The sequence below is a fragment of the Eschrichtius robustus genome, chromosome 1 (assembly GCF_028021215.1).
Source record: "Eschrichtius robustus isolate mEscRob2 chromosome 1, mEscRob2.pri, whole genome shotgun sequence".
Taxonomy (NCBI): Eukaryota; Metazoa; Chordata; class Mammalia; order Artiodactyla; family Eschrichtiidae; genus Eschrichtius; species Eschrichtius robustus.
In genome coordinates this window covers 150,239,806-150,786,109 of record NC_090824.1, presented here as the reverse complement: position 1 = coordinate 150,786,109, position 546,304 = coordinate 150,239,806, and the positions used below count along the sequence as shown (strand labels likewise).

The following is a 546,304-nucleotide window of genomic DNA, read 5'->3' as shown; positions in this document are numbered from 1 at the left end:
CAAAACGAGGCCCACAAAGAAAGGATGAAGACCACCAAAGCACACCTGGAGGGATTCTTGACGATTGGGCAAGAAGGAGAGTCATGGGATGGGAGCTAAAGAGAAAAACAAGATTGGAAACATTCGTTCCCAACAGCAGTTCTTACCTTCTTTTGAATAACAGATTCCTTAGAGACTTGTGAGGGCCAAGGACCCTCAACCCAGGAAAACATTTACATAGCTCAAGCAGCATGAAACAATTGTCCCATGGTGGGGAAATCTCACCTCTGAGCCCATACTTGCACCTCAAGTTAAGAAAACCTTATGTGTATGATATGAATGTCAAGTTTATTTGCCTGTTTGTCAGTAGGGAGGGGTGAGCAAGTGGTCTCAGTGTGGAGGCTGCATTGTTTTAGCCCGGCGGTTTTCAGGATGGGCAAAGCTCCTGCCTTTCAGGTGTGGGCCCAGGATCTGTGACTTTTATAGTAAATTCCCATTTATAGCAAGTAGCAAATGACATTGGTTTTCTATTTATGGAAATAAACATTTTTTCTTTTAAAATAAATCTAAGTTTTATTTTTAATGAAATCACTTTAAAGAAACATATGAAGTGACATTTGGGACAATAGGGAACTAGCGTTTTGGAAACAGGTACAGAGAGACAATATCTTGAGTATAATGAAAAGTGTACATGCTTTGAAGCCAGAAGGGTTTGGGTTCAAATCCCCTCTTTGCCAGGTGCCAGGGGTGTAATCTCAGGTAGGTGAGACTTTCCCCATCTGTAAAATGGCAAGAATAAAAGTTGGCACATCCACCAGTGTTTCTCCAAGTATGTTTTCTGTACCACCCCCCATCAGGATCAGCTAAAGTTCTTGTAAAACGGAACTTTCCAGGCTGCCACCCAGAACTTTTATTATCAGATAGAATCCCAGGGGGCAAAGCCTAGAATTCTGCATTTTAACTAGGGCCCCCAATGATTTTTATGATGTCTGCAGGCTGTGGAGAGGATGAAATAAGCTGAAATAGGTAAAGTACTTGGCACACAGGAGCAGGAAGGGCATTGTTGTCCTGGACTGCCTACCATATGAACACCACCTCCCAAGGGATCCCAAGGGCCCTGCTTAGGATTGTCATGGATGGCTGTGCAGGTTGTACACTGCACAAGTCTAGCGATTGGCACCCTGGATTTGTGTGGTATATAAACTGTATGTTCATGCATGACCTTCTCAGAATCTCAGCTGATCTAGACCCTTCTGGTTCTTTTTTTGAGCCTGGTTCTCCCAGCCTTCCTTATAATTCTCAGCTATGCAGCAGCCTTCCAATGAATTCCTTCACTGATTAGGGGGCCTAGAACTGGGTTTTCTGTTCGCGATCAAGAAACATGACAGGGTGAGTGACCAGTGACTGCTCTGTTCCCTTCTATCAAGTATTTCTCAGTGGTGTTCCTGGGATTTGTGGGGTGCTGTAGAGCCCCTCTCTGGCTGAGTTCAGTCAGTAAAGATATGACCAGTTCCTCATCCAAACTCTGTTTTCTGCTTCAAGCTGTTTTATAGGTTGGATTTTGGCTCAATAGTTCATTTGGAAAGAATAATTCCACTACTTAAAAAAAAAAGTTTGAAAATCACTGCCTGTTACCAGATACCCCCAAGAGACTGTGCCGTGTGGATGGCAATGAGGCAGAGAGTGAGGGTGGGGGAGGGAGGAGCCTCAGGTTGATGAAGGCGGAGGCTGAGCCTGGGGTCTGTAGGGCTTGCTAGAGGCGAAGCAGCCAAGGCCCTCGTTTCAGAAGTAAACACTGCTGCTAGGTAAAATCCCATTACCAGAGTAGGAAACTTTTGAGGCCCCTCAAAGGCCGCCCTCCCCTGCCCGTGGGAAAATTGACCATGTCCAAGAAGAAAAGGGGGTGTTGATGTGACTGGATGACCTTGTCAGTTAGAAGCCTCCTGACCTCAGGAGGAGGGAATAGGTGAGAACTTCTGAAGAATCTCCAAAGACCACAGCCAAGAAAAGTCACCAAAGTCATCACTGAGGGACCAAGGGAGAAAGGCACAGGGCACTTTCTTTTGGTCTGAGTACACCAGCCTATGGGAGTGAGAGTGAAGAAAGATAGAGGGGTCTGGACATTTTCCATGGGAACCAGAACTTCCTCCTCTCCCTCCTGGATCTGCAGCACTTGTAGTGCAGAGACGTTTCCTTGCTCTCCAAAATTTGACGTTTGCAATAGAGACATTAAATTTTCATTAAACATTTCCTCTTGGTTCATGACTATGACAATAGAAAAATGTATGCAACAACAACAACAAAAAAGATATGTTGAATATTCTTATAAATATCATCCCTTTCACTTGCTTATCATGGATCCACTGCCACTGGGCTGCTGCTTCTGCTTGCTTCTTGCTTTTCAATGGGCCACAGATGAGGCAGTGGGGCTGTTCATCCCACTTTTGTTGTTCTGCACCAGGCTCTTCTCTTGATTTACTGATTTATTCTCTTTTATCACCATACCCCACTCCCATCCCCCTCCTTAGCCATTTTTATTATCATAAAGGTAGGCAGGAAATTTTACATTTTGTATATAATTGAAAAGCTGGGTTATAGTGAAAGACACACAATATAAAATTACAGGGGTGGCTGGGGCGGGGGGGTCATGTGATAAAAGCTGTGGACATTCTCCCTGGAATAATCTACCTTTATTCGAGCATACAATTTTGCAATTTCTGGGCTTCAAGGATCCCTAAGGCCCTCTGTGGGCATTCTCTGAACTGCAAGTTCATTTACCTCTGTGATATAAGAAAATTGTGAGAATTAGGAAAGTATTTGAAATGCAGACACTTTTAAATGGACTGTATCTTTTATTCTTTTCAAAATTATAAAAATAAGTTTTATTGGAGTAAGAAATTGCAATGAAAGAAATTTTACATTAATGAACAGATAATGACCATTTGTAATTAGTGTAACATACACATTGCTTTTATAGAAGTAGATTCTTCTAAAAGAGGAGTAAGAGGACTTACCTTTGTTGAGTGCTTACTCCGGGCCAGAATTGCACCTGATGTACCATCTCCCTTTCCTTAACCCACAGAGGTGGTCATTACCACGGCCACTTTCACAGATGGGAAACTGAAGCGCGAGGAGAGGGTAAGAGGTGTTCCCAAAGTGGTAATGTTATAGTGTTAGAAGTTCTGTCTTAAACAGACACAGAGAACACTTTTCATACACTACTTACAAAATGAATTTATTTAGCAAAGGAGAATTAACATTTTTCCATGGATGGACTTGAATTCTGCCTCATTACAATAACATTTTAAATTAGTAGAATTAGGGTTTCCTGTGCCATTTCTGATTACACCATTGGGTTCCTTTGTCTCATGTAATTGGGTTTTCATTTGGAAAGGAGTTAAAAAACAAAAACAAAGCAACCCCCCCAAAACCTGTATTTCTGCAATAGGTCATACCTTAAAGAGAGAACTTCCCCTTGAGCACTACTCAGTCCAGAGCCTCACATCTCTCAGGAACAAGCCACCCTGGGTCCCAGAGGTGGAATCAGCTGTTCACCTCCACACCCTCACACCCTTCTTACCATCCGCACATTGCAAAGGATTTGCAGGCAGAGTTTGTGTGTCACTCCTTTCATCTGTGTTACTCAGGGACATATGTGCACATATGAAGCATTCAGTAAAATATCTGCTAAACTGTGTTAAATTCCTGCTTTTTAAATTTGGGAAATTTTTAATGCAGAAAAATAAGGAGAAGAGTTTTGAAGAGACGCATTACCCACAAGCCAGGATTTGCAGCAAATGATAACATTTTCTCACTTTTGTTTGAGATCTTTGTTTGCTTGAAATAAATAAAACTTACAAATGTATTTTTTCTGGTTTCATTCTCTTCCTGCCTACTTCAGAGAAAGCGATGGTCATTATTTTGGTGTGTATCTTTCCGATCTATACTTTTACACTTTTACTACATGTAATCCTTAGTATTATTTTACATGATTTAAAACATTTTACTTATTCTGCAGCTTGCTTTTTAAACTTAATATATGTTTTCAAGATCTATTCATGTTGGCGCATGTAGTTCTAGTTTATTTGCCTTAGTTATTATGTAATATCCCATGATTTGTATACACCATGTTTTCCTTATTCATTCCCAAGTGAGAGGCATTTAGGGGTCCCCTGCCCAGCTCTTCACTAACAAACAATGCTGTAATGAACATCCGTATTACAACTCAGGTTACATTTTGTACAAATTACTTAATACACCATTGGCGAATAGGGGAAGGGTGTTGGTAGAACATGGAGGTCATGCTGGCTCATATGTGATTTTTCCCAACATGTTACTGTTTCGAAGCACTGAAAAGAGAAAGTCTTAACAACGAATACAGACCTGAGCTGAAAATCTACAGAAATATCTTCCTTCAGAGCAGATAGTGACAGGAGTGCAGATGAAGAAATCAGAAGCATTTCCTCCTGTATTAAAAAAATAGAATAGAAGGCTATCCCCAGAGCCATATTTTAAATTTTTATGAAAATGCTCTCTGCGCAGGCCATCTACACTTACCTGTCCAGAAAGGAAGGAGCCTGGAAGGACAGACATCTAGGACTCCAGGGGTGAATGCCAGCAGTGGATTAACTGTACTGTATTTTTGTCATGATTTTTTAAAATTTTGTTTTTGTTAGTTCTTGCATGACAAATTCCACAGGTTTTGAGTGGTCTTCCCCAACCCTGTTTTCCCCATAAAACTTGCTATTTTTAGTGGAGGAATTTGTACTTATTTCCTTAAGCACATATATATACCTAGCAGTGGAATTGCTGGGTCACAGGAGATGTACATTTTCAACAATTCTAGATTTTTCCCAAATTACTCTTTAGAGTGGCTTCACCAATTTACACTCCTATCAGGAGAGGAGAGTTCTGATTTCCCTGCTTCCATGCTGTTACCTGATGTTGTTAAACTTTACTTTTAGCAATATCATGGGTATAAAATGCTTCCTTATGGTTGTTTTAATTTGCATTTCCCCAGTTGCTAGTGAAGCCGAGCATATTTTTATATGCTTATTGGCCATTCCATTTTCCTCTCCTGGGTATTACCAGCTCAACACTTTGTCAATTTTTAAGCTGAATTGTTTGTCTTTTTCTTATTAGCTTATAGGAATTCTTTATGCATTCTAGATATGAATCCCTTGCCTATTAAATTGCTACTTTTATGTTCCCCTCCCAACGTCCCCACTCTCTGTATAGGTCTATTTTTTACATGTCTGCTCCACCATAAAAACACTGGATTTTTTTTTTTTCTGAAATACATCCTAGGTAACTGTGGTTTTAGATTATGCAGTTAGGTTGTACAACTAGAAAAATTTGAAATTCAGTTGTTTGTAAAGATTCTTGTTCTCCTCTCCATACGTTATCCATTCTCCTATTTCTAGAACCTTCTCTATGTACATAAGAGTTTTCAAAGCAGACAAAAAGAGATAACCCCTGTCCTGAAAACCGTGGACCAGATTTACTTCATTTGCCAGTTTAATTAGAAAAGATTTTTGTGGAAAAAATTCAGGAAGGTTAAACGTCATATTTGAATTGGATCCTTTCTAGATGTCTTAAGCCCGTGAGAAAACAATATACTTTATTAAATTCCACGATTCTCATTGTTAAACTATTCAAGCCATAAGCAATCAATCATGCTTTTCTGACAAGTTACCTAAGAAAAATTTCCTTAAACAGAATTGCATTTCAGACTAAATTTAAAAAGTGACATTCTGACTTTTTTTTTTTTAATTAGGTACCTAACTCCAAAAAAAAAAAAAAAAAAAAATACTTGGAGTTTGCCTGGAACTGAAAATTTAGTGTGTGGAAATGTGAGGAAAAGACCTAAGTGTTGGCAAAAGATTGCAATAAAGTAAATGATGTGGTTTTCTCAGGGGTGATTTTGCAACTTGAAACATTCCAAAAAGAGTCAGTGATCACAAAGTTTCTTTTAGCTTCTAGCCTTGAAATACTTGGCATACATAGAGCTCTTACGGATATTTGGATAAATTAAATTTATATTGACATTTTCTAAAGTTGGCATAGGTTTCTAGCTGGTGTGGGCACGTGTCAAACCCAGAACATTTTGAGGCATTCAATTTTACAACCAATAGATATCAACATCAAACTGTCCCTTCCTATACTATATTCCTAAAATCTGAATTACGTTGAGATTTTAAAATATGTTGTTTTTTCCTGATAAAAAAGCAGCAGCTTCCTCAAAAATTAATCACAGAATTACCATATGAGCCAGAAACTCCACTGCTAAAGCAGGGGCTTGAACAAATATTTGTACGCCAGCATTATTCACAATAGCCAAAAAGTGGAAACAATCCAAGTGTCCATCAACAGATGAATGGATAAACAAAATGTGGTATATCCTTACAACAGAATATTATTTAGCCTTCAAAAGGAAGGAAATTCTGACACATGATACAACATGAATGAACCCTGAAAACATTATGCTAAGTGAAATAAAACAGATACAAAAGGAAATTCACAGAGACAGAAAATAGATTACAGGTTATCAGAGGCCGGGAAGAGAGGAGAAGGAGGAGTTACTGTTTCATGGGTACAGAGTTTCTGTTTGGAGAAGATGAAAAATTTTCGGAAATAGTGGTGATAATTAACTAACATGTGGATGTAATTAATGTCACTAAACTGTACATTTAAAAATAGTTAAAATGGCAAAATTTATGTTATGTATATTTTACCATAATAAAAGAAAGTTTTAAAAGGCAATTTCTTCAAGCCCCTCCCCCAATAAAGCAACAATTACTTATTAAAGAAAGGTTGGAATACCTATAAAGTAAAATAAAATGAAAGCCACCTGTTATCTCAGCATGCAGTGATAATGAACGTGAACAATAGGCTGTGCACTTTTTTTTTCTGGTCATAGGTATATGTATGCAGATACATACCCAGGATCACCCAGTACAGGAGCAGGTATTTCTCACTGAATGTTGTTACAATCAGTAGAATCCATTCTTATCCGTGAGCCTTAACTTATTTAAACCAATCAACTATTGTTGGATATGTAAAGTGTTTTCAATACTTTCTCAATTTTAAATAATTTTGTAGTGGACATCCTTGTCATACATTTTATGAACATTTCATTATTTCCTTAGGATAAATTCTTCAAAGCAAAATTACTGGGTCAAAGAATGTGAATGTTTTGTTAAAAATCTCCTAATGTACATGTACTATTAATTTGCCTTGCAGGAAGTTTTATGATTTACATTTTCATAGCTGAGTGTGAGATTTTATTGCATCTTCACCAACAGTGAGTGTCTCATTTTATAAAAGTTTCTTCGAAATTAATAAGAATAAATTCCATAGAAATGATGGAATTCCAAAAATATTGGGCTAGTGATAGTATTGGTACAGAAAAGAAAAATGGTAACTTTTATAGATTAAAAAAAGGGATGGAAGAAATCAATAGAGATCTGGTACATTAGAATGATTAGCCATTCTCTGCCACTCTTATCTGGATGGAGACACCCTTAGGGCTCTCCTTGGGAAGTTACATCTGATGTTGCCTACCCACAGGTGTGGGTCCAAGACCCATCCAGCCACACCTAGGAACTCAGTTTCCAGCTTCTTTACCTTTGCTCCTACCTTTCCTTTGGCCATGAAATGTTCTTCCTCACCCATTTCCTCAAATACAGACCCATTCATTCTTTGAGCTCCATCTCTACCGAACCTCTGAGGGCCAGAGGAGGAGCAGTCTGGAACACGAGGAAGAAGAAACACCAACGGTGCAAATGCAACTCACAAATGGGCAGGAAGAGGTGAGGTCCTTCTGAAGTAGGATTGCCCACACCACAGAATTCCATCTGAAACAAGTGGTTGTGGAGTGGGGCAGTGAGGATTCTGGGATCTGGGTAGGAGGCGAGCTGGCAGTAAAGGGGGAGTGGGCTGCTGGTTAGCATTTTGTGCCTTCTCTCAGTGAGTGTGCCTTCTCTCTCAGGAGTGCGGGATGCGAGGCAGGACAGGATGGGCAGACAGCCCTATTGCCTGGAACATGGTAACTTTAGACTGAGTGCTCAATTCTTGAACTATACTCAGATTTTAAAATACAAGAAATATTGTCTTCAGGTATTAATAAAGCAGTAACTTGGGTTTGCGTAGCACCTTAGTCTTTACATGTGTTATCTAGTTTTAAAAAGTTTGTTTTGAGCCTCAGAACTAACGTGTGAAATTGGTAGTGCATGCACTGTCATCCTTTTCACTCCGTTTTATATGTGCAGACTCTGAGGTTCCAGGAAACCTGGACAAAATACCAGTTCACACCTAGGACTTCCGGCCCCAGGTCCTGAGCATTCTCCAAGACAGCCCAAGCTGCTCTTCCAAAAATGTGGCCGCTGTGTCAGATCTGTGACTTGTCCGATGTGAAAGTGTCATGACAAAGGGCAAAGTGTAGAAAGAACTAACTGCGGAGAGAGTTTCCATTCAAACGACCCTTCTGAAAAGAACATAAGAAAGGACTTCATTTTCCCTTTCTGAAAGTAAGGGGTTAAAATGCACAGAGATGCTGTATGGCAATGTTGTAGGTGCTCTAAGAATGAAAAGTGTGAATGGTATTTGTTATTAAAAGTAGCATTTATCCTAAACAATTTGTTATTAAAAATATAAAAATATTTAAAATGTATTTTTATAACACGAACACAACATTAATAAGAGAGTGGAAGAATGGTGATGTTGTTGATTGAAATATTTTTGCTTTACTTTTTAAACAAAATGTCACAAAGGTATTTAACTAAATATCATGTTAATTGATACCAGAAATAACAATATAGACACTGCCTCATTATAAACATCAATAAGTCAAAAGAGATTTGGTTTCAGATTGCTTGAATAACCCATAATTCTTCTTTGAGCAATTTTTGCTAAATGAAAAAGCTCCCCAGGAAATGAATGAGAGAAGTAGAAAAGATCCCTGATTCGAAATAATTTCCTTTTGCTTTGTTCCCCCAAATGGGGTAAATGTACTTCTGATTTCAGTAGTGGTCTTGCTAAGGTGTGATCTGAGAAATGCATAACAAAAAGCACATGATTTCTGTATGAGTTGGGGTTTAAAAATACATCCTTTTCTATTTTTCAGCCTAAGATTTAAATTTTATTCATAAAACAATTTTTAAACAATATCCACATCATTTGATTAAATCTTCAATTATTTATATTATTTTACGCCTTTTTCTGATTTTTTTCTATATGTTAATGGATTTTACACTGCCTTTATCCATAGTTTTATACATTTTTATACACTTTTATGTTCTGTTTTTTTCACTTTTGTTTTTTACACATTTTTCAATGTACCTGCAATCACCTTAAAATTTTTCTGTTTCTTGGAAAGGATTAATTTTCAAACTTTCTTTAGCAGAATAATTATTTTATCAAACAAAATCCTGTATGTTTAGTGGGATACCCACATAGTCCAGAACTAACCACCATGATAGTTCATTTCAACATTTACAATTTCCCTTTCCTATACAATTAAATTGTTTTCAGTATTTGAAAATTTAAACGATGCTATTATAAGTATCTTTGTACATGACTTTTTAAAAAATTAATTTTACTTGGATAAATTCTGAGAGGCAAATTTTTCTGAGTGGAACATTTTTTTGTTTGTTTGTGATATGCATTGTCAGATTTCTTCCCAGAAGCAGCAAACCAAATTTTACTGTCATCCACAAACAAGAGTTCTCTGTTTCCCCAAAACCTGGCTAGCAATGAGTTTTGTCATTCACTTTACTTTAATTTAATTTAGTGGGTGTGAAATGATGACACATTGATTCAATTTGAATTTCTTTAAATTTTAGAAAAGGTGGTTGGTTCATCAGATGTTGATTTCCTATTGGTGTTTTATTTCATTTAAACCATCCATTTTCTTCTAACATTTGTCTCTTGAGCACTGGTGCTTAGTTCTATCCTAATAAATTTTTCATCTATTTTAGATAATAAGCATTTGCCAACCATTTATTTCAAATATTTTATTATCTATAGAATATTTTTAGAAATTGAATTCCATCAATCTACTTTCTCTGTTGCTTGAATCATCACAATTATTTTCATACATAGTTCTATTCTGATTTCTCCTAGTTTTCTTGTTGTTATTATCATTATTAATTTACCATTTACTCCATTCACTATTTATTATGAAGGCTAGGTCTAAGTTAATTTTTTCTTCATTTTGATTTCTAATTATCCCCAAAGCAACCATTAAATAATCATTACCTCTCCATTTGCTTTGTTAATATTTATCATTTACCAAGTTCTTATATATAAGCCTGCTCCTGCATTCTCTCTTGTGTTTAAATTTGTTTCTGTTTTTAAACCAAAACCATAATGATTTTTATTTTCTAATTTATACTATTGTGGGCTTTCTAAAATTTTTCCATAAGCATGCATTTTATTTTATTTGTTTTTGGTATTTTATAATGAGGACAAATCTTTTAAAATTGTATTTACCAATCATGCATATTTATTTTTGAGACAAAACATTGGAATAATTTTTGTCATATTTTGGTAAGTATTTTTATAGGTTTCATTGAAAGTAAATCAGATCTAAAAATTAACATGTAGGAAAATATATTCTTTTTTATATTCAATCACCCAATAGGGCAGTTTTTTTCCTTCACCTCTCCTTTTAAAAATTAGCATTTTCTAGTTTTGTTGGTACGCCTTGACTGAGGGTGATTCTGGAATATTATATATTTTTGCTAGTATTGTGAATGGGACTGCCTCAAACCAATTACCAGTTAGTTGCTGGTTTTTACTAGAAATGCTTTGGAGATTTGTGGAGTTCGTCTTTATCAGGACACTTTCATGAACTCTTTTTAATTCTAATACTTTTAGTTGGAATCCTTCGTTTCTTCAGGTTCAACTTAAAATTCTGTTTTTCATTTTATAATATTGATTCTTTAGTGCATTTTTGAAGCATTGTTAGGATAACAAGAATCTCCAAAGATATGCTAAATAATTTTAATAAAAAACATCTTTGTTTTTGCCTGTTTTTAAATAGAATGCTTCAAAAATTTCTCTTCTACAGACTGGTAGGTTTTAGAAACATGGTTTGTTAAAGAAGTATTTTCTGATTTCTATTCTTAAGTTTTTACCAAAAAGAGCATTGAATTTTATCAAATATTTTAATCTTTTATTAAGGCCATATGAATTTTGTTCCTGAAGTTACTTAAATTGTGTATTTTATTCATAACTTTATTTGTACAAAACTGGGCATATTATTATGATAAACCTTACCTATTCATGCTAAAAATACTTTAAAAATAGGGTCACATTCTATTTACAGATATTTTCACATTTGTAAGAACTTCGTCTAAAGAGAGATTTCCCTTGTAGTGTTAACCAGGTTTAAGAACAGGATTTTTTTTTTTTTCCTGCTAGAATAAGCTAAGAAATATTGAACCTAATTTTTTTTTTATGAGTTGTTCTTAGTTTTATTTGAAAATTTGAAAAAATTTCCAGTTAACTCATTGTGTCATTGTAGCAAGGAAAGCAGTTTCTTGGCTAATGGTCTTCATTTCTTTGCTAGCAATTCGTCTGTTCACATTCTCAGCCTCTTATGGTATCATTTAAAATTCTGTAACCTTGGTAAAATCATCTATTTTACTTTAGTGTCCAAATGCATCACCATTATAAATGGGCAACATATTCCCAAATGATTTTTAGTCTCTTTTAATTGTTTTTTAAATGTTTCTGGTTTAATTTTTTTTCCTCGTTGAATTTACTAGTGAATTAAAAAAAATTTTTTTTCTTCTCAAAATGAGAAATCTCTGCTGTAGTATTTCAGAGAATATTTCTTGTCACATTTGCTTACTTCTGCATGTATTTTTCCCCTGGAGGTTTTTGCTTGGTTCTTCTTCTAGAAGTATATTTCTAGTTTTTGAAATTTTGCTTTTCTTATTAATAAAGACCTTTAAAGAAGTGAGTTTTCTCTAAACATATCTTATCTTTCAGTTCAAGGATCTGATGGGTACTACCTTTGTTTTCCATATTTTACAATGATTTGTTATTGTATTTCAAATTTATTCCCTGACCAGGTGATAGTTAATATCTTTCTTTCATTGGTATTGTCATTTTTTAAAATTTAAAATAAAATATTAACATTTTAGGTATTTTTCCTTTATTGAAATTTCCTGTTAATTTTTTTGCTGTGGAAGTTTTCCGTATTCTGTGTTTTCCCTTTAAATTCACACCATAAAATTGCTCATTCAATTATTCAGTTATTAATTGTAGTTTTGCAAATTCTTATTTCTTTTTTCCCCTACTTTGTCTATTGTTATGACGAGATAAGGATTTCTGCTACAATTTTTATTTCAACTTCATCTTGTAATTCTAAGTTTCTTTCATGTTCTTTGTTGCAATGTGTTTTAGTTCATATAAAGTTTAACACCTTTTGTTTTCATTGATTATTTTGCCTTATCATATAATAAACTCACTTTTATTGCTTCATTCTGTTTGCTTTGTATTCTGCTCTGATATCATAATATGTTTGATATTTTCTGACTCAACCAATTATTTTTACTCTTTCCACATCTACTTGTCTTTATCTTTTATGTAGAATATTCTTGGATTTTTTTTTTCCTTAAATACAACCTGAAAGGGTTTTTTTAATAGGGAAATGTAAACCATTGGCATATCCTCATATAATCGTTATACTTAAAACCATTGTGACCATATTTTATTTTTCTTACTATCTATTATTTGGCTATATTTCTTTTTTGTCTCTTCACTTCAGAAACAGTCATATTTAAGCTTCTTTTACACCACTCAATTCTAAAAAGAAAACAAATATTTTTATATAGTAGTAACTGTTGAGAAAAATCTGACACTTAGAATTTTTTCACTCTCTTTTCCTTTTTCCATTCCTCATAGCTTGTATATCTGACAGAAATCATTTTTAAAAATTTTTTGTACTTTTCTGTCATTGACACTGATTGTTTATTGCCATGACGCTGGAAATGCTATTTGAAGATGAGGTGTATGGTTAAGGAGTTTATGAACGGTTTTCTGCTATCAAATCTAGTAGATAATCTGTGAGAATTTCCTTTTTTTTTTTTTCTTTTCTTTTTAGGAACATTCTAGATAGTTTTCCACTGCCTTTGGGAAGGTTACCGTCTGTATAACTGCTACATTTGATCTCATCCTAATCTAAAGCACTTTTTCAAAGCAGAAAATCACCACTCTTAATTACATTTTAAATAAGAACATGAATAGAATAGTGGCTTGTATTCATCTCACACTTAACACTGAGACAGCATGGTTGCATTCTCTGTCCTGGGAAGTTTAGAGTTAGTAACCTTTCTGTGCTTGTCAGACTCCGTGGGCCCTTTCTGCTAGGAGAAGCATGGACATTAGAATTCAAACTACATCTCTGCCACTGACTGCAGGCTCTTCTAAAAACTGAGACTCTGGAAGAGTTGCTGAGGGTAGTCAAAGGGCCAACCTCTGGTGATGGTTCCATTATCCCAGAGCTCCGTTCATTTATTTATACATCGATTGAACTAATTTTTTCTTTATATATAGCTTGTCTATTATGTAACTGCCCCATACAGCGGAGATTCTTTTTTGGAATGAGATGTGGAATACTTTAAATACCTATGAAATCAAGTGTACACTCAACACTGTTTCAGCTTCCAGTCTCAGCTCTTTAATCAGTTCCGGAAATTCTGTTCGCTCACAGTTGAAATGATGGTCTGGGGCACAAATTGTTTCTTTAGGAGTAATAGCATCAGCAATGGCTCACATTTACTAACCTTCTGCCACGAGCCACCTCACTGTCAGTTTTGGAAAACCATACTTTCAACTCCGAGTCCCATGCATTTTTTTCATTCATGATATTCCTGGAGGGTTTAGTCTTTCTTTATTATTTTCCAGCTTATCCTTTGTTTTAACGATTCAATATTCTGTAGTGCTGTCTGTCCACTCCGCCCCCACTACTCAGCTCCTAGTCTGTTCTAGATTATTCTGTTGAAAGCAATCACAACTTTTCTGTTTTTAAAACCCCAGCCAGATTCAGTGGTCATTCTCTCCCATTCTTCTTCATCTGAGAATGAAGGTCGGCTATATCCTGATTGTGATTCTCGTCATCGTTCTTTACCGGAGAGACAGAGGCTTTAATGGTTTTCCTGCTATTAACCAAGTGCATTGAATAAGGTTTTCACATACTTTTAAAGTGTTTACTCTTCTTTCCTTTTACATAGCTCCTAAGAAGGTTCATCTCTTTCTCTCTCAAGCTTTTATACTCACTTAAGAGTTTCTAGATTTCTGATGTTTTAATTGGTGTCTCAACGGTCTTAACAGAAAGGAGTTACCCAACAGAACACTCTATCATCTACTCCATCATCTACTCAGAACATTGTTCTTCCCATATGACTGACATCACCAGTGGAACCCGGGGGAAATGCAAACTACCTTGTCCATTACTGTAATTGACCTTGATCACAAAACATAACTAAATGCTCTCAACTGTTGGAAAGGGAGACAAACATGAGAACACATTTCATTCTTTGAATCCTGTGAGCTCAGAGTTAAAAAGCTCTCTTAGACATCTTTTGATTTCTTGAAGTTTGACCTTTCATTACTAATCATTTAAATATAATTCTGCTTCTCAGCAACCTCCTTCCATCTGGGTATGTAATTCCCTCTCTTACAGAGCTTCTTAGAATTTGTCAATACAGTTATATTTTCTTGCGAGAAAAACAAGCCCTCTGAATAACAACAACAACAAAATCTTTCTTAAACAGAGACGGGGAGTGCTTTCACCACCACTATCACCTGCCTGTTGCCCAGATCTTTCACTTGTTCATCCCTGTGTTTCTTAATCTCCTTCCCAGGAGTTCATCTTGTGAGTAAATTCAAAACAACACATGCCCAGGGAGGAGCGGTTCCCACCACTGTGTGTCATTGTCAGAAAGAGCGGCATCCACCGCCACCCATACAACCAAAGTGCCCACAAATCTGAGTACTATCTTTGTGTGTTTTTCTTTTAAAAGCCTGGGATAAACATGCCAGGGATGGCAAAGAGAGTAAGGGCTTCTCTCATTCTTGTGCACAGAAAGGAAGCCGGCCCCTTCAGGAGAGCTGTAATTGAAAATTTGCAGTTGACACACAAAACACCACTTTAGCTTGCACTGGAAACAGGAAGCTGGATGCCACGGCTAAATATTGCTAGCATTCCTATTTGTATCGCTGCAGTAAATAGTGTTATTACTGTAAAGCTGAGCAAGCATGACATTTCTGACTGCCTCTCCTTTTCAACGGAGAATCTATAAATAGTGCCTGTGTAGCATTTAAACATTTCAAAGCATCACGTTTTTGTTCATACAAATGTGTGATCGGAGCCATTCATGCCCATAAATATTTTTCCTCACAATCTGAGCTCAAAACAGCCATGAGCCGTTCCCATCACCCACAGACTATGGGACACTTTGTAAAATGTTGACCATTCCCAGGGGGAAAACATGGTTACCCTCTGAGGAGCCAGGCATGTACAATGTACCATTTCAACACTTCCCTCCACACCTTCCCAAAGACTCAGCAAAAAAGAAATCAGTATTTCCCAAAGTGAACAACCCTTTTACCAAAAGATGTTTTTTGAAAAAGGGTTTTTTTAATAAATAAGTTTGAGAAGCACCACAAATTATTGCCCTCCTCTTGGAGGTTCATGAACATCCAACATTTATTCCACAAATATTTATTGAGCGTGTACCAAGGCCCAGGATTATTCAGGGACTAGACATTAAACAGGGAACAAATCAGACGGAGTCCCAAACCTTCAGGAAACTTGTAATTTGGTCTTAAATGAACACATCATACTGTTTTCCCATGGCTGCTGTGACCACAAGCTTGGTGGCTAAAACAACAGAAATGTACTCTCTTGCAGTTCTGGAGGTCAAAAGCCTGAGATCAGTACCTCTGGGTCACGATCAAGGTGTCCAGAGGCCATGTTCCCTCTGGAGGCTCTAAAGGAGAATCTGTCCCTATCTCTTCCTGCTGCTGCTGGCATTCGTTGTCTCCTGGCTGTATCTCCCACTCTCTGCCTCTCTACTCACAGTGCCTTCCATCCGTGTCAAATCTCCTTCAGTTCCCACTTCTAAGGACTCTTGTGATTGCATTTAGGGCCCACCTGGATGATCTATTGCCTCAAAATCCTTAATTTAATCACATCTGCAAAACTCTTTTACTGTGCGAGTTTCCTGCAATTAGGACTGTACATCTTTGGGGACCATTATTCAGCCTATTACATGGAGAAATGGCTCTAGGATGTCCTGTTGTAGCAACTGCTTTTCTGCTTTCATCTTGAACCTTCTATTTGAGAAATGCCTGCCTCACCTAGAGAATCCTGGCTGTCTTTTCCCACTGTGGAAAATGTTGGTCCACGGGCTGTCTGCTTGCATAGGAGGGGACAGCTGTCCTGGTGGGTTCCCTTTGAGTGTTTTCCTCCCCGTTGGGTTCAATAAACTCTCCGTAGCTGACCCTGACTACATAGCAGGTTTGTTATAAGGAGAAAAGACAGAGGACAGGGCTCCCTGGACACGGAAGGCTGGGTGGTCACAGCCCTTCTTGGGCAGGGTTCCCACCTTTCCTTTACCTCTGGCTCATCACAGCTCCCAGACCTTTCCCCTATTCCCTTAGAAAAGACCACAGGATGGAGGCATTTTCACAAGGAACTTTCTTAAAAATTACAAGAAAACAAAAGGGCCGCAGACAAGGGACACAGAAAGAGCTAGTTCACCAGCCCTGGTTCTTGGTTGGTCGACACCTGGCTCTGTCCCCAGCTCCTTGTTGTCTCCTGTGATTTCCAGCAGGTAGCCTCCTTGCTCCTCTTACTACAGGCCAAACCTCAACTTCATTTTTCCTATTTCAAGTTTCTGACACTCTCTATCACCTTCCTATTGAGCTCCAGGTTCTGGAAAGAACAAATCTCATTTACTATGTGTTCAGTCATCCAACTAAAACGTGATAGGTACTTACTGTATGCCAGGCAGGCACAATGTCTCCCAGTTTCATGCCAGGTCCCTTGGATCTGGCTCCCAGGCCTTCGTACAGAAAGAAAGAAAGACTGAGATAAGTCTGAGGGCAGAGCTTGAACTAAAGGAAGAGTTTATGGAACTCCTAGCCCCTCCAAGTGTCGCCAGTAGGAGAACTCATCTGATGACGTAAATGGGATCAAGATCAGTACAGGTTTAAAAAATAAGGTTTTGGGGGGCTTCCCTGGTGGCGCAGTGGTTGAGAATCTGCCTGCCGATGCAGGGGACACAGGTTTGAGTCCTGGTCTGGGAAGATCCCACATGCCGCGGATCAACTAAACCCGTGAGCCACAGCTACTGAGCCTGCACGTCTGGAGCCTGTGCCCTGCAACAGGAGAGGCCACGACAGTGAAAGGCCCACGCACTGTGATGAAGAGTGGCCCCCGCTCGCCACAACTAGAGAAAGCCCTCGCACAGAAACGAAGACCCAACACAGCCAAAAATAAATAAATAAATAAATAAATTTATTTTAAAAAAAAAAGGTTTTGGACAATCCTTGTAGAGTAGAAAGTTTCTCTAGTGTTCGTCAAAAAATTATTAAGAGAGAAGGAAAGGCTCCTGGGGATGCTCTGGAAGCTTCGAGGAGATTTCCATGAGAAGTAAAGTGTGGCATCCTAGCTCAGTCAGATGATGAGGGGAGGGCAAGATCAGTGATTGACAGGGCTGTGCACCACTAGGACGCTGTAAAGCAGGAAAATCTGAAATCCGAGCGTTCCAGTGACAAGTAGCAAAGGGCAGCGACCCTTCAAGCATAGCTGATGTAAAGTTCTGGGCCCAGGAACTCCTCCTTAATGGGGTGGCTTATAATTTATAAAATTGATAATATATTATTATGTAATTGGTACCATTATATCATTGAAATTATTTTCTATGATATATAATTGATAATATGTTGATTATAAATGTCACTGATAATACTGATATAATATTGATAATTTGTAATGTTGGTAAGGGGGTCTAGGCACCATCCTAGCTGCTGAGTTACAGCAATGGACACATGGTCTCCTGCCTTCATGAAGCTGACATGCTAATGTGACGAGACCAATAATAAGCATATAAACAAATAATCTGGCACTTTCTCTCTCCTCCTCCAACCCAGTCAATCCTCACCCTGGGCACCCCTAAGTCAGGAGGAGTACCACAAAACTGGCAGCCAGGGTTGTGTGGAGAACAGAAGACGGGGTAGAACAGGGAGTAAGCATGTCGTTATATCAAAACCATCTTTGACTGCACGGTGATTTACCAGCTGCAAGGCACTTCCACTTGGCCCAGCTCATGGAATCCTCCCACCGACCCCAAGAGAAAACTATCCTCCCATGTGTTATTCCCATTGCAGAGATAAAGGCTCGAGACCCAAGCTTGCTCAAGGTTACACAGAGTCTGTACTTGAACTCAGCCCTCTCTTAATTTGGTGCTGCCCCACTGCACTCACCCAGAATGAAAGAGAGGGTACGATCCCAGTGGGGTTAAAAAGCTCAGCCACAGGAACCAAATGCCAGCATAAAAAGAAAGCTACTTCTGCACAGAATTCCTTTCCTCAGTGCTGACTTTGCTGGGGCAAGGAGACGGGGATCACATCTTGCAGACTCTGCACTCTGCCCACCTTGTACAAACTTCAGAGCAGGTGTGGGTAAAATAGGAGCTCGGACCATCGCCACCTGATTTGATTCCGACTCTCAAGGAGGCAGGAGAAACCCATAGCCACTCTCGGACTGGAGGGTAGGGATTTTTACATGTATTTCTCAAGCTGTCTTGGGCAGTCATACTAGTGGGTAGGGAACATACAACCTCTGTTGACACAGCTGTAGACAATCCTCCTTGAAATGGAGCCCTTGGTCATTGTTTACAGGGCAATGGTCAATAGTTTATTTAAAAAAAATTTTTTTTGAGTTTATAGGATATACTGACAGAGAATAACAAAGCTACTGCACTTTTGCCTCCATCAACCAATCAATCACAAAAGAGTCACCAATAATAATCAAATAAAATTATTTCAGGGCACTTTCTCTACAGCGGGGTGATCATTGCTACTTTTTCACGTTATCAGATTACATGGTGGGTTGATAGCACCTGCTCCTTCCCGGCCTCTGGCTAGCAGGGGCAATTTTGAGGGGGCACTAGGGAATTCAAGCATGCGCCCAGTGGAGACCTCCCTCCAACAGAGAGGAGTGTGTGCCTGGACTTCTCCCGTCCCTCTCCCAACGCCCAGGACAGATGCTTGGTGCCCCATGTGAGCCACCTATGCTCCAGCTTAACGTAGAATGAGGCCTTCGCCTCGGCCAAGTTCAGGAAAGGTCTTCGTAGCCACTGTTTCAGGAAGGCTGGGAGCAGAGGTCAGGGTCCCAGGACCTGGGAAGGACACTCAAGCTGAGGATTGAAGTCTATTACCAGGGACCAGGCTGGATGACTTGCTAGGGAACTGCCGTTCCATAAGAAGCAAATAATTCCTTTGCTTTGTAATGAATGTGAGACACCAGCAGAGCTATCCTGACGAATGATAAAATGTCTCTCCTCTCTGCCTCTCTCTTTTTTGTGCCCTATCTTTCTTCTCCATTGACTTTCTTTATAAAAATTTATTATTTTTGTAAAGGGATAACTACTCACAGTAAAATAGTTGAACAATGTAAAGTACAAAGGAAAAAACCCAAAGAGCTCAAAATCTAACCACCTAAGAGATGACTACTGTTAACCTTTTTGTGGCAATCTGTGTGAGTGTGTGTGTGCATGTGTGTGTGTCTGTGTAATTTCTAGTGCTTCTATCGGAGTACAACCCACTTGGGGTAAAATGCTCAAATCATCAGTTTACAGCAAGTTTAATGTCCCTCTGTCACCAGCACCCAGCTGGTGCCCCTTCCAGCCAAAGTTTCAACACTTTGGGTTCAAACTTTTATTAAACACCCATGATCCTAAACACAAACCTTGTGACAACCATGTCTCCCTAAACTGGAATTGCAAAAATAGCCCACACACTACTATTTAATCACCACCCCTGTCTATACGAACTCCTCTATAAACTGCCAAGGGCCAGTGTGCTCCTGAGTCCTGGCCCACAGCCCAGCTGCCTGCTGGAACCACCTGGACAGCTTTATAATGGCCGATGCTGGGTTCCTGCTCCAGCAAGTTTGATTTAATTGGTCCAGGTGAGGAATCAAGGGGTGTGTGTGTGTGTGTGTGTGTGTGTGTGTGTGTATACATGAAATATATAATCTCCCCAGGTGATCCTAATATGCCACCAAGGGGACGACCTCTGGTCTAGGACCATTTTTTGCCACACAAATGCACTGCAAGTAGAACTCTGTCCCAACCCACCTGACCCCACAATGATCTTCATGAGACCAGGCAGAGTGCCACGCACTCATCACCAAAAAGAAAACTGGGGCTCAAAGAGGTGGTGGTCTGTGCCCAGACTGCACGATGGTGGCGGGAGGTGCTCATGCTGGTCTTCTCAGCCTTGGGCCAGGTCATGGGCACTGGCCAAGTTCTCATGGAGCAGAGGGGGCACAGCCCTGAGGAAGGGCTCTCCCTGTCCCCTCCACCCAAATCATCTGCAGTGGGGCAGTGGGGTGGGGCTCAGCTGGCAGGTCATGTCCAGGGGGCCAACGTCTTAGGATTCACAGGTAGGAAACCAAGCAGGCACAGAAATATGCTTGCACATCTGCAGACTCACTCTGGAAGGAAAGGAAGGAGGCAGGGAGGGGAAACTGTCTTCCTCTGGGGAATAGGCACAGGTGGAGAGGACCCAGCTACCTGTATTACTTACTTAAAATTTTTTTATTATTAAAAATTTTCAAATATACAGAAAAGTAGAGAGAATGGAATATATTACCTTTTTTAATAATTAAGGTTTTAAAATGAAGACATTAAAAAAAAGGCACTTGAAGGATATTTCTAAACCATTAGCAGTTGAAATTAAGGGTGATGTTTCCATTAATTTCATGTCCCCTGAATTTTAGTTGTCCTGTGTAGCGTTTGAAGAATAAAAGCTCAGTGAGGGCAGGGATTTTTGTCCCTTTAAGCTCACTGCCACTCCTCCAGTGCCTAGAACAGGGCTTGGCACACAATGGACAACAGCTGAATCTGTTGGTGAAGGAGTAAGTGTGTGAACTGAGCACACGTGGCTTTTGGATTTGGGGGGAAACAGTTATAAATGGTTATATAAAAAATAGATGCAAGGAGAACAGTGTCCTTTTTTGTGCTGCCAGCAGGTGCTAAGCCAGGGATGAGATGGCAGTCTTCGTTCTCTGGGGTCATGTCTAATTTTTTCCATGATGTAAAATTAAAGAGCATATGAGTCAAAGAAAGGAAACTGTAAGAACACTTGAAGGATAGGAGATAAACCCAGAAAACTCACCGTACATCTCAGCCACTGAATCTGTTAATTTATAAACGATGCAAGCTTGAGAATAATGGGTAGATGATTCATGATGGAAAAGAAAAACTCAGGTGCCAAGGGGCAGGGCCTGGGTCTTATGAGTTCGTATATTCTCTCAATGGGGGGAAGGTGGGAGTAAGAGTGGCTCGTTGGCCTCCCGGGGCCATGACCTCATTCATAACCACTCTTGTTTTCTCTCCTGGTTGTCACCCACAGTAGTGACAGAGGGGGACCTTGCTGTCCAGCAGAGTAGAAAAAGCTGGCCATGGGAATGTGAATGGGAGACACAGTTGACCTCAGCCCTAGACACTTGACCCAGAGTGTTCTCGTCCTGGAGGGATGAGCTAAAATGGATTTCAGATGAACTGCAAGGGCCCGCGTTACTGGAAGGAATCATTTTTGCAGCCTTCCAAGGCACTCTAAATTCACCTTTCTTCATTCTATTCACATATGCAGTCCTGATTTGTAGAATTCATCCTTGAAAAGCTTCTGCTAATATTCAAGAACCTAGGGAGATGGTGTCCTGGGCTCCCTAAGGATATAAACATACCCAAGTCCATCTTTGCAGGTGGGCATTGAGGCAATGGATACGTCTCTCCCTTCTGGATGAGGAAGAGGTCTGGACCTCGGCCAGGAGGACATGCTTGGTATCACTCGGGTGGCCCCAGAGTTTCAGAACCCCTTGCCTTGGGCTTCTATGCAACCAGATCAGCCACCACCTGGCAACTTCCAAGTGGGTGTGAATCCAGCCACACTCTCAGGAAGTCTTTGCAAATCAAATGACCCTAGGCATCCTCTGAGTTCCCATCCTTATAATCTTTCCACATTTATAAAAGTCACTGCCAAACTGTAAGATGTATTCTCCTTTCTCAGACAGCCTTGGACACTTACTGAGAATAAGAACAAAAATAACAATAACTAACATTTATAAGACATTTACATATTTCAAAGAGCCTTCAGAAAAAATGTCTCACAATAGTTCTGTGACGAAGACATTATAATAATTATAATAATAATGATCATTCTTGTCCATTTTCTAAATGAACAGACTGCAGTTGGAAATTTACCTGAGTTGTTCAAAGCTGCAGAGGGGCTGGGACTCAAACCAAGGCCTCCTGCTTCTAGAGGTGATCATCCTTATGTCACCCATGCAGTTGGAGAAATCCATTCCTACCCAATATCTTATCTACTCCTATATATAAAAAGATCTCACTAAGAGACCTGGGCAGGAATCAGGAGGAGGGTTAGATCAAGGTTACTTGGGAGAGTTGTGTTTCCTCATCCACAAAATTAAGAGGTTAGACCAGGTGATCTTTGGGTTCCCCTACGTCCTGACACTTTTTTTTTTTCTTTTGGCCGCACCGTGCGATCCTAGTTCCCCGACCAGTGACCGAACCCGTGGCCCTTGCAGTGGAAGCGTGGAGTCTTAACCACTGGAGTGCCAGGGAAGTCCCGTGACATACTTTTTACTCTCTCAAAGGCCACAGCCAAGGGAGCAGGTCCCTAGCTAGGCACCAGGCTCTTCTGCCCAGGTAGACCCCAATGAAGGCAAAGAAGAAAATAAGACAATGTTCAAAAATAAAATGAAATGCAAGGACAAAAGATTTCAGTGGTGACTTTTCCATGTGGAATTACCATTAGGTATCAAAGAGACAGTTGGTTTTCCACTCAGCAAACATTTATTGGGAGGTTGCCATTTGCTGGCATAGTTCTAAAAGCTAGAAACACAAAGATGATGGCTGGGCAACCTCTGTCTTCTGGTCAAAGGAAAGACTAGCAATTAGGAGCCAATCTGGTGAGGGCAGCGAGAGAAGGATGGGCCATCTTCCTGGTGGGGGTAGTGGGGATGGGGGTGGGGGAGGCTCTAGAGGAGGAGAGGTTTACATAGGGCCTTGTAGTGGGGGATCAGAGATATGACCCCATGGTTCCCAAACTATCTCCACCACCTCACTTGACTTTCTCTCAGTGGTGATGAGAAAATCCTTCATCCACCACTGTGTGAGAAGCTCTAGACAGTTCCTTCAATTGCAGGAGGAGGCAATGCTTTCTTCTAGTAACAAACGAATGAGGAAGAAAGACTCCCCTCCTGAGACATTTTGCACCTCAAAGGGGGTCCTTTCCCACCCCCAAGAAGCTCACTCACCTACTCAACAGTTGAAGTACCTACTGGAAACTCACACGGGAGATGCCCTGGTCAAGGGGTGAGAGAAACAGAGACTGGGATGCCCACTAACTTTCTTGCCCTGCCTGGGATCCCTAGAAGATGGAATTATTGCTGCCTGCAGCCTCTGAGTCTTTGCTGCTCCTTACACGTCATGTATAAATTGCCATTTCTGTGTTCTCAAGCCTCTCCCAAACTTCCAAACACTGTAGAAACGTTCTGTTTCTGTTTGGACCATGATGCGATGTTTCCATAAATCATCATCCATTGTGACCCGATATAACAGCAGCAAGCATGTGTACAGCACTTGAGACCTAAGCTACTGGTCCTCTCCAGTCCCGGCCACGCAGAACCACCTGCTGCTCTGGGCATCAGGCTCTCCTCTAATGTGGGTGCTTTCACATCCCCCCTCTAAGCTCATGTGTGAAGAGAGGCATCCCTTGGAATCAGCAGCCAAAGTCACTGTATACACCCCAAGTCTGTACTTCACAGATGCTCTTGACTCCCTCTGCACCCCTTTCCAGCAGGGCTGCCCACACATTTGCACTGAAAACGGGGATTGTCGTTTCCCTGAGATATCGCCACCGTTTCCCAGACTCTTCTCCCAGGTTTGTCTTTCCCTTTTCAGCTCCAAGTTTTATCCATGATGTCCCTCTTGCCTGGAAGGACACTCTTCACCCCTCGTTCCCTTTGCTGCCTTCCCCCAGTTCCACACTACTCAGGGACGCCCACCCTATGTGGACTCAGGTCCTGCTCGCACTTGTATCTGTGCACCAGATCATCTTCCCCACGTAGGCTGAAGGTGCCATGAGGATGGGTACCACTTTCCTCATATTTTTTCCCTGAAAATCACCTGCCACATGCCCTTGCATGTTCCAGATGTGCCATAGATCAGCACATATTGAACTGGAATCTGGAGAAAGAACAGGACAAGACATGGTCTCTCTCACACTTGGAGCAAATGCATGAAAAACATTCAATATTTTCTCTGTGAGTCCGGTGGAGATAGTGTAACCAGCAGTTCTACTACCCTGTATGGCAGGTGGCACTTAACTTTGTCATAGGCTTTCTTAACAAACACTTATAAGGCACCACCTGCATGCAAGGCCCTGGGGGGTAGGGTGGGGAAATAGCACAAGTAAACCCCCACTTAAAATATTTAGCTGATGCCTGAGAAAGTAAAAGAATTGTTAGGGTGTGTTTATTTGAAAACTTTGGAAAACACTTAAGGGGTGTTTCTAATTTTCAAAAGAATTGCTTTTTAAAAAAATGTTTAGCGTTCTTCAGAGGGAAAGACTTTGGAAAGTATATCCTTTGTTGCTGTCCAAAGAAAATGAATTCTGTTCTTTGTCTGATGGCATTTCCTAGTATTTACATTGAGAAAAGTGGAAAAGTTTAACTCCTAACCATTGTCATTACTTTCAAATGTTAATGTCAAAATATACAATTGTTTCTGCCATTAGGGATAGAAACAGTTTAACAGGTATACTGAGGTGTGTTATGAACAAAATGCTAAATTAAGGTGTTTAGCATGGTTATGAAATGTTAACATGGTATTACTACTAAACTTTAAATGCACTTATTGAAATATAATTTACATACTGTAAAATTCACCCATTTGAAGTATATGATTTAATGGTGTTAGTGTATTCATAGAGTTGTACAACCATCTCCCATGATCTAATTTTAGAACATTTTCATCACCCCCATTAGCAGTCACTCTGCACTGTCCCCACCCCAGCCCCAGGCAAACACAAATCTATTTTCTGTCTTTATAGATTTGCTTATTTTCGACATTTTATTTAAATGGAATCATATCATATATGAGTTCTTTTGTGAACAATTTCTTTCACTAATGCTTTCAAGGTTTACCCATGTTGTAGCATATATCTTTCCTTTTCGTGGACGAATAATATTCACATTCTATTTATACCACATTTTATTTATCCATTCATGAGTTGAGGAACACCTGGGTTGTTTCCACTTTTCGGCTCTTATGAATAATGCCACTATGAACTTTCACACATAAGCTTTTGTGTGGGTGTATATGTCATTTCTCTTGGGTAGATACCTAGGAGTGGAATTGCTAGGTCATAAGGTAATTCTATGTTTAACATTTTGAGGAACTGCCAAACTATTTTGCAAAGTGGCTGCACAATTTTACATTCCCAGCAGCACTGTATCAGGATCCCAATTTCTCCACAGCCTCACTGACACTTATTACTGTCTGCCTTTTTTATTATAGCCATCCAGGAGGATATGAAGTGGTATCTCATTTGTATTTTCCTGATGGCTAATTATGTTGGTCATATTTTCATGCACTTATTGACCATTGTGTGTCTTCTTTGGAGAAATGTCTATTCAGATCCTTTGCCCATTTTCAAATGGAATTGTCTCTTTGTTATTGAGTTATAAGAACTCTTTATGTATTCTGGATACCAGTCCCTTATCAAACAGGATTTCCAAATATTTTCTCCCCTTCTGTTAGTTGTCTTTTAACTTTCTTAACAACATAGTATTTTAAATAAAGGGAAAAGTAAGACAGAAACAATTCAAATTATCTAGACCTGTCTGTAATTTCTGTATGACTCACTTGTTGTTTCAAAATGATTTCTGTCTGTTGGCTTTCTGTTCTAATTCGAAAGTTATGAAGGCGAAGGTTTTTGTAAGGAAACAAAAATGTAAATGAAAGGACTAATTTGTGTGCTTTCCCAGAGTTTTTATTGAGGTTTTCCTTGGCCACTTTATTTCCCATTGCAAAATGTAGCCAAGTTCCTGTTACAATTGTTTTTAAGGAAATATTTTTGTAGTTTAAGAAGAAATTAAATAATGCATTATGTGTTTACTATGGAAACAGTGTGGAAGCTTCAAATTTGTAGGATTTCAGGCTGTCGGTATAAATCAGGAAAGGGCGTCAATGGAGAGAATGTGAGAGTAAAAGCGACCAACAGAAAGCAGACCAGAGGCCAGGAGAGAGGACCAGAGGCCTCCTACAGGGGAACCCAAAAGAACACATTCTTTGGGAAGTGACCACCCATAGAAGCCAGCCAGCAGCCTTGAGGATGGTATCCTTGATGGTACAGCATTTGCGTGTGTGTGTGTGTGTGTGTGTGTGTGTGTGTGTGTGTACACGTGTATGTGTGAATGAGCAGAGAAAGATAGAGACAGAAAGAGATAGAGAGAGAGAAGGAGGCGGAAGAGGAGGGGAAGGAGGGGGAGGGGAAGGCATTATTTCCCATTGAAAATTTTTTTAGTCTTTAAAACCTCTTCAGTGAGCCCCGTCTTTGTAAACATACCTGTATGCCCAATTCTTTCCAGCTCAAGGAATATAGGGGACTGCTTGTTCTCAGAATTGTATTTAGCATTTTTTTTTAAGGAGGCCTCCGCTCTGCCCTCCTACTTAAAGCTCTCTCCAGCACATGTGTGCACATTGTATGCACCCAAGGTACTCAATTACTCACAAAAGGTCCTGATCCCTCTGGAAATTCCATTCCAGTTTTTTGGACTTCACATATTTAGTTCATGACATAGGGGCCCTTGAAATGTTAAATCCAAAACTTGGTGTGGATTATCATTAAAAACTTGGGACTTGGTCTGAAACCCCATTCCCCTGAGCAGCAAGAGGAAAACGCAGTTGCAAAGCCTGCAGCATGTCCATCCTCGGCTATAAATAAGAAGGGCTCGTTTTGCAGCAGTCCGGTTTCTAGGCACAAAATATCTATCAGCATGTATGCTGTCTGTATTTATGCAGATCACGGACCCATGCCCCTCTCTTTGTTTTCTGTTGGTAAATGCCTTTATTTGTCCATAAATATCTTTCATCTCCATGACATGGACATAAAATCTATACTCCTCCCAGTGTGTATGAAGAAAGAAGAAGGGAAAAGCCTACTAGGTTGCCCTGTGTTCTCTTCACTACAACAGTGATACAAAATGTACTTCGTAAGCATTAGTTGTGTGCCTACCATGTTTTCTACACATCGTCTCTAGAAGATTGGTGTTTTTTCAGCCTTCAAAGTGGTTAAGTAATTTGCCTGAAGTCACATGTTCCGATCTAGGATTTGAATCCAGTAGATCCTGATTTGGGAGCCTGGTGGCTTTGGATTTTAAATTAAAAATATACAATTTAGGGGAAGCAGATGGTTTGTCTTCATCATCCAAACCCAAAGTATTCTTTCCCAGGAATGGGTTTGCAGAATCACATCGACAGTGAAGTGGGGCCAGATGGCCTGGGCTTGAATCCTTGCTCTACTTCTTGCTGGTGCTGTGATCTTAGGCAACAATTTGACCTCACTGTTGTCATCTGTAAAACACCTATCTACCTAAAAAGGTGTCATCAGGATCCAAGAATATAAACTATGCAATGGTAAACCCTCAGTTAATATTAGCCAATATGACTAAGATCTGTATATTCAACCAGAGTTGGAATGCTGAGTGAAAGGAATGCTTTTCTCTGAGTAGAATTAAATAAATCAATTTGAAAGCATTAGAGCCCCCTGCCCCCCACCTTTAATGCAATGGATGGACTTTCCCAGGAGTCAGGTATAAAATTAGTTTGTTCAACAAATGCTGTTAGAGCCCTACTGTGGTGCCAAGCTCTGAGCTGGGTGCCAGGGATAATACGGTGAACAAAACAGACACACTCCCCCATTCTTCACACTGTGGAGCTCACAGTCTGGTGGAAAAGACACCAATTATACAATCAGACCCATGGTGAGTAAGAGCAGCCTCCTCTGGACAACACAACAGAGGCAACTACTTCTTCACAAAGTCAACTCTTGTCTCAAGTTTTTTAAAATCTAAAATTTACCTGGAAGTATACTTTTTTCTTTTACCCAAGAAATTGTCAACCTTGTTGATAAACCCTGCTTAATGTTAGTTCCGATTACAAATGGCAAATTTAATTCAATGTTTTTCACACATCAGATATTTAAGTAGTTTTTAAAAAGAAATATCTCACAATGCCAACTGGAATCTTTTCTGGAGCAAGATGTCATCTTAATGAGCGTTTAGAATGTAGTGGTGGGTGGAAGATGTTAGGATTCTTTAAAATGTTGGTTTGGTTTTTACGGGGGTATTACAGAGTCCAGAGGGCCTAACTTTTCCTTTGAATGCCATTAAATTCCTAGAAGGCATCCTGGAGCATTTCTCTGGACATGTGTGCTCCACTTGTCCTTCATGATCTGCCCTTAGAGGGCTCAGGACAGTGGCTCTCGGTCCATGTGAGTCATAGATTCTGCTCCAGGATGCTCTTTGGGGGTGAGGGGCGCTAAGAAAGTGGAACTGATCAAACTGGGTATGGCAGAGGGACCCTTCCTCAAAGCAAGGTGGCTCAGGACAGGTCTGACATCCCCTGAAAGGCAGGGTCCCACGTGTGGAAGACGGGTGTAGGTTTGGTGAGGGGGAAGATGTGGGACAGGAGGCCACCAGCTGCTTGACTGCAGTGTCAGAGGCTTCAAACTGCAGGGCCACCTCTAATGTCTTGCCAGCAACTAAGGCTTCAGCAACCTTCCAACTAACACAGAACAATGCAGAAGAAACAAAGAATAAACCACTTACAGTTTAACCTCTGGAGAGAGAAGACAGCTTCCTGCCCAGGTCTGTACTTTTTTAGGACCTGGAGGAGTTTGCAGAGTGGGAGCGATGTGCAGTGCCGTTCTTTCCCTGGGTCCCTCTGCGACGCATTCTATGGGGACTTCGGGGCTTGCTCTTGGTAAGTGAAACAGTCCAAGCGTCATGGCAAAGATGCTGAAGGTGTGTAATCCAGTTCCACAAAAAATTCGACATAACGAAAGGAAATATGGTATTATCCCTATTACCTTTAAATAGCTCCCTCTTCAACACTCCCTTTTAAATCTGCACACAGACTCTCACGCGCAGGCGCAGTCCTGCACGCATCCCTCTGAAAGTGGCAGAAGCCAAATGCTTTGAGTTCTCCAGGATTTGAGCTTTGTCTCTCCAACCCTCAAATATATACACGACTCTTCACATCCACTTTGAAGTTAAACTGCATAGCTCCTTCTTTACCCAGATATCGTCATGACGATAAACATCTTGCAGTCCTCACCATCCGCCACTACCTTAGCCTTATGTAATCCACTGGCACACGGGCTTTTTCAGTGTGTCTGTTTGGTGCCTGTTTGTATCATTTTGATTTTAGGTCCATCTGGTACTGACTGTATCTTTTCTGTACACAATGCATTCAGTTACTGTTAAACAATAATAGTTATTTAATAACAGCAACGTGTGCGTCTCAGGGAGACCGGGCTAATTTAAGGGCAGGTGAGCTGGAGGGAGGAGGGTTGCAATATTCCTCCACGAGCTTTGGGTTTCTTCCAGGCACCAGTTATCTATTCCTTCCCCAGGGATACTGATCCTGGAGTTCAGGAAGAAAATAAAATGCCCTCAGGGTCCCTTTGGAAAGTAGAGATTTGTCCTTGAAGTGCCAGGAAAGAGTGCTTCCTTAGTCCTGAGTCCCGGTTGGCAGCCCCTCAGGTTGATGATAAGAACCCCAACTGCGTGCGAAAAGAATAGGGAGGGCATCTTGAGGTGACTTTCCTTTTCATTCCTCCTATATCAAGTTGGCATCTCCATGGCTCAAGATAATGAAAGATTAACTTGTCCTTTATTTCCCCTATCACAGGAAGGGAGAGAGGCACCTACTTGTGGAAAATTGGCTGAGGGTGAGTTTTCAAGGATCCCTTGTAGGTATGCCACCGAGGGGTGGCTTGAAGATAAGGTGCGAGATTAACCCTCCCAGAACTTTTATTAGCTCCTTCAAAACCATCCCCAAATTGAGAGACCTTCTAATTGCTCCTCAGAGTGTGGTCCAGGACCAGTAGCATCAGTTTCTCCTGGGATTTTATTAGATCTATAGAATCACAGAACTCTGGACCAGAATTATCATTTTAACAAGATCCCCAGAAATTCGTATGCTCTGAGTCAGTGCTTCTCTCCTGTGGCTGCATGGCAGCATCATCTGGGAGCTTTTCAAAAGGACCCAAGCCTCTGGCCCCCCTCTAGCAGCTTTGTGTAGTTTAGGAAACATTGATTCAGACAAGAAGGGGCTCTGGAGCCTGAGTTATATCTCCCTTAGCCTTTTAGTGGATGTGTGAATTCGGGACAGCTCTATGCTGGCTTCTTTGTGAAACTGGGGCCATAATTGTAGCTATCTCATAAGATTATCGTGAGGATTAAAAGAGATGGTGTTTGTAAGCTCTGAAGCACAAGCCCTCAGTAAACAATGCCTATTGTTATCCAAACAGGATTTAAGACAAGTCCCCTGGAGCTCTCGTCCCACCAGAGTGCTGGCCTAAACCCCTTTCTTGTTGGTGCTGCAGAGCAAGTTTTAGGTGACCCACTTTGCCTGGAGATTTCTTTGAGCTTATCAGCCACTCTAAGTCGGCACATTCTATTGTTCTTCCTTAGTAAATTCAATGAATTCTCATTGTCCGGCGATTGATGCGGGAGGAGGGGAAGAGGGTGGAGGGGGGCGCGGGAAACACCGCTTAAAATAAATCCACTTAAAACAGAAACCAAATTTTTTACTAAATAATGGGAGAAGCAAGTTTAATTGGAACTTAATACTAAAGCCATAAACTACAATTTAACCAAACTTAATCGTCTAGGTAATAATCACATGCAGATTTTCAGAACAAAGCATAACTCAGCTGTCATTTTTAGTGGTAGGAGGTCTGCCAAAATTGTTCTAGAATGATAGGTTAATGTGATTTTTAAAAAAATCAGGGCTGACCTTTTTCTTCCTTTCCTTTTTTTTCTTTGACAATTCATACTTACTTTGTAGACAATTTGTTTGTCCTTGTATTAGATACTCTCAGCCTTGTCACCATCAGAGAGAGACTGACCTAAACAATATTAATGTGATAGGCGTGAGTTGGTCTTACTCTTATACCTGGAAGGATGTTCAATTGAAGAAAAATATTGTAGTATTCAGTCATCAGTCTTCCATACTGTGATCACTTTTACTTCTCTATGCAACCTTGTAGTTGTTAGTCCTTGGATAGAAATTTTCAGATCGCAAGACCCTTAGTGTCTGAATCTGGTTTTTTTTAATACACAAATTTGCTAATTCCTTTAAAATGACATTGCATTTCTCAGGAACTTCACCTTAACCCTCTTCTTTGGAAGAGCTCATTTATATTTTCTAAGAATATTAGCTCTGAAAGTAACCTTGGAAATCATGTGTTTCAATTTCCTTATTTTCCAAAAGGAGAAACTGAGACTTGGGGATGAGGGGGTTGACTTTCTGAGACCACTGAATTGACATGAGCAGAAGCCAGTGTTTTGTTTCACACAGACTGACTGCTTTAATTAGGTCTCTGAAGCCCAGGGTGATGGATGTTTGTGTTTCCCATGTCACCAAAATGCCTAGCCCTAAAATGCACAAAATCTTATTGGAAATAATTCTCCCCCACCGCTTTTTTTCTTTTACAATTCTGTGGATATTAAGAGTGGAAAGCAGAGCTAGGAAATAAAGCACAAATTTCAATTGTGCAGCCGTTTTCTCCTGAAGCTCAGGGAGGCTGGCAGGGAGAGTGGGGGTGGGGCAGGAATAGGGTCACCAAGTCAGAACACCTTTAAGGGGGGTGCTGATGACGAGGGGGGCCAGAAGGACTCCAAGGCTGGAGCAGGCAGTCTGTGAGCAGGGGCTGGCCTTCCAGCCTGGATCTAGTGCTGGACTGAAGGTCCATGCCGGATCCAGCTGGCTCCCATGGTGAGCTCCTCTGTTCTTCATCTGACCTGGGTGTCTCCACACCTGTCACCCATAGGTGTGGATGGGGAAGCAAGGGAGAGAGAAGAGAGTCTCTTTAACCAGTGGGGGAAATGAGTGACCGACACTGCCCCCCAGTAGGATGTGCGTATGTTGACCGCCAAATTTCTGATGGAGCCACGGGACTCACAAATATGTAGAGAGGTGACAGAGTCTGGAGACCAGTGAACATCTTCAAACCTCACCTGCAGGGAGTGCTGAGTCTGAATCACCAACAGAGTAGAGCATGAGCCTCCCCCCACCTCATTTTAAATGACGTCAAGAAGGGTTGTTTTTTTTTTTAACAGTTTTTCCCCAAAAAACTATTACTGCAGGCAAAACAAAGAAAGGAAAGCTTCAAAATTATTTTTCATAATTCCAAAGTCCCCTTGGAATTATGAAGTTGCTTGAGGATCCTAATTCAACCTGGCTTTATTGGGAGACAAAGGGCTAAGTATCCCTATCAAGGAGTGAACTGTGCCTTCTCTAAACAGATAAGAGCGTTAAAATTTCTTGCATCGACTTGTCCACAGGATCTTGGCAACTCTCGGCAACTCTCTCCTTCAGTAGCTCATCTCCGACAACAACAAAAAGCAGTCATGTTTCCTAGGCTTCATCTCTGACAAGGAAGAGGAGGTGGCATCCTCCCTGGAGAGACCTGTTGAATTAGTGGCTATGGAGATGCGTGGGCTAAACAGGCTTGAAGGGGAAAAGATAAAGGGAAGCAGGCATGCCTTCTGGGAGATAAAAGCAGGGGAAAGGAGGAAAGAACATGAGTAAATGACAGTGAAAACCAATCCAGAGCCAGGAGTTGGACAGGTTCTGGCATAGAAAGAGATGTATTAGGAGAACTATTCAGTGTGTTAATGGCCAAAGTATTTGACTTTAGAAACAGCAAGAGTTATTTCTTTCTAGAGCAGTTGTTAACAGCTTCCCCTGTGAGACCATCTGATTTGGAGAATCCCAACATAAAGCGTAGCAAGGAGGAACTAAGGGCTTTACAACTAAGGGAGCTCAAAGCTCTTCCAAACAATTGTTTTCTTGGACTTTTTCACAGCGTGGGACAAAAAGGGCTACTTAAGTTGGGGATAGAGGTGTACAGCTATTTGTGGACCATGATGGACAAGGGCATAAAGCTGGTATGCAAGCTTCCTACACATGCAACACGCCAAGAACAGAGAACACAGGCTGTGCGAGGGGGAGCCTTTTTTCCGGTCCCATCTATACACAAAAATGCCTGCTGTGGAGAGAGGAAAGTCCACAGAAGGAAAAAATGTTTTAGATAATGTGTGCTTTCTGAAGCTTGATAGTTTTATATGTGGTAACAAGAAGATGAGAACTTTGTTCTGGGGTATCTGAAAGGGTTTCTCTGCACATCTAACGGGACCAGGAGAAGCGTGGCATCACCTGGGGCTTCTGAGTGTTCAGAAGCTTTTCGGAGTTCAGGTCTGTCAGACTTGTTTTGTTCCGAAAGTTAAAGGCCTATGGAACCCCATCAAGGGTGTCCTTAGGATGAGTGAAAGTTGCGGGGCATGCGGGAATATTATGTATTTTCCCAGCACATATGTTTTACTAATATTTTTATTCTGAGAGGCAATACATTGTTTTAATTCGGGTTAGAAGGCACAATCCTAAAACAACAAAACTTTTTAAGAAATTACATCTTTTATTTTGAAATAATTGTAGATTCATATGCAGTTGTAAGAAGTAAGACAGAGAAATTCCATGTACTCTTTTCTCAGTTTCCCCCATGGTAATATCTTGCAAAATTATAGTACAACATCACAACCAAGATATTGATCTCGATACAATCCACAGGTTTGTTCAGATTTCCCCAGTTTTACTTGAACTCCTTTTTTTGTGTGTGTTTTTTGTTTTATACAATTGTATCACGTTTGTAGGTTCAAATATCCACCACTTTCGTCAAGATACAGGAATTTTCCATCACTGAAAGGATCCCTCCATTGCCCTGTTATAGGCACACCCACTTCTCTCCCTCCCTCTCCCTCCTCCTTAACCCCTGACAACTGCCCATCTGTCCTCCGTTTCTATCATTTCCATTTCTATAATTTTTTCATTTCAAAAATATTATAGAAATGGAATCATATAGAATACAAACTTTAGGGATTGGCTTTTCCACTCAGCATAATTCCCTTGAGATCCATCCAAGTTGTTGCCTGCATCAATAGTTCCTCCCTTTTCACTTCTGAGTGATAGTCCATGCTGTAGATATACTGCAATTGGTTTAACCACTCACTCTAAAAGGATACAATTTTTCAGAGTGAAATATGCTAAATTTTAAAAGTCAAATGTATTTTTGAAATTCCTCTTATACAAAACTTAAAAACTTGAATGTAAAAGAAAACATTGCTTTTAAGGTGTGTGTATGTGTGTTTTCTCAGATTTTATGTTTGGAGGAAGTTTTTCTTAATCATGGCAGAGTAGTACTATTCCTGATCATAACCTGGAACTAATATCAAACATTATGTGAAAAAGAGATTGTGACAAATGAGAATTGTGCAGTATTCACATGAGTACTTAAAATGAATTTTTTTTTTTACCTTTTCTTATATTTTATAAAAACTCTTGATTTGGGGTGTTTATTTCCTGTTAGTACATAGGATATCCTAACCCCATTCTTTAGTCATCCTGTGCAGTGTGTCCGTCTGGCTTCCAACGGATTTTTTAAATTCTTATGTTAAATAAGTATCCTAAAAAGAATGTAGACTTTTAAATAAGTGAACGCCTCTTTTGTAAGCAATGTAGACTTTTTCACCTTGATTGCAGACAGAATAAATGAATTATCAAATAATTTCTTGTTTTAACAGGGGTAACACCCTCTCTTTTCATTGAAAATAACTTTAAATCATCAATAGTCATTTAAATAATATTATCCTACCTGGAGCCTCGAGTTCTTCTATTATTTTGAAATAATATTGTTATGCATTTTTGGCAAATTGCAAACATATTCTTTGCCTATAAGTACTAGATCTAAAAGAAAGCCATGAATATAACAAATAATTCTGATGTTAAATTCCCCTATTTCTGGAAAGAATTTTTTAAAATTCAGGTCATTTTATATACGAATATTTATATAACACTTTGGTAACTTTATTATGCTTATGAGGTTAATTTTAATTTTTTTTAAGCTTTCAAACTTGACTCCAAGAATTTTCATAATGTGAAGTGTGATATACATCCAAGTTGTCTTTACGTCTTCTAAAACTAAAATCACTAAGAATTCTACCAATTCTTCATTAGTAAAAAATGGTTGATTTCTCTCTTTTTATTTTTTAAGCAGAAAGTGTGGAGAGTTAAGTTTTAGACGCTGTGTCCACTCTTTTCCAGGAGTCAATTAGAGCTTCCTGTTGAGAAAAGAGGCAACAGAAACGCTTATCCAAAGCAGCCTTTGGAAAGCACTGCTTTTTGTCACATGTCTGAGCTATCAGGATACAAGCAAGGTCCATCCTACCAGAGGAAAAAACAAAATCAAAGCAAAACATAAACACACAGCAATCAAACACAGAAACAACAACTGAGGGCTTCTCCTTTATGTTTCCCCAAGGGTTTCATTTGAATTTGCCAATCTAAGCAGCTCAGAGTCTTTGAGAGAGTTTGATTAAATGTTTGAATATGGGTACTTTCTTGATCTAGATGTAAAATATCAGTTCATCTGCCACACAGAACATAATTCTTCGACTTTTGGAAAACACACCTGAAACTCCCTGTGTCCACTTGTGTGGAGTTGTGAGCAATCACACACGCCAGGATGTCACACTCTGTTTTAAAAAAAATAAACTTTTTAAAAAAGCTTAAAATTTGAAGACTACATTAAATTCAGTGTTAAAAACAAATGTTTCAAATGTCTTTCCTTTTCAAGAAAAAAAAATGTTTGTCTATTCATAGATACAAAAAAATATAGCCCAAACCAGGTTACTTCTAGGAAACAGATCTGGGTGGAGGAACACTTTGATTTTTCTCATTTTCTGCTCGTTGAGATCGTTTGCATCTTTATTAAAAAAAAATTAGTATGTTCTGTTGTGTAACAAAATCCTTTTCTTGACGTGTTCATTTTCAGTTTCTGTACCTATCTACTTCTGAGAAAACTTCAAGAAAAAAACATCAAAGCATTAAAACTACAGGACACAGATAACCTGAAGGAAACAGAAAGTAGAGATGTTCAGTGCTGATTATAGTCAAATAGGCAATGACTTTGGCTCAAAGCTCCCTGGAGACTCCAAGATAACAGAAAAAAAAAAAAGAGTTCTTGTCCATGCTGTGGGGCTAAAGAGTGGTGATTTTTTTTTAAGAGAGCTTACAAATTAATCCACTTCTGTAAAAAATTTTCCTAGCACTAAACTCAAGCAGGAATTGATCACATAGATCCTTGTGAAAGGGTGAATGGCCCAGAGAACAACATTTTCAAGTATCATTTTATGAGAGAGAAATTCTGTTCAAATAGATCATTCTCAGAATCACCCTCTAGGAAAACCTCTAAATGGTAATTGAATAAAGGCATTTCTGAGACTCTGTAATCCTGATGATAAGAACACACACACAAAAAGATATTACTTTATATTTAAAAAAGTGCAAGTTACTATTGTTTGATATGGTAGCATTTACACATTTTAAACCTAGAGGGAGATGCCGTCTGCTTTCCATCACATTTCTAGCATAGCAGCCCCTTGTTCCAGGTATGGATGGGGCATGGCTGTATTTTTTTTTTTTTTTTTTCATTAAAGCATGGAGAAGAGAAAGGGATGGAAATGATAAAAATTAAAAGAGAAAAAAAAAAATCCCCACGATCATTATTTGGGAAAAAAAGAGAGTAAAAAGTATAAAACCCTCCAATCACTGTAATCTGAGTGTCTCTTTTCCATTGTTTTCTCATTTTCATTTTTAATCATTATAATCATAGAGTACATGCAATTTTGTATTCCTTTTTCGAGTGTGCCTTTTATCAGGAGTATTTTCCACATTGTTGGACAGTCCTTTTACATATCACAAATGTCTTCTTGCATTTTTCATACAGGTAATTTTTGCCTTAAAACTGTAGAATGACAGGACATTTTGATGGCTCTTAATACATATAGATATTGACAGATTGATTTTCAAGAAGGATAATTTTCAAGATTACATATACTGATTTCATATTTTTACATGCTCGTTTTGGAAACGAGCCTCACCCTGATTGGTTTAAACTGAAGTTCTTTGGTTATTAGAGAGTCAAGCAAAAATACAATGTTTGAACAAACATTTCTATACTTTCAACTATAAATATTTCTTTTCCTAGTCATAGAAAATATAGAAATAGAAAATATTGCCCATTTTATCTGTTGGGGGTTTTTGCTGTTGCTGTTATCAATTTGCCTAAGCTCATTATATAATAAAGATATTAACACATGCTTGGTCACATGCCACAAATGTTTCCCCCCTTTTATTTGTTTATTTTGAAACATGCCCAAGTTTGTATCTCAAGGCAGCTTCCCTCCATCGTAAAACACTCTCTACTTCCCAGCTGGTGAATGCTCAGAAAATGCAAGCTGGTTTTTATGTTAGGCTAAGCAAAACGTAATTAGGAAGATAAATTTGCTGCCACCTCTAACATACACACAAAAATCATATGCCACTTATAAATCGATGTCAACTCCAAATGGCTTTTGGATTTCCTAGAGAGACACGGTATAAGAAGTGGTTCTGAAGACCAAATATGGGGTGATTCAGTCTTCTTTTCTGTAAAATGATAAAGTCATATTGTAGTCTTAGGAGAAAATAACAAATGGGAAAACAATTTGAAAATGTTAAAAGATGTCATATGTAATGCAATGATAACAATAATGATAGTACCAAACAATAAATATAACAATTAAGGTAATTAAGGTAAAAAAGAGGATCACTTTATTTTTGCCACCTCTTCCTAGTTGGCGTGCATACTTGTGGAAATTGAATCCACAGGATCTGAGGGGGTCACACACTCTATCTGGCCCAATGCCATAGCTTTGATTTAATTTCAGTTACAGCCAGGACAATTGATACACATGCAGATGAATTTGATTTCCCCTCAGAATGTTCTTTTTTCAGATAAAAATATTAGTTTTAGGAATGAGGTAAAAAGTAAAAAAGAAAAATGAAAAACACCCATAGTTCCATCACTTAGAAATAACATCTATTAATTTTATTCCTTTTTTTTCCTTCTTTAGAGTATATATTGAAGTTTATTTCCTAAATACATGGGGTGGTAAATCTATTAAATTTGGTTTTGCAGTAAGGAAAATGACAAAGCTATGCATCTTTATGTGTTTGGTGGAGGATATTTCCCACTTGCAGTAACTTTCCATAGGTGTGTAACTTTAAAAGGCATGACTTGCTTGTAAAATATTATCGAAAATTTCGGCTGTCCTTTGGTGGCATTTAAGTCCTCTTAGAAGCAAAACAAAATAAAATAAATAAAACGAAACCCAAGAGAGTTAAGGCAAAAAGAAATCTTCTAAGAAGCAGAAAAGTAGAAGCCACCACACCCCCAAATAAGTTTTCTCTCTCCATACACATGGAGCTGGCGCTTGTGAGTGACACACGGCTGCTGAGAACAGGACAGTTCTGCCGAGATGGGCAGGGCTCAGCTCTTGGTGAGGAATTCTCAAGGAGGCAGGACCTTCTTCCTGGGCGTGCTGTGCTGCCCACTTTATCCTTACGAATATATTCACTTCTGGTTTCTTGGGCAAGTTATAATCTCTCAAGTTCCTTCACAGGTTTCTCCCACAGACATTTATTGTCAGCCATTAGGTTTTGGGGGAAGAGCTGGGGCTGCGGAGACTAAAGGTTTGTCCCCTGTCTTCCAGGAAGCCCCACTTGCTCCAGGGAGCCAGGCAGCAAAACCAATGGCTGTCAGTGGGGTGAATGCTGTCCTTCCGTGACACCATTTCCCCCGGTAAAGTCAGAGTCTGCTCACTCTTCAACACTCACCTTTTAATAAAGTTCGTGTGAGAAAAATAAATCATGGAAATTATCATAAAGCAAGATGGTAAAGAAAAAAATAGTATCATTAGTCATTGATTTATAATACTTTATTTACGATCCTTATATTAGTTTTTTTCCTACATCATAGATGTTTAAGGATCTCATCATTTTAGTCTCTTATCAAAGTTGAATATGTAATTCAATCTTTGATATGAAATAAAATAGCAGCTAACATATTTCTGAGCATTTACTATGTAGTAGATACTTTGCCTGTACTATCTCATTTAATTATTTTATCTTTAAAAACTTCTGATCTCATTTTTATTTTTTTCTAAATAAAGAGTTAAATAGTACTGTCTAGTGATGTTGCAAGTTCACAAAGCGTGTAGGTAGCTGAACTTGGAAATGAACTCTGTTTCTATAGTTTGACAGCCCCTCACTGGTGGGGACTTGGGTAGAAGAAATCTTTACAGAAGAAAAAAGGAAATATTTTTATTTCATTAAAACCAAATAAAAGAAAATTTCGAAAAATGACAGAAGTCTTGTTTTGTCACGTGGGAAACCGCAGGATTTTTTCATGTAATTATTTTAGATATGGAGATTTCTCTTAATGGCACAATAATTACATATCCGTGAAAAAAATCATTCTCCCCTTTTTGGGCAATGTCACTTATTTGTCATAAGTGACAAATAAGCAATTAGTCGAAGTCAGGAGGGAAAGTTTACTGTGTCAGAGAATAATCATAGTCAGCTCTGGGTGTCTGTAGTTCTTAATGGCACACTAGATACCATGCAGTAATAAATGCTTTTTTTGAAAAATGGAGCCAAGAGTATGGAAACTAGCTATTAATTTGGTATGGCATGGTTTAGCTAATGTGACTTGTTATTCCATTAATATTTTGTCATTAGCTGCCAGGCAAAAGTACAAGAATTATGAAATGCTACCTTGTAAGTTACTTCTGAAGAAGAGAGAGGGAATTCTCTCTAGTCTTCTACTGCTCATTAAAGCTCTTAAGAATATATATATATATATATATATATATATATATATATATATATAAAATGAACAAAAAGGGAAGTCAATTTATAATTTAAAGAGAATGAAGAAATATAACAATAAGCAATTCAGTTTTTTTTAAAAGGCTAAAAATATTTTTTCCAATGAAGGTTAAAGGATTTTTTAATGCACCTCTCCATGACTATAGGCTATTTTAACTCTTTTCAAACACCTAAATTTAGAAAAATTCCATATAGGCTTGATTTGTCTCTGTTACACAGACTTCGTTGCTATGACAGCAACATGATACAATTATTTATTGCCATGACAATCTGCTGTAGGTTTTAAAAATACGTTATCTATTTTTATTAGTGTTGTCAATTGTGCTGGGAAGGGATACCACCACTTCACATAATCGAGAAAGCCTGTAATGCAGGGAACAAGTGGAAATCATTTTGCTGGAGAGGCAGAGCCCAGAACAAGCCAAATTCCTTGGAATCCTCAGTGACACGCATATCCTCCACTAACAACAGCATCCTGGCCAGCTGTCTGTCTGCAGTGAGCATTTTGGCGGGGGATGTGGGCTCCATTTATGCTTTCCATGTGGCTTCTGCTTTGCCACGTTGGGTCAACATCAGATAGGACCAGAAGCACAGAGAGCTTTGCGCACGTAAGGAATATGCATCTATTGTACCTTTTCAGGAAGAGAGATCTGTGTGTGCTTCGTGACCAGACTGATGGTGATCTTCCTGTCTTGAGAAGGTGCCTGGGGTTATTTGTGGGTGGATGGGTGGGACTGTTATCCAACCCTCACAGTGCCAAAATGGTGCTCAGTGGTGCCCAGCTCTTAGCCCACTTCCCTCTTTCCTCTTCTCTCTCTTGGGCTCCCCCACCTGCCAGTCCTGCAGAAAAATAATAGATATAATACTACTTTTGGTGTTTAGTGAGTGTGTTATCCAAGAATTATGGTATTATTTGCATTTGAATCCATAACTGGATCATCAGCAACCAACCAGCTAGTTAAGTCATCCTGGAAAATTAGTTTTGGTTGCTGGTTCTAAAATGTAAAGTTTTCCTTCTAAATTGATAAGAAAAAGTCAATCGCCTCCATACAGTTGGAACGCTGGTTAAACATGTAAGATGCGTTCTGTGCGACACAAAGTCCTTTAGCTCTCTATGATCATTTATTGTCACGATAATCCATGCAAGTGATCCTGCTATCATTCCCATTTCTTAAACGAGAACATTGAGGCTGCCCTGAGAGGGACATTGTCCAGAGTCATCCAGCTAGTACATGGTGGGATCTGCCTGATGCCTTGTGCTCTTAAGGAGACGGTCACAAGGAGGAAATGTTTCTGACAGAAATATGGTTATGGGCTGGAGCTCTGCCCTTGGAAGTACTCTTTCAGGATGCATCATGAGACAGGGGTCTGTCCAGGTGGAGATCAGGGCTGGCCCCTACTCCTTGGACCACCCCCCCCATATTGAAATGTCAAGGGTGGGGTTATAATATGTTGGCTACAGACTGCCATTGCACAGAGTGTGTGTGTGTGTGTGTGTGTGCGTGTGTGTGCACGCACGTGTGCTCAGTGAGTGTTTTATCCAAAAGACTAGTATGGTATTCATATAGTATAACAAATAATCTATCGCCAATCCAATCAGCTTGTTCTGGAAATTTGTCTTTTGCTGCTGTTTCTAAAAACTAAGCTTATTCATACAAATCAATAAGGAAAATACAACTCTTTGCCCTAGTAGAGATGGAGAGGTGATCCCCTCTCCCCAAAACTGTGTGCGCACACACACACAGATTGTCGATGTGAACATATATTTAAAAATTCAAACACATTAGTTATCAAACAGGCAAGTTAAAATAATGCAGAAAAATTTTTTTGTCTTTAAGTGTATTGCTTTAGTGATCATATCAAACACTGGTAAGGCTATCAGGGGTTTGAATTATTCGAAGCCTTCTAGAAAACATGTTTAAACTATTTATTAAAAGCTTTTAAAAACATGAATACCTTCTGTTCCAGAAATTCCACTTTTAGGATGTATCCTGAGTATATGAAAAGATTTCTCAAAGTTGTATACAAATGTCAGCAAATACTGAATTAAGTTATGGCACAGTTATTATTGTCTACCATGTAGATATTTAAAATTTTGTTTAGAGTATATTTAATGTTATTAAATACCATTTATGATGCACATGAGGAAAGCATTTTACAAATCAGACTGATGACAGTCATGAACATGATAATCATCATATATGCTTAGGAAATAGACTGAATGGACCACCACACAGATACTCACAGTATGCTATTTCTGAGAGGTGGGGTTATAGTATTTTTTATTTTAAGATTTGTACTTTTCTGTTTTTTCTAAATTTCCTTCAGTGACATAACTTACCTTTGTGGATGTCAATCTGACTGTGATAAACCTGCAGGCATATTACAGAGATCAGTGGTAAACAGGAAGAACCATCAGCTTATATTTACTTGTCTCATGTCAGGTAAAAATACAATAACTGTGAAATCTTTGTGTTTCTGCAATAGTTTTTAATGAGGGAGATGGGAAAGTTAGGTGTGGTTGGATGTCTGTCAATGACCCCAATCCTGGCTGGAGTTTACGGGTAATGATGGGTAAGCAAACTCAGAGCTGAACAGAAGTGTCAGGTCATATTTGTGTTACTGTATTTATTTTTAATTTGAAAAAGGAATGCTTTTAAAACCCTTTCTGGTTGACATTGGGTGAGGAAGTTAATAGGGGCTTCCTTGTTTTCATGCATTCATGCATACATTGTACCCCTACTATGCTTTACACAAGGACAAGACTGAAATATATATTCCATTGTTAGCATTTTCAACAAAAGGATGCTTTTTCATTCCAAAAATAATTCTATGTTCTAGCTCACAAGTTGCTAATAGACATCAAAAGATGGAACAGTATTGGAAGAAATCAAGCCTTCTCTTCATGTAAAATTACTGAAGAATAAACTGGCAGTGGATTCTATGAATTGAAATAAGAGGATTATTGTTTCTGGGAAATTATTCCTAAGAACTCTCAATTTTAACTTAAAAAAATTGAGCAATAGTACAGGCAAAATTACCATATCCTTGTTCTAGAGAAGAAAAATTTAATTTAAACAAAAATATGATTTTCATTAAAATGTTATAAGGAATAAATGTACAGAATTATGTTTTTTTCCAAGATTTTCCTGTCAATATCTTGAGTTGGTGTAAGTTACATATTTTAAAATATCAAAACCCTGGCAAAACACTGTGATGATGGTGGTGGTGGTGGTGATGATGGATGCCTATTATTTGCAAAAAATGTTACAGGTTTAAAAGCACCTTCAAACCAACACGTCTCCCTTCCCCGCATCAATCCTCAGAACCACCCGGGGAAGTGTTCCTCATCCCATTTTAGTGAGTGGTCCCATCATTAACACACTGCTGGGACCACCCCAGGCTCCTGAGAGCCCTTTAGGTTTCTGAATAAATCCCTCTGATGTACTTAATTTTCATACATTAGGGTATTTCAAGAAGATTTAGAGCCAAAGTTATAAAAGCAGAGATTTAGTATGTAAGGGAGAAAATACTTATTTTTCGAGAAGACCCAAAAGAAGTATTGTTTCTTTTAAAGTAACAAAATAAGGAAAGTTTCTTGCAGTGTAACACATTACAGATATGAAATTAAATTTTGTGATGAACTGTCCTTTGAAAAATGGGAACAGCTGATACTTAGAAACATGTCAAGACAATACTTTACCAGCTTCACAATTTAGGCCACCCACTGAAACTGGGAAACTGGTATACAAACCATCAGAGACTCTGACTGATGGACCAACACACTACTTAATATTGATAAAGAGAGAAGACATATTTACATATTCATTCATTAAGTCATTCTACAAATATTTATTGAGGATTTACTATGTGCCAAGCACTGTGCTGAGCACAGGGAAACAGGGACTATAATTGAGAACAATACCAGAAGTGGCCCCTGTCCTTATGGAACTTAAGCTCAAGGTCTGGGGGACGGTATATGTATCAATCGAATTTTCACCATAAGGAATGTGTAACGGCAAACCATAGTCTGAACTGTTAAAAGTATGAAGTGTCTTTAGAGCATTAGTAGGGTAACCCCACCTGGTTAGGGGGTTCAGGAGGGATCCAGATTTTGTAGTCCTGATACTGTAGAAGGAAGTGTTTTCTTTATGAAAAACAGCACAAAATTATAAATATAAAATTAAGTTTAATGGAGAATATTAATTTTGAATGAGAAAAGAAATGGTGACAAATTACGAACTTTTTTAAAGCTGCAAATACCACAACATAAGATCTCCCTTCCCCCTCAAAACCCATAATATTTTTTATTAACTTCCTGACATAGCTCTGTAACATCTTTTGTCTGCATACTTTTTAATCACAGTTTCATATGGTAACAGTTTTGTGATATATTTTCTATATAGACTATAGAAAGTTACTTAGTCATTACTCTAATTGTTGGATGATGAAAATGTATTTTTTATTCTTGATTGTTGTGAAATGTTTCCTTCAGCCTTACAACTCATTTTTGGTAGTGTCACATGCCTTGTAAAGATTGAGGTAAATTTGGGGAAAGTGCCATAAGCTCCATCAAGTTTTATCTATAATTTGAAAGATCTGGGAGAATTTTCCACATACTGGCTTCTAGTGCATTTCAGACCTTCTGTGCATTTCAGACCTTGCTGCTCTTGCACTGCCCACAGACTTTTGGTGCCAGGTGCTGTAGGACACGCTCCTTCTGGTCTCTGCCTGCCAAGTAAATCAACAGAGTGGGAGGTGGACATATCCCTGGAAGCCCTTCCTCTACGAGAACACCTGGCGAAATGACTGATAACCAACTATACATGTATGTCCCACTAAACCCAAACTAAAAGTCTTTCCCCACTCAGGTTCCCCATGCTCATTCCAGCGCCAGCAGGAGGGAAAGTGTGAGGGAGGTCGATTTGGAATGGAGAGAGACGGCGGTCTGATCCACGTGTGGTTTAACTCTTGGTTTGTAAATTTTACAAAAATATATGACCACAGGACCACACTGTAGGGACCCCCTTTCCTCAGGGTCTTGGAAAGAGCTCCTGTAAGTGACAGCTCCTGAAACTAAGGCTTTGGGGTACCTCCTTTGGATTCTGTGAGGAAAATGATTTGGGGGCTGAGGTTTGGCACTGGAATGATTCCTGTTGCCTGGGTTGGGGTGGGGCATGGGGAGGCAGGAGCTCCTGTGCTTAAGGTGGGTCCTGGTGTTCCTCAAGCCCACTCAGCCACATCCTTCCCAGAGACCCCTCAGGGTTTCAAACTGTGTCTTGAATAGCTCAGGGAGCGCTGTTTGATATAGCCCATCTCTACAGAAGAATATGCTTGAAGAACGTGCTCGTAACCTCCTGCTTCCTCCCTCTCTTCCTCCCTCCCTCCTTCCTTAATATTGCCCAATTATCTCTTTTTTCCCCTTGTTTGAATCAGGACCCAGTTTCCCCACACTGCATTAGGTGCATATGTCTCCTAGACTCTTTTAATCTATAAGTCCCACTTCTCTCTGTTGTTTTTAATTGCTACTTTTTTGTTGAAGAAACTGGGATTTGTCTGTAGAGTTTCTCACATTCTGGATTTTGCTGATTGCATCCAGGTTGTTTTAGCATGTTCTCCTGTCCCCTGTATTTTCCATAAACTAGTGGTTAGATCTAAAGGCTTAATTAGATTTGGGCTCAATATTTTGGCAAGAACAACACTGAAGAGGTGGTGCTGTATACTTCCTGTCACATCACTTCAAGGGGCTCCTTACAACCTGTTATCTCTTTCTGATACTAGGATTGATCAGTGTGGCCAGGTGCTAATCCATGATTACAAAGTTCCCCATCAGCATTTCTCCTAGTGGATATAGTAGCCATTCATTGCCTAGGTCCATTTCACTGGGGAATGCAAAGTGGTGATAGCTCCATCATTCCTTCTGTATCTAGAATACACTTGTGAAAAAGTTAGCATTACAGACTATTTAGTAGCTTTGAAATAAATTTTATAAAAGAAAGACAGAAAAAGTTAAAAGGAAGACAGTATAAATGCATGATCCTTTGCCTTTATTTAGCATATTTTAGAGTCATGAGTTGGTGTCTAGCAAAATCCAATAGTGATTAACTATTTTTAAAAATATTATCATGGACTCATTGATTTTGAGCTTATTTGGCGTGTTTCCTTTCATTGCAGCTTTATTCTTCTAATTGTTCAAAATTCCCAACTTTGGCCAGTGAGAGCCTTTTCAAGATGGTTCCTGAGTTCTTTTCATGTGCCCCTCATGGACTTTGATAGCTTCCCTGCTCCCTGGTACAAGTATGGTTCTTCTTGTGCCTTTCCTGCCCCCGACCTTGGATTGGCCAATTCTCCAAAGATTTCTGTTTCCTTTTAGTTGGCAATGGTATTTAGAGACCAAAATATATATGAGTGCTGGATGACACTGACACTGATTTTTTTTTCATGCATTCAGGCTTTTTTTTTCTTAGAACATTCCAGATTGTAAATTTATCTGTTTCCTTGTGATGTCATTGAACTTGTGTTTTCTATGACCTGGAAGTTAAGTCTAGATGTTTGATCATATTCAGCTTAGTTTTTTGTTTTTTATTTTTGTTATTTTTTGGCAAGAATGTCTTGAGCATTTCCTTTTTTCAAACTGCAAAATACCAGACGGCAGGGAAAATGTCAGCTTGTTCCTCTCTTAGTGTTGTTAAGCTTGATCATTCATTTAAGATGGTCACCTCCAGAACTCTCACTATGAAGATATCTTTTTTCCTTTGAAATAAGTAAGTAACCTGCAGAGTGTTGCTTTGACATCATGCAAATATCCAGTTCCCTAAAATTTTTTCCCCTAATGGTTTTACCACCACTAAAGACCTTGCCTGAATCAACTGGTACACCAGAGTTTGCACAATGGCGATTTTAAAATTTTACACCTCTATATTTACTAGCTGACATTTTTGTTTAAGGAAGAGCTGCTTCCTTTTTCTTATACTCATTGACTTCTATTATTCACTCATATGTGTTCACTCAATATGTTACAATCAACCATGGTCATTATTATTCTCATGCAAAATTGTCCTAAATTTGGCCAGCAGGAACTCATTCAAACTTCTCTTGTGTCCTTTTGACATGACTGCGTTAGTCTTTGAGTATTGCAACAGACCTAGAATCGGCTATTTCTCTTAGGAACCCAGGTTCCTTTTAGTGAGAAATGTTATTTAGAGACCACAGTTTGGGAGCTAAGGGTGCTCTTCCTACTGGCTTGCCATTGCTTCCAGGCCTTTTCAGTGGACAGAGTTAGAAACACATTTTTTTCTCTAACTAGTAGGAATAAGAATACTTTATTTTCTCCTTTTTCAGTTTTCTGCGCTTTCTAAAATTCTAAAAAAAAAATATATTTTATGGTGGTAAAATATATACAACATAAAACTTACCATTTTAACATTTCATTTTTAAGTTCACTGGCATTAAGTGATGATGCAACCATCACCACCATACAGTCAAAATTTTGTATTTTAAAGTCTCCTTATGGAATTTTTGTCTTTAGATGCTTATGCCACCGCACAACATACAGTTATACAAAGTCATTTCCACTCATTTTTCAATTTTGTGGGGCTGATTTTCACCATTTTGATTTAACTTTGTTTTGAATTATGTAAAGTAAACATATGATCCAAAATCATAACCATATGCCAAGGTACACTCATAATCATGCTTTGACCCTCTTTACTCCCTTTTTCCACAGGAAACCGTTTTAATTGTTTTTACTTTATCCTTCTATTCTTTCTTCTTGAAATCGAATGCAATTATATATATATGTGTGTGTGTGTATATATATATATATATATATATATATATATATATATATATATATCCCCTAAACCCTTAAACACTGTTTTCCACCTTGCTTTTTTCACTTAACAGTAAATCCTAACGTTTATCCTATATGTCTATATTGCGGTCTCCCTCATTCTTCTTTACTACTGCATAGTACTTAGAATCCCCTGTGTACCACAGGTTATTCAACTAGTTCCCGTCAGTGGACATTCATGTTGTTTCTGGAGCCATTTTAAGTCCTGCTCTAAATCCAACAGGACAACCTGGCCGAATAGCAGGATGCCAATAGCTAGAACAAGAGGGACAAAATTGTGGTGGCGGGGGCCAGGTGGACAGTGGTTGCCAAAGAATATGCGTTGCCTACCTATTGGGATCTTCAGTGGAGGTTCCCAACGTAGGGAATCTTCAAAGAGCCCTGGAAAGTGCCCACGAAAAAGTTAGCTCAAAACAACCATCCAGGGACTTCCCTGGTGGTGCAGTGGTTAAGAATCCGCCTGCCAATGCAGGAGACATGGGTTCAAGCCCTGGTCCGGGAAGATCCCACATGCCGTGGAGCAACTAAGCCCATGTGCCACAACTACTGAGCCTGCGCTCTAGAGCCCACAAGCCGCAACTACTGAGCCCGTGTGCTGCAACTACTGAAGCCTGTGCTCTGCAACAAGAGAAGCCACAGCAATGAGACGCCCACGCACCACAAGGAAGAGTAGCCCCCGCTCGCCGCAACTAGAGAAAGCCCACTCGCGGCAACGAAGACCAATGCAGCCAAAAATAAATAAATAAATAAATAATTTTTTAAAAAAATCCAGCCAAGTGAAGACTTTCTTGTCTCCTTACTTCTCTCTCCACCTTCTTTAGACAATGTGGGAGGGAAGACAGGAAGAGATGGAGCAGAATTGGAACATGTCTCCTTTATCTGTCTTCCAGGCCTTCCCTGGGTGACCCTGTGACTGACCATCCAAACTGGGATACTTAATTGGTATCATATTATAAAAATAGTTCTATTCAAAAACTATTTTTGAAATATAATTATTACTCTAAAACAAAATTATATATGTACATATATATATTAAAGAAAAATATAAAAACTCCTTTATGTTGATTATCTGAAATTTTAAGAAATAAGCAGAATAACTACTCTTGGTGCATATTAACATTTTATCAGTTTCTCAGCTTTGTTCTAATAGCATATTTTTTCAATATGGTCCTTTTTTCCCCGTAAAACTGACTGAAACCATCCTCAAAGATGCATTTTATTATGCATTTATTATAACAATAAATTTGAAATTGGCAACATCTTCAATTGAGCTTTCTCTATAGATCGTAATAATTTTATTGATAAAATACTCTCTTTACAGGAGCCAAGGTACCTGGCAACTGCAGAGCAAACAGTGTTAAATGGAGTATTCTATTTTTTCAGGATTTGAAATGTGCAAATATTTTAGCCAAAATATTTTCACAGGTATTATAATTCTGTATTCATTCAGAGAATCTTTCTTTGATAAACATTTGTACAAGACAAAAATAGTCAAATAAATTATCTCTATGATTCTCTTTTACTGTTTCACCAAGTTTAAGTGCTGCAAAATTTTAGGTCTTTTCAATTATACTCCTTTCTGTTATCAAACATAATATTAAACATCTACTTAAAAATAGAAGCCCTTCCCCAAATCATATAAACCATTTAGTTTAATATGTTCAGTTCTTCTTTGTTTTTTAAAAATTGAAATAAAATTCACTGTTTTAAAGTGTACAATTCAGTGATATTTACTACATTTACAGTGTTGTGCAAGCACCATCTCTATTTAGTTCTAAAACATTTCCATCACCTCAAAAAGAGACCTTGTGCCAATTAAGCAGTCATTCCCCATACCCCACTCTCCCCAGCTCCCCACAGCCATTTAACTACATTCTATCTCTATGGATTTACCTGTTCTGGATATTTCATATTTCATACAATATGTGACTGTTGTTTCTAGCTTCTTTCACTTAGCATAATGTTGTCAAGGTTCATCCACCTTATAGCATATATCAGTACTTCATTCCCTTCTCATGGCTGAATAATATTCCATTGTATGGGTATACTGCATTTTGTTCATCCATTCAGCTGTTGATAGACATTTGGGTTATTTACACCTTTTAGCTATTGTGAATAGTGTTGCTATGAACATTTCTGTGCAAGTGTTTGTTTGAACACCTGTTTTCAATTCTTTTGTGTATTTACCAAGGAGTAGAATTTCTGGGTCATCTGGTAATTCTGTATTTAATTTTTTAAGGAACTGCCGAACTGTTTTCCACTGCGGCTGCACTATTTTACATTGCTACCAGCAATGTACAAAGGTTCTGATTTCTCCACATCTTCACCAACGCTCATTATTTTCTATTTATTTATTTGTTATTATGATAGCCATCCTAGTAGGTATGAAGTGGCATCTCATTGTGCTTCCCTTGCTTTCGTGAAGAAAAAAATGTAATATCTTCCTGCTTTAAGCATTGTTTTCAATCATTGCAATTCACTAAAAAGCTTCAAAAACTAATTTTGTTGTTGTTGTTGCTCCATTCCTGGAGTACTTGGTTGACTATTTCCAACTGACTTGTTAGAATCATTTGTTTGGAAAAAAGTGTAACCAAAAATGCAACCAACATTTAGATGACTCATCTTTGGGAAAGTTTAATTCCATTACAGAATATTTTGGTTGATTTATAAAATATTTTTAAAGGCTTTAACATGTCTGAAATTTTATTCATGACTAACTGCCAAAAGAAACAAAAAGCCTAAAAACGTACTGCCATGTTGACATATGTGTTTGTATTCAACATCATCTCAGTTGCAAAAATTTTGTAGCTCAACTTCTAATAGATAGCTAGCTAGATAGATAAATAGATAACCAACACTTCTATTTTGAAAATAAAATGTGTCAGCTTGTTTAGATGTGATGACAAATTACCTGTGCATTACAATCAATTCCAAATACATTTCTGCTCCAGAAAATTCCTAATTTAGAGATAACAATGTTTTAACCACAGTTCTATGCTCCACCAAAATTTGTAATCCTATTATCACTGTAAAAAACAAATAATTTCATCTTCAATATTGAACTTCTGATTTAGATCTATAAAAGTGTTTCATTGTTGACAGAGTGAACCTCCCAAAACTGGACTTTGATATGCTAACCAAATGTTGCATAACTATAAACAATAGTCCTGTTTCTTTATATTTTAATTTAAAAAGTATCTTGCAGATTGTTGCATATCAGTACATAAAGAGCTGTCTCATTTTTTGTAAGTGGTTGCAAGTATTGCGCTAAATGGATGTACCAAAATTTATTAAACCGGTTTATTTTAACGGGTATTTAAGTTTGTCCCAGAATTTTGTAATCATAGAAAAATTTTGCAATGAATAACACTTAATAAAGTATTATTTGCTATAGAGCCTATCTATAAGGGAAATATCTATCAATGTAATTTCTGTGCCAAAAATGTATATATTACATTTTAATTGATATTTATTGTTTAAATAGAGATTGTACATCTATCATATCCAAATAGCAATGTTCAAGTGTGCCTCTTCCTCACATGATTACCACCACAGTGTGTTAGCAATCTTTCTGATTTTACCAATAAAATCTTTACCAATAAAAAAAAAACTGGACTTTGATTCCATGCATTGGATGAAAATATTAAATTATCATTAGAGTTAACTGGTTTTCTGTTTGAAGCATCTGATGTCACTGATATAAATCAGGCATCACTTGACTGTTTGCAAAAATTCTTCTGCTGCCAAAGGAGCCAATGCACTAACGGCCATGGTTTTACTTTTCACATGTGCACAAGAAAATGTGGGATCAAAAATAAGCAAAATTAATCTATAAGAAAGACATTTGATCAAAATAAAAATCATGCTTCACAGAGTGATCTATAAAACCCTTTCTGCAGCTGCATGCATTAAACATAATAGATGTTCGTGCTCTTCTGGCAGATTGGTGTCTCTTGGTTTTCATGTGGTCAATAATATTGCTGGGGCTTCCCTGGTGGCGCAGTGGTTGAGAATCTGCCTGCCAATGCAGGGGACATGGGTTCGAGCCCTGGTCTGGGAAGATCCCACATGCCACGGAGCGACTAGGCCTGTGAGCCACAACTACTGAGCCTGCGCGTCTGGAGCCTGTGCTCCACAACAGGAGAGGCCGTGATAGTGATAGGCCTGCGCACCGTGATGAAGAGTGGTCCCCGCTTGCCACAACTAGAGAAAGCCCTCGCACAGAAACGAAGACCCAACACAGCCATAAATAAGTAAATAAAAAAAGAAATTAACATGTTTAAAAAATAAATAAATAATAATATTGCTGCGTCTCCCCTGGTGGATTGGCAAATGTCGACAAATATTTTCGCAAGTTATATATTCATCTAATTCCTTAAGGAATGAAAATTCAGTACTTAACATATCATTAAACACACATTTACATTGTTTTGGGGGTCATTGATGCTAAAATGGTTTATTGCAAATAAAAAGCATTACCAATTAATAATAGTTGTCGATTTATACCATATAATAAGTAACAAAACCACCATAGCAAAAACTTTCAAATTACTCTTTAAATGCTCTCTAGCAGGATCACAACTTCTATTTTCTGCACGAATTTCTTCTCTCATACCTAACCTATGATTTCCCACATTATGCTGACTCTGCCAGGGAAGCCTGGCAGCTTTGTGACTTACCCCAGACCATGGTATAGCTGGCTGATAGACCAAGTGGCCGGTCGGCCCAGCAGCATTGATTATTTTCCCATTTCAAATAGTTAATGGAAGGAGCTGGCTGTCCCCAAATGCTTGTGTGTGAACACACTGTTCTATTAGCTACCACCCTGCATGCTGTCCCCGAAAGGGAGGTGTTAGTTATGTTGAGTCTGGAAGGGCTGGGAAAAGAGAGTTTCACTAAACTTTTAGTTTTCACATTATGTTGAAGTGAGAGCTCTACTCATTGTGCATGAGTCTTGCATGCTTCTAGTAGAGATGTTAAAAGAACTAAAAAAGACCAATAGAGATCTACCAATGCCACTTACTTTCATGCAAATATTAATAATAATTCTTTATTAAAAATGGGAAATCCAGGAGAGATACTAACAAGGACAAGATGTCAGGACAACAGGCATAAGCTGGGACTGTTCTAGGCAATCCCTGACATGTGACCACTCTGTCTTCAGCTGCCTGAAGGGGAGAAGTCTGAGCTTTGAATGACAATTAAAATGTTGACTATGTCTGGGCATGGATGCTTTTGATCTGTAATTTAAAGTACCTATTGCTTAAGAGTGAGCAGAAAGGTATGGGGCCAGCCACTGGGCATAAGAAGGGTTCCTGAGAGAAAACATGCAGGGCAAACTTACCCACCTGTGATGCAATCCCAATGAGCAACAAAGAATCAAAAGGAACTTTCTTCAGGAGGGATTTCTGAAACTGACCACCACCCATATGACACAGAAGAGAACATGGGATCAGAATGAGTATAATTTATTTTAAATAGAACCTCTCACTTACATGCCCCCTTCCCCCAGTTTTTCATTTTGCTGGGTAGGAGCACTAGGCTGATGTTTATTTTATTGCTACATTTTAAATTGCCTTACCCTTATTGTGTTCAAACTTAAGGAAAGTGTCATCTCTGCAAGTTGGTGTGGGATTGTAATGATGTGGGACTTATTTTTTTTTAAGGAGGCTTATTTTTTTAACATCATGCAACAAACTGTCATTGAGTGACTATTCTTCAAAGGAGGGCATTTAAAACCTTGGAAGGCTACTCATTCATTCCAGTGATGATGATAAAAATGCAAACAATGATAGCTAAAATGTATTAAGAACTTACTATGTGCCAACCTGTGTTCTGGGTGCCTTCTCCGGGTTATCTCATTTAATCCTCACAACAAACTTGTAAGGCAGGTGCTAGTATTACTTTACAGATGAGGAAACTGAGGGCTGGAAAGGATATTAAAGTTAAAACTTTCAAACACATAGATAGTAAAGATGTGTTGAATTCTTCTTGGTGACTAAGGCACTCAGCTGAGATTCAGAGCCCTGTCTCTTTGGTTTTAAAGCCTGGGCTGGTTACACTGCCCCATCCTGCCTCCCAACAAGGCTGGGGGAGAAAACAAGAGAGATGGGAAACAGAGACAAACACAAGGCAGATTAGAATAAAGTGCTAAACAGAGCACTAAAGGTCCCAAACATTCGGCACAGACATGGAAACATTAGAATATGGCACATGGCTACTTGGAAATGTGTGCAGTGGCTGCCCATCCCCTTGGTGGAATATTCTGGCAAGAACCTTGGTTTGTGTTTCATCTCAGAGGTGGCTGCCTGACTGTGGTTACACGATGGCTCGTTGACCTGGGCTCTGAGCAGTCCTTTTTGATTCCAGGATGAAAAGAGCCATTTGAAGGGAACTTTCATTCACTCCTGGGTTTGCCAGCCCATCAAGTCTGAGGGCAGATCTGCAAAGGTTCCCTCTGTGCCCAGAGAAGCCATAGCCTGTTCTGTGCATGTAGAACCCTGGCCTTCTCCACCCATGCCTCTATTCCTCCTTCTGCAAGGCTGTGTTTAGTCTGCGATTCCTATCCTCTCAACTAAGATTGTTTAGAAATACTATTGCTTCTACCAATTGTTCACACTTCATCATTGAAAAAAAATGGTTAACAAGCAAGTTTAAATATCTCAATATTTATTTGATTTTAAAACTACCAAAAAGCCTACTGGTTTTCTTTTAAAAATACAAGTTTAACAATCATTTGTTTCCAGAGCTTCGGCATTTCTCTGAGGGACAGAATAAAATATACTGCGTGAGCCAAGTCATCATAGAATAATGATAGTACATTTTAAATTATACAATGTCTAAATTATCAAATAAATATCGAGTCAAAACCACAGTTGGTTCAAGGTAAAACGTGATGACTTTTAAGACAGTTTCATGAATAAATTATATTGATCTATTTCTACACTATAAGTTAATTGAACCCTTCAAAATACATAACTTTTTAAGAACAGTGAAGTTTCAAGGAAATGTATATCCTGACCTGGAAAAGTAGAGTATTGTGTGATACAGGACAAGGAAGAAACCCTTTCAGCAAAGCATCAGGATATTCCATTTGAATTAAAATAAGTAATTAGCAAACACAAAATTTTGGAACCAGTTGCCACAGCAACCGCCTCCAAGGCGGAGCCCCGCCCCCCCCATCCGTTTGCGCATGCGCCTAAGGGTTGGGTCCCCTCTCCCAGAGCAGAACTTCTGACTCCCCATCTCAGGCCAAGCTCCCCTCGCTGCTCCTTGCACTTGGGAGAGGTTTGTGCTTTGCCAAGACAGCAGAGGTAGGTCAATTTTAATTTGTTGGGAAAGAACTATATCTCACCCTGATAACTGATGTGTCCTGAGTGCTTAATATGTACATTTTACAAGCACGATTTCATCCAGACTTCACACATTCCTATGAGGAATGTGTTCTTAGGTAGGAAAACTGGGCTGAAAGACATTAAGTGACTCGCCAAAGTAACACAGATAAGAAAGGGAATTTCATGAAAGATTTTGTGAGACTCTGGCCTAAGCAGCCCTGCTTCTGGGCTCTCGGGTTCAATTAGTAACAATAACAGCTCATTGAATCCTCAGCCAGCCCTGTGGGTTCCATATCCTTATCAGCCCCATTGAATAGATAAGGTTGTTGAGGCACAGGGGACTTAGGGAACAGGGCCAACCTTGCACAGCTGGTAAGTGTTAAATCTGGGATTGGACCACAATTACCCTGGCCCCACAAAACATACCCTCAACCGCTACACCATACTACCTCCAGGTGACTAACTTCCCTTCTTTTGCACCATTTTGGGCCAGCTTTGGGAGCATCTGGGCATTGTGCCAATGCTGTGCCATCAGCATTGTGGCACAGACTTCCATTCTCTAACAGGCACTTCATCATCAGCAACAGGGTGGTTGCCTCAAGCTGCTGCAGCTGCCTATGCTGGCCAAGAGAGCCAGGGCAAGGGCCTGCAGGTACAGGCAGGTCAACAGTCTGGTCTCACCAAGCTTCAGGACAGAGGAGGAAGAGGACTTGGTAGCACCTGAGTTAGGTACACACATGGCAAATGAAGGACTGAGCCATTAGGAGTAAAGGAAAAAAACTGGAAAAACAATATTTTAAATGCTCATTTGGAGATACGAAATGTCTTTCCATTTTACAAAGTATATTTGCTAAATGTATTAGGAACTTTGGGTTGTAAGTGACAGAGACCCAACTCAAAATAGGTTAAACATCAAAAGGGGATTTCACCCAACTACAAAGCCCCAGAGAGTTACTGACTCTTAGCTCAGCTTCATCCCAGGGCACAGATGATAACCTCAGATCCCTCTGCCTCCCCATCCCCATTCTCCTTCCCTATGCCATGGCTCCATTCTCTCCTACTCTAGACAGGCCCCCTCTTGAGGACAGGTAAGATGGCCCAGCTTAACTGCTCCAGAAGAAAGCACATCTCTTTTCAAATTAATGTTCATCCATTTCCCAGTGGCACTCATTTTGCCCTTGTTTGGGTCATGTATTCATCCTAGACCAATCACTGTGTCCAGAGGAAGTGGTCTATGATTGGCCAAGACTGGGTCACTTGCTACTCCTGACCAATCACCATGTCTGCTCTAGGTCATATGCCCATCATTTTGGAGGGAGATGAGAGTCCCTTGATTGACATACAGCAGGACCATATAGATGAGGGAGGGATGTACCCTAAAGAAAGGGGAGCTGGGCCGGCACAACAAGACCACAACACTTAGGGCTTCCAATTGCAAGAATTTATTAAGGAAGTTATTACTGATGCAGCTACCGGTGTCTGGGGGAAAGTCAACGCAGAAAAGTAACAAAAACTTCAAGAAGAGTTTGTAAATACTCTCAAGGAGCACATATGAAAATTTGTCTAAGACTTAGACTCTAAGGTAAAGACATTTCAAGAGTGTTAGGAATTTTAAAACAAATCCTAAAAGGGAAAGAGTAAAAGCTTGTCTTGCTGGTCTTTGCAGGTGAAATGAGGTACAGACTAGATGGAAAAATCAGAAGTCTCTCACTGGCTATGGGGGTGGCGTGAGGGTGGGTCTCCAGGGCCGGTCCACCCTGCAGGCTTCTGCCCGATGCCTCGGCCCCACCGCAGGCCCACAGGGTCACAGCCAAGCCCACCTGTGCCTCTGGGGCCGAGTTAAGGACTTCTGCTTCCAGAGCTTTCCTCTGCCTCTCACAAGCACTAAATTCACATCTTTTTATCCCCATTTTCCAAAAAAGGCAACAGACTCTCCTCCCCTACAAAGCAAATAGAAAACAGCACATTCTAGGAAGGCCCTCCCTGACCAATGTTTGTGCCCATGTCATTACTAAATATTCCCGCTTCCAACGGCTGCTCACCTCTCCTTAATGACTGCTCTATTTCAGCAGCTGGCCCTCCATAAATCCTTCCGGGCGTTCTACTCTAAACAGGCCTCTTCTCACGCTGAGGCCAGCCTCCTTGCCAGCCGTGTAAACACTCCCCAGCTCCCAGGGGACGCTCTGACGTGCCCAGCCCGGCCTGGGCATTTACGATCAGATCATGGCAGCCAGCGGCGGGGGGCTGCCTCCTGCTCAGGGCTTAGAGAGGAGCAGCTCCAAATGGGAAGAGTGCCCCAGGCAGGCTTGTAATGAGGCATTTATGGTGTGGAGCCGGCCCCAGGCAAAACTGGGCAAAAGGTGTGGCCTGAGACATTTCTGAGGTATTAATGTATGTTTCCTTTCTGTGTTTTTCCCTCCTCCACCTCACTTCCAAGCAAGTAGTCAGGCCTTTTGTAAGTCTTTACCTCAGGGATTTTTGCTCCACTAAAAGCTCAAAGCATGTGTGTCTGGGGTAGGAGGATCTGGTCATGAAACCCTCCCAGCTCACTGGATGGGTTTTGCTGGAGGTCTTTACGCAGGAGCAGGAGAAAGGGCAAGGCTCTTGGGGGTCTCAGGAAGCTGGATCTCCTCCACTAAGTTTTCCAGACTGGACAATGCTACTGAAACTGAAAGGCCCCCTGCAGGGATGTCACAGCTTGAGTGATGCCATCCTTATGATGGACAGGAGTGTAGTGGCCCTCCTGTCATGCCCCTGGGGCCCTGTGGGCCTCTCTGATCTTTGTGAGGCAACAGGAGGGAGCTTCAATTCTGAGTTGGGTGAAATGTCCCCTCAATTCCACCAGCCGGGGGTTCAGAACTGTCTTTAAGTTTATTAAAAGATGTTGGCAGAATTACAACTCCTCCAAAGATGTCCCCGTCCTAATCCTTGGAACCTGTGAATATTCTGTTTTACTTGGCAAAAGATAATTAAGGTTGCAGATGGAACTAAAATTGCTGATCATCTGACCTCGAGATAGGGAGACTATTCTGGAGGATCTCAGTGGGCTCAGTGTAATCGTAAGGGTCCTTAAAAATGGAAGAGGCCTTCAGAAAAAGAGAATCCTAAAAAGATCTGAAGACGTTGTGTGTTGCTGGCTCTGAAGAAGGAAGGGAACCACAAGGCAAGGAATGCAGGTGGCCTCTAGGAGCTGGAGAAGGCAAAGATAGTATTCTCTCCTAGAGTCTCCAGAAGGAATGCAGCCCTGCCAACACTTCAATCTTTGCCTAGTGAGATCCAGTTGGATTTCTAACCTAGAGAGTTGTAGGAGAATGAAGCTATTGTTTTAAGTCACTGTTTATAGTGACTTGTTACAGCAGCCATAGAAAACTAATACAAAAGATAATAAGCGGAATTGATATTTATTACACACTGGCGCTCTGCCTTGGCCCCCTCTTGCAGGTTCTCCCCTCCCTTGCTATGATTCCTCAGGACTGGCCAGGTTGCTCATGTCTCTCTCAGGGGCCCCACCAAAATTCAGTTCCATGTATTTCAATTCCATAAACATTCTCTGTGTGCCAATTATGTGCAGAATGCCACAAGAGTGCACTGGGGTTGGAAACCGGGATACGATATGGCCACTGCCCTTGGGAATGGTGAGCTAGAAGGAGAGATAGGCACACATGGGACTGGTTCAGGCAGGGGGCAGGCTGTGGCAAGTATGGTTCCAGAAGTATGAACCAAGTGCTATGAGTATAGGGGGAAGAATGAGATAAATATCAGCTGAAAGAATCTGAATTACTCATCTCATTTGAAGAAAAAGCCAAAGGCAGGATTGAACTCAAGCAGGGGTGAGAGCTAGCTGGCATCCATACCTTAGTTACCCATACCTTGCTCATGGCAGACATCACTAATCAATCACTAATTCCTTTTTTTCTTTTTTTTTTTTTCTGCAGAGAACAGATTTTGTCTTGGAATTTTTCTCAATTTAGTGCAATAGCAGTTGAATGGATTTGGCACTTGTGGTGAAACCTATTTGCCACATCTGTGGTTAAGGTATTTATCACACTGAGATGGTGTCAGGCAAATAATATAGAAAAGAAATGTTTGAACTTCAGTCACTCCTTTCCTCTTTATTGTTGCATGGAGATGCCCCACTTGGGTTACCTGTACTCTCTATCCATCCTTAGTCATCCAAGATTGTCTGGTATCTGGGGTTTCTACCCCTAAAACACTTCTGGCTTGTATTGCAATCCCTCAGAGCAAGGACAATCAGGAATGTTCCTCCCGGGGCAATAATGAAAGAATTTGATGACCTCTTTCTAGACCTCATGTCCCAAGCTAGAGACGACAGAGATTGGTGTGAGGTATAAGCAAGAAGATTCAGGAACTAAATTTTCAAAAATGAGCTTCCAAAAATGAGGTCCTTGCTACCCACGTGTGCCCTGGGGTACCAGAGGGAAAATGACCCAGCATCCTAAAAATTCCACAAAGGTGGAATGAGCGGTGGTGAGGTGGACCATGGATGCTAGCACACCCCTGCCTGCACTACCTATCTTTAATATTTTAATTGTAAATTAATACCTTCTCACTTTTTAAAAATCTAAGCAGTAGAAGGATGTGAATTTAAAGTGAAAATTTCCTTTTCCTCTACTTCATTCCAACTCCCCAAAGGTAATCTTGAAGTTTGGGGATTTTTTTAAATCCTTCTAGAAAAATTGAATGCACAGAATGTATATGTGAATATGTTTGTGGTTAAGTGCCTTTCCCCCCTGTGAACATAAGTGGAGTCATGATCACGCTGAACCCACTGTTCTGCAATGTCTTCATCTTCACTCACTAATCTTTCCAGGAGGGCACATTTGGGGTGGGGGCCAGACTGGCTCTGGAGACAGGCCTCCTGGGATGAAATCCTGGCTGAGCACTTCCCCTTGAGTGACTCTGGGCAAGTTCCTTAACTTCCCCGTGTCCCTGCTACAAATGGAGAGACAACACCAGAAATACTATTGAAAATACATTTTCCTTTACAGGGTTCTTATTTGGAGCCAATATAATATGGTATATTTGTTCATATAATAATTTTTAAAAATCTATGATATCCAGTACATGTCACTATCTCAGTTTGGTCCAGGTTCAAAAGAGATGCCAGGCACTGGGGTTCTATGGCTCCTCTTGAGGGTTGCACACTTTCCCAGTTCTCCCTCGCAGGGCTGGATTACTGACCCACCACGGCTACCATCTCCAGTGCCCCAGGAAAATCCCCCTTATTGGTAAACTCATTGGCTGCTGTCACCCCCCAAGACCCAGCTCAAAGAGCTCCCCTCTCCTAAGCAACACCACTCCTCCCCTCCCAAGAGAGGTGGTTGCCCCTTCGGTTGGGCATGGCTGGTCCATCAACATACCTCTATTATGTCACTGATCACCCATATCATGACCCTTTTCCTATATGTCTGCCTCCTCTACTAGACTAGGAATGCCTAGAAAGCAGGGACTCTGGCTTGTTTATCTTGATGACCCGAGTGGAAATGCTTGGTGTCTAGAACAGAGGGCACATTCTAGGAGAGTCAAATGAATGAGTGAGTGGATGAATGAATGAGTGACTGACTGATGGACTGAATAGATATCTCAGATTTAACGTGTCCAAAATAGAATTCTTTTTTTTTTTTTTAAATAAATTTATTTATTTATTTATTTTTGGCTGCACTGGGTCTTCGTTGCCGTACGCGGGCTTTCTCTAGTTGTGGCGAGTGGGGGCTTCTCTTCGTTGTGGTGTGTGGGCTTCCCATTGCGGTGGCTTCTCTTGTTTTGGAGCATGGGCTCTAGGAGCACGGACTTCAGTAGTTGCAGCACGTGGGCTCAGTAGTTGTGGCACACGGGCTCTAGAGCACAGGCTCTGTAGGTGTGGCACATGGGCTTAGTTGCTCCGCGACATGTGGGATCTTCGCGGACCAGGGCTTGAACCCGTGTGCCCTGCATTGGCAGGTGGATTCTTAACCACTGAGTCACCAGGGAAGCCCCAAAATAGAACTCTTGATTCCCCACACCTGCTCCTTCTACCCTCCTCCCCACCCTGGTAAACAGCACAGCCATCTATCCAGTTGTCCAAGTCAAGAACTTTGGGGTCAGGTTTGATTCCCCTCTTTCATCACCCCCTCCACATTGCACCCACCACTGCATCCTGGGGCTCTCACTCCATAATATGTCCCCAGTCATGCTTCTTCCTGCCACCTGCCTCACCACCATCCAATTCAGAGCCACCACAGCCTCTCGCCTCCATTATGCAATACCTCCCTAACCTCTCTCCCTGCCTCCTGTCTGCCCTGCTCCCAGTCCCACCTTCACTCACCCGCCAGAGTGACTTTCCTGCAAAGCAAAGGGCATCTTGCTACTAGCCTGCTTCATGCCCTCCCACCCCCCAGTGACTTTCTGTGGCTCTTACAATAGAATCCAAATGTTTTGCCATGGGCTACAGGTGAGCTAATCCAGATCCTGCCCAGCGGTCACCCCATCACATACCACTCTTCACCGAGATCACACTCCTGCAGACCCCCAGCCTCCTCGAAGTGCCTTCAGCATGACAAGCTATGTCCTCTCTTGCACCCTCTCTCTGGAATTATCCTGACCTCAGCTGCTCCCTTCTCTTCATCTGGGGCTCGGTGTAAATTCACCTCCTCTAAAAGTCCTCCCTGATGCCCTTCTAAGAAGACCCTCCCCAGGCACTCACCAGCACATCACCCTGTTTTATTTACTTCACTTACTACTTTGAAATTATCCAGAAGGTCAGCCCCAGAAAGTAGAGACTTTCCCTGTCCTGATCAGTGCTGAATCTCCTGTGCCTAGTGCAGGGCCTGGCACATAGTAGGTGCTCAAAAAATATTTGTGAGATAAAGGAATCCATGGTAACCTGTTTGGGCCACATTTCTGGAGAGGTTGTGCACTGATTTCAATGAGCTGCAATCCCAGTGATGCTTGCTAGAAGGAACGTTGAATTTGAAGAATATTTGATATGATGGTTTTTAAAGCTTATGGTTTCTGCAGTGCTTAATATCACTTTTCCTATCTTTGCAAGTGACAGAAAGATTGGAGGAGTTTAAAACAGTGGAGAAGCCTCTTTGAAGGATGGAAACATGTTAGAGCCACGGTCCTATCCAAAAGCCACTTTGAATCCTTAATGCTTCGAGACAATCAAGGGAGCAAAAAGTGCCTACATAATTCTCATTTCTAAATCAGCAGTCTTAGGCTTCAAAGCATTGATGGTGTTAACAACTAATTAAGAAATCTTGACATTACTCAAGATAGATAAAAGTGAAATGGTATCTGAGAGACTTTAGATATCTATAACAAGCTGAAAGTCAAGGACTAAGAAAAAGCGTTCCTGATTAACAGTCTTCCCGAGGAAAACCAGGGGACGTTCAAACTGATGTGTCCTCAAACCATTTCAGTAGGGTTGCACTGCCACTAAAAATAACAATCATCTGTCTGCTTTTAAGTGTGAAATTATTCACAGCCAAAAAATATGGTTATAGTATCAAGGGAGGCCAGGGCACCCCTTGGGTTTGTAAATTGCTGAACTGCACTTGAAAAACTTTATCCAGGGAGCAGTGTTTGTGTTCAGTGTCTCAGTACTGTTGAGACACTGTTTGTGAGAAAACCAGGGGATGGGCCTGAGGTGGTATGTTGTATAAAGTATGCTCTCAATACCATCTTATCTGGTATTTGGAACATAACCAAAAATCTGAGTTCTGTCTATATAACTGCCAAAACATCCGGTTGAAAATAGTAAAATACAATATCTATTAAGCTAATTATTAAAACCCAGCAAGCTCAGAGGTTTCCTACCATTTTCTGCCCTAGAATACTTGAAGAATATCCCTTATCCCTGACTCTAACAGTGGCCCACTATGGGGGAGGGTTGGAGGAGGAAGGGAGCATAACCCTTGAGGGGGTGCAGACTGAAAAGCCTCATAATTCTTGTATCCTCTCCGGAGGGATCATGGCCTCCCCTGCCTTTGCCCTTTGACTCCCCACCAGGGAATCACTTCACGTATCATCTTATTGAACTTATATTTTTAAAAGGGGATCTGACAGAAAGCAAATCAGTGATTCCCTAGAGCTAGGTGTGGAAGGGAATTGACTATAAATGGGCATGGGGGAACTTTCTGGTACAGTGGAAGTCTTCCAAAACTAAATAATGGTTGCACAACTATGTAAATTTACTAAAACTCATCCAACTGTACACTTAAAATGGATGAATTTTATGGTATATAAATTACACCGGAACAACACTGCTAAAGAAATGGATCAAGCCAGACTGTGTGTGCAGATATAATGTTTGGGACAGTGCATCCAAACCAAGCTCACCTTCTTCACCCAGCTTCTCTAGCATTTCCTGTCATCTCAGAGAATAGTGCCATATCCATCCAGGTTCCTGGGTGTTTGCCATCTTTAGCCACTTCTCTTTTACTGCCTCCACCTGACCAGTTCTACCCTTCTAATCTTTTGAATCTGTTCACTTCTGCCCATCCCTGATGCCACTGCCTGGTTCAGCCTGTCGTAGTTTCTCCTGAAAGGCTATCACCTCTTAATGACGCCCTGCCCTCACCTCCCAGTGCATTTCCGCCTCCACCTCAAGGATGAAATTCCTTCATTGGCTCCCCATGGTCCTCAGGATAACACTCCAGCTCCTCAGCAGGGCACAGTTTACAAGACCTCCCACAACCTATATTGGTTTATTTCTCCAGCCTGATCTCTTGGCAAACCAAACTCTAAACCAAATTGACCTACTTACCTTTATCTATTCCCTTGAAACAATATAAGCTTTCCTTCCCTCCTTTGCTCACACAGCCTTCTCTCCACCCACAATTAACTGCTCTGGCAGAGACAGCTGGTTGCTTCCCAATAGCTCCTTTTATTCCTTACTGACAACCTGACTTTACCAGGGCATATTGCCAGATACAGTTAAAGACCTCATTCCCTAGCCTCCCTTGCAGCTATGTGGAACAATGTGATAAATTTTGATCAGTGAGGAAAGTATGGCATATCAAGAGGCCTCCTTAAAATGAGAAGGCCTTCCTTCTTTCTACCTTTATGCTGCCTGGAATGAAGCTGTCATGGCTGGAGCTCCTGCAGCCATCTTGGGCCAAGCGATCAACAAAATAGAAGGACCCTGGGTTAAGAACACCATTGAGCCTCCATATCACCTTTGGACTTTGTTTATGTGTGAAACTAACTTCTACCTGTTTCAGCCACTAATTTTTTTTTTTTTTGATCTTGGTTATTTGTAGACAGATAAGATCTTATATAAAAAATGCTTTCAAGCACCATCTTAACTGACTGACCCACTTTTCTGTCCATCGACCTCCTGTTTTTCCTCTAACACTCAGCAGAGGTGCCGCCTACTCTAGGAAGCCATCCTGACCTTCCAAAGGCAGGTCAGATGCCCCTGCTCAGGCTTCCATAGCCCCTGGCACTGCTTCCCATCATGGCACTGTTATAGATCAAACCTGTTCACATTTTACCCCCATCACCAGATTCCTGAAGGAGCACTAGGTCTGGCACAGTAGGTTCTCAGTGTGCTTGCTGGATGAGAAAATATTTAACACCCAAGTGATTAACCCACAAGGAACAATCATGCTGCAACTTTGAAAGGGAGCCAAGTGAGCAGTTATTTCAGTTTTATATCAACACCACCTCTCTGGATATAACTGTAAATGACAGGTCTGGATATATTATATACATCAATAATTGTCACAAAAACAATCAAAACTTCACCTCCAATATTAAGAAACATGAGCTGTGCCTTTGAACTTGTAAAAGGTTAGATAAATCAAATCTTTCTATCAAAGTACCTAAGGACATGCTAAAAAAAAGTTACTGACCCAGAAGGAAAATAGCGAGATGAAAAGAAAAAATACGTGACTGCTCTCTGACAATAACTTGAGAAAACAGAGAATAAATATTCAGACACCATATTGATTTAAAATAGATTCCTATCTAGTTAAAGATTCCACCTACCTGAAGACACATTAGGCACACAAATCTCAGTATGCCTGATTGGATTTTAAAACCAGACTTGTGGTTTCATAATCCAACTAGCTTTGGGGACCAAAGTGGAAATTAAAGATCTTAAAGGCCAAGTGAATCTAAGATGGAGGTGGGAGAAGAATTAAAAAATAAGAGCAACTATGAAATAAAACTGAAGGCTGAATCAGAGTCAGGTTGGAGAGCGGGAAAAAAAGAAATTGTGAAAAATACAAATTCTGAGAATTAAAATCACCAGCTCAAAACTCATTCTGTGTATACTCCAGCAGTTAAGAAGCCTCAGACGAATTGAGTCATTTGTTGCGACGTGGATGGATCTAGAGATTGTCATACAGAGTGAAGTAAGTCAGAAAGAGAACAACAAATATCGTATATTAACGCATGTATGTGGAACCTAGAAAAATGGTACAGATGAACCGGTTTGCAGGGCAGAAGTTGAGACACAGATGTAGAGAACAAATGTATGGACACCAACGGGGGAAAACCGCGGTGGGGTGGGGATGGTGGTGTGCTGAATTGGGCAATTGGGATTGACATGTATACACTGATGTGTATAAAATTGATGACTGATTAAAAAAAATAATAAAAAATTAAAAATTAAAAAAAAAGAAGCCTCAGATGTCACAGTGCTGCTCACAGTAGCAGTGATCTCATTTGGAAGTGACTGTTTTGATACTGACTTGCAGTTGGATTTCGTGGGAAAGAAGATTTTCTTCCTTACAGAATTTCAGCATCCATGTCAAAAGCCTGAGTGGATGCCTCACGTGTGAGCTTACGCTGTGATATTTTAATGCACCTAAACTCCAATGAACATCCTGGAAGGCATCGCGGCAGGGAACTGAACCCCAGGGAGGCTATTAGCAATTTAGCATCTCATTTCATATGGGAATGTGAATGCCATGTGCTCATGTACCAACGGTGGTGTTCTGGGCCACACTGGATTCTATATTTCTAATTATCCACCCTGATTATTTGACTGCTTCCTCCCACCCCCCAGCCCTTTTCCCTTCTATGGCTCTCCAAGCAGCAGGGAGTCTCTAGGAGGGCTTGGTAAAAGCAGGTGCAAATGTGTGACTAGCAGCCCTATTTGCTGAAAATACAGGGGAAGCTCTTTAGGCATGAATATCACCCATTTAGGGGCCCAAAGGGGGCAATGTTAAGCCTCAGATTGAAGTTTCAAAGATCCATTCATTCTAGGGATATCTGCCCTGGATGGAGAGGGGGCGGGAGCCCCGGTAGGAGTAACTTACCTAACACTGGCCCTGTCCCCAACAATTGAAAACGTCGATTTTAAAAAGCAGGAGAGAGACTGAGGGAGCCAATTCAGGGTATGTATTTCACAAAAGCTCTAAAGCGGCATCTCGAATCCTCCTGGTTCTTGGGCTGTGACTATTAGTTAGGCTCATAAACAACCATGAAGTCCAACACACTTTACCTATTTGGAGTAATTAGGAGAAAATGCTTCGGAATCAGAGAAAAGCTTGAGGTTTAAGTGCCTATATTTTAAAAAAACCAACAACAAACAACAACAACAACAACATTTCCTACACACTAGGGTGGTGAAAAAGTTATTTTGCATTAGATGTCAGAGGTATTGGGTTTGAGTACTAGCTCACCTGCTAAATAGCACAGTGGCCTTGACCATTAATAATAATGGCAATAACATGACACATATGCAAGCCTGATGTCAATCATGTGGCTTTCATACATTATGTATAGTTTTCACAATACTGCAGCAAAATAGACTTTGGTACCATTTCACAGATTAGGAAACTGAGAGAAATTTAAGATTCCACAGCTAACCAGTGGTGGAGCTGGGGTTTGGATGTATCCAGATAGTAACACCTGCTTACAGGAATGCTGGCCTTCCCAGCTCTCCACACAAATCTATCTGCCTTGCTGACCTTCGTTTCTCACCTGTTAGGTGAGGTTTTGGCCTGTCTCCGTGGTCACCTCCTGCTGTAAAATGCTTGATTTCCAAATTCCTGGAGTGAGCCACCTTTGGTTACTAATTTGAGGTGCTCATGTGTTTCATCATGCACAGGGATGGATGTTATGATTTCTAATGAACAGGATTGTTTGTAAATGCGTGCTTCCACAATTCCAGAGCATTCTTGAGAGGAGGTTGGTCTTCCTGACATCTTGTTCACACTATTAATTTGTTTGGTAAACCTTTTTTAAAAAATTTTATTTATTTATTTATGGCTGTGCTGGGTCTTCGTTTCTGTGCGAGGGCTTTCTCTAGTTGTGGCAAGTGGGGGCCACTCTTCATCGCAGTGCGCGGGCCTCTCACTCTCGCGGCCTCTGTTATTGCGGAGCACAGGCTCCAGACGCGCTGGCTCAGCAGTTGTGGCTTACGGGCCTAGTTGCTCCACGGCATGTGGGATCTTCCCAGACCAGGGCTCGAACCCGCGTCCCTTCCATTGGCAGGCAGACTCTCAACCACTGCGCCACCAGGGAAGCCCCGGTAAACCTTTTTTAATGGAGGAAGAAATGTAACTTGCAGCCGCACCCGCGTCTATAACAGTGGTTTGACAGCATGGGCAAAACTTGGTAATGTGTAGCAATGCACATTCCCGGGGCCCCTCCACACCTACTGAGTATAACTCTGGGGGTAGGGCTCAGCACTCTGAGTTTAACACACACACACACACACACACACACACACCCTCGAGGGCCTTCTGAGGCGCACTCAAAAAAGTTTGAGGACCACTGGTATTGGATCACTGATTTTCCACTTGAGTTAGTGAGCTGTTCCTAGATGTTGGTTTGGAGGCAGGGCAGGCAGGCGGGACATAACGTTAGTTTAATAGTCAAATACCATTTTCAAATAATAGTGCTTTTCTGGGTGCCATCCGTTAAGCAGGGGAGGACTGGAAAGAAAGGGAAATTTGAGTAGACTAGGGAAGGCGGAGGGTGGGGCTTGCGCAGCGAGGGGATGGTGGGAGGAGGAGGAAGCTGCCGGGCCTCACAATCCATCTGGTTGGAAACGTCGTGCAGTGCCCCGAGCCGCAGGAGCCAGAGCCAATTACACGTTTATATAAGAGACCAAGTCTCTCCCGCCTCCCCGGCTCCGCCCCGCCCTCCCTGCCCCAGCCGGCGTTGGGATGGGGGAGGAATCGCTGTCTCTGAAATATAGGATTGATCTAGGATGGAGGGTGTCTTTTCTGGGTTGACAACTCGGGCCTACTCCCTGCGTGAGAAACTTCTTGGGTCCAGCTTTTGTGCTCGGAAAACCTCAGATGCCCCGCAGACCTTCCTGTGAATCCGGGGAGGCCGGGGAGTCGGGGTCGGGGCCCGCCCCCACCTCGGGCCTGAGCTAAAAGAGGAGGTGTCTGGGTGGCGCGGTTCACGCGGCGTTCACGCAGCGTCCCCGCGGCGCGGTGCGAACTCGCTGGCGTTTATGTAACTGCTGCCCTTCGCGGAGGACCGTGTGATACACTGAGTCACGGAGGACGGGAGAGGGGGGCGGGCCGGCCTCTCCCGTCCACGTGACCCGTCAGATGACTTGTTCTGAGTCGGCACGGGCTCATTTACCGTAATAAGGCTGAAGGCTTCTAATCAGCATCCAACGTTAGTCATCCCCAGTGACATTTGATATGAGCAACAGCTCAATACTAGGACATGACCGCGTGGATGGCGATGGACGGGAGTAAATGCTGCTCCGGCCGCCTCCGATTTTTGTTGGAACCGGAGGAGTTTATGCTGAGTCAAGGAAACCTACTGCGAAAATGCCAGGGGAGACAAGTCACTCTTCTAGACAGATTCTTAGATTCTTCTGCACTAGGAGCAGAGAGTCCGGGAGAAACTGTTTATAGGGTGGCTGGCAGGCAGCAGACCACGCAAGCTCTGCTTCAGGTTTGTGGGTTTGTTTTAGAGGTTGAGGGACCTCTCCCGGTTTAAAGGATACAACTATCACGTGAATTATCCCTCGCAGCTTCTGCAGTCTAGCGTGTGGCTCTGGGACCAGCCTCTCCCTCACCTAGGTCTCCAGAACCCGAATCTGCACTTGAAAGAAAACCCAGCGTAGGGGCCCGAGGAGCACGTGAATACGGAGAACACAGGTGTCCTGGCTCTGAGTGAAGAGCATGGTAAACACTGCAGCGTCCTACACGCTTAGCGTTGGGGGTCGGGGGATGCAGAGTCACGGTCTTTGACCTTTAGTTGATCCAATGGAGACATATCAAAAGCCTAAATTCTATCCAGGACTGTGAAACAATCAGCTTCTGTTGACGAAGGAAAACAAAACAAAACTAACCTAAAATCTAGAGCCGACCCAGTGTGAAAACAGGACTGAATCTGGCATTCCTGGTTATACTGTGACCTTGCCCTTGATTGCAAGCACACTCCAGCTTATGCACAACTTATTTGTGAGAAAGGAAGGAAGGAAAGAAGAAAGTAGACAAGGTGTTTTAACAGAAGAAAAAAAAAAAAAGCCAACTTGTTGCTTTCACTGGCAACAGTTAACTCCATAAGCAATTTCCTCACTTAAAAACAAATGAAGTTGGGTGGTAGGCTTTGGAAAGGAGGAGCAGAGTGTTCGGATGAGTGGAAACCTGGCTTTATGTACCTGTAGGGCCTTGTTAACACACATTTACCTTGAGATAAAAGGTTTTCTTTTGGGACAATCCCAAAATAACTTTGCTTCATTCAATTAAGCAAGGCCTAATGAAAGAGAATTCCAGCTTAGAGATATGCATCCTCTCACCAGGTGAATTGTAAATACATTCTGACCAGCTTTAAGAGACAAGCTCTTGAAAATTTAATCTATTTTAAAAATGCATATCCTTGCCACAAATCGCTTTGAAGAAGATCCTGTGCTGATTGCATGCTGAGATAATTATTCTGTATCACCACTTAGGGAACAAGATTTTTTGATAAAGACTACAGTGTCAGCCTTTGTTAATGACTTGGGAGGGGAAGGAGAGAATCAGATACAGCTGGGACTGGTTTTTTGTTTTTTGTTGTTTTTTTTTTTTAGTTCCCCTGCCTCCTTTTCAGGAACTCCTTGCTTTCAAACTCAGGCTGTGGGAAGCTGGGAGAGTCTTGGGTTATGAACTTTGAACCCCCTGTCCCCACATGAAGGTGAGAATAGTAGTGAAACCAAAGTCTTCACCCTCTTGAATCCGAGCAGCGACCTACTAGAGCAGCAAGTCACCATTCCTCCTCAAAGGATAGCTCTCCATCTCCAGAGAGAGAGCTGAGGAACCCCACCAGCGAATGAGCCTATGCTCGTGTGTTGACGGGTGCTGATGAGGAGAGAGCCCTAGCCCATACCGCTGTTTCGGATAACATAGCAGTCTAGGGCCCACACACAGAGGTGTGCTGCCCCTCCCCACATCCTGTGCAGGCAGGCATGGCTCATCTCTTACAGTACAGTCCCACGGAGCCTGGATGTGACCTCAGAATCTTTCTTAGCACAACATTACTAATCCTTTCATATGATCATTATTTACATAACTTAATAATAGTTTTTAGGAACCTATTATATGCCTGACAGTGATTTGAAAAGGAAAGGAAGGAAGGAAGGAAGGAAGAAGATAGGTAGATAGACATAGACAATGAGCAAAATCAATGCTATAAAATAAATGAAACAGGGCAATGGTTAGTGATTGTTTAGTGGTTGGAAAGTGTAACTTTAGATAAGATAGTTAAAGAGGGTTTCTTTGAGGAGATAGCATGAGAGTTAGTTATATCAGGAGCAGGGGATGGGAGGGAAAGACCCTGAAGCATGAATAACATGGCATGGTCCAGGACCAAGTCTGGAGGAGGATGAACCCAATGAACTGCCCTGGAAGCAGGTCCTTGGCATTTGCGGTGTTGCCTGCTTATGATCCAAATCCTTGGTGATGAGGTAAAGTGTGAGTTTGACTCACAGGCGTGTAGATCAGGATTCTGTATCCCCATTGGCCATTCATCTTCACCTAGGCAGCATTTCTGGTGAAAGTACAATTGGATGGCATTTCCTGGACAACTTTAGTTTTAGTAGTAAATGTGCAAAGAAGGAATATAATATCACGGCTGAGAGAGTGGGCTGTCCTGTTAGAAGCTTCGGGTTCAGATCCTAGCTCCTCTTACTGGTGCGCTGACTGTAGGCAAATTATTTCACATTCTGTACATCTCAGTTTTCCCAAGGAGATGAATGGAGATGACACTGTCCTTCTCATAAGGGTGAAGACAACTCCCTGAGTGGCTGACTCACCAAAGAGTTGATTCACAAATTTAGCAATTTACCACAGCCCAGCATTGAAGAATATTTCTCCTGGATTTTATTTATTTATTTATTTATTTATTTATTTATTTATTTATTTATTTATTTATTTATTTATTTATTTATTTATTTATTTATTTATGGCTGTGTTGGGTCTTCGTTTCTGTGCGAGGGCTTTCTCTAGTTGTGGCAAGTGCGGGCCACTCTTCATCGCGGTGCGCGGGCCTCTCACTATCGCGGCCTCTCTTGTTGCGGAGCACAGGCTCTAGACGCGCAGGCTCAGTAATTGTGGCTCACGGGCGCAGTTGCTCAGCGGCATGTGGGATCTTCCCAGACCAGGGCTCGAACCCGTGTCCCCTGTACTGGCAGGCAGATTCTCAACCACTGCGCCACCAGGGAAGCCCTCTCCTGGATATTTTAAATAAAAATGAATATTCTTCAAAAATATACAACCTTATTATATTTTCAACATACATTCAAAATATTTAGGAATATAGTCAAAGACATATGTAGCCCATTAATATATCCTTCATGAATATTACTAATTTAATCAAATAGAGTGAGGAGTATTAGAAAATAATCCCCTCCTCTATATGACTAAAATTACTTTCAGCAATAATCACAAAATCAAATGAATAGCAAAATGGCCAGCAAAGAAATGCAGACACTGAAAATTTCCTTGTATTCAATATTTGTTTACATAATCTTGCCAGTAGAAAAGAATAAAAATAAAGTAGATATTGTGCAAAAAGGAAGAATCTGATTGTCCATTAGTTTTTATATCTATTTGAGATTAAACTTTGATCCTTTGGTTACAGTCTCATATAATATTATTTTGTGTAAATAATTGTTCTGTAACTAATAAGTTAATTTTAATAAAACCATAATGTCTGTAAAAGGTACAACTTAGGCAACTACCATATGGTAGCACTGTTGTAACCATTTAACTTTCTTGATTTGTTCTTTCGTTTAAAACAAACAAAAATTAGAAATGAAGAATGCATTTCAGTGTCAAATTCAGTAAAATATTTCACGTATGAACTAAAATTTGCACTCACCAAACGAAAATATTACACCTTGCACTTCTCACTTTCATTGTTTTAAAACACAAAAACTTCAATAGAATTGAAGTACTGCAAGTTCTGTTCCTGTCTTTATAATCAGTGTGCTATCTGTGTTTATTTTGAATCTATGGTTTAAAGGTAGGTATTTGTAGTAGCACAGGGCTGGAAACACCAACTGAGCCATTTGGAACTGTTACAGTGAAAAATTTATCTCAAAACGAAGCCCTGTAGCTGGGTTCACCTGTGGGGGACTGGCTGTAATTGGCAATTCTCTGAATTAACTTCCACATAGAATACAATGTTTACTAAAGGATAAGTAGTAAGAATGTGTTCATTTGAAGCTTACACACTATATCACTTAAACTCAATAGTCATCCCTGATTGTTTAGCACTTAGACCAAAAAAAATTTTTCTTTTTGGAGGGGGGGATGTATTTTATCATTGACATTATTTAGAACTGCCAGGTTATGGCATAGTAAAGAGATTAATTTTTAGTTGGTGTTATTATCGCTTTTAAATTCTCTATAGATGTACCCCTCCCAGCACCTTGCCCTCAGTAAACCACTGCATTTAATAACAAGTGACACAATTACTCTTTTTAATTGTGATACCTGTCAACAGGTATCAGAGGGTCCTCTGAGGCAGTAGGTGTCTGATGTAACCAGGAAGACTTCCTTGAAGAAGGATCTTTTTAAAAAACAATTATTGAATATAATTCACATACCATAAAATTCACCCTTTAAAGTGTGCAATTCAGTGGTTTAGTATTTTCACAGAGTTTTGTAACCATCACCTCTGTCTAATTTCAGAACAATTTCATCAACCCTAAAAGAAACCCTGTGGCCATAAGCAGTCACCCTCTGTCCCCCACTCCCCCAGCCCCTGGCAGCCACGGATCTGCTTTGTGTGATCCGCTCTTGAGCTGAGACCTGATGGATGAGTAGAAGTCAACTTGTTGAGCAGTTAGGGGAAGAGGATTTCTGGACGACAACGGTATGGACAGCATCCAGCAGAGGGACAATGCACAGTCAAGGAATTAATGAGGGACCTGTGTTGTCAGAGTACAGAATACAAGGGTGAGTGGCTGGAGCCAGAGTGTGCCAGGCTGGTCACGCAGCCCATTCGAAGATCTTGGCTTCTCCCCTAGTGCCGAGGGACCCGCAGGTCTGACACAGAACCTTCCATCCAATACATGCCCCCAAAATGTTGAGTGAGCAAACAAGTAAATTTGGCTCTCATACCCTTTTAAAACATCATAAAGGATTGCTTTATTTTAAATATTTATAACATAAAGCCAGACATACAAGAGACATATATATGTGTATTCCCACAGTCATGGTGTAATCGTACTGTTTGTTTTGTAGAAATCTGGTTTGGGCTTTTATACTAAGCAAATAGCTGAACTAAACTTGGAAATCAGCTGTAACTTATCTTCTCAGGAAACTCCAGACTTGGTGGAATTTCTTATTGAGGTTTGACAGAATGGAGGATGGAACTCAGACTAAAGATTTGGGCTAGCTGGAGATTCAGAGCAAGTTCTTTCTCATTAGAATTTCTTCCTATTACCTAAAAAAAAAAATTGCTTTTATTTGAAATTTAATACATCTACTTGGTTTCCCTGGGAAGGTTTTGAACACACCTCATTTGAGGGACTACACCCAGACTAAAAGGCTCAGTCCTCCCACCTCTGACTACTCTATTCTACTCCATGTCCCCCATAAGCACTTTTACTAGTTTCCCGGGTAATCTTCCAATGTTGTTTATGCAAATACATGTCAATACGGATAGGCAATCTTATTTACCACCTCCCCCCGCCCCCTGTTCTTTCAGGAAAGGTGGTAGCGTACTGTTCTAAAACTCGATTTCTCCACTTACTATGTTATAGAGAATTTTCCATTTTAGAATATAAAGAGCCCCTTGATTTTTTTTAAACAGCTGCATGATGGTCCCTGGTTTATTTAACCACTTTCCTATTGATGGACGCCTGAGATATTTCTAATTTTTCCCCCTTCCAAATGATGTTACCATGATGAATCTTGTTCATGCATAATTTTGCACATGTGGTGAAATTCCCAGAGGTGGGATTGCTGGGTAAAATTAGTGCATTAGTCATTTTGATAGATTTTGAGCACCAGATTGCCCTCCAGGAGATTTGAACCATTTTGCATTTCCACCAGCTATGTTTGCCCACAGCCTCACCAGTAAAGTATGTTCTCAAACTTTGGGGTTTTCCCAGCTAATGAGTGAAAAGCGATTTCAGTGTAGTTTTAATTTGCCTTTCCTTCATAAACATTTTTCATAAATTTAAGAGCCATTTTTGTTTGTTTTGGTGAACTCTCTTCAAATCCTTTGCCCATTTTCTATTAGATTATTCATTTTTTCATAATTCTCAATTTCTAAGAGCTCTGTATATTAGGGAGGTATGAGTTGCAAATATTTTTTCCCATTTGTCTTTTGTCTTTGCTATACTACTTTTCCTTTCTAAAAAGTTTTTGTTTTATGTAATAATTTTTTTAATGATTTTGGTTCTTTAAACCATAGGCAAGCCTTTTCTACTCCAAGGTTCCATAGAAATTTGTTCATGTTTTCTTCTTATGCTTTTGTGATCTCATTTTCACATTTAAATTTTGATGCATTTGGAGCATATCCTCATGTACAATGTGAAGTATGGATCCAGCTCTATCTCTTTTGGATGTTTATCCATTTGTCCTAAGACCATTTATTAAAATGGTACTATTTACCTCCACTGAAATGAGATGCCTCTGTTATCAGAAATGAAATGCCTGTATGTCTCTGGATCTATTTCTATTATTCTGCTGGTATGTCTGACTATTTGGCCATTTCCATACTATTTTAATTATTGAGGCTTTGCAATCAATATGTTTTATCTGGAGGACTAGTTCTCTCACTGTACTTCTTTTTGACAGTTTTCCTGTCCATTCTTGCTAGTTTGTTTTTCCCACTTAAATGTTAGAACCAGCTTGTCTAATAGCAGGATGAAGAAGTAGCTATCTTTTTCAGGCTTCTATTAAATTCTACTGTTTTTTCTTGATTCATTCACCCCTTAGTTGCAGCTGTCTGCACACTGGGGCTCTCCATCTGCTCTGGTGATCCTTTTTTCCCGACCAAATCCATTTCTTTTTTTTTTTTTTTAATTTTTTTTTAAGTACATATTTTTTTTAAATTAATTAATTAATTTATTTATTTTTGGCTGTGTTGGGTCTTCGCTTCTGTGCGAGGGCTTTCTCTAGTTGTGGCAAGTGGGGGCTACTCTTCATCGCGGTGCGCGGGCCTCTCACTATCGCGGCCTCTCTCGTTGCGGAGCACAGGCTCCAGACGCGCAGGCTCAGTAGTTGTGGCTCACAGGCCCAGTCGCTCCGCGGCATGTGGGATCTTCCCAGACCAGGGCTCGAACCTGTGTCCCCTGCATTGGCAGGCGGATTCTCAACCACTGCACCACCAGGGAAGCCCCCAAATCCATTTCTTAATCCAGGTCTACACGAGGTCCCCCCTCATCCTCTCCCTTCACCAGTTTACCATATTCAGGGATATCAGGTATCTGCAAAGCCTGGGGACACAGACATTGTTCTTGCTGTGCTCTCAGCATCCCCTTTATCACCCTCTCAGATTTGAGAGAGGATGATGGCCTCTGCTTTGCCACTCTGTAGTGTGGGTTGATTACATTGAGCACAAAAAATGGCGAATGGCCTGGGCAGTGTGTTTTAAGGACCAACCCAGCATAGAGACAGCATCCAAAGGATGTTGGATTTGAGGCCCAAGGCAGAGAGGAAATAGCAAGTTGATCAACAGCATCTGTCCCTACATCAGCCACTTTGGGGAAAGTAGTTAACACAGTAGCCTTCCACTAGGAAGGCTTGGGAACTTTCCTCTGTTAGGGAATCAGACCCAGGGAAAGAAAATAAGAAAGAGGGAGTCTCCCGCTCAGCTTTCACTAGAAGTCATGTGCTTCACATTTTCTGCCTGCTAGACGCACCCCACCCCCCAGCCCCATGAATCAGGAGAACAGAGCACAGATGCTCCTGAGAAGCTGGCATTGTGAATTCCAGTGCCCCCTCTAAATCACCAGTAAAACCACGACAAAGACATTTCCTCTTTCCTTACCAGAGTGAAGTTGATACACAAATTGAACATGATTAGAAAACCTTAAATAAATGGAGAAGTATGTGAAAAGGGAATTATTATGAGATCCTTTTGATGACAGAAATCTTTTACGGCTGTGTTTTTTCAACAACTACTCTTCTTTTTCTCTCTTTAGATACCCACTTGGGTCTCTAGACAAGGTGACACCCCAGGGATAGAGCTTGATCACAGACTGTCTTTGGGTTTTCTTTGGTTTGTCAGTGCGTAGTCATTGCCTGGACAAGCACGTTTTCATAAGCCCTTGCAGGCAAGATCTGGTTAGCTTACCTCTCCATCCCTCCAACTAGCACAGTGCTCAGGGCTTAGCAAGTCCTTCCTTTGATTGATCTATAGATGACAACTCATTTTAGGCAGGCATTTTCTTGAATTAGGAGGAATCTCACCAGTAATTCCATTTAAGAGAGTCCATGTGGTCTGTTAGTTGCTGACTTAGTTCAGAAACTTCTGCTACAGACATGTCCTGAGCCTGCAGCTATAAATTAGCTCATGCTCTGGCATATTCTCCACCGTCTGTGACGTCACCTCCACCTGATGGCTTTGCCGTCTCCATAGAGATCTTTCCCCATCTTTCCTCCTCCCCTTAAATCCTGTTTTCAGAATCGTCTGATGCGTAGTCCTTCCTGGGAGCAGTCGGCTCAGAGAGCTTGGGCCGTCTGCCAAAGTCTGCCCCGCCTAACGGGACAGGGGTGCACAGGACCCAGGAACATGGGACAAGTGCCTGGCTCCCACCTATGGAGACCTGTTGGTCTATTTCAGTGAACACGTCATAATCATCACTTGTAATGTTAGTTTTCTGAAGTTCACATGGCTTCAAAGTTCTACCAGCTTGGTGTTCGCAGGTAGCTCTTCCTGTCCAGGAAATGGGGATGTAAGAGGGCTGAGCAGGGCAGCCACACGGCTCTCTTTTGCCTTTTGCAGGCAAGAGGATAAAACAGTTGACATCTGTTTAGGGCGTGGGAATCCCACGATACTGGAAGCCTCTGATAAAGTAAACCAAAACATTTCATTAAAATTCATTTCCTTTTCTCACATCTTACTGAAAACAGAAAAATATTTCAACCTTGGCATAGCCACTGAATTATTCATCTGAAAATTAAAAACAAAAAACAAAACTTTGATCCAACACAGACTGGATCCCCCCCTGCCCTTTGTTCCTTTGTCACCCTTCCTTTAAAATGAGGCAGGGGTCCTTGTTCTTCACTGTGGCCAGTGCCAAGGGGAGCATATCCTCTCTCATCCTCTCATGGGGGCAGTGCCTGAGTGCCAAGCGTGCCTCCCAGGTACCCAGGACCACATCTTGCCGTGAACCCTGGACCTGCAGAACTTAGGGGATGGGGGCATGGAGAGCCCAGGCTGGGGCATGCCAGGGAGGTGCAGGCATTAGCCAGAGGAGAAAGCCTCTCATGGCTCCCCAAAGCAGGGGCCAGGCCAGAAAGAAGGCCCTGGATATGCCCAGAGTTCCACTGTGAGCTTACAACTCCTGGACCGTCCTCCTGTGCGGCCTGTGCCCCCAACTCTCCCTGGGGTTTGATGCTGAGAGAGTGATAGAGACCTGGGATGCTCTCTCCCACGCCCACACTCAGCAGTGTAGGAAGTGGGCAGTTGGGACTGACGGCTGTCCTCTGGATGCCCTCTCTTGGGTTATCCATTTGGGACTTCTCTTCCATTTCAAGGTTGCCTTAGATGCTCATTATAACCAGACGGCACTTGCCTCACAGCTTGGGGGAGGATACCCTTGACTGCATTTGCCCGGGTGGGCCTTTGGGATGGCCGCCCACTCCAGGCCTGGCTGTTCTGTCAGGTTGTGACCCTTCCTCAGAACGTTAGCAGCACCCTTCAGACCCCGCCTTCCACTGTGCCCTCTGGTAAGCCTTGGCTCTATGGCAGCCATATTTTTGGAACTCCAAATCAAAACACATAGGTATGAGAATTCTTAGGTTGTTCAGGGAAGTGAATCGTTGAAATCAGGGCTACCCTGGGAAGCGGGGGCACGTGGCGGTTGCCCCTCTGCTTGGATGGCCTGGAGCTTCCCAATGACAGGACTTTCTTTTTGGAGATGGTCAGGCTAGTTGTGTGCCTTTTCATTTCACTTGTTTCCTAAGTGTCTCCCTCATGAAATTCACCGATTTCTGTTGTCAGAAATTACTTTGTAAGTAGCAATTGAGACTTCTCACATTGATGGCCCAGATATCTTGGAAGTTCTGGCTTAACTGGGTGGCACAAAAAGCTACATCCACGCATCCTAAAGAGGAAGACTGAGAAACCACTCCTTGCTCTGTTTCTGGCAAACACCCTGCCCCCGAGAAGAAAATGGTCTGCCTAATTATTCAATGTGACCGTCAATATTAATCAGATTATCTGGAAGATACTCAACCCTGTTGCATTTTGTTGCACAAATAAAGCCTAAGGGGAGGTGAGAGTTTACTCTCTGGCTGTAGACGGTTTTGTGAGAGGAGGATTCTTAACGTGCATGTGTGGTCCTTGAATACTGAGATCAACACCAGCTGTGCTGGCAGCAATGCCTGAAGGGTTTCAGTGACAGAGACCTGGGGCAGCAGTGGGAGAGCAGATGGGCAGATCGGGGTTGGTGGGGTGGGGCTGGAATGGGGAAAGCCGAGGGCTGGGACCAGCTAAGGAGGCCTCGCCTAGAAGGTTGGAACAAGGCTTGGCTCAAGACCTGATGGTGAGCTGGAGCCAGAGCAGGTGTATTCGTTTGCTCAGGCTACCATAACAAGTACCCGAAGACTGGCGGGTTTAAGCAACGGACAGTTATTGTCTCATGGTTCTGGAAGCTAGAAGACCAAGATCAAGATGTCAACAGCGTTGGTTCCTTCTGAGGGCTAAGAGGGAGAATCTGTCCAGGCCTCTCCCCCAGCTCCTGGGAGTTTGCTGGCAGTCTTTGGCATACCTCAGCTTGTAGACACATACCCCCATTTCTGCCTTCACGTTCACATGGCGTTTTCCCTGTGTGCATGTCTGTGTCCAAATTTCTCCTTTTTATAAGGGTACCAGTCTTTAGGAGCCCATCCTACTCACTATGACCTCCTCTTAGCTAATTACATCTGCAACGACCTTAATTCCAAATAAAGTCATATTCACAGGTACTGGGGTTAGGACCTCAACATATGAATTTGGAGAGAATGCAATTCAACCTGTAACACCAGGGAAAGAGGGTGAGGGAAGCCTGGATGTAGCCTGGGCAGTCAGGCATGAATGGGACATAAGGTGGGAGGTCTCAGGCTGCAATAAGGAACCTGGGGTACTCAGGGCCTGAAGGATCAAGAAGACAAGAGGGAGTGTTTAGATGGATGAATACAGGGGCCATCCTAGGTGAGTTAGCCTCAGTCCTGGAGGTAGCTGAGTTCCCACATACTCTCTGATGGATGGCACCCAGTCCCTCTGATGACACACTCATGGTGACAGTGGTGAGGCCAGTGTGCCTGGTAGTAGGACTGAGATTACAAACTGCCTGTCACTCCATGGTCCTGGCTAAGGACTTTGTCTCTGGTTGCCATTGCGTCTTTTAAACCAGGGGGTTCTGCCCATTCCCTGAGAACTTAGCAGCCATGAAAAATGAACCTTGCCCAGGTTGTTAGTGAATGTGACAGAAACTATTAGTTGTCCCCCAATATTCATTCTCTTTTTCTTCCATAGTAATAAACCCCTGATTTTTAGCCAGTCATATGAGTCTCTGGAATAAAAACTACATTTCCCAGCTTCCCTTGCAGCTTTGTGACCATGTGACTAAGTTTTGACCAATGGGAAATAAGCAGAAACTTCTGGGAAATTTATGCTTTGGGGAACCTTCTACTTCAAGGAACCTTCTTTTCCTTCCCCCTCCTCTTCCCCCAGCTCTCTACTATTGAACATTTAGTATGAGCCAGGCACTCTTCTAAGCATTTTGCATATATCGACTCCTTTGTTTCTCAGAACCCTATCATGTGAGCTCTTTCTCCATCATCTGGCCACATGCAGAGGATTCTGAGGCTTTAGGGAATGGCAGGACCACAAGATGGAAGGAACCCGTGTCCCTGACTCCTTGAATACATTTCTTAAATAGGTTTATTTAACAAATACTTAATAGAGCCTACAGTACACTGGACCCACATGGAGGAAAGATGCCTGCAAATCAGGAACACTTAGACTGGATCGTTAGATAACCAGGGGAAACAGTTTTTATTGTGTTAAGACATTAACATTGGGGGGCACTTTCCTGTCACTGCAGCTAGAATTGACCCTAAGTTAGTCCTCAAGACCATTGTGGACCAGATTGGCCATACTAACCCTAAACAGTCCACAATGTTTCTTCTGCATGAGAAAGAAACAAACCCCACTTTGTGCACTTTCTGTGATTTCTGTAACTTCCATAATTCTTATTTGTTAATTGGGATTTTCTGCTAAACACATGTGAATCTAATCTTATAAGAGAGCATGACGATTGCCTGGTCCTCTAGATGTCTTCCTACCTTTGCTTTTTGCCCCTGTTTTATTTCAGTGTGTATCTGCCTTTGACCCTTGGGGTTTCTGACAATTTTAGTTTTGCCAGCTTTGACCCTCAGAGCCTCCAAAATGCCACTCACTCCAAGGATGTACTTTGATGCCTCCAGCCCAGGTCATTTCGGGTAACCAGTCCTTCTGCCTAGAAAGGCTAGGTACCTTGACTTGCAAAAATCCACACTAACCTGACAGATGACTCAATTAGCAAGAGGGTGATGACTTACATTCAGCATCTATGACAGCAGCCTTTCCTCTTGTGATCTTCTCAGTAGACAAAAACCTCGATCTCTGCAATTTCTTAGAACTCCACCTGGCCCATTTGAACTAAAAAACACATGAACTAATCTCAGAATGACTCTTTCATGGAGTCTTCAACACTCCATATGGTTAAAAGGTGGTCTTGCTAGTGTACTATAAGTGGAACAATTGGTATGAAGCAGGGTATTCCTCACATCCAGGCCTTAAAAATCTCACCTTTTCTTTAGTTTCTTGGGAGTGTGGAAAGGACCTTGGAGCTAGCAGCTTCGACTGAGCTCTTCAGTGTTGTTATAACCCCCAGTTAGCACTAATGCCACAGAAACAACTGTTAACCATCTACCAGATTCTGGACGGCTGCCATGATTAGACCTCAATTCTTGGGAAATCTTGCCTGGCGCATATGTGGAAATAAATGCTCATAACTCTAGAAATCTCCCAGGAACAAGACATCGTGGAAATCTGCAAGGGTTAAGGGTGTCCCTTCATCCTCTAAGTCAGCCAATAGTTGGAGAGTTGGGAAAAAAAACAAGCTGCAAATCAAACAGATCTGAGATCGAATCTCAACTCTGCCCTACTAGCTTTGTGAGTTTTTCCAAGTTGTATTATTCCCCCAACGCTCAGTTTTCCCTATCTTATGAGGACTAGATGTATTGAATGTAAAGCCTCTGTAAATGCAGTTATTTTTGGAAGTGATGGAAGTGCTCTTGCCTTGCAGAGGTCTGTCTTGATGCTGGGGGGGTGTCTTCATTTTCCTTCATTCTCGTTCCCCTTCTGAAACTATGGGCCTCAGAATCCCAGCCTTGCCACTTAACAAAGTATGTAACTTGTCCACATAATTGAACCTCTTTGCACGGTTTCCTCATCTTTAAAATGGGGATAGTAACAGTCCCAACTCCATAGCACTGTTGTGAGGACTGAATGAGTTAAAGTATATGAAGCACATAGAGCAGAGCTGAACACATGAGAGTACCAGGTAAGTTATCAGTCTCATGGGGGGGATTACTTGCCAGCTCATCGTATCTCCCCTTTTGGACTGAAAGCTCCTTGTGGCTTGAAACCTTCTCTCTTTACCTGCCGCAAACGCCCGTTGGCTGTTAAACCTCATCTGTGGGATGCTCAGCCCCTTCCCGAGGACTCACTGGCTGGGAAAGGGCAGGATGTGACCAGTGCCCAGGCTAGTGAACCTTTGGCCACAAACTCAGCCCCTGAGCCTCAGGTCCCATCTCTAAAGTGGACGGAGCCCTGTGGCATTGGTCCAGTTCATTACCAGAAAGAAATCTTACTGCCAGAGTCTAGAGGGGGTGCAGGATCTATTTTTTAAATGTTTTTTATTTTGAGTTGGTATTAGTCCAGAGTTTGCCTCAGATGTGCATCCATGGGTCCATCCTCTCTGGTCACGCTCCCTCATTTTCCTCCTGCAACATCCTCTCCCCACCCCCTCTCCATTAACCCTGACACCGCACCATCCTTCTCCCACAAAAACTTCCCAGCTCGAGGCCGGTCAGATCCATCAGGTTTTCCTCCTACAGAAACTGGAGGGAGGTGGCTTCAGACGCCTGAAGGTGGAAACCCACCCAGACACAAACCTTGCTTATTTTAGCTTCGGTGTGAGTATGTAACACAGGTCTCCAGCTCAGCTTCTATCCTATCTCCCAGGAAAAGGGTGCTGGGAGGAAACCATCCTGCTTGGAGTGTGAATAATGCTGCTGTCAGAGTGTCAGGTAATCTACATGACATGCAACCACATGACGTAAGGCACTCATCGCTGCGCCCAGAGCATGGCTGGCACTCTGTGAATGTTCGGTCTCATCCTTGCCCCAGACCCCTACCCAACTGATTCTGGGGGAAGACCATTCTGGTGTCCGGCTCACAGACCACAAACAGGTGCTCCTCTCCATCCCCCAGCGTGGTAGGATGCCCACCACTGGCTGCCCCAAGGAGTGTGAGCAGAACCAAGCATGGCTGTCCCAGAGGAAGTGCCCAGTGTTGAACCAGAAGGCTGGAGAGGGGTGATGAGTCCCTTCTGCCCTGCTTGGGGCTTCCTCTGTGCAGGAGGGGCCATCTCAGGGGTCTGCATCCACATTTGCATCCACCACCACCTAGTTTCCCAGCTCTCACAGCATCAGGAGCTGGAATTTCCCTCCTCATTTCCTAGTGTGAGGACCCACCAGCCAGTCCTGCGTCAGGACCCTGGACATTTAGGTGGATTTTCCCATTATGTGCATTCTGCTTTCAAAGAAGGAAACATGGCCAGATCTCCACAAGTGTTTTTTCAACATGACGGTTAAACATGTTCTTTCTCACAATCTCAGATAAACACCTGGAGCCACATCATCTCAGGTTTTGTCACTTCGAGAACTACTTGACAAGTAATTATAAGTCAACACCCTGACGTAACCGATAGCTAACCAGCCATCAGATGTCACTGAGGAGACCTGATTTATCCTTTTCATATGCACTGGGAGAGCAAAGGAACAAGGAGTTAGGAAAAACCGCCAGAAACAGCCACCACACATATCATTAAATAAAACTGTGACAGGCCTTGATTACAAGGGCTGCCAGCCTCCATGAACAGGCCCACACCCGCACTTGCATTAACCCCAGGCAGCTGAAAGCAGCTTGTCCAGCCGAGGTGCTGGGGATTTTGTCAGCACCGCTGCCATAATTAACAAGGCAGGGCCACCTACCCTGAACCTTTCTCTCTGACTTCATTCTTCAGCAGTGCTAGAGTGTAAATAAACTTGTTTACCAAGATCAGAATGGGGGTGGTAATGAAGTCTTATTTGTGTCACCACAATGACAAGTCTTTGTGCACAGTGGAACTCAGGAGAGTGGAGAAAATAACCAGAGGAATTGTATTTCTGTTCTACAGTTGCCATACAGATGTCTTGGACCAAAGTTACTGCAGTCAGTATTCTTTTTTTCTTTTGATTGTGTGTCCGTAGTAGAGGAAAACCTTGTTACTGTGCCTAATGTGGTAAACAAAATTATACCGTGTGCAGCAAGAAGAGAAGTGAGACAAGAAGCACTGATGAATGTCCCAACGGGTGTGACCTTAGTGGCCAGTGTGTGGTTTTTTATGACATGAAGGCATGAATACGAGGAGCCTAATTATTGCTTTCAACTGACAAAGTGTGGTGAATTGGAGAATGTTGCAGGACAACTCTGGCTGTGTCTCAAAGCAGCTTCAGAAGTAAATATAGAAATTCTTGTGTACACGGAGTTACATAAAAAATCATTTAAAAAAGCAAGGCCAGTTTTTCATACCTTATTGAGTGGATCTGGCAGATGATGAATTTCGTTTGCTTTTGTTGTTCTGTAGCAGTGATCCGCAAACTCCAGCCCATGGGCCAAGTCTGGCCCACTGCTGGTTTTTATAAATAAAGTTTTATTGGGAAAAACTACATTCATTTGTTTATGTGTTGTCTGTGGCTGCTTTCATGATACAACAGCAGAGTCGAGTAGTTACAACAGAGACCGTACAGCCCGCAAAGCCTAAAATATTTGTGATTTGGCCCTTTATAGAAAAAGATCACTGACCTTTGTTATTTTGGAAACTGTTATTTCAGAGAAGGTCCACAGACTGTTGGTGAGGTGGTGGCCAGATGGAGAGGGGAAAGAAAAAGTCACATATGGGAAGAAAGAAACAGAAAGAGTATGTGCAGGGGAAATTGGGGCCTTCGGTTAAGATCTGGGTTCCAGCGTGAACAGGGAGAGGAGAGGGTTCTGTGGGTTGTGATTCCATTTTTTAATAAGCAGTCTATGCAGAGTATAAATCTAAATGGAACAGCTTGGGTACAAAGAGAAATTACCATGTAGGTTTTTATAGAGGCATTAAACATTTTATCAAGTTATGGGATCTCTGACTCCCAAATAAATTTCATCAGTATCAGAACTACAGTAGAGCCAAATATTTCTTTGGAAGCTCAAAAATGGGAGGGAAGGATCCTAACTTCCTCTTGCCCATTGTTGGGGGGAATTTAAAGCAGTTGCATTCTCTCATTGTTAGGACTTGGTATGAAGGTCATCACCTACATTTGTTGCTGCAAATTGAGAGAAAAGAAACATGGAGCATTTTTCTCATGCTGGAGGGACCTCTTGCCCAATAGGGTGCATTATAGTAGACCAGTGCCTACCTGTTTAATAATTCTGTTTGTACTCAGAAGCCAAGTGGGTCGTAAGGCAAGTACTGGCCATGGCTTTTACTGGAGATGGGGATCTTTGAATCCCAGCAGTGGAGGTGTGGGATCACTCTGGGTAGACGCTAAGTAATGTGACTATTAATACAGTAAGAACACGTTAGTACAGACAGACCAACGTCTGGGCCTTCTTAGACAAAATGTGACTTCTAGTTCAGAAAGTCCTAGTAAAACTTTAACTGCTGCTTTCCTTTCTTGTTCTCTTGGTGAGAAAGACAAAGCCCTGTGTACACAGTCTGGCAGTAACCATGTGCTCAGCAAGAACAACACGACAACAGAAATAGTAGCTAACCCTTGGGGCACAGAGAGGATAAGTAACTTGCCCAGGGTCACACAACTAGAAAGTGGGGGAGCCCGGCAGTCTGGCTCCAAAGTCCATGCTTTAAAAAAAATGTTTCAGTGGACTTCAGGTACATAGAATTGGATTAATTATAATCTTTGTATGATACACTCTCTCATGCATAGACTCTCTTTTACTTATTTAACTAATGAAGTTACAAATCACTAAACACACACACGTATGTATGGTCTTAGTTTGGGCTCCCACGGAAGCAGACCCTGAGGGGATTTGGGTGCAGGTGGTTTATTTGGAAGGTGTGGGGAAATCAGCAGGAGAGTAGGGGAGTGAGGCAGGAAAAGAGGCAGCAGAGAAAGGGTATGTTCTTAAGCAGCAGCACAAAAGGCAGCTGGATCTTACCCTCGGGGGCAAACTGGAAAACACACAGCTCAGAATCGCCCGATGCACCCGAGGGGTGCAAGAGTGGGGGCATTTACACCCCAACCCCCGTCAGGCGATAGTTGACAGATGCTGAGGAATGGGGGAAAGGCTTTGAGGACAGAAATGCACATCCTGGTAGTTGGTAGGAATCTGGAGCACATGAAAAAGCAGGGTCCAAAGCAGTGTTTCTCAATTTTTTTTTTTAAATTATTACCACTCTAAGGAGACTTTTAAAGCAATTTTTCCTAGTTGCCCCTGCCCCATCAAGTTTTAATACTGCAAATATATTGTTTATCTCTTTATGTACTGTTGTCCTTTGGAGGGGGGGGGGGTTGCAAACCATTAAAATATGCAAGACTTTTTTTTTGTCCCCTGTGTTAGTCAGTGTTCTCTAGAGAAACAGAACCAACAAGGTGTGTGTGTGTGTGTGTGTGAGACTTCATTCAAAAGTACATAAATATATATATTTATAAAATAAGGAATTAGCTCCTGTGATTATGGAGGATGACGAGTCCCAAGACCTGCTGTTGACAAGCTGGAGGCCCAGGAGACCCAGGATGGCGTAGTTCCAGTCCTAAGGCCAGCAGGCTTGAGACACAAAGAAAGCTGATGTTTCAGTTCAAATCCCAAGGAAGGAAAGAAGTGACTTCTGAACTCAGGATAGTCTAGCAGGAGGGAAAGTCAGCCTTTTTGTTCTATTCAGGCCTTCAACTGATGGAATAGCGCCCACCCGCATTAGGAAGGGCAATCTGCTTTGCTCAGTCTACCAATTCAAATGTTCATCTCACCCAGAAACACCCTCACAGACACACTCAGAATAATGCTTGACCAAATGTCTGGACAGCCAGTGGCCCAGTCAAGTTGAAACAAAATTAACCATCACCTCCACCACCCCTTGCCCTGTACCAATTTTCTCTCTGGTGGGGGCGCTATTGCCCACGTTGAAGACACATGGTCCAAGTGACCTGGACAAGGCACAGACAGCATCTGGTATGTGTATACCTCAGGCACACACCGTCCTGCTCTGGTCTCTGTCCCTGCTCTTTGGGGTGACCCATCATGGTGCTGGAGTGGTGGGCGAGTCCATGGGAACAGAGAGAGGACTATGTCACATCACTTCATCATTCTAGGCTAAGGAGTCCCCGGGGAGGAGAGAAAGAGACAGGAGAGGGTAGGACGGATTTGAAGCAAAAGATGAAACTTGATAATCCATCACAGCAGAAATGAAGCTCTGGTTTTCATTATTTTCTGGGATTCTTTTGCAGTTTCGATTTCCCCGAAAGGAGCCCCGGCACAAAGCAATTAGGCCCTGCCTTGGTATTTCGCTGCTATTGAAATCAGATCCTAGAGAGGATGTGAACATCCTTCTCAGAGGCTGAGTCCCACCACAATCTCGCACCAATGTCAAGCTAACTCTCATGTTCCCGAGTTGAAAAGCAGTTGAACAGATGGTGGCTGACACCTTTTTCAGGAATCCTGGAAACCCACCAGTCTACCCACTGAGGTATGAAAAAAAAAAAAAAGGGCGGTGAGGGGGGTATCCAAAAATGTGGTGAAGAGAGAAAATGACTGGAGTGGGATGAGCCCAGGAAAAGACCATGCTGCATGGGGTGATGGAGGAGGCGCACCCTCCACCAACAGCCGGGAGCTGGGTAGCAGGGCAGGGCACTGGCTCTCTCCAAGGTGGGACGTGAGGCAACCAGGAGGCTGAGAACAACCAGCATCCTGACCAAGCCTGTTCACAGGGGACACTCCTTCCCCTGAACATTCCAAAGACGAGTTAGAGTAAAAGCGTTCCAAATTTTTATGATTGCCTTAAAATAACAGAATTTCTCCCAGATTCTAAATGGAAGCTTAAGTTGTGAAAACTAGATGGTAGAAAATGTGAAGAGAAGAAAAGGAAAAGCAGTGCAGTGTGACACCTACATTTTTCTTGAGAGAGCACAGCACACTACAAACTTGTGTCTAGACTTTATCCCTGAAAGGCAAGCAAGGAAAATGATCTGCTGTTTTGTTGATAGGATAAGAAAAAGAAATTTAAGGAAAGACTGTCTTTGGGGGGAGAGGAAAAGAGCAGCTTTAACATGAAGTAATACCTTGGTAAGGTGTATGTACTTGTTATTTTGCCAGATGATTTCAGATTTTTTTAAATAGAGGGGGCAGTGATTGTTGGACATAATCCAAGACACGATGCCAAATTCTTTCCCCTTTTATTAAACTTGAGACGTAATATCTATGTGACATCTGTCCTGGTAGCACACTCAACTTTCAGCCTCAGTGACAGCTTTGTGGCTGACCACATAAAACTTATTAGAAATTAAACTAACCTAGCAGAGTTGCTTTGATTTTTCAGTTCCTACACCTTTAAGGCATTATAGAAACCCTCGTAGGAATGGGAGAGAATCCTAGAATATCAATCCATGATGTATCATTGTTTGAGGACTAGAGTCTTAAAGAACATCAAGCCAAATCACCCCCTTCACTTTACAGAAGTGGAAGCTGCATCTGGATGGGCTGAGCAATTTACTGAAGGTTACCAGCAGGTCAGCAACAAACAGGTGGGGAGAACCCAGATTTCTTGCCTCAGGGCAAGCCTACTTATTCCTCCTAACACAAAATGAGGGAACTACACGCAGGTTCACTGAAAAGCCCACTAAATGGGAACCTAAGACCACTCCTTGACATGTTAGAAACTGTGAGGTGGGAAATTTACTCGGCACCACAAGAAGGGGAAATAGCTTGACAGTGGCAGCACAGAGGTTAGCTTTCCATCTGCCTAGTAAAAAACTGTCCAGTGGAGTCATCAGAAGGATATTGGGAAATCCCCATGCCAAAACCTTCAAAAAACACACCCAAATCTCACACACCTGTTTTCAGATGCCTGAAGATCAAGAATAAACATTTTCTTTCATTTCACAACTTAAAAAGGGGCTTTCTATGCAAATGGAGGTGACATGTTCGTCCCCAATAAAGTCAAATTGTAGCATTGCAGGCACACTGGAAAGCAAGCTTAAATGTGCTGGCCTAGAGCTCCTGTAGCAAAGGAAAGAGCTGGAGTTGGGAAGACCAAACATCAGTGACAACAGATCAGTTCTTGGAGCAGGTTTTGATAGAGCCATAGGACCCCTGGGTTTGCAGAACCCAAATTCAAAAAGGGATACACAAGATGATCCTTTGGGACCATAGAAAGGAAATATTAGACTTTTTGCTTTTTATTTTTTATGTAAAAATGAAGGAAGAAATTACCTTTAATGAGTATCTAATATGTGGATAACATTACTGCTCTCCTTTGGTCAAACATCCCCAGTGTGTAAGGTACCAGGAATCCTGAGGGATAAGAGGAAGTCTCATCCTAATACACTGCAATCTAAGTACCAGATTAAGTGGCTTCTTATATGATGGTATCTAGTTTTACATAAACTAGCTCTAACAAAATGGACAAGTGGAATCTTTGGATGTGTTAATGATGAGCTATTTGGACTAATGCTCCTACTTTCATTTTCACATCTAAAAATGCTAGTTAAAATAGATTTTTAAAAATCTTCTTAAAATATCAAGGAATTGGCAGCATAGTTAGGAATTACAAGGTAATTGAAAATTGATGGAAAAGTGAAACCCTGAAAACCCTTTTTCTTAAGGAACTCACTGACCTAGGCACATTAAGCATTAGATTTTACAACCTCTTAGGGCAAGAGGTACAGAAATCAAGCCATAATAAACCCTCCCCCAAATAAACTGGGACTCCAAAAGGATACTCTCTCAAGTTATGGGTGATCTGGAAGTGACCCAACCCTTGCATGGATTTGCAGTTCAAAGTAACATCATTTGGGAGGATCAAAACGCTGCTGTGAATTTCATTTGAAAGAATCTCAGTCTGTAGTGCTTTGAGGTGTACGCAGCAGAAACAAATGCAAATCCTCTTGTAAAAAATGCCCTTTCCTTCTAGATTTCAAGTTATTCCTACAAATAATTTTTAATGACAAAAAGCAGCACATAACTAAGAATAATCAAGTACATAAGAAAATAAGCGCTGTGAATGAGAACAATAAGAAACAACATAAAATAGAAACATCTCAAGACTTTATGTATTGGAACTGAAAGTATGCTTACTGTGTTTAAAGATTAAAGACAATCTACAGAAACTAGCACAACATTGTGAAGCAACTATAGCCCAATTAAAAAAAAGATTAAAGACAATCTAAAATATATATACAGGGAATGAGAAACTGTAAAAGTGACATAGAGGACTTGGGAAAAAAACCAATTAAGATTTCTACAAATAAAAAGTTCAAGAATTGAAATGAAGAACTCAGTGGATGCACACAAAAACAGACTAGACATAGCCAAGGAAATAATCTAATGAAATGGATGATGGGTTAGAGGACAATTTCCAGGATGCAGTACAAAGAGGCAAAAAGATGAATACAGAATAGAGGTTACAAGATATGGAAGATAACATGAGAAGGTCTCACAGGCATTTCAGCAGAGTCCTTGAAGGAGAGAACAGAGAGAACGATCTGAGGAAGTATTTGAAGAGATAATGGCTGAGAATTCAACACTGAATCACTCCATAATGAATTCAGTTTTAAATAGTATAAATAAAAAGAGATGCAAATGTAGATATATCACAGTGAAACAGCAACACATGAAAAATAAGTAGAAAATTATAAAAAGAGCCAGAGTAAAAAGATATACTGCCTTGGAAAGAGTGACAGACTTATAGCTAACTTATCAGTTCTAACAGTGGAAGTCATGAGGCGGTTGAATATCTTCAACAGGATGAACAAAAACGGATACCAGTCTAGGATTCCATACTCAGAGACAATATCTTTCAAGGGCAAAATAAACATACTTTCAGAAACAAACAAACACAGTGACTTTACCACCAGTAGATTCTCATTAAAAGAAATTCTAAAGGCAGAAAGAAATTGATCCCAGAATGAAGAGGAAGAAGGAATGAAGAGCCAAGAAAGTTAGAAAATATGTGGCTAGTTCTAAGCAAAAATTGACTGTATAAAATAATAATAGTGTCTTGTGAAGTTTAAAAAAGAGACAGAGATTAAGGGAAAATTGTAGTGGTGGCAGCTCTTTACTTGCTCTGAATCTCTACATAACATCAGACAATGTTTATAACAGAACTGGTGACACGATATCCCCAAAACCCTAAAATAGAAGTGGGTGTGGAAAAACCACCACTAATTCCAAGATCTTCATGGTATTGGAGTCTGTGTGGGAAGAAGACAAAGGAAGCAACAGAGTAGCATTTGAAATACCAAAGAACAGCAGAATCCCAACTGGAATTTACAGAAAAGCTTGGAAAGCCAACTGAGAACAGCATTTGAAACTGAGAGGGGCCAGTACTAGGTGAGTATGAGGCTCATGAACTCTAAAAACTGTCTCTCGAGGGCTTCCTTCCAGGCCCAACACTGGAGGGAAAGTGCTGCAAAGTCAAATTAAAATTAAGCCAGATAAAGGCAATACAGATGAAGAAAACAGAAAGCCCAGACCAAAATAAGAGAGGGGACCAGAGACAGGAAATCTCAGAAAGTAAGCCATCTGATTTTCCACATCACACAGAAACAACAAAAGAGGGAGCTTTATGATGTTAGAAAAAATTTCTGAACCCCACATCTTAGCTTGGACTGATATAAGAAAAGAATAGAAGTTTATTTCTCATGTTTCTGGAGGCTGGAAGACTGAGGTCAGGGTGCCAGCATGGTTGAGTTCTGCTCAGAGCCCTCCTCCAGGCTGCAGACTGCTTGCTGTATCTTCAGGTGGTGGAAGGGTGAGAGAGATTTCTGAGGTCTCTTTATAAGAGCACTAATCCCATTCATGGGGGCTGAGCCCTTATGACCTAATTATCTACCAAAGACCACACCTCCTGATACTATCACATTGGGGTTTAGAACTTCAACATATAAATTTGAGGGGCAAAAATATGCAGTATGTAACATCCTGCTTTATTCTCAAAGTCAGGAAAATGAATTTCACCTAAAAATTAACAATTAGAAAAAACAATATGATCATATTTGACAAAGTTAGAATTTTTAAAAAAAGGAACAAAGACATTAAAAACATAAAAAGCCATGTGCACAAAATAGATTAAAATGTAATTTCCTATTTCACATGAAGCTAAAAAAATTTAAGAAAGTGATAAAAAGTCATGAAAATACATCAGAATGATAAAAACTTAGACATGAAGTGACAGAAATAGTTAAGAAATAATTAGAAATAAAAGGAAAAAAGTCATTTCAGAAATGAAGACTAAACTAGAAGGAACACAAGGAAAAATAAACAAGTAATGCCTTAAGACAAACATAAGGTGAAAAAAAAGTTTTTAAATAAAAAAGAAACAAAGAAAGGGATAAAAAATTTTGGGAGAAAGTGACAAATGTTAAATATAACAAAGAAGACTAAACATATGGATAATAGAAGATCTGAAGAAGCAAGCCATACAAGGGAACGAAACAAATATTAAAAAATATAATCCAAGAAAACTTGTCTAAAATCAGAAAAAAAAAGAAAAATTACATGTCAAAAGAGGATATCATGTACCTATGAATATCAACCAAATGTTACTTTCACCTAGAGACATTCTACTGTAATTAGTGGACTTTAAAGAAAAGATTAGAAAATTATTTTGAGCATCGGTAAAGGGAGAAAGGAATTTTTAAGAAAAGAATACTAGATTACCATCAGACTTTTTGACAGCAGCACATCATGCCAGAAAAATGACATGTGTTTGTGAAAACACCCAGGATTTGATATCCAGCAAAACTGAATTTCAAATATGAAAACAGTTATCAACGTGCAAGATCTCAGTGAATTTTGTTCCCATGAGAATTTTGTGAGAAATTTACTAAAGAATAAGCTTCAGACAACCAAAATAACCCTCATGGATGTGAGGGCAGATGGTGAGGATTAAATTTATAGTAACCTGTAGAACTAAGACTGAGTGATGGCTTAGAGGGGGTGACTATAGCCTGTAATGTCATGGGCTCTGACGATATGTACTACAACTACTAAAAAATGGAGATAAGGTGGAAAGGGCATATGCAAAAGGATTTATTTTAATGTTTTAAATAATCATATTAGTAATTTATTAGTATTTTTATTTCAAGTCTATTGTTAGTATAATTAGGATAAGACAAATGACCAATTTTGGGAAATTATAAATATATCATCTTTCATATTCTTGAGAATCAGGATTCATGGTGTAGAAGAGAGGAGATAAGGGTGTAATAGAGAAGTTACATAAAATCTTGTTTTGAATTAGATTAGAAGTATCAATATTGATTCATGTGATATTTTATCTTTAAATATATATTTGTACATTTGTGTACAGGACATGAAAAGAATGATATACATCAGATTTAGAAAACCTCAGAAGTGTGTGTGTGTGTGTGTGTGTGTGTGTGTGTTTAGTTCCACTGAAAAGAAAACGGTGACCAACCTAGAGCAACGAGTATTCCCAGTGCTGAGATTGTGGTCTTAAAGTTCTATTTCTTACTAAAAGGAAGCAGGACTTCTTGCAGAAATGCCTGAATCCAGGTCTGGTGCAGAAAATTCGCAAGGTGAACCTGGAACATCTTGTCATATCAGGTCGTAATGAAGATTTTAAAGACTCCTAGTCTCATGTCAAAAGGACTCAGGAACCAACCTGAAGAGGCTCCCACTGGGACAATTTGAGCTGCAGTAAAAATAATGTTTAAATTCATGAGTTCATAATAATATTGAGGGAAAAAAAAAGAATTGGTCTCCCTCAGAGGATGATTGGAAACTGATTTATTATCTTGAAAACTGCTGAATAAAGGAAAAGATTCCAGGATTTTCCTGTCTTTCCCATATGAACTGTACCGCAGGGTAACAAGATAGTAGATAGAGAAGTGTCTTCTTATAATAGTATTACAACTATTAAAAAACAAGAAAAAAAAAAAGATAGGATATCACCATTTTGCAACCCCCAACAAATTAATAGGTTTAGGCATTAAACATCAATGATTGCTAACATCAAGAAGGGTGACAGCTGGACACTATGTACCTCTGTAGTCTTGCCAAACTCTAACTAGAGTCTTGCAAAAGGGGTCAAACCCAAATCTGATCCAACCACCTGATTTTCTGGAAATATAGAGGGCAGAGAAAGATATTGAACCAGGAGGATGTGATTTAAAAAAAAACTCCTGTGAGAAACTAAACTACTCATCACACAGCCCAGGTTCTTCAAGGCATGAACTGTAAGGAAAAGAAAAAGATGGAAAAAGAACTTTTAGATTGAAAAAAATATCAAAAAAACTTAATGGGCAATGCAATGCTCTAGTGTCTAGGGATGCATATTTGGGTGATAAAACTGCCTTTAAAAGAAATGCAAGAAAATTGTAAGTACAGAAATGAAGGTAGTGACCATGTAACTGGTGAGGAGAGGGTTGTAACTGGGAAGAAGCATACAAAGGTGCTTCTGGGTGGCCAGCAAAATTTTACTTCTGACCTGAATGGTCTTTTTCTTAAAATTTTCATTAAGCCATACATTTGATTCATGTGGCTTTCTGTCTTCTGAGTTTTATTTTACAGTAAGAAGATTATTTTAAAATAGATTGAATACATGATAATAATGTTACATAAGGTTGGGAGAAGGGAAGTGGAGATAAAGTGGTTTAAGGTCCTTGTACTGTCTGGGAAGAGGGTAAAGGTGGTGATTATCTTTACACTTAAGTATACATATTGTAATTCTTAGAATAACAGCTAAAATAATGGAAATAGAATGTAGAACTTTGAATGTAGTGGAAGGAAAAAATGGAATGATGAAATTAATCCAGAGATTGGTTCAAGATGGCGGAGTAGAAAGATGCACACTCACTGCCTCTCGTGAGAGCACCAGAATCACCACTAACTAACTGCTGAATAATCATTGACAGAGAAACACTGGAACTCACCAAAAAAGATATCCCATATACAAAGACAAAGGAGAAGCCGCAATGAGATGGTAGTAGAGGCGCAATCACAAGAAAATCAAATCCCGTAACTGCTGGGTGGGTGACTCACAAACTGGAGAACAATTATACCACAGAAGTACACCCACTGGAGTGAAGGTTCTGAGCCCCACATCAGGCGCCCCAATCTGCGGGTTCGGCAACAGGAGGAGGAATTCCCAGAGAATCAGACTTTGAAGGCTAGTGGGATTTGATTGCAGGACTTCGACAGGACTGGGTGAAACAGAGACTCCACTCTGTAGTGTGCACATCAGGACCCAGGGGGAAGGAGTAGTGACCCCACAGGAGACTGAACCAGACCTACCTGCTAGTGTTGGAGGGTCTCCTGCAGAGGCAGGGGGTGGCTGTGGCTCACTGCGGGGACAAAGACACTGGCAGCAGAAGTTCTGGGAAGTACTCCTTGGCATGAGCCCTCTGGGAGCCGGCCATTAGCCCCAACAAAGAGCCTGTAGGCTCCAGTGCTGGGTCACCTCAGGCCAAACAACCAATAGGGAGGGAACCCAGCCTCACCCATAAGCAGACAAGCAGATTAAAGTTTTACTGAGCTCTGCCCACCAGAGCAACACCCAGCTCTACACATCACCAGTCCCTTCCATCAGGAAGCTTGCACAAGCCTCTTAGATAGCCTCATCCACCAGAGGGCAGACAGCAGAAGCAAGAAGAACTACAACCCTGCAGCCTGTGGAACAAAAACCACATTCACAGATACACAAAATGAAAAGACAGAGGACTATGTACCAGATGAAGGAACAAGATAAAAGCCCAGAAAAACAACTAAATGAAGTAGAGATAGGCAACCTTCCAGAAAAAGAATTCAGAATAATGATAGTGAAGATGATCCAGGACCTCAGAAAAAGAATGGAGGCAAAGACTGAGAAGATGCAAGAAATGTTTAACAAAGACCTAGAAGAATTAAAGAACAAACACCTAGAAGAATTAAAGAACAAACAAACAGAGATGAATAATACAATAACTGAAATGAAAAATACACTAGAAGGAATCAATAGCAGAATAACCGAGGCAGAAAAACGGATAAGTGACCTGGAAGACAGATTGGTGGAATTCACTGCCATGGAACAGAATAAAGAAAAAAAAAAATGAAAAGAAGTGAAGACAGCCGAAGAGACCTCTGGGACAACATTAAGTGCACCAATATTCACATTATAGGGGTCCCAGAAGGAGAAGAGAGAGAGAAAGGATCCGAGAAAATATTTGAAGAGATTATAGTTGAAAACTTCCCTAACGTGGGAGAGGAAATAGCCACCTAAGTCCAGGAAGCTCAGAGAGTCCCAGACAGGATAAACCCAAGGAGAAACATGCCAAGACACATAGTAATCAAATTGACAAAAATTAAAGACAAAGAAAAATTATTAAAAGCAACAAGGGAAAAAAGACAAATAACATACAAGGGAACTCCCATAAGGTTAACAGCTGATTTCTCAGCAGAAACTCTACAAGCCAGAAGGGAGTGGCACGATATATTTAAAGTGATGAAAGGGAAGAACCTACAACCAAGATTACTCTACCTGGCAAGGATCTCATTCAGATTCAACGGAGAAATCAAAAGCTTTACAGACGAGCAAAAGCTAAGAGAATTCACCACCATCAAACCACTCTCCAACAAATGCTAAAGGAACTTCTCTAAGTGGGAAACACAAGAGAAGAAAAGGACCTACAATAACAATCCCAAAACAATTAAGAAAATGGTAATAGGAACATACATATTGATAATTACCTTAAATGTGAATGGATTAAATGCTCCAACCAAAAGACAGAGGCTTGCTGAATGGATACAAAAACAAGACCCATATATATGCTGTCTACAAGAGACCCACTTCAGACCTAGGGACACATACAGACTGAAAGTGAGGGGATGGAAAAAGATATTCCATGCCAATGGAAATCAAAAGAAAGCTGGAGTAGCAATTCTCATGTCAGATAAAATAGACTTTAAAATAAAGAATGTTACAAGACAAGGAAGGACACTACAGAATGATCAAGGGATCAATCTAAGAAGATATAACAATTATAAATATAAATGCACCCAACATAGGAGCATCTCAATATATAAGGCAAATGCTAACAGCTATAAAAGAGGAAACTGACAGTAAGACAATAATACTGGGGGACTTTAACACCTCACTTACACCAGTGGACAAATCATTCAGACAGAAAATTAATAAGGGAACATAAGCTTTAAATGACACAGTAGACCAGATAGATTTAATTGATATTTATAGGACATTCCATCAAAAAACAGCAGATTACACTTTCTTCTCAAGTGCACACAGAACATCCTCCAGAATAGATCACATCTTGGGTCACACACAACTCAAGCCTCAGTAAATTTAATAAAATTGAAATAATATCAAGCATCTTTTCTGACCACAACACTATGAGATTAGAAATAAATTACAGGGGGAAAAAACGTAAAAAAGACAAACACATGGAGGTTAAACAATATGTTACTAAATAACCAAGAGATCACTGAAGAAATCAAAGAGGAAATCAAGAAATACCTAGAGACAAATGACAATGAAAACATGACGATCCAAAACCTATGGGATGCAGCAAAAGCAGTTCTAAGAGGGAAGTTTATAGCAATACAATCCTACCTCAAGAAACAAGAAAAATCTCAAATAAAATATCTAATCTTACATCTAAAGGAACTAGAGAAAGAAGAACAAACAAAACTCAAAGTTAGTAGAAGGAAAGAGATCATAAAGATCAGAGCAGAAATAAATGAAATAGAAACAAAGAAAACAATAGCAAGGATCAATAAAACTAAAAGCTGGTTCTTTGAGAAGATAAACAAAATTGATAAACCTTTAGCCAGACTCATCAAGAAAAAGAGGGAGAGGACTCAAATCAATAAAATTAGAAATGAAAAAGGAGAAGTTACAATGGACACTGCAGAAATACAAAGCATCATAAGAGACTACTACAAGCAACTCTATGCCAATAAAATGGACAACCTGGAAGAAATGGACAAATTCTTAGAAAGGAATAACCTTCCAAGACTGAATCAGGAAGAAATAGAAAATATAAACAGACCAGTCACAAGTAATGAAATTGAAACTGTGATTAAAAATCTTCCAACAAACAAAATTCCAGGACTAGATGGCTTCACAGGTGAATTCTATCAAACATTTAGAGAAGAGCTAACACCCATCCTTATCAAATTCCTCCAAAAAGTTGCGGAGGAAGGAACACTCCCAAACTCATTCTATGAGGCCACCATCACCCTGATACCAAAACCAGACAAAGATACTACAAAAAAAAAAAGAAAATTACAGACCAATATCACTGATGAACGTAGATGCAAAAGTCCTTAACAAAATAGTAGCAAACAGAATCCAACAACACATTAAAAGGATCATACACCATGATCAAGTGGGATTTATCCCAGGGATGCAAGGATTCTTCAATGTATGCAAATCAATCAATGTGATACACCATATTGACAAACTGTAGAATAAAAACCATATGATCATCTGGATACATGCAGAAAAGCTTCTGACAAAATTCAACATCCATTTAGGATAAAAACTCTCCAGAAAGTAGGCATAGAGGGAGACTACCTCAACATAATAAAGGCCATATATGACAAACCCACGGCAAACATCTTTCTCAATGGTGAAAAACTGAAAGCATTTCCTCTAAGATCAGGAACAAGACAAGGATATCCACTGTCGCCACCATTATTCAACATAGTTTTGGAAGTCCTAGCCACAGCAATCAGAGAAGAAAAAGAAATAAAAGGAATCCAAATTGGAAAAGAAGAAGTAAAACTGTCACTGTTTGCAGATGACATGATACTATACATAGATAACCATAAAGATGCCACCAGAAGACTACTAGAGCTAATCAATGAATTTGGTAAAGTTGCAGGATACAAAATTAATGCACAGAAACCTCTTGCATTCCTATACACTAACAACGAAAGATCAGAAAGAAATTATGGAAACAATCCCATTCACCATTGCAACAAAAAAGAATAAAATACTTAGGGTTAAACATACCTTATGAGGTAAAAGACCTGTACTCAGAAAACTATAAGACATTGATGAAGGAAATCAACGATGACACAAACAGATGAAGAGATATACCATGTTCTTGGACTGGAAGAATCAAGATTGTGAAAATGACTATACTACCCAAAGCTATCTACAGATTCAATGCAATCCCTATCAAACTACCAATGGCATTTTTTAAAACACTTTTTAAAAAATTTATTTATTTATTTATTTTAAATTTATTTTTGGCTGTGTGGGTCTTTGTTGCTGCGCGTGGGCTTTCTCTAGTTGCAGTGAGTTGGGGCTACTCTTCGTTGCGGTGTGCAGGCTTCTCATTGTGGTGGCTTCTCTTGCTGTGGAGCATGGGCTCTAGGCGTGCAGGCTTCAGGAGTTGTGGCACGCAGTCTCAGTAGTTGTGGTGCACAAGCTTAGTTGCTCCACAGCATGTGGGATCTTCCCAGACCAGGACTTGAACCCATGTCCCCTGTTTTGGCAGGCAGATGCTTAACCACTGCACCACCAGGGTAGTCCCTCCAATGGTATTTTTTACAGAACTAGAACAAAAAAATCTTAAAATGTGTACGGAGACACAAAAGACCCCAAATAGCCAAAGCAATCTTGAGAAAGAAAAACGGAGGTGGAGGAATCAGGCTCCCTGACTTCAGACTATACTACAAAGCTACAGTAATCAAGACAGTATGGTACTGGCACAAAAACAGAAATATAAATCAGTGGAACAGGATAGAAAGCCCAGAGATAAACCCATGCACATATGGTCACCTTATATTTGATAAAGGAGGCAAGAATATACAATGGAGAAAAGACAGCCTCTTCAATAAGTGGTGCTGGGAAAACTGGACAGCTACATGTAAAAGAATGAAATTAGAACATTCCCTAACACCATCCACAAAAATAAACTCAAAATGGATTAAAGATTTAAATGTAAGACCGGACACTATAAAACTCTTAGAGGAAAACATAGGAAGAACACTCTTTGACATAAATCACAGCAAGGTCTTTTTTGACCCACCTCTTAGGGTAATGGAAATAAAAACAAAAATAAATAAATGGCACCTAATGAAACAAAAACTTTTGCACAGCAAAGGAAACTATAGACAAGATGAAAAGATAACCCTCAGAATGGGAGAAAATATTTGCAAACTAATCAAAGGGCAAAGGATTAATCTCCAAAATATATAAACAGCTCATGCAGCTCAAATAACCCAATCCAAATGTCTATTTAGGTGTTGGGCAGAAAACCTAAATAGACATTTCTCCAAAGAAGACATACAGATGGCCAAGAGGCACATTAAAAGCTGCTCAGCATCACTAATTATTAGAGAAATGCAAATCAAAACTACAATGAGGTATCACCTCACACCAGTTAGAATGGGCATCATCAGAAAATCTACAAACAACAAATGCTGGAGAGGGTGTGGAGAAAAGGGAACCCTCTTGCACTGTTAGTGGGAATGTAAATTGATACAGCCACTATGGAGAACAGTATGGAGGTTCCTTAAAAAACTAAAAATAGAATTACCATATGATCCAGCAATCCCACTACTGGGCATATACCCAGAGAAAACCATAATTCAAAAAGACACATGCACCCCAATGTTCCTTGCAGCACTATGTACAATAGCCAGGTCACGGAAGCAACCTAAATGCCCATCGACAGATGAATGGGTAAAGAAGTTGTGGTACATATATACAATGGAATATTACTCAGCCATAAAAAGGAATGAAATAGGGTCATTTGTAGAGATGTGGATGGACCTAGAGACTGTCATACAGAGTGAAGTAAGCCAGAAAGAGAAAAACAAATATTGTATATTAACGCATATATGTGGAATCTAGAAAAATGGTACAGATGAATTGGTTTGCAAGGCAGAAATAGAGGCACAGATGTAGAGAACAAACATATGGACACCAAGGGGGGAAAGAGGGGTGGGGTGGTGGTGGGATGAATTGGGAGATTGGGATTGACATATATACACTAACATGTATAAAATAGACAACTAATAAGAACCTGCTGTATAAAATATAAAATAAAATAAAATTCAAAAAAAATTAATCCAAAAGAAGGCAGGAAAGGAGAGGAAAGGAGACATGCAATAGATGTGTTATCTGTGTCCCCTCAAAAGATATGTTGAAGTCCTAACTCCTGCTACCTGTGAATATGACGTTATTTGGAAATAAGGTCTTTGCAGATGTAATTAAGATGGGGTAATGCTGAAGTAGCATGGGTCCTAATCCAGTAGGACTGGTGTCCTTATAAGAGGAAAAAAGACCCAGACACAGAGATAACAAGGCTGTGTGACAACAGAGGCAGAGGCTGGAATGATGAAGCCACAAGCCAAGAAATGCCAAGGATCAACAGCCGCCACCAGAAGTTAGGAAGAGTCAAGGAAGGATTCTACCCGAAATCTCAGAGAGAGCATGGTCCTGGCCAACACCTCGATCTTGGACTTCTGGCCTCTAGAAATGTGAAACAATAAATTTCTATTGTTTTAAGTCAACCAGTTTGTGATACTTTGTTATGTAGTGTGATGGTTAATTTTATATGTCTTCTTGACTGGGCCATGGGATGACCAGATATTTGATCAAACATTATTCTGAGTGTTTCTGTGAGGGTGTTTCTGGGTGAGATTTACATTTGAATGAGTAGACTAAGTAGACCAGATTGCCCTCTCCAATGTGGGTGGGACCCGTCCAATCCACTGAAGGTCTGAATAGAATAAAAAGCTGGGTAAGAAAATTCTTTCTCTTTGCCTGTCTTTGAACTGGGACATTGGTCTTCTCCTGCCTTTGGACTTGGACTCAGACCGAAACTTGTACCATCAGCTCTCCTTGGTCTCCAAGCCTTCTGACTGAAGATCTTAGACTCTCAGTCTCCATAACTGCACGAGCCAATTCATTATAGTAAATATAAATACAAACATATTCTTTTGGTTCTTTTTCTGTGGAGAACCCAGACTAATGCTGACAGCCCTAGGAAACTAATACAAGATAGAACTATTAGAAATCACAAAATAAGTTGCTAAATTTAACACAAATACATCATAAAATATAAATGGTTCAATGGTTCAGTTAACTGAAAAAGATAGACTGATTTTTTCCCATATTTCAACTTATGCTTTTTCTAAGAAAAACATTGAAAACAAAAGTTCACAAAAATTGAAATTGAAAGGTTGGAGCAATGACAAAAAAAAGCTGATGTGGCCATATTAATAGCGATAATATATGCTTTAAGGCCACGAGTCTTACCAGAGATAAGATGATCACTTCACAGTGATAAAAGACTAAATTCATCAGAAATATACAATAATTTAAAATGTATGTGAACCTAGTATTACATCCTCAAAATATAAACAGTAAAAATTGACACATTTTATAGAGAAAGAGACAAACCCTCAAATCAATGTGGGGAATTTTTAGCAAAATGAATAAGCAGGTTAAAAAGATTCCTGGAATATATTAAAAGGTTATACTATACACTATATTTAGCATATACTATAATAATGCAAGTATGAGCAAATTAAACAAATTTGCAGAACTGATCTCTCTCCTACCCTTAGTATGATCTCTTAGTCATAATGCAAGTTAAAAATAATGATGAGATAATGAGATCAGAAAAGATGTTCAAACAATGTTATTTTCCAAGAATAGTCTTTTAAACAGGGGTTTATATCCACTGTCCTTCAAGATGAACATCACCCTAAGTGTGCATTGATTCTGGAGACACTTGCTAATGGTAAAATAAAGTCACTGTGATTTGTTTGACACTTGAAAACTTACATCCACTTTTCAGAAAATGGTGCTGGAACAACTGAATATCTACATTATGGGGAGGGGAAAGAACCCTGAACCCTGCCTCAAAAAATGAATGTCAGACGGATCTTAGACCTAAATGTATAAGCTAGACCTGGAAAGTGTGAAACTATAAAACATAGGAGACTATCCTCATGACTTAGAAGTAGGATAGATTTCCTAAATAGGACACAGAAGACAATCCAGGAAATAAAATCATTAATAAATTGAATTTTATCAAACTTTAAAACTGCCCATCAAAAGGCACCATTAAGGAAATGAAGAGGCAAACTGTAGAGTGAGATAAAATATTTGTAGTACATTCTAATGAAGAACAGATCCAAAATATATAAAGAACACCTATAAGTCAATAAGAAAAAAAACAACCAATTTTTCTTTCTTTTCCCTTTTTAAAAAAATTTTTATTGGAGTATAGTTGATTTTCAATGTTGTGTTAGTTTCTGCTGTACAGCAAAGTGAATCAGTTATACAAATACCTATATCCACTCTTTTTAAGATTCTATTCCCATATAGGTTATTCAGAGTATTGAGTAGAGTTCCCTGTACTATACAGTAGGTTCTTATTAGTTATCTATTTTATATATAGTAGTGTGTTTATGTCAATCCCAATCTTCCAATTTATCCCACACCCCCCTTTCCCCCTTGGTAACCGTAAGTTTGTTTTCTACATCTGTGACTCTATTTCTGTTTTGTAAATAGGTTCATTCATACCATTTTTTTTTAGATTCCATATATAAGCAATTTTATATGATATTTGTCTTTCTCTGTCTTACTTCACTCAGTATGACAATCTCTAGGTGCATCCATGTTGCTGCAAATGACATTATTTCATTCTTTTTTATGGCTGAGTAATATTCCATTGTTTTATTTATATATATATATATATATATATATATATATATATACACACACACACACATACCACATCTTCTTTATCTATTCCTTCATCTATGGACTTTGAGGTTGCTTCCATGTCCTAGCTATTGTAAATAGTGCTGCAATGAACATTGGGGTACATGTATCTTTTCAAATTATGGTTTTCTCCGGATTTATGCCCAGGAGTGGGATTGCTGGATCATACAGTAGCTCTATTTTTAGTTTTTTAAGGAACCTCCATACTGTTCTCCATAGTGGCTATACCAATTTACATTCCCACCAACAGGGTAGGAAGGCTCCCTTTTCTGCACATCCTCTCTAGCATATATTGTTTGTAGATTTTTTTATGATGGCCATTCTGACCAGTGTGAGGTGATACCTCATTGTAGTTTTGTTTTACATTTCTCTCATAACTAGTGATGTTGAGCATCTTTTCATGTGCCTCTTGGCCATCTCTACGAAAAAGACAATGAATTTTTTAAAATGGGCAAAATATGTGAACAAGTACTTCACAAAAGAAGATATGCAAATGATCAATAAATATATGTGCCATATTACTCATCAGGGAAATGCAAGTTAAAACAAAATGTGATATCAATAGACACCAACCAGAGTGATTAAAATTTAAAAGACCAACGTCAAGTGTTAGCAGGGATTAGGGCAACTGAACTCATCCATTTCTGGTGGGAGTATAAACAGGAAAGTTGTTTAGCGGTTTCTAATAAAATTAAACATACACCTACTCTATGAAACTTATTAAAGAACTTTTATAGCAACTTTATTTATAATTTCCCTGAACTGGAAACCAAATGTCCACCAGTAGAAGAATGGATAAACAAATATTGATTTATTAATATATTTGTACATTGGAATAATACTACACAGCAATGACAAAGGGTGAAGTATTGATACATGCAACAACCTGGATTTATCTCAAAAACACTGAGCAACAGAAGGTAGACACAGAAGACATATGATTCCTTTTATGTAGGGTTCAAGAACAGGCAAAACTAATCCATGGTAGTAAACGTCAGAACAGCAGTTACTGCTGCAGGTTTTTTGACAGGAAAGGGGAACAATGGAGCTTTCTGAGGCTCAGGAGATGATTTGCATCTTGATCTGGGTCACGGTTACACTGGTAGATACATAGGTAAAAATTCTTTGTGCTGTATATGTAAGACTTGTGTGCTTTAGTGGATGTAAACAAACAAAATCTAGAACACAAAGATACACTCTACAACTTTCCCAGCAATCTTTAATAAAATTATCTATCCAAACTTTAAAATATTTCATTAGGTGTAATAATAAATGTTTAGAAGCCTCTTCTAAGGTTTTTTGGTGCAGAAGTCCAAAACTCACATGCCATTTATGAATATTTGTTCTTCTTCTCACATAAAAATAGTAAAAATAATACAAAGAAAAATAAAGACAAACTAAAATACATTCATTTGTCAGCAAACACTGCTGGAAGTCATAGAGCATATTGCTGGAGACTTCAAAGTACAAGTATTTAAAAATACACAATATGGGATATTTGCTGTACAGTTGGATGAAAGTACTGTGGTTTTATACATGTATCAGTTCATGGTGTTTGCTAAATTTTGTTTTAACGTTGAAAAGATAAGGAATTGAGTTATTTGGAAACTATTATAGGAAAGGTGTAGCAGAGAAGACATATTCTCAATAGTATTATGACTTTATTAAAGATGATGTTTTGTGGGAAAACAGTACAGATGTAACTGCAGGAGGGATGGTTGCCTTGATTGCAATTTTTAAATAAAAGTTCCAGGGTCAGGTTTCAGAGCTAGCTCTGCAAATGAAGACCATTCATTGCTTCACCCACAGGCAAAGCATTGCATGAGAGAAGTGAAAGGCAAAGATACACATAGTGATTCAAGGTGTCATCAGTGTGGTTAATTTTATGAAAAGGAGTTTAAATGTAGTCAAATTTTTATACAAAGGTATAATACCAGGTGGTGACCTTAAGAAACAGGTGTTGTCTTTTTTTTAACAAAAAGAAAAATACTCCAGCTTTTCTGACCTTTTCTGGGATGACAAGCTGCTTTCAATAATATAGGTACATAGCAGGCATAATTGAAGAAAGAAATGGATTTCATCTGTACCTTCAAGGAAAAGTGCCACTTGGAACAATGAATTAGAAATTAACTGCTTGTTGAAAGAAACATTCTGCAAAGAGATCATTTTGAAACAGATGTTTTAAAATGTTTCCAACATGTTGTGATTTCGATTTTGTTGCAAAAAAAAATTATACGTGTGGTCACAATGAATTCCTCTAGGTATGTACTTTAAAATCTAGAAACCAAATGAAATATTTAATTGGGTTTTGTGCCCAATTATTAAAATATAAAACTGCATTATAGTTTAATGGGTATAGAATTTCAGTTTTGCAAAATGAACAATTCAGGAGATTGGTTGCAAAACATGTAAATGTACTTAACGCTACTGTACTGTACACTTAACAGTGGTTAAGGTGGTGAATTTTAGATTTTGTGTATTTCATCACAGTTAAAACAATATAAGGGGACTTCCCTGGTGGTCCAGTGGTTAGGAATCTACCTTCCAATGCAGGGGATGCGGGTTCTATCCCTGGTCAGGGAACTAAGATCCCACATGCCACGGGGCAGCTAAGCCCGCATGCCACAGCTACTGAGCCCGGGCACTCTGGAGTCCGCGTGCCACAACTAGAGAGAAGCCTGCATGCCGCAACAAAGAGCCCGCGTGCTGCAACTGAGACCTGATGCAGCCTAAATAAATAAATAAATAAATAAACAAATAAATAAATAAGAATATAACCAAACCCATGACAATGTAAAATACACAACATTCAGCATCCAAACAAGATTAAAAAATATATATATACATATATATAAAACTGCAATACCTTCTAATTCCATTTCAAGAATAACTGATTAACATCAAAGGAGATGTAGAATTACTAACCACATTTCATTTAAAATGTTTAAACCAATTGATGGGTGGGGCTGAAAAACGAAAATAATGATTCACTAACTGCTAACTATGGCCAATGCTGCCTGTCTGCTGCTTGGAACCAGGCATCTTTTAAAATTATCTTGTACAACTCAACCATTATTAAAACCAAGTATTCAGGTAAACTAAATTTAGAACCAGGCTTTCACATTACAGAGTGGGAAACCAATAAAACAAATAATGAAATATTTTCAATCACATTGCTCTGAAATATTAATAATTAATTTAATATTTTGTTGATAAAAGATTTTTAGTTTTGTTAATAAAATGAAAATTAACTTAAGACAAGTTTATTTCATCTGTTGCTCATCCTTTTAAAAGTCTATTTTGTGATGGTTTATTGTAGGCATAGTTATAATTATATTGGTAGAACGATATACGTTGGAATGAACAAGCACAGACATGTAGATATTGGAGATGCAGCCTCAAAATACTTTCTTGATGGGAGTGCTCAGTCAAAACACTTCAAGCCCCTCACCTGGTTCAATCACCTACTATGCTTAGCTTTCTCCTCCGCATCCATCCAAGAACGTGGCCAGCTGACTCTTAAATGAGTCAAGTGCCAGGGAATGGCTGCATCCCAGTGGCCCAGGTGACCTTGGAGAGTGTTGGAAATTTCTGTCTTACACCAAATCAAAATCTGCCTCCCTGGAGCTTCTGCTCATTTGTCCTAGCCCCTGACCTTAGAGCACACAGCACATGCTGGCTCTTGCTTGACCGGACTGCCCTTCCACGGGCAGTCTTTACCCTCAGACTTGTCTTCTTAGAGTGGATTCTTGCTCATTTTGGATCGTCCAACATCCGACCCCATTCCTAACAGCACCGACTCTCTTCTAGGGAGTTCCCTGGGTGGGCTTTCTCTGGGAGGGGGTGGCCAGTGCCCAAAGGTTGGGCCTCTCTGTCCAGCCTGAGATCAGCTAGGGAGCATGCAAATGACTTTGGATCTTGAGGAAGGGACACAAAGATGTGGGATAGTTGGAGCATATATCTAACCCCAGGGATCCTTCCAAAGGTCTTGTGTGACTTATCATGACACCAACACATACAATCACAGCTCTCGATTCCCCAGCTGTCCCAAGCCATCCCCATCTCAGTAAATGGCATCTCTTTTGGCCAGAAACCTGGGTGTTATTCTTGACTTCTCTCTTTCCTTCAAACATGAATCTGTCAGTACTGTCAGCCCAGCCTCTAAAGAAAGTCTTGAGTCTGGTCACTTCTTACTTCCTGCTGTAACAGCTCCCTCACCCCCATCATCTGTTGCTGGGATCCCTACAGTAGCCTCTTAACTGGACTTTTTCCTTGGGCCTCTATGATCCGTTCTCCACACAGATGTCAGAGTGATCCTTCCAACGTGTAAACCAGATCGCGTCAGCCCCCTGTTCAAATCCTGCCAGTGGCTTGCCATTTCACTCAAAATCCACAATCCTAACCTCTCCTGCTCCATCAGGCCAGCAATAGCCACCCCAGCCTCTGCACTCCTGCTGGGATGCTCTTCCCCCAGCTTTGCCTGCCTCCTCCCCGTCTTCACTCAGACGTTCCTCTGAGGGCTCCACTGGAAAGAACTTCCCTGTCCCCCCATCTAAAGTGGAACCCATGCTCTACACATCCCCGTGCCCTTCTTTACCCTTTTTTTTGGCTGCCCTGGGTCTTTGTTGCTGTGCGTGGGCTTTCTCTAGTTCCAGCGAGCGGGGGCTACTCTTTGCTGCGGTGTGCGGGCTTCTCATTGCGGTGGCTTCTTTTGTTGTGTGCGGAGCATGGGGTCTAGGCACGTGGGCTCAGTAGTTGTAACATGCGGGCTTCAGTAGTTGTGGCGCACAGGCTTAGTTGCTCCGCGGCAGGTGGGATCTTCCAGGACCAGGGCTGGAACCCGTGTTCCCTGCATTGGCAGGCGGATTCTTAACCACTGCGCCACCAGGGAAGTCCCCTCCTTTACCGGTTTCATGAGCTCTCGTCACTTGTCACGTTTATCGCTCGTTTCTCCCATAAGAATGTAGGCCCGAGAGAGGAGGGACAGTGCCTCGCACAATGCTCTATCCACAGCACTTGCAGGATGCTCGGAATGTAGTAGGAACTCAGTGTTTGAGGAATGAAAGAACGGGGGATTCCTGCTGCCTGGAGCCCGTTTGGTCCCCGTCCATTTCTCAAGCCTGGTCCCTCCACCTGTACAAGTTTTTGGAGCTCTGAGAGCATTCTAGTGAATGTCCTTCTGGCTGAAGTTCCTGTCTGGCATTCACTCCCAGGAGCCCTAATTCATACACCTCGTAAAAGCAAATGCCCTAGTTTCTTTCTGGTGTTCTTTGTAGGCCTCATCCTGCTCTTGAGATGGGAGGTCAACAGGAGCGGGTCCAGCGAAGGTCCACCACACCCTGTCCTTGGCGGATGTGTGGGGGGATACGGGTGGAGGAAGCAGAGAGCAGGAGTCCTGCCGACTTTAACCGTGTCCCCTCCAACTCAAACACCACCTCGCCAGGCCCGCTAGCGTCGTCTCTCACCCGGACCCCCCCAAAATACACACAAGAACCTCCTACCCAGTTTCATCTGTGACCCTCTCCGAATCATACTCCACACTGCAGCCAGACAGGGGCCCCTAAAAGGTGAGCCGCCCACCTCCTGAAAGCCTTCCCCGGCCTCAGGTAGCTCCCAGCCTCCCAGCCTCCTCCCACAGCCCGTGCACCATCATGTCAGCGCTCTGACCTCCTCCTGGTTCTCAGACCCTGGGCTCCCTCCAGCCTCTGCACCTTTGCATGTTCTGTTCCCTCTGGCCTACCCTCTTTGCCCTTAACCCAGTTATGGGATTAGTGCAGCAGGTGCTGTCAGTGCCGCTGAGTCGAGTCCCGGGGCTTTGGAGAAAGGGTCCCTATGGGCTGACAGCTCCCTCCCTCCAGTGCCCACCTCTGTCTGCCTGAAGGTCCCCTCTGGCTGCTTTAAGGTTCAGCCAGCTCCCCATGCAGGTTGGAAGTGCTGGGGAGTCAACACCCCTACGAATACCGTTCAATCAATGAGGTACAGGAGCTGGAGATAAACCCCCAGCCACATCACTCGGTTGTGGGGCGCTGGTGCTCTACACCATCTCTCAGAGCGTCCCCAGGCACACTGAGCTCAGCTACCCACAGGCGACAGTATCCCACTGATGTGTCCTTTACTGGTTTCCTGCCCTGACCCACTCCCTCTCTACATTCGCCCCAGATGAACAACTTGCACCCAAACCCTGTCTCAGGATCAGCTTGTAGGGGAGCCCAGGTGAAGACAGATCTCCCCGTTCCAGGCATCACACTCTGGGCACCTCACCTTCACAGCGCCACGCATAACTTGATACATAGTACGCTTTGTGATGGCTCTACGAAGTCTGTCTCCTGGTAGATTGTAAACTCACTGAGGCAGTCTGTTCTGCTCCTCAAGGAATTCCCAGGCCCCAGCACCCTGCCTGGCACCTAGTTAATGCGCAATAACTACTTGATAAGGGAACATATGGATTACTTGGGCTGGGACTAAATCTGGTCTCATTTTCTTCCTCTCTGTGTGATTTGGAGCAATGACAGCGGAACCTCTTGAAGCCCCAGTTCCCTCTGTGTAAAAATGAAGCTAATAATGTTGGCAGCCAGAGAATCAGGAGAGACAATGGGAGGAGGGTGAACACTTTCCGGAGATACAGACACCTGTTCAGGTGGGTTTTACCTGCTCCTTGTTCTTGTGGTGGACATGACATTGAAGTGTTCCTGGACTGACACCCCTGATTGACATCAAGGGCAATTTCGCTCCTCTGAATGGGGTCCAGAGTCTCCACTCCAATGATGGGGACAGTACAGGATGGGGAGTGGGGACAAGGCCCAGAGGGGGAGCGTGGGGGCTGGGAGACCCACTCTAGGCAGAAGGTGGGAAGCCTGCCCACTTTCCAATCCCATTCCCGGGTGCCCGGAACATCCGGGCCTCAGTGGCCTCACCCTTGGCTCAGGACACATTCAGTGGCAGGAAAGCAGCACGTTGTACTTATCCAGTGAACATTCTCAAGCCTGACTGTTCGAGAAGTGACCAAAGGTCCGTGACATCTAATAATTTGCCAATTCACTCAGGCACCAGTTTGAATTACATCAGATTGGTGCAAGGAACAAACCATCACGCATCTTGTGACCAACCTAGTCAACAGCCCGGCATCCACCCTGTGGATTGTAATGTTTTATTTATAGTTGTGTGCCTGGTGACTCTCATTAAGGGTCTGCAAGGATCTTTAGTGCAGTTAGTTCAGTAGGACTTTATTGCATTTTTACATTAATTTATATATCATTATGTCATAATAGTATATATGTACACATATACACTTTTACATATATTTGTATATACTTATATTGTAATAGCATTTTATTATGTATTATATTTATATGACTATACATTATATTTTTAAAGCATTTTGCTACAGTAGGACACTGAGGATTTCTAAAGACCTTCCAACACAATCCCTATGATATCAAGGTTTTACTCTATCATTTAGAATTACCTAGCCTGACTTGAAACTGGAGGATCCTGGGTGCTCTTGGGTCCTCTGCGTAACTGCAAACAGTTCTAATTACCCCTCCCCTGCCTGTTTGACTTATGAGCGTCCTTTATGTCAGAAATGTTCACTATTAATGTTTTTTCTCTATCGTCTTTCTGATTGATGGTGCTACATAGTAGGCAGGGTGGAGTGGACATCTATTGTTCTTGCCTGTCAGCATCCCTACCTTCTTTTAATAAAGAGAACCATGACTTTTTCTTTGAAGGACCCAAGTTTACTTGGGTCTGACCAATGAGGGCCAAAAATAGTCAGTGAGAGAACCAACCTGAGAATAAAGCCAACATGGAGGAAACTAGAGCTGAGATATGGATAAGGCTAAGTCCAGATAATATTGTTGAACTCCTGGACCAAGCCATGCCTGAAGCTGAACCTTTCCATTATCAGTTTCATAAGCCAATTATATCTCTTTTTTGCTTAAACCAGTTCGGGTTGGGTTTCTGTCTTTTGCAGAAACAGAGAGTCCTGATCAGTACATAGAGCCAGGACACAGACCCATCTCTAGCCTGTGCTTAGAAGGGCCCCACGAGGCTTTGGGAATTTAGGCAGAGGGCAATCAGGAGACCCAAAGGTGGCTTCTGTCCACTGGTACTTATATCTATCCATGTAATCAGCATTATGTCACTGTCTTCCATAGTCACCCCAAAGATACAAGGATAATCGCAAGTTATTCATATTGATTCAGTTATAACTCCCCTTCCCATAAAGATTTTTCAGCTCACCACACAAACAGTCATTTATGATTTCTTCCTTCTCCCTAGGCTGCCCATAATCAAAAGGGCACGTACTTTGGAGTCAGACAGATCCTGGCCCTGCCACATACTAGCTGTGTGACTTTGGGTAATTTACTAAACCCACCTGTACATGTGATAATTTTAACTACATCTTAGGTTTTCCATGGGATTCAAGTGCATATGTAGAGTGCCTTAAATGGCAGAGAGCTGACCCTCAAAAAGAGGTAGCTGATTATACTACTCACCAAACATCTATTGAGCCCTTTCTGGGTGCCAGACCCCGGCTAAGGATTTTACAGGCATCATTTCATTTGATCCTGCCAACAACCCTGGGAGGTGTGCCCTATTCTGCTTCCTAAGTCCTGCATATGAAGAATCATTAAATCCTCACAACAGCTGGAGCACAGGAGTAAAGGAGCATGGTCAAGGCTGCATAGCTCTGTTCCCCAAGTCCATTCTGGGTGGCTGGGTGCCACTGCCCCTCCAAACAGGGCAGCCCCTTTGATGACAGTGGGTATAGTATCAGGGAGCAGAACCCAGGCAACAGAATGGAACCAAATCAAGATGTTGGGGAGAATGAAGCGCAGAGTGAGGTGCAGAGTGAGGGCTCAGAGGACACCACACTCTGGTTTGCCAGCACATCTGGGAAGGACAAGGCAACAGCCATGGCTGCCACATTCCTCATCCAGAGAAGGACTCTGGTTCCTGGGATGGGGACCTGGGCTCTGGAATGTCGGGGCAAACCCAGACAGTGCTAGTTTTCATGGAATATGGGAACCAATAAAACAATGACTGGAAAGCAATGATCTGAAAGATATTCTTGCTGTAATTTTTCCACAGAAATATATTATGTAGCAAGCTAAGTAAATTCTTGGAAACCTGGAAACCCCCCAAAACTGGTAGAAGCAACGTTTTTTTTTTTTTTTTCTTTTTTTACTATTTCATGAGAAAGAGAGAGATAGAGAAAAACCACATTTCTTGGATTTAACTTTGTTCACACAAACTTTGTTTTTTTAAAAGAAAAACTGGCACCGGTTAATCTAAACATGAAACTGGCACGCCAGTAACTCTTTAAAAAGTTGCCTATAATTGTGTGGCTTGGAAAATTAACTTCTTTCCAGATGAAGAAACCCGAAACAGGTCTTCTAAGTGAAAATTATTGGCAGCCCCCCACCCCCATCCTCACGAGGCAGATGGAACAATGGGCGGGGGCGCGGGGAGCGTGTGGGACGCTCAGCCAAACAAAAGGGCTGCCTGCAACTTGCCTAAAATAGAAAATAAAAGCTAGCACAGCTTCCCGCCTGGCAGGCCCCTCTTCGGAGTGCTCGGCGGAGTAGCAGGTACCTCACGGAATGCTGCCCCAGAGCCTCCCTGAAGAAGTACAGCGCCCCCGAAGCAGTTAAAGCAGAAGCTCCAGCCCCCTGGCTCCCCTGACCTCGGGTTTCCTTCCCACCCGGGGGAGCAGGTTCACCCTCCAGAGTCACCTCCACACGGTAGTGGCTTTTGTTTTGCTCTGCTGAGGAAATTCAAATCACGTTAAAGTTTTGGTTCTTTTTACGGAACTTTGGAGAATGATACATACTACAAGAGCTTTATTTGGAGGACGCACTGGAGAGGTAAGGTGCCCTTCATTGTGGGACAGCCTTGGCTTTGAAGTGTGAAGGACAGGGGTTCAAATCCCAGCTTTGCCACTTGCTGTCCGCGTGACCTTAGCCTCTCAGAACTCCGTGTAAAATGGCGAGAGTCAGTCCTACCTAGCTTGCGGGTACGGTGTGAAGGTCAGCAACGGGGGTCAGCAAGTGCCGGCCTGCGCGTGCTTGGTGCTTAGGGACCTCCGCTTCCGTCCTGCTCCGGCCGAGAGAAGGCAGGTGGCTCGCTTCACCTCCCCAGCTCACCTGAGAGGCTGGCAAAGGGAGGCAGGAGGAGGGAAGGAGGGGGTGAGGGAGGGAGGAAAGAAAGGAACCCTCCAAGCTCGTACTAATCCTCACCGAGTACCTTATTAACGTCCCTAAAGGAATTTGCATTCCCACCGCCCGGCTAATCGTACACCTGAAGCCCGCATACCCTCGTGCACTCGCAAAGGGTTCACATGAAATCCACACGGCAAAGTCACACCCTCAAACTGAAGCAGATTTTCCGATTCTGAAAGCTTGACTGTCGCATAAAAAAAAAGGCTTTGTTTTCTTCCTCTCCCGCTCTTCCTCCTTCCTCGCCCGCCCCCTCCTCCTCCCTCTCCCTGTCACCCCCACCTCCCCCCCCCCCCGCCGTCGCCCCCGGCGCGCACACAAAAGAAGACCCCGAGACCGAGGTACCGGAACCTGCGGGTTTGTTTACGACTTCGGGCATCTCTGCGAGGCGCTGCCCGGCGCCGCCACCTACCGGCGGGAGTCGGCACTGCTCCCGGGCGCGGGCCAAAAACTGCCGGCCGATGACCCAACGCCGCAGGCATCTGAGGATAACCTTTCCCCTTTCTTTCCAAGACCAAATAAGGGGGCGCTTCCCTCTGCGTGCCGGGCCTGTGGCGGTTTGGCCAAGGGGCGTGGAAAGGAGGATCCGGGAACGAGGCTGACAGTCCGCAAAACACCGAGCACATTGTTCCCGTGGCGGCCGGCCTCCTCCCTCCTCCGGGCGGGCACGGCCCGTGCCCAGGCGGGGCGCTCCCTGCAGCCGCGGGCGCGGGGAGCCTGGTGGGCGGGTGGGCAGGGCCGCCGTCCGAGGGACACCCAGCCCCATCGGCAGCACCGCCAAGCCGCTCCCCCCGCCCCAAGAAGTGGAGGGCCGGGTGCCCCGGGCCCCGCCCCCTTGCCGCACTCCCTGCAGACCCTCTCGGCCCGCGCGGCCACGGAGCGGGCGGGTCCCTGGGCCCGGCGGGGCGCGGGGCGCAGACCGAGGGGAGCCAGACCCGGCTGCCAGGCCTCGGAACCCTGGCATCACCCCCGAGGGAGGGACTCACTGGTGGTTGACAGTGTTTGGTAACCACAGAAACCAAGATTTGACCTATATTTTTGGATATGGCCTCAACCCTAGTTTTCCTTCTAGAAATCAAAGGGAGTCTGACCTGACTTGCTGTTAAGTTTCCTCCTGCTTTGTATTCCAGAATGCCACCCAGAAGGTTGGGCAAGTCGGGAGACCTCACTGGCTGGTTTGCTGGTGACTCGTGAGGGTGACTGTGTTCCAGGCCAGGAGTCAGTGGCTGCCCCTCTCACTGCCTCCTACCAACCCCAGGTCTTCTGCCCAGCGATGGTGGGGACATTTCTGGAGGGCAGTTGGATGATGTTTATCAGGATTTAAAATCTGTTTACCTTTTAACTATTTCATTCCACTTCTAAGTTCTATCCTAGGTAGGTAATGGGGTATATGTATTCAGATGATGGTCACAGCCCTGCTATGATGGCAACAAGAGTTGGCCTTAATTGAGCATTTACTACGTGCTGGAAACTGTTATAAATGTTTGACAAATATCTACTCACAACATTCCTCTGCAGTGGGTATTCCTAATACCCCTATTTTATAGAAGAGGAACCTGCAGTCAGAGGATAGGTTCCCACTCAAGATCACCCAGCTGGGTAGTGGAAGAGCCAGGATTTAAGCTTGGACTGTGGGGCTCCTGAGTCTGTGCTCCTGTCCGCAACACTAAATGTTTATCAATGGGGATCTGATTAATTTAGAGTACAGCCATGTGATGGAATACTCTCCAGCAACTTAAATAGTGTTGTAGATTGGGAATAATTGGCATGGAAAAATGTCCATGACATATTGTTGAGTGAAAACAGCTGGTTACACAACAGCATGCAGCATAGCAGCATAGCAGGATCACACAGCTGTGCAGAAGGGCGCTCGGGGCAGTGCTAACTGTGGTCACCTGTGGCTGGTGGGGTTGCAGGTGGCTCATTTCACAGGTATGTTTTCCGTATGTTGCTGAACCCTTTCTGGGAATGAATGTATGTTATTTTCCAATAAAAAAAGCTATTTTACTTTTGAAAAAAAGAAATGGATAAAGGAAATAACATTTCTTGATACACACACACACAGGGCCATGGTCAAGGCTGTTCTCAAGTCCAGAAAGCCTTTCCTGATCCCTAAAATTGGAAGTTACGACTCCCCAAACTCCTTACAAGTGAGAACTTGTGTCCAGACAGATATTCAGCTACGTGAGCACATACCTATGTCACCAGCTAAACTGTAAATTCAGGAAGGGTGGTGCAGATTGTTCAACTTTGTCAGTGTGTCTCTTAGTATCTTGCACCGCACTTTACCCATTGTGGGGTTTGAATAGTTATCGATAGATTTGTATGAACTCATGACGATGGAACAATCCACAGAAGAATTAATGGCATAATTAGTTGTTAGATATCTGCTGCTTGGCACAGAGAAGGTACTCCATAAATGTTTGCTAGGTGAATGGGCCCAAGGCTGCTCTGCCCCAAGCAGGGTTTCCCCTTGAGAAATCAAAATGAGAGCTGTTTCCTCCTTCGGGGGCCTCTGTGTACCAGGTGATTAGCCATCTCTATCTGGCAGACCCCTCGGGAGGAACTGACTGGTTCACTTAGCAGGAAAGGGAAGCTCTTGGAATTGATGGAAAGGCAGGAGAAGGAGGCTTGGAAGTTGGGCAGGAACAAAGGAAGTCAGGTAGAAGGAAGACCTGGCCTAGGTCATGCCAGGGCTCGCCGGGCACTGCCACCCTCCCCCCCGCCCCAAGTAGACACCCCTGCTATGGCCAGAGGCCACTGCAGGAAGTGGATTCTGTCTTGGGTCACTTGCCCGAGATTCAAAGCCTCACATGGGATCAGCAGGCTCAGCCTAGGTGATGTGCCTAGCGGTGGGCTGGTAAATTTTTAACAATCTGCTCTCCAGTGAGAAAAGCTCTGATCTGGCAATCTGCTGACCTCTATGGTGTTGAAATTCCCACCATGACCAATTTTTATCTAACAACCATTTAACACCCAGCTCAAAAGACTCCTGAGAAATTAAGAATCTCGGCTCTGGTGGGCTGGTGAATCTCGCTCAGCACATCCTTGCATGTGCTCTGCTGACTGAGTTTCCCAAGGTGGGGAACCCCCTGGAAAGGAAGGAGGTGAGATGCCACGCAGCCCAAAAGAAAATGGCACGTATCCATAGCCCAGAGCAATACAAGGCGCTAACCAATCCATAGGTTAATGTGCTGTCCCTTCTATGGTCAAGAGCAGCTTTTAGAGTAATACCCAAAGGAGGGCGAATGATGGAACTTAAGAAGGTGGCGGGGGAGGATGTTTGGAGGCAGAGATGGGTGGTGGAAGAGATATTTAGATCTGTTCCCTTCAGATCTCAGAGAGTGCCCCTGTTGTGCTTGTGATGGCAGCTCTCCAAGAACAAAGACACAGCCCTGAATTATCCAATAAGCAGTCATGAAGCAGTGAAGCCTTCTCCAGGAGGGATTTACCCCTTTACCAAGCCTCAAGGCCAAGGGGCAAGAATAATTACAATAATGGCTACTATGGTGGACAGAGAGCATCCTACGGGTGCCAGGCACCGTGCTGAACCTAGTCTTTTGTCTAGGTAGTTTTTCTAAGGATAGATCATTAATAAACAATCCTACCAGACTTTGATCTCTTGTCCTCAAGATTTCCTGAGCAGTTAGTCCACTGGCTCGCCTTTATGGCAAGGGACTCACGTCAAACACTCCATGTGGTCCCTTGGAAGCCCCTCTCTCGATGGAAGGAAGGAGGAAGCAGCTCCACTCCTCCCCTCTTGGGTGGGGGTGTCCGTACTTTTAGCTCAGTCTTCTCCAGAGAGATGTTCTTCACAAATCTTCTCGAATAGCCAACAACTCAATTCTTCTAAACTCTCAAGTGGGCCCTGGTTTTGAGACTCGTGTCTGGTTTTGTGCTCACCACTTAGGAATGCAGCCTCTATGGGCCTCCGTGCCTCAGTTGGAAGTTCCAATTTAGCATCCTGCAAGAACTTACCAACTGAGTGATAATTACCGGGGTATTGGCCTGATGATAATTTGCTAAATTGTACACTTGGAAGTTTGGCATCTTTATGTGAGTTTATAAAAACACAGACCAAAAGCATTTAAAATTTTATATATTCATTGCCACACGAGAGGTGGAAGGCACTGGTAGAAAGGGAAATGGGTTGAATCTTGGACAGAGTGCAATGAATGTCAATGCTGGTTTCAGTCATGATCTGGGATCTTAAAGGATTAGCTAAGTTCTTGCATGGTGTGGGGGAGGGTGGGTGCTGATGTGAGTCTGGGAGTGGACCCCAAGGGCAGGGAACTGTGACATTGGCTTGTGGAGGTAAGATGACACAAAGCATCCTTTGACCACCTCCTATCCTGTCTTGCAGCCTAGCTATGTTCAGTCACGTGTTCCACACTGACTCCTCTGAAGTCTTTCCACCAGAGTGGTAACAACTGTTGAATAGGCCCCCTTGTGAGGCTGTGCTTCCCCACCCTCCACCTCTGCTTCTGTCTCTCAGGATCCTGGAGGGGAAGGCCAGTCATCAACCATTAGCCATGACCTGTGCATTTCTTCTAATAATAGCCTCACCACTCTTGAAATCTAGTCTCCATCAGTCAGTTTGGGACAGGTCCTGCTGTGGTAACAAACAACCCCCAAATCTCAGAGGCACAAAACAAAAAGGATTTATTTCTCAATCATGCTCATGACCATTGTTAGGAGTCTGGGGGCTCTGCCCTGCATCAATCAGCCTCACTCCAGGACACAGGTTGACAGAGGAACTGTTAGCTGGAATGTTGCCAGCTGCATGGCAGAGGGAAAGAGCTTGGCCAGTGGTTTGCTGGCTCTTAAAGCTTCTGCCTGGAAGTGACACACAGCATTTCCACTCACATTTTATTGGCCAAAACAAGTCACATAGCTAACTCCATGTCACAGGGCAAGTCACACGGCCAACTCCAATCCTATCATCGTCTAGAAAAAGAACCGGAAATATTTGATGGACAGCACTAAGCACTACCCCAGAGCCCTTCTCTGAGCCCTGTCAGTTGCATTTGGAGGACAGCCGTGGGGGCAAGCAGGGATGGGACAGAGCCCAGAAATGGGTTAAATATTTGGGGTCAAAAAGAAAGGACCAAGGAAAAAGTTATGCCTGCACGAAGGTGATGGCAGCAGACCCTGCAGGTTGCTGAGAGGAGAGGTCTAAGAGCAATATCTTGGGTAAGTTGGTGGGAATGGAAGAATGAGCATGAATCCAGGAAGGATAAGAGATGAATGAGGACATTCTCATTATCAAACTCTTGGCTTTTCTGGATTCCCAACAATGGGGCTTTCATTGTTGGTTTAGTGGATTCAGCTTGGAACCTCGAGGCAGATCTTCTGTTTGCTGAGAACTTGATAAACCTCCTGCACACAGGGAGGAAATATTGGCTTTTCTGCGTCACGCCCTGCACTGCCCTCTCCATCCCTTGCAGACCTGCCGGAGCCCTAGTGGGGCTTCCACCTCCTTTTCCCTTAGACACAAGTCCTAATGCATCATTGAGGTACCTGTAAAGTTCCCTTTATTTTGAAAATATTATAAAATTTCCAAATACTCAAAAGTAGAGAGACTAGCATAGAACCCCCTACAAACATTCTGAAAGACATTTCCTGCAGTTGCTCTGTTATTGTAACAGGATCACCATGCTAAACCCCACAGAAATCTGGGCTCATCCCATCTGCACAGTAAGCTATATTATTTGTCCCATTTTACAGATGAGGAAGTTGAGACTCAGAGACTTGGTCAAGGACACACAGCCAGTGAGGACAGAGCTGATGCCACACACCCCTGTGGCAGGGCTGCTGGAGCTGCTGGAGCCACAGGGGTGAACAGAGCTTGAATAGAGGCCATGGTGAGGAAGGAGACATATCTTTCTTAGCAAAGGGCAAGGTGCTATGTGAGCTTGGCTCCCCTGCCAGCCTTCTTTGCTCTGAGCTGGATGCTCAATTATCAGGGGCTGGAGGAGGCAAAATGTGAGAAATCATAAGGGCCTTTATTCCCCAAGGAGGCATCACCATGATATGGAATAGTGTGGGCCCCTGGACAATCATTCAGCTATTTACTCTTTTGTTCATTCATCTAGGAGATATTTACTGAGCACTTACTCTGTGCCAGATCTGGGAGCACACAGATGAGCGAGTCAGCCTGGAATCTTGCCTCACAGAGAATCCTCCCTCTCTAGCTGGTTGACTAAATGATCTCAAATGACATAATTGGAGCCTCAGTTTCCTCACCTGTGAAATGGGGCATACTAACAGTTTCTACAGAGTGAAACTGTGTGAAGGTTAATGAGCTCATGCACATGGATGACTGGGACCTATTAGCTTCTTCCATGCCCATGGGCAGGGGTAACTTTCAAAATATTGAATAACCTGAAAGGCACAGGCACCAACCAGTCAGAGGGGACATCTGACTGATCAGAACTGGGTTAGCCACTGGACTGCTGTGTTTTCATTTGTCAATGTTTGGGGAGCCCCAGTAGCTGGTTCCCATGAGCTATTGAAGGACAGTTGCCCAGAGCTGGCTGGCCTCTTGACCCCTGCTGGCTCAGGCCCATCTCTGTGCTCTTGGTCACCAGGGGCTGGCAAGCACGTGTGGATGGACCCCATGCCTAACTCCCACGTCCCTTGCCCCCCAGTACGTCCATTCTTGTAAATGCAGGGCCAAGAATATTTGGAGAGTAACAAAAGAATATAGAAGTAACCAGATCCTCATCTTGTGCTTAAAGCCCACGTCTTTTGCTCCAGTGGGTGCCTGGAAGAGATGGGAGAATACCTGGCTCCTTTCTCCTTGGGGGTAATGAGCCCTTGCCATGCCTTCAAGTTCCCACAGAAGAGTCAGTCCCAGTGTATCTGCTGGAAGGATGGAGGTGTAACCAAAAGCTTCCCCCAGCTGCTGCTAGGAACCCACCTGAAATAAATTAATTTGTTCTGCACTAGTTACAGACATGTTACAAAGCTTCATCTCTTAAAGTGGCAGCAAATGTCTTTTAATATTAATGAGTATGACTCTGGTAAAAAATGTCTCTAGAAAGGTTTTTTTGTTCTTCCAGAATGTTAGGCTCTCCACATTTCACTGCCCAGTGAAGACCCCCTGCACTCCCTCTTCTACGTGATTAAAAACCAATTTGTTCCCATGTTTGTGTGGGGCTATGTGTTTAGACCACATGCAAGAAATCAGACAAAGGTTGGAATTGGAATTGAGGTCGGATTGGGGAGATAAAAAATCTGCCAGCTCTGTTTGGAGAAACCTACATGGAAAGATAATTTGCAGTGAGAAACACTGACAGTCGTGTGAAGTATTAATGCATCATCGTGAAGTATTTTAAATCTTGTTTCTCAAAAGCATTTTTCCCATTCTGTTACCAGAAAATGGAGATTCACGCACGTATGGGATAGTATGGAGTAGTGCAGAGGGGTAAACCATCTCTCCCCCTAAGAAGCTCACTGGGTTTTAGAAATGTTAATGAGTTACGTGACACGTGACTCTCTGAAGATGCTATTGTTACACCCACGTTACAGATAAGAGACTGAATCATCAAAAAGTAAAATTTCAGTGATCTGCCTGGTGTCAACTTAGAAGTCACCAGGAACAGTTTTGAAGGATCCTCCTGCTTTACTGCAGCTGATGTGAAATCACAGTCGCCCCAGACCAAGGGTAACAGACAAGAGGTGGGGGTGGGGTGGTGGCTTCCTCAACTCTCCGATATCTTTCTCCATCGTGTGGGAGAGCAGGGAGGGAGAGGGAAGACCTCCCACACCTGCTCCCCCAAGACTGCACACACCTGCTGTTGGCTGACCATTGACTGCGGTGGGGTGGGGGGGGACATGGACAGATTCCAAAGGGATAAATGGATGTCATGCAGCATTGCTCCAGGGTTGCAACAGGGACCGCTTCCTCAAAGTTGCCTCAAAAGCCTACGCCTTCCAAATATTGGCCCTGGGAGGCTCGTGGAGCTGGTGGGGATACAGGGCCTGTTTGCACTGCCACCTCTCCAGTTCAGCCCCCGTGTTGAGGCCAGGAGCCTGGAGGAGCTGCTTCTCCCAATACTGCCGAGCCTTTGCATCGACATTGCTCATGTTGGTTTGAGCTCAGACTAAGACAGGGACCGCAGTCTGTGCAACTTTGAGACAGTGGTGGAGCCTGAAAATATGGCCATTTCAAAAATGGGAGTGATTTTATGTTTGCAGGAGGTGGAGGCCTAAGTGGGTCTTTGGGAAGGTGTTACCTAGGTTCTGGAAAAGCCATTTAAACAAGCACTCAAACATATAGTGATGCAAATGTTTGAACATCTGCCCCATGCTAGAGCAAGGTCTTGAAAACAGGAGATGTAAACCACAGACTGCATCCAACTTTCTAATATGATGTGTTTGCCCTGCACAGTGTTTTAAAAAGAAACAAGTTCACATTTTAAAAGCTGAATCTCCTATTTAAAAAAACAACTCTGAAAATCTAGCATCACTGTCCCTGCTTTTGCAGGTGGCCCCAGCTGCTCCTTTGGATGGGGCATGACTTCTTCCGGGCTCCTCTCCCCCCACAGTACCCATGTTATGCACGGCCCCCCAGCACAGAAGCTGAACGTCAGCTGTTGCTTGTCACTGCATTTGCACCATTGTTTTTATTACAGCAGACTCGAGTTTTTCTAGGTACCTGGGCACCTATCAAATGTGAAAAAAAAGAGCTAACACATTGATGCCACTGCTGGCTCCCTGGAGACATTTGGATTTGCATATAGAAGGTTGCCTCTCCTGGAGGCCTGATGCCAGCAAGGTTTCCTTTTGGGTAATATTTTTCCTAAGGGAGGATCTAGGTCACCTGTGGCATCCAACTCTTGTTTGTTTTTTTTAAGAAAAATTACTATTAAAGCTAATATTTATTGAGCACTTACTCTGTGCCTGGCAATTTTCCAAGCTCTTTACATGAATGAACTTATATAATTCTCTCAAGAATATGCAGTAAATACAATTATTACTATTTTATAGATGAAGAAACAGAGGCATAAAGAGCTTGAGCACCTTGCCCCGTGTCTCTCAGCAAGAACATAGCAGAGCCAGGATTCAAATGCAAGCCAGTGGGCCCCAGGGACAGTGCAGTAACAACTGTGCTACCCTGCCTGTGTGTCCACTGTGCTACCCTGCCTGTGTGTGCTCTGCGTGTCTTCTCCGGAGAGGTTTTTACAAGTTTATCTGTCAGGGTTGGCTGGACCATGCCACAGTAGGAACCCTCAAATCTCAGTAGCTTAAAGCAACAAAGGTTTATTTCTAGCTTATGCTACGTGATTATTGAGGGTCAGCTGATGTGTCACAGTCATCCTAGACAGACAGAGCTGACCCGTCTGGAACACTGTCAGTTGCCATGGCAGAGGGGAAAGAGCACAGCAATTGTGCCTCGGCTCATAAAGGCCTCCTCTAGGAAATGGACTTTATCACTCCTGCTCACATTCCATTGGCCAAAGCAAGCCCATCTCTAAGGGGCCTGGGGAGTGCAATTCTCGTGCAGAGAGAGGAGCTGGTGGACTCCTCAATCTGCAGGGGAGACATCCATGAGCTGCTGTGGGGCCCCAGAGAACAAAGTTTAGCACAGGGTTAGGAAGGGGGCTTTTCTAGTCCTACTCCTGCTCCTGCTCCTGCTCCTTGGATGGGATTGATGGCTTTGGGAACCCTGGGAGGCCCACCTATCAGGACTATTGGCATGGAAAGGGGCACACTCCTCTCAGGGCCTTTGCATATGCTGTTCCCGCTGCCTGGATCTGTCTTTCCCACCCCCACCCCCACCCCCAAGACCTACCCAGTTCCTATTGATCCTCCATATCTCAACAAGAAGTTCAGTTCCACTGGAAAGCCTCCCTCACACCTGTGACTGGATTAGGCCCTCCTGTTATTCTCCTTCATGACACCCTGTGGTTTTACTTTTCAGCACTTCTTAAAGATTATCATTGTGTGTTGATTTGTGTGTTAATGTGATTTGTGCTTGTCTTCCCTAAAAGCCTGGAATCTTCCTGAGGGCTGGTTCCAAGCCTGTCTCTCTCACCTTTGTACGCCCCCCCCGCCCCCCCCACCCAGTGCCTGGCACAGGACTGGGTGCATCCTTGAGTCTTTCCTTAATACCAGCTGAACGCATGACTGGGACACACGCTGGGATGACTATAGCTGGTCAGTGGGGTTGTGAGCCAACAGGAGGTTCCCCTTTGAGAACGAATTGAGGGGGAATTTCCAGGGGTCCTGAGGTCCTGTAGTTGAAGTGGAGTCAAGACAGGAAAGAGTCCATGGAAAGGTGAGCACTGTCATTTTAGGGGTCCCTCAGAAGCAGAACGTGAGCCAAGGATCAGAAGCAAGTAGCACATGTGAGAGGTGATCCCTGGGATCCTGGTAGGGGGGTGGGGAAGTGAGGCAAGGATGGGGAGGGGCCAGTGCATTATCAAGTTGCCACTGTGGAGAGCTCTGGGAGTGGTGAAACACAGCACTGTGTTAGCCCATCTGGGGGGTGGGGAGCTGGGGTATTGATACACCAACTGCAGTTGATCACTGGTGAGAGCTGCTCCCAGGGCCTGCTGAATGGACAGCAAAGCTGGCTCTTGCAGCAGAAGAAAACCTCAGACAGAAATGCAGGTGCTGGCAGTTGGGAGGAACAGGGTATATGGGCAAGTCATAGGTGGCATCCTCTTCACTAAGAAAGAGCTAATTCACCTTGTTCTCCCTGTGGCATCTTCCATAATGGTGAGAGCTCTGACTCCAATGTCCTCAAAACCTTTTTCAGATCTTCTGGCCTTCTAGGAGTGGGCTAGGAAGTCCTTGCCATAGACTCAGGCTAGCCTTGTGTAGAATTTGTTTATGGCTTGGCTATAACTCTACTACCCTTTCACCCATCATTCACCATTTCATTGAATAGGCCCTCAAACATTTATTGGGTCTCTTCTGTCTGGCAGGCACTGAGCTAGAGACTGGGGTACAAAATCTGATAAAATACAATTTCTGCTCTGCCCTACTTTATAAAGCACTATTCCAGTATTTGGAGAGGTGCTAATGCCAAACAAGATACTGTGTTAAATAAGTTTGGAAAGCTTTACAAAGTATCAACTATTCTTAGATAATCACAAAGCACATTGACATACTAAAGGCTTTGAGAAGGACTGCAGAAAGGAAATCTGTTTAAGTATTTTGCCCAGGATTTTCCAAACTTATTTGACATTGGAACTCTTTTATACCAAATTGCCTGTATGAACAATGTCTAATTTCTATTCCAAGGAACTAAAATTCTGTGAACACACTTTGAGAAAGCTATTGGATTTCCATCTAATCCATTGAAGACTCAATAGAAAAAAAAGAAAAAGGGTGAGGAAGGGAGAATTCACTCTCACAGTCTTCTAGCTGAGGCATCGATCTTCTGCCTTTGAACTTGGACTTGGACTGGAACTTACACCATCAGTTCTCTTGGGCTTCCAGCTTGCTGACCTCAGATCTTGGGACTTCTCAGCTTCCATACTGTGGAGAAATTTATTATAAGGAATTGCCAATACACACATACACACATATTTATATATATATATATATAATTATATAAATACATTCCCTATTGGTTCTGTTTCTCTGGAGAACCCTGACTGATATAGATTGTGGTACAGATTTTTGGTAGGATGGTCCACAGGGCCTCATAGTTTATAGACTGCTCTGTGAATGAATAGCTATGACAGAAATCTCAAGGCCTTCACATTAATTTCCTGCTCTGGGATATAGCTACCATCTCCCTCCTTGTTGAGCTGGAGTTCTTTGTTCTGGGAAACATGTAAATTGTACATTCACTAAGAACATTATTTATAAATTCTAATGGGAATAAGTCCAAATAGTGGAAACACTGATACTGTAATTACACTCAGTTTTCAGGGTAATTTTACTGCAAATTTTTCCTTAAATTATGTTTGTTGACTTTTCCCATAATCATTATGAGTTAAACACTTACAGGAAATCAGCATACAGCTCTTTAATGAATCAAAAGTGCATGACCAAGAAATGTGCAGGTTGTTGTTTATTTTGAGATCAAAGGGAGAAAAACTAAGCTCAGAGATACTTGTTTCCTGGAAGAATCAGATGTGTGTTAGGGGGATGAAAATCTTCTTAGCTCTTTTCTCCTGACTGTCCTATTTATTCCCACCACTAATCTGAATCTGTAAGTGGGGTTTAAATATTGCCCTCCTGGCTATTTACTACACAGTCAGTTACGTACTTTTAATTAGGAGATTTCCAAAGAGCATCGTTCCATTTTACCCTTGCAGCCAAACAACAGAGGGTGTGGCATTTCCACAAAGAATGACTTTCTGTAATTCACGTCTAAGAGAAGACACAGAGACAGGAAGAAACAGAGACGTGCCTCTCTGACTTGAAGGAAAGCCAGGCTTAAAAGGTGATGAGAATTTCTTCCTAGAACTTTACAAAGATGTATGCTAACTACATAATACAGTGTGAGGCCAAAGCCTGGCAGAATACCTGGTGGCATCATGGATGCCTCCTACTTCGCCTACCAAAAAGAGTTCTGCAGAAACCTGGTGGCTGAATTACTGTCATGTGGACAATACCCCATCTAGTGGTTAACAGGACAATTGCAAAAAATAGCTTCACAGATCCCATGACAAACTATGCCAAAACTGGGCATCAGCCTAATGCCATCACTACCCATGCCAGTGGTTCTCAGACTTTGCTACACATTAAAATTCACCCAAGGAGCCTGTAAAAATCTGATGCACAGGCTACACTCCACACCAATTAAATCAGAACCTCTGGGAGTGGGGCCCAGGCATCAGCATTCTTAAATTTCCCAGATGATTCCAATGAGAACAGTGATCCTTGAGACTGAAAGAATGCATTAAAAGGTAGGAAAACTTCTTGCAGTAATTTCGTACCATACATTTCATCTAAAATATTTCATATATACAGGTTTCTTTTTTCTTTCTTTTTCTCTAAAATTGGATTATTTTTAAAAATGGGATCAACATGCAGAATTCCAGAGAGGTTACAAACACAGACATGAATTAGAGGCTTGGGTTCCAATGCCAGCTCCACCACACACCTGCTGTGTGACCTTTTGGTGCTACATCAATAAACCAGGACTGATCGGGGCACAGCCTCACTGGTCCTGTTGTTTCCATGAGTAAATACATGTGAATCACTTACAACTGACTCTACTGCATAATAAATTTTATTTAAATGTATGTTATTAAGAGTCTATAACATTACAACTTGCTTTTTCAACTTAAATACGTTCTAGACATTCCATATAATCCATACAATAGATCTAACTTATTCTTCAATAACTGCAAGAGGCCACCTGTGAACATACGTACTTTGAAGTTTAACATCCACCAAATGGATCTGCTGGGTTCAAGAGATATATTTGACATTTTAACTGATGCTGCCAGTCAGCTTCCTTTACCAAAAGGAAGTAATTCACCCTCCTACAAGCATTGTATAGGATGATCTGTTTCCTCTATGCCTTCATAAGCACTGAATGTGCTTTTGAAGCCTTTAAATTCTTACCAATATGAATGGTGGAAAAAAATGCGATCATGTTGATATAAGCTGTAAGTTCCCTGTCTAACAGAGAGTCTGGAGAGCTTTTTGAGGTTTTGTTGGCCATTTTTATTTCCTCTTCCTTGTGTTGCCAGTCATACCCTTTGCTCATGTTTCCACTGTGTTGAACTTTTTAAAAAAAATCGGTTGCAGGAACTCCTTGTATATTAGGGACATTCACTTATCAGTCAAGAAAGTTGCAAATACTTTCTCCAGTTTGTTTTTGCATTTTAACTTTTTATACTCAAAACTTATCAGTCTTTTTCCTTATGGATTCTAGATTCCCTGTATTGCATAAGTACCTCTCTCCTCCCCAGTCTTGAGGCTATGCAAATTTCCTCCTAAATTGATTCTATTATTTTTTGTTTTATGCTTTTTTGTTTCAAGTTTTAATACATTCTTAATGATTTTATTCATGGTTGAGATTTTTTTTTCAGATCAATAACCAATTATGCCAATAACATTAATTAAATAAGCCATCTTCCCTGCATGGAGCAAAAATGCTCTTTATCATGTAGTAGATTTGAATATATACCCAGATCTTTTTACTTTTTGGTCTTCTGATCTGTGAGCTTATTCGTGAGCCAAACCATACAGATTTTAAACGTTATTACATTTGCATTTTGGAAAGTAATATCTGGTAAGGTAATCCTACCTTAATATTCTTTTTTGAAATTAAAGTTTTTTTGTTGTCAATTCTAAAATATTTAGAATTTTTAAAATATAAGTGCTAAAATGCTTTTGTTTAGCTCTAGAAAAACACCATTGATATTCTGATTAGAATTAGCTTAAGGTAAATATTTCTTTGAAAATCACTGACACTTTAATGATGATTAACTCTTCTCATCCAAGGACATGGTGTGCCTCGCCATTTATTCAAATATTGTACTTATGTCTTTAACAAAATGTTATGGCTTTCTTCAGGAAGCTCTCATAGTTTTTTGGCAAATTTTTTATAATAAAATAAGATAATACCCATAAAGCACTTAGCCCAAACATCCAGCATATAGTAATTATTTAAAATGTTATTTTTATAATTATCTTTACTTATTCTCATTAAATAATCATAGAAAAGACAAAGCTTAAAAAACTCCTTACCGATGGACTCAAATGGATACTCAATCTCTCTAAAAGTGTCGGTTCTCTCCAAAACTGATCTACATACTCAATGCAATCTCAATAAAAATTCCAGATTTCATGTGTGTGCATGTATAGGTCTATGTGTGTGTGTAAATTCACAAGTCGATTGGAAAATTTATACAGCAATATAATGTGCCAAAAATAGCCAAGCTAAACTTGAAGAAAAAGAACAAAATAGAGGATTACACTATAGCATTATCAAGCCTTGTTATAAAGCTCAATCATTAAGACAATGTGGCATTGGAGCCAGATTAGACAAATGATCAATGAAACAGAATAGAGAGTCTAGAAGTATACACACATGCTCCATTTGTGACAAGAGTGACACTTTTGTCATCAGAGCAATGGGAAAGGATGATCTTTTCAATAAATAGTGCTCGGTCAATTGGAAATCAGTATGGGCAAAATTTATGTTGATCTCTATAAACAGTCTACACAAAAAATCAGTTAGAGATGGATTGTGGATCTAAATGTGAAAGGTAAAACAACAAAGCATATAAAAGATATATAGGAGAGTATCTTCATGATCTTGGGATAGGCAAAGATTTCTTATACAGGACACAAAAACATAAAACCTAAAGTGAAAAACTGATAAATTGACCTATATTTATATTAAGAACTTCTGTTCGTCAAAGGACACTGTTGGTTCAAAATAGGAAACTCAATCAATGTAATGTACCATATTAATAGAATCAAAAGTAAAACAACATGATCATCTCAATAGATGCAGAGAAAACACTTGAAAAAATCCAATACTTTTCGTAATAAAAATACTCAACAAGCTTGGAAAAGAAGGGAACTGCCTCAGTCTGATAAAGGGCATCTATGAAAACCCTACAGCTAACATTATGCTTAATGTAGAAGACCTAATGATGAAATGCTATGATCAGGAACAAGCCAAGAATGTCTACTCTCACCACTTCTATTCAACACTGTTCTGGAGGTTCTAGCCAGGGAAATTAGGAAGATAGTAAAATAAAAATGCACCCAGATTAGAAAGGAAGAAGTAAAACTATCTTTTTTGCAGATGACATGGTCTTGTATATAGAAAATCTTAAGGAATCTATACCAAAGAAACTTCCTAGAGATAATAAATGAGTTCAGCAAGGCCACAGGATATAAGATCAACATATATAATTCAGTGTTTTCCTGTATACTAGCAATGACTAATCTAGAAATGAAATTAAGAAAACAATTCCATTTACAATAGCATCACAGGGAATAACATACTTGGCATTAAATTTAACAGAAGAGATGCAAGATTTGTATACTGAAAACTACGAAATGTCATTGAAAGAAACTAAAGAAGACCTAAATAAATGGAAAGACGTCCCATGTTCATGGATTGAAATACTTAATATTGTTAAGATGGCAGTACCCCTCAAATTGATCAACAAATTCAACACAATCCCTATCAAAATCCTAGCTGCTTTTTTTTTTTTTTTTGCAGCAATTGATAAGCTGATCAAAAATTTGATATAGAAATGCAAGGGACCCAGACCAGCCTGAACAATCTTGAAAAAGAAGAACAAAGTTGGAAGATGCACACTTCCTAATTTTAAAACTTACTACAAAGCTACAGCAATTAAGACAATGTGGTACTCCATAAGGATAGCCATATAGATCAATGAAATAGAATTGAGTCCAGAAATAAATCCTTACCTTTTTTTGGTCAATTGACTTTGACAAGGATTCCAAAACAATTCAGTGGAAGAAATAATAGTCTTTTCAACAAATAGTGAGGGGACAACTGAGTATCCACATGCAAAGAAATGAAATTGGATACCTACCTCACACCATACCCCCCAAAATCACTCGAAGTGGATCATAGACCAAAGCTGAAACTATAAAACTCTTAGGAGAACACATAGGTGCACACATTTATGACCTTGGATTAGGCAATGTTTTCCTAGATATGACACCAAAACACAAGCAACCAAAGAAAAAAACAGATAAATTAGACTTCACCAAAATTGTAAAAATGTGTGCTTCAAAGGATGCTATCAAGAAAGTGAGAAGACAACCCACAGAATGGGAGAAAATATTTGCAAATCATACATGAGATAAGTGACTTGTATCCAGAATATATAAATAACTCTTACCACTCAACAATGAAAAAACAACCCAGTTTAAAAATGTGCAAAGGATTTGAATAAACATTTCTTAAAGAAGATATGCAAATGGCCAATAAGCACATGAAAAGATGCTAAACATCATTAGTCATTAGGAAAATGCAAATCAAAACCACAGGGAACTACCACTTCACATCCTCTAATGACATAGCCAAAAAGACAGACAATAAGCAAGTGTTGACAAAGATGTGGAGAAATTGGAACCCTCGTATGTTGCTAATGAGAATGTAAAATGGTGAGACTGTTTTTGAGAAGTTTGGCCATTCCCCAAAAAGTTAAGCATCCAGTTACAATATAATTCAGCAATTCCACTCCTACCTTTAAATTCCAGAGAAATGAAAACATTTGTTCACACAAAAACTTGTACATGAATGTTCATAGCAGCATTACTTATAAGAGTCAAAAAGTGGAAACAACTCAAACGTCCATCAGCTGATTAATTGATAAGCAAAATTTGTTACATCCATACAGTGGAATAGTTAGTATTCAGCCACAGAAAGGAATGAAGTATTGACACATGCTACAACATAGATGAACCTTGAAAACGTTATGCAAAGAGATAGAAGTCAGACACAAAAGAGCACATATTATATGATTCTATTTCTACAAAGTGTTCGGAATAGGCAAATCTACAGAGACAAAAAGTAGACTAGTGGTTGCTAAGAATAGGAGGAGAGAATGCAAAGTGACAGCTAGTGGGAATGGGGTTTCTTTTTGGGCTGATGAAAATGTTCTGGAATTAGATAGTGGATGTAAAACCTTGTGAATATACTAACAATCGCTGAATTGTATACTTTAAGTAGGTATATTCTATGGAACGTGAATTATATCTCAATTTTTAAAAAGACACCATTAAGAAAAAGAAGAGGCAAGACTCAGAGTGGGAGAAGAGATTTGCAGTACATAACCAGAGAGGTATAACCACAGATACAAGAGAGGACTTGTGTCTGGAATATGTAAAAAAAGAATCAATGAGCAAAAGACACACAACCCTACAGAAAAATGGGCAGATGATGTGAACAGATATGTCACAAAAGAGTAGCTAATATGCAAAAATGCTCAACCTCATCAGTAATCAGGACAATGTAAAACCCTAACATTACTCTCAGTCCTAACCCTAAACCCTAACCCATTATAATGGCTACAATTTAAAATACTGAAAATCTCCCGGAACATTACATTTTTCATAATCACCAAAGGGAACCACAGCTCTGACTTCTAACCCCGTAGCTCATTTTGTTTGTTTTTGATTGTATATTCTTTGGAGTCTGGCTTCTTTCACTCAACCTTATGTTTGTGAACGTAATTCATGCTGCTGCAGGTAGCAACAGGTCACTCGTTTTGGTTGCTGTGTTGTATTACATTGTATGAATAGATCACAATTTACTTACTCATTATTTCTGTTGCTGAGCATTTGGGTTGTTTCCAGTTCTTGGCTGTTGTGTTGAACGAAGGAAATCAGATACATAAGAATGTGTATTGTGTGATTCCATTATAATGGCTACAGCAGTCTATGGCTTTAAAGGGGGAAGGGAGTGCCTAGGGGGGAGATGAGGGAGGCTCTGTGTGCTGGCTGTCTTCTATTTCTTAATCTTGATACTGAAACGGGCTGTGTTCACTTTGTGATAATGTGAGGATTGTGCTCTTCCACATTTCAACTAAAATCTACTCCGGAAACTCAAAACTTACTTAGAACCAAATTGAGCAATATATTTCTTTTGCTATCCACAAGCTACTAAAGCCACTTTATGAAGGCAGGCAAGCTTGAGGCAGACAGAGGCCAGCCCCAGGGGCATATGCCTTGGGTATTTATAGGCTTGAGTTTTCCTGCTAGGCTGCCATGCCTTTTGGTTTAGTTCCTGGACATCCTATGTTTCTTTGGTTCACCAGCTATGTACAGTACTTCTTTGGATCGTCACCCCATCCTCAGAGCTGGTGGTAGTGGCTTTTCCACCCTTGACTATAAGTACTAGGAGTGATAGTATGAATGGCAGTAGAATCCAGTCATTCTTTTATGGACCTCCTTTACTGTAAGTAAAGTAAATTATTAGCAGTGATGGACAATTGGATGAAATGATTTAATTGCTCTCAATTCTGTTATATGATATAAACAAAGACCTCTGTTCCATTGTAAATTGCTGGATAAATCTGAATGAAAAGCCACATGCTAGTATTATTTCAATGGTCCCTAAAGAATGGCATTGGTGGAGCATCTCAGAAGAGCTAATAGCTTTACACATGGATTTTCTTCTGTCTGCATCTTCACTTGGCTTTCTATAACTGGAGTGTTAGTTACATATAATGTATTTTCATTTATTAGAATATGTCTTTTTAAAGCAGTGAGCTGGAAATCTGACACATGTACTGATTTTTATCTCATTGTCATATAAGTGTGTTTCTAAATTCAATGCCTTTCAGAAGAGAAGATAGCTGCCTGGAAACTGATATTTAGTTGATTTAAAACTGATATTTAGTTTATTTAATGATATCAACTAACTTGGTATTTCATAAGACAACTCTAATTCGAAAAGATACATGCATCTGAATGCTCATAACAGCACTATTTACAATAGCCAAGACATGGAAGCCACCTAAGTGTCCATCAACAGATGAATGGATAAAGATGATGTGGTGTGTATATATATATATATATATATATATATATATATATATACATATACATATACATATATACATATATACATATATGTGTGTGTATGTATATGTATATACACACAGACACACACACACACAATGGAATATTACTCAGCCATAAAAAAGAATGAAATATTGCCACTTGCAGCAACATGGATGGACCTAGAGATTATCATACTGAGTGAAGTCAGAGAAAGACAAATATATATGATATCACATATGTGGAATCTAAAAAATAATACAAATGAATCTATTTACAAAACAGAAACAGACTCACAGATATAGAAAACAAACTTATGGTTACCAAAGGGGAAAGAGGGAGGGATAAATTAGGAGTATAGGATTAACAGTTACACATCATTATGTATAAATGATAAACAACAAGGATTTATTGTATAGCACAGGGAACTATATTCAATATCTTGTAATAACCTATAATGGAAAAGATTCTGAAAAAATATATATATAAAACTGAATTGCATTGCTGTACACCTGAAACTAACACAATATTGTAAATCAACTTCAATTTTTAAACGTTGGTATTTCATAATACAACCAAGATTCACTTATCTCTAGTGGGAGTGTACATTTTAAAAAATTATCCTGTAATATTTTTAATCGTAAAATGACTCCAGGTCCTGGAAGCCACCTTGTATCTCTCCCTGCCAGATCGTCTTCCCCACTTCTGTCTGTTCTGATCCCTGCCCACCAATAGGCTCCCTCCCTCCCCATCCCACCCCCATCATGACACCAAGAAGATGACTCCCAGTACATCCTGTCAGGCTGGCAGCACCGACCGTGTGAATTGGAAGCCATCTTGGACTGCCTTGTGCCCAGTGGCCAAGCATCTGGGATGGTCAGACCCCTAGCTTAGCAATATGAGCTCTTTCTTGCCCTTCTAGAAAATTCCCCATGTGTTTGAGTAACTGGACCTTTTGCTTAGGTCTCCACATCTCAGTTTTTCAGACCTTTTCACTCCTGGGATTTGAGAGAGGCTGGAATGGCTAATACTGGTAAGCTTGCTCCTTTCCCTTTACACAAGGCCAACCTCACACTTTGTTTTGCTGAATTCAGACAGAGCCTCATGAAGAGGGCTGTCCATGATGGATTAGCACAGTGTCTGCCAAAATTGGGGAAAAGAAAAAAAAGGGGGATCAACAAGGCACAAAGTAGATAGACGTTTATCATCACCGGAGGGGCCAGTTTGCAACCACAGCCTGGAGTTGAGCTGTGCCCATTTCCTGGGCTCCCTAATACTCTGGCATAATGCCACAGGTTCAGCTCTTAATCTACAAACTCAGGTGTGCAGGAAGGGTAACTTCTTCAATTTTCTATAAAGTCATCTGAGCCTTTTTCATGGTAGATATGCAATCTCATCAATCTGGAGAGGTCCTCGGGTCTTTCTAGCATTGCACCTGTATTTCAGGGGGCTTGCATGGTGCCCAGGTGTTGGGGGTAAGGTATTTCATGTGGTGAGGTGAGCCTGGGTGAAAGAAGCCATGGAGAGAGACCCTTTCAGGAGCTTGGTAAGATACCTTTGCTTTTGTCTGTTCTTCTGTCATAGGCTGACCCAGGACATGCTACTGCCTCCCTGACCCCTTCAAGTTAAGCTTTCTTTCTCTCTCTCTTCTTCCTGCCATCCTTAGACATACAGGAAACATACAGGACTCTCTGTGAGCGTTTCTGTCTAGATTCACTGCATGGTCATATTTTTCTTCTGGAATCTTGTCACTTTCCCAGATCAGTCCTCCGTCCTTCTGGATGCCCCAACCTCCCTGGCAGAGCCCAAGGGATTAGAGCACAGAAGCCCTTCTTTGGGAACCACCACCCTACTCCTGGCTTTCTCAGAAACTTCTAATACACTAAATGTGGGGTATCTTTTCTAGTTTGAGGGCTGAGGGTGGAAGGCAAAACCTTGTGTTCTTCCTCCTGGAGAGTTCTCCCAGATCCGCTGCTTACACCACGGTTTCTTCTGTAACCCCTGAGACCATTAGAAAAGCTAAGGCCAACACCTGAATCTTTGCTTTTCCTCACTTTCTGCGGAGTCGTCCCTTCGCCGAGCACCATGGAAAGTCTAGTGGATGGAATGGGGAAGGGGAGTTTGGCTGTTACTGCAAATATTATGCACTCCCTTCCCGCGGATCCACCCTGAATCTTTGTGCCTCACATCCAATCAAACCCTAGATAATGACCGGGTCTTCACCTGACCCCACAGTCATGTCTGCCTGGGCCTCCTAACATTGTGCCCTGCTTTATAAAGTTCAGCATGACTTACTTCTGGGTATCTATGTTATCTTGGGTTACCTTTTCTCCATGGCCCTCCACTAACTTGGCAAGTGCAGACTTGACTCCCTTTGGATCTGCTGCCCATCACTGAGATCCCTGTGCCAAACCTCAAGACGGTCCCAGTGGAAAAGCATATTTAGGACCCAAGATATTGCCTGGTACTATTACCCAGTGAATCACTCTGATCCATCCTATCACACTGAGCAAGTTGTTAAAAACTCCATGGCTTGGTCATCTTGCTGCAAAATGTCAATGACATTTGCTTCCTCCCTTCCTGACAGGCACATTGTGAGAATAAGTAAAATACTGTGCTACCATCACCGGTACAACAACAGTTTATTGAACACAAGACGCTTTCACATCTATTATCACATCTATCCTGAGACTCTCTTTCAGAAAAGTTAATGGTCATGCTGTGTGCAAATATAAGGGGGAGAAATTGCTCTTTAACACACTAAAAAATACCCAAGTTCCTTTATCTTTCAGAATTCCATTCCCTAGTATTTCCATTTTGATAGGCTTTTCCGTTATTCATTTCCCAAACACGTCTTTATTCCATTAACAAAGGAAAAATTCATATAGGGGAGCAAAAATGTGTTCAGCTGCAAGTGGTCTATGATTTTGAAAGGGATGTGTTGATGGGAGGAAGAAATCCGCTTGGGTGATCTTGGTGAAGCAGTCAGATTTGCTTGAATCCATAGTAGGTTTGCAGCCCAGTCAAAGCACCGTTGGGGTCTTAAGTCCCCTGAAAGATTTGACCAACAGGCTGAGCATCCCATCAGCTTCTCCCTCTGGCTCTCATCTCTTATTTTTGGTCCAACCTCCAGCTTTATTTGGTAACAATACCAAAAGGTCCAAAAATTCCCATCCAGTTAAGACCATTTAGATCTCTTTGATCCAAAAGGCAATTAATAAGTTCAAGATGGGGTTTCTCTAATTCCCAATATTACCCAAATAAGAAAATACTGAAATGATATTCTGTTTGGTGAAGCAGATACTCTCAGAGGAACACACTTTTATTCTGCCAGGGTCATCTCCCACCTGTCTATGCCTCTTTTCCTCATTTCATTTTCCCATTTACTTGCGTCCTTTCAATAAATCTATTTTGATGATCTCCTCCAGGAGGTACCAAATCTACAGATACATGAATGAGTAAAACAGACCTCTCTATGTGCTTTGTCAGAGTCAGGCATTCTCCTTTCCCTCTTGGCCACGATTTACACTGTTCCCAAACTCATGACTGCACCCAGATTTCTGAGATCATTAGCTATTTGTTTTCGTCTGGGGAGCTACCTAGGCTCATGCCCATGGCCAGAGGAGACACGATCCTCCTTTATGAACCTTCCACACTCTTAATTTCCTTCCCGTCCCCCTGTTTATCATGGGACCATGTACTCATTTTAAACAGAAAATCACTTCCTGTCACTTTTTGTCCTCGCAAAAGTCTTTTCTTAACCCAGGCTGATGTGGCAGCTCCACTGCCCACTGTCCCTCTGTCCAACCTTTAGCTACTTCTCTGGAGGTGACTTATTACACTGCAGGTTCCCTTCTTGTCGCTGGCTGCCCTGTCTTAGGCACCCCCCGGGATTTCTCTGGGCCCTTAGCTGCCTGGGAATATATGTGCCAGTGTCACCACTGTTCATGACACATTTCTCAAGATGAAGCTGGAGCGAAACCAAGCAAGCCTGTACCTCATCCTTATTCACCACTGAAGAGATGCAAATGTTGTGAAGAACCTTTGCATTATTCCAATCACCTAATTTATCTGTATTTCCACCTTCATTTGTGAAATAAAGGGTTCAATAAAGCAAAATCAAGAAAGCTTTGGGAACGCTTACAAACACAAATAAATAAATATTGTTACTCCAAAACATATTTTGACACGTTTTGTATTCTCTCTTTATGGATTCTGGCTGGGGGTGGGAGGGGGAAGATTTACAATTGCTATTAATCAGGCTTTCCCTGAAAGTGATAAATATATTTCAGGGACTTTAGGCTTATAGGATTTTAGAGCCAGAAGTGGTCTGTATTAGTTATCTATGTCTGTGTCACAGATGATCTCAAATCAACAAATATTTATTATCTCACATTACGGAGGGTCAGGCATTAGGGAGTGGCTTAGCTGGGTGGTCCTGGCTCAAGGTCTCTCGTGAGGTCCAGTCAAGCTGCAATCATCTCAAGGATGACTTCCAAGCTGACCCACATGGCTGTTTCTTGAAGGCTGTTGGCCTGAGACTTGAGTTCCTCATTGCCTCGGCTTCTCCAAAGGGCTTCATAGGACATGGCATCAGCCTTCCCCCAGAGTGAGTGATCCAAAGGAAAGAGAGAGTGACAAAGAAGGAAGCTGTAGTGTCTTTTATAACCCAAACTCAAGTGTCATGCCCACTCTCCCAGGCACAGTGAGGGAGGGAATGACAGGAGGTGGGGTCATTGGGGCCACCTTGGAGGCCGGCTGCCACAGGACTTCAGAGATAACACAGTCTGATCCTCTCAGTTACAGCCAAGGAAGCTGCAGCCTGGAGAGGTGAGGTGAGCTGGCCAAGATCAAACCAAGACTTGTACGTGGGCTTTCCATATTTTAGGACATTTCAATTTAGCAGCTACTTATTTTGCTTACTAGGTGCTTACCAAAAGCAAGACCAGGCCAGGCAGCGTGGAGATTGCAGGGTGAATAATACAACTGGGGTTCCTGCTCAGGAGATCACAGGTGTGGTGAGGAGCAGGGTACCCTGAAAGAGATTTCCCAGCACATTTCCTCAGAGACTTACAACTGATGGCCACAAGAGTTCAAGAGAAGGCCCGACTCCCACAGGCACCGTGTGGGAGGCGTGTGGATATGGGGACATTTGAGTTGGGCCTTGGAGTAGATCTTTGACAACATGATGAATAAGGGACTTAGGCTGAGAGTCCATGATGTGACCCTGCTAGCTTCAAATCTAACTCTTTGAGGTTCAGACACAGCAGTATTAGTCAAAGATTTGCCTCTGAATCACTTCTTGGTTACTGATGATTAAACTTCGGGGCTGTCCAGAAGGAGGACTCTGGCAGTTTTTCTGAGGGCTCCACTTGTCTTAGTTGCCACTGCTGTTTTTACTGGTGGAGCTGATACTTTGTAATCAAGAAATAAAGAAGCTTCTTCTTCTTTTCCCCCGTCCATGCCCCTCCTCTGGCTCTTCGCCGCCGCCACACATGCCGACTGCCTTAAAGCAGCTTCTTGACTATCTGTGTCATCAAAACAACCCCCAAATTCAGTGGAAAAAAAAAATTAAATACAGTTGGTAAGTTGATGTCTGCTCGTTTTGGAGAATCATCCTTGCCCACTGATTTACCCGCCTGTGAGTTGATCTCGGCAATTAACTATTGAGGAGGTGGTAAGAGGTGAGAAAGGGTGGCCTAGGGTTGAGGGCTGCATTTCCCAGATATGGACCAGGAACCTTCAGGAAGGTGGGGGCAGAGGGATGATCAGCAGAGGTCAGTTACAGTACGTGTCCGTCGCACTTAGAAAACCCACGTGTTGATGAATGCCAGGCCAATGTTATTGATTAAAATTGTAGATGGTATCATTTAGATGAGGAATTTTGATGTTATTAGTTAAGACTCATTAATAAGTCATAATATTAAATTTGTAGATCCAAATTGGCATTTAAAAAAAGATTAAAATATTGAGGGGATAAGTAATAATTTGTAGTACTTTTGTTTCTGTGACTTGGACATGTGTTCAGTGTAAACTATACTTCCTTTTCATTGTGGCCACTACCAAAACAGTTTGAAAGCCACTGATGGATAACAATTTTGCCCAATATGAGAGGAGAGAAAGGCAGCCAAATCTAACCAATCACATTGGATCCTCTGCTAAAACCCAACAGTGTTCACCATAGGGACCATACCATGGGGAAAGGGGACATGATTTTAGGTAGAAGTGGATGAAAGAATGGAAAATCCTACCAGTTACATGTTTTTTTAAAACTATTTGAGAAACACAGCAAACATTTCAAAAGGGTGATATACTTGCTTGGTATAAAGGTCTTTTTAAAAAAGACCATTTATTGCTTGGTATAAAGGTCTTTTTTAAAAAAAGATCTACTTCATTGAGGGGTACTTGACATTCAATAAGATTCACTGATTTTAAGTGTATAGTTCAAGGAATTTTGACAAATGTATATAGTCATGTTACCACCCCCAAAGTCAAGATATGGAATAGTTGTACTATCCCCAACAAGTTCCCTTATTTCTCTGTTTTCAGTCTAGACCCCTCCCAACATCGCAGCCTCTGGGGTGCAACAAGGAAGCCAAGGTGTTTGGAGCAGAATCACAAGGGAGAGGAGGTTGATATGTCTTACGGGTCTACATCTGGTAGTGCCCTGGAGGCCACAGGAGGTCAAGGACTAGGGTTTACTCTGAGTGAAATGGGAAGGTGTGGGAATGCTTTGCGCAGAGGAGTGATCTGACTTGGGCTTTAGAAAGACTATGGAGAAACTACATGTATACTAGGGTTGAACAAATAAGTGAATATACTGTAGAGAATGAGACCCAGGCTTCTCACTATCAGAGAAAGAAGTTACAGATAAGCAAAGGGAGAAGGGAGGCTAGAATGAACCTTGTGGATGGGATTTGGAGGCATTCATATGCACCCATGTTTGTGTGTAGATAGAAAAATAAATACAGATATGTGTGTACACATGGGTTATGTGTGTATGTATGTGTGTATGTTGCCATCTTAACAATATGAAATCTTCCAATCCATGAACACGGGATGTCTTTCCATTTACTAAGGTCTTCCTTAACTTGTTTCAAAAATATTTTGTAGTATTCAGGGTGCAAGTCTTACCCTTCTTTCATTAACTTTAGTCCTAGGTATTTTATTCTTTTTGATGCCATTGTAAATGGAGTTGTCTTCTTAACTTCATTTTTCGATTGGGTAGGAGAAGTTCCCAGTATGCTGTCATGTGTGACTGCTAAGACTTTCCTCCTTGATGAATTAGGACAGGATACAGGCAGAAGGGGATGCACTACTGTACAACGGTGTGGACTTTGGAGAGGTCTGGAGGAAACAGCAATTAGAAAAACTGTGGAATCAGATGACTATTTGCTAAGTGCCCCTGATTCTTTAAGAAAGGAAGTGTTGGTCTCAGCCCTACTGGTCAGCAATATAAAGCAAAGTGTGAGAGTCAGAGCAGCTACTTGATTGTTCTCCAAGGCAGAGAGGACGGAAGTCCAGGCACGGTACTTTCTAAGGGTAAGAGAGGCAGCACTTCTGAGAGGGCTGAGTTCTCACACCAGGCAAGTCCCCTATGTCAAACTCAGGTCCCTGTTGGGGAAGGAGTGGGACTCAGAGACTAGGGACGGGAGTATCTGGGTACTGCAGGTGAGAACCTTGGACCTCCAGGTTCCCCTGGGCCTGCAGAAGTGACCTTCTCCTCCTGTTGGAATACAGAGCGCCCTCCTGCCTCCTGCAAGAAGACCATGCAGAGGCCACAAATAGGGCAGGTACCTTCCAGGATGATGCTTGCCTTTAGGGGTTGACCACTATCTTCCTCCTGTCCCCCAGACCTATATTTAGGTTGAAACCTCAGCAAACCAAGTGGGGAAGTGCTGGGTCTGCACAGGAGGGACAGAAGTTACACACTGAAGGTGCTGCAGAGCTTGGCTACCAGCAGTGGCTGCAACAGCAGGCCTGCGCGAGTCCTGAGGGGGCTGGGTCAGGGAGTCTGTCTGGTGTGGGGTCACTCTACTGTGACTGAGCCCTGGGTGACTGTGGGTATGCTGCTGGGCCGGCCCACATTAAATGACGTAGAGATGCCAGAACTTCTGTGGCAAACCATGGAGGAATGGAACAAAAGATTCAAAAGTGGGCATTAGACAGAAACCCACCTGGCTGGCCGTGTTCCTTGGGAGGCCGTGCGGACACGTCATCTACCAACTTGATAAGGCACCCACAGGTGAGGGGACGAGGCATTGTTGAGAAGCTCCATGGTGGCTTCTTCTGCAGGAGGAGGGGCTGGTGGTAGATGGGGGCCTCTCTGGGGGGTTAAGGCAGCCGTGGTTCTCAAACTTTAATGGGCATTAAACTCAAACAGAGGGCTTGTCAAAAGCCAGAGGTTTCGATTTAGCAGGTTTGGGTTTGCAGCTGGGGAATGTACATTTCTAAAAAGTTCCTAGGTCGTGCTGTTGGCACAAGTTGGAGCACCCCGATACACTGGTGAGAACCACTGGATACGGGCCTAGCAGAGGGCAGGTGGCAGCCTGTAGGCATCAGGAGCAAGATGAGCATAATTACTATGATTAGCAGCCACCCTGGAATGGTAACCCGGGTAAGAGAGGTGACCTAAGGGATCTACAGAGATGACCCGCAGAACATGGTGTTCTTGGGAAAGACAAATGAGGCTGCTGACAAAAACATCGTGAATACATACATAATCATGGTAGGTCATTGACTGATTACCAGGCCTGAGTCAGTTCTCAGATCCCATTGACAGAAGGCAGGACCTGACCACCTCCATGATGAGTAAGTACAGATATGATCTCCAGGGCCTTCCCCAAAGGGAGGACAAGCATTTACACTGGGGAAAAGGGAACAGCCATCTCTTTCCAAAGCAGTTGTGTACCCATGACCAGGTTCAAATTAACGGTGACACTCAGGGCATCCTCCTGACTCTCCTGTAAGAGTAGGGACATATCAGGGTCATGTCCTAAACAGAGCCCTGGCCCAAGACACAGTGGTTTCAGAAGAGCAATCTGGGACTGACACATTTGAGGGTCATTGGTATATGGTTGGTATTGAAAGCCACGAGATTGGAGCAGCCAAGTATACACAGTGAAGAGAAGTCTTGCTGAGTGACTGGTGATTAGCAGAGAGAAGAGGAAACACACATTTGAGGCAGCACTGAGGAAAGACAGCCTCCTCCCAAAGCCTCCTGTACTCCCCAGACCCCGAGTCAATGAGGAAGGGGCTGTGTCCCCTTCTGCTCTGTGTCCCTAGGGCCCAGCCCTGCCCCTGGCACAGAGGAGGGACTCAGTAACTGGTTTTGAATTATCCCACCATGGCCACCACTGATGAACTCCATGGAAAATGTGTTCAGGGCAGTAACAGCAAACATGATGTTCTTTGATGGAAGATTCTTCTTTTTTTAGTTCTTAAGATGAAATGTGAATCTTGTTCTGTTCCTGTTGGGAAGATTAACCAGGGGATGTCTCTTTACCACTTGGGGTCCTTCCCAAGTTCATTTGTAATGTACTGTATATGTCATGACTTTCCAAATTAAGAGAGGGAGGTTGTGCAGGTTAAGTTCCTGCGCATTTTTTTTCATACGACAAATGCTATTTTTGCACCTTTAAAACAGGCAGCCTCTACCCCAACAAACACCTGTTGTGCTCCTATGAAACAGTGATAAACAAATGATCTGCCCTCTCGAAATAGCCAGAAGAGCTGTGACAGCATGGGGAACGCTCTGGGCTCTAAGCAAGAGTGGCTGGATTCAGTTTTTCAAATGAGGTAGGGCATAAAGATGCTGTGTCCTGAAGGCCTTATATTCTCTTCTTCTTTAGTTCTTGTAGTGAAGGAGGGGTTATCCTCACTCTAACAACAAGGAACCTGGGTGTGGAAGGTTCAAGGTCTAGTCCAGGCCTGCCCTCCTGCTCGCTAGCCCCACTCTCCTGGGGACCCCACTGAGCTGCCTGTCATCTGCATTGGTCCCCTGGGTCCTGAGCATCTCCTCCAGCTTTCCTGAGCCTCCGTGTGATTCCTGGGCTTCAGAACTTCACCTATGAGGACAACCAACATTTCCTGGGTGCTGTGCCCCAGGCACTGCACGATGAGCTTCACACAGTACAATGGGCAGTGTGGGGAGTGGGTGAGACCAGAGCCCAAATCCTGCCACTTGTTACTTGCCTGGCCTTGGCCAAGCTGACCACACTGCACCTCCTTTTCCTCATCATTGAAATAGAGCTGCTAGTACCTACTTCCTAGGTGGCTGTGCTGATGATGTGAGTTAATCTATGTAAAGAGCTCAGAACAGTGCCTGGCACACAGTGAGGGCCCTGCAAGGACTAGCTCTGGTTGTCCACCCCAGGGGTTCTCTGTGTGCTATTTTGTCTTCGTTGTTACATGGGTAAGGCAGAGGGGTTGTTGTGCCCAAGGCCATGCTGCTGGTAGGTGCCAGGGCACAAAGTAGCTCTGTTCACTCTGCGCCAGCCTGCCCAGCTCGGACCTTCCAGTCAGCCCCCTGCATTTCCCTTCCTCCACTTGCTTCATCTGCTACCTGGCCAAACCTACAGGGCGGTAGATGTGCCTCCCAGGTCACAAACTTGGGTGTGTAGGGAATCACGGCAGATTTTTCTATATCTATATGTTTTTTCTATATCTCCACCTGTCTTCTATTTAGGGCCCCAAGTTCCACCAGGGTGATGGAAACTCGATCTCTATCAGTTTAAGGTTCTAAGCTTCCTTGGGGCTGCACTAGAAGACTTACACAGAGCCAAGGCTCTGTGGGGCTGGGGACCTACCTGGACCTTATGTCACCTCTCTGTGCTGGCATCCACTAGCCTTCCACTCCACTCCATAGAGCCCATGGTCTTCATCCACATAGGCAGAGGCTGGGACAGTGGGCCCCTATGGACAGTCGAGTGGGTTCTCCACTGTACAAACGTACCTGAATGAGTGGAACTGAAATCCAGCCTGTGCTGTTCTTGCTAAGCTGTGGATGTAGGTACAGGGCTGCTTCCTACCAACACCCACAGTCTAGGCCATGTACCTACGGCTCCTTCATCTACCTTTTTCTAATTTGCACAGAGGCATCTGAGAGCTGGCTGTGGCCCTGCTGGTATCACCCCATCCCTGTCTGAATGGCTCCCTTAGGTCCTCTGCCGCTTCTGAGTGGTGCTTGGGCTCCTGGCCTCACTCATGCTGGGGGTGGGCACCTCAGAAATGCCCTCCTGGCCTAGGCTGCAGCTCTTTCCCTCAGGCCCGCTAACTCCCCAAGGGTGCACTGGGGAAGCCAGCACAAGGCCCCTGCTCCTGGAGCCACGACGTAGCTGGGGTTTTGTTGTCTCCTTGGGGCTCTGCCCAGGAAGGAGCACAAGGCTCCCCTTTCTAGAACCTCTCCAGGAACTACTGTGCTTTCATCACTCCCCTTCATCACTCTTCCCATCTCCTATCTAAGGGAATCTTTTTTTATCTCCCTGGAAACCCAACTCTCCTCAGCTTCCTGCTCTGCCGTCCTGCAGGATTTCCTCCCTAACATTTTGTCTAGACAGAAGTCCTCCCCGAGCCGTTAAAACCTGCATTTTTAAGATCAAAGTCAGGAATACCTTTCTGGCCTGGTTTTCTGCCTGCCTCCCCTTACACAATGGATGGGGGTTGGAGGGGGGGGAATGAACTATTTGGGGGGAAATCCAGTCATTGTTCCCTCCCCCACCCCGAATTGTTCCACCACGCTTGGGGTGCCCGTGGTCCACTGGCCACTCGGCTCCAGGTTCTCCGAGTAGAGAAAAGACCAACCATTCCCATTTCCCCAGCCCAGCCCAGGGGCTGATGAAAAAGGCTGGTCCCTCCAGCCCTGCGCAGCACTCCTGCTTCTGGGTCTTCCGGTGAAACTCTGCCTGGGCGCCGGCTCTCGCCCATCCGCAGCGCCTCTTGCGCAGGGTGGAGGAGGGGATTCTTGCTTGAAGCGGCCCTGGAGGTTTTTCTGGGCTCGCCATCGTCAGGCAGCGCCCCCTGCCGGGCGGTTGGGGAAAATTCTTGCTCTCCTTCAGGGCTCGCGGCTCACAGCCGCAGAGAACTCCGCATCCCACCACGCTTCATTTGCACAGCTGACGACAAGCATCTATGGGTCTACTGAAATCAGTAAGCGGGGCTAAAATGAAAAGTTCTTCTCGCCAATTCTCTGATATTCCTGAGTTCTGTTTTTATTGCAAATTGGTAACAGGTGAGGTAGATAGTCCTGGAGGTGTTTAACCTGTTAGAGGGGGCTGTGGTTAAAAGAAAAATCTAAACCATTGTTTCACCATGGTGGGGAGCAATTTCTTCTATATTGGGCCAATTCTAGAAAAAATATTTACGGGCAATTTTAAAACTTCAAAGTAAAAGTGATTTTATTTAATCACATACACACACACACACACACACACACACACACACACACACACACACACATATATATACTTACAGCTTAGATTACCCACTATATTGAATAGAAGAATGCCAATATGTCAATAATAAAAAAAGGGCTGCAGGACTTTTTTTTTGGCCTTAAGCTATTAATATAAAAGTGTATTTGTTGGGCTTCCCTGGTGGCGCAGTGGTTGAGAATCTGCCTGCCAATGCAGGGGACACGGGTTCGAGCCCTGGTCTGGGAAGATCCCACATGCCGCGGAGCAACTAGGCCCGTGAGCCACAATTACTGAGCCTGCGCATCTGGAGCCTGTGCTCCGCAACAAGAGAGGCTGCGATAGTGAGAGGCCCGCGCACCGCGATGAAGAGTGGCCCCCACTTGCCGCAACTAGAGAAAGCCCTCGCACAGAAACGAACACCCAACACAGCCATAAATAAATAAATAAAATTAAAAAAAAAAAAGTGTATTTGTTAATATGGTAGCGACGTCGGGGCAATTTTACATTTTTATTACAAAGAATAATAAAATATACAATACTTATAATAAATTCCATATAGCAAATTGATTCCTGGAGAATGCTTTCATTGCTTTTTGCAGAACTCTGGTGTCCCTCATCAATCTGTGATTGTAATTGACAAGCGAGTGTAGCATGACATGAATGTTGGTTGATATTTTTGTTTACCTCAACAAGGACAAAGGTGAAATAACTAAAAAACTTCATTCTCAACAGGAAGCACCTTCTTTGCTAACTCGGATAATAGTTTTGAAACACTAGAAAGATATTTCCTCAAATTTTTGTGCTATTCAAAATTCAGTAGCTACAGACACAACACACTAAATTTCATCTGCATTATTAACATGTTCTCCATCACTTCTTTAAGTCTAGACAATCAACAGAATAATAAATCAAGTTGACAGTTACAAGCCATTTACTGATTTCTGCAGTCTGAATACTCAAGCTACCAACACAAAGTCAGTGAACGCAGAGTTGGGTAGAGACACTCAGTAGCACGGGTTATATAGCATTTCCATCCTGCAGGGATATTAGACATCCATAACTTCAAGAACAGATAATAGTAAAATGCAGTAAAATAACTAGGAAGTGATATATTTATTTCCTTTGTTTTTATATAATTAATGGTAAACATACATAATTTAATTTTTAATAATAGCTGGCTGTTATTTCTAACAAAAGCTTTTAACAACTGGCTCACAAAATTCCTGATAATTTAACAATTGGCTCTCACAAGCCATTAGGATCTGGCCCCAGCACACCACTGCCAGGCCCCAGTGACTTCTGGGTTCCACAGTGACAGGCACTGGCAGGAGATGGGAGAGCAGCAAGAGGGAAGGGTTGGGTTTTCCTTCTGCTCCGTCCTGGGATGCATTCTGCAGCTCCTGTTCCTCCAGGCTCAGCCAACACTGTTCCTTTCCTCTGCCTCTAGGGGGTTAATGGCTTCTTGGCTTCTTGCTCTTGCTGGTTCCTAATGCTTCCCCATCACATCCACCCGTTTGTAAGTATTTACTTTTATTACATCCCATTAATCATTCCCTTCCCTTTGAGTGTGCCTCTGGCTGGACCCTTCCTGCTCAAGTCTGCTTCTGGGGTCACAATTTCTAATACTTCTATTCCCAAATATAGGAACTGTGTGTCCTTGGGAAAGTGGCTCAACTTCTCTGAGCTACAGTTTTGTGAGAATTAAGTATGATGCAGTACGGTATGATTTTGAAAGATTAACCAGTGGTACTTAATTTTTTCCTCCTGCTATTTCCTGGTGCCCTATAGCTCTTTTCCAAACTGGGCTGCTATACTCTGTAGCAGATGTTTCTCAGGACAGGATTTAAAGCATAAGTAGGGGGGAGAGCATAAATTTCAAAATCCAAGACCTTGAAGGGTATAGGGGCAAAGAAAACCTAATGAATGGGAGCAAAGCATCCTGCTGGGAGATCCACTGGTCCCTGAGAAGGCCCTCCTACCCTGCCAAGCCGGAAGAGGTGGGACAGCAGAACCCCTGGTAACGTGGGGAGCTGAAGAATTGAGAACAAATGGCTGCAGGCTGAGTCCAGGCAACCGTGAGCCGCTCTACAGTACCCGATGCCCCAGTGTGGTCCTAGAGACGTTCGTACTGATGGGACTTCCATACAGGTCTGGGTGCTGACATCACAGCAGCTGTGTGGCCTGACAAGCAACGGTCAGGTGACGATGTGCACCTGGGTGGATGGGAGAAGGACAGTAACGGGGAGTCTTCCTCAGCATTCTTTCTGCGAGTCCTGCCCGCCGTTATCCGACAGCCGGCGACGAGGACTCACGACAGCCCACGCCTTGGGCTGGACAGCCGCGCGGCGCCACCGTCATTCCGGCAGGGGGCGCTGTCCGGCCACAGTGGCCGCGCCGGGCCGCGCTCTGATTGGCTGGAGGCCGTGGCCCGCTCCCATTCCCGCCCTCCCGGCCTGTTAAGTGCAGTCTCTCGCCAGCTCCCGCCCCAGTCTGCGGGCCTCCGGAGTAGCGGCGGGGCCGGAGCGGCACAGCAGAGGGGACAAGACCAGGGTAGGAGGGAACCGGCCGGCTGGGAGAGACCCGCACACCATCAAGATGCTGTCCTGGCGGCTGCAAACGGGCTCCGAGAAGGCCGAGCTGCAGGAGCTCAACGCCCGGCTGTACGACTACGTGTGCCGGGTACGGGAGCTGGAGCGCGAAAACCTGCTCCTGGAGGAGGAGCTGCGCGGCCGGCGTGGGTACGAGGGCCTGTGGGCCGAGGCGCAAGCCCGCTTCGCCAAGGAGGCGCGCAGCCTGCGGCAGCAGCTAGACGAACTGAGCTGGGCCACAGCGCTGGCTGAGGGCGAGCGCGACGCGCTGCGGCGCGAGCTGCAGGAGCTGCAGCTGCTGGGCGAGGAGGCACGCGCAGCCCGCGGCCGCCTGGACGCCGAGCTGGACGCGCAGCGGTGGGAGCTGCAGGAGGGGTTGGGCGCGCGCGCCGGCCTCGAGGCGTTGCTGGGCTCGCTGCAGGCCGAGCGCCGCGGCCTAGACGAGGCCCACGAACGCGACGTGCGGGAGCTGCGCGCGCGCGCCGCCGGCCTGACCCTGCGCTACCGCGCCCGCGCCGGCGGCCCCACCGCGCCCCCGCCGCGCATGCGGGAGGTCCACAACGGCTACGCGCTGCTTGTGGCCGACTCATGGCGGGAGACCGTGCAGCTGTACGAGGGCGAGGTGCGCGAGCTGGAGGAGGCGCTGCGGCGCGGCCAGGAGAGCCGGCGCGAGGCCGAGGAGGAGACGCGGCTGTACGCGCAGGAGGCGGAGGCGCTGCGGCGTGAGGCGCTCGAGATGGAGCAGCTGCGGGCGCAGCTGGAGGATGAGCTGCTGTGGGTGCGCGAGGCGTACGAGCTGCGGGCAGAGGAGCGGCAGGTCAGTGCGCTGGGAAGCCCCCAGCCCAGGCCCGCGCGCCCTGCGGGTGGGGGCCGCGGGGGAGCGGTGGGGCTCCCCGGACCACGGCTCGTTCATGCCAGGCGCGACGTCGCCGACGGGCGGGGCCGGCCCAGAGGGTGCCGGTGGGGACCCAGGCGCGGAAGGGACCGCCCTGCTCTGCAGTGGGGCCTCAGGGTCCCGGCATCCCGCCACCCCTGGTTCTTCGACTCAGTGGGCGAGTGCCAAGTGGCAGGTCCCGCTGGATAGACCCGTCCCTGCCCTCCTGTTTGGTTGTCAATTTCTTTGGCCCTTGGCATGACTGGGTGCATCCTGACAAATGACCCTCTCAAGCTCTAGGTTCTCTTTCAATTTCCTGTGTTTCGAAGACCGAGTTCACTTAAAAGTCAACCAAGAAGCCCCAGAAGTGACTTCCAGAGGTGACAGCTCTTTCCTTCTCAGACAAGTCTCAGTGTTGGAAGATTTCTAGGCAATGGTCAAGTCCTTACCGTGAGCCGTTCAGAATGGCAGCCCTGTTGGCACTAGGGCTCCCCTGGGGAAAACTTAACTTGTTTTACAAATCGGTTTTTATTTTGCCAGGATGATTTCCCAGTTGGAAGCAGCTGGTGGTGGCTCCCTGGGCCACTGCCTCATTTGTTCTTAGGAGGGGCAGTAATCTTAATGCAGAGAAGAGCATTAAGATCAGAGATGTTTTTCTCACAGTACAAGCTGATGTCTGATCTCTGGGTTGTGTAAAAGCTGTGGTAACGCAGGTCCCTATGGCAGGATGTTATTACAAGTACAGGTAATATAAACAGTTCCTGTTTCAGAGAAGCAGAGCTCAGACTTCTGACACTGACACGGTGACACCTGTGGCTGGATTTATTGTCTGTACACCCAGTCCAGTCCCAGGGTTAGCCCTGGTCCTGCCCAGTCTGGGCCAGAATTGGAAGTATTCCCAAATCCTGCTGTCATCAGTTCTTAGGATGACAGTTTAAGACAACATCCACACAAATTCAGAAATATTTTAAAGGGAACAGTTTGTAGCTTCAAGTTAAAAATTTGTGTTGGAGTGATTTTGTGCCTTTTAAAAAAATTAGAAGTAAAGGAAACATGGCAGTTGTGGCATAGAGGCCTGTGGTGACCTCACAGGCATCCACAAATAATCAGCAGTTATCTGTTGACTACCCCTGGTCCTTAGCACTGTACTGGGGCTTCACTCTTCAAAGAACTAGAGTCTGGATGGGGAATCATATAAAGCAATACAGTACAAAGTTGTTTGGGATTTAATCTTTTGGATCATAGGTTTTGTTTGGCCTCTGCCTCATAATTTTCAAAAGCCTTCTGCTGGGTTTGTAGGTGGGACAAGGGGAGGGGCCGGTGAAGTATGTGCTGATTTCCGGAGCTTACTCTAGACTCCAGAGTGCTTCCCTTTCCAATGATGGTGGCCAGGGATGCCAGTTCCATGGGGCCCCATGCTCTGTGTTGAGTGAAAGTTAAAAAGTGTCTTTAATGTAAGCTTTCACAGAGCTTTTAACCAAAGAGAAGCGCCTGCCAAACTCACTGCCCACTGAACCCCTTTGTAGGGAACCCCTGCTACCACCTCAAGGGTCCCTGCTGTGCAAGCAGGTTTGGAAAAGGCTTCTTTGAGGCGTGTTTTGTGGGCTAAATCCCCACCATTCGTTTGCCATCATAGCTCACTTGGCTCATTTTGGACCTGGAAGCTCTGGTTTCAGTGTTGTTTTTTAGCAGCAGGAACCTTTCCCCCGCAGTTAACTCTTAAGTGCACCGCCAGATATGAAACAGATAAAAGCAGAGTTCCTGGGCTTCCCTGGTGGCGCAGTGGTTGAGAATCTGCCTGCTAATGCAGGGGACACGGGTTCGAGCCCTGGTCTGGGAAGATCCCACATGCCGCGGAGCAACTGAGCCCGTGAGCCACAACTACTGAGCCTGCGCGTCTGGAGCCTGTGCTCCGCAACAAGAGAGGCCACGATAGTGAGAGGCCCACGCACCGCGATGAAGAGTGGCCCCCGCTTGCCGCAACTACAGAAAGCCCTCGCGCAGAAACGAAGACCCAACACAGCCAAAATTAAATAAAAATAAATAAAAAAAGCAGAGTTCCTCTGATTCCAGGACAGGTGGGGACCTGAAGTGCCGTTCAAAATCACCTTTTTTAACACAGGGACTCCAGGGTACTTCCCTGGGGTCACACCTGCCCCAGAACTAGGATCCCACCCTCCTGTCCAGTGATATCTCTCCTATTGGAATTTGCTTCTTTCCCCTAAAAGTAAAGAGTAAGGAAAATGTCTATAAGGACTTGGATATATTTCAGTTCCGATTTGTGGCTGTTTCATTGTACTGCATGTTTCCTTATCCATAGCCTGAATCTTTCACCAGTTACCTTAAAGCAACCATATCTCAAGTTGCATTCCAAAAGACTCAATACCAAGCATTAGTATATTTTTTTAAGAAGTGTAAAAATGCTAGATATTTTGTTAAAGAGTAAATATGGATGATTTAACCCCAAGCCCCTGATGTTTTCAAATTCTATAGAAGCTTAGCCTGGGGAGACTGAAAATATCATAAAACCTGATTTAACTAATTTACTGTAATAAAAGTTTCATTACTAAGAGTTAGCCTTTATCAAGAGCTTTTTGTGTGGCAGGTAGCAGAGGTACCAAGCCCATCACATGTGTATTCACTCTCAGTCCTCACATCAGTCTTAGGAGGTGGGTACTAATATTTACCCCATTTTACAGATGATGAAACTGAGGCCCATAGGTCACCTAGTTAGTAAGTAGCTAAGCCTGGGTTTGATTCATGCTCAATTGCCTGAGCAACTAACCACTGGGCAATATTCCCTCTCTTCTATCTGTTCTATTAAAGATGAACTTTAAACCAGTGTTCAGTTTGCTTTCATAGAACAATGATCAGTGTTCTTCCTAAGGCATAGCACAGAGGTGCCTGTTAATCTACAGTCCTAAAATGCTTTCAGACCCTTCCAGCTGGCTGTTGTCAGAATAGTTTTAGTGTTAAGTCTTTCATTTACTTTTTAACGTGTTCCATACGGTTTAATGGGAACCCCTCTCCCTCATCTGGAGGCAGGAACGCCCACATAGTGCCCAGGCTCTGGGCTGGCACTGCAGCTTGAGGGGGAAAGATGCTCACTAGGACTTTCTTTCTGGGAAAAATGGGCCTTCCCAGATGGCCTACATGCCTTAGACCTCTCTCGTAGGCCCCTCGCCTCAGATTTGCCAGAGAAAAGTTTGCTGAAATGACATCCAAGTTCCCAGCATTTTATATGTAGTTCAGATCACTTGAAGCCTAATTAATACACCCTGTCTCCCAGTCTGCAGGAAGGGGCTTCAGACAAAAACTAAGATGTTTGTGATTTACACCAGCCTTACCCCATAAACATTGAGATTTTGGCTCGTGAAAGTGCACTCTTAGCCTCAAGGCTGACTGTGGCCAGCTTCCACTCCCCCAAGACATGACTGAATGAGAACTTTCTTTCGATAGGAATGGAGTTGGTTTAGCTGCCCTACCTGGGTCTGAACTGTGGCTCTGCCACTGTTTGTGTCTCCGTTTCCCCATCTGTGAACTAGGGGTAATGAAAATGGCCCACAGGGTGCATCCCCATTCAGTTCACTCATTGAGTACTTGGTGTGCCAAGCTTGCCTCTTAAGTGCTGGGGGTACAGCAGGGAGCATAACAGAAACAAAACAGAGAAAGTCCTTGACTGCACAGGTCTGGAGGTGGAAACAGTTCAGTGTTCAGGAGCAGGTGTGGCTGGGGCGAGTGGGCGAAGGTGGCCTCTACAGGACCTGGGCTTCGGCTCTGAGCACGTGGGAAGTCGCTGGAGGGCTCTGCGCAGAGGCGGGTGGTGACCCGTGTCTTCATGGAATCTCCCTGGCTGCTGTGATACACATAGACTGTGTGGGGCACGTGTGGGAGTAGGGAGACCTCTTTAGGAGACACTTGCCACCGTCAAGGCAGTAGGTGCTGGAGGCTTGGGCCAGGGGCAGCGGCGAAGGGCAGAGGCAGGAATCTACCCTGAAGTTGAAGCCCATGGGGTTTGTGGATGGATTGGATGTGGTGGGAGAGAGGGAGAAATCAAGTCCGCTCCAGGGCCTGGGGCCTGAGCAGCTGGAGGAAGGGGGGTGGTGCAGGAAGGCAGGCTTGGGTGGGAGAGCAGATTTCAGTTTGAAATGCCTCTGAGACACCCACCTGGTCTTGTAACATAAATGATGGGTCTGGAGTTCAGGGTGTTGTATGGGCCAGAGATATAAACACTTAGCATCCAATCAATGCTTGTTATTAACAAACATCTAGTTTTTGCATCTAAATGAGGTTATCACAGAATTTAAATTCCCTCGAGCTCTCTAACGTTCAAGATTCTCAGTGCGTGACCATGACACTTGCAAGCTCTTCCTGTTGTGTCTGGGTGACTTGCTCAGCAAGGAGCTGCTCAAGTTTGGTTAAGAGAAAGTGAATTCTTTGGACAGTGAGGGCAGCATGCTTTCCCTGATGTAGCCTACATTTCATCACCAGTTGTGATGCTGCCCAAACGTTCTCTAAATAGCAACTAGAAAGGTGACCTTTCTCCCCAGCTCTAACATTTGGCAAAACTGCTCCTGCTTGGGTTAGAATTTGCTGTGTCTCAGGCTCCAGTGCCTTGGCTTGGCCCACGGTTTGAAAACTTCTGGAGAAGTGGAAGCCAAGTCTGAAGCTTTATTCAACCAGCAGGATCGGTTACAATTTCTGTGAAGACTGTTGGGAGCCAATAATTCTTATATTCCTGCTTCCAAAAGTCAACGAATTTTCCTTTGACAGTTTAGGAAGAGTTGACTCACATGGGAATGTGGTTGGAACTGCACTTATTTTAACTTAAACACAGTTTGATTTTCCTCCTCTTATTTTGCGGGGTGCAGAAATGTTCTGTACCCCCAGGAGGGAGAGAATCTTCGTGTTACCTCCTTGGCATGGCTGGGAGATCTTGACCTGCTTAGGAGGCTTGTAGTTAGAGAATTGAATGTGTTTGATTTTTTTTTCTAAGCATTTTAACAGCAATCAAACTTTTTTGTGAAGAAGGCATTACTACACATTGCCAGATTTTAATATTTAGGTAGAATTTCCTGTAGTAGGAAGGAGTCATATATTTATGTTTACAGAACATTTTATACTGTAACCTTGTACCTGAGTTTATACTCCCTCTAAAATGGGGGAACATAGGCTTTTAACACTGAGACTTAACTATAGAATGTGTGAATGTTGTGACTAAATTCTGGCAACTGTCACTTAAATCAAGACTGGCCAATGGTCTGCTTTGATGAACCTCTTTATCTATTTATAATGCCAGTTTTGGAGGGTGTTTACACTTACCCACCCTCGGATACTAGCTAGCGGTTTTTAAATTTACTCCTTTGCTTTAAAAGCTAAGTGGCTTCAGTTTTTGTTTTTAGCATACTTTGTATAAACAAAAAGAACCTAACAACAATTATTAGCTTAGATATATAGAACTGCTATGAGAAGCAGAATTATTTACATGCTGATCATTCATGCATCTTCTTAGATGGTAAATCCAGTGTGGGACTTAGTTACATTCATTCCTTAGTTTCATAGACATTACATATTTACTTTGGACTGCCAGCATATTGCCAGGTGCCTTTGGTGGAGGGATTACATGAGAAATGAAAATAGATTCCTTCTCCCGTTGTCTTATAATTTTTAAATTCCACAAAAATAAATGTCTAAAAATGTAGCCTGTTAATTCTATTCAGGAATAATGCTACATTTCATTGCAAACGAAAAGTTAAAGTATATGGACTTATTCAAAGTTTAAATATTTGTTCAGTTAACTGTTCCCCAGTGTAACTATAAAATGTTATATAAAACTGTAATGCAGAGTAGGGCAAACCTGTAAAATGGTACAAATGAAGCCATTGTGTTTATTAATTAAAATATATTGTCGATTGAAAATAGTACATTTGGGGGACTTCCCTGGTGGCACAGTGGTTAAGAATCCACCTGCCAATGCAGGGGACACGGGTTCAATCCCTGGTCTGGGAAGATCCCACATGCCACAGAGCAGCTAAGCCCATGCGCCACAACTACTGAGCCTGTGCTCTAGAGCCTGTGAGCCATAACTGCTGAGCCCTCGTGCCACAACTACTGAAGCCTGCATGCCTAGAGCCCGTGTTTTGCAACAAGAGAAGCCACCGCAATGAGAAGCATGCCCACCACAACGAAAGAGTAGTTCCCACTCACTGCAACGAGAGAAAGCCCATGTGCAGCAACAAAGACCCAACGCAGTCAAAAATAAATAAATAAATAAAATAAAAATAAATACATTTATTAAAAAAAAAAGAAAACAGTACATTTTGAGGAGGGTAATATTATCTTGATCATTTCATTTTAAATCTAGTTCACTGGTTGCGTGCTGTGTGACTTGCATGTGAAGAGCATTTTTCTAGAGGCGGGGGCTGGGGGGATGCATGAGACAGCGACAGGCTGTGCCTTGCAGTGTCTCCCAGGTGGGGGGGGGGGGTTGGGTGGTGGGACATGGACAGATGCAATTAACCAGGAGGGAGCGGAAGTGCTATGGGGGCGATGTGAACACATGCCCGGGGAGCACTTATTAAACTACACGAGAACAGTCATAAAAGTTTATATCCAGGTGTGACTTTTGACATTTATGCCCAGAATATATTCTTGTCACATTAACATAACTTTTCTTCCCAGATGATTTTAAAGTAGCTTTTCTAGGTGAAACAAAGAACTCTGTATCATGAGTATGGGGGAAATTCTGTTTCAGATCTGAGTAAATTCTGTTTTAAATATAGTAAAACCCCTGCTTTCTAGTCTTGCCTTATTTTATTTATTTATTTATTTATTTATTTAAAACTTCTTTTTATTTTTTATTTTAAAAAGATTTATTTATTATTTATTTATTTATAATTTATTTTTGGCTGCGTTGGGTCTTAGTTGTGGCATGTGGGATCTTCGTTGAGGCATGCGGGATCTTTCGTTGGGGTGTGCGGGCTTCTCTCTAGTTGTGGCGTGCGTATTTTCTCTCTATAGTTGTGGCACGCAGGCTCCAGGGCGTGTGGACTCTGTAGTTGTGGTACGCGGGTTCCAGAGTGCGTGGGCTCTGTAGTTTGTGGCATGAAAGCTCTCTAGTTGAGACTCGCAAGCTCAGTAGTTGTGGTGCATGGGCTTAGTTGTCCCGCGGCATGTGGGATCTTAGTTCCCTGACCAGGGATAGAACACACGTCCCCTGCATTGTAAGGTGGATTCTTTACCACTGTACCACCAGGGAGGTCCCTAGTCTTGGCCTATTTTAAATAACATCTTACTTCACTAGTGTCATATATTGACTTCCCTAAGCTGACTGATGGCTGAGCTGTAGAGATGCTTTACAAGCATTCATTATTATTAGGGAGAATGAAAAGAGAAGCCCGTGTCCTAGCCACATCTTCCTTATGCGCTGATTAAAAAAACAGAAACCTTCCAGGTGGGAGAAATATAGTATTTAAAAATCATCCTTGGGACTTCCCTGGTGGTGCAGTGGTTAAGAATATGCTTGCCTATGCAGGGGACACGGGTTCAAGCCCTAGTCCGGGAAGATCCCACATGCCGCGGAGCAACTAAGCCCATGCGCCACAACTACTGAGCCTGCGCTTTAGAGCCCGTGAGCCACAACTACTGAACCCCACACGCCGAGAGCCCTTGCTCCACGACAAGAGAAGCCACCACAATGAGAAGCCTGCACACCGCAACGAAGAGTAGCCCCCGCTCACCGCAACTGGAGAAAGCCCACATGCAGCAACGAAGACCCAACACAGCCAAAAATAAATAAATAAATTTATAAAAAAATAAATAAATAAAAATCATCCTTGCAATGACTGCATTTTTAATAAACTTGGAGATTTTTCATCTCTTTTTGTGTCCTGAGCTCTTGGTACCTTAAGTTCAACCCAGCAAAGCTCCAGTCCTCTGATCCCAAAACCTTCTGTTCTCTTTAGAGAAAGATTGCCTGCCTGGAGGATGAGAAGGCAGCCCTTACCTTGGCCATGGCTGACCGGCTGCGGGACTATCAGGAGCTCGTGCAGGTGAAGACTGGCCTCAGTCTGGAGGTGGCAACCTATAGGTAAGGATGCTGCACTGAGTCCACCAAGCTGAAGCTGGCAGTGTGAAAGTCCCTGCAGCCTCCGTGGAGTGGCTGTGGCTTTGTGACAGCAGAGAGCAGCCCTGGTGTGGCCAAGTGAGGCGTCCAGGGCCAGAGAGGGAAGGAGGAGCGGGGCCATGCTCAGATCACGGAGCAGGCATCCCCTGATGGTGGGAGTAGCCAAGTTTTGCACCCTTGCCTGCTCTTTGCGTGTGTCCTGGGAACTGGTGAAGAGCTTTGCACACGTCAACTCCTCGGATCCTAGGGATTAGGTTCTGTGTTAGTTACAGAGCTAGAAAGGGGGGTACCGGGACTTGAACCCCGAAGATCTGAGTCCATCTGCCTGTTGTGCTGTTGCTTCAAATCCCAGGGCTCTGACTCTGTCTACAGGGATTTGGCCTTAAAAGTACTGCGTCTCTGCCCAAAGATCAGCATGGCACTGCAGGCGACTGGCTTTGTTTGTCAAGATGTTGACTTGAATTTGACCAAGCCAGATGAAACAGTCACAGAGCCCTCAAAGGGGCAGAGGACATGGCCCGGTATCCCTGGAGGGGCCTGTGGGTCACAGAGTGGCACTTGCCCTCGGCGCCCCCTTCCTGCCCCCCGGGGGTGAGCCATCTCTGGCTGAGGTGGCACCCCTCACCTTGCGGCTTTCCTGATTGGTGAGGACTGGTACCGAGGGACCCAGATCTCAGACACTTACAATGGAAGGAATTTTAGGGACCCAGTTTCCCCACTTGTGAGAATGATCATGGTGGCCAACGTTACTGAGCCCTTACTGCCTGCCGGACGCAGTGGTAAGTCCTTCGCAGCTGCTCACTGCCCATAGTCACCCTCTGGTGGTGGACACACCACACCCCTTTTGCAGGTGAGAGAAGGCGCCTGGAAGCAGGGATCCAGGCTGCTGAGGGGCCTGTGCCTTACCCACCGAGCATGACAGCCCTTGGAGGAGCCTCTGGCTGAATTGAGGGATGGTCCTAGGGCCAAGCTGGTGGGGGCCTTGCTGGGTCCCTGCTCTGGGAGCTATGCAGCCTGAGTCCTGCAGAAGGGATGCTGGTCAGGACATGGGGGAGGGGAGAGGAGGCACTTGCCAGCCTGTCTTTCCCAAAGTCCATCTCCACAATCTTCTTGGAAATCTCATGGGGTGAACAATTGGAAAATTAAATTGGTAGGGTATTGAAACAAATGCTGAGTGAGATAAGCTAAGCTTTACTAATAAGGAAAACTTCAAAACAGTCGTGCTTTATTTGGGGGAAGGAAGCATTAGGATTTTTTTCACTTGCAAGCGACAGAAACCCTTCTCAGACTGGCTCAAGTCAAAAAAGGCATTTATTACTCATATAACTGAAAAAGTCCTTAGTTTTGGGCATGGTAGGTTCAGGTGCCCGGATGGGGTTGTTGGCAGGCTGTCCCTGCCTTCTCTGGCCCCTCCTTCCTTGCTCTGCCCCCACAGTGGCAGGAGGGGCCCCAAGCAGCTCCAGGCTTTTGTCCTTGAAACCCCCAATCCTGTGGTCAGAGGAGAGGGCTCTTTCCCACCATCCTAGCAGGACTCCTGGACCCCCTCTGGCTCTGCTGGGTCACGTGCCCATTCTTGGCTCGGGGAACGAAGTGCTTGAAAGGGGTCAGCTTCCTATGAGTCACATGGACTGAGATTCAGGTGGGAGGTACCCCAAACAAGGCATCGTTCTAGAGCAGATGCTGGGTCAGCCTAGAAAACCCACATCTGTGCCCCTGTTAGGTGACACCTGGTGTCAGGTGAGGTCTTTTCTCTACAGAGGCAGTTGGATCTTCCTGTTTCCTTTTTGTAAGAGTTCTCTGGGTTGGAGTCAGGAGACTTTGATTTTATGCCTCATCTCTCTGGGATTTTGAGCCCTTTCCTTCCTCGCTTTGTCCTACCCCCAGTTCTCTGTCATGAAAAGTCAGAGGGCACAGGTGGGCATCTTGCCTGAGAGGCCAGGTCCTTACCTCTCTGGTAGGTGTTCACAACCCTACCAGCTTAGCTTTCCTCAAGGCTTAGCTTTTTCTAGCTTTTCTCTTGGTCGCGAGCCTTTTTCGCTCATGTCAGCAGGGACAGAGTTTACTCCTGTCTGTGGCCGGGCGTTTCTTTAACCCATTTAGGGATTGACTTGGCCCTCTCCTAGGAGTTTAGGAAGCATCAGTCCTTTCTGGGAAATGAGTGATTGATTTCACTGTGTGCCTTCCTGAAGTCCAAGTTTGCATGGGGAAAATGGGGAGCTTAGCCCAGGAGCCTGCATATGCCCGGCCCTGCCCAGCTCCAGACCCCAGCCTCTGTGGTTAGAACTGTTGCCGCCCCCCTGCCCTCCAGTGCTTAGAATTGAGTCTGGGAGATGCCCGCAGGTCTAAAAGACGTACAGGGGTAGAATATGACCTGCTTCTTTGTATCAGCCAAAAGCCTAGCATTTTTTATCACTGATAAGTGTCCTGAAGATAAACGCTTGCCATGTCTTACATGATTCTTTCAGTACTTTGTGCTGCTGCCCAAATTCTGAGGCCAGGTATGAAAATTCCTCTTCACAAGTGCCCATTTGATCTTTACAAACCTCGACCCTCCATCTCCGGAAGTTGACCTTCTTCCCACACCCTGCCTCTCTTGAGGGCGGCAGGGACAGTCAGCTCCGTGGGGACCACGTTCCAGGGTCCCGTGCAGTGTGACTGCTCACCAGCCCTGTCCAGAGGGGCTGAGGTGGCCAGTGCTGTGGCAGGCATTGCTTCGCCCGCCGTGGCTGAGGTTGTGTTTCCACGAAGTGGCCGCTCCTCTAGCACTGCTCAGAGAGACATGTGAGGTGTGTGAGCCACTGCTAGCACACCACACATGGAAGAGAAGGGCTGTGGCTCTGGAAAGCTGAAAGCACATCACAGCACGGCTGGACTCTGCGGGCTGTGCTGAGGCCAGGTCTCAAGTATCGTGAGTCCTTCCAAACCCAGATATTTGGCCCTTTCCGGAAACCTTAAAGAAGAAACGTTAAGGTAATAATAAAATGGTGCAACTCATAATTTATAGGGATAGACTTACAGTTTATACGTAAATATATAATTTAACAAAATAATAAAATTAAAACAAAGCAAACCTCAGAGTCTAAGACTGAAGGATTTCACCAAAACTAAGTTGGCCAGTTGGTGGCCAGGGAGACCGTGGCGCCTGGCCTGGCAGGTGAATGTGAGAATGAGCCCTTTGCTCCCACATTGCAGGTGATGATGGGCAGAAGCCGTGGGGCTGGGCTGGGGCTGAGGATGCTGAGAGAAGGGGGAAGTGTGGGAGAAGACAGGCTGGCACAGTTTTGCTTGCTCTTGTCTGCCTGTCTCCAGTGGTGTCATGTGGGGCTGGAGATGCTTATCCGCCTGACATGTCATCTCGAGGTTTTTCCTGACGTGTGAGTGCTTATTATACGAGGGGCTGAGTGATGAAAGGGGAGATTCTCAGAAACAGGACAGGGCGTGGCTCTCAGCTGCATCTGCACATGGGCATCACTGGGAGAAGCTGATGAAGCATCGGCTCCTGGACCCAGTTTAGATATTCCCATTAGATTGGCACAGGGTGGGCCCAGGCATGGTAGTGCTAGAGCTCCGAGGGTGATGGTCAGATGCGTCCAGGGAAGAGAAACACTGGTCCAGGGCCTTGCTCACAGGGGCCTGCCGACCCATAGTGTGGGCATCACTAGGCATCTCAGACTTGTGGGAAACCTTGGGCCCACCCCAGACCTACTGATCAAAGTTGCCTTGTCACAAGATCCCAGGTGATTTGTGTGCACACTACTGTTTGCAGAGCAGCCTACGGGCATCCAGAAAGCTCTAAGCCTGTCTCACAGCAGCCTAGAGGACAAGACAAAGGATAGGCAGGCTGAGTGGGGGGCTGGTGCTGTGGGGGGCTGATGGAGTTTGCAGAGCAGGCTTCCTGGAAGAGGCAGTGCCAAGTCTTGCAGGAAGGGCAGCCAGGAAGAGACCATGTGGGTAGGGCTTTCCAGGCAGAGGGGGCAGCCCGGGCGAGGACCTGAGGACTGACCTCGCGTGCCATCTGTGGCAATGCCAAGCATTCGGGCGTCCCTGGGCAGCTTGGTTTTGGGGGCTGTCATTGAGGGCCATGTATGTTGGGTGGATAAGAGCCACACCCGTGAAGCCATGTTTTGTGAGCTGGGTGGGGTTTGTGCTCTCAGGCTGCTCTGGAGATGCTCGGCATGCAGGGTGTGATGCCTGCTCAGAGGGGCTCAGAAGCGTGCGGCCGGGTGCTGAGATAAGGCTGCACGGACTGAGGTAGCCTCCTACACCATAGGAAACAAGACACGTTCCCCAAGACGCACAAGTGCAAGTTTTCTGGAATCAGAAGGGAGTTGTGAGAATCAGGGAAGGTTTCTAGAGGGAGATGAGATTGATCTGGATCTTGAAGGATGGCAGAGATTTGAACAGACACAGAAGAGGGGGAGGTGGGAAGTGGGGGGTGGCATGGGAGGGAGGGAGGGAGAAGTATGGTTAGGTGAAAAGTCAAACAAGATGTTAAAGTAACAGTATGCATGTTCCAAGAAAATACTGTACATGGTTTACTGCCAATGAACAGAGTTTGATAAAGATGGTTAGGAGAAGGAATGGAGAGCTTCAGGCCGAGGTAATTAAGAGAGATTTTCAAGGGATGTGGGATTTGAGTTGGGCCTTGAAGGGGCAGGGAAAGTGGTGAATAGGAATTGGACTGGCAGAAAGGTGTCAGGAAGGAGCTCCAGGTGCACAAGTCAGGATAAGAAAATAAGTGGAGGAAGGAGAATGCAAGATGAGTCAGCAGAGGCCTGGAAGGAGGCAGATTGCAGGGGCCTCCATTGCCAGGCCACTGAGATGGGGCGGTCCCGGGGCCAAAGCCGAGGAGAGGGGAGCCAGGTGCTGGCAGGTCGAGTGCAGGAGGGTCTGGGCCTGGGGTGGAAGGGGTATGTGTGTCTGTGGGTGGGGGCGGAGGCCTCGGGAGGTGCATGTGGTGGTCGGAGATTCGGGACCTGACATAGGTAGGTACCCGAGGGAGCCTCCACTCAGGGCTGGTGGGGGCAGTGATGGAGGGGCCGGGAGCAGGAGGTTTCTGCGTAGGAACATGGGCAGACGTGCTACTGGGCACACAGTCTTCTAAACTAGACCACCACACACTGAGCCCTTTCCACAAAGCAGGTGGAGAGGGCTCAGTGGGCTTATTCAGACTTAGTGTATAATCTGAAGATGGTGAAACTGACAGTATTCAGAACCCACCATGTCCCAAACCCCTCTACTGCTGACATAAAGATCAAGCCCAAAAGCTATAGATTGAGAACTTGCAGAAACACAGTTAAAAAATAAATAGAGCACTCCCGCCCCCATCCCCCCCCACCAAAAAAGAAAACAGAACCCAATCATCAGGAGTAAGCTGTTAGAAAATATACTGGAAAAAAGAAGATAGTCAAAATTGGAACAAAAAAATGCAAAAATAACCCAGGAATAAACTGAGTCCAGAAACCACAAAACTGAGGGTAAGAAGGGGCCCATCCTGGATTTCTTATCTGGGGGACAGATGATGAAATCTCCATCAAAATTTAAAAAGAGGCTTTGTTTTTTATGTTTTGGGGGTGGAGAATATAACAATTGTAAGTTTTACCTGAAAAAATGGAAAGCAGGGCCAAAAGATTTCTCAGACAAAAAACACTAAAGGGAGTCTTGCCTGGCCAGATACGAAAATGTAGTGCAAAGGTTTCCTGCCTGGGGACTTTATGGCAAAGTCCTTTTAAAAGGACTTTCTTTGTATGTCTGTGCTGGGGGAGGACGTGCAGAGCCCCCCTTTCCTCTTTCTGATGGCAGTGGGCAGAGGTGGCGGGTTTTAACTGAGAATATTCAGTCTCTAGGTTTAGACTGCTAATGAAGCAGTACAGATAACGCTTAACATTGCTAATTTCATCATTTTAATGATGTTTCTGGTTGCTCCATTGTTTTAAGATCACTTGTACCTTTTTATGTTTCTGTTCAAAGGAGAACATTTCTTGGGAAGTTCTCAAGTTCTTGGAGAAACACATTTTTAAAAAATTAATTAATTTATTTTTGGCTGCATTGGGTCTTCGTTGCTGCGCGCGGGCTTTCTCTAGTTGCGGCGAGCGGGGGCTACTCTTCGTTGCAGCGCTCAGGCTTCTCATTGCAGTGGCTTCTCTTGTTTTGAAGCGCGGGCTCTAGGCGCGTGGGCTTCAGTAGTTGTGGCACGTGGGCTCAGTAGTTGTGGCTCGCAGGCTGTAGAGCGCAGGCTCAGTAGTTGTGGCGCACGGGCCTAGTTGCTCCGCGGCACGTGGGATCTTCCCGACCAGGGCTCGATCCCGTGTCCCCTGCATTGGCAGGCGGATTCTTAACCACTGCACCACCAGGGAAGTCCCCATTTTGTTTTTTTAAAGTTGAATCCTATTTTTGGGAAAACCTATAAAAATGTGTTAACACTGAGACTTACCTGGTTATTAGGTGAAAAATTTGAAGTTAATAAAATCTTGTAGTTTTAAGGGTAGATAATTAGGATCAACGGATACATTTGGTTGTTAGCCTTACCCACATCATTGCGTAAATGAATTAGCCCTCAGTTAACCATGACTTTAGGTAACCCAGAATCTCTTCCCTTCTTGAACTACTTTGGTTAATGGAAAATCACCTTTCTTCTGAGGTCAATAGAAGATGATGTAGATGATGATGATGATGATGGCTGATATTTATTGAGCACATATTCTGTGACAGCCATTGTTGCAAGAACTTTCCAGTCACTTTATTAATTACCACCGCAAACCTGTGAGTGCTCCCTGTTTCAGAAATGGGGAAACTGAGCCACAGAGGGTTTGAGCGGCTTGCCCAAGGTCATAGGACTAGGAAGTGGCAGGATTTGAATCCAAGCAACCTGATTCTGGAGGTTTCTCTGTTAACCACTTCCTGTGCTTCCTCTTTCTGCTTTATTAGTAATCTTATTCTTTATGTCAGTCTTTTTTTTTCTGTCTCTGGAATTGACAAATGGCCTTTCCTTATGTGATTTCATCCTGAGCACAGAGGGAATGACCAGAGGCTGCCTGGCACCACTGCCTCCTTGTTGTCTTTCACATGCCTGTGCTTGGGACAGACCCTTTCCAAACCAGATGGTGATGCTGGTCCTGTGGATGGACTTCTGCCCCTCTCTCCTCCCTTCCCCCTCCAGTCCCCAGTCTAGAGTGACAGGCAGTCCCTTGTCCTCTCTGGAGCTGGGGCCCAGGGAAGCTCCTTCTCCCAGCCCCTCCCCCTTTTCCTCCCACGGCCTGCGTTTTGCCAGGAAGCACCACGTGAGACATCCCTCCACCCAGGACCAGGCAGGCTCCCCCACTGGCTTGCTTCTGGAAACATCCTCCGACTCTCCCTCCTCCCTGACGCTTGTCCTTGTTTCTGGCGGGCGTGCAGGGTGGCCGCCTTGTGCCCACTGTGTGGAGCAACAGCAGATGTGCCCTGAGCTGCCATCAGGATAATCTGTCTCAGACGGGAGCCCCACTGCTGGTTGGCCCGTGGGTGGTCTGTTAGGGCCTGGCACCCAGCCAGGGGCCACATTAGCGCTCCCTTCCATCTTGTGGGCTTGTCTCCGCCACCTTAGTGAGGCCAGGGACCTGGTTTTCCAGCACATGTTTGCTTGTTTTCCTGCCTCTCGAGAGGCTGCCAACCTGTGGGCCTGTGTGAGATGTTCACTTATAGCCCATGATTCAGGCGGTTGGCATTTCTCACTGGCACTGTGGGTCCCAGGCAGTTTTCTTCCACCGCTCCCCAAATAACCAGAGAACGCTTGACCTGCTCCTTAAAGTTGTACGAGTCTGTTCCTTAAAAACGTTCCTTTGAGAGCTTTTGAGGGAATTGACCCTTTTTGGCCTTGCCCCAGGGGTTTTGTTTATGCCTCTGCCACCTAGTCTTGTGAGCTGTGCTGGTGGAGACAGGATGTCATGTGTCATTGTGGGGGGGGGGTGGGGGGTTCGTAAAGGCATGGATTCAGGGACCAGTGTCTCAGCATGCCTGTGAGGCCCTGTGCTGGGCGCCCAGGTGGAGAAGGTGGCTCCTGCCTGTTGGACCAGCCACTGGGAGGAGGAGTCACTGTGGACCTGAGTTCTTCCCTAGTGGGAGCTGCTGCTCTTCCCTGTAGGGACATTTTGATTGAAATCACCAAGAGATGTTGGATCTGCTTTCATTAATACGGTCTGGAGGGTCTGTCTGCAGCATTTGTTCTAAAATGTACGTGAAATGGCACCATCTCTGGCCCCGCAGGGAGGCCCAGGCAGATTGCAGGGGCGGCTGAGTGCCCAGGCCTGGGCTCCCTTTCTCTTGCTGATGAGTGCAGGCCTGCACTCCAGTCTGCTCACCTGTAGGGCCAGGATGCCCATCGTCGGCCCAGTGTGGGGTTGCCAGGAGGACTTGGTGAGATAGAGGGGAGGGTTAGAGCCTGTTTGGTGCTCAGTCTTAGGACTGGTGAAGGCCTTGGGCACAGGAGCATTAGCGCTGTGTCACCCCTCGGGGTCTGGTGCCCCCTCCTAGGAACGATAGTACTTGACTCAGGGTCCTGAACTCAGTAAAAGTTTGGTGATGGCTTGGATTTTCCCTGAAAGAGAAGCAAAACCATTCCCCTTTGAGGGGAGAGGGAAGAAGTTTTTCCCCCAAGAGGATCTTCTTTATCCTGACCGCCCCCCACCCCCACCCCCGCCCCGGCCATCAGTTCTCTGCTGACCTGGATGCCCTGCAAGCACTTTCTGTCCTGACTTGGGCAGCTAGCGTGGGAGCCCTGTGGTACCTGAGGCTTCCTCCCGAGCAGGCAGAGGGAAGATCTGAAATAGGACTTGGCTTCTCAGTAGCGCCCCGTGGACCTTTAGCTGTAGGATGCTACCTTTCCTGCTGCTGTCATCCTGGGGCGCAGACCCTCCCAGGCTGACTTTTACCTTGAACGTGTTCCTTTTATTCTATACAGACCTCAGGATTTTCTCGGCAGTGGAAGCTATTTGTGTTCCTGGAACCGAACATGCTTGGTCATGAGGGTGTGGGAGTAATGGGCTGGTGTCCTGTTTCCTGGCTCTCGCCTGGCGTGGAGGGCAGGGCTCTGGACACGGCCCCTCGGCTTCCTGCGTGCACACATGCACGCTGTAGTCGCAGCTTGCAGGAGAACCCTCCCGTGCACATCTGGACTGGAATCCCTCTCACCCTTGTCTTTGCTTTTTCCTCAGGGGGGCCTCCTTGCTCTCTTCCACCTGCCTGCAGGGTTCTCGCATTTGTGGGAATCACTGCGTTTGAATCAGTGGAAATAGAACTTGGCCCTGGTCTGCCTGATCCGAGAGTCCCCACCCAGCTCTGGCGTCCCTTCCCTCTTTGGCTGCCTGGCTCTCAGTGGTCAGATCAGCATTTCCAAGTGGGCCCCGCTTCTGCTTGCCCTTTGCCATATGCAGTATATTTCTTGGAACTGACGTTAGTGACCTCACACGTTGCCCTAGCAACTGAACAACTGTTGTGCCCGCAGCAGCCCACGTCCTAGGGTCTCCAAACAATGGATATCCCGCACTGACCCACTGCGGTGTGCTGGGACTATGGGGCCTGACCTCTGCTCTCTCCTCAGGGCTCTGAGTCATAGACGTGAATAACAACTTAATGAAGACTCTAGAGTTTTACACTTTGGGAGCTAGACATGGCCAAAGAACCCACCTAGTCCAGTGCATTTTGCCATTTTATCAGAGGAGATAACTGGATGCTGCCTGGAATGAGACCCCTGGGGGCCTAGGTGGTGGAGGGGCGTGGTGTGCAGCTCTTCCTTCTCCTCTTATGCCTGCCCTTTCCATCTCTCCTCTTTTTTCATCTCTAAGATGTCCCCATGGAACCCAGTATGAAAACTGCAGATGCCGTCTGGCTGCCTTATTTACAAACAGATGTCAGTCCTTATTCTGCCCTTAGTCAGCCCCTGACCTGTGACTCCAGAGAGACCCCAGTGGGGTAGTAGTAATTGTTTTGGGTCCCTGTAGTCCAGGGTGACCTGCCAGGCATGGGCCCTTCCTTGCTTCCCAGGGAAGCCAGACCCCCGACCTCCCTGCCTGGGCCCACATCCCTCTGTCTCCTCCTCCTCCATGGCCTGGGTTTGGAAGGGTTTTCTAGAAGGCCTTGGCTCTCCAGTCCTTCTGAAGCCCTGGCCCCCTCATTTTGTTCCTTTAGCTGATAGACGCTCTCTCCAGCCAGGTCTGCTGGGGTAGGCTTGCGTCCCAGTGGCGCAGCATCTGCAGACACATGACACTGTGACAGTGTATCGTTGACCAGATCGACAGCTAACAGAGGCACTTCTTGTCCTTTATTTCCTAATGAGTTTTTTACAAATAATTTTTACAGAGCCTTACTGGAAGGAGAAAGTAATCCGGAGATACAGATCTTGACTGAGCGCATTGAAAATGTGCCACAAGGTAAATATAAGGAAAGCTTATCATTTAACATTAAGATGCTGTCTATCTGAGCAGGTTCATTCCATGGATAAAGAGTAAAGCATCATTATCTGGAAGAGTTGGGGTTAGATACGAGTTTTCAGATACCTGTCATTTGTCCCTCTCAAGTATCAAATAGATTTTATTTAATGGGCCATAGCTTCAATAATAATGCAAATGAAATTGTGTGGGAAAGGGCTTCATTAACTCATTTGTTCATCTAGCCAGTGTTTGAGGGTGCTTCCTACCCAACGTGGTGAGGGAGGAGAGGGCTGATGGAAAGCTGGGAAGTGTGAAGGGTGAGAGGTGGACGTGGATTTGTTCATCACACCCTGTGGAGGGAACACCCTTTACAGACCAAAGACTGACAGCCTTAACCCAAACCTAGGGAGGTATTACTTTGTACAGCAGGCAATCAACACTGGAACTCGTGACCCTACCGGCGGGAGAGGTGGGAAGGATTACACTGTTTCCACCAGCCTAGGTTTGTGTGGGCAGCTCAGGGTGATGTGAGCGGCAGTGTCACCTAGTGCCCTGAGGTCAGCCTCAGTTCGGGCCAAAAGCCGCAGCACAAAGCCCGTACTTCCTGTAGCTGCAGAACTGACATTAGAGAGTTAATGTTCATCAGAAAGACCCGGAGAACCTGTAGGATGACTTTTTTTTTTAAAGTCTTCCCAGCCCTGTAAAACCTTAAAAAGCTTTCTGGCTAAGCAAGGGCAGGTTACATTATGTGCAGTATGTTCTGTATACACCTTACTCTGTGTAGTTTCAGGCTCCCTGAGTGTTGCCATGTTCAAAATCATGGTACATTGGGATTACATGTATGTACTGGTTACTGCTGTCAGGAGAATGTGATTATAACAGTCAATCTGGATAGGTGGTAGTTTTTAAAAAAAATAACACTCCCCATCTTTATTTTCAAAAACAACATCCCCATTAGACACTTCACAGATTGACAGGTCACTGGGTTCAGAATAATTTTGGTTCCAGTCATCTGTGACTGGAAGGGATTTGGTCTTAGTGTCCAGCAAGTTTGCTTTTGAATTTGAGAGTAAGGTTGGTTGGCTGCCGTGGGGGAGACCCAGGGGGCGAGAAGCCTCTGCCCAGCTCAGCAGATGGGTGTGGGTGGGCACAAAGGGGTGCCTGCAGGGTGGATGATGCCCCTGGCCCGGCCATATTCCTGCCACCAGCTGCCACCCCTAAGAGCAGGTACCCTGGGTAGCATGTCTGCGGATGGTCCAGAGCAAAGCAGGAAGCCCCATGGACTGCCTCCCAACCCCAGGACCATGACATTAAGACAGATTGTAGTATTGGTGATTGGTTGGCTTCCTGCTTTGGCACCTTTTCAAATGAAATGTTTGTTAAAAAAAAAAAAAAAAAAAGTATAAAAATAGAAGAAATCAGGAATTAAAAAAAAAAAGTTAAATTCTTCAGTATTTGTTGGCCCAACATGGCAATCAAGTGAAAAATAGTAAAAGGTGGAGGGGTTATGCCATTCAGTGTTTAGTATTTATGTACTCTGTAGTAATTATGAAGCTGTTCTCTGCTAATCAGTAAAATAAAGTTATCTCAACAAAGTGGAAATGAAGGATTCCAAATTGTGAAATTTCTGCCACATAAATAGCACCCCTAACGTCTCTGGCACATGTGCCATGCTTTACGATCACACGTTTGATATATTTAAGATGCATGAATATTTTAAGATCAGTAATTGGAGAAAAGTGTTGTGTGGAAGCATTCGTAGGGCTATATTTTATTGTCATAGGTTTCTTTAAACTACCAGAAAAAAATAATTTGGGGGTTGAAAATATCTCATCTATAATGACCTTCCTGTGGTAATAGTGTATATTATGATGGGATGGGATTTGATCTGTTATGATGCTTTTAAGATGAAAAAAGGTAATGATGACTATCATTTTAATGCACTGTTCAATTTCTACAGAATTCAGAAACAAGCCCTATCAATATACCACCTCAGTATTACAGAGGGAAAATGAAAGAAATCTGTTTCCAAGGCAGAAAGCACATTCGGCGAGCTTCAATCACAGCCTGGCGCCACGTTCTCAGACGGCTGTTAGAAGCGCTGCCAGAAGAGACTTCCTGGGCTCCAGATACTCTTCCTTTATCACTACCCCGCAGGACAACTCTTATGAAAAAACTGCCAGCAGTCAAACCAACTTCAGAACTTTCTCTCCAACCCCTGGTCTTTTAAGAAATACTGAAGCTCAAGTGAAAACATTCCCTGATAGACCAAAAACCGAAGGTATAAAGGGCCCCCCCACTAATTTAGCCAAAGAGTCCGCCGTTGCCCAAGAGTCCTACCAAGAACGCCGGGACAATGTGGCGGCAGGTGCTTCCGAGAGCACTTGGGCAAATGAGAGGACCATCACTTTGGGAAAGAAAATGGAAGCTAAAGCCACAAGGGAGCAGGAGAGAAACAGACCGGGAACCATCCAAACAAAGCGAGAAGAGAAAATGTTTGATTCTAAAGAGAAGGCTTCAGAGGAGAGAAACTTAAGGTGGGAAGAACTTACAAAGTTAGATAAAGAAGCAAGAAAGAGAGAAAGCCAGCAAATGAAGGAAAAGGCAAAGGAGGAGTCACTGGAGAAAAGTGTGAGGGAGAGAGAGATACCAATCAGTCTAGAAGTATCCCAGGACAGCACAGCAGAGGCGGCCCCCCAAGGTCTCCAGACACCCCTAAAGAAGGATGCTGGTGATGGAACACCTAGAGGGGTGGAAACGAGAGAGGCAGGGCTCAGGCTGGGCACCAGCGACACTGCAGGCTCTCTGAAAGGTAATTCCATGACTGAAACCATAGCTGAGAACATCGTTTCCAGTATCCTGAAGCAGTTTACCCACTCTCCTGAGACAGAAGCATCTGCTGATTCTTTTCCAGACACAAAAGTCACTTACATGGACAGGAAAGAGCTTCCCGGTGACAGGGAAACAAAGACTGAGATAGTCGTGGAGTCAAAACTGACTGAAGAGGTCGACATTTCAGATGAAGCTGGCCTGGACTACCTGTTAAGCAAGGATGCTAAGGAGGTGAAGCTGAAAGGAAAATCAGCTGAGCATTTGATCGGAGATATAATCGGTCTTGGTCTGAAGGGGAGAGAGGGGAGAGCAAAGGTCGTCAACGTGGAGATCATCGAGGAGCCCGTGAGCTATGTTAGTGGCGAGAAGGCGGATGAGTTTTCTACACCATTCGAAGTGGAGGAGGTCGATGACGTGTCTTCGGGCTCCAAGGGGCTTGTTGTTGAGGAGGAAGTTTACAGAGAAACAGATACCACGTGCTCAGGGAATGAAGGTCAAAAGACCAGGCAGCCCCAAGAGAACATAACTCACTTTGAAGAAGTGACGGAGGCAGGTGACTTGGAGGGAGAGCAGAGTTATTTGGTGTCGACTCCGGACGAATACCCTGGTGGCCACGAGAGAGTTGAAGGCTCTGTGTACGGGCAGATCCACATCGAGGAGGAGTCCACCATCAGGTACTCCTGGCAAGATGAAATTGTGCCAGGGTCTCGGAGAAGAATGGAGGGGGACGATGCATTGGGAGAGAAGGTTGTGAAGCCACTGGATGTTCCAGAAGCATCTCTGGAGGGGGACATGGGTTCTACTCACTGGAAAGGACAAGCGAGAAGTGGTGAGTTTCATGCTGAACCCATAGTCATTGAAAAGGAAATTAAAATACCACATGAATTCCACACATCCATTAAGGGAGGCTTCAAGGAGCCCAGGCACCAGCTGGTGGAAGTGATTGAGCAGCTGGAGGAGAGCCTTCCGGAGCGCATGAAGGAAGAGCTGTCCGCCTTCACCGGAGAGGGTCAGGGCGGGCCTGGGGGCGTTTCCGTTGATGTAAAGAAAGTCCAGACTGTGGGTGGCGGGGCTGTGACCTTAGTGGCCGAAGTCAACCTCTCGCAGACGGTGGATGCCGATCAGTTAGACCTGGAGGAGCTGAGCAGGGATGAAGCGGGTGAGATCGAGAAGGCCGTGGAGTCGGTGGTACGAGACGGCCTGGCTAGGCGGCACAGCCCGGCCCCTGGCAGCCCAGATGGGGAGGCCAGAGCGGAGGCCCCGGCTGCCAGCCACGGCTTCAAGCGCTGGGCCACCCAGGAGCTGTACAGCCCCTCTGGTGAGGAGGCCGACGCTGGCCGGGCCTCTCCCCGCACGGAGTTGGTCACTTCCCAGGGCCCCATGTCGGCCACCGTGGAAGTCACCAGCCCAAGGGGCTTTGCCCAGTCACATGTGCTGGAGGACGTCAGTCAGTCTGTGAGGCACGTTCAAATAGAGCCCCCTGGAACTTGGAGGACTGAGCAAGTCTCACCCGAAGGACCCGCCGCCCAGGTGGTGGAGGTAAGTGGGGAAGGTGACCTGAGTTGGGCAGCAAGCTCGGCGGCAGCCAGCTTGTCTGCAAGGCATCTTACGTTGGGTCCCGATCAAAGTCAATTGTCCAAAGAAGTCTTCTTCCCAGGGCCTGACCCTCCCTGTCCGGGGGCCGGGGACTCAGAAGAGCCTGGCCCGGCAGAGCTTTCCACAGATCCTGACAGATCGGGGAGGCACAGGCCATTTGGCTCCCAACAATTTCATTCTAAGAGGGAAATTATTTTTCAGGCTCCCGCTTCTGAGGCAGGGAAGGTTGGTGATTATTTTTCAACAGAAGAGTCAGCGGGTACCCAGACTTCTGTGAAGCACCTTCAGTTAGGCCCCAGGGAGGGGTTCAGTGAGCAGATCCAGCTCACAGCCCCCCTTTCAGACAGAATGGAGTTGGGTGTCAGAGAAGCTTCTGTGCGCACGGAAGTGTGGTCAGGGAATGGCACATCCATCAGGCACATCAAGACCGTGCCTCAGAGGCATCAAGGCACCGAGCAGATAGTTCCCCCACCCTCGGAATTTAGCGACTCAGAAAGCAAAGCCCACAGAGAGGGCTCGGCAGATGTGACCCAGGCCACCCGTAGTTACACTGTGGGTAGGAAAATCCTGATGACTGAAAAGAGCACCTTCCAAACGGCCGTTTCTGAATCGCCTCAGGAGGCTGGTTCAGGAGACACATCAGGGGCAGAAGCGACATCAGGTGTGAGCAGATCCTTTAGGCATATTCAGCTGGGTCCTGCAGAAACCAACACCTCTGCACACGTTGTCTTCCATGGACCCATTTCCAAAACATTTGCACTTGCTGGTTCGGTGGACTCCCCTGAGGTAGGCGAGGTCGCAGACAGTGGCAGAACACTGAGGCACGTTGCCCTGGGGCCCAAAGAAACTTCGTTTACCTTTCAGATGGACGTGAGTAACGTAGAGACGACCCCCCGCTGGACCCGAGAGGCCACAGTCCTCTTCCCCACAGGGACGGAAGCAGAAGCTCGTAGTGTGTCTGACCGTGATGCTTGGAGAGATGCCAGCAGTAGGAATGACCTGGCAGCTGGCGTGAGCTTTCAGGGCTCTGCTGGGGACAGACACCAGGCCCCCGGGGAAAAGGGCAAGGAGCAGGCTGAGTTTGATAAGATGGTGCAGCTGCAGAGGATGGTAGACCAAAGGTCAGTGATTTCGGATGAAAAGAAGGTTGCTCTCCTCTATCTAGACAATCAGGAGGAGGAGAATGAGGGACACTGGTTTTGATAAACATATTTTGTTTTAAATGCCATCTTACTTGGTAACATACCGACGCACAAAGGCCTTTACTTACTTTAGGGGAAGGAGACGCACTCTTTATTAAAACCTCCCCCCTTTTTTACTTTCTTTAAAGAGTGCTCCAGGCAATGTCAATTTACTTGATAATCTGTAAAGATTTCAAACTAATTCATGCCTTAAAAGGCTTTGGAATTTTATTGAGTTGGAACTTTGACAAAAATATTTTTTATCTTTTTAGTTTTAAAAGCTCCTTGTTCTGGAGTTTTCTTTCTACTCTACCATTCTTGCACCAGGTCACAGAAATGCCTCACATCTGTTTGAAACTATATCTAGGTAAGATGCCTAAATGGTAATGAGATTAAAGTAACATATTTAAGAGTAAATTTTATTTGCATGTGCTAACATGAAATAGTAAACTAACATTTTAAGGGAAAAATGAATACATTTTTCTCTTTCCAAAGTCTTTTCAAAAAGAAATCATAGGAAATAAGCAGATTAAAAAAAAAACTAAATGATTTCATCTTAGGAAAAAGTTATTTGTCATAGAGTTAAATTCATTTAAAGACTTGAATGAATTGCTTTCTATGTGCAGAAATTTAAATAATATAGTATTTTATTTATGGAGAGGACAGCTCCAGCCTCCTGCAGTATATCAGATCAGCACACTAGCTATGTTTGCATGAGTTCCTGGAACCCTGCTCTGGGTCCAGGCAGGGACAGGGGCTGGGGGGATGATTATTGGGAATGGCTTACAGTACCAATTTTTTGCAGTACTAGGTTGTTTAGTGCACAGTCTAAATACTCTTTTTTGTTATAACCTAAGTTCTGGAGTAGCCAGCTCTTACCAGGGTATACTTGAGCTTTTCTGCACTTTAGCTTCTAAACATTTAATTTTACTGGTGGGAGGTAGACCCTGAAGACAATAAAAAGAACGTTGATGCTCAGACTGTAGCTGGACTCGTGGGATGGTCGTGCACAGTAAAGTTGAAAGCCCAGGTGGGCTGTGCCTCCCAGAGAAGCCCTTTCCAACCCACTGATGATGGGGTGGAGGCCTTTCTGAGCGCAAAGAGTTAGAGATGAAAAAACGGCAACCAACCTCATGGAGGTTTTTGCACTTTCGACAGAAATCATGACAGTGGCGGTGTTTTGTCCAGGGAAACAAATAATACACTAAATAGAATAAGATGTTTTGGGGAGGGAACTGGGTGCCTCTCCTGCCGCCCAGCCCTGAAGCACCCAGGAAGGGCCCTGGAGGAAGGCAGAGGCCCTACTCTTCTGGGCCACAGAGTGTGGCCCTGTAGATATACACCACTGAGTTTAAGATACTAGAATGGGTGTGTTCTGCTGGATTTGTTTTATTTTACATAAAGGTATTGTTTTTAAAGCTTCCTTCTTTAAAGGTGTAGCATCACATAAAAATAGTATCTCTAGGAGCACAGTATTTTAATCCAAACTAGTTTCTTTCACTTAATGTTGTCGAAACTGTACCGCCCCTAACTTTGTCATCCTCAGGTAGGACATGATGATGGAGGGCGGTTATGGAATTTGAGGGTCTTCCCTCTAGGTTTCACTGATGGCCCTCAGACCTCCACAACGCATATCTCCTCAGCTGCCAGGAATGGCTACAACAAGTAGTTTAGGGAGAGTGCGTTTTCCTAATCAAGAAGTGGAGGATCAATGCAGCACAGCTTTCAGGGTGATCTATTTTTAAAACACCGTGAAGCAGTGTATAGAAAGAAAGTTGATTTGAATTGCAAGTGTAAACCTTTGTTATCTGCCAAACGCACTAGTGATTGTCAGAAACTGGTATGGTGGTGACGGCTTTGTCAATGAAGACTTCTTGTTTCTAATATAAAGATGAGTTGATTTTATGTTAGTTGTAATTGGTAATGATTTGTATAAGTTATTTATTGGTGAGAATTTGGTCAAGGTGACAGCCTACTGTTTGATGGCAAGACAGACTGATGATGGCGGGAGTCTATTATGTGTGTCTAAGTAGGCTTAGTTTAATGTCACTCTCCTAGCTTGTGACCTTGGAAATGAGGGCTAATGTGAATAGGTTTATTAAAGTCATGACCGACCTCCATTGGAAAATAAATGTCTTAGATCTTAATTTTTATCTCCATGTTGGAATGCATATCTTTAAGAAGTATCCTGACAAGAGTATTTACCAATATGGAGTCATGAGCTGTTGTTGGTTACTAAGTCTCTGGAACACCCAGGAGCAGGGTGTGCCCTTGACCCTGTGACAGGTCATGCCACAGCTCCATGTCCTTTAAAACCAGTCACTCTGGAGACAATAGTAGTCAACTGTGTGGTGGGACAGGGTAAGGACACAACCAGTCTTTTCACATTTATTGTTGTGTAGACAAAACAGTATTAATGGAATGTTTTTCACCTTCCCACTGGCTGTTTTGATATTGTTTGCTTAAAATGTATATTTAGAATGGAATCATCCAAAAAGCTGATCTTGCTAACCACCTGTGAAGGGATATGTCATAAGAATGTATAAAAATAAAAATCTAAGAAAAAAATCCCACATTGTTCCTAAAGAGAATGAATGTTTTCCAGTAGGTGTTTTTGTGGTTTTTATTTAAATTCTAATTAAAGCATATATGTGTTTATTGTTAGCACAGAACTAGAAAGCATGGCAGACAGAGCATAAACCACTGGCTCGTATTCAAATACAGACTGGACAATTTGTGGTCAGAATGTCATCATGACAGCCTGGAAAGCTAGTGACAATAGTGTGACCAGCCATCCCGTTTGGCCTTGAATGGAGGGATCTCCGGGGACATGGGACTTTCAGTGCTAAAATGAGAACAGTCCTGAGCACACCATGATGGTTCATTACTAACCTTAAGTGCAAACCGGAATGGCTAATCATGGCCATCTCTTAGGAGCATGAAAAAAGTGCACTAGTTTGAGACAAAGGAGTAGATACCCTTACCTGTTTGTAGCCTTGTACAAAAACAAAATAAACCAAAACATGAATAGCTAGACTCTTCCTTTCATTTTGAAGTTAAAACATTTAATAGATGGGAGACATTTGATGGAACATTCCTAAATTCATTCTTTCTCAGGGTGGTGGCTAAATTTTTTAAAAAGTGTTTTAGTTTCTGTGATTCCAAAATATTATCCTACAAGAAATAGAGGAAGAAATAACATCATAATTTACATTTTGTTTTTTCAAAAACCTAGCATGGGCTCTTAGTCTGCTCAGGCTGCTATAACAGAATACCACAGGCCGGAGGCTTAAACAATGGACACTTATTTCTCACAGGTCTGGTGGCTCAAAATCCAAGACCAAGGTGCTGGTGGATTCATTCTTGGTGGGGGTCCTCTTCTGGTTTGCAGACGCCTGCCTTCATGCTGTGCCCTCACATGGTAGAAAGATCATTTCTCTAGCGTCTTTTCTTACAAGGGCACTAATCCCATTTTTGGGGCTTCACCTTCATGTACTAATTACTTCCCAGAGGCCCCAGCTTAAATACTTTCACATTGGGCTTTAGGGCTTCAGCATAGGAATTTCTGAGGTGCACAAACATTTTTGAGGCAGACTCTGTGTGATGTATACTTAAAATGCTTTTCCACCATCCACATCAAAACCCGTGTCTTCGCCTAGATAGAACACTTGGTGAGTAGTGACATCTCACGCCTTCTTTGAATGGTGCCTTCATCCCACAGGCCTATCTGGGATGGGTGAGTACGAGCAGGGGTGGCCTGTATAGTTAGCTGTCACACTGTCGAGGACAAGGGACCCAGCCTCCCTCCACCCTGCCACGAAACTTTGGTTTATTTCCCCCATCAGTTCTCAAGGTGGCCAGCACAAATGGACCCAGAGTGGTTTTGGCTTTCCTACTGGGTGTTGGAGCGGGAGGGGGCCGTGCTGCATCCTGCTGCCATATTAGCAGCAGCCTGCAGCCCTGTTGGGCCCTAGCCCATGGGATTAGGATGGGGACGAGAAGGAACAGCATTGCCTACACCGCATTCCCACCCTCTGTGCGCTCATTCACCTCGTTCCGGCACTGGACCTCACCACTGACAGCATGGAGAGAGGTGCTCAAAACATGCCCCTCTATCTTTCCGTTCTTGAATGAGGATGGCCCCCCCCTCCAAGAGACTAAAGACCACTGTGGACATGAGCACTCATCCCACCTCACCCTCTTACCGCCTACATGCTGAACCTGGAACACAACTGGGAGAGTAGGGGCCAAGGGCTGTGCCAACTCCAAAAAAAAAAGCTCTCCGGAGTGGCGGCCACAGTTGGCAGCAGCAGGGAGTCAGCATCCCTCCCTGCAGCTCCTCCGTGCCCGCCTCACTCCTGCTCAGCTCTCTTCACTCCCTTACACCTGCCTCCCCTGACCTCTAGGAAAAGTCAGAGCCATTTACCACCCACCCTGTGGTACCGGGCTCTTTCTCTCAGTTGTCATCAACCAACTCCACTATTAATATGTTTAATGACTAGCGTCCACATTGGATGGCAAGCTCTGAGAGGATGGGGACTGTGTCTGTACTGTTTGTCGTCGTGCCCTCAGTTCTTAGCACACGCCTGGTACATCCTGGGTGCTCAACCAGATTCAATAAGCGTCTGAGTGCACGAGTGAGGAGAAGCTTCCTCGGTGCCCCTTTCCAGGCTCTGAGGAGCTCTGAGGCGGCTTCATTTTACAAACACATACTGACCCCAGGACTTACAAATTTCCTTTTATTAGCATTTTATTCTCAATCCCTATTAGCTTCCTATAAGAAAGGGCTTTCCCCAGAATTTTACTGCTCCAGATCTGACTCCAGGCCTGCACAAGGGGCTATACACCATGTATGTATATGTGTGTGTGTGTGTATATATATATATATATATATATGATCAGATGTTGAGTCTACTTTCCTACACAGGAAGTTTCGAACTTTTGAAGAGAAGCCTTTCAGCCACAGTAGTGTTGATGGGTAAAAATTCTTGCTGGCAAGAAAAACCACTAAGGTGGTAAAAAGAAAAATGCTTTATAGCGGCGCCAGATCACCGGGAAGGGCATCCACTGTCAAAAGGTGGCCCATGGGAGGTTTATGGGATCGCTGTTGCATTTGGAGCAAACAGCCTAGAAAATCTGTCCAATGACAGTTGAAGTCCACCTCCTGGATGGAGAGAGATTTATAGAGCACCCTAAGTGTCAGCACCCAGGCATGAGCAGAGCTTCTGGTGGGTGTGGGCTCAGTCGGCTGCGTTGGGCCTGGCCTTCCCCAGCGCGGTGTGCTGTGGCCCGCAGGTGCAGAAGGCCGCCTTGGCTCTTGAGGGCTGCCGAGGCTTCACGGCCTTCTCGGGGGCCCTGCGAACAAGCAGAGGGTGGGGTGAGTGGGGCGCCCCTTGACCTCCCCACATTTTGCACCCAGTCTTCGCGGCTGTGAAGACAAGCCTGGCGGTTGCTGAGCTACGTTTCGTGAAGGAGCTTCAGGAGGGACTGTAAATGGGAAGAGACTCGTGGCACAGGAACAGAAAACGCAAGGTTTCTTCTCCCATTTTCTAATTTCTTGTGACCATTCTTGCTGAGCTGACACAGTCAACCCTCAGCTGCTAAAGGGGCCTAGGCCCAGCGGGTGGGCTCCGAGACAGCCCCCCGCCACACCCCGCTAGCTGTGTCCTGCCTGCGGCACTTCCCTGAGCAGGGCCTTGGCCGTCAGTCTGTGGGCTCTGGGTACGCAGGCTGTGCCATAGTGAAAACCAGAAGGCCGGCCGTCAAGGTGAAGTCAGAGGGCTCTCGGGCAGCCTGAGGTAGGGCTCCCGCAGGCCAAGCAGGGCTCTGTGCCCTTGCCCTCCAGCAGGTGAGATGACCTGCAGGCGGCCAGTCTGCAGGAGGACGAGTCCCAGCCTGTGTTTCTGACATTCTTCAAGAGCTAATTTCTTCCTAATATCTGGCAAGAAGATATTTCACAACTGGGTATTCCAAGGAACTGGGCTTGCATAGTTTATGAGTTATGGGGAAGTCAGTTAGTAAAACTTTCCACGGAAAGTTCCGCAGAACCTTAGAGAACCAGCTTCATCTGAGATTCTGATTGCAGGGGAAATAGTGTGAGGGGAGGCCAACTCACTTGGACAGGACATCCATGGTCTGCTGGGTGGCCAGAGTCCTCTTGTCCTGTGGTCCATATAAGAGGGTCTGGATCTGAAGACACTGCAGAACGCCAAGTAGTAATTGTGAGATTATGGAAATGTCACTGAGAGCATTTTGCAGGAAAATCAAGTCTCCCTTAAATGAGAGAGAGAATACTTCATTCATAGACCCATGCTATGACGGAATTAGTGTATTCCGGGTTTCTTCCAGGAACAGTCTGACCTTCAATTTGGATGCCCTGAGGGATCCAGGAAACAAATGTACAGTTTTAGCACTATTTTATAGAACTCTCTGTGACTATCCGTATGTAAAACTATGTTTAAAAGTTATGTTTCTAGAAAATAAAGGCAAGAACATTGCTATTGACCAGAGGAGGGGTCTCTAGATTCTAATTTTAAATGACCCTTGCTACAGCCCAAACAACTTTTCTTCTTTTTTAAATGTTTTTGGTTTTTTGTAAAGAAGTACTTTATCTTATATGGGCTTTCTATATTCATTACTATGCAGCAATTTCTTAGGAGTTGATTTATTTAGGAGTTAAATATTCAGCTGTATATTATCCAGGACTGGCTTTGGCTTGATTTCTCCCTTCTGCTTATTGTCCTGCCATTTGGTTGCTTATACTGGGCCAGGGATAGAGATGAGAGTTGTGCCCAAAATGGTCAAAATAATTTTGAAGAAGAATGAGATGGAGGAGCTTGCTTTGCTGAATGTCAAGACCTTCTATAAAACTAGAGTAATTAAGACGGTGTGGTTTTCATCCAGAGACAGACAAATATATCAACAAAACATGGCAGAGAGTCTAATACTTGATAGATTGACAGAAGTGGCCCTGAAGGGTCCATGAGGAAGAGCTGAACTAGTCAGTAAATGGAACTGGTTTTCCAAATGGAAGGAAATGGATCCCTACCCCATATCAAACACAAAAATCCCAGATAGATTGGGGAACTAAGTGTGAAATTAAAACTTGGAACTTAGAGATGAAAATATTGAAGGATACGTTTATGATCTTGAGGTAGGGAAGTATTTCTTAGACAAGATCCAGACAAACCAAGAGTAAAAGACTGGTGAAATTTAACTATATTAAAATTCAAAACATCTGTGCACCAAAATGCACCCTAGGCAAGGTACAGACAAACCAGACTGAGGGAAAATATTTGCACAAAACTGGAAAAGGATTAGCATAAAGCACTCATATAAGGTAACGAGAAAAAAAGCCTACCAACAGAAAAATGATCAAAAGATAAAAACAGATATTCAAAGAAGTTGAAAACAGAATGGCTAATAACCATGCCTAAGCTCACTAGTAACCAGTAATGCAAACTAAAACTTCAATGAGATTGCCCCTTCACCTACCAAACTGCAAAAATTATAGTCTGATAATGATAACACCAAGCTTTGTCAAAGATACGAAGCAACAAGAACTCTTTTATATACTGATAGTGGGTGTTAAAGTTGGTACAGCCAATTTGGGAATATTTTGTAGAACAATTTGGGAATATTTAGTAATGGATAAGTAAATTGTGATATATGTGTATCATTTATGTATGATACCACACAAATTTTTGATGTATGTCGCCACATGGATGAATCTCATGATTATAAAGTAGAGAGGAAAAAGAAAATAGCAGATGAATGCATATAATATGTGTGTGCATATTTGTATGTAAAATAAAACCATAGTAAAATAATAAAGATGAGAATGATATCTAATTCCGGATAGTAGTTATCTGGAGATGGGGTGGGGAGGGGGCTTCAACTGTATAGGTCATGTTTTATTTCTTATACTGAATAGTAAACTCAGAGGTGTTTGTTATATTATTCATACTTTTCCTTATATCTGAAATATTTCATATTTTTAAAAGATTGAATTCATTTTTCTACATGGTAACAGCTAGAGTCAAAAAAGTGTGATGGTTTGGGGACATCATACTAAAGACTGTATTCATTCTGATTGGCCAACTGTTTTTAGGTCTTTGGGAAAATTAACACGCAGGCAGCCAAAATCCTTTGTCTTTATGAGCTGTGGAAAACATCAAGACCATCGGAATGTTCGGTTCCATCTGAGGAATTGAGAATGTGGTTCTGGAATCTGAGAATGTGGTTGTCCTTTGGAGGAAGGAAATATTATTAGATGAAAATATGGCAGGATTTTTTATATAACAAAAAATATTCATTATTTCTTAGCTGAATTATATAACACCAAAAAAGGAGTAAACATTTTCCTGTTATTCTATTTAGTATATAATCCAAATTCTGTAAAGGCAAGGATCCTAGCCCTTCCGCCCAGCAATCCCCGGACTTTCTGAATCTGCACTGGGGCCCTGGCTTAGCCTAGACAATGTGCTGCTCATTCCCTGGGTTTGAGCTAGCATTGCTTTAATCCACAGAGAGATTGTTGTGACCTTGGAAATTTAGGAACCTTGAGAAAGTTCTGTGTTGCCTTGAGGGGAAGAAGATGGAGAGGGACACTCATGACACTTGATGTAACCTCTTTTAGCACTCTTCCCCGTTTGGCTCACAGCTGCTGGGAGCCTGGGTACTCGCCACCCAAAGCCCGGCAGAGAAGGCTCAGATGGGGACAGCGTGCAGGAAGCAAGCATGCTCTCCCTCATCCATGTTAGTCGGGGAGAGGCCTCTCTCCAGGGCTAACACATCTTGCCAGACAGACTTCATTTTCTCCTACCTGGCCAGGGATACCTTCACTCGGTGTAAAAGATCAGGTCTAATTTTAAACCCACCCAAACTTCCCTGTTTACATATTTATGAGTGCCTCAGATGCAGCTCATTTTGAGACGAGCTGATGTTGACATGCAATGGTGTTAATTCATTCACTGAAGCATTAGAATTTTACTGACATTATAATGATTATTTGAGAAAATCTGAGGTCTCAGGACACTCTGCCTTAAGAGATGGCCTCCAAAATCTGAAACTCAGGAGGAATTTCCATCATACTCCTTTGGTTATTGAAGTTTCTTCTCCCTGGCCCCTCATCCTCTAGGGAAGGAGATATTATACTATTAGCTGAATATTCACGATTCCTGGGAAAAAGGACATGGCAACTGACAGGACTTACACGGATTCTCACCGGTTCTGCTAACCACATCTATCCCAGACCTTGTTGCTCATTTCCACTGGGGGTGTTAGGATAGTAGAGAGAGTGGAGTTAGGAGAGAGGGTTGTGGTTGGGTAAAGCAGCCCTTTTCAATAATCAAGCCCAGAGAGAGGTGAGCCCATCCCTATCCTACCCCCTATGCCCCAGCAGTCAAGACTCTTCTCTTTCTGGTGTTATTAGGGGTTTTTTTAAGGCTACTTATACTCACTAAGGGACTTTGCCCAAAACTCTAGCTGAAGAGGGAAGAGATGTAAAGGGATGTCAACTAGGAGAGGGAAACAGACCCTCAGCCCCAATCCCTTTTGTGATGACAATGCCCAGGGAGGCCATACCAGGCGCCTGAGACAGGAAAAAGTGGTTCATCCAGTAATTGAACTGGTCTTCAAATGCTACGTTTTTTAAAAAGTGAAATAATCCATTACTGACTTTTACTAGGAAACGTCTTACATAGCTATATATTTATCTAAGAAACATAAATTGAATTTTTCATTGTTCTGTGGCTCTTAGCTAAATTTGTTTAAGCATTTTTGCGTGAGGTAGGTTTTGTTAAAAACAGGTATTAGAGACAAAGTCAATAAATGTTAATTGAACCTGGCAGCCAGGCATTGTAAACATCTCCCTGAACTAAGTAAAGAACTCCTCAAACCTCGATAGGAGAACATTCTCCATCATAAATAAAGGTATTCTGTACTCTCCAGAATCTTCCAAGGAGGCCAGTGCACTCTGGTCTGAAATCAGCCTCCAAAGGGTGTTTCTTGTTTTCCTTTTGAGTGGACAAAAAACAAATTTTGAGGATCCAGATGAAGTTTAGGAAGCCATTATATTGCTTGTGTTCTCTTTGATTTTACCTGCAGGGGTTGGGAGAAGTCACTTGTGTTTTTATTATACCTTAGATACCAAACAAGGAGCTTTCCTCTCTCCCCCTGCAGGAAGACAAAAGGGAACTCGAGCTTTCACAGCAGCCTGCAAGCTGTCCCCAAAGGGGCCATGTTTGTCTTGCTCACCTTTGTGTCCCAGGGCCTTGCACAGTCCCTAGCACCTAAGATGAAATATTTGCTAAATGAATGAATAAGTAAGTAAAGCAAAAGGTCAACTGATGAAATTCTTATATGACAACCTTAGGACATGGCTGGACCACAGGGCTACTGAAACCTCTGGTAGGGAAGCTCCATTGTGGGTGCAGTGTTACAGACCTCCACCGTCATAATCTGGGCATGTTCAAGAGCAGAAAGAAAGAGTGCTGTCCCCCAGGTGCTGCTTTCTCTTAGGTGTCATTCATAAAGCCAGGGGAGTTAAGACGCAGTCTTAAGCATTTGACGAGAATCTTAAAAATTATATTTGACACGACTTTGAGTTTTGAAAGTTAGGTTTCTAAGGAGCCCAGGAGCCAAGGAATCTGGATAGGAGGCACCGGCTTGCTGTCCTCCTGGCTGCGGCCCACCTCTGTGCCCCAGAGCTCGCACCCTTCCCTGTGTGGACATAGCTCGCACCCTTCCCTGTGTGGACTGAGCCCTGTGTGGGCTCAGTGGCAGCTGCGGCTTGGAGGTTAGCTGACTCAGTCTACTCTGGCTTTAGAAAACCACAACAGTTTTAGAAAACCTGAACTCACAAGGAAGCATATTTTCTGATTTTGGGGGGATCTCTGAAAATCTACAGTTGGTACTCAGGGCCATTTCTTGTCATGGCAACGCCCCTGCAGAAGTGGGTTGGGGTGCCTGAGCCCTCCTTTTCTCCCTCAACCTTCGGTCTTAAGTCCTGACATCACATCATCATCTCTACTGGGAAATTTCCAACAGTGAAAGTGCTGCTGGGACACATCCTATTTATTAACAGAGGCGTTGCGGCCAGGCTGCAGCTAAAGAGCCATCTCAGTTGCAAGGCTATGCAACTCAATAATGGAAAATGGAGAAAGACATACTTTTTCTTGCCTGGGAAAGGTCTGTGCCAAGCCTGTGTATTTTGTCTTTACGTGAAATGAGAAAGCCAGAGAAAGGTAAAAAATTTCAAACGATTGTAATGCTCAGAATCTGAAATCACTACTCTTCTTTACACATATTATCTGATGCTAGAGTATGTCAATGGAGGAGAAGTTACCCAGGAACACATGAACTGTGCTGCTATTTTCATGTTAATTCTCAAGGTTAGTATTAAGAAGAAAAGAAGACGTCAGAAACCAAAATACATGGAAGTATGAAATGTCTTAAATGTTTAGAAAAACACAAATATGCTTTTCATTTACTAATCTTTACAAGGCAAGCAGAAGTGATCACTTACTTGGGGAAATGAAAGGACAAACCAAGATACCGTTCATCAGACAGCATTGTCCTATAGAAACAGGGTCACACGGGGGTGGGGCTTGGTTTTCCCAAGCCTCTCAGAAACCAGCCTTGTCCTCTGGACCTGAGTCTTCTGCTGCAGGCACACATTCCCGCAGATGTTTGCTGAGCCCCTGCCAGACACCAACCCTGAGTCCACCTCAGTGATGAAGCAGAGGATGGGGGTTTCCAGTGTAGTGTGGGAGCCAGGCTTTTAAAAATGTGTAAACAAACATAGCATAACAACACATGGTAAGAGCTGTGGAAAAGAAAAAAGAACATGGGCTATGAAAGAATAAAGGGGGGGTGGTGTCAGTAGTGGTAGAGGGTACTTGGGTCAGTGAAGGCCTTTCTGGGGTGACATTCAAGTTGAAACCTGCAGGATGGGGAGTCAGCCATGTGAAGAGCACCAGGTCGGGGGGAGGTGGTGGCGGGGTTCCAGTCAGGAAGAGTGGCAAGTGTCTGAGGCAGCATACCCTGCCCCGCTCTCTCTCTCTCTCACACACACACACACACACACACACACTCAAACACGCACCTGCAGCTCCCTTACCTGGAAGCCCACTAACTCTCAGACCCAAGGATTGCTGCACAGGTGGGTAGGAAGCCTCCCATGAAAGAAGTACAGATAGAGTAGGACCAGGGGCCCCGGGACAAGGGAAATGGGAGAGGAGGAAGAAAGGGAGGGAGGCCCGTCTGAAAAGCCCTCCCCGAGTATCTACGATGCCTGTCTTGGAGTCGAGGTGTCATCCTTGCTGTCTTCCTCACTCGTCACCTCTGAGTTGCCAAGTGCCATGGGTTCTATATCCTACTGATGTCCCTTGACTCCCCCACGACTTTGCTCCAGCCCCTGGCCACTGTGTTGGAGCAAGCTACCATCATCCTTCTCCAGGATAACTGCAACACAAATATTTAGAGAACAAATGCATCAGCAGGACTTCCTGTGGAGGGGCCTCCTGCTGCGTACCCACATATAAATTCAGGCTTTATTTTTAGAGTGGACAGCCAGCTGTTTGTAGAAAAGCTGGGCTTGCCTATTTCTGAGCCAGATAGAGCAAGAAATCGAGCCCCCTTTAAAATTAAGCTTTTCAGCTCCCTCCTGCTGTGGAGCTCGGCCATCCGCCCAGTCCCTCCTGAGTTGGTGCAGTAGCACCAGCCATTCCCAGCATCACTCTTTCCACTTGCTAAAGGTCACACTGAATTTATGTGGAAGGAGATTTTGCCTTTCTCTCCGTCCCTGGCAATCCACCCACAAACTCACAGTTCTCCTGCATCCAATGAGGTTTTGACAAACACCAGAAGGTCTCAGACCAGGATGGTCTGTCCACACCCACAGTTCTGCACCCTCCAGACCTTGATGCCAATTTAGGAACTCCTGAGGCATTGTGCACCCACGAAGCCACGGGAAGCGTTCCCATACTGGAGGAGCTTTCCATAGCAAATGTAGCCTTGTCCTGGGCAGTCTGTGTTCAGTGCCTATATATGTTTTCTAAGGGACAGGGAAGGTGGGAGGCGCTGTGCCTGGGCTGCCATAGTTAGGGGGCCCGACCCCAAGGAGAGCAACTCTTCCTGGCAGCTGACGACACAGGGCATCCTATTGCCAGGAGACCTGGAATTCTGATTTCCACCCAGCCTATAGCAGGCAAGGGAGGCTCCATGTTTTCCCCACAGAAGGTTAAGCCCTTGACCCCTTTAACCATCAGCTTCCATTCTTATACTGTATCAACCAATTTACAAGCATCTCCAAGTAACTAATGAGTGCTTGAAGTGTCTTCAAGCACACTTCTCAAACCAAGAACAGGATTCTGTATACAAAATCAATGTCATTATGACCTTCCTTTCTTTCAAAAAGGATCTGAGGTGGATTGTTGCAGCCCAGCAGTGGGTTAGTCAAAGATGATTAGAAAAATCAAGATCAAGGGATCGAGGACGAATGAGACTCTACCCTTCAAAGCATTATGGGCTAACACAGGGCTCTGCGGGGACTCCAAACTTGGCTCTGGATTGCCTGGTATCCAGGACAATAAGGAAAACACCACAAAAGCTAAAGGGAAAGTGAAACTAGGCGGGCCGCTGATGGAATGACAGGACATGAATCATGTATAAAATACAGCCGTCTGCAGAGGCTCTGTGTGTTTGGCCGGTTGGAGGAACAGCAAGGACCTGACAGTCTGTTCTAGAGACTTGACCTGTGGCCACGTAAGACCTGTCCAGAGTTGGCTTTCTCACAGTCAACCTATGAATACAAACCATTTTCTTTTGCCTTTCTTCAAATGATTCATCGTAGTGGGCTTTGAATTTCTTGGAGAGAGTGGTCACATAAAATTGTCATTCTTTTATGGAAAATGTTTATGTTCACAGCAATAAAGTAATCAGGCGGTGGATGGAACCCTGACGATGACAGTACCTAACAGGGAGGCCAGATTAAGACGGGACCCAACCCTGGTAACTGGGCCTGGGATTAGTCCTGAGATGCTTCTGACCTAGGAAACAGTCTTTGTGAATTCTTGTTTGCAGCCTTTTTTACCTGGATGAAAATCTAGTTCTCCATGTTGCAAAAATGGGAAATTTTGCAGTGGAAATTTCCATCTGGAGCCAACAGAGTTCTCCAACGTTCCCCTGCAGATGCCTTTGAAAGAAAGATCAATAATATGGTTTTCTTTTCAGTAACTTAATCCCACTGTCTGCTTTGTTTCTCGTGCCTTCCTGTTTTTCATGCCCACAGAACCATGCCTGGGCCATTCAGCACAGGAGAGCACATCTGGAAAGTCCCGTATTCAATGGATTCCTGCTCCAGAGTTGAAAATTTGGGGGATGCAGCTGTTGTTGTGATAAAAACAAGAGAAACGCTGGGCCAGCGGCTTTTGAGAGCTGCTGCTGCTGCTGGCTCTGCGGAGCCCAGCACTGAATACGGCATCTGAGAAAGTCCAGCTCAGGAGCAGATGTGAGAGGCACGTTTAAAGCCCTGTGTGTGCCCTGGTGTTCATGAAGCGGCCAGCCCTGTCCTCAGGTGGGTATGCGGGGACCAGTGGAAATAAGGACTGTGTGTACCACAGCGGCCATGACCTGCAGACATACACGTTTCTACCCTTTTCTCTCTGACTCCGGCAAGCGGCCAGATGATAGCTTTAAAATGTCAAAATCATTGTTTTTAGGACTGATTGGTTAATGAGGCCAAATGAAAGGTAAAAATGTCACCAACTTCCACTGCAGGCTCTGGGAGTGATGAAACCTGGAGTTTCTTGGAGCTGAGCTGATATTCAGCCCCGTGGGTGGGCCTGGGGCCCAGAGCAGTGATTCTCAACTTCCCCCTGGAAGCTAAAATGCAGGTCCCTGGGCCCCTGGCCCTTTGCCCCAGACTCTGGTTCAGAAGGTGAACCTAATGCAGGGGCTTTAAGACCCACGCTTGGCAAACCACTGGCATTAAGGAAAATGTGGGCTTTATTTAACAGTAACTTACCCATAGACAATTCACTTCTAGGAGCCTCAGGCCCCTCGTCTGTAAATCAGAGCTATTAAGGTCTGACCTGGAGGGTTGCTGTGAGGGTTGGGAACGATGTATGAGCTGCCACAGCAGCAGTAAGACTGGCCCCCAGTGTGTGGTCAGTAATGGAACCAGCCTGGCCCCACTGGAGTCAGCAGGGCCACATGAAGGTTTATGTGGCTCCAACGCAGATTCTTGCACATCTGCTAACATTTGCCCCCCTCCCCTATTCCTGGGTCCCTCCCCTCTCTGGAGTTGAGTGTCTAGGCTCAGAAGAGTTTTTCCATATTTCGTCTACCCTCCTCAGGGGAGAAATGAGGAAGGGGGAGCAAAGTGGAGACTCCCAAGGGCGGGTGGTGTGCCTTGGCCAGGACAGCTCCGCCCTTTCCTCCATCTGGGCCCTTCAGCGGACTGCACTCTGCACCCGGGCAGGGCCTGGCACTTACCAAAGCAGCCCCACTCACCTTGCCTCATACCGGCCTCAGAACAACTGTGGGAGTGAAGGAGGGCTTGGGGTTGCTGTTTTCTCTGTTTTACAGATGAGAAAACTGAGGCCTCTTGCCTCGATTCTTGGGCCACTCCACTCCATTCTCAACACTGTCTTCACAGTGATTTAAAAAAAAAAAAATCCAAAGAACAAATATAGACCTATTGTGCCCTACTTAAAATTCTCTCAGTGGCTCCCAGATGCTTAGAGCCAGGTTCAGAAAACTTTTTCTGCAAAGGGCAGGTGGTAAATATTGTAGGCTTTGTGGGCCAAGAGATAAAAATCGAGCTACTATGTAGGTACTTAACCTAGCAAGAGAGGAAACAAATGTCCACAAACTTCTGTCGATGAAATTTAAAGTATAATAATAATAAGTACATTTTTTGGGTAATCTAGTTCTACTAATGAAAATAATGGATTTCTTTTTTTGGGGGGAGGATGAAATTTCACTTAGCTGTGGTTCAAAGTCAGTGTTCTCTATCAAATCAATTTATGATCACCTGTAAAATGGTTACAGATTTTATAATCATCTGTAAAAAACCATTTTTAACTAAGGGGCCACACAAAAACAGGTAGTGGGCTGGATTCAGCTTGCAGGCCAACGTTTGGGACCCCAGCTTAAAGGATCAAGTCTCAGCCCCTTAACTTGCAAACACGGCAGCGAGGTCATTCTCAGCCGCTCCTCTGCAGACAGGTACCCCAACTGCTTTTTGCTTCTTAAATAGGCTTCACTCTCTTGCCCCTGAGTCTCCTCTTCCACCTCGTTTCCAACATGGGAATTCCTGTCTCTGCTAGGCTATGCTCTTTTTCAGGAATACTTATCTGGACACCTTCCCTAATCCCCTTTCTCCCGTTGATCACAGTGTGGACCTGTAGCACAATACTGAGCACATAATATCAGAGTTAGGGGTTTACAGTCTGTAATTCCCCTAACTGGGACTGGGACTCTCTTAAGGGAAGGGGCTATGGCATGCCTATTATACTCAATGCACATGACCCCAAATAGGGAGGGGCTCTAGTGACCCTGTCCCAGGTCTTCTAACTATGGGACCGTGTTTCTTGCACCACCTCCACGGCGGGCCACCCATCAGCCTCGAAGGCACCATGTTCTTACTCCCCACCACACCCCTGGCCTCAGCTGATTGATCTGGGGTGGGCACTGGATCCAAGCCAGGCCTCTCAATTTTTCCCTGAGAACTTCCAAGCTGTGACTGAGAAATGGCAGCAGGGGTAGGAAGTAAAACTCTGGGGGGCTGGCCACCATGATTTCCATCTTGAGGGGAGATGCTGCCATGAGAGAGGAGTAGGGGGAGGTGCAGAGAGAAGCAGGCAGGACTCCTGGGCAGAGAGAGCCCTGGTGGCATTCGAGTCTGGCCTTGGCACTTTCTCCCAAGTCTCCGCTGTGTTCCTGTCCTGCTAATCATGTGCCTGTCAGCGCTTCCTTGGAAACCATAAGACAATAGACAGTCCTTTATACCTGAGCTAATTTGAGTTGTATTGTCAGTGGCAACCCAAAGACTCCTACATATCCTTATCTTGGCATTCTCTCCACTGTGCCACTGGTTTCCAAACTTTTTTAAAGCACAAGAAGCCCCTGTTCAAACAAAATCTTGCTTGGAAGCCCAAGCTGTGAAATAGATGATAGCATAGAGTAGACTGCACAATATGGACTGCCTGGTGCTAAATCCCCGCTCTGATGACTCCTAGCTTTGCAATCAAGGCTGAGACACTTATCCTCTCAGCCTCAGTTTCCCTCTTTGTAAAAACAGAGAGTAGAGGTATCCAACTCTTAGGGTTACTATAGGGCTTAAATAAGTTAATAGATAAAAATCATTTAACTCACTGCCAGAGATATAACAATCACTCAGTAAGCATTAGCTTAAAAGTGGGGGATGGAGAAACCCAGAGCAACTGCCACCCTCAGCTTCCTTTCTCACCTCTTCCCTCACCGTAATGTCTTTGGCACATATGTAATGTTTAAATTATCTGAAATGATTGGTTTAATATATCTTCCTGCCTAGGCTAGAAAGTCACACAAAGACAAGAAGCATATTTATCTTGGTTATTCATTGTCTTTCCCCAGTTCTGCCTAGCACAGTAATTGGCCCATAGAAGATATCCAATAACTATTGTTGACTAATTGATAATAAATATATGATGTCTCATTAAAAAATAGGCACCACACATATTACCAAATCTGGTGCTTTTTGCAGCAGAATCAGAAGTCATGAAAAGAGGAAAAAAGACTTGACCTATAGGACAGCTCACTCAGAACTGAAGTTAATTCTTTCGGTTTGGGCAGTTATATTACTTAAAGGTTCCCAGGTTTTCACCATTTTAAAACTAATTGATGTTATGAAAACACAACATGACAGAACTTATAAGATGCATTTAAAGCAATAATAAGAGGACAATTCATAGCCTAAAACACTTATATCAATAAAAATAAAAACCCAAATGAATTAAATTCCTAATTCAAAAAGATAGGAAAAACTCCAACAGAGTAAAACAAAATAAGTCACAAAGAAAGAAAGAATAAAGATAAAATCAGAAATTAATGAAATAGAGAATAGGAAGGCAATTTATCCATAGAATTCAAATCCTGTTTCTTAGAAAAATTAACAAAATAGACAAACCACTAACTAACTCAGTCAAGAAAAAAAGTGAGAAAATCCAAATAAAAAACTAAGAATTACAATGGGAAAATAACTATTAAAAAAGTAAAAATTTTAAAAATCCATGAGACTACTTGGCAAATCTCTATGCAAATCAGTCTGAAAATGTGAATGAAATAGATAATTACCTAGAAAAACACAGTTTACCAAAATGACCCCATTAGAGATAGAAAGCTTCAACAGACCAATTTGTTTGTAGAAGAAATAGAGAAAATTGTCAAGGAATTTTCCCCCCTAAAAGCACCATGCCTAAAGAGTTTTACACGTGGTACAAACTTTCAAAGACTAGATAGTTTTAATGTTGTATAAAATCCTTCAGTGCATAGAAAATAAAGGTAAACTTCCAAATTATTTTTATGAAGCAAAATAACATTGATACTTAAACAAATATCACTTACAAATATTGGTGCAAAATATTTGCAAAAAATAAATGTTAGCAAACAGAATCAACATCACATTGAGAATAACTCATTATGACTAAGGGGATTTATTCCAGGAATGCCAGGTTGGCTCAATATTATAATAAAATGCACCATATTAAGTGATCTAAGAAGAATCATCTGATTGTCTCCATTGATGCTGACAAAGCCTTTGATCCAGCAATTATTTCTAATTTTAAAAAAACCCAGCAATTATTTCTAATTAAAAAAACTCACGAAAATAGAAATTCATGGATACTTCCTTAGCATGATAAATATATATAAATCTTTGTCCAAAGCCAGCATATATTAAATGAGGAATCACTAGAGGCATTTCCATTAAGATCAGGAACAAGGCAAGGATGCCTATTATTCCACATTATTTATTACTGTTCTGGAGGTATGAACCAATTCAATTAGACAAAATAAATCAATCATAGGCATAGAACTTGGAAAACAGAAAGTAAAACTGTTTGCAGATGATGTAACAGTACACCTGGAAAACTTGAGAGAATCGGTGCTCAAATTAACTCAAGCAAGGAAAGAATTAAGCAAACTAGCAGAATATAAAATTAACACAGAGAAACCTATAGTCTTCGTATACACAAAAATAACCAGTCAAAAGGTGTAACAGTGGACAAAACTCCACTTATAGTAGCATTAAAGAAGATAAAATGCTTAGAAATCAACTTAGTAAGAAATGTACAAAACCTATATGAGGAACACTTTAAAATGTGCCTGAATGATACAAAAGTAGACATGAACACATATAAAGACATCCCTTGTTCTTTGGTAGAATGACTCAACATCATAATGATGTCAATCCTCCCAATGTCCATTTACAAATAAAACAATTCTCCAAAAAATACCACCAAACTTTTTATGGAGCTAGATAAGTTGATACCAAAATTCATGTGGAAAGATAAAGATGCCAGAATATCTAGAAAACCTGCTATAGAAAAACCACAAGGGAGGCTTCCCTGGTGGCACAGTGGTTAAGAATCTGCCTGCCAACGCAGGGGACACGGGTTCGAGCCCTGGTCTGGGAAGATCCCACGTGCCGCGGAGCAACTAAGCCCGTGCACCACAACTACTGAGCCCACACGCCTAGAGCCCATGCTCCACAACAAGAGAAGCCACCGCACTGAGAAACCCGTGCACCACAACAAAGAGTAGCTCCCACTCCCCGCAACTAGAGAAAGCTTGCGTACAGCAATGAAGACCCAATGCAGCCAAAAATAAAAAGTAAAAAGAAAACCACGAGGGGAGTCTAATCCTACCAGGTACTACATCATGCTATGAAATCTCTATAATTAAGGCAATGAGGTACTGGGATTCAAATAAACAAAGAGAAAAGTGGAATAGAAAGAAATTCAGAAATAGACTCAAGTACATGTGGAAATGTAGTATGTGACTAAAGTGTTAACTCACTGGAGCATAGATGGACTCTCTAATAAAATGGTGCTGGACAACTGGGCAGCCATTTGGGAAGAAGATAACATTAGATCCATACCTCATGCCATCCACACAAACTCCAAATTAAAAAAAAAATAAACATAAGTACTAGAAGAACACACAAAGAGTTCCTCTATAAACTGGGTGTACAGAAAGAGTAAAATAAAATAAGATTGATAAGTTATGCTATGTACAAATTTAAAATTATTTTCATAGTAAAGAATAATTGATAATTTATTTAAAAATCTATGTGCATAAGAGGATTACTGTACCTTTTGCCCCAAAAAGTGTGAGCTGAGATCAACTGCAAAAGTGATGTCATCTTACATAAATAAGCCACTTGTAAAGTTTCATTTAAAAAGAGTGTGGGGCTTCCCTGGTGGCGCAGTGGTTGAGAATCTGCCTGCCAATGCAGGGAACAGGGGTTCGAGCCCTGGTCTGGGAAGATCCCACGTGCCGCGGAGCAGCTGGGCCTGTGAGCCACAGTTACTGAGCCTGAGCGTCTGGAGCCTGTGCTCCGCAGCAAGGGAGGCCGCGATAGTGAGAGGCCCGCGTACCGCGATGAAGAGTGGCCCCCGCTTGCCACACTAGAGAAAGCCCTCGCACAGAAACGAAGACCCAACACAGCCATAAATTTAAAAAAAAAATAAAAAAAAAAAAATGAAACTTAAAAAAAAAAAAAAGAGTCAGTTTGGTTATTAAAAAAAAAGAGTGTGGTGGAGGGAGAGAAAGCTACCTGTGGGGAAGGGTGGGAGGGTTTTTTTCCCGCATTAGTTGGGCTGCAGCTTTACCTTCTTCAGTTTCTTGTGGGCCCCGCTCTGGTTCCCCTGTGCCAGGTCAGCCCCGCCCAGGAGCCGGTATGTCTCTGCCACCTCGGGACTGAGCTCGCCAAACACTGCCACTTTGGCCTCCAGGGACTCTCTCAGGATGGAGGTAGCTCTCTGTGAAAGGAACAAAAAGCTGCCTGGTTAAATCAAAAGTTCAAAGCTGGATAAAGATCAGTGCCTCCTAAGAAAATGATGTAACTGATATGTATTTTCACTTTTTAGGGGAATGAATTTGGGTAGAGTGTCTCATGAGCTGAGCCTACTTTCCTCCTTAAATAGGAATCAGGAAATAATATACATGGGGTGAGGGGGGGTTGTGAGGGACAGGAATGGTTTGAACTCTGAAGAGAGAATGCATAAAGGACCCCTGGAGGAAAAGCCATCTCAGATGTTACAGGAACCCATTTTAGTTGAGTAGTAAGAAGAAAAGCTAACATGTACTGCATCGTGTCCTTTATGTGGCAAGAACCGTGCTAAACAGTTTATGTGTGTAAGCTCATTTAACTTGCACCATTTCCTTTAGATAAGGACAATTTTAATCCTTGTTTGACAGAGGAGGAAACTGAGGCACAGAGCAGTCAAGAAACTTGCTCAGAGTCAGCCCATCAGTGGCAGATCTAGGATCTGGATCCTGCCAGTTTTAATCCCTTTTTGTTGCAGGCTCTTCTCCCTCTGTGCACAGTGATGTTCTTATGTAAGTGAAAACCACAGAGTTTCCTGGCATTTATCTACTTACAGAACATCCAGAAGATATTCCAGGGTTTTCCATTTCTCACAAGAAATAGTTCAGGAAACCAAAAGCAAACATTCCAACATGGTGAAAAGTTAAATATATTTGACATCTTGTTTGGTTTATCTGATTTATTTATACCAACATGGAATACAAAATATGAGTTGGTATTAATCTCTTCAGTCATACACCAAGACATACAGAGGGAAAGCCCTGTATGTCGGTCTCCCATGTTTCTCCTGAAAGTCTTCTACGATCTTCTACATGAAAGCATGATTACAGGTAGAGATCGCAAACGCCCAATTTAAGAGCCAAATAGGGACTTCGCTGTTGGTCCAGTGGTTGGGACGTCGCCTTCCAGTGTGTGTGGGGGTGCGGGTTCGATCCCTGGTCGGGGAGCTGGGATCCCACATGCCTCACGGCCAAAAGCCAAGGCACAGAACGGGGGCAATACTGTAACAAATTCATTGAGGACTTTGGGGATGGTCCACATCAAGGAAATCTTTAAAAAAAAAATATGGGAAAAATAAGTGGAACTTTTAAAAGAAAAATAGAGCCGAATAAAGCAGGAACCAGTGAAGGAGCCTTGCCCACCGCATAGCCCTGAAGGCATCCTGCTGGCGCTCCCCAGATAGAGAAGTTCGCAAGGCCTTTACTCATTTTATTGGCAAGAATATGAATTACATGTTGGGGGTGGGATCAGGGAACCACGGTAAAAGGCACTGTTAAGGCAGAAACAATTTCTCAGATGGAAAGATAAATCACTGCTGGGGAAGAGAAACTGTAAATTGTGAAGTGTGTGACCCACCTTGGTATGGGTCTTGCCTGATGCTAAAGCCTGTCGTGTCCCTTCCCAGTGTCTGTGATGCAACTGTTGGGTTTGGCAATTTTTCCATGAAAATTGGTTGTCAGGCTTGGAGGGGCCGATGATGGAAAGAAGAGCCAGACACCTTTTCCTAAAATGAAGCTCTCAACGCCATTTACAGCCTGATTGGGGAAACTAGAGATAGATGTGCATGAACTTGAATGGCAAGTCGAGATGGCAATGGAAGAGATGCCTCATGGATATGGGTTTAAAGGAAAGAGACTGTGACAGTCTCTGAGAGTTAGAAAAGCTTAATGGAGAGAAGTGAAGAATAAATAGGATTTAGGTGGACTAAGAAGAGGGCATGGGAACCTGGGAGCACAGTGGGAGCTGGGGGAAGCACACGGCACATTCAAGGCCAGTGAGGGGACTAATCTGACTACAGCAGAGGAAGTAGGAAGAGGAGCAGAGGGAGATGAGGCAGGAGTCACGGGCTGGGCTGGTGGTGGAGACCTTCATGCCAGGCTGAGGAGTTTAGATTTTCTTATGGGGAATAAGAAGTCAGAGAAGCTTCCTGAGCAGCAGAGCAGCACAACTAGAAGAGTATCTTAACACGGAGTATCTTTTAACCTGTGGCAAAGTAAACTTCACTTACATTTTACCTTAAAAAGCATTTTCCTTCCCAAAGATCACCTTCCTGTTGGCAAAGGGTCCTAGCCCACATGTAGGCTGTGACATATCTGAGGTGGTCTGAGCACATCCTTGTGCTCGTGCCTGGGACTGTCCTTGGGCCCAGCCCCACTGGCCAGCTCCTGCTGGAACCCACAGTGAGGTCTGTAACCAAGGGTGAGCATAACACAAGGTGACACATTTGGTTGGACAGATTGTGTCACACACAAGGGTGCCTGGCAGGAGAATGAGGAGGGCTGAAGTCCGGCCCATGTTCCGCTCTCTAAGCAACGTGCTCTGGCACGGGCTGCACCCACCTGAGGAAGAGGCAGCTTTGTCTATTCTTATAAGGGCACCAGAAGGGCTGGCAGGGGCTATAGAATGAAAAGAGCCAGTTTGCTAAAATCTCCAGGGGAGGCCTCAGGAAGTGAGGTACATCTTTAGATCAATGCCACTGATTTGGGTGACTTGGGCAAGGGCAGTGAGGTGTGGCAGCGGTGATGACAGGCACCAGGGCAGGAAGCCAGACAGGAACGGGGAAAAGGGTGGATGCCCTGTGGCAGCCAGAGCAGTCAGGCAGCCCACAGCCAAGCATCCATCCATCCACCCATTGGCTCAACGCTCCCCCACCACGAATAAAAGAGTCCCTGCTGTCACGGAATTTGGTCTAGTCAGGGAGAGACAGTAACCGTCCACAATATTTTATTGTAATACATTACTCTGTTATATAATTATATCAGACAGGATTCTATGATGAAGAATAGTGGGGAGAATCTAATGAAGACTGAGGGAGGGGAATCAGGCAAGCTGGTGAGTCCTGAAGGATGGATCTGCATTAGCCAGGAGATCAATGAGGAAGAACCTTCCAAGAGCAGGAAACAAAAGCTGACACTGTCCAGAAGTGGGGATTAGAAAAGGTCACTGTGGCTGGAACACAGATCAGGGGAGGGGGCAAAATGAGACTGGAAATGTCAGCATAATCCATAATGTGCAAGGTATTGTGGGCAATGTGGGATTCTGGCTTATCTTAAGGGCACTGAGAAGCCAGTGTAGTATTTTACAAATGGGGGTCCACTGATCAGATCTGCATTTTGCAAAGATCACCCTGGCTTCCTTATTCAGAATGGATTAGAAAAGGGCAATAGTGGAAGGAGCAGCTGGGGAGCCAGAGTTTGTTAGAGAGGTCCAGGTGGGAGATGATGACTGACAGAGGTGGAGATGGCAACCAATGGATGGATTCAAGGGGCATTTTGAAGGTAAAAATGACTGGATGAGCCGGAAGGGGTGAGGCATAATGGGGGCAGAATTCCCCTCAGATTTCTGCCCTGAGCACTCCACATAGAACTTTGAGAGATGTTCTAGAATCTGAGGCCCCTGGAAGGCCCCTCTCTACTTGGTTGGGTGATCCAGAAAAATATGGAAACTCCATTTGTTATGGTTACTGTAGCCCGACTTTGGCCTGACGAACATTCGTGCATCTAGATTAAAAACCTCTGTTCCTTAAACTCACATCAACTGAGAGAAGGGTGAAGGATTAAGGGTTAGGAGAGAGCTGTCGGGGAGAAGGTCTACAGAACAGCAGAGGAAATAAAAAGGTTGTCATCTCAAGGATTTGCCTTGACAGGTTAGAGGTTTTTTGTTTTTTGTTTTTTTAAAAATATTTATTTATTTATTTGGCTGCGTCGGGTCTTAGTTGCGGCATGAGGGCTCTTTCGTTGCAGCGCATGGGCTTCTCTCTAGTTGTAGCGTGCAGGTTTCCTCTCTCTAGTTGTGGCACACGGGCTCCAGGGTGCGTGGGCTCTGTAGTTTGCGGCATGTGGGCTCTCTTGTTGAGCCACGCGAGCGCAGTAGTTGTGGTGTGCAGGCTTTGTTGCCCCACAGCATGTGGGATCTTAGTTCCCTGACCAGGAATCGAACCCGCGTCCCCTGAATTGGAAGGCGGATTCTTTACCACTGGACCACCAGGGAAGTCCCATTGACAGGTTAGAGTTGGAAAAAAAATCTGTATAAATCAAGCATGTGGCTGTCTGGTAGTTGTTAGGCTTTTTATGGAATAAGTTCTCAAGGGTTTAACTACCAATGAATATAAATTCTGGGTCTGGTTCCATTTTTACAAGCCATGGAAAACATGCCTGTATGGTTCAATGGACAGTGAGCTGTAACGTCTGCACTGTGTAGTTCTTATTAGATATGCAAATTTCATCCATTAGCTAAGATAATAAGAGAGGAATTAGACATACTAACTTCCACCCTCTATGCCAGCCAGAACCACAGGCTGCGGTAAGCAGAGTCTGTCCACTGAGTTCTCAAGGTTTCTAGTCCTTTAAGATACTCTTCAGGTGGACATGGCATCTACGTTCTCATGAACTCTTTTGTTTCCCGAGAGCGAATATCTGGGAGCTGCCCAAGAGTGGCTGCCTGGCCTTATTTATCCCTCTCCCCGTGGAGCCTGGCACATGCCTTGCACATGGTAGATGCTTAATGCTTTCAGAGTGCAGGAGTAGCCCTCTGGATACCAACTGGGTCGCCCAGGTAAATAACTAGTCAGCTGTGGTCCAAACTCACTTACCTCTTTTTGTCCAGTGACTTGTAGAAAATGGCAATAATCATCTTGAATTGAAAGAAATTTGGCTTTTCCTATCCCTTCAGCATCCTTAAGATTAGCCATGCTATCCTGAAAATACTGCTCAGCCACATCTGAAGAAAAGCATCACAACAACAATTTTGAAAACAGCTTGCAGATTTGAAATGGAAACAGAATAACTATGTGTTTAGTGATGGTGATCTATCTGAAAATAATAAGTAATTGGACAAGATAACCCAGTTAAGGACACTGTCTTTTGTCAATTAATCTGACTGTTTTATTAGACAGGGTCTAGTTCTCAGAAAGATACTGCAATTTATTTTCATTGGTTTTCATACATCTTCCCTTTCCCAGTGATACAGTAAGCAAAGTTAATGCAAACAGGGAAACTATCCCCTAGACCTGACACATTGTTAAGTTTTCACCATTAATTCTTTGTAAAACTCTGGTTGCTCCTCACTGGGGTTAGGACTCCAAGGATCCACTGACTTTAATGGACTCTGTAATCTTGGAATGTAGCTTGATAACCCTAAAATTCTGGAAAATATGGCTGACATGCTGCTGAAGGAAAAACCTGAACCATTCCAAACACTTAAACATACTGGTTATAATATAACAAAAATATTTGTAAATATTTGCCAATCTTGAAAGCAAAAAAAGGAAAATCTCAGGTATGGAAAATGAAGAGGAAACTAAAAGCCAAAGCAGGGAGGGGGAGCTAAAGCTGAATGGTCCATGAGGGGATTAGGAAAAAGGTGTACTGTATTCCAAGATGGGGTTTGATAAGCCTGAGTAGGGTCGGAGATGAAGCCTGAGGCCTGTGTGTGGTAGGAAGCTGGAATGGGGCTCCCTGCAAAAATCCAGTGTTATAGGCAGATTTCTAGGATGTCCCCAAGTGACCCTCAACCTTGATTATGCCCTCCTCTTTGATTATGGGTGGAACTTATAAATATGCTGAGATATTACTCCTGTCATAAGATTATGTTATATGGCACAGTTGACTGTGAGAAAGCAAGATTACCCCTTGGGCCTAAACTAATGACACCAGCCCTTTAAAAGCAGAGTTTTCTTCAGTTGGAGGCAGAAAAGGAAGGCAGAGAGATTCGAAGCATGAAAGGGATTTGAAAAGGAGGTTCTCCATTGCTGAGATGGAGGGGACCATGGTATAAGGACTCAAGAGTGGCCCATAGGAGCTGAGAGAGGTCAATAGTCAGCAAGAAAATGGGGACTTCAGTCCTACAACCACAAAGAACTGAATCCTGATAATAACAGGGATGAGCTTAGAAAAGGACCCCGTGATCCAGATGAGAATGTAGCTGGCTGACAACTTGATTTTAGCCTGAGCAGAGATGCCAGCCTTACCATGCTAGACTTCTGACTGACAGAATTGTGAGCTTAAACTGGGTGTTTAAACAACCATAATTTGCTATGCAGCAAAAGAAAACCAATATAGCCAGGAATCCCTAAAATTGAGATAAGAACAATTGCGCTGGTCCAAGGAGAAGCCTCAAGGTTGTCCCTCCAGAGGCCATGGCTAGAAAAAGAGCATCTGAAAGAAACTGGGACACTGCACGTGAGGCACGCACATGTTTGAGGGCTGAATTTGCACCACCTACATGATTTGGAAGTTCTTTTTTGTTTTAAATTGTTCCACATCCCTCTCCCTCCCTCCCTCCTTCCCTTCTTTCCTTCTTTCCCACCCTCCCTCCCTCCCTTCCTTCCTGCCATTCTGCAAAGCTTGTGGGATCTTAGTTCCCCAACCAGGGACTGAACCCAGGCCCATGGCAATGAAAGCACAGAGTCCTAACCACTGGACAGCCAGGGAATTCCCTTGGTTTGGAAATTCTGAACCAATAAATTAAAGTAGAAACTAAGGGCTTAATCTCCAAAATATACAAATAACTCATACAACTCAACAACAAAAAAACCAAACAACCCAATAGACAAATGGGCAGAAGACCTTAATAGACATTTCTCCAAAGAAGACATACAGATGGCCAGTAGGCACATGAAAAGATGCTCAACATCACTAATTATTAGAGAAATGCAAGTCAAAACTACAAAGAGGTCCCACCTCACACCAGTCAGAATGGCCATCGTTAAAAAGTCTACAAATAACAAATGCTGGAAAGGGTGTGGAGAAAAGGGAGCCCTCTTACACTGTTGGTGGTAATGCAAGTTGGTGCAGCCACTATGGAAAACAGTGTGGAGGTTCCTCACTGTTACTCAGTGTAGAAACTTCTAGCACTTAATTCTTTTCCACCTTTTCATATTAATTTATTATGCTGAGTCTTGCCAAGCTCAAAAAAAACAAAAAACAAAAAACCACTGATGTTGGAGGGGATGTTGGGAAAGCTGTAGAAGGCAAGAAGCATCTAGAATCCCCCAGGGTTATTTTTTTCTTCGGAAAAAAACATCAGAGGGCCTGGCAGATGGTGGAAACTGTGGACCACTTAGGAAAAAAGAAAAACCCACTTACCTTGTTTCCTCTAAGTCTTAAGCATAGTTCATTTTCATTTTATGTGGATGATACTAAGAAGCCAGAACATTTCTTTGATAGAATAAGTACAAAATCTTAAGATGTTTTTTGAAAAGAAGCTATTAGCATTTATTAATGAATCCTGTTGAGACATTTCGTAAAGAGAAATATGCATTCCTAGCAAGCTCTGTCTCCAAACTGTTTTTACTTAGGTAAAACTAAAAATAGAATTACCATATGATCTAGCAATCCCACTCTAGGGCATATACCCAGACAAAACTATAATTCAAAAAGATACATGCACTGCTATGTTCACAGCAGCACTATTCACAATAGCCAAAACATGGAAACAACCTAAATGTCCATTGACAGATGAATGGATAAAGAAGATGTGGTACATATATACAATGGAATATTACTCAGCCATAAAAAAGAATGAAATAATGCCATTTGCAGCAACATGGATGCAACTAGAGATTATCATACTAAGTGAAATAAGTCAGAAAGAGAAAGACAAATACCATCTGATATCACTTATATGTGGAATCTAAAATATAGCACAAATGAACCTCTCTATGAATTAGAAACAGACTCACAGACATAGAGAACAGACCTGTGGTTGCCAAGGGGACTGGGGGTGGGGGAGGGAAGGACTGGGAGTTTGGGGTTAGCAGATGTAAACTATTATATAGAGGATGGATAAACAACAAGGTCCTACTGTATAGCACAGGGAACTATATTCAATATTCTGTGATAAACCATAATGGAAAAGAATATAAGAAAAAGAATGTCTATAAAGTAGAAACTAGCCTGAAAGTGGAAAAATTATAGGACTCCAGCACAGGGGTCGCAAACTTATTCCGTAAACGACCAGATGGTAAATATTTTAGGCTTTGAGGACTAAATAGTCTCTACTGCAGCACAAAAACAGCCAGAGGTGACATGTGAAATGAAGGAGCCTGGCTGTTTGCCAAGAAAACTGTTTACAAACATGGGTGGGGAGCTGCATTGGCCTGTGGACCGTAAGTTTGCTGACCACTGCTCTAGCAGAGGGAAATGTGATTGTCTTCCTCCCTCAGGGACGTGGGACACCTCCCCCTGCCACCCCGAAGTGCCTGCTGGAGACAAACTCACGGGGACACGTGACAGTACATAAAGCTTGTTGGGGACGATTGTGAACCATACATACAATGGTCTACTTAACATTTCCATTTGGAAATCTCATATGCACTGTGTAGCACAAATACACATGAGCAAAAAGATCAGATGTTTTCTTTGGCTTCTTTAGACTTCCTCTGTATTTGGTTATTTTCCCTTTCTCACCTCTAATTTTGTTTTTGTGCTTTCTCCCCATTTTTCTTGATTAGACAGGACAGTGTATTATCTATTTGGATATTCTTCCAAAGAGTGGGCCCCAAATTAGTTTTTCTCAGACTGTGATGTGAATGCCAGGTGCTTCCAAAGAGGCCTCCATGAACGCAGGGCTCCGGAATTCACGGAGGAGCAAGGATGGGGCCGGCCTGCGCAGACTGTGGTCGCTTCTGGAGGCAGGAGTGAGTGGGAAGGAGGGCAGGCTCCGCAGGTCAGGGGCTGCCTGCGTCAGGCTCCAGCGCTGCCGCCTTCCGGCTGTGCGCCTCCATTGTTGGCCTCGGCTTTTTCACCTCAAAGAGGAAACTTTAGGCTAGCACCTCCATTATAGGGTTGTTGTAAGGAGTAAATGGGTTAATGCACACACAACTGATGACGTGCCTGACACCTAGTCAGTGCTCAATAACTGTAAACCATTTTAGTTTCAGGGACAGTTTCGATCACTGTGGCTATGGGCCTCCCTCATCCATACTAGGCTGACCAGCAGGCACACTGGAAGCAGAGATGGACATGCAGAGGACAGGAACACTTGGAAAACAGACAGAGTGGTCAAAAGGCACAGAAGCCTGGGATCATGTGCAGATAAACGACTCTGTACACCTCAAGAGCTCTGAGAACAGCCCTGAAATTCACAATGAGCATGGTGGGTCTCCAGAAACGATTCAAGTACATCCCATGTGATCTGTTGTAGAAAGGAGAGAAGTGAACACTTGGCAAATGTGTCTGTCAAATCCAGGCAACCTAAAGAAAACTTAGGTGTGAAAACAAGTAAGTTTCATTTATCTGCAAGATTTACTTTGCTTAGGATCTAGGCGGTTGCCAGACAGAAGCGAGAATTAGGCTGGGAGGTGTTGCCTTTCAGAGAGGTCTCGGTGCTGACTGGCCCCAGACTTTGTGACTAGACAGAAGTCTATTGAACTGGAGTCCCTGCTCCACTCTTTCAATGGGGGTCTGTCCACTGCCAGACCAGCAGATGGATTTCTAGAGTATAACTCAAATTTTTTCTTGGTAGGAGAAAATTTTACTACTGTACATGAAGAATGTTACATCTCTTTAGTCCTTGCTGGCTCATGGGAGAAAATATTACAGATTAAATGTTCAAACTACGTATTAACTTTGGTTGCTTTGATAATCTGATGACAGCAAATGTGGGGATGATGTGGCATTTATTTTGTTGATTCTAAAAGCACTACAGAGATGTATGTTCCATGTCTAAAAATTAACGTCTATTCAGGAATGGAGTACTGTTGATATTTTAATTTTCTGTCTAATTGGGAATTAACCAAAGAATGTAACTGAGCCCTTCTTGAAGAGTAGAAGTTTTTCCGAGTCTCAGCCTCGTTCCCCAGAGATGAGCCCTTGCTCTGAAGACCTGTAGTTGTAAAGGGCATAGGAAGGAATTGGGACTGAACAGGTAAGAACTGAGTTTCTGACCCTGGGCTTTTGCAGAAGAAGTGGTGCCAGGCTCAGAAAAAGGAAGAGATCAAAAGGGATGGGAAGCATTTCCCTCCTTTCCTGAGTAAGGAGCTGGTCTCCCAGACACAGGTGGACATAGCTGCGCTTTGTCCCTTTCCAGCCCCTCTCTTGTAAAGTTCTCCCACCTCTTAGTATTCCTTCCCCTGGCAGTCACATGCTGACCAATCCCCCCTCCCCCCACAAAACCACCCCATTTCGGCTGGTCCCTTAGAGCTTAGTGCCAGATGCCCCTTTCCTTTGTGTACCTGATCTCACAGGATGCTGGGAGAAAGGAAGCTGCTTGGCCTAACTCACACTAGTGTGTAAATGGCTCAAACCTCTAACTCAGGGAGGCCTAGTCACATTTTCCAAAGAGGATGCTTGTTAGCATATTTGGATCACTGGAAGAGGGAATGGAAGTGAGGGAGGAAGGAAGGGGTTGGGGGAAGGAAGGAATTTATTACTCAAACTAAGGCTACATGGCTACTGAAGTGGAAGAAAGCTAGGCTTTGTGGTAAGACGTCAGAGACAGGCCCTGACTGGGAATCTGCCCTCTGGGGTCAGCTCCTAAAGTTGCTGCTTCCCTTTCCCCATTTCAGAGTCCTCAGCTTCTCAAAAGGTCCAAGTTTCTTCCATTTCTGTTCCTGGGAGGTCTCTAGTCACCAGGGGGCAAGGCCAGGGAGGGGGTGTCTCTGACAGCTGTTGTCACATACAAGCGGACCACAAGTCAGGCATCATGTCAGGACCCTTATATATGAGAACAGCCTAGGGCTTGGGAAGAGTGGAAGGTCCAGGGCATACACTGTGGGCGTCTTCCCTGTCTGTAAATTTGAAACCACTTTTATTTTTACCTGGGATATAGGAAAGCTCTTTTATTGCAAGACCCTGACTTATTTTCCCCCATCCCCCAGGCCCCTAAATCAGCTTTCTGAACTATGAATCCCATGATTAGTCTTTGAGGGGAGAGCAAATTTGTCCTATTATTACAGCTAAGGAGTGACTCCCTAAGAAGCAGAGCTGGTTCTCCTGGGAGTGGGCATCCCCCAGGAGGTCCACCAGGCACAAGTGACAGTGGGGTTTCCAGAGGGACAGGAGGTCACAGCCCCTGGGGTGGGATGCCACTTCTTGGCACAGACCTTGTGCCTGAAGCTGGGTGTGTGTTCACAAAAAGCCTCGGCAACCTGATGCTGGTGGCCTCGGCAAGAGATGAGGTCATTTTCTAAAGCACAGGAGCATGACTTAGCTTGTAAATCTGAGCCCTAGTGGCACAGGTGTTCCAAGGCCATGAATCTTCTCCCATTTTCATTCCCGCAGAATGTTGGGGCTGTCTGTGAGTTAGGGTGAGGGGGTAAGTGTGGCCCAGCGGGCAAGGTGGCTTAATGTCTCCGGGAGGCCCCTTCAGACTCTATTCCATCTGCATGTTCATATACAGGCAAAAGAAAACAGGGCTCCATTCAAAGAGCAAGAGGAATGTGGGGTTACGATTTGGCACCCAGGAGGTCAGGAAGCTTTTAATTAAAATAAATTCCAGTGACCCTGGGCTCATTTTCTTGAGGCTGTCCCAAGGCAAGAGTTGGAACAGTGAGGACAACTCTCATTATGAGGGAGGCCTGTGTGTACAATGTGACAATTATCTTCTGTAACAGTCTTCGGAAACTGTACTCTGCACTAACTGCAAAAAGCATTAAGGACCCCAAGGAATTTGAATATGGAAAGTCTCAAATCCTAGCCTGGCATTAACCCAGAGGAGTGCTATCACCCAGCAAACAAATGGATTGAACCCATTTAGACCCTGCTGGGAGCTGCCTGGGGCTTTGCACAGGCAGCTGCCCTGAGGCTGCCCACCAGCCTTGTGGGGGCCACAGAGTAGCCTGAGGACAGACGAAGCCCCGGACAGGTTGACTCCTCACTGCATGGCCCTCAGTGGTCCACACTGGAGACCACCTTCAAGAGGAACATTTTCATAGGGCCTGGACAGGGCATCCGGGAGCAGTAGACCTGCTGCTCCTGAGCTGTGTGGTCCCTGGAAGTCCATGGCCATCTCTGGGGGCAGGTTTGCATCAGTAGAGTAAGGTGACCAAGATGGCGGCAGGCTGGGTGAGGCTCACACAGCAAAGTGTGCATGAAGTGTCTGCATAGTGCCTGGTGCCCACAGGCCTGGTCTGGGCTCAGTCACCATAGGGACTGCCTGCCTTGAATGTCCTCACCACCAGGAAGCTGACCAGGACTGCCCCCCACCCCCAACACCACCCAGAGTCCCACTTGGGGCCACCCAGTAGTGATCAGGTGTCCAGCGCCTCAGGCCTGTTGCCACAGTTGCTTGTCCTGGTGAAGTATATGTCATTTCCATAAGCTGCCCTAATAATATGTTTTGAAGCCAAGTCAGGGTATAAATAACTTAGGCTTTTCTGAGAAGTTCTGAACATAAATTATTAGCCAGCACGAAAGTGAAAAACCAGAGCCTCATAAAAGTGGTTATCAGAGAGCCCATCATCCTCCCTAGGAGAGGGATAAAGCCGCAGACTTTGTTCTCAGACACAAAGATGAAAGGCAGTTTGTAAGCAAAGCTCAGTGAGGTTTCAGTTCTGCCACAGGTTGTCCCTCTGTGAAGAGAGACCAACAGCACAGTATTGGGGTGGAAAAGGCCACACCTTCTACTCCTCTGCTGGCCTCAAGAGCTGCCAACCCCTGCAGCCCCCACCTGCCCCCACCTTTGGGGCTTCTGGGCTCCCTGGACCTCTAAGGACAGAGCACCCTCAGAGCCACGCCCTCTCTGGTTCTGGAGTGTGGTCAGGTAGGTAGCTCCTGGCCTCCGTCTAAGGCCTTGCTTTGCCTCTAATTGCCAGCGTGACGCTGGACACACCTTGGACCCCAGTCCTCTACATGGGATGTGCTTTAAGGTGCCTTCCAGAGGTTTCTGAGAGGGGGTCCTACTAACGATGGTGGAAAACAGGGTAAGAGGCTTCCCTTTTCTTCTCTGGCCTCACCCACCGCTCTCTCTCTGCTGCTTCCCCTTCCCACCTGGCCTGTGGAGCACTGAGCAGGATGGATGCTGACATCTGCTTGGGGAGCTCAGGCACCAGGCTCAGGCTGGCTGGGCATTTTGTAATAAGAAGCGGGCCCTGAGTAGGAGCTGAGGAAGGGTCTCTCAGAACACACAGGGCTTGAGGGGGGTGGGAAGGCCGAGGAGGAAGAGAGAGGGAGAGGGGAATAGCGAGGAGGAAGGGAGAGGTGGGTGGGTGTGGCCAGCAGCAGCTTACACTCATTCCCACTGCAGGCCTGCACCACAAGGCCCACTTGGAGGCCTCAAGTTGGAAGTGGGTGACGGAGGCAGCAGGGGCAGCCAAGGAGGGCCACGGGAAGGTGAAGACCACCTTACCGTGGCTGCTCCCAGGTGGCCACATTACCTGTCAGGAGCCCACTGGAGTTGGGTGCGTCTGTCTGATTTCCAGTCTCTCTGAGACACATGGGGCTCAAGGAGCATCAGTAACCCCATGAGCAGGGAGTAGGTTGTGGGTGGGGCAGGGCCCAGCATGGGGCAAGCTGAGAAGCAGGCCACAGGAGGAAGAGCTGAGAAAAGCGGTGATCGCGGAGGGTAAGAAAGAGGAGACTCCATGGAGATACAGAGCCTACCTTCAGATACTTACATATTTCGTGTCTACTGTATAAAAGGAGGGGAGAGGCCAGGACAAGTGGGGGCCCAGGAGACATACGTATCCGTGTGTAGGGAGTTAAATCTTCGGAATGCAGCCCATGCCCATGAGTCTGTCCATATAGCCAGGGATCCCACCCCCTGCCCCAAGGTGGGCAGGGGCATAGCCCATTCCCTTCTGCTGTCTCTGGAACCTACAGAGCTCCCTGGCCTGCTGGAGTCCAGGCCACAGATGGGGCCACTTCCAAACAAGGCCGCCCGTGCTCAGCGGGCTCTTCCTCTCAAAGGTTTACACTGAAATGTACTTGGCTTCAGCCCATTTCATTTTAATACGCTTTAGGAGAAGAGTTATAAACACAAGGCCAATGCCCGGAGACTTAGCAGGGTTGGGAGAGCTGTTAATACCAAGTTTGTCTATGGCTGCTCCGGGAAGCTGGCCAGGCTCAGGTTAGTGACATTCTACAAGCCTGAATTGGGAGCCCTTATGCAATCACAATCCTTCGTGACTTCTAAGGCAGTTTTGTCTGCATAAGGAATGAAGGAAGGCACAGAGCAAAGGGATTAGTTTGATTGTGGAGCCTGAAACACACTGGCTTCTTGGCCAGTGGCATTTTGTTTGTCCGAGGGCAATGCCTTCAATGGACATTCAGCAAGTAGGCTATGGAGAATCCCTAGATGAGAAATTTTTCCTATTAACAATTCTTTAAAAAACAAACAAACTGTACTTGGCACAGACTAGTTTAAGCATGGGAGAGCAGAGTTGAGATCCCCATGCACGTGGATTCCTTGGCACTCCGTGGAACGTGCAGATGTGCTCCCAGGAGATCTGGCTGGGACTTCTGAACCACAAATGACCAAAGTCCAGGCCAGAGAGTCCTGCCTGGGTGAGAGCTAGGGTGGGGAGGCTGGTCCCCCCCTTAGTTGTCAGACAAAGATAAATTCCAAATTCCTGCCTTTCCTTTCCCCTTCCAGGAGGTAGCAGAGGCCTGGAGAAACGTCAGCCCTCGGTGGGTTTCTCTCATTACCGCATTGGCCGTGTGTGAGGGGACAGCAGGGACATGAAAACCAGGCACCCTGAAAGACGGTGGGAAGGCGCCTGCCCACTGCCACTGCAGCTCCTGGCTGCGGGGGACCCCGCTCCTTCCTGCTTTTTCGGGGAAGCTGAGTCCATGCATGTAACACGGCTGTACCCTCTGGGCCCAGGCCACTGTGCTTAGGCACTTGCAGATAAGAGCCGGAACAAACTATCTTAAAATGCCAGCCGGACAGCTCATTGTCCACCGTCTTCCCCATGTTTGTCACCAAGGGAACAAAGATTCCCACGGCAGCACATTCAAGCCTGTTAACACAGTAGGAATAGTCTGTGGTTTCTCTTTGCTTTGATTCTTTTCTGATGTGCCCATTTCGATGGTTGGCTTGAGGCCTTAGGGGCAAGGGCTGGTGCTCCTCTCTGCCCCTGCTCCAGGGCTTCATGCTGCCTCTGCACAAGCATCTGTTTTGATCCGACAGCTTCTCTGCCCAGCCTCCTCACTTAGTGTTGACTCACCTTCAAGCCTTCAGTAAACTCTCTTCCTGTTGGTGTCAAGGTGATAGACATTTCCAGTGTCTTCTGATTAGTGGAAGCTGAGTCTGAGAAGGGAGCATCCTTACACTGACTGGGGCTTTGTCCTTCTTGGGTAGAGCAATGAGTAGAGAGGATATGGACTGATGGTGCTGGCGGTATGGAGAGCTGGCTGTGTTAGCTCCTTTGTAAAATGGGAGGTCATCTTGCCTCCAAGGCTTGTTAGGATTAAATGGGCATGTTCGTGAGAGTGCCGGCACCTGCATACAACGGGCGCTCGACCCCTGCTACTGCTGTTGTTGTTGTTGCTGGTATGATTGTTGCTATGATTCCTGCTGGTTCGGGTTCCTGATGCCTCTGTGAGTCAATATGTTTCAAGCAATCGATCCTCCAGGCCTCAGGCAGAAATGACCCCCTTCCTAATCTGCAAAGCCAGTTGCAACTGTCCAACTCCCTGCTCTTGGGGGAAGTTTTTTTCTTATCCTTCCCTATTCATCCTCCTCCTCCTTCAGATACTGACTGGCAAGTCGGCTTTCTGGGTGCAGGTCACCAAACAGTCTGAGCTGCCAAAGAGACACGGGCCAGAATGGGGGGCTGAGAGCCTGTGCACGCTCCTGGGCTGGCCCCTTCCCAGATGGCACTCAAACTGGTTTCCTTGGGCCACCGTTGCTCTTCTCAAGTCCCTTTCTCTCCCCAAAGCCACACACTATTTGGGAGGGGAAAGAAGGGAAAAGGCATGTGCAGTGCCAGTCCTTATAATATAGCATGGAGGTCAAGAGCATAGGTTCAAGTCTACCACTCCCTGGCTATGGCTCTTGGGAAATTATCTAACCCTCTGTGCCTTAGTTGCTCCATCTGAAAACTGGGAACACTTGTACCAAACTCACAGAGCTGTGGTGAGGATTAACTGAGTTAATAAATGTAACATGGTTAGAACCATGATAGTAAGTACTATGTAAGAATTAGCTATTATTACTGTGTGAGGTCATTAAATTTTCACAGACCTAATTATCTGTATCAAGTAGGTATTAGTGGCATTCTCTATTTACAGGGGAGGCTATACCAACACCAGATTTAGACTGGAAAACTTAGAAAAACATACATAATTGGATTGTTTCTGATTCTATAATTACACAAAGCAGAATGGTCTAACTTTGCAGCTACAAGAAACAAGTATTTTAGGGACACGATTTCTATTGTTTCCCACCTAATCCATACATTCATCAGGTGTGTACACTGAGCACTAGCTGAGATGCTGGCAAACCGGAATCCCTCTAGGCAAAGATGGTTTCTGGCCTTACCCTCCTGTAGTTGCTTGGTATTCTCTGGGAGTAGACCCCCTCCCCCACACCCCAGCAGTTTAAATGCTCAGAAACTTCCAGTTCTCAACCCATGAGCCCCCCAAGAAAAACAGGAAGGACCTGACAACCACTTATTATACTCATGCTTCCCGGGTCAGAAGTTAGGGATCTAGCCCTCACACTTGTTTTGCATCCCTCAGAGCCTGAAACATATTTGACTTGGTGACCATCAACTATGCATTGATTTCACATAAAAATTCAGATTTCTGCCTTCTCCTGAAAAAGCAGACCTGCTAATACAAGCCTGCTTTCCACATGACAGTAATGGGCTGGAGCTGAATAACAGCTGTGCACTTTCGACAGGGGACGGGACTCTCCAGTTTGCCACAGTCCTCACCACTCCCTATTGCATCTCTCAGATTACAGCCAACAGTTAGCTGCCATTTATAATTATGCTTGCTGCTGCTACTGTTTTCTAATGACTACCTGCTTCACTCACATTGCTTACTTGGTTCCTATAGACATTTAGATTTGTGACTCCTGCTAATCTAGGGGTTTCCATCATGTTTGCATTTTAAGTATCCTATTAATACTTGTGGCATGGAAGTTTCTTTTCCCTTATTAAAGGAATTTTAGCCACCAATAAACTGGTTAAAATGTTGGCTCTTTGAAGGTTTTGAAGTTGATTGCTACGTATGGAGTGTTCTAGGGAGTTAGGGTAAGGAAGGTCGCCTGCCTTCTCTATCCTCCAGCTCTGAAAAGGTGCTCAAAGCTCCGGGAGACCAGAATGAAGGATCTTTGAGGTGGGATGGACAGAAAGATAAACACTGGCATCCCCTTCCCCAGCTCCTCCCTGGACAGGAGCCCCTGCCTGGCCCAGGGACCTCTGCAGACCAGGCTGCTCACTGAGGCTCCTCCTTCATCTTCTCCCCCCACCAGCCTCCTCATCTTAGCCCAGCTCCTACTCCCTGAACCTCAACCTCAAGCCTTCCAGATACTGATTTTCAAATTGATGGCACACTGGACCTTATTTTCCTACAATGCATAAGTATTTTTAGCTGACATCTTGGAATACACCTCTTGTCTTCTTTATGAGTTATACTCTGTTTCTGAATATTCTGACCAACAACACAGAAAGTCACTAGAATGCATGTTCTCCATCAATAGAGGCATATTGTGTGCTCTGAGCCCAGGATGGAGGATTAAAGAACTCCCAAGCTCACTGCTCTACCTATTATGTGGGGCTAAGAAAAACTATATGACTCATAAATGACAACTTCCTTTTGGAATCCTGAAGCCGTGTAAGTTCATCCTGATTGAAAGCTCAGCCCTGTGAGAGTCTGAAGGCCGGAGTTCCAGCAGGTCAGATCCTTTGCCACAGTAGCTCCACAACCTTTAAAAATAGATCACCTTTGAAAGCCCAGTAGATTTCCCTGTAAGCCCAGCACAAACTCTCTGGGGCTCTGATAGCTATGTTTGGATGAAGATTTGCTGTATTTGAGAGTAAAAGATTAGAGGAAGGCTGAAAAAAGATAGAAACCAAAGGACTCTGGACTCTGGACTCTGGTGAAGCTAACAGAGAAGGCTCTCTGAAGGGTCTGTCACAGCTCCATCCACCTGCTCACCCATCCCAAAGGCAGCTAGCCCACAGACACCGACGCACATGGGACAGGCAGGGAGCAGGCCTCGCTGTACCCCACGGAAGGCTCGCTCTCGCTCTCACCGTGGTGCTCAGGCCTCCCAGAAGCGACAGCAGCACAGGCGACGGAGTGTGCGGACACGGCTGCCTCCTCTTGAGAGGGGTTTCTGCTCAGGACGATGAGATGCGCCTGTCATCATGGAAAGAAGACACACGTTTGTTTACATGCTTGGCAGCAGCAGCAGGGAACTAACTGTTCTTGGAGCGATAAGCAGAAAGCCAAGGAAATTTCTAGCAAGCTAAACAATATGATTTATGTGGAAGCACAATCAACTCTTGGGAGAGCTCGGTTTTAAAAGCATTGTGTAGTGGAGAGAGAAAGCACCAAGCCCTGGATGCTGAGTCCAGATAGCTCGATGCTGTGGCCAGGGCTTGTTTCTAAGTAAATCATTTAAAAGTCTATGCTCCCATGAGTGCAGTGTTAGCAGAAGAGGGGGGAGGGTTTCCAGGAGGAAGGAGATGTATTAAAAAGTGCCTGTGCTGTAGGGGAAGTGGGCAAGCACAGAACCCTACCCACCAGTCAGCCCAGAGAGGGGCACCTACCCCCAGTGTCAGCAGCCTCACCCACAGAAACCCCGACCCCACCCCCATGCCTGGTCTGCCAAGCCCATTTGCCTATAACCTCGGTGAACTGGACCACAGGAGCTGCCCGAACACAGGAAACAGCTCAGTTCCTTGAAAATGAAGCCCATTTAAAAATTCTTTAAGGGGAAAAAACCACCCTATGATCCTATGAACATAAAATAAAAATAATCCTTTCAAATAAAATACAAACTACATCCATCCCTTCAGATAAAAAGATATTAAGCAAACAAACAAGTAAAGAATCCCATGGATTAGTCATAGCTCCTGGAGGCTGAAAGAATCGGGGTGCTTTGGGCAGTGTGCACCAGGGCAGGAGGAATGTCAGCATTCATGACATGGTTGAAACAGCAAATCTGAAGGCAGAGCATCAAGGTCAGAATCTTATCTCCATCCTTTATTAGCTGCGAGGTACCTTGGGCAAATCACCCACTCAGCAACCTCAGTTTTTTCATCTATAAAATGAGGATAATAAAAATTGTCAAAAATATTCAAATCGATATCACAAATGAAAAAGAAATGAAAAGTAACAGCCTAAATCTTAGACTAGATAAAGCCATACCACTAGAACCTTCTAGTCCAGACCAAGCAGTGAGACAGCAAAGCCATAGAGACTTGCTCCTCTGATGACCAGCTTAATGCATTTCTGAGATGATAAGCAGGGTAGACTCTAAACTGTCCCCTCATTTGTCATATGTTAAAATCCACTAGTTACTAGATCTAGACTTTTTATGATAGGGGCTACTCCAAATCAAGATTGCTGGTAATAACTTTTATTGCTGTGTTAGAACAATCAGAATTTCATATTTGTAAATGCTAACAATATCCTTTGTTTTAAAATGACTTTTCTTATTACAGCAACGGTCCCCAACATTTTTAACACCAGGGACCGGTTTTGTGGAAGACAATTTTTCCACGGACCAGGGGTGGGGTGGGGTTGGGGGGTGGGGGGGCGTGGTTCAGGCGGTAGTGCCAGCGATGGGGAGGTGGCAAATGAAGCTTCCCTTGCTTGCCACTCATCTCCTGCTGTGCGGCCCAGTTCCTAACAGGCCCCGGACTGGTACCGGTCTGTGGCCCAGGGGTTGGGACCCCTGTATTACAGGATATAGATAAACTGAATACTTGATTTTGGCAAACCCCAAATTGGTCATTATCCTCAATTTGGCCTGAAGTTCTGACTGGAAATGTTTTTCAAATAGGACACAGGGTTAGAGTGAAAGGATCAAATGTTCAGTGCTCAGGGAAAGGAAAAAAGAGAGGAAAAGCTTGCCCCACCCCAAATGCAAATGGATCATGTTTACTTTGTCTTTTCCCTGGGTTAACTATCTCTAGAATCCACTTTTGAAGAGAGCACCCTCTGATGCCAGAAGAGATTTAACTCATCTTGTTACAAAGACATTTTACACACAGTATTTTAGATTGATTAAAACTCAAATTCAAATTCAAAAAGATTTCATATGTTGTTTCCACTTAATATTATAATTCGAGGCAATGTAAAAGATACGTGTCTATCAAAATTACTTTCAAATGAATTATTAACATGTTCTGAGAGTTCTCTAAGTTGTCTTTTGTCTTGGAAACAGGAAGCAAAGTTTTCCATGAGCAAAAATGCTCATATTATCAAGAAAGTGGATCCTGAAATTTTATGGGGATCTGAACATATCACAAAATCTTCATAACTTCAATGTTTTGCTGTATGAGATGCTAATATAAGCAAACATTTAATATTCATTATTTACTTCAGAAACTCAGTCTCTGATCTAATTTGTTATTTGATGTTCTCGAAGCTTCTAAAAACCATATGCGGTAGTGGGGGGTAAGGACAGTGGAGAAGGGAACCCATGATGTTTAAAATGTGCAATCTCATTTATTCAGAAAAATTCAATTCAGTTTAATTTAATTCAGTCCTATTCAATTCAACTTATCTTAATTTTTAAATGCTTTCCACATGCCAGATATTATTCAAACCCTAGGAATTCACATAAAGATTAGGCAGGGCTTTTGGTTTTAAAGGAGCTTACAGACAAACTACAAAAATGTGGGGTAGTTTGATTTTACTTAAACTCACAGACACTGCCCCTCACTAGGTTTTAGCACCCGGCTCACTACTTTCCTCTCCACCCCTCCTCCTGTTATCGTTTTCAGTGATGTCAGTATCCGTAAGATTGGTCTGCACCTATTGGGCAAGAAAGAGATGGCACAGTTTAACAGATGAATAGAGGAAAAGAAGTTGATAAAAGAAAAGAAGTTTGCATGGAGGAAACCTAAGGAAGAGAGTGCAGGACCCCAAACAGGCTGCTTTAACATCACAGGCAGAGCAAGGGAGGGAGCATTTGCTGGAACTGGAAAGATGAATTATAGGGGAGGGAGCTGTGGCTTTCAGTGAATGGATGCAGACCACCTGCACTGACCTTGCTGGGAGGAGCTGAGGGAATAAATAAGCTGTGCTCTCTCCTTCCAAGGTCAAGGCTGTGTGCCTCCCAGCCAGAGGGCAAGGCGGCCCACTGACACTGTACTTAAGTGGGCACAGTGAAGGATGCAGAATGGAGCTAAAAGAGCAAACTAAAACACCCAGCGAACGACCCAGCTAACACCTTGGCCTCTTGGGTTTTGACAGGCTTATTTTCCTCCCTACCCTCAGCCACCTGGTCCCCCATGATGCTCTGGGCCTCATCATCGCTTAATCTGTGCTACCTCTGGATCCCGCAGCTCACAGACCCTGTTTGACTGTTGGGGCATCCTGGCTCTATCACATCCATGCAGCTTCTCGTCCTCTGTCCACTCTCCACATCTCACTAGCCATCCACCCCTCCTGCTGTCCCTTCCCTTCTGGTCCAGCTTAGAGGGCACCACCCATCAGTGTCTATACGGAAAATGCCCTCAACTCCACTGAAGCATTATTTGAGATGGTGAAAAATGGGGAACCATCTGAACATCCATCAGCAGGGGAACGAATATATTGTGGTTTATTCATACAATGATTGAACTCTATCTATATGTATTAACATTTCAGAAACACACCATTGAGTGGAAAAGCAACTTACGAAAGGATGCAAACATCATGATGCCACTGCTTTTCAAGTTTCTGATTTTAAAGCAAAAGAACCCCTTTTATTCCAAACAGAATGGTTCTCTAACATACAGAGTAGGTAAGTGTGGAGCTGCTCTCGCTGAAGCAGGTAGAGAGAGCCTGGGAAGCCCACCCAGTTGCTTCCATCCAGCCACCCCCAAAAGACCCTCCTTGGAACATGAGTGTTGGCGGTGACACAGTTTGACAACCACAGTACCACACCATGCAGGAGGCCTCCTGAGGGACTGAGTACTGAGGAAGTTGACAAAGCTAGTGATTAGATTACCCAATCTTTCCAAACTAAACCACTGTTCACAATTCTGGAACAACACTTTGTTTGCTAAGATAATATAAATACCCCTGTTACATACATCTGAGAGCATTTAAGGACTAGTTGTTAGGGTGAACAGAATTACAGGAGTCCTGCTTGCCTCTCTGGCTTTATACAGAGGCCCGAGTACTAGGCCCCGCTGGGTATCTGCGGCTTGACTAGGCTCACTCGTCCTCATTATTTATTAATCACCCCAGGGCTTGCATCTCTCCTCCCATCCTTTGAAGTTTTTGATATCTTATGGTTATATGTTTATCAACTGTCATCTTGAGGCTGAGGAGGAATGTTTAATATTCTTAAATCTCTTCAGCTGCTAGCATGTCGTACCGGGTTAAAAACAAAAACAAAAACACCTTTAATATTCCACATGGAGTAAGGTCATTAATTGAAAAAGCTCATTCACAAGACCAACTGCCTCAAGCCCTGGCAAGGTACAGAGCAGCTGTTGCATTCTGGTCCTCCTATGTGTTTCTGGGGGAAACCAAGGATTCCTCAGTGCCAACCCAGCTGTCAATAGACACAGCCAGAGCCAGGGCTGGCAGACTCTTATCTAACTGGGCCTGTCCCCTTGGATTTGTAAAATGTGTAACAGTTCTCGAAGAGAAAACTTGATGACTACTAAAAAGGATGTTTCTATTTATGCAGGCAGACCCCACCATATGAACACTCAACTTAAAACACTGGGTGGGTTCTGAGTGTGGAACCCCAGCTTTTGTGGGGAGGGAGAGAGAGATTTTTTTCCCACTTTGATAATGATTAGGGGAATCAGTGACTCAGAGGGAAATCTCCTCTCTCATAGCAAAGTGAAGAGCACACAAGTAGCTCAAAGTACATTTGTGGACTTAAACTGGGTCTATTTACCCTGGAGATGAGAACACTCGCAGAGAAGACAATAGTAATTGCCAGGATCTCTTTGTAAAGCTGAGGGCTAGGATAGGGAGGGACCGAGGGAAGGAGGGAAATAACATCGATATACACCAGCTCTGCTTAATCTCAAAATGACCAGTGAGAGTGATGTTAACTGCCTAATTTACGGATGGCGAAATGAAGCCTCGAGGAGAATAATCGACTGTCTGAAGGTCACATAGTTGGTCAATGGCAGAACGGAGATTCAAACTAAGGCCTGTGATTTCAAATTGCATGCTTTTCTCATCTAACACCTGGTTATCAAGAGGGCAGAAGTCACAGAAAGGCAATTTTCAAGTCAATGTAATGAAGAACTATTTAAGAGTCAGAGAAATAGTTGTTAAGTATTAGACTCAGCCCAGAATTAAATAGACTGGCTAGGGAAAGAGCGAGCTGCCAACATATGGAATTTTGAGCACTGACTGTAGAGAGACGCCATGGAGGGGGTCAGGCAGTGGACGGTGGATGGAGCAGACGTTAAAATGCCTTCTACCAAGTGTCTCCGTTTCTGCTTTGATTCAAATTTGTGCCTTAATTCAACAGAAGCTCAAGTCCACTTGTCACTGTGAGATATGAGCTTGCTGTGTTTCTTTTATAACTGACCAGCTGTGAGACTGCATAGCTTTCTCTCTCAGCTCTGCCAGAGCTGGCCATTCTACCCTTCAGCTTTGACTGTCATCCTCGTGCAAGACAGAGTCATGTTGCAGCCCAAGGTTGCCACTTCCTTTCCTCTCCCATCTCTGCCCAGTAGGGAGGTCTTCCATGGCCACACACACCGCAGGGGACTGAGGCGGCTGGAGGGCACTGGCTAAAAAAAAGATGGAGCTGGGAATCCCCGGGGGAAGTAGATGCAAGGGAAGTAACTGGGTGCAGAGGGCATTCAAAAACTGATTTCTGAGGGCCCCAGACTGAGCCAGTTTCTTTTAATAGTCAGAGAAAGTCTCTGCGGCAGCTTTCCAGTTGTCAATTTTAGCTCCTCCAAAGGGCTGGGGGGAAAAGGCCTTACTCGCTGTAAGAGTTAGCACCAAAATAGACATGTTGGGGCCTTATATTTTTCTCTTTTGGTTCTGTGTGTTTTCTTAAAACTTAATTAGATTTTTAAATTATAAGAGTAGTACCTGAATATAACTTTTTAAAAATCCTAAGTAGTAGAAAAGAATAAGCAATTAAAAATTTTAATGCCCTGTCCTTTGTGTCTATAAGCCTCACCCCCTCTTCTCCCCATTTCCAGTCTGATTTCTTATAGCTACCCACTATCAACAGTTTCCTGCATATCCTCTCAGAAATACTGATGTGCTTACACACACACACACACACACACACACACACACACGAGATCAGAGCCTGGCCCTGCCCCCCTCTCAGCTCAGCTTCATCTCCTGCCACCCACTCTGGGCTGTCACCACAGTGGTTCCCCTCTCCTCAACCTTTGGGGTGTCTCATTATCAGATCCCACATCAGGTCAGGTTGCCCCGCTGGGAGCTCTCGCAGCACCCGGTACCTCTCCCTGTGGTGCCCTTCACACTGGTAGTTTTACATTCATCTGTGTGATTCTTCACTAAGGTCTATCTCACTCACTAGGCTGCTTCTTGAGGGCAGGGCCTCTGACATCCGAGTCTTCCATCATAGTCCCAGGCCTAACACTGTGCCCAGCACAATGTAGTGTTTAATTGGTCATTGACTGACAGAATATTCTGGTCTACGTCTGGCTTTTTTAAATTAAGAATATATTTTGGACACCTTTCTTCAGAACACAGACATCCGTCTCATTCTCTTTAGTGGCTCTACAGTATCCCATCACGTGGATAGATCATAGCTTTATAACCAGTCCCCTACTAATGGATTTTAAGGGTGTTTCTAATTTTTTGCTATTGCTAATAACCCTGTTTCTTTGCACACTTGTGCACATCTATCTGTTAGGTAAGTTTCTAGAAGTGAAATTGCTGGGTCAAAGGGTCAGTGTGTTATAAAACTGGAGAGGGAATGTCAATTGCTTTCCCCCAAAATGGTGCTGATTCCCAGTCCTACCAGCAGTGCATGAGGATGTCTGCTTCCCCACACCCTTGCCACCATGGAGTGGTACCAAACTTTTTTGGCATCTCCTTGGTTAAACTGCATTTCTTTAATAACAAATGAGGCTAGGGATTATTTTTGGATGGTTATTGGCCATTGTATTCCCTCTTCAGTAAAATGTCTGTTTCTGTTTTTTGTCCGTATTTCTATTGAGTTGTCTTTTTCATCTAGATTTTATAAGAACTCTTTCTATACTTTCCCCTCCTTGACATTTATTTCTTAACTTTGTGATATGTTGTCATAGAGAACTTTTTCATTTTTATGCTGTCAAGTTTATCAATCTTTCTTTCTCTTTTTTCTCCTCGTCCCTCTGTCTCTCAATCTATAGCTATCTGCACATCTGCAGAGGAAAAATGCTCAACAAGTGTCACAACACTGGGTACTTCTGGGATGGGGGAGGAGGGCTGAGATGACTTGTTGCCCATTTCTGTATATTTTTCTGTATGTCTTGATTTTTTTTTTAAATAAAAAGCATTATCATTATGATAAAAAACAGTTGTCTTTTCAAAAGAAGCAGTATGGCACCGTGATTTGTGTCATTCTTAGAAAAGGTTTATACTGTATAAAATCATAACTGCATTCTGCATCTTTTCTAATTTTAAACAAAATAGGCTAGTGTTGTCAGAGATTTTGAAAATTAAAAATAGCACTCATCTGATTATTTATAATAAATGAATTACACTTTATAGCAAATACACAGCAATTAACAAGAGCCAATAAGAAGTGCTGCCATTTACTGAATAGTCTGCACCTGCCAGGAGCCGCATGTGAGCACCTATCAGCCACCACCTAGGCCTGACCAAGGCCAATAACTCACCCAGAGCAGGAACCTGAACCCAGATTTTCTGATCTTAAAGTCTTAGGTAGAGTAACTGATAAATTATTTCATCATACTTTGCAAATCAAACTTCTCTAAATTTGGGAACTACTGAATGGCAGAGCTGCCCTGAAAACTGAAAAGAGAGATATGCGATTCAAGTGTCAGAGACGTGAAACAGCAATCCAAGCTAGCGCGGTGTTAACGTATACTCCTTGAAGGCACACGCCCACAAACATGCTATTGCTCACACAAATGAAATCCTGTGATTTTTCTTTTGGATAGGAAAATAAGGCTCTAGTGCCAAAATCTGCCACGAAGAGTTTCAGAAACAATCACGTTTGTGCGGTTTTCTCACAGAACCCTGCTGCAGAGGACCCACAGGGCCGATGACAGCTCTTTCATCAGTCCTTGGGACTGCTGCCTTCCCTCTGTGATGGCTCTGTGGGGCTGGCTTTATTTTTCTCCATTTTAATGGGTTAGTTCCTAAAATACTTTGGAACTTTTCTACATTCTACAGAGAATAAAAGGTCTTTTCTCCCTGGGTGTTTCTCTCACTCCAAAGGAATGAAGAGTGAAAAAACAAGAGGGGAAATAACAAAACCCCTTGCCTTTGTGTTTAATTAATAAATGGCTTTTAGGCATGGGCTCCCTTGGAGAGCTGTACCTTTCTGTATTTTAGGTAAAGTTGCTAAAGAAAAGGGGAGCCTTGATAAATGTTTAACAATTACTGTTAATAAATAAAAGTAGCTTATACTGGCAACATGCCAAATTGTTCACAAAGCACTTTCCATTTTGAATCTTTGAGCTGTTCTGTGAAGTGGATAGGGTCTTTTGTAGGTTTTTATTTTTATTTTTTTGAGAGACTAAATGACTTATATTATCAAACAAATGGTAAACAGAAGAGTCTGGACTCCAACCCAAGTTTTCTGATTTCAAATCCAATGCTCTCTTGACTTCACAAAGCTATCTCTTTAATAATCATAGGCAAGTATTTATTTAAACACTCTCTAATCTTTATTAACCTCAAGAATAAACAATAAAAGTCACCTATCAAACTTTACGAAGCATTAATACAAATGAGTGAATTCCTCCATAACCTGCATACAGAGAAATATTTCTGAGTCAAAATCTAAATGTAATAAAAGATTGAAAACTTGAAAGCACTCACTAAGAAAACTTTTGCATGGCAAAAAACATTATAAATACACATACACAAACTGGAGCTAATAAACAAGTTTACAAAGGTTGCAGGATACAAAGTTAACATACAAAAATCATTTGTATTTCTATGCGCAGGCAATGAACAATAAGAAAAGGAAATTAAGAAAACACTTCCATTTGTAATAACATAAAAAAACTCCAAAATACTTGGGAATAAATCTACCAAAAGAAGTGCAAAACTTATACTATAAAACATGGTCGAAAGAAATTAAGGAAGACCTAAATAAATAAGAGATTATCCCATGGTTATGGATTGAAAGGCTTAATACTGTTAAGATGTCACAATTGCAGTACAGATTCGACATAATCCTTACCAAAATCCCAGCTGTTCCTTTCTTTCTTGCCAGAAATTGGAAGGAAAAAGTTTATCCTAAAATTCATACGGAAATGCAAGGGACCCAGAATAGCCAAAACAATCTTGAAAAAGAACAACAATGTTGGAGATGTCACACTTATGGATTTCAAAACTTACTACAAAATTTGTACATGAATCTTCATAGTAGCATTATTCATAATATCCATAAAGTTACTACAAAACAACAACAATTGAGACTGTGATATAGGCATAAGGATAGACATATAGCTCAATGGAATAGAATTGAGACAAGAAATAAATCCTTACATTTATAGTCAATTGATTTGGACTTGGGCGCCAATATAATTCAATGATGAAAGGATAGTCCTTTTAACAAATGGTGCTGGGACAGGTGAATATCTACATATGAAAGAATAAAGTTAGACCCCTGCCTCACATCATATAAAAACTTAACTCAAAATGAATCAAAGACCTCAGTGTAAGAGCTAAAACTATAAAATTCTCAGAAGGAAACATAGATATAAGCCTTCATGAACTTGAATTAGGCAGTGGTCTCTTAGATGTGATGCCAAAAGCACAAGCAACAACAAAATAGCTAAACTGAACTTCATCAAAATTAAAAACTTTTGTGCTTCAAAGGACACCATCAAACAGTGAGAAGACAACCACATAATGGGAGAACATTTTTACAAATCATATATCATAAGGGTCTAGTATCTAGTATCCAGAATATATAAAGAACTCTTAAGTCAACAATAAAAAGACAAATAACTGTATTAAAAATGGACAAAGGATTTGAATAGGCATTCCTCCAAAGAAGAAAAACAAATGGCCATTAAACATATAAAAAGATGCTGAACATCATTAATTATTAGAGAAATGCAAATCAAAACTACAATGAGATATCACTACACTCTCTAGGATGGCTGAAATAAAACAGAGAGATAATAACAAGTGTTGGTGAGGATGTGGAGAAAGTGAAACTGTCATGCATTACTGGTGGAAATGTAAAATGCTGAGGCCACTTTGGAAAACACCCTGGAAGTTCCTCAAAAAGCTAAATATTGAGTTACTATATGACCCAACAATTCTACTCCTAGGTTTATAGACAAGAGATTTGAAAATACACATCCACATAAAAACTTATATATGAATGTTAATAGCAACATTATTCATAATAACCTTAAAGTGGAAACAACCCAAATGTCAATCAACTGATGAATATAAACAAATGTAGTATATCTATATAATGGAATACTATTCCGTCATAAAAAGGAAATGAAGTACTGATACATGCTAAACACGAATGAACCTTGAAAACATTACTCTAAATAAAAGAAGTCAAAGACAAAAGGCCATATAGTGCATGATCCTATTTATATGAAATGTCCATGATAGACAAATCCATAGAGACAGAGGATAGATTGGTGGTTGCCAAGGGGTGGGAGGAGGAGGGAATGGGAATGACTCCTAATGGGTACAAGGTTTCTTTTAAGGTGGTGAAAAATTTCTGGAATTAGATAGCAGTAATGGTTGTACAACTTTGTGAGTACAATAAAACCACTAAATTGTACACTTTAAAAGGGTAAGTTTTATGGTATGTAGATTATCTCAATGAAATGCACAAAATTAAAACAAAAATGACAAATTGGGTGAAAATATTTACAACATATATTACAGACAGTAGGGAAATATGTGTAATATATAAAGAAATTTTAACCGTTAAAGCAAACTAGATAAAAATTCTATTAAATAGTGGACAAATAATATGAATAATTCACAAAAAAGGAGGTTCATAAAAAATACACTGAAGTCCCTTAAACATATGAAAAGATATTCAATTCCATTTTAAATAAGAGAAATGCAGATTAAAACTATACTGAGATGTCACTTCTCACCTGTCAGATGGGAACTAATTCAAAAGCTTGACAATACACTCTTTTGGAAGGGGCTGTGGGGAAATAGGCACTCTTACACTCTGCTGATGGGAATACAAATGGTATAAAAGCCCAATGAAAGGCAACTGTTAATATCCTACAAAACTACCAACGTATGCTCTCTTCGACCTAGCTGTCCCATTTCTAGGAATTTACTCTGAAGATACAACTCCAACAATACAAAAATACATATATGTAAGGTTATTCATTACAACATTATTTCTATTTGCAAAATATTGGAACCTAACCTAAATGCCAAAACATAAACTATTTGAAAAAACTGTAGAATGTACATAAAATGGAGTATTATCCATCTGTACAAATAAATAAAGAAGATTTAAATGAATTGTATGAAGTGATTTTCAGGATGTAGTGTTAAGTGAAAAAAGCAAACATACACACAACAAATAAAAAACTTGGTGGGAAGAGGGAGGGATATTTCCACAGTAGAATATCAACTGATAAATGCAAATGGAATGGCAGAATGGAAAAATCATTGATTTGCAACCATCACGATAAAGACGGGCTTGAGAAAGACTCATCAATGGATGCTAAACCTAGAGGGACATTTCAATGAGGAGTAAGATATTTACATGGTCTTAAAAATGTCTCTTTACAGAATGCTTATTGTCTGCAAAGAGAAAAACAGTTAATATACGGTGAAGAAGCACACACATCACTGTCACTGGGAGATAAAAAATTAATGTCACCAATGAAGGACAGATGGATATCATGTGCCTCCAGATGCCATACCCCAAGAAAATACAACATCCTTTCATAGCATTCTGGCTGGGAATGCATTGTCAGAATCTAGTCACGAGGAAGCGTCAGATAAACCCAAACTGAGGCACAGTCTATGAAACAACTGGCCTGTATTCTTCAAAAATTTCAATGTCATAAGAGACAATGACAGGCTGAGAAACTGTTTAGATTACAGAAGACCAGAGTCATTGACAACTAAGTGCAATACTTGATCCTGAACTGTATTTTTTATTGGAATGGGAAAAAATTGCCATGAAGGACAGTACTGGGACAACTGACAAAACAATACGGCCCATACCAATGACCAATGTTGACATTTCTGAATTGATAACTGTATTGTGGTTACATAAGAGAATATCCTTGTTCTTATTAAACATACACTGAAGTATTCAGGGATAAAAGGATATGACATATTCAACATACTTTTAAATGATTACAAAATATAAATAATTATTGCTCTGAGCATACGTGTGTGTTATGTTTGTCTGTATGTCTATATAGATAGGCAGGGAAAACATGTGGCAAAATACTTTAAAATAATGACTCTGGGCCCCATAAACAAGAGGCATTATTTAATCCATTTCCCGTTCACGCAGTGCTAAGGGTTCCTAGGAGTGAGCCTGCACTTATATTTGAATCCTTTTGCTGTTCCCTGCCCTCAGACATTTGAATTTTTTTCTCTAGGCCAGTGTTTCCTAAACTGTGGCCTGGGAACACTAGTGTCTCATAGACTTATTAAGCCCTCCCCCCTTGATTAACAATTTACACTGGCATTTTTAATGCACCGTAAAATGTGTTAAAGACATCTGCTTAATTTTAATTTAATATTTCTCAAATTTATTTGGCCACAAACACCTTTTCTGGGAAGACCTAAGAATTCTCATGAGATGCCAGTATCCTATGGAACACAGTTTGGGAAATGCTTCTCTAAACCAAACTCAAATCTTTGCAATGCATACTATTGGGTCTTAGAAGCCATCTTTCATTTCAGTGAATTTTGTAGGGGGTAATGGCCCTTGCTGGAATACTCTGAGCGTATCTTGATTTCTTTCTTTGAACTTTAGGAACTGGTACAGCAAAGATAGTGCTGAGACGAGGACAGGTCTGGATTTAGTCAGGAAACAATGAGGGACTATGGACTAAGAAAAAAATTCTAAATTAAAATAAATTTGAGATTAATCTCAAATTTATAAAATTTGTAAAATGGGAATAAAATAATATAAAAAAGTTCTCAAGGTTGGTGTGAAACTGGCTCAGTTAAGAGTAAAGAAAAGCCAACTTCTGGTGGCCAGGTAACTCAAAACAACCTTTTGGCAGAATGTCAACAAAAATCAAGAGGTATAAAAATGTTCATATCTTACCTCCCAGCAGTTTAACTTTTGGAAATGTATATCAGCATATAATTCAAGAAAAGGAAAAACATTTTTTAAAATAAGAATATTCAGAATTATTGATACTAACAAAAAATTGCAAATCCACAGTGTTCCTTCACTCAGTAAATGTCCCAACCAGCCACACGTAGAAAACTGGTCTAAAGCCGGACTCCTCCATCTCCTTCACTCTCCCACATCTGCACAGCTCCCAGGCCTGTCATTTCTACTCTCTATCTGTCTGTGTCTCTCCGTTCTCACGACACCGCCTGAGTCCGGGCTGTCATCATGCCTACCTGGTCTGTTGCAGCCACCTACTGAGTCGCCTCCCTGGTTATCTCTCTGCCATCCAGTCCCTTCTCCATACTGCAGATCAACCCTTCTAGACTGATAATCTGGTGATGTCAATCTCCCTGCTTGAAAACCCTTAACTGCCCTTAGGATGAAGCTCAAATTCCTTACCATGACTTTCCACACCCCATCTGAATGATACCCACCCACTGCCTTCCCATTCCCATTGCCCAGGCATCGGGAACTTCTTGCAGTTCCCCAAATGTGTCAAACTTTGTCTTACCTTCAGACCTTTCCATGTACTCTGCCCCCTGCCTGGGCCAGTCCTCCCTACCTCTTAGTATGTTTTGAGGCAGGCACCTGCATTTATTACCTTTGCTTCCTCATATCTCACTCACAGTACAATCTGGATTCCGTTCTCATCAGTGCCTCAATGTTTCCCTCAACTAGGTCATCAATGAAAGAAAAAGAAAAGCAAGAAAAGGAAAGGGAGAACTTTTCAAAAATTCATATATTGCACTAGCAGGCACTGTGCTCAACACTTTACAAATATGAACTCACTTTTCCTCCTGACAGCTCCATGCCCGCCATAACAGCAAAAGGTATCAAAAGGGGTGACAATGAGGATACCTCTTTCTTTTTTACTTTTCTTCTTGTTTTTTTCTAGCAAATTCTTCTTTTTCCTTTACCGATTTATCCTTCTTTACTTGACCAATGAATACCAAAGTTCCTCCATAAACCCTGCCTGGGTGATCTCACCCTCTCCCAAGGCAATTACTGTGTATAAGTGGAGGACTTGCTGACCTATTTTCTGAACTCTAGTTCTGATTATATAACTGTCTAGCTGTCATTTCTGCTTGGATGCCTTATGGGCATCTCAGACTCACCATCAAAACCTGAGCTCACCATCTCTCCATCACCCAGTCACACCTGCTCCCCCACTGTAAATGGCACAAACATCCACTCAGGTGTTCACACCAGAAACCCGGGGGTCATCTTCGACTCTTCCCCTTCCCCCTTTGTCCTGCATCCACTCAAGCTCCATATCTCATAAATTCTGCCTCCTAAATCTTTGTCACACCCATCTACTTCTCTTCATCCTTACTAACATCATCCTAGTTTAAGCCACCACCATCTTCAGCCTTCAGTGCTTCACTCTACCTCCACTCTTGGCACACCCTCCCTAGTCTACTCTCTACGTGTCAGCCAGAATTGTCTTTCAAAAAAAAATACTGCATTTTTTTGCTATGCCATTATTGGCTATACCTGGGCTATGCCATTTATTGGCTGTGTACTCCTGGACATATCACTCAACCTTTCTAATTTTTGACTTCCTTATCTATAAACTGATAATAATAATATGTCACGGGGTGGTATAATATTTAAGGGAGATAATCCAGAGAAAGTGAGAGAATGGCACACTCTAATAAACTGTGTGTGGGAGTATAAATGGTCATACAAATTTTAAAATAAATAGCAATAAAGAACCCTCAGTACCATATCATTATATCTCATTTGAAATAAGAAATGAGTTAGTCTATATTTTACAACTTTAACAGGGAAAAATTCTCAGAAAACAACTTAAAATGTGTTTTTAGCAGATGATACCACACAAAAACATCAAACTGACTGTGATGGTTAGTTTTATGTGTCAGCTTGGCTAGGCTATGGTGCCCAGTTGTTAGGTCAAATACTAGTCTAAATGTTGCTATGAATGTACTTTGTAGCTATGATTAACATTTATAATCAGTAGACTTTGAATAAAGGAGATTACCTTCAATAATAGGTAATAATTGGATGAGTAGGCCTCATCCAATCAATTGAAGGTCTACAGAGCAAAAGGCTGAGGTTTCAATGAAGAAGGAATTCTGCTTCAAGACTGTAACACAGAGACCCTGCTTGCATTTTCAGCTGGCCCACCTACCCTACGGATTTTGGACTTGTCAGCCCCCACAGTTGTGTGAGCCAATTCCTTAAAATATCAGTAAATCTCTCTCTCTCTCTCTCTCTCTCTATGTATACATCCAATTGGTTCTATTTCTCTGAAGAACCCTAACTGACACACTCACAGAGGAATCTTTTAATGACAAAGTAGAACAGCAGCTACCAGATGACAACTCAAAGTGACTTCAGGTAAAGATTGTAGAATGTGGTAGATAAGAACCCTAATAAGTTTGATAACATAAGCTGTAAATAGATAAACATTAAATAATAAAGAAACTTTGTCTGGGAAACAAGACTTAAATTATGCACCTAATATGAGAAAAGCCACCTTCAGGCAGTCTCAGACTGTTTGTGGAAGATGCACAGGTAACAGAGGACCAGTATCCCACACTTGCCCACTTACGAAGATGTTTGTTGAACTTCTACTCCAGACCAAGTGTTCTACTTATCTAGAGCACTTAACAAAGACAGGCATTCTCAGAGCTGCTATTCCACCTGTATCTGTGAAAAGCAGTGGATTGGAACAGCTTTGGTGGCCAGTACGTTGCAGCTTACCTGTAAAAGGTGGTTGATGGATGCGTCGTGAAATCCCAGGGCTTGTTCTACACCTGCCAATTCCCTCAATGTTGGTACGCACTCAAGACTTTTTTCACCTTTACTGATCTCAATACATTCTAAAGCCTCTTGGTAGTGGGGAAGAGCTTCTTTTGATTTCTTCTGACCTTGATATACCCTAAAAAATTCAAAGGGATTATCTTTAAAGTAATTAAAATAGAAGATACTGAAAATAATAGATGGATTTGGCTCTCTGACCCCTGTTGCCCAGGTTCATTTCCTAGGCAGTTAAGCCTTTCTTTCCTCCAAGGAGCAGCAGGGCATAGTAGTCAAGAGGATAGACTTTGGGATAATCAGGAAGGTTCAAGGGATAATAAGGAAGGTCAAGGGATAATCAGGAAGGTTCAAATCCTGGTTCCACCACTTAGTAGATACAGGACCTTCAAGTCACTTGACAGTTTTCTCATCTGTAAGTTAAGAATAATAACAGTGCCCACTTCATTGGGTTATTATAAAGGTTAAATTAGTTAATATTTTTAAAAAAAACACACCTAGAATAGCTTCTGACACATAGTAAGTGCTGTGTAGGTGTTGGTTTAAAAAATATAAAATATTAAAACAACAATAGTAATCAGAAAGGATGCCATGATGCTGATAACTGATCTGTTGAGAAATTATAGAAATTTCCCAGTTTGGTGAGGGTGTGAAGCACTCTCATTAACTGTTGGGAAGAATATAATTTGGGCACAAACTTTTCTATATCAAAATTATACATATGTATGTACACACGTATTTCTGCTAATTGCACTTTTAATAGTTTATCTTGAAGAAATACTCTGGCAGTATAAAAAGATACTATATACAAGAATGTTTACTGAAGCATTCTTTGTAATAGCATAAAAGTATAAAGCACTTAAATTACCCCAATAGGTGATCATCCAAGTGGGTTATAGTAAGTACATCTACACCATGTATCCATTAAAGTTAATGTCGATCTGTATTTATCAACATAGAAGTATAGCCACTATATATTCTTTGGTAAAAAGGACAGATTACAAAAGTACTTTATATAATCTTATTAGATCAATTTTGTATCTAATCTATATGTACACATATGCATAAAGAGATACCCAAATGTCACTAAAATGTTAGCAATAGTTATCTCTAAGGAGTTGATTGTGAGTGATTTTACTTTTCTTATTTATGCTTTATAAATTTCCCAAATTTTCTTCTATAAAAATATATTACTTTTACATCAGAAAAAATGTTAATTTTTAAAATTAATTTAAAGGTGGCAGTGGGAAAATATTCTTGTAGTTTCTTGGTGTAAGACTCTCTCATATTAAAAAATGTATCTATATATATTGTTTAGAAACAGGCATTTAAAAACAATCTTCTCAAAAATACTTGTGAAGACTATTAGAAACTTTTCTTGCATGGAAAGTTTTTATGTACAAAATTCATAATAAAAGAAATCAATCCTTCTTATGTTTCCCTCCACCCCAGAATCTTTAATACAAAAAGGCCTTACGATTCCCAAATTACCCAAAAACTGAGACATAATGTGAGAAAGTAACTAAGAGACCACAAAAATAGGTTTTGTTTTCAATTGTAAAAATTGTAAAAAATTACAAACAATTGTAAAAAAATTAATAAACAGAAACTTCAGTTAAATAGAGTCAGGAGCCCAGACTCTGGGAGCTCTCCTGCTCTGGGAGGACAGCAGAGCCCAACAGGAAGAAGAAAGACTCCTCTTCTTTCCTGGCAAGAACTTTTGGTCAACAAAAGCCATGGACTCTGTGTACTATGGCTCTCCCAAATCCTTTTCCCTTCTATAAAAGCATTCTCCTTCCCTTGCCATGTGGGGACTTGCACCTGGCTCACCATGGTTTCAGACCCCAAATGGAAATTTTCTGCCGATCCTGAATGAACTTAATTTTTTTTTTTCCTGGAGAAATAACTGGCAGCCTATTTTTTTTTCTTTTTAAGGTCAACATAGTCATTGGATACATTTCACAACTATTTTGCTCTCCAATAAATTTCAAAGGAATTGACTGATAGAAGTAGAGTTACTTTTCAGATCTGTGGTTCAGATGGCCATAATGAAATAAAATGCTCACTGAATAGCTTATGAACTGGGATACCTTCTATAATTGTAAAGAGGTTTAAAACACAAGAGGAGGTCAGGGATATGTTCCTGGACCAAGAAGGGTCCAGGTTGCAACTTGCAGCAGCTCTAACCTTGGAAAGGAAGAGATAAATAGACGACCTGGTAATACTGGACTCGCCTTCTAACTCTTAATGAGCTTAGAATATAGTAGGTAATAAGTAGCTTTGTACGTTATCACATTTTATTTTTTAAGAGAAACCCCACTAGCATCTATGGTGATAGAAAGAGGCTTTGAAACATATGGTTGGTAGCAAATCACTTAGCCAAAGAATTAGATTCCTGGTAGACAAAAATTAAACAATTGAAAACAGGAGTCAGCAAACCGTGGCCTGTGGGCCAGATCTACTCACTGACTGCTTTTGTAAATAAAGTTTTATTGACACAGTCAAGCCCACTTGTTTACTTATTGTCTGTGGCTTTTGCACTACAATGGCAGAGTTGAAGAGTTGCAACAGACACTGCATGGCCTACAACGCCTGAAATATTTACTCTCTGGGTCTTTACAGGAAAAGTCTGTAAACCAACCTCTTGTCTAGAGTCTAGAGAAAGTCACGTACTTTTAAAATGACTTCAAATTTTTTCTACCTAATTTAGCCTAAATAACTCAGACAATGCCATAGTTATTTGAGCAAAGGAAAAAATTCATCTTTCTTTCTCATGTTCATAAATGATGAAGAGTGTGCCAAGGAAGTAAAGAAGAGGTCCTTTGTTTCCAAGGCTGCTTGTAAAAGTCATAGAAGAGAAATAAAGCCAATACAAATGCCAAGATGATTTCATTTGGGCAACAATTTTAAAAGAAAGCAATATTTGAAGCTTAGCAATCAAGCTGATAAATGAGAAGAAAATAGAAAAGTAAACAACAACAAGGCATAAGTTAATTCGTGTACCAAAAATTCTTCCTTTCCTGAGATAGAACACTAAAGAAAAGTATTTGGGGGTTTGTGAAGCCATCTTAGCCAGAAGCACAGCACAGCACTCCAAGTTAACACCACAGTATCTTTTCAGGTATTAAAAAGTGATCCTTCAAATATCCGGCTCTCAGAGAAAATTTTATAGAGAAGAATACAGTATGAGAGGCAAGGCAATCAGTTACAAGTACTGCAACAGGAGTAGAAAACCCAGACTGTAGTTTGAGCATCCTTACTTACTAGGCCACACAACCTTGGGAAAGAAAAAAATGTTTCTGAACCTTGGTTTCCTCATCTGAACGCTGGTGTCCAATAGGGTTGCTGTGAGAATCAAGTAAGATGTCTGAAAGTGCTTTGCAAACTGAAGCAAGCCATACAGATTGATATTAAATCCCTATACATATTCATACCTTTTACTCCTTCCCCTCCCAGCCTGTGGTCTCTCTGGAACTGAGAGGCATAGTTTCAGGTTATGTTGAAATGGGCTCATTTGTGGTCTCATCTTGTTCCCACCCGCATGAGATTTTGGAAAGTCCAAATAATAGGTAGAATCAGTCAAACTCATGTGCAAGTGAGGTAGGCATTTTCTTATACAATTGGGCTTTTTAAAAAATTGAGAATAATTTACTATCAGAACAATACATATTCATCATTAAAAGTAAGAAAAGATATGGAAAATTAAAATATATAATTACAACATCCAAAGATGACTGCTATACACCTTGATATATATATATATATATATATATATATATATATATATATATATATACACACACATACACACACACACACACACACACACACACACACTTCCAGGTGATTTTCTATGCATCTTTTAAAAAGGATCATAATGTTTTAGAACCTGCTTCTTCCACTTAATCATACATTAAAATGTGGCAATAAATGCTATAATATCACTTTTAGTGGCTGAATGGTGCCATATAAAGTTTGATTGACCACTCATCTTCAAAAATATTTAGGACAGGGACTTCCCTGGTGGTCCAGTGGTAAAGAATCCACCTTCCGATGCAAGGGACGCGGGTTAAATCCCTGGCTGGTAGGGAAACTAAGATCCCACATGCCGCGGGGCAACAAAGCCTGCGTGCCACAACTACTGAGCTCACGTGCCTCAACTAGAGAGCCAGTGTGCCACAAACTACAGAGCCTACATGCTCTGGAGCCCACGCGCCACAACTAGAGAAGAGAAAACCTGCATGCCACAACTAGAGAGAAGCCCACGTGCCGCAACAAAGAGCCTGTGTGCTGCAATGAGCACCGCAATGAAAATTCCCACATGCCTCAATGAAAAGCCTGTGTGCCACAACAAAGACCCAATGCAGCCAAATAAATAAATGAATAAATACATATTTTAAAAAATATTCAGGACATAAAAAATGGTTGTGAAAAAAAATGGTTTGTGGAATATTTTTACAAATCATATTTCTGATGAGAGACTTACATTCAGAATATAAAAAGAACTCCTACAACAATAATAAAAAAGATAAATAGCCCAACTAAAAAATGAGCAAAGCACCTAAAGAGTCATTTCTTTCAAGAAGATGCAATAAGCACATAAAGAGATGTTCATCATTGGTCATCAAGAAAATGCAAATCAAAACTACAATGAGATACCACTTCACACCCATTAGGACAGTGGCTATAATAATAATGATTTTAAAAAAGATAATAAAAGTGTTGACTAAGATGTGGAGAAATTGGAATCCTCACACACTGCTGGTGGGTATGTAAAATCGTACAGTTACTTTGGAAAACAGTGTCAGTTCCTCAAAAGTTTAAACACAGAATTACTAGATGACCTGGCAATTCCACTGCTAGGTATATACCCAAAAGAAACAAAAACATATGTCGACATAAAAACTTGTACACAAATGTTCATAACTGCACTATTCATAAGAGCCAAAAAGTAAAAACAACCCAAATGTCCACCAACTGAAGAATGAATGAATAAAATGTGGTATATCCACTCAATAAAATGTTATTCAGTCACAGAAAGGAAGGAAGTATTGATACATGTTACAACATGGATGAACCTTGAAAAAATTATGCTAAGTGAAAGAGGCCAGTCACAAAAGACCACACACTCTATGGTTCCATTTACATGAAATGTCCCTAACAGGCAAATCCATACAGACAGAAAGTAGACTAGTAGTTGCCAGGGGTTGGGGAACTTGAGAATGGGGACAGACTGCTAATGGAATGAAAATGTAAAAGTGTTTGTGGTGATGTTGCATACTAAAACCCATCAAATTGTATACTTTAATTGGGTGAATTGTATGGCATGTGAATTATATCTAAATAAATCTGTTATTTTTGAAAAGTTTGTGAACATGTGGAAGCAAAACAAAATATAGATGAGACTCAGCCATAAACTTAGTCATTTTTGTTTAAAGAAATAACTGTATTAATAATTATTAAACAAAAATCAAATTATTTTAACCTTAATATCATCTGCGCGCCAGACACTATTCCTAACTTACTCATTTAAAGCAGGTCAGAAAGAGATGTCGGCTTTGGCTCTAACTTGGTTGAGTCACTGGATGATCCTACCCATGTTTTAATGGGGGAGGTTAGGAGAACAGATAATGCTGTGGGTCTTGCTGCACCTGACACTCAACAGAGTGGGCATTCCCAAGGGGAGGCCATAAATCAGGCTTGGACACTGAGCTACTGGTCTCTTTCTAACCTTCCAAAGCTGTTGGCATGCCTCCTGAGGAGCTTTAAGTCCTGGAGGTCTCCAGGGGAATGCCTAGGTCTATGAAAAGTATAATCTTAATGAGAAACAGTAAATTCATAGAGAGAAAAGCCATACAAAAATATTTTTAATGGACTATTCTGGCAAATCAATTATACTGTAAGTTTAAACACGTTAATATATTTCATATCATGATCCCAGATGCGGAAGAATCTAGAAATAGGTGATAAATCCAGTCTTTTCCCTTCGGCTGATCAATTCAAGCCACTAAGCTGGGGTTAAGGAAATTAGCCTGAGGATCGGTGAGTTACAAAAGAAAAATAAATTCAATATAGCTCCCAACTCCCAGAGTAGCAGAATTCACGATGTGACAACATGAGGTTGGAACAGAAAGGCCAATCCTCCAGCTCAGAGCTGAGTGAAGCACACCAGGCCATCTGGGGTTGGCTTTGGAGTTCTGGTCCAACACCAAGGGCCTCAAACTCTTGTCTTCAGGGCCCGACTCTGCACCCACAGACTCCTGCGCCTTCCTCTGCCTAAATCCTGATGGACACCTGCCCAAGGGGGCAAGTGGGAGTTTCAATCCAGCCCAGGCTCTGCTGACTGAGCTGTGTGCTTGGATACATGCCTGTGTCCACCTGGAGAAAAGGAGACTTTTTTTTTTAATTCTCACGAAGGCTCCGTTCACTCACCCAGTTGTGTACAAACGTGGCGCAGAGGTGGCAGTGGCTCTGCTGGGACTCTAGTTTCCCTCGACTTGATGAGTTCAGATGACTCATGGGAGTCATCTAAACCTTCACATTTGGCTCCCCTGATGCCAGTTCTCTTTCAGCTCCCCAGTTGTGTCATGCCTACCTTCTCTCTGGGTCTTTGCTGGTCCTTGTATCTGGAATGTTCTTTCTTCCATCTCTATCTGGCAAACTGCCTTTCATCTTTCTATCATCCCTTTTCCAGTTTTAGCTTAGCTGTCTCCTCCTTTACGTAGCCTACCCTGCCAGGGCCAGGACTAGAGTGAGACCAGTGAGACACCTAGGACACACCATTTAAGGAGGTGCTCACTCTCAGCGTCGGGCAAGTGCAGGGTTGGCATCCAAGTGTGAGCGCCTCCTTAAGTGGTGTGGTCTGGGCACCTGGCTCCCTCATCCTAGTGCTGGCTCTGTTCCCTGACATCCCAGGCTGGGTTGGGCGACTCTGTGAACACCTGACTGTGCCCCCACAGAACTGTGAACCTCCTCTCTCAGAATACATCTCTCGCATTGCATTTTAAGTGCCTGGGGACTTGGCACCAATCCCTTTAGTGCAGGACTCTGAGAAAGCAGAGTCCAAGGCTGCCGCATTCATCTTGACATCCCCAGCACCCTGCAGTGTCTGACACACAGTGGGTGCCTGCTGTCTATGGAAGGAGGGAGCGTGAGGTGAGGAGGGAAGACAGAAGGAACAACCTGCAGATCCACTGACTTAGAGACTTTGAGGCTATAGTTCATACTTTAATTTTCATAGATTTTGGAATAAATTTTAGGGAAAAAAACCTTCAAGAAAGGAACATATTTTCACATTGATTTAGTTGCAAAAATATTAGACTGTTGCTCTAATTAAGGGCTGGAGAAATTATTGAAATTTTATAAAAGGCGGAATAAAAGAAACTTTGTAAGAACCTATTAGGGTTTGAATTGTGTCCCCCCCATCCCAAATTCATATGAAGTCCTCACCCTCAGTACCTCAAAATGTGACTTTATTTGGAAATAGCACCATTGAAGACACAATTAGTTATATTAAGAAAATGTCATACTGGACAGTATGACTGGTATCCTTATAAAAAGGAGATATTTGGACACAGAGGCACAGGGAGAATGCCATGTGAACACAAAGGCAGAGCTTGGTGTGATGCGTCTGTAAGACAAGGAACACCAAAGGTTGCCAGTACACATCTGGAAGTTAGCAGAGAGGTGTGGAACACCTCATAGTCCCCAGAAGGAACCATCGCCACCCATACGTTCATCTCAGAATAACTTTCTGTTGTTTAAATCACCTAGCTGGTAGTACTTTGTTATGGCAGCCATAATAACTAGTGCAGAACCCCTACTGGCTGACTCCAGGCTCAGAGATTTTCCTTTCATCAGCACCCTAATAGATGAACACTGCGTGAACTCACCCAGGGCAGCTAGTTAGATATGGAAGTACCAATTTTTCTTTTTTAAATCACATTGTGGTCAAGTCCAAGTGGTAACTTTCCGTTACTTCACTGCCTGGAAATTTAATTTGAATATCTACTGAGAAGGAGACCTGGAAGGAGGCAATTTCAGCAGGAACAAACACATGGCTTTCATTGACCATAGTTTTGCCCTTGCTACAAGAATGTCTACATGAGGGCACAGACCGCATGAATCCAATGACATCCAACAAGCTGTTAGCAGGATACCCAGCCCTGAAGGGATGCAGTCACACGTGAAGGTGACCTGTTGCCATTTCTGAACTCTCTAAGTTTAAAAGATTTTTGTCAGCCTATCATTGGTCTCACATTTCAAACCCTATAGAATTCTTCAGACTCTGAGTCCTTCTTTCACCTGTCGGTAAAACTATTTACCTCCTCACTTAAGTTATCCAAAGGGAAAAAATTAGATCCCTCACACTATGTACACAAAAGTTCCAAGTGACTTTTAGAGGCCTAAATGTAAAAAGCAAAACTTTGATACGTTTGAGGGAAAACATAAGGAAAAGTAACTCCATGACTTTGGGGTAGGGAAGGACTTCTTAAATAAGATACAAAAGTACAAATCAGAATGAAAGAAGCAGGTAAATTTGGTCACATTAAAAATAAAAACTCCTGTGCTTCAAAATTCATCATAAAGAAAGTGAGAAGACAAATTACACATTGGGAATACATACACAATATATGTAACCAGCAAATAACTTGTCATCAGAAATATGAAGAATGTCTACAAGTTAATAAGAAAAATGCAAATAGCCCAGTTAAAAAATGAGTAAAAGAAATGAACGGACATTTCACAGAACAGAAATTCCAAATGTCCAGCAGATGTATGAAAAGATGTCAAACCTCACTATCAGGGAACTGCAATTAAAGAAACTATATGATTGGCAAAGATAAAAAGTCTGACAATATCAAGTATTGAAGAGGACATGGAGTAATGGGAATTACTGCTGGTGAGAGTATAAACTGGTGGAAAGCAAACCCAGTAAAGCTGATGATGTGGATACTTGTCAATTAAGCAATTCCACTCCTGGGCATATACCTCAGAGATAATCTTGCACATATGCCCATAGAGACATGTACAAAAACAATCACGGAAATAGTGTTTATAATAGTGAAAAATTGGAAGCAATTTATGTGTTCACCCTCAGAATGTATAATTAAATTAGAGGAAAGTTAGACGGATTAAACATAATATGGAGGTTTAAAATGAAGAGACTAGCTCTATGTGTATAAATTGACGTGGATACATCTCAAAAATAGAAAAGTAATGGGGGGAAAAAAGCAAGCTACAGAAGGAAACATACATATGAAGTAAAAAAATGAAAAATAATGCTGTATATTTTTTATGGCTATACACGTATAGATTCAGAGGAATGAAAAACACTAAATTCAACATCACAATTGCCTGTAACATGGGGAGAAGAAAAGAGTTTGAGAAGAACGCATAACAGGCTTCCACTTATCTGAAATGTTCTATTTTGAAGCTTGGTAGTGTGTACTTGAGTATTCGCGTAACAATATCTTTAGTTTTATATGCCTGAGATATTTGGTTAAAAAGATGAACAAATACAACATTCTGTTGTTTAGCGTGTGCAGAGAATGTGGCACTTTCTACTCTCACCCTTTGAAGTTGCCGTTGCATGCTATTCCAGGGTCCTGGCACTACCAGCCAGAAATGAAGGCTATCAAGCTAATGCAATCTACAATGAGCCTTCTGGAGCTCATTGAGGGTACACTGTTCACATAAAAGAAAAGACAAAATAGAAAATAAAATTACTTTAGCTTCACAATATGTTTAATAAAAAAGGAACTGGGGGAGTACTACATCAGGAAATAACTAAATTATAGTCTTACCTCCATTTCCAACTCATGTAAAGCCATCAGTCAATTTCAGGCAATCTTGTCTGTCTCTATTTGCTCATAAGTAATGTGTGGGAGGGCAACATTTTCTCCTTTCCTTTCCTATCTACCTGCCAGGGATGCTTTGAGGATTTATTATCTGGTGGGCCCATAATGTGTTTGGGTAGCTTTAGGAAACACACTGGACAGATGAAAAGACAGAGAATTCTGAACAACACAATGTGGCAGTATGTTAATTTGGCAGGTCCACAACTTAAACCACAGCATATTTCATTGAATGAAAATACATCTGCAGTAATTCTACAGAGCACATGACAAGACACTATCTCATTTCAGATGAGTTTCAGAAGATCCCACAGGGATGGAGACTTGTTTTAACCTGCAACAAACAAGTGCAATCTCCTCTGGTATTACTAAGGCAATAGAGGGTTTCCTTTTAAAAGCTCAGGAATTTGGCAAGAATATTGAGTACCAGTGAACAGCAGAAGCCTTGTGGGACCATTGCTGATGATGGAAATCTGATGAAAAATCAATCTTGGAAGAGGAAAATTAGGATTTTCTAGAGTCAAAAGGAGAAAAGGTTTACATCTGGGTCTCTCTTTACCATCTGGCACACATAGGTAAAAGCTGTGCTCTGTAGAGGGCATTGTCAGGTTTCCATTCTGTGCTAGCGAATGGGATCTGTGCTGTGGTGAGGAGTGTGGACACCAGAGTTGGATGCAGACCTGGCTCTGCTCTGCTACTTCCCAGCTTTGTGACCCTGGGATATGACCTCACTTCTCTCAGCTTTGGTTTTCTTCATTTGAAAATGGGAACATGAAGGGTACCCACATCACAGGGAGGACTGCAGATTAAATGGTGAGATGAGGTCTGCAAAGGACTTAGCAAGAGCCAGACCAGAAGGTGATCAAGAATTGCTAGCTAGTGTGGTTGTTTAAAATCATTATTATTAAGTGCAGTTGTTTAAGGGAAATGTATATTATACAGATAGAGTATTAGAAAAGGGAAAGACCAAAATGCAGTGCTCTAAAATAGTAAAGCTATTCGAAGAAAGTGAAAACACTAATTTGAAAAGATACACGCGCCCCAATGTTCATAGCAGCATTATTTACAATAGCCAAGATATAGAAGCAACCTAAGTGCCCATCAACAGATGAATGGATAAAGAAGATGTGATACATATATATTGGGTTGGCCAAAAAGTTTGGGTTTTTCTATAACAGCTTACGAAAAAACACGAACGAACTTTTTAGCCAACCCAATATATACGCGCGCGCGCACACATACAATGGAATAGTACTTGGCCATAAAAAGAATGAAATTCTGCCATTTGCAACAACATGAATGGACCTAGAGATTATTATGCTTAGTGAAATAAGTCAGACAGAGCAAGACAAAAGACAAATACTCTCTATGCTGTCACTTATAAGTGGAATCTAAAAGTAAAAGAATCGAATGAATATAACAAAACAGAAACAGACTCACAGACATAAAGAACAAACTAGTGGTTACCAGTGGGGAGAGGGATGGGGGGAGAGGCAAGATAGGAGTAGGGGATTAAGAGGTACAAACTACTAAGTATGAAGTAGATAAGCAACAAGGATATATTGTACAGCACAGGGAAATTTAGCCATTATTTTGTGATAACTTAAAATGAAGTACAATCTATAAAAATATTGAATCACTATGAAATTAGTTTCAGTACACCTGAAACTAATATAATATCGTAAATCAGCTATACTTCAACAAAAATAAAAATAGTAAAGCTTTAGAGGATTCAAATAATAGAAAGTAGGTAAAGTATATGAAAGTAATCTGTGCCATGTGTTTTTCTGCTTCCCCACATTAAAAAAAATGATTTAAAAAACCAGATTTTGTATAAAGTAAGAGCGTCTCTTCAATCGTGGGAATACAGGATGATGAAGAGTGCCAGGAAAAATCAAATTATTTCCTTCTTTGTTAAATAAGCATAAAACATTCTAGGCACATAGCATTGAATGGGAGGAGCTGACAGGAGAAATATCTCCTCTGGAGAGCAGTGGGGTGTTTCCTGGAAGTAGGAAAGGGAGAAGGAGGGTTTTGAGCACATGAGCATTTGTCAGAGCCTTTATGCCCAAAAGATAAGTGCAGAGAAAGTGACTCTTTAAAGAAACATTGGGACTTCCCTGGTGGGGCAGTGGTTAAGAATCTGCCTGCCAATGCAGGGGACATGGGTTCGAGCCCTGGTCCAGGAAGATCCCACATGCCGCCGTGGAGCAACTAAGCCCATGTGCCACAACTACTGAAGCCCACGTGCTTAGAGGCTGTGCTCCTCAACAAGAGAAGCCACCACAGTGAGAGGCCCGCGCACCGCAACAAAGAGTAGCCCCTGCTCGCTGCAACTAGAGAAAGCCCAAAAGCAGCAACGAAAACCCAACGCAGCCAAAAAAAAAAAAAGAAACACATCTCTAGGTGATGGCATGAACTAAAAATTTAAAGCTGAGTAGAGAAAGCAAAAGCTATATTTGGAGGTTATTGACTGGACCAATTAAGGGAAGATGATGGTAAAAGCAAAGGCTATTTACCGAAGTATCAAAAATTGACAATAAAAGCCTTGGGAATGTATTCTGGGAAATATGTGGAACTAAGTAGAATTCCACCATCCTAATGAGGTGATGGCAGGTAGATATAGACACTGTCCCCCTTGCCACTATTTTCTCCATTATCTTCTACCCCCTCCCAGGAAGTACTGGCTAAGGGAGAAACCTCTCCCATGTTCATTCCTCTCTGGAAAACTTGTGTTAGAATCATTTTCCAAATCTTGTGACTATAATGAATCTAGAGAAAGCAAGACAAAGAAACAAACTCGAGCTTAAAACATATACATGTGTATATGTATATACACATATCTACATACAGATATATACATATCTGATTTTTAGCTTAGGTGGTTCGTAAGAGCAAAGACAAAAAAAACAAAACGAAACAAAACAGCCTTCTCAAGTCGTAGGAAAAAAAAGTATAGGAAAGAATATAGCAAGACAGGGGCAGTCTTGAAGTGCAGTATCTTATTCTGTGATGGCGGTACTACATGCTTTAAAATCAAATCATTTCCAGGATGAAATGGCAGAAAGGAAAATGCTCAATTAGACAGTAGCAATAATAATAGCTACTTTCTTAGACCTACCACATACCCAGATGTTTTAATGTAGGGTTCATTTCATCACCACAGCAACCCTCTGGGGGCTGATCTTTCCCACCTCAACAGGAGAGGAGAAGGAAGGACTTGCCCAGGGTCCTTCAGTTGGGAAGGTTGAATGGATGCTGACACCAACCCAGGGCGACCTGACTCTAAGGCCATGTTGTCAAATATATCATGTCACATACCTTAGAGATACCTGGAAGGTGTCCTGTTGATGCTCTGAGGAGCATTTACTTATCACAGGCACACCTGAGAGCTAGTTCAGCACAGCAAGCAAGGCCAGGCAAAGTGCTCTCTGGGTAAGCTGTGGAGGACTCCAAAGATGACAAATCAAGCAGTCACAGAGAAAGCTGGGGACAGGTCACATGTTCCAGAGCAGCAGTCTCAATAGGCCATAACCATCATGCCACATAGAAAGATTATTTTAAAAGGTATGTGTGTATGTGTGTGTGTGTGTGTGTGTGTGTGTGTGTGTGCAATGATGTACTCCTGCCTTTATAAAGACACTATCTGTCTCTGGGGAATCTATCTACCAGTAACCAGGATAGAAAATAATCCTTAACACTGGAAAAAATTTGCTTGCTTTCACTAATGACTACCTTGGCCCCATTCGAAAAAACAACTGCACACATAGGAACACAAGATTTGGATTCACTCTCCAAAGTTAATAAATAATTACTGAATGAAGTAGTGCTGGAACAGAGAAGGGCAGGTAGAAGGAATGAAGCTTCAGGCCACAGTTAGGGATGGAAGGCACGGAGCGTGAGTCACCCTGCAGCCCTTATCTGTCAGCCCAAGGAGAAAAGAACTGGCCTAGTCTGATGGGCACCATAAAAGGCGATGCAGGAGGAGGAAGAGGATGCACTGAAAGATATCCTTTTAAGAGAAACACAAATCCCGCGAGAACTGCCTAAGAAATTATCCTGGTCTTCCACTTCCAAGACCGGGCAAAAGAAAAAGTCCTTGTGGTTGTGAGCATAATTGTAGAAATGTACAAAACCAAAGCCTTGTTACTTCCTAAAGCAGATCGGTTTGGACAAAATATTCACACTTCACTGAGAAAACAAAGTGATTGCATGAAAACCATGCAGTTTAAACATGCATGTTCCAGTGAATATGTTACAGTGAAGAATCAGGTCAAAAAGAAGCAGTGAAGTTTAAAACAACTCCCTTAAACACAAAAGTAACTGTAGGACAGCTTGGAACATTAACTTAAATTCTTGTTGGGTATTCAGCACATATGCGTACAAGGCCCGCCATCTGCTGACAAGGTTTGGTACTGCTAATTTGGAAAGCACTCAGGAGGTGGTGGATTTTGGCAGAGGATAATTTACTCAATTTTGTAGCAAGTGCTCAACATTAAGTACTAATAACATTAGTCAGGTCTCAACATATGCAACAAATATCATATCTTGGACCTCATATCTTTATATTTTCTGTTTTACAATATAACAAGAATACCTACTTCTGGGCAGGAAGAAATTCTGGACTGGTAGGCCCTCCCAGTCACTATTCTCTTCCTCCTCTGTTTCATAAACGGAATCATACAGTATGAATTCTTTTTAGTCTGGCTTCTTTCACAAACATTATGTTTGTGGAAGTCATCCACCATGTTAAGCATAGGAGTTGTTTCATCATTTTCTTTGTATGAACAGATCACAATTTTATCTACTCTACTGCTGATGAACATTTGGATTGTTTCCAATCCTTGGCTATTACAAATAACACGTAGCTTTGGACATTCTTGGCTGTGTATTTTGGTGAACATATGTATGCATTTCTGTTGGGTGTATATTTGGGAGTGATACTGCTGGGTCACAGGGTATTCAAACATTTAAACTTAGTAATAATGCCAAACAGTTTTCTAAAGTAGTTATTCCAAATATATTCTAAACAACCACATATGAGAAAACATATGAGAGCACTATATACTTGCCAACTTGATGTTATTAGGCTTTTAAAAACTTTTAGCAATATTAGTGGAAATGTAGTAGTATCCTATGACTTTAATTTTCATTTCCCTGGTGACTGATGAGAGGAGTGTCATTTAATATGCTTTTCAGTTATGTGGGTATCCTTTTTTGTGAAAAGTCTCTTGCCAGGGAGTTCCCTGGCAGTCCAGTGGTTAGGACTTGGCACTTTCACTGCCATGATTCAATCCATAGCTGGGGAACTAAGATCCCGCTAGCCACATGGCCCGGCCCAAAAAAAAAAAAGTCTCTTGTCCACTTTTCTATTCAGTTGTTTGTCTTTGTTTTATTGATATATAGGAGTTCTTTACAGATGCTAGATATGAGCCCTTTGTCAATTATATGTATTACAAATATCTTCTTCCTCTTTCTTCTTGTCTGTGGTATGAAACATATGGTGATTTAAGTACAGAACAATATAGCATCAAGCAGAAGGGAAGAGAGAATTAACATACTCAAAGTCCCTTACATTGTCCAGAAAGTGGTTAATTGACTAATTGCATTAGAGTGTAATAAGTCAGGGATACAAGCGACAAATTCTATGGTAATCACTAGAAGAAAAATAAAATAATGTATAACTTACCAGTTAATAGACAGGGAAAGGGATGACAAAAATATTTGACTAAACTAAAGGAAGGCAAGAAAGGAGAAAGCAAGGAACATAAAACTGGTAGGACAAAAGGAAATTTAAAAACTCAAATATATCAGTAATTAAAACAAAAAAATATGAAGATTGAAAATTAAGAGATGGAAAAAGGTATTATAGGAAAATTGTTACCAAGAGAGCTAAAGTATCAATTTTTTTTTTTTTTTTAAACTTTGGGTTTATTTATTTATTTATTTTTATGGCTGTGTTGGGTCTTCGTTTCTGTGTGAGGGCTTTCTCTAGTTGCGGCCAGCGGGGGCCACTCCTCACCACAGTGCGCGGGCCTCTCACCATCGTGGCCTCTCTTGTTGCGGAGCACAGGCTCCAGACGCGCAGGCTCAGCAATTGTGGCTCACGGGCCCAGCTGCTCCGCGGCATGTGGGATCTTCCCAGACCAGGGCTCGAACCCGTATCCTCTGCATTGGCAGGCAGACTCTCAACCACTGCGCCACCAGGGAAGCCCTAAAGTATCAATTTTAATATCAGGCAAAATAGATACAGACATAGGGGACAAAGAAGAACAATATATACTCACAAATAAAATAACAGATTAAGAAGACAGGCTGTTTAACTCTCCTCCCACCCAACAGAAGATATCAGAATATATAAAAAAATGACTGGCAGAACCATGGGAAGCTACAGATGGATCAATATTTATAGTTCGAAATTTAAGCACACTTACCTTAAAAACTAACGTATCAAATTGCCAAAAGATAAATATATATATAAATCTGAGTAACAGAATTAATAAAGTTACCCTAATACAGATTTATTAGAACCTTAAACACAACAGGTAAAGAATACAATTTCCTTTTGTAGCATACTTGGAACATTCACAAAAATTGACTATGGACTAGGTCACAAAGGAAGCTTCAGTAAATTTCAAAGAGTTGATACTATACAAATATGTTTCTGCCCACAACGCAGTAAAATTAGAAATCAGTAACATCAGAATATCTTGAAAAACCCCATATATATGCAAACTAGAACACATATCATTTGAATAATATCTGGATTAAAGAGTAATTTATAAACTAAGTTATGTGAGTGATAGTGTTATATATTAAAACATGTGGGATAGGTTAAAGCAAGACTCACATGGACATTTTGGAGAATATCTTTGATATTTGGGTGAGAAAGGCTTTCTAAATAAACTCTCAAAGCATAAATCATAAGGTTAAAAATTAATGGATTTGACTCTAGAAAAATTAAGTTCCATGCCATGAAGAACACCACAGACAAAATTAATAAATGAGCGATAGATATAAGAAAATATTTGTAGTATCGCTAATTTATAATATATAAGAAAATCTCAATTATCAATAAGAAAAGCACAGGAAACCCCAAAAGAAAAATGAGAAAGAATGCTAACAGGCTATTCACAGAAGGGGAATCCAATGGCTAAGCAGTATATGAAGAGGTACTCAAAATCACTAATAAGAGAAACGTAAGTAGAATTGAAAAGTAATTAAATAGCACATATATGCATCAAGGTGGCAAAGGTTAGAAAGACCAACAATGCCAAACATTGTTGGGGATGTGAGAAAACAGGAACCCATGTACCCCACAAGTGGGAATGCAGATGGGTGTAGCAATTGGCCAGTATGTGGTGAACTTGAAGTATGAGTGTACCCTGCGACCATGCAATCCTACCCTTAGAGTATAAACTCAGAAAAGTCTCTCTGAGCCTCCTAAGTGGAGTTGCACAAGGATGTTCATGGCAGCACCATTGTGGCAGCTGGGAGCTGGGGATGAGCTGAATGCCCACTGCTAGGAGAACAGACAAGCACAGGATGGCAGATGCGTTCTATGGAGCACAACAAAGTAGCCAGCAGCAACAACTAAAAACAGTGCTGAGTGGACAAAAGTGAGAAACAGAGTGAGACACATACTGCAAATTTATACAAACCTAAAACGTATAAATACAGAAAACAATGCTATTTATTATTCAGAGATACATATTTAAAGACATAAATCATTGTTTAAAAAGGTTATCTATGATCTGTATGTGACAGAATGAGAGTAAGGATCAGAGATGGAAGGAAAAAATCAATTTAAAAAAGCATATCAGGGACTTCCCTGGTGGCTCAGTGGTTAAGAATCCTCCTGCCAATGCAGGAGACATGGGTTCGAGCCCAGTTCGGGAAGATCCCACATGCCGCGGATCAAGTAAGCCCGTGTGCCACAACTACTGAGCCTGCGCTCTAGAGCCTGCACGCCACAACTACTGAGCCCTCGTGCCACAACTACTGAAGCCCACGTGCCTCGAGCCCATGCTCCGCAACAAGAGAAGCCACCTCAATGAGAAGCCCGTGCACCGCAAAGAAGACCAGTCCCCCACCCTTGCCACAACTAGAGAAAGCCCGCACGCAACAATGAAGACCCAACTCAGCCAAAAATAAATAGATTAATTAATTTTTAAAAATGTTAAAAAAAAAAATGTGTACCAAAGGTTTTCATGGACTGATGAATTCTCTGCACTTCATATCCAAAAACACTCCCAAACAAACAAATTAACAAGAGTGGACTTATGATCACAAAAATATCTTTAAAAGCATGAGTCAAAGTTAGTCCTTCCCAGCTTCCATTCATATGGAAGCATTAGGTGTGCTCCTTCAAGGCCCTTTCCTTCTTAAAATGAGTCCATTGGGTCCCTGAGTTCTCTTGGGAATCAACCTATATGTGCAGTCTGATTATTAATTTACGCTGAATTCTTCCAGGCTTGGTTAAAGGCCGCCGCATAGGTCTGCTGGGGATTCTCTGCCTCTTCTAGAATAGACCTTTCTCTGCCCTCTTCCTCCCACAAACACATCCTTCCAAAGAATGGGTACATCCTCTGTCACCCCACTGCTCTGGGGAATTGGCTTGGGGTTGGCCTTTGGAGAGGGATAAATGTGCTGACTACCCAAAGCCCCTTCTCCCTCAGGCTCCAACCATTATATCTGTTCCACCTGGGTTTATTTGGTGAGTGTGGGTTGGGGGTAGGGAGAAAAAGGAACAATCTTCTCATTCTCATGAGATATTCAGATACCTCTAAGATCTTTCAGATACCTCTAAGATCTTTCTCCTTTGAGGCCTTAATCGTAAAATCAATGTATTGAAATATTTTAGACTAGAACAGTAGGGGAAAAAAGGAAGATGTAGGTGTGGGGAGGGGAGGGAAGGAAACAAGGGCAGGAGGAGAGGGGCAGGGAGAGCAGGCAAGAAATAGAAAGTCAAGAGAATGACATCAGGACTCTAGGACCCAGGGGTGGGTATGAGAGCACTACACATTTAGTGAAGAGTGCCACTGACGTACATGCCTTGGTTGTGGCTGCTCTGACGTGACTGTCGTCCTCCTCTTTTACTTCTGGACAATGGCCATGGAGAAGCCACCGACACAGCACCATGCAGAAGCTCCTCCTGCCTGAAGACAGAGTCTTCTGGCAAAGAACCTCCAGGAATCACGTATACAAAATGTCCTAAACTGAAAACTTACTGTGCAAATGACAATTTGATCTGCGTTTGAATTTCTATCCATTCTTCCTTTATAATCCTTCCACATTGCAGCAGCTCCTTTGAAAGTCTCTCTGCTTTTGTCAAATTCTCTGAAGCTTCCTTAAACCTGAGTTGTGTTCAGGAAACTTTACACTTGGTGCTACATTCTGGGGCCCTAGTTCCTGGACATCCTTGGCTCTCATACTTCCCATCACCCTTCCTGAGTCACGTGTCAGCTTTTGATTTGGCCTTAAAAATTAAATATAAGCATTATGAACAGTATTTCTATTTGTAAAGATTAGAGGCAAAAGGATACTTTTGAAGGGAGAGTAAGGCTCTCCCCATGGTATGGAATAACTCAACCGAACACTTGAAAACATCTGTATTGTCATTGTAGGGACGCACAATGGCGTTGGTGAGGATTTCTTTGGCTTTTTCCGCATGTTGTTTTGCTTGCAGTGACAGTCCTGTGGACAAAGAAAAAGAAGTCTCAGTTTCTCTTTCATTTCAGCTGGATAGGAATATAGTTATCTCTGGCCAGGGAATCTAATGAGGTCTCCTTCATATATCATCAAGTGGCACATGGAGATATATCGGGACAGCATGAAATACCATCATGACTATAAGAAACAAAGAAGTGTTTCACACCTAGGACTCAAGATAAAAAATTTTTCCCAAAATGGTCTTTTTAGAAATAAACAGAATGAGCAGGAATTGAACAGCTTTGAAACTTCACCAATATCAGACGTAAAGTGTTATGAATAATTATAAAAAAACAAAGGGAATACAAAGACTACAGCATTCTGGGCAGGAAATAAAATATTCATGAATTTTAATCCTGGCTTTGTGACAGCAATCTTAATGAAATACTAAAAATTCTGAATCTTCTGCTCATCCATCCATAATCATAACTTTAGAGAGTTATTTTAACATAATACAAATATGACAATATCTATAAAAACTGACAAACAATTCCAATGAGGTAAGGGGCTGATGTGCTACAATCTCTTATTTCTATGTGGTAATAGACTGATATGAATCAAATGAAGTTTAAAGAAAGTTATTACCAAGAACTAATTCCCGGTGGGTTCCAGCATTCTTCCATTGGCGTATTCATTTGTGGTAAAGGCGACACTGAGGATCACTATTTAGGTTTCAGGTTTTTTCATTTTCCCACATCCCCATCTTCTTCCCCACAATGACACACCCTTCCAGCCACATCCTAATACTCCTGGTCTTACATTCTTCATTACATGGAATTGTATCTCAAATCTCTAAAAAGAGCTGTCAAATTATGAAATTCATTCTGTTCCTATGTCTATAAAACAGAATATATTTTCTGAGGGAGAAAATCCAGGGTATGCTCTTCCTATAGGAACACTTACAGAATTTTGTCTTATTTTTTTTAAAAGTACACAATCAACCTACCAGAAATCTATTAGTGCCAACAATGTATGCAACATTATAAAAGACATGATGAATTTTGGTCCATTTCCTCAAGAAACTTGAACTCAATCTACAAGAGGCAGCATGGGTTGAGGTTCAAGAACACTAGCTCTGAAATCAGACTGCCCAGAGTGAATTCCCTGCTCCAACACTTACCTGAAATGTTGGCCCCAGCTTCCTCGACTGTAGACAGGAATAATAACATTACCCACCTCATAGCACTGTAGTGAAGATTGAAGGAAATTATACATGGAAAATAGCATGGTGCCTGGCACTCAATAAGACCTTAATAAATAGTAGATACTGCTTTTACTTTAAATTGAGAAAAAAAGACTATAATGCAGAAAGGTAGCAGACTGTGGAAGAAAAACATTGTTAAAAAAAAAATCCCCGATGCTAGGACACTGGTACTGGCAACCAAAATCCTAGATCTGAGTCTCAGATCAGCTATCTATTAACAGTGTGACCTGGGGCAAGCTGTTTCAACTCAAACTAGTTGTTTCCTCTGAATCTAGAAAATAGGGGGTATAGGGGTATGGTCTGAACTAGATGATCTCCAAGGTCCCCTCTGGCTCTAATAGTCTTTGATCTAACAGGTAGGAGCAATCTATAATCAGATTCGGCTAAATTTATTGGGTGGCAATTGTGTGCTTAGCATTGTGGTGTTTTTCACTTCTGTTTGTTTATTTATTCACTGGGCCAATCCTGGGAAGTCAGTGCCATCATATCATCATCATTATCATCGCTTTTCAATTGAAGAAACAGAGTACAGCAATGTACTCTTGTACCTCTTGTCCTAGGTTGCCAGTCCATGTTTTTGCCTTCTCTGCATCCATTCTCCCTTCCCCTGTTTTCTTTTGAGGATGCCCAGCCCCTGCACACTCAGTCCTTGTGATTTAGCCAAGGCCAGCCTCTCCCCAAGGATCCAGTGGAGCCAAAAGGCAGGTCTAGCCAATCAGACTCTTTCTTGTCTTTGGCATACGACCCACATCAGCCCAATAAGAATACCCAAACCCTGAGATTTTGGAGGAAAGACACTCTTGTTTTCCTGGGAATGCTGAGGAGGGAAACCTAAAGCTGCTGGCAACCTTGCTGCCACCATGTGGGCAAAGTTTGGCTAAGAATGGAGCCAATACAGAGAAAAACAGAGTCAAGTGGTGCGAAAAGGGAGGAATGGAAATCTGATCACAATGTTTCAAAACGTGGATCTGGCTAAGTCTACAGTAAGTTTTACCCCTGGATTTTTAAGTGTATGGGCCAATGAATTACCTTTTGTTTATTGCCAGCTTGATTTAGCCCTTTATTTTTATTGTGGGTGGGGTGTCACTTATAGGCAAGAGACTTTCCATCAATACATATGTGAATGGATACTATTTTAGGCCCCAACTCCACACCCTGGGCCATTTCTACAATGCCTTCAAAGCTAACAAATTAATTATCTCCTAAGAACTACATTTAAGATCATAAAAAACAAAGCTCAGAAGGGCTAAAGTCTTCCTTCTCTTTTTTACATATTGTATTAAAAAATCTTATTGACTCTTTGTGAGAGGAAATGGCTCTCAATGTGTAGAGAGGAGAAGGTCCAAGAAAACCTGATCCTTCTAAAGTTAAGTCAAATTTGAGGAAAAGAGCAGAAACCAACCAGCCGATCCTCCTCAGCCTGAGGCAGACTCACCTTTCAGCTGGAGGTAGCCCTGAGCCAGGTTAACATGCGCCTCCGCCAGTTTCCAGTGTGAGTCACCATAGCAGATCCTCGTCAGCGCCACACAGCGCACAAGCTCCTGGAGAGCCTGTTTATACTGGAGGAAGGGAAATGGTCTCACCAGTTAGACAACAAAGCACAAAATCAACTTGTATTTTTATCCATTCAATATACACTTATTGAGTGTCGATTATGGGCTGGGCATGGTTTTAAGGACTTGTGATACATTAGAGAACAAAACAAAGATCTGTCTTGGATGGCAGGGTATTCATCTGGTTGGGTGAAATAGACAATATACATAAAAAACCAGTAAAATTTATAGTGCATTTAAATTTATAGTAAATAGTGAAAAACGTTATGGAGTAAAGACGCTGCCCGTCAATGAACAGCTACTACATATTCAGGCACAACAAGTGGGCGAATGGTGATAGTTTTCAAATAATACCTGTTAGTTCTCAATTCAAACACCTTCTTTAGCAGCTGGGATATTAGCACAGCAAATGAGGTCAGCAGGACTTTACAAACAGATTTCATTAAAGGATTAAAGCACATTTTCATCCGGAGCCAAGACAAAGAGAATAGCGAACCATGGATTCCAGCTCCAGGTCAGCTTAGAGCAGCAATACACTCAAAGCAAGACTGGTGGTTTTAAAATACAGCTCCAAAATTCTTTGACACTCCTTCCATACAGAGATGGTGGTCTATGTCCCCTTTTCTTTGAATCTGGGTTTTATGACTGTTTGGCCAAAAGAACATGGAGGAAATGATGCAGCGCCACTTTTTAGACCCCGTTCTTAAAGAACTGGCAGTTTCCACTTTTTACTCACTCTTGGAACTTGTTATGGGCTGAATTGTGTCTCCCACCTCCAAATTCATATGTTGGAGTCCTAGGTACTTCAGAATATAACTGTATTTGGAGAGACGGCCTTTAAAGAGGTGAATAAGTTAAAATGAGGCTGTCAGGATGGGGCCCTAATCTAATATGACTGGTGTCCTTGTAAGAAGAGAAAGGGACACTAGGAATGGGCACACACAGAGAAACACATTATGAGGACACAGTGGGAGGGCAGGCATTTGCAAGTCAAGGAGCGAGACCTCTGAATAAAATCAACCCTGCCAACACCTTGACCTTAGACCTCTAGGCTCCAGAATTGTGAGAAAATAAACTTCCTTTGTTGAAGCCACCCAGTCTGAGGTATTTTGCCATAGCAACCCCAGAAGACTAATAACCTAACCACCATTCCCTGAGGAAGCCTAAGCGGCCCCACGGAGAGGCCTACATGGAAATGTGCTGGTGGCAGCATTAATCGGTCAGCCGCGGGACTACGCCACCCTGGAGTTGGATTCTCCACACCTGTTGAGCCCAGCTGATGCTGCATGGAGCAGAGCTGACCAGATCTCACTGAGCTCTGCACAAATTGTGCATTCATGAGCAAACTAAATGGTTGTTTTTGTTTTATGCCACTAAGTCTTAGAGTGTGATACAGTAATAGATAGCTGGAATAGCAAAAGAGGAGGTGGGAGGTACAAAGCTGAAGGGGGCAAAGCAGAGGAAGAACTGCAAGAACAAGGACAGAGTTGTGGAAAAGACCCAGTAGAAGACCCAGTACACCCCCCACCCCTACTCCCCCGGTCAATGCCTAATCTCAAAGGACCTGCACTTCCACAAAGTTCCCATGTGAGTTAGAAACGCTTTCACCTTGAAACAACATTCCTCTTGACAAAAAATGCATACCCAGACAGTTGACCACAGGACAGTCGCTTTTCTGACCTAGCAAGAGAGGCTGGGGAACACTGTGCTCACTCCATAGTGATGAAGGAAGATGGAGGTGTGGCTTTTTCCTATAGTAACATTTTTCTTATTACAAAAGTAATACATGCTCATTATCAAAATACAGGTGAGCAAAAAAAATAAAAAATAATAAAAAATCACCTGCCATCTCACCTCTTAGAGACAACTAGGCAGCTAAATTTCTCTCTATCCTTCATTCCTATGAATCTATCTATACATATTTTTTCTTTTTAAAAATAGGCTTATAAGCTACATATAGGTTTGCAACTTTTCACAATTTGTGAACATTTCTCCATGTCATCTTCTATGATAATAATTTTTTATGGCTGCATAGTATTTTATTGTATGGATATATTATAAGTGAGTTACTCAACCAATAGCTATTGAGCACTTAGGTTGTTTTAAAATTTTTTCTCTCTGAACATCCTGTGTGGATAGATTTGCTCATATCCATAAGCATTTTCTTTTTCTTTTTTTTATAGCATTCATTTTTTATAGATATAAATCTATTTATTTTATTTTATTATTTATTTTTGGCCGCATTGGGTCTTTGATGCTGAATGCGGGCTTTCTGTAGTTGCGGCGAGCAGGGGCTACTCTTTGTTGCGGTGCGCAAGCTTCTCATTGCGGTGGCTTCTCTTGTTGCAGAGCACGGGCTCTAGGTGCGCGGGCTTCAGTAGTTGTGGCACGTGGGCTCAGTAGTTGTGGCGCACGGGCTTAGTTGCTCCATGGCATGTGGGATCTTCCCGGACCAGGGCTCGAACCTGTGTCCCCCTGCATTGGCAGGAGGATTCTTAACCACTGTGCCACCAGGGAAGCCCCATAAGCATTTTCTTAGAATGAATTCCAACGTGACAATAGGGTGAAGGATGTGCAAAATCCTGAGGCTTTGCTAGAGTTTGCTGGAGTGCTTCCTCGAGAGGCTGCTTCCATCCATACCTCCCTTACAGCATGGTGTGTGAGCAGGGAATGCCCCTTACACAGAGCCAAGCACTAGTTGGGGTTTAACTTGCCAATTTGTCAGTTAACTCATTTCTCCCTGTTTTAGTTTGTATTTTTTTTTCCTCAAAGCTAGTGAGGCTGAACATCTTCATGTGTTCATTGGCTTGATGCAAAGTCCAGATCTCTTCCCACAACATCATTCTTGAGTTACCTGAATTTCTTAAACTTCTTAATATTAAAATATGCAACTCTGAGGATCAGTAAGTCTGGCCATACGTATTTCAAAATGGGTATTTAATACCCAGATCTTGGTGTCTAAATATCAATACTATTCTCTTCTAAGAGGAACTAGCATTCCCTGAATCCACAGCTGGAGCAGGGAAATACAAGATGAACCTGAAAAATCTTATTGTGTCGGAAATTAAGGAAAGAATCATGGAGGCATATCAAGGACTCAGAAGCCAGCTTGAAGGGGCTCCCACTGGCAAATACAAAATAATTTAAGTTTTGATGATGATAATGGATTGTAACATATTTGTAAAACAGGATTTCTTGAACCCATACTGACATAAATAAATGAACAATAAAGTGTGAAGAAGGAAAAGCTCGTCCTCATAAAAAGAATGCCAACAAATAAATGTTGAAAGAATGCTGAAGTCAGAGAATCACCATTTGACAAACATCGTAGTAATAGCTAATTCAGGTGAGAATCATCAATGGATGCTATAAACTAGGGGGTGAAGTTTTAATGAGGAATAGGATATGTTCACAGTATCAATGAATCTCCCCACAAAATATTAATTACAAAGGGAAGAATAATAATTCTACAGTGAAAAAACCTGCCAGATAGCTCCTTAACCAAGCGATCAAATTTAGCCTCATAGTAATGAGACAAACGACATCGTATGCCTCCTAATATGATGCACTGAGAAGGGCCCTATGTCAGGTCTGTGGAATTCCTGCCCAAAATGCATAATCTGAATCTAATCATAAGGAAACACATGACAAATTCAAATTGGGAGGTATTCTACAAAATAATTGGAGTGTATATTTGTGGACCCTGCCAAATTCATATGTTGAAGCCCTAACTCTCACTGTAGTATTTGGAGATAGGGCCTCTAAGGCTGTAATTAGGGTCAAATGAGGTTATAAAGGTGGGGCCCTGATCAATAGGATTAGTGTACTTATAAGAAGAGACACCTTTCTCTCCCCCTTCCCCCACACGCACAAAGAAGAGGCCATGTGAGGACACAGCTAGAAGGTGGTGGTCTGCAACCCAAGGGGAGAGCTCTCACCAGACACCAGCCCTGCTGGCACCTTGATCTTGGACTTCCAGTCTCCAGAACTGCGAGGAGTACATTTCTGTTGTGTAGGCCACCCAGTCTGTGGTATTCTATTACAGCAACCCAAACAGACTAATATAGTTTTTTTCACAAAGACTAAGATTGTGAAAGATAAAGACAGGCTAAGTAACTGCTCTAACTGTTGACTATAGTCAACATGATTTCATGGATTGGACCATGGCTGATTTTTGTTTCTATAAAAGATATTATTGAGATAATTAGAGAAATATGCATAATGTTTGTAGATTAGATAATAATATATATCAATATTAATTTCCTAATTTCAATCATTGTACTATGGTTAGGTTCCGGAGAATATCCTTTATTCTTGGGAAATAGGCACTGACGTATTTAGGGGTAAAGGATCATACATTTGTGACTTACTCTCAGATATTCAGAAAAATAATGACAGAGAGAGAGAGTGAGAAATAAAGAAATAAAGTAAATGTTAACAACTGGTATATCTTGTAACGTTTCTGTTAAGTCTGAAAGTATTTTAAAATAAAAAATTACCAAAGAATGGTATTTTAAGAAGCAAATTACATCATATTAATACTTTCCTAAAAACACTTTAAGGCTTCCCAGAGCACTTAACTTGAGACCTGCAAGGCAGGTAAGCTGCCTCTCCAACTACATTTCACGTCAGCCTGAAGCTTCCTCTCATCACTTCAAACATAGTCACGCTCGTGCCAAACTTATGAATTTTATGGCTGCTGTTCCCTCTCCCTAGAACTCCTTTCCCTCAGCTCCTCCGTGCTGGCTCCTTCTCATCTTTAGGTGTCAGCTCAGATGTCACCTCCTCAGTGAGGCCCCCCCTTACCTAAGATAGGCCCACTCTGTTTCCTCCATAGCACTTAGCACAATCTCTACTTCACTGGTTTCTTTACAATGTCCCCTCAGCTCCATGAGGGCAGGCAAGCTGTTTGTACTGTTCACTGCTGAATCCAAGGATTCCTCATCTGAACGGCAGAACACAAAAAATGCTTTGATATCATTCTAGATGCATAGAAGAGAAGTTAATTCTTTATATACACCAAATGCAGATGTCCAACAAACACATGAAAAGATGCTCAACATCACTAATTATTAGAGAAATGCAAATCAAAACTACAATGAGGTATCAGCTCTCACCAGTCAGAATGGCCATCATCAAAAAACCTACAAACAATAAATGCTGGAGAGGGTATGGAGAAAAGGGAACCTTCATACACTGTTGGTGGGAATGTAAATTGATACAGCCACTATGGAAAACAGTACGCAGGTTCCTTAAAAAACTAAAAATAGAACTACCATATGACCCAACAATCCCACTACTGGGCATATACCCAGAGAAAACCATAATTCAAAAAAACACATGCACCCCAATGTTCATAGCAGCACTATTTACAATAGCCAGGACGTGGAAGCAACCTAGATGTCTATCAACAACCTAAATGTCTGTCTTCTTTATCCAGCAAATGGATAAAGAAGATGTGGCACATATATACAATGGAATATTACTCAGCCATAAAAAGGAATAAAATTGGGTCATTTGTAGATACATGGATGGACCTAGAGAGTGTCATACAGAGTGAAGTAAGTCAGAAAGAGAAAAGTAAATATCGTATAATAACACATATATGTGGAATCTAGAAAAATGGTATAGATGATCTTATTTGCAAAGCAGAAATAGAGACAGAAATGTAGAGAACAAATGTATGGATACCAAGGGGGAAAGGGATGGGGTGGGAGGAATTGGGAGACTGGGATTGACACATATACAGTGTTGATACTATGTACAAAATAGACAACTGATGGGAACATACTGTATAGCACAGGGAACTCTACCTAATGCACTGTGGTAACCTAAATGGGAGGGAAGTCCAAAAGGGAGGGGATATCTGTACATGTATGGCTGATTCATTTTGTTGTGCAGTGGAGGCTAACACAACATTGCAAAGCAGCCATACTCCAATACAAATTAATAATAATAGAATATATATATATATATACATATATATATATATATGTATATATATATATATATATATATATATACCAAATGCCTTAGGGCATTAGGGCTTAGTTCTCTTGCAGACCTCTGGTTGAGAAAGGCTGCCAGCTGAGGCCGACATAGCACACAGCCTGGCACATAGTAGGTACTAAATAAATATCTGCTGCATAATGAATAAGCACACCTTCAAAACCGAATTCACACCTTCTCATCATAATCTTGCTCTTCTTCCTGTATTCATTACAATAACAAAGGGCTCTGACAAGCCTTGGGTCACCCAGGCTGGCTGAGCCCTAAGTCAGGAATTCCACACACCCCTCTCTGGCTCACTCTTGCCTCTCCAACCCCTATGTCCCCCCCAGTTACCAGGTTTCATTGATTCATATTTCCAAATTCTTATCAAAAGATCTCAGCATTTTGCAACTAGAGATTATCATACTAAGTGAAGTAAGTCAGAGAGAGAAAGACAAATACCATATGATATCACTTATGTGTGGATTCTAAAATATGACACAAATGAACCTATCTATGAAACAGAAACAGAATCACAGACATAGAGAACAGACAGGTGGTTGCCAAGGGGAAGGGGATTGGGGGAGGGATGGACTGGGAGTTTGGGATTAGCAGATGCAAACTAATATATATAGAATATATATATATTTATATATAGATAGATATAGATATAGATATAGGTAACAAGGTCCTACTGTATAGCACAGAGAACTATAATCAATATCCTATGATAAACCATAATGGAAAAGAATATTAAAAAAAAGAATGTATATATATGAATAACTGAATCACTTTGCTGTATAGCAGAAATTAACACAACATTGTAAATCAACTATACTTCAAATAAAAAAAAAAAAAGATCTCAGCATTTCTACTGACTCTGCCATATTTCAGGCCCTTGCCAGGATTATTGCAAACATCCTGCAAACTGGCCCTCCTCCAGTTTACCTCCCTTCTCTTCCTCCACCACCTAGTTATCTGAGGTCTGAGGGATCATTCCAGAAACTCAGACTTGCTCATGGCCCTCTTCTGCTTATAATCCTATGACAGTCTCCAGCACCCTGAGGAGAAAATCTAAACTTTTCCTGGGTGTTGAACACCTTCTGGTCCCAGCTCCTGTCCATAATCCAACCTCATTTGCTGCCCTGTGTAACTAAAGCCTCCATCCCAGATAGTTCCATATAGTTCCCCAAACAGCCTGTGCACCCTCAGACCCGCAACTCTTGCCCATCTGCCACCTCTGCCCAGAACGCTATTGTCCTCTCTCCTACCTGGGGCCAGCTCCTAAGTACTGTTATCAGTGCACTCCAAATAACTCCCATCCCAAAAAGCATGCCTTAAGTGCTGTCCCTCCTCCAACTCCAGGGTCAATGCCCATCCCTCCTCCCCTCACTCCCCATGCTTTGCATCTATATCACCTGAGCTTGTGTTTGTCACAGAACTTATGCTGATTACCATTATCCATCTATCTCCCCAACCAGACCATGAATTCCTCTGAGGCAGAGGCTGTAGTTTTCCCATCTGTGCCCCCAGCACTTGCACAGCGCCTGGCACACATTAGGTATACAGTAAGTTTTTGTGAATAAATGGACAAATAGGGTCTGACACATAAGAGGTGGTAGAGAAATACATATTGAATGAATGAGTAAATGAATAAAACTTTGAAGAGAGATGGGAAAGAAGTATGCAGAGAACAAGATTAGGCACCTAAGAAATATAAGCTCCATGAGAGCAGAAACTTCATCTGCTTTGTCCTGTATTCCAGTGCTTAGACCTGGCACACAGGAGGAGCTCAATAAATATTTATTGATTGATGGAAAATGACTGTAGTAGGTCAAATCACAACCAGTCAGTCTAGTGTACACTTGTCAGAGGTCAGGGCAAACTTGTTTGTTCATTTGTGCACTCATTCAGCAAACATAATGTTGACTGTGCCAAGTGCTGGGCTTGGAGTCCTGAGGTACTACACCCACTCGCACTATGAAAAAGGCACTGTCATATTTTCTCTTGTACCAAACTCCTGAGAGTAGGAATGCAACCTAAAGTATCCTACTTCTCAATTACCAGAGTACAGGTATAAAAAGAAAGGCTCCTTACCTCATGACTGCTAGAATAGGACTTTGCTTTCTCTTCACAGAGGTGGAGTTTCTCTCGAGGAGGCTGAAACAGTGCTGTCTGAAGCAGCTTGTTTTGGAGCTTTTTTCTAGGTGTTATGCTGACGGCAGCAACAATTTCATCCAGGTGGTTGGATATGTGAGTTTCCTGTGATTCTTGCATATTTTTATATACATTATCCTCTAATTTTTAAATAAGGAAATGAAGGTGTTAATGATAATTTCCATAGTTACTTTTAGAAATACACATTTTTTTCCTAGAAATTGAGACTAGAATCTAAGAAAATTTCAACACTATACCCATGACTTCTTTGAAATAAGTAGCATTCTATCCAAAAAGATCCTAGTGGCTAGTACTAACTTCTTTCAGACTGATTTCAAGTTTTAACTAAACCAAACATTCTTTGTTCTCTCTCTATATTACATGTATATATATGTATGTGTATATGTATATACACACATACTGATATATTTTATATATTATATATGATATATGTATCTATATATTATATATGGTATATATGTATATGTATATATATCAGTAGGAATCAGCTGAGCCCAAACAGTTCTCAAAGAGCTCAGATTAGATCTGTTGAATCCCAAGTGACCTTGAAAACAGGAAAAAATGACACGTTAAACTTTCACTTCCAGCCAAGATGGAGTAATAGGGATGAGATTTATCCTCTTGCCCGAAGTCACCAACCAATTAACAAATAACAACAACAAAAAACAACCCATAGGCAAAAAAGGTATGAAACAATGGTTTTCAAGAGACAGGACAACAGACTTGAGAAATGGAAAAAAGAAACAAAGTGAGACCCATGATTGCCCCAGGTTATTGCTTTGAAAAAGTTTCTAGAACATGCAGGGTAACCCAGAATTACCCTGTGGACTATCTGAGTTGAGGAAATAGAGTAGAGCATCTGGGAGACCAAGGTGGCTGGAGTTCACAGGACAGATTACTAGAGAGGATGGAGCTGCACAGAGAGGACCCCAGAGATTAGCACCCCTCAAGTATGGGGAGAGAATACTGACCAGCATGTGTGTAAGAAAACTACTTGAGTCTGGAGAAAGACTCCTCTAATAAGATTGAAAGGAAGTGTCTGGTGCTTACCAAGGCTGGCGGTGCCTGTTCCCACTGACCAGACTGGAAAAACTCATAATTCATGAGGTACAAGGTAAAATATTCAGAAGGGTTTTGTCTCAGTAATGGGGATTAGCCCTAGAGTGAACCCTGCTTAGATCCACTTAACAAACCATGAAAGTAAGACCTAAAAGGATAAAACTGTTTCCAAGTAACTTAACTGTATCAGAGGGCAAAACTCAAGGATGTTCATAGGAATGCAAAAATAGCCAGCATTAAACAAGGTAAAATTCATATAATCTGATGTCCAAAGAAGGATCACCAGGCATGCAAATAGGCAAGAAAACATGGCCCATAATGAGAAGAATAATCAGTCAAAACTGACCCAGAACTGACCCAGATATTAAGTTAGCAGAGAAGAATATTAACGGTTATTATAATTGTATTCCATATGTTTAAAAAGTTAACTAGAGACACAGAATATAAAAAGACCCAAAATGAACTTCTAGATAAGAAAATTATACGTGAGATGAAAAATACACTAGATCAGATTAATGGGAGATTAGATATTACAGATGAAAAGATGCATGAACTTGCAGACACAGCAATAGAAACCATCATTTAAAAAATCAGTGAGCTGTGAAACAACTTCAAATTGCCTAATATATATATAATTTGAGTCCCTAAAGGAAAGCAGATTGTAGTGGGGACAAAAAAAAGTGTTTGAAGAAATAACGGCCAAAATTTTTCCAAATTTGAGGAAAAGTAAAAACCCAGAGATCCAAGAAGCTAAATGAAAACTAAACACAAGAAGCATAAAGGAAACTACACCAAGATACATCATAACCAAATTGCTCAAAACCATGATAAAGAGAAAATATTAAAAGTAGTCAGAAAAAAGGACATACTAGCATTAAAAAAAAAAAAGATGATGATGATAACAGGTTTCTGGGAGGAAATAAAGCACATGAGAAGACAGTGAAGCACCATATTTAAAGTATGGACAGAAAAAAAATTGTCAAGCTAAAATTCCGTACCAGTGAAAATATCTTTCAAGATCAAAATCTGAAAGAAATCATCACCAGCGGGACTTCCCTGGTGGCGCAGTGGTTAAGAATCCTCCTGCCAATGCAGGGGACACAGGTTCAAGCCCTGGTCCAAGAAGATCCCACATGCTGCAGAGCAACTAAGCCCGTGCACCACAACTACTGAGCCTGCGCTCTAGAGCCTGTGAGCCACAGCTACTGGGCCTGCGTGCCACAACGACTGAAGCCTGCATGCCGAGAGCCTGTGCTCCACACCAAGAGAAGCCACTGCAATGAGAAGCCCACACACTGCAACGAAGAGTAGCCCCCACTAGCCGCAACTAGAGAAAGCCCGCACACAGCAACAAAGACCCAATGCAGCCAAAATAAATAAATTAATTAATAAATTAAAAAAAAAATCATCACCAGCAGATCTGCACCCCAATGTTCCCAAGAAATATTAAGTGAAGTCTTTCAAAAGGAAGAAAAATGATAACAAATGGAAATATAGATCTACACAAAGGAATTAAGAACAATGAAAAAGATACATGAGCAAATATGTAAGACTGTTTTCATATTATTTAAATCTCTTTAAAAGATAATCGGGCAGAGGAGTAAGACATGGAGATCACCTTTCTCCCCACAAATACATCAGAAATACATCTACATGTGGAACAACTCTTAGAGAACACCTACTGAACGCTGGCAGAAGACCCCAGACTTCCCAAGAGGCAAGAAAATCCCCACATACCTGGGTAAGGCAATAGAAAAAAGAGAAAACAGAGACAAAAGAATAAGGATGGGACCTGCACCTCTGGGAGGGAGCTGTGAAGGAAGAAGAGTTTCCACACACTAGGAATCCCCTTCACTGGTAGAGATGGGGGGTGGGGGGGTGAAGCTTTGGAGCCATGGAGGAGAACACAAAAACAGGGGTGCAGAGGGCAAAGCGGAGAGATTCGTGCCCAGAGGATTGGTGTGGACCAGCACTTACGAGCCTGAGAGGTTTGTCTGCTCACCCGCCAGGGCTGGTGGGGGCTTGGGGCTGAGGCTCTGGCTTTGGAGGTCAGATCCCAGGGAGAGGACTGGGGTTGGCTTCATGAACACAGCCTGAAGGGGGGCTAGTGCGCCACAGCTAGCCGGGAGGGAGTCCAGGAAAAAGTCTGGACCTGCCTAAGAGGCAAGAGACCATTGTTTCGGGGTGCGCTAGGAGAAGGGATTCAGAGCACCGCCTAAGTGAGCTCCAGAGATGGGTGTGAGCCACAGCTATCAGCGTGGACATCAGAGACTGGCATGAGAGGCTAAGGCTGCTGCTGCAGCCACCAAAAAGCCTGTGTGCAAGCCCAGGTCACTAACCACACCTCCCCTCCCAAGAGCCTGTGCAGCCCACCACTGCCAGGGTCCCGTGATCCAGGGACAACTTCCCCAGGAGAACACACAGCATGCCTCAGGCTGTTGCAAAGTCACGCTGGTCTCTGCCGCCACAGTCGCGCCCCGCATTCCGTACCCCTCCCTCCCCCAGGCTTAGTGAGCCAGAGTCCCCTAATCAGCTGCTCCTTTAACCCCATCCTGTCTGGGGGAAGAAGAGATGCCCTCAGGCGACCTACACACAGAGGCGGGGCCAAATCCAAAGCTGAACCCCAGGAGCTGTGTGAACAAAGATAGAAAGGGAAATTTCTCCCAGCAGTCCCAGGAGCAGTGGATTAAATCTCCACAATCAACTTGATGTACCCTGCATCTGTGGAATACCTGAACAGACAACGAATCATCCTAAACTTGAGGTGGTGGACTTTGGAAGCAACTGTAGACTTGGGGTTTGCTTTCTGCATCTAATTTGTTTCTGGTTTTATGTTTATCATAGTTTAGTATTTAGAGTTTATTATAATTTGTAGATTTGTTTATTGATTTCGTTGCTCTCTTTCTTTTATATATATATATATATTTTTTTTTTCCTTTTTCTCTTTTTGTGAGTGTGTATGTGTATGCTTATTTGTGTGATTTTGTCTGTATACCTTTGCTTTTACCATTTGTCCTACGATTCTGTCTGTCTGGTTCTTTTTTGTTTGTTTTGCTTTTTTTAGTATAGTTTTTAGTGCTTGTTATCATGGGTGGATTTGCTTTTTGGTTTGGTTGCTCTCTTCTTTCTTTCTTCCTTTTTTAAAATTGTTAATAATTAAAAAAAATTTTATTTTCCTTCCTTCCTTCCTTTCTTTCTTTCTTTCTTTCTTTCTTTCTTTCTTTCTTTCTTTCTTTCTTTCTTTCTTTCTTCCTTCCTTCCTTCCTTCCTTCCTTCCTTCCTTCCTTCCTTCTTTCCTTTCCAGCAGGGTGTCAGGCCTGAGCCTCTAAGCTGGGAAAGCTGAGTTTAGGACATTGGTCCACCAGAGACCTCCTGGCTCCGTGTAATAACAAATGGCAAAAATTCTCTCAGGGATCTCCATCTCAACGCTAACACCCAGCTCCACTCAACAACCAGCAAGCTACAGTGCTGGACACCCTATGCCAAACAACTAGCAAGATAGGAACACAATCCCACCCATTAGCAGAGAGGCTGACTAAAATCATAGTAAGGTCACAGACACCCCAAAACACACGATGAGACGTGGTCTTGCCCACCAGAAAGAAAATATCCAGCCTCATCCACCAGAACACAGGCACCAGTCCCCTCCACCAGGAAGCCTACAAAACCCACTGAGCCAAACTTAGCCACTGGGGGCAGACACCAAAAACAATGGGACTTACGAACCTGCAGCCTGTGAAAAGGAGACCCCAAACACAGTAAGTTAAGCAAAATGAGAAGACAGAGAAACAAACAGCAGATGAAGGAGCAGGGTAAAAACCCACCAGACCTAACAAATGAAGGGGAAATAGGCAGTCTACCTGAAAAAGAATTCAGAGCAATGATAGCAAAGATGATCCAAAATCTTGGAAACAGAATGGAGAAAATACAAGAAATGTTTAACAAGGACCTAGAATAACTAAAGAGCAAACAAACAATGCTGAACAACACAATAAATGATATTAAAAATTCTCTAGAAGGAATCAATAGCAGAATAACTGAGGCAGAAGAACGGATAAGTGACTGGGAAGATAAAATAGTGGAAATAACTAGCACAGAGCAGAAAAAAGAAAAACGAATGAAAAGAATTGAGGACAGTCTCAGAGACCTCTGGGACAACATTAAACACACCAACATTCGAATTATAGGGGTCCCAGAAGAAGAAGAGAAAACGAAAAGGACTGAGAAAATATTTGAAGAGATTATAGTTGAAAACTTCCTTAATACGGGAAAGGAAATAGTCAATCGAGTCCAGGAAGTGCAGAGAGTCCCATACAGGATAAATCCAAGGAGAAGCATGCCAAGACACATATTAATCAAACTAGCAAAAATTAAATACAAAGAAAAAATATTAAAAGCAGCAAGGGAAAAACAACAAATAACATACAAGGGAATCCCCATAAGGTTAACAGCTGATCTTTCAGCAGAAACTCGGCAAGCCAGAAGGGAGTGGCCGGACATATTTAAAGTGATGAAAGGGAAAAACCTACAACCAAGATTACTCTACCCAGCAAGGACCTCATTCAGGTTCGACAGAGAAATTAAAACCTTTACAGACAAGCAAAAGCTAAGAGAATTCAGCACTACCAGACAAGCTTTAAAACAAATGCTAAAGGAACTTCTCTAGGCAGGAAACACAAGAGAAGGAAAAGACCTACAATAACAAACCCAAAACAATTAAGAAAATGGTAATAGGAACATACATATTGATAACTACCTTAAATGTAAATGGATTAAATGCTCCAACCAAAAGAAATAGATAGGCTGAATGGATACAAAAACAAGACCCAAAAATATGTTGTCTGCAAGAGACCCACTTCAGACCAAGGGACACATACAGACTGAAAGTGAGGGGATGGAAAAACAATTTCCATGCAAATGGAAATCAAAAGAAAGCTGGAGTAGCAATTCTCATATCAAACAAAATAGACTTTAAAATAAAGACTATTACAAGAGACAAAGAAGGACACTACATAATGATCAAGGGATCAATCCAAGAAGAAGATATAACAATTGTAAATATTTATTCACCCAACATAGGAGCACCTCAATACATAAGGCAAATGCTAACAGCCATAAAAGGGGAAATTGACAGTAACACAAAAAGAGTAGGGGACTTTAACACCCCACTTTCACCAATGGACAGATCATCCAAAATGAAAATAAATAAGGAAACACAAGCTTTAAATGATACATTAAACAAGATGGACTTAATTGATATTTATAGGACATTCCATCCAAAAACAACAGAATACACTTTCTTCTCAAGTGTTCATGGAATATTCTCCAGGATAGATCGTATCTTGGGTCACAAATCAAGCCTTGGTAAATTTAAGAAAATTGAAATTGTATCAAGTATCTTTTCCAACCACAACGCTCTGAGACTAGATATAAATTACAGGAAAAAATATGTTAAAAATACAAACACATGGAGGCTAAACAACACACTACTAAATAACCAAGAAATCACTAAAGGAATCAAAGAGGAAATAAAAAAATACCTAGAAGCAAATGACTATGAAAACACAATGATCCAAAACCTATGGGATGCAGCAAAAGCAGTTCTAAGAGGGAAGTTTACAGCAATACAATCCTACCTCAAGAAACAAGAAACATCTCAAATAAACAACCTAACCTTACACCTAAAGCAATTAGAGAAAGAAGAACAAAAAACCCCCAAAGTTAGCAGAAGGAAAGAAATCATAAAGATCAGATCAGAAATAAATGAAAAAGAAATGAAGGAAACAGTAGCAAAGATCAGTAAAACTACAAGTTGGTTCTTTGAGAAGATAAACAAAAGTGATAAACCATTAGCCAGACCCATCAAGAAAAAAAGGGAGGAGACTCAAATCAATAGAATTAGAAATGAAAAAGGAGAAGTAATAACTGACACTGAAGAAATACAAAGGATCATGAGAGATTACTACAAGCAACTATATGCCAATAAAATGGACAACCATGAAGAAATGGACAAATTCTTAGAAAAGCACAACCTTCCAAGACTGAACCTGGAAGAAATAGAAAATATACACAGACCAATCATAAGCACTGAAATTGAGACTGTGATTAAAAATCTTCCAACAAACAAAAGCCCAGGACCAGATAGCTTCACAGGCGAATTCTATCAAACATTTAGAGAAGAGCTAACACCTATCCTTCTCAAGCTCTTCCAAAATATAGCAGAGGGAGGAACACTCCCAAACTCATTCTATGGGGCCACCATCACCCTCATACCAAAACCAGACAAAGATGTCACAAAGAAAGAAAACTACAGGCCAATATCACTGATGAACATAGATGGAAAAATCTTCAACAAAATACTAGCAAACAGAATCCAACAGCACATTAAAAGGGTCATACACCATGATGAAGTGGGGTTTATCCCAGCAATGCAAAGATTCTTCAATATACGCAAATCAATCAATGTGATACACCATATTAACAAATTGAAGGAGAAAAACCATATGATCATCTCAATAGATGCAGAAAAAGCTTTTGACAAAATTCAACACCCATTTATGATAAAAACCTTCTAGAAAGTAGGCATAGTGGGAACTTACCTCAACATAATAAAGGCCATATATGAGGAGCCTACAGCCAACATCTTTCTCAATGGTGAATAACTGAAACCATTTCCACTAAGATCAGGAACAAGACAAGGTTGTCCACTCTCACCACTATTATTCAACATAGTTTTGGAAGTTTTAGCCACAGCAATCAGAGAAGAAAAAGAAACAAAAGGAATCCAAATCGGAAAAGAAGAAGTAAAGCTGTCACTGTTTGCAGATGACATGATACTGTACATAGAGAATCCTAAACATGCTACCAGAAAACTTCTAGAGGTAATCAATGAATTTGGTAAAGTAGCAGGATACAAAATTAATGCACAGAAATCTCTTGCATTACACTAATGATGAAAAATTCCTATACACTAATGATAAAAAATCTGAAAGAGAAATTAAGGAAAATCTCCCATTTAACGTTGCAACTAAAAGAATAAAATACCTAGGAATAAACCTACCTAAGGAGACAAAAGACCTGTATGCAGAAACCTATAAGACACTGATGAAAGAAATTAAAGACATTACAAACACATGGAGAGATATACCATGTTCTTGGATTGGAAGAATCAACATTGTGAAAATGACTATACTACCCAAAGCAATCTACAGATTCAATGCAATCCCTATCAAACTACCAATGGCATTTTTCACAGAACTAGAACAAAAAATTTCACAATTTGTATGGAAACACAAATGACCCCGAATAGCCAAAGCAATCTTGAGAAAGAAAAATGGAGCTGGAGGAATCAGGCTCCCAGACTTCAGACAATACTACAAAGCTACAGTAATCAAGACAGTATGGTATTGGCACAAAAACAGAAATATACATCAATGGAATAGGATAGAAAGCCCAGAGATAAACCCACACAAATATGGTCACCTTTTTTTTTGATAAAGGAGGCAAGAATATACAATGGAGAAAAGAGAGCCTCTTCATAAGTGGTGCTGGAAAAACTGGACAGCTATGTGCAAAAGAATGATATTAGAACCGTTCCTAACACCATACACAAAAATAAACTCAAAACTGGTTAAAGACCTAAATGTAAGGCCAGACACTATCAAATTCTTAGAGGAAAACATAGGCAGAATACTCTATGACACAAATCACAGCAAGATCCTTTTTGACCCACCTCCTAGAGAAATGGAAATACGAACAAAAATAAACAAGTGGGACCTAATGAAACTTAAAAGCTTGGCACAGCAAAGGAAACCATAAACAAGATGAAAAGACAACCCTCAGAATGGGAGAAAATATTTGCAAATGAAGCAACTGACAAAGAATTAATCTCCAAAATTTACAAGCAGCTCATGCAGCTCAATATAAAAAAATTAAACAACCCAATCCAAAAATGAGCAGAAGACCTAAATAGACATTTCTCCAAAGAAGATATACAGATTGCCAACAAACACATGAAAGGATGCTCAACATCACTAATCATTAGAGAAATGCAAATCAAAAGTACAATGAGGTGTCACCTCACGCCAGTCAGAATGGCCATCATCAAAAAAATCTACAAACAATAAATGCTGGAGAGGGTGTGGAGGAAAGGGAACCCTCTTGCACTGTTGGTGGGAATGTAAATTGATACAGCCACTATGGAGAACAGTATGGAGGTTCCTCAAAAAACTAAAAGTAGAACTACCATATGACCCAGCAATCCCCGTACTGGGCATATACCCTCAGAAAACTATAATTCAAAGAGAGTCATGTACCACAATGTTCACTGCAGCTCTATTTACAATAGTCAGGACATGGAAGCAACCTAAGTGTCCATCCACAGATGAATGGATAAAGAACATGTGGTACATATATATAATGGAATATTACTCAGCCATAAAAAGAAACGAAATTGAGTTATTTGTAGTGAGGTGGATGGACCTAGAGTCTGTCATACAGAGTGAAGTAAGTTAGAAAGAGAAAAACAAATACAGTATGCTAACACATATATATGGAATCTTAAAAAAAGAAGTGGTTCTGAAGAACCTAGAGGCAGGACAGGAATAAAGACGCAGATGTAGAGAATGGACTTGAGGACACAGGGAGTGTGAAGAGTAAGCTGGGACGAAGTGATAAAGTGGCATGGACATATATACACTACCAAATGTAAAATAGATAGCTAGTGGGAAACAGCTGCATAGCACAGGGAGATCAGCTCGGTGCTTTGTGACCACCTAGAGGGGTGGGATAGGGAGGGTGGGAGGGAGACGCAAGAGGGAGGAGATATGGGGATATATTTATATGTATAGCTGATTCACTTTGTTATAAAGCAGAAACTAACACACTATTGTAAAGCAATTATACTCCAATAAAGATGTTAATGAAAAATTAAAATAAAATATAATCAACTATTTAAACAAAAAAAGTGTACGTGGGGCTTATAACATATATATATATATGTGTGTGTATATATATATATATGTATATATATATATATATTTGTGAAATGTATGACCAAAGTTGTATAAAGACTAAGAGGAGAGGATGGAACTGTGAAGTTCTTATACTGTATATGTAATGGTATAATATTACTTGAAGGTAGACTGAGATAAGTTAAAAATGTATAGTATAAAGCCTATAGCAACAATTAAAATAAAAAAAATGAGTTACAGGTAACAAGCCAACAAAGGAGATAAAAATATAGTCATAAAAATAATCCAATAGAAAAAAGAGGGAAAAGGGAACAAAGAACAGCTGGGACAAATAGCCAATAAATAGCAAGGTGATAGACTTAAATCTAACTATAACAATAACAACATTAAATGTAAATGATCTAAACACCCCAATTAAGAGAAAGACATTGACAGATTGGATAAAAATGCAAAACCCAACAATATGTTGACTAAAAGAAATTCAAAGACACTAAGATTAAAAGTAAAAGAATGGAAAACAATATTCTAAAATTAGTCAGAAACAAACTTGGAGTATCTATATTAATATCAAAGTAGATTTTATAGCAAAAAATATTACCATAAGGAAGGTCATTTCATTATGATAAAGGGTCAATTATTCAAGAGGACATAACCATCCCAAGTGTTAATATACCTAATAACAGTTTCAATATATAAGACCCCAAACTGATGAAACTGCAAGGAGAAATGATCAAATCCTTAATTATAGTCAGAGATTTAAATACCTTGTTGTCAATAATTGGTACACCAAGTAGGCAGAAAATCAGTAAAGGATACCGAAGACTTGAACTACAACATCAACCAACTTGATTTGGCATTTACTATAACACTCTACCAAAAAGCACAGAATATCCATTCTTTTCAAGTGCATATAGACATTAACTAAGACAGATTCTATCCTGGGTCATGAAACAAGTTTCAGTAAATTTATAAGGATTCAAGTCATACAAAGTACATTCTATGACCACAAGGGATTAAGTTATAAATCAGTAACAGAAAGATATCTGGAAAATGTCCAAATATTTAGAAACTAAATAACATTTTTCTAAAAAAAAAAAGCCCCATGGGTCAAAGAAGACATCAAAAAGGATATTTGAAAGTAGTTTAAACTGAATGGATATAAAAAGACAACATACAAGAATTGGAGAATGTTGCTAAAGCAGTCATTATGGGAACATTTATAGCATTAAATGCCTGTATTAGAAAAGTAAAGTAAAAAAAATCTCAAAATCATGGTCTTAACCTTTACCTTCAATGACTAGAAAAGGAAGAGCAAATTAAACTCAAAGTAGGCATAAGAAAAGAATTAATAAAATAAATAATAAAGCTAAATTCACAAATTAAAGTAGAAAAGTAGAGAAAAATCAATGAAATGAAAACCTGGTTTTCTGAGACCAATAATGCTGATAAATCTCTAACCTGACTAATCAGAAAAAAAGGAAAGAAGACACAAATCACCAATATCAGGAACGAGAGAGATACCATCACTGCAGAGTCTCCAAATGTTAAAAGATTAATATGGGAATGTTATGAACACCTATGCCAATAAATTTGACAATTTAGATGAATGGAAAAATTCCTTTAAAGACACAAAATACTAAAGCTCACTCAAGAAAAAATATATACCTGACTAGCCCTATGTCTATTAAAGAAACTGAATTTGTATTTTAAAAACCTTACAAAAAACAAAATAAAAGAGACAAATAAAAACCTCCAGGCCTAGATGGCTTCAATAGTAAATTCTACCAGATATTTAAGGAAGATATAATACCAATTCCATACAACCTCTTCCAGAAAATTGAAAATAAGAATATTTCCTAACTCATTCTATGAGACCCTCAAATCAAAACAAGACAAATGTATTACAAGAAAAGAAAATTTCAGATCAATATGCCTCAGGAACATAGATGCAAAAATTTAAAGCAAAATTTTAGCAAATTAAACCCAGTAATAAATAAAAAGGAAAATACATCATGACCAAGTAGAGTTTATCTCAGAAATGCAAGATTGGTTTAACATTCAAAAAGCAGTCAATGTAATTCATAACATTAATAAACTAAAAAAGAAAAACTGTATGATCATCTTGATCAGCACACAAAAAAGAACTTGACAAAATCTAATATCCATTTCTGATTTAAAAAAATCCTTACAAAGTAGTAATATAATTGTACTTCCTCAACCTGATAAAGGGCACCTGTGAAAAACCTACAGCTAAATTAGTGAAAAATTGAAGGCTCTTCCCCTAAGGTCTGAAACAAGACAAGGAGGTTCACTCTCAACACTTCTATTTAACATTGTAGTGGAGGTTCTAGCCAGTGCAATCAATCAAGAAAAAGAAATAAAAGGCAACCAAATCAGAAAGGAAAAAAGTAAAATTGTCTTAAGTCACAGACAGTATACCTCTATTATCATCTGTGTAGAAAATCTGATGGGATATGAAGAAAATCTCCTAGAATAAGTGAGTTGAACAAGGTTATAGAATATAAGAGCACTATACAAAAATTATATTTCTATACATTAGCAATGGACTATCAAATTGAAATTAAAATACAATACTACATGCAATAGCATCAAAATATGAAACAAGGAATAAAGCTGCATTATTTATTTAAAGATGAATATGACTTGCACAGTTAAAACTGCAAAACATAGCTGAGAGAAATTAAAGAAGACTTAAACATTTACCATGTCCATGGGTTGGAACACTCAATATTATTAAGATGTCAGTTCTCCACAAGTTGATCTATAGATTGAAAGCCTTCCCAATCCAAGTCCTTGCATTTCTTTTCTTAAACAGAAATCAACAAACTGTTTCTAGAGTTCATAGGAAAATTCAAAGGACCTAGAACACCCAAAACAACTTTGTGAAAGAACAAAGTCAGAGGACAAACACAACTTTTTATCAAGATTTATTATAAAGCTACAGTAACCAAGGCAGTTTGGTATTGCTGTCAAGATAGACAGATGAATGGAACAGAATGGAGAGTCCAAAAATGGATGCCTGCATACATAAACAATTGATTGTTGACAAAGCTGCAAAGGCAATTCATAGTCTTTTCAACAAATGGTGCTATAACAACTGGATGTTCACGTGTAAAATCAAAACAAAACAAAATAAAAATCTTTGATCCATACCTCACAGCATGTACAAGAATTAACTCAAAATGAAACATAGACCTCTATAAGAAAATCTTTGTGACCTTGGACTAGGAAAAGATTACATATATATGACACAAAAATTCATAAAAAGAACAAAATGAAAAATTGGACTTCAAAAATTAAAAATGTCTGCTCTTCATAAGAAACTGTGAAGAGGATAAAAAGACAAGTCATGGGCTGGGAGAAAATATTTACAAAATACATATCTAATAAAGGATTTGTATCTTGAATATATAAAGAATTCTCAAAACTCAATAATAAGAAAACAAACAGCTCACTATAAAATAGGCAAAATATTTTAACACACATTTCATCAAAGAAGATATATCAGTAACAAATAGGCACATGAAGAGATGCTCAACATCATTAGTCATTAGGGAAATGCAGTGAGATACTACTCATAACAATTAAAATAACTAAAATTTTAAAGTCTGTATTAAGTGCTGGCATGGAGGTGGAACAACTAGAACTCTCATACATGTTGGTAGGAATGTAAAATGGTACAACCACTATGGTAAACAGCTTGGCAGTTTCTTAGTAAGTTATGATCTGTCCATTTCACTCCTAGGAATTTACACAAAAGAAATGAAAGCATATATCCATACAAAGACTTATGTACAAATGTTCATAGGAATTTTCTTTCTAATAGCCCCAAACTAGAAACAATCCAAATGTCCATCAATAGTTAAATGGATAAACAAACTGGTATAGCTATATAATGAAATATTACTCAGCAATAAAAAGGAACAGATATGCTACAACATGAATGAATCTCAAAATAGTTATGCTAAGTCCAAGAAGCCAGACCAAAGAGAGTACATACTGTATGAGTCTATTTATATAAAATTCTAGGAAATGAACATCAGTGTTTAGTGACTAGATCAGTTGTTGTCTCAACCTGAAGGGTGTGAGACGGCGGAGTGGTGGGGCAAGGAGGAGACATGTGGAGGGGTGGGATGGAGAGATTACAAAGGGGCATGAGGATATTTTGGGGGGTGATGGATATGTTCATTTTCTTGATTGTGGTGGTAGTTTCATGTGTGTATATATATTCATGTGTGTTTTTCAGATTGTGCACTTTTATGTCAATTAATAAAGCTGTTTTAAAAAACCATATATATGTATCAGCCTTTCAGAGATCCCTCCCCATTAACACTACTCCCCATGTGGATACTTCAAACTCCAATTCTATAATTTACTATGGATAACTTATTTAAAATTTCACCTTATTGTCATTCATTTATTTATTCATTCAACAAATATTTATTGGATTCCTACTGTAAGCAATGCTAGAAGAGTGGGTAGCGGTAAGACTCCAGAAATGTGAACATTTTCTGTTGCTGCAACTCAGCTAGTTTGATTGAAAAGATTTCAGAGAACAAGGACAGAGAAGAGAAAGCATCCCAAGTAGAGTGAATAATTAGCAAAGGCTCAGGGGTGTTAAGTGAAATGGGTATATGACTAACTGCTGGTGGTTCAGTTTGGCTGGTACGTTTGGGGGCTAGGGGCCATGGATGTAGCATAGAATTTTCCAAACCAATCTCTGTAGTTCACTAGAGTCACAAGACATTAATGCACAATCTATGAGGGAAGGTTACTGCCAAAGATGATCAAATAAGCTGGGAAACACAAATATTGGTTCCACAAAAGAAGGGTTCTAGGATCAAATAAATAGATAAACATGAATAGGTTTCTTCACATTTTCTCAAAGGCTTTCATGTGGTGTAATTCCTTGTGAATATACTGCAGAGGGGTATAGTATGCAGCACTTTCCCTAACTTTTTTGACCATGAAATCTTCTTTTTCTAGAGTATCTATTAAATCTTATGCAACCATATTTTGAGCATTGTTTGGGAGACCCTTGAGGTAGAGGAAAAGTAGAAGGGTGAAGCGATGTTAGAAGACATTGATTTCAGGCTAATAGTTTGACTGACTATTTGGCAGGTAGTGGTGAGCCCCTGAAGGTTTTCATCAGGAAAGAGAAATGAAAATGCTCCTGTGAGACTGATCTGTAATTAGTAGACAAATATATTATAATGGAAACCACCGGAGGCAAAGTGATTTTCAAACTTCAGATATTCTAGTACCTTAACATATCTGTATTCTGCCTGCAATATTGTTAACTTTTTCTTTGAATCTGCACAGTTTTTAAATACTTGCTTCAGCTTCATCCTAATAAACAGTAAGTGACATTATGAGTTTGATGTTATATTTTCTCCTAATACACTTTAAAATAAAAACATACATATTAATATTTAAAGTGTTTGTGCTCCACCTAACATCACATTAAGCATCACCAAATGCAAGCACTACATACTTCAGGAATTTCTAAATTTGAGCAATGTTTCACGACCATTTTTAACCATGATCCATCACTCAAGAAGATTTCATCAAGTTTTACTTTCTATAGTTTATATTCTGACAAAGTAGGCATTTTCCCTAAAAATAAAATGAGAATATTCTATATGGTTCTTAAAACTTGCCCCAAGAAATTCTGATACTTCTTCAGTAAAAGAATATGGTCCTGAAGCCATCTTCTTACCACGAGTTGAAAAAAATCACTGGGTGAGTATGTTACTGCAATTGTAGAGAATGAATTCAGGTGCATAGTAGCAAGGGAAAGGAAAGGGCAGGGCAGGGAGGGATGAGGAGGATTACGGAAAGGAATAATTATTGTAATTTGAGAGCTACATGGATGTAAAAATTAAAGAAGGGGGACAATCAAGACCGACTCTTGATATTTTCATCCTGAGACTCTGGAATAGGGCTTGGAACATTTTGGCAATGGGACAAATCCTGTCCAGTCTGTTTTTATAACTAAAGCTTTATTGGAACACAGCCCTGTTCATTCACTTACATGCTGTCTATGGCTGCTTTCACAATACAACAGCAGAGGTGAAGAATTGTAACAAAAACCCTATGGCCCTCATGGCCTAAAATATTTACTATCTGTCTCTTCACAGAAAATGTTTACCAACCCTTAAAAACGGTGATGTCAAGAACAGAAGTAGCAAGATAGAGAGCAATTGTCCTGTTGATTAGACAATCAATTTGGTCTCAGCCAGATTGAATTTGAGGTTATGGAAGAAAGTTTATATATAAAGTCTAATTTAGTAGTTAGAAACAGGTCACTAGTTCTGAATGACACCTTTTTAAAGTTAATAATTTTTCCTTTTCTTTAAAAAAATTATAAATTATTCCATGCCTATTTCCAAATAAGATTTGAGATGGCTGCAGGCAAGTGTTGAAGTGTGCCCTCTCCTTAATAATCCAAAATAGAGCTTTACCTTTTACCAGGAAGGAAGTAGGAGCTTTTTTTTTCTTCATAAAGCAATATAGAATGAAAATATCAAACACAGAGGGAAGGAACAAACCTAAGGTCAAACTATGAGAAAGATACAGAGGCTGAACTATAATCTGGGCAAACCCCTCATTCCTGGGTAGCCCTTCAAAATGTGAAAAGCGAATCTTTCAGGTTCAACATCTAAGCTTTGCCTAAGCCACACTGTACAGAGGCTCTGATTCTAAGATTTGGCTGACTTTTTTTTATAATAAGCTCTTGCCCTATTGGCAAGATGAGACAAACAATTCAATAGGTGCTGTGGTCTAGAGAAACAGCAGTAGCTTGGGATGGGGAATCTGAGATTCCAGAACCTGTGCTGTCCCAACTACTCATGTAATGTGGGAAATACCCACAACAGATATTTACATAACACTTTATACTTTCACATATTTTATCTCATGTGGCCCTTACCATAGCCATGTGCGGTACAGAGGCAGGTATGATTATCCCTATTTCATAAATGAGGACAACGAAGCTGAGGGATGCTCAATTACTTGCCCTATGTTGCATGGCCAGAATCAGGACCCTGGTCTTCTAATAATTTGGTGGTTTCCCACCACATCATTCACCCCTTCACTGACCACAATCTATAGTAGTAGGAATCAAATGCTTTTGCTTTGTAAACCTAAGAATGCAATTTTAAAGTAATCACATTTTAATAATCAGAAAATGCAATATCTTTACCAGATTTTACCACACTTTCTTATCTTCTGTTTAGGGGAGGCAGAGGTGAAATTTTAAAAGCTACATAAATAATATGTCCTGCAGTATTTGCTATTCTGGGCCTCTGAACCTAGTGTTAAACTTTGAAATTGGTTTTTCTTTTTCATTTTTTTTGCTCAACTTTTGGTTTGTCTCATGGTCTCTCTTAATAGTGAATCCTTAAAACAGAGGTTATAATCTGAGCACTCACATGTTGGATCTAATCCCTTTACCCCCCTTATTTTTCCTTTTGGCCAGTTAAAAAATTGAGCCATTATTTAAAAATTAGAAGTTTCACATAAAGATCTGGATTTCTGGCTTCCTTTGAAGACACCTAACACTTGTGAACACTGGGCCTATGTCACCACAGGCAACAATTAGGTGGGGGAGGGGGTGAGAGGCAGCTGCCCCTGGAGGTAGGATGCACTCTCTAGTTTGCCAGTTGCCACTGCTCTCTATTGATTCCTGGACACAGAAGCAACAAAGTAGTTGCCATTTGTCATCCCTCCTGTGTTGTTGTTTTTCTCATTGTAGAAGAATAGGTCTTTGTATCCATACCTCTCTTTCAAAGTGCAAGGCTGACATAAAAGGATGTGATTTTCCTGGCCCATGCCACTAGCCACTCATTTCCTGAATTGAATTTAATCTAAAACATCTGATTATGACACACTAGTGTTTTATAACACTAAGACAGAAACAACACTGCCATTAAACTATGATTTACTATCGGTTGTAACATGAATTCCAGTTTCAGAGATGTTTAGATGCCAAAAGAAATGTGCATCTCTGAATCAATGAAATGAGGAATGTTATCGATACTTGCCTGGCTTCTGGAAGCATTTGAATCAGTGACCTTCCTTTAAATATGTGTCTGTTTCAATGTGTGTGTTACCATATAGTAACACCTTTAGCACAAAGACACACTTTTCAGTTCACTTACTTTGAGCTACCTGCTTATCATCAGTCACTTTTCTTTTCTTTGTAATAGCCATAGCTGGGATTTAAATTTTCAGTAGAAATCAGCCCAGGCCCACATATTACCTTCTTGGGCTTGGCTTCCCAGGTCTCTCAATCCACTGGCCCACAACTGCCAGTCAGACATACCCAATCAATTGATACTATTCCTTCTGCCAGACCTGTCCAGTAGAATGCTGAAGCACATGATCAGCACCAGATCAAAGTGGGAGGAAGTAGAGGTCTGAAGCGGGGTCTCAGTCTTCCATTTCCAAGAGGTGATATTCAAAAATTTAATAACTGGTATAGCAGGAGGACCAACTAATCCGTATAGATGGCAACTATGCTGGAGCTGGATTCTGAATGTCCCCTGCTGTTCCAGGTGTTAACCTTTGGGTGCTGACTTGTGGGGATCTGTAGGGAGGCTTGAGGAGGTTACTGGCTCCTAGGAAATAACAACCATTATGACTGTATGAGAGTACACTAGTTAAACACCAACTTTGCCAATATGTAAGCTGAGGCATCAAAAAGCTGTGAAATGGAAAAACACCCTATAAAGATACAAAATACCAAAACTGAATGAAAAGGAAATAAAAAATCAGAATAGAATTATAACAAATAAATAAATTAGTAACTGAAAATATTCATACAAAGTTAAACCCAGGCTCAGATAGCTTCATTTGTGAATTCTACTAAACCTTTCAAGAAAAGAATAATGTGTACCTTTTGCAAGCTCTATCAGAAAAAAGAGGAGGAACCCTTTCCAACTTATTCTACTAAGCCAGTATTATCCTGATACTGAAGCCCGTGTTATCCTGATACCAAAGCCAGACAAAGATAACCCACGAAAACAACAAACAAATACCCCTGATAAATATGGACACAAAATAATCCTCAACAAAATATTAGCAAATGAAACCTAGTGACATATAAAAAGATTATACCCTATGACTGAGGGAGATTCATCCCAGGAATGCAAGGTTTGTTTAACATCTGAAATCATTAATGTACTACACCATATTAATAGAATAGCGGACAAAAACTGCATGATCATCTTGATAGCTGCAGAAAAATTATTTGGAAAAATCCAACACCCACTTATGATAAAAACTTCTTCAACCTGATAAAAGGCTTGATTTTAAAAATTTAAGGCTAACATCACGCTTAACACTGAATGTTTGCATACTTTCTTCCTAAGGTTGGAAACAAGGCAAAGGTGTTTACTCTCACCACTTGTATTCAAGATTTTAATGGATGGTCTGGCCAGTGCAATAAGGCAAGGAAAAGAAATAAAATGTATGCAGATCAGAAAGGAAGAAATAAAACTTTATTATTAGATGACATGATCTTATGTGTATAAAATCCTAAGGGATCCACACAGAAAAACAAAATAAAAAACAAAACAAAAACAACAGTAAAATGCTATTAGAACTACCAATTTCAGCAAGGTTGTAGGATACAAAAGAAACAAAAATTGTATTTCTGTCAATCTGAAAATGAAATTAAGAAAAAATTTTCATTCACAATAGCATCAAAAAGAATAAAATACTTAGGGATAAATTTAACAAAAAAGTACAAGACTTTCACTCCGGAAAACATTACTGAAAGAAGTCAAAGAAGATCTAAATAAATGGAGAGACATTCCATGTTCATGGACTAGAAGCCTTAATAATATTAAGACAGCAATCCTCTCCAGATATTGATCTATAGATTTAATGTAATCTCTATCAAAATTCCAGCTGCCTTTTCCCCCCCAGAATTTGACCTTAAATTCATATGGTAATGTAAGAGACCTAGAATAGCTAAAATGATCTTGAAAAAGAAGAACAAACTTGGAGGAATCACACTTCCCATTTTAAAAACTTACTACAAAGCTACAATAATCAAAAGAGTGTGGTGCTGACATAAGAATTGACATAGAGTTCAATGGGATAGAATTGAGAATCCAGTAATAGACACTTACATTTACTGTCAATTATTTTTTGACTAGCATGCCAAGATAAATCAATCAGGAAAAAATAGTCCTTTTAATAAATGGTGTTGAAACAATTGGATAGGCACATGCAAAAGAATGAAGTTGGAACCTTACATCCCACCATATACAAAAATTAACTCCAGCTGGATCACAGACATAAAAGTAAGAGCTAAAACTATAAAACTTTCAGAAAACATAAAACTATGCATGAGCTTGGGTTAGGCAAATATTCTTAGATACAACACCGAAGGCACAAGAGATAAAAGGAAAAAAATAGATAAATAGGACTCTATCAAAATTAAAAACTTTCGTTGCTCTAAAAGACAACCCACAGAATGGGACAAAATATTTGCAAATATATCATATACCTGATAAAGGACTTTTATCTAGAATACACTTACAACTCAATAATAAGACAACAAATAACCCAGTTAAAAAATAGGCAAAAGATTTGAATAGATATTTTACAAAGACGATATATGAATGGCCAATAAGCACATGAAAAGGTACCATTATAAGTCATTAGGAAAATGCAAATCAAAACTATAATGAGAACCACTTCACAACAACCAGAATGACTATAAACAAAAAGACAGACATTTAGAGGTGTTGGTGAAGATCTGGAGAAGTTGGAACCCTCATTCAACACTGGTGGAATGTAAAATTATGCATTCACTTTAGAAAGCAGTTGCATAATTCTTCAAAAAGTTAAACACAGAGTTACTATATGACTCAGCAATTCCACTCCTAGGTATATACCCAAGAGAACTAAAAGCACATTCACACAAAACCTTGTGAATACCTTCATAGTCCTATTATTTACAATAGCTAAAAACTGAAAGCAATCCAAATGCTCATCAACTGGTGAGTGGATAAAACAAATGTGGTAGTATCCATATAATGGAATATTTTGCAATAAAAAGGAATGAGGAGGAAACTGATCAAGATGGTGGAGTAGGAGGACACAGAACTCACCTCCCCCCACAAATACATCAAAAATACATCTAAACGTGGACAATTCTCACTGAAAACTAACTGCGGACTGGCAAAAAGACTCCTGTACAACCATGGCTGTAAGAAAGATCCACACAGAATCAGGCAAGAAGAGAATAGATGAGATCAGGTCAGTACCTGTGCCCCTGGGAGGAGATTCAGAGGAAAAGGGAGATTACACAAGTAGATATCCTCCCTGGGGAGTGAGTGGTTTGAGCAACATATTGGGTGCCCCAGCCTTGGGGTCTGACACAGGGAAGACAAGTCCCCATGACTGGTTGGAATGCCAGTGGGACTAACGGGAAGGCTGTGGGAAGCCTGAATTCCACTCATGAGTATCATGTGCCCACTTGATTGCTCCCAAGGCAGGGCAGAGGGAGCAGACTGAGGGCTGTGCAAGTGACTGGTTGGTTTCTCATGATTACCATGGTGTGCGCCACAGCCTGAGCTGAGTGAATATTGAAGTCCTGCTTGGGATCTTAGCTGTGAGACACAGACTTGGCTCAGACCTGAAGCAGCATCTAGAGGGCAGGGGCAGCCACTGCTGGTGCTAAAGGTAGCTCATCAGAAAAGTTGTGTCTCTGTCTGTGGCTGGACCACCACCGTTCACACCCCAACACATGCTGAGACCCCACGCAGGCCCTGCCTGCTCTGTGGAGAGCCCAGCTGTGAGAGGCAAAGGAGTCTTGGGCCTGAGGTGGCATCTGAACAGGGCAGGGGCAGACATTCCTGCTGCTTACACAGGCAACACATCAAAAGCAGTCCAGATCCCTGACCCCAGCTGGACTGTCACAGCCTGTGCCCTGACACATATTGAGTGACCACACCAGCCCCTCTTGCTCAAGTGCAGCTCCCCTCTGGGGCAGTGGTGTCAGTGCTGGGAGGGAGGAGAGCACACACTTGAAGGGAACTGAGGCAGCTTGGGCCTGAGCCTCAGGGTTTCTGCTTCAGGAATTGACACCCACCTCCAACCCCAGTATGGTGGTAAAAGCCACTGAGCAGAGGGGAAGCCTCAGCTCACACCTGGCTCTGGCTCTAGCCCCTCCATCTCCAGCCCCACCTTCTACCAAGGTGATAGCTGCCAGTTCACCTTGAGGAAAGACATGACTTGTGTTCACGCCAAATCCTGCTCTCCCACCAAGGCCACTGGGGACATGCAGAATGTATAGGGATGCTCCCACATAAGGACACCCCTTCAAGACTGCAATAGGTTACTATTTCACCTAATTTCATAGAAATAGAGGAAGTTAAGCAAAATGAGAGGACACGGGAATTTGTCATAATTGAAAGAGCAAGAGAAAACCCTTGAAAAAACTACTAAAGAAACAGATATGGGGGACTTCCCTGGTGTGCAGTGGTTAACAATCTGCCTGCAAATGCAGGGGACGTGGGTTCGATCTCTGGTCCAGGAAGATCCCACATGCTGTGGAGCAACTAAGCTTGTGTGCCACAACTACTGAGCCTGTGCTCTGGAGCCCACGAGCCACAACTACTGAGCCTGTGCGTCACAACTACTGAAGCCTGCGCACCCTAGAGCCCGCGCACTGCAACTACTGAGCCCATGCGCTGCAACTACTGAAGCCTGCATGCTCTAGGGCCTGCAGGCTGCAACTACTGAGCCCGCGTGCTGCAACTATTGAAGCCTGCATGCCTAGAGCCTGTGCTCTGCAACAAGAGAAGCCACAACAATGAGAACCCTGCGCACTGCAACTAAGAGTAGCCCCCACTCGTCACAACTAGAGAAAGCCTGCATGCAGCAACGAAGACCCAATGCAGCCAAAAAAAGAAAAAAAAAGAAATAGATATAAACAATTCACCAGATAAAGAATTCAAAGCATTGGTAATAAGAATGCTAACTGAATAAAGAATAGATGAACACAGTGAGAATTTTAACATGGAACTAGAAAAATATAAAAAAGAACCTGTCAGAACTGAAGAGTACAATAACTGAAATGAAACACACACTAGAAGGAATTAATAGGAGACTAGGTGATACAGAAGAATGCATAAGTGGAAGATAGAACAATATAAGATAGAATAATGTAAATAGAATAGAATAATGTAAATCACCCAATCAAACAGCAAAAAGAAAAACAAATTCATAAAATGAGAACAGTTTAAGGGACCTTTGGGATAACATTAATGTTACCAATGTTTGCATTACAGGTTTCCCAGAAGGAGAAGAGAGAGTGAAGGGGGTTGAAAATTTATTTCATGAAATTATAGCTGAAAACTTTCCAAACCTGAAGAAGGAAACAGATATTCAAGTACAGGAAGCACAGAGGGTCCCGAACAAGATGAACCCAAACAGACCTATACCAAGACATATCATAATTAAAATGGCAAAATTTAAAGAGAGAATTCTAAAGCAGCAGGAGAAAAACAAAGAGTCATGTACAATGGAACCCCCATAAGACTAATCAGTTCATTTTTCTGAAGAAACTTTGCATGCCAGAAGGGAGTGGTGTGATATACTCAAAGTGCTGAAAGGGAAAAATCTGTACCCTAGGATACTCTACCCAGCAAGATTATCATTTAGAATTGAAGGAGAGATAAAGAACTTCTCAGACAAGCAAAAACTGAAAGAGTTTATCAATACTAAACCTACCCTAAAAGAAATGTTAAAGGGTCTTCTCTAAATGGAAAAGAAAAGGTAATAACAAGAAGCAAGAATCTACAGGAAAGGAAAAATACCACTAGTAAAGGCAAATGTATAGTAAAGGCTGAGGATCAACCACTTAAGTAAGGTAGCATGAAGATCAAGAGACAAAGAAATTGTAAAATCAACTATAATGACAATAATCAGTAAAGGGATAAAAATGAAGATGTAAAATATGACATCAAAACCCAAAATGTTGGGGTGGAGGGAGAGCAAAAACTGTAGATCTTGTAGAATGCATTTGAACTTAAAGGACTACCTTTTTAAAACAAGTAGATATAGTTATAGGTCAACATATATATAGATAACCACAAATCAAAAACCTATAGTAGATACACAAAAACTAGAGAGAAAGGAATACAAGCCTACCAATAAAGAACATCATCAAACCACAAGGGAAGAAACAAAAAAAGAAGAAATAAACAGAGAACTACAAACACAACTGGAAAACAATTAATAAAGTGGAAATAAGTACATACCTATCAATGATTACTGTAAATGTCAATGGACTAAATGTTCCAATCAAAAGACATAGAGTGGCTGATGATAATAAAGCAAGATCCATCTATATGCTGCTTATAAGAGACTCACTTCAGAGCTAAAGACACACATAGACTGAAAGAGAGCAAATGGAAAAAGATATTTCATGCAAATGGAAATAAGAAAGTGGAGACAGCAAAACTCGTATCAGACAAAATAGATTTAAAAACAAAGTCTATGACAAAAGACAAAGAAGGGCATTATATAATGATAAAGGGAAAAATACAAGAAGAGGATATTACACTTGTTAACATATATGCACCCAATACAGGAGCACCTAAATATATAAAGCAAATATTAACAGACATAAAGGGAGAAATTGACAATAATACAATAATAAGAGGGGATTTTAACACCCCACTTACATCAATGGACAGATCATCCAGACAGAAAATCAATAAGGCAACAGTGGTCTTAAATGACAACACAGAGAAGTTGGTCTTTAGAGATATCTACAGGACATTCCATCCCAAAACAGCAGAATACACATTCTTTTCAAGTGTGCAGGAAATGTTCTCCAGGATAGACCATATTCTAGGCCACAAAACAAGTTTCAACAAATTTAAGAGGATAGAAATTATCTGAAGCATTTTCCTGATCACAGTGGTATGAAACTATAAATCAACTACAGGAAGAACAATGGGAAAAGCACAAACATATGGAGACTAAACAATGTACTACTAAAAATCCAATGGGTCAATGAAGAAGTCAAAAAGGAAATCAGCAAATACCTTGAGACAAATGAAAATGGAAACAAAACTTTCCAAAATCTGTGGGATGCAACAAAAGCAGTTCTAAGAGGGAAGTGTATAGTGATACAAGCCTACCTCAAGAAACAAGAAAAATCTCAAAGAATCTAATTTCCCATCTAAAGGAATTAGAAAAAAAAAAAAAAGCCCAAAGTCAGCAGAAGGATGAAAATAATAAAGATCAGAGAGGAAATAAAATAGAGACAAAAATAGAAAAGATCAATGAAACCAAGAGCTGTTTTTTTTAAAAAGATAAATAAAATTGATGAATCTTTAGCCATGGTCATCAAGAAGAAAAGAGAAAGGCCCCCAATAAACAAAGCAAGAAATGAAAGAAAAGAACAACTGATATCAAAGAGATAAAAAAAAATTATGACACTAGTATGAACAGTTATATGCCAACAAATTGGACAATCTAGAAGAAATGTACTAATTTCTAGAAACACACCTCCTGCTAAAACTGAAACAGGAAGAAAGAGACAATCTGCACAGACCGATCACCAGTAGAGATATTGAATTTGTAATAATAATAAAAAAAACCTCCCAACAAACCAAAGTCCAGGACTGAACGGCTTCACAGGGGTATTCTGCCAAACATATAAAGAAAAGCTAATACCCATCCTTCTTAAACTATTCCAAAAATTGAAGGGGACAGAACACTCCCAAATTCATTCCTTGAGGCTCCCACTACCCTGATACCAAAACCAGACAAGGGTAGTACAAAAAAGGAAAATTACAGGCTAATATCTCTGATGAATATACATGCAAAAATCCTCAACAAAATATTAGGAAACTAAATTCAACAATATATAAAAAGGATCATACACCATGATCAAGTGGGATTTGTTCCAGGGATGTAAGGATGGTTCAATATTTATAAATCAATCAATCTGATATATCACATTAATAAAAGGAAGAATAAAAATCACATGATAATCTCAATACACACAGAAAAAGCATTTGACAAAATTCAACATCCATTCATGATAAAAACTCTCATCAAGGTTGTTACAGAGGTATCATATCTCAACATAATAAAGGCCATTTATGACAAACCCACAGCTAACATCATACTAATTGGTGAAAAGCTGAAAGTATTTCCTCTAAAATCAGCAACAAGACAAAGATGCCCACTCTCACCACTTCTATTTAACATAGTATCAGAAGCCCTAGGCATAGCAATCAGAGAGGAAAAAGAAATAAAAGGCATCTAAAGTGGAAGGGAAGAAGAAAAACTGTCACTATTTTAGATGACATGATACTATATATAGAAAACCCTAAAGTCTCCACCGAAAAAACTATTAGAACTAATAAGTGAATTCAGCAAAGTTGCATGACACAAGATTAATATACAGAAATCTGTTGCTTTTCTATATACTAATAATCAGAAAGAGAAAGCAAGAAAACAATCCCATTTAAAATTGCATCAAAAAGAATAAAATAGATAGGAATAAACATAACCAAAAAGGTAAAAGACTTAAATTCTGAAAATTATAAAAGCTTGTTGAAGGAAATGGAAAGATATCCTGTGTTCTTGGATTCAAAGAATTGATATTGTTAAAATGTCCATACTACCCAAAGCAATCTCCACATTTAATGTAATTTCTATCAAAATACCCATGAAATTTTTCATAGAACTAGAACAAATAATCCTAAAAATTATGTGGAACAACAAAAGACCCTAAATTGCCAAAGTAATCTTGAGAAAAAAGAACAAACTGGAGTTATCACACTTCCTGACTTCAGACTACTACAAAGCTACAGGAATAAAAACAGCATGATACTGGCACAGACACATAGATTAATGGAACAGAATAGAGAGCCCAGAAATAAACCCACACACTTATGGTCAATTACTCTACGACAAAGGAGACAAGAATATACAATGGAGAAAAGACAGTCTTTTCAGTAAGTGGTGCTGGGAAAACTGTACAGCTACATGTAAAAAAATGAGACAAGAACATTTCCTCACACCATATACAAAAATAAAGTGGAGTAAAGACCTAAATATAAGACCTGAAATCATAAAACTCCTAAAAGAGAACATAGGCAGAACACTCTTTGACAGAAATTGTAGCAATATTTTTTTTGGATCTGTCTCCTCAAGCAAAAGAAGTAAAAGCAAAAATAAACAAATGGGACCTAATTAAACTTAAAAGCTTTTGCACAGCAAAGACAACCATTGACAAAATGAAAGACAACCTATTGAATGGGAGAAAATATTTGCACATGCTATGATCAATAAGGGGTTACTATGCAAAATATATAATCAGCTCACATAACTCAATAACAAAAACAAACAACCCAACTAAAAAATGGGCAGAAGACCTGAATAGACATTTTTCCAAAGAAGACATACAGATGGCTAACATGCACATGAAAAGATGCACATTACTAATCATCAGAAAAATGCATATCAAATACACATGAAATATCACCTCACACCTGTCAGAATGGCTATCATCAGAAAGACCACAAATAACAAATGTTGGCAGGGATGCAGAAAAAAGGGAATCCTTATACATTATTGGTGGGAATAAATTTGTGCAGCCACTATGAAAAGCAGTATGGAGGTTCCTCAAAAAACTAAAAATAGAACTACCATATGATCCAGCAATAATTCCACTCATATATCTGAAGAAAATAAAATAAAATATACATGCACCCAATGTTCATAGCAGCATTATTTACAACAGCCAAGATTTGGAAGCAACCATCAACAGACAAATGTATAAAGAATATGTGAGATATATATATATATATATATATGTATGTATATATATATATATATATATATACATACATATATATATATATATATATATATATATATATGTACACATACACATACAATGGATATTACTCAGCCATAAAAAATAATAAAATTCTGCCATTTGCAATAACATGGATGGACCTAGAGGGTATTATGCCTAGTGAAATAAGTCAGACAAAGACAAATACTGGTTACAACTTACATGTGGAATCTAAAAAAAATAAAAGAATTGAATGAATATAACAAAATGGAATCAGACTCAGAGATATAGAGAACAAACTAATGGTTACCAGTGGAGAGAGGGAAGAGGGGAGGAGTGAGATAGGGGTATGGGGTTAAGAGATACAAACTACTATGTATCAAACAAATAAGCAACAAGGTTATATTGTACACCACAGAGAAATATAGCCATTATTTTGTTATAACTTTAAATGGAGTATATAATCTGTAAAAATATTGAATCACTATGTTGTATACTTGAAACTAGTATAATATTCTAAATCAACTATACTTCAATAAAAAAACAAAAGGAATGAAGGACTGACACATACTACAACATGGATAAACCTCAAAAACATGCTGAGTGAAAGAAGCCAGATGCGAAATACCACATATTGTATGATTCCATTTGCATTAATGTATTAAATGTCCAGAAAAGGCAAATCTATAGAGACAGAAATTTTATTATTGATTGCCTGGGCTGGGGGTAGTAATAAGAAGTGCTTGCAAATGGGCATGAGGTATCTTTTTACAGTGATGGACATTTTCTAAAATTGGAATGTGGTGATAGTTACACAACTCTGTAAATTTTCTAAAAAAATCATTGAGTTATATCCTTAAAGTGAGTGAATTGTATAGTATGTAAATTATACCTTATTAAAGCTGTTAAAAAATAGCTATGAAACCACCATGCAGTTTTATATGTAATTCTGACTTTTATACATCTTATAACTACAAGACTTTCATAAGATAGGGCAGCACTGATTCCCAAAGACAATATGGCAGAGGCTCCAAAAATTTTGAAAATCAATCTTAACATTCTGGCTCTACGAATAGATGGGTCACATGGTATTATTGCCTGACACCTAATAGGCCTCAATAAATGTTTACTGGATGAACAATCAAACCATCTTTATAGTGTGATTTTCCCCCAAATGTATCATCTACCTGATAGATGAAACTCAGTTGATTAGGGCATTTTTTTCTTAAGAAAACTGAAATAAATGAAATGCCGATATCCCCAGGGGAAAAGCTGATAAGAGCTTAGGTAGTCAGGATCAGTTAGGCTATAATGAGGTAAGATACTAACTGTTACATGCTACAGACTCACTTGATTTAGTAGGGTGTGGAGATGGAGGTGGGGAGTGGGAATGTCTGATCCACAGTCTTTCAGAGATCCAGGCTGACCAAGGTTTAACTGTACATCAACAGGAGTCATGGTAGACTAACAGAGATTGAAAAACTGTGTATGGGCTTTTCACTACCATTGCTCTTAAGTGACTCACCTCACTTCTGCTAATATTTCATTTGCTCCCTAACTCCAAAGAGGGCTAGATATCCAGGGGAGTAAATGGAATATTTGGTGAGCATTGCAGTCTACCACATTTGTCATCAGGGGACTTTGTCTCAGGATTCTTTTCCACAGCTAGAGATAACCTCCTTCTCCATCTATCCGATTAAGAACCACTGATCAAGAATTTAGAATAGCAAGACAGATAGATAGCTAGTGGGAACCTGCTGTATAGCACAGGGAGCTCAGCTTGGTGCTCTGTGATGACCTAGATGGGTGGGATGCAGGGGGGGTGTGTGGGTGGGAGGTCCAAGAGGGAGAGGATATATGTATACATATAGCTGAGTCACTTCGTTGTACAGCAGAAACTAACACAACATTGTAAAGCAATTATACTCCAATTAAAAAAAAAAGAATTTAAAATAGATGACCTTCAGGTTCTTTGAAGCAAATTTTGAAGCAGGAGACAAATACCCTGCTTGGTATCCCTGAAGCTTTTTTGGGAGGAGATGGTTCTTGATTCACCTTTTTTTGCCCAACACTGAGGATATCATCTGGTACATGGTAGCAGCTCACTGAGGTATGGAACTGAGTTTTGTCTCAGAGAAACAGATCAGGTGAAAGCCTACAGTCTGAGTACAAATATCTCCCATCTTCCCATGGTGTTCTTCAGTCACAACTTTTTTTTTTTGGTTGAAATTCCTTCAATTCAGTTAAATAGAACCAAGAAACCGTTAAATTCTGAGGGAAAGGGAGCAAGAACTGATGCAATGTAAACAATTACTTTTACTGTTTTATTACACCACAACTAACACCTCATGTAATAAAATTTATATTTGTAGTGCTTAACAAAAAATAAGCTCAATGCTTTAGAAGAATAGAAAGAAATGCATCAAGATTTATGTTATTCAACCATGTGAAGGTATTTGGAGAAAATGTCTTACGAGGCTGTTACCAATCTGCACTCCATTATTTATAGTATTTAGCCCCTTAGCTTCTGGTCTCTGTTCTTGCAATGTCAGTTTTATCTTTTTCAAATATTACCTTTAAAACGCAGGATCAAACTCCTTAATTCTGGCAATTTTGACTTTTCGTGTAACTTCTCATGCTTTTAAAAAATTTTTTTATTATACCAAGGTCCCCAAATGAAGCTTTTGCTGCATCAGAGCTAATTATTCTCTATTCTTTAGGCTTCACATATTTGCTAACAACTCACCCACTACCCGGGATGCCGTTTCATTTCTTTTCTATCTACTGAAAGTTTGCTCATTGCTCAAGCTCAAAATGTGTCTTAACCCTACTGTGAAACTCTCCCTGAATATTTCTGCTCACACTGATCTGAGCACCTGAAGCACCTAGGGTCTACAGCAGTCATCTATGCACCAAAAACTATCCAGAAGTCTTCATTTAAACTTTTTGAGTCTCTTTCTCCCAGCTAGAGTATGAGCTTCTTGAGAGACTGTATTTTATTACTTTATATCCCCATATATGGATTAACAGAGGACCCTCAAGAAATATTTATTGCATACCTACTCTGAGTTAGGCCTTGTAGAGGTATAGATGTGCTACAAGGTATTATATTTACTAGTTGAATTAATGTTTGAAGAATCTTTAAGATGCTATATTTTGGAATTTTTTATTGGGCTGGATTTTTAAAAAATGTTGCTATTTCAAATATGTTTTAATATATATTATCCTCATTTATCAGTACTTCCTGAACTTTTATATTTTAGTTTTAGTGAAAATATCATTTTTGAAAGTATAAATGCTGGATTTCATTTTTGAGAATTTATCCTTACATTCATTACCTACTGATTCTGTTTCAAATACCAATATTATGTTTTCCTTTGTTGTTAGCAGATCTGTCCCTGGATCTCTGAATCTACAAATATACACAAAACTTGGGTCCAAAGATGACGATAATTTTCTCTTATATCTTTTAACAGCTGGATTGTCTATTATGCTAGGTATGACAATATACATACAAAAATATTCATTTCCCTTGATAATTACAATAATATTACTAAGTGTTCCTCTAAATCCATATTAAAGCAACAAAAAACCACAGCTTCTTGGAGTATAAAATAATCTATTATTAATCTTACTACCTTTTTCCCTTTACCATTCAAAAATCCATTGCTAATCTGCGAATAATGTTCTTTCTAAAAACATCCTCTGAAAACTCTCTTCCTGCCACTCTTACATTATGCCAGCATTTTATCTGCTTTTCCTTTGACACTTACTCCTTTAAAACTAGCAAAAAAAAAAAAAAAAAATCAGAAAAGTTTAACTCTTACATCTCTCACTGTGTCGTAAAATCCTTTGTCAATTATCCGATGTGCTTGAGAGGTTGTCCGTTTCTTTTTCGATCGAATTATACAATTGTCTCGGCAGCCTGATTTATCAGTTTGGTCCACGCTGTTTCAGTTTGGTGATTCTTTGTACAGATTGATAACCAGAAAAAGTCTAAAGTAGAGCAATTCCAGACTAAATTGGAGCAGCCTTTTCCCGTAAAGCAACTTAGTACCTCACAAAATTCCAGGGAGAATGAATGATAGAGCATGCACCAATAGGGAGTGGAGAATAGTGTTTTATCTAAGTTTGCAACCCAATCCTTGGGAGCCAGAGGTGGGAATTTTAAAATGGGGTTGTCCTTTCCTTGGAATTTTCTTAAAGTGGTATCGCTGCCTGATGATGTTAAAGTTTGCCAAAGATTGCCCAATCACTAGTTTGTATTAGAGGATTCCCACCCCACCCCCCGCTTTTTTTTTTAAAGACCTTTTTGATGTGGACTTTTTTCTTTTTTTTAAGTCTTTGTTGAATTTGTTATAATATTGCTTCTGTTTTATGTTTTGGTTTTTTGGCCAGGAGGCCTGTGGTATCTTAGCTCCCCCACCAGGGATAGAACCCACACCCCCTGCACTGGAAAGGGAAGTCTTAACCACTGGACCGCCAGGGAAGTCCCGCCCCCTTGTTCTGAGGGAGGCAAAATGTGAAACTGTCACTTGACAAATTTAGAGAACTTTTAAGAGTGGCCATAGGATAATATACTAATACGAAGAATCACATGGCTACTTTTGTGTCAGTTTCAGAGGGCAGAAGTTGTTTTAAGATGATTCATTTTTCATGATCAAATATCAGATGTCAAATTAATGCATTAAAATACTTCATTTTTTAAGAAATGAAAACTAAGAGACTAACATTGATTACTTTTTAAAAATTGTTCTATCTATATAGTGAAGCCTTTTTTGTATGTGTGACTCTTCCGTATTAGGAGCAAATATGTATTATTTGGGTTGATGTTTAATAACCGAAAGATTTTTGTTTTTACATAAACTGAAGATTTCCTCATTTTAAGTCTAGCAAAAAAGTTCTAAGTACTACAAATTCTTAAGTATTTGGAAACCTGTATAAAAGGTCTTAGAAGTACATGACATATACCATCCATATACTTCAGTAACTTCTGAAGACCAGGTTTACTAAATAGATCATTGGTAAGTATTTCATTATAACTCATACTTTGTTTTGAGATAGGTCTTATTTTTATTTAATATAACTCTGCTTTCTAGGTTATTTACCTCTAACAAGTAATTAAATAAACCACCGTAAATCTATAAAGTCAGGATATCTTGACAATGAACTGCTACATTATAATCAACATCAAGCTTGCCAAAGAACAATAAATAACAGTAGTTCCATGAGAGGAAATTTTTTAAAAACTTCATTTCAGAAGAAAAGTTGTCTTGTTAACAAGCAAGGTGCTTAAAAAAATTTTTTTTTTGCTGTTCCTTAACAACGCTTTGATTTTTTTTTCTTTTTACCATCATAAAGGTCTCTTCCTTTGATGACTCTGCTGACATAGGAAATTCTGTCTTGAAGAAATATTTATTGATGGCCTACTCAGTCATGCTAGGAACTGCCAGAATATTTAACTTACAAAGTTGTTATTGTCGTTTTAACGATTGTTTCTCACAGCAGACCTACGGTATTTCAAGAGCAGAGACTAGGTTACTGCCTCACGCTTGGAACGAACCTGCCAGCGCGCAGTGACTTCTTTTATACTGGGCTTAAGCTCACTACTTGATTACTAACCTTGGCCATATTACATAAACCTACCTGACCTAAGTTTTTCATCCGTCATACGAGTATAGTAATAGTACCTGTGTCATAGGATTGTTGTGAGGGTTGAGATAACGTATGCACTGATCTCAGAACGCTGCCTGGTATACAGTAAAGCGACTGGGTGTTATTACTGTTGTAATTTCTCAACGTATGCATTGAATGAGAGGACGAGTGCATCAGTGAATGCATGAATGAAAGAACTGATCAGTTACTGACGGTCCCTGAGGCTGGAGCCGGCTAAACTACCCCCTCCAAATTCTGAGCAAAAAGCTGATCTCAACAGCACACCCGGAAGCCGGAGCCGGAAGCAAAGACAGAGCCGGGGGCGGGGCCAAGTCGCGGAGAAGCCACATTCTTGGCCAATAGGCACATCGCTTGGAAAACAAGCCTCTCGTGCAATCTATCGTAAAAACCGCGAGAACGGTGGAGCATTATCGCGAGGTTCCGTCTTCCTCTCCTCCGCTCTGTCTTCCCCCAACCCTCTGAAGTGAGGGTTCCGCCCCGTCCCGCCCCCCGTCGTCCGCGCCCCGCCCCGTCCCCTCCCGGCGCCCCGCCCCGCCCGCCGAGTCCCGGCTTGCCGTCCAGCACCCCTGCGCCCGGGAGCGCTGGCTTCGCTGGTCGAGGTGAGTGTAGCACTTTGCCGTTCCGGGTGGCTCACGTAGCAAGGGCCTCTGGCCCGACCCCCGGCCCTGAGGCTGGGTCTGGCAGAAGCGTCCGGGCTGCAGCGAGTGGACCCCGGCCCGAGCGGGCCCGTCTGGGCCTCGGGTCGCCACAGCTGCCGGGCCCTCCTCGCCCTCGGTGGTCGGAGAATCTCGATATGGGGTCTGTGAAATCCCTGCCACTGGGCTCACTGCTTCCAAACTCTAACGACCAGAGTGTTTCGTTAACTCGGGCAAAACGGCATGTGTTTTGCCTAAGACTTCTGCCAGCCTTCTTTTCAGTACTGAGAAAATAACCTTTAACAAATGCTTTTAATGTGCGTGTTTTAATTCATTAATCTACAATATTAGGAAATTGGAGTGGGTATTCCACTGAATTAAGTACGGAAGTCAATCTAAGGGACTCCTTTCCCTTAAAACACACCTGTTTTAAAATGTGTGGAATTTTCTTAAGATGGAAAGGTTAGTTTGCTTTAAATAGTAATGGAGTGGATTGGTGTTTATCTGTCAGAAAACTGTTATGCAGGTGCAGTTGTGTACAGCTAATATTAAGTATACCATTTGCTTTTAATTGTAGATAAGAGGTAGTGAAGGGAATATGTATAAGAAAATTATCCTGGTAAAGGTTGTGCATTGCCAGTGAATGCATACGGAAAACCATCATCATTATTTATTATTGGAAGCTTTCAGATTTCATTTGTGTAGATTTCATCTCCCAAACTGCCTTCCTAGCAAGACGCATTTTAACAGAGTGTAATGGCGTTTTAAGGGCAACCAATCCCACCCATCAGGATTCAGCAGGATTCGAAGGAAAGCCATCAGGTTACACTGTATTCTCTTATTGGATCTTCCCATCAGGGAGTGTGGGTTTTGCTTTGTAGTCTTAAATTTGTATAAGCTTTGCCTACCGCTTAAATAATAATAAGAAGAAGCAGAGGCCCCACTGAAGTTCATGAAAGTCTGCCTTGTAGAGCAGTGCACAGGCTTTGGAGTTGAACACCTGGGTTGGTATTCTGGCAAGTTACCCTCTGAGAAACTCAGTTTCCTCATCTATAAAATAGGCTAAATAATGTCTATTGCAGTGCAGAGTTTTAAGGATTGAGAGATCTTTATTGCACATAGCACGCACTCAGCATATAGTATCTACAAGCTGACCTTAGATCAGAGGTGAAAAAAAACTACCTTGCAATATTACTCACATGTCCTACTGTCAGCTGTTCATCAGCTGTTTGAGGGCCTGCTTTGTGCTAGAGGCAGGTATACAAATGTAAAGAAAACAGCAAGGTCTCTGCCCTCAGGAGCTTACGGTACAGTCTCTTGGCTAGATTGACGATAGATAGATACACCAATAAATATATAGATTACAAATTGTGAAGAGTCCTACAAAGAAAGAGTAAGAGAGAAGACTTTAGCTTGGGATGGGGAAGTGATTTTTACGTTGAAACCTGAAGGGCGTTGGGACAGTGCTTTCAAAGGCTAAAGGAGAGCAGGAAGTGGTGTGAAGAAGAGTTTAGCACTTTCAAACACTAGAAAAGCCCAGGAGTTTGGTGAGAAGCCAGGGAGGGTGCTGCCAGGCTGGAGAAGTGGGTGGGGCCAGATTGTGAAGAGCCCTCAATACTTGGTAAGTTTAATTTTTCTTAAAAAACTTTTGAAGGGTTTATTTAGAATGCATGTGACTAGGGAGCAAGTTTACCTGAGAAAGAGAGGGAGACATAGTTGGATTTACTTTTTTAAAGGCTCCCAGCTAAGCGATTAATGTATTGCAAAGTGACTCGAGTGGACACAGGGAGACCAGTAATACATATGGCAAGGCAGGAGATGACAGTGGCTTTCCATTTGGGCAGATGGAGAGATGTGGATAGATTTGAGGTGTATTTTGGAGATGGAAACCATAAGCCTTGTGATAGATTGGAGGTGGTGGAGGAATCATTCATGACTTCCGGCTTTCCTGGTGGTTAGAACGACTGGGGAAGATTTGGATTGGTGATGAATATCAAAAACTCTTTTTGAATGTGTTAAGTTTGAGATGCTTGTGAGACATCTAAATGGCTTCTAGTTTACTATTTCAGTGAATAATTACCCAGAAAGCTTCCCTTTCTAAATACAATCAACGATGTTATTTCTAGCCTAGTTCCCCTTGCTTTACAGGGAGAGAATTAAGATGTGGAAAGATTGAGTATCTTGTTCAAAGTCAAGTAATATGTCTCATAAAAATAGGTAAGTGAGTAGCTAGTATAAATACGGGAAGGTACTGGACTCTCGTGTTGCATTGGGGATATAATTGAATACTCCATATTCTCTGACCTTTTATATAAAATAGCAAATACTTTCTTATTAGTTGGGAATTAAGAGTTTGGAAATAATAGAAAATAACCAAGAAGTTAGAAAACTCTGCTTATTGAAAGCTTATGATACTGCATTTTGTACTAACTTGGTATTAATTCCCAGTGAAAATAGTTTTTCTTAAGAAAAAACATTTTCTTTGAAAGGTACTTCTCTTTGGAGAGTTTGAGAAAGGGTGCCCAGGAAAACCAGAGTAGAATCTTTGAACAAAGCTCAACTTGTTTTTAGTGTTTTAGCATTTTCTTAGTATCCTGTGGAATCCTGTCAGTCTGTGTGTATAAAGACTTCAGGCTTAGAAATCCTCTGGACACCCTTCCCCAGCCCAAGAAAAAAAAATCCTTGTTCCCTTATGAGCTGTTTGACCTTGGACAAATTATTGAATCTCTGAGTTTGTTTCTTCTTGTGGTAAGTGATGTGAAGTTTGTTTCTGCCCTGTGCCTAGTTGATAAGATGGGAAATGTTATTTCTCTTCCTATCCTTGTCAATTTGGAGCTAGAAAGGAATTTAATCTGTTCTGGGTTCTGGCCCTTACCAATAAATTGCTGTCTCCATTTTATGTTAGGCAACTAAGGCCCAGAAAGATTGTAATAGAAAAGTACAGGATTCTTATTTCCTAGTGCAGTATTTCTTCTTTCATTGAAATAATTAAGTAAAACTCTGTGTTCCCAGGCCTGTTTCTTTGCTACTTTTGATCATCTGCAAAGCTAAGAAGAAAGAAAGAAAAGAGAATAAAGAGATAAAAGAAAGAAAATATTAGAATATAGGACAATATTTAGATAGTAAGAAGTGAAGAAAATGAAGCTGTAAGTGGTCTAGTTATATTTTATATTATATACATTTAAATATATATATTTTTAAAAATTTGTTTGGACTTTATCTTTTTTTAAAATTAATTAATTAATTAATTTAACTTATGGCTGTGTTGGGTCTTCGTTTCTGTGCGAGGGCTTTCTCTAGTTGTGGCAAGCGGGGGCCACTCTTCATCGCGGTGCGCGGGCCTCCCACTATCGCGGCCCCTCCTGTTGCGGGGCACAGGCTCCAGACGCGCAGGCTCAGTAATTGTGGCTCATGGGCCCAGTTGCTCCGTGGCATGTGGGATCTTCCCAGACCAGACCTCGAACCCGTGTCCCCTGCATTGGCAGGCAGATTCTCAACCACTGTGCCACTAGGGAAGCCCACATTTAAATATTTTAAAAATGTTTTAAGCTAAAGACAAAATGAGGTAGTTCAAGAAGGAAATGGGTTTGCTGTGTCTAATTTTTTAAGCTCTTTGTTTGGTTGCATGTTATGAAACTGGTCTCTGTTCTGTTAGATAGGGATTCCTATCTCAAGTTCAAGAACTACTTTTTTCAAATAGGACTATTTCTACTAAGTAGTAAATATTGCTTAAATAGTGAGAGTATTTTTATTAAATAGTTATTCATTTTAATCTCCTTCTAAATATGTGTGAAAATTTAGTTTTCTTATAAAAGAAAAATATAGGAATGGATGTATAACTCTCTTTTTAATATCTGCAAATAGCTATATATGCTGACTGGTTTATCTGGCAACGTTTGTTAGCAGTATCATAATTTCCCATTTTTTTGTTCTCTTTAGAAATGGACCAATTTTGACAAGATGTAGTGCTGCAGTGTGCCTGATGGGATATGTTCAGTCATGGCATCTGAACTTTGTAAGACGATCTCTGTGGCAAGGCTGGAAAAGCACAAGAATTTGTTCTTAAATTATAGGAATCTGCAGCATTTCCCATTGGAGTTACTAAAAGATGAGGGACTACAGTACTTGGAGAGACTCTACATGAAAAGGAACTCCCTTACAACCTTGGTACAGTATTATGTTGCATTAAAAAAAAAGTCATTTATAATGTGGTCCTGACCAAGATATATTTTATATATCTTAAGATATTCAGACCAAGATTTATATCCCCTCTTGTTGTATAAACAGGTAATAAAAGTACACATACAGGGGCTTCTCATTACATGAGAATTCACTATCCAAGTTCTTGCAGTTATGAAGTTTTAAGAGTCGTGTAGGAAAGCAAAATATTCACTAATATACCACTTATAAAATTAGTCCCACACACTACTACATATAAGATAGGTAACCAGCAAGGACCTACTGTATAGCACAGGGAATTCTACTCAATATTCTGTGATAAGCTATCTAAGAAAAGAATCTGAAGAAGAATGAATACATGTATCAATATATGTACAACTGAATCACTTCGCTATACACCTGAAACTAACACAACATTGTAAATCAACTATACTCCAATAACATAAAAAAAAAAATTAGTCCCTATTCAGAAACCCCTCTTCACTTAGCCTGTGCATCTCTCTGGGCCTGTGCTTTCTTTGTGTGTTAAGATTCTTAGATGATTTATGGATGTTACAGTACCCAACAGACCAGTTAAAAAGTAAAGAAGAGAAAGACCAACAAGGATGACTTTGATTTAGACGTATTTAAAAAGGGAATGATTTGAAGATTAAAATATTAAGACAGGCATTAGGAGGCTTGATGTAGCCTTTGAGTGTTTTGAAAAAAACCCAAAACCAAAAAACCTTCTTTATGATTGCACTGTGAAAATCAGATGACTTTGAATTGGGCTGTCATCCAATTTGTTGGAAAAATTTTTGCCACAAAAGCCAACATTTGATTCACTCTTTTTATGTTCTAAGAATAAGCACATAGTTATCATTATAACCTAAATTTTATTACATATGAGATTAAAAATCTAAAATATTTTTCAAGAGAGTGTGCCTGTCAAACTTTTTATTCCCACTGTTTATCATGATATTTGGTCTCTGTTTTTTGGCTTTTTTTTTTTTTGGTCTCTGTTTTAAATGGATTTTGCTTTATGTGGCCTTTTCTGATTATCACTGAACCTCATTTAGATCTTACACTTTGAATTCTAGTTCTTTTCCACTTTAGATGATTTATGCATTCTTGTTGTTTCTTTGTGAACAGACCCATTTTTCATTCCCTTCTCTGAAAGTATCTGAGTATCTGAAAATATGCCTTACTGGCTTCATATATATGGAGTGTTTTTCTGGAAAAGTTTTAGTTAGTCTGTGCAAAATACCTACAATGTGTAGAAAGCATTATCAAATTTGTTTATCTCTGTTGTCTCTGAAAGTAAGTGCAAGTATATCTTTTATTTTTAGTGTTTGACATATTTGTGTATATATTATTTTGCATGCCTAATTAGATTTTTTTAAATTAGATTTTTCACTTTTCAAACTTTAATAATCTGTATATAGTTATATTAATCCTTTTTGCGAGATCATCATTGCATGAAGTGAAACCGTATTTACCTAGTGTTTTTCCGCCCTCTGGAGAAGTGGTGTAAGAAATAATTTGTCAAGGATTACAGCCCACATTTTCTCATGTTTGTTGTTGATGTACAAAGAAAAGGTTGTGAGTGGATTACTTCTCAACCATCAGTTATAGTCCACGGGTAGAAGAAATTGGCCTTTGCTTATAAATGTTACAATGAACTTTTGGTTTTGTGGCCGTTTCTTGGCTGCAGTTTTCTATTTATGAAAATATTTGAGTATCTACTATACAATTTTAACTGATATAATGGCTCCCAAGCATACATTTCAAGTTCATGCTTTGCCACCTTTTTAGTCACTGAAGATTAAATTGTTGCATATGTTTATAATGGTAGGTGTATATATTTTATTTTAATGCTTTCTCTTAGCTGGAACATTTGATTCCTTTGTATCAAAGAGCTTTTTAAACTGTAAAGTGCCATACAGATACCGGGATGGTGGGAATGGTAGCAAGCATACCATTCCGTGACTACACTGAGTATAAGACAGCTTACTTATATCCAGCATAGTCTGAGAATGGCATACTGCACAGGTTTTCAAAGCTGATGAAACAGTACTTGCCCTTGAGTGCTCCAAACTAGTGACTGCAGGCTTTTAGAATGTTTGCTGGTGTTATTGATAAAGTATATTTCCTATAGAAATAATAGAGATTTAGTATGTAAAATTTGACTTAAACTGCAATACTGTCCAAAGGAAAAAAACACATTATTGGAAGCATATACTATCTCAAACATATTATGAGTTAATTGGCCTTTTTTTTTTTTTTTAAGAGAAGCTTGGGAACCTGCCAATTATTTCCATTTCCACATTGTTTTATTATTTCTTATTAACATTGTTTTATTGTGTTTAAATGTCTTCTCCTCAGCATTCCCCTTCTCCCCTCTTCGTATGAAGCGTCCTGGTGAGGAGTCACTAATGCCTGACTTCTGTCCTTCCTTTTTCCCTTCAAGCTGCTCAGTATTGCACTATGGTTTATATTTGTAGGATGATTGTATGTCAGATGCTTAGAACTTGGAGAATGCCCATATTAAAAATAAAGCACAGGGAAAAGCCTTTTTTATATACAAAAGAATAAACTGTTCATATTTTACATATAAAAATATGTGCCCTTATAGCAACCAACATAAGAAATATATGGAAAGTAGTAGTTTCTCTTTCTATTCCTCCAATTCTGTGCTTTGGAATAACCAGTGTTAATAGTTTGGTTTTGTCCTTCCACTCCTTTGCTTGTGTTTATGTAATTATGTACTCTGTATTTTTTTCCCTTTTTAAACAACAAAAGGGAATCATACTCTACATATTTCTCTGCAGATTTCTCTCTTCACTTCATTCTCATTCCACTAAATTCTAGGCCAAGAAATATATATACATCCTTGTATTTAGGATCAGGTCTCAAAAGTAGGATTGCTGGGTCAAAGGGTAGGAACATTTTATATTTTAAAATACTTTTTAGCAGTATTTCATTATACAGTATTACCACTTATTTGTATAACTGAAAAGTCTTAAAACTGTTTAAAATATAATGAATCAATTTATATAGGAATCCAGTTATATAATTAATAGGTGAATAAGAAGTAGTTAGGAAACATTAAGATTTTGGTTCCTAACATTTATCTTAGAAAATGATTTAAAGAATTTTTCTATAATTATTTTAAATACAGTTCAAGAATTATTAAGTCTCTGACCTTTGTGGTAGTTTGAAGTTAATAAGAGAATAGGAGATACAGGTTCTGTATTTGATAGGCATCCACATAGTTGTTGAATGAATAAATAAAAGAATATAAAGTAGAAGAGGATAAGGTCTATAGTACAAGTATAACAGTTCCAGACTGAGAGTCTTTGAGGGCAGGGACTCTGTGTTAAATTCTGTATCCCCAGTGCCTGGCTACTGTCTAACATTTGTAGGACACATAATCTAATTCTGTGTAGCAGGATTGTAAAAGATTTTTTAAGGAAGGTGCTATTTGCATTCACCCTGAAGAATGAGTTTGTCAGGAGCTTGGGAGGAAAACTATCATTCATTCATTCAACATGTATTTATTGAGTACTTTCTGTGTATCCAGTACTCTACAAGGCACTGGCATAGATACATCATGGAACAAATTCTTACTCTCATGGAATTTTTGTTTCTTGACATCCCAAGCTGAAGAAAAACATGTGAACTGAGATTCAGTGGCAGAAGATTAGGATCAATATTTGTCCAAAGACTTTAGTGACAAAGTGATGGTGACTATGATGGTGACTATGTTAGAAGCTCTGGAGAGCAGAATGCAAGTTTGAGGGGTTAATTGGTGAGAAGGAGATGAAAAAATAGATAACAAGGTAGATGGGTCTTCAGGTTTGGTTTTGATATGGAAAAGCGGTCATAGCTGGAGGGGTCTTGACAAAAAAGGAGAATTTTTTCTTCTTTCTCCTTTTTTCTTTCCTGTTCACCCCTCTTCTCTTTTCTAAGAGGAAAGAGTTGAGCCTGTGTAAATGCTGATGGGAAATCTCCATTAGAGAGGAGTTGAAGATTCAGAAATAAGGAACAATTAAAAGTTCAAGATTCCTAAGAAGGTAGGAAAGGATGTGCTCCAGAGCACAATTGGAGGGAAGGACTTTAGAACTAGTATCCCCCTTCCCGCTTTAACAAGAGAAAGAAAGGATAGGTGCAAAGGAAGATTCAGATTGTGGGGGAGAGAGTTCTTGTCTGGTGACTACCAGGCAAGGCCAGCTGCTTAGGGAGTGAAGATTTGTGGAGAGTGCAGGTTTGAAATTATTGTTGCGAAGAGTCACAGCAGTTTGGTTAGAGAAAGGTAGTAGAATCATTGGCATTATTCAGCAAGCAGTTGATGGCTAGGTTTATGGTGGAACCATCTGCTTGTTTAGGGAGTTTTCTCCTGCAGTTCTCAGATGTCTGAGGTATGAAGAAGTTGGGATGTCGCATTTATGCAGGCTTAGGTTTTTGCCAGGTATAGAGGGACTAAGGAGGTTTAGGATTTTGGCAAGAGTGATTAAAATGATGGGACATGGAGTCTGAGGTGGATTGGAGGCAAAGGAAGAAAGGAGTGAGTGAATAGGGAAAATGGAGAGGGTCCAAAGGATCCATTGATGTTGAAGACTTATTATACTGGGCATGATTGAGTAAGCCATCTGGGAGGATGGGATATTATAGTTGTGGAGAGAGACATCAGTCATGGAGAAGTTTCAGATGATGACAGGATATGAGTGTGCAGGCTGGAGGGGGCTGAGGTAGAGCCTACCTTGTCCCCTTGCACCCTAATCCCCACACCCCCTCCCTGCAAATAGCTGGGGTCTTTGTAAGAGTTAGAGAAGGAATGAAACATGGAAGCAGGAATTAGCAGTGGAAGCATTTGAGTTCTGCAGTCCCAACAAGAGAGTGTTTTATTGTTTGGTAGCACAACTTAGTACTAGGAAGTAATAGACCAAGATCCTATGTGCTTAACCTCTTTGGATCTCAGTTCCTTCATTTATAAAATAAAAGGCCACAAGCGACTTGGAGGGGAAAAGAAAAGAACTCAACTTGGAAGCAAAATCACTTAATGGATCTGCCAGCTTCTCTTAATGAGTGTAGTAGGCAGCAGGCCTTCCTGGGGACGTGGAAGAGTGACCTCCCCAAATACTGATGGAGCCCTCATCTCACCTGTTGACAATTTTATTTATAAATATGAATGGATAAGAAAGAGGCATCTAAATTTTAGTGAAAGAAGGGAGTTTGGCTTATGGCTAAGAGCAATAAGAGTAGATGGATCCTGATTAAGCAGTTAATCTATGTAACAGGAGAGAACTTAAAAATGATATCCTTCTGAGATTCAAGGGAAGAAGAGGTATGTCCATCACAATCCTGAATTGGGGTGGGGGGATGAGGTGGGGGATGAGGATGTTATTTCTTTCCTATTGACCCAGGAGAAAATTTTCCTGACCTCCCCCCATCAAATATAAACAGGCAAATCATAAAAGAATACAGATAGTCAAAACAAAAAAATGTTTAACTTTCAATAGAAGTGATAAAACATTGATCATCCTTACCTAGTAATTAGAAAAGATTTAATACCTGGTGTTGAAGATTATCAGTGCCCTATGTTGAAGACAATGGGGAGAAGATGCTCTCATACACTATTGGAAGGAGTGGAAATTGACTCATTACTTTTGGTGGGCGGTTAGACCATATCTAGCAGAATTTTACATGTGCATATGTTTGAACCAGCATTTTCACTTGCAGGAATTTACCCAACAGAAAAAATAGTCAAGTGGACAAGGATACTCATCACAACATTGTATATGATGAAAAATTGTGAAAACCTAAGTGTTCATCAATATGGGGTGGGTTAAAATCTGGTAGCAGCTACCATCGTTTGAGTCTTTACTAAGTGCCAAGCACTGTTTTAAATGATTTATATGTATTAATCTAATTAATCTGCAAGACAGTCCTATGAGGTAGGCACTATTATTCCTACTTTATAGACAAATAAACTAAGGCATAAAAAAAGAATACATCAAACAATAGTGATTATAGCTGTGGAAGAGGGGAGGGCACAAGAACGGGGGTGGGAGCTGGAATAAACAGAGCCTTACACTTAAGTGTTTATAGTAAAAGGGAAAGGTCCTACTACTAAGTTTGGTTTATATTCTTTTCAGTATATGATTTTTATAATTAAAAATCAAAATAAGATTATTGGAATTTAGTGCCACTAAGATCTTATCCAGCTCTCAAATTTTATTAATCAGTGAGTCTAAACGTTTTGATTTACAATGATGGTGATGCCTGCGTTTATGCTCCTTGCAACTGGTGGCTGGGTTGAGGGTGAAAGGGGTTGATGACTGAGAAGTCACACAGCTACATGCTCTACCCACTTTGAATTTGGTAAGAGTAGGATCTGGATCAAATGAACATCAGAACACCCTGAAGGGAAAAACAATAAGTTAAAGAGATGGTAAAAAAAAAAAAGCACCATGCAATCAAGTGTGCCAGAAGAAGTAGGGAGAGGGAATGGTTTTGTTTCTGTTTGATTGGTTCATTTTGAATTCCAGCACAAGGGCTTCTTGTTTTTCCCTAATCTGTTGGACCCCTGCAGCTTCCACTGCTGCTAGGGTGTAGGGCCTCCATAATCACTGTGAATACTCTGTTCTTGAGTTAGCTCTGTATAAAAACATCTTAGTTATTTCTTAAATTGCATGTGTGGAAACGACTTATGTCAAATGGTAAAGCATTCTGATGCTCTGTTTATGTTTTAACACTTATAGTCCTGCAAAACATTCATTACAAATGTACCCCGTCTCAGTAATATACCTGTGCCTGAAAAGTGTGAGTGTTGTTATAAATCAAAGCTGTTTTTCCTACTGAATTTTCAGATTTAAGTAACTTTTCCTCATTGTTACTGGTTGATTGACAGTAGCTCCTTGTCAAATACTTAAACTATTTGAAATAGCTTGGAAAATGAATGTCTGACCTTTAATTTATTCTGTTGAATCATAGAATTTCAAAGCTATATGGAACTTTATAGATGATTTAGGCAGTTTTTCTTTTTTGAGGTAAGTAAGCTTAGAAGAGGTTAATAGATGTGTCTAAAGTCATTTTTATGGCCAGTTAGAGCAAAAAGCAGGTCTTCTAATTTGTAGTCCAGTTAGTCTTGCTTTTTTAATTCTGCAGGTATTTATTGATGACCTGTTTCTAGCCTAGCACCATGTAGTTAAAATTTAACCACATTTATCCACTGTGGAGCAATGAGGTGTTCCATGTTAGGTGAGTTTTCCTAGTTACCTCTTTGAAGTTTACCTCTGAGTTTTACTGTGAGTCTAACTTTTGATAGAAATACTTTTACAACATGCATCATTCTATACTTTCTTAAAGAAATATGGGGAACATGATTTAACCCGCTCTTCGTGATTTGTAGTTTTTGCCTGGGGAATTAGGAGGGAGGTTTTAGAAGGAAGGGGCAGGGATACAGATCTTTATCTAACACTAGACCATATCCTTGTCCACTTGAGGGATTCTGTGTACAAGCAGAAGACTCAGAAGCCATTACTTTGTATATGTTTCCACAAGTTTAAATTCATTTTCAAGCATTCACTATACTAGAAATGAGGTACCTGTGCACTGAGATACCAATTTTTAAATGTTAGCCCCATCGAATCAGTCTCTGTCTCTCCCTCTCCCGATAGATAGATAAATAGATAGAAAGAAATAGATAAAATGTATGTAAGGTGCTTAAAATATCATACATTGAGCTTGGAACACTGTTCCCTCCTAAAACAAACAAGTATGTTATAAGCATATAGAATTATAAAGGGTAGGTATATTTTTAAATGGTTGATCTGGCCTTATGGAAGAAGTGTTTAGTATTCTTTTTTTGTGTCTATTTTTGTTGCTGTGAAAATTCCATTTATAAAATCATACTTACTGTATGCATATTAAATAGGTTTTTTTAAAAATAAAAAAATAGAAAGTAGGTGGGGGCATATGATGATCTAATCTTCAACCCTTGTTTATGATATCTATATAGCTTTCCTTTTTAAACAAATATTTTTAATATTAATACTTCACAAAAAAAATTTTTTTTAATATTTATTTATTTATTTGGCTGTGTTGGGTCTTAGTTGTGGCACCCAGGATCTTCATTGTGGCATGCGGGATCTTTTCGTTGCGGTGTGCAGGCTTCTCTAGTTGCGGTGTGTGGGCTTCTCTCTAGTTGTGGCATGTGGGCTCCAGAGTGCACAGCCTCAGTAGTTGGGGCACGTTGGCTCCCTAGTTGTGGCGTGCGGGCTCTAGAGCGCGTGGGCTCAGTAGTTGCGGCGTGCGGGCTTAGTTGCCCTGTGGCATGTGGGATCTTAGTTCCTCGACCAGGGATCGAACCCACATCCTCTGCGTTGGAAGGCAGATTCTTAACCACTGGACCACCAGGAAAGTCCCAATACTTTACAAAGAATTTAAGTAATTTTTAATGTTTGTTTTCTTTTGGAAAATATTCAGATACAGTCGTCCCTTGGTATCTGCGGGGGGTTGGTTCCAGTACCCTCTCCGATACCAAAATCAGAGGATGCTCAAGTCCCTTACATAAAATGGCTTGGTATTTGCATATAACCTATGCATATCCTCCTATATACTTTAAAATCACCTTATAAGATTGCTTATAATACCTAATACAATGTAAATGCTATATCAGTAGTTGTGAATACAATGTAAATGTTATGTAATAGTTGCTGGTGTAGCAAATTCAAGTTTTGCTTTTTGGAACTTTCTGGAATTTTTTTCCCCTGAATATTTTTGATCTGTGGTTAGTTGAATCAGAGGATGTGGAACCCGCACACAGGACCAACTACATATTTCAGTTTTGTAAATGTATCAGATGTACAGTCTTTTTAATTTTGAGCGTATTTTCTGTGAGAGTTTTTGCTAAGTAAAAAATATCAGTCTTGAAGTTTGTTTTACATTTTTGGCAATGAAACACTTGCACTTTTGCAGATACTTAACATTTATTTATATTTTTTAAGGTGATAATTTTAGCCTCTATAAATGTCAAACAAATATTTCATCATTTTGAAGAAAAATAATCTAAAAATTTTATCATTCATGCAGTTAGTTAAGTAGTTCTTTTATGTTTTATATCTAAAAGAGCTGATTTTAAGTGAAAAAATTGGTAGTGAGTGTAATGATATAAATTTTGCACTAACATGATAGCTACTAGTTATGTGTGGTACTAATGTTTAAATTATTGATAAACGAAATAATACTGAAAATTCAATTCCATAGTCACAGTAACTACATTTTAAGTGCTTAATGGCCACATGTAGCTAGTGGCCACTACATTGGTCATGTAGCTAGAGAATATTTCCATCATTGTAGAAATTCTGTCGGACCAGTGGTGTGCGTGACTGAAAAAAAAAAGAATACCTTAAAATTGATAGTAGCAACTCATTTTTATCATGAAAGTCAAACTGCCACTGTTTGTTAATGCTACAGAATTGTAAAGAAAAATTTTCCCAGAATTCTTTTTAGACTCCTCAAAGACAACTTTAGAAACAAAAGAACTTGTCCATATTTTGAAAGTTTCCTTTTCTCAATTTTCCCCTCTTTCCTTCCCTTTTGAAATGGCTTTATTTTAATATTTGTAATGCTTGTATTCAATGAATTTCCAATGAAATTTTTGTTTTAATGAACTTGGGACATAAAATATCTGTGATTATTTTGATGGATGCATTCCAAGAAATTTGGGTATTTGCCATGGTTTTTCATTGTTTTTCTTTTAGAACCATGAAAATAAACAAAAAACCCTAAAGATGCTATGCTTTCATATCCAAATAATCAAAATTTGCATTTTCCCATAAAACACTGACATATGTTTGGGATTACCTTTTTGTATTGCTTATGAATAGATTACTCATTATTTGCCCAGTGTAGTCATTACATTTTTGCTGGGAAACAGGATGTCAGTGGTAACTTCTAGTGGTCCTTGACCTAACAGTGATTGCACAGCCCTTGTTAGGAGGGGTTAGTGAGCTGTTAATGCTCTTAAGCACATTTCTTATTGCCCCTTCTCCCTCTCCCCAGCACCTCCCCTCATCCCTCTCCTCCCAAAATGTGTGTCAGGCTTTCTAGGATAATTCAAATGAAAACCATAGTTAATAACATTCCTTTGTGTCACTCGTTTCAGAAGAAAGGAATTTAACCGTCAGAGATTTTGATGATGGTAGATGCAGATATTGAGAATCTGCTGTATTTTTCTATCTCCTGGAAACACCAAGGAAATATGACAAGTGTTTAAGACAGGCTCATGCTTTTTTGGTCTGCTTAATGTTTATTTGGAGAGAAATTTTAAAAGAGGAAAATGAGTAGTTAATGGGAAGTGAGCCAAGAGACAAGAGGGTAAATGGTAAGGGACATTGGGGAGCAAGTGGTGAGTAGGACTGTGGAGGGCCTTTCTGCTATTGTGGACAAGGAAAGGTGGTGCTGCTCATTTCTCTCTGTTCCCGTTAGCCTGCCAGAGCTTCTGACTTTCCTGCTGAGAGATCCTGCTTTAAAACATATATAAAAGAGGGAGAAATACTTGAGGAGGAATGAAATAATATTCCTGGTAGTAAAAGAAGTTTACCTTAGTTGTTCTCATATAGCCACATGGTATTTAGCTCTTGCTGTATGCTTGCCCAGAAGCAGTGTCACCAGATTATTAATCCAACTAGAAAGCTTGTTGAGTATGTTGTGGTGGTTTTTGAATGAAGTACTTTTTTGCCTTCAGTACCAAAACTTTATTAACTTTATTAAAATTAAAAATAATTTATTGAGGTGAAATTGACACAATGTAAAATTAACCATTTTAAAGTGAAAAATTAAGTAACATTTAGTATATTCACAGTGTTGCACAACCACCGCCTCTTTCTAGCTCCAAACATATCCATGACTCCAAAGGAAAACCCCTTATCCATTAAGCAGTTTCTCCCCACTCCCCTCCACACCCCAGCCCTGCAACCAGCAATCTGTGTTCTATCTCTCTGGATTTATCTATTTTGGATATTTCATATAAATGGGATCATTCAATATGTCACCTTTTGTGTAGGGCTTCTTTTCACTTAGCAGAATGTTCTCAAGGTTCATCCAAGTGGTAGCATGTATCATTCCTTCATTCCTTCTTATGACTTAGATGCCACTGTATGTGTATACTATAATTTGTTTATCTGTTAATCCATTGATGGACATTTGGGCTGTTCCCACCTTATGGTTATTATGAACAGTGCTGCTATGAGCATGGGTGTACATGTACATGTTTAAGTACCTGTTTTTAATTATTTTGGGTATATATATATGAGTGGAATTATGGAGTCTTATGGCAATTCTATGTTTAACTTTTTGAGGAACAGCCAAACTGTTTTCTACGGTGGCTGAACCATTTTATATTACTGCCAGCAATGTACAAGGGTTCCAATTTCTCCACATCCTTGTCGGTAGTTGTTATTTTACATTTTTAACAAATTATGGCTATCCTAGTGGTTTTGAAGTGGTACCTCGTTGTGGTTTTGATTTGCATTTCCCTAATGCTAATGAATTTGGGTGTCTTTTCATGTGCTTTTTGACCATTTGCATATCTTCTTTAAAGAATGTCTTTTCAAATCCTTTGCCTGTTTTCAATTGGGTTGTTTGTTTTTTGTGGTTGAGTTGTAAGTGTTCTTTATATATTCTGAATGCTAGACCCCTATTGGATATATGATTTGCAGATATTTTCTCCTGTATGTTGCCTTTTCACTTTCTTGAAATGTCCCTTTATGCACAAAAATTTTAAATTTTGATGAAGTCCAGTTTATCCATTTTTTCTATTGTTGCTCCTGCTTTTGGTTTCATATCTATGAATCCATTGCCAAATCCTTGATCGTGAAGATTTACCCATGTTTTCTTCTATGAGTTTTATGGTTTTAGCTCTTAGCTGTAAGTCATTGATCTGTTTTTAGTTAATTTTTAGTTAACTTTTGTATATGGTGTGAGGTAGAAGTCTGACTTTATTCTACTTTTTATAACTGCTGTAGAAACTATGCACTTAATTCATGACTTCTTTGAAATGTGTTGTTAGAGGCTGGATGGAGCAGGTTTTGCAGAACCCTGAATCCTAGTGGTTTGTAACAGCACAATGATTTCTCGTTCATGCTGCACTACTCTCTCAGATCTCTTGGGGACTTTGGTTCATGGTATCTTTACTCAGGGATGAAAGCTGATAAAGGTCACTGTGGACCTTTCGTGCTCAAGCTCTCTAAGGCCTCTACTTTGACATAATTCCATTGACCGAAGCAAGTCACTTAGCCACGTCGAGCTTGAAGAGAGAAGTGTAACCCTACCAGCTGCCCAGAAGGAGAAGAAAAGAAAGTAAGTAGTGCACAGTCACTACAAGAGAACAGGATTGAACATGTGTTTGCAACATATTTGACATATTTGTTCCAAGATACACAATTTTAAAACATTCCCATTTAAGGGGGTTGAAAGTTTTCCGTAAAAGGACATGGTAAAGCATCATTGATTCAAATTTTGAGGTAAATTTTATACTAACTGTGCTTGCTGAAGTTCACATTATTTGTAAAGAAAAAATTGTTCAGTTAAGTGATAGTATGAGATTTAATGAAGAGAATTTTGGCTTAATTTATAAAACAATTTTTAAGTAGTTTAGTAGGAAGTACTCATACTCAAGGAATTTGGGTACAAGTTGTTTAGTAAAACTTTTGTATGTCAAAATTGTGAAAAAGAAGGAAATATTAGTAATAACAGTTTTGCAAGGCACTTTAAGGTTATTACTTTTGTCTATCAGGATTTTAAAATTTAAAAACATTTTAAAACTTAATAGACTAAATCCTATAGATCAAGATAAACTAGTTTGTGTGGCATCTGTAATCCAGCATTAGAGCTTAGTTACCCGCAGAGTAACAAAAATGTTGATGTTAACTATATAGTTGTCCAGTCTCTTACCCACTTTTCATAAACTATGGAAATAGAAAACTTAAAATGTATAATATTTCTCTTATATTATTCAGTTACATTTCTAAAATGTGCCACTAGAAAGCAGAGAGTGTATTAGAGAACACCAGTAGGTGTCAGCCACAGCCTTTGCAGCAGGCTGATTATTTACCAGGCTTTTGGGGTTTTTTAAAACCCAGTATTCTAATGAACTGCAATTTTCTCAAGGTTGGTGTGCTTATTTTTAAATTAAAACACAGGGTACTTGCTAATAAAGACATAGTGATGCACTAATGGCAGCAGGAATATTATTCAGTGCTTAATTGTGTGTGTAGCTAAATAGCTCAAAGAAGTAACTAGTTTGTCATGGAAAAATGGCGATACTGTCATGGAAAAATGGGAGACAAGTAGGCATCTGGAAAGAATGACCATGGGTCCTTTAGTTAGCCAGATATGATACTGATATTGTAGCAGATCAAACTAGATGAGGGTCTAATACCACTTCTTTTCTGGACAAGCCTTTCCTTTTTAGAGGAACAACTATTAAGCCTCTTACCTCCCCTCCACCACCCACAGAGTGCTTTAGTTTGCCTGGGATGCTTTGTAAGTATGCCCATAAGTGGAAGTGTATATTCCTCTTACTACGAGATAGTACTGGTACTGGTACGAGATACCAGTACTAGAAGAAACATTTTGGGGACTTGGACAGATCCAAGAGCAACTTTCAAGGAAAGACCATTCATGAAGGACCTCATTGCAGATATTGATGTCAAAACATGGGGTAAAGGGAATCACAGCATTCAGCATTTGAAAACAAAATGTGGTTTTATCAAAAGTGGGAACTCAATAAATGTTTCACTGACTTCATAACAGTATTCATATTCAGTGCTATTTGGTTATTGTAAAAGGGCGAGGATATTATATATGTAAGTAGCTTGGGATACTGTTGCTAAGTATTTAAATACATCAGTATGCCTATATTAAATTAATAGTTTTATTTCCTTGATTAAAATAAACTAGTGGATTTCCATTGTGTTCAAGATTTTTAAAAATAGTTTTTCCTCAATATAAAATATAAGCCCTTAGTGATCTGTTCCTTGATACTCTCTGCAAAATCATATACCTTCATACCCTATGGCCCAGAAATACCAAACTAATGGCATTTCTCTTATTGAGTGTTTAGAACCTAAATTGTGTATCATATGATTGGTTACTCAATTATGTAGCAATGTAAATACTACATTTTAAAATTTAATTTTAATTTTTTTAATTTAAAAGACATACATGCTCATTGTTAAAGATTCAGATGATAAAAAAGTAGATGGCGAATAGCAACACTGGTCCTTTTCCTAATGATAATCGCTGTTTATAAGTTTCTGTCAGAAAAATTATTTGTTACAAATCTAAAACTTTATAATCCCCCAAACTTTTGTTTTTCTGTTGACACAATTGTTTTTATAACAGCTGTTTGAAAATATAAGATTTTGTCATGAGTACTGTTGGGGAGCTACAGCAGAAAAAATTATATTTTTGATTTCCCAAACATACCTCTCTCTCTTTTTGTCTTTTCATATGTTGCTTCATGTGCCTACAAAGCTAACCAGAACTTTCCTCCTCCCCGCTCCATGGCAACCTCTGATAATTTATATTTGTCCTTCAAGCCTCAGGTTAGACATAATTTCTTTTAAAAAGCCATTCCTGATTCTTTGTTACTGATATTTAGCTTAACTCTACAGTATGTTTTAATGTAGAATAAAAAAAAATTACTCCTGACTCAGTGTGCTCCTTTAGTTTTAACAACTCCTGTCTTTGTGTTTATGTGTATCTGTGTGCATGTGCATGTGTGAGAGATGCAGGCTGACTTTCAGTTACTTACAGGAGGCTTTTCCTTCTATCCAGGGCCTCCAGCAGAGAGAAGTCTGCTTTCAGGCTACGAGTGGAATTTTTCTAGGATTCTTCTCATGGAATAGCCAGTCCTTCCAGGGCTATGACTCTGTGTAAGAGACCTAGACCCATCTCCCTTCCTCTCTTCCCAATGGCCAGTTTCCTATCCCTGCCACATCACACTCCTACTCCGAACTTAGAACTTGGGCCAGATGTGACACTCCCTTAGACCACCTGAGCTCCAGCTTACTCTTTTTATCCTGAGTTTAGTTAGGTCTTGATGTCGGCCCCCTGGGATTTCAGTTTCTTCCTCCTGAGGAGCAGTTTGGGATTTTGGTTTGGCGGGGGGTAGGTGTTATTTTCTTAGGGCTGCTATAACAAATTACACAGGCTAGGTGACTTAAAATAACAGAAATTGATTGTCTCACAGTTCTGGAGGGCAGAAGTTCAAAATCAAGGTGTTGGCTGGGTTGGTTTCTTCTTGTGGCTCTGAGGAAGAATCTGTTCCTTTCTCCAAGCTTCTGGAGGTTGCTAGCGGTGTTCCTTGACTTTGCAGCTGCATCACTCCAATCTCTGGCTCCGACGTCACATAGTGTTATTCCCTCTGTCTGTGTCTGTTAAAAACATTTTCATTTCTTCCATGATTGTGGAGTATGAGATCTGGTTTCTGTTCAAATGTATAAATTTAAATTGTAGTATGGTCTATGTAAGCATAAACCCAGACCTGCTGATTTATTATTTTCACATTTTCTGAAAATTTACAGCCCTTCAAAAGGTAGTACTTTGTGTTTAAGCTATTTAGAAATGTTTATACATTTTTCAAAAATAAAATTTAATTCTGAGTTTTTAATTTTCAGCCAGAAAACCTTGCTCAGAAGCTTCCAAACCTTGTGGAACTGTGAGTCTGCTTATTCAAATTTTTTTAAAAGACAAGAATGAACATAATTTTAAGTTATTTGAAATAATAGGAAATACAATTTTAATGTATTAATTTATTATTTTTTGGTATCATGATCATGGTGCTCATGTAGGTAGACCCGTGGTTCTGCTAAACCCAATAGTATTTTAAAGTATTTTACCATTTAAATTTGTGTTTTAAATATCTCAGTTCAGGGTAGTGAAGGTGTTGAAAGATACATTTTTTCTGGGTGCAGCATCTTTGTCACAGAATCCTTCTGGGTAGTCCATGTTATTGGGAATATTTATTATTATTATTGTTACTACTACTACATGTGATACTGATATGAACAGTCTGATGGTATAAAAGATTTAAAACATAGAGTAGAAGCCCCCTTCCTTACATCCTACATTTGTTTTAGTTCTGTTGATGATTTACCTCCATAATACTAAATAATGTTTACACCTGTGTTTTTTAGTACATCAACTTCAAGTATCTATTCACTAAGGAAGATAAGAAATTTCAATATCTTGTATTTCCCTTTCTTTCTACCTGTTTAATTCTGTTGAAGGAGGAATTTGCATCACCTTTTCTTGTTCCTTTTATTATTTGGCATGATTTTCAGGAGGTAAAGTAGGGAAAGCTAACTTTACACCTTCATCTATAAGCCGCGAGTCTCTGTCGTTTTCTTTTTTATCCATCCTTTTATTTTAAAAAATTTCAAACCAGCAAAAAAGTTGAAAACATAGCACAATGAGCATCCATACAATTGATCCTTGAACATCATGGGGGTTAGAGGTGCCCCTCCCTCATAGTTGAAAATCCAAGTATAACTTTATAGTCGGCCCTCCATATCCACAGTTCCACATCTGTGGACTCACCCAACCTCAGATGGTGTAGTACTGTAGTAGGTACTTGTTGAAAAAAAAAATCAGAGTATAAATGGACTTGTGTAGTTCAGACCCGTGTTGTTCAAGGATCACCTAAGACTGTTGTTCAGTCTTCACCTAAATTTAACCAGTTAACATTTTGCCACATTTCCTTTCTCCCTTTGCCTTTCCTACCCTCTCTTTACTCTTGCTCTCTCCCTCCGCCTTCCTTTTCTCCCTCTCTCACACACATTATGATATTTTACCCCTAAATACATTAGTATGTATCTCCTAAGAATAAAGACATTTTTGCACATAATTGTATTGTTTTTAGGCCTAAGAAAAGTAATATTAATTCAATAATATCATCCAATATATAGTTCGTATTTAAATTATCCCAATTTTCCCCAAAAAATATCTTTTTGAAGTAGATGTCTGGATTTGTCTGATTGTTTCCTCTGGATTAGGTTCAGTTTAAACATCTTTGGTGATGTTCTACCCCATTTGCTTTATCAAGTTTTTGCTTTCATTCTCTTTATACATATTATATGTGTATTTATTTTTTTTCTGAAGCTTTTGAAAAGTTACATACATCGTGGTTCTTTACCCTTAAATACTTCAGTGTGTATTTCCAAGAACAAGGATGACTTAACATTTTTTTAGGTCTACTTTTCTGTCCTTAATAGGTGCTTTATATTTTTCTTCATATAGATTTTGAACATTTCTAATAGTTTGTTCCTAAATATTTAATTTTTTTGCTGTGTAAATGATTTTTCTTATCTGTTATATCTTCTAACAGGCTATTTTTTGTATATAGGAGCACTATGGGTTTTTGCATGTTAACTTTATATCTTGCTCCTTCCTGAAATATTTTATTGTTTGAGTTAGTTTTATCATTGATTCTCCAGAGTTTTCCAGGTATACTCTCATGTCTGAAAATACAGACAGTGTTATTTCTTCTTTTCCAAATCTTTAATTATTTTCTCTATTCTGATTGCATTGGCTAGTCCCTCTCCAGAGCAGTGTGAAATTGTACTTGAGGTAGTGGGCATCCTTGTCATCTTTCTGACCTTAGTGGGAATACCTCCAGGTTTTCCCCACTAAGAAAGATGCTGGCTTTACAGTTAACACAATTCTTTTGTGTTCAGTAAATATCCATCTGTGTTAGTAATCTATTGCTGCTTAACAGATTACCCAAAATGTAGTTGCTTAAAATGTAGGGGTGCTTAAAAGAATAAACACTTATTCTCTGATATTTTCTGAAGGTCCAGAATCTGGGCTTGGCTTAGCTGGGTGCCTTTGCTTCAGTGTCTCTTTCAAGTCTCTAATCAAGATTGTTGCCCAGGGCTGCTGACTTACCTGAAAGCTCAACTGAAGAAAGATCCTCTTCTGTGTTCACTCATGTGGTTGTTGGCAGGATTCAACCAATTTCTTGCAGTTCGTTGGACTGAGGGCCTCAGTTCCTAGCTGGCTGTTGGCCAGAGAACTCCTTTAGTTCCTTGCTGCTTAGCCTCTGTTATGTCGCTCACAACATGGCAGCTGATTTCCATCAGAGTGAGCAAGCAGAAGAGCAAGAGAGGGTATACGAGACAGGAGCCATAGTCTCTTTCTGACCTAATCGTGGAAGTGGCATCCTGTCACTGTTATTATATCTGTCCTTTAGAAGGAAGCCACTAGATCTAATGAACACTCAAGGGGAGGCTATTACACAAGGTCCTGAATGCCAGGTAGCAGAGATCATTGGGGACCATTCTAGGCGCTACTTACCACACTGTTAATTCCTATTTTCTCAAGACTTTTTTGTTAGTAATGGGTGTGAAATTTTTTCAAAGGTTTTTTCAGACCTTAAAGCTAAAGGAAAAATTCTTGGGGGCTTCAGGCAAAAAGGTGAAACAAAGATGAAGGTGAAGAAGATTGCACCATAAGACTCCACACTGAATTATCTATACAATGGCTGTTGAATTCTAACTTGATGGTTTTTATTTCTTTGAGCCCTTTAAAAATATTTGACTGTCTCCTGAGGTTGCTGTCTTTTCTTGAGGTTGCTATCCATTGTTGTTGTTGACATTTTTCTGGGTTTTCATATATTGAGTAATTTTAGATTATATTCTGACAAATGAGGACGTATGTTTTGGAGACTGGTATCTGTTATATATCATCAAAGAGTGTTGATGATTTTATTGGGCTGGCCGGAAAGTTCGTTCGGGTTTTTCCATAACATCTTATGGAAAAACCCGAACGAACTTTCCGGCCAGCCCAATATTTCAGTGATTAATTTACCTGGTTTGACTCAAGCAGTAAACAGCCTCTTGGAAGGCAGCTGAAATCTCAGTCTGCTTCTTTTATCTTTAGTTGTAGTTCCTTCCACATGTAAATGGTTTTGCAGTCAGCCACTGATTTAGGCAAAGTTTATACATAGGATTTGGGGTTTCCCCTCCCTGGCTTTTTTTTTTTTTTCTGGTATTCTCCCTTTATTTGTCAGGGGCCATGGTTGCCCTGAACTCTGTCCTCCTTTAGGCTAGCAAGGCTGCAGTTTTCTGTTGGAATTTTAGCCATTTTTTTGTGGTAACTGTATCCTTCCTTAGACTAAATGCTTTTTTTTTTTTTAAATGAAACCCAGACTCACCCAGTGCCACTCTTTCTTATAAGTTTTGACTCTCCTTCAGAACTGGTTTTTTTGTTTACTCTTGCAGTGCCTTAGGTCCATTTTGTCTGTGTGTGTTGTTCAGTGTTTTAGTTGCCAGAGGATTGGTCCAATAGGAGTTTATTCTGCTGTACTGGAATTAGAACTTGCATTCTTTTATTTTAATCTGTTTCTGCCTTTATAACTCAAGTGGGTTTCTTGAAGTCAACATTAGTTGGTTCTTTGATTTTGATCAGTCTAACAATCTGGCTCATTTAACTGGAGTGTTTAGACTGTTTATGTTTAATATGATTACTGATATGATTGAATTTAAGTTCACCAACTTAACAATTTGTCTTCTATTTGTCCCAGTTGTTCTTTGTTATTTTTTCCCTCTTTACTTTTCTTCTTTTAAATTATTTTTGTGTTATTTAGGATTAAATTTTACTACCATTATTGATTTATTAACTCCATTTCAATGTTGAAAGGTTTATATTATGTTTCTTTAACTTATTATAATCTACCTTCACATAATATACTACTTCACATTTAATATAAGAACCTCAGATCAATACTTTCAGTTCATCGCTCCTATCCTTTGTGCTACTGTCCTGTGTTTTACATGTGTGTGAGTGTTGTGAGAGAGATAGATCTATGTATGTATAAACCATGTATATATCAGTCAGGGTCCAGTTAGGAGATAGAAACCATACCCCTAATTTAAGCAGGGAAAATTAATATAAAGAATTGTTAACTAGTAAAATGTTATTAACTACTAAAAGAGGTAAAAGAGGACTCCATGGTATTCATAATTAATTAGTAAGTACAAAAAAGTAGATCTGGACCAAGAGAAAGTAGACAATGAAGGAACTAAAGACTTAGGAGAGCCCCAAACCTAGGCTGAGATTAGACTTCTTCAAAGAAGATGTGGCTGCCACAAAACATACAGTGTTCTGGTGGTGAAGAACCTTGCCATCTGGTTAGGCCAGAGGAGATCTGTAATATCAGCTCACTGTTGCAGGACGGTATTGGTAATGTAGAGCTGATCTATTAGAAGCAGTCTGACTGGTGGGGAGGAGGCAATTGCCTGAGAGTGTGGCAGAGCTAACGCAGAGGTGGCCACAGGGTGGGAAGACAGTTGCTTGAGGCCAACTGAAGTTCTTTATAGAAGTGCATTGTTGGATGGGGAGAGTGTGGCCTGAGGATAATAGCCTGAGATGCCACAAAAGTGACTTCATGGTCACTTTGAGAACGTGGTTTAAGGTTGTCCAAGAGGGCTACTGGGCCTTGGCTCTGTGCTGAATACAAAATTGAAAGGGGACTGGACCCAGAAGGGAAATGCCTTCCTGCTACTCTCATCTTGCAGAGTCACTCCAGTACCCTCTTTTGATAACATTAGGCCTAACATTAGATCAGTTGGCAAAGGAGAAATTTTGACAGGGTCCAGCTCCAATATGGCATAGCAGGTAGATTTGGAGCTGAGAGACAAAATTGATAACTGGCAAAATACACTATTATAATTTTGAATTTAAATTGTTAATTAAAGAAATTTAAAAATGAGAAAAAAATGTCTTTTATATTAATTCCTATATTCTCTCAGATTTGGTTTGCCTGAAAAAAGTCTTTATTTCTCCTTTTTAAAAAATTAAACTTTTTGCTTTGAGATAATGGTAGTCACACGTAATCATAAGAAATAATACGTAAACATCCTTGTGTACTCTTTTAGGTTCTGCCAGTGTTCATGTCTTGTATAACTACAGTATAAGATCACCACCAGGAAATTGACATTGCTACAATCCACTGATATTATTCAGTTTTCATCATTTTCTACCCTTTTATAATCACATTCCCCCTGTCCCCCAAACCCTGGCAACTACTACTCTGTTCTCCATCTCTATGATTTTGTCATTTTAATTTGTTATGTTATATAAATCATATAGTATATAACCTTTCAGGACTGACTTTTTTTTTCATTCAGCATAATTTCCTTGAGATCTATTTAAGTTGTTGCATGTACCAATAGTTCCTTTATGTTGTTGGGTTATATTTCACAGTATGGATGTAATGGAGTTTGTTCATCCACTCACTTATTGAAGGACATATTGGTTGTTTCCAGTTTTTAGCTATTATGAATTTTTAGCTGCTATGAACATTCACATACATAGTTTTTTGTGTGTGAATAAGTTTTCATTTCTCTGAGATAAATGCTTAAGAATGTAATTGCTCAATCACATGGAAATTGCATGTTTCATTTTTTAAATTGAGATATAACTTACATACCATAAAATTTTAATCATACACTTTTAAAGTGTATGGTTCAGTGGTTTTGGTGTATAAACAAGGTTGAGCAGCCATTATCACTGTCTAATCCAGAACATTTTCATCACCCCAAAAGAAACCCATCAATAGTCATTCCCCTCCCCCATTTCCTTGTAACTCCCTAATAGGTGTGAACTGGTATCTTGTAGTTTTCATTTGTATTTTTCTAATGACTAATGATGTCTTTTCCTGTGCTTATTGGCCATTTGTATATTTTCTTTGGGGAAATCTATTCAAATCTGTTGTCTGTTTAAAAATTATTATCTTAAGAGTGTTTTATGTATTTGGAATACTAGACCCTTATCATATATATCAGCAGTCCCCAACCTTTTTGGCACCAAGGACTGGTTTTGGGGAAGACAATTTTTCCACGGACGGGGTGGGGGCAGGTGTTCAGGTGGTAATGCAAGCGATGGGGAGCAGTGGGGAGCGGCAGATGAAGCTTCTCTTGCTTGCCTGCCGCTTACCTCCTGCTGTGTGGCCTGGTTCCTAATAGGGCACGGACTAGTACCGGTCTGCGGCCCGGGGATTGGGGACCCCTGATATATATGATTTGCAAATATTTTCTCCTATTCTGTGGTTTATCTTTCACTTTCTTGATAAATTTTTATTTGGTTGCTTGTGTTTTGTTATCATGTCTGAGAAACTTTCTAATACAATGTCATGAAGATTTACCCCTCTTTTCTTATTTGAGTTGTATAATTTTAGCTCTTACATTTAGGTCTTTGATCCATTTTGAGTTAATTTTTGCATATGATGTGATGTAGAAGTCTGTGTTCTGTTTTTGCATGGGATATCCAGTTATCTCACCACCATTTATTGAGAAGGCTACTCTTTCCCCATTGAATTGTCTTGGCATGTTTGTTAAAAATCAGTTGACCATAGACACATGGGCATGTTTCTGGATTTTTACTTCTGTTCCATTGATCTGTATGTCTTATCTTTTTGCCAGTACCATGCAGACTTGATTACTCTAGCTTTGTAGTAAGTTTTGAAATTGAGAAGTATGGATCCTCCAACATTATCCTTATTTTTCAAAATTGTTTTAGCTATTCTAAATCCCTTGCATTTCCATGTGAATTTTAAGATCTACTTGTCAATTCATGCAAAAAAAAAAAAAAGCCAAATGTGATTGTTGATAACGACTACACTGAATCTTTAGATCAGTTTGTGGATTATTGCCATCTTAACAGTATTATGTCTTCTAATCCTTGAATGTGGGATATCTTTCTGTTTATTTAGGTCTTCAGTTTCCTTCAACAGTTTTAAAATTTGAACATTGAACACTTTTCAGTGTAAAAATACTGAATTTCTTCTGTTAGATTTATTCTTTCTGATGCTGTTGTACATAGAACTATATTCTTAATTTCACTTTAGAATTGTTCAGTGCCTAGTATATAAAAATACAATTGATTTTTGTATATTGATATTATATCCTCCAACCTTGCCAAACTCATTTATTAGCTCTTTTTTGTTGTTGAATTCCTTGGGATTTTCTATATATAAGATCAAGTCATCTACCAATAAAGAGCTGTATTTCTTCTTTTCTGATCTGTATGCCTTTTATTTCTTTTTCTTGCTTAGTTGCCCTGGCTAGAACATAGAATGTTGAATAGAAGTGATGAGACGAGACATCTTTGTGTTGTTCTTGTGCTCAGTTACCTTAGTGGTCAGCTAATGATTAAGCAGAGATTTCCTTACCTACCTGAATCCGCTAAGTCTCCCAGTCCTTGCTGAGGGTCTCTGTATATGTATTGTGGCATGCTTTCCCCTCTCAGCTAGGCAATTGACAACTTTGCCTTAGACTTCACTTCTTATGTAGAGCTTCAAGTCCAGCAGAGGTGAGAGCTTAGGGTCTTCTCAGGTCTTTCCTGAGCATATGTGCAGCTCTGGGCATGCATGTGACCTTCTAGATTTCTAGAAATATGCCAGAGTTTTTCAGAGTTACTCCGGAAGTCTCCTTCCCCAACTTTTTCATTTAAGGTTTTTGGTTGTCTATTGTTTGCTCCAGCTGTTATCTAGTGCCTCAGGCACCAGTGAAGTTAAACAATTGCCTGTAATTTATCTCAATTGGGGAAAGGGTTTTTGTACTGGGCAAGCTTCTAGTCAGATCAAGTTAAAAACAGCCTTGCAAATGGGGTCTTTCAGAGATCCATGAGACAGTCAATGACAGTTCTCTGGAAGTGAACTCCAACTTGGTTCTGCCCCTTTAGGTACTAGCCAGGCTACTGCAATTGAAGTGAAAAGCAAAGTGATTTTCCAGGCTTCTGCAGAGGTGGAGAGTAGGGTATAGGACTGGGGCAAGTAAAAATACCCCAGAGTTCACAGCTTAGTCTTCTTACTGAGATTTTTGCCATTTTTCTTACATAAACCCTCCCTGTATTACTGCAAGTCTTTGGTTAATTTCCAGAATTCTGTACATGTAGCTTCTGATAATTTTTGCCAATATTATTGTTGATTTTACAAAAAAAGAATTTTTGGAGGCCCTTACTCTGTGACTTTTGATCTGAATTTGTAGTTTCATTAAAAACTACCATATAATTTCCCAGGTTGGCTGTACCATTTTACATTCTCCCTTGGCAATGTGTGATTATTCCAGTTTCTCCACATCTCGCCGGCATTATTTTGTTGTCATTATTTTTAATTTTTGTCATTCAGATAGATGTGTGGTTTTATCTAATTATGGTTTTAATTTGTATTTCTCTAATGGCTAATAACATTAATTTAACATCTTTTCAAGTACTTTTGATCTTTATCTTTTCTTCAGTGAAATGTCTGTTCATGTCTATTGCTCATTTTCTATTTGGATATTTTTCTTTAGTTGTAAGAGTTTTAAGAGTTCTTTACATATTCTAGAAAACAGTCCTTGGTTGTATAGGTTGTTTACAAATTTTCTCCCACTGTATAACTTCTATTTTCATGTTCTTTTGTAGAGCAGAAGTTTTACATTTTGATGAGGTCTACTTTATCAATTTTTGCTTTTATGTATCATGTTTTTAAGAAATTTAAGAACTTTGTCTAGTCCTAGGCCCTGAAGATTTTCTCCTGCTTTTTTTCTCTAAAAGTTGTATAGTTTTTTGCTTTACATTCATCTTCATAGTTCTGAAATGTGTATATTTTGCCTTCTGGAATTAGAGTTCTTGGTTGCCAGTTACTTTTTTTCTTTCCTTTCAACATTTTCACGGCGTTCATTGTCTTCTGGCTTGCATACTTTCTGAAGAGACATCTGTTGACATTCCTATATTTCTTCCTCAGTATGTAATGTGTCTTTTTTCCTTGGGCTACTTTGAAGAATTTCTGATTCTTCTATTGGTTTTCAGGGATTTGATTTTGATGTACCTTGTTGTGGTTTTCTTTTCTTTATCCTTGACATTCATTGAGCTTCTTGGGTTTGTGTCTTTATAGTTTGCATCAAATTTGGATTTTTTAAGCATATTTCTTTAGATATTTATTTCTATACCCCTATCTCTGGTCCCTGCTTCTGGGACTCTTACATGTTTGTTAGTTTAATATGGTCCCATAATCACTGACACACTGTTCAGTTCTGTTCTTTTTTTTTTTTTTTTAATGTACTTCAGTTAGGACAAATTATATTTCTCTGTCTTCAGGGTTGGTAGTATTTTCTTCTTCAGTATCTAATAAGCTGTTAATCCAACCTAGTGACATTTTCACTTAGTTTGTTGTATATTTGATCTCTAGAAGCTCTATTTGGGTCTTCTTTATATGTTAACATTTCTCTCACAATGTTTATATCTTTCTTTGAATACCCGAATATAGTTATTATAGTTGTTTTGTTTTAAAGTTCTTATTTGCTAATTCCATCATTTGTGTCATACTGGTTCCGTTTGTATTAACTGTTTTTTATCCTGGTTATTGGTCACATTTTCCTAATTCTTAGCACTTTTTGATTAGATGCTGGGCCTTATGAATACTTTATTGTGTCTACACTTTGTTGTCTTCCTTTTTGTGGTGCTTTGTTCTGGCCTGCAGTTATTTGCAATTTAGTTTGATCCTTTCATGGCCTGTCTTTATGCTTGTTAGGACAGGTCTAGAGTACTTCTACTAAAGGGATAGTTGAGCCCTATTACCCACACAGGACCTTTCTAGAATCTCATTTAAATGCACCAAGTGATCAACAAGGATTTGGTACACTTACTGCTCAGAGCTTGAATGCTTTCTAGCCCTGTATGAGCTCTGTGGACTGTTCAGCTGATAGGTTTTCAGTTACTTTTTGACTGGAGTGCATTTTAGAATTCAACTAAGAGTCAAAGAATCCCTTGAAGTTTTTTTTTCAGTAGTGCCCTCTCCTCCAGAACTGTACCCACAACTTTCAGCTGCCTCAGGTTCCCTGAACTCTGATATGTTTCTTCATAACTCAGTGAGACTTCCATTCTTTGTTTGGGATCCCATTTTTGTACCACAGTACACAATTTGCCTCCAGGCATAAATCTGTGGACATTGTGTGGCTTACCTCACTTGTTTCTTCTCTGTCAGGGAACATAGTACTAGTTGCTTCTTGTCAGTATTTGAAAATAATTGTTCCATATATTCCATCTGGTTTTCTTGTTGCTTATAGCAATTAGGTAAATCTGGTCCTTATTATTTCGTCATGGCTGGAAGTATAAGTCCTGTTCCTTTAATAAAAAAATTTTTTTTAAATTTTGGAGCAATTTTTATTTACAGAAAAGTTGTAAAGATAGTAAGTACAGAGTTCCAGTATGCCCAGGTTTCTCCTTACAATTTACATCTCCTTACATCTTACAATTTCATTGAACATTTGTCAAGACTAAGAAACTGACATTGCCATATTACTATTAAGTAAATATCTATATTTAATTTTATTAAAAAACTACAAAACCATTTTCTAAAGTGGCTGTACAGTCATGCATTCCCACCAGCAGTGAATGAGAGTTCCTGCATTATTTGAGTAGAAGAATAACATGATGAAAACCAGTTAGTCAAAACACCAACATTTTAACTACTTTGAAATTACAAAAATTAAGTAGAGAGAAGTGACTTAAAATTGCTAAGCCTTTGATTACAAATGACTTATAACAATTATAACAGTGGCATTCATGGAACTCCATTCTAAGGGCTTTACATTTATTAATTCATTTAATCCTCACAGCATCCCTATGTTGTTGGTGCTATTATCCTCCACTTCTGTAGATTAAGAAAGTGAAAAAGTCAGTAATTTTCCCCTGGTACATAGCTATTAAGGTACAGGCAGTCTGGCTCCAGAACCTACTCTGATCTACTCTACCAGTGATGATTTTTCATTGGCTGCACATCAGAACAACTTGAATTGAGATGCCCTTGGACATCTATATTTTGAAGACCACTGGTGATTCTAATGTGTAGTCAGGATTGAGAATATTCTAAACTAACATTTACTGCTTTTCATTATAATGTAGATAAATTTAATATGTTAAAATATACTTTTTGATTTTAATGATAATAGTACTTTAGTTCATATTTTGACTTGGACATTTTAAGGTCCTTTTTTGTAGGTAGAATTGGAGTTGAGGCAAAAATTTTGTGGATTACTGAAAAATCAGTTATGTCTTTATTTTGGTGTCTAGGCACTCTGCCTTTTGTGTAATACATGCAAATGTGTGTGTACACTTACTTATATACAGTCTTTCGGCATAAAGAATTTTTAGAGTAATCTGTTAAAGTAGTTAGATATTTCTTCCTAAAAGTAATGTTTAAAGAATATTGATTTTAAAATATGGAAACATTTAAAAAAAAGTAAAATATGGAATCATTCTGCATACACAAAACAAGGAATAAAATGAATCATAGAATGGTGTAATTGTTTAAATTGTGTTAGGCCCAGCAAGTTAATACCTACACAGAATTGATTTAATCCAGCATATAATAATCTTCTTAAATTTATTAATTTTGTATCTTTCTTATTCTGTGTCATTGACATTTTAACATTTGATACTAGGCTAAAATATATAGAAGAAAAATTTTAAATTCTATTTAAAATATACTATATGAAGAGTGATTATGAGGTATAATAAATAAGACAACAGGTTTGAAAATAGTTTATCAAAATCTAGTTCTCTGGTCTCAAAATCAATGATCTAAATTTATTTTTAAAATTATTATTATGTGATTTTCATTGGTCACTGTTGTTTTGCTCTGAATAGTTGGCTGCCGACCATTGCATGAAGTCTCCACCAGAGAGTGCTAAAGATATTTCAGTGGGGAATGTTATTTACTTAGACTTGCCTGGACTTGTCAGCCGGGTAGACTTTTTTTTTTTTCTAAGAAAAGAATTTGATTTCTTATTTACAAAATTTCTCTTGCTGTGAAATATATTCTGTACCTTGACAGTTGAATATTTCTACAGATATCGTAAATGATGAGTATTTAATTGCTTCATTTTTGGTTCTCCATACTGGCTTGAAATATCTTTGATTATTTTGTGAAGTTATCCTTTAAAAACTAAAAGTTGCATTTTCCTTTACACAATAGATGTTGACTTTTCTTTACACAATAGATGTTTTTTTGAAAACCTGAATAATTTAAAATGAACTAGAGAAACTAGTAATTTGTTTTATGAGGTTGAAAAAAATACTGTGTATGTTTTAATTTTAAGATAGCAACTAAATTAGCAAATAGTTTTAATATTTGCAATTCTAGCATACAATATTATTCTCAAAGTATTATTAATTATCTGTGATGACCATATATTTGGTGTTACACATTTAGAGTAGGGTATGAAAGAAAATCTGGTCCCTTTATATTTGATAAATCTCTAAGTGAGCATTTTACAGAGTGATTATCTAACAGAAGTACTGAATGATAACAGCTGTTTTTTCCCTTCTTTTCCTCTAGGTATCTTCACTCAAATAACATAGTTGTGGTTCCGGAAGGTAAGTGCACTTCCAGTTTTTAGTTAGGAGGTGCTATAGTTTAAATAGTAGAACAGATAGTATAGTGCTATTATAGTTTATAATAGAACAGATTGTCTCTTTAAACCAATTTTGGTTGGAAAATTAGGGAATTTTAATTATAGAGCATCTTTATTAGTTTCAAAGCTTTTTTTCCTCTAATTAGTAATCCAGTTAACTGTTACGATTAAATTAAATTTAAGAAGTCTAAAATGGTTATAATGGTTAGGTAAAAATTTATTATCAGATAAACTGTCATTGGGTAAATAATAAAATGATAACTTTTAAGTTTAATAAATCCAGTTAAGCATTTTGTTTAGATAAAAAAGACTTTATATATCATTTCATGAATTATTTATTCAAGTAATTTTTACATTGTTTTAACATTTTTATTCGTGCTCTTTTTAAGGTAGAAGTGTTATCACTTCATAAAATTTAGTTTGATACTATACTCCAATAAAAATTTTAAAAAATTTTAGTTTGATATATGTTTTTACTATTATGTCAGCCGTGGAGACAGGGATATTAAGTATTAAAATATTTAAACTTGGAGTACTTGCATTAAAGTTTGGTCTTAAAACACTTGGGTCAAATTAATCTTGCTTTTACCCTTCTTTTCTCTTCGAAGCCATTGGGTCCCTTGTAAAACTACAGTGTTTGGATCTTAGTGACAATGCCTTAGAAATTGTTTGCCCAGAAATTGGTCGTCTGAGAGCTTTACGTCATCTTCGATTAGCTAATAACCAACTGCAATTCCTACCTCCAGGTAATCATAGTCTGTAGCACACGAGCTTCTTGTATATTACAAGTCTATTTTTATTAATATTTCTTACTTTGTGTCTAGGGAGTGGGCTTTGGATATATTTGTAAGTATTTGATTGTCTACTTGTTTGAGGATGACACTAAGGAATGTGGATGAAATATGACTCAGAGTCTTTTCCTTGATGCAAACATGAGAAGGTGGCATTTATGTTTTTCAGCTACAGTTACTACAGTTGTGCATTGGAATCAATGCTTCTTCAAGTCACTGTCCTGGTGAAATATTTGTACCAAAAGCTACTTCAGTTCTGAATTTCACATAGGAGAACTTATATGAACTTTGCATTTTAGTGTCCAAAAAGCAGATACATACAGTGTTTTCTCTCATTCTCTAGTGAGGTAAATGATGTACATTAACTTGGATTTAATGTGAAATCATACTAGAATTTAGTAGCAGAATTTAAGTTTGAGTCCTAGAATTAATTGTCAGTTCTGCCTTCTGATCATCCTATTAGATTATGATGTACCTATTGATAGTACCAAAATCCTGCATTCTCCTGAGCTACCATTAAACCCTTTGACTCTCTTACAAGGGGTATTCAGAGACCTTCCTTTGTGAACCCACACATTTGCAGATTCCTCTGTCCTGTGTCATGTCACATATTTTTTTTAAAAAGTGAAGTATGATTTAAAAAAAAACTTGTGCTTCAGGTATTACATAAGAGTTACTCTGCATTCAAAAATGAGCAAAAAAAATACAGATGTCATTCACATTGGCTGGGATCATTTCTACCTAGTAACTCAGGAATACCAACTAGTCTTTTAGTGTATCCGAGTGAAATGTGTGACTCAACCAAAATTACAAATTACTACCTGTCATAGAACTTCAGGGACATGTGAAACTGTTAAAAACTATTCATGTTAAATCCATGAATGAATTTATAATTTAAAAAATACTTTCTCCAAAGTTTTTCAAGTACAGAAATTTCTAAATGAAACACAGTAGCTGATTAATTTTTAGACTTTATGTGCTGACTTTCATATATAGGTTCAATATTGTATACAAAAATGATAATTAGTATAGCAGTTGAATCTGCTTAAAAAAATATTTTTTAACCACATATAATGAGAGTCTTCCTTTTTCCAACTCTACTTAATACAAAAATTTTCAGTATGGTGTGGGAATATGATCTTTAAATTTTATTGTATGTAATCAGACTCAGTGGTGTTTCATCATTCTAGCTTTCATCAAGTTTATGTATTCACATACTCAGGAAATTAGATTCTCTTTCAGAGACTGTCTAGAAAATATATCAGCAAAGATAATACTTTAGATTTTCAGGGTATTTTCATATATGAAACTTACACAAGATACATTATAGAATCAAAACACATGGATATAATACTGAATATTTTAGATTTTCATAGTATTTTCATATATGAAGTTTATACAAGATATGTTGTAGAATCAAAATGCATAGGTATAGTACTGTATTCATAAGCCCCTTTTTCTATACATATAAAGAACGTCTGAGTAACACAACTCTCTGTTAAAACATTGTTCTTTGTTTTCTATTTTTCTGTCTTTTCCTGTAATGTAAGAACATTTTGTGGTAAAATGTGGCCATTTCCTTCCATTATATACTCTCAGAGGTTAAGGATATGCTACTAATGTCATTGACTGCTTCCTAGTAACCAGTGGAGGGTATAGGTTTCCTGACTACTTTAATATGATTTTAAATTTATATCTCACCTGTTTCATAATAGATTTGAGGCATTTACTTCTGATTTTATTTCCGTAGCTTATTTCTGTTGTTTATGTTTGGTTTTGCTTGTTTTGAGAAAATTGCATACAGTAATAACTGTGTATTTTGAGTAGAAACTTTTGATTAAACTATGTATAGACTTTTTTTTCTAGGCCATCATAAGTAGCAATGCACTAGATCTTACTAATTTTTTGAATCACTTTATGTATCTCTTTATGAGGTAATTTCAAGTGTTATGATTTGAATGGGAGAGGGGCTAGGTACACATCCCCCAGGTGTTTGACCATCTTTGGGGACATACTATGGAAAAGTTATTTTAACTGCAGTAAAAAATGTGAGGGGCCTCCATATAGTGTCCATTTGATGACGGTAGACTCCAATTGATATCTGATTGTTAGCCTCTTCTACCTAGTCCATGTTATTAGTATAGACTTCTTACGTGTTATATTCCTGTGAAAGACTTAATATTTTATTATGTGTATTTTTTTGTGGTTGAAAAACCGTTGAATGTAATTTCACATTCAGTATTTAAAATTTGAAAATTTAAGAGCGGTATTTAAAAAATTTTAAGCATTTAAAATATCTAAATGGATAATAGAGAGTTTTAAAATTAGGATCTGAGAATGGATTACAGGGGCTTCATGAATGCCCTCAAATTGTATGGACAGTTTGGTGTTTGTGAGTGTGTACATATTGCTGTGAAGAAGGTCCAATGTTTTTATCAGTTTCTCAAACAGATCCATGACTCATATAGTTGATTCTCTTGGGTTGTTTGCCAATACCCATTCTTTGGGAATGTCCCTTTCCCCCATTCTATTGGATTGCAGAGTACTGCCATTTTTCTACCTTGTGACATTGCTTTCTCTCCACAGTTGATTGGTCCTGGTGTAGGTACCTGACCCAAGCAGGACCATTTCTCTCCCTGGGCATTTTGAAAGAGGTGATGTGGGAGAAGGAAAGAGAACAAGAGAGAACAGCGGAGGCTGAGAAAGAAAATCAGGCTCTCTTTCTCTCTGGGCTTCTATATACAATACTGTGTAATCTTGTGAGGTCTGGTAGTAGCCATGTGGACTGGGAAACAAGGAGAGAAAGATGAAGTAGATAACTAGAAAGAAGATGGAGGCAGAGACTTCCTAAGTTTTCTTTAATTTCCCAATCACTGATTCTGTTCTTAAGGCCCATAGACTTTGCGCTTAAGCTAACTCTAGTTGGCTTCTGTGAATTGTCAACAAAAGAGCTCCATGTAACATAGCTGCCCCAAAGACGTAAAACAGCCTGTCTGGGGTATAGGATTAATTGTATATTGAACTCTCCTATTTACTTAACTGTTATGCTTTGAAATTGCAAAAGCTCTTATTAATAGTAGGAAGTCCAGGGTTAGCAACAGCATGATCAGTAGTATGTCTGTGAAGTGGTTCATTCTGTCATCTGTTTTTTCCTTTTTGTAGTATGCTTTGTACCCTTTCTATTTTATTTATTTATTTAATTAATTAATTTATTTATTTATTTAGTTACCTGAACTCAAGTAATTTTGGAGGAGGTACAGAGATCATTGGCGTGGGGTGATGATGGGTATAGAAATGTGAAGACAGGCTATAAAGAGTATGTTGGTAAGTCGGTATAGGGAAAGTGTACTGCCCTCTTTGGCCCTGTAGCTGGGCCTGAGAAACTGACATAAGACAGATTAACAGGAGAAAAGTATACAGATTTTATTTAGTAATTTTTACATGTACACAGGAGCCTTCATAAGAAAAATGAAGACCCAAAGAAGTGTAGTTAGAACCAAACACATATATACTAGGTTGGACAATGAGTAGTAAATTGTGAAAATGTGACAAGACAAAGGAGTTTGAGCAAGGGCAGTTATTTGTAGAAAAGTGACTAGGAAGATAAGGTTTGGTTTAACAAGGTTTGTTTGTCGTTTGGCCTCACCTCCCTGTCTCTGGTCATAAGAATGTCTTCCTTCCTCCTGGTATGGGGGTTACACCTTTTGCATGGGAATTTTATCTCCTGCTTTCAGGAAGAAGAAGGAAGCTTAGAGTGCTCTTCTTGCATCTGCTGTTTTTCAGTGCCTTTAACTTAAAATAATCAGTACACCAGGATGGCATATTTTGGGGTGGCATACTCTGAACTCCTACACCAGCCACCACAGTGGGCAACTAGAGCTTAATTCTGTGTGAAACATATCCCTCAGAATCATCCCACTAAAGTGCTGAAAGAGCTACAGTACTTCAACATCAACTTCCAAAAATTATGGTTGAGAGCTGATTGGGTGGGAGGGTGGGTGTTAATTCTCTGTTACTTCTGGCATGCTGCACATGTACGCACATGGACAGAGCAGCAGCCTTCTGCAGTTTCAGAAAAGTCCTCAGCCACAGTGATATGGATACTGGTAGTGGAGCAATGGCCAGAAAACACTGAAATGGTCCACCTAGGTGATATGTGTGGAGCTCTGACAAGTTCTCACAGACATCATGCACCATGGATGAAGAGAGGTGCTTGGTATATCTGCTTTCAAAATCTTCCAGACTTGGTCCATAGACCCCAACCTGAAAGATAAGACTAATTTAATAGTTTGGGTTTAACTTCGTTCCAAATTACCTCCCCCCCCAAAAAATCTTCTGGCTAATGTTATTGAAATCATAGTCTGTGGTGTAAGAACTTTGGAACCTGAAGCACTATTTTTCTGAGCAGATCCAGTCCCTCCTCCCTTTTTTTCAATAACTTTGTATATTATTTGGCAATGAGTGTTGTGGGTTTATATTTTAAATACCATATGGAAAAGGTTAAATGAATATTTTGGCTTTTTTTACTGTGATATTTAAAAATTTATTTTTAATTTTTGTTCATTTTTCACAAGTAAAAATTGTACATATTTAAAGTATACAGTGTGATGTTTTGACATATGTATATATTGTGAAATGATTACTACAATCGAACTAATTAACATATTTGTCACCTCCCAAAGTTACCTTTTGTGTGAGTGTGTGGTGAGAACACTTGAGATCTACTCTCTTAGCAAACTTCAAATACACAATACACTATTATTCAGTTGCCTTTTAAAAAAACTTTTTATCGTGGTAAATTTTAAGCACAATCAAAAGTAGACAGGATAGAATAGTAAGCCCCCGTATACCCAATACCTAACTTTAACAATTATCATGGCTTTCTCCTCTCTTGTATTATTTTTCTTTTAACTTTTGTTCTTCATATTTTTGTCCTCTCTTAAAGTTGATTATTTTTTAATTGGGGTAAAATTTACATACAGTGAAATGCTCAAGTGTACAATTGTGAGTTTTGATAAATGTGTATACCCATGTAACCAACATCTTATTTGAGATACAGAACATTTCCATTAACCCAGAATGTTCTCTTATGCCACTTCCAGTCAATCTTTTTGCTATAGGCAAACCCTATTCTGATTTCTCTTACCATAGATTAATTTTGTCTGTTGTTGAAAATAATATAAATGGGAACATATAGTATGTTCTCTGTTTGACTTCTTTCACTCAAAATAATGGTTTCAAGATGCATCCATGCTGTTGCATGTGTCCGTAGTTCATCCTGTTTTATTGCAGAGTAGAATTCCATTGTATAAACATACAATTTATAATTTACTTTCCTCTTAATGGACATGTCAGTTTTTTCTAGCTTTGGGCTATTATCAATAAAACTAATATAAACATTCTTGTATAAGACTTTTTATGGATATATGTTTTTATTTCTCTTGGGTAAATACCTATTAGTAGAAATGTGATTCATAATATAGGTGTATGCTTAACTTTATAAGAAATTGCCCAGCAGTTTTAAAAATAGTTATACCATTTTACACTTCTCACAGAAATATATGAGAGTTCTAGTTACTCTGCATGTTTGCTAGTATTTGGTGTTGTCTGTTTTTTGGCTTTGCTTGTTTATTTTAGCTGTAGTAATGGATGTGAAGTTACATTACATTGTTTTAATTTGTATTTAATTGAATTTGTCTTTCCCTCTTGACTGATGGTATTGAGCACCTTCTAATGTATTCGTGGACTATTCCAAATCTTCTTTTTGAATTGTAGGCGGTATCTCCCTGCTTTACAGACCAGTGGCCGGATTTAGGTTGCTGAAGAATTCTCTTTGCTTTCTAGTTCTGCCCCTTGCTTTCTGTGCCTTGAGAGCTCTTTTAGCCCTGCTGCCCCATCGTTGACCTGTGTATGGCTGCCCTGTACTCTGAAGGTGGGTCTTGCCTCTGCAAAGTTTCTCTCGGCTTTCCTGTTATCTTCCATTCCTCAAGTCTTCCTTAGCTCAAAGCCTAGAGGACTTTGGGGAGAAGATCTCAGCTCTCTTCTCTTGCCCCCATTTTTGGTGAAAACTAGTGGAAAAGAGTTAGTGTGAAGGGGGGCCAGGTAGTTCATACAGCCTCTCTCTGTGTCGGGGGCTGCTCTGGATTCTATGCTGGTATGCCAGTCCACACATAGCCCTTCAAAGTTAGACTGGTTTCTTTTTAGCGCTTGTCTGTGGCAGATTCCTTGTCTTCCCATTACAGTCAAGGGTGATAGCAACTGGAAATCTCTTCTGTTTTAAAATGGGCTTATCACTTATTGGAGTTGATTTTGGTTTCTGGGTGTCCTCAGTCTCTGAAAAATTTTAGAAACTATAATTACGTAGCTTATCCAACTTCTTCTCATGGTTAGGGTGTAAGTGACAACTCTTTTGACTTTTTATTTTCTTATTGGCATTAAGTTCTCCTCCCTCACAGGCTACCACAATTTGATTTTTGTTCCTCTCTACCTTTCTTTCTCTACCTACTTTCTGTCTTCTTTTGGATTACTTGAGTATGTTTTAGTGTTCCATTTTATTTCCTCTATTGGTTTTTCTTTACAGTTTACAATATGCACCCTTAACTTATTACAGCTTACTTAGGATACTGTACCACTTAATATAAATTTTAAGAACCTTCCAGGGACTTCCCTAGTCGTCCAATGGTTAAGAATCCACTTTCCAGTGTGGGGGATGCGGGTTTGATCCCTGGTTGGGGAACTAAGATCCCACATGCCGTAGGGCTACGGAGCCTGCATGCCACAACTAGAGAGCCCACGTGCTGCAACTGTAGAGCCCACACGCTCTGGAGCCCGCGTGCCACAACTACAGAGCCCATGTGCTCTGGAGCCAGCATGCCACAACTAGAAGTCTTTGTGCTGCAATGAGGAGCCCATGTGCCGCAACTAAGACCTGAAGCAGCCAAAAATAAATGAATAAATAAATAAATATTAAAAAAAAGAACCTTCCAATAGTATACTTCCATTTACCCTCCTTCCTTTGTGTTATTGTATCATGTATTTTATATCTATATATGTTATGAACCCTACAATATAATGTTTATTTTGCAATGGTCAGTTATCTTTAAAGGAAATCACAATAATTTTTAAAAAAGATATTCTTTGTATTTACCCATATATTTATCATTTCCCGTGCTCTTCATTCTTTCTTATAGATCTCTTTTTTATTTGGTATCATTTCTCTTCAGCCTAAAGTATTGATACTTTCTTTAATATTTCTTGTAGTGCAGTTCTACTGTCATAGTTCTACTGAGCTATGTCAGTTTCTCTTAATGCAAAAATGTCTATTTCACCTTTCACTTTGAAGCATATTTTCTCAGGATATAGGAGTCTGGGTTGACAATTTTTTTTAGCACTTTTAAAGACAGCTTTCCATTGTCTTCTGATCCCATTGTTTCTGATGAGAAGTCAGTTGTAATTTGTATCATTGTTACCCCATATATGTCTTCTTCTATGGCTATATTAAAATTTTTCTCTTTATCTTTGGTGTTAGCAGTTTGTCTATGATGTACCATAATGTAGGATTTTTTATATTTATCCTGCAAGGGCTTTTCTTGATTCCCAAATTGGGAAGTTTCCTGTTACCTGTTATTATTTCTTTATATATTTTTCTGCCCCACATTTTTTTTTTCTTTCAAGAACTCCAGTTACACACATTAGATCATTTGATAATGTTTCACAGGTCACTGAGGCTTTGTTCTTTTTTTAATCTTTTTTTTTTCCTCCTTATCTAGAGGTTGGATGATATCTGTGTATCTGTCTTCTACTCCAGTAACTTCTTTTGTGATCTCGCATATGTTATTTATTAAGCCCCTCTTCACCCTCTCACAGCTGTTTCCTCTTTGGTACCTTGTCTTGCATTTTCCAGCTGCTTCAGCCTCCCAAACTGTGATCTCTGTCTCTTTAGCAGTGTGAGACTGCAAGGTTCTACTTAGGTTCCACTTCCCTGTGTTGTGGGCAAGAAAGCCTTGTCCAGCTTGGGACACAAGGGGTGTTTACCTTATTTCAATGATCAGAGTCCTTTGTTTCCTGTTTGTTGCTTGAAAGCAGTTGCCTCATATATTTTTGACTAGTTTTATTGCTATATTTTGGTGGGAGGCAAGTCTGGTATCAGTGTCCCTGTCATATCTGGAAGTGGAAGTCCTATTAGATGTTCTTTGATTTCTCATCTGATTGCTTACCTGCATTCTTTTATATATATAACTTGTATGCCATTTAAACATTTATATGTTGCCTTCTCCTACTTCCAGTATCACAACTATAACATTATTTGTTACAGAATAAATTTAAACTCATTTTCTTCCAAAGGCTTTTTCTAACTTAAGTAAAATTACATTATCTATTATGAAGGGAAGTACAGTGTACTTACAAATAAAGGATTACTGGAGAAAGATTTCCATCAGTGCAGAGCAACTTGCCAAATACTTTGTGATTCACCATTGGCCACAAAGGCCAATGAATATTAGAAGAATCAGAAAATCCAGCTGCCCCTTGATAGTAAAGAGAATCCTGGTGCTGTGATTCACTGTAAACTCTGTGAATTCCCATGAGAGAAGATTATGGTAGCAGACAAACAGCAAAATGTAACTAGGAGTCAGAAAAGATGTTGCTTACATCTGCTATATAAGTCAGCCTGTTTTTTTTTTTAAATGGTTTTATCTTTGAAAAATTGTTCTGCGTACCAAAAAGGGAAGGATTTTTTAGCCCAAATTGAAAATGTTAAAGCAGTCTAGGGGCTTCCCTGGTGGTGCAGTGGTTAAAAATCTGCCTGCCAATGCAGGGGACATGGGTTCGAGCCAGGTCTGGGAAGATCCCACATGCCGCGGAGCAACTAAGCCCGTACGCCACAACAACTGAGCCTGCGCTCTAGAGCCCACGTGCCACAACTACTGAGTCCACGTGCCATAACTATTGAAGCCTGCGTGCCTAGAGCCCGTGCTCCACAACAAGAGAAGCCACCACAATGAGAAGCCCATGCACTGCAACGAAGAGTAGCCCCCGCTCGACGCAACTAAAGAAAGCCCGCGTGCAGCAGCGAAGACCTAATGCAGCCAAAAATAAATAAATAAATAAATTTTTTAAAAAAGAAAAGCAGTCTATGTTGTACTTAAATGGATAAAAGCATGCAAAAACAGAAATACATACTACATATAACTAGCATGAATTGTTCTAAAACTCAGGCTTCAAGTATGGTCAAGTTTATCATTTTTTCTTAAAATTTATTTTTCCTCCAGTTGAGCCTCTGTTGCTTTATTAAAATGAAATTTAGTATCTCTTCTTAGCTCTGTCCTGTTGCCACCAAATTATTCTGAAATCTTTATGCTCACTGGTCTAATGTGGAGGTTGGGGTCAGCCTTCTTCCTCCAGAGGACAGGCTTCCTAGGAAGCCCAATCACTCTAGAGTTTCCCCTGTTGCTTGCTGCCCACCTGCTGAAAATTCATTGGCATAGTCTGACCGATAGTAGTGCAGGCTGCTGTGACTCTTCAGAGGTGCTGACCCCGCTCCTGTAGGTACAGGCCTGGTCAGCGGTACTCCACGTTTGCATTCCGTGGGTTTCAGTTTCTAAGAATGATGGGTGGCCCCAGGAACACTGGGTCAGCCCTGGTTTCACTGTGCCTGTGTTCTCTTTCTTCTTTAGTGATCAACTGAAAGGGAGAAGAGAGCAGCTTTCTTTTTGAATCCTCAAAGCACAAAGGATCTTACTGTGCCACTGCCGCCAAAAAATCAAGGTTGTTCACCCCCGTATTACCCTCCTTGGGTGGATACCATAGTAATTCAGGGTGATTTACCTTCCCAGTGAGACAGCTTTTCACTGATTCTACATCAGTACTGGCAAAATAACGTAGCTAGCACTTTTCTCACGAAAAAAATGTAAATAATTAATCTCTGGCAGAGTCCCATCTGGTGTTACCAGGCTATATATGTATAGTCATCGATATATGTAAATAGATTTTCTCTATTTTACAGGGTTATCTACATGACCTGGGGCACTTACTGTTTCACCTACTCAACAGAAAAGTATTTGTCCGTTCAAAATACCATGCTGTGTACTAGAGGAACTGGGGACAGTGAAGGGGTACAAAATCCAGAGCCAGGTTTCGAAGGAGCTTTATAATATTTTATTGTCAAATAGTTTAAACTATGAAATTCCAAAGAAGAGACTAGGTGGAGGGCTTCCCTGGTGGCACATTGGTTAGGAATCCGCCTGCCAGTGCAGGGGACACGGGATAGAGCCCTGGTCTGGGAAGATCCCACTTGCCGCGGAGCGGCTAAGCCCGTGTGCCACAACTGCTGAGCCTACGCTCTAGAGCCTGTGAGCCACAGCTAATGAGCCCGTGTGCCACAACTACTGAAGCCTGCAAGCCTAGAGCCTGTGCTCTGCAACAAGAGAAGCCACTGCAATAAGAAGCCTGTGCACCACAACAAAGAGTAGCCCTCGCTCACTGCAGCTAGAGAAAGCCCGCACGCAGCAACGAAGACCTAATGCAGCCAAAAATAAATAAATAAATTTATTAAAAAAAAAAAAAGACTAGGTGGAGAAAAGAAAAGTATCGAGTGTGTTAGTAGTTGGTCATTATCTTGGTAGTGTGCCAAGTGGTTCAGATACTTTGGCAACTAATGTATATAGGGATAAAAATCTAGCAATCTACCTACCCTCAGTTTGCTAGGTGACCACTGAATAAATGAATAAATTGTCTACCAGAGTCCTAAACTCATATTCATAACCTGTTCTTTCAGTGTCTCTTATAGACTTCCATCTACTTTATTAGTCTCTTTGTAACACATATAGTACTTTATTCGTAAAGTTAACTTTATATAGTTAAACATATATTAGTGACTTTATAGTATTATATATATTTTTAATTCAGACTTTTACATAAAATTATTTTGGTGTACTAGATTAGATAAAACAGATTTATCAGAAAAAAAATCTGTCAATACTATTACATATTGTAAAATCTGTTTACAAATAGAGTTAAAACTTCTAAATTGTATTTTAAAACTCTTACAAGTTTTGAAAATTGGGCAAAAGTCTTAGAATCAAAATGACCATTAAAATTCTTCTAAAAGAAAAAAAATTGTTTTCTGGACTATGCATCCTTCTCAGTGCAAATAAATACAGAAAATACCCCTTTTTAGGAAAGGTGTGAAGGGAAGTGGTGGAAAACTTCCCAAATGTCAGAAACACAAAAGTTCATTCTGATGATACTTTTAAAAAAAAGCAAAAGGAGAAAAGTTGAGCCCTCAGACTTGGAAAGCCTCTCCCATCATACTATTGGCTAAGGCATGTTGAATTCCTTTCTGTGGCCCATTCCTTTGTGAAAAGATTTCAAAGCAGCTAATATCATCACAGCAGTGATCTAATTTGAAATCTTTTAAGGGGAATACTGCCAAATTCACTTCACACGCAGTGCTGCTTCTCTTCCCTTTCTGTACACAATTTTCTACTCCATGGTCTATTACAAGCTTGGTGCTGTATGGGAACCTTGAAGACAGTACTGAGGTAAGTGAAGAGAGTTTAAAGAGAAGTCAGGCATGATGTGAGGGACTGAGCTGATGTTTACGTGGTGTGCAAGAGCAAATGACTTGGAGTTGGATATTTTCCATTATTTTGTCTTTGAAATGTATCTGTCTCATAGTCTATCATCCACACTGCTTCCAGGATTATCCTTCTAAAATACAGATTTGGTAAACTACTTCCCCAATTAAAATCTTTCGAGGATTATTTCAATCCTTCATTGAAATAATTTGCTAAAAGTGTGTGGTTGCCGGAATAGAAGCCCGTGTTGGGTAATAATCATTTGTTTATTTTGAAGACCAGGAATTAGGAATATTAAAAGAAAAAAAAAAAAACCCTGATAATTGTAGAAGTGTTCTTTTTTGATTTTTTTTTTTTTTTGATGTGGACCATTATTAAAGTCTTTATTGAGTCTGTTACAATATTGCTTCTGTTTTGGTTTTTTGGCTGCGAGGCATGTGGGATTTTAGCTCCCCGACCAGGGATCGAACCCACACCCCCTGTATTGGAAGGTGAAGTCTTAACCACTGGACTGCCAGGGAGAGGCCCTGTAGAAGTATTCTTAATCTTTTGGAATAAACTTTCTTCAGAACTTATGTATTTTCTTAGGCACAACCTATTAATGGGAATTCAGAGATTTTACTTTTTTATTCAAATCAACTTGCAGTATTTTGGAGGTGACATGGAGTAATTTCTATCATACCTTTTGATATGGCAAAACTTGGGTTTGTAGTTCATTTTTATGCAGTTCATTCATAGCTTTCAAGTATTCAGCATGTATTTCTTATGTTAATAGAGTGATTTGATATATTGCATTTATTAAGCAATCTTTGGGAAAGGCAAGTATTAAGTAGATACATAAACAAAGGTTATATTTTCATGGTTGTTGTATGGTTTTAATTGATTTTTCTACCTTGATTTCAGTATACTGTTGTTTTGTGATATAATCAGAAAATTACAGTTTCATGTTAATACAATTGTGGAGAAAAATTAACTGGCAGAATATAGGTGATGTGCTGAAATATGTATTTCTTAAAAAATAATGTCTTCAACATGTAAAATATTTTGTTTTGTTTCTTCATGTGTTATTTGAACATGCTTATTGGTTACTTCATCTGTTTTATCTTGTTAAAGGTTTTAATTTAAATCAGATTGTCTGTTCTGCAAGTAATTTTAAAGTTAATGATTGTTTTAGTGCAGAAAAAGCATTATGATCTGCCAAGGATTGATGTAATGAGAAGTAATTAAACAAAATTTAGTTTGTTACCAAATTCACCCTGCCCCCACCCCACACAATTGGCATCACAGTTCTTTGGGTTTTTTTCAATTTCTTTATAAAAAATCAACATATTAAGCAGATACATTGATGTTTTTGAGCAATTTGTTGTAGTTTTCACTGGGTATTTATAAGGTGGTGAGAGAACTTGAAATAAAAACTGTGGCTATGGAAGTGACAAAGGGTTCAAAAAATGAATGTCCTTATATGCTTATAACAAATGCTATTAGTTGGTTGTATGTCTCTTCTACTTCTTAGCTGGATCTGCTGACTTCCCTGCTCCTGACTTATTCTGAAAGAGAATCAAAGTCTGGCAGGTCTGTCTTGATGACCTTTTTCTTTTTAATTTAAAAAGTTTGGTATTCATCACTTTAGTATGAATTTATAGTACCAATATTAGTGTCTTATTATTTATTTTTTTAGGAATAACAGCAGGTTTTGTAGGAGTCATATTATTTACACATACATTTAGGTCCTAACACAAAAGTTTGTTGGAAAAAATAGCTGAAAGATACATAGATGTTTAGAGTAATAGATCTCAGAATTTCTCTTTCCTTCATCCATTTTTACCTCTTTTTAAAATATAAATGTACATTTTTATGAAGGAAAGTACAAATTTCTTACAAGTAAAATAAGATTAAAATTTTAATTATTAAATCTTCAGTCGAGTAACCAAAGAAATATTCTTATAAATGCATTAAAAAATGCTTTTTTTTTTTAACGTTTTATTTTATATTGGAGTATAGGTGATTGACAATGTTGCGGTAGTTTCAGGTACACAGCAAAGGGACTCAGCCATACAGATACATGTATCCACTCTCCCCCAGACTCCCCTCCCATCCAGGCTGCCACATAACATTGAGCAGAGTTCCCTGTGCTATACAATAGGTCCTGTTGGTTATCCATTTTAAATATAGCATTGTGTACATGTCGATCCCAAACTCCCTAACTATCCCTTCCCCCCATCCTTCCCCCACTCCGGGTAACCATAAGTTTGTTTTCTAAGTCTGTGAGTCTGTTTCTGTTTTGTAAATAAGTTCATTTGTATCATTTCTTTTTAGATTCTGCATATAAGTGATATCATACGATATTTCTCTTTCTCTGACTTACTTCACTCAGTTTGACACTCTAGGTACATCCATGTTGCTGCAAATGGCATTATTTCATTCTTTTTAATGGCTGAGTAATATTCCATTGTATATATGTACCACATCTTCTTTGTACATTCCTCTGTCGATGGACATTTAGGTTGCTTCCATGTCTTGCCTATTGTAAAGAGTGCTGCAATGAACACTGGGGTGCATGTATCCTTTCGGATCATGTTTTTCTCCAGACATATGCCGAGGAATAGGATTGCAGTGTCATATGGTAGCTCTATTTTTAGTTTTTTAAGGAACCTTCATACTGTTCTCCATAGTGACTGTACCAATTTACATTCCCACCAACAGTTTAGGAGGGTTCCCTTCTCTCCATACCCTCTCCAGCATTTATTGTTTGTGGATTTTTTGATGATAGCCATTTTGACTGGTGTGAGGTGATATCTCATTGTAGTTTTGATTTGCATTTCTCTAATGGTTAGCGATGTTGAACATCTTTTCATATGCCTCTTGGCCATCTGTATGTCTTCTTTGGAGAAATGTCTATTTAGGTCTTCTGCCCATTTTTTGATTGGGTTGTTTGTTTTGATGATATTAAGCCTTATGAGCTGTTTGTAAACTTCGGAGACTAATCCCTTCTCGGTCACATCATTGGCAAATATTTTCTCCCAATCTGTGGGTTGTCTTTTCATTTTGTTTATGGTTTCCTTTGCTGTGCAAAAGCTTTTAAGTTTAATTAGGTCCCATTTGTTTATTTTTGTTTTTATTTCCATTATTCTGGGAGATGGATTGAAAAAGATATTGCTGGGATTTTTTTTTTCTGGCTGCATTGGGTCTTTGTTGCTGCACATGGGCTTTCTCTAGTTGTGGCGAGTGGGGGCTACTCTTTGTTGCGGTGCATGGACTTCTCATTATGGTGGCTTCTCTTGTTGTGGAGCATGGGCTCTAGGTGTGCGGGCTTCAGTAGTTGTGGCGTGCGGGCTCAGTAGTTGTGGTAAGTGGGCTCTAGAGCACAGGCTCAGTAGTTGTGGCACACAGGCTTAGTTGCTCCGCGGCATGTGGGATCTTCCTGGACCAGGGCTCAAACCCGTGTCCCCTGCATTGGCAGGTGGATTCTTAACCACTTTGCCACCAGGGAAGCCCGTTGCTGTGACTTATGTCAGAGAGTGTTCTACCTATGTTTCCCTCTACAAGTTGTATAGTGTCCAGTCTCACATTTAAATCTTTTAAAAAAATTTTTTTTTACTTAAAAAAATTTTTTTAATTATTTAATTTATTTATTTAATTTAATTAATTCATTTGGCTGCATGGGGTCTTCATTGTTGCATGCGGGCTTTCTCTAGTTGTGGTGAGTGGGGGCTACTCTACGTTGTGATGCGCGGGCTTCTAATTGCGGTGGCTTCTCTTGTTGCAGAGCACAGGCTCTAGGCGCATGGGCTTCAGTAGTTGTGGCACATGGGCTCTAGAGTGCAGGCTCAGTAGTTGTGGCACATGGGCTTAGTTGCTCTGCGGCACGTGGGATCTTCCCAGACCAGGGCTCGAACCCATGTCCCCTGCATTGGCAGGTGGATTCTTAACCACTGCGCCACCAGGGAAGTCCACATTTAAGTCTTTAATCCACTTTGAGAGCTTATTTTTGTGTATGGTGTTAGAGAATGATCTAACTTCATTTGTTTTACATGTAGCTGTCCAGTTTTCCCAGCACCATTTGTTGAAGAGACTGTCTTTACACCACTGTGTAGTCTTGCTTCCTTTGTTGTAGATTAATTGACCATAGGTGTGTGGGTTTATTTCTGGGCTTTCTATCCTGTTCCATTGATCTATATTTCTGTTTTTGTGCCAGTACCATACTGTTTTGATGACTATAGCTTTGTAGTATAGTCATCAAATGTAGGGCTCATAACCTTCACTCCAATGGGAGAATTTCTGTGGTATAATTGTTCTCCAGTTTGTGGGTTGCCCACCTGGCGGGTATGGGATTTGATTTTATCGTGATTGAGCCCCTTCTACCATCTCACTGCGGCTTCTCCTTTGTCTTTGGATGTGGAGTATCATTTTTGGTGGGTTCCAGCATCTTCCTGTCAGTGGTTGTTCAGCAGTTAGTTGTGAATTCAGTGCTCTCTCAAGAGGAGGTAAGTGCACATCCTTCTACTCTGCTCTCTTTGATGCTTTGAAAAATATGTTTAACTTAAAGCAGAGCAAATATACATTGGAAAATATTTTTTAAAGTATGCACAGTTATGCATGTTGTTGTATATATCTCAAACCCAAATTATGATTTTTGCGGTGCAATTCTTTTATTACCTGAGATCATCAGGAGGCTGAATACTACACATTTGAAAATGTGAGACAGTTTTTCTGTATCAGTGCATAACCAGTGAAGGAATAATCACTCATACTGGCTTGTGTATATGGAGTGTTGTCTTCCAGTCTTTATACCCACAAGTGGGGTCTTCAGGGATAAATTTCCATGACTTTTTCACTTAAAGTGAAATGATCCAATGGCATAATTGAATATGTATTCTACACATAACAAATTCCTAAATTATTTAGCAATTTAAGAACCAAATACTTATATTTTTTTTAGGGAGTGATATATGAAATACAGACTACAGAATACTGTTAATTTTAAATACAGGAAAAATGAAAGTTTTAATCTGTTTGTCTTTTCAGGTTCTTAATATAGTAGATCAAATCAGATCTGTAAATCAACAATTAGTAATAATTTTACCTATTCTCTACTTCTTAAGAATTTTTTTTATAAAGTGCCAATCACCATACGTATTTTAGTTTACTGTTCTTGGTTTGCCTATGGTGTCCTGTGATATTGCTTTTGAACTTAATAGATAAAGCTATCTTAAGTTTCCCATACCTAGAATGCCATGGAGCTTTATGAACTATCACTTTCAATAAAACAACAGCCTATAAAATTAATGTTACTTGATCCCTGCTTCTCCATTTTCTTATCCAATTTGGTAGGTAGGTTTTAACTTGATGGGTTCTGATATTCCTTCTCTCACTAATATGCAACATCCTTAATTTGTACTGACTCTGAAGATTTAATTTTATAAAAGGTATAGAAAGACAGTCTTGAAAATTTGCTTCTCCTGCTAAAAGACATGACATAGTAGGGTATGAGGATTTACATACTATGTCTGTTTATTTCCTATCCATAGTTTATATTTCTGCTTCTAAATCAGAAACACATGTAAAGTTATGATACATAAATGGTAAAGCAAGGAATAGAACTTTGATTTCCTTATCTCTAGGGCAGTATCTAGAACTGATTTACAAAGTGTGATGTATACATAACTTTTTTCCTCCATATCACTTTTAAAAGTCTTCTAGACAATATCTTTTTAAACTTTATGACAATGTCAGTAATTTTGTTCCTAGCATGAGTTAATAATTTATTTAAACTGTTGCCCATTGATTTTTTAAAATAGCGTTATTGAGGTACAATTTGCATAGCATAAAATTTATTATATGTACAGTTTCTTGAATTTTATTAAGTGTACATAGTTGAGGAAGCCTTATTACAGTCTAATTTTAGAATATATCCATCATCCCAGAAAATTCTCTATTGCCTGTTTGTTGCTAGCCCCTGTTGTCACCCCCATCCAACTATTAATCTTGTTTCTATTTTTATAAATAGCTTTGCCTTTTCTAGAAATTTCATAAAAATGGAATCATGTACAATAATATGCAGTCTTTCCTATCTGGCTTATTTTATACTTAGCATAGATTTTTTTACATGTATGTTCTTTTATGTTTTAGTAGGTTGTTTCTTTTTATTATTGAGTAATATTTTATTGTATGGATATGCCATATTTTGTTTACTTACCAGTTAATTGGCCATTTAGATTGTTTTCAGTTTGGGCTGTTATGAATAATGTTGCTAATAACATTTGTGTACAAGCTTTTTTTTTTTTTTTAATTTTAGATTTTATTTCTTTTTTGCGTACAGGCTTTTTGTGGGCTTATGTTTTCTTTTCTCTTAGGTAAATACCTATGAGTAGAAGTGCTGGTTTGCATGGTAAACATATTTTTAACTTTGAAAGAAACTGCTAAACTGTTTTCCAAAGTATCTGTACCACTTATATTCCCACCAGCACTGTATGAGAGTTCCAGTTCCTCCATATCCTTGCCAATATTTGGTATTTTCAGTCTTCTAATTGTGGCTATTCTAGTGGCTATATAGTCAGCTCATTATAGTTTTATTTTGCATTTCCCTCAAAACTAAAGACTAAGCATCTGTTTGTGTCCTCATAAAATTCCTATTTAAAATCCTAACCCCCAAAGTGATGATATTAGAAAGTGGGGCCTTTGGGAGGTAATTATCAGTAAGCCATAAGGGCAGAGCCCTCATGAATTAGATTAGTGCCCTTATAAAGGAGGCTCTTTAAGCTTCCTCACCCCTTCTACCAGGTGAGGTTGCAGTGAGAATTGCACAGTCAATGAGAGGGCAGGCCCTCTCTAGACACTGGATCTGCCAGCACCTTGATCTTGGACTCCCCTAGCTTCCAAAACAGTGAGAAATAAGTTTCTGTTGCTTTAAAGTCACCCAGTTTATGGTAGTTTTGTTATAGCATCCTGAACAGACTGACAGCATCTTTTTCATGTACTTATTTGCCATTTCTTTGGTGAAGTATCTATTCAGAAATCTTTTGCCCTGTTTTACACTGAGTTGTTTGTGTTATTTTTAATTGTAAGAGTTCTTTATATATTCTGGTGTTAAAGGATAATTTTCACACAAAAAGGTAAGATTATGACTCCTGTATAGATATAAAACTTTTTTAATGTGTTAAAGTTTTTATTTAACCTGTTAATGAGAAAACTGGTAAGGTGTTATAACCAGTTCAAAAGAGGATCCAAAGAACAGACACATTTATAGATCAAGAATATTGAAATGAACATTCAGATGGAACCAAAGGAGGTTTTTTTCCACAATGGCAGAGGGTGTCTCTCCACTGTGGGATATAATTTATTTTTGTGTTTATAAATAAGGATTATTTTAAATTTTATCAGGTTGTAATCTATAATACAACTTACAGAGTTATAAAATAGCCCTCATAGGATGAGAATCAGATCACCTGGAACGAAGTGCTGTAGAGCAGGGCTCAGCAACTCTGACCTGTGGGTCGAATCTGACCCACCACCTGATTTTGTAAATAAAGTTTTATTGGAAGACAGCCATGCCTGTTCATTTACACATTGTCTTTGGCTGCTTTTGTGCTACAGTGGCAGAGTTGAGTAGTTGTGACAGAAACTGTATGGCTCACAAAGCCTAAATTATTTACTAAATGATCTTTTACAGCAAGGTTGCTGATCCCTGCTTTTTCCTGGGTACAAGTCCTTTATCAGATATGTTATTTATAAATATTTTCCCCTAGTCTGTGGCTTGTCTTTTCATTTTTTCTTAAAAATATCTTTTGAAGAGCAAAAGTTTTACATTTTGATGAAGCCCAATTTATTAGCCTTGTGTTTCATGGATTGTGCTGTCAAATGGTTTGCCAAACGTAGGATCACAGTTTTTCTCTTATGCTTTCTTATATAAGTTTATATAAAATTTTATCTATTACATTTATGTCTATGATCCAGTTCAAGGTAATTATTGTGTATGATGTGAGGTAAGGGTTGAGATATTTTTAGATGTGGGATATTCACTTGTTTTAGCATAATTTGTTGAAAAGACTGTCCTGTCTTTGTTGAAGTACCTTGGTACCTTTGTCAAAAATCAGCTGACCATAAATATTTGGGTTTATTTCTGGAGTCTCTCAGTTCTGTTCCATTAGTCTTTATGTTTATCCTTATGGCAATACCACATTAGCTTGATTACTGTAGCTTTATAGGAAGCTTTGAAATGAGGCCATGTAAGTTCTCAGCATTTTTCTTCTTTTTCAGATTGCTTTAAAAAAAATTAAATTTAATTGATATTTTTCAAACCAAAGAAAATTCATTTTTCCTCTTTTTTGGGTGTTTCATCTGTATATATATTTTTGTATGTATATATGGATAGCAGTAAGAAGATAAAGATGAAGGTCTGGAGGACCTTTCAACAAAACGATCTATGGGGATCATTACACTGTTCAGTATCATTTCTAACTACCCAGTCTATTTCTTGCTTTCATTTTTAATTATGCAACTTATGACTTTAAGCTTGCTTCTGTAATTTTATTGTGCCTCCCACAACAGTGTGCCTCTTATCAATAGCATAGGGACAGTGAAGGGCCAAACAAGGCCAGTGACGTGGTCTACATTGTGCCTCCAGTAGGATGGATGGTTGAAGGACAGACAGACGTGAGACTGAGGGAAACTGTTTCTGTTTGTCCCCCCACCCAGCTGTGGACCTGCTTCTCCTCCTCACTGATGGCCAGATCTTGGTGGTGGGAGTTGAGCAAAAGAAGGTAAAGACTGAGTTTTGGCTCACAGCCAATCACCACAAATGCTTTTCAATGTCCTATAAAGATTATATAAATATATATAAAGAGATTAGATGAAAGGATACCAGACAATGAGGATGCTTACTGGAAGAGTTCTTTTCTCTGTGGCTTCTTTATAAATATGAATGAATTTCTGTATTGCTAGAGATTGGGAAAGTAAACATTGTGAACATGTTTTTTTTTTTGGTCATATCTGATAAGCCATTCAGGGCCTATCATAGCACTCAGACTTTGTTATTTAATTTTTCTATAATTTCTAAATTCTGGTATTTAAACAGCCTTCATCCATATAAAAATACAGATTTTGTAGCAAATAAATTAATTTTAAAATTCTTTCATAGAACTAAAGTAAAATAAATACTACTTTGAAATTTATCAGTATTTAACAAAATGTTTATAAGAAAAGTTCAGCTATTGCTAGAACTAAAATTGGCCCAACACCTTTAGGATACAGGCTTCAGCTTTTGACAAAGTATTGGGATATGTTTAAAGTATGTTTATACTTCCATAGAATGTTAATTATCAACCACTGTCTTTTTAAACCTCCTAATGTGCTAATTAGAGGCAAATAAAGGTGGAAAATTATGTATTTTTCCTTCTGTATTTTTGTCATTTTAAAATTACTTTGAAAGTAAACACAGTGGCTTTGTTCTCTTCAAATCCTTCTTTATGTTTCATCCATTCTCTGAATGCTCTACTTACTTTCTTTAAACAGTGCTTTACATAAAGTATATTAGTAAATCTTTGTAAAAATTGTGATGAATAACTTCCCATTTCTTCCTCACTGCCTAGAAAAAGATGGCAGTATTTTAGTGTCAGTCACTGAGACATTAAGCCTTGAGTGGTAGTAGTTATTTTCAACATCATGATTAAGGCTCTTCAGAAGAATGCTTTTGTTAAATGTTTGTATTTCTCCCTTTATCTTCATTTAATTATTTCTTAGTATTACTCCTTATTAGGCTAAATTATTTTGGTATCTCTAATTAAAACTTAAATATCTTACAATGATCTGGCTTTTAAGAAGACATGCCGACTAAAGATGCTGAACCTTTTTCTCTTTGCTGTAGGCCCAGACATTGCCTGCTTTGGTTTCCTAATTTAGTAACAGAAATAAAACTATGCACGACTGGGCAGGTTTGGTATGCTGGCACCCAGCTGGGAAGCATGGGTTTCTTAAGTAAATGGACCAATGGGGATTTGCCGAGAACACAGATTAAGTTACATGAGCTTTGCACTTCGCAAATTCCTAGCTATTTAAAGGAACTCGACTAACCCACTGCCACCTAAATAAAGCTCAGTTTTGTTTAAACACACAGACACACTAAATGATGTATTGTTTCCTTTTCCAAATTTACCCCTCATCTTTGTGCTATTAATTTCATATTTTTGTACACTTTTAAAAAGCACTTTCTCTTTTAATAAATAATGCATCAAAATTAGTTAACTCTATTCAATTATTTTGTGCATTTGTAATACCTTTCAATGTAGCATAATATAAAACAGTCAATAATATAGATGTGTAATGTGTTTCTGTGTGAGAAAAATGAAAGAAAGTTCTGACAGAGACAAATTAGGAAAAATTTTTAAAAAGCGTGGTTTTGCACACTGCCTCTGGCACCTGCTTGGCTGGGTGGCCTTGAATCCTGCTGTCTCTTCCTCCACCACAGATATTGTCAGTGCTCTGCATCATGCAGCGCTCACTGTGCTCGGGTGGGTTTGCAGTGGGTGCTTTCTTGGAATGTTTGAACACAGGCTGCTTTCCTGTCTGCTGACGCTTTTCCTTTTCGCTGCTGCTTCTTATCTGGCATATTCCTGGTCTTCTTTTCTTTTCTTTCTTTTTCATCTTAGTCTTCTTAAGGTCCATTGCCTCTGAATTTGGGGAAGAGCCTTGAGGCCCAAGGATTAGCCCACTTCTTTTCTCCTTCAAACCTTTATGTATTTCTTCTGGCCACTGTCTTTCATTGTCAGATGAGGGCTAGCCGTCCACCATGGTGATCTTTTTTTTTAATTGCCTTTAGACTGTTTATAAACTCTGGAGGCATATTCTGAAGTGTAATTTCATTGAAAGAGAGAGAGAATATGAATGAATGAGAATCTCTCATTTCTGATAAGACTTCTTTTTTAAATTAATTAATTAATTTTTTTTGGCTGTGTTGGGTCTTTATTGCTGTGCACGGGCTTTCTCTAGTTGTGGTGAGCGGGGGCTACTTTTGCTGTGGTGCGTGGGCTTCTCATTGCAGTGTCTTCTCTTGTTGCAGAGCACCAGCTCTAGGCATGCGTGCTTCAGTAGTTGTGGCACGTGGGCTCAGTAGTTGTGGCTCTTGGGCTCTAGAGCGCAGGCTCAGTAGTTGTGGTGCATGGGCTTAGTTGTTCCGTGGCATGTGGGATCTTCCCGGACCAGGGCTCGAACCCGTGTCCCCTGCATTGGCAGGTGGATTCATAACCACTGCGCCACGAGGGAAGTCCCTCTTATAAGACTTTTGACAAATAGGAATGGACAGTTAATTCCAGTACTTGAGAGAGTATAGGTGGTGTGTGGAGGAGGATACAGTGTGCATTATAATCATACTTAAAGCATTATTAGTTCACAATTAGAACAAAAGGGATTTAATATAAACTTTAGTCAAATTACATTGACTTTAGGATCAATATGATTTCCCATTGTATAAACGCAATCTAAAATATAATAATACTAAACATCACAAATACTTTGACTGAAAGTGGTCAGAGGGTTACTAATCTATAAAAAAGGCAGTTTTTAAATGATCTATTTCTTGACTTTTGTGAACATCTGAATAAGGCAGATGCCCAGTCCTAGCATCAGGGTTCCTCCCTCTTGACTTCCTTCCTTACCTCATTCTCTGCCTTTCACACCCAGTGGAAACTGGTTCATAGTTTCTCTGCTACTGGCCTTTCCTTTGCTTTCCTGGGAGAGAGAAGACAGTGTTCTTACAAGGTTTCCCTGACAAAGGGAGGGGGCGTCTCTGCTGTCAGAAACTTAAAGTGGCATCTCTTGGTTACTATGTAATTCTAAACATTAGTGAAGATCTAGTATGTAGATATTTTTGCTCTGTCTTAGTAATTTTGATTTCTTAAATGTGTTATATTCATGCTATTGTTATTGCTAGTAATAATAATCATATCTTAACAGTTACTGTAAAAAGTGGTAACTCTCCAGATAATCAAGAGATTATTATTATTGCTAATACATTTATTAAGTGTTTAAACTAGGCCAGGCATGTTAAATGCTTCTCTTTTTTCTCTATTAATTGCCACAATAATCAGACAGAATAGGTATTATTGTTTTTCACTTTTTTTAGAGATAGGGAACCTGAAGTGTAGCTATTAAATGGGGGATCAAAGATTCTAATCCAGTTCATTCATGTTTTAAAAATGTAAAAGTTGTTACATATGGAAAAGTACACAGATTTAAAGTAATACTCAATGAATTTTCACAAAATAAATACACTTTTGTAACCAGAACCCCATAAGCCTGCTTGCACTTCTTTCTAGACACTCTTACCCCTCTTCTAAGGGTAACTACTATTCTGACTTCCATCACCCATTCAGTTTTTTTTTTTAAATTTTTTAATTTTATTTTATTTGTTTTTTTATACAGCAGGTCCTTATTAGTCATCAATTTTATACACATCAGTGTATACATGTCAATCCCAATCACCCAGTTCATCACACCACCAGCCCCACCTCCCCACCGCTTTCCCCCCTTGGTGTCCATACGTTTGTTCTCTAGATCTGTGTCTCAGTTTCTGCCCTGCAAACCAGTTCATCTGTACCATTTTTCTAGGTTCCACATATATGCGCTAACATACGATATTTGTTTTTCTCTTTCTGACTTACTTCACTCTGTATGACAGTCTCTAGATCCATCCATGTCTCTACAAATGATCCAATTTCGTTCCTTTCTATGGCTGAATAATATTCCATTGTATATATGTACCACATCTTCTTTATGCATTCGTCTGTCGATGGGCATGTAGGTTGCTTCCATGACCTGGCTATTGTAAATAGTGCTGCAATGAACATTGGGGTGCATGTGTCCTTTTGAATTATGGTTTTCTCTTGGTATATACCCAGTAGTGGCATTGCTGGATCATATGGTAATTCAATTTTTAGTTTTTTAAGGAACCTCCATACTGTTCTCCTTAGTGGCTGTATCAATTTACATTCCCACCAACAGTGCAAGAGGGTTCCCTTTTCTCCACACCCTCTCCAGTATTTGTTGTTTGTAGATTTTCTGATGATGCCCATTCTAACTGGTGTGAGGTGATACCTCATTGTAGTTTTGATTTGCATTTCTCTAACAATTAGTGATGTTGAGCAGCTTTTCATGTGCTTCTTGGCCATCTGTATGTCTTCTTTAGAGAAATGTCTATTTAGGTCTTCTGCCCATTTTTGGATTGGGTTGTTTGTTTTTTTTATGTTGAGCTGCATGAGCTGTTTATATAGTTTGGAGATTATTCCTTTGTCCATTGATTCGTTTGCAAATATTTTCTCCCATTCTGAGGGTTGTCTTTTCGTCCTGTTTATGGTTTCCTTTGCTGTGCAAAAGCTTTGAAGTTTCATTAGGTCCCATTTGTTTATTTTTGTTTTAATTTCCATTACTCTAGGAGGTGGATCAAAAAAGATCTTGCTGTGATTTATGTCAAAGAGTGTTCTTCCTATGTTTTCCTCTAAGAGTTTATAGTGTCCGGTCTTACATTTAGGTCTCTAATACATTTTGAGTTTATTTTTGTGTATGGTGTTAGGGAGTGTTCTAATTTCATTCATTTACATGTAGCTGTCCAGTTTTCCCAGCACCACTTATTGAAGAGACTATCTTTTCTCCATTGCATATCCTTGCCTCCTTTGTCATAGATTAGTTGACCATATGTGTGTGGGTTTATCTCTCGGTTTTCTATCTTGTTCCATTGATATATGTTTCTGTTTTTGTGCCAGTACCATATTGTCTTGATTACTGTAGCTTTGTAGTATAGTCTGAGGTCAGGGTGTCTGATTCCTCCAGCTCTGTTTTTTTCCCCTCAAGACTGCTTTGGCTATTCAGGGTCTTTTGTGTCTCCAAACAAATTTTAAGATTTTTTTTTCTAGTTCCGTAAAAAATGCCATTGGTTATTTGATAGGGATTACATTGAATCTGTAGATTGCTTTGGGTCGTATAGTCATTTTCACAATGTTGCTTCTTCCAATCCAAGAGCATGGTATATCTCTCCATCTGTTGGTATCATCTTTAATTTCTTCCATCAGTGTCTTATAGTTTTCTGCATACAGGTCTTTTGTCTCCCTAGGTAGGTTTATTCCTAGGTATTTTATTCTTTTTGTTGCAATGGTAAATGGGAGTGTTTCCTTAATTTCTCTTTGTGATTATTCATTGTTAGTGTATAGGAATGCAAGAGATTTCTGTGCATTAATTTTGTGTCCTGCAACTTTACCAAATTCATTGATTACCTCTAGTAGATTTCTGATGGCATCTTTAGGATTCTCTATGTATAGTATCATGTCATCTGCAAACAGTGACAGTTTTACTTCTTCTTTTCCAATTTGTATTTCTTTTTCTTCTCTGTTTGCCGTGGCTAGGACTTCCAAAACTATGTTGAATAATAGTGGTGAGAGTGGACATCCTTGTCTTGTTCCTGATCTTAGAGGAAATGCTTTCAGTTTTTCACCATTGAGAATGATGTTTGCTGTGGGTTTGTCGTATATGGCATTTATTATGTTGAGGTAGATTCCCTCTATGCCCACTTTCTGGAGAGTTTCTATCATAAATGGGTGTTGAATTTTGTCAAAAGCTTTTTCTGCATCTATTGAGATGATCATATGGTTTTTATTCTTCAATTTGTTAATATGGTTTATCACATTGATTGATTTGCATATATTGACAAATCCTTGCATCCCTGAGATAAATCCCACTTGATCATGGTGTATGATCCTTTTAACGTGTTGTTGAATTCTGTTTGCTAGTATTTTGTTGAGGATTTTTGCATCTATATTCATCAGTGATATTGGTCTGTAATTTTCTTTTTTTGTAGTATCTTTGTCTGGTTTTGGTATCAGGGTGATGGTGGCCTCATAGAATGAGTTTGGGAGTGTTCCTTCCTCTGCAACTTTTTGGAAGAGTTTGAGAAGGATGGGTGTTAGCTCTTCTCTAAATGTTTGATAGAATTCACCTGTGAAGCCATCTAGTCCTGGAATTTTGTTTGTTGGAAGATTTTTAATCACAGTTTCAATTTCATTACTTGTGACTGGTCTGTTTATATTTTCTATTTCTTCCTGGTTCAGTCTTGGAAGGTTATACCTTTCTAAGAATTTGTCCATTTCTTCCAGGTTCTCCATTTTATTGGCATAGAGTTGCTTCTAGTAGTCTCTTAGGATGCTTTGTATTTCTACGGTGTCTGTTGTAACTTCCCCTTTTTCATTTCTAATTTTATTGATTTGAGTCCTTTCCCTCTTTTTCTTGATGAGTGTGGCTAATGGTTTATCAATCTTGTTTATCTTCTGAAAGAACCAGCTTTTAGTTTTATTGATCTTTGCTATTGTGTTCTTTGTTTCTATTTCATTTAGTTCTGCTCTGATCTTTATGATTTCTTTCCTTCTGCTAACTTTGGGTTTTGTTTGTTCTTCTTCTTTCTCTAGTTCCTTTAGGTGTAAGGTTAGATTGTTTATTTGAGATTTTTCTTGTTTCTTGAGGTAGGCTTGTATAGCTATAAACTTCCCGCTTAGAACTGCTTTTGCTGCATCCCGTAGGTTTTGGATCATCATGTTTTCATTGTCATTTGTCTCTAAGTATTTTTTGATTTCCTCTTTGATTTCTTAGTGATCTCTTGGTTATTTAGTAACGTATTGTTTAGCCTCCATGTGTTTGTGTTTTTTACGTTTTTTCCCCTGTAATTCATTTCTAATCTCATAGCGTTGTGGTCAGAAAAGATGCTTGATATGATTTCAATTTTCTTAAATTTACTGAGGCTTGATTTGTGACCCAAGATGTGATCTATCCTGGAGAATGTCCCGTGTGCACTCGAAAAGAGTGTGTAATCTGCTGTTTCTGGATGGAATGTCCTATAAATATTAATTAAATCTATCTGGTCTACTGTGTCATTTAAAGCTTCTGTTGCCTTATTTATTTTCATTTTGGATGATCTGTCCATTGGTGTAAGTGAGGTGTTAAAAGTCCCCCACTATTATTGTGTTATTGTCGATTTCCTCTTTTATAGCTGTTCGCAGTTGCTTTATGTATTGAGGTGCTCCTATGTTGGGTGCATATATATTTATAATTGTTATATCTTCTTCTTGGGTTGATCCCTTGATCATTATGTAGTGTCCTTCCTTGTCTCTTGTAACATTCTTTATTTTAAAGTCTATTTTATCTGATATGGGTATTGCTACTCCAGCTTTCTTTTGATTTCCATTGGCATGGAATATCTTTTTTCATCCCCTCACTTTCAGTCTGTATGTGTCCCTGGGTCTGAAGTGGGTCTCTTGTAGACAGCATATAGATGGGTCTTGTTTTTGTATCCATTCACCAAGGCTGTGTCTTTTGGTTGGAGCATTTAATCCATTCACGTTTAAGGTAATTATCGATTGTATGTTACTATGACCATTTTCTTAATTGTTTTGGATTTGTTTTTGTAGGACTTTTTCTTCTCTTGTGTTTCCCACTTAGAGAAGTTCCATTAGCAGTTTTTGTAGAGGTGGTTTGGTGGTGCTGAATTCTCTTAGCTTTTGCTTGTCTGTAAAGCTTTTGATTTCTCCATCGAATCTGAATGAGATCCTTTCCAGGTAGAGTAATGTTGGTTGTAGGTTCTTCCCTTTCATCACTTTAAATATATCATACCACTCCCTTCTGGCTTGTAGAGTTTCTACTGAGAAATCAGCTGTTAACCTTATGGGAGTTCCCTTGTATGTTATTTGTTGTTTTTCCCTTGCTGCTTTCAATAATTTTTCTTTGTCTTTAATTTTTGCCAATTTGATTACTATGTGTCTTGGTGTGTTTCCTCTTGGGTTTATCCTGTATGGGACTCTCTGCGCTTCCTGGACTTGTGTGGCTATTTCCTTTCCCATGTTAGGGAAGTTTTTGACTATAATCTCTTCAGATATTTTCTCGGGTCCCTTCTCTCTCTCTTCTCCTTCTTGGATCCCTATAATGCGAATGTTGTTGTGTTTAATGTTGTCCCAGAGGTCTCTTAGGCGGTCTTCATTTCTTTTCATTCTTTTTCTTTATTCTGTTCCGCAACAGTGAATTCCACCATTCTATCTTCCCGGTCACTTATCCGTTCTTCTGCCTCGGTTATTCTGCTGTTGATTCCTTCTAGTGTAGTTTTCATTTCAGTTATTGTATTGTTCATCTCTTTTATGTTTGTTCTTTAATTCTTCTAGGTCTTTGTTAAACATTTCTTGCATCTTCTCCATCTTTGCCTCCATTCTTTTTCTGAGGTCCTGGATCATCTTCACTATCATTATTCTGAATTCTTTTTCTGGAAGGTTGCCTATCTCCACTTCATTTAGTTGTTTTTCTGGGGTTTTATCTTGTTCCTTCATCTGGTACATAGCCCTCTGCCTTTTCATCTTGTCTATATTTCTGCGAATGGGGTTTTTGTTCCTCAGGCTGCAGGAATGTAGTTCTTGCTTCTGCTGTCTGCACTCTGGTGGATTAGGCCATCTAAGAGGTTTGTGCAAGTTCCCTGATGGGAGGGACTGGTGGTGGGTAGAGCTGACTGTTGCTCTGGTGAGCAGAGCTCATTAAAACTTTAATCTGCTTGACTGCTGATAGGTGGGGCTGGGTTCCCTCCCTGTTGGCTGTTTGGGCTGAGGCAACCCAACACTGGCGCCTACCTGGGCTCTTTGGTGGGGCTAATGGCAGACTCTGGGAGGGCTCACGCCAAGGAGTACTTCCCAGAACTTCTGCTGCCAGTGTCCTTGTCCCCACGGTGAGCCACAGCCACCCCCCGCCTCTGCAGGAGGCCCTCCAACACTAGAAGGTAGATCTGGTTCAGTCTCCCCTGTGGTCACTGCTCCTTCCCCTGGGTCCCGATGAGTACAGTACTTTGTGTGTGCCCTCCAAGAGTGGAGTCTCTGTTTCCTGAAATCCTGTTGAAGTCCTGCAATCAAATCCCACCAGCCTTCAAAGTCTGATTCTCTAGGAATTCCTCCTCCCGTTGCTGGACCCCCTGGTTGGGAACCTGATGTGGGGCTCAGAACCTTCACTCCAGTGGGTGGACTTCTGTGGTATAAGTGTTCTCCAGTCTGTGAGTCACCGACCCAGCAGTTATGGGATTTGATTTTACTGTGATTGCGCCCCTCTTACCGTCTCATTGTGGCTTTTCCTTTTTCTTTGGATGTGGGGTATCTTTTTTGGTGAGTTCCAATGTCTTCCTGTTGATGATTGTCCAGCAGCTAGTTATGATTCTGGTGTTCTCGCAAGAGGGAGTGAGAGCACGTCCTTCTACTCTGCCATCTTGGTTCCTAATCCTCCACCCATTCAGTTTTAAAAGTAAATTAAAGATACTGCAATTGAGATTTTTGCTAAGGTGTAGTACACAGGTTTTTCTCAATGTGGTTACATCCTAAGAAGCCATTGTAAGTTGAAAATACCGTTAAGTAGAAAATGCATTTAATAGACCTAGCCTGCTGAACACCATAGCTTAGCTCAGCCTACCTTAAATGTACTCAGAACACTTACATTAGCCTCCAGTTGGGCAAAATCATCCAACACAAAGCCTGTTTTATAATAAAGTGTTGACTATCTCATGTAATTTATTGAATACTGTACTAAAAGTGTAAAACAGAATTGGTCGTATGAGTGCAGAATGGTTGTAAGTGTATCGGTTGTTTACCCTGATCATCTGGCTGACTGGGAGCTGTGGCTCACTGCCACTGCCCAGCCTCACAAGAGATTTATAAGATCAAAATTCAAAGTATAGTTTCTACTGAATGTGTATTGCTTTTGCAGTATCATAAGGTTGAAAAATTGTAAGTTGAACCATTGTAAATCAGGGATCATCTGTACTACACAGTTGGGCCTCTGTATCTGTGGATTCCGTATCTGTGGATTCAACCAACTGTGGGTTGAAAATATTTGGGGAAGAAAAATTCCAGAAAGTTCTAAAAAGCAAAACTTGAATTTGCAGCACTGGCAACTATTTACATAGCATTTACTTTGTATTAGTTATTATAAGTAATCTGGAAGTCAATTAAAGTATATGGGAGGATGTGTGTAGGTTATATGCAAATACTACTCCATTTTACATAAGGGACTCCAGCATCCAAAGATTTTGGTATCTTTGGGGGTCCTGGAACCAATCCCCCTTATAAACCAAGGGGTGAATGACTGTACTTATTAAAGACTTGGTCATTATGGACTTTATTCCAGATGTGATGGAAAGCCACTGGAAGATTTTGAGCAGAAGAGTGATATCATGTGACTTAGGTTTAAAAGGATCACCCAGGCAACTGTGTAAAGAAGGAGCCAAGGATAAAAACAGAGATGAGTCAGGAATCTACTGAAATAAGCCATGTGAGAGAGGATGGTGGCTTACACTACAGTGGTATCAGTACTGTTGATGAGAAGCAGTTGTATTTTGGTTTATTTCATGCTTTGTAACTCTCACAGTGCTTTACTTGTTTTCTTTCATCCTCAGGGCTGGTTTTACCCCTGCTTACAAATAAGGAATCTTGAGGCTCTGAGAGGTTATGAACCTTGCACAAGGTTACTTAGTAAGGTAGAATCATGACTTTCATCATGTCTTTTGATTCTCAGTCCTGTGCTTTCTTCTAAGCTGTTACCGGAAATACATAGCCTTTTTTAAAAAACGTCTAATTCAAAGATTTGTAAGATTGAGGAAATTAAATGAAGAGCATGTACTAGTTTGTGATACTATATTAGTTATCTACTGCTGGATAACAGATGACCACAAACTTAGCAGTTTAAAAAAACACAAATTTATTATCTCAGTGTCCGTGGATCAGGAGTCTAGGCACAGCTTAGCTAGATTATGTGCTTCGGGTCTCACAAGGCTGCAGCCAACGTTGGGTTGGCTGAGGGCTGTGATCTCATCTGAGGCCTGATTGCTAGTTACTGTCAAGATCTTTTAATATTGCTTCTGGTGTGTGAGACGGGGACAAAAACGGTTGAAGTCATATAATGAAGTTTAGTATGTCAGCCATCTAACAAAAGGAATTTTTGACTGTTTTTGCTGCCCAAAGGAAAGAATTCTATTAAAGAACGGTGCCCTTGTCTTTTTTCCCTGTAGGATCTCTCCCTTTTTACTTCAACTTTAGATGTATATGCTTAGCATTTGGAGTGTTAAAAACTTGTTAATTCCATTCTATAAGAATCTTGGTATCCAGACGGTGTGTTGGTGGGTGTTATCTGGCTCCTCATTTTGCTGCCACTGCTAAACACACTAATTAGGCCTGTTAATGGTTATTTTCCATTTCACTTTTACTTCTGTTCTTAGTTCAGTGCCAGTGTGATATTTTGTAGCTTCTTTGACTGCTGAATTAAAAAAATTAACTTTGGAACCAACTTCTGGGTTCAGGGAAAAAACCACTTTGAACAGTGATCTGAATCTCCAGTCCTGTAGCTTTTCCAAATTTTACTGCAGTTTAGTTGATTATTCTGAACTAGTCTTCCATTTTATGACATACAGTGGAGGAAAGCAGACTTTAAAAAGCTGGTCTTGGTACTCTCTTCCACTAATAAATTATTCTGTTAGTCTGTTTCTTTGTGCTTTCTGCTTTACTTATTTTAGAACTTCTGCTTACAAAATTGGCAGACTGGGTAATTCAAACCAACCCTCCCTTAAGGTCAATTAGAAAAACTGGAGGGAAAAAGTCTGTTTTGAAGGCACGTGTGAGCTAACAACGTACTGAAGAATTCCCAGGCCAAAGAGATTGCAGTTGTTACACACTGTTTTACACTAAAACAAATCTAAGTTGCTTGGTTGAGGCATAGCATGTAAAAGATGCACCTGGGATGTCTTGTGCCAGAGAACAGAAGACCAATCAAAGACTACTGGGGTCATGTGTAAATAATAGAGGAGTCAACACTGGACAATTTGACCATCAAAAAGAATGATGATTGAAATGGATTAAAAACACATAAGATATATAAACTTCTATGAGTTCATAATGATACTCTTTAAAAATAGTTGGTAAACGGCAGGTTGATAGGGTAAAGGGAAAGAATCAAACATTAGTATGCCTTTTCTAAACCAGTTGTGTTTCAGGGTAACTAAATAGTTGAATGAAGGAGAGTTGTTCCATATGGAATAATGATACCTAATAAATATAGAAGGAATGATGCAATTAGAAAAACCAACATTTTGTAATATCTAATGAAATAATTGATTGCAGCAAAGATCATAGCTTCCTGAACCATTAGGTAAGAAGTTGATAAGGAACTTTGTGCTGGATGGATCAGGCTGATGACACCTGAATCCACTGATTAATCTTAACATCACTAAAAGTGGGTGAAACAGACATTATATCCTTCCCAGTGTGATGTAATCAGAAGTATAAAACCCCACCCTTAAGATCTCATCTTACCAAAGAAAATTGAACCTGAATCTATTTAAGCTTTTCTGACTGCCAGTTTATAGGGAATACAAGGGGTGAATAAATATTTTAAATGACACCATAAAGACATAATAAACCAAATTTAGAATGTTAGAAATTCTACAAAAAAATCCACTTTTTAAAGTAAGTGAAACATGAAAAAAAGGAGGGAGAACTGTTATAAATGTTAAAAAACTTAGGAATCATATCAGCCAAATGAAGTTGTTGGACCTTGTTTATATTTTGATTCAAATAAACTGGTTACAAAAACACAATTTTTGTGACTATCTGGGAAAAGTGAACATGGATAGGGTATTAGACAGGTTTAAGAAGTTCTTGATTTTATTAAGTACAATAATGGTATTGTGGGGTTTTTTTTAACATCTTTATTGGAGTGTAATTGCTTTACAATGTTGTCTTAGTTTCTGCTGTATAACAAAGTGAATCAGCTATACATATACATATATCCCCATATCTCCGCCCTCTTGCGTCTCCCTCCCACCCTCCCTATCCCACCCCTCTAGGCAGTAACAAAGCACTGAGCTGATCTCCCTGTGCTATGTGGCTGGTTCCCACTAGCTATCGATTTTACATTTGGTAGTGTATATATGTCCATGCCACTCTCTTTGTCCCAGCTTACCCTTCCCCCTCCCTGTGTCCTCCAGTCCATTCTCTACGTCTGCGTCTTTATTCCTGTCCTGCCCCTAGGTTCTTCGGAGCCTTTTTTTTTTTTTTTTTTTTTTTAGATTCCATATATATGTGTTTGCATACGGTATTTGTTTTTCTCTTTCTGACTTCACTCTGTATGACACACTCTAGGTCCATCCACCTCACTACAAATAACTCAATTTTGTTTCTTTTTATGGCTGAGTAATATTCCATTGTATATATGTGCCACATGTTCTTTATCCATTCATCTGTGGATGGACACTTAGGTTGCTTCCATGTCCTGGCTATTGTAAATAGAGCTGTGATGAGCATTGTGGTACATGACTCTTTTTAAATTATAGTTTTCTGAGGGTATATGCCCAGTAGTGGGATTGCTGGGTTGTATGGTAGTTCTATTTTTAGTTTTTTAAGGAACCTCCATACTGTTCTCCATAGTGGCTATATCAATTTACATTCCCACCAACAGTGCAAGGGGTTTACCTTTTCTCCACACCCTCTCCAGCATTTCTTGTTTATAGATTTTTTGATGATGGCCATTCTGACTGGTGTGAGGTGATACCTCATTGTAGTTTTGATTTGCATTTCTCTAATGATTAGTGTTGTTGAGCATCCTTTCATGTGTTTGTTGGCAATCTGTATATCTTCTTTGGAGAAATGTCTATTTAGGTCTTCTGCCCATTTTTGGATTGGGTTTTTTGTTTTTTTGATGTTGAGCTGCATGAGCTGCTTGTAAATTTTGGAGATTAATCCTTTGTCAGTTGCTTCATTTGCAAATGTTTTCTCCCATCCTGAGAGTTGTCTCTTAATCTTGTTTATGGTTTCCTTTGCTGTGTAGAAGCTTTGAAGTTTCATTAGGTCCCCTTTGTTTATTTTTGATTTTATTTCCATTTCTCTAGGAGGTGGGTCAAAAAGGATCTTGCTGTGATTTATGTCATAGAGTGTTCTGCCTATGTTTTCCTCTAAGAGTTTTATAGTGTCTTGCCTTACATTTAGGTCTTTAATCCATTTTGAGTTTATTTTTGTGTATGGTGTTAGGGAGTGTTTTAATTTCATTCTTTTACATGTAGCTGTCCAGTTTTCCCAGCACCACTTACTGAAGAGGCTGTCTTTTCTCTATTGTATATTCTTGCCTCCTTTATCAAAAATAAGGTGACCTGGGACAATAAAGTCAGCCTTCTCACAGACATGGACTAAGTGGCCCTTAGGGTGTAAGTTTTTCATCATAAGAAAAAGTCTTAGGATTTACAGAAGTGGAGAGAGGAAGCCAGCAGATGTGAAGCCCACAAGGTCCATGAAACGCCGCTCTCGAAATCGTCCTGCTTGGCCTGAGGAACTTGTGTCTTGAGGAGGGATGGGCCAGGCTGGGGCTGGCGGACAGCTGCTGCCCAACCCCAGTGAACACGGTGCTTTCATGGGGTGTTCAGCTCATGTGTGGAGGTGGAATAAGAGACTGAAAGGAGTTTTTTCAACTTTAAGGTAAATTAAAATCACACTTGGAAAAAAAAAATAAGGTGACCATATGTATGTGGGTTTATCTCTGGGCTTTCTGTCCTGTTCCATTGATTTATATTTCTGTTTTTGTGCCAGTACCAAACTGTCTTAATTACTGTAGCTTTGTAGTATAGTCTGAAGTCTGGGAGCCTGATTCCTCCAACTCCGTTTTTCTTTTTCAGGATTGCTATGGCTATTCAGGATCTTCGGTGTTTCCCTACAAATTGTGAAAGTTTTTGTTCTAGGTCTGTGAAAAATGCCTTTGGTAGTTTGATAAAGATCACATTGAATCTGTAGATTGCTTTGGGTAGTATAGTCATTTTCACAATGTTGATTCTTCCAATCCAAGAACATGGTATATCTCTCCATCTATTTGTATCATCTTTAATTTCTTTCATCAGTGTCTTATAGTTTTCTGCATACAGGTCTTTTGTCTCCTTAGGTAGGTTTATTCCTAGGTATTTTATTCTTTTGGTTGCAATGGTAAATGGGAGTGTTTCCTTAATTTCTCTTTCAGATTTTTCATCATTAGCGTATAGGAATGCAAGACATTTCTGTGCATGAATTTTTGTATCCTGCTACTTTACCAAATTCATTGATTACCTCTAGTAGTTTTCTGGTAGCATCTTTAGGATTCTCTATGTGTAGTATCATGTCATCTGCAAACAGTGACAACTTTACTTCTTCTTTTCCGATTTGGATTCCTTTTATTTCTTTTTCTTTTCTGATTGCTGTGGCTAAAACTTCCATAGCTATGTTGAATAATAGTGGTGAGAGTGGACAGCTTTGTCTTGTTCCTGATCTTAGAGGAAATGATTTCAGTTTTTCACCATTGAGAATGTTGTTGGCTGTGGGTTTGTCATATATGCCCTTTCTTATGTTGAGGTAAGTTCCCTCTATGCTTACTTTCTGGAGGGTTTTTATCATAAATGGGTGTTGAATTTTGTCGAAAGCTTTTTCTGCATCTATTGACATGATCATATGGTTTTTCTCCTTCAATTTGTTAGTATGGTTTATCACATTGATTGATTTGCGTATATTGAAGTATCCTTGCATTCCTGGGATAAACCCCACTTGATCATGGTGTATGATCCTTTTAATGTGCTGTTGGATTCTGTTTGCTAGTATTTTCTTGAGGATTTTTGCATCTATGTTTATCAGAGTTATTGGCCTGTAGTTTTCTTTTTTTTTTTTTTGAGTATGATCTTTTTTTTTTTTTTTAAACTTTGAAGTGGATAATACAGTGTTGTTATTAATTAATTAAATAATTTTTTTTATGGCTGTGTTGGGTCTTCGTTTCTGTACAAGGGCTTTCTCTAGTTGTGGCAAGCGGGGGCCACTCTTCATCGCGGTGCGCGGGCCTCTCACTGTCGTGGGCTCTCTTGTTGTGGAGCACAGGCTCCAGACGCGCAGGCTCAGTAATTGTGGCTCACAGGCCCAGCTGCTCCGCGGCATGTGGGATCTTCCCAGACCAGGGCTCGAACCCGTGTCCCCTGCATTAGCAGGCAGATTCTCAACCACTGCGCCACCAGGGAAGCCCTGTAGTTTTCTTTTTTTGTGACATCTTTGTCTGGTTTTGGTATCAGGGTGATGGTGGCCTCGTAGAATGAGTTTGGGTGTGTTCCTCCCTCTGCTATATTTTGGAAGAGTTTGAGAAGGATAGGTGTTAGCTCTTCTCTAAATGTTTGATAGAATTCGCATGTGAAGCCATCTGGTCCTGGGCTTTTGTTGTTGGAAGATTTTTAATCACAGTTTCAATTTCAATGCTTGTGATTGGTCTGTTTATATTTTCTATTTCTTCCTGGGTCAGTCTCGGAAGATTGTGCTTTTCTAAGAATTTGTCCATTTCTTCGTGGTTGTCCATTTCATTGACCTATAGTTGCTTGTAGTAATCTCTCATGGTCCTTTTTATTTCTGCAGTGTCAGTTGTTACTTCTCCTTTCTCATTTCTAATTCTGTTGATTTGAGTCTTCTCCCTTTTTTTCTTGGTGAGTCTGGCTAATGGTTTATCACTTTTGTTTATCTTCTCAAAGAACCAACTTGTAGTTTTACTGATCTTTGCTACTGTTTCCTTCATTTCTTTTTCATTTATTTCTGATCTGATCTTTATGATTTCTTTCCTTCTGCTAATTTTGGGGGGTTTTTGTTCTTCTTTCTCTAATTGCTTTAGGTGTAATATTAGGTTGTTTATGTGAGATGTTTCTTGTTTCTTGAGGTAGGATTGTATTGCTGTAAACTTCCCTCTTAGAACTGCTTTTGCTGCATCCCATAGGTTTTGGGTCGTCATGTTTTCATTGTCATTTTTTTCTAGGTATTTTTTTATTTCCTGTTTGATTTCTTCAGTGATCTCTTGGTTATTTAGTAGTGTGCTGTTTAGCCTCCATGTGTTTGTATTTTTTACAGATTTTTTCCTGTAGTTGGTATCTAGTCTCATAGCATTGTGGTCGGAAAAGATACTTGATACGATTTCAATTTTCTTAAATTTACTGAGACTTGATTTGTGACCCAAGATAGTATCTGTCCTGGAGAATGTTCCATGAGGCCTTGAGAAGAAAGTGTGTTCTGTTGTTTTTGGATGGAATGTCCTATAAATATCAGGTAAGTCCATCCTGTTTAATGTATTTTTTAAAGCTTGTGTTTCCTTATTTATTTTCATTTTGGATGATATGTCCATTGGTGAAGGTAGGGTGTTAAATTCCCTTACTGTGATTGTGTTACTGTCAATTTCCCCTTTTATGGCTGTTAGCATTTGTCTTATGTATTGAGGTGCTCCTTGTTGGGTACATAAATATTTACAATTGTTATATCTTCTTCTGGAATTGATCCCTTGATCATTATGTAGTGTCCTTCTTTGTCTCTTGTAACAGTCTTTATTTTAAAGGCTATTTTGTCTGATATGAGAATTGCTACTCCAGCTTTCTTTGGATTTCCATTTGTATGGAATATCTTTTTCCATCCCCTCATTTTCAATCTGTATGTGTCCCTAGGACTGTAGTGGGTCTCTTGTAGACAGCATATATATGGGTCTTGTTTTTGTATCCATTCAGCCAGTCTGTGTCTTCTGGTGGGAGCATTTAATCCATTTCCATTTAAGGCAGTTATCAATATGTGTGTTCCTTTTACCATTTTCTTAATTATTTTGGGTTTGTTATTGTAGATCTTTTCCTTCTCTTGTGTTTCCTGCCTAGAGAAGTTCTTTTAGCATTTGTTGTAAAGCTGGTTTGCTGGTGCTGAATTCTTTTAGCTTTTGCTTGTCTGTAAATGTTTTAATTTCTCCGTCAAATCTGAATGAGATCCTTGCTGGGTAGAGTAATCTTGGTTGTAGGTTTTTCCCTTTCATCACTTTAAATATGTCCTGCCACTCCCTTCTGGCTTGCAGAGTTTCTTCTGAAAGATCAGCTGTTAACCTTATGGGGATTCCCTTGTATGTTATTTGTTGTTTTTCCCTTGCTGCTTCTAATATTTTTTCTTTGTAGTTAATTTTTGACAGTTTGATTAATATGTGTCTTGGCATGTTTCTCCTTGGGTTTATCCTGTATGGGTCTCTCTGCACTTCCTGGACTTGATTGACTCTTTCCTTTCCCATATTAAGGACGTTTTCAACTATAATCTCTTCAAGTATTTTCTTAGTCCCTTTCTTTTTCTCTTCTTCTTCTCGGACCCCTATAATTCATATGTTTGTGCGTTTAATGTTGTCCCAGAGTTCTCTGACACTGTCCTCAATTCTTTTCATTCTTTTTTCTTTATTCTGCTCTGTGGTAGTTATTTCCATTATTTTATCTTCCAGGTCACTTATCTGTTCTTCTGCCTCAGTTATTCTATTGATTCCTTCTAGAGAATTTTTAATTTCATTTAATGTGTTGTTATCACTGTTTGTTTGCTTTTTAGTTCTTCTGGGTCCCTGTTAAACATTTCTTGTGTTTTCTCCATTCTGCTTCCAAGATTTTGGATCATCTTTACTATCATTACTCTGAATTCTTTTTAGGTAGACTGCCTATTTCCTCTTCATTTGTTTCATCTCCTGGGTTTTTACCTTGCTTGTTCATTTGCTGTGTGTTTCTCTGTCTTCTCATTTTGCTTAACTTGCTGTGTTTGGGGTCTCCTTTTTGCAGGCTGCAGGTTCGTAGTTTCTGTCGTTTTTGGTGTCTGCCCCCAGTGGCTAAGGTTGGTTCAGTGAGTTGTGTAGGCTTCCTGGGTGAGGGGACTGTGTTCTGGTGAATGAGGCTGGACTTTGTCTTTCTGGTAGGCAGGACCGCGTCCGGTGGTATGTTTTGTGGTGTCTGTGACCTTATGATTTTAGGCCGCTTCTCTGCTAATGGGTGGGGTTGTGTTCCTGTTTTGCTAGTTGTTTGGCCTAGGGTGTCCAGCACTCTGGCCTGCTGGTCGTTGAGTGGAGCTGGGTCTTAGCATTGAGATGGAGATCTCTGGGAGAGCTTTCGTTGTTTGATATTACGTGGAGCCGTGAGGTTTCTGGTGGGCCAATGTCCTGAACTCGGCTCTCCCACATCAGAGGCACAGGCCTGACACCCGGCCAGTGCACCAAGACCCTTTCATCCACACGGCTCAGAAGAAAAGGGAGGAAAAAAAAAGAAAAATAATAATAAAATAAAATAAATTTATTAAAATTAAAAAAATTATTAAAAATTAAAAGAAATAAAATGTCATAAGAAAAAGAAAGAAGAGAGCATCCAAACCAATGAACAAATCAACCAATGATAACAAGCACTAAAATTATTCTAAAAAAAAAAAAGGGACAGACAGAACCATAGGACAAATGGTAAAAGCAGAGTTATACAGACATAGTCACACAAGGAAGCATACAGGTACACACACAAAAAGAGAAAAAGGAAAAAACTATATATATCTATATATAAAAAAAAAGGAAGAGAGCAACCAAATCAATAAAGAAATCTACCAATGATAATAAACTGTGAATTCTAAACTGAGAAAAACATAAAACCAGAAACAAATTAGTTGCAGAAAGCAAACCCCAAGTCTACAGTTGCTCCCAACGTCCACTGCCTCAATTTTGGGATGAGTCATTGTCTATTCAGGTATTCCCCAGATGCAGGGTACATCAAGTTGATCTGGAGATTTAATCTGCTGCTCCTGAGGCTGCTGGGAGAAATTTCCCTTTCTCTTCTTTGTTCACACAGCTCCCTGGATTCAGCTTTGGATTATGGCCCCGCCTCTGCTTGTAGGTCGCCTGAGGGCCTCTGTTTTTCACTCAGACAGGATGGGGTTAAATTAGCAGCTGATTAGGGGACTCTGGCTCACTAGGCTGGGGGTAGGGAGGGGTACGGTATGTGGGGCAAGCCTGTGGCAGCAGAGGCCGGCGTGACGTTGCAACAGCCTAAGTGTTCCATGTGTTCTCCAGGGGAAGTTGTCCCTGGATCATCAGACCCTGGCAGTGGCAGGCTGCACAGGCTCCCGGGAAGGGAGGTGTGGATAGTGACCTGTGCTTGCACACAGTCTTCTTGGTGGCTGCAGCAGCAGCCTTAGCAGTTCACACCCATCTCTGGTGTCCGCGCTGATTGCCAGCGGCTCGCATCTGTCTCGAGCTCATTTAGGTGGTGCTATGAATCTCCTCTCCTCGCACACCCCAAAACAATGGTCTCTTGCCTCTTATGCAGTTCCAGACTTTTTCCCGGACTGCCTCCTGGCTAGCTGTGGCGCCCTAGCCCCCTTCAGGCTGTGTTCACGCAGCCAACCCCAGTCCTCTTCCTGAGATCTGACCTCCGAAGCCCAAGCCTCAGCTCCAGCCCCCACCTGCCTTGGCGGGTGAGCAGACAAGCCTCTCAGGCTGGTGAGTGCTGGTCGGTACCAATCCTCTGTGCGGCAGTCTCTCCGCTTTGCCCTCTGCACCCCTGTTGCTGTGCTGTCCTCCGTGGCTCCGAAGTTTCCCCCACCGCCACCCCCTGTCTCCACCAGTGAAGGGGCTTCCTAGTGTGTGGAAACTTCTCCTCCTTCACAGCTCCCTTCCAGAGGTGCAGGTTGTGTCCCTATTCTTTTTTTTTTTTTTAAACATCTTTATTGGAGTATAACTGCTTTACAATGGTGTGTCCCTATTCTTTTGTCTCTGTTTTTTCTTTTTTCTTCTGCCCTACCCAGGTACGTGGGGAGTTTGTTGCCTTTTGGGAAGTCTGAGGTCTGCCAGCGTTCAGTAGGTGTTCTGTAGGAGTTGTTCCACATGTAGATGTATTTCTGATGTATTTATGGGGAGGAAGGTGATCTCCACGTCTTACCCCTCCTCCATCTTGAAGGTCTCTCTGTGGGTTTGTTTTAAAAAGCCCTTATCTGTTAGGATATATACTGAAGTATTTTTGCAGGATAAATGCTTCATGAGGTGAATATGAAATAAAATAGACCTTGCATAGATTGCAGCCCAGCTTCCAGTTGTCTGGGCAGCCAAAAACATGAAAATTTCTGACATTGCATTTTAGGTTGCTTATATCCCCATGTGCCTGACAGAAGCAAATAGAAATATTCTCAAGCAGAAGATAACATTATTCTAGGTCTCAAATTATTTGTATAAAATGTTTTTCAAATGTAAAGTTAACCCAATAGAGTTTATAGAATACCATACTCTACAACCAAAGAATTCACATTCTTTTCAAGCACATGGAATGTTTACAAAAACTGAATAAGAAGTGAAATCTTACTGTTCTTTTACCACAGTGCAGTTAAACTAGAAATCAATAAAATAACATAACTAGTAATTCCCCTGGATAATGCAGGTGAATTTCTTAATGTCCTCAGGGTAGGGACTTCTTAAAACAGGATACAGAATGCATAGGTATAAAGGGAAAGATTGATAAAGATTGACTTGAGAAATTTAGAAAGCATTTTCATTACCTAGATCAGGGATTGGCAAACTTTTTTCTATAAAGGGCCAATTACTCTGGCACTACTGTCTTTGTCCCAACTACTCACCTCTTCCCTTGTAGCATGAAAGTGAACAAAGGACAATATTTTAATGATGTGTAATAAATAATAAGTGAAACTTTATATACAAAAATAGATAGTGGGCCAGAATTGGCATATGTACCATAGTTTGCGGCTGTTCGACATAGATCATCAAATAATGAGAAGGTACGTCTCACCATGGGAGAAGATATTTGCAATAGATATAACTGACAATGGACTTGTATCCATAATGAACTCCTGCAAATCAATATGAAAAAGACCAACAATCCAGTTTAAAAAATTTGCAGGAGACTTGAATAGGTACTTTTCTAAAGAGGAAATCCAAATGTCCAGTAAACATATGTTAATATGCTAAGCTTTGTTAGTTATCAGAGACATGCAAATTGAAACCACAACAAGGTTACATTAAATAGCAACTAGACTCACTTAAAGACTGACAAAACTAAGCATTTATGAGCTTGTGGAGCAACAGGGGCTCTCATACCCTATAATGTTGATGATATGCATACTCTGACCAAGCAGTTCTCCTAGATTTATTCTCATATGAACTAAAAGACGTGTAATAATGTTCATTAAACTCGTAATATTCATAATTGTCCCAAACTGCAGACAACACAAGTGTCCTTTAACAATAGAATGGATGAAACTGGTTAATTCATAAACTGGAATATTAGACAACAATGAAAAGGAGCAGGCAGCTACATTCTACAATATGTTTGAACCTCACTAATATAATGTTGAGCAACAGAAGCCAGTCACAAAAGAATGTACATTATATGATTCTAATTATATAAAGTTCTGAAATAAGCAAAATGAAATAATAGTTATTTTAGTATAATACTATGTATTATATATAATATAATAAAAAATTTAATATAATAGGGATGCGTAGTTGGCTGGTAAGAGTGAAAAGACAAGTTAAAAGACAGAGATGATTTTCATGAAAGTCAGGATTGAAAAGTCTCAGCAACTTCAGCTTTTAAGGAGGATGTATTTAGTTGAGGCAGAACAGTGATTCCACAGTAATAAACAAGGTAAAACTGGGTAAGTTTCAAAACTCCTGTTTTTAAAAGTCTCAGAAAATGGAAGCTGTTTGGCGACCAGAGGTGATTAATCTTATTTATCTTTGTATCTCCCACAGCTCTTGGTGCCCTGCCTTTCACATACGTAGTTCAATTAATAATGAATGAATGAAAACAGAGTCAGAGGGAAAAGGCACATATCTGGAATGGAAGATGGAGAAAAATGTTTGCTCTTTACCATAGTCAAAGTTTAAGGAGAAAGGACTATATTATCTGGGTACCCAAGGGAGAGAGACTTGTCACACTGTATCCTTCGTAGAGCCTAAGATACTATGCTATAAGAATTTGATGTTCTTGTTTAAGTCATCTATTAAATATGTATGTATATGATATATGATATGCATTTTAAAACACACCCATTATTTATAATGCTTTGGGACATTAAATTTTTCTGTCTTGTAGTCTTACCTCTTCTTATCTTTTGTACTTTTCTCATAATGAAATTTTCAGGAAGCTGTTGATGCTGGTTTGTTACCTTTGGAATCCTAGAACTTTAGCACAGGAAAAGACCTTATACAGAATTTGCTATTTCCTCATGATTAGATTGAGGTTTTACGTTTTGACAAGAATATCACAGAAGTGATCTTGTATCCTTCTGATTGTGTCATATTGGGATGTACATAGCATTGCTGTGTCTTGTTGCTAGTGATGTTAATCTTAATCTCTTGGTTAAGCTGTTGGCTACTGGGTTTCTCCACTTTTTATTTTCCCTTTGTAATTGTTAAGTATTTTGGAGATACTACATCATTATGCCATTTCTTAGACTTTCACGTCTGATTTTGGCATTCATTGGTGGATCTTGGCTGCAGCAATGATTACTGTGATGTTTATTAATTGTGCCATTTGTATTTCCTTCATTCCTTGTACATTTATCGTTGGAATTATGTAAAGAACTCTCCCTCTTTTATTTATTCATGCCAATAAGAACTCCTGATATTTATTTTATTCTATGGGTTATAATCCAATGCTGTTATTACTTTGTTGCTCAGATTGTTCCAGTGTTAGCCATTGAGAGTTCCTTCTGGTTGGCTCCTGTGTCTTTTTGACATGCCCCATCTTTTTTCAAGCACTTCCTTGTTTGCTGCCATCATAAGTAGTTCAAGGATCATTTTGTATTTTCTGTTGGAGAGTGATATTTAGAAACTCAGATCTGGGTGTTAAGTGTGCTCTCTGCTACTGAGGTGATGGATGTTGATGATGTGGTTTTTATTTGGGAGTGCTGGATATAATTTTTTTTTTTTTTTATAAAGCAACACTGTCTTATTTGTTACGTGAACTGGATGCTATTTCAAGTATTACTTCACCAGTTTTGTGTGTTTATTGGCTATATAAGAAAGATTTATTTATTTATTTATTTATTTTTTGGCTGTGTTGGGTCTTCGTTTCTGTGCGAGGGCTTTCTCCAGTTGCGGCGAGTGGGGGCCACTCTACATCGCAGTGTGCGGGCCTCTCCCGTTGTGGAGCACAGGCTCCAGACGCGCAGGCTCAGTAGTTGTGGCTCATGGGCTTAGTTGCTCCGCGGCATGTGGGATCTTCCCAGACCAGGGCTCAAACCCGTGTCCCCTACACTGGCAGGCAGATTCTTAACCACTGCGCCACCAGGGAAGCCCTGGATATAATGTTGTTTGTCCATGTTTCTTGGTGCTTATGTGTGAGAGCTTTTGTAAGGCAGTGCTTCCCAATCCTTTTCATGTCATGGTACATGCTGAAAATGGTGTTTTTCCAGCATGTTGAAGTAAACTGGAGGAGATTGGAAGCCCGGAGTAAAGCTGCTCAAGTCAAAGGTTACCCTTCTGGAACCACTTGAAGGGCACAAGAGAAGAGCAGCTCCTACCTAGGGTACATTCATCAGAGTAGAATTGCTAGTTACAGGGAATATATATGACTCTCCATGGTGGTTGTAGCAATTCACACTCCCACCTAGAGAGTTATTATTTTTGCCAGTAACATTTTTCCTAATACTTGCCTTTATGAAACTTTATTTATTTTTTAAATTTATTTTGGTTGCACTGGATCTTAGTTGCAGCAGGCAGGCTCCTTAGTTGCAGCACATCTGCTTATTTGTTGTGGCCAGTGGGCTCCTTAGTTGCAGCTCACGGGTTCCTTAGTTGTGGTATGCGAACTCTCAGTTGCGGCATGCATGGGGATCTAGTTCCCTGACCAGGAATTGAACCCGGGCCTGCTGCATTGGGAGCTTGGAATCTTAACCACTGCGCCACCAGGAAAGTCCCATGAAACTTTAAATTATTTGCCAATAAATAGATATAAGATCACTTTCAGTCATGATTCTGTCAGTTGTCAAATTAGCTATCCCTCCCACTTTTAACTCACTTACACATTTGAAAAGCAAGTCCTCTGTGTCTTTACAAAAGTAACCGATAAAAATGTCTAACAGGATAGAGCCATACAGAAGAAACCTATAATACTTTACCTTTCCGTCAGTGGTTTTAATGCTGGAATCTTGATGAATTATGATTATGATTATCCTAATCTAGTAACCTTCTTTTAGTTTGTTATTAGTAGCTCAGTCTAAGCTGGGTCCTAATTAGTACCACATCCCTTTTGGTAAACATTTTTTAACAGGTTTATTGAGGTATAACTTACTACATACCATAAATTTATGATACAAAGATTCAAGGTGTTTCAAATGGCAATTCTAATTTCTAAATTATTAGTGAATTTATCAATTGTGCCACCATCACCATGATCCACTTCTAGAACACTTCCATCATCACAGAAACTTCCCTCATGCTTAATTGTAGTCATTCCACTCTCACTCTGTGACACAACTTCTGACCTTCTTTCTGTTTCTCTTGTTTTGCTTTTTATACATATTTCATATAAATGGAATCATAACATATGTAGAATTTTGTGTTTGTATACTTTCACTTAGCTTAATGTTTTTGAGGTTAATTCATGTAGTTGCATGCCTTGGTAGTTCATTCCTTTTTGTAGAGCTGATTTATGTTTTATTGTATGGATATACCATATTTTCTTTATCCATTTGCCAGCTGATAGACATTCAGACTGTTTCCAATTTTTGGCAGGTATGAATAGTGCTGTTAGGGATGTTTGTGTACAAGTCTTTGTGTGGACATATGTCTTTATTTTTCTTGGATAAATAAACTACAAGTGGAATCTCTGAGTCCATCATAAGTGTTTACCTTTTTAAGAAACTGTCAAACTCTTTTCAAAAGTGGCTTTACCATTTCACATTCCCATCAGCAGTGTGTGTGAGAATTCTGTTTTTGCCACATCCTCATCAGCACTTGGTATTGTCAGTCTTTTGATTATAGTCTTTCTAGTGGGTTATGTAGTGATGTCGCTTTGTGGTTTAAAGTTGAATTTCACTAATCACTAATGATGCTGAGCATCTTTTCAAATGAAAACTTTCCATTAATATGTATTCTTTGCTGAAGTGCTCATTTCTTAACTGTGTTGTTCATCTTCTTATTGAGTTTTTATATTTTTTTATATATTTCAGATAGAAGTACTTTATCAAATGTATGTTTTGCAAATATTTTCTCTCAGTCTGTGACTTCCCTTTTCATTTTCTTAATGGTATGTTTCAAAGAGCAAAAGTGTTTAGTTTTTATGAAGCCCAGTTTGTAAATTTTTTCCTAAATTTTTTTGTGGATTTTTCATAGTTTTATCTCTTATCTTTAGTCTGCTCAAATTTCAGGTGACTTTTATGTTTGATGTGAGATTATGGTCTAAGTTTGTTTTTGAATATGGATATTATCCAACTATTCTAGCAGCATTTGTTGAAAATTTTCCTCATTGCCTTGGCACTTGTGTTTATAATAAGTCTTGAAATCAGGTAGTATCAGTCTTCCAACTTTATTCTTCTTTGCAAAATTGTTTTGTCTATTTTGGGTTCTTTCATTTCCATATAAATATTAGGATTAGCTTGTAAATTTTCTCTAGGACTGGTACTGTTTTATTTTTAAATGTTTGATAAAATTTACCTATGATAAATGGTACCTGTTTTTCTCATTGTATAAAGATTTTAAGTTACTAATTCAGTTTCTTTACTTGTTTTAGTTCTACTGAGGTTTCCTTTTTCTTTAGACCCTTTCATCATTTTTTAGGAATTTGTCCATTTTTGTCTACACTGTCTGGTTTTGGGCATAAAATTATTCATACTGTTCCATTACAATTATTTTAATTTCTGTAGAATAAGTGTTAATTTTGGTAATGTGTGTTCTCTTTCTTGCTCTCCCTCTATCTCTCTTGCTCTCACACTGTTTGGTTAGTCTAGCTAAATGTTTGCCAATTTTGTTGATCTTTTAAAAGTGTCAACTTTTGGATTCATTGGCTTTCTCTGTCATTTTTCTGTTTTATATTTTATGGATTGTTGCCCTGATCTTTATTATTTCCTTCCCTGTACTTTCTTTGGGTTTTATTGCTCTTCTTATTCTGGCTTCTTGAGGTGGAAGCTTATATTATATGGTTTTAGATCTTTCTGGCTAGTGAAAACATTTAAAAGTATAAATTTCTCTATTAAAGCACTGTTTAGCTGCTTCTCATAAATTTTGTTATGTTGTATTTTTGTTTTCATTTGATTCAAGGTATTTTCTAATTTTCTTCATTATTTCTTTTTTGACCCATGAGTTATTTAGAAGTGTGTTGTTCAATTTCCATATGTTTGGGAATTTCTGAAATTTCTCTCTGTTGATGATTTCCAATATAATTCTGTTATGGTCAGAGAATATTCTTGTATGTTTTCAGTGTTTTAAAAAATTTAGTAAGACTTGTTTTATAGTCTAACACAGGGGTTGGCAAACGGTAGCCCACCCATAAGCCAACTTTAGCCTGTGGACTTTTTTTTTTAATAACCTGCAAGGTAACAATGGTTTTTACATTTTAAAGGGTACTTACATTTTAAAGAGACAGAGGTTATTATATAATGATAAAGGTGCTAGGCCATCAGAAAGATGTAACAATTGTAAATATTTATGTGCCCAACACCAGAACACCTAAATATATAAAGCAAAAACTAACAGACTAAAAGGAGAAATGAACAGCAATACAGTAATAGCTGGGTACTTTACTGTTCCACTCTCAACAAAGGATAGGTCATCCAGATAAAGAATCATTAAGGAAACAGCAGATTTGAATAGACATTGTAGACTAAATGGACCTAACAAACATATACAGAACATTCTGTCCAACAATAGCAGAATACACATTCTTCTCAATTGTACATGGAACATTTTCTAGGATACACCATGTTACCCACAAAACCTTCAATCTTAGCAAATTTAAGAAGACTGAAATAATAATCTACTCTGACCACAGTGGCAAGAAACTAGATATCAATAACAAGAGGATGCTGTCTGTCCTACTTTTGAAATCAGGCCTGGGTGAAAGAGCACTTCTGACTTACTGTGATCATGCTCACAAGTACCCTTCCTGTTCGTTTTGTTAGCATTAAAATCAAGACTATTTATTTGGAATAGCTACAACAGTGTTTTCCACTGTACTTCATTTGCAAAAGCTGAGAATAGCCTTCCCTACTTTTTGCAAAGAATTAATATTCCATATTGGATTCTCCAAGACTTTGATATGGTGAATCTATAAAACCTAGAAATTGTCTTTCATCCTTTCGTGACTGTGGCCTAAGTTCCCAACCCCCTCCCATTTTTTAGATGAAACTCTTAGCACAATTTCAGTTATTTACACATTCAGCATCTCTTGAGTATGTATGTTGAGCCATCAACCCTCACAGCTGATTCAGTAACCCGCTTCCTGCTATCATTCACACTTACTAATTATACTGTCATGGTGACAATGTGGAGGAAACAAGTTTCCATGTGTGTCTGGGAAGCATTATCCATTTGTACATTTTTTTATACTCTGATACTGTAACATTTCTGAGTTCTGTTTTTGTTTTACAGAAAAATAAATAAATAGCAGTGATAAAGCAATCAGAAGACAAGAGGTTTACTCTCAATACTTAGGGTTGTCTGGCCTCTGGCCAGTAGTCCTACATGGCCAAATTAATTTACTAGAGTAATAAGTTTTCAAAAGCCAATTTTTTTCAATGTTTTTTCTGTATGAAACTGCCAATATCATGAATAGAAAGGGAGAACCATAGAGGAGAAAGAGATGTTCAGTTGTGTTTGTGTTATCTAAAGGAGCAGTGTGGAAACAGGCACAATCCACTGAACTTTAGGGACCTGATAGTGTTGCTTTGGAGGCATCCATACTTGCATTTCACGTTCTTCATATGTAATCATATTGCCAAAGACAAACTGTTTCATCTTCTATTTTGAATAACACTTTTCCCCAGACCTACCATAAAGTTTCTGTGACGTATTGTCTTCCAGTTGCAATAAAAATTACTGAGCTGCATCAATTAAAAAAAAATAACAGGAGGAAAACTGAAAAATTCATGAACACATAGAAATTATACAACTCTTTCCTGAACAACCAATGACTCAAAGATAAAATTAAAGGGGAAATAATTTCTTGAGAGAAATGAAAATAGAAACATAACATACTAGAATTTATGGGGTATAGCCAAAGCAGTTCCAAGAGGGAAGTTTATAGCAATAAATGCCTACGTTAAGAAGTAGGAAAGATCCCCCAAAAACAACCTAACTCCATGCCTTAAGGAACTAGTAAAACAACAACAAACTGACCCCAAAATTAGCAGAAGAAAGGAAATAATAAAGATTAGAGCAGGTATAAATGAAATAGATAACAAAAATCCAGTAGAAAAGATTACCAAAGAGTCTGGTTCTTTGAAAAGATAAACAAAATTGACAAACCCTTAGACTAACAAAGGAAAAAAGAGAAAGGACCCAAATCAACAATATTATAAATGAAAAAGGAGACATTACAACTGATACCACAGAAATTTAAAGGATCATAAGATGTTACTATGAACAACTATATGCCAACAAACTAGACAACCTAGAAGAATTGGGAAAAGTCTAAGAAACATACAACTTTCTAAGACTGAATCAGGAATAGAAAATCTAGAAGTGGACCAATTACTAGTAAGGAGATTGAATCAGTAATCAAAAATCTCCCAACAAAGAAAAGCCTAGGACTAGATGGTATCACTGGTGAATTTTACCAAATGTGTGAAGAAGAATTAACACCAGTCCTTCTCAGACTCTCCCAAAATATCGAAGGGGTGGGAGCACTCCCAAACTCGATTTACAAGGCCGGCATCATCCTTGATGCCCAAACCAAAAAAGGACACGATTAGGAAAGAATACTACTGGCTTCTATCCATGATGAATATAGATGCAAAAATTCTCAATAAAATACTAGCAAACCAAATTCAGCATTACATTAAAAGGATCATTCACCATGATCAAGTGCGATTTCTCACTGGGGTGCAAGGATGGTTCAACATATCCAAATCAATGAATGTGATATAGAAGAATCATTTAGGCCAAACCACCAACAGGGAAGGAACATAGCCCCACCCATCAGCATACAGGCTGCTTAAAGTCTTTCTGAATAAACAGTTTCCTGGTAAACACAACCCTTGACACAGGCAGAGAGTTCTACCCACCAGTGGGCAGGAACTGGGTAGACCCAGTTCTACCTACCAGTGGGCAGGAACAAGTCCCTCCCACCAGGAACCCTGCACAAGCCTCTTAGACAGCTTCATCCACCATGAGGGGGAGACAGCACAGGCAAGAAGAACTACAACCCTGCAGCCTGAGGAACAGAAATCGCCATCACAGAAAGTCAGACAAAATGAGACAGCAGAGGATTATGTCTCAGGTGAAGAAACAAGATAAAACCCCAGACGAACAACTAAGTGAAGTGGAGATAGGCAATCTACCCAAAAAAGGATTCAGAGTAATGATAGTAAAGATGATCCAAGATCTCGGAAAAAGAATGGAGGCACAGATTGAGAAGATACAAAAAAAGTTTAACAAAGACCTAGAAGAACTAAAGAACAAACAGAGATGAACAATATAATAACTAAAATGAAAAATACATTAGAAGGAATCAATAGCAGAGTAACTGAGGCAGAAGAACAGATTAGTGACCTGGAAGACAGAATGGTGGAAATCACTGCCTCAGAACAGAATAAAGAAAAAAGAATGAAAAGAAATGAGGACAGTCTAAGAGACATCTGAGACAACATTAAATGCACCAGCATTCACATTATAGGGGTCCCAGAAGGAGAAGAGAAAGAGAAAGGAACTGAGAAAATATTTGAAGAGATAAGAGCTGAAAACTTCCCTAACATGGAAAAGGAAACAGTCACCCAGGTCCAGGAAGCACAGAGAGCCCCAGGCAGGATAAACCCAAGGAGGAACACATCGAGACACATAGTAATCAAATTGACAAAAATTAAAGACAAAGAAAAAAACATCAAAAGCAACAAGGGAAAAGCAGCAAATAACGTACAAGGGAATTCCCATAAGGTTATCAGCTGATTTCCCAGCAGACACTCTGCAGGCCAGAAGGGAATGGCACAATATATTTAAAGTGATTAAAGGGAAGAACCTACAACCAAGAATACTCCACTCAGCAAAGCTATCATTCAGATTCCACAGAGAAATCAAAAATTTTACAGGACAAGCAAAAACTAAGAGAATTCAGCACCACCAGACCAGCTTTACAATAAATTCTAAAGGAACTTCTCTAGGTGGAAAAGAAAAGGCCACAGCTAGAAACAAGAAAATTACAAATGGAAAAGCTCACCAGTAAAGGCAAGGATACAGTAAAGGTAGGAAATCATGCACACACAAATATGATATCAAAACCAGCAATCGTGAGGAGAGTACAAATGCAGGATATTGGAAATCCATTTGAAATTTTAAAACCACCAACTTAAAACAATGTTTTTTATATATAGACTGCTATATCAAAACCTCATGTTAACCACAAACCAAAAATCTACACTAGATGCACAAAAAAGAAAAAGAATCCAAACACAATACTCAAGTTAGTCATCAAATCACAAGAGAAGAGAACAAAAGAGGAAGGGAAGAAAAAAGACCTACAAAAACAAATCCAAAACAATTAACAAAAGAGCAATAACAATATACATATCGATAATAACCTTAAATGTAAACATACTAAATGCTGCAACCAAAAGACGTAGACTGGCTGAATGGATACAAAAATAAGACCCATGTATATGCTGTCTACAGGAGACCCACTTCAGATCTAGGGATACGTACAGACTGAAAGTGAGGGGATGGAAAAAGGTATTCCATGAAAATGAAATCAAAGAAAGCTGGAGTAGCAATACTCATATCAGACAAAATAGATTTTAAAATAAAAACTGTTACAAGAGACAAAGAAGGATGCTACATAATTATCAAGAGATCAATCCAAGAAAAAGCTATAACAATTGTAAATAAAAATGCAGCCAACATAGGAGCACCTCAATATATAAGGCAAATACTAACAGCCATAAAGGGAGAAATCGACAGTAACACAATAATAGTGGGGGACTTTAACACCCCTCTTTCATCAATGGACAGATCATCCAGAGAGAAGATCAATAAGGAAACACAGGCCTTAAATGATACATTAGACCAGATGGACTTAATTGATATTTATAGAGGGTTCCATCCAAAAGCAGCAGAATACAGATTCTTCTCAAGTGCACGTGGAACATTCTCCAGGATTGATCACATGCTGGACCACAAGGCAAACCTCAGTAAATTTAAGAAAATTGAAATCATATCAGAAAAGCATCTTTTCTGACCACAACGCTATGAGAATAGAAATCAACTACATGGAAAAAACTGTAAGAAACACAGACACATGGAGGCTAAACAGTATAGTACTAAACAACCAATGGATCACTGAAGAAATCGTGGAGGAAATTTTAAAATACCTAGAGACAAATGAAAATGAAAGCATGGTGATCCAAAACTTATGATATGCAGCAAAAGCAGTAATAAGAGGGAAGTTTATAAAAATACAATCTTACCTCAGGAAACAAGAAAAATCTCAAATAAACAATCTAAACTCACACCTAAAGCAACTAGAGAAAGACGAACAAACAAAACTTAAAGTTAGTGGAAGGAAAGAAATTATAAAAGTCAGAGCAGAAATACATGAAATAGAGATGAAGTAAACAACAGAAAAGATCAATGAAACTAAAAGCTGGTTCTTTGAAAAGATAAACAAAATTCATAAACCTTTAGTCAGACACATCAAGAAGAAAGGGAGAGGGCTCAAATCGAAATTAGAAATGAAAAAGGAGAAGTTACACCTGACACCACAGAAATACAAAGGATCATGCAAGACTACTACAAGCAACTATATGCCAATAAAATGGACAATCTAGAAGAAATGGACAAATTCTTGGAAAGATACAACCTTCCAAGACTGAACCAGGAAGAAATAGAAAATATGAACAGATCAGTCACAAGCATTGAAATTGAAACTGTGATTAAAAAAAAGAGAAAAACTCCCAAGAAACAAAAGTCCAGGACCAGATGGCTTCACAGGCGAATTCTATCAAACATTTAGAGAAGAGTTAACACCTATCCTTCTGAAACTCTTCCAAAAATTGCAGAGGAAGGAAAAATCCCAAACTCGTTCTATGAGGCCACCATCACCCTGATACCAAAACCAGACAAAGATACCACAAAAAAAGAAAATTACAGGGCAGTATCACTGATGAACATAGATGGAAAAATCCTCAAGAAAATACTAGCAAACCAAATCCAGCAAAACATTAAAAGGATCATACACCATGATCAAGTGGGATTTATCCTAGGGATGCAAGGATTTTTCAGTATCTGCAAATCAATCAGTGTGATACACCACATCAACAAATTGAAGAATAAAACCATGTGATCATCTCAATAGGTGCAGAAAGAGCTTTTGACAAAATTCATTCAACACCCACTCATGATAAAAACTCTCCAGAAAGTGGGCATAGAGGGAACACACCTCAACATAATAAAGGCCATATAGGACAGACCTACAGCTACCATACTCATTGGGGAAAAGCTGGAAACATTTCCTCTAAGATCAGGAACAAGACAAGGATGTCCACTCTTGCCACTTTTATTCAACATAGCTTTGGAAGTCCTAGCCATGGCAATCAGAGAAGAAAAAGAAATAAAAGGAATCCAAATTGGAAAAGAAGAAGTGAAACTGTCACTGTTTGCAGATGACATGATACTATACATAGAAAATTCTAAAGATGCTACCAGAAAACTACCAGAGCTTATCAATGAATTTGGTAAAGTTGCAGGATACAAAATTAATACACAGAAATCTGTTGGGTTTGTATACACTAACAACGAAAAATCAGAAAGAGAAATTAAAGAAACCACCCCATTTACCATTGCATCAAAATGAATAAAGTACTTAGGAATAAGCCTACCTAAAGAGGCAAAAGGCCTGTACTCTGTAAACTATAAGTCACTAATGAAGGAAATCGAAGAAGACACAAACAGATGGAAAGATATACCATGTTTGTGGATTGGAAGAATCAATATTGTCAAAATGTCTATACTACCCAAGGCAATCTACAGATTCAGTGCAATCCCTATCAAATTACCAATGACATTTTTCACTGAACTAGAACAAAAAAAATTTAAATTGGTATAGAGATACAAAAGACTCCTAAATAGCTAAAGCAATCTTGAGAAAGAAAAATGGAGCTGGAGGAATCAGGCTCCCTGACTTCAGACTACACTATGAACCTACAGTCATCACAACAGTATGGTACTGGCACAAAAACAGAAATATAGCTCAATGGAACAGGATAGAAAGCCCAGAAATAAACCCTGCACCTATGGTCAATCTATGACAAAGGAGGTAAGACAATGGAGAAAAGACAATCTCTTCAACAAATGGTGCTGGGAAAACTGGCCAGCTACATATAAACAATGGAAATTAGAATATTCCTTAACCCCATACAAAAAATAAACCCAAGATGGATTAAAGACCTAAATGTAAGGCCAGACACTATAAAACTGTTAGAGGAAAACGTAGGCAGAATACTCTTTGACATAAATCGCAGCAATATCTTTTTCAAGATGTCTCCCAGAATGATGGAAATAAAAACAAACAAATGGGAGCGAATTAAACTTAAAAGCTTTTGCACAGCAAAGGAAACCATAAACAAAACCGAAAAGACAGCCCATAGAATGGGAGAAAATATTTGCAAAGGATGTGACAGACAAGGGATTAATCTCCAAAGTTTATAAACAGCTCATGCAGCTCAATATCAGAAAAACAAACAACCCAATCAGAAAATGGGCAGAAGACCTAAATAGACATTTCTCCAAAGAAGACATACAGATGGCCAAGAGGCACTTGAAAAGATGCTCAACATCACTAATTATTAGAGAAATGCAAATCAGAACTACAATGAAGTATCAACTCACACCAGTCAGAGTGGCCATTATCAAAACGTCTACAAATAATAAATTCTGGAGAGAGTGTGGAGAAAAAGGAACCCTCCTAAACTGTGGGTGGGAATGTAAATTGGCACAGCCACCATGGAGAACAGTATGGAGGTTCCTTAAAAAACTAAAAATAGAGCTACCATGTGATCTAGCAATCCCACTCCTGGGCATATATTGGAGAAAATCATAATTTGAAAAGTTATATGCACCCCAATGCTCATTGCAGCACTGTTTACAATAGCCAGGACACGGAAGCAACCTAAGTGTCCATCAACAGATGAATGGATAAAGAAGATGTGGTACATTATATAATGGAATATTACTCAATCATTAAAAAGAGTGAGCTAATGCCATTTGCAGCAACATGGATGGACCTGGAGACTATCATACTAAGTGAAGTAAGTCAGACAGAGAAAGACAAATGTCATATGATACCGCTTATATGCTGAATCTAAAAATATATATACAAATGAACTTATTTACAAAACAGAAACAGACCTACAGACTTAGAGAATGAACTTATGGTCTTATGGTTACCAGGGGAAGGGTGAGGGGGAGGGATAGACTAGGAGGTTGGGATTGACATATAAACACTGCTATATTTAAAATAGATAAAACAACAAGGACCTATTGTATAGCACAGGGAACTCTGCTCAATATTCTGTAATAACCTAAATGGGAAAAGAACTTGATAAAGCATAGGTACGTATAACTGAATCAGCTTGCTGTACACCTGAAACGAATACAACATTGTTAATCAACTCTAATATAAAATGAAAATTTTTTTAAATCAAAAAAAAAAAGAGAAAGAAAAGAATCATATGATCATCTCAATAGACACAGAAAAAGCAGCTGAGAAAACTCTAGTATCCATTCATGATTAAAAAAAAAAAAACCTCTTAACAAATTAGGCATAAAAGAAACATATTTCAGTGTAATAAGGGCTATACAAGTTCAAGCTAACGTCATTCCCAATGGTGAAATGTTGAAAGGTTTTCCTCTAAGATCAGGAACAAGGCAAGTTTGCTCATTCTCACCACTCATTCACATAGCATGGGAAATCCTGGTTAGAGCAATCAGGCAAGAAAAAGAAATTAAAAGTATCAGAATTCGAAAGGAAAAAGTAAAATTGTCTCTATTTGCAGGCGACATGATTTTATATATAGAAAATCCTAAACACTCAAATCAAAAAACTGTTAGATATAATCAATGAATTCAGTAATGTTGCAGGACACCAAATTAACATACAAAAATCAGTTCCTTTCTGTAAACTAACAACAGAATTTCTGGAAAAGAAATGAAGAAATTGATCTCACTTATGATAGCATCAAAAAAAGTAAAATTCCTAGGAATAAATTTAACTAAGGAGGTAAAAGATCTCTACAGTGAAAACTACCAGGCCTTTGATGAAAATCACTGAGGAAAACACATACAAATGTAAAGCTATCTTGAATTCATGGATTGGAAGATTTAATATTGTTAAAATGTCAATATTACCAAAAGACATCAATAGACTCAGTGCAAGACCTATCAAGATTCCAGTGGCATTTCTTTTTACAGAAGTAGAAAAATCACCCCTAAAATTTATATGCAACCCCAAAAGACCCCAAACAGCCAAAGAAATCCTGAGGAATAAAAAAGTAGGAGTCCTTGCCCTTCCTGATTTTAAGCTGTACTATAAAGCTATAGTCATCAAAACAGTAATGTACTGACATGAAATCAGAGAAATATACCAAGCTCAGAAAGACTCAATCATATATGGTCAACTAATATTTGACGACGGAGGCAAGAATAATTAATAAAGACAGTCTCTTCAATAAACGGTGCTGGGTTAACTGGATATTCACATGTAAAAGAATGAAACTGGACTTATATTGTACACGGCTCACAAACATTAACTTGAAATAAGTTAAAGACTTAGATGTAAACCTGAAAGTATGAAACTCCTAGAAAAAAAACATAGGAATAAAGCTCCTTGAATGGGTCTTGGTAATAATTTTTTGGAGATAACACCTAAAGCACAAGCAACAGAGTCAAAAATCCACAAGTGGGACTACAGCAAACTAAAAAGCTTCTGCATAGCCAAAGAAACCATCAACAAAGTGAAAAGACAACCTATAGAATGGGAAAACATATTTGCAAACCATATATCTGATGAGGGGTTAATATCCAAAATACATAAAGAACTCATACAACTCAATAGCAAAAATTTCAAGTATTCCAATTTAAAAATGGGCAAAGAATCAGAATAGACATTTCTCCAAAGAAGATATGTGAAAGACCAACAGGTACATGAAAAGGTGTTCAACATCGTTAGTCATCAGGAAAATGCAAGTTAAAACACAGTGAGATACCTCACACCTGTAAAATGGCCGTATCATGAAAAAGACAAGGGATAACAAATGCTGCCATGGATCTAGAGGAAAGGGAACCCCTCTGCACTCTTGATGTAATTATAAATTGGTACAGCCACTATTGAAAACAGTATTTAAATTCCTCAAAAAATTAAAAGTAGATCTACCATAGCATTCAGTGGTTTCACTTTTGTCAATCTATCCAAAGGAAATGTCAACACTAACTTGAAAAGATATCTGTACCCCCATGTTTATAGCAGCATTATTTACAATAGCCAAGACATGGAAATAATCTAAGTGTACATTGATGGATGAGTGGATAAAGAAGTTGTGATATATATATATATATATATCTATCTATCTCTATCCATAGAAAACAAGGAAATAACTGCCGTTTGCAACAACATGAATGGACCTGAAGGCATTATGCTACATGATGTAAGTCAGACAGAGAAAGGCAAATACTGTATGATCTATGTTTCTAAACTCATAGAAACAGAGATCAGACTTGTGTTTATCAGAGGCAGAGGGTGGTGGGAGGGGGAAATGGAGAAAAGTGGCCAAAAGATACAAACTTCCATTTATAAGTTAAATAAGTACTAGGGATGTAATGTACAGCATGATGACTATAGCTGACACTGCTGTACAATATATGGGTAAGTTGCTAAGAGAGTAAATTGTGAGTTCTCACACAAGTAGAATTTTTTTCCTTTTCTTCTTCTTTTTTAAATTGTACCTATGTGAGAAGGTGGATGTTAGTTGAACCTATTGTGGTAATCATTTTTACTGTATATGTAAATCAAACCATCGTAGTGTACACCTTAAACTTATACACTAATGTATGTCAGTTATTTTTCAATGAAACTGAGGGGAAAAACCCCAATAATATGCAGCAGATACTGTATGTGACCTGCAGAGCCTAATATATTTACTATCTGACCCTTTATCAAAACAGTTTTCCAACCCCTGTCCTAATATATGGTCTAATTGCTTAGGATATATAAAAGCTTGATGTATATTTCTTAATTTCTTTTAAGAAAACATAAAGATTTCTTAAAGCAATAGTTATAACAATGAGAAAGGTGGAAATGGAGCTATACTGGAGCAAAGTTGCTATATTTTACCAAAATTAAGCCAGTATTAACCTGAAATATATTGGTATTAGTTAATGATGTGTGTTGTGGTCCCTAGAACAGCCACTAAGGAAATAACTCAAGAAGTACAGCTAAAAAATTAACAAAGGAAGTTAAAATAGTATATAAAAATACATGAGGCAAAAGATTTAACAAAAGAGAAACAAGACACGAGACATAATAAAAATAGTAAAACCAGATATAAATATAACCTTATCAATAATTGCATTAAATGTGAGTGGTCTAAACACTGCAATCAAAAGGCAGAAATTTTCCAACTTGATAAAAAAGCAAGATCCAACTATATCCTACTGAAAGAGATACATAGAGCCAGATAGATTGAAATAGGTTGAATAGGTTCAAATAAGTTAAAAATAAAAAGCTGTATCTTGCAAACAGTATTAGGTGCAGTAACTACTTTGAGAACAGACAAAGTAGACTTTAAGATAAGAGTCTTACTGGAGTTAAAGAGGGAAAATTCATAATGATAAAAGGATCAATACATTAAAAATATGTAACATTATAAATGTATATCTACTTAACTACTGAGGCCCAAAATACACGAAGCAGAAAACGACAGAATTAAAAGAGGAAATAGACAACTCAACAGTTATAGTTGAGGATTTTAATACTTCTTTCTTTTCATGTGATAGAACAACTAAGGATATAGAAAACTTGTACAACCCATAGACCAGCTTGAACTTAATATATTTCTCTACTTAACAAGAGCAGAATACATATTCTTTTCCAGCACACATACAACACTCTCCAGGATAGATCATATGCTATCTCATAAAAGAACTTTCCTTCCTGTTGATTTATTTACCATCTGGTATCATTTTTTTCAGCACTACAAACTTCTTTTAATATTTCTTATAGGGTAAGTCTACTAACACCTTATTTTCTCATTTCATGTTCATCTGAGGATGTCTTTTCTGTGACTTCATTTAGCCCTGTATATAACTCTTGATTAACATTTTTTTTTCTTTCAGCATTTTAAACATGTCATTTCAGTGTCTTCTGACTTCTGTGGTTTCTGATGAGAAGTTAGCTTTTAATTGTATTGTTACTCTTCTATATGTATGAGTCACTTTTTCCCTTGTGACTTCAAGATTTTCTGTTTGTATTTATCTTTCAGCAATTTGCCTATGGTAAGTCTAGGTGTGGATCTCTGTGTTTATCCTACTTGGAATTCATTGAACTTCTTGGATCTGTAGGTTAATGTTTTTCATCAAATCTGGGATATCTTTAGCCATTGTTTTTTCACATATTTTTTCTCTTCTTCTGGGACTCCTATTATACATATGATGGTATCCCACATGTACTGAGGCTCTGTTTATTTTCCCTTGATTTTTTTTTCTCTTCAGATTTGATAATTTCTATTGATATGTCTTTGAGTTTACTGATTCTTTCCTCTGCCATCTCAAATCTGCTCCTGAGACCATCTAATAATTTTTTCATTTCAATTATTGTATTTTCTGCTTTAGAGTTGTTCTTTGGTTCTTTTTATGGCTTGTATTTTTCTATTTAGATTCTCTATTGAATCATTGTCATCATATTTTTGTTTAATTTTTGGACATAGTCTCCTTAGCTTCTTTAAACACATTTATAACAGCTTCTTTGAAATCTTTGCCAAGTTCAACAGCTGGACCTATTCAGAGTCAGTTTCTGTTGACTCCTTCCCCTAACCCCCTCTCTTGGCTATGCATCACAATTTTCTGTTTCTTTGTATGTCTTGTATTTTGGTTGTTGTTGTTGAAAACTGGAAATTTAGGTAATATATCAAATTTAGGTAATATGTCCACTTTGGATTTTGATTTATTTTTCTGAGAGTTGTTTTTATTTATTTTTTGTTACTTTGGGTTTAAAATGGAGAATCTTCCCCTGCTGTAGTGTGTAGCCTCTGATGGCTCTGCTCAGGTTTTATTCTTATTTTTATTTTTTACCCTAGTTTCCTAGTGGTTGTCACTGTGTCTGTATAGCTTAGGGTAGCCATTGATTTGAAAAGAGGTTTGTTCAAACACGTCAAGCGTATAAGGCTTCTATCTTTGCTGTTTGAAATGTGTTTGGATTGAGGAGTGCATTCAGGGTCAGTCAGTTACTTCATCTGCCTTGGCCTTTAATTTCTGTGGACTCCCTTGAGTCTCCCCTGCACATCCACATAGTTTCCTAGCTGTCTAAGGACTTGTAGAGAGCATATCTAGCACTTGCTTGGCTCTCTCACTTCCATAATCTCCCAGTTCAATTTCTGAATGTTCAATAGCTCATTCCAACTGGGTCTGCAATTCCAGGCTGGCAAAGCAGATGCTCTGTATTTTCTTCATTCTTTTCCTACAGAGTTTGCCACTTTTAGCTGAAAAAGATGTGGGATTTTGTCCCTTGCCCCAAATCAAAGATTCCCTCTCTGAATGCCAAGCTGCTTGTTTTCATAGTCAAATCTTGCCTTGGTAAACTAACATTCTTGAGATTGAACTTGGGATAGGATGGGAGAGGGGCCACACCAAGCCAGAAAAGGTTGTAAATGCCCACTATTTTTGGATGAAGCTTTAACAGGTTTTCAAGGATAAACATTTCTGAATTTGTCTGCCTTTGGTTGATTTCTAGAGCCTTGAAATAGTTGTTTTTTCACAGTTTTGTCCAGCGTTATGCTTATTTTTGGTGGAGAGACTTCATGGAGCTCTTCACACTACCCTAGGCTCCCACTCTTACAATATTCTCAAGCCATTTGTGTAATTAGCTGTTTAAACCTTTGAAGGGGCTCATGGAGCTTCAGAATCCCTATTTTTATCATAATTTTTTGACAATATCTTCCCATTCCTGGGTCTTTGTCACTTCTATTCTAAAGTTATTGGACAAGGTCCTATGTCCATAGTTTTTGATAAAAACACTGAGAATATGCTTGTTGTGTTCGTTCAGTATCTTGGGATGCTCCTTCTCTGAGTTTGTAAACTGCTCTAAGATGTGTGAAAATCTTCCCAGCCACTTCACCTAACCTGGGCTTTAAGTTTCTCTTTAGGATGTTTGAACATCACTTTCTTTGGTGGAGAAGGTGGAAGCCTTTTATTGGTCATTTGTTAGCTAATTATTCTTGCTTCAAGCATAGCTTGAGAAATCTTTTTGGTATCTTTAGCATTTTTCTGAGGTGTGGTTCATGCAGAACAACAGAGTTACTTCCATTCTTGCAGATTCATGTCTGAAACTATAATCAAGACAAATGTAAGTCTTTGATTATAGTTTTCTCAGATAGCAATAATGTGTATATATCAGTCAGGCCTTGGATTTTATTTACTTAATGCATTATTTAACTTTTTTTTTTATTTAACATTTTTTTATGTTCTTTACTCAAAAGGAATAAAATAATAAAAGCTAAAAAATGGTTTTTATAGATTTTCAACTCTTCAGAGAATGAAAAATTGAGATTTTATCCTGTAATGGATTTAAACGATAAGTATGCAATTCATGTAATAATTCTTAGAAGAGCACAGTACAATTCCAGTGTTGACTATTTATTTAAAATATGAAACATTCTTGAGTTGTTGAGGACAACAGCAGATCAACAGACAATAATATCCTGGCAACAGAAAAGGAAATTGATTCATTTTACTGTTTTAGGTGCTGTTTCTGTATTAATTGTTTTTGTGATGCCAAGAGTGTCTTGGTGTTTTGAATCACCAACCTAAATAACTTTCTTACTGTCTTAATTGTAGGCTTAAAATGAACTTCCAGTGGAAAGTTGCTACTATCCTAAAATTTTTATGGTAGGAAACAGAGTTCCAGGATCGCACGCCAGCAGTGCCACTGGCAGTTCATATGTTTGTTTGCTTGTTCATTAAACTTTTAATTTTGAGGTAATTGTAGATTCCCATGCAGTTATATGTCCATATGCTTTGACCCAATCATGTTTTTTTCTTTTTTGTTTTTTCCGACCATTACCTAGTTTTGCAAAAATTAGCTATTGCTACTTTGTGGGTAATGAAAGGGGCCTTGCAGAAAGGTTTGAAGTTTTCTGAAACTCTGTGATACTAATTTGGCTAAGCACCAACTATAACAGTGGTCATGATTAAGATAAGGTGTTAGAAACACTGTCTTTGCCTACTAGTAACCTGTTTCTTATCCATGAAGCTTTTATTTTAAAATATAAATTTGTAACAAAAAGTATTGCATTTGAAAAAATTAAAGCATCAAATTTTCAACTTTTCTGTGCCATTAATGGAATAATCTCATGCTTTTTGCAAATTTAAACACCCCATGTAAGTGTAATTAGTTCTAATGCCATATTTGCTCAACCAGTAAGCCTTTTACAATGTTTGTAGTGACTGTGTTCAGTCACTCATAAAATATAATTTATGTCATATATACTGTTATTGTCTGTTAATGAAAGTGAATACAAAGAAATATTAATAATTATTTGAACAGTAGTTGTACCCATATTTTTGTTGAGTCATTTCAAGCCATGATGACCTTTTTTCCTTTTTAGTTTCATTTATTAGTTTTCTGATTGGAACTTTTTTCTGAAGAATTTCCATGGTAGAAGCTATTTGTCTAGGAATAATGAAAGTCATATATTTGTGGAAGGATTTGAAGAGATCATGGATGTGGCTTGTTCTATATTTTATAAAAAACTTTAAAATTACTAGTGTTATAATGGCAGCATGGACCATAAAGGGCTGAAATGCCTGTTTACCTAGAAGGAAGAGAGTGTAAAGTTGATGGGTGATGGGACAGGGTTATAAAGATAGATTAGGCAAGATTTAATTTTAAAATTCTCTGGACATTCTTTGGAAGGGCTTCAAGAATAAAATTAAAATATATGAAAAATTGTGTTGAAAAGACCATGGCTGATACAGGCTTGGACCTCAGGGGAGTAATTTTTAAGCTGATAACCTGAGGTTATGATAATCATGGTCTCACAAATGTCATATGTACACATGTTACAATGACCATGAGTATTAAAATAAAGTCAGAGTTTAGTATCACATTTTAGTTTTCTTTCTCTTGAGCAGCGTTCAATGTAATTATTCTTTTTTGCTTTTCCTATACAAAAGTAAAAAAAAAAAAAAGATCACTACTACTATTTTGAGTATTAGACCTTTCTTACTGAGTACATAGGGGGAAAAACATGCCTTAAATGCTGATTATCAGCATTTTCCAAACTCTATATGCTCTGTGAAAGAAGTGTACCATGGCCAATTGAATGGGAAATTGCTGGTGAATCACAATTAAATGGGTTTCCTGACTGGATAACTGTTTTTTAATAAGCTAATGTGTGTTATGATAAGCAGTATAGCATGTACTTTTTCCTAAACTTATTTGTCCATGGGTACATCCCTCTAAACTGGTGTTCCTGTGAACATAGTTGGAGTAAACACTGCTCTAGGTAGGTGGTGTTCCAAAGCTGTGTCACAACTATTATTGGAAATATTTGTTTTTGATAAAAATTAATATAAAAATTAAATATGGGCTTTTTTATTTCTTTTTTTTTTAAGTTGCTTTTTGGGTATTGTTTTAACATAATTTCTTATTTGGTATGAAACTGCCGGTTCAAATAATAGGATGAGTAGATCCTAAAATAAATTAATTTGGAAAATGTTAATATTCTTAGAAATTTTATGTACAACTAATTTTTGAAAGAAATACAAGTTATAGAGCCGTAAGTCATCTGTTCACATTGAACTGTTTAGTATTCTTTATGTGCTTACAAGTTTTTATCATTCTTTTTGTTCCACTATTCTGTTACTTCCTGTTATTGAGGGGCATTTGAAAGCTTTTGTTAATGCAGTACACAACAAAAGGTTTATAGAGCACAAGAAAAGATTTTGAACTCCAGTGTATATTGACTGACTTGCAGCAAAGCAGTGGTACTACTGTGTAGTATTTTTTCAAAGATTGGAGAACAAATAGAAATTTGAAAAAATATATTTTTATGTATTCTCTTTAGAAGCACCATACAATTTTCTGTAATACTTACATTGAACAGAAATTATATGAACTTTTTTCATTTTTTTATTTTATAATGACAGAACTTGTAAACTTTCAGCAATATAGATTTGCATAGCAGCACTGTATATATATATCTGTTAAATTTTTCTTTTCTGTTGCATTGTATTTCAGTGAACTGAAATGTCATTAGGAAATCCAAATTCTTAGAATTTAATCACGAATTTCTGTGTGATCCCTCTTAGGCAAAATAAATACAACTATTAAGTTTTTTAAAAACCCCAGTGTAACAAGTGTTTAGAATTGTGGCATCTCTTACTCTAAGGAATCCCAAAGTTATGTGATGAAGTATCATATTAGTATGTGATACTATTTTAGTTTTTGTATTATTATAAAAGTAATATTTGAGCATAGAAATAAACAGTCTAGGAGAGTTAAAAAATGGAAAGTTAACATCTTTCTATGACCCTGTTTCATTCCGATCCTTCATATTAATTGCTATTGAGTACGTTTTGTTTTCATTCTGTTGGTGGTTTCCTCCTTAACTCTAAACAATAGCAGGTAGTAAATCAAGGAACTTGCTTTTGTATTAAGATTGACAATCAACATGTACAAATTAAGATTTCTCTAACATAAAATTTCTCATGTTAATAATGGTAATGTGAGTTTATTTTAAAGAGTGTATGTTTAGAAATAACAGTTATATTTTGAATTAAATGTAGAATTCTTTTAATTAATAGAAAATTGTTTTTAAAACTATGGTTCATATGTTGAGCATGGTATATTTTTCCATTAGTTTCTAAGTGTTCTATCAGTGGAGGCCATTCTATTATCAACCACTTTCTATTTTCTCATGGGAATTTCAAAGAAATACAGTAGAATGAATCAATTTGAAATGTATTTATGCTAAAAATTTTCTCTTTAAAATTTTTCCTTATTTTGAGTTTAGAAAGTGAGATGAAAGCAATCATTATTATAACAATATTATTCTTTTTAGATAGTGAAATATGGATTGCTTGCAGCTATTCTCTGCAAAGTAGTAAAATGAAAAAATAAATTTTTATTCTGGGCTATGATATGATGATATTTCTGAGGCAGTGATTATAATAGTCTCATGCCAACAATGGACACCTGGTGGTCTCATTCAGGTCAAAACCTAAAAACTCCATCATGCTACCTTAGTAAAGAGGAAAAAAGCCTACCTAGAAAAAAAATCTGTGAAATTGACAATCACTAAAGTATAACATAAAGTGAAAATCTGTGTAGGTTGGCTCCATAAATCTTACAGAATGAGGACTATAAAAGATTTTTCCAAGTGGTCATCCATGTACTGACATAAAGCAACAATAAAGTACAAAGTTTTAGAAAAAAGGCCTTTAAATTTCTAAGACAGAATATGTCTGAAGAAGAGACATGTCATTTCTCTCTAGTAGTAGCTATAATTGCCACTTAGCAAGAACACTTTCTTAGATACTTTTTCTTATCTTCTGCAGTATTCTCAGTGACATTTTGCTAGGTACAATACCTCAAATGTCATATTGATTATTTGGTTATATAAATAATTAACACCTGGCAAATAACTTATTTTGAAGAACATTCAGTGAGAGGTCTAGTGCATAATTTAATCATAGGCAAAGCACCAGGTAAAATGTCAAAACAATGTGATTTTCTTTTTTGAAGCAATGTCTTTAACATTTTAAAATTTCTGTTGGGAACTAATTGACAAGCTTGATACCCAGACATAAATATTTAAGTTAAATCAGATTCTATTGTGCTTCTTAGATGTCCTGTGTTTCGGAGCATTTTATTTTGAAGTTCCCAAATAACATTTAATTGTCTTTCATAATTAAGAGGACTTCTTAATTGCTGGTTTGCTGTTCTTAACTTAGGAAGTTCTTTTTGTATATTGCTTATAACAGACAAATGCATAGTTAATAGATTTTCTCAGTGAACATTTTGGTATTGTCAATTTTATTATCCATTGTGATTATTTGTTATTAAACATAACCTGCCACACACAAAGTTATGAATATATTGCAATCCCGTTATAGGGACAGTTTTGTCCTATGCTAGAAGACCCTAGGTAGTATATTACTAAGGTTATTAAAAATGTTGCTTATAATTTCATGTTTAATTTTTAAACCATTATCCCTCAGAAACAATATAATTGGTGAATAGGTTCCAAAGCAAGTCTTGTAACACCTGTTTAACTCACGGTGCCCTTGAAATACATTATGCTCCTGCTATCATAGGAGGGAACACATGCAAGTAAGTATGAAACTATAGTGAAATATGATAAGAGTGAAGATGGGAGAAATATGCTGATACTGTTTGAGCCCCCACAAATAATCGCTCCCTTAGTCTTACTGTATCATGATATGAACCAAATTCAAGCTGTTTCTGGCCCATGATATGGACCAATTAAGGAATGGATTTGGATTTTCCAAACTGGATGGATATGGTTACACCTTCCTAAATGTGAAAAGGATGTAATAGTTGAACAAATATACCCAAATTCTAAATTTACAAACCCAAAATCGTTGTGAATTTCTTCAAATTATTCCAGTAAGACTCTGTGGTTTACCTTTTGATAGCGTTTCTAAATATTCCCCAAACCAAGAAAGCATCATTGCTATATGAGTGCCCCTGAGCTGTCATTGAACACATTCAGCATATGTTATTCTGGGGATGCCAGTCTTCTTTAAACCTTTTTAAAATTTTTTTCTTTTTGACTTGCCTTCAGAGTTTGAGGCATGTAGTTTTCAGTGAAATTGATGGTGGGAATTCCTTATCCTTTTTGGGGTGGATTTGATTCCTAGTATCCGTGAATTAATTCTATATCAAGATCTTAAGGCAGTTACAAAACAGGAATTTCAAAAGATATGAAGGAAAAAACATATAATTGGTTTTGCTTTGCTGGCTGACAACCTTGAAGGACAATATTTATTTGCTTATCTAACTTCTGAAATTCTTGCTGAAATTTTAGGTACATTATTTTATAGCCACTCTTTGTAAGTTATATACATTATATTTTTTTCTCTAAAATTGTATCAAATATAGCAAATCATACACAAGAGTTTGAAAATGCATAAGAGTCTGGGGCAGCTAGTCTTCTGTCAATAATCTCTTTAATCTCATAGAGTACTCCCATCAAGTTCACAGAGATAATTATAAGGCATTGGGGAAAACAAATTATATTCAGTATGCAACAATCCTCTGGCAGTCTTGGATTCACATTTACTTGTTCAAGGATTTGTGAGTTGTCTCAAAGTTCCATAACAGATTTGAGTCATAAATTGTGAGGCTTTTGTGCAGCTGTGACTCAGGTCTGTGGTTGCTTAACAAGTGAGACAGTTTAAGAGTTTTAAATTAATCTTAATTCTTAATTAATCTTATTAATTCTTTGGATTAATTAATCCAAAGAATATTTACTGAGCACCTACCATGAGTTAGACACTGCTAGGTGGTAGGGATATAGCAGTACAGAAGACAGTCAAAGCCCCTGCCTGTTCTTATGACATTTATTTTCTAGTGGGAGGCACAGACTATGGTTTTTTAAAAATTAATAAACAAAATAATTAAAGATTGCATTAAATGCAGGGAAGGAAATAGCTACAATTGAGAAAGAGGGGTCCTATTTAATTAGAAAGTCTGGGAAGGTCATTGTGAGAATTGTGATAGTGAAATTCTGAAAAACAAGAATGAGCTCACAGTTTGAGGAGTTAGGCAAAGAACATTCCTGGCAGAGAAAACAGCAGATTCAAAGGCTCTGGGGGACGAAGTTGCTTGACACTTTCTCAGGCCAGAAAGAAAGGCAGGGTAATTGGATTGTAGTGAGGTGGATGAGAGGCATGCCGAGACTGATTGGGGGGCCTTGTTTGCTAATAAGATGGTGTTTAAGATTTTATTCATGTACAGTGGGAAGCCAGAGCAGAGTTTGGCACAGGGAAGGAATGTGATCTATGTCTTAGTATCACTTTAGCTTCTGTGTATAAAATGGATTGGAGGGGGCCTGGAAGTAAGAAGACCAGTTTAGGAGGCAATTTGGTGAGTTCAGGCAAGAGAGAATAGTGGTGCTGGGCTCAGTGTGGTAAGAGTGGAGGCAGAAAGAAGACAGATTTGATACATATTTTGCAGTATGGCCTGTCACAGGGCACTCAACAGCCTTTGTTCTGTATTTGTCTCTCCCTGTAGAGGAAATGCCAACTTATAGTACTGTTCCCAGATTTGGTCATTACCCAGTTCAAAAAATATCATCCATAAAATAAGATGGTTTATTATATACTTTTTTTTGTTTAATAGATCTGGTCATCTGTTAATTACTTCTTCTGCATTTCTGCTTCTTTGATCTTCGGAAAGAACCAACAAGTTAGGCAAAGTATTGTGTGATCAAAAGATTTGAAAGGTGTGCTAGGGCCAGAGATGTGTAGAGCATGGGGGTGCTTGGTTTAAGGTTAATGACAAGACAAAGGGGTGTCTCCTGCAGAGAACTCTTTCCTGCAGAAAGCTTTTTCAGCCAAAAGCTGCTTACAAAAAGATATTTATATTCAGATTTTACATTTAGAATATTATGTAGTATGGTGAGCTGAAAGAAATAGAAATAAATATTGATTTTCTGCCATGTACTATTGAATTATGTGAAATATTTCATCTAATCACTTGAGGTATGTGCTATTCCATCTCTTTTTTTTACAGATGATTTTTAAATTAACATCAAACCAATGATCTAAATATTTGAGTAAATAACCCAAAGTTGCACAGCTGATGGTTTGAACCTATTTCTACATACCAGAATATGCACGTTTCACAGCCCAATCAAGAGAAAGAGAATGAATCTAGAGAGGGACACTTACTGTATATAGAATGGAGTTTGGCTGGCATTGAAGTATTGTCTTTTATTTCTCTGTATGCTCTCCCTAACCCAGTGTGCTTTGGATCTCAAATTAGAGATGTTTTTAGGGGTACCAGAAAAAGCCAGTGCTTGAAAGTATCAAGCCTTGTTATTGACTCTGTGGTCACTGGCTTGGCATGGAGTAGGTGGCTTCCCTCCCATTCCCATTTAAATTTTAGGTGAGGTCAGTATGCATCAGCAGAGAATGATGATTTAAAGGAGACTTACTGTTTTTTTGTTTGAAATTGGCACTCTAATGTTATTTTTATGCTTAGTCTAAGTACTTATTGTGTGGCAGTAATGAAATCATTTTCAGGATACTCTATAAGTAGCTGAAAAGTTAAGGTATTGTATATTTAGCATGAAAGTAAACAGTGCAAACAACTGAAGTTAGGATTATTCTGGGCACACTAAAGAAATAAAGTGTCCAAACTGATGTTTACTCCCTGAGAATTGGTGTGGTGACCCGGAGACCAGCTGAAAAGAGTAGGATTCCCCTTGTATTCCAAAAAGAATGCGTTGTAACTTTACATCAGTAATACTACATTAATTTCAAGATGGCATAGCAATAAATATTTTTGAAGGTGTTAGTAAACTAATTGTTAATAAAATGAATTGTAAACAATTTTATTAAAAAGAAACATAATACCATACTGAAAAAAGACTTCAAAAAATGCAGGTAACACATTGTTAGAAATAAAAACAGCTAAGAACTGATTAAATTATATGAATTTATGCTAAGAATAATTATTCTGACTTACAATGTTCAGATGATCAGTATATGGAATTTTTAAATATACATGTTTAATTTATATATTATATTTAATGGAAATACTTTTATCTTTTAGAAAGAATTTTTTAAAAAATAATTTTTGTGTTACTGTTTTTATTTTTTATTTTAACATACAGGAAAATTCACCCTTTGAGTTACATAATCACCATCACAATCAAATATAGAAGAGTTCCAGCAGCCCCCATGATTCCTTTATGCCCCCTATGACAGCCTTCATGCACCCTGCCAGGCCCTGAAACCACTATTCTATTTTCTACTTGTATAGTTTTGCCTTTTCCGGAATATCATATAAATGGAACCATACATAAGTACCCTTTGAATTTGGCTTCTTTCACTTAGCATAATGCATTTGAGATTCAACCGTGTTGTTATGTATATGTTATTTCCTTTTGTTACTGAGTAGTATTTCATTATATGGACATGCTAAAGTTTGTTCATTCACTGAAGTGTAATTATTTTTCTTTTTCAAAATTGTTTTGGCTATTCTAGGGCCTTTGCATTTCAAATATAAATTTTATTTTTTTTTAACATCTTTATTGGAGTATAATTGCTTTACAATGGTGTGTTAGTTTCTGCTTTATACAAAGTGAATCAGTTATACATATACATATGTTCCCATATCTCCTCCCTCTTGCGCCTCCCTCCCATCCTCCCTATCCCACCCCTCTAGGTGGTCACAAAGCACCGAGCTGATCTCCCTGTGCTATGCGGCGGCTTCCCACTAGCTATCTATTTTACATTTGGTAGTGTATATATGTCCGTGCCACTCTCTCACTTCGTCCCAGCTTACCCTTCCCCCTCCCCGTGTCCTCAAGTCCATTCTCTATGTCTGCGTCCTTATTCCTGTCCTGTCCCTAGGTTCTTCAGAACCAATTTTTTTTTTTTAAGGTTCCATATATATGTGTTAGCATACGGTATTTGTTTTTCTCTTTCTGACTTACTTCACTCTGTATGACAGACTCTAGGTCCATCCACCTCACTACAAATAACTCAATTTTGTTTCTTTTTATGGCTGAGTAATATTCCATTGTATATATGTGCCACATGTTCTTTATACATTCCTCTGTCAATGGACACTTAGGTTGCTTCTATGTCCTGGCTATTGTAAATAGAGCTGCAGTGAACATTATGGTACATGACTCTTTTTGAATTATGGTTTTCTCAGGGTATATGCCCAGTAGTGGGATTGCTGGGTCATATGGTAATTCTATTTTTAGTTTTTTAAGGAACCTCCATACTGTTCTCCATAGTGGCTGTACCAATTTACATTCCCACCAACAGTGCAAGAGGGTTCCCTTTTCTCCACACCCTCTGCAGCATCAAATATAAATTTTAAAATCAGCTTGTTAATTTCTACTTAAAAAAGCCTCTTGGGATTTTGATAGGGATTGTGTTATAGCAGTTTGGAGAGCAAGCTGTCTTAACCAGTGTTAAGTCTTCAAGTCCATAAACATGAACTGACTTCATTTATTTAGATATTCTTTCAGCAATATTTTGTAGCTTTCAGCAGATATTTTGTCTCTCAACAGTATTTTGTAGCTTTCAGCAGATAAGTTTATTCCCAAGTATTTTCTTTTTTGGTGATGTTGTTAATGGAATTATTTTGTCTTTTTTTTTTTTGGCTGCGTTGGGTCTTCATTGCTGTGTGCAGACTTTCTCTAGTTGTGGCGAGCAGGGGCTACTCTTCATTGTTGTGCACAGGCTTCTCATTGCAGTGGCTTCTCTTGTTGCGGAGCATGGGCTCTAGGTGCGCGGGTTTCATTAGTTGCGGCACGCGGGCTCTAGGGTGCGTGGGCTTCAGTAGTTGTGGCCCGCGGGCTCAGTAGATGTGGCTCGTGGGCTTTAGAGTGCAGGCTCAGTAGTTGTGGTGCACGGGCTTAGTTGCTCCGCAGCATGTGGGATCTTACCGGACCAGGGATCAAACCCATGTCCCCTGCATTGGCAGGCAGATTCTTAACCAGTGCACCACCAGCGAAGTCCTGGAATTATTTTCTTAATTTAATTTTTGGATTGTTTGCCTTGGTATACAGAAATACAATTGATTTTAAAAATGTTGATCTTGTATCCTGCAACCTTGTTAAAAGTGTTTATTAGTTCCGATAATTGTTATTAATTGCTTAGTATTTTCTACTAAGGAGCATGTCATCTGTGAATAAAGAAACTTTTACTTCTTTTCCAGTCTTGATATTTCTTGTTAGTTTATTTGTTTTGCCTTATTGCATTTGCTAGAAACTTGAGTAGAGAGAGTGGATCTTCTTGCCGTGTGTGTATTGTTCCCCTAAACATAATAAGTAATTATTCTCTTGCTGTTTTCAAGATTTTCTGGTCTTTCACCGTTTATGATGAGTATAAGTGTGGATCTCTTTTCTGTTTATCCTCCTTGGTATTTATGGAGTCTCTTGGATCTTTAGAGTAATATTTTTCATCAAAATTTGGAATTTATGGCCACTATTTTTTCTAATATTTTTTTCTTCTTCATTCTCCTTTTCTTTTTATGGGAATCATGTCACACATATGTTTGTGCAGTTGGTTTTGTCCCACAGATCTCTAACCCTGGTCACTTTACTTCAGTCTTTTTGGCTGGTTTCTATTTGGATAATTTTTGTTACCTGTTTATTACTGATTTCTTGTTTGCCTATTTGGATCTACTGTTGAGGCTGTCTAGTGAATTTTTCTTTTCACTTGTACTTTTCAACTCCCAAATTTCTGTTTTCTTATCTCTTTATTGAGAATAAGTTTTCTGTTTTTCGAGTCATTGTCATCATAATTTCCACCAAGTCTTTAAACTTATTCTTTTAGTTCTTTCAACATATTTATTATAGCTGCTTTTTATTATAGCTGCTGTCATTGTCTGCTAAATCCAACATCTGGGTCCACTTAGAATCAGTTTCTGTTTACTCATTTTTTCCTGAACATGGGTTACCCTTTCCTGTTTTATTGTATGTCTTATAATTTTTTTAAAAACTGTACACTTTAAATGATATATTTTAGCAACTCTGGATCCTGATTATTTTTTCCTACCTAAAGATTGTTTATTTATCTTATTTATTTATCTTAGTAATTTGTCTGGACTAAAAACATGAAATTCATTTCCCCCACAATGACTGATGTCTCTGTTTCATGTTTTTTTGTTGTTGTTATTATTTTTGTTTTAATTTTTAAGCCTAGCTTTCTATGATTTGGCTCTGTGTCTGTATAACTTAGTGGTTGAACACCTTAAGCTAGTAAGGCTCCTATCCTCTGCCAGTGGATCTATGTGTGGATTCAGAAACACATTTAATGTTTAGGCAGTTTTCAAGTTTACCCGAGCTATTGTTTTCTGTTGGACCCTCTCCTTTTCTCCTCTGTGCATGTGTGCAAGTTCTGTGTAGTCCTGAGATATGTAAGTAGCTGGAGCCCTCTGTGATCTCCCTTGTGCTTGCTCACCACCTCCTGTCAGCCTGGGATATGTGGAGAGTCTATCAAATACTTTCTGACTGCTTTATATCCCATTCTTCCTTGTTGCAGTTCTGGCTTATCTGCCCATTCCATTGCTTTCCCCAACCAGGAACCCCTCAGCCTCATAAAAATCATTGGTCTTTCATGTTTGCTTGTGACCAAGATTACTAATTATTACTGACAACAGTACTGGGTACGGGTTTTTCACCTTTTGTTCCAAATCAACTCCCTGACTTTTGTTCCAAGTCAGCCCACTCCGTCAGTGAAGCTGTTGGTTCTTTGCAGCCTGCCCTGCCGTATTAGAACTATTGTCCTAGCCAAGCTGGATGGGGGAATAGGAGCCACCCCAAGGAAGCATGCCACAGATTTCTGTTCTTCTCATCTGAAGTGCAGTAGTTTTTCATGAGTAAGCTCTTCTCTATTTGTTGAAAAGCATAGGTCAATTTCCAGAGTACTGAAATGGTTGCTTTTGATAATTTTGTGTAATTTTTATAGTTGCTTTTTCAGCAGAGGATTTGGCGTCCTCCTCAATCCATCATACTGGAAGTTCCAGCTTTTGGGGGGGGGGGTCATTGTTTGCATGGCATATGTTTGTATTAATTTATGTTTTATCTATCTATGTATTTATATTTTAAATGGATTCCTTTTAGATAGAATATAGTAAGGTCTTGTTTTTAAGTCCAGTCTGGTCATCTCTTTTAATTGGTATTCTCAGACTATTTGCTTTTAATGTTATTATTGATCTTGTTAGATTTAGGCCTGCCATTTTATTATTAGTTGTCTGTTTGTAACATCTGGTTTTCTTTCTTTGTTCCCTTTTCCCTGCCTTTTTTGGTATTATTTGAATATATATTTTGTATTCTGTTTTAATTCATTTATTGGCTTTTTGGGTTTATCTTTTTTTCGGTATTTATCTTATTTTTAGTTATTGGTTTAGGGATTACATTATACAGATCTTTCAAAATCTGCTTTGGAACTCCTTTTACATTACCCCACTGACCTCTGTGTTACACTTATAAGTAGTTACACCATATATTGAAATGCTTTCAGCAGTTATGCGTAACTTAAAAGGAGAAAAGTGATAGTTTGTTATATTTACCCAGATATAATAATTCTTAAATTTGAAGACATAATGTCTAAAACTTCAAAAATTTGGTGAAAGACATAAATTTACAAATTTAAAAAGGTCAGCAGACTCCATATAGGATAAGTTCAAAGAAAGCCATTTACAGATACATCGTAATCAGTCTGCTAATGACTAAAGATAAAGAACAATTCTTGAGAGCACCTAAAGAAATAATGATTCAAATAATTGTGAATTTCTCCTCAGACACCATGGTGGCTGGAAGACAGTGGAACACCATCTAAAAGTACTGAAAGTAAAGAATGGTCAACCCTGAATTATGTATCTAGTGAAAACAATTTCTAGGAATTACAATGATATAAAGACATTCCCAGGGAAACTAAGAGAATTTGTTGCCAGCATACCTACTCTAAAAGAAATAAAATTTCTTCAGGCTGGTGGAAATGATATAAGCAGGGTACTTGGATCTTCAGGAATGAAGGAAGAGCAGCAGAGTATTTAAGAGTATCCTGTTGTCCTGGCCTCAGTGTAGGTTCTGAACTTGACCAAATTTGCTAGATTTATGTTTGGCTGATAGTTTTCCAGTTTTTAACTTGAGCTCACACTTTGGACTCTGTTTCTTTATTCCTGCATGATATATTGCTACCCCAGGTTTATTTCCTGTCTCTTGTGTTTAAGTTAGAATCTTAGATTAAGTTTGTTTGACTCTGTTGTTTTCTAAAAATGTGCTTCCCATTAGCTGAGCTTAATAAGTATATTTTTTAATTTTGTTAGAATAAAGATGCCATGTATAGTCTTATATTTGTGGCCTGTTTTAAAATGGTCATGAAAATTATGTTTAATTCACTCCACCTGAGAAGCTATTTAATTTTATTTCTCTCTCTTTCCCAAATACTTTCGTAGGATGACAAAATCGTTAATTTTCCAACTATATTATATATAGTATTTTACTCAGTATTGTAATTGGAGTAATATTATAATTAGCTCAGGTTTTTTCTAACAGATGAAAAGGCCTATATATTAAGCTACTTAGACAAAAATGTCCTTTTGTTACATTTGTTCATTTAATATATACAGTCCTGCATGTTTAAGTCTTATTCATCACATATAGCAAATAAGAAATGTCAGCTCCTGTTTCCTCTTCCCATTCCTTAGTACTTTGACCTTTGATACTGACAGTATGTGTTCTTTTCTTTGTCAAAAGTGTTATTAATTTTAATATCTGAAAATGTATGCATATCTGTTAAAACAGCGTGTGAATATTGATCTGTTAAAAGTAAATAATCAAATTATAGAAAATTTAAATTCATAATCACATGTTGTTTCCCCATTTCACAGTACAGTAAGGCAATGCTGAATCAAAATGGTGGACAGTTGCAAGCCTTAGTAGTTTTTGCAGCCATGTCAAAACACTGTTTTACACAGTTAGCTATTTTTGAAATAATGATGAAAATAGTTTATGTTGCTTTACTCCCATGTGATTTTTGATGGATTTTTCAAATTCCTTTAAGTAGGTGGCTTATAGGTACTGCAATTCAGAAGTATTGGTATAATTAAAATTTTTTTTCTACAGAAAGATTAAGTTTTTAGCATTGGCATCACCATACTTAGAGTATAATAGTCTAGAAACTTGAAAATTATCTTTGACTTTTTCCTGTTTCACCTTTTTCCATTTCCAACCAAGCATACTCTCTGCTTTTCTTAAAATATCTCTGGAATTTACCTGTATGCTCTGTCACACTGCCTCTGTTCTCATCAACTGTCTACTTGTTTTCCCAGCCTACAGTCTCTTTCCATGTCATTGCTTTCTGCATATTTACCAAGAGTCCTTTCATCCTTTGAGAATCTTCAGGAAGTGTTATGTTCTCACTGTGATAAGTCCAAACTTCTCTACCCAGTATTCATTATCATCCACGTCTCCACCAAGCCCTCTGTATTGAACTTATTTTCTGCTTTTTTCCCATTGGTATCTTTGGTACTTGTCGGGTCTCAAATAGTCCATTGTGCATGTTGTATTTATTTTTTCACTTGCATTCCTTTCCTCATGCTTTCAACCCCATCCCCATGCCTCGCTTGAAATGCTATATCCATTTTCTTGTTGACCTATTCGAGTTCTCATTTCCTTCAATAAATTTTGCAAAAGCTTCTCCAACCCTTCATCTAACTCTTCTTTTCCTGAGCTCCTATCACAATGTTTTTTATATGTAATGTGATTCTCAGTGGCAGAGACCTTGTCTCATTCTTCTCTCAGCACCTGGCTCTGTGGTGTGTAAGCTGATTCGTTGCATTTATGTCCCATTTCACTCCCCTAATAACTTCATAAAGTGAGGTCAGGAAGATTTCTTGTTTCTTTTTCTTTTTCTTCAATTCTAAAACATGTTCTTCTGTCAACTCCCTCACCCCCACGCGCCCCATCAGAAGCAATCTGAAATAGATAGGCAGACAGACTTAGCTAGAGGAAATACTGAGCTAATGGAGCCAAGAGTGAAATTGACCCCTATGTGCATCAGTTAGGTGAAAACAGAACAAAACTCCCATTGGGAGTCACAGACTGTTCATTGAATCCTATCTCCTGTCTTCAAATATGTATTTGTGTAGTATTGGGGAAATTAGAAAATAAAGTGTGAACTTCCTAGCACAAATCTCTTCTATATATTAGTAAAATAACTAGAAATTAATGTATTTTTGCACTCGTATTACTTTTATAAAAAATAGTTATTAAAAACGCTCCTGTTAAGAGTAAGTGTATAACAAAGACCAGCAAACTTTTTTTTGTAAATGGTTAGATACTAAATGTTTTTAGGCTTTGCAGGCCACATATGGTCTCTGTCATATGTGTGTGTGTGTGTGTGTGTATATATATATATATATATATTTTTTTTTTTTTTTCTTATCGTTGTTGTTGGGTTTCACCACACTTAAAAATAACCAGTCTTAGCTTGCGTGCAGTACAAAAGTGGGCCACGGGCCACATTTTGCCTGTGAGCCATAGTTTGCCAAGCTGTTTGCCAATAAGAAAAGCTAATCTGTGTAACTGGACATCCAAGAGGCAGAAGATTTTCTCTCCAATAGAGAAGACATTGCTCATACTAATCCAAGTCCTGAACAAACTGGAATGTGCCCAGTGGGGTGCATTCAAAAGGGGGGTATCATGAGAAACCTTAACCTGAGAGGAACAACTTGTTGAACAGGGTCAGGTTGGAGAAGTGAGAGGTGGCATTACAGTGGTCTTCAATACGGAAGTTCCATGATACGAGAGAAGCAGACTTGTCCTGCACAGTGCTCCCTGTAGAGCCTCGAGTGCAGTGTGCTGTCCTGGACAGAGTAATGTCCTTCCCCTAGGGACTGATTAGCAGAACCTCCTCTGCTCTGAGTGCTTCCTGGTGGTCTTCCCTGAGAAGGACAGAATACCTTATAAAGAACTTCCCCCCCCCCCTTTCAGAAGTGGTGATTTGGTGTATGACAGGGACATAATTGTACTCACCATGGAATAGATTACAAATATAGACACCAATAATGAAGGCATATTGGAGTAAATGGAAGGATTTCATTCAGGTGGAATTAAAGTAAATCTTCATAGGATTTTGGGTTTTAAAAGAGGAACCACATGGCTAGACAATATCTAAAAATATTACCTTACAATAATTTCATTTTTATTATTATAATCTTAACTGTGGTGAAAATTTCAAAAACCATCCTCATTCTTTGTCCAGAAATTTTCTACTTAGTTCACATGAACAAGGTGCACTTACTGGCATACTATAATTTATATTTTTAAGTCTCCTACTATCTACTTAGATAGAAGGTAAAAACCACAAAAGTAGCAAGAACCAGGTACCATGAAGTGACTGTAATTGTTCTTCTTTCACATTTGCAACAACTTTTGATTCATCGGGAAGCAGAAGCCACAGTAACAGACTTTTGGCTCAGATTCATCACTTTGTGTTTCTCCTTTCTCCAATGCCAGCACTTTTCCCCTTTTAAAAAAATTCTGGCAGACTAATTTAAAGACACCTACTTAAGTTGGATTATTTGCATACTGGACCTAAATCCTGCACTTCAGTATTAATGTCTATGGAAATATTTGCAGCTACTAATTTTATTTGGTTGAACTGTTACAGTGTTGATTCATTTTATTTAATTTATTTAATTAATTCATTTAATCAGGATGCAATTTATCTTGATTTTGGTTGTAGAGGTTGGCGATTTGAAGGAGCTGCAGACACTAGACATTTCTACCAATCGTTTGCTAACTTTACCCGAGAGGCTTCACCTGTGCCTTTCTCTGCAGTACCTCACTGTGGACCGAAATCGTCTATGGTGTGTGCCGCGCCATCTCTGCCAGCTGCCCAGCCTCAATGAGCTCTCCATGGCTGGAAACCGTCTTGCATTTTTGCCGCTTGGTAAGTAATCATGTTTATGTGGTAAAGCAAAACAGCTAAAGAACAAGATGGAAAGTCTTTGTTTCCTTAACTAGGAAGGATTAGTTAGTTTCCTTCATTCTGTTTATCTTGAAGATGCTTCTCTAAATCCATTTTTGCAGTGAACAAAGCATCATTCCCAGTTAAAAAAGTTTATTTCTGTTAAGGATTTCATATTTTAAAAAATTTGTGCTAAAAGTTTGTTGAGAGACAAAATATATGAGATTTGAGATGATTTACTCAGAGAAAGGAATTAAAATATACGTATATGTATTATATACGTATATTTTATTTATATAAAATTATAAAATTGACAAGAGGTATTGAGCAATATGAAAGAATAGCTACTGTACAAATATATCTGCTTACATGTTGACTTCTATGTAGAAAAATTTTTATTGAGTATCCTAATGATTAGTATTGCCAGATAACCAGACTAGAAAATTTTAAAGACTTTTGAACTGCCTGCTGAGCTAGAAATGTCACCCTGGCTAATAAATAACATACTTTGCACTGTAAATCTCTGTAGCTGGCCCATTTTGATATGTTAAAGAACATAGGCCTTTAATAAACAATATATTTATTTTTACTGAGAATTGACTTATTTTGTTAACTTGTAAGAAACAAAACTGCCATTTAAAAAAAAATTAAAATTTGAAGGCCCACAGAACCCTAAACTGTTAGAATAAGCATCATATAATCTTATCCATAAAAGCATTTTTTATAATGAGTAATTTATCCCTGAGGGCAATGAAGTGAATAATTTTCTAGCCCCTAAAAGGAAATATTTTCCACCATAATACAGTGTACATTATTATTTTCAATTAAAAACCTCTTTAAGAAAACTTGAATATCCTGAGAGACATGAACATCAATTTGAGTAATAATAAATAATTATCCAATTTAAGAAGATTACTTTTCTATAAATATAATTAAATTCTTTTTAAAAATTAAGAAAATAAAGTAAAACCATTTCAGAAGTAACCTACATTTCTAAGAAATCAGAGTTTTTTTTCAAGTGAGAAAATTATTGAATATAAATTGATATTAGAAAATAAATATACCTGCTGCATAAACCACAGGTTGTAGAACAATTATAGTGGACAAGCATCAAGTTACAAATCTAAAGATACAGGTTCTAGATTAGCTCCACCACTTTGTAGAGCAGTACCTGGAGTAAATCACCAAAACCTCTCTGAGCTTCATTTTCCTTGTCTGTAAACCAGAAATAACAATGTTTATCCTGCTTACTTTAGAGTTATTTTCAAGTTGAATAAAATAGCTGTGTTTTATCCACTCCAGCCGTGGTTCCTCATCCCCCTAGTCAATTTCTACTCATTCCTACCTGCTGTTTCACCAGTGACACAGCCGAGCATGTGCTGTGGTGGCAGTGGTGTTGGGAGAAGAGAGGGAAGCCATTCCAATAGGCGGCTGACCACTGTTAACGGTTGGGGTGCCAAGGACTGACATTGTGTGTCCTGCTGAGTAGTTACAGCAGCAGATGACCTGAGTGGCAGTGGCAAGTGCAAAGTGATAGAAATGGCTGTGGGGTAGAGGATAGAGTTCATTACACTTTGCCCGGCTGCTTTCTGCTTTCACTTATGTACTGGGGCATCTTCTCTATGCACTGTGGTGAGTGCTGCTGTGGCTACAGAAGTGGACATCCCTTCTTCAGCACTCAGTGTTCAGTGGTAAGGAGAGCCTAACAAGTTAGTTTCTATCTCCAGGTTTCTTGTCACCCACAAAGCCTTGCCTCTGTGATAGAGGAGGTTTTCCTTTGTGAACTTGTTAATATGTTATCAAAGAGAGGCAAGAGGGTCTGCACTGAGTTCTGAGGAGGGTCCCTCCCAACATTCAAGGTCACCATAACTCTCAAACCTGAGACCGTGTACAGCCCAAGATATGGAAGCAGCTTCCACGCTCCCCTGGGTGCCATCTCAACTCACAAGGCTCACAGCCCTGACAGGACACAGGCCTGTGGGCAGGCTTTACTCTACTTTAGAAAGACATACAAGCAAGAGGATGGTGATGAAGATCATCCAGTGAGAAAGAAACAGACTGCCTGAAGCAATGCTCTGCCCTGGTCTCAGAGAACAGCATGAGTAAAGGGCCAGGGGGCCAAGACAAGCACTGGTGGCCTTTCTATATTGTTGGGTTGGATGATCTTTGTAAAGAAATGGGTGGGACAACCAGAGAGCCACAGTATGAGGTTGCCCAAAGAGGGCTTCAGAAGAGCAGAGACAGCATAATCTATGAAGATGAGGAAATTGAAGCTGACAGAAATATCAACAATCTTCTCAGTCTCATTTTGGTTTTTGATTTTTGTTTTTGACACCATTGAAGGTGGATTTGGAAAGGGAATTCAGTTAAGTCTTTAGGAAGAAAATAATTAAGTCCATAGCTGTCCTTCCATGGAGTTTGTGTACTTGAAACCCTTCCTTGAACTCCTTTCTGATACAGCAAAGCCGTCTAATGCTAAGAACTATGCAGGACAGAGTCAAATGAAGCAGGCAGCTGCTGGCACTGCCTTTCCTCAGAGAACTGAACTGTTCCTGGAAACTTAGCATATAGGGATGCCTCTTTACAGTAGTTAGAAGATACGGTGTGTATACACATACACATAACTACAGTTTTCAAATAGAAGGCTCCTATGTTTAACCATGATTCTAATGTAGAACTTGAGTGTTTATGAAATGGGTGCTTTAATATCGCTGCCTGTGATTGGAGGTAGGAGTCTTATTTTGGGGAGCTACTCACTGAATTCAGTTTCTTGCCAAAGAACTTTGACTTAGGAGAAAAGCAGTTTTTTATGGGGCTTTTTAAAGGAATGTCAGATTACAGCCTCTTCAAAAAGCGACTACAGAAGCTATAGTAAGGATGACTTAAATCACTTGTGATACTATCAAAATCATTAACACTCGTGGATTGTGTTCTTTTTAAGATGAAAAGTTGTATCAGTAAAGGAGGATGTTCCTGCTATAACTATACCATGACAGCTGAATGACAGATCAGTCTACACACAGAAGCTCTGTTCCCACTGCTGTCAGTGAGGAGGAGGGGAAATTAATCACTTGAGCCTCATGCTATGAGATTTAATAGAGGCCTTGAAACATGAATATTTGTTGTTGATTCAATATAGCTCTGTTGACTAAATACCTCATAAAGATCTGACTCACCTCTGGGCTTCTGAAAATTTAGGAAAATACAAAGAAAAGGGTTTTTTCCTGTAAGGCTTTTTTACTAGGTTTACTGGTTTCTCTTGCATAATTAATAAGCCATTATTCAGTAATGTTTACAACTTATTTAATGTTGAATAATAGATACAAGTACTGTGAGGTTGCCCATGTACAGACTGACTATGAAAGAGCATTTTTTAGTTCGCCCCCAGGAAGTGCTGTGTCAGCTGAACTCAATGTCAGGAACTTCTGTAGTTTAAGAAAACAAAAGTTGCACCCACGGTGGCAGGTGGAATTTTTGAGTGTTAATTTAGAAAACAGTGAATGAATTCTTAACTAAGAATAAATGACATTGAGATTTACGGAGTATCCTGGTGTGTAAACTACCATGTAGTAAACCCCAAAGTTAGCAAGAAAACAGCTTCCTACTAATGGGTAATTATTTATGTTTCTAATCAGTCCCAGAGTTGTTGTTTCTTGGACATTCTAGTAGTGAAGCATTTATTTTCTCAGGAGAAGTTATTCTGTGTGCCAAGGACGTGTGCTATGAGTGAAATGACAGCTCCTTTATTGCTGTGGGTTATACCCTATAACTTTGATAGAGATGTAAAACTGGCCCTTTATCACATAACAGGAGATCACTCCAATTTTTTGTAGTAGCTCTAGTCGTTTTTCCTTTGTAGGAGCTGGATACATTGTGTAGGGAAAAAAAGAAAAGTTTATTCCAAGTATTGGTGCAGTTTTAGAAAGTAGCTTGTAGGCATTTTCAAAACCCATTCTGAAATCTCTTCTTTTGTTGCAAATGGCATATAAAAGACACAAATTTTTAACTACACTTGTTTTTTCTATTACTTCTCGTTCCTGCTTTCTCTGTATCTGCTTAGAAGGTCAGGGAAAGAATTGCTGTTTACTGTTTTGTAAGGAAATATTTAAGTCCACAAAGTGAAGCTATTAGAACTTCAACTCCAGGATGGAAACCAGATGGAAACCAATTAATAATTCCTTCATCTCAGACTTAGAGATGCATGTAAACTGTACTTTACTGAACCATGGAATGTATTTGAAGTACTTGAAGAAGTACTGCCTTGAGGTCATTGTTTAATGGGAATAGTTTGCAAAGTTTGTAGCCTTAAATATGTTTCAGTGCTAAAAAGTTTCTTCTGGTTCAGACCAGAAGTCCCAGAGGTTGGAATCAGTCTTATTTTTTATTTATTTATTTATTTATTCATTTATTTATGGCTGTGTTGGGTCTTCGTTTCTGTGCGAGGGCTTTCTCTAGTTGCGGCAAGTGGGGGCCACTCTTCATCGCGGTGCGCGGGCCTCTCACTATCGCGGCCTCTCTTGTTGCGGAGCACAGGCTCCAGACGCGCAGGCTCAGTAATTGTGGCTCACGGGCCTAGTTGCTCCACGGCATGTGGGATCTTCCCAGACCAGGGCTCGAACCCGTGTCCCCTGAATTGGCAGGCAGATTCTCAACCACTGCGCCACCAGGGAAGCCCCAGTCTTATTTTTGAGTAGAAGGTATCTTCTGCTTTCCAAGGAAGGACCCAAACATGCCATTAAAATCGTGTTCTGTAGAGACTTTTGGGCAGGTCTCTAATCAAAGGCATAATGAAAAAGGAGAAGAGAAAGGCTCGAAAACAAGGTTCAAAAACTAGTAGTGGGAAGAAATGAGAGAGGAGTATTCTGTTAACTAAAGTTTATATGACCCTATTTCAGGAGCAAAGTTATAACTCTGCAATGTGTATTTGTTCAAGAAAATGGATGTTCAGTCCTCCTTTTTGAGCTCTATCTTTTTGCAAGTATTTATAACAAAAATTTTTCGTCCTGGTGCTGCTTACTCATCTGACTTTTTCCACTGTCTTAGTGATCCCCTCTGCTTTATTTATTTATTTTTTTTATCATATCAGGCCTTTACTCTTGCCTTAAGGTTTTCTTAGGGCATTAACAGGATTATTTAATATGGCTTCTACAGTGTGGGCAGACATTGACTTTACTATGCTAATATATGAAGAGAAAAGTTCACCTAGAGTAGGTGAACTTTAAAGGGACAAATGTATATTTTTCTCAAAGTTTTGGAATAGGATTTTGGAGTAGGCAGTGATTAATATGAAAAAGTGAACCCTGTTTTCCTCAGATACCAATTTAAAAAAAGAATTGCTGCTTATTCTTAAAAAGGTACAGATGTGAAACAAAAATAAGTAGTGTGAGGGCTAGATTCATGAGCAGAATCTTTGCCAGCAAAGTTTTTGTTAATTTGGTTTTCTAAATAGTGGCAAGAATGTACAGTACAAGCACAGTCTGGAAGATGTTGTCAGTTGACTTTAAAGCAAGAATCTGGAGTTTCTGTCAGTCTTAGTTTTCAGCCAAGTTCTTAAATTTGGGGAGAGGGAGGACAGGTCCCAGTCCAGCTGAGCAAGAGCTGAAGGTAAGATGCAGAGTGAAGATGTTTTGCTCTCCGCGCTGGCTGCCCTGGCCTAGAAGATGTGCTGCTGTAATGCCCAAGCCTGTGCGGGACAGTCAGCGTGAAGGCTCCTTCTCTAGGATCTTCTCTGAAGGAATTCTTCGTATTTCTTGCAACTGCTGCCCTAAACCTGTAAGTCAGAACTACCCCATCACTTATCTCATCTTTTAACAGAAGCAAAGGGATATTTTGTTCATATTTATCTCCTTGTCAGTGTCTCCTGACATCACACCTGGAGGCTTGGGCATGCCCGTCCTCAGGTGCCCACTGCACCCATGCAGCCTGCTAGGTAGTGTCACTTCCTACATTATGTGGGAGTGCCCTGCTTATATGGAAATGATCTGTTAAGGGAGGCTGCCTAACTAACGTCATGGTGAAGCAGGCAGGCATGCTTTTAGATTCCAGCTCTACCATTTAATAGCTGTATGATCTTGAGCTTAGAAAAGCTATTTAATTTGTCTAAGTCTCAGTAATGGGGTAATATTGATACCTACTTCATAGCACTTTTGTGAGAATTAAATAAGATTTAAAACACTTCTATCACTCCTAAATACTACATAAGCACACAATCAATATAAACTTTTATTGTTTGACTAGACTGTAAGAAAGGGTTGGGACAGCTTGTGTCTTATACCCTAAGCATCTAGCACAGTGTCTTGCCCATTGCTTATAATAATTTCTTTATTACTTGACTGTGCAACACAAGTAGAGATGCTAATGCTTGAATATTTAAACCAACTGCAGAGGAAGCCTTCAGTCATTCAAATTCATTAAAATCAATTTATTTTAATTTAACAGTTGATGATCTACTGTGTGTAAAGTATCTTATTAAATTCACTGTGAAATCTTATTTGGTAAAAGTTGAATAGATCAGGGAGACGCAAGAGAGAACAGATATGGTGACATATGTATATGTATAACTGATTCACTTTGTTATAAAGCAGAAACTAACACACCATTGTAAAGCAATTATACTCCAATAAAGATATTTTTAAAAAAAAAGTAGAATAGATCAGAAAGAATATGATTATGTAAAAGATTTAATGGAGTGTGTGTGTGTGTGTGTGTGTGTGTGTGTGTGTATGTGTGTATTTAGAGAAACTAGCACTCTAAAAAATTCATTATTCTGAATAAGTAGTCAAAAAGTTCTCTTTGTCAAACGCATCACGTAGGTAATTTAATTAGTTTTAAAGATAATTTTGGAATGCACTGTAAATTACCCTGAATTCATTGTGAAGAAACCCAGTTTTTATAGTAATTAAAAATGTAATTGTGACTAATAATCTATCTGATTTATTGAACCACAATAATTGGAATTACATTGATAGAGCATTCCAAACAACCTGTTTTGGTCTATTGCTTTCATGTGTGGTTTCTATTGCCCCATCATTTTGTTGAAGAGAATACATCATTCACCTTTTGATAAAATAAATGAGTTTCATGCTGGTTAGTGTGCAGTAAACATCCTATTTGGTCTGGCGCATGCTGTCATTCTGTGCTTGCTTTTACAGTTACAGTTAAAAGAGCAATAGCCTCAACACACAGGAGGTTTTTGTTCCATCTTCAGCCATGTGGACTGCATATGCCGGGGCCTTGAAGTTTAAGGAGGGAGAGAGAAAGAGAGAGAGAGAGAATTGGAGTTTATGCAGGACTGTTAGCTTTTGCTAATTTTTAAGTAACAATACTTTTGATCTATGAGTCTGGAAGAAAAAAAAGGGAAACATTTTAGACACAGTACACCACTTTAAAAAGCCACATGAAAAAGTTCTTTGTTGCTTTAGCATCTTTGCAGATGGACAACTTCCTTGCTTTACATAGTTCACATACTGAGCAATTTTTGCACAGGAACTTAAAAAAATATTACTGCATGATATATTTATTGAAAACTATTGGTCCGTTGAAATTAAGAGAAGGAAGAAACAAACCAGCTTATTAGCTAGTAGATTAACGGTCTCTTCCAAAGTTAATTATTGAGTGAAGATTTTCTTTTTTAAGAATAGAAGAAATAGCTCAAAGCTTTTTCATGCAGAAAATACTTATATTTCAGCCTCATTATGATTAAAAATGCCGTTCCTTTGTGCTTGGGGTTTTGCCAGCTGACGGCTTTTTGGCAAGAGCACACTCTCACAGCCGTGCCTGTGTAGCCTGTGACCTTGCTGGGTGTTTCATTGTCTTAGGCTTGCCAGCAGGCTGTGCTGTGTCAGCTAAAGCAAGGGTTGCCTGGTTCTCTTTAGAATCCTACACTCTGTTTTGTGATCTTCACTTTATATTCAGGAGAGAGAGATAAAAGACTAAGATGTATTGAGTACCACTATTATGCAAGGGACCAAGCTTGACATTATATACATTGCTGAATCTTTATAACAAGCTCATGACATAGGTATTATTATCTTCATTTCACAGAGGAGGTAACAGGCTTGGAGCATTTGAATTGGAAAGCCAGGTTTCAGAGGTCTGACTCCAAAGCCCACTACATCTTGTAATTTCAGTACTGCTTTTTCTTACTCTATTTGAGATTGTGTTATTTGCAAAGTTTAAATGTTTGTATTAAATACTCATGTCTGTGTGATAATATACTGGCTAATGTATAATAGATTTGAACACAGCTGATTCGTGTTTTCTTTCAGCTTCAGTAGAAAATAGTTCATTCCATTATGGGCATATATAAAAAATTATATTCCCCACACAAATTGGTCAGGAGGTATAAACAGAAATCTTTGGAATATTGAAAACCTGAGATAAGGTCTAAACCAAATAGCATTTTAAAATCATCAACTCTTCATTTTTTTCCTATAAAACTAGGATAGGAAAGAGGACTAAACCATATAAGAAGTAGCAAGTGCCAAATTTTATTTAACTTTGTATTATGATCTTTGCACGTAGCCTCATTTAATTTGCACAAGCTCTTTTGTGTATATTAGAGGAGAGAGGTGTTTCCTCTGTCATGTCCCATTTTGTGTCCTTGGCTCAGGGAGATGAATCACTGTTTCTAGAGGCTGTTGCCTCCAACTCTTTTCTGTGCAGTTAAAGTATAGAAAAGAGTACCTTTTGCTGCATGCCAAAGAGAATTCTCTCTTAATTGGCCTTCTACTGTAGGCCACACTTCCAAATGTGTCACTAATAATGAGAATAATAACAACTGCCATATACTGGAGAAGGCTGTATGCCAAGAATTCTGCTTGATAATTTATGAACTTTGTTAGTAGTTTTCACTAAAATTAAGGGACAGCATTATTTTTCTCTTTATACAGATGAGGAAACTAAGGACACAGATTTAGTAAATAGAAGAATGAAGATTCAAACCCAAGTTCTCTGACTCTGAGTGTTCCTGCTCCATTAATTAGTATCCTATACCCCTTACCACTGCATAAACTCAAGTAAAGAATCTTTCCCTGAAACCCCTGCAGGCTCTGACAGTCATATCTGAGACCAGAGCTCATTTATATTTTATCAGTGTAGTTTCAATTTTTTAAAAATTCCAGACATTTCTATATGCCTTTAAAGTCTGCAGATTTCTATACGTGATGGAAGGATTTGTATACAGTCAGAGAAGTAGTGAAAAAATATAAAATAGGAATTTTTAATGTAATTTTGAGGACTCTTTCATTGCAAGTAGATTCTGATATTTCTATGTATATTTTTTCCATCTATGTTTTATAAATTTGTAGCCTTTTATACCAGTAGAGAAGTTTATACATGTTTACTAAAGTAGCAGTACATATTATTGTGGTAATTATGTATTCTTATGCTTAAAAAAACTGTATAGTGATTTAAATTTTACAGATTACTTTCACATTCAGTTTTAACAACTTGGTAAAGTTGAGGGGTTAGGCACTATTATGCCATTTAACATATGTGCAAACTGAGGCTCTGGTCACATGGCTAATAAGTGAAAGAACAGACACATAAGATATGAACAGACAATTCACAAAAAAGAAACTATGTAAAAATGGCCCTCAGACACATTGAAAAATGTTCACACTAATAATTAGACAAATACAAATTCAGAATGACAGAAAGTTTTAAATAAGACAACATGTTTTAAAACTTGGTGAAACTGTGGGAAAACCAATGCTCTCATACATTGATGAAGGGAATGCAAATTGGTGTAACTCCTCTGGAAGGAAATGCCAAAGAATCTACACATCTGCACATGTATTTATTTACCTTTTGACCTAACAAGTCCACTCCTAGGAATCTATGCTGAAGGTACATTTCCAACAATATAGTTGTATATGTATACATGGGTTAGTATACTTACATATGTTTTGTAGATCTTTCTACTTAGGGATCCTAGAAGCAATGTCATTCCCATAGTAATGAGCACACCTAGCACTCAGATCTCGGTTTCTAAACACCATACCCTATTAAAAGGAATTAAGGCTCCTTGGAGAAGTAATTGATTTCAGGGCTACAGCAGGGAAAATACAAGCTGAGCTGGGACTGTCTTGTGGTGCTGGAAAGTATGGTGATACTCAAAAAAGGATGAAAACTTGTGAAAGAACATAAGGACCAATTTTAAGTGTTCCTAATTGCCAAAACTGGAACATTTTAACCACCACAATGAACGATAATGGTATTGGGTTTTTAGTCCTTACAATAAAATAAATATCCATGAATCCATACTGTTATAAAAATCAAATAAATAAATGGGGGAGAAGAGATGGCTCTTCCTTACAGAAGAATTCCAGTTAATAAATGTAGACAGAAAGATGGTAATCGAAAATCACCACTAAATGAATACTGTGTAATAATTGTTGCAAACAAGACCCATTGATGAATGCTAAAATTAATGGGAAAAACTTTGAGAAGGAACAGGATATTTACATAGTCTTGGGGCTGTAGTAATCTGAAGACTTGACCTGGGGCTTGGGGGAGCTGCTTCCGAGATGGTTTACTCACATAGCTGTTGGCTGGCCGTCTCATTTCCTCTCCAATAAAGCTGCTGGAGGGCCCTCATGACAAGGGAGTTGTCTTCCTGAACAAGCGATCCCAGGGAGAGCAAAGAGGAAGCCACAATGCCTTTTGTGACTTACTCTGAAATCACAAAATCACACAGCAGTTCTGCCTATTCTGTTTGTTAGATATATTAAAACCACCACGCTGGGAAAGGGCATCTCTAGCTAGTAGGCAAGTAATTTTTTTTTCTCCCTAAGAGTTGCCACTTCCCAGTGCTTTTGTTGCCTGTTCCCAGTGCTGCCAATTTTGGTTCCTCTTTTTGTAACTTGCCCCTGTGCTATTCCTGGGCAAGAATACTGTGATAGGACTTGTAAGGGAAAAGAGGAGGTAATGTTCACCTTTTCCTACCCATTTCCATGACAAACCCTTCCTTACCTCAATCTTATATTATCCCCCTCCCACTTAATGTAACAAATTGTCCAGAACCCATCTGTGAAACAGAGAGACTTTATACAAGCCTCTCTAATAGCAGTGATCATATTGTATTACAGTAATCATTTTTCATGTCCGTCCTCAATATCATATTCATATCTGAATCCCCAAGGCCTACCATAGTGCCTAAAAGGTCCTTAATGGGTAAATGGGTTTTGTTTTGAAATGTAAATATGCTTAAGAACCACTTAATTTTGCTATCTGGGCCTTTGTCTTTCCTAACTGTAGAAGGACAGGGGGAAAAAAAGAGAGCTCCTTCAGCCTATTTCCTATTTTCACAAGCAGAATTATAGTTTGAAACTTTTCAGAGATTGAAAACTTTTCAAAGATTATGTTCTTACTTCAGGAGGCAGAGGGTTGGCAAGGCTACTGAGGATTCTGTTCTGTGCCTCTGTAACGATGAAGACAAATAGCTCTACCCTGTGAGTGATAGGAGTGGAAAGGACAACAATCTTGGGCACACAGTAGACAGGAAGGGATGACCTCGGCACTTGGAAGTGTCTCTGCTGCCTGTGATGGCCAGAGATCACCTTCAGTACTTTGTGCTTTGTTTCCTGACTGAATCCTCCTCCAGTCTTTGTTCCCCCCTTGTCCGGCTACTTCTGCAAAACTTCTGGATTCTCCCTCTTTCTGGCATACTTGTTCCTATTGCAGATTATTCTCTTTGGGCTCCCTTTCTCACCTCTTCCCATTCCTGGTACAAACCCATTCCTATCCCGGCTTCCTGGCCTGCAGGTCTTGTCCATCCATCTGTACCTCACACCTCACTGAGGACTGGGATTTGGGGTTCCCTTTGCTTCTTCCTCCCCCTGCAGCCACGGGCAGTTACATCCCTTCCTAGATCCACCTGGCTCCTGAGGCCCAGCCCAGCCAGGGTCAGATTGATCCCTAGCCCTCCTTTACTCCTCCTCCCATCTTTCTGCCCAGGGGAGGTGAGACACAGTAGGCTGACCTGCCAACTTAGTTTGTGTAACACTTTTTCCTATGGAGAAAAATGAAACTAAATAAACAACCTATAACAAACTTAATAAATAAATAGAATTTTTTTATTAAAAGTCATAGAATTTTTATGTGGGAAGGAAATCTAATAATATTCCATTCCCAGTACTCATTTTACAGCTTAAATGCTCAAGGTTCAGGTGGGTTGAGTAATATTTCAATAGTCATGTTTTCTGATGTAGAATCTCATATTACAGCTGAGATCATTTCACACCTAGTTAAATCTGCAACATTTTTTTCTTCCAGAGTAGAAATTTGAATTATTCTAATATTATGTATTAAATTTTATGTTTCACATTATATTGGTGTATATTTATAGGAATTATAGCACTTTTCTTTCTAATCCAGATTTAGGTCGATCTCGAGAACTACAATATGTGTACGTGGATAACAACATTCATCTGAAAGGCTTGCCGTCCTATCTGTACAACAAAGTCATCGGGTGCAGTGGGTAAGGCTGATTTCACATTTTATACTGTCACTCACCTCTTTTGCTAGCTTTGTTTCTACTTCAATATTTAGTCCTGATAAAACTCAAAAATAAATGAACTACTTTTGATAATCCTGTTCAGTTTTGTTTTGGGGCTTAACGTGCTAAACCAAATACCCTTAAAAGCCAAGAATATTGAGCAAGCAATTTAGAGTATTGTACTTCAAATTTAGTTAGTAAGCTGTAAATTCGGTCAGTTAAGTTGTTTGTTATTTTCCAGTCAAAAGAAAAATTAATCTATGCATGCCATTATAAGCTCAGTAGTATCAGTCACAGAAACTGGAGGAATCAGCATTAATGTAAAAGCTTTTCTTTCTCTGCACTCCATTGCAGTGACAATTTTACTACATTAGTGTCTAGGACTATACCAATTGGAAATATTTAGAGCTCAACATTTGAAATAGTCCCTCAATACAAATCATGATTCTAGCAACCAAAACAGATGTTTCAGTTAATAGGAAATGATAGGCTTTTATTTTCAGAGCAGAATGATCTTTCATTCTCAGTTAGGCTTTTAGAAAGATGGCTTCAGCTTCTCCTTCTATAGCAGTAAGAAAGAACCAACCCTAAAGTGGTTCCCAGACTGGCGTGGGCCTAACATAGGACAACTCAGCTGCCAGAACCTGCTTTTGACTGGCCTCACTTAAGCAGCCAAAGGATACTTGGAATACCTTTGAGGGTACTTAGCGAGCATGTTGACTCTCTCCTTATAATTTCAAACATCCTGCATAACCTGGCTCATACTGTATGTAGTTCTGGCAAAGAAAGGGATGACAATAAACTTGTGTGTAGCGACAGCCATTCCCCTGCTGGCATGGCTCCGGCGGATGGGCATTGAGCAGTGATTACTCCAGAGAGGGTAATCCTAGTGGCCTTCCCCTAGGAAAAATTATACAGTTGTTATCTTGGGAGAGCCCTAGATGAACTCAGTGCCTGTATAGGCTGATGAAATACAAACCCAGAGATATATTCCAGAACCTTCTATGAAGCGTAGATAATAGAATATGTAATGGAGTTTTTAGCTCATTGATTTTTCTGCAGCTGATCATGTGACAGCTACGATCCTACTCACTCATTAATCATAATGAGTTTGTAAAAGATCTATAATATAGCCTAATTTTTCCAAGTGGTGAGTAAAATACCCTCGATCACCAAGATACACGAAATGATGCAAGCAGGCTCCAAGGCTGAAGGCAATTTTCTTGCACCAAAGCCTTCAGAGACTGCACTGAAATATGATTAAAATCTCTACCACAGTTAAAGAATAGCTCTTACTTGAGATAAAGAGCCTTCTCCTTTGGTGTTCAGACATGGATGTTACTGACTGCCAGAAAGTTCTGTTTGTGCAGAGTAGAGAGATAGTATATTTTATTTTATTTTTGGCCGAGCTGCGCAGCTTGCGGGATCTTAGTTCCCCAACCAGGGATCGAACCTGGGCCCACGGCAATGAAAGCACAAAGTCTTAACCACTAGACCACCAGGGAATTCCCTTTTTTTTTTTTTTGATATATTTTAATTGTTGACTTGGTATCTGGTAGCAGAGGTAGTGAATTTTATGAGAGTTCCAAATCTTTGAGAAAACAGTAAGGCAGAATATGCAAATTACTAGCAGATAGTTTACACTTTTTATTATTATTTGCATCTTCCTTTGGTAGTAGTAATAAGAAGATAAATAAAATTTTTAAAAAGACAGTTATCAAACAATCAGTTTTCTAATATTAATAATTTTTGGAGTGTTGGCAGTCCCACATACATTTAAACAGTGATCCAAAAGGTATTTTTAATCTGTTGGTTGAACTCAGAATGCATTTCTTACAGAAGCGGTTCTGGTGGTTATACTCCTAGCCAGCTCATTAAAAGGTCATTTAACCCATTTTGCACCCCCCAAATTATACTTACTTATAAAATATTTCTGTGGCAAAAATGTATTCAGAATTCTAATACATGGTGACTATTGAAGTCTTGGCAACAGAATTTAGGGGCTCCCCTTCTTTTATCTCTTTTATCTGTTGTATATGTGCAAAGGGACTCTCCCATTCCAAGTCAAAGTGGGGGTGCTTTGGGAAAAGGAGGGGCAAGGTGTAGAACAGGGTTCTAAGGTAAATCTTATATAAAGAGCATAACGGTATTTGAGGCCTAGAAAGTGTACCTTTTGATTCTGAACAAGGATCTTGGTTCGGTTGTTTATTCAGTGTGTATTTATTGAGCAACTACTCTGTTTGGTCACTGTCTAGACAGTGGACATACAATGTAGGAGCCAAACAATTCAGTACCTGCCTTCCTGGACCTCATAATCTAGCTAGGGATCCAAGTGAACAGTCAATAATTAAACAAACTCAGTGCTAATTCTCTCCAAGGAGATGATATTTAAGCTGAGAATAGAAGGATCAGCACACTTGGTTCTCCACCACCATCACATGTTCCTTCTAGCCCAGAGGTAGGTCTGGAATAAAGAACACATCAGCTCCTGCTGTACTGTGCTTTCTCTGAAAGAATTGTATTATCCTTCTCTGATTAACAGTCTAAGAAAATTAGAGCAAAATGAATACAGCTTTAGGGACCTGTGGCATGATATAAAAATGTCTGATATATATATATATATATAAAATTCACATCTCAGAAAGAAAATAGAGAACCAGGTATAAGGCACATAAAAAGGTATAAAAATAGCTAATAACAAATGTTGCACAGTTTCAAGAAATCTCAGAAGTCTCACAGAATTATCTTTGATATTCATAGAAATGTGAATAAAGTTAGCTCCTTCTTATTCTATGTTCATTTATTTGTCAAATAACTATTGAACTTTAGCAGGTCAGCACTGTGCTAATAATTGTAGAAAAGATAATTTAGATGTTTATCCTAATATATAAAAATAACTGTAATACAAAAAATAAATACCCTAAGAGAAAAGTAGAGTGGTGAAAATTCAGAGCATAGGACTGCCTTTTTATGACCTAGCTTTGAAGTCACACACTGCCATTTCTGTTATATCCTATTGATTACACAGGTTAACCCTATTCATTGTGAGAGGAAACTACCAGGAGGGGAGCAGCATGGGAGCCATCCTGGAGTATGGCTATCACAGATTCCTTGCATTCATGCTCTTTGCTAGCCTCTTGGAAAAATATGATTTTTATTTTGTCTGGATTTTTCTTATTGTTACCACAGAAACAAATGTCTTCCATTCTTCTATATTTTACCTCGAAAGAGAAGTCCCTCCCATGTTAGAATTTTAAAAAGTGGTAATTGGCACATTTGCTTACTCAGGAGAACTTCATGGTAAAAGTGGCCCTATACCAGCGTTATTTTCTCAGTTGTCTGATTATGAGAAAAAGAAACCAAGCCACTGCTTTGCTTTTTCTTATATAAATAAGCAATTATAGCTGGATTTGGGTACAAATTGGATAAATGATTTGGTTAAATGGTTTGTTAATATAACCACTCAAGGTAACAGAGTTGTCTTTATGAGAAATGCATTCAGAGTTCTGAGTTAAATCAACATACTAGAAAATGTCCCTTGGATCACAGTCCATTTTTGTGTGGGGGCTGCCTACGCACAAAAAACAAGCTATACTAGATACTTGAACCACACCTCCGTGTGGCAGGCACAAAGCAGCCTCGCTACGTATTAAAAAAAATTGAGGTAGGACTTGAGCTGTCACTCAAGTGACAGAGTTTGTTGTTTGATTCCAATGTAGTAATTAATTGCTTATTAAAACAAAAATAGTGACACTCCTTTTAAGTTTTAGAGGAATATAACAGAATCCAGAGTATCTGCAATATAAGTTTCAAAATGTCCAGGGTATAATCCAAAATTAAAAAACATTTGAAGAATAAAGAAAATATGACCTAGTGTCATGGAAAGTAAAAACTACTTGATGAGCTTAACACAGAATGGTGTAAGAGAGGAAAAGTCAGTGAACTTGGAGGTAGATCAATAGAAATGATTCAGTCTGAAGAACACACACACACACACACACAAAGATTGAAAGCAAGAATGAACATCAGCATCATCAGGGACCTGCCAAACAGTACAAAAAAGCCTGATATTTGTCATCCCAGAAGGAGAATAGAGAGAAAATGGGGCCTTAACAACAACAAAGTTGTTTGAAGAAATATTGTCCAAAAATTTGCCAAATATGATAAAAGACATAAATTTACATTTTCAAGAAACTCAGTGAACTCTAAGTAATATAGATTACAAAGAAAACTGTACCCAGTCAAAGCTGCTGAAAACCAAAGATAAAAAGAAAATCTTGAAAGCAACCAGAGAAAAATGACAAACTACATACAAAGAAATAATTCAAAAGACCATTGCCTTCTCATCAGAAATTTTGAAGGCCAGAAAACAGTGGAGTGATATTTTTAAAGTGCCAAAGAAAAAAACCAGTCAACTTAGCAACCAGCAAAAATACCTTTCAAGAATGAAAGTAAAATAAATGCATTCTCAGATGGAACAAAACTAAGCCTTAAAGAGGCTCTGCCAAGAGGACAGACACTTTATCCAAACCAAGGCTTATTCTATCAGGGTGACATAATTTCTTTCCTTCTACATATCTACTTTTTCCCTTTACTTTTCCTCTTATTTTAAGCTGAAAAATAACTTTTTTGCTAAAAAGGGTTAATCTGGTAGCAGTTCCCCCAATAATGAGCATGTGGATGACAGTGTATTTTCTGAAGTATAAAAGACAGTTACTTGGGTTCTTTTGGTAAGGGAATTGAAACTAATTCTTTACTCTTAACACTTGGGTTGGTGGCATGGTAAGTTTGAAAATGCATATGAATTAATTTGCTAAATCACATACATGTTTTGGAGCATAATCTCAGTGGCAAAATGATGTTACCATTCATTTAGCTTGTTTAGGTTTAAATGCTGAATGGCAGCTCTGAAAACATAGAGTTGAAAGGGAATTGTGATAATTGTTATAAATTATTTATGTAACTAAGCCAAGGGTCCTGACATTTGTAACAGACTTCAACTCATTTTAATAACTCACTTAAGGGTTCGAATGTACAATCTTTTTTGTAACCACCTCAGCATTTATTCTAAAGTAATAAAAACTATCGAGTTAGAAATCAAAGATACCAAGGCTTAACAATTGCCAGCTACTAGTTACTTCATTTTATTGTGAACTGAACATATCATGGAGCTTCCATCCCTCTTTACTGACAGTTCATTTCATGATTACTTCTTATTGAGATGAGCGACACTAGCTTTCAAGACAGGTACCTTTCTGGCCTTCTCTCCCATTTGCTATTCTCTTCCATGGACCTGACAGTCTGGCCACTAGAACTGTTTGTGTAACCCCATCTGCCCTGTGCATTCACAGAGCTGAATCCCTGTTCTCTTTCCCTGGAATATCATCATGTTAATCTTAGTTTTCAACAGTAGGTACCTTCACAGCAACAGCTAGACTAGTGTTTGACCAAATATCTGGGTGCCGTGGCCTAGCCAAGTTAATACAGAAATTTAACCATCACACCATGTATATTATCCCCAAAAATCATTTATTAAAATAATAAAGAGAAAGCACAGCTATAAACATTGCTTAAACTTTACTGTGTACCAGGCAGTGTACTCATTGATTTATCTGCATATTGCACATTATCCTCCCAGCAACCCTTGTGATAATCATCCTTATCTTAGAAATGAAGAAACCAGAGCTCAGAAAGATTAAGTAAAGTGTCTCAGGTCACAAAGCTAGATGGCAGTAGAGTTATTATCTGCTTCATTGTCCACACTCTTAACCACTGCACTACATGTACTGTCTCCCTCTTCTCCTTGGTCTAGAATCACCTCTATATGTTTGAGCCCCTCTGCTAGCTTCTTGAGAACAGGGATGAAAAATACCTTTCTTGTTCCTGCATCATTCCATATAGTGGGGTGGATATTTGGTATCTGATGAGGTCAAGGGAGGTTGGCTATGGCCAACAGAAAGATTACTAACTCATGTGAATTCCTGCCTTGTAGCCTGCATTCTACATAGCTGCAACTCTTCTCCAGTGTTAACTAGAGAAGGCATTTAATAGAAGTATCGTAAAATGAATTTAATTAGCTGTTTATAGCCAGCGGTGAAGAGTAGGAACTTCTGCTAAAAGAATTGTCAAAGGGAAATTAGACCTTATATAAAATGAGGATCCACATACTTGTTAATGTGAGTCTTTTCAGCAGTTTGTCAGAAACCTAATCTTTCTAATTATTGGAGACAGAGAAAGCATTAGGAAAAGTCTGGCTTTCAGTTTTCTAAACCTTTATTTGTTATTGTTAAATTCTTTGGACAGTGTTCCTTGTAGAGTTCATCAACAATTGTAAGGTTAAGAAGCAGCAGCTGTTAAGGCAATAACAGTATGAAGTAATTATTCATGAATCGCTTGCTTGCTTTTTACCCTTTATTTTTATTGTTCTATGATTTTGCCCGGGATCCTCATAACTAAAGTATGGCTATAAAGTTTGGAAACAAATAATATTCTTTACCATGAGTATTAGGCTTCTCCATAGCAACAGAACCAATAGAGAGACAGAGAGAGAGAGAGAGAGAGAGAGGGTGTGTGTTTGTGTGTGTGTGTGTGTGTGTGTGTGTGTGTTGTGTAGGTGGGGGGGCTTGCACTGAGAGGAAGAGGGAGATTGATTTATTTTAAGGAATTGGCTCATATGATTGTGGGCACTGGCAAATTTGAAATTCGCAGAGCAGGCTAGAGACCCAGGGAAGAGCTGATGTGGTAGCTTGAGTCTAAAGACAGTCTGGAGGCAGAATTTTTCCTTGGGGGACCTCAGTCTTTTCCTCTTAAAGGCCTTCAACTGATTAGACAAGGCCCACTCAACATTATAGAGGGTAATCAGCTTTATTCAAAGTCTACTGATTTAAATGTTAATCTCATCTTAAAAATACCTTTACAGAAGTATCTGGACTGGTGTTTGACCAAATATCTGGGTGCCCTGGCCTAGCCAAGTTGATACAAAAATTTAATCATCACACTATGTATTGCTGTATATCGTCAAAAGAGTCACTTATTATGTGTTTGCCTGTGTTTCCAGACTTAGTGGCCATACTGCATAATAGCATTTTGGATATGATTCTCTCATCTTAATTTTCTCCCTATTAAGAGACAAATAGTAATTATAAAGTAAAATTTAAATTTATTTCCTCATCTTCACAAAATGGTTCATAAGAGTAATACCTTTCTAACCCACAGAAATACTCATGCAAAGTCACAATTGTGCTGCTACAGACTCTTCATGTTTATGTGATCACATAGGGTCAACTGAGGTTTCGAAAGTAAGAGGGATAAAGGCAAAGTAGCAAATCAAAGAAAAATATCATAGAAATTTTGACACCAGTTGGCAGGCCACTGTGCAGCTGGTTTGCACTAGTGTACCCATACTAGCTGTTAAATTATTGACAGTATTGAAGTATTTCTACACAAGTTAATGAATAGCTATTGACTAAAAGCCCCTGAGGTCCCCCACTGCTGTGTCTGCCTTTCCCCTAAGATCTCCCCATAATCCAGCAACTAAAAGGCTAATGACCAGCAGAACAGAGGGCTCTAGGACTGTGCTTTAGCACAATGGTACTGTTTGTTTGTTTTTTGCTTGTTTATTAAACTATAATTTACATACAGAAAAGTTCACCCTTTTTAGTGTATAGTACTGTGAATTTTGACAAATGCATACAGTTGTATAGCCACCACTATGATCAAGGTTTAGAACAGTTCATTCACCCCCAGAATGTCCCCCATGTCCCTTTAAAATGAACCTCTTTTCTTCGGGAGACACCTCAGCCCCTGGAAACGGGTATGTTTTGTGTCCCTATGTTTTACCTTTTCCAGAATGTCATATAAATGAAATGACACAGGCTACTGCAAACATTCATGTCTGGGGCTTTGTGTGAACATAATTTCATTCCACTTGGGTAATATCTAAGAATGCATTTGCTGGGCTATGTGGTAAGCATATGTTTAACTTTATTAAAAACTGCCAAAATGTTTTCCAACATGGCTGTGCTGTTTTGTATTTCATGAGAGTTCTTGTCAGTTTTTTCTTCTTTCAGACATTCTAATAAGTGGGTACTATCTCATGGTTTTAATTTGCATTTCTCTAATGACTGTTGATGTTGAACACCTTTTCATATGCTTATTTGCCCTCCATGTACAGTTGACCCTTGAACAATGCGCGGGTTGGAGCAGACTCTCTGCACAGTCCAAAAACCACGTATAGCTTATAGTCAGTCCTCTATATCCGCGGTTCCTCCACATCTGCGATTCCACATTTGTGGATTCAGCCAACCCTGGATTGTGTAGTATTGTAGTACTTATGATTGAAAAAAATCCATGTTTAAGTGGAACCACGCAGTTCAAACCCATGTTGTTCAAGGGTCAGCTGTATCTTGGGTGAAGCGTATTCCAATCTTTTGCCCTTTTTTTTTTTTTTGATTTTGATTTATTTATTTATGGCTGTGTTGGGTCTTCGTTTCTGTGCGAGGGCTTCCTCTAGTTGCGGCGAGCGGGGGCCACTCTTCATTGCGGTGCGCGGGCCTCTCACTATCGCGGCCTCTCTTGTTGTGGAGCACAGGCTCCAGACGCGCAGGCTCAGTAGTTGTGGCTCACGGGCCTAGTTGCTCCGCGGCATGTGGGATCTTCCCAGACCAGGGCTCAAACCCGTGTCCCCTGCATTGGCAGGCAGATTCTCAACCACTGCTCCACCAGGGAAGCCCCTCTTTTGCCCTTTTTTTTTAAAAACTGTATTGTTTGGGCTTTTTCTTATTGAGTTTTGAGAGTTCTTTATATATTCTGAATACATGTTTCTCATCAAATACGTGATTTGCAAATATTTTCTCCCAGTCTGTGGCTTGTCTGTCATTCTCTTAACAGATTTAACTAGCCTATATTGTGGTTCTTCATAGTTCACCACTGATAAACACACAACTCAAGATATATTTAATTTAATCCATAAATGAGACATTTTCCATTTGACAGATTACTATATTTTCCTAAATAACCGTTTCCTTAAATGTTGCCATCATGGTGGGTAACCAAATACAGATAATGTGATGCTTATATCTTTGGCACATCTCCTGCTCCTGAGACAGACTGGACCCCCACAAACTACCCCAAAATTATTTCCTTTTTGGCACCACGTGGATGACTCAGTATTCTTTTCACCATTTCCTTTTTATCTTTTCTCTTTCAAATTTCTTTCCCTGTGTGTGAAGACTCAAAACAACCAATCTGTATTTGGAACTGCTTAGGCACCAATATAGAACTGCTAGATAGAAGAGAAAACTGATCACATTAGATGAGTTAACAACAGAACTCCCATAATACAGTTAGATAATGTGTGATTTAGAAACATCAAACGTTGTGATATATCATTGGTAAAAGATGATGTCAGGAAAGACTTTATAAAGGAATTAGATTTGGGGAAGAGTAAAATTTGTATCTGGAATGACAGGATATAGAAAATTCCAGGCCCAATTTGGCCTGTAGGCAAGAATAGCCATGGCTCATTGAATACAGTGTTGCTTGTGTTAAGGGGTATGATTCAGAATCCACAAGGAAATGGTAAGGCCACCAGCATCCATGGGATACCTTTCTGCTTAAGTTCTCTCCCTTTTGCATCAACTAAGGTAGGAGGGTCATTTCTTAAAATTTGACTAAAAAGCTTCCATATTTTGACCCTGCACATCAGTGTAAATATCATTAGCTTACAAAAATAACATTACTAACAATTTTGAAGCCCCTGTATGGTTCTCTCCCATGTATCATCCTCCTTCTTCTTCAAGGTTAGCCACTACTCTGAATTTTGTATTTATCATTCATTTTCACTGAGTTATGATTTTAATATATGTAAATACATCCCCATATAGTGTATTGTCAACTTTTATATCTTTTCTTTAACTTTGTGTAAATTGAATGATGCTGTATGTATTCCTCTATGGTGTACTTCTTTCACATAACCTTTTGTTTTTATTCTCCAACTTCTCCACTATTTTTCTGCTTCCCTTTAGAGAAAAACTCTTTGAAAGAGTTGTCTATACTCACTTTCTCCACTTCTTTCTATTCTCTCACACCAGTTAGGCTTTTATCCCCATTGCACCTATATAAAGTATATATATAATTTGAAAAGTTTTGATGTATATATGTATATACACACATACATACGTACCTCTGAAACCATCACTGCAATTAAGATAATAAACATATCCACCACCACCCAAAGTTTCCTCATGCCCCTTGGTAATCCTTCCTTCCTTGTCTTCATCCTATCTCCAGGCAACCCCTGATCTGTGTTCTGTTACTGTCGATAAATTTGTATGTTCTTAAGTTTTATATGAATAGAATCAAACAGTATATACTCTCTTTTTCTCTGTCTTCTTTCACTCAGCATAGGGATTTGGAGATTTTACATGATATAGTGTGGATCAACAGTTCTTTTTTTTATTGCTATGTAGAGTTCCATTGTATGGATATACCGCAGGTTGTTTCCATTCACTTGTTCATGGACATTTGTGTTGGTTCTAGTTTTTGGCTTTATTACAGATAAAACTGATGTGAACATATGTAGACTGTCTTTTAAAGGTCCTAGACTTAAATTTTCTTGGATAAGTACCTAGGAGTGGAGTGTCTGGACCATACAGTACATGTATATGTAATTTTTGGAAGAACTGCCAGACTTTAAAAAAATAACTGTAACATTCTACATTCCCACCTGTAATATAAGAGATTATCAGTTCTTACATATTTTAAATTTTATCCTAGGTGTGTAGTGATTTTTCCATTATGTTTTAAAATTTCATTTCCCTAGTGAATAAGGGTGTGCATCTTTTTATGTTTTATTTGCCATCCATATATCTGCTTTGATATAGTGTCTAAGTCTTTCTCCCATTTTTTCCTTGGGTATTTGTGTTCTTATTATTGAGTTTTGAAAATTCTCTATAGATTCTGGATGAAAGTCTTTTATCATATATATGCTTTGGAAGTATCTCCTCCCAGTCCATGGCTTACCTTTTCATTTTTTCACAGGGCCTTTTGGAGAGCAGACATTTTTTATTTTGATAAAGTCCAATTTATCAATTTGTTCCTTTATCGATCTTGCTTTTAGTGTAACCCAAATCACAAAGGTTTTCTCTTATGCTGTCTTCTAGAATTTTTAAGGAATTAGGTTTACGTTTAGGTCTATGATTCATTTTGAGTTAATTTTTGTGTATGGTACAAGGTATGGTTGAAGTTCCTTTTTTTACATATGGATATACCAGTTGTTCAAGCACCATTTGTTTAAAATACTATCCTTTCTCTACTGTATTTCCTTTGTATGTTAGTTGAAAATTAGTTGTCCATATATGTGTGGGTCTATTTCTAGATACTCTGTCTGCTCCATTTATCTATTTGTCTGTTTTGACACAAATACCACACTGTCTTGATTACCATAGTTTTACAATAAGTCTTAAAATTAAAAAAAATTTTTTTTACTATTCTAGCTGCTTTGCATTTCTATATAAATTTTAGAAACAAAATTTCAATTTATATATATTTTTAAAAGCCTGTGATTTTAATTGCATTGAGTCTTTAGATCAATTGGAGGAGAATTAACATCTTAACAATACTAAGTCTCCCAGCCCGTGATCACAATAAATGTCTAATTCCTTGTCTTGGACATCTTTTGTCTGATTTATCTCTAAGTATTTCATATTTTTCATAGTATCGTATATGGTATTTAAAGTTTTTTAAATTTCCAATTGATTGTTGCAACCATATAGAAATACAAATGGTTTTGTATAACTGATCCTGTATCCTCCAGACTTGCCAAGCTCGCTTACTAGTTCCAGTAGGGTTGTTTTAGATTATCATGGACTTTCTACATGCACTCATGTCTTCTGGGAAGAAAGACAGTTTTACTTCTTCCTTTCAAATATGGTCACGTTTTATTTCTTTTTCTTTCGTGACTGTACTGGTTAGAAGCTCCAGTACAATGTTAAATAGAAGCAGTGAGAGCAGACCTGTTTGTCTTGCTGAACTTATGGGGAAAACAGTCTTTCAACATTAAGTATAATATTGAGTGCTGTTTTTTCATACATATGCTTTATCAGATTAGTAAATTCCCTTCTATTCCTAGTTTGCTTAGAGTGTTTTAAATTATGGACGGGTGTCGAATTTTGTTAGACCCTTTTTCCGCATCATTGAAATGATTATATGGTTTTTCTTTCTTAGGTTTTAAAATAGTGAATTACATTGATTTTTTTAAGGTTAATACAATCTTTATTAATAAGATAAACTTCATTTGGTCATATGACTTTATACATTGTTAAATTCAATTTGCTAAAATTTTGTTTAGACTTTTTCCACCCATGTTCATGAATGATACTGGTTGTTTCTCTTTTCTTGTTGTGTGTTCATCTGGTTTTGGTATCAGGATAATGCTGGCTTCATAGAATGAGTTGGGAAGTATTCCAACCTTTTAACTACAAATTCAACTTCATTAATAAATGTTGGGCAGTTCAACTTCTCTGTATCTTGAGTGAGCTTTGCTAATTTTTGTCCTTCAAGGACTTTGTGTTAGCATAAAGTTGCTTCTTATATTTTTATTATCTGTAGAAATCGGGCAATACTTCCTTTCTCATTTCTGATATTGGTAATTTGTGTCTTCTCTCTGATTAGACTAGTTAGAGATTTATCGTTTTTATTGATCTTCTCAAAGTTCCAGCTTTTGTTTTCACTTATTTCTCTCTATTCCTTTCTTCTATGTCATTGATTTTCTTTATTATTTCTTTTCTTTTATTTACTTAGAACTTAATTTGCTCTCTTATTTCTGGTTTCTTTAGGTGAGAGCTATGTATGCAACATGTCCTTCTATGCAGTAATTATAATTATTGTTATAATGACCTTTTCTGCCAGTTTTAACATCTATCTTGGTTGTTTTCAGTTGCATTTTATTTTCTTCATCATAGGTCATATATTGAAAAGGCTGGTAATTTTTGGTTGGATGCCAGACAGTGTGAATTTTATGATGCTGAGTGCTGGATATTTTTGTATTCATGTAACTATTCTTGATATATGTTCTGGGATACATTTAACTGGAAACAGTTTAATCTTTTCAGATATGGCTCTTAAGGATTTGTTAGGTGGGAATGGAATGGTGTTCAGTCTAGCGCTAACTATTCACCACTACTGAGATAAGACCTTTTTGTGTACTCTACACAATGCCCCTTGAATTATGAGGTTCAAGTCTGACTGATAAGAGCAGGCACTATTTCCAACCCTCTGTGACTGCTGGGCACTGTTACTTTTAATCTTTTCAGCTCGTCCTTTTTCCAGCCTCAGGTAGTTTCCTCATATGTGCTGATCAGTACTCATCTGAATACTCAAGCGGAACCTTCTGCAAATCTCCAGAGTTCTCTCTCTGTACGTCTCTCTCCCCTAAGGTTCTCTGTCCTGTGAACTCTTGCTGCTTTGGACCCCTGAACTCTTAGTTCCTTGTCCTCAGTTTAAGGTACCTACCAGGCTGTGACTGAGTTCCCCTTCCCTGAGTTAACTCTTCTCTTCAATCAAGTCTCTGCTGAAATGTCACCTCCTCAGAAAACTTTCTTTGATTATATTATCTAAAGTAGTACAGCTGTCACTCCCCTCTTCACTCTATTTTAGCATGTGTTTATCGTTTAATTGTCGATCTCTCCTCACTATAATAAGCTTCATTCTGATCTTAAGTATGTTCCTAACAGAATTTTATGCTCATATATATTAAATAATATATACAACAACGTTCATAATAGCCCCACACTGGAAACAGCCCATATGTTTACCAGTACTACACAGCAATGAAAATGAATAATCTATAGTACATGCAGTAGCGTGGATGCATCCCAGAAAGATAATGTTGACAAAAGGAGCCAGACACAGGATTCTTCATGCTATGAAGAAGGCAAAACCAAACTATAATGTTAGAATTTGGAAAAATGGTTCCTTTTGGGATAGAGGTTTTGCTTAGTAGGAGGGCCAGCGTGGCCTTCTGAGGTTCTTTTTTCTTGAGCTGAGTAGAGAAATTGAGTAAAATTAATTGAGTTCTAGGTCAGATACCGTCTTCTCTGTAGAACCTTCCCTAATTCCTTAGAAAAAGTCAGTTCCTCCACCTTCTCTGACCCAATATTAGAATAATTATATTGTAATTATTACATTTTTCAAGGGAAGGGGGTCATCTTTTTTTTTTTTAATTTAAGTATTTTGACTGGTATATATAGTAGGTGCTCTGGAAACATTTTCTGATGAAAGGAATGAGCAAATGCAGGAACTTGTAGTGAACAAATAAGCTGAGGGCTTCTGCCTTCCAGTCCTGTGCCTTCTTCATTTCCTGTTTCTAGTTGAGGGTAGAGAGATTATCTCACGTTGTATCTGGAGAGCCAAGGTTTGTTGGCACCTATTTGTCGTTAGAGAAGAAAAGTGTTGAGACTTTCAGGTAAGCTGGTGGTCTCAGACAGGAGGTAGAATGAGATTGGACTCCTGAGTTTTGGTAACCCTGTAGCTAAAGGAACAAGGATGTCTCTGCCTTCTGGTTATGAGTGGCTGTAGGGAATAGGATGTGACTTGGCTTATTCAATAGGCTTTGCCAAGAATATTTTCTTCACAGGTTTATGGAAGGACCCAATAAAGTTATCTGCTATCATTACAAATCTGTTTGCTTTGTAGGGGTTTTTTCCCCCAACACAAAAATTTTGTTAAACCATGGTACTATAACTAAACAGAGTACTCTTTGTTCCTTTTAATTTTGAAAATTTCAATAAACATAAACTTGGAAAGGGTAAGAAAATGAGGATGAATAGAGCTTACAAAGCAAATTGTATAGACCTTATGAAGGAAATTTCTTCTAAGTTTGTCCTTACTGGAAGTGTCTGGACCTCAGTGAAGATTTAGCTGAGGTCCAAATGATGCATCTAAATTTCTATGCCAGATTTTATTAAGGAACCCAGAATAGCATCTGTTCACTTTGAAAAGAATTCTGCTAATTCATCAGTGTCTTAAAATTTTAAATGTATATTTTGATTAACGTATTTTTATTGGCACATATAGTCATTTCCTTTTGGCTAATACTACTGTGAATGTGTGTCTTTCTGTAGCTGTGGTGCTCCCATTCAAGTTTCTGAGGTGAAGCTGCTTTCCTTTTCATCAGGGCAACTAACAGTTTTCCTCCCTGCTGAGGTGAAGGCCATAGGGACAGAGAAGGATCACGTCCTGCCTCTGCAAGAGCTGGCCATGAGGAGTCTACATCACACCTACCACAGTTTTCTAAAAGGTACACGGGACTGTTTTCTTTTCTTTCCTTTCCTTTCCTTTTCTTTCCTTTTCTTTTCTTTTCCTTTCCTTTCCTTTTTTCTTTTCTTTTCTTTTCTTTTCTTTTCTTTTCTTTTCTTTTCTTTTCTTTTCTTTTCTTTTCTTTTTTCTATTCTTTTCCTGCCTCTTATTCAGTGAGCTTAGGAATTGTGTTTTATGCTATTTTGGTGTTCATTTTTCAAAATTGTGGTAAAATGTACGTAACATAAAATTTACCATTTTAATCATCTTTAAGTGTTCAGTTCAGTGGCATTAAGTACATTTGCGTAGTTGTGTAATGGAACATTTTTTATAAGAGAAAAGTTTTAATATTTTATTTTAATATTAATATTTAATATTTTAATATTAAAATATTTTCTCAACACTGAGCCCTTCAGCACCCCCTACAGACACAGAGAAGCATTCACTAAATATGATCTTCAGTCACAAAGAACAGAGGTTAAAAGTTAAACTATGCAGTTTAAATGAGAGAAATTGGTGTTTGGGAGCACATATTTGGTGGAAGTGAGAAGGCTGGCAGAGGTACTTTCTTCTGTATCGAAAAATGTGCAAAGATCTTATCCTTAAAGCAAAGTTGGGTACTTCTTCCAACAGAGCAACTTTTTGCCTTGTAACCTCCTTACACCTGAGAAATATATATACCTAAAGGGAAATTAATTTCAGGAGCCTTTGGCAGTATTACCACAGGATTTGGCGGTGTGTAGATGTCATAGGTGACATGGAGTGGACCTGTGATGCTTTAAGAAAGCACTAGGCAACATTAATAATAAAATACATTTCAAGTGCTTTTAAAACTACTAAATGTTTTGTCTTTGCTTTAAAAAAAAAAAAAAAAAGGTGCAGACAAAAACATCTAACATTAACCTTCCAGAAATGTCTAATACAAATTAAGTTGTTTTTAAAAACTAAACAGAAAACTGAAATTATTCACCTATGAGCAAATTACATTTTTCAAAATGGTTATTGATAAGTCTGGACAGATATAAAAGATGATAAGATAATTTGTATTTCCTTCCTCAAGATGATTCAGTGATTTTTAGGTGTCACCTCATCATGACCGTTTCTCTCTCTACTAGATGTTTTACTCTCAGTAGCAACCCAGTGTACATTTGTGCTCAGTGATTGCCTGGGCCACTGGGATGTTTTGCTTTAAACATTTCTTTTGTGTAGCTCAGACTAAACTGAGGAGGAAACACCCTATTTTTATTAGTGACAGCTCATGGGAGTGAGACAAGGAAAAGCTTGGTTTCATTATTTTTCATTTTCTTTGATTTCTTTGTTTCCCCCTTTCATTCTTTTCAGTAAATATAATTTAGCTTGAAAGATTCTAAATGCCCAATAGATTTAGGAAGAATTTAATGAAAGTCTGTTTTAGTCTTCAGTCCCAGTCTTTTTTTTATTCTCTGTCTCTTACCGAAGTTTACAGACCCTCCCTGGGTAAACTTAACACCTTTTCAGTCTTTGTTCTTAAAGAATATTTGGTCTTATTCTTTCCTGGCCTCTACCTCAGGACAGCTCAGGTTGCTCTTAAAAGAGTAGATTTAGGTTTTCTCTTAGTATCAAAAATGTAAAAAGCATCTTTCATTTCCAAATAATGTTACATTTTTATTCAATGCCTATCGATCGGATAACAGAATTTTCAACATGCAGTACTTTTCACTAACTGAACTTATTTGCTAACAATAAGAAATATTTTAAGAAGCCAAGTTTAAGGAAATCTCATTTTTTATTTGTGCATGATTTTCTCTTGTGTTCCAGATCTGGACTTTCTGTCTCCAATCTCGTTACCCAGAAGTCTCCTGGAACTGCTGCACTGCCCCTTGGGGCACTGTCACCGGTGTAGTGAGCCCATGTTTACGATTGTCTACCCCAAGCTATTTCCCTTGAGAGAGACGCCAATGGCAGGGCTGCACCAGGGGTAATCATTCCTAAGTGGACTCCAGGGCTTACACCTGGGCGAGGGGTGGGAACGTGGGGAAGGGTGGAGGACACACATAAAAGTGTTGGTAAGTCAGCAGCTTTAAAGGGGCATAGAATGTTTCCTGCCATACAGGTAAATGAAACAAATGCACGTTTTCAATATCACAAGAAAACTGGATTTCTCTTTATTACATTTTTGGTCTTATACAGAACGGTTTTATTGTATATGTTATTTAGAGTAGCTCATTCTTTGTAGGAGTGTTTTCCTATTCACAATAGTCTTTAGGCAATAAGGAATGTAAGAACAAAATAGTTGTTATATAATGGGTCCAGCCCAGCTCTTCTATTTAATTCGCATTGCTAACTGAAAGTGTGTGGCTGAGCATTGTGTGTGTGTGTTTCTGTTTTGAATTTCTAACCCTTCCAAATAGCATTCTCTTGCCACTGTCTATTTCTTGGCACAGTGCCTTGAATTTGCTGAGAATGTTAACTAAGTAAAAACCCCCATTCTGGTAGTTTAAAAAAAGAATATCAGACAATTAAAAATAGGACATGAAATGAAAAATCCCCCATTAGCACAGTCTCAGCTTATAGATTTTCTAAATTTAGAATCTTCTAAGTTCACATTTTTCAAAGATGAAAAAAAATACTATAATACCTCACTTATCCATCAAATGTGGTATTTTGGGTTAGTACATTTTTCAGGATAACTTGTTACCCCTATTCAGTCCTAGAAGCGTTTCCTTTATAATCATTTTTGTAGAATGAGAGCAAGCGTGGGCAGGGTGCTGAACCTCTCAGAGCCTCAAAATGGAGAAAGAACAGCCTGCTGGGCAGGGCCATCTAAGGATTAGCAGATGATGAAGGCAAACACTTGGCACATAATGGGTGCTCGGCAAATGGTAGTTACCTTTTCCATCTCTCTACCCACTCCTTCCCAAAACTGCATTTGTCTTTTTCTTACCCTGAATAATCCTATTTTGCTATACTTTCAGTTCCTGTTTCAACTTTCTGTATTTTTAATGTTTCCTGCTTTACTGTGCCTGCCTACAGAAGCCCTCCTCCAAAACTTGCTTATCTGCTACTTCTGATCAGAGGTGATCAGATCACCAAATTTAGTAAAATTCCATTTTAAATTAGAGTTGAAAGGACTGAGTCAGGATTTGAGTATGTTACTACATGAATAAAATTAACTAATGAAATAGGCACATCTATGAGGAGCAGTAGGGAATATCAGTCAAGTGCACAGGCCCTGATTCTGACTTCTCCCCTGGGAGACCTTGGACAAATTATTTAACATCTCTGAGCTTCATCTTTTCATCAATAAAATGAGCATAGTAATAATATCTATTTAATAAGGTCATTGTGAGGATTAAATGAGATCATTTATGTAAAGAGCCCAAGATGGTGCCTGGTATGTAATAAATATTAAGTGACTTAACTATGATCTCTTTTTGTAGCTCAAAGACTTCTAAAAATTTATTTTATGTATGTCTTTAGCAAATGATCTTCATATTAGTAAGATATCATCATAGGAAAATCTTCCATTAAACTATAGTAAAATCCTTCTGCATTGTTGTTGCACAGTTTCCTATAGAAGACATTTTCTTACTAAAAGTATGAAAATGAAAACAATTCAGTATGATAAGGATGCTCTGTTAGTAGCTGATAAAATTCTAAATACCTGTTTGAAAAGATAAACTTTCTTTCTATCATGGTAATTAATTTGTGCAAATAAAGTAGATCCCTTAAATGAAGTCATTTTTGTGTTCTTTATATGAAATTTGGGAAACTTGTTCGATAAGTATTTGCATATTTACTGCTACTTATTTCTCTGCTTAAACCTAGAAATTCAGTGTGAATATCTTATATTGCTTTAGAACATAAAATATAATAGTGTTAGTTTAATAAAATGAGTGTATCAAATACATAGGACTTAGGTAATGCCCTTTTGTTAAGAAAAGCTAGAAGTGCCCATGTTTATAGCAAAAAATGAAATACCAAGATACAAACATGGCTTTCTGTGGTGAGTTAATGCTAAGATCTGAAACTGAGAATTTGTGTCTTTCATTTGGTCCACCGGACTTTGCTCCTTCCCACGTTGCTATGGAGACTGTGTTAAAAGCTTTGACTTTAGTTTCTACCGTAGTTTTTAAAGTACTTTCTTTTGTAATTGACAACCGAATACTTGAATCTCAATAGCTTATTGCTAAAAATAAAATCAATATTTTTAATATCATAAACTCTAAAAGGTCTTGATAATATTATTTTTAAGTTTTCTAATATATTCTGTTTGGTGTTCATTGCTTCTTATAAAATAATACATTGTATCAGCCAATATCTAAATTAATGTGGACATCTGGCATTATTTTAAAAGAATATATTGAATATTCTTCTAAAATACCAAGTCCCATACGAGTGTTAGTTCCAACTTAAATTTAATACAGAGTCAATTAAAAAGAAATTACAGTATTTTGCATAAATAGTAAATACCCAAATCTTCAAATATCTATAGAAGAGAATAATGGCTAGTATGTTCATAACTTTTGATCCTGATAGGCATAGCAAATTTTCATTCCCCCAAATTACTGTTCATTTATTAAAATGGAGAATGTCAACTCATAGGATTATTTACTAGTATAACAACATGTGTCTGGCTTTTCCCACACATGTATGCATCTCATAAGTTTTGTATTTCCCAATAGGAAGTCAGGCTACCCAAGGTTTTTCAAGGGTATTTTACAAGTTTCCTAGGGATACCTCAACAAAATACCACAAAACTGGGTGACTTACAGAGCTTCTACAGATACTGTCTCAGAGCTCTGAAGGCTAGAAGTCTGAAATCAAGATGTGGCAGGATTGGTTCCTTCTGAGGGCTGTGATGGAAGGATCTAATCCTTGCAGATGGCCATCGTCTCCCTTCTTCTCTTCACATCATCTTATCTCTATGTGTGTCTGTCTCAGTGTCCAAATTTCCCTTGTTTATAAGAACACCAGTGACATTTCATTAGGGCCCTCCCTAATGACCTCATCTTAACTAATTACACTGGCAATGACCCTGTTTCCAAATAAGGTTACTGTATTACTCTGCTAGGGCTACCATAACAAAATACCATAGGCTGGGTGATGTAAACAACAGACATTTAATTTCTCACAGTTCTGGAAGCTGGAAGTCTGAAATCAGGGTGCATGTGGTTAGGTTGTGCTGAGGGCTGTCTTCCTGATTTGAAGATAGCTGCTTTCTTGCTGCCTCAAGTGGCAGAGAACACGAGCACACATGTGCACAAGCTCTCCAGCGTCTCTTCTTATAAGGGCACTAATCCTATCATGAGGGCCCCACCTTCATGAACTCATCTAAACCTAATATCTCCAAAAGGCCCCATCTCCAAATACCATCACATTGGAGATTAGGGCTTAAAATATGAATTGGTGGCAGGATGGGGGGACACAATTCAGTCCGTAGCAGTCACATTCTGGGGTTCTGGGGATTAGGACTATAACATGAATTGGGGGGGGATACAGTTCAACCCATAACAGTCTGTCCTCCAAAAATCCATGTCCTTCTCAGATGCAAAATAAATTCACTCCATCCCAACACCCCCCAAATCCTAACCCATTCCAGCATCAACTCTTAAGTTCAAAATGTCATCTTAGGTGTCTAAATCAGGTATGGATAAAACTCAAGTATAACTCGCCTTGGGGCAAAACTCCTCTCCATCTGTGAACCTGTAAAACCAGACTGGTTATCTGCTTTCAATATATAATGGTGGGACAGGCATAAGATAGACATTCCCTTTACGGAAAGGAGAACAAGATGTCATGAGTTTCAAACAAGTCCAAAACTTAAAAGGGCAAATTCCATTAGATTTTAATGCTTGAGAATAATCCTCTGGCTAGATGCTCTGTCCTTTAGGCCCGCTGGGGTGGTGGCCCGCTGGGGTGGTGACCTCCTCAGCCCTCAGTGGGGCCCTGCTGTCTAAAACCAAGGAACTTGCCCCATCCTCTGGAATTGAGGAGGTGGCCCCATCCCCGGGGTTATTCTTCCCTTTACTTGATAGCTTGTTTCCTGCCTGTAGAATCCCAGAAGGCTGACAGCATGTCTTCACCCTGTCCCATCTCTGTCCTCTTTAGTCCAAGTTGTCAGCCTTTCTGCTGAAATGGCTGACTGGATCCACAAGTCACATGCCTAATCTCTTTAGAAAAGGTCGTCCAGCCACACCCTTGGTGTTCTCTCCAGAGCATGCTTTCTCATTTTTTACAATGTAGGTAGCCTGAGAATTTTCCATATCTTCAAGTTCTGGTTCCTTTTTGCTGAACAATTCCCTCAATTTATCTCCCTCCTCTCACATTTTACTGTAAGCAGCAAAGAGAAACCAGGCCATGCCTTCAATGCTTTGCTTAGAAACCTCCTCAGCTAAATATAGGCATACCCATCTTTTTGTGCTTCATTTTATTTCACTTCACAGATATTGCACTTTTTACAAACTGAAGGTTTGTGGTAACCCTGTGTCAAGAAAATCTATTGGTACCATTTCTCCAACAGCATTTGCTCACTTCCTGTCTCTGTGTCACCTTTTGGTAATTCTCACAATGCTTCAAACTTTTTCATTATTATTATACTTGTTATGGGGATCTGTGATCAGTAATCTTTGATGTTACTACTACAGTTCACTGAAGGCTCAGATGATGGTTAGCATGTTTAGCAATAAATTATTTTTAAATTAAGGTATATACATTTTTTTTAGACGTAATTCTATTGCATACTTAATAGACTACAATATAGTGTAAGTATAACTTTTATATGTACTGGGAAACCAAAAAATTTGTGTGACTTGCTTTATTGCTGTATTTGCTTTATTGCGGCGGTTTGGAATTAAGCCTGCAATATCTCTGAGGTCTGCCTGTATCCAAGTTCATCACTTACAAGTTCTATTTTCCATCCAACAGAACACAGTTCAGTCTAGTCCTCTGTGCTTTATAACAAAGATCATCTTTCTTTCATTTTCCAATAACACATTCCTCATTTTTGTCTGAGACCTCACCAGAAACACCTTTAACACTCCTATTTCCAGCAACATTCTGTTCATGACAATATGTGTATTCTCTAAGACAATAGAAGCTTTTTCTATAGCTTTCCTCTTTCCTATGTAAACCCTCACCAGACATCCTTTAACATCTATATTTCTACCAACAGTCTCTTCAAGGCAGAACTCTTCTAGCCTCTGCTACTTAATTTCAAAGCCACATCTAGATTTTTAAATATTTGTTACAGCAGCACCTCTTACCAGTAGCTGAATTTGTATTAGTTAGCAGTCTCCAGAGAAACAAAACATATATCTACATCTATATCTGTAAATAATAAATATAGACAGAGATTGATTTTAAGGAATTGGCTCACATGACTGGGGAGCTGGCAAGTCCAAAACCACAGGGCAGGCTGACAGGCTGGAAGTTCAGAAAAGAGTTGATATTGCAGTCTTGAGTCTAAATTTCACAGGGCAACAGGCTAGAAACTCAGGGTTTTTAAGTTGCTGTCTTAAGGAAAAGTCCTTCTGCTTCTTTGCTCTAAAGGCCTCCAACTGATTGGATGAGGCCCACCTTATGGAGCGTAATCTGCTTTACTCAAAGTCTACTGATTTAAATGTCAGTCACATCTAAAAAATACCTTCACAGCAGCATCTAGACTGATATTTGACCAAACAACTGGGTACCATGGTCTAGCCAAGCTGACACATAAAATTAACCATCACAGACATTCAAAAGGTCTCAAATCACCAGGATGTTTTGAGACAGAAATTGCCAATGGCCCAGAATCGCAGTGTTCCTTCCCATATCGCTTGGGTTAAGTTTGGGCCATAGCAGATGTTAACAGTGTATGCTCAGGTGTTGGTGTGGTGACATCTCTGCTTTTGTACAGTGAGGCCCTGGGCTGGAATGAAAGAATTCATAGGCTTTAGGGGTCAGGAGACCCAGCTGGAAGTTGAGCTGTATTACTTAGTACTGTAAGATAGGTGCCATTATTAGATTGAACTGTGTGAATCATACGCCTTCCATGTGGTTCAACCTAATATAACCCCCATGTTACAGGAGTAGGAGGGTGTGGAACTGAGGGAAAGGAAGATCAGAAACTGGGCCAAGCCCTCATAGCAGAGCTGGGATTTGATCCATAGCAAGTCTGGCTCCAAATCCATGTTTTAGACACTACGCTGTAATTAGCTACTGAGTGAATCACTACATATGAAGAAATTTTGAAATGGTGCTCATAAATATAAAATGAAAATAAGCTCTAATATTCTGAACAAGATACTTTTGAAATATGTATGTGTGTATACATATACATATATGTGTGTGTGCACTAAAGAAATCCAGCAGGATGTAGATCTAACTCTAAACTGTGGTTACCTTGGAAGGGAGGAATGTAGGGTTATGGAGTAGTCAGGTGGGGACTTTAATTTTCAATTCTATATACTACAGAATCATTTGAATATTTTCAGTAAGGATGTATTTTTATAAATACACAAAATAACAATTAAAAAATAGTATGTATCTAAAGGGACTTTAAAAAATCCTTTGCTTAAAGCTTTATATAGGTTAAAAAAGAAAAGGAAAGGTTCTTGGAGCAATTTTTTTTTAAGTTTAGGTAAAAATGTTTTTAAACAGGTTACACAGTGATATCCAATTTTTGTCAGCTATGGGTGTATATATATAAATATATACATATATGTACACACATATACATATATAGTCTTTTACACATATATATATATATATAGTGTTGGCCAACAAAGTTTGTTTGGGTTTTTCCGTAACATCTTATGGAAAAAACCTGAGCAAACTTTTTGGCCAACCCAAAAGTTTAAATTGTTAAATACATAGAAAACGTCTTGAAGGCTCACTAAAGTAACAGTAGTTTTCTTTGAGTAGTGTTGAATTTTTACAACAAACTGGTGTCGCTTTAAAAATTAAAAATAATGTTTAATTATTAAAACATTAGTAGACCAGTGGTTTCTTTTCTACTTATTTATTTGGGGGGGAGACAAAGTAAATCTGTTCAAGTCATACGTTATCATCAAAGCAAAATTAGGAAATAGAATTCTGCAAAAGGAAATTGTATCAAATGAAAGTACTGCCACTGGAAATGACAACTGTTAATATTTTAGGCTAAAGTAGAATATCTCTTAGTTGACTTAGATATTCAACTCTTAGTTGAATATCTCCTAACTGAGGCTCCAGATTCTTGATGCTTCCTTTTCCTTTTTTTTTTTTTTTTTAATTGGGGTAAGAACATTTAACTTGAGATCTACCTTCTTAACAAATTTTTAAGTGCACAGTATAGTATTAACTGTAGGCACTATATTGTACAGCAGCTCTCTAGAACTTACTCATCTTGCATAACTGAAACTATACCCATTGAACACAACTCCCATTTCTCCCTCCCTGCAGTCCCTGGAAACTCACCATTCTACTCTCTGCTTCTGAGTTTGACTATTTTAGATATCTCATGTAAGTGGAATCATGCAGTATTTGTCCTGTGACTGGCTTATTTCCCGTACCATAATGTCTTCCAGGTTCATCCATGGTGTTGCAAATGGCAGGGTTTCTCTTTTTTAAGGCTGAATAATATTCCATTGTATGTACATACCACATTTTTTAATCTATTCATCAGTCGATAAACATTTAGCTTGTTGCCATATTTTGGATACTGTGAATAATGCTGCAGTGAACATGGGAGTGCAGATATTTCTTTGAGACCCTGATTTCAGTTCTTTTGGATATATACTCAGAACTGGGATTGCTGGATATGATCATTCTATTTTTAATTTTTTGAGGAATTATTTTGCGTAGTGGCTGCACCATTTTACATTCCCACCAACATATGTGAGGATTCCAATTTCTCTTCACCCTTGCCAACACTTATTTTTTCGTTTGTCTGTTTTTTTAGAGCAGCCATCCTAACAGGTGTGAGGTGATATCTCATTGTGGTTTTGATTTGCATTTCCCTGATGATTAGTGATGTTGAGAACCTTTTCATATACCTGTTGGCCATCTGTATGTCTTCTTTGGAGAAATGTCTATTTAAATCCTTTACCCATTTTAAAATCAGATTGTTTGGTTTTTTTTGCTATTGAATGATAGGAATTTCTTATATATTTTAGATATTAACCCATGATCAAATACAAGGATTGCAAATATTGTCTTCCATTCTGTAAGTTATGTTTTGCTTTTGTTGATGGTTTACTTTGCTGCTTAGAAGCTTAGTTTGATGTAGTCCCACATGCCTATTTTTGTTTTGTTGCTTGTGGTTTTGGTGCCATAGCCAAGAAATCATTGCCAAGACTGATGTCAAGTAGCTTGTCCACTGTGTTTTCTTCTAGGGGTTTTATAGTTTCAGGTCTTATGTTTACGTTTTTAATTCATTTAGAGTTGATTTTTTTGTGTATGGTGTAGGATAAGGGTCCACTTTCATTCTTTTGCATGTGGATATCCAGTTTTCCCACACTATTTGTTGAAGAGATTGTCCTTTTCCCATTGTATATGCTTGGCTTCCTTGTGGAAGATCAGTTAGCTGCATATGTGTGGGTTTATTTCTAGCCTGTCTATTCTGTTCCATTGGTCTATATATCTGTCTTTATGCCAGTACCATACTGTTTTGATTACTGTAGCTTTGTGGTATATTTTGAAATCAGGAAACATGATGCCTTCAGCTTTGTTCTTTTTTCTCAAGATTTGTTGGACTATTCAGGATCTTTTGTGGGACCATATGAATTTTAGGATTTTTTTTTCTATTTCCATTTTTAAAAAGCCATTGGAATTATTTCCAAATAGCTCAGAATAATGCATCCACTCATTTATTGATTTATCCACTCAGTTAGCAAACACACATTGAGCATCTACTGTGAGCAGGGCACTGTGGTAGTGATGACAGCATGGCTTCAGTCGGCTGCTTTGAAGCTCAGATTTACAGAGCTTGGTTCTTTCAGGAATGCTCCATGGTCTTTTAAGCCAGAGTAATTACATGAGAGGACCAGATGTCTGAGTAACTGTTGTGCCTTGCGATAGAGACCCATTTGTTAGAGAACGTGCAGAACTGTCTTTGTCTTATTACTTCCCTTTGTCTGTTATAACAACTTAATACTCCTTCCTCCCACTCACTAGTAGTTTATTTTAAAATAATATCTACTATCTAATACTTATATGGTTAAATCACTTATCACTTATGAAATGTCACATTTCCTTACCCTTGCTTTTTGTGGGTATTACTTTCTTTTACTTTTTTTTTAACATCTTTATTGGAGTATAATTGCTTTACAGTGTTGTGTTAGTTTCTGCTGTATAACAAAGTGAATCATCTATATGCATATGTATATCCCCATGTCCCCTCCCTCTTGTGTCTCCCTCCCACCCTCCTTATCCCACCCCACTAGGTGGTTGCAAAGCACTGAGCTGATCTCCCTGTGCTATTCAGCTGCTTCCCACTAGCTATTTTACATTTGGTAGTGTATGTATGTCAATGCTACTCTCTTACTTTGTCCCAGCTTACCCTTCCCCCTCCCCATGTCCTCAAGTACATTCTTTATGTCTGTGTCTTTATTCCTGTCTTGCCCCTAGGTTCATTAGAACCATTTTTTTTTTTTTAGATTCCATATATATGTGTTAGCATACAGTATTTGTTTTTCTCTTTCTGACTTACTTCACTCTGTACGACAGTCTCTAGATCCATCCACGTCTCAACAAATGACTCAATTTCGTTCCTTTTTATGGCTGAGTAATATTCCATTGTATATATGTACCACACTTCCTTATCCATTCGTCTGTCGATGGGCATTTGGGTTGCTTCCATGACCTGGCTATTGTAAATAGTGCTGCAATGAACATTGGGGTGCATGTGTCTTTTTTGAATTACGGTTTTCTCAGTTTATGCCCAGTAGTGGGATTGCTGGGTCGTATAATAGTTCTATTTTTAGTTTTTTAAGGAACCTCCATACTGTTCTCCATAGTGGCTGTACCAATTTACAGTCCCACCAACAGTGCAAGAGGGTTCCCTTTTCTCCACACCCTCTCCAGCTTTTATTGTTTGTAGATTTTTTGATGATGGCCATTCTGACCGGTGTGAGGTGATACCTCATTGTAGTTTTGATTTGCATTTCTCTAATAATTAGTGATGTTGAGCATCTTTACATGTGTTTGTTGGCAATCTGTATATCTTCTTTGGAGAAATGCCTACTTAGGTCTTCTGCCCATTTTTGGATTGGGTTGTTTGTTTTCTTGATATTGAGCTACAAGAGCTACTTGTATATTTTGGAGATTAATCTTTTGTCAGTTGCTTCATTTGCAAATATTTTCTCCCATTCTGAGGGTTGTCTTTTCATCTTGTTTATGGTTTCCTTTGCTGTGCAAAAGCTCTTAAGTTTCATTAGGTCCCATTTGTTTATTTTTTCTTATTTCCATTTCTCTAGGAGGTGGGTCAAAAAGGATCTTGCTGTGATTTATGTCATAGAGTGTTCTGCCTATATTTTCCTCTAAGAGTTTTATACTGTTTGGCCTTACATTTAGGTCTTTAATCCATTTTGAGTTTATTTTTGTGTATGGTGTTAGGTAATGTTCTAATTTCATTCTTTTAAATGTAGCTGTCCAGTTTTCCCAGCACCACTTATTGAAGAGGCTGTCTTTTCTCCATTGTATATTCTTGCCTCCTTTATCAAAGATAAGGTGACCATATGTGCGTGGGTTTATCTCTGGGCTTTCTATCCTGTTCCATTGATCTATATTTCTGTTTTTGTGCCAGTACCATACTGTCTTGATTACTGTAGCTTTGTAGTATAGTCTGAAGTCTGGGAGCCTGATTCCTCCAGCTCTGTTTTTCTTTCTCAAGATTGTTTTGCCTGGGCTTCCCTGGTGGCGCAGTGGTTGAGAGTCTGCCTGCTAATGCAGGGGACACGGGTTGGAGCCCTGGTCTGGGAAGATCCCACATGCCGCGGGGAAACTGGGCCCGTGAGCCACAACTACTGAGCCTGTGCGTCTGGAGCCTGTGCTCCGCAACAAGAGAGGCCGCGATAGTGAAGAGGCCTGCGCACCGCAATGAAGAGTGGCCCCCGCTTGCCGCAACTAGAGGAAGCCCTCGCACAGAAACGAAGACCCAACACAGCCAAAAATAAATATAATAAATAAATAAATAAATAAATAAAAGATTACTATAAATAAAAAAAAAAAAGATTGTTTTGCCTATTCGGGGTCTTTTGTGTTTCCATACAAATTGTGAAATTTTTTGTTCTAGTTCTGTGAAAAATGTCATTGGTAGTTTGACAGGGATTGCATTGAATCTGTAGATTGTTTTGAGTAGTATAGTCATTTTCACAATGTTGATTCTTCCAATCCAAGAACATAGTATATCGCTCCATCTGTTTGTATCATCTTTAATTTCTTTCATCAGTGTCTTATACTTTTCTGCATACAGTTTTTTGGCTCCTTAGGTATTTTATTCTTTTTGCTGCAGTGGTAAATGGGAGTGTTTCCTTAATGTCTCTTTCAGATTTTTCATCATTAGTGTATAGGAATGCAAGAGATTTCTGTGCATTAATTTTGTATCCTGCTACTCTACCAAATTCACTGATTAGCTCTAGTAGTTTTCTGGTAGTATCTTTAGGATTCTGTATGTATAGTATCATGTCATCTGCAAACAGTGACAGTTTTACTTCTTCTTTTCTGACTTGGATTCCTTTTTCTTCTCTGATTGCTGTGGCTGAAACTTCCAAAACTTGGAAGTGGGCAACCTTGTCTTGTTCCTGATCTTAGAGGAAGTGGTTTCAGTTTTTCACCATTGAGAACGATGTTGGCTGTGGGTTTGTCATATATGGCCTTTATTATGTTGAGGTAGGTTCCCTCTATGCCTACTTTCTGGAGAGTTTTTACCATAAATAGGTGTTGAATTCTGTCAAAAGCTTATTCTGCATCTATTGAGATTATCATATGGTTTTTATCCTTCAGTTTGTTGATATGGTGTATCACATTGATTGATTTGCGTATATTGAAGAATCCTTGCATTCCTGGGATAAACCCCACTTGATCATGGTGTATGATCCTTTTAATGTGCTGTTGGATTCTGTTTGCTAGTATTTTCTTGAGGATTTTTGCATCTATGTTTATCAGAGAGATTGGCCTGTAGTTCTCTTTCTTTGTGACATCTTTGTCTGGTTTTGGTATCAGGGTGATGGTGGCCTCGTAGAATGAGTTTGGGTGTGTTCCTCCCTCTGCTATATTTTGGAAGAGTTTGAGAAGGATAGGTGTTAGCTCTTCTCTAAATGTTTGATAGAATTCACCTGTGAAGCCATCTGGTCCTGGGCTTTTGTTTGTTGGAAGATTTTTAATCACAGTTTCAATTTCAATGCTTGTGATTGGTCTGTTTATATTTTCTATTTCTTCCTGGGTCAGTCTCAGAAGATTGTGCTTTTCTAAGAATTTGTCCATTTCTTCCAGGTTGTCCATTTTATTGGCCTAGTTGCTTGTAGTAATCTTTCATGATCCTTTGTATTTCTGCAGTGTCAGTTGTTACTTCTCCTTTTTCATTTCTAATTCTATTGCTTTGAGTCTTCTCCCTTTTTTTCTTGATGAGTCTGGCTAATGGTTTATCAATTTTGTTTATCTTCTCAAAGAACCAGCTTTTAGTTTTATTGATCTTTGCTATTGTTTCTTTCATTCTTTTTCATTTATTTCTAATCTGATCTTTATGATTTCTTTTCTTCTGCGAACTTTGCGGTTTTTTTGTTCTTCTTTCACTAACTGTAAGGTTAGGTTATTTATTTGAGATTTTTCTTGTTTCTTGAGGTAGTATTGTATTGCTATAAACTTCCCTCTTAGAACTGCTTTTGCTGCATCCCATAGGTTTTGGGTCATCGTGTTTTCATTGTCATTTGTTTCTAGGTATTTTTTGATTTCCTCTTTGATTTCTTCAGTGATCTCTTGGTTATTTAGTAGCATATTGTTTAACCTCCATGTGTTTGTATTTTTTACAGTTTTTTTTCCTGTAATTGATATCTAGTCTCATAGCATTGTGGTTGAAAAGATAGTTGATATGATTTCAATATTCTTAAATTTACCAGGGCTTGATTTGTTACCCAATATATGGTCTATCCTGGAGAATGTTCCATGAGCACTTGAGAAGAAAGTGTATTCTGTTGTTTTTGGATGGAATGCCTTATAATTATCAATTCAGTCCATCTTGCTTAATGTGTCATTTAAAGCTTGTGTTTCCTTATTTATTTTCATTTTGGATGATCTGTCCATTGGTGAAAGTGGGGTGTTAAAGTCCCCTACCATTATTGTTTTACTGTTGATTTCCCCTTTTATGGCTGTTAACATTTGCCTTATGTATTGAGGTGCTCCTATGTCAGGTGCATAAATATTTACAGTTGTTATATCTTCTTGGATTGATCCCGTGATCGTTATGTAGTGTCCTTCTTTGTCTCTAGTAATAGTCTTTATTTTAAAGTCTCTTTTGTCTGATATGAGAATTGCTACTCCAGCTTTCTTTGGATTTCCATTTGGATGGAATATCTTTCTCCATCCCCTCACTTTCAGTCTGTATGTGTCCCTAGGTCTGAAGTGGGTCTCTTGTAGATAGCATATGTATGGGTCTTGTTTTTGTATCCATTCAGCCAGTCTCTGTCTTTTGGTTGGAGCATTTAACCCATTTACATTTAAGGTAATTATCGATATGTATGTTCCTATTACCATTTTCTTAATTGTTTTGGGTTTGTTATTGTAGGTCTTTTCCTTCTCTTGTATTTCCTACCTAGAGAAGTTCCTTTAGCATTTGTTATAAAGCTGGTTTGGTGATGCTGAATTTTCTTAGCTTTTGCTTGTCTGTAAAGGTTATAATTTCTCCATTGGATCTGAATGAGATCCTTGCTTGGTAGAGTAATCTTGGTTGTAGGTTTTTCCCTTTCATCACTTTAAATATGTCCTGCCACTCCCTTCTGGCTTGCAGAGTTTCTCCTGGAAAATGAGCTGTTAACCTTATGGAGATTCCCTTGTATGTTATTTGTTGCTTTTCCCTTGCTGCTTTCAATATTTTTTCTTTGTATTTAATTTTTGATAGTTTGATTAATATGTGTCTCAGCGTGTTTCTCTTTAGGTTTATCCTGTATGGTACTCTCTGTGCTTTCTGGACTTGATTGACTATTTCCTTTCCCATATTAGGCAAGCTTTTGAACATAATCTCTTCAAATATTTTCTCAGACCCTTTCTTTTTCTCTTCTTCTTCTGGGACCCCTATAATTCGAATGCTGGTGTGTTTAATGTTGTCCCAGAGGTCTCTGAGACTGTCCTCAATTCTTTTCATTCTTTTTTCTTTATTCTTCTCCCTGGCAGTTATTTCCACCATTTTATCTTCCAGCTCACTTATCAGTTGTTGTGCCTCAGTTATTCTGTTATTGATTCCTTCTAGAGTATTTTTAATTTCAGTAATTGTGTTGTTCATCACTGTTTGTTTGCTGTTTAGTTCTTCTAGATCCTCGTTAAATGTTTCTTGTATTTTTCCATTCTGTTTCCAAGATTTTGAATCATCTTTACTATCATTACTCTGAATTCTTTTTCAGGTAGGTTGTGTATTTCGTCTTCATTTATTTGGTCTTGTAGGTTTTTACCTTGCTCCTTCATCTGTAACAAATTGTTTGGTCATTTCATTTTTTTTTTTTTTCTTTGGATGGGTGGTGCTGTATTCCTGCCTTACTGGTTGTTTGGCCTGATACGTCCAGCACTGGCGTTTGCAGGCAGTTGGATAGAGCTAGGTCTTAGTGCTGAGATGAGGACCTCCGGGAGGCCTCACTCTGATTGATATTCCCTGGGATCTAAGGTTCTCTGTTAGTTCAGAAGTTTGGACTCTGAGCTCCCACCACAGGAGCTCAGGCCTGACCTCCAGCTTGGGAACCAAGATCCCACAAGCCAGTCACTGAGGGTTCCTCCCGTCCCCTTAGGTGTCCATGGTCCCCCACCAGTGCCTGGTAGGTGCCCTAGTTGTGTCGGTATTACTTTCTTCTGTGAAACCAGTTGACATCAGTAATACTGACATTAATTGCTTAATTATGTTTGGGTTTTTTTTTCTTTCAGCAGAAACCTGTTTGTTGGCACCAACTTAAGGTAACTTATGAAATTTTGCACGGGTAAAATATTCTTCAACAAATTTAAGTAAATTGTTCTTAACTTTTTTCTTTCTCATTGTATCACTAAACAATCATGTACTGACCATCTGCTGGTGCCAAACTCTCTACTAGGTATTAGGGGTTCAATTATGACCAAACCACCTGATACTTCTCTTCTGATACATATCTCACCCCTAAAGTTCTAGGGCATGGGCAGATCTAGTAGAGAAGCATGTATATATTTAAGTCTTTGGTTCTGCACACAGAATCTTCCCATGAGAGACAGTCATTAACCATAAACGTAACAAGAAATACCATATGTTATTAGATGATTCTCACATAATCCTCTTACATGTTAATATGTTCACAGGCTTGGGATTTCATCTGATCGATTCTTTCTAATATTATTTTTCTTCTGGCTTGAATTTCTGTATGAGTCAAGAATATGCTTTTTGTTTCTAATCAGAAAATAGGTTTATAAAGAAAACACATTTCTTATGATTTTTGTGGGCTCCAATATATGCAACAACATTGTGATTTTTTTCTTAAAAATAATGGTATTTCTTTATTTTAAAACTAAGCTGAAATTCTCTTTTCTTCTGCCTTGCCTATAAGTATGCTCAGAGATTCTAAAACAACAAATGTCATGTCTGATGTTCTTTGTAGAATTTATCAGCATCTTTTTCCTAATTCTAGAGTTTATTGCTTAGCTAAAAGTTTCTCCCCTGAAACTATCATGTCTCTGGTTCCACAGTTCTGTAATTTTTTTAAAGGACCTAACCAACACAAATGCATTGTTAAGGCAGTAGACCTGTTGATGTACTTGTAACAACTTAGATCATTAATGAAGCAAGCAGATACAGTATGCTCTTAGATGAGTTTCCCAAAAGTAAATAAGTACACATATTACTCAGCCATTGAAAAGAATGAAATAATGCCATTTGCAGCAACATGGATGGACCTAGAGATTGTCATACTGAGTGAAGTAAGTCAGACAGAGAAAGAGAAATATTGTATTATATCGCTTACATGTAGAATCTGAAAAGAAATGATACAAATGAACTTATATACAAAACACAAACAGACTCACAGACTTAGAGAAGGAACTTATGGTTACCACTGGGGAAGGGATAGTTAGGGAGTTTGGGATTGACATGTACACACTGCTATATTTAAAATGGATAACCAACAGGGACCTACTGTAAAGCACAGGGAACTCTGCTCAATATTATTTAACAACCTAAATGGGAAAAGAATTTGAAAAAGAATAGATACAGGAAGGAATTTGGGAAAGAATAGATACACGTATATGTATAACTGAATCACTGCTGTACACCTGAAACTAACACAACATTGTTAATCAACTATACTCCAATATAAAATAAGAAGTTGGGTTTTTTTTTAAATAAATAAGTACACAGGCTTGGGATTTCTTTGTAGCACAAATATGACAACTCCATGTTACCCACCCTACCCCCTTGAGCATCATAAGGAGTTAATGATGATCCAGTAAGCATTATGCTTCAGTCAATAACAATCCCATATCTTTATGGAATTGGATTTTTTTGCTTAGAACCTTAATTTTTAATTAAATGGTTGTGGTATGAAGTGCATCACTTCTATGAATGATTTTTCAGTTAACATAATTATCTTTTAAAAAAACAGGAAGAAATAAGTTTAGATAGCTGATCCTCAAAAATGCACTTGCCTTTTAAGATCATTTTGTGCCTGAGTTTCATTTCAATTGTTATTTATACAACCATATATATTCTGGTGTAGCAAATTATCTGAACTAGGGTTCTAACCAACTTTAGTTTTTTTTTTTAAATTAAGGTAATACAAAGTATCTAATAACTTAAAATTCACATAACTTCCTGAGTTAAGAAAATCTCAAAAGTGATGCCTGCCTTTTCATTTTCTTATGAGTATAATTTGCAAAGTAGAAAGTTTTAATTTTGATCAAGTCAAATTTATCCATTTTAATTTTATAGCTAGTGCTTTTTGTGTCCTAAGAAATCTTTACCTACTGCCAAGGTCATGAAGATATTCTCTTATGTTCTCTTCAATTTCATTGATCTGTGTCTCTCTCTCAGTCAGTACCAAACTGTCTTGATTACTGTAGTTATATAGTAGGCCTTAATATCAGGTGAAGTGATACTTTCACTTTAATCTTCTCTTTCAAGATTGTCTTAACTATTCTAAGGTCTTTGCTTTTCTGTAGAAGTTTTAGAATAAGCTTATCTTTGTTTCCAAAGAAACAAAGTTTTCAAGGGATTCATCTGTTCTCAGTTGGCAAACTTATTAGTGTGAAGTTGTTTAAGGTATTCCCTTATATCTTTTTAATGACTGCAGGATATGTATTAATATCACCTGTTTCATTTCTTATATTAATTTGTGTTTTCCTTTTTTTAATCTTTGTCAGTCTTGCTAGAGATTTATCAATTTTATTGATCTTGTTAATCCTAGTGAAGGTTTTAATTTCATTGGTTTCTCCTCTTCCTCCTACTAGCTTTGGATTTATTTTGCTCTTTTTTTTTTTTTTTGGAGGGGGGGTTAGGGTAGAAACTTAGAGTATTGATTTAAGACCTTTCTTATTTTCTAACATAAGCATTTAAAGCTATTAATTTCTCTGTCAGCGCTGCTTTACTATGTCTCAAAATTTTTGATGTGTTGTATTTTTATTTTCATTGTTTAAGTTTTTATACCTTTGAGACTGCCTCTTTAACCCATGGAAAAGATTTACACACTTGGAGATTTTCCTGTTCTTTCTGTTATTGATATCTAGTTTGATTCCGTAATGGACACAGAATGTGCTCTATGATTTTTACTTGCTTTAGACTTAAATTGTTCTTCTTTCTCTCACTTCCTGGGGGAAGCTTACATTATTGATAGTAGAGCTTTCTTCTTTTCTAATATTTGTATTTGTGCTGTAAATTTCCCTTTTGTACTGCTTTTGCCTCATCCCAGAATTTTTTGATCAGTTATATTTCATTTTCATTCAGTTCAAAATATTTTAATTTCTCTAGAGCTTGAAAAGAATGTGTGTTTTTCTGTGGTTGGGTAGAGTATCTATAAAGGTCAATTAGGTCCAGTTGATTAATGATGTTGAGTTCAACTATATTGTTTCTGATTTTCTGCTTTCTGGGTCTTTCAATTGCTTAAAGAGGGGTGTCGAAGTCTCCAACTCTAACAGCAAGTGTGTCTGTTTCTTCTTGAAGTTCTGTCAGTTTTTGCCTCATGTGTTTTGATGCTCTGTTATTAGCTTCATACACTTTTCACATTGTTATGTCTTCTTGGAGAATTGACCCCTTTATTATGTAATGCTCCTCTTTATTTCTGATAGTTTTCCCTGTCCTGAAGTCTGTTTTATCTGTAACAAAATAGCTATTCCATCTTTCTTTTGATTAGTGTTAACATTATATATCTTTCACCATCCCTTTACTTTCGACCAGTCTGCATTTTTATGTTTAAAGTGAGTTTCTTGTACACAACATTTAATTGGGTATTGTTTTTCCATCCACTCAGTCTCTGTCTTTTCATTGGTATGTTTAGACCATTCACATTTAAAGTGATTATTGATTTAGTTGGATTAATAGCTACTGTGTTTGTAACTGTTTTCTATTTTTTGTATTTGTTCTTTCTTTTCCTACTTCTTTTTGCCTTTTTTGATTTTATTGAGCATTTTATGTGATTCTGTTTTATCTCCTCTCATAGCATATCAATTATACTTCTTTTCTAAAAATTTGTAGTAGTTTCCTTAGAGTTTACAATATACATTTTAAACAATCTAACTCCACCTTCAGACGATACACTATACTGCTCCACTTGTAGTACAGGTACTTTGTGACAGAATAATCCTAATTCCTCCCTGGCAAACTTCATGACATTGCTGTCATTCATTTCACTATTCATCTGTTGTAATCATGCAGTACATTGTTACCCTTATTACGTGAAACAAGTTAATTTTTAGATCGATTGAAAATTATAAAAATAAAAGATTTTATTTAACTTTATTCCTTCTCCAACAATCTTCCTATTTATTTATTTATTCATTTTATTCTGAAGAATGTTTTTATTTTTAAAATTTTGATTGACGTATAGTTGATTTACAATATTATGTTAATTTCAGGTGTACAACACAGTGATTCAATATTTTTATAGATTATACTCCATTTAAAGTTATTATAAATACTGGCTATATTCCCTGTACTGTACAATATATCCTTATAGCTTATTTATTTTGTACATAGTAGTTTATGCCTCTTAATCCCCTATGTCTATCTTACCCCTCCCCCTTTCCCTCTCAGTGGTAACAACTAGTTTGATCTCTATATTTATGAATCTGTTTCTGTTTTGTTACATATATTCTTTGTTTTATTCTTTAGATTCCACATATAAGCGATAACACACAGTATTTGTCTTTCTCTGTCTGACTAATTTCACTTAACATAATACTCTCCAGGTCCAACCATGTTGCTGCAAATGGCAGAATTTCATTATTTTTTATGGCTGAATTATATTCTATTCTGTATCTTAGCTATTGTAAATAATACTGCTATGAACATTGGGGTGTATGTATCTTTTCTTGTTTTCCTTGGTTGTATACCCAGGAGTGGAATTGCTGGGTCATATGGTAGATCTATTTTTAGTTTTTTGAGGAACCTCCATACTGTTTTCCATAGTGGCTGCACCAATTTACATTCCCACCAGAAGTGTGCTAGGGTTCCCTTTTCTCCATATCCTTGCCAACATTTGTTATTTGTAGACGTTTTGATGATAGCCATTCTGACAGATGTGAGGTGCTATCTCATTTTGGTTTTGATTTGCATTTCTCTGATGTGTTGAACATCTGTTCATGTGCCTGTTAACCATCTGTATATCTTCTTTTGAAAACTGCCCATTCATGTTTTCTGCCCATTTTTTAATCAGGTTGTTTGGTTTTTGTTTTTGTTGTTTGTTTGTTTTTGATACTGAGTTGTATGAGCTGTTTATATATTTTGGGTATTAACCCCTTATTGGTCATATCATTTTCAAATATCTTCTCCAGTTCAGTAGGTTGTCTTTTCATTATGTTGATAGTTTCATTTGCTGTGCAAAAGCTTTTAAGTTTAAGTAAGTCCTATATGTTTATTTTTGCTTTTGTTTCCTTTGCCTTAGGAGACAGATCCCCAAAAAATGTTGCTACAATTTATGTCAAAAGTGTTCTGCTTATGTTTTCTTCTAGGAGTTTTATGGTTTCCAGTCTTAAATTTAGGTCTTTAATCCATTTTGAGTTTATTTCTGTATATGGGGTGAGGAAATGTTCTAATCTCATTCCTTTACATGTAGCTGTCAGTTTTTCCAGCACCACTTACTGAAGAGACTGTCTTTTCTCCATTGCATACTCTTGCCTCCTTTGTCATAGATTAATTGACCATAAGTGCATGGGTTTATATCTGGGCTTTCTATTCTGTTCCATTGATGTATGTGTCTGTTTTTGTGCCAATACCATACTGTTTTGATGACTGTAGCTTTGTAGTATAGTTTGAAGTCAGGAAGCATCCAGCTTTGTCCTTTTTTCTCAAGATTGTTTTGGCAGTTCAGGGTCTTTTGTGGTCATACTGAGTGAAGTAAGTTAGACAGAGAAAGACAAATATCGTATTTCACTTATATGTGGAATCTAAAAAAAGGGCACAAATGAACTTATTTACAAAACAGAAGTAGAGTCACAGATGTAGAAAACAAACTTATGGTTACCAGGGGGTAAGGGGGGGAGGGATAAATTGGGAGATTGGAATTGACATATACACCCTACTATATATAAAACAGATAACTAGTAAGGACCTACTGTATAAATGTGAATGGATTCAGTTCCTCAAAAGAGATTCTTATGGCTTAAGTTGTGTTAAGGCAGAGAGAGAGAAGGTGAAAGCAAGAGAGGAAAGAATACCTTAAGACAAAATTACTTAAACTTTTGAAGACAAAAAGCTAAATTACACCAAAACAAGACAAACAAACAAAGTGGGAACGGCAGTATTATTATTGAACAAACTAAAATTCAAGTTGAAAAGTATTAAATGAAAAAAATAGATTAAAAAAATAAATTTTAGGATTATTTGTTCTAGTTCTGTGAAAAATGTTCTGGGTATTTTGATAAGGATAACATTAAATCTGTAGATTGCCTTGGGTAGTATGGACATTTTAACAGTATTAATTCTTCCAATCCATGAAAAGAGGGTAACTTTTATTTGTATCATCTTCAATTTCCTTCATCAATGTCTTGTAGTTTTCAGAGTATAAGTCTTTCACCCTCTTGGTTAAATTTATTTCTAGGCATTTTATTCTTTTTGATGCAATTGTAGAAGAGATTGTTTTCTTGAATTCTCTTCCTGATAGTTCATTATTAGTATCGATAAGCAACATACTTCTGTATATTCATCTTGTATCCTGCAACTTTACTGAATTCATTTATTAGTTCTAATAATTTGTGTGTGTGTGTGTGGAGATTTTAGAGTTTTCCATATATGGTATCATGTCATCCCTAGTTTTATTTAGATCTGAATTTTTTACCTATACCCTTTTCCTCTCCCTGAAGAACTCCTTTCAACCTTTCGTGCAGGACAAGTTCACTGGCGATGAATTCCCTCAGTTCTCAGTTTGCTTGAAAAAGTCTTTATACTCCTTTACTTTTGTAGGATAATTTCACTGGATATAAAATCCTAGGTTAGTGATTTTTTTTTCTTTGAGCGCACTAAATATTTCACTTCACTCTCTTCTTGCTTGCATGGTTCTTATAAGAAGTCTACTGTGTCTTATACTTGTTCCTCTATAGGTAACATTTTTTTTCTCCTCTGGCTTTTTTCTAAGATTTCCTTTTTCTCTGGTTTTCTCCAGTTTGAATATGATATTTCTTTTTTTTTTTTTAATTGAAGTATAGGTGACTTACAATGTTGCTATACAGAAAGTGATTTTCAGTTTTATATATATATATATGTATATATATATATATGTGTGCGTATATATATATGTGTGTGTATATATATATATATTCTTTTCTATATTCTTTTCCATTATGGTTTTCACAGGATTATGAATATAGCTCCCTGTGCTATGCAGTAGGACCTTGTTGTTTGTCCATTCTATATTTACTAGTTTGCATCTGCTAACTCCAAACTCCCAATCCACCCTTCTTCCACTCTCCTCCCCTTTGGCAGCCACATATCTGTTCTCTATGTCTGTGAGTCTGTTCTGTTTCATAGATATGTTCATTTGTGTCATATTTTAGATTCCACATATAAGTGATAGAATATAATATTTCTTATGTGTAGTGTTTTTGTTTTTGATTTTTATCCTGCTTGGTGTTGTTAAGTTTCTGGATCTGTCATTAATTTTGTAAAGTCCTTAACCATTATTACTTCAAATATTTCTTCTCTTTTCTCTCCTTTTCTTTCTAGTATTCTAATTATGCATATCTTGCACCTTTAGAAATTGTCCCACAGATCGTGGATTTCCTGTTCTTTTTTTTTTTAATTCCCTGTGATAATTCTAACATCTCTGTCATATCTGAGTCTGGTTCTGAGGTTTTCTTTGTCTCTTCAGCATGTGCTTTTTCTTGCCTTTTGGCATCTCTTGTAATTTTTTGTTGAAAGACAGACGTATTGGGTAATAAGAACTGAGCTAAATAGGCATTTAGTGTGAGGTTTTATTTTAATCTGGCTAGGAGCTGAGCTCTGTTTTATGTTTGCTGTAGTAGGTACTAGAGGCTTCAGATTGAAATTCAGATTCCTTTAGTGTCCTTTTATGATTCTCCTTGCTTAACTTTGGGCTTCCCTGTATACTCCTCAGAGAGCCTTCATCTTGCAGCTGTTTTTGTTTTTGTTTTTAAATGCAAAATTTTAATGGGAATGCATTTCTCTCATAACATTCTTCATTCTCTCCTATTTTCTCATGACTTTTCTTCCGTACTCCTATATAGTTTAAAAACTAGATCCTCACCTCAATATTCTGTCAAGCCCAGGCTGCACTGTTGGTAAATGAGCTTTAGGAGCATGGTGAGCCCCCTTCCCCCAGCACCCTCAGGACTGCCCACTGCACCCCCTGCAGGCCCCTGGGTGGGCCCAGTAAGATGAACCCAAGGTTTAATAGTGCTGGGATTTTATTTATTTTGCTTTATTTTTTATTAATTTATTTATTTTAAAATTTTATTTTAGAGTATGGTTGATTTACAATGTTGTGTTACTTTCAGGTGTACAGCAGAGTGATTCATTTATACATATACATATTTCCATTCTTTTTCAGATTCTTTTCGCATATAGGTTATTACAGAATATTGAGTAGTTTCTTGTGCTATATAGTAGATCCTTGTTGATTATCTATTTTATATACAGTAGTGTGTATTTGTTAATCCCAAATTCCTAATTTATCCCTCCCCACCACGTTTCCCTTTTGGTAACCATAAGTTTGTTTTCAATGTCTGTGAGTCTGTTTCTGTTTTGTAAACAAGTTCATTTGTATCATTTCTTTTAGATTCCACATATAAGTGATGTCATATGATATTTGTCTTTCTCTGTCTGACTTACTTCACTTAGTATGATAATCTCTAAGTCCATCCATATTGCTGCAAATGGCATCATTTCATTCTTTTTTTATGGCTGAGTAATATTCCATTGTATATATGTACTACATCTTCTTTATCCATTCCTCTGTTGATGGACATTTAGGTTGCTTCCATATCTTGGCTATTGTAAACAGTGCTGCAATGAACATTGGGGTGCATGTATCTTTTCGAACTATGGTTTTCTCCAGATATATGCCCAGGAGTGGGATTGCTGGATCATATGGTAGTTCTATTTTTAGTTTTTTAAGGAACCTCCATGCTGTTCTCCATAGTGGTTGCACCAATTTACATTCTCACCAACAGTGTAGGAAGGTTCCATTTTCTCCACACCCTCTCCAGCATTTATTGTGTGTAGACATTTTGATGATGGCTCTTCTGACTGGTGTGAGGTGATACCTCATTGTAGTTTTGATTTTCATTTCTCCAATAATTAGTGATGTTGAGCATCTTTTCATGTGCTTTTTGGCCATCTGTTTGTCTTCTTTGGAGAAATGTTTATTTAGATCTTCTGCCCATTTTTGATTGGGTTATTTGTTTTTTGATATAGAGCTGCATGAGCTGTTTGTATATTTTGGAGATTAATCCCTTGTCAGTTGCTTTGTTTGCAGATATTTTCTCCCATTCTGTGGGTTGTCTTTTCATTTTGTTTACGGTTTCCTTTGCTGTGCAAAAGCTTTTAAGTTTAATTAGGTCCCATTTGTTTATTTTTATTTTCATTACTCTTAGGAGGTGGATGCAAAAAATACTGATGTGATTTATGTCAAAGAGTGTTCTGCCTATGTTTTCTTCTAAGAGTTTTATAGTATCCGGCCTTACATTTAGATCTTTAATCCATTTTGAGTTTATTTTTGTGTAGGGTGTTAGAGAATGTTCTAATTTCCTTCCTTTTTTTTTTTTTACATGTAGCTGTTTAGTTTTCCCAGCACCACTTATTGAAGAGACTGTCTTTTCTCCATTGTATATTCTTGCCTCCTTTGTCATAGATTAATTGACTATAGGTGCGTGAGTTTATTTCTGGGTTTTCTGTCCTGTTCTGTTGATCTATATTTCTGTTTTTGTGCCAGTACCATACTGTTTTGATGACTATAGCTTTGTATTATAATCTGAAGTCAGGGAGCCTGATTCTTCGAGCTCCATTTTTCTTTCTCAGGATTCCTTTGGCTATTCGGGGTCTTTTGTGTTTCCATACAAATTTTAAAATCTTTTGTTCTAGTTCTGTGAAAAATGTCATTGGTAATTTGATTGGGATTGCATTGAATCTGTAAATTGCCTTGGATAGAATTGTCATTTTGACAATATTGATTCTTCCAATCCAAGAACATGGTATATCTTTCCATCTATTTGTGTCATCTTCAATTTCTTTCATCAGTGTCTTACAGTTTTCAGAGTATAGGTCTTTTGCCTCCTTAGGTAGGTTTATTCCTAGGTATTTCATTCTTTTTGATGCAGTGGTAAATGGGATTGTTTCCTTAATTTCTCTTTCTGATCTTTCATTGTTAGTGTATAGGAATGCAAGAGATTTCTGTGTATCAATTTTATCTATAATCCACTGTCCTTATGCTGGAGGCCATTTACTCTGGTGGCAAATGAGGGAGGGAAATGTTCTAAATTTTATGATTATATCATTATTTTAGTGGGCCTGTATTTCTAGGCTGTGACCGTCATAAATTTTTCTCATCTTGCATAGTTTGCTTTCCCCTCTTAGGTGGGATGGGCAGGCTAAAGGGGGCTGGGGTGGGAAGAATGCCCTTCTGCACCTGGGATAAGGCTGTGGTAAACTCTTTCTCTGGAGAACAGTCCTTTGTTATGGAGGATGCTCTGGATATGTTACATAATGACTACTCTTTTTCTCTTCCTGAATGAGCGACAAGGGGATCTTTTACGGATTTTCACCATGATAGCCTGTAGGGTTTCTATAGGTAAAACCTAAGAATGTGTGTCACCCTAACACACACACCAGGAGTATCTCACTCTCAGGCTTGTCCACACTCAGCCTCCAGCAATTCTAGCATCTTCTGTCCAGGTAAGCAAGTCTCAGCTGTGACTCTGGAGTTACCTGTCTCACCAGATTTTGAGGCTGCAGTTTGCCCTGTGACCTCAGTTCTCTGGTGAGTGGAGAAAAGTTGTTGATTTTCAATTTGTTCAGCTTGTTCTTGTTGTAAGAACAGGAGTGAGGACTTCTAGTCTCTTTATGTCGGAGATGAAACCAGATGTGTTCTCTGTATATAATTTCAATTCTTTCAAATTTGTGAGGTTTGTTCTTTGGCACAGAATATAGTCTGTCCTGGTGAATATTCCATGGGCTTTTAGAAAAAAAAAAAGTGTACTTTGTTGCTGTTGGGTGGAGTGTTTTGTATATGTCAATTAGGTATCTTTGGTTCATTGAGTTGTTCAGTTCTTCTACACCTGTGCTGATTTTCTGTCTGGTAGTTCTATCAGTTGCTAAGAGTAAAGAAGTTGAAGTTCCCACTCTAATTGTGAGTTTATCTATTTCTCCTTTTAGTGCTATTATTTTTTAACAGCTTTATTGAGAGAATTTACATATCATACAATTCACCCATTTAAAGTATACAAATCAGCAGTTTTTACTGTAGTCACAGATACGTGCAACTAATACCACAGACAATTTTAGAACGTTTTTCTCACCCTAAGAGAAACCTTGTACCCTTTATCTATCACCTCTCTCTTTCCCCATACCTAGCCCTAAGCAACTAGTTATTTACTTTCTATAGAAATTGATGGATTTCTCTGTCCTAATCCTCTGGATAGGGATAACAGGCTTTTCTTGGAGTTTTTTGGGGGGGTTGTTTTTTTTGTTGTGTTTTGTTTTGTTTTGTTTTTTTGACTCTGTCTGTTGGTGGTTCTGGGTTGGAAGCTCCTACAGCATTCTATCTGGAGTATATGGGAGGCAATAAGGAAGCCTAGGGAGTTTACCATTGCTGTGTTGCCTCTCAAGTCCCAGGGTCATAGTCTGTCTATCTTCATTCTGTCTTTCAGAGTCTTCCAATGCTTGTTTGTTGTATTATGACCGGGGTGTTTTAGTTGTAAGAGAAAGGACCTTGGAAGATTGGGGCTCCCAAAATGTATTTTGCCTCCAGAATCCAAAGGGACCCACAAGTGTGTATCTGTTTCTTCATAGTGGGCAGTTCTGGATGTAACTCTTCTTTTCTGTTTGAAACTTTACCAATGTAGCAGACACCTGAGCTTTTGCAGGCTTTCTCTCTCACCTCTAGTAGGCATGTGTCATATTAAGTATCAGGTGTGCTTGCTACTTCCAGTTTGATTTCTCCTCACCAATACATATATTAATGTCTTAGTGAAGGGACTGTCTTCCTGACCCTCCCAGAGGTTTCCAGGTGGTGGCTGAGCAGGTTAGGCCGCATTGGATCCACTTCAACATTCCCATTTCTCTAAGCCTTTGATCTCCTCCCTCTAGACTGTGCAGTGGAAGTTCTAGCATCTCTGTCTCATTGACTGTAGGCCTCTACTGAATCAAGGCTTCTATTAACCATTATAGGTACTCAAACTAACACATTAAATGCTGAGGCCTCATGAAGCACCCTTCTTGGCCTGATCCAACCTTAGACTTATTCTCACTGGCTAATGTATTATACTTAGACTCCATTTCCATGCTTACTCTCCAGATTTCTGCAAATAAAATTTGCAAGATTCTACAACTCCTTCATGTACATAATCTCTCCCAGGAGCAGCCCTTGCAATTAACTCTCTGAATCATGCTGGGATTTTGCTCTCTCTATGGCCCTAGAGGCAGTGAGTATTGTTCCTGCCTGAAGAAGATAGGAATTTCCTTTTTAGGTAACCACACCAGATGAAGTCAGTGAAATCTTTTTATTCAAGTGAATGCTTGTTTTCTTAGATGGTAAGAAGGGCTGTTTCTGACGTGAAGAAATGTTTAGAGATATTAGAGGTTTAAGGTCCTTAGCTTTGTGTCTACACAAAGGTTTCCATCTCAAGTCTTAAGTCCTCACCCCTTCCCAACCAGAACCTTTACCTTAGCATAAGAGACTTAGCATAAATATACTTTTACCTGGCATGTGATTCTGCAGCCTGTACATTCAGGCCTCAGGCATGTCCCTCCCACAGCTTCATAAAATAAGAATTCCTTTAAGGCCACCATAGAAACTTTCTGATTCTCTACCTATGCCTTGAGTTGAGAGTTCAAGAAGGCACTAAGCTTATCTTTTTTTTTTGGAAGGGAGTTGGGATTTGGGGGAATCTCTTAAAGCAGTCAAAAGAAGCCATCTCCCTCCACAATCTTTGAATTCACCATGATGCCACAGCAATCAAGTGCCACAGCAGTTGATCTCCCAGTGCCTTACCCTCCACTGGCAGTCTTAGTGATAATTTGAGTAATCGTGATACCACAACTTTGAGTAATCAGTGATGTCCCACTTTTCCCTGGTAATGAGGTCATTCATGCACTCACCAACCCAATCCCAGAATCCCACTTTGATGGACTGTTTCCTTAGGCTACTCCCTACTAAATCAATCAGGGTACTGGCCGGAAAACACAGATAAGCTGGGATTTTGAAGAGAAATTAATGGAGAAAGACTATTTACAGAAGTTCAGGCAGGGTTCAGAGCACCCACAGGATGATAAAGTACCTGGGAACTTACAGCAGGAGGAAGGTTTACCATTCTTAATCTTTTGGCATGAAGGACAAAGGAAGATCTGGAGGCTGTTGAGACTTAGAGCCAACAGGAGGGGCTGCCCAATAAAAGCTCTGGTCAGAGATGTAGAGATGGAGTGGGATAGAAATAGTCAACCTTTCCATAAAAGCAATGAAAAAACTGGCAAAACTTGTCAGAATTGAATTTTTCAGAACTCTGGAAATTAACAAAAGGCTTACAGCAATCCAGAGTGCATTTATTCAAGAAAAGTGACTGAATCTCAGAAAGAACAGAGACCTTTGTGATATTTTAACCCATAGTCCCATCTTCTAGTCTTAACCTTGAAAACCAAGAATCTGCCATCACAGTTAAAACCAGCAGCCGGGCAGCAACTGGAAAGGGGTGGAAGGAAGTTGGAGCATCTTCAAAGGGTGTTTCACTGAAAAACCCTACTTGCAAGCCTGTCTTTATTTCCTCAGTCAGAGATCACCAGCACAAAAAGCCTCTTCTCTGAGGGTATTTGTCAAAAATTGTCAAAACAATTACAGGCAATTGCTTAACTTCACAGATGCCTGAGGCAGTGGGTAACTGTTGGGGCAAACAATAGACTGGCCATAAAGCTGAAAAGGAAAATTGGGGGAGTAAGGTTTCCACAGGGGCTTTGAAAAGCACTAACGTATTCCTAGGAGTATGTAAGGTCATGTGCATGCAAAGGGATGTGAGCATGCTCAGAAAAGACCCAAGATGGCCCTGAGCTCTCACCTCTGCTTGCAGGAAGTGAGACTCTGTGCAAGCAGGAAGTGAAGGCTAAGGCAGAGTTGTCAACTGCCTGGTTGAGTGTTGAAAAGTGTGACTGGAGCCTAGTGAGAACTAGAGCCATACAGGAGGGTCCATCCAGGGAAGCTTTATCCTCACATCAGCCAAACCTAGCTGGAACCAGTTGGTAAGGGAATCCTGGATTAGTACACAAATCTAAGGCAAGAGAACCCATAGAAGTAGGTCTAGCTCTTGCCTTGAGATCTTTGATCATCCAAGATGAAATAATGGCAAAGCTTTTTTTGCAGGATTGTGGTGGCCCAGGGAAAAATAAAGCCCACGGAGAAACAAAATTATCAATGGTTGCCAGAGACTTGGCAGGGGGTTTGGGGGCTGGGGGTTGGCTGCAAGTGGACACAAGGAACATTTGGGGATATGAGAAGTATTTTATATCTGATGGTGGTGTTAGTTAAATAATTGCATATATTTCAAAACTCATTCAACTGTACACTTAAAATGGGTGAATTTTATTGTATGTTTGTATGTAACTATACCTCTATTAACTAGACTTTTTATAAAAAAGAAGAAAAAGAAAATATTCAACTTTTCTCTCTTCCTGCCCTTTACCCTCCTGCTATGCCTCCCTTGTCCTAATTCAGCCTGAAACCAGCAATCAGGCAGCTTTGGAGGTTGGGTCTGTAGAGGTCACCTTCTTGGATTACAGAGAAAGGCAAAGACTGAGTTGAGGGGTGGAGAAAAGAGAAAACAGTCAGCACAGGGAGTCCTGTGAAAACAACAGTAGATTAATCTCTCCTCACCAGAGGATAGCACTTCTGGTGGGAAAACAAGGCATCCAACAACTGGAGCTGCCCAGACTGGGATCAGAGGGCTCATGACTCGCTGCAGAAAGATGCCAAGCAGGAGTCTGAGATGAGATTCCTCTGCTGTGTGGGAGAAGACTCTCAAACTACATGATTCAGATTCTAAAATTACCTCTATAAGCAATCTGTGGGCATACATTTGTAGGATAAATTCCTTAAAATTATGTTTTTTAAGCTCTTCGATATATATGTGTTCTAGCTAAATTGGTGACTTTTTCTATTACATGATTTTTATAATGTATTTCAAATTCTGTCATTGCACTGGTTCTAGTAAGCCGAATTCAGACTGTAACATGGAAAAAGCTTACTTTTCCTTAGCTGCTAACATAGGGATGTTACGTCATCTGAAGACTGCTAATAAAATAAGCACACACATACCTCACCTGATTCCAGTGCTCAGTTTTAAAAGGAATTTACATTTCTGTTGTGTACTCTGTTGACCATACCTAATCCTTTATTTTAACAAAGGAAAAAACTGTCTCTAATGGAAAGAATTCTGAGACTTTCCTTTTGAACTCACAGTGTCCTTCTCCCCCTCTTTCCCCTTCCAGGAGGACAACTGTGAGTTTTGTGGCTTACTGCTGCTCCACCCAATGTCTGCAGACTTTTGACCTACTGAGTTGATAAACACTCAAGAGCCTCAGGAGTGTTGCCAGCTTGACACTGCAGTTGCCTGCATATCGCACAGTGTGACAGAGGGACAGGAGAGTCCAGCCAGGCCCAACAGGCCCTTCCATCCTGTCCTGTCACACTTGGAGACTGCAGGACTCTAGAAATGTCATGATCGAGCTTCAGAGCTGAAATGCCTTCACCCTTCCCCCAAGTTGGAATATATCCTTCCCCAAATTAAGAACCCTTTGTCTTCCGTGTTTTTCTTTTATGTCAGCGAGTCTCTTATGCAGACTATTTAGTTTGATGTGCCTCCCCAAATCTAATTTAGAGCAAGTTTAAGCTCCCTGAAGAACTGTAATTTGATAATACAACCAAATTAACTTTTGAACACACATACTTTCAGTGGTATCTGTAATCTTCTCATCTCTCTTTTTTTCCCAGAGAATTATTCCCCAGAGGTTATTCTCCATGTTTTTAACAAATTTCAGTAAACCCTGTGACCTCAATAGTATTGAATAGCAGTGTGTGTGGGGCGGGGGGGTGCCTGAGTTGGCTTCCAAGTTAGACTCCAGTAGGGGCTTCACGAGGGTCCTAGCACACACCCTCTGGAAAGTTACAACCTTGTTTATAAAGTTTTGCAACATATTAAGAGACTTTTGTGAGGGGTTTTAAAAATAAAACTGTAGATTATAAATGAAATACACACTTATTTTGAAAAACTACAGAAAAATAATTTTTGAATTTATTTCCTGATAAGACTTTTTTATATGAGAAGAGGGACATACGAGGCTTTAAAAGATCTGATCCTTTTCTTTCTAGATTTAAACATTTTCTGGCTACTGAGAAAGGGAGAGAAAAAACACATTAAAATGTGATCTCTGGTGATTCTTGTTAGATGGGTTATGGTTAAATTTATATTGACTTTGAAACATTTTTGTTACATATGATAAACAGGCTTCAGCTACTTCTGCTACTAGTTTTTAGCAAGGTGATTCTAAGTACAGCCTGTGCACATTTATTTAAATACCTGGTGCATTAGATCATCTTCATTTTGACCTTAGGTTTCTTATGTACTTGACACACTGTTGTCCAGATAACATTGAGAAAACACAGGAAAAGCAGGTCCAAATTCAGCCTTGGACTTTTGCAAAAAGACCATAAATGGAAAGTGTGAGATTATGCTCTGACATAAGATAATGCTCTTAATGGAGGACTCACATACTTGCTCTTCCTTTGAAAGGATGGCATTTTAATGTTGCTTTGCTGCCAGATGTTCATCTGGTTGCTGTGAAGTGATTCTTTTTTTACTTTTTTAAAAAAGTTTAATTATACATAGTTTTCTTTAAGACAGGACTAAAAGGGAACCAAGAAGTTTTACTTAGTAGGAAAATTCTTTTCAAAAAATTTCAGACTTGTCAAAAATTTGGTTTATGGAATTTTATTAGCTGCCCTAAATCTGTAATGCTAGGCTCTAACAGTGCTAAAAATCCTACATAGTTACTGACAAATGTGTGATCTTTTCACAGTCACACCACCTGCTGCCTGGAAAGCAGACTATCCACATAGAATGGTGAAGGCAGAACATTATCAACTGTATTTCCACTGTTCTTACTTCCTCTTGTCCCTTTCATAACTTGGCCTCTTCAGCCTTAATATTTCAAAGGCTTATGGTATAATAGAAACTGAAGATCTATATCAAAATGTAACACTTCTTTCATCCTTTGGAATAATTGAAGTTTTAGTGTAACCCCTCCATGTATATAAATTGGGAGGTGAAAAATGTGGCATGAAATTTCACAAATGTGGTTCAGGCCTATGTGGCTGCTACCTGTCATTTAAGTGACAGTAATATGTTTCAACATCTTTCTACTTTACCCTCTACAGTCATATGTCTTAAAATGGAGCTATGAAATTTGCTAACCTGATATTCAGGATTCTGTTGAGATAAGGATATGTAATACTTTTAACTTGTTTGAAATTTTACAAAGACACTTACAATCCAAACAGCCTCTGTACAAGCAATGTGTGTTGAACACCAGCAGTGGGCTAGGCAGACAACCTTTGGGTGGTCTCAGCCTTAATCCTTGATGCAGCACCCAGCTTAATTGATGAGAAATGGAACTTATAATTTGGCTTCTTTGGTGCTGTTCATTATAAAAATTTTGTACTGGATTCACTGATGTCTTTTGATATTATAAAGAAGTGTTGTAGACTGCAGAAGATTTGCCTACATTCTAAATATTTAATTGTGTCCAGAGCTTTGCAGAAAATTCTAAAGTTACTATATATATGTTTTCTTGAGCAATGGTTATACTAGGTAGAGAAATAATTCATGCAATTATAATAATGCTCAAAGAAGTGAGTTATTTGGAAAATATAGTCTGTTCAGGTAAGTTTACATCAGTAATCTGATATGTGGTTAATGGTAAATTTTAAAATACAGGATACCCTGTTGGGCATAGCCCTTCTTATGATATAATACAAGGGGGGGGGGGGTCCATTTAAAGTGGATTACCCTATCAGTGTTCTTCAAAATGCCCAATTGTTATACCAGAATCCTCAATTACATAACATTGTGTAGATGAATGAAATGTTGCATCTTCAATGAATAAAATATATATTTTGAGCACACTTTAACATTTTTTAAAATGATCAATACAGAAGAGTCCTGGCTAGTGGAGGATACATTTTGGTTAATAGAAAAGAATGATGAACTGCTTTGTTACCTGGCCCTCCTTTCTGGAAAAGCAAGGTCTGCATTAAACATCTTTTAGTCAACGTACTCAACACTCACTAAAACCTTTCACACTCTGGCTTGTCTGCCTAGTTTAAGGTACCTCTCACTTTTCTTCCACATTAAGCATTAAGAATTAAAATGTTTACAGTCTAAGAAAAAAGGCTTCAATACCAGTCAGCTTACGAGGCTTTGCGCATAGTTTTCCCTAAAATATATACCTATTTTGTAATCTCTTTCAAAGCCAATTTTAGAAATTATTATTAGTAAAATTAGGTTTCTGTTCCCTGAATTGAAAAATCAAACATGTTCATCTTAAAGACGATACATTGCTTCAGGAGAAATCAAAACATTTTTATTCAAATGATTTATGAACATGAATTCCTAACTGGGCCAACACTAATGCAACCTGATGTAATTAAATATTGAGATGTAAATTCATTTCATAGATTTGTAATGTTATTTTAAAATAAGGAATCTTGTTTTAAAATGTATCCTTACATAACTCTGGACATTTTATTATGATTTTATTATTTTTGTGGTTTCCACCAACTTTTGTTTACTCTTAATGAGGCTCTTCTACATTTCTCCAGGAATTAAGTGAATATCTTGCCTTCTCTTAAACTGATGGGATTTTTATAAAGTCCGTATTCTTGAAAATAACTACATGTCTATCTAAAAATCATTCAAGCCTCACTATCCCTACCCAGGAAGTACCTCCCTGTGCTATTAGCCGATAGATATGAAAGTGATGCAAGTGTCTCTAGTAAAGGAATTGATCATAGCTGAGTGCCTGTTATCCTTGGTCAGGAAAAGAGATTGCTTTACAGCCTAGGATATTCTCTTTGAAGCATGACTATATGGTCCCTTGTACATCAGAGACAGAAAAGTACTGGCAGTCCAGTGTGGTGGCTGGACAGAAGGTGGAGCATTTGGAGGTCATTTCTATATGTAATTAAGAGACTTGCAAGGGTTGGCCAGGTTTCTCTGCCCCCCTCCCCCAATTCATTTTACAGCAGAGTGTGGATTATCCTTGTTACCTGTCAGGTTTTGCTTCTCGTAGCAATTTTGAGACTATAGTAATCCAAGATCATTCTTCCTTTCCTTCCTCCTTCCCTCCCTCCCTCCCTTCTTTCCTTCCTTCCTTCCTTCTTTCTTTTTTTATATAATGAAAAAATTTTCTAATACTTTGAATCTGCCTACTGAAACATTTTGGCACCATTCGTTTGTAGTATGGACATTTTCTATAATTCATACTATATCCAGTTTAGTTCTCACAGATACTGCTGTTTATAGAATAGTTGAGCTTGAACCATGCGAATGCCTAGAAATGTCAATGGTGGTGGCTTGATTGTTTTAACCAGATTCATTTTGCTAAGAAAAATAAAAGGACATTAAATACTTAAAGCCAGCCAGAATGGGGGAGTAAGGACCTCTGAAAATTCTCCTCTCCATAAAGACAAGGAGAAAATTTGCAAAAATTGTCAGAATCAACTTTTTTCAGAACTCCGGAAATTAACCTCATAGCAACCCAAGGAATATTTATGCAAGAGAAATAGCTGAATCTCAGTAAGAACAATAAGCTTTGTGGCATTTTAACTAGTCCTATTTCCATTCCCCCTGCCCATTTCCAGCTCTGCTTATCCTTGAAAACCAACAGTCCGTAATGTAGAAGCAGCAGCATAGAAGCCACTGGAAGGGGCAGAGTGGGGTTGGAGCTCCTTCAAAGCCTCATTCCCAGAGAACTGTCTGGTGGTTCCCTGGAAGACCTCACTTGCAAGGCTGTCTTTATTTTTCTGATCAGAGCTTGCCAGGTATAAAAAGCCTTTTCCACAGGAAAAAAAAAATTTAATGAAAAAAAAGTCAGAAGCAGTTGTGGCTGCCTGAAGTAGTGAATAAACATTGGAGCAAACAACAGGCTAACCATAAACTTAAAAAAGGAAAAGCTGAGGAATGAGATATTCACAGAGGCTTTGGAAACACTCTGCCATTCCTGGGAATTTAGATAGTCATGTGCATGCACATGCCAAAAACGTTGCTCAAGCCAAGGATTGTTACTCCTGTTCAGGAAAGACCTGGGGACATCCTAAACTGTCACCTTAGGTTGATCTTGATGATCTGCCCAAGCAGAAATTGAAGGTGAAGGCAGAGCTGTCAACTTCCTGGCTGAGTGTTGAAGTGTGTCCCAACATGCACACAAAGCCGTCAGCAAAGACCGTGAGAGTTAACTGGTTTCAGGTGTTTAAGGAAATATCTGTCCAATCATTAGTTCACTAAGAAACTATCTGAGCAAGACTTCGGTGTCTATCTAATAGACTTTAAAGAATTAGTTCAGATGACTTGCTAGATAAACAAAAACCAGCAACTACATCAAAACCTTGGCAAAGGGGTTAGTAAATCTAATTCCACAGTTATCCTATTATTATTTAAAATGTCCAGTTTTCCTCAGAAGATTATGAGACATGCAAAGAAATAAGTATGTCCCATACACAGTGGAAAAAGTCAATAAACTGTACTTGAGGAAGTCCAGACATTGGAATTTGCAGGCAGAGACTTTAAATCGGCTATTTAAAATATATTCAAATAACTAAAGTATGAAAATGATGTCTCACCGAATAGAAAACATCAATAAAAAGATAGAAATTATTTAAAAGTAACCATATATAAATTGTAGAGTTTAAATACAATCACTGAAATGAAAAATTCCCTAGAGATGCCCAACATCATATTTGAGCAGGCAGAAGAAAGAATCAGCAAACTTGAATATAAATCAATTGAGATTATCCAGGCTGAGGAACAGAAAGAAAAGAGAATGAAGAAAAATTAATAGAGCCTCACAAACTCATGGGATACTATTAAGTGCACCAACATATGCATAATGGGAGTCATATAAGGGGAGAAGAGAAAAAGAGTATTTGAAAAAATAATGACCAAAGACTTCAAACTTTGATGAAAAATATTAATTTACATACCCAAGAAACTCAATAAGCCTGAAGCAGGATAAACTCAAATTCATGCCTGGACATATACTGTCAAAAGATAAAGACAAGGAGAATATCTTGAAAGCAGCAAGGGAGAATTGACTCAGATGCAAGGAATTCCCATCAGAAACTGTGGAGGCCAGAAGGCAGTGGGATGACATATTTGAAGTGCTGAAGTAAATGACTATCAAACAAGAAATTTGTATCCCCAAAGCAAGCCTTTGAAAATGAAGAAGAAATTAAGACACTCCCAGATAAATAAAAACCAAATTCCTCATTAGCAAGCCTGCCCTACAAGAAATAATAGAGTCCTTCAGGCTGCAATAAAAGGACAATAGACAGTAACTCAAATCCACATGAAGAAATAAAGAGCAATGATATTTACATAGGTAAATATAAAAGACCATAAATGCATTTTTTGTTCATAACTCTTTTTTACTCCTATCTGATTTAAGAGGCAACTCCATTAAAAAATTATAAATCTGTGTTGATGGTCACAAAGTGAAAAAACACAAAATCTGTGTGACAATAACTGTACAAAGGAAGGGGGAGGGAACAAACCTATATGGGAACAAAATTTTTGTATACTACTGAAATTAAATTGGTATTATTCCAAACTAGACTGCTGTATATTAAGATGTTAATTATAATCCTCAGGGAAACCACTAAGAAGATAACTAAATATACAGTAAAAGATACAAATAGGGAATTAAAATGGCACACTAAAAAATATACAACAGAAGGCATGGGAGTAATGGAAGAATAGAGGAACAAAAAGACATAAGACATAGAAAACAAGTAGAAAGATGTCAGACTAAATCCTACCTTATCAGTAATCACATTAAATGTAAATGAATTAAACACTCCAATTAAAAGGTGGAAATGCCAGAATGAGTAAAAATCATGATCCAACTATATGCTGCTTACAAATCAATAACACAAACAGTTTGAAAGTAAAAAGATGGAAAAAGATATACCATGCAAACTTAACAAAAAGGGAGCTGGAGTGGATATATTAATCTCAGACAAAAGAGACCTTAAGGCAAAAATTGTTACTAGAGACAAAGACACTACATAATGATAAAAGGATCAGTCCATCAAGAAGACATAATCATGTACATATATGTGCCTAACAACAGAGCTCCAAATAAATGATGCAAATACTGATACAATTGATGGGAGAAATATCCAATTCAATAATAGTAGTTGGAGACTTCAGTGCCTCGCTTACAATAATGGATAGAACAAGTAGAGAGAAGTCAACAAGGAAACAGAAGACTTGAACAACACTTTAAGCCAAGTACCCCTAACAGACATGCATAGAACAATCCATCCAACGGCGTGTGCACATTCTCTTAAAGTGCATGTGGAACATTCCCTGGGGTAAATCATATGTTTGTTAGGTCATTTTAAAAGCCTCAATATTTTTAGTAGGATTGAAATCATACAAAGTATGTTCTCTGACCACAATAGAATGAAATTAGAAATAAATAACAAAAGGAAATTTGAAAAATTTATAAATATATGGAAATTAAAACATTCCTAATTAACCAATGGGTGAAAGAAGAAATCACAATCATAGACTAATGGTTGCCTGGGTAGGGGGAGGGGAAAATGGGTCGTGACTGCTAATGGGTGTGGAGTTTCTTTTTGGGTGATGAAAATGGTCTGGAGTTAGATAGTGATGATGGTTGCACAACCTTGTGGATATACTAACAACCACTGAATTGCACACATTAAAGGGGTGACATAGTATGTGAATTATATCTTAATTTTAAACTCAAAGCCAGTGATGCAACTTACTTTACGTATCTGTTAATGAACTATTTTTGGATAGACCAACAACCCTTCCAGAAGCCATGAATGGAACTGCAGTCACTGTGTCTGTGAAGTGGATGGAAACTCAGTATTAACACTCATCTGGTTTCAGAGTCTGTGCTCACTGATTAACACCAGCATCAGGCCAAATCTATAGTAATTTAAAAATCCCAGTTGGTAAGTGTTCCAACTCAATCCATTGAGCAAACAGTCACCATTCCAGTGAGGGCTCCTCAAGGACTAAAGACCACTGAAAGTAAAACACCGAGAAATTAATGTGTTTGAAAATATAATCAAGTGGAAAATTCTGTAAAGTACTAGGAAGTACTGTTCTGTAAAGTACTTGGAAGTCATACTTGCTTTTTTTCCTGGTTTGCAACACTATGGTACCATTCATTTAAAAAAAAAATTATTTATTTGGTTGTGCCGGGTCTTAGCTGCAGCAGGTGGGCTCCTTAGTTGTGGCATGCGAACTCTCGGTTGCAGCATGTATGTGGGATCTAGTTCCCTGACCAGGGATCGAACCTGGGCCCCCAGCATCGGGAGCACGGAGTCTTAACCACTGTGCCACCAGGGAAGTGCCCTGGTACCATTCTTTATCTAGAACAAAAATTTACAGGGAGGTATTATTTACTAAAGGTCATTTCATATCTTTTCAGCATAATTACAGATATATGTTTATTTTATAATGTATTAAAAAAATACCTCAATCCAAGGCTATTCATAATTCTCTGAAACTGATAAAAGTCACTGTTAAATTTATTGACCAAACAATTACACCCACTTTAAGGGTATGCAGTCTAATTCAGTAGACTAAAATGATGTCTAGATTTTAAATAAAAAGATAGGGATTTTGTAATTGTATATAAGAAACAGGAGTCTTGCACTCTTCAGGTTTATGTTCTTTATTTGTGGTTGATTGGTCTGGTAAAAAATTTTAAGAGAAAAACCCAGTTGTAATATTATTAGTATGATCTTACTATTTGAAACAATCCAGGTAAATTGTGTTTTGAGCTATGACTAATGAGTCCTGTACATTGAGTATATAATCCAATCATGCATAAAAGCACTTGGTAGACAACCCTAAAATGAAAACCTGCCCTTTTTTATTTAAACCCAGTCTTCCTGTAAGAATTCTCTATCCATGTAATTTTTTTACAGCTTGTAATTCACATTAAAGTAGCCTTTTCTGATTACAAAAGCAACACTGCAGCCTAGAGAAAAGGATGAAGAAAAAGCTGACCATCCCAATAATCCCCCCATATTTCAGTGAGTATTTGTCTATCTTTTCACTCTTTTCTATGAATGCTACACATACACTTGTGGATTTACTTAAATGGCATCTTAGCATACATACTATTTTATAACTTGCTTTCTTCAACTAATATTTTGTGAAAATCCATATCAATAAAAATACATACATAATCACTGGCTGCACAGTATTACATTTCTACCAATACTATGTAATATATATATTTAATATATTTTTAAACAAAAAAAATTGTTTCCATTGTATTTGAAAATATCAATTTTTTTTTAGTTTCTTTATGTAGTACCAATTTTTTGGGAAGGCAGATGGGAGATTAATTTTTTTATAAGCAAGTATTAGATTGCTACTAGTTTTATAAATATACATCATCAGTTTAGCTCTTTTCAACTAGAGCAGTCTTGGAAAATTTTAACCTTTTATTTAATGTCAAATTCATTGTGACTAGAGCCCTGAAGTAGGATTTAATTCAAAATGTACTTTTATTTGTGTAACTGTCTAGTATGCCACGACCACTTACAGTTTTCTGTAAAGAGATTTCCCCCAAAACGTTTCCATTTGGCATATTTTCTCTAGAACAACAACAAAAAATGATCTGGGAATTGATCAATTAAGCTTTTGTTTAATATTAAATTCAAAACATTGTTTACATCAGATTCACAGCCAAAATATTTATAGTTAGCATAATAATCTGGGATCACTGCAAAAATAAGAATATGGGATACAGCTTTAGTTAAAACAAGCAGCTCACAGAAAGAAATGTGTTAATGCCAATGAGAAAATGGCATCGAAAAAGACTAGGGTAGCAGCAGGAGGGGCGGGGCGTGTGTCAGCTGCAGAGGAGCAAACCAAACCCTTTGGGGGAGTTTTCGTGGCTCACAGCCAAGTGGCTGAGGAACTCTGCAGACTTAGGAAGTGTGAAGAGTGAAGAGATAAGGGTCGAGGAGAAAAGAAAGGGGGTGGGGGTGGGGAATGACGAAAAATACCACTGCTTCAGGAAGAAGGCATTACTTAAAAGTGAGCATAATTTTACCAGTACCTGTGTTTTCTTTCCATCCTCTTTTGCTTTAACAATATGCACATTGCTTAGGGAAACAGAATCCAAATTTAAGGAAAGAAATTGAATTTGATACTGTCGGTATTCTCCTCTGCCTCTAGCAAACCAGCGCTACTATGACCCGACTCACAGTGCCCTGGTTTTTTTGGTGCCAGGCGTTCACCTCCTGGCAGCAGACCCGAGATGCTCATCGGCGAGGGAGTGGGCGGCTGCAGTGTGTCTTGATGGCTATGGTGGTCGCAGTTCCTCTGAAGAACTTAGGAAACCTAGACTGAAAGTGAGCGCATCTCTCTTTCCTGTAGGAGGCTGAGCCAAGCGAAGATCTGAAGATGAAGGGAAGGCCCGAAGTTCTGCGCATCGTTAAAGAAGAAATGGTGCCTGATCCTTCACAAAAAGTCCCTGGACTTGCAGTGTGTGGCAGAGGAAGAGATATGGGGAAATACTGAAACTTATTCTAAAGGTAAACATGGAAATGTGAGATTAAAGAGCAGAATCATCTGATACCACAAATATCAAGAAGAAAGCAAGAAATGACTTGATTATCGCCTGTGCCTGTGGCCACCTCAAGGAGTTGTCTTAACATGCCACCTTCCTTTGGGACAGTCCTGCCCAGTCCCATCTTTGCATGGATCTCACTGATGTATCTGAATTGGCAAACTCACCTCAGAGGATGTGGAAAATTCCTTAAATAGAATTCATCACGTCCTGCCCCACCTCACCCTCAGGTTTCTCACAGGTTCCTTCTCAGCTTCTTTGCCAAAATTGTAGATAATCTGTGCAAGCGTGGATAATTTCTACTTTGGATCAGTTACTCCCTTTCTGTTAGATGGTCCCATTATTTGCAGATAAATATTTTAATGATCTTAACCAGGAGTTGTAGTGGCCATAAACTGCAAACTGCATTTTCCACTTTACCAATATTAAAATCATGTTTATTCTACTTGTATACAAAGAACCTTCTAGAAAAATCTGAAATTTCATTTTGCACCACGTTTATGTCATGTTTTTCTCTAAAGTCTTAAAGATCCAATGTAGCTAGCTAGAGCCTTCATCTGAAAACATGCCATCTGGTACTTCATCACCATAAGCTGCTGAGACACTGCACACTTCATAGTTTTAGTTAGACGAATGCTTTCTTTTTCAACCTGCAGCTTTCTCATAACAAAAAATTTAATGTTATTTTTACTATTTGAAGTAACATATAAAACATTCACCTCTAAGCGATATCATGGTGCCTCTCAATAAAAGAAAAAATTCCAAATGAAACCCAAATCTAGGAAGGGAGCCCACCTAGACCAGCAAAACCAGAGGGAATTGAAAAAAAGATGTTCAGTGTACACCAAGTTTGTAAAACATTAAAAAAAATTCTCCTCCCAATCCCAGCCCACCTGTACTTAGGAAGAAAGAAGGCAGGGTATAGGTAATGAATGAATAGAATAAATAGGTATGATGGTGATGACGTGTGTAGAAACAACTGGTCATGCTTTTAGGCTCATGAAGTCAATTCTCTAACTATGTTTTGCCCTACATAGAGGTTTAAGAATATTCAGACATGTATCTGTTACACAAAATAATCACTTCAGTTCTAAAAATACTCTCCTGCTACTAACTCAATTTTTTAAAAACAAAAAGTGCAGCAGAAAAGCTTAATTAAACTTGCTGGTTGTTAAAGCTCTGCTTACTGAAAAAATATACTATTCTTAGAGTCCCACAGTCCAATTGCAAGAAACAACTAATATATTTTCAGTCAAGAAATAGTTCCTGTCTTATGCTTAGCACTGAGGCCACTGGATGGGATTTTTAATTGCGTAAACCAAAGACTGTCCTGGGCAGCTGAAGAGAGCTCTGTTCTGCTAGTAACATCAGCCTCTGGAGAGGGGAACTGAACAGAGGCCAAATTCCTCCAGGAAATTTGGGACTAGTTGAAACCATTCTACTCCACCTTGCTTTGATGATGGCGATTGATGATAAGTTTTCATTTTTCAGCACCTGGTGTTAACATCACAGGTTTCACAGCTCCAAAGCAACAACAAAGAACTAAAACATCATTTACAGATTGGCAACATGTTCCAGAGCCCACAGGGGAGCAGAATGTAGCAGGTTGAGGAGAGAAACTTGGTTCCCTATTCCAGAACTTACAAATGAGAAAAGCCACACAAGACAGGAAAGAAGCATGTTGTTTGGGACTCTGGGGAAAGACAGGCAGGGCCAGGTTGGCTTTGAGTAGATTTAAAGGCTGTGCCCCCAAGAGATGCAGCCTGGGGATAGCACCTTGTCCCCCAGGCATCAGGCTTGGCTAAGACACTAATAAACCCCACTGGGTTTCAGGCCCTCTCCTCTGTCAGGCTCCGTGCCATGCAGGGCACAAGTTGGTATGGGAATCTGCACAGTTCCAACATCAGAAGGAAACCAAGGCTTTCCGGCAGTCTAAAAAACTAGCCAGAACCGCATAACGATACAGCAAAGAATGATGTTCGGTCCTGAGAGATTGGGAGGGCCACATTTGTTATAAGAGGAAAACGGTACCAAAGGAAAATTAGTAGAACTGTCTTCACAGTCTGATTGTGAAAGGGGTTGAAGTTAAAGCTCCACCCATTCATTCACTCCCAGGAAACACCTTTGAAGTGGCCGGTCCTGTGCTAGGCTCTGGGGATTCAAGGGTGAACTGGTGCAGAGCTGTGGTCTGCCTTCAGGGAGCTTGTATTCTAGTGAAGAAAAGAGACAGCAAACGTAAACATACCAAAATGGATCGTTACAAAGAACGGCAAGTGCCAGGAAAGGGGCTGCATGGGGCAGACGTGGCCCCTGAGTTGGAAGGACTTGAAGCAGCCTGTCGTGGAGGAGTTGGGGGAACAAGGTCCAGGCAAAGGTCTACCTCCCGATGGCTCTGCAGTAGGGAAGCAGCACGGGCGCGTTCCGGGACTGAGGAAGACCGTCAGTGGGCATGCTGGGCAGACGAGGCCAAGGGCTGGCGCGGAAGCAGGACCCTAGGGTGTGGCAGCTGCGCTTTGCTGCTAAAGCCATCAGGTTTTCTCCCCAGGGATAACAAGAAGCTGTGACGTGTCTGGGGGAAGTTGACATTCGTCCCACTTTTCGATGTGATTCCCTGGAGAATGGGTTGGAAGCAACTGAGGGTGGAGAGTGGACAGAGGCCCACTGGAATTTACTGTGGCCTAGGGGAGGGGTGGCCGTGGCTTGGATTCACCAGATTGAAGATGGGAGAAATGGTCAGAGGAGAAGGTAAACCAGGCAGGACTGGAGACGAGGAATGGAGAGGGGAAGACAGGTGCCCAGGTTTCTACGTAGTCTTCCAATTCCCGTTCCATCTCCATCTTGCCTCCACCACCCTCTGACACTGCTCTCAGAGGTGGCTGACGGCCCACCTCCCCTGCTGCAGTTGCCCACCCTCCCATCTTCTTCTGCATCACCAGTGTCTTCACCTCAGTGACCCTCCTCTCCTTGAACTCGGGCCCAACAGGCTTCTCCTCCTACCTCTCTATGTCTTTGGCTCCTCCTTCTCCTTCTCCGCCTTAAGTCAACACAGTCCCCAGGTGGCCCATGGCTCCCACCATCACCTTGAAGAAGGGGCTTTCTCAATATCCCGAGGTGGCCTGACCATGCCCCTGAGGCCAGGCTTGACCACACCCCAGGTGGCCTGACTACACGCCCCAGGCCTGGTGTGCCTCCTCAACTTCATGAAAGCTCTACAGCTCATTAAAACAAGGTTGTGGTGATGGCTGCACAACTCTGTAAGTACATCGGTAACCTTTGATTTCTACACTGAAGAGGGTGAGTTTATGGTACATAAATTATACTTCATGAAGCTTTAAGAAACAGACAAAAGAAAAAGCCCAACAGCACTCCTCTCGGGCCCCAGCCCTAACCTCCACATCCATGCCTTGTCATCAGGGAGCCACTATTGGCCTCCAACATGAGTCATGCTTGAGTCCTCCCTCTGACTAGCCTCCCAAGTCCAGAAAGTTGCCAGAGTCAGCCAACTCTCATCCACCAGTATTTCTCCAACCCAGGCAGCCCCTCATCACCATCCCGCCCGAGCCCCCACTGCGCCCTTCAGGACTCTCCAGTCAGAGGTTCGCAGCCTAGGCACTGCCACCTAGGGCACGTTTGGCCCTTTTGGGGGGTGCTTTGGGCTGCCACATAGGTCTAAGGCACTTGGCACTAGTGGGTGGGGGAAAGGATGTGTGACATCTTCATATGACAAATTGTCCCCTGTCCTACAGTACTTCAGAATGAATGTCCTATCCACATTCTCTTACATACAGATAAGTCTTGCCTTCCTACACTAAGTCATTCTTGTAGCGACCTGATCTTCTGCTTTTTGTTTTCCTGAATTTCTTATACAGAGTGGCTGCTGATCCTCTTATTTTCTTAAATTCAGAATTACTTACTCTATCTAGATGTCAGCAATGGCAGACCTCACTGTGCCTTTATGATTCGGGAGCAGGGCAATCTACAAACTGTGTGGCTGGGACCTGGAGCCAGCTGGGACCTGGACCCCTTCTTCCAATGAGGGGGGCCACCCCCAGGCTCAGCCTCCTCTGGGACAGGTGGTTTCTCCGCACCTTTCCTGGGCCCAGGTCTCTAGTTGCCAGGTAGCTGGCGTTTCCAGCCTACTCCTGCACACGGCTGGCACCACAAAACAGGCTTGCTGGTACCAAGTGGTCCAGGCATTCCCCCTGTGACAGGGCTGCCTTCTCACATGGGCCCTATGAAAAAGGAGAATAACAGAGGCAGGAAGCCTTCACTGGGACATCTACCCACCAGCCCACCCTGCCCTACTCTGTGCCATGCAGGAGGGCAGGTCGTGCCTCCCCCTTTCTTGCTGAGTCTGGCTTTGTAAAGACCCACATCCCCGGGGAAGGCCTATTCCTTACCCAATCCAGTGACAGTGACAGTGTGGAGTCCAGTCTGAGCCCTGGGACACACACAGCCACCCTTTGCTTACTCTTTGCTCTCTGGGTCAGATGCCTTTGGACTTCTTCACTTTCCCCTCCTCAGGGCAAGCATCCCTGCTCACCACTGCCAGTGAGCAGCAAGCTCTCTTCTCTGACTCTTGTGACATTTTATTCCTAGTTCTCTGATGCTATAGATGACTTCCTTCTTTACGTACGAGGGTCCCATTCCTCCCAATGCAGTCCTTCCCATGCAGTCTATGATGAGCGACTGCCTGAGTGACATTCAGGTCCTATCTTTCTAGAAATGTTTACTGAGCATCTATGATATTTAAGATACTATTCTATGCCCTGCAGGGATACATACATAGGGAACATGGCTGGTGCCTTTGAGAAGTTCATAATATATTCATTTACAGCCCTTGGAGTGAAAAGACATTAGTAGAAAAGGGAAATGGAGAGAGGTAAGAGACCACATTATAATCAAATAAGGATAAACATCACCCTGTTCACATCCACTGTTTGTTCCAGGCAGGGACATTGCGAGGTGGTGACTGGGGCCCGGGGACAGGGTGCTGGCCATAGCAGTCCTCTCCAGGAACTCCCCTCCAAGCTCGGTAAAGACAAGATTCCATCCTGCAGGCCTGATGAGGTCCCAGAATGTCCCCTCAATACTTCCCTCTGCTGATGGACTAGAGAAAGCAGTTCACTTGGGGAGGAAGAAGTGGGCTCCCCGAGAGTCTCTGGGGTCCCCACTTTTTAAGAAAGAGTCTTAAAAAAAAAAAGTCCTGATTCTTACCCAGTTCCTTTCTAAGATGGGAAGCTGCCTCTGGCCATGGCAGAGGGAAGCCCAACTGCCATTGCTTCAGACTGTGGTCCCATGGTAATGGGAAGAAGAAAGAGGCTCTTCCAGGCCACAGAGCCTTGGGGAAAGGGAGCCCATGAGACCACACTCCTGGGAGACTCCAAAGATCAGACATGTCTTGTCCAAAATGAATGAATGAATGAAGGGATTGGATGGGAAACTAAGTGCAGTGAGATGAAATGACGCCCCAGTGCTGGGAGTGGGCTCCGGCTTCTGGCTCTCCACCCTCTCCCCACCCACAGGTTGCTTCTGACAGAGCAAGAGGGTGGGTCCAGCCCGGGAGAGGGGAGGAGATACCCCAGGAGCCTTGTGCTCTGTTCTTCTTTGGCAAACATCGCCATTTCCAGCCAAGGAAGCTGGGTAGGCTGTGGCTGGAGTAATTGATCGTGACATGGTCAGGGGGCAAAAGGCACCTGTGCTCATTTCTGAGAAGTGAGCAAGTATAGACACTCTTCTTGGGCCAGGTGACTCTTGCAGACATGAAATGGTGGAATCAATGTTTCTTCTTAAAATAAACAATTCTTGCTCATAAAAATCATTCTTGTGCCTAAAAATGTTTCAATCAAAAAATGTGTTCTTTGTTCTAAGGCATTCAATTGGCCTGACAGGGCCAGGGGTTGTGATAAGAATGTCCATCCTTGCTCTGAAAGCAATGGCCAGCCTTCCAGGTGCTGGGCAGGGCCCTCCCAGGTCTCCCCGGGCTCCCTGCCGCTCTGTGGCTCGATTGTGCCAGGGTGAGCATTTTAAAAATAAAGACTCCTTCCAACTGAAGAATAGAACAGACTTGGTGATATTTCTGCAGACAAGAAAGAGTCTTAAAAAAAAAAAAAAAGAGTCCTGATTCTTACCCAGACCCAAGCTAGACAACTGAATGATTCCATGAACTCAACTTGCCCTCCTCAACCTCTCTGCCTACACCTGTAGCCTCAAATTGGGCATATCCCCACCTTGCATCCAGTATGTTGCTCTAAGGAAGTTTTCAGTCACTCCAGGTGGACAGATGGGACCAGATGGACAAGGAAACACACATGGAGGCACCAGGAATGGGGAGACGGGGCACAGATCTGGGCGTGTTCTGCCCTCCCATCCGAGTCAGGTGCACTGTCTGGGGCCTTGCCTGCTCTGCCCCATGTCACACCCCCTCTCAACATCGGAGCCAGCCAGGCAGCAGGTCTGTAGAGAAGGAAGTCCATCCTATGCGAACATCCTGCCTGAGGGGGTCACCACTTGGCTGGGACCTCAAGTGGCACAAGTAAAGGCCCGTGGTGAACAGCTCAAGAGTGGCTGCTTCTAGCCACAGGCTAGAGAGGGTTCAGAGAGGCCCTTTGATGTCTACCCCCAAGACCTACCCTGGGCCCCATGTGCCTACCCTGGAAACTTGCATTTTTTAAGTAACAGCTTTTTTATTGTTCCATTTTTCTTGATAATCTTCTAACAGAGACTCAGATCAGGCTGGGCCTCCGGGTTGATGTAAATCCCTTGTAAAGCAGATGCGCACGGCCTCTGTGTGATGCTTCCTGAGCCCTTGCCTCCCCTTTGCTGACTTCTTTGGCCCAGGACTCAGTTCAGAAATGCTCCTCTGGGCTTCAAGGGCCTGGCACTGGAGCCCGAGAACCTAGGTAGCTGCTAAAGGGAGGGCTGAGCCATCCTGCGGGCCGGGCAGTGCCGACTCCAGAGGTGGCACTCCCCAAGTCCTGTCCCCCAGCTCCTCCACGTTCTGTGTCTCCAGTATCTAGAGGCACCCTTTGCCTTGGCTGGAGGGGACATGGCTCTGCGGTCAGACAGCACGTGTTCAACCAGTCCAGCTGCGCCCTTCGGCCTCTCCAAGCCTCCTTTCCTTGCCTAGTGAAGGGGGCCATGAAGAGCTGCTCCAAGGATTTCCCCAGGAGTCATGAAATATGCCTGGTATCTCACGGGGGCTGAAAAGGAAACCTTCTTCCCCCAACCCCCCTCCTCCTGCCCACTCACACCCTCTCTTGGGTTCAGCTCAATATTTCTGTGTCCCTGGAGCTGACTTAGGTTGGGAGGGGGTGGCATAGGAAAGCCCTTCTCCTGTTCCCAAGTGGATCACACTCTCGAGGCCCAATTCCAGCCTCCACTCAACTCACACAGGCGCCCAGCTTGCCGCTGCCTTTCCTCTCCTAGTGGCTCCGGGCCCAGCTGGAGACGCTTGGCTCTGACGCACTTCAAACTGCTGACACAAGTTACTTGGATGCCTTTAAACCCAAAACAAGGTCAGACATCAAACCGCATCTCCCTCTGCAGCCAGGCCTCCATTCCCACCAACCTCGGGAAGGACTTGGAGAGAATAAAAATATTAGTGGTGGAATTCATATCGTGCCCATCCAAGACTCCAGCCCCTGCAACAGAGGCAGTCTCTCTTGTGAATGTGTTCTGGAATTTCTCTGTTTATTTGTCATATGTTTACATACAGAAAGTTCCATGTATAACGCGGTATGGTATGGCTTCAATGGGCATTTCACTAAAACTGCATTTCTGAGATGGAGCTTGTCAATCCATTTTGCACATGGGTTTCCTGAGCTCCTGGCCACTGCCTGCAGCCCCAGAAAGGATCAGCATTTGCTGACTCCGAGGCTGTGTGTCTGGTCCAGGAGCCCTTTTCCTTCTATTCCACAACATGATCACTTTGGCGATAATGTCCCTTAAAGAAATAAAAAGCAAGGCACGTTTGCCCGATTTTAAGTTGAGCGGGCTCTGTGTGTGGCATTAGGCAACAGAAAGGTATTCAGTGCCAGCCAACACTTAAATGACACTGTTTCCCACTCTGGGTCGTGACATTGGCCCTGGCACCATGAATAGCACCTGTGCCTAATCCCAGCGAGGAGCAAAGGGAGCCTGGGAGCCCAGGGTGGGCTGGAGGCTGATGCTGTACCTGCTTCTCTCACCTTTTCAGCTGCTGCATTGTTGTTTAAATGCACCTTTAATCTGGACTCATCAAAATCATCACTGAGAACACAAGTCTGACAGGCAGCAGGGGTTCCAGGCCATCGACCTCCTGATAGTGGGGCCCCACTTAACAGGAAATCCTTCCAGAATGGCTCTATTGTAAATGCCCCTCGAAGCTGGGAGATATTAGCAGGGGGGCCCCAGGTCCTGCTCCAGGGCTTTGTGAAAGAGACACCCAAAGCCACTGTCTGTCTCTCTGACCCTGTCTCTCTCTCTCTCTGGCTTTGGCCTCCAGGCTGTCAGGACACACCATACCGGAAGGATCCATGGCAGGACACAAGCCAGCCTAACTGCCCAGCCTCTGAGGTAAAGAACCAACCTGAGCTGGAGAGTTTGATTTTGGGGGACTTGCCTCCTTTTTGATTAATTTCCTCCCCTTTTAGACCTGGGGTCCATCTGCCCATTGCTCACTAGCCTCTGCCCCCCACCCCCTTCCCCAGGCCTGTCCCAAGCATCCCTGCTTCAGTGCTCAGCCTAATTGGTCCAAGTGTCAGCCCATTGTCTTGGGCACCATGATTGGTTGAGGAATCGAGACCTAAGCCAATCAGCACATGGCATTATCCTGGGCCCCAGAGCTGGTCCTCACATAGCTGGGTGGTAGGCGGGTGGCCCAGTTGGAGATAGTGAGATGTGAAAACATTCCACCCTCTTAAGAGCCAGTAGGGAAAGAAACACCTTCCTTTTCTCTGGACATCTGGGCATGTGGGTGTGAGGCTTGGGACTGATGCCAGCATTTTGCCACCATGAAGGAAGCTGAACTAAGGGTAAGCCTCAGTTAGGGAGCAGAGAGTAGAGAGAATTTCCAAGAGATGAGGCCAGAGTCCCTGGATTAAAACAGCCCTGAAGCCCACCCTAACACTGGGCATCTACTTATGTGAGAACAAATTTCCTGTAGTTTGGTGTGTTAATGGAGAAAGTCTCCTTTTAGCTTAGGTGAGCAAGAGCTGAGGGGGGCCTCCTCAGGGCAACCTCCCACCCAACTCACTTTCTGGTAAACAGGCCGTCTTTAGACTGGTCCAGGGCAGTGGAGGATTACTGTTGCATATTGATGCCACAGGATGATTTGACTGAAATAACAGGTGTGTCAAAGGTACTTTTGGCCTTGGCTCTGCCCATCTTGGATCCCTTTCCAAGTGCTCCTCTCTGGCTGTTGTGAAGACCCTCAGCAGAAGGACTGAGGACCACAGGCTTGGAGACCAGAGGAGAATAGAGCGAAGCCGCTTGGACACCTCCAAGACTGGGACTCCACTCCCAGGTTAGAGGGATCCTGGATTCGCCACTTGGCAATCCTCTGCAGGCTGTGATTTTCTTTAGAGAAGCCGGAGAGCAGAGAAGTCAAGAGTGCCAGGGCACCTGGGTTCAAATCCTAGTCCTGCCACTTGTTAGCTATTTGGCCTTGGGCAAACTACTAAACACTGCTGTGCCTCAGTTTCCTTATCTGTAAAATGGGAGTAATTCCAACCTCATAGGTTGGTTGTGATGATCAAGTGAGTTAATTATTACTAAGAAACTTAGAACAGTGCTAGACACACAGTAAGTAGGCAATAAATTTAGCTATTATTATTTGCAAGAATGGAGAATCAGTTGAGTTGGTTTCTTGGTTTTTATGTGTGTGATATTAATTTTCTTTTTTCCCTGGGGAGAAGTGTCTGAGGATCCTGAGCTGTCCTGTCTGCACTTGGAGATGTGAGGCTTCCAGAACTCTGAGACTCATCAAGTTTCTTGCACCCACACAATGCAGATGTGAGAGCAGAGAGGCTGGGGGCCATGCCAGGGCAGACCAACAACAGAAAGCCTGGGATTCCTGCTCTTTGGAAGCCCAAGAATAACTGAGATCAAATTCCCTCCAGCCTGGTATGATGAAGCCTCAGGCTCAAGGTAAATTTATCAATAACAACTAAATACATAAATATTCCTTCCACCCCGAATTCCTGCCCAGCACATGTGCATAAATCCTATCATCGATAACCGTGGAGAACGTGAATGCCCTGACTACTCATGCCTGTTCCATGTTCTGAATCCCCTTGGGAGATACCCTGTGTGGCATCTCGTTTGGTTCCAGCACAGAAGTGAGGAGAAGTACTCTAAGAAGAGGAACCTGCCTGCCAAAGTGTGGCAGGGAAGGCAGGAGGGCCCTCATCCTGAGAAAGGTCACAAGGAATTGCCATGGAGGGAACTGGATTGTTTGCAAGTCTGTGTTCCCACACGCTGCACCGCCTCCCACCCACCCGGAATCCACCTTGGGTAAGGCCTGCTGCCCCTCCTCCTCGTCCCACCTGTGCCCCTCCCCTCCCATGGGGTCCAGGTCAGCCCGTGTGGCTGTGATTGTGATGGGGTTCATCACCAGGCCAACTCTGAGCAGACCCCAGGGCCTCAGCCCACCCACGCCCATTCCCAGGAAGTCACCTCTGTTCAGGGCTAAGGAGTGCCCTTTGGCATTCCACTTGCTCTGGACTCCAGGGAACCTCATGGTGATGCTCTCATGGCCACTCTGGTCCAGCCCGTGGAAGAGCTCAGGGGCCTGACCATTTGCTGTAATGTCAGAACTACCTTATGATTGTGACTCTTAAAGCCTCTTGGTCAGCCTTCCCTCTACCGTCGGGCAGCATATGGGGCAGGAGGCTGTCAGTTCTCACCCTCCCTGTATCAACACCCATCCGCCATCAGTCCCCTTGTAGGGCCCTCCCTGTGTGACCCCATGGGAGTCACGTGACTTGCTTTGGCCAATGCGCTGTTAGCAAGTGTGATGTGAGTAGAGGCTTGAAAAGTGTTGCCAAATGGAGGTTTGTTTATTCTGCTTCTCTGCCACGGCCATGAGCACACCCTCAACTGGTCTGCCAGTCAGTGTGCACGTGAAACAGAGCTAGTGCCCCCAGTTGCCCCACTGAGGCCACCCCAGACCAGCCAACAGCCAGTGGATCCCCAGGCAGGTGAGTGACCCCAGCCAGCACCAGGACAACTGCTCAGGCGAGCCTAGACTGAGTCACCAGCCCGCAGACTTGCGAGATCAATAAATACCTCTTCTTTTAAGCTGCTCAGTTTTGTGGCAATCTGTCACACAGTGTCCTCGTGGCACTAGTAACTGAGACGCACACAAGGTGGGGCTCCTGTCAGCCTCGTCAGAGAGGATCTAGTGAGTGGCCAGTGCGGAGGGCCAGGAAGTGGGTGGCCCTTAAAATAAGGGTCTCTGGCAGCACCCAGGGCTGATCTTCGCAAGTGGTCATTCCTGAAGCGCACAGGAAGGGGCAGAAAATGAGGCCAAGGCACAAGCACCAGCAGTTGTACTGAGCACCTGCTATGGGCGACTGGGTCCTGGGGCCACAGGCCCCTAGGGGTGTGTCAGACTCAGTTGGTGCTGCTTGAACTCGTCTCCCCAAGGTCCCAGGCTGGCTGTGGGGGTCGACAGGACAGCGTGCAATCCCTCCCGTCCCTCCTCGCCCCCGCAAATAGTGACTGCGTTCCCTTGCTGCCCTCCATCTCCAAGGCTGAGTCATGAGGCTTATGGTCCAAAGAAGGAGGAGCCTAGAACCTCCAGGTCTGTGTCTCAGCTGCCAGCACATTGGGCTGCGAGGGCTGCCTCGCCCAAGGGCACACTGCTTCCCAAGGGCACACCCCTTCCCAAGGACACACCCCTTCCCAAGGGCACACCCCTTCCCAAGGACATACACCTTCCCAAGGGCTGCCCCATGTCTAGCGGCTGATCAATTTGGGTTATAAGCTTCAGTCCCCTCACCCAAACTTTGAACACCCCCAGCTCCAGCGCTCTGTGAGCCCTTGGTTGAGACCACCTTCTCCCTCTGCACCATCCCACCCAGCCCCTTCCCTTCCTCCCACCAGGCTGACCCCCCAGAGGATACGCTGACAAACTTCTGTGGGCCAGGCTCCACCCAGAGGCAGCTTCCCTGGGAACCCAATTGCAGAGGTTTTCAGGGGAGGGAGGGCCTTAGTTCCTGTCTTAGGTGCCCCCTCAGTCCCCATAGGGTTGGCACAAAGCCAGGCAGATCTCCTGTGATTCCCAGGGCAGTCTCAGGACATCACCTGAAGGAAGCGAGGCAGGGCCGAGCCAGAGCAGAGGGGACCCGAGGTTGCCAGGGCTCAGCAGAGGAAGCCTACAGAATCCCAGGTTCACGACAGGTGTCACCTGCCCAGGAGTGGGACATTTGTCTTTGCTACCAACTATAGGAAATACATAATACATGCAATCTTCACCCACCTGAGGGGACTATATGTCAATTGCCCTGTCACCATAATAGGTGTGAGGGCTGTCACATCAGAGGAAGTAGGTCTGGAATGGAGGGTGCTATAGTCTGAATGCTTGTGTCCCCCCCAAAATTCATATGTTGAAATCCTAACCCCCATTGTGATTGTGTTAGGAGGTTGGGGCCTTTGGAAGGTGATTAAGTCAATCCGGTGAAACCCTTATGAATGGGATTAGTGCCCTTATATAAGAGACCTAGTGAGCTGTCTCATCCCTTCTGCCATGTGAGGACACTCGCCATCTTTGAGTCAGGATGCAGGCCCTTACCAGACACCGAATCTGCTGGCAACTTGATCTTGGACGTCCAGCCTCCAGAACTGTGAGAAATAAATTTCTGTTGTTTATAAGACACCCAGTCTACAGCAACTTGCTATAGCAGCCTGAAAGGACTAAGACAGAGGGTAAGAAAGAGATCCTGGAGAAATTCTGTGAGGTCCCTGATGGCTTGACCATGCCTAGGAAGCCATCAGTTCAGATGCTGAGATTCAAAAACCTACTGTGTAGTAGAGGAGACAAGATTTAGACACACCAACTATAATTCCATCTCTGGATACCCACTAGTACCAAGTACCAGGCTGGGCACTGGGAGCTGCCAGCCAAACCTGCTCCAGGAGCACTTGGTGTAGCTATGACACAGACACATTGTGGCAGTGTCAGATGTTAGCACGCGGTGTCTCAGTAACTACACACCACTCCGTGGAAGAGAGTCCCATCGTTCCTTTCCCCTCACTGGGGGGGAACAGCAGCAGCCAGCTGTGCCCACCTCCTCACAGGTCTGGGTCCCAGCTTCATGGGGTCCCTCAGTCCTGGGTTTTAATCACTCCACCCTGGCCTCTTTGTTCCCAGCCCTCTTCCTGCATTTGCTCCCCTAGTGTGCTGCCTCGGTTTCCCCTTTTCCCTTTTCATGCACAGAATTAGCCATTCTTTATGGTAAACTCCCTCTGTTCAAAGAGCTGGTGGGGTGTCTGCCTCCAGCTGGACCCCGAGTGACACAGCGAGGCCAGGGGCAGTGTGGTTTGAGAGCTGCCCTGCACCTGGGCCTCACACACACTCGAACTTCACCCCCGGAGCCCCATCCTTGCCCAGGCTCTCAGGTGGCCCACAGGGTGAACCCCCTCGCTCAAGGCCACACAGCTGCAAGCAGCGCCCATTGCTCAGTGCTGCCGGTTAAGGAGGAGAGGCCCAGCCCCATTCCTGAGGGAAGGCGGGGACTCAAGACTCCAGAGTTGAGTTGAGTTGCTGCCACGTTTGGGAGCATTTTCTTCAGTCTCTGAGGACATGGAGCTGGGAATAAATTAAAGGAGGGCTGAGGCCTTGAAGTTCTTGGCTGGGTTTGGGGCAGGGAGGGCAGTCTGTCCTGTGCCTCCAGGGCCCTGCCCTTGCCTCAGAGGTCAGCTCCAGCCCCTCCACACTCCGCACACGCCCCCCCAGGCGCCTGGCTCAGGTCGACGGCAGGAGCCGGCAGGGCTGCGGGCTGGACACTGTAGACACCTGCTCGGTGGAGGCCACGGAACGTTCTTACATTTCAATCCGCCCTGCAAATTAAGAACATGTTTACTTGCATAATACCACTTTATTAGGTTTACACACAGTTAAGCCACAGCCCATGGGTTCACCGAACACACAGAAATGTTGTGAAAGGACTGGCCATTTCTGGGCTTTTCCATGAGGATTAATTTGCTGCTTGTTCATTGCCTTTGTCATCTGCTAGCATTCGCCAGCAGGCAGGCCCCTTCTCGCAGTCATTGAAGGTTTAAGAAAAGCTCAGCAGGGGGAAACTTAAACTTGAGGAAAAAATTTCTAGTGGACACTGTGGTTACTCACCCAGCTTCCACCACCCTCCCTCCATCTCAAGAACCCGATTGTGTGTGATGGTCGCCCCAGTCCTCTTTCTTGGTGGAGGCCCCAGGACGAACCCCCAGGGGCTTTGTCTTCGTTTGGGTGTACCCCAAAACAGACTCACAACAGGGACTTGGTTGTGGGTGATCCCAGGAAGCACGGGGTGGAGGTGGAGGGGGCCTGAACAGTGCATGAATGAGGGCTTTCCCCTGCCGCCAACAGGCTCACCCAACCAGGACCTCAGAGAGATGCGGGGAACAGGTTTCCAGTGGGCATTTAGCCACAAGACCCTGTCTTCCTGAGATAAGAGGCCCCTGGGGGCATGAACTCCCCTGGCACTTCTGGACTGTGCCTGCAGGTAAGGGAGCAGCTTTCCAAGGTGGCCAAGAAGAAAAGAGAAGCTAGCCAGTAGGTGTCTCCTGCCAGGCAGGAGAGCTGGCTGGGCATCGCAGTCTCTGCTCTGCACTCAATCACTGAAGCCTCGATTTCCTTACCTGTAAAATGGGGCTAGGGGCACTCACATGGCAGGGTCAATGTGAGAAGCAAGAACAAATGTTCTCCTGGCATACAGTAGGGGCTCTATAAGTGCTGGTTCTGTAAGTGGTGACTCCTTCAATGAGGAACCCCTGTGACTCATTAGCCTGCCAGATTCTGTGTGTGACTCTGGGTTCTGCTTCCTCTTCTGCCACGTGGGGATCAAGGCACATCCAACACACAGAGCAGGCCTGCCGCCTGAGAGGCCAGGCCCTGTCCTGAGGTGTCCCAGCCAGGCTGGGCCGGGTACCATCTGCTCAGACTCAGCAGCCGGGGCCCAGGCTGATCTGCGGGGTCACTGCCACCCACCTGTGTCCCCAGGCCATGAAATTGGCCCTCTGGCCCGAGCAGTCACCTGCTCCCAGCTGCAGGAGGCCCAGAGCCTGACCTTTCCCTGGAAACGTCATTTTCCGTTCTGCTGCATTGTTGGCTGGGCCTGAAACACTTCTCTGGGGGAGCCGGGGAGGATTGTTCCAAGGCTTGTCATTGTTTCAGGATCAGGTCGCCTGAGCCTCAAGAATCCGACAAAAACCAGAACCTCCTCTGAGTCACCAACACCCACAGTGAGGCCTTGAATGGAGAGTGGGGGCCAGGGTGGAGGGCGGTGGCTCCCTTGTCTCCTTTCGGGCCCAGAATGCTTCAGCAGTGCCTTCCCCGCCTACAACTGAGCTTGGTTTTTGTAGCTCAGGCCAAGTGCCAAATTGGCATGATGGTCTGGCCCCCAGCCTGGGCCTTGCTCTGCCTGGGCCAAGTCGGAGGGGAAGGTGGCAGCCCCTCTCAGGCAGGGAGAATGCCACCTGCCCCCCAGGAGGAAGGAGGTTTCCGGGCCCTGGGTTAATGCTGCAAGGCCCACAGTAGCCCTTTTAGATCTGCGTGGTCTGGGCGTGAAGACAGAGGACCCAGGACCCCAGGACCCACTGCTGCTCCATTCTCGAGCTCCTTCCCAGGCTACTCCTCCTGGTGTTCCAACGCCCCCACTAGGGAGCAGGCAAAGAGGCTCTGGCTTCAAGCCAAGGTCCCCAGGAGTAGGTCCGCCTGTCCTGGCTCTGCCTCTCCCTTGGCCTTTCCCCCAGTGCAGCCTGTTAGCACCTCAGCAGAATCTGACTTGTCACAACCCTGCTTCATCGTCACCTACATTGCTTAAGCACCTAATGTATACCCAGGGCTGTTCCCATGAAACGGAGCAGGTGGAAGAGCTTTTTGGTCACAGCACCAGCATCTGAAATGCATTTACAGTTTGAGACACATTCTTTTGATCCTCTTGGCCAACTCTGGGTGCACAGAATCTATGAAGTGTCCCATTTTCCAGATAAGGAAAGAGAAGCTTGTGTGAAGTCATGGCATTGTGGAGTCAGAATCTAGCTGCTTTGAAGCCGACATCTTTTTCATAATGCTGAGTGGCCTCCCTCTTTTTGAAAGGAGTTTATTGCTGAGTTTTGGAGGCAAGGTGGCCCGGGTAAGAACTCTCTTGAGCCATCAAAGCCAGCCAATAATCATGCAACTGTACTCACAGCCACCCTTCTGGAGGACCACTTTGGGGAGGGTCTCTGTTGCAGGGCCCAGAGAGCAGCAGGTGCAGCTGAGAGGATGGCGGCCAGCAGAGCCACTCGGAAGGGACAGCAGAGACAGGGCAGCACCGTGGACAGTGCAGATGTGCCAGAGGGTTGCATTCTCCAGCAGATCAGGCTGGGGTGTGGTGAAGGCTCAAGAGTGTGGTCTGAGTGAAGGGTAACAATGCCACAGTGGATTTTGACCTGGGAAATGGCCTCTGCACGCGTTCAGTCTGGAGTAGCCTAGGGAGATGGCAGAGGGGAAGGGTCTCAAGTTAGAGCAACTGGGTTGGCTGTATGGAAGGCGACAAGAGCCTAGAAACTGCATTTTAAAATGTAGAGTCAACTAGGTAATTCAGTAACAAGTGTGGCACATCTGACTTGTAGTCACCATGACTTATTCTGCATAGCAAAGGTCCCCACGGACCTCAGACTGTTTTTTTCTCCTCCTGTACCTTCAGAGAACGGCCTTTACCCTCGTCAGTGGCAGCTCCTCACTCCCAGTATCCTCGGTCAGCAGGTCTGGCAGGACCCCACATGCCCTCTTAGGCTGTCCTGGGGTGTCTCCTCCCAGGCTCCTCTCTGGCTGGGGTGTTGGCTGGTGGTCAGTTTTGCTCTGTGAATTGTAGATAAAGCTACTTTCTGTAGCTTCAACTTCGCTATTCTGTGCCCCTCCCCCTTCCCTCTTCTTACCACTTGGGCTTCTCTCTCTGATCAAACTCTGCTCCCTGGAAGGATCAGAGAGGAGTCATTTATTCTCCTTTGCGGCCAGTGTCTCAGCTTGGTCATCATTGTACCCTCAGCTGGTGAACATAGCACCTGGCATATCGTAGGTGCTCAGTAAGTTAGAAGAAGAAAAAAATATTTTTTGACTGAAAGGATGGTTGGATGGATGGATGGGTGGGTGGGTGGGTGGGTGGATTGGTGGGTAGATGAGTGAATACGTGAATGCGTGGATGTGGAAGTGTAAAGGCTCTCCTGGGCAGAAAATCAACTGACAAATCCGCTTGGATTGGAGACAGGTAGAGAGAGGGACCTGTTGGCTGTTTCACCTGCATCCCCCTGGGTATAACTCTTTGGGCTCTCTGGGTTGTGCATGGTAGGAAAATAAGTTGATTAAGGTGACCAGAGCACTCACAGCCCCAGGGAGTAATGTGTGGTCTGGGGCAGGGTGGCTCCAGGTGAGGCTGAGCAGTGCGCAGCAATCTCAGTGGGACCTGAGTGTGGAAGGCTACTGGAAAGCAAAGCCTCAGACATCACTTTGCAGGGGCCCAAATCCTCCAGGATGGAATGGCAGTCAGCACCTCCCTGTCCTAGCTGCTGACACCAGACATCTTCCATCTCCTGGGACCCCATTTTTATCCTCTGATCATCTGCCTGGTGAGGACTAGACTGGAGCAAGATGGTTTCCAGAGCAACTTTGCTGTCCACTGATACATGTATAATTTGAGGTCTTTAGAGAACTTTACTGTATGTGTGTGTATATATATAGAACATATGTATACATTGTATATATCCATAAATTGTATATATTTATATGCATGTGTGTATATATATATATATATATATATACAACTTTTTTAAGAATAAGAAAGTGCATTAATTCCTGGAGATCTGAGTACATGCTTAGAAGCTCAAAAGTGAATGCCTGAAATTCACAGCGGTGGTGCAGCCAGGGGGCTTGGAGCAGGCCTGGCCTTGAGCTCCATAAACATATCATGATGTGGCCGTTGCGTGGCTTTGGTGGCAGGAGGGGGTGAGCAAGTGAGGAGGGGGTTTCCTGGAGCCTGAGCACTGGAGCAGGCCGATGGCAGTCACCAGTGTTGTTGACCACCCAGTGACTGGACACCCAGTGGGACTGCCTTCCCGGCCCCCCAGTGTTCGGGCAGGGCCATGGGACTGGTTCTGACCAATGAGCAGAACTGACCTGTGACACTCTCAGGCTGGAGCATCTGGTGTGAGACCTTCCAGAGGTCTCCCTGAAACAGAAGCTGGCAAGTTCAAGAAAATGGCTGCCCCATCCACCTGGTCCTGGAGAGACAAGGATGCTCAGCCCCTCAACCAACTCACGATGGGCATGTGCCACGAGCAGGAAAGCAACCTTTGTTGCTATTGACCACTGAGATTTGGTGGATATTTTCTACTAGTACATAACCTAGCCTATCGTGGCAGGTTCAAGGTCCAAGTACTCTCAATAATCCTAGAAAAAATCACCTGCTTTTCCTTCCAGCCATGACCAGGACATGCTGGTTCTCAGGTTCTTGGTGGGTCTGACCTAAGTTTCCTGGCCAGTTCTTTCAGCAACACTGTGGACAGCCTGGGCCCCAACTTGGAAAGCCCCACAGCCACTCACTGCAGGGTCTAGCCCCAGCTGTAACAGTTCTCGCTTATGGGGCTATGATTTCAAGCCAGGCTGAGGAATTGCAGTGAACAAGTGGCCTCCAGGGAAGGCTTCCCCTGGAAGTGTGGGCCCCACTTGGCATAAAAAGCTGTTTTCACACTTGACTTATTTTTTGCTGTGAGCTGATGATCTCCTCTGGATGTGAAGCAGTCAAGGAGGAAGCCCTCTCCCCAGGAAGGCACGTGTTAAGCAGGGAGCTGAGAGGTGCGTGCATAACCTTGCAGGCCAGGCCCTGTCTCCTCGTCTATCTGAGCCCCACGTGCGTGCCCTGCACACCCTGTGTGGGCGGGCCCTAAGTGCCCACGGGCTGGGTAGGCCATGAAGTGAGCATCCCTCAGCTCCCGGCCAGCAGCAGGCTGATGGGGAGGTGGTTTTTAACAGCCTCCTCCTTATTGATTTCTGTGTAGTGAGGTCAACTTCAGCCACTCTCCTGTGGAGAGAGGCTGGAAACCAGTGCTGTTTTGTCCCCATCTATTTCCTGCAGGTTTTCGGCAGTGTGACCAGCTCCCTGCTGGCTGTGACCTTGGGCACATCACCTCGCCTAGGTCTTGGTTGCTCCCACATCCCTGTCACCTGGCGATGACATGTACTGAAAGCCTACTAAGGGCCAGGCACTTCCTCAGTGACCAATACATGGTCATGCTTACCGTCCTCGCCCAGCTCCCTTATCCATTCCTGGTTTTTCAAATGAGGACATTGAGGCACAAAGAGGTTAAGTGACGTAACTGAGGTCACAGAGCTGGTGGATTTGGTGCCCAGCTCAGTGCCCGCCTCTGCGTCAGGCTCAGGACCTGACCGCTCAGCCGAGCATTGCCCAGATCCTTTACTGGGGGGACTGCCGTTTCCTGCTTTTCATGCCCTGTGCCAGTTTTGCCCTTGGCCTTTATTATCACAGCCCCCCCGCCAGCCCGCATCTTGTTCCCTAATGGGGAACAGCACAAGGGGCTGGGGACTTGCTGTGCACACATCCATGCAGACACCTGACAGGCCAGCCTTCCTGCGGGGTTCGGGACCTCACCTGGGGGTGGGCAGGAGCTGCCAAGGGAAGGCTGTAGCTGCAGGTGACAGAGCATGGGTGGGAAGGCCTGTTGGCCCACCTGAGGAAGCAGAGGCCCAGACAGACACAGCAGCTGAGGACAGGGCTGGACTTTCTCCAGTGGCCACCCTGGCACCCCATACAGAACCCCAGAACTGACCTGACCTGACCCCAAACAGGGGCTCCCTGGGATTAGTGACCACCAGTGAGTGCCACTCCCCGCCCCCCAGCAAGTGCTGGGAGACAGGGGTTCTGGCCCTCCAGTGGCCTGAGTCAAGCTGGGTGACAAACTAGGGAGGGGCCAGGCCCTCCTGGGAGAGGTCAGGGAGCGGTCTGTGGCCTGGTGGGTGGGGGGGGTGAGGAAGAGGAGCAGTCGTGGGAGGCCCTGGACTCGCCTTGGGACCCAGCCAGGTGAGCGGTGCCCTGCCCAGGACAGTGTGTGTGGGAAGGGGGGCCCTGCCCGGCTCTTGGGGGTCCTTCTCTCTTTCCCCTGGAGCCACCATATAGGCTAAGGATGGGACACAACCAAGGATTCTGGAAACATTGGTTTGGCCCAGGGTGGGCTCCTCACTCAAGACAGGTCCCTCCCGGGTCTCTTCCCTTGGAAGCGGACCAGGGGCTGTAACTGGGAGGGTGCCCAGTAAGTGGCGGCTGCCTGGCAGAGGGTGAAGAAGTTGGGGGGCACAGGTCTCTGCCATGCTCTGCCGTCCCCCGCCCCACAGGAAGGAGCCACAGTTTCGGGGTGCTGATTGAGGCTGACCGCCCTGCAGTCAGATTCCTGGGCTTTGCCTCTGCCAACTCAGCACTCACTCTGGGTCCCAACTTAGAGCTCACAGCTCCTCCAAGTCCTGCCTGCATCCCCCGAGCCCGGCTGACTGCTGCCCTGTCTGCTGGGTGCTCCTCCTCCCAGCTCGTATAGCCTCAATTCATGGGGATTCCCATGTGGGGAGGGATGGCCCCTTGTGCGTGAACCCAGGACATGGAAAGGCCATCAAGACAAGGAAGGGGCACCAAAGACAGAGGTCATCTTGGCCACACTCATGCCTGGAGCTGGTTTGTGCCCCATGGTTGGCGGGGGGGCTCAGACAGAGCCCGGAAGCTGGCTGGGGAGCCCAGAGGGACATGTACCAGGCACAGAGACACTCTGGTCAGTTCCCCCTTCTCATGGGGCCATGGCCAGCAGGACACTGCTGCCCCTCCCAGCTGCTAAGTGGAGAACAGTGAGAGGAAACAGAGGCTGGGATGGGCGAGAGCATCACTGAATGCAGGTCTGACTCCGGGGAAGGCAAGTGACCCTGTATTTGAGAAATCCCCTTGACCTGAGAGGGTGGAGAAGCCCAGCCCAGTGTGGGTGCTCGGCCTTCAGAAACCACGCCCCTCACCCCCTGGAAGCTACTTCTACAGCTTCCTGGTTTGGTTCCTCTCACTCTGCTCCCACCTCCGTCCTGGCTTAAACCTGACTCAGGGCAGAGGCTGCAAGAGGCCGCACGCAGGGCAGGTCCTGGCGAGGAGGGGAAGCCCCCCTTGTGGGACAGCATGGCTGGGGAAGAGGCTCCTTTGCCACGTGATGGCCAGATTTAACCCCTAGGATTTCAGTTGAAATGGAAAATTTGGAAAATCAGAGCTGTTGTGGCTCAATCTGCCTCTGCCCCATGAGCAGGACGTGCTGGGGCTCCACCTGGCTCCTCGCTGGGCTCTGGGGGGTTCTTGGTAACTTCTCCTGGGCAGGGACTCCACAGATTCATTAGGAAGATGGCCATGCACGGCCATTCCCCGTGGCTGGAGGGGGCAGGAGCCCGTGATAGTCTCCATCTTCCTTCCCCTAGAACAGGCAGAGAACCAGGAAGGCACCCCATTGCCGAGGGGACAGCCCCCCAGATGCTGGGGAGCACTAAATAACACACAGATTCCAAGCACCCAGCCCAGAGCTGATCTCCTGTCCCTGCCCCCGCTAGCATCCTGATGACCAGTCAGCCAGCCCTGGGACAGCCTGACCACTGCCCCTCCTCCATACTCCACAGAGGCCACCATGCAGACCCCAGTGGCCAAGTATGGGAAGAACGAGACTGTCACAAAGGGTTCATGTTTTTGTCACGCACTCAGAAATTACAGCTTTTCAACTTTTAAAAGAACTTATACCTCTGGCTTACAAACAATCCATCCTCTAAAAGTCCACCTGGGATCCCTGGATGGCCTCCTGGGCACCTGATTTAAAATAGCACCCCCCCCACACACACACACCTGGCTGGATTCACTAACTCTCTCTCTGTTTTATTTTGCTCTATGCCTTCATTGCCAGAAATACACTTTGTATTTTACTTATTTATCTTCTTCAGCATCTCTCCCCACCCCCACTAGCAAGAGAACAGAAACATCAGGAGGGAGTCGCATGGTCTCTTTTGTTTACTCTATATCCTCAGAACCTAAACTGTGCCTGGAATGCCACAGACACTCAATAAATACTTCTGGAAAGAATTTGTCAGAAGGATCCATTTCTCAGGAAAGGGTGACACTTTCTCACCAGGGAGGGAAGGGAGGACCTCAGGGTCACCATCTCTCCTAGGAGCCCTCCTGGCAGCATCTGCCCTGGGCTAGAATCGAGTGCACCCCCTTCATGGTCTTCACGGAAACCCCGGAGTCCCCGGGCTTGAACCCTCAGTTCAGCTCAGGTGCAGGCAGGGGTGGGGAGACCTGCTCCCAGCGCCTGGCCAGTCCTGGCTCCCCACCTCCCACTGTGCTCTTCCTGGCACCTTGTCCTCACACCGAGGCCTGCAGATTACTGTCAGACACACAAAGTCTCCAGCCCTGCCCTGGACCTGGAGAACCAGAGTCTACATTTTAGCAAAATCCCGGGGTCATTCAAGTTCTGGTTCCAGTGTGAGAAGCGCTGGTGACCTGCTCACAGATGCCCCCTTCTCCCAGGCTAAGGGAAATGCTTTGCTGAAACCATCTTGATTTCTTTTTTTCTCTGCAGCTACTGAAACAGACAGCCCCCGTGGCTGAGGGGGACGGGACTTAGCGTTACTGCGCAGAAACGGTGAAGGGCAAACCCAGCAATTAGCCGCAGAGAGTGGGGAGGAGAGGCAGGCAGGATGGAGAGCCAGGGAAACAGCAACCATAATTGCAGGGTGTGCCAGCTGCGGGGACGTGCCGGGGGAGGCGGCATTAAGACAGCAGCCACCTATGCGTGGGGGGATGACAGGGGCGGAGCCCGGGGACAGGGATGCAGAGAACGTGTGAACCCAGCAACCCAGGAGCCTCCTCGGGGCTGGATCCAGCCCTCCCCATGTTGGCCCAGGCCTGCAGGGCCTTTGTCTCCACTAGGCCCCACCCTCCGTGGATGACACCCAAGGGGCGCTGCTCCAGGTACCTGCAGAGGCCTGCACAAGGCTTCTTGGCAGCTGGAGCGTCAGGCTTCCTGCTAGAAGCTCTATTTGCCACATTTGAATTGGTTCCAGAGAGGTCTAGCCCTTCAGACTGATGTTCAAACCGGGGTACCCAGCACCCTGCGGCTCCATGGAGGGTCGTGGAGGCAGCCACCAGGGCAAGGTGGAGGCCGACCTGGCAGGCTCCCTGCCCCGTGCCCAATCCCCCTTCCCCCACACCCCAACTTCAGCCAGGCAGCTCTGCTCTTGTCTCTTTTATATATTGGAATTCTGAATGAAAGTTCACTGAATTCTTGCTGCTTTAAAAAAAGAGAGAGAAGAAAAATGGATAAATCCTGCATACTGTCTCATTTTACAGGTAAGTGGTACGCCCAAAGCGACTCGGTAAGAGGTACGTTCTGTTCTTCTTCCCAGACTTCAGGGCCTCAGAGAAGTGGAGCCCACGTTTAGTCTCCTTGTGCAGATGACCAGAGCCTGCTGTTTCCATTGCCTAAAAGAAGATGACGAAGCTGACTGCCAGGATTGTTAAATCCCCCAAAGACATGCATAGGTTAGAGGGTGACCCGGGCTTGGCGCCCAGATCTACAGGGAGCATTAGGGCACAGAAGCGCCTCAGGGCCACTTAAAGCCTGAGTGACATCACCCCACCCCCTCCCAGGCTCCTCTGGCTCTCTTGATTCAGCTTTGCTCTGTCCACTGTCCATCAGTTGTCGTGGTGGGCAGGCACTGCACTGGGCGCTGGACCAGATGCTGTCCTCCTGGGGCTGAGAGCCCCACAGGGTAGCCAGACAGGGAACGATAGCGGATTTGATTTCACCTTTGATCAGTGCTTCCAAGGAAAAGGGAACCATTTGGGGCCAGTAGGGACTTCTAGTCTGTAGCTCAGGCTGCCCCCACTTCCTGCCCCCACCTGGGACCCCTCTGCCATCTCAAGCTGATAAAATCTGATCCATCTTTCACGTTCCATGGCAAGGCCTACTGCTTCTGGGAACCTTCCCTGCGCCCCCAGCCTCAGGACGCTGCCCCTCCCATGAGGAAGACCCAATTCCGCCTGTCCCCTCACTTTGCAAACTCTCTCTTCCCTGCACATGGGAGGGCCCAACACGCCTTCTGCTACATTGAGCTGCAGCAGGGTGAGCCTCTGAGGCTAATTTGAGTGTGACCACGGGGACATGTGTAACTCCTCTGGGTCCCCCTTTCCTTGGGTGTAAAATAGGAAGATAGCACCAGAAGGTCTCTCAGTGACCCCAGCCTGACCTCTGCAGTCCTGCACTCTGCCTCCTGTCCAAGGCCCGTTAGCATTTTCTCAGTGCCAGGCGGACCATGCTGCACTTGGCCCTGGGGAGTGGGGAGAGGGGCTGCGTGCCGGGGCCACCTTCATGGAGGTTGTCAAGTCATAGGCCATGTGGGGACACTGGCGCTTGGGCCAGCTCAGCACCACTGTCTTTGGGAACTGCCTTCTTCCCCGCAGAGTGGTTCTGGGGTTCTGCCATCCCAGACAACCCCACCCCCTGCATCATGGGTACCTACGAACAGAGTCCTTCCCCGGTATCTTATACCCAGTGCTAGGCTAGGGCTGTAGGAGCTAAAGGCCGAGGGCAGTATGCCTCCTAAGTCTCCCCCGTCCCCTGCTCCCGGGGGAGCTTGTCTGCAACAGGAGACTGAGACCCACACGAGGGCGGGAGTGGTGAGTCCATGAGCCCTGTGTGGTGTGAGTCGGCTCTTAGTAAAGGGGCTTCGACCCTGCTTGCTGCCCATCAGCTGAGCTCTGCCTCCCCAGCCCCTCCCTATATCCACCTTCTCTGCATCTTCCCAGGATGGCGGCCTGCCGGGTTTGGAGAGCAACACCCACTGGCTTTTCCGTGTTGCCCACCTCACGTGCCCCATGCCAGGGCTCTGCTTTGGATGACCTGGGCATTGGGCAGCAAGGTGAGACCACCGCCCATGGGAGGGGGACATTTCAGGAAGCAGAGCTGGATGAAGAGATCAGCCCCGCTGCTGCCCGGGCAGGCCCTGGGTCCCAGCCCAGGATGACCAGGGAGAGAGGTGAGATCAGCCACTGCCAAGCAGGAGGGTGTCCTCAGGGCCCGAGACGCCACAGAGCCATCAAGGTGGCCCCTCCCCTCCCCCACCCAGTCAGTTTCCCGGGCCCCTCCCTATGTACCCACTCTGATCACTGGTTCTGCCTCCTGTTCCCTGTGCCTCTCTGGTCATGGGAGCACCTGGCATCTGCGCCTTGCTGGGTGGAGCAGGACAGCAGCCAGCCTGCAGCCTGGGCTCTCACCACAGGCTGCGCTTTTCTGTCTCCTCTAGCTGGGATGCCTTTCTACAGGGAAGGTTCCCCAAGGTCTGGAGTCAGGAGGTGAGGAGGCGTGGATGAGGAGTAGTTTCAGCACTGGGTCCCTGAGGCCAGGGGCCACAATGGCCTGTCCATCCATCACTGGTTATAAAGGCATGTTCCTAAGAAAATAGCAACCTTGTATTGAGACTTGAAACTTGGGCTTGGCTTCCTCTCGCCTCTCGAAGCACGTTTAGCCAAGTGTGAGTGCTTTTTCACTGGAGCGATTAGCAGGTCTAACCCTGAACCCCTGAGACTTTTCCTGAGTCATCCTGGGCCTCTGGGCTGCCTGGAAGGGTCAAGTGGCTAACACAGGCTGCCCGGCCACCCTCCTGCTCCACACACTGTGCAGGGACCCAGAGGCACTGCATGACAATATTTTATTTTAACATTCAGATTTCCACCCAGCTGCACTAGCTGTGTGATGACCCTCCCTGTGAACGTACACTGTAACACAGACAGCAGGGCAGCTCCCCGCTTTGGGGATGGAGAGGGTACTGGCGTTGTGATTTCCCTGACTTTGTCTTATCCTGACTGCGCAGATATAAAGGTAGACCCTTCATTATTCCCCAAACCCGAGCTGGCCCAACACCGATGTCCCCAGACCCAGGCCGTGGGTCCCCACCTGGGGCAGGTTGGAGGCTCCTGTCCACCTCCCCAGCCCCCTACCCCAGCCTCTAAGAAGTTCTGAAATAATGAAAGGAGTGAAGGTGGGGGAGGTACCCAAAATAAAGGCCTCTGAGGATGAAAGCCCGAATCCAGTCTTTCCACTGAAAAAAGACACCCATTTGTTCTTCGGTAGAGTTTAAAGAACAGAGTATTGTCCTTGTGAAATGGTTTCATTTTAAGCCTTTACTTTGGGGGGTTTGTTCTGGTTTTGTGCTTTCTCTCCTCCCTGTGGCCGCTGCACATGAAAGGCTGGGGTCAGGCCTTTCATGGGTTGGCGGGGGGCAGGAGCTGCCCATTCCTCTTTGATTTACCCGAGAACAGCAGGATGCTCGTTCTAACTGGAGATGTCTGGCTGTCTCCTTCGGGCCAGTCCTAGACTTTGCTGAGAATAATTCCTCCTTGAAAAAACATAACAATTCCCATTAAATGATTCACTCTGTCCACGCCAAACTCAAAGCTCAGAGAGAGGGCTTTGAAGGCTTTTCACTGAACAAAAATAAAACCCTTCGCAGATGCTAGAGAAATGTTGCTGAAATAACTCTCAGTTATGTGAAAGAGCTGAGATATGTGAGCGGCGGAACAACAGCCCAAGATGGTGAAGGTTTAATGAACAAATGGAAGAAATGAGGAACGTGGCTGGGAGAGAGGCTGCTTCCTGGGAGATTTCGGGAATTTTTGTGATTTGATCCAACATTGGGCGGATGTTGCCACTGCTGATTACCCCCACTAATGAAGGAAGCAGATAATCCCAAACAATGTGTAATCCCCACAACGGAGGCACCTTCCAACAAGACGGCCGGGGAAGGAGGGGCCCCAGCCCTGGCAGAAACCACATGGTGCTATGGGAGAAGGTCTTCGAGGTAATTCTAAGCCTAGAGCCTAAACCAGACATACCCAAATTCACTCGTTCATTTACTCATTCACTCAGTAAACATTTATTGAGTGTCTACTATATGCCAGGCCTTTTTCTAGGTGCTGTAAATATAGCACTAAGCAAAAAGATTCTTGCCAGCCATGCTCCTGACGTCGGCTTCATGGTCCAATAAACCCAGATGGAACATAAGACTGATTTCTGGGACGCACTTCTCAAACTGGAATGTGCAGATGAACTACCTGGGACCTTGTTAGAAGCAGAAGGTGATCAAGGAGTTGAGGAGGGGCCCGAAGCTCTGCATTTCTAGCAAGCTCCCAGGTGATGGCATTGCTGCTGGCCCATGGGTAGAGCTTCAAGCCAGCTGGGTTCCACCCCAGCTCTTTTGTCTGCTGCGTGAGCTTGGACAAGCTTTTCAAGCACATTCTGCCTCAATTTTCCCATCTATAAAAGAGAGGTTGAAATAGTCCTCAGCGTACATTTGCACAGAGTCTCAGTGATGCATCTTTGTAGCTTGCTCTTGTTCTGAACTTGCCTGTCTTTCCTGCCATACAGCTACATCTGCTTGGTTCAGAAGGCTCCTTCCAGACCTGAGAAAGTGGAAGGGTGCACAGCTTTGTGCTCAAATGCTGCCACTTGGGGTAGCTGGGCACGGGGAGTGGAGGGTTTCTCCACAATACTGCGGTGGGGAATCACATCCTGGGCAGCCATCTAGCAGCTGGGAGACCAGAGCAGACAGCCGTGGACTGTGGCATCACACGGGCACCGTTGAGATCATCCAGAAAGACGAAGAACAGAAAGTTATCCAGCACCCAGGATCTGGGGTCAGACTGCATGGGTGCAACTTATGGCTCCTCTGCTGAAGCTCTGGGTGACCATAGGCAGAGTACTTGGTCTCTCAATGCCTCATTTCATTCATGGGTAAAATGGATTCATCCTAGTGCCCACTCCCAGGCTTGGTTCTTCCTCCATTTCTCTGCTTTCTTGAGATCCAGTTTGGAAACAGGCCCACAAGGAATATGTCAGGAGGCATCTGTCCCAGGCAGGTGGCATTTTGACTTGGGGATTCAACACCCTGAGTGGGTGGGTTCGTGATGTAGATAGTGCTGGTCGTGGTCACATGATTACATCATAGGGATGGGCATCAACCTCAGTTCCAGCAGAGATTCGAATGTCTCCATGAGTGATGCTTCCAAAGGTGAAAGAGTACAAAGAGCCTATCACTGTTACACACAGGGCAAGGCAGGTACATGTCCAGTGTCTTCATCTGAGCGGCAAGGAGCCTGAGGTCCCAAGTTGAAGTCAGGTGCAGGCAGCGCGGCTGCATCCCCCAGCCTTCAGCATCCTCCCGAGGGCCGCAGCAGGAGCTCTTGGTCTCAGTGGGCATCCAGACCTGCCACTGACCGGGCGGGCAGCTAAAGAGACTGGGCAATTCGTTCAGGCCCTCTGGTCTCAGGATTTTCTTGCATAAAATGAGAACATTGGGATGATGGTTTCTAATGCCAGGGAGAAGCCAGTCTCCTGTGGACAGGGTCTGGAATATCATTGCAGCTGGGAGGTGAGGAATCACCTTGGTCCAGCCCCACCCAAAACCTATGTGCAGGTTTCTTTGTCTGTAGCAACACCATGCAGTATTTGAGACATACCTACACCTAAAAACTATTCATTGTTTATCTGAAAATCAGTTTTAAACCAGCTTCCTATATTTTATCTGGTAACCCTACCTCAGACCCCTTCTCTTCTCTAGTCTCCATCCCTAGCCCCCAGCCCCCCCAAGGCCTCACCCACCCTGCTCCACCCTCTCCCCCAGCCCACATGCCCCTCCTAGGTTAGGGGAAGGGGATGTTTTGTCTTCCCTCTATACTATTATTAAGATACAAACGCTATGCTTATCTCGGGCTTCCTTTTTGATTGCAAAAAGCTATCTTGGGTTATTTTTTAAGCACATTGGCTGTTTGTTGCTTTTTTCATTCCCACTATAACTTTCCTTCTTCTGAAAGCAACGAGGGTCCGGCAGCCTCTGGCCGACCACTAGGGAAAAGGTAGGGTGTGAGGACGAGGAAAGGAAAAGGATGAATCTTTTGAAACACTGTCTCCCTATGCGATGAACCACAGCAGATGGAGCTGCCATTACCGTGGGGTGGGGAATGGTGAGGGAAGGAATCGAACTGGGAACCCAAAGGGGTGGACAGGGTTCAAACGTTCTAAGGGCATCTTGTTTGGAGTCTGGCTGTGTGCACCAATGAGGCCCATTTAAATATTTAAAATAATAAGTTTCTTTTTGGAATAGGAAATGCTTGCATATTATTTTTTAATCCAAACAGTACAAAGTGGAGTTGGGTGCAGCCTCATTCCCACCCCATCCCCAAGCCCTTTATTTACTCCCTGGAGGCCAACACAAGGGCCGGGGCCTTTTGTCTAGCCAGACACAGATCGTGCCCCCTTGGGCACATTTGTCCCTTGCGCTTGGGTATGTTTCGTGCACAGGCTGGAGCTTACGGGTTGCCCTGTTCTGCTTCCTTGTCTCACCCTCCTATCTTGGAGAGCATTCCCAACCCTCCCAGGTGAGGTCACCTTCAGATGGGTCACTCACAACAGCAGGGGAGGTGGCCTCGGTGTCTGTCCTGGGAGAGGGCCTGTCACCAGATGTCTGCGGAACAGTTGGAGAGCCCTTGGGAATACCACCTTCCTCCTGGAACTATAGGTCCAGATCACTAATTAATATTTACAAGAGCAATTCAAAATTTAACTTTGCATTCAGAAGAAAGTCCAGCCAGTGGCATAGCTTTGAGATTCCATCTGATCTTTGTTGATGTATTTAGAGCTGTTTCTACCCATTTTAATTAGTGTATACATGCCAACTTTTGTTTTGTCCCCCTTAATATCACTTCTCATAAACGTTTCCCTGTACTAACATAAGATCATATCTTTTTGGTTTGCAATGGAAAAACTGTGTCACTGTTTTTTCCATCACTCAAGCATCTATGGAGTTGATCTTTTTGCAGTTCTCTCACTGGCGTTTGCATACAAAAAGGAATGTGAAATATGTCATCTGAAAACTGCTGATTAACTATTAAAATGGCTCAGCTCTCATGTGCTACACGTGTAAAGATTAAAATCAATAGTAGTCATGTATCCCCCTCTTCTGTTTCAGAAAAGGGCAAGCAGAGGAACACCCCACCCCCACCCCATCTTCGCGACACATGCCCTTCCTCGCAGGCTCCTGGCATGGAAAGGATTAGTAAACTATGTCAAAGGCCAGGAGCCAAAAATCACGCTCCATCCTAGCCAGGAAAACACTCTGCTCCCCAGGCCATGGCCTCATCCCACCGGCTCTGACACCCTGGGCACCGAAAATCATGAGCAGGACAGTGGGTGCTTTGGTGGCCAACTCTCCCCTTCGAGATATTTGCTTAAATACTTACTGGACCAAGTTGGAAAGAGTGCATATGGTTCCTCTTTGGAGGATGATGCGGCTGAATCTTCTCCAGGACAGATGTCATCAGTAATTTTACTTTAAAGATGAACCTTGAGCTTGGCGCAGACATAAGCAATAAGACATTTGACATCACAACATTTAACCCGGTAACTGGAGGAGCAACACCCAATCAGAAGACATGGCAGAGAGTGGGCTGTGATGGATCCTGGAGCCCACCTCCTAGGGAAGGGCAAGTGTTAATTCTTTAGATGCTGGGTAACTGGAAGGGGCCCTGGAAAAGGGCTGGGGCACCAGCAGTGGTAATTGGGCCATGGTCTGGAAGAATGACTGGGTTTTAACACCCAGTACAGCCATCACTGTGAGTATTGATTGAACACCAGGCATAGGTGTAACCGAAGGTGTGGGCTCCCGTCTTCTTTCCATCTCCCCATCCTGGGGCCATCCTCAGTAATCCTCATATTCCTCAGAGAGACCCAACTTCACAGCAGGCTAATAAAAGGGGGTAACCTACTGAAGACTTTGGGGGATCCAGGGGAGATGCCACCGAGCATTCAACAGAAGCGCAACATGATTCCTCAGGAACCATGCCCCTCGCTCCCCATCAGCAGCTTCTTCTATCCTGTCCTCTTCTCCAATGCAGCCTCTAAAGACTTTCCTAGGTGTCCTGAGCAACTCATTCCTGACACAGTGACTGTATAATTTATGGTTTAAACTGGGGTGCTCTGAAACTGAAAGGGGGGCTATTAACACATCAGGTCCAAACCCAGCAAACAACTAGCTCTGACTTATGTACCCCACTTGGTGCAGAACAAGCCAGTGGTTTGCTAAATAGGTTTGCTATTTCCCCCATTCTCCTTGGAAACAGGGACAGATTTCTCTCTGAGTCAATTTGGCTGCTAAGAAAATATTTGCTCCCTAGTCTTCCATGTAGGTTGTCAGAGGGAAGAAAGGAAATTTTAAAATGGATATTTTATGGGCAGTCTGTGTACCAGGAGCTCCACGTTCAATCTTATTTAACCTAAGCCTCACAGGCCTGTGGGGAAGGTGGGATCTTCCCCCATTTTATAGACACGGAGATTGAGACTCAGGGAGGTCCCAGCTGGTTGGTGGCAGGGCCAGGATCCTAACCATCTAACCAGTATTTCTAAATGGGAAGAAGTGAGGTCTATTCAAAAGGTCATTTACCCCTGAAACGAGTGTTCTTCGTAAAGGACTCAACTTCACACTGGCAACACTTAACCTTTTCCTTCACAGGCATTTTCCTTTTTCACGTTGGACCTTTTTGAGATTTTTCATCAGTGGGCTGTTTCTAGCTGGTTTTGATAACTACATTTTTATTTACATGCAAATTCATAGCAAGCAGCTCGCATATAAATATGATACTAATTATTAAACTTCTATGGCTCATCAGAATGCTGTATCCTAATTGGCTACAAGATTGCTGATAACTTACAATAGCCTGATTTGGAGCCAGACCAGTTTTTGCATCTGCATGATAAAAGGAAGCAGGAGGCTGGGAGAGTGTACACCTATTTTATATGTGTTCCTTCAAGGTCAAATAATCTTCTACTCCCTGTTCAATCTACATATTCATAAAGACCTTTGTACAATTAATGAGACAGAAGATTAAATGGTTGCAGATTAAGAACAAACCCTACTGTTCTAATTAGAGTAAAAGTTAGTCAATCAGAGTAGAATTCCAAATTCAAACTAGCTAATACAGAGGTATAACAATGCCAACACACACACAGTCCCCCAACCAGCAGCTTGCACCAGCCACTGGATCCTGGGTGGGAGAGTCAGGAGCCCTGGTCTTGATTTCTATCTATGCAAGGACCCTTCTCCTGGAGATGGACCCCAGTGACTCAGTGCCCACAGTGGTGGAAGAAGGGAGGAGAGGGGATGGAATCCCGCCATATCACAACAAGGCAATGTTCCTTGACCCCCTGGTGGTAGAAGAAGTAATAAGTTCTCCCCAGATTGACTGGGTGGTAGATCTTCTCCAGACTCCTCCTTGGGGGACCTTAAGGAGTTTTGACAACCAATGAGACCTTACCAGATGAGGTCTTGGGTCATTGGGGTTGGATGCGGAGAGATTTAAAACGCCACTCCTTTTGCCAGGCAGCTTGCAGCTTCCTCTGGGATGTCAAGACCTGTGTATCTGGAACTGCAGCCAATGGAGATGGGTTTGGAGGAGGGTCCTCCCCTGGGCGCCATGGACTCCTCCAGCCGTGTCTCTCAGAGTGTGGTTCTGGAACCTGCATCAGAACAACCTGGGACCTGGGCCAGAGCATAGATTCCTCAGTCCTGCCCCAGATCAGCTGGTAGGGCCTGGACATCTGTGTTTTGGGCAAGCCCCAAATGATTCTGATGCAAACCATGGAAACCACTGTCTTGGAAGATCCATGGATGGACTTCGGAGAATCCACGCACTCCTAGATACTGAAAACAACATTTTATTTTTACATATGTTTATCTAGGAAGAGCTTGATAGCTTCTACCAGGTTCTCAAAAGTGGCCATGTTTCAGAAAAAGGGTAGTAAGCCCCCTGGGATAGAGGAAAGAGATTAGGAGAGCAGAATTCAGCCAAGCAGCAGACATGGACCACCATATAACCTAGTTTAGAGGCTTCCCCTGTGCCATGAGGTATTGGCAGTTCTTTCCTTCCCATTCCCATGGTGCAGGTGACAGCCCCACAGGAGCTCAGGGGAAAGAGAGGGGGTGACAAGATGGCCTGGATGAGCACTCTTCCCGGCAGAGGAGGGCTCCTCTGGTCCACGGAGGAGGGTCATTCTGGGTGGGCACGCAGCCTGAGCACTGACACACAGGTGGGAGTCAGCACGGCTGCGGAGGAGCCAGGCGTGGCCTGCCAGCCCAGGGAGCACCGCCCAGCCAGTCGCCTCCTGTCTTGTGAAGCATGCCCAGTCTCCCCACCAATCCTCCCTTCATTTCCCCAAGATCTGGAGCTTGGTTCCGTTTGCATCTGGAGCAGACGGGGCATAGTCTCTGGCTTTGAGCACCTCCCCCAGCCCCGGGGAGCACGGAGTCCTCCCCCAAACTGATGTACGATCGCTTATGAGATCACGTCTGCTTCCCTGGAATGGGCGATTATCCTGCTGCGCTGGGTTATTACCCTTCACAAGTGGCGCTCGGCCTGCCCAGCTGTCTGCCCGCCCCGGGCCACCCACACCTGGCCAGGCCAGGGCAGCTGCTGGGAGCCACTCATTGGCAGCTGGAGACAGCCTCCACGGCGGGCAGAGCTGGGTGGCGGACAGCACCTGGGCCTGCCCTGGCCTCAGGGCCAAATCACAGGAGGAGGGTGCACCCCCCACCGTGCACCCCACCCCCCAGCTCAGCCTGCGGTGGTGGGCGGGGACTCCCCAGGCCCTCAAGGCCAGGGGAGGATCCCCACCCAGGCAGAGGTCCAGGTGTCTCAAAGGGGAAGGGCCCTCATTCCGTGGAAGCCCTTGAGGCCCCTGCCCTGCCCTGTATGGAGAACCTCTGTCTCTGCCGGGGGGTCATGGGAGCAGTAAAGGGAAGCACTGACAGTCCACACAGGGCTGTCTCCTGAATTTGGTCGGCAGGTCTGTCCTCCACTGAGATCTGTCACTCCTCCAGCACGGGGACTCCAGTCACCACCCTTGAAGCCACAACCCAGCCTTCCCAGATTCCCCTGCCAGTGCCTGCCTTTCCCTTGGTTTGGTTCACTCCCACTCTGGGGTCAGGGTTGGGGACAGAGGAAGGGGCACCCAAGAGCATTCTCAGGGTGCGCAAGACATGCCCACCGTCCACAGGAGCCCTGCAGGCCAGGAAGACCGGGAATGTCAGCGCCAGGACCAGGCTGTCTCTGCCCCATCACCCCTCCCCCACATTAACCTCCAGCCACCCTTCTGTGCTGCCCACCCAGCACGGGCCCCGGGGGGCTACCGGCTTCCTGCACCCATACATCTGATCTTGTGCAGCTGTCTGCAGGCCCCTGGGGGTCTGTGGGGCCTTTCGGGAGTCCCACGTGGGCGTCCCCGCCCTTGCTTGGTGAAGGACAGGCCCTCACGCTGTGCCTGAGCACCTGTCCTTTGGCTTTGATCTTAGTCCAGACCCAAAGCCTCACATATTATCTTTCAGATCATTCGGTGGGGGGAGGGGAGAGCAGCAAGAACAGCTGTCTGCAGTTGGGTCATTGTCTTCAGCAGCAGGTAAGGGGTAGACAAGACACCCAGGTAAGCCCACCCTCATGTGGGGCCCAGAGAGTCGGAGGACTGAACTGGACTGCCCAGAGCAGGCCCTTCAGAGCCCCTGCCTTCGTCTGCTGGGGCTGAGGTCATAAAACACCACCGGGGCCTCAAATGACACTGTCTTCTCCCAGTTCTAGAGGCTGGAAGTCCATGACCGAGGCATCGGCAGGGTTGGTCCCCTCTTAGGGCTGGGAGGGAAGTGTCTGCTCCAGGCCTCTCTCCTTGGCTTGTAGATGGCTGTCTCCTCCCTGTGTCTTCACGGTGTCTTCCTTTGTCTGTGACTGTGTCCAAATTTCCTCTTCTGAAAAGGACACCAGTCAAATTGGATTAGGACCCACTTAATGACCTCATTTTAATTTAATTACCTTTTTAAAGAGTCTATCTCCAAATATGGCTACATTCAGAGGTCCTGGGGGTTAGGACTTCAACACATGAATTTTGAAGAGGAAGCCAGTTTAGCCCCGAACAGGGTTCCAGGGACTCACAGTCCCTCTGGGGCTTGCCGATCTCAGGGGCAGAGCCTGCAGCCCTCTCCTGCGGACCCCGCACCTCTAGGCTGAGAGTCAGTGGTGGAGGAAGCAAGCATGTATCCAGGCCCAAGGAAAGCCCCTCATTCTTGGAGTTGGGAGACTGTGGATCTGTGAGGTTCAGCCTCCTCTCCAGCAGGCCACCAGTTAATCTTTCTAGTTTATCTGGAGCCTTTAAACATTCTTTGGGTTGAGAATGTGAGGAGGCACCCCAGAGAGAAGCACACACCCTATCCCCACTTTACAGAGTATAAAAGTGAGGGTCACTCAGGAAGCAGGAGAGCTGGGATTGGAACCCAGGCTGTCCAGCCCTGGAGCTCAGGCTCTTATCCAAGGACTTTAGGAAAACATAGGGGATATTTTAAAATCTCAAAATGGGAAAGGCTTTTTAAAGCATGACACAACTCCAGAAATATTAAAAGAAAAGACTGATATATTTAATATCCTACAAGGAAACTCCTTCATGGCCAATAATAATAACAACAACAACAACAACAAAGCACAAAAATTCAGACAAAAGACAAAGGAAATACCAGGGAAAACCATGTGTAATATATGACAATTAACCACTTTCCTTAAAATGTAATGAGCTCTTCCCAATCAATAAGAAAAAGTCTAATAACCCAAAGGAAAAATGGGGGGAAAAAGAAAGAAAAGCTATGAATAGACAGCTCACAGAAAAAAATAGAAGTGGCTACTGACATGTGAAGGATACTCACAGTTGAAGAAATGCAAGTCAAACTCTGAATCTCCATTTTTTTCACCTATCAGAGCGGCAAAATGGAAAAGTCTTACAAGTTCAGTACTGATGAAAGAGTGGGAAAGGGAAATTTTTCTATATTTTGGGAGGGAGTATAAACTAATGGAACAGGTTTTATAGGTGTCTAGGGTCTGGAAGGATCTAAAGAAAATTGGCATCGCAAATCTCATTCCTCTCAGCAATGCCACTACTAGATATCTGCCCACAAACAGACTCCCCGATAGATGTCATTGCACCAGCCTTTGAAAATAGTAAAAACCTAGAGACAGCCTAAATGCCTCTGATAGGGCAATGGTTGGACAAATTACGCCCTTCTCCCCCTGCAACAGAATTCCACGCAACCGTTAAAAGGAATGAGGTTAATTCATAAATTCTGGCATTGGGGTGGGAGTAGGGGTCATCTAGGATATATTGACATTTACTCTGAGAAAAGGTGAAGTGCTGGGCGGTGTGTAGAAGGATATGCTCTCATTTGTGTGAGAACATGGACTGAGAAAAGGAGGAGGAGCACGGAGAGCAGGAAGACGTTTACCTTCCATTGTCTCATCTCTGTGTTCCAGGATTCTCGGGATCCCCTTGAGGGTCTTGTTTAAACACAGCCTGCCAGGCCCACCCCCAGAGTGCTGATCCAGAAGGTCTGGGGTGGGCCCCTGAATGTACATTTTCAGCAAGTCTCCAGGAGCATCAGCTGGTCCAGGGACCACATGGAGAACCACTGCTGTAGTGTTTGAGTTATGGTACCATGTAGGGTATTGGTTTTAAAATTTTTAGAAATAATTTATCAAAATAATCCCTGGTCCAGGACCATGGCTAGCCTGCGCTCCTCTTCTCTGCAACATTTGCCGGTGATTAGTCGTCTTTGCCTTGTAGTCAGAAACTACCCCCTGTGTCTAAACCCAGTCTCTGCTGCTTTAGTCTGCACCCTCTCTCCCCCAGTGGGGTCAGCAGCTCACAGGAAGGACAAGCCACATTCAGAACAAATCCACCACCACCTGCTGGGAGACAAGGAGCAGACGATGCCCCTCCAGCCGTCTCCTTGCTAAGATCAAAGTCCCAAAGCCCCTCACTGTTACAGCAGCCTTTTTCTGGTTGTGTGATCACAGATCACAGGCTCGGCCTGCCCTCTTTTCCCACCAAGTCAGAGGAATGCAAAAAAGCAAGGTTGACACCTGTCCTAGTAGAAAGGTGCTGACTTCCCTGTGACAAGCAGGAAAACTCTCAAGACGAACTGCCATAAAACGAACAGCAAAGTCCCAGGCTGGGAAGAGAGGCGCTTGCTAGGGAGATGGGGTCATCCTTGAGGTCTGTTCTGTCTGATGAAGGTCATCTGGACCATCTCTGCTGCAATGAGGAGGTCAGGGTCCCCAGGATGGCCCCCAGGTCACCCCCAGGAGTGGGCGCCAGCAGCGGTGACCCAGATTCCCGGCCCAGATGTTAGGGTGCCCTCCTCACACCTAATAAATGGGATCTTGTCATGCCCACAGCCCCGCCCTCCCTGCGCCCCTGTGAGGCTGGCAGCCATTGAGAGGCACGACCTGCAGAGCGCTCCGAACACTCACCTGACCGCATGCCTGCTGAGTGGAGTGGCCCATCCTCGGCCACCCCTTCCCCTCGGATGCCCCTCGCAGGCCCCGCCCTTGTGCCTTCAAGGAACACCCTCATTTCCCTCCCCTCTCTCCCCCTCCCTGGCCACCGAAGCTGTGACCTTGTTCCCTCTCTCGACCTGTCCATTCTCGCTCCATTCTTGTTTTCAAAAGGGGGAAAAAGCATTCTGATTATGAAGCATTTCAAGGGCTGTTTAGGTTTGCTGAGTGCTGGGCCTTTTGCTTGCCTTCCCTCCATTATTATCTCCTCCTGACAGGTGAAGAAGTGCTGATGAGGAAGGCCCACGGCGGCCAAGGTCAGAACCCCTGTGGCCCAGGCCATGGCCACCATGCGGAGCCTGAGGCAGGCACGCAGGGTGGAGCCTGCAGTGACAAGACCCCAGCCCAGAGGGGACGGGCTGCCAGGCTCCAGAGTCAGGACTGTGGGAGGGAGACACTGGTGCCCGCGAGGAGCCGCAGAGGTGAGGAGGATGAGAATGCAAGTCCCACCTGAGCAGGGATTGAGAGATGGTGAGAAACTCTGGAGGAGGGAAGAGAGCGAGTCAGGGTTTATTGCCTGGCACTTTGACCAGACTTTTCACCCTTTCACTGTTCCCACAATGATCTTCTCGTTTGATTTGTAGAAGCACCAATGGGCAGTCAGGGAAAATCATGCAAACCAAGGCTCCAGGGAACAGGGATGTGTTCCAGGACACGTGGCTCATCCATAATGGCCTAAGGGAGCTGTTCCCAGTCCGTGTCTTTATCCCAGTGGCAAGGACCCTCGGGTTGCATCCTGGGCTTTAGGGGGCTGGGGCATCGGGTGAGGAGGAGCAGGAAACCCTGTTGTGCCTGTGGGGGTCTGAGTGACCCTGCTGTGGAGTAAATGGCCAAGGAGAGGCACACCTGGCAAGTGTCAGAGTGACCAGCCCGGGAGCCCGCGCCACCTTTCCCTCCAGCCTCTCCCCTGTACTTTGTTCCAGGCAGCCCCTCTCCCCAGCTTCCCCGGCAGCTGGGCCTTGCACGTGATCAAGTTCACCAATGAGTTCCACATGGCAGGGGTCTGGCATGCTGGGGAAGGGCTGGTTCCAGACACAGTCACCGCCCTGTCTCCTGGCTGCTTCCTACTCTTCCTGCCTGAATGCAGAAGCGAAGTCCGGCCGGGGGTGGCCATCCGGTGACTCTGAGGATGACAGAGCCCGGAATTCAAAGGATCCTGTATCCCCGGTGTCCCCTCACGCAGCTCCACCAGCCGGTCTGCTTCTGGCCTCGTGCTGGGAGAAAACGAAACTCCTGTCAGGCTAAGTGGCTGAGGCTGGTGTCGGGCAGGGGCAGCTGAACTCAAGAGCCCCAAGTCCCAACAGTCGTGGAGCCCGTCGGAAAAGAAGGCCCCTTGGTTACCCATGGATTTTGGTCTTGGATGTGGCTCCCAGGACCTCAGGACCTGCCCCTTCCCCCACTGCACACCCCACCGCCCGTTCCCGAGGAGCTGGGAGAGACACCCACCCACCCTGATTCTGCTCTTTCAGCAAAGGCTCTATCCACCCAGCTAGGCACTCTGACTAAGGGCTCCCACACGACCTCAACTGTCAGGCAGATGGAGGGACACTCCAGCAATTCCTTGCCTCTGTCCCACCACCCACAATGGTCAGTCCTGACCATCTCTATGTGGTCTCAGGACAGCCCTGAGGTGACCAGGACGGTCATAGATGAAGTGACAGTTGATGAAGTGACCTGCTGGGGACACGTGGCTGGTGAATGGTGGAGATGGAAATAGAACCTGGTGTTCGTGACCTGAGGTTCTCAGAGGGGATTCCTCAACCCCACATCCAAATCTCCAGGGACAATGCTCACCAGGTCCTACTCTAGACCTGCTGAATTAGGATCTCTGGGGAAGGTGCCCATGGAATCTGCATCATCTGCACCCCAGAGCCCAGGGACCTCTCCCTCCACTGAGCTGCCTCCCCAGGAGTAAGGGACAGAGTTATGAGATGTCAGGTACAGCCGTGTCCACCCAAGGACCGACCCTCTGGTCCCAGACAGTGACACTGAGCCACTTTCCAGTGCTTCAGAAAGCAAGTTCTTGGCTGGCAGGCAGATGAAAATCCTGATGCCCAGGCTGGACTTCAGACCAACGAAATCTGAATCTCTGGGGGTGGGACACAGGCATGGGCATTTTTTAAAGTTCCCCAGGTGATTCTAAGGCAGAAAACCTCCTGTCTCCATGCTGTGTGGGTCTCCCTCAAACTAGAGGGCATCAGAATCCCCTGGAGAACTGTTAAACACAGCTGGCTGGGCCCCAACCCCAGAATTTCTGATTCATTAGGTCCTGGGAGGACCCAAGCATTTGTATCTCCAAGTTCCCAGGTGGTGCTGCTGTTGCTGGGCTGGGGACCACACTGTGAGAACCACTGGAGTAAAAGAAAGAAGGGGCAGAGGAAAAGCTAAGAGTGGTTCCCATTTGGCCATTGTCAAGGTGTGACTTGCTCTAGTGAGCAGGTCCTATTAAGTGTTACATGTGGCTCCCAGGGATGTGTTCTCCCAAATGTACTTGCTGAGGATGGGAACCTATCTCTTGTAACATAATTACCACCGTATAGATGGAGAATTGGGACCTTGCACCCAGAGCCCCCAGGGATGGTTGAGCAGGTTGTGCGCTACACAAATCCAGGGACCGCCGTTCACATTAATGTGAGCTGTGCTTCCCTGTACTGTCAAGCGTAACAGACTTCCCACTCAAAGCTCAGTGTCACCATGGAGATTTTCACATGGTGCCTCAGAAATTCTGCGCCTACATTTGCTTTAACTTGTCTCCCCTCTGCCCCTCAGCATTTCCACAGGACTCTCCACCTCCCTAGTGGCCACCCACCGCAGGCGACCTGGGCTGGGCCTGATATGACTTGTGAGGTATGGGGCCTCTCCCCTACCCAGGGCCACCAGAGGCCCCCATCCTGGGAGCAGGTGTTCCTGGACCACTGTCTGCTCTGCCTAGCGGACTCTAGCACTGGCCTTGGGCTGGGGCAGGAGCTCCTGACCTTCCTCCTCTGCCACTTCCTGCTGCTGATTATCCCTCCTCCACAGGAGATAAACCTGCACGAGGAATTTGTTTTCTCTGGTAACACATGCTGCGTCCAATAGAACTGCAGGCTGAGTCACCAGCGCCAGTTTCCTCTGAGCCCACCCCACCCTCCCCTACCCCATCCCCACACCCCGTGGCCTATTCGGGCTTCTCCCTTTCATGAGGCACTTCCTGGCATGACATACGTGTCCTGTGTGTTTCTGTCTTGTGATTCGGGCCCAGCTGCCCCCACATTCCTTCCGTGACACTTGGCCGGTGTGAGTGGGCACCCATGAGTGGGCTGGGGCATCTTATCGGAGGGTGTTCTGTTTGGGACCCAAACACAGAGAGAGCTCGTGGGCCCAGGAGCCTGGCTGATAGGGGCAGAGGTCCACACCCTGCCTGCCAGCTTGTGACTCTGCAGGGAGAGAGGGCAGGTGGCAGGGGACCCAGGGGAGAGAGCATCCAACACACCAGGGGGAGTGGGGCCTCTGCCAGGTATGAAGTAGTTGAGGAAAGAATGTCAGAGCCAGCTGATGCCTCATGTGTTTATATCTTCAGCCTGGTCCTCTCCCCCGACCTCCAGGCTCATAAATCCGACTGCCTCCTTCCCAAACTATCACTCCCAATTTCCACCCAAAAGGTACTCCTTCTAATACCTCAGCAACTCCATCCTTTCTTAGCTCAAGCCAAAAACTGTGATGATATCCTTGACTCCTCACCTCTTGTATCCAAAGCTTCAGCAAATCCAAACTGCCTTTTTCTTTGCACACCTGAGTTTGTCCATGTGACTATGAAATGTCACCAGTGACCCTGGTCAGGGCCATGTGGGCACCATGAGAGGCTCCCCTCCCTTTTTCCTTCTCCCCCATGAACCTACAGTCAGTAGGCTTCTCTCCTGGGAGGAAAGCATTGCCCTCCAACCCCATCCACCAGGGCAGAGGCAGCTCGCGGGGGCTTTCATGGTCCTCCTGGGACAGAGGGCTGGCAACGGTCTTCTCCAAGCCCTGCACTTCGGGCAAGGCCTGGGGGAGACCCCTGGCTCGGCCAGCTCCAGAGGCTTCCTGAGAAGGGGGCTCATGGAGCTGTGCTCTGGCTGAGAGGGTCACCTTCCGGCAGACCTAGGTCTGGAGATACCAGACCCCGTTGTGACCTGGACTGAGCAAGGCAGGGCGGCTCACTCAGCCTTAGCTAACCGACCTAGCCAAGCGCTGACAGAGTGACGTCAGTCTCATTTTTGTGAAAAAGCCAATCCTGTAGTTTGCTCAATCCCAGGATGGAAGGTGGGAGTGACAGGGGTGGAGGCAGTGCACAGGCCAGGTCCCCTGGCAGCAGCTGAACTTTGGGAGGTGCCACCAGCTTCAATTACTTGCTGCTGCCATTAATTTCATGTTGAGAAGCCACAGGTGATGGAAAAAGAAATTGGTCCCCATGGGCCGAATGCTTTTCCGATCTGCAGTTATTAGCAGAGCTTCTGAAGGTGTCATGAACTGAACATGAGACAGCTGCCTCTGGAAGTGAGACCCACATGCAGTGTGGGAATGGTGGATGGGGGCTCAGGAGGAGAGATGCTTAGGAAAAAAATCTCTGCTAGCAAAGGATCTTTCTTTGAGAGTTCTGAACAGCTTTGTAACTCTCCTCCTCCCCTGGCAACCTCCTCACCTGTCCCTCCTTTCAAATCTCTCTGAGGGCCCATCCAAACAGGTGTTCTCCTCCAAACCTGTGAGCCTGGGAATTTTGGTACAGGTGCAGCTCATCTCACATAATTGATGTGTACCTAAAGAATTCTGTGCTAATTAGCTTTGTTATAAATCAAATGCTGTTTTAAATGCACCAAAATGTTTTGCATTTTGAGATAATTCTACAGCCAATTCTTTGTTTTAAAAGGCTCTCATAGCCATTTATATTCAAGTTCATGTCTTCTTTCCTGAACAGCCTTTAGGACAGCCTGTTCAGGACCAGGACCTTTATCACAGAAATTCACAAACGGAAGGAATCTCAGGCATTTTCACTTTTTTTCAAATGTTCTCTCTCTTTCTCTCTCTTTAGCCATGGAACTATGTCTTCACATGAAATCCTATCCAGAAGCTGAGTGAACAAGACAGGGGGAGAGGGGAGCATCTCCAGTTGAATCAGGGAGGAGAACCCAGACGGAGAAGGTCCTACCAGTCTGACACCTCATACAGCATCCTGTGTCCTCTCTTGAAGTCACTAACACCACCATGGGATCCTCGGTTTGAAAACAATCACTCTCAAAGTGCCATGAGCATTCTCTCTTACCTGTAGTTCCACCTCCAAGACTCCAAATACTCCCACTTGAGCATGCACGTTCAGCACAGCTTTGTTTATGACAGCAATTTATAAAAAGGAAAACATTTTAGCTCCCTGCCCTCAACTTTGTCAACGGAGAATATAGGGAGAACCTAGATGTCCCCCACTACTTGGCAGTAATGGAGCAACCCTCCCCCTCCCACTGGGGTAGTATCAGTGGAAGGCTAGTGGTGCTGGAATTCCCATGCTGGACCAGCAGTAAATAGAGGCCCTCTCCCCTCAGATGTTGAGGCCAAGTGGAAAATCTGGATTTCTACCTCTACCTGGCAGTAAGGAGGTAGCATGCCGCCCCCCACCCCTCCGTTTTGCTACAGGATCAATCTCAGAAGAAGCCAGCTGAAACAGAAGTTTCAATAGGATCCAGATTCTCACAACATAATATCCAAAATGTCCAGGTTTCAATTGGAAATCACTTGTCATTGGAACCAGGAAAACCTCAACGTGAACAAAAAAAGACTATCATTACTTGCCAATACTGTGATGACAGAGATGTTGGAATTATCTGACAAGGATACAATGCTTCAATGAGCAATTATAAGCACACTTGAAAAATAGAAACTCTATACCACATGATCCTGCAATCCCACTCCTGGGCATATTTCCAAAGAATACTCTACTTCAAAAAAATAATGCACCTCAATGTTCATAACAGCACTATTTACAATAGCCTAGACATGGAAGCAACCTAAATGTCCATCAACAGATGAATGGATAAAGAAGATGTGGTATATATATATATACAATGGAATATTACACAACCATAAAGAAGAATGAAATGATTCCATTAGCAGCAATATGGATGGACCTAGAGATTATCATATTAAGTGAAGTAAGTCAGACAGAAAAAGACAAATATCATATGATATCACTTATATGTGGAATCTAAAAAAATGATACAAATGAACCTATTTACAAAACAGATGTAGACTCGCAGACATAGGAAACAAACTTATGGTTACCAAAGGTGATAGTGGGGCTGGGGGGAGAGATGAATTAGGAGTTTGGGATTAACATATACACACTACTATATATAAAGTGGATAAGCAACAGGGACCTACTGTATAGCGCAGGGAACTATATTCAGTCTCTTGTAATAACCTATAATGGAAAAAAATCTGAAAAAGGATATGTTTATATACATACACTTTGCTGTACACCTGAAACTAACACAACATTGTAAATTAACTATACTTCAAAAAAACTCTAAGCAAAGAAATAGAAGATATAAAGAAGAGCCAGATGGAAACCTTAAAACAGAAAAATACAATGACTGAAATAAACAGCTCAGTGGAGAATGCAGAATGGAGGAGATGGAAGAAAGAATCAGTGAACTCGAAGTTAGAACAATAGAAATTACCCAATCTGAACAACAGAGGGAATATAGACTGAAAAAAAATGAATAAATAGAGCTTCAGGGATCTGTGGGACTATAAGAACAACAACAACAAAACCTAACATTAATGTCATCAAAGTTGCAGAAGAAGAGGAGAAAAGGATGGGTTGAAAAAGTGCTTGAAGAAAAAATGGCTGAAAACTTTCCAAATTTGGCAAAAGTCATAAATATATAGATTCAATAATCTGATCAAACCTCAAATAAGATAAACTCAAAGAAATCTATATCAAGACATAGTGAAACTTCTGAAAGCTAAAAACAAAGGAAAAATCTTGGAAACAGCAAGAGAGAAATGACACTAACAGGGAAAAAGCAATTCAAATGACAGTGAATTTCTTATGAAAAAAGAAAAACCCAACAAGGCCCACAAAAGAGTGTCACCACATTTTCCAAGTGCTGAAAGAAATGAAGTCTCAGCCCAGAATCCTATAAGCAGTGAAAATATCCTTCAGGACTTAAGGGGAAATCAAGACATTCTTAGATGGAGGGAAACTAAGAATTTGTCACCAGAGATATAAAAGAATGGGTAAAGGAAATTCTCTAAACAGAAAGGAAATGATTAAAGAAGGAGTCTTGGAACATCAAGAACAAAGAAAGAACAATAGCAAGACAAAATATAGGCAGATATATTTTCCTTCTCCACTTGAGTTTTCTGAACTATGTTTGACAGTTGAAGCGAAAATTATAGCACTGTCTAATGTGGTTCTACATGTATTAGAGGAAATATTTAAGACAATTATACTATAAATGGGGAAGGGCAAAGGATGTAAAGGGAGGTAAGGTGTCTATACTTCACCTGAACTAGTAAAATGTCAATAACAGTAGACTCTGATAAGTTACATAGATATAATGTAATAACTAAAATAACCATTTAAAAAAGCTACACAAAGCGATTCACTCAAAAACACTATACATAAATCAAAATGGGAACCTTAAAAATGTTCAAGTACCCGCAGGAAGGCAGGAAAAAAGAAAATGAAAAACAAAGAGAACAAACAGAAAACAAAAAATAAAATGGCAGACAAGCCCTCAAAGGTCAATAATTACATTAAATGTAAACGTTCCAAAACACCAATTAAAAGAGATTGGCAGAGTGGAGTTAACAACATAACCAAACTATATGTTGCGTACAAATTCATATAGAAACTCATTTCAAATACAGTGATATAAGTAGGTTAAAAGTAAAAAGATAGATAATATAAATTGTGCAACCATTAAGTAAAAACTAATATCAATCGTGAGCATTCTAAGTAACAGGAACTCTCATTCATTGCTGGTTGGAATGCAAAATGGTACAGCCAGGTTGGAAGACACAGTTTCTTACAAAGCTAAACATAGTTTAGCAATCCAGCAATCAGGCTTCTAGTTATTTATCCAACAGATTTTAAAACTTATGTCTGTACAAAAACATGCATGTGGATGTTTATAGAGTTTTCTTTATAACTGCCAAAAACTGGAAGCAACCATGGTGTCCTTTAATAGGTAAATAGATAAACAAACTGTGGTACATCCAGGCAATGGAATATTATTCTGTGATAAAAAGGAATTAGCTGCCAAGCCACACACACACACACACAAAATGGATGAGTCCTAAATGCCCAATGCTAATTAAAATAAACCAATCTGAAAAGACTGAAGAATGTATAATTCCATTTATATGACATCTTTAAATGGCAAAACTATAGATACAGTAAACAGATCACTGATTGCCAGGGATTTGGAGAGGGAGGAAGGTTGAATAGGTGAAATGCAGGGGCTTATTTTTAAGGCTGTGAAACTCTTCTGTATGAGAATGTAATGGTGGATCTATGACACTATGCATTTGTCAAAATCCTTTGAACTTTACAGCACAGAGTGAACTGTAATGTATGCAAAATTTAAAAAATCATTTAGGAGGTCAAGGGAGCCCAGGATGGAGTGCAGACTGTGATGAAGCAATGTAACTGTATTACAAATGTGTAAACAGCCTCCATGAAGGGAGGGAAGAAGGTAAATAAGTTTGGAAATAAATGGAAATTGTGTGAGTAAAGGCAAAAAGAACTGTGCATAAGCACTGTACTCTCATCAACAGTTGTTTCCCACAGAGCTATGGTATGGGTTAACAATTCTGAAACAAATATCTATGTATACTGGACGTGAGCAATTAAGTAAATGGATGGTGAGTGTTGGAAGCCAAGTTTCTCACTGTTGGAACGGGAGGTTACAGACAAACAAGGGAGAAGCCCAGAATGATCCACGGGTGATGGATTAGAGTTGGAGAAAAATCAGTGTAAACTCATGTTTAGCCTAATATAGATACAAGTGGATACATATAGAAATACAGTATCTATAGATATGTGTATGTACACAGGTTAGTACACACACACAGGTTTTTCTGCTCTCTCAGCTGAGAGGGCCTAGAAGTAATGACATCCCAGGATCATACCTAGTGCCCCAATCTTGGTTTCCAGTACCATTCTCCAATACAATTAATATCTTTGAGTCCATGCTGCTATTTAAAAAAAAATGATTCAATACATAAATAAATGGAGAATACAGACAAATCTCCCATGCAGAAGAATTTCAAATAATTTGTGTAGATACTCTGCCCTCAGGGAGATGGAACATCACTCCTCACTGGGAATGAGGCTGTGCATAATGACTTCCTTTCCAAGAAGGACAATATGGAAGGGGAGAGGTGGGGGAGAGTAACTTTATAGTGGAGAAACCTGACAAACAGCATCTCATCAAGGTGATCAAGGTTAACATCAACAATGAAAGATCATGTTGATAGCATGTACTACTGACATGATGTGATGAGAATGGCACTTTAACTCTGTGACCTTCCTCCCTAAAACCCATAACCCGAATTTAATTATGAGAAAAACATCAGACAAATCCCATTTGAGGGACATCCTACAAAATATCTTACCTGTACTCCTCAAAATTGTCAAGGTCATCAAAAACAAAGAAGGTCTGAGAAATCACAGAGAAGTGAATTCTAAGGAGACATTATGACTAAATGTAATGTGGTAACCTGAATGGAATCTCAGACAGAAAAAGGACATTAGGTAAAAACTAAGGAAATCTGAATGAAGTATAGGCTTTAGTTAATAATAATATATCAGTATTGGTTCATTACCTGTGACAAATATATTATACTAATGTAAGATGTTGGATAATAAGGGAAACGGATAGTGGGGTATATGGAAACTCTCTTTACTCTCTTCACAACTTTTCTGTAACAGTAAATCTATCCTAAAATAAAAGGTTTATTTTTTAAAAGAAAGCAGGAGTGGTTATATTGTCAGATGAAGTATACCTCAAAGCAAAGGAAATTACCAGACACAGAGAAGCACATTATGTAATGACAAAAAGTTCTCCACAAAAAAGATAACAATCCTAAATGTGTATGCACCAAACAACAGAGCTACAAAAATGTGAAGCAAAAACTGATAGAACTGAGTGGAGAAAGAGACAAATCCATAATTATAGTTGGGGAATTTAGCATTCCTCTCTCAAAAATTGAGAGAGTAACTAGACATAAATCCAGCAAGAATATGAAAGAACTCAAAAACATCATCAACTAACAGGATCTCATTGACATTTAGAAACCATTCAAATGCACAACAGCAGAATAAACATTCTTTACAATAGTCCATGGGACATACACCAAGATAGACTATATTCTGGGCCATAAAATAAACCTCAACAAAATTAAAATAATTGAACTTATGTAGAGTGTGCATTGTGACCACAGTGGAATCAAACTCTAAATAATAAGAGAAAAAAAACAGAAAAATTGTCAAACGCTTTGAAATTAAATACACTTTTAAGTAATCCATGTGTCAAAGAGGAAGTCTCAAGGAAAACTAAAACATATATTGAACTAAATAAAAATGAAAATGCAATATTTCAAAATCTGTGCTAAGGCATTGCTGAGAGTGAAATTTGTATAACATTAAATGTTATATTAGATAAAATGAAAAGTCTCAAATCAATAATCTGAACTTCTTTCTCAAGAATATATGAAAAGAATATCAAAATAAACCTAAACCAAGCAGAAGACAGGAAATAAGTTAGAGTATAAAGCAACGACATTGATAGCAGAAAAACAAAAGAGAAAATGCAGTGAAACCAAAAACCTGATTCTTTTAAAAGATAAGTAAAATTGACCAATTTCTAGCAAGACTGAAAAAGGAAAAAAAAAAAAAAAAGATGAGACTTGAATTAACAATATCAAGAACAAAGCAGGGGAGACTTTCCTGGTGGTGCAGTGGTTAAGAATCCAACTGACAATGCAGGGGACACAGGTTCGAGCCCTGGTCCGGGAAGATCCCACATGCCATGGAGCAACTAGGCCCATGCACCACAACTACTGAGCCTGCGCTCTAGACCCTGCAAGCCACAACTACTGAGCCTGCGTGCCACAACTACTGAAGCCTGTGCCTAGAGCCCATGCTCCACAACAAGAGAAACCACTGCAATGAGAAGCCCATGCACCACCACAAAGAGTAACCCCTGCTCACCGCAACTAGAGAAAGCCCGCACACAGCAACGAACACCCAACAGAGTCAAAAATAAATAAATAAATAAATTTATTAAAAAAAAAAGAAAGAACAAAACAGGGAATGTCATTACAAACGATGCAGACATCAAAAGGATAATAAGGGATACCACAAACAACACAACAGACATATATTTAACAACTTAGATTAAATGAATCAATTTCTTGAAAAGAACAAATTACTACACCTCATCCAAAGTGAAATAGATCATTTGAATAGTCCCGTAACTATTAAGAAAAATGAATTCATAAGTTAAAGATTCCGAAAAAGAAATCTCCATGCCCAGACAGCTTCACAGGGAATTCTATCAGAACTTTAAAGAAGAATTAACACTAATTCTACATAATCTCTTCCAGAAGAGAAGTACACTTCCCAATTCATTTTATGAAGCTAGGATTACCCTGATACCAAAACCAGAAAACAACAGCATAAAAATAAAACTACAAACTAACATCACTCATAAATATAGATGCAAAAACCCTTAACAAAATTTTAGCACATAGAATTCAGCAATATAGGAAAAGAATTATATATCACGACCAAAGAGAATTTATTCCAGATATGTAAGGCTGGCTCAATATTTAAATCAATCAGTGTTATTCATCATATCACCAGGTTAAAGGAGAAAAATTTTATGGTCATATCAATGGCCTCATAAAAAGCATTTGACAAAATACAATACTCATTCATGAATTTAAGAACTCTCAGAAAACTAGGAATAGAGGGAACTCCCTAAACTTGATAAAAAGAATCTACAGAAAGTCTAGAGGTAACATTAGTATTTAATTGTGAAAGACTGAATGCTTTCCCTCTAAGATCAGGAACAAAGCAAGGATGTCCACTCTCATCAAGGATGTCTCACTTCTTATACAGCATAGTACTGGAAGTTCTAATCACTGCAATAAGGCAAGAAAAGCAAATGAAAAGCATACAGTTTATAAAGGAAAAAATGAAAGTGTGCCTGACCTAAGAGTATTAAATAAAAGTGACACAACTTAATAATCACAAAAAAGAAATAAAAATGTCACTATTTCCAAATAATTTTCTATGTTGAAATCCTAAGGAATCTACAAAAAAATCTTCCTAAAACTAATAAATGAGTTTGGCAAGGTTGCAGGATCCAAGATAACCATTCAAAAATCAATTGTATTTCTATATACTAGCAATGATCACCAGCAATTAAAAATACAATGCAATTTATAACTGCTCAAAAAATGAAATACAGGTAAATTAAATAAAACATAAGGACTTATTTACTGAAAACTACAAAATTCTAATGAAAGATCTAAAAAATGGAGAGAAAGACTACATTTGGATTGGAATGTAGTGGATTGGAAGACTCAAAATAGTAAAGATGTCAATTCTCTTCAATCTGATACACAGGTTTAACAAAATTTCTATCAAAACCTTGCCAAGATATTTTGTAGATATGGACAAAATTATTCTAACATTTATATGGAGAAGCAAAGAACTAGAATAATTAAAACAATTATGAAAAAAAAGAGTAAAGTGGGAAGAACAGTCTGCCTGATTTCCAGACCTGTTATATAACTATAGTAATCAAGACTGCGCAGTACTGGCACAGAGATAGATACAGATCAACAGAACAGAACAGAGAACCAAGAAATAGACTCACACAAAAATGCTGAACTGATTTTTGACAAAGGTGCAAAGGCAATTCAATGGAGGAAGGATAGACTTTTCAGCAAAGGGTGCTGGAGCAATTGGACATCTAGAGGTGAAAAGTGAACCTGGACCTAAACTTCACATCTAATTCAAAGTGGATCATGGACTTAAATGTAAAATGTAAAACTATAATCTTTTAGAAAAAAATAAGAGGAAGTCTTCAGGATTTAGGGTTAAGCCAAGAGTTTCTAAACTTGATACCAAAAGCACAATCTATGAAAGGGAAAACTGTTAAGTTGGACTGCATCAAAATTCAAATTTTTTCTCTGTAAAATACCCTGTTAAGAAGATGAAAAGACAAACTAGAGACTGGAAGAAAATACTTGCAAACCATATATCTGACAAAGAATCAGTATCTAGAATAATATATAGAGGGTGGAGTCAAGATGGCAGTGGGGGAGGACTCAGAGTTCACGTCTCCCCAAAACTAGGGTGGCTGCCAGATGCTCGTGGGGGACCTTGACACCAAAGGAGATGGGAGGAACCCCTGAGTGACCGGGTAGGACATGAGGGGAGTGAGGGGGGAGGAGAAGACAGGACCAGCACCACTGAGGGGTGGCTGGGAGGCGGGGAGGGGTTCCCATGCCTGGAGGGGCCCTTGGGGACTCAGAGGATCAAGCATTTTTCCTGCCCAATTGGCCTGGGAAGCCTGTGGGGCTCCAAGGCCAGGTCCCCTGCCCTCCAAGGCCCCCTCAGTGCTGCATTGTTCCTGGGGGCATAGGAGGGAGGCGGGGGGGAGAAGGAGAGGGGAGGATAGGGGAGAGGCCCTCCAGGATTGGAGGGTCAGGGGGGAACACACCTAGCTTTTTACCCATCCACTCGGGCTCAGTGAGCCTGCTGGGGTCCTGGACCTGGTCCTCCGCCCTCCAGGACCAGAGGCACTCCTGGGCCCCTCCTGCTGCAGTGAGCCTAAGCCCCCCCACCCCTCCAGGGTCTTTTCCGGCATTGTGGGTCCTAAGCATAGGCTCCGCCACTGCCTAAACCCACCCCTGCCTAAGCCCTGCCCACCCCCCCCCCACACACAGCCTAGGCCTTTTCCAGCTTTTTTCTTTTTTCTTTTTTTTCTCTCCCTCCTCTTTTTTAATGTTGTGGCTCTGTTTTACCTTCCAGTTGTTATTTAATCTATATTTTTATTTTTTTATTATTATTATTCTGCTCCTTTTTTTCTTTTCTTTTCTTTTTCCTTTTTTCACAGCTTGCAAAATCTTGGTAAACGAGCCAGGGGTCAGGCCAGAGCTCTTGTGGTGGGAACTCTGAATCTGAACCATTGGACTAACAGAGAACCTCAGACCCCAGAGAATATTCATCAGAGTGAGGTCTCCCGGAGGTCCTCAACTCGGCACAAAGACCCAGCTCTACCCAACAGCCTACAAACTCCAGTGCTGGAAGCCTCAGGCCAAACAACCAGTAAGACAGGAACACAATCGCACCCATCAAAAAAAAAAAAAAGAGAGACAACAAAATAATATGTCACAGATGAAGGAGCAAGGTAAAATCCTACAAGGCCAAATAAATGAAGAAGAAATAGGCAACCTACCTGGAAAAGAATTCAGAGTACTGATAGTAAAGATGATCCAGATCTCAGAAATAGAATGGAGGCACAGATTGAGAAAGTACAAGAAATGTTTAACACAGATCTAGAAAAACTAAAGAACAAACAAACAGAGATGAACAACACAATAACTGAAAAGAAAAATACACTAGAAGGAATCAATAAGAGAATAACTGAGGCAGAACGAATAAGTGAGCTGGAAGACAGAATGGTGGAAATAACTGCTGAGGAGCAGAATAAATAAAAATGAATGAAAAGAATGGAAGACAATCTCAGAGACCTATGGGACAACACTAAACGCACCAACATTTGAATTATAGAGGTCCCAGAAAAAGAAGGGAAAAAGAAAGGGTCTGAGAAAATATTTGAAGAGATTAGAGTCAAAAACTTCCCTAACATGGGAAAGGAAATAGTCACCGAAGTCCAGGAAGTGCAGAGAGTCCCATACAGGATAAATCATAGGAGAAACACACCAAGACACATATTAATCAAACTAACAAAAATTAAATTCAAAGAAAAAATATTAAAAGCAACAAGGGAAAAGCAAAAAATAACATTCAAAGGAATCCCTGTAAGGTTAGCAGCTGATTATTCAGCAGAAACTCTGCAAGCCAGAAGGGAGTGGCAGAATATACTTAAAGTGATGAAAGAGAAAGACCTACAACCAAGATTACTCAACCCAGCAAGGATCTCATTCAAATTTGACATAGAAATCAAAAGCTTTACAGACAAGCAAAAGCTAAGAGAATTCAGCACCACCAATCCAGCATTACAACAAGTGCTAAAGGAACTTCTCTAGGCAGGAAACACAAGAAAAGAAAAAGACCCACAAAAACAAACCCAAAACAATTAAGAAAATGGTAATAGGAACATACATATCGATAATCACCTTGAATGTAAATGGATTAAATGCTCCCACCAAAAGACACAGACTGGCTGAATGGATACAAAAACAAGGCATGTATATATGCTGTCTACAAGAAACTCAGTTCAGACTTTGGGACACATAAAAACTGAAAGTAAAGGGATGGAAAAAGATATTCCATGCAAATGGAAATCAAAAGAAAGCTGGAGTAGCAATACTTGTAACAGATAAAATAGGCTTTAAAATAAAGACTGTTACAAGAGATAAGGAAGGACACTACATAATGATCAAGGGATCAATCCAAGAAGAAGATATAACAATTATAAATATTGACAGCAGAAGCAAGAAGAACTACAGTCCTGTAGCCTGTGGAACAAAAACCACATTCACAGAAAGATAGACAAGATGAAAAGGCAGAGGGCTATGTACCAGATGAAGGAACAAGATAAAACCCCAGAAAAACAACTAAATGAAATGGAGATAGGCAACCTTCCAGAAAAAGAATTCAGAATACTGATAGTGAAGATGATCCAGGACCTCGGAAAAAGAATGGAGGCAAAGATCAAGAAGATGCAAGAAATGTTTAACAAAGACCTACAAGAATTAAAGAACAAACAAACAGAGATGAACAATAAATAACTGAAATGAAAACTACACTAGAAGGACTCAATAGCAGAATAACTGAGGTAGAAGAATGGATAAATGAACTGGAAGACAAAATGGTGGAATTCGCTGCTGCGGAACAGAATAAATAAAAAGAATGATAAGAAATGAAGACTGCCTAAGAGACGTCTGGGACAACATTAAACGCAACAACATTCGCATTATAGGGGTCCCAGAAGGAGAAGAGAGAGAGAAAGGACCCGAGAAAATATTTGAAGAGATTATAGTCGAAAACTTCCCTAACATGGGAAAGGAAATAGCCGCCCAAGTCCAGGAAGCACAGAGAGTCCCATACAGGATAAACCCAAGGAGAAACACGACGAGACACATAGTAATCAAAGTGGCAAAAATTAAAGACAGAGAAAAATTATTGAAAGTAGCAAGGGAAAAACGACAAATAACATACAAGGGAACTCCCATAAGGTTAACAGCTGATTTCTCAGCAGAAACTCTACAAGCCAGAAGGGAGTGGCATGATATACTTAAAGTGATGAAAGGGAAGAACCTACAACCAAGATTACTCTACCCGGCAAGGATCTCATTCAGATTCGATGGAGAAATCAAAAGCTTTACAGACAAGCAAAAGCTAAGAGAATTCAGCACCACCAAACCAGCTCTACAACAAATGTTAAAGGAACGTCTCTAAGTGGGAAACACAAGAGAAGAAAAGGATCTACAAAAACTAACCCAAAACAATTAAGAAAATGGTAATAGGAACATACATATTGATAATTACCTTAAACGTGAATGGATTAAATGCTCCAAGCAAAAGACACAGGCTTGCTGAATGGATACAAAAATAAGACCCATATATATGCTGTCTACCAGAGACCCACTTCAGACCTAGGGACACATTCAAACTGAAAGTGAGGGGATGGAAAAACATATTCCATGCAAATGGAAATCCAAAGAAAGCTAATGTTCAGGGGATCAATCCAAGAAGAAGATATAACAATTATAAATATATGTGCACCCAACATAGGAGCACCTCAGTACATAAGGCAACTCCTAACAGTTATAAAAGAGGAAATCGACAGTAACACAATAGTGGGGGACTTTAACACCTCACTTACGCCAATGGACAGATCAACAAAAATGAAAATAAATAAGGAAAAAGAAGCTTTAAATGACACAATAGACCAGATAGATTTAATTTATATTTATAGGGCATTCCAACCCAAAACAGCAGATTACACTTTCTTCTCAAGTGCTCATGGAACATTCTCCAGGATAGATCACATCTTGGGTACCAAATCAAGCCTCAGTAAATTTAAGAAATTGAAATCATATCAAGCATCTTTTCTAACCACAATGCTATCAGGTTAGAAATGAATTACTGGGAAAAAAACGTAAAAAACACAAACACATGGAGGCTAAACAATACATTACTAAATAACAAAGAGATCACTGAAGAAATCAAAGAGGAAATCAAAAAATACCTAGAGACAAATGACAATGAAAACATGACGATCCAAATCCTATGGGACGCAGCAAAAGCAGTTCTAAGAGGGAAGTTTATAGCTATACAAGCCTACCTCAAGAAACAAGAAAAATCTCAAATAAACAATCTAACCTTACACCTAAAGGAACTAGAAAGAAGAACAAACAAAACCCAAAGTTAGCAGAAGGAAAGAAATCATAAAGATCAGAGCAGAACTAAATGAAATAGAAACAAAGAAAACAATAGCAAAGATCAATAAAACTAAAAGCTGGTTCTTTCAGAAGATAAACAAAATTGATAAATCATTAGCCAGACTCATCAAGAAAAAGAGGGAGAGGACTCAAATCAATAAAATTAGAAATGAAAAAGGAGAAGTTACAACAGACACCACAGAAATACAAAGCATCTTAAGAGACTACTACAAGCAACTCTATGCCAATAAAATGGAGAACCTGGAAGAAATGGACAAATTCTTAGAAAGGTATAACCTCCCAAGACTGAACCAGGAAGAAATAGAAAATATGAACAGACCAATCACAAGTAATGAAATTTAAACTCTGATTAAAAATCTTCCAACAAAAAAAATTCCAGGACCAGATGGCTTCACAGGTGAATTCTATCAAACATTTAGAGAAGAGCTAGCACCCATCCTTCTCAAACTCTTCCAAAAAATCACAGAGGAAGGAACACTCCCAAACTCATTCTATGAGGCCACCATCACCCTGATACCAAAACCAGACAAAGATATTACAAAAAAAGAAAATTACAGACCAATATCACTGATGAATATAGATGCAAAAATCCTCAACAAAATACTAGCAAACAGAATCCAACAACACATTAAAAGGATCATACACCATGATCAAGTGGGATTTCTCCCAGGGATCAAGGATTCTTCAATATACGCAAATCAATCAATGTGATACAACATATTAACAAATTGAAGAATAAAAACCATATGATCATCTCAATAGATGCAGAAAAAGAAAAAAAATTATAAATATTTATGCACATGACATAGGAGCACATAAAGAATACATAAGGCAAATGCTAACAGCCATGAAAGGGGAAATCGACAGGAACACAATAATAGTAGGGGACTTTAACACACCACTTACACCATGGAGAGATCATCCAAACAGAAAATAAATAAGGAGACACAAGCTTTAAATGACACAATCGACCAGATAGATTTAGTTGATATCTATAGGACATTCCACCCGAAAGTGGCAGAATACACTTTCTTCTCAAGTGCACACAGAACACTCTCCAGGATATATCACATCTTGGGTCATAAATCAAACCTTGGAACATTTAAGAAAACTGAAATCATATCAAGCATCTTTTCTGACCACAACGCTATGAGACTGGAAATCAATTACAGGAAAAAAACTGTGAAAAACACAAATACATGGAGGCTAATCAGTGCACTACAGAATAACCAAGAGATCACTGAAGAAATCAAATAAGAAACAAAAAACAAAAACGTAGAAACAAATGACAGTGAAAACAAGACAACCCAGAACCTATGGGATGCAGCAAAAGCAGTTCTAAGAGGGAAGTTTATAGCAATTCAATCTCACCTCAAGAAACAAGAAAAATCTCAAATAAACAATCTAACCTTACACCTAAAGCAACTAGAGAAAGAAGAACAACGAAAACCCAAAGTCAGTAGAAGGAAAGAAATCATAAAAATCAGAGCAGAAATAAATGAAATAGAAATGAAGAAAACAATAGCAAAGATCAATAAAACTAAAAGCTGGTTCTTTCAGAAGATAAACAAAATTGATAAAACTTGAGCCAGACTCATCAAGAAAAAAAGGGAGAGGACACAAATCAATAAAATTAGAAATGAAAAAGGAGAAATCACACCTGACACCACAGAAATACAAAGGATTATGACAGACTACTACAAACAACTACATGCCTATAAAATGTACAACCACAAAGAAATGGACAAATTCTTGGAAAGGTACAATTTTCCAAGACTGAACCAGGAAGAATTAGAAAATATAAACAGACCTATCACAAGTAATGAAATTGAAACTGTAATTTAAAATCTTCCAACAAAGTCCAGGACCAGATGGCTTCACATTTAAAGAGCTAACACCAATCTTTCTCAAACTCTTCCAAAAAATTGCAGAGGGAGGAACACTCCCAAATTCGTTCTACAAAGCCACCATCACCCTGATACCAAAACCAAAGATATATCAAAAAAAGAAAATTACAGACCAATATCACTGATGAACATACATGGAAAAAATCGTGAACAAAATACTAGCAAACAGAATCCAACAACACATTAAAAGGATCATACACCATGATCAAGCGGGATTTATCCCAGGAATGCAAGGATGCTTCAATATAGGCAAATCAATCAGTGTGATACACCATATCAACAAATTAAGGAATAAAAACCATATGATCATCTCAAAAGATGCAGAAAAAGCTTTTGACAAAATTTAACACCCATTTATGATAAAACTCTCCAAAAAATGGGCATAGAGGGAACCTACCTCAACACAATAAAGGCCATGTAGGGCAAACCACAGCAAACATCATACTCAATGGTGAAAACCTGAAAGCATTTCCACTAAGATCAGGAACAAGACAAGGATGTCCACTCTCACCACTCTTATTCAACATAGTTTTGGAAGTCCTAGCCACAGCAATCAGAGAAGAAAAAGAAATAAAAGGAATACAAATTGGAAAAGAAGAAGTAAAACTGTCACTGTTTTCAGATGACGTGATATTATACACAGAAAATCCTAAAGATGCCACCAGAAAACTACTAGAACTAATCAATGAATTTGGTAAGGTTGCAGGATACAAAGTTAATGCACAGAAATCTCTGGCATTCCTATACACTAACAATGAATAATCACAAAGAGAAATTAAGGAAACAATCCCATTTACCATTGCAACAAAAAGAATAAAATACCTAGGAATAAACCTACCTAAGGAGGCAAAAGACTTGTACTCAGAAAACTATAAAACACTGATGAAAGAAATCAAAGATGACATAAACAGATGAAGAAATATACCATGTTCTTGGATTGGAAGAATCAATATTGTGAAAATGACTATACTACCCAAAGCAATCTACAGATTCAATGCAATCCCTATCAAACTACCAATGGCATTCTTCACAGAATTAGAAGAAAAAATTTTACAATTTTTATGGAAACACTAAAGACCCCGAATAGCCAAAGCAATCTTGAGAAAGAAAAATGGAGCTGGAGGAATCAGGCTCCCTGACTTCGGACTATAGTACAAAGCTACAGTAATCAAGACAGTATGGTACTGGCACAAAAACAGAAATATAGATCAATGGAACAGGAGAGAAAGCCCAGAGATAAACCCACAGACCTATGGTCACCTAATTTATGACAAAGGAGGCAAGAATATACAGTGGAGAAAAGACATCCTCTTCAATAAGTGGTGCTGGGAAAACTGGACAGCTACATGTAAAAGAATGAAATTAGAACACTTCCTAACACGATACACAAAAATAAACTCCAAATGGATTAAAGACCTAAATGTAAGAAAGACCGGACACCATAAAACTCTTAGAGGAAAACATAGGAAAAACACTCTTTGACATACACCACAGCAAGGTCTTTTTTGACCCACCTCCTAGAGTAATGAAAATAAAAACAAAAATAAACAAATGTGACCTAATTAAACTTAAAATCTTTTGCAGAGCACAGGAAACCATAAACAAGATGAAAAGACAACCCTCAGAATGGGAGAAAATATTTGCAAATGAAGCAACCGATAAAGGATTAATCTCCAAAATATACAAACAGCTTATGCAGCTCAATATCAGAAAAACAAACAACCTAACTAAAAAATGAGTAGAAGACCTAAATAGACATTTCACTGAAGAAGACATATAGATGGCCAAGATGCACATAAAAAGATGCTCAACACCACTAATTATTAGAGAAATGCAAATCAAAACTACAATGAGGTATCACCTCACACCAGCCAGAATGGCCATCACCAAAAAATCTACAAACGATAAATGCTGGAGAGGGTGTGGAGGAAAAGGAACCATCTTGCACTGTTGGTGGGAATGTAAATTGATACAGCCACTATGGAGAACAATATGGAGGTTCCTTAAAATACTAAAAATAGAACTACCATATGACCCAGCAATCCCACTACCAGGCATATACCCTGAGAAAACCATAATTCAAAAGGACACATGTACCCCAATGTTCATTGCAGCACTATTTACAATAGCCAGGACATGGAAGCAACCTAAGTGTCCATTGACAGATGAATGGATTAAGAAGATGTGGCACATATATACAATGGAATATTACTCAGCCATAAAAAGAAACGAAATTGAGTTATTTGTAGTGAGGTGGATGGACCTAGAGTCTGTCATACAGAGTGAAGTAAGTCAGAAAGATAAAAACAAATACCGTATGCTAACACATATATATGGAATCTAAAAAAAAACAAAAAAGGTTCTGAAGAACCTAGAGGCAGGACAGGAATAAAGACACAGATGCAGAGAATGGACTTGAGGACATAGGGAGGGGGAAGGGTAAGCTGGGACGAAGTGAGAGAGTGGCATGGACATATACACACTACCAAATGTAAAATAGATAGCTAGTGGGAAGCAGCCTCATAGCACAGGGAGATCAGCTCAGTGCTTTGTGTCCACCTAGAGGGGTGGGATAGGGAGGTTGGGAGGGAGATGCAAGTGGGAGGAGATATGCGGATATATGTATATGTATAGCTGATTCACTTTGTTATAAAGCAGAAACTAACACACCATTGTAAAGCAATTATACTCCAATAAAAATGTTAGAAAAAAAAGATGTGGTACATATATACAATGGAATATTACTCAGCCATAAAAAGGAGCGAAACTGGGTCATTTGTAGAAATGTGGATGGACCTAGAGTCTGTCATACAGAGTGAAGTAAGCCAGAAAGAGAAAAATAAATATCGTATATCAGCATATATGTGGAATCTAGAAAAATGGTACAGGTGAACCTATTTGTAGGGCAGGAATAGAGAAGTAGGTGTAGAGAATAGACATGTGGATACAGTGGGGGAAGGGGCTGGTGGGACGAACTGGGAGATTAGGTTTGACATAAATACACTACCATGTGTAAAATAGATAGCTAGTGGGAACCTGCTGTATAGCACAGGGAGCTCAGCTCAGTGTTCTGTGATGACCTAGATGGGTGGGGTGGGAGGGAGGTCCAAGAAGGAGGGGATATAGGTATACATATAGCTGATTCACTTCATTGTACAGCAGAAAATAACACATCATTGTATAGCAATTTTACTCCAATTAAAAAAAAATTGAATAATATATAAAAACGCTCAAAACTTAACAGTAAAACAAAGCAAAGCAAAAGCCAGTTAGAAGATGGCATGAAGAGACATTTCACCAAAGATGTTCAACATCATTAGGCATATGGGAAATGCAAATTAAAACCACAAATATCACTACATACCTGTTAGAATGACTGAAATAAAAAATAGGGACAACACTAAATGCTAATAGAGAAACTCTGTCACTCATATGTTGCTGGTGGGAATGGAAAATTGTACAGCCACTCTGGAAAACAGTTTGGCAGTTTCTTATAAAACTAAACATACAACTGCCATACATTTGCACTCCTGGGCAATTATCCTAGAGAAATTAAATTTATATTCCCACAAAAGTCCTGTACAGAAATGTCTATAGCAACTTCATTGGTAAAATCCCAAAACTGTAGATGTCCTTCAAAGGTGAATGATTAAATAAACTGCGGCAGATACATCCCATGGAACAGTTCTCAGTAATAAAAAGGAACAAACTACTGATACATCCGAGAACCTGCATGAATCTTCAGGGAATTAGACTAAATGGAAAAAAAAAATCAACAATCAAAAAAACAAAAGGTTACATTCTTCACGCTTCCATTTGTATAACATTCTTGAAATGACAAAATTATAGAAATAGAAAATAGATTCGTGGTTGCCAGGGGTAAAAGATGGGTCGGGGGAGGGAGTGGTGGTGAGGATGGGAGAGAAGTGGGTGTGGCTAAAAAAGGGCAACTAGAGGGACCCTTGTGGTGATAGAAATGTTCTGCATCTTGACTGTAGCAATGTCAATATCCTGGTGGTGATATTGTACTGACTGTAGTTTTGAAAGACGTCACCATCACCATCAGGAGAAACTGGGTAAAGGGTACATAATACTTCTCTATATTATTTCTACAACTGCATGTGAATCTATAATTATCACAAAATAAAAATTTTAATAACAAATTTTTTTTAAGGACAACGGTTTAAATGTCTATTGTTAGGAGCCTCGCTAAATGAACTACAAATCATTCGTATACTGTAAGACAAGCAGCTGTCACAAAGAATAAGGGAATTCTAATGAAGGGGGCATCAGATCAGTTGGGTAAAAACAGCAAGGCATAGATGAGTGTGTATATGTGATTCTTTTTCCACGAAATGATAAATTTGAAGTATGTTCGTAAATGCACAGAAAAAGTTTGGGTAGATAAGCTGTAAAGTGTTAATAGTGATTCCTCACGGGGAAAGAGATTGGTTGGGAGACAAACTTTTACTTGTAACAACAAATTTGTGCTAAAAAATAAAAAAAAAAGAAACACTTCATTTTATAAATTAAGAAATTGAGGCTTAGCAGAGGTGAAAGCAATGGCCAGGGTCACCAAGCTGGGAAGAGATTCAGTGCTTGGCTCCAAACTCAGACCTTCTGACTTAAATCCACACTGGCCGAGGCAGGAAATTGGCAGGACACCTCCTCCGGGCCTGCTGCTGTGTGCTGGACCCTCCTCAGATAAGGAGCTCTCTGGAGAGGAAGAACTTGGGACAAGGAAGATCTGCACGGATGTGGAGAACAGGAAATGGCGCCGGCTGGGATTTTCCCTCCTCTTGGTTCAGGCAGCACCAGGAACTCAGCAGAGGGGCAGGAGGGGCCAGCGAGCCTGGATTTCAGGAGACACCCAGCCACTGTGCCAGGCTCTGCAATGGGCTCTGGGCAGCCAAAGTGTCTGCTTTCCAGGATCTCACCATCTAGGCAGGAGACCAACGGCAGTCAAGTCACTAGGGTGCAGTGAGATCCTGGAATCACAGGTGCTAGGGGCCTGGGAGAGCCTCAGAGAAGAGACCATGTTTGACCGGGGCCTTGAAAAAGGATGAATAAGAGTGAGCTTGGTAAAGCAAGAACAGGTGGTTTTCTCGATGAAAAGATCAGCATGGACCAAGGCATGGAGGTAGGTGATAACCTGTGGCTGAAACTGGAAGTGAGGGCTGAAACTGGAAGCCAGTCAGCAAGCTTGGGTTCCATGGTGACATTCTCTAGTTGGGAGCCATCGAAGGTTTCTGCACGGGAGAGTCACCAGGTCGGTGTATGTTTCCAGAGGTGAGTTCTGGCAGCTTGGTGGAGGAGAAGGGAAGAGGCGGGGGACAGTTGGAGGGCCACTGCTGCAGCAGCTAAGCCACCATGTGATAAGGTAGAGGCCAGGGAATCAGAAAGGCAGGTATGGTTTGGAGAAATATATTAGAAATATATCTGAAGAATATTTTGTAGGCAGAATGAACAGGACTTGGTGTGGGGCAACTTTGTTGGTTTTTGGTCACCCAGCAGCCATGGCCCTCTCTCTGGTCACAGGACCATGATTTCCCTTGGTGACATCTTGGAGAAGTTCTCAGCCAAAAGGCCCTGCCCATAACACTTTTTGCAAGGTAAAAACTATCTTTACCTTGTGTCCTGAGACTTTGACTCTTGAGAGGGGCAGACAAACATGAATAGAACTGTTGGACTCTGCCATCCACCCCCCACCCCCCCTTGCAGGGCCCTGAGTCTGTTTCTCCAGTCTTACTTCAAGCCCATGACCCTCCCTCTCTCTGCAGCCCCTTCCAAAGGGCTTTGGTAATGGGTGGGCTGTGGCCATGTTGGAGACAGGATGGAAGCCCCTTGGCTCTTCAGAATCTCGGAGAAGATTCTTTAGAAATTCCACTGGGCCCTGTGGGCTTCTTTCTTCATTCTCTCTATGTGGTCTGAGTTCTGCTAGGTTTGAATCATCTATTAAAGCTGAAAAATTGAAGAGTTTCCATGGCCCAGCCTCCCAGAATCTGTCTCAGATGGTGACTTCAAGGGAATGTTGTATCCATTCCACTCTTTGAGGCACTGGGTCAGGATGTCGTGCATGACTACAAATGGATGGGCCTGTGTAAATGTTTATGACACCCAATTCTCCCAAGTACCACACCTCAGTGGTAATGCCTTGGTCTCCTTGTGGATGGCACTAAATTGCCATTAGGACTTTGGCTAAAAGTTGCCCTGGTGGGGAAGGGGCAGGGAGAACAATGTTGTTGCCCTTGGATGACCTCAGGTGGCAGCGGGGGTTACCTAAGGGGACTGAGTTATACTGGGCACCTTCTACATGCCAGGAACTGAGCTAAGTGAACTAAGGCTCTGACATACATGAGCTCAAGTTCTTACAACAATCTTGAAGGGAACATGCCAGTTACTATCTCCATTTTACAGACAAGAAGACCAAGATTTAGAAAGGTCAGGCTTTAGTAAGTGGCAGAGTGTGGGTAGGAATCCAGGAAAGTGCATCAAATTATGCACTTTCCACCACACCACATGAACCCCTATGGAAGGGAGGATTCAAGGGGAGAGGAAGTGATCTCAGTGCTCCAAATCCTGCTGCGTGGCCCGGGCGAGGATGTCTGAGGCACATGTAAGAGAACCAAGCTTTGCAATGCATGAGAAAATGACAAGGCTGCAAAAGGCCACTCCAGATTCCTTACTAAAGTAAGTTGTAATAAAGAGAGAGAGAGAACCTGAGAGTGTAGGAGTAGGCAAGTCAGGCCTCCTGCCTCCCAGGATTCCATCAAGCTGGTCCTGGCATCAGGGAAGCGAGGGCCATTTTAGTCTCTGGGGCAGGACACATCTCCTTTCAGGGTGTCCTCCTTGCTCATAGTGATGCTGTTCTCTGAGTGCTGAACCCTTCCACCAACCCACCTACAGAAGAGGGCCCCTGGCAGCAGTATCTACACACACAACCCTGTCTCCCTGACCCCAGATGGTTGGACTAATTCGTTCCTGGGTGAAGCTGGTTGGTCCTGTAAAGAGAGGGAATATAAACTTAGAAGCTGTGCCGCAACCACCTTCCACCCACTACGTGCACAGGGCATCGCAGAAGATGGGTTGGTGGAAAGAAGCAGAGGCAAGTAAGACAGATAGGGAGTAGCTTCCTGCATTCTCGGCACCTTCTAGGCCTTGTTCCCACCTCTCTTGGGGCCCAGTTGTCCTATTTCATCTTGATTCGAAAATATCACCCAAATTCCTCCCAGTAAATTTCATAGGCTTGTTTGACCTGGGCTTCTGTCACTTTGGACCTAAAGTGTCCTGGCAATCCCAGGTGAGACTTTTGCTGCTCAAGGAGCCTCCCCAAGGATCCCAGAGGGGCTGGGGAGAGAAGGGACTAGTCTTGTATCCAGTTGATGTTGAGATCCTCATTCCAACTCTAGGTGAAATGAAAGAGTTAAACTCCAAGTACATTTATCACAATAATTGAGCCCTATCAGAATGAAGCAGGCATCACTCTCTCTATGATAACTGAACCTTTCAATGTCAACTCCAAGGACTCATACACAGCTTCTGGGTATAATTCATCTGCCAAGACTGTTCGGTATTAACTCACTAATCTACATCTGACTAATGACTCAGGACTGTGTGTTGACATTGACCTCACATAAAGGTTTTCTTCATGCTGCCCTCCCAAACAGAGCAAGGATGGCAGGGGGCTGCCTTGTCATCACACTTGTTTCCCTCCACAACTGGACTCGCGTATTTAAAGCCTTCTGTTTTACCTTTGGCCAGTTTCCACAATCCTTCCTAGGAACCCATTGTCTCTGGAGCTGGCTCTTCCAAGCCCTGCACTGTGACAGGGTGAAACCCTGTGCCCAGCAAGGAGACAGGCAAACCAGCCTTCACCTGGCTTCATGGGGCGGGGCTGTCCCAAGAGCCCTGACTCCCCAGTACTGTCAGACCTCTGCTGTGTACAGAAGGAAGACCTGGGGAAGCCAATAGTGGCAAAAATCCAAGGGTTGGGGAGTAGGAGGGAGGGGCAGGGTTGCTCTGCATCCACCCCTCCTGCCCTCTTTTCTAGAGGAGTGATCAAGGGAGCACATATATTGCTGGCTGCAGCAAGGAGCCTTCCTCCTTTCCTGCTGGGTCCCAGAAGTGGCCATGGTGCAAATGATCCCCAGCAGCTGCGAGCACCAGGGTTGCAGATCAATCCCCACCAGCACTGCTCATGCTGTGACCAGAGGCCCGAGGACCACCCTGGGTTCAGTGTATGTAATCTCAAAGCAGAGACTTTGCCTTTTATTGGAAGCCCCACGCAAATCACAAGCTTCCAAAGGCATTTATGAAGTGCCTGTTTCTTCTTTGTCTACTTCGATGCTAGATCAGAGAGCTACATTTTAAAATTTCATTGACTGATTTATACCCTGCCCATTTCCAAAGCAGATGACAATAAAACCACAGGTACAAGTGTGGCCAGGAACATTTACCCAATACAAAAGAGGGGAAAACAAGCAGAGAATTATGCCTAGCCTCAGCCTTTCAGGAAGGTAAAATCTAAGATTTCATTTTCTGGGTTGTCTTTAAACATCCCCAAGATGTCAGGGCTACTGTCATTTCTTTCTGTAAAGCTCCTCCACCCGCATCAGAAAGGCAGCCCCTGCTTTGTGGCTGTGCTCCAGTCCCACTTAGAGGAATTGTTCTGTTGCAAGGTGGCTGACTGCCGCCGAGGAGGCCGGGCGGGCTTTCTGCTGTCACTTTCCAGTCTTCTGCACCGCTGCCTCTGCCCTCTTGGCCACGGCTGCCGAAAGGCCAGGCAGGCTTGTGTTTCTCAGCTGAGCCTCCATGCTGCGGACAGGTCTTCCAAGCTGTGCCCTGGCCTGGTTTGCAGTGCATTCTCATTTCACTAATGGAAATAAAGGTGAAGAAATAAGAGGGGGCCCCCACCCTTGGCAGTTCACTGTGCCTGGCTCTGTGGGACACCAAGATGAATGCCGCAAGCTATGCCTTTGGGGGAGGCAGACGCAGACCTGAGAGTGTCCAGAAGTGAAAGGGGAAGAGGAAGGTGGTGGAAAGCACTGAGTGTGGGCTCCACAAGTTCCTGCGAGAGCCTGAGTGCAGGGACTACGGGTGGGCAGGGCCGCTGTGCCGGCCTCGCGATGCGGGCAGTGAGGCCAGAGGGGGCGCCTTGTTTAAACTCCATTCCCTGCTGTTGACTCTTCTTCAACCTTAAAAACAGTAGACACAAAAATTTCCTTTTGTGTCTCTCAGGGAGCATAATGAAATCTGTGATCGGAAGAGGGGCCCAACTAATGCCCCTGCTGGGTCCTCCTGTTTCATGGCCATTGCCTGAAGGCACGCAGAATGTGGGATTTGAACTTTTGTCCTGCCATTTGCTTATTGGACCTCCCTGAGTCTCATTTTCCCTTACTTATAAAATGGGGACAGGCAACAGCCACTGCCCAGATTCCTGGAACATTAAATGAAATAAAATCTTAAAAACGTATAAGTTAAAGGAAGCACATATATGTATGTATATGTGTTTATATAATTTGCATATACATGTATATGCACTCAGTGTCCCCTCCCTGCAGAGGTTGGAGTGCCCCAGACTGTGGCTCCCTGGCCCGAGTGTGGCTCAGGTTCTGATGGCGAGGACAGCTGCCCTGGGGCCTGCTTCTCTCCTCCCTCGCCCACCCCGCCCCTGCCTGGCAGCAGCTGCCTCAGCACCCCTGAGGCCAACTGGGATGGGCCAAATCTCCGGCAGCTGGTCCTGGACGGGAACTTGGAGGCCTGACTGTGGGTACAGTGCTCCCTGTGTAGGCCCCAGGCCTGGAATGCCTGCTCATGAAACCCTAGCCAGCTGACCTTTGGGACACGGTGTGAAGTGAAGCCTGCTTATGCTTTGGAGGCCAGAATGCAGGGAGCGTGGAGTGGTGGGAAATGATGGGTCACCCATCACAGTGCACCAGTGTTACCCTGGCTTTAAAGCCATCTTCCTCCCAGCTTGCTGCACCTTCAGCATCCTCACCCCAAGCGCATTGCCGTGCGCATTGCCAGCTGTCAAATAATAATAATGTCGACAGCGACGTTTACGGAGCTCCCACTGTGTGTGGCACAGGCGCTGTCCTGCTTCATGGTCGCTCTCTCTGGTCTCTCCTGCCTTGTTGCCTGCATCAGTCCCCTGGGCTGGACCCCCTCATCTTCCCAGCCTCAGCCCAAAACAGCAGAGCACAAGGGCTCACCGACCCACATCTCATCTTCTGTTTAGTATTTCCCTCCGCCTGGCATGGTACATATGCACGCAGCTGTAGAGTGTCAGAATGTAAGTGCCAGGGGGCGGGCTAGGCCTGACATAAAGTGCTCTGAAAATAGGCATTGAATGAATGAATGGAAGAAGAAACAGAGGCTCAGAGAGGGCAAGTAACTTGCCCAAAGCCACAAAGCTAGAAAGTGGTGGAGAGAAAGTTTAAATTCCATTGTCTCTGGCTATTGGAGACCCCGGTATCTGAACTGCCATCTCCACTCCTCCCTGCTCTTTAGAGGCCCCCTTCCCTTGCCCCACACACCTCTGCTGTCAACTGCACCCATCCCCCATTCCCCACCCAGGGAGCATCAGGGGCCCCACCAGCCCAGCTTGTGGTCTTTTCTAACAGGACAAACCTGCAGAAGGAGAAAACGACCATGTCACCCATAAGAGGAGAGGGTTCAGGCAGGAACAGGAGAGAGCTTCATCCTGCTGGCTTCTTCCGAGACTCTGGGACTCTGTGCACAGCAGCCTTCAGAAGACAGGAGAGCTGGCTCTACCTGTCTTGCAGATTTGGAATCTAGGTCATTCTGCTGCCTCCCCTCCCCCTCTGGAAGACAAGCTGATTTCTCCTAGGGTCTCAGAGTGGGAGAGGGGACGACAAGAGAAAATGTTTTAGTGGGACCTACACCCTGTGTGCTACTGTCAGGAACATTTCATTTTGAAGCCAATATAATTTATGAGATGCAAATGGATTTAGCATATAAAAAAAAAAACTTGGAAAAGGTACAAAGTGCACCTCACACCCTTG

The 546,304-nt window shown here is 40.9% G+C and overlaps 3 protein-coding genes across 9 annotated transcripts; 2 read left to right on the top strand and 1 right to left on the bottom strand.

Moving 5' to 3' along the window:
- The first annotated feature begins 149,004 nt into the window (after window positions 1-149,004).
- Window positions 149,005-177,180, top strand: SYNM (synemin). 3 transcript variants are annotated; one of them, XR_011075598.1, is made up of 5 exons: window positions 149,005-149,947; window positions 157,969-158,093; window positions 168,462-168,532; window positions 170,493-174,508; window positions 176,807-177,180. XR_011075598.1 is itself a non-coding variant. In XM_068556998.1 (5 exons), the coding sequence occupies exons 1-5, from the start codon at window positions 149,138-149,140 to the stop codon at window positions 174,161-174,163; spliced, it is 3,756 nt and encodes a 1,251-aa protein (XP_068413099.1). In that variant the 5' UTR covers window positions 149,005-149,137; the 3' UTR covers window positions 174,164-175,341. The 3 variants fall into 3 exon arrangements, 2 of the variants coding, with proteins under 2 accessions (XP_068413099.1, XP_068413083.1); XM_068556998.1 differs by lacking the exon at window positions 176,807-177,180 and having other exon boundaries at window positions 170,493-172,903; window positions 173,825-175,341; XM_068556982.1 differs by lacking the exon at window positions 176,807-177,180 and having other exon boundaries at window positions 170,493-175,341.
- A 131-nt stretch (window positions 177,181-177,311) lies between these two features.
- TTC23 (tetratricopeptide repeat domain 23) lies at window positions 177,312-292,044 on the bottom strand. 4 transcript variants are annotated; one of them, XM_068556937.1, is made up of 11 exons: window positions 291,810-292,044; window positions 260,005-260,204; window positions 251,799-251,922; window positions 248,994-249,144; window positions 248,679-248,804; window positions 229,538-229,715; window positions 213,384-213,489; window positions 199,830-199,957; window positions 195,021-195,170; window positions 180,257-180,339; window positions 177,314-179,496 (listed from the first exon to the last, which is right to left on the bottom strand). In XM_068556937.1, exons 2-11 carry the CDS (start codon window positions 260,182-260,184, stop codon window positions 179,382-179,384), a joined length of 1,341 nt encoding a protein of 446 aa, XP_068413038.1. In that variant the 5' UTR covers window positions 260,185-260,204; window positions 291,810-292,044; the 3' UTR covers window positions 177,314-179,381. The 4 variants fall into 4 exon arrangements, with proteins under 4 accessions (XP_068413069.1, XP_068413047.1, XP_068413058.1 ...); XM_068556968.1 differs by lacking the exon at window positions 260,005-260,204 and having other exon boundaries at window positions 177,312-179,496; window positions 291,810-291,920; XM_068556946.1 differs by lacking the exon at window positions 195,021-195,170 and having other exon boundaries at window positions 177,313-179,496.
- Window positions 292,045-294,156: 2,112 nt separating this feature from the next.
- Window positions 294,157-468,320, top strand: LRRC28 (leucine rich repeat containing 28). 2 transcript variants are annotated; one of them, XM_068556913.1, is made up of 10 exons: window positions 294,157-294,257; window positions 298,233-298,460; window positions 314,141-314,181; window positions 326,842-326,879; window positions 327,526-327,663; window positions 407,007-407,213; window positions 419,610-419,712; window positions 434,853-435,028; window positions 436,825-436,984; window positions 467,540-468,319. In XM_068556913.1, exons 2-10 carry the CDS (start codon window positions 298,293-298,295, stop codon window positions 467,610-467,612), a joined length of 1,104 nt encoding a protein of 367 aa, XP_068413014.1. In that variant the 5' UTR covers window positions 294,157-294,257; window positions 298,233-298,292; the 3' UTR covers window positions 467,613-468,319. The 2 variants fall into 2 exon arrangements, with proteins under 2 accessions (XP_068413014.1, XP_068413024.1); XM_068556923.1 differs by lacking the exon at window positions 294,157-294,257 and adding an exon at window positions 296,490-296,510 and having other exon boundaries at window positions 467,540-468,320.
- The last annotated feature ends 77,984 nt before the right edge of the window (window positions 468,321-546,304 follow it).

Coding starts and splice junctions, on each gene's coding strand:
- SYNM (XM_068556982.1), top strand. CDS start 149,138: ATGCTGTCCTGGCGGCTGCAAACGGGCTCCGAGAAGGCCGAGCTGCAG. Junction 149,948..157,968: donor TGCGGGCAGAGGAGCGGCAG/GTCAGTGCGCTG, acceptor TGTTCTCTTTAG/AGAAAGATTGCCTGCCTGGA. Junction 158,094..168,461: donor CTGGAGGTGGCAACCTATAG/GTAAGGATGCTG, acceptor TAATTTTTACAG/AGCCTTACTGGAAGGAGAAA.
- LRRC28 (XM_068556923.1), top strand. CDS start 298,293: ATGGCATCTGAACTTTGTAAGACGATCTCTGTGGCAAGGCTGGAAAAG. Junction 326,880..327,525: donor CATAGTTGTGGTTCCGGAAG/GTAAGTGCACTT, acceptor TTCTCTTCGAAG/CCATTGGGTCCCTTGTAAAA. Junction 327,664..407,006: donor ACTGCAATTCCTACCTCCAG/GTAATCATAGTC, acceptor TTTTGGTTGTAG/AGGTTGGCGATTTGAAGGAG.
- TTC23 (XM_068556937.1), bottom strand. CDS start 260,184: ATGCAAGAATCACAGGAAACTCACATATCCAACCACCTGGATGAAATT. Junction 213,490..229,537: donor CCATCAACCACCTTTTACAG/GTAAGCTGCAAC, acceptor CCATGATGACAG/GCGCATCTCATCGTCCTGAG. Junction 179,497..180,256: donor ACCATGGATGTCCTGTCCAA/GTGAGTTGGCCT, acceptor GCTTGTTCGCAG/GGCCCCCGAGAAGGCCGTGA.